Below are 576,716 nucleotides of genomic sequence, written 5' to 3'. Positions count from 1 at the left end.
ACTTATATAATGCAATTACATTGTATTACATAATAGAATATAATAAATATAACTTAAATATATATGTATATGTATAATATATACAAATATATTTATTTTAAAATTATATATTTACAAACAAATTACAAATATATAATAAATATATATATGTTATTTTATTTGTGTGTGTGTGTGGCTGTTTTTGTTTTTTTAAACTGTTGAAGTCAGAAGCAGATGGTCTTTTATGCATTTGTACTCTTTCCTACATATATCAGTCCTTTATATTTTATAACTAAGACATCTTTCTGACCTTTTGCTGTTTTTGGTTTGTTTCTATCTTTTTTTGAGAACTATGTTTACAGGAATTATAAATGAGAGTATCTTCAACAGAAGGATGAAAATGGATCTCTTCCTGTGATCATATTACACATTTCAACTTCAGAACAGATTTGCAAGTTGAGAAATCATGTTTTTCCCTGCCCTTACAGCTTTTTGTCATGACTATTATTTCTCTCAACAAAGTTAAACTAAACTTGGGATGCTCTACCCCTTAACCTCAAAGTCTGGGAAGGGGAGCAGAACAAACTCCCCACAACTGAGTAGGAAATAATTTGAGACCAACCATTTCACGTGTAATATCATAAGATCATGCAGCCAGATGCAATCTACTCAAGAGTGCTGAGGGAGCTGGTGGGAGTGTTTGCCAAGCTGCTTTCCACCATCTATCAGAGCTCCTGCTCAACTGGAGAGACTCCAGAGGACTGGAGTTTTACCAACATGTCTCCTATCTATAAGAAGTGTCATAAGAATCCAGAGAACTATAGAACCATTAGCTTTACCTTAGTGCCAGGAAAGGTTATGGGGAAGGTCATCTTGAGTGAAATCACATGGCACATGCAGGACCACTAAGAGATCAGGCCTAGTCAACATGAGTTCATGAAAGGCAGCTCCTGTTTGACTAACTTGATCTCCTTCAATGATCAAGTGATCCACTAGATGGATGAAGGAGAAGCTGTTGAAGTAGTCCACCTAGACTTCAGTAAAGCCACTGACACTGTCTCCCGCAGTGATTTCCCCAGGGATCAGTACTGGGGCCTGTCCCACTCAGTATCTTTACTGATGACCTGGACAAGGGGATTGAATGCACCCAAATTAAGTTTGCAGATGACACCAAGTTGAAAGGAAATGCTGACCAGGCAGGAGATAGGAAGGCCCTAGAGCAGGATCAGAACAGGCTAGATAGGGGGGCTAAGGCAAATGGAATGTAGTTGAACAAGATCAAGTGCTAGATCCTGCACACTGGCCACAACAATCCCAGACAATGCTTCAGGTTTGGGACAAAATGGCTGGAGGCCTGCATGGAAGAAAAGGACCTGGAGATGTTGTTCGTTGCTCAGCTAAACATGAGCCATCAGTATGCCCAGTGGACAAGAAGGCCAAGGGCATCCTGGCTTGAATCAGAAATAGTGTGGCCAGCAGGAGCAGGGAAGTGATCATCCTCCTGTGCTCAGTACTGGCAAGGCCACACCTTGATTATTGCTTTCTGCTTTAGGTCCCTTACTACAAGAAAAACATTGAGGCTCTGGAATGTGTTCAGGGAAGGGTAAGAAGCTGATGAGGGACAAGTCTTATAAGGAGCAGCTGAGTGAACTGAGATTGTTAAGTTTGGAGAAGAGGAGAACCAGAGGAGACCTTATACTCTCTACAAGTACTTGAAAGAAGGTTATGAAGGGGTGGGGATTGACCTCTTCTCCCACATAACTAGCTATAAGGCTAGAGGAAATGGCCTCAAGTTGCAGCAGGGGAGATTCAGATTGGGCATTAGAAAAAAAATTTTTCTTTGAAATAGTGGTCAGGCATTAGAATGGGTTGCCCAGGGAAGTGGTTAAGTTACTGTCCCTGGAGGCGTTCAAGGATCATTTAGATGTTGCAAAGAGACATTTTTTAGTGAGAAAATATTTGTGGTAAGTGGATGGTTGATCTGGGTGATGTAGGAGGCCTTTTCCAACTAAATTCTATGATTTTTAATCTTCATCCCTCCATCTTATACTATTTAGATAATTAGCCACCTCTCTCCTCTCCATAGCAGAAAAACAGGTTCGCTGGTGGTGTGTCTGTTCCTAGATTATTTTCATGGCCTGAAATGTGGTTATGCACCAGCTGTGCAGTCACTGTCCTTGCTTTGCGTCACCACTGTGTGCTGTATATCATTGTCACAAGAACTCAAGTGAAAGGAATTAACATTCTGATTACTGCACTCCAAAAAAAAAAACCCAAAAAAAACCAAAAAAACTGCAAGTCATTTTTTCAGAGTGGAATTTAGAAACTCTTGTGTATATTAAATACACTTTCTGTATCTTTGTTTCAGTTTACATTCTACCAATATACCTCCTTTCCACTGATTTTCTTACTCTTCTCTTTCTCCCTAACACCAGTAAAGCACAGACATTAATTTTTAGTCTGGTTCTGACCTTCACAGCATTCTACCAAACCTCTTTTGCCACCTTCTTTGGGCACAGACTCTTAAAGGTCTCCACCTATTAAGGGATGAATTGCAATGAGTTTTTAATTTTGTTCTCTTCAGCATTTTTATCTATGATATAGAAAACAGTGGGTTCAAGCATACTCTCAGCAAGTTTGTTCACAACACCAAACAGAGGGACAAAATCCAGAGGCACTGGCTTGAGAAGTGATGCATGAGAACCTATTGATGTTTAACAAGGCCAAGTGTAAGTATGGGGCAAGAGCAGCTTGGGTCAAGGCAAGCCCAGATATGAGTACAGACTTGGAGAACTCCTTGAGAGCAGTCCTGCACAGGGGATGACACTCAGGGATCCTGACTGATAAAATGTTGCACATGAGCCAGCAGTGCACACTTGCAGCCACAAAGGCCAGCAGTATCCTGTGCTGCATCAAATGAGGGGCAGCCAGCAAGGAGAGGAAAGTGATTTTCTCCCTCCGCTTTGCTCTCATGAGGTCCCTTCTAGAGTACATGCCCAAGTCTGAGGATCCCAGTACAGAAAGGACGCAGAGTTGTTGGAATGGGCCCAGAGAAGTGCCATGAAGATATTCAAGGGACTGGAGCACCTCTCTTATGAAGAACAGTTTAGGAAGCTGAGTTTGTTTAGCTTGGAAAAGAGAATGCTCTGGGAAAACATTATTACAGCTTTCCAGTATTTAAACAGAGCGTACATATAAGATATTTAGATTAGATGTTCAAGAAAAAAGTTTTAAAACAGCAGGTGATGAAGTTACCCAGAGAAGCTGTGGATGCCCATCTCTGGAGGTGCTCAAGGCCAGGTTGGATGCTATCCTGGATAGCCTAATCTGATGAGAGGCAATCCTGCCAATGGCAGGTGGGTTGGAACTAGATCATCTTTAAGTCTCCCTCCAACCTAAGTAATAGAGACTACTCAGCATGTCCTTCATTTCATCTCACGTTGTTCAATGCCAATCTTGATGCATTCCTGTTCTGGGAAACATGCAGGAATGAGATTTTCAGCTGGGCTTTCAAATGAGATCATTAACAAATGCTGAAACCTAAAAACAGCAGGATTGCTTCCAGTAATAAGAGTGCTATATTTATGCACAGTTACTTTGCCAATTGCTAATCAGATAACTTTGTGATTTTTGTATGTGTGTTCTCTGAGTTTTACAATGAATAGCTCTGGTCTAAGCTAATGACCTTCAAATTCTTTTAAGGCCTTTTTCATTCTCTTTTTCTCCATGTAAACTTAGGGCTTGCAAGTGCAAAGATAATATTCCCACCCTTACTGTAGTCAGAATAGTATTTATAATGCTTTCAGCTCTGCAGATTTCTTTTCCTATTCATTCCTTCATTCTGCTTATTGTCCAGTGAATCATATACTCCATTACGCCATTGACAGGTCATAAAATGCACACCTTTTTTTTCCTTAAAATAAGGACTTCAAAACAGAGATGGCACAAACTATTAAATATAATAAATGCTTATAGATCTTTCTGAAATACAAAGTGAGTGAACTCTGATCTGTTTCATAAACCCCAATTAATCAGAATGAAATGGGAAAATATGAGAATTTTCCTTCAATACTTCATGGATGAATTTTTCAGCATAATTGTCCAAATGAAGTATTTCTAGTTAGTGCTAGATACTTGGGGCAGTTAAGCTCAACAACTTATATCTGGTTACAGTGTTTTTTCACATGTGCTAATATTTTGACAAAAAATATTTTATGACAGTGATATTACATTTTTATTTGAGAAAGTATAAGAGAAAGATAGAATAGATCAATGAAGACATTTTGACAAATGTATTCCTGAAGTTTTTATTTAATTGCTTCCTTAGATCATTTATCTTGGCATTTATTTTTTGTATTCTCTGTGAGTAAGTAAGTACAAAAATGATTCTGATTAATTGGAGAGAAGGAAAAAAGAAAGATTTCAATATTTTAGTACTTTTGTGTCAGAATCTTGGAAATGTGAAAACATTACAAGTGCTATTAGGTTCAGTACAGACTTTTGAAGAAGATCAAGTCTCTTTGAGATCCTTTTTCAGTGTGCCAGTCAAAAACTTTTAAGTTCAAGTTTGTCTATTTCATTTTCTAATTATTTCAGGCTTTTCCTTGAAGAGAAATCACTATGAAAATTCTCTTTAAATTCCATTCAACATTTCAGCATTTATTGTAAAATAAATATTACAACTATAATTATAATAAATATGATTTTTCAGCTTTTAACTAAAAAAAGAGAAAATATCCAAATTGAATATTTGATTAAATAAATATTTTCAGTGTTGATGGGAATTCAAACAGTATCAAGGGATGAACATGAAATCATTTTTGTCATTCTTAACAAAACATTATGAAATACTGGAAATGAAAAACAAGATTTACAAATTGATTTCTGTTCTCCAACAATTTGCAAAGCTGAAAGCATGTTGTATTCCTCACACTGTGCAAATACAATATGTCATCTTTTTCCAAATAACACAGTAGAATATGATAGGACTTAATACCAATAAAATATATACCTGCTGGGAGTTTCCAGTAATTTTCTGAATTTTTCTGAAAGCGTTATTAAAAGTCTTTTTCAGTAGAGGGCTTCCACATACTTCAGGGTAAGGTAAGGCTGCTTTTATCACTTTTGATTATGAGAAATGATTTTAGAAGAGAACAGTTTTAAGCAATCTTTATCATCTATATCTGTAGTTAACTTCAAATAAATACATATTATTTCTTGTGTATTTTTACCTAGTCCTCATCTTTGCATGCACTGAAGTGTTTGAAGGGGTAGTGGCACTTAATAAATGGTCTTGGTGAGAAAACAACTTATGTGGATAAGATATTATGAAGGAAAATAATATGTCTTGATGTTCTGTAGAGAAGGAAATCAGGAAGATCATGATACTCTTGAAGTTTTAAATATCAGTGGAGTAGAATTTATTTAATTCCTTTAACTGATAAAAGGAATTTTTAAAATTTTTTTTAATTTTTAATCACAGTTACAAAATTAAAAGTTTACAAAATTAAAATTACAAAGTTAAAAAAGACTAATCACATCATAGAAAACCCTTCTTCTTATCTATCCAGAGATCTTTATGGCTTGGACAGGGTAAGTGTTCTTGGTCCATTTCACAGCCCTTCTCCCTTAAATGTTCAGAGCATCTGAGGGCAAACATTATTTTCTCTGTCATTATTGCATCCCATGATACCATGATCTCTAGACTATATATGCCATTGCCAGTGATATTAACCAAAGAACTAGAGTTCTTTGAAACTCTAGTTTCAAAGAAACTGGGCAGGATTTCAGTTTACAATAAAACGAATTGTCTATTCTATTTTTATAATCCAATTTTGCAGACTGTTGATGCTCTAGCCCATACAGAACATTTTGGATTAGATGACCTTTAGAGATCCCTTCCAACTCTAAGGTTTGTGTGATTCTGTCTGTTCTATGATTCTGTGCACTGAATTTTAACTGAAACATCAAAATAATTATGCTGTATAATGTTGTCATCTGATCTTTCATTTTTGTCTAGAAGTGCAAATGAATGTTACTGCAGTGCAATTGCAACATAAAACACAATTTCACATAGCTGGAATTTATCTTAAATAAAAATTTGTTACAGATAAGACAAAACCATTCTGAAAATAATACTCAACTAGGAAAGCAGAATTCTTTAAACAAACAACAACAAAAAAAAAAAATTGATTTTTTATTATCATTAAACATATAAGCTATAGAAATAATATGAATATAAAACTAATATCATAAATAACTGCAAACGGGGCTTTAATTTTGAGAAAATACTCCTGTAAAGCTTAATATAAATATAAATATATATATAAATATAAAATAAATATATTTTATATATAAATATATAAATATTTATATAAATATATAAATATAAAAAGAAAAAGGAAAGAAAGAATGAACAAGTTGACATGTTACCTTTTGTCATTCCATGACCTGAATATTTTTATGTAGGTTGGATTATGGCAAGTTTTTTAAATCATAAAGGAAAATTAAATGTAACATTACAAAATTACAACCATGCTTTAATAAAATCACAAGTGACAGTAGTGGTGGAGCATTAAAAGAATACCATGGTGATGAAGTAACTTAATGTATTTGGGAATATTGTTCAGAAATATTATGGGACCAGTAATTACATTTCAGACATTTCATACATCCATACACAGAACGAATGAAACAAGAACTTGTCTTGGTAACTTAGAATGTGATAAAAGAAGGATTGTTTTTTTTTTTTAAGCAGCTATTAATTTAGATGCAATGAAATATAAACTAAATAGTATGAGGAGATAAAATTGTTATCACCATGGTAACTTCTTTAGAATTATTTACTTGATTAAGGTACATTCAGCGACTATAATAACTAGGTTAGATCTTGATGTAATTACTAGATTTTGAAATTTTTTATCACTTTTTTAAAGAAGTATCAAAATTTTTAGCCTCCTTTGATTTCCTTTCAGCAATGTATTATTCTGATATCATAAGATGCAGTCATAATATCATTAGTTACAGAAAATGACTTATAAAATCCTCCTTGAGATTAGATTTAACAATTTCTCCCTTTTGACTAATTATTTTATGGATTCATCATAGAAGTATATATCAAAATATTTCATAGGCATTCTCATTGTCTTTTGTGATAGCAGTCTTTTAAAGAAAAAAATTTGGTTGTTTTGCTTCTAAAAAACATTTCTAGTGGATACTTTTTGCAGTAACTTTAACTGTAGAGGAATTCAAAAACATTTTTCATGCGTATGCCCTAATTAAAAATGTTGAAAGGCCCAGCAGAATGCAACTCACGTTATATTTATTTTGATTAATAGCCTAAGGTAGATCCCAGCATATGGTTTTCTTAAAGGTGTTCTGCACATACTACATTGCTGATAGAAGTTTTGGACAGAACATTCTAAATCTGACATTTAGAATGCTGAATTTTAAATATTATATAAAAATAGTTTTCTTTCATGATTTTTTGTTTTTTGATGTTTTGTGTACAGTTTTATAAGTCTCAGTAAATCAGTTGTCTTATCTACCTATGAAATTTGATTGTGGAAATTTAATTCAGAATTGATTCTGTACATGTTTATTTCAGAGAATTATCCAGGTGCTTATTATGAATATGCAAGTTTTTTTCTGGACAATTAATGTATTAGAACATTAGGGAGAGTGGGGAGGGGCAGTAAGGTGTAAAATTCAGTCCATACCTGTACTGTGAATTGATATTAAAAAAAAAAAAAAAAAGTATTTGTACCTACCTATAGGCATATATTTATACAATAACACAGTTCCTAGAAGCTAAAACCTGCATTATTCAAATCCGAAATATAAATTGAAATATTAAGAAAAAAAAAAATTTAAAAAAACCTTCCACCTTCCTTGCCTTATTTCTTCTTGTCTTCCTTCCCAGCTCCTCCTAGCCTTTCCCTCCCTCTCTTCCCTCACCTTCTCTCCCTCAGATGACAGAGGGATCCAAAGGCAGTGGGATCTCCTACTTGGAGGTCTCAAGCCTCCTGGACATGATCCCAGGAACCCTGCTCTGGGTCTCCCTGATGGAGCAGGGGATGGGACAGATGGACCCAGAAGTCTCCCCTAACATTAAGCATTCTGTTATTCTATGACTTCAAATTTATGCATGCATGGATTTGCAAAAATATCTTTAGTTCTACTTCAAATGAAACGGAACAATAATGGATGGTTTAATGAAAAATGTGCAAAATAAGAGTAAAGAAAGAAATAAAGCCATATGATATTTCTTTTTCTCCTTTTTTTTTCTTAAAAAAAAAAAATCCAAAAGTGAGCACGCTGTAGAAAACCTTATTAGCATATTTTGAATTTATATTCCCATGAAAAATATAAGTTATACATAATTTACCTGCTGTCAATACAAGGAGAAAAAGAATACATATTTCTGAAGCTTAGAGTAACTGCTTCAAAGAGGTAAATTCCATATGATTCTAGAAAGAAAAGTGATTTAAAATTCCCTAAAACTGAAAAATACTGGAATGCAATATACAATCCAAAAGGTTCTTACAGTAAATGTGAAGCAATCTTTCCTAAGATTATAACCTTACACGCCGTAAAATCATCTGAGCATTTTTCCAGATAAGAGTGTACTATAGTGTACTATACGCTGTCTAATTATATTGTAGACATTATTAAGTATTATATTATACTTTTATCTCAAGCCAGCTCCAATTTAGACTGAAACTTTATTTGGTGCTGTGGGAGGAGGGGGGAGGTATCAGTATAGGGGATGGGCTGACCTGTCTGCAACAGTTTTAGTTTTTCTTATTTGTTTTGCTTACTTATACAATCCGATGCTGAGCAGATTGTATAAATTACTTAGCAGAAATGTTCCAGGCTATATCATAACTTACTGCATACAGCATGCAATGTCTATGCCATTAGCTATTTTGAAGACAAATCAGAATAAAAATGTATTACAACTGAAATTAAAATGAGGGTCATGATAGAACCCCTAAAATATACACTAGATTGTCTGGAGATTCCATTTTGAAAATCGTAATGAAATCTACAAATTGAAAAAGAAGAAAAAAAGTCTTTCAGTAGTGTAACTGTATAACATGAAGAAAAGCTTATTCTTGTTGATAGGTATAGAAACCATACAACTTTGTTGTATTCAAATTCCTTTCCATACACAAATCTAAAAATTAAGTTTTCTTCTATTAGCATTTTCTCCTTTCAACTGCTTTCATGATTCAATCTGATGTGCAAAATGGGGGAGGCTTAAATTAAGTCCAGAGGCTTAGAAGCTCTGCTTTAGAGCAGGATCAATTTTAACACGGTGTATTCTTCATATACATTCAATTAACCTCTCAAGAGCTTCAGAACAAAAGTCAGCATGGTGAGTGTTATTTGAATTGAACAAATGCCATCTATCTGTCGAAGTATTGATCTACATTGGCCACTCTAAGCCTAAAGCAGGATCTGACATGAGATGGATAAATTATGAGGCAGTGGGTGTTATTTTTCATTATTTCAGAAACCTTAGTTTACAGACTTTATAAAGCTCATCATTTGATAAGCTCTTCCATCTCAACTGTAGAAGCTATACGTCTTGTACTTTCATTCCTTGGTATGCTAGGGACAGCATCACATTTTAGTAAATTACTTCAATAACTGAGTAGAATATTTCTCACTTTTTCGGGCCGTTAATATCTACCAGCAAAGATCACTAACTGCATGTTGTGTGTAGTTCCATCAACAGGTATATGTACTCAGCAAAATAAGAAGAATGAAAGTAGATCTATGACTGAAGGTTTCCTTTGATTCCAATTTGATTTGTTTAGAATATTCCTATTCATTAAAAATCATATTGACATATTTTTTTGAACAAAGAGGTCAGTAAATTGGTTTTATGCAAGTGTGTATGTATTATTTCTCATACTACCTTCCTTTTTTTTTTTTTTCATCTTCCCTTTTTTGTAAGTATTATCTCACAATATCTCAGCTTCAAATACTGTAATCTTTGGCATTGAGCCTATATGAACACCCTTGGGAGAGTAACAAAATATTGACTAAGCAAGATTTATCACCATAATGCTAGGCAATAATTGTGTGTTTGAAATCATGAGTTCAAATTTTGGAGGAGAAACTGGCATTGAGATAAACAGATAAACCTGTGATAAACAGGTTATTGTGGATGAGAGCAGAAAAAAATTACTCTATAGGGAAACAGACAGCTGTTCACCCGAGATTCAAACTCTCCGAATGAGCTTCATGGAGCTTGTTGTGAGTAGCACATGAGACTGTTTTTCCTGCCTCATCATATGAGCTCTCCAATGAAAGATAAAATAAAAACAATTCAGGGTGTGTGAAATGGAACAATTCATGAAAAGCTTTTTCTGCAAGCCCCTAGGAAATTCTTTCCGTTACCAAAACAGTAGCATTCTATGATGGAAACATGAGACTAGACCTATGTGGAATCATTGTATCATTTTACTTGACTTTTTTTTATTCTTGGTAGCCACATTATGTGAATGTCATAAAGGAGGTAGGAAAGAGAAATATCACTATGTGAACAGGACAGAGAACACAAAGTCTTCAGAAGTGATTGCTAATTTTTTACTTCTGAGTAGAAAAGAATCACTCTTTTATGGTTAACCGTTTGGGTACTTTTGCTTATTTGTTTGTTAGCTTGATTGATTCTCCTGCAACTCTAGAAACTATTGTAAAATCAATAGGAAATTTTAGCCTGTGTGAAAGATTTAAGCAACTAAAGAAATCTGCAGAATATAAAGTAACAAAAAATGCAAGAGAATGTATCTAACAATAAATTAGATAATAATAAATAATAATATAACAATAAACAGTTCCCGCATCTGCACTGTGGCATTTTCAAACTCAGTAGCTGTAATTTTATTCTAAAAGTACAGAACAGTAAAGATGTTAAGGTATAAATTAACATTGTTGTATGAATTGAGAAATAAGATAATAGTGTATTGAAACTTCTCCTATCACTTTCATTATTTATTACTTCACTAATTTCTTAACAATCTTAATGTTTTCTCCTCCTCTCCATTTTTTTTCCCCATTAGCTTTAAGGCAATAACACAGGTTGAAAAAACTGTTCTTATTTTGAATGTTAACGCCTTCAGAGAAAGTCATATACCACAGTATCATAAAACATTTTCTGCTATTTAATTATTCCATTGCTTTGCTGAAGATTTCCTGTGAATATAAGAATGGAGATCATTCAAAAAATACAAAAACATCTCTATTTACTTAATGTCAAATATCTAAAATTTATTTTATTTATCTGTTTTGTTTGTATGTATATTTGCTTGTTTATCTTGCCTTGGAAAAGGACAATTTTAATAGTGAATGAGTTCTTTAAATAAAACAGACTAGTGTTAATTATATGACTCTATATAAGGACATTCTGATGGGTGTGAAAAAATGGACTGGCTGAATTTTGAGACATGAGAAATCATTCCATGTTGGAAATAGTTTATGCTCTGGAAATGAAGAAATTTTCTTTGGAAAAAGTTTTAAGGATATTGAAGCACTTGGATAATGTTTAGGAACTCTGGACAGTGTTTATGAAAAAAGCATTAGAAGATGTGAAGCACAGATGAGCAAGTATGGGAAAGAAATCTTGAAATGTGCATTGAAGAAATTAATGCTTGCTTTTTCTCCTGAAAAATGTGAAAAAAATATGCACAACTTCTGAAATTTCTGTAAGGTGAAATTACAATCTATCTACCTATCATAGAGTAAAATCTGCTTCTGCAATTACAGAGCATGTATCTTTATTGCTGCATCCCTGTTTCACTCTTATCTTTCCCAGGGGAGAAAAAGAATGATGAAAGAGAAATAAAATTTCTACAGCCTTCAGCTTCTTTGAGGAAGGGATTGTCTCTTATAGGAAGCACCACTTGCTGCTTTGGCATAGTCCCTTTCCTCACTTTGTGCTTGAATGCTGGTCCATCCTAAGGCACAGGAAGTGATGCGATGTGACCAAGTAAGATAATTTAATATTGCTTGTCAGGCACATTATATTACATATGATTACCCATAGCATATGGTCAAATATATGACCATGGAAGCACAGTTGAAAGTGTTTGTTGTTTTCTCTTATTTCCTTTGGCAGACTGTGGCCCATAGCAGGTACATACTTGTGGTAGGAAAGTCTTGATTTAGAGTCATAGAATGACGAAGGTTGGAAAAAATCTCCAATATCATCCAGCTTAACAGCCCACCTTATCAGCAATGCTTCCCCACTAAACCATGTATCTTAGTACAACATCTAAATGTTCCTTGGATATATCCAAGGACAGTCATAACAACACCTCCCTGAGCAGCCCATTCCAATGTTAAACCACTCTTTCAGAAAAGAAATTTTTCCTAACATCCTAATGAATCTTCCCTGGTACAACATAAGGCCATTCCCTCTAGTCCTGTTCCTATTTATATGGGAGAAGAGGTCAACTCCCACTTTTTCATAATCTCATTTCAGGTACTGGTAGAGAGTAATAAGGTTTCCCCTGAGGCTCCTCTTTTCCAAACTTGACAATCTCAGTTCACTCAACCACTCTTCATAATACTTGCGCTCCAAATCTCTCATCAGCTACTTTGCCCTTCTCTGGACACAGTGCAGAGAAAAAATCAAGAAGGTGTTCATCACACTTTAATCCCTCTCAGAAAATTCGGACAGTTTCAACAGCATATTTTAAAATCAAAAGAATAGGTTATAATTTCAAAATGCAAGAAAAGTGAATTCATACTACTTTTGTACTTTTTCTCCATCCTAATCTCAGTCCACAGCATTGTACTATGAAAGCTCTGAACTAAAGAAACTGAACACAACTGCTATTAAAATTTATATATAAAAATGGGATAAGGAGGTTTATTTAAAACAAGGAATGAGTAGCAGTCACAAATGAAATGTTCCTATTTTGCATGTATGTCTAGCAAATATAATGATTTCCTGAGTGAGAGAAGGAAAGAATGCTTTAATTCCTGATTTTAGATATTTCATTCTGTGTGCTCACTTCAAACTTTTAAGCATCTCTTAGCTACACTTTTCAATAACTGCAGGTGGAAAAAACTAAGTTCTGTGTTTATCATATCACTGGCAACCTAAATATCTTTGATGACTACATTCTTAATTTCATAAATAAGTTCGTTTGGCTTTGATTAGAATTTTAACCTTCATATTCTTACACTTAAAACCCTGCTTATTAAGATTTTATTCCTGTTTATGATCTGGATGGGAAAAAGCGTGTCCTTTTTTTATCATATGTCAGATATGTTAAAATACACAGAATAATTGTCAGCACTCATAGTCATGCTCACCAGAACAGAGAGAGCTTATATATTTGCTATTCTCAAGTGTATTTAACCTTGTACAGAAGTTCTTCAGTTCAGTATCAGAAAAGTAATTTCAGTCCCTTGTGGTAATTTCGTACAGTGCTATTTTCTAGACTTATCACCTCAAACAAGATCTTTCAGCTCAAAATTTTCACTCCCCTCTCAACACTGTGGAATGTGCATATAATTCTATAGTCATACAACAGCTTCCTCCAGGTGTAGGAGTAATCTTCTAGCTTTTTTCTTAGTCACATAGAACTTCAGCCAAAAATAAACTCAGAAAGAACACTTCCCTAGCAAACAACAAATTCAGTAAACTCCATCACTTTCAGTTATTCAGGTAAACAACCAATGTAAACTTTAAAAAACCGTCTGAATATCAGAATCCTGTCTGGACAAAATTTAATTCTGAGAAAAAATGCTTATAACTGTATGCTAATGAAGATTTACCTCTTTTTGGATTAATTTGTATGTGCACTTTCTCATTCATAGATTGATGAGTCCAGGATCAGTAACCCCACTGAAAAGTCGTAATCTTGAGTTGTTTTTATTTGAAATATGACTAGGAGATAACTAAGCAATGACTAAGCAATTGTTTGGCTGGTGATTTTTCAAAAGTTATGCTTTTATTTCAAGCTCCTATCATGTCATTCTATATCTCATTGATGGTTATTCTTTTTGAGCAAAAATCTTCTTAAATGGACGATAACTAAGGTATGTGCGAAATATTATATAATGGAAAAGGACAACTTTATGAATTTCAGTATAGAAAAATTTAGATAACAGCACTAAAGAAAAATGAAGAAAAAATCAAGAGGGAACAGAAGAGAGAGAGACAGAGAGAGAGAGATTTCACCAGTTCTTCAGATCTGGTATTGTCTCAGTTTTGGAGCTTTGATCCATGGGTAATAAGTTGACAAAGATAAATGTGCAACTCTCACCTCACTTTTACTTCAGTTGGTCCAAGACCACCTTAGGGATGGCAGCTTCCTTATATCTGCACAGTTAGGAGTTCTAGTACATTCAAGAGTCTTCACCAAAGATCTCTCGTGATCATGGACCAGTGACTTTACTCAAGCTGATGTTTTTACTCAAGCTGGTATTTTTCAGACCTAAGAGGAAATAAAGGTTGTCCATAGGAGGTAGTGTAGTAAAATAGATTATTGCTCTGATTCTGTATGGCTCAATTCATACTTCTCCCAACTTCCCTTGCTGCAGTAATTTCTGTTCGACTTCTGCTGAATCAGCGTAGGGCATAGAATCATAGAATCATAGAATCACCAAGGTTGGAAAAGACCTGAAAGATCACCCAGTCCAACCGTTCACCTATTCCCAATAGCTGCCACTAAACCATGTCCCTCAACACAACATCCAGCCTTTCCTTGAACACCCCCAGGCTCGGTGACTCCACCACTCCCTGGGCATCCATTCCAGTGCCTGACCACCCTTTCTGAGAAGTAATACTTCCTCATGTCCAGCCTGAATCTCCCCTGCAGTAGCTTGAAGCCATTCCCTCTGGTCCTATCACTAATGACACGAATGTTTCTGGTTGGTCCCAGGCAAAGCGAGTGAAGCATCTCAGAGAAAAAATGGATGAAAGTCCGGAGGGGAAAATCATGCATAATTTGAACAAAATATTGTTAACACTAAAATAAATACGCTACTCTTCATTGCAGTAGAATTTGAACTGAGAAAGAAAGTATATTAAAGTAGAATATCTTTTTTCTCTTTTTTTTCTTTGGTATAAAATTATATGCCTACTTTGTAGCTAACTCTGCAGCTAAGGTTCAAATTAAAAAAGGCATAATTTTATTTCAAAAGCTCATCTGCATTACGTTTAAGTTCAAGTTCAGACAGCATTTTTTTCTTCTGTTTCTGTTCTTCCTGTGAACCTCTATGATTTGGATGAAGTCAAAAGAATAAATGCTATAAAAAAACTTGTAACACTTCTGACAACAGTAGCTAGAAAATGGAATAGAAATCTCAAAGATTTTTATAGAAGAAAATCTGTTGCTGCTTGTGTAGACCTTATAGAGTTGAAGGAATTAGGAGTAGTGTAACACAGTATTACATATGCACAGGAGAATTACTTATACAGATTTCCAGATTGCTGTCATGAATATCTATTCATAATTTAATAGACTTATGTAAAATGAATATGGAGCTATTTTTACAGAAATCTCTCTGCATGCCTTAAAGTCTAAAATTAGCTAATAAAAATGACATTTCATATTTAGTACTTATTTTTGTCAATATACATAAAACATTTTCTAATTACCATTTATGCTGAATAACCAAAGTGACTGAATTAAAAGCATTTATTCTGAAATTTTAACTTCTTTTATAGTTTAATAATAAAATGCAGTTTTTTAAGAAGCAATTTATGTAAGTAGAAAATTTTGTGAAATGATCTATCGTAGATAATGAACATGATTTGGAATTAGAAGCTAATTAAATTCTCTGAGTCCAGTACTGTGTGACTTCTTTTTTTTTCCCAGAGGGAATGGTTCTGTAATGCCATTTCTATGCATTATATTGCAGTGACAATATTCATCATTTTTGCAACAAGCTTTTCTAAATATCAGATATTTTGTTTTAAATTTATCAGGGCCATTAAAGCAATATCTTAGACTATATAGTGCATGGGTTTCATGTTTCCTTATTGCAATTCCAGAATAAAAATAGTTGTAATGAACAGGAAAGAAGAAAAAGGGATTTGAAAATTTTGTGCATTTGCGGGAAGGACTAGAAAAAAAGTTTTATTCAATATGGCATAATAAATAATAATTCCTTACACCCTAGTAGCCTTGGCTTTTTACCTGTTTTTTAAATATAGAAATGGTTACACATTTCATTGTGTCACTGTCCAGAAAAATCATATAAACAGCAATCCTTGTTTCTTAAGGTTCTTTGTCATTCCTAGTAACATTTGAAATATAAGAGGGTTTATTGTTAAAATTTACAACGTATAAAATATTTTCCAAATCTGTTTAATACAAATTCTGTCTATTTGGGTGGTAAATAAATGTCTGACCATATTAAACAGCAGAACAAGGAATATTAAGCTGCAATTTACAATTAACTTCTTTTTCACTAAAATAGTTTAAAGTTTTTGATTATATCTTCTAATAAAGTTCAACACATGCAATCAATGCCTGGAAAAAAGCTAAGAACCTGACAAAATAGTTCAGGGAAACTTTACACTTTCAGCCAAGTCTATATCAAATTAAACATGTTTATAAATCTACCCAAAGCCATAATTATCTATAGTTCCTTCAGAGTTCAAAAATTATTAAGTCTGTGTTTCTCTTCCCTTTGCTTAGATAAAAGACAAAAATGTTTGGGAAATTTTGAACTACAATTAGGAGAGAAACAATCTTGTTTTCACACTCTTCATGGATGGATCCTGCTATAAAATTTTATATCATGAATACATTACTCAAAGTTTACTTAAAATCTTTCTAATTATTCTTGCTTGCATTGAAGGAACAACAGAGCATTTTAGCTAATATTCTTGTCTTGAACTTTTTTTTTCTTTAGTGAGAATTCAAATGCAACCACTCCATGGACTGCTGTTTTCTCTCTGGCTTGCTATGATGATGCTATCTGCCATCACTCAGAACTAGTGATCTAGGAAATGTCAGCTTGAGTCTCATATTTCTTCAGCAGGTCCTGATAAACTTGTATACAGTGTTCTATCTTCCTGTTTGAACATTCTTGCGACATACCTGGCACAATCTTGATATATTTCAACATTGCCATTGTTGTTTCCAACACTCTGAGGCCTATATTCAGCTCTGTACACAGTTCCCTAGTAGAAATCCACCAGTTTGTATGGCTGAGCTAGTGGAGATACTCTTTATTTCATGATGTGACAGCTGTGAATATAAGCATAGAATGGAAGGGACATTTAAGTGTCATCTAGTTCAACTCCCCTGCAATGAACAAGGATATCCATAGACATGTCAGGTTGCTCAGAGCTCCCCCCAGTCTGGCCTTGAAAGTCCCCAGGGACTGACCGTCCACCACATCTCCAAGCAACCTGTTTCGGTGTCTCACCACCTTCACTGTAAAAGAGATTTTCCTTATAACCAACCTAAATCTCCCCTCTTTTAAAACATTTCCCCTTGTTCTATTAGCACAGACCATACTAAAGAGTCTGTCATCTTTCTTTAGCTCCCCTGTAGATACTGAAAGGCAACTATAAAGTCAACTTGGAGCCTTCTTGTCTCCAGGCTGAGCAGCCCTAGCTCTCTCAGCCTGTCCCCAGGGGATGCAATCCATCCTGATGATCATTTTTGTGGCCTTCCCCTGGACACGCTCCAACAGGTCCACGTCTGTGCTGTACTGAGGACTCCACATCTGGACATAATACTCCTGTTGAAGTCTCACCAGGGTAGAGTAAAGGAATAGGATCACTTCCTTTGCTTTGCTGGCCACACTTCTTTTGATTCATCCTAGGATATGGTTGGCTTTCTGAGCTGCAAGGGCACATTGCTGCCTCATGCCTAGCTTGCCATCCACCAGTACCCCCAGGTCATTTTCAGCAGGTCTGTACTCAATCCTTTAACTCCCCAGATTGTACTGGTACCGAATGTTGTCTTCACTCAGGTGCAAGACTTTGTAACTGATCTCCATCCAGACATGGAGCCACTGACCACCACTCTCTGGACTTGATCCTGCAGGCAGTTCTTTGTCCATTAAATAGTCCACTCATCAAATCCATATCTTTTCAATTTGTAGAGAAAGATGTTGTGGGCATCCAGGACGTGGCTTGTCTTTCATACTGCTGTTACCACTTATGAAAGGCACCACCCACCACCTCACTCTGCTCACACCCATTCTTTGGTCTCTGTAAACATTTAGCAATAGTCAATGAAAGTTGATGAATGCAATTCCTTGTTTGCTTCATACGCACTTTCATGTCAGATGACATTTTTTTAGACTGCTCCTCTGCTGCCATTTAGCACATGATCACAAAACGTAATTGAATATTGGTGGGATGTTTCAACCTCTACTGCTGTACCACCACCATCTTCCTCTAACACGTTGAGCAACATAATAAAATGGGAGGCATTACTTTTGTAGCAGCTTCATAAAAAAAATTCTACGCTTTTTTAACAGCATGTACCTACAGAACATTCATCCAGAGTTCTTTTGACAACCTGTAATTGTTCTAATGCAATATGAAGACACAAATGCACATCTCCCTAGCTATTATTTCCTCTCAAAATATGCTGGGAGCTTTCTACTACTTCTTTAACTTCTATCCAATCTCCTACTGTTGCTTTCTTTTCTTGTTCCAACTCTTTTACTCGCCTGTTTTTCAGGAGTCTTTATTTTCTTGTCAAAACATTAGTTGATTATTAGTCTTTAACTGTTAAATTTTCCTCCTTCTAGTTTCACTTCTTTACCTTTAACCATTTCCAGAATTTACAAGACAAGCTTCTTGATTGTGACGACATCAGAGGAGGAGAAGAGTAAATCAGTTCTAAAGGAACTTAATAACTCAGCTCCTTAATAATTGATACACACTCCTCACCCAGGTGTCTACACCACAGGACTACAGATGCTGTGCCTAATACTTTGCTTAGGTGTTGTTATCCTGTGTAGTCCCAAAGGAACCAATTTAAAGGCTCACTAAGCCTTTTTGTTTGTTTTTCTTTAACACTTCTTAAGTTCTATATTTTCAGATTCTGATTCAGTTAAAAGTCAGATAGTTTGAAACAATCCTAATAATTTGGTGAAAACAAATTCATCAAATGCCCCACAAATTTCCCAAAAATCTAAGCTCTTGCTCAGTTTCAAAAAGTATGCATAAAGGTCCACAGAGAACGTTTCCTACACCAAATCATTCCCTAAGCATCTTCTTGTAAATCTGGGGGCACACTGATGCACTAAAACATCATAAATTTCTATTGTTTTATACTTCTGGTGAGCCTCTTTTTTTTTTTTCACCTATGCATGCTGTTAGTTTGGTATTTGTCCCATTTATCTTGGCCTCTGCAGAGGAGGAACTGGATGTCCTGAAGGACTGCAGATTGACCAAGAGGCAGAAGCGTGCACTTATGGCAAAAAAGGACCGTTGCATCCTGGGGCGCATTAAAAACAGCATGGACAGAAGATCAAGGAAGGCAATTTTTCCCCTCCATTCTGCACTGGTGAGGCCACATCTGGAGTGCCGTGTGCAGTTCTGGACTTCTCAGTTCAAGAAAGACAGGAAACTGTTGGAAAGAGCTTGGTGGAGAACCACAGAGATGATAAAGGGTCTGGAACATCTCCCCTATGAGGAAAGGCTGACAGACCGGGGGATGCTTACCCTGGAGAAGAGAAAGCTGAGAGGGTATCTTATTACACTTTGTCAATATCTGAAATGCAAAAGTCAAAAGATTGGAGCCAGGCCCTTCTCTGTGATGTCAAATGACAAGGCAAGGGCACAAAATGAACCACAAGAAGTTCTACACAAACACAAGGAAGAGCGTTTTTACTGTGAGGATGATGGAGTGCTGGAACTGACAGCCCAGAGACACTGTGGAGTCACCTCCCCTGAAGATATTCAAATCCACCTGGACACTCTTCTGTGCAATCTATTCTAAGAAATATTCTGTAACAAGGAGACAGACTAGGTGATTCCAGTGGCCCGTTCCAGTTCCCTTCCGATTTTGTCATCTCTATGGTACTTTCTGAAAATATGCATTTTAAGAATGGGAAGAGGAAGAAACCATAGTTTATAGGCAGTTACATCCCTGCATAAATTCTTCTAATTCTCTCAGTAGCACCTTTCGGTGAAACTGTGATACAACAAAGGTGTCTTCTGAGCAGTTTGTGACAGGTAGAGCAGAGGCAGTTTCTGATGGTGAAACATCCTTGGGCATCAAATGATGGGCTACATGGTGTATATATTTGTTGAGGCTGCAAAATCTTTCCAAGTCTATACAGAGGGCTTGATTCCAAGCTAAGACTGTAGGAATAACTTACTGTGAGAATGGAGAGAGGTCCCACACAGATACTCACAAAATATTTGGGGAGTGGTTACTGAAAGCCTTCTTGCTTAGTTCAGTGTTGTTCATGTAATTAATAAAACCTTTTTTTCTGCAAACAGGAAATTGTATTTAAAAAAAAGGTGACTAACTAAATCTGTGTTACTGTATTTTGCTCAAAGTTTTTAGAAATTACATTTCGTTTCCTTTGCACCCTGTGATGAGTCCTTTAACAGTGAGCACCATGCATCTCACAGAGGACTTCCACAGAGAAATCACATCTCTTCCACAGAGAAAAGGGTCAGAACTTTTTCTTGTATAAAGAACATTTCTCTCTGTTAAATTTTACCTTGGTAATTTGATTTTATTTCACTTATTTTCCCGAGGTGCTAAACCTGGTTCAAAAAAAGATTCCAGGCATTGCTGGGATTGTTTTTGTAAATAACATATGGTGCAATTTATTCTTTTTCTACCAAATTGGCATCATTACAAAGTGCTGCTAGCTTTTGAAATTATACAATGACTTTTCTAGTGCTTGCAACTAAAAACTTTTTTTTTTTTTTTCCTGTAAAGAAAAGGAAGAATATTGAGAGCTTTCACAATGGGTAAACACACCCAGTGTATTGCTATGGGTGTATTCTCTAGTGTGACAAAATTTATGACATGCTATTTTCTAATTACTAGTAGTTCATGATCCCATTTAGCTTGGAATGGGCCTGCATGTCCTATGTCTGCATGAAATATCCTGCTATTTTCAGTCTGTTCCATTTAACAAATTGGCACTCTGTAGGAAAGCTGGTTTGATCATTCCTTATATGATCATAATTTGCATGAGTAGGAAATGTCCCTTTGTATGTCTTTTGAAGGGGGCTGTTTTTCCCTCTGTTCATTGCTAAAATATTGTCAAGCATCATAATGCTGTACCATATTATCTCTCTGGAATTTTATTGCCCTTTCTTGCTGCTTGAATATTTCCTTATGCTATGAAGAAAGGAAATCATAAATATAGATGTGTTCTTAGAAAACTTCTTTCTCTTTTGAAGGTGAGTGCAGCTGTCATTAAATATATCAAAACTAAAGTACCTTGCACCGCATAACAGCAATTCGTGGCAGTAAAATAAAGTGTTATATTTCTGCATCTTCCACAGAAGTTGCTATTTCTTTTCTAAAATTCTGCATTTTGTAATGAGATGGCATATAAAAATAGTTGTTTCTGGATATTTCACTATCTGAAAAAAGGCTATCGTTCTTCAAACAACTACTACCATTTACATAAGTAAATAATTGACACTGGGATTAAATTATTAAGTGACCAGATCAGCAATAAGCATGATAAATGGAATTAAATTCTGTAGAATTACTCCCCATATTTTTTATCCCCACTAGCAGGTATTCCTTCATTTAAGAGATCATCTCTGTGTACAAGGGTTGCTCTGAAATTAATGCATCCTATTTTATTTCTTTGGCTCACAACATCAGAGGCAGGTGTTGGTGTTATGGCAGTAGGACTTGAATCCTCCTGCCAATATTCCACTACAATTTGTTGCTCTGCAACAGATGGCAGCAGAGGAGCAGTCTGACAAAATAGCATCTGACAAGGAAGTGCAGGTGAAGTAAATGTGTGGAACTGAATTCCATCATGCAAAAAAATTGCACCCATAAGAGCACATTAACACTTGCAAAATGCAAAATTTGCACTAGGTGGGTTCCACAAATGCTCACACAGGAACAGAAACACAGTATGCAATTTTATCAGCACATATTCAACAAAGGAGAGGCTGGAGCTGAGTTTCCTGGGTCACATCATTACCAGTGATGAGAATTGATATCACCACTACAAGCCAGAGCCAAAAGAGCAGTCCATGGAGTGATGACATAAATTCCCCATTACAAAAAAAAAGTTCACAACACAGACTCACCAGGTAAAGTGATGTGCACTGTTTTTGAGACAGGAAAGTTATATTCCTGATATTTCTGGATTTCCTAGAGCCTGAACAAATCATCAACTTTGACCATTACATAATGACTCTGACTAAGCTGAAGCTTCAAACTTCCAGAATCAGGCCAGAGAAACATCCCTCCTGCATCACAGTAGCACCAGGGCCTCTATCAGTCTCAATACTGTGGATCACACTGCCAGTATTTTCTGGACTATTTTACCACATCCACCATATTGCCCAGATTTGGTTCCTTTCTCCCTCTTTCCCTCCTTACTTTCCTTCCTTGCTTTCTTGCTATCTTTTTTCCTAGCTTCTATTCTTTTGAGGATCTTGTAACTCCTTTCAATGAGTAGAAAGAAGTAACAGGAAATGTTCTGAGGAGAAGAGTACAAAAAAAAAAAAAGAAAGACACTGAGATTCTGCATACTGTAAATTAGGTATAAACTATTTTGAAAGAATAAAATAAGCATACGTGTAAGAGTCAATGTGTCACTCTGTACAGAGCAGACAATAATGAAAATTCCTCTCTTCTTTTAGTAAATGGATATTTTGGTATCTTCAATACATAGAACATGAAGTTTGGAAATTCAACTTCCTCAAGTTTAAACATAGAAAAACATGCAACTCAGTAATAGAACATTTGCATACCTACATGTGTCACATAATTAATTCCTGTAGACATTAATTTCCATTAGCAAAATACATTTTTGTCACACAAGCATTTCAAAATTGAGTCAAATGAATGTTGGAGTCATAAAAAAAGCATGAATTCTTTTTAATCATTAGATTAGAAACTTTATCATTATCATTAGAAACTTTAATCATTAGAAAAGCAATTTTTTAGAAAGAATGTCCTTGAATTTATTAGTGAGATTAAATTTAGATCTATTGCAGAGAGCTATGCTCAATTGCCATAGATAGATATTCTGTCTCTGAAGTTCCAGTCACTAACATATGTTCAGATTTCTCTGGATTTTCTTTTGCAGCTACACAAGATTGCAAGAAAGGAGAAATCGTTTTTGGGCTGAAATTGTACCAGTAAAGAGCAAACACTGTTATAAAAATGATAAGATATAACCCACTTCCAAAACAACACCAGAGAAAGGCAGATAATGTTAAGTACTTGCTTTTAACATTAGGGAGAATTTTCTTTTTCTATTATTTTCTGGATTTTTATTATCATGTGTAAATTTTTTTGCTGTGATGAAGTTATTAATTTTTTTTGCAAAATATCCTAAATTACTTTCCCTTGATTTAACTTCAGCAGACAGAACTTGTACTTGCCCACTAAGATTTTAATAATCTTCCACTAAAAGTATAGAGAACAGCTATTGTGATGCAAAATATACCTGTGTAAATAAGACATATGAAAACTTCTACATAGTCCCAGAAGCTTAGTTGCATAACTAGCACATATATTAATATTTCACTTAAAGTTCCTATATCCTAAATCCCTAGCTGTAATACAAAATTAAATGTATTTATGCATTTTTAAATTGATTTTTTTTCTATTGTGAGTAGTAACTTTGAGATTTTTATAAGAAGATTCTTTAACTTGAGTCTTATGCTAGTTAACATAAATTTATTTGAAACTGCTGAGGGGGACACAAGAGGAAGTTATCAGTTCTGCTTTTTTTTTTTTTTTTTTTTTTTTTTTTTTCTGGGCAGGTTGGATTAATTAATTCTATAATATTTTAATACATGTTAGAACTGTTGATGCCATGTTTGTACTTTTGGAAATCTGGAAGAATGGCAAAGCCCCCACACTTCCTCAGATAAATATCATGACCCACTGACTGAAACAATTTCACTAGAAATGCATCATGACATTGAAATTCCAGTTCCCCAAAGGTATGCATTAACTTTCGTATTGCTCATCATCTACACTAAACATGTCTGGTCAGCCTGAAAGGCACATAATTTTTCAAGAAGTAACTGTTTTTTGCCTTAACTGTGGGCAGGAGTACTTTGGAGGAATAGAGAAAATATTGCTACCTCTCATTTTTTGGGAAAACATAGTCTATCTACTGGTTGTTAACAAAGCTGGATAGAGTAATGATCTTCTGTTTTCACCTGATTTCTTTCGTTGTACATTAAGGTAATGAAAAAATGAGTAAGGAACGTCTGGAGTAAAAAAAAAATTTAGAGGAAAACAATCCCCTTTCATTCAACAGCACATTTGTCAGAGAGCTCACTTAGTCCAAGCCAGCCCTTACCTTACACTACTGCTATTAAGGTTTGTCATATCAGGCTAACTCATTCTTTTCTACCGAGTCACCTCCACTATGGTTAAAAAAATAACATTCTGAGATGGAGGATGTTGATTTCAAATCATGGTAACTGGAACGGTAGATGAACTTCAACTGGAATTTTGTGTTTTGTCAAGATGAAAAATATAGAAATAAGAAATATAACATCAAGATGGTGTCCTAAACTGGGTAATATTTCAGTTCTACTCAAGGACCATGACTGACGCGGACTTTTCCTTATTCTCGATGAGTTCTCTGTTTATCAATCTGTAGAGGATGGTAACATTTCTCTATCTGATTGGTGAATTGTGCCTAACAGTACCCCAAAATATTTTCTGCAAGGATGCAGTTAAGCTGCACATGACTGCTCACCCAGCTGCTCTGATCTGTCAGCAATATTGAGCATTAGATAAGAAAACCTAATGAGAACAAAGCATTCACACAGTCTGAAAGGAACATATTATCTTGTTTTAACTTGATTTCATCATGAACTCTCTACTTTGCTGAACCTAAATAATTGTTCAGCTCTGTTGCAGATATGTTGGAGAGAGGGAGTATACCTATATAAGTTTAACCTAGTGTATAGCTATTTAAAATCTCATTAAAATAGTAATAATAATAAAAAGTAATATTAAATAGCTTCTCCTTACGGCAGATGAGTCGAAATGAGACTGAGTATCAGATTGTTACTTGAAAGATCCATGGCATAATTGCTATTGCAGAACCAGCTTTGCAGAACCAGCTGGTATGAGTAGGAAAATTATTCTAGGAAATCTAAAAAAAAATATGTACATGAATGTCTGCTCCTTATTAAACCTTACCTTTCACTTTTATGGTTTTGAGAAAACAGAACTGGATATTTGGAGTGACTTTTTTTTTTTTTTTTTTTCCCCATAAGATTAAATTAGGCTGAAAATGTAGCAGGTCTATGGAGTGAATATTGATCAGTGTTTTCTTTAATATTTTAATATTTTACATTTATACACGAGAAGGCTTTGGACAGAATCAAAAAAATATCCAAATACTAAAACTTATTAAGGAGAGATTTTAACAAATGGGGAATTTGATTTCCTTCCCTTAGCTCAAGGAGATGAATACTCTGAAGACAGTAGTCAAAGTTCTCACTGCAGCCAAGTAAGCTTTCCTCAGCTGCCCTCAAGGAGCTCTGCCCTCAGCATGTCCTCAGCAGCTCATGCATCATAGCACCAAAAACTCCATGAGCCTTGAGGTGAATAACAAAGGTCAGTTTGTATGAGAGTTCACAACACATGAACTATTCCTGCTGTACAAAGGCATATGCTGCAGCACTGCAGCTTCCTTGGGCTTCCATGGGAGACGTTTATCACCATTTCCACAGAGCTGAATCCCAAACAGCCATTAGATAAGGGGTTTTTCTCATCCACCTCTTCACAGAATTCCCCATGCCATTTTCTCCCTTTCTAGACAGGAAGCCAGTGAGGTGGAAATTATGTGAGCACACCTAATTTTCAAAATTTCAACCTTGTGCATTTTATTGCTCTGCTAGTAATTTGAAGAAATTCACCATCCTCTCTCCTATCAAGATTTCTGTGCACACTTCACAATCAAAAGGTTTTAATCCTTCAAGCTGCCCTTTCAAGTTACATACCTAAGTTGATTGCATTTTGTGCTACATCAACCAAATTAATTCTGTCAAGACAAGATTCTCATTAGAATATTCTTTTGTTGTTTCTATGAACATAAATATGAAGCTTCACGTCATGGTGTGTGGTGGGGCATAGGGTTGAATAATACACCTGTAAAGGTGTCAGCTCCTTGTCACACAAATCTTCCCTAATGGCTTTTCCCTACTCCTCCCTGTTTACCAAGAGAATCAGGCTGTGCTAAGATGGCAATTGCACAGAGTACTGGAAGTGTAGCAGAGGAGTCTGACTGGGAGAATGTGGAATGATTAAGTTACAAAGTAAAGGTTTGTGACATATCCTGAGCATCTGACACTGCATGACACAATGCTATTCCATCAGGTGCATCCAATATTTTCTTGTTTTGTGTATTTCCCTCGTAATTGCACCAAATGCCAAAACCAAAACACATTACAGAGTCCAGAACCCATACTTACCACTAAAATATAAAGGAATTTCCTTAGCTTACAGAGGAATTCTCATATTAGGAATTAAAAGAGCATAAGGACATTAAAAATTGTTTTTCAGATGCATTAAATTCATGTGAGCATTCCAGTTTTAGAACACTACAGAACTATATGAGTAATTAATGTGGTATTCAATGAACAATTAACCAAATTATGGTTGCTGTGCATTCTGAATTCTCGTGCAAGCTCAAGCATTGAAGTAATGTATTCATCACAGTTAACTGCTTCAGTTAATCTAAATTTATCTGTTTCAATAATTAACAGCATTAAAGCTTGAGGTCTTCACACTGCCTTAATAGGTGCAACAGGTAATTATGGAACAGCTATAGCTGATGTCCAAAGGAATCTCTCAGTTGGAAATCTTTAAGGCAGGGGGCTGTGAATCTATCAAAGTTCTGAAGGCAGATTTTCAACAGCTTTAAATATCCTCTAAAAATAATGTGAAATAGTAAGAAATTCTTCCTAACAATATAATACTAAAAGCCTGAGCAGGTTCCACTGAGGCTGCCATTGGAAAACTGGGTTTTAATTCAATGTTTTTCCAGGAATTCTGCAGACCAAAAAATAATCAGCCTAATCAAATATTCTGTGTATGACAATATACATAAGCCTACATATGCATCTATATAGAGATGTATTTTGTGTCTCATTAGCTTAAGAATTTACCATTAACAAGAGTGCTTTTGCTTGATTTTGAGAATCTCATTTAAAGTTGTACATGCAATGGAAAGAGGGTCACAGAAGTTTTCTTTTGGTGAGTAAGTTTTCTTCCACTTTCATGGTTATGATGCACTCTGTTTTGACAGCTATGGCAACCAGTAACAGTAGCATAAAAGAAGCAGGGCCAGGGTTTTTTTTTCTGCAACAACTTCATTTGAACAACTTCAAAGCCTGAAGTCCCTTGTTTTTCTTGTTATTTTCAGACAAAACCAATGATTTTGCAGTTATTGTAAGACCTCCGTTTTGTTGCTATTACTACTATTCTGAATCTTATGCTATGTTTAACTGTCAGTTCACAGAAAAATCCATTTTTTTATGCCTGTAGACTGATATTCTTCCCTGCCCTATTAATAGTAAGTGAGATGAGAGGATCAGAAATAAAATGAGACAAGGAGAATTCTGTTACAGAATAAATACCAAGATCTTTGGTAAAATTAGAGAAATAGGTGAAGTGACAACAAATGATTATTCAAAAAATGAGTAAAAGATAAGTTCCTGTTATTCTCCTGTCAGTACCACCAGCTTGGGAAGAATAAACCAGTGTCTACATAAAATAAAGTAAATTGAACTCCACTGCTCTTTCATTGCATCCCTCTTCTTCTGCTTAATCTCTTTAGATAGAGGACTTCCCTTGGAAGCGAAACTTCTGCCTGAGGCAGCCACAGACATCATTTATTGGTTCTGAATGTCAAAGCTTACTAAGAGCATAGGTCCGTTCTTTGTTAACTAACAAATTGAGTTCCCTTCAGACAGTAGTGTGCCAGAATACTTTGTGTTTCTGTTTTAAATCAGTTCATAGTGATTGATATTACTTTTCCCAATCCTTTTTAAAGAAATTATTGTTATTCACAGATTACTCTGCATGAAAATAAGGAATACAATTTTCTTATTGTGCTGCTGATCTTTTGGATTTGAAGAACTACATGGTCACACATCAAACTATTTCTAAAGGAAGTACTCCAATACCTATGAATTTCTAATGGATACTCTGATGTCCAGTGAGATTGTAGATCTTGTTTCTCCATGCATCTGAAAGATATGACAGTTCAAAAAACATTAATATAGAATCTGCTTCCTGAAATGCTGAGTGACTGCATATTTAGCATTTAAGCTTCTACTGCAAACTCTTATTATTAATAGCACAAATAAGACTGCTGGATGGGCTGCTGCACGTATTACGGAAAAATAGATTATAGGAGAGTTAATCTTGACAAATGAAGTAATTGTAAATTGAGTTCAAATATTACCCAGTATTAGATAATGCCAGTTCATATTAAACAATCAACTTCAGATCCAAAGTAGTAGGTTTCTGCTATTTAATATGGTGCAAGATCTGCCATCACAAACCACATGATTTTAGCATCTACATTTTCCATTTTCACTTTCATCTCCTGATTATGTGTTTACTTCTTCATTTATTTTTGCTTAAGGTTAATTACTATGCTTTTAGCATTCAAATATGCCTCCATGGCTCTGAAGGAATAGAAAGAATATGTGAACAGAATAACTACATAATCATGGAGTTTGCTTTTCAGTGGATTACTATCAATAGCTGACATTCCTGTGCTACATACTTACGTTTATCTATCCACTTGGCTGTGACACTCTTGGCTGCATGTCTTTTACTTTCCAACCATTTTCTTCCTCCACCAAAATCCAAATATTCAGTTACCTCCTCTGCAGTGGTGTTGTGTCATGTTGTGCCATTTTGGGGCTTCCTTTCTCTAGAAGTTCTTGTGTAAAGAAAGCACCAGAAAATATTACCATAGAGGATATATTATGTTTTCAAATAATGGACTTCATTGACCCTGTTCCAAGTGCACAAATCCTTTTATATTTTATTGTAAACTGGAAATTCAATTTAAAAGTTATCTTAAACCTTTGATGCTGTATTCTAGAGCCAAGGAAATTTAGAACATTTATGAAAACAAATTTATTCGCATAAATGTTTATAGAGTGAGATGGAATTTCATTGCTGTATTGTATTGCATTGACCAAAGGACAAGGGGAAGGACAAACTTTAGATCTCTGTGTTACTCATATAAAAAATATTTATGTGAATGCTGATTATGGATGAGCAATCAGTATGTTGTGTTGTCATGAATTTTGTATATGTATACAAATTAAGTTTCAGCTCCTCTCTAATTTAACTCCTCCACATTTTCACTCTTTTGAAAGATGAGTCACAGGAGCAGGAATTTTTAGGGTTTTCCCTTACACACATGCACAGAGATGAATAGATATGCTTGTAGTAGAGAATTCCTGAAAAATGCAAGCAAAAACAGAGAAGACAGAGGACAGTAGAAAGTACTGAATTTTGTAGACTGCTTGGTACAAAGGGTAATAAAATATTTAGTAATACATATCAAAACTCAAATCAAGTGAACAGAGAATGCTTACACTGGTTTGAGAAAGCTGGATTTCAAATGTGTATATCCTAGAGTTGCCTATTGATTTCATTATATAAAATGTCTTGGACATACATTTGAGCTTGACTTTTAAAAGTACAGAAAATATTCAACTGTAGTTAAAGGCAATGGGAACTGTAGCTGCTATTTATAGCTGAATAATCAGGCATTTACTACCTTTATAGCTACTGCTACTTTTCTTTTATAGGTACACTTCATTTCTTTTTTTTTTTTTTTTTTTTTTTAAATAAATGAACACCTAAGCTCTCAAATTCTTTCCTGAACTGCTGGAAACAACTGAGAACTTCACATTTTAGAAAAAGAAAAACAAAAATATATAGACCTTCAGAAAGAAAGATTCAGGGTCTTAATATTATAGCTCCACTAAGAAAGGATATCTAACATAATGTAATCAACATGTGATTATAACAGTAATAGGTCCTTCTCAAGGACATACATTATTAACATACTGGGAAGCACAAATAAATGGACTAATAGTGTAGCTGAAAAATACACAAAATACACACTACAGATAATGAGTTTGTTACTGCATTATGAGGAAGTTCCACAGTATTTAAATTTTACTTCTAACAAGAGCCCCTTCCATAAAGCTGTGCATGTGGAGCTGTTCTTTTATTAGCATATCCAGAATATTAGAAACTTTGCTTCTGAGGATGGAACCCTCAGCTGGGAGTCGCCTTAACATGAAATAACTGCAAAGGTCGAAGATAGAAGATTTCACTCTGCCTCACAGCACTCAGACGAGGTCAGGTCTGCTTGAGAGACAACTGCAGGAGATGCAGGGGATAGAAACAGGAACATGATGCAGATTAGACAAGTAGAAAGGGAAGTGAATTACTAATGAAGAAAATACAAAAAGATTCTGATTGCAAGTCCAGGGCAGCACTGAAAAGGTAGTATGGGGATGTATTATAAAAACCCTGCTAATGGAAACTCTTAAAAGAGTTAAAAACATCTGCCAGGAAGTGTTCTTGCATGCCTGATTCTGACTTGGATGTTCATCAGTTCTAAGAAGTTAGCATAATAGTGATATATTTTTATGAACAAAATATGAAAAGTTCTTAATTCAGATTTATGAAAAAAATGAAAAGAAGAAATGCAGTCCTTCTCTATCCAGAGAGGAATAGGTAAGAAATCCAAGTGGGAATTTTAATGACACTGGGAAGGCAACAAGATCAGATTCATACATTTGTAAATTTTAATTCCTTATGTAAGTGAGTAAGTATACTTAATTTCCTTTGGACAAAAATAAATTCAACTGAATAAATTAAAATTTTGAACACAGTTTTAAAACTCATAGAATAGTATTTCTTCTTTTAGTGTCTATCAAGGGAAATGAAACAAAGTCTAAAGGCAGAAGAAATGACAAAATAAAGTTAATTGCCGAAATGTTCCAGCATGTATTAGCACAGTAATTCAAAATTACTATACTCTTTGGACACAGTTCACAAAATCGCATTAGAACAGGTTAGTAGATTCATTTACATAATGCCTGACATTCGCAAAGCTCTTCCAATTAGTTGATCACTTAAGGCTTCTTGCATTGTTAAATGGCTTCCCCTAAAATTAGGAGTCTTACTTGTCAAGTATTAGCTAAGTATAATTCAATTAAAAAATAATGAAACCAAATTATCATATTAAATAAAATGCCACATACATTTTTGCCAAGATTTCAAATTTTCGTTCTCTAAAACGTGCTCATGCATGATTGTCAGATTTATGATTTATTTGTTTATTTTCTTATGTGGGCCACATTTTAGCAGTTTCAGTCTTCTTATAGGAAATGTTCTGCCCATTGCTACTGCAGCATAAAGCAGTGAAACAAAGCCCAGCTGCCTGCTTAATATGTTGTTTCTTAATGGCAAACTGTGGTGTGGAAACTGGCACAAAAGCTTTCTGGCACTGCTAGTTTCAGACACCAGTGAAGGTAGTATTCATTGTGGAAAGCAGTCTGTTTTCCAGATTTTAAGTTGTTAGCATAGCTTCCTACAGGTCAGATGCCAGTGCATGGTTTCTTACTGTATATGAAACCAGTGTGACTTCAGGATCTGCTTTTGCCTTTCTCTTTAGTCCTAAAATGAGTTTAGTTTAGAGTATCTAAATACCTTGCCCATATTACCTGTATACTTATTACTCTCACGTCCACTGAGTTTTCAAAAAAATAGGAGTATTTTAGTTTACCTAAAATACTCTCAGTTTCAACAGAATACCAGAACATGTCTCTGCAGGCATTTTAATTAGAAATTCAAATTATCTGCTTTCTCTATAGGACCTTTTTCTACCATAAAAGGCTATTGTTGGTGATCATTTATATTTTAAATAGACAACGGCATGACAGAGTAAAAATGGGAAACAGTTGCATGATAATAGTATTCCAAATGCTGGAGGTACTAAATTAATATTTTTGTCTCAAAAGGCTGTACCAGGACAATATTTAGAGGATTAAAATAATTTCTTTCTGTGCTCTGTTGCGCACAACCTTTTAAATTACGCACAGCAGAGATATAGGTTTCTGTATGAATTGCAAATGACCTTTTAAGACTTTAAGCTGTAGCTTATTGCTAGTACACCTGCTGTAGCATCTTTGCAAAGTTTATTACTTTTGAGTACATTTCATCTACTTCCTTTTAACTATTTGGCATTATTTTAAAGGAATATTTCTACATATCTATAAGTTTTTAAAAAGCTCATCTTTTCTGGAAAAGAGCCCATAAGAAAAAGAATAAAACCAGATTTTGCTCTTCCATATTCAATTGCATTTGATTTTTTTCTTTCAAAAATTAATTCTGATAAAATCAATGGCACATAGCACTGATTTTATTTAGTATCTTTAGATACTTTATCTTTAATAGATACTAAATCTTTAGAGATAAAGCTGTGATGTAGTGGAAAATGTACCATCTACTGTTCCAGACTCATAAGAGCCAGTGAGTCCAATCAGTTTAAACTGTAAGGGTTAATTCAGCTTTAATGTGAACACTGATTACACAAAACTCTCTGTATTGCTCTTGGAAGTTCTGTCTAGTATCAGGATTGAGAATTTAAATATTATAATACATTTTTCTTTATTAAAACTTAAGTGCTTATACCTGAACTTTGCCTACTCATCTGTCCAAACAAAATATTAAACAAGATTTTTCCTACACACAGTTGAAAAGAATTGAAAGGTTCTGGTGAAGGTGAAGGAAGTCAGGTGGGCACTTCACTGAGACTCTTCAGCTATCTCCCTGGAGCTAGCTTAGGGATCTCAAATCTACTGTCCCACAAGATTTCTTGGGTGTTCTTTGTCTCTCAAGACCTTTTGTACATCTGTTAATGCTCATGAAATAGAGAAAACAAATGATAGCACGCTAGTGGAAAGGGAATGAGTGAAGAAAAAAGAGCACAGAATGGAAACATTAGCACAGGTAAAGACAGAAGGATGCAGACACAAGAAATATCAAACAGAAGAGAGGCAGCCTGGGCTGTGCAGTAACAGTACACGAGAAAGGCTTCTGCCAAGAGTCTATCCAAGAGAGGTTATCCAGAGATGGTCAGGCAAGGGCCACAATGGAAAGCTTTGGCCTGTATCTCTCTCAGTGAGTTAGAGCTAAAGGAAATGCAGAACCTAACTCTCTCTGTCTACCCTTCACTTTGATTCTGCCTTCTATGTGTTGCTAAATAAGATGCTCTCACGATAGGTAACTGCTTAACTATGTCAAACGTGTAGAAGACTCTGTGTTAAAGGACCTTGCATATCAATAACTTTTCCTGGAGGGCTAGTGCTTAATGACAAATTTCAGTTTGCATTTAGCTGTCCAACAGTGCAAGGCTGCTCAATCCTAGACACAGATTTTTAAGAATATAAATGTATACATTTTTAACGAAGACATGCCTCAAAGTAGCTATTCTGTATTCACTAGACATGCTATGGAACAACAAACTTTCATTTGTGCACTTGAGCCTCCTTCTAAAGCACTCCTGAAAAAATTATGAGGATGATTGCTGAGAAGCTCTGTAATCTTCACCATCAGATTCTTCACCTGGGAAGACGTTTAGCCATGCTCTAGAACAGTATCAATAGCAAGCCAGTGGCAAGAAGCTCTCATTTTTATGTTCATGGAGGATGGTGAGTATACTATTAATCTCTGGTAAACCAAAAAAAAAAAAAAAAAAAAAGAAAAAAAGAGGTGTTCCAATGACATACAAAAACTGAAAAGTATTAACATTAAAAATAAATACATAAAAGGAAGGAAATGGAAAAACTAAACTTTCCTTCTCTGGTTCTGGAAATCATTATTATGAGTTGTAGTAAGAAAAAGTCATCAAGGACTGTGGGCACAGCACTGCGGGTAATCTGCATACGAATGAACTGAGTTGGGTTGAAAGTGATTGCACAATGAAAGAATAATTAACCTCTTCAAACTTTGAGCAATAACTGCTCATGATTTAATGTATCTCTCATCTTAGTTTAGTTAGTGATATGACAGTTACAATATAGCTGTACAGTTCAGATTGTATGAAACTACACTTTTGTGAAGATATAAAAGTAAGTTTTGAGTGGAATAAAAAATATATCATGGAGTAAAAAATAAATCACTCATTCTGTATCTCTACTATTTAGTACGACAGACAAAAAAGTAATGGAGTTCAGGTTTTTATATCCCATTATCATATTTTTCAAACCTGTAATCTTACAGAAAAAGGGAAGGATGTTGTAATATTCTTGTTCTTCACCAAGAATGTTCTAGTTAAATTGACTACATCCAGAGCAGTTCACTAACACATAACTTTTCCACCACATTTTTATATTTCCAAAAGATAAAATTAATGCCTTTATGTTAGTTCCATCTATTTTGAATATTTAAGTAAATAATGCATCATCATCCATTTTAGTAACTGTGGGAAATTACACAATCTTTTCCAAAAAGGCAAAAAGCCAGACAAGATATTTCTGATTTTCAGGTTCCAGAAATAGCATCAAGACATAAGACACTGAATAGCTTATAAGCACAGGAGATAACGATTGCAATAAATCTGTTCATATTGAATTATTAATGTTAGTAGAGTTTATGAGAGCTTCCTTCCTCTCTTTTCATGATACATAGTTAAAGTAGTTCTCTGCAGCTGCATAGTAAAAACAATCCAAAATAAAAATAAATAAATATATTTAAAAATCAAAATAAATATATTTAAAAATCAAAATAAGAATAAAGCCAAATCTAGGTTTATTACATTCAGTTCACATCTAATTAAAAAAATAATGAGAAATCTTCTGTTTTTTTTGTTTTGTTTTGTTTTGTTTTTTAAGCATATTTTTATGGCTTACTGAAACTTAAGGAATTTTTGCTTTGGTCTGGCATTGGACAGAATTTCTGCAATAAACTCTATGGAATCTTCATTTTAATTTGCTTTACTCCCTTAGTCAACATTTTCATTGTGAAGTTTTTCTTCCCTTTTGAATTCCATAAGTCAGAGTCTTCTATCTTGAATATTTTGCATGCTGTCCCTGTGTCTATTAATTAGTTGTCTTTTATTTATTTATTTCTTGGGATTTCATATGGTATTCTGTATTAATTTCCAGGTAAAAATTGTGTTGTCTAGAGCATGATTCACTTGATTTCAGAAAAATTTCAAGGTTCTAAAGATTAAATGAAATTAATTTTAAGGAAATTCACAGTATTAATTAATGCACATAAATTATGGACAGAAACAATTTTATTCACATTTTCTGATGAGTTCTCATATTTTTGTAAGATAAGAAGAAAATGTTATGAATTTTGTAGAATATTTTTGGGAATTATCCTCAGTGTATCTATTCTTTGAAGGACAAATAGTCATTTATTGCCTGTCTGGTATGTTCATCATGCCTGCTCATCAGGTTTATGATAAAGCTCAAGAAATAAAGCTTTCTTCAGAAGTATTACTATGAAGTGCTTCTACAGGATGTCTTAGCAACACATTCTTATAACATCTGGTCTGGGAACACAGGTCCCTCATCACTTCTGTGCATGACATATCTAACAAATATCATTTTTAAATTGCTTCTTTTACAATGAGAATGGTTTCTCCACTTCCTTGATATTTCAGTCTTCTATTATAGCATGTCTTTGTTCTTATCCTCAACTTGCCATTTTGCCCCTCTGAGTTGTCTTTGCTCTTCTCCAAAGGTTTAATTTTCTAGAGGGTGGGAAAAAAAAAAAAATCTCAAAATTCTTATTTCATAATTACTTTCCAATCTGTATGTAAAGGAGAGGATGTCCCCTTGGAGAAGTCAACATCTATCATGTACTGGAGTCAGCAATGCTTTTTCTTTTACAGAAATGACAAAAGAGGTTTAGACTTTCTTCAAAGGAGAAATATAAGAACATATAAAATGAAAGAATCCTAGGAAAAGAAAGGAGAGAATACAGGGGAGGAGTCCAGAAGAGGATGTAGAGAAAATTAAAGAGCACTTGAGTTTAAAAACTTGCTTTCATATAGGCCAGTGGTCTGGAAGCTATCCATTATAAACAGCTAAAGAGAAACTTTATTTTTTTATGGTACTATGGTTTTTAGAAGGAGAGCTTAAATTTATATAAAATTAATTATACCAAGGTCTTGAAATGTAAATCATTGTTAAAATATGTAAACATTATTTCACACGCACACACACAAAGCAAACAAAAAAATCCCATATCTCACTGTTTAGAAAGGCCAATAAAAACAAAATATGTCCTCAAAATTGGTGGTATGGGGCCATGTCCTTTGTTGAACAAATTTGTATTTAATGATTTTTAGCAGAGGTCTTTGATTTTTAGCAGAGCAATTTCTAGTATCTTTTGGAATTAACTGTAAACTGAAAATTGGAAGTAGCAAACAAGGTAGAAGAGTGGCTATGAGTACAGTTTACTTCTCCTTATGCTAATACTTGCATTATCAAGAGAGATGGGTTAAATATTGCTTATTTTATTTTAAAACCTCAGTGAATAATGGGTGTTTTAGGCCTACTTCTTGTAAGGACAAGTCAAACCTTGTAAAATTTTAGAAATAACATGAATCTTGTCTATATGGATCTTGTCTATATGTTCCTACAAAAATGCTATTAAATATTCCATTTCAATTTTCTACTTGAATTTTGTTTGATTTTTATAGAACATTTTACAAATGTAAAAACTGTAAAACTCCATTGATAAGATTTTTATCTCCATCTAACAGATACCAAAGTAGAAGGACAAATAATTTAAAAAGTAGACAGTATATTTTTGTGCCTTTAAAACATTATAAAATAAGGCAGTTTTCAAAAAGTGTAATTGCTCTCTTGCCCACAGTCACAAAGGAATTCATCGCAAAGTTACAAATAACAACCATATGATTGGTCTGTAATTCATCTAATTTTAATTCACCCTCACCAACACATTTGTTCTTGCATTCTGCGGGTTTGCAATTGTAGCAATTTTTTTGGAGCCATCTCCAACCAATGTTGCACTTCCCTAGGAGAAAACCTCTCCCTGCGAAAGCATCAAAAACTGTTTGGCTTTACTATGTTTTCTTTTGAAATATAATGAATATGATCTTTGTATTATATCTGTTTACAACTGTGCTTTTTCTCTGAAGTGAAAAATTGGAAGTGATGGCAACAGATCATATTCCATTTGATCCTCTGTACTGTAGTTCTTATGCAAACTACTGGAATACACTTTCATTTTATCTCTCTTTATGTTCTCTTTAAAAGAAACCAACGATATCTTTTCAATCTCTCTTCACAAAAAAAGAATTCGAGTTTTGAGTCATTCCAATCTTCTGAACAGCTTATTCTATTCTGCAATATCCTTTCAGAGGTGAAATATTTAGAATGAAATTCCAGAGCAGGGAATCTCAAAGATTCATGTTGTGACATTAAATTTTCTGCAGTTTCCCCCACCACATTCCTTATGCATCATTGCATTTTGTTTATTTGTTTTTACTGCAATTGCCCAGATAACAGAATCAACCTTGCTCCATTATACAGTTTCTCAAAATATCATATTCAACTTATGATTTCCTCTTCATATTCCTTCAGCAAGTGTTTCACTCACATTCTTTTCTTCTTTATGTTGATGCTGTTTTTTCCTTCCTACAGAAATATATGGAATAAACAATATCATTTGATGTAATTCTTTGGTAAAAAAATTCTTTACATTACTATTTTCTAATTACTTGCACTGAAAGAAATTGCAAAGTAATGTCTGCAGATTTGCTTTTGCTTTGTGGATTATTATTTTGAGATCCATCTTTTTTAATTTACTTAGCATCTCATTGTGCTTAGATGTCCAGTAATTAAGATTATATTTTGCCAGCAGTGCCTTTTTAAAGAACATGTACCCAGATTTTTATGGTCCTTTTATATGCCTAATACACAAATAGTAGAAGCTTTCCCACACAACTTATTGGTCAGTGGACTACAAATATTACTGTTCTGTTTTGTTGGTTTTTTTTTTTTTAACTTCAACATGGAGTTCAAAACTGAAAGAATAGTTGCTCCTTACTTCGTTGGATATAGCAGAAATCTGCCTAGTCCATGTTTTAGCTACTCTGTTATTCAGACCTTGAAACTGTTTCTGTTTTCCCAAACAGATGTATTGGACTGTGGATAAGGCTGTCACTTCCATTTTAGGATTCAAGGTAGAGGATAGGGCAGAAGTAATACTTCCCACTCTAGAAAATATTTTTATCCAAATTATTACCCAAAATAAGTTGCCTTCAATTTCCTTAAGAGAATATTACCGCGTTAGAGCTAACAGCAAAACCTTACTTGTGAGTCTGTAAAGAATTTCAGTTATGAAGGCTGCATTCACATGGAATTGGAAGAAGGAATGCTGATACACAACAGTGCCATATTCCGCCCTCTTTCCTCCCTCCTCCCTCCCCCACCAAAAAAAAAAAACACCTGTGCAATCCTACATCTTTTGCCTTTTCCTTTCTCTTTAGCTGAATTTCCCTTCTGAGCTCTTTGTCTGACACTGGAGCTAAAGACCTGCTCCTTTGCACATCTCTTTCTCACCACCTTACTGCAAGAACTGTTAACAGATTATTTCATACTTCTTTGACAGTGAAACTAAATTAAATTAAAGAACAATTCATACATGATGTCACCGAAGCATACTGATACCTCAGTCATAGTTTTGCTATCCTCCTGGCAGCATTTCAGTAAACATGTAGTAAAAGACCTTGCATCTTCCTACTTGCAGCAGAGAGGTGCCTCACATTACTATTGCTGTCGCCATCCACAAAACATCCCATTTGACAACTAAGAGATGCCAAAACCACTGAAGATTTTGGCAAACCAATGTAACATTTTGCATATTTGCACTATGTTCATCATGGTGACAGCTGCTCAGACAGATTTCTCAGTCTTTTGCACCACTAGTGCCCCTATATTTCTGTCCTTGGCAATTCTTTCAAGAGTAGAAAATACCAGCTGTTACTTCTGGCCACCAGAGCAGCAACAGCCTTCTATTCTCATCCCCTCTAAATAAATAACTGAAGTAGACAACTAAATCTAGTGTGAGGAATGGCTTCCATTTCTAAGTCAGGCAGATAAAGTGGTACTGACTCAATGGAACGCTGTGAGTCTTTAGTGCAAACAACAACATGAACTATAAGGATGAAAATGTTTGTGGTTGGAAAGGTTATTTTTGTTTTACAAAGTACTTTAAACATGAAGATAATGTGTTAAAAAAAAAAAATAAAAAAAAAATATATAAAAAAAATCTCCTTTCCTCTCCCTGAGCACCACCATCAGGCTTCTGTTCCAGGAGAGTAGTTATCACAGTTAACTTTACTCTGTTTAAACAGTGGCATCAACCTAACACAAGGCTACTGTAAACCATCATATAAATAAGGATGACTTCCTTTGACTTCTTATTGTAGCAGTACAGCTCCTTCATTCGAGTTCTCATTCTCTGCATGTTTACATAGCATTTTGCACAGTAAGATCCTAACTTGGCTGCTAATTCTGTGCTACAATGACTGCTGTACATGTATTTTAATATTTGTTTTAGTAAGTATTTACAATTGTACTGACACTCCTCATAGAAAAGATTGTTAATTCAACAGTCATACTGATTCAAAAGATAGGATAAATAGATGACATCACTTTTGGTAATACGTTAAAAAAGCTGAGGAGGCAGGGGAGCTGGCAAAATTAGTAAGTGTGTATTTTGCTCAGAAACATTAGCTACTGTCTTTAAAAAATCAGGCAAATAAACTGCAGAAATCAGCAGAACCCCTACGTGTGTCACAGCAGGTACAAGATGTGTGGCTTCCAAAGAGTAAAAGGGCCAGCATTTTAGATGTTCTGTTATTCCTGTAACTCCAGAGAGAGAAGAAGAGGCTGAGAATCTCCTTTTGCACGCAAACTGAGTAGCATGTTTTCTTCACCTTGGAGTTCTGCAGTTCTTTTGGGATTAGAAACCAGCCCTGAAAATAGAATGTCAGAAGTCTGAGTCACTATAACCCCTTCATGCCTGAATAAACAGCTCTTGTCCACTCTCTTCACCTATTTTTTTTTTTTTTTTTTTTTTTTTTTTTCACAGCAACATGGCAATGAGAATTTGAGGCTATCTCTAGGCATCATTTTACCCTTCTAATGTTGCATTGATAATGGACTGAATATTCAAATTGCTACTCTTTGCAAAAGCTGTTTCTAGTGGTGGTGCTTTTTACTTTGAAGGCGACTGTGTGGTAGATATTTTTGTTTGATTGTTTGCTTTGGTGTTGTTTTTGTTTTGTTTTATTTTCTGTTGTTTTTTTAAATTTCTTATTGCAAAAGTTGTTCTCCAGGAATATCTCATGCAGCCAGAATTTCAGGTTACATCTTCATGATCTTATGCAGTTACACTTACAGTAATAGAAAGATGATCATACTTGTCTTCACACACTGAAGCTATGTATTTTCAATATTTCTGCCTCTTTATTTAAGCTTCCTATTACATCACAGCATATTATATCCTTCATTTCTGTCTACTGTAAAAAAAAAAAAAAGGGATCACTAAGGCATCACTGCCACCCAATATATGTATTGGTATTGTGAGGTACAACTATTAACCTACAAAAAAACCTACAAAGGTTTTCCAGCCACTGGTAGTTAAAGATGGTTTTATATTATTTTTTAGATAGTTACAGACAGATATAAATTCACAACACTTTTAGTTTAGTTTATAGAAAGAAAAAAATTCTACCTAAGGTCATGTGCATCATGTCTGCATAGTGCTACTGTTGTGAAATCAGTATTTGAAAAAAATAAATTTTAGAAAGAAGTACAACCTAATTCTATGAATGCCAAATGGGCAATGTATCCAAATGGGTACTTCTGGCATTATTTTCTAATTTATTTTCTGTAATTGTGAGAATCCTTCTTTGTTTTTTTGTTTGTTTGTTTGTTTTGTTTGTTTTGGTTTGGTTTTTTGTTTGTTTGTTTGTTTGTTTGTTTGTTTGTTTTGTTTTGGGGGGGTTTTGGGGGGCTCAAAGCTTGCTTCCTGAGGTATTTCTTATTATAAGACTCTAACTGATTTATTGAGGAGGCAAGTGATAGGTGCTACCATGTGACAATCAACACCACTTTGTGGACATTTGAAAGCATCTACTTCCAGAGCTGTTTGCCTCCAGAAAAGAGTGATTAGGAGTGTTCACTGGTGGAAGATCTGTCCTGTGACTAAACAGCTCCACCTTGGTATCGGAAAATTTAGGAATGATACCATCATGTCCGGTGACAAACAGGATGCAGATTAGCATCCCTGCTCCCTCTTACCTGCTGGCAAGGCTCAGAAGATGGGAACAAAGGAGTTTCTGCTGAGATCTCAGAGCCAGAATCTGCCACTTCATGGAGACCTGACTCAACCACTTTGGATTTGAGCTGTCACTCCGAAGACAGCTGACTCGACCACTTTGGACTTACTACCACTGAAAAGTCAACTTCATCTCTGTGGTCAATCACCATCAATGTCAATGGAACAGCAGTGCCAAATGACCCACCACTGAAGATCAATGACTGAACTATGAACCTTGCTGGATCCATGGTGGTGACTATCTCCCTTGTGCTTCCCACAAAGACTCCTTGCTTCTTTTCTATCTTTTCTATCACCCTCCTTCCCTTCCCCATTACCCTAATTCATAATAGTGTCCGTCCTCCCCTACCCCATCTCCCTAATTAAGATTTATAATAAACTGGTCAGACCAACATTTGAACTGTTGTTTCTTAATCTTACGCCAGGTATACATATATTATAAATCCTAGAAATCCCTTAAACTGGAGCAAGACATTTTTTTAATAAGACTTGGTCTGAAAAACATTCTATCAAATATTGAAGTATATCTAGAGATATACTCAGAATTCGTCTTCCAGTCTAACAGCTATCATACATGAAAAGGTCTTTTCTCTGAGGAGCTAGAATTTTGATCCAGAGGTACTAATAGCAAACTTTGACAAAGTTGCAGGGTTTCATTATGTTTTTATTGTCGATATGCAAGCTAAGAGCCATCTGAAGTGCAGTGTGAATAAAATGTTCCATCTATGCAGCTGTGAGCAGGAGATTGGAGAGAAAGCAACAGATCCTGAGGGTAATATTCTTTACCAAATGAGCAGGTGATGTGGCTAGTGTTCAGCAAGCCTAGGTTCCCCAAAACAAAACTATGAAAGATAAAGATAACTAACAGTTGGATTGATGGGATCAATACATTTCTGGCAACTCTTAGTAAAATGCACAATTGAGAAAGACAGAAATTTTGATAGGCACCTGAAAAATATTTTGAGAGGTTTAATTCTTGTTTTTCATGAATCCATTGAAGGTCTTATACAAGATACAGAATATTTTTTATATTCTTAATCATTTGTTTTATTTGTCAGTATTTTAAGCTAATTTTCTGACAGTTAAGGAATGCTCTAAAAGAGGAAAAAAATTGGACTAAACTACATAGGCCTTGTAGACATCCTTGATTACTCAATCTTGGGCACAGCTAACTTAGAAAGAAATTAGAAATTTTAACCTATGAAATGCTGATTTGAGTTGTCATAACATCAGGGAGACCACAAAGGCTAAGATACAAAAGTACAAGGATGTACATACATGTAGATGTCGATGTCACAGTAGGATGGAAGTCAGGTTCCTAAAAATAAAATGAAATGTTTGAGTAATGAGCTTAATACTCTGCAAAGACTTTACCAAAAGGCCCAAAGTGTACCACAGTATGAGTAAGAATAGCTGCTTTTTAATATTACTTTTGTTACTTTCTGGCTTCTCATTTGAAGTCCTGTCTGATCTTGAATTAAATTTGCTACATTTTGTATCAGGATTCCCAGTTTGCCTCTAGTAGAAGGCCAGAAATTTGCATACACTGCTACAGCTGCTGAAGTGACCCAGATTCTGACATAACATGATGAATATGAGTTTAGAAATGCTAAGTTAAGATGAATTTAAACAGAGAACCAGAAAAGACAGCCTAAACAGAAGTTACATTAAAATACATAAATAAAAGGAAAAAAACACGATTTAATAGATGCTTCAGAGATATAACAACATATATATATAATATCCACCTTTCTCATTTGATGACCTAACATGGATTTATTTTCACAAATTTCAAATTTCAGCTTTAGCTTTTTTCTCATCTCTTCTGGAGCAATTTAAAGCTCAGTCTTTACCTCATTTGTAAAGGTAACAATTATTATGTTTCTTACAGTGTAAAAAGCAATCTTTAAAAAAAAAATCAGGATAAACATCTGGCAAAAGACATCCTAGAGCACTTTGATATGAGGAACTTTCAAATTTGAAAGAATAGCAGTTCTAATTTGAAAGATTTCCCAAGGAACAGCACATTATGTAACAAAAAAAAAAAAAAAAAACTTTAAAAAAATTTAAAAAGAAAGAAAACCAAAAAACAAGCCATAATCCAGTAACAAAAATTACTTACAAAATGTGCCCTTCTACTATTTAAAGAGTTATTTGAATGTTTTTAGAAGATGCAATGCTATTTTAAAATTTCTTCTAGTAAATTTTATGTTAAATTATAAACTTTAAATGCCGAGTTTCGGTTTTGGAGAAGAAAAAGCTTTCTCTTGTTTTCATCCACCAAAAGTACTTTTCAGAACATAAGAAATCTCTGAAGTTCCTATATTGATTTATTTTCTGACTATCTGTAAGGAGGATGACTTAATGTTCTGGCCATATCGTTCTACAAATGATCCAAGAAATACTCTGTGTGTACATATGGAGAATCACAAAACAAGTATTTGAATACATAAATAGCTTTTAAATAGTCTCATACTCTTGAGCTGCTCTGTATTTTTTTGCCTCTAAAAAAAGCATGATAAAAGGAGTTATTTGATCACATATTCCTGTTGTAATGTACAAATACTTCCATAGGTTTCACTTTGGACAATGATCCAAAAATGGCTGAGTTTCATAGAATAATAGAATGGCTTGGGTTGGAAGGGACCTCAAGGATCATGAAACTCCAACACCTCTGCCACAGGCAGAGCCATCAATCTCCATATCCAAAACAAGACCAGACTACCCAGGGCCCCATCCAACCTGGCCTTGAACATCTCCAGAGAAGGGGCATCCACAGCCTCTCTGAGCAGCATGTTCCAATACCTCAAATTTTGGTGAAGAACTTCTCCCTGATATACAACCTAAATCTTCTTTGTTGAGTTTGTTATTGTTGCTTTTGTTGGTTTGCTGGGTTTTTGTTTGTTTGTTTTGTTTTTTTATTGTCAGTAGTAAACAGATTTGGGAGGGAGAATTAGAATAAAACGGTGAGAATTTATAGAAATCATAGCTGGTAAGTCATTAGTTCTTGAAAATAAAACTAGTCAAAGATCAATTAAGCCTAAGGGGAAGGCTTAAAAAGTTGATGTAATTCGTGTGATGCTTGAAAGCAAAAGGAAATCTCCAAGCAAATTAATCTGGGAAATGTTTAGAATAAAATTTCACTGTCAGCAGCACCACAAGAGAATTTTTGCCCAAGAATAAAGGCAAGGTAGACAGCCACTTCATGTCCTCCATCTGTAAGACGGCTATACCAAAAGGTCACCAATACCAATACCCTTTTGTGTCCTTGAATTACCCTCTACTGAGGTAGTCTAAACTGAGATTGCACAAATCATCTGGTCATTCCCAGTGCTGTATTTTTGGCACTCCTTCCCAGTTAGGCTCACTTCAAACTCTGATGTAGTTAGCTCTTGTGATCCCCTTGTCACTCCAGAAATCCAGATAGGTTTATCTCCTTTATAGTTTCATGGCATTACAATACATATGCACTGTCCACTGGAGTGTTACCTTCCCATGTGTCCAATGTGCCAGGCCGTCAAATCCACACAGATTAATTAACTTGATTGTTCCTTCCTTCACCTTGCTGTAGGAAGGGAACTTCTAATCCTAGTTATAGTATTTGTTATTCACCTCTTGTAAATGTATATTAGAAGTTTCTTTATTAAAATTAGAAGTAAAATCAGCCCATCTAACCTGTCTGGGGAACTGCTCAAAGCATACTAGATAAGCAGTTTTCTTGGAAGAATTCCCCCTTGCCACTGCTTTTCCTTGTAATTCATATACCCATACCTCTGGTACTGAGGTGCACTTTCCATCTCATTTCCTCATGTATTCTCCATGATCATGCAGGTAAAATCACACAGTCTGTACCTACTATGTCACCCCACTTGAGCAGAGGAACACTTACTTCTTAACTGTTGAGATTCTGATTCATAGAGGTTGGGAAGCACACATTTTCTCTCTCTTCAAGCTACTGAACCAGATGAGAGACAGGCCTGTAGGGAGGAAGAAAGACTTCCCTCATACTGCCACTGTTGTCCAACCAACTCACCATTTGTCTCTTTCCATCTTTACGGGTCATTACTAATACTAGGTTGGCATACAATGATAACGTGCAATTGGGGTTGGACTCGATGATCTCTGGAGGTCCCTTCCAACCCCTACGATTCTGTGATTCTGTGCTCCACGCAAATTTCCTTTACATGAGTAGTGTGGTCTGGACTTCATCTAGATCTTTGGATAACTGCTTGTTGTCCAAGCTATCATAAATCAACCCCAGCACAGCTAATTTTCTCTAGAGCTGGATTCTTTTCTCAATAGTGGTCTGTTTTCCTGACTAACATACAACATCTTCCTTGAAGGAACGCACTTTCTTCAAAGCTGACAAAAAATCACCTCTAGAGAAGGGGGGCTTGTCCCCCTTTTCCATACCCTTTGTTGGTGTCCCCTTTTCATAGAGAGGGATTCCAGCTTCCTGACTTCCCTGTCATCTAATTCCAGTCTATTGGATCCGTTATCCCAGCAGCAGGTAATTTTTAATCTTTGCAACATCTATGGTGTTATGAGACTGTTCAGAATTGCAAAGATCTTCTTGCAGAAGGGTGCTTGACAGGGTGAAATAAATTCATTCTCAGAATTGGTACCTCATATCATTCTTTGTCACTCTGAACTTTGCAGAAACCTGTGATCTCTTCAGACGTGGAAACCTTGGTATTCAGAATTCAAACTGAAAAATAGGAGGAAATATATAAATTTTTCCAGCAAATGCAATGCCTCACATCTTAAATTGCAACCAGTCAGTGAAGGATCCCCAGTTTACTCCAGCTCTTTAAGATCTGTAAGAAAAAATCTAGATCCTACCACACATCCAAATCACTGTTTAGAAATAGGAGAATTAAACATTTATTCTTAGTCTCATAATATTACTAAAAATTACTTGCTTGTTTCTGTTTTTTTTTTTTTTTTTTTTTTAATATGTTGAGTCACATGCCTAGAAATTGAAAAAATAATTTCTCTGTTTTAGGTAATTGTTTGATAAAATTGTTTTTGTACCTCCAGACAACACATATAATGACAGACCAGTGGAGAATAGCTGAGTATTTCAGAAAAAAAAAAAAAAAAAATGCAACTGTTACTAAACACAAATTATTGGGAACTTTTAACATAAAACAATGTTTCTTACTGTCAAAGTCTATGACTCTTTTGCATCTCTAGAATTCTGTTATCATCAGCTGAGCCTTCAACCTTCAGACCTATCCCTGACAAATTTACAATTCAGTAATGGTAATTTTCCCTTATTACCTTTGAACAAAGGATTATAGCCTTATCTTGGGGATGATGGAAAGTTTTTTGCTTCCAAGCTTTTAGAGGTAAAAACACGAGTCCGAGCTATGACATGCTGGCAGGAAAGCATAAAATGATGTCACTTGTTGACTGGATTTTGTCAGCTAAATCACTGTCAGTGAAAATAAGTTCCTGTGATGTTGGCACAGAAATTAAAGGGCATCCTCGTAGAAAGCCAGGAGGTAGCACACCAGTATGTTAGAGCTAATAGTGAAGAGTTATATCTATATTAGTAAGCATATGCTGACGTTTTCTGTATTACTCAATCCACAATTGTGTATTCCTCAGCAGAGCTGTGAAGGATTATAATAAATTTAGAAAGACTGCACAGGACATACATTCTTGCTGTCAGAGACAGAACAAAGTCTTCACTGAGCTAACAACTTAAGGAAGAACAAAGTCTGAGTTTTAGTCTTGCACCACAACCAGCAGGGAGAAGTCTTCAATGATGGGTGAGTCAAAAGCAGAAAAAAAGTAGTATAAGCACTTTTTCTCTGCCCTCGGACACAAACGCTCACTATGCAGTTTACTCCATATCAAAGACTGTGGTAAAGCTCAGGAAGATGCACTTTTCAATCAGCTGTTTTGGCAGAAGACTAATCTCATACAGATCTGAAACTGAGTACTGATAACAGATACTTGCATTACTTTCAAGGGCTATCATCATTCATCCTTTTTATAAAATCAGTTTAAAGTACTGGAACTTCAAAAGGAAAGATATGAGTATCCCAAAACTTCAGCAAATGCTTACATTTTTGCAGAATACAGAGATGCATTTGCAAGCTGGAAATGTTGGCAGGCTTATTTATATACTTTGAAAACATCGAGCAAATCATCCATTGTGAATTACACTATGTCTAATAGTTGGGATTTTCTCTGATTTTTAGAAAATCTCACTGTTTTCATTAAAAATCTTTTACAGAAATGCTAATAATTTTTATGGGAGCAGAATTAGAGTAAAATTTTATTATTAAAAACTGTTACCAATTAATATATATGTATTTCTGAAAGCAATGCCTCCTATTTATTTCCATGGAAAATGCAGCAGATATAAAAATCACAATACCACTATTTGATAGAGCACATTCTCAGCTACAGAACACTCCTTTTCAACATAGTCACCATTACTAGCTGTGCATTTTTGCCAGCAATCAAAAAGATCCTTCATGTAACAATCTGCATCATTAGGAGAGACCCATTGTTTCACTGCTGCCATAATGGCTTCATTGCTATGAAAATGTTGCCTGTACAGTCCAGCTTTAGTTGTTCTCACTTCCACTGTTTAGTGTCCATGTATGTTCAGTAAGCATTGATAAATGTCAATGGGTGCCTTTCTTTTTCCTATGGAGGAATTCAGTAACACACTTTATTTTCATACATACTTCCATGACAGATACCGTTCTGTCAGACTGGCCCTCTGCTGCCCTCAGTCACACAGCAATAAAATGAATTATATATTGGTGGGAAGGTTCAAGATCTACTGCCATGCCACCAACATTTATCCCTGACGCCATGGGCACACACTGTAAAATAGAAGACACTTTCATAGCAGCCCTCATGTTACATCAGTACTGTCCAGAAGCAGAGCAAGAAATGACTGTGATTTTTATTACTTACCTATCATTTAGCAAGAAATCTAATTTATTATTATTGTGTTCTTCCAGGATATGCACACAATAAGATTACTTTCAAATGAAAGCTGTTTCACAGAAATACCTTTCACATCTATTCCAGATAGGCCAGCTGTTAAGCCATAGTTTTCTACTTTCCTGTTCTTTCTAGGGAACATAGAGAAAGACAGGGAGCTGTAACAGTTCTTCAGAATGGTAATGCAGGAAATTGTAAAAGCTCATGCACATGTATTTTGGTTTTGTTGCATTAATTATAGGTCTATTTCCCTATGCTTAGGGAAATGTGACAACTCACTCATGTTCAAGTATCAAGAGGTTTGTAACATTACTTTTGTTGTGTATTTGGGTGACAAAAGGTACTGCATTGTGATATTGATTGCCTGGAGATTGTAGTCCTGAAAGTCCTTTTTTGGTAGGGATCTGGTATTTGATAAAAGTCTTGACACAGCTTTCAGGAAAAAGAAACAAAAAGCAAATATCTGTTTGATAACTCAGTAGTAACAGCTTAGGCATGACAACTGAGGATAATAACTGATGGCAATGTTGAAACTGCAGCTGAAAGTACAAGGTTGTACTATGAACTGCATAATTTGTTCTAATAACTTTCTTATATCATTTCAAGTGCTGTCTAATAAAACGAGTGTAATAGTTCTACAGAGTCATTTTTACTGATGTATAGCCATGAGTTTAAGCCTCTTCAGCTTTCTTTCAACCAAGAACTTTACTGAAAAGAAAATCAGTCTAACTGATGAAATCTTGTATATTAAACTAATTCCATGCATAGAGTGTCAGTTGTTTCCTCTCATATTGCTCAGAGTCAGGTTGAGGCTGAAAACACTCTTGCTCATAGCGTTTACTCATCATTTCATCATTCTATTATTTTATGTTCCTATAAAATATTTTTCTTCAACAGGTGTAGATGTGTATGGGAACTGCTGAGTCACGGCCTGAACCTCTGATTGATCACCTGAGGCGAGCCATGAGTCAGCCAGAGGAGCACAGGTGAAGGCAATTCTCCTGTGCTGCCGGAATGGGTGGAGCCACGCTCCACCCCTCCTAGACCTATTTAAGAGCTGGCTACCAGAGGGGAAGGATCTCTTCTGGAGATCTCCTCTCTTGATGTTTTCTAGTGAGCTCAGGCGAAGGGTAAACTCTTCCACTTTTGTGATCATTGTCTACTTTGCCTAATTCTCTTGATTTTATTGTGATTATAACATCTTGATATCTGTTGATTATACAATTATATTGTGATTATAATATCTTGATATCTATTGATTATACAAGATGCTATCAGCATTTCACTCACTCCATTCCTCTAGGAGTTTGATTTAAGAGAAAAAAATTGCTTCCGATTGCTTCTGATATCTGATGACCTTTACTTTCAGCAAAGAGGTTTCTCATTTCTGCACAGAGGTTGTGGCAACATAAACTAAACTAAAAAAAACCAAACAAAACAAACAAAAAAACACAGAAAAAAAAAATGCGCCAATACATATGAATAAATGTAAAATTTTTGACTCATACACATATTTTCACAGTTGTAAGCCCTTCTCAACTTCTTTTCCAAACCCAGTTTGCTGAAGGAAGACTATAGGGTTCACAGGACGTGATCTGGCAGAGGGCTCTTAAAATTAGGGTATTATGGTTAGGTTGTGGTTGGTGTTGATGATCTCTAAGGTCTTTTGCAACCCGAGTTATTCTATGATCCTGTGGTTCTAAATCAGAGGTTGTGGTTTTGTACTAAAAAAAAAATCTTTCATAATTTAAATATCAGAAAATATCTGCAGAACTTAGTTGTGCCATTAAATGGAAGCTAATATGATAATATCTGAAGGAGACAAATAAAGTTTGGTCTGAATTTGAACCTTGGATATGTTTATGTTTATGTTCATGTTTATTCATTTTGGCAGCTCAAATGCAAAAACATTCAGACAAAACATTTATAAATATAAGGAAAATAATTGTATAATATCACATACAAAGTAGTAGTGCTGATTAATCTATGATATAGATGTAAAGGTGAGAAAAAAAACGAGTTTGTACTCTAAAAAGTCATCTTCGGTCTCACAAGTAATTACCCTCTGTATGCACAATGCACCTAATTATATGGGTTTTACAATCAAAATGAAAATGTTCAGTGAAAAAAACACCAGCGACCAAGTTATAGGATATGCTTGACATGGCAATAGAGAACAGTGGAGCAGTGATTCATCTTACTATTTAAGTTATTTAAGCTACTGTTTAAAATTATGGTCGTTTAAGACAAGTTCAGTGATGAAGCATGAGGTCTGAAAAGATTTAAACAATCATACATGTCATTTTTATGTCAAGAAGGAAGATCTTGTTCAACATCAAGGGCGACGGTTGCTCCAAGGAAATGCAAAAGTTAGTTCCATTCCCTAGAAGTCATATCAGCAGCATGGTAATTTCAGGCTTATGACATGCTGGCAACAGCATGTAACATTGCCTGCTACCTTCAAGGGATTCAATGGCATGCAACCTTAAGTCTAGAAGAGATATTGTGAGAGAGAGCTGAACAGGTATTTGTTTAAATATAAGCAATGATACAGTTCATTGTAAAATTGTCTTCCTAGCTGCTCATACTGTGGAATTAGACAAGACATTTGCAGTCACCTGAGAGAAAAAGTTTTCATAGGAGTTATTTGAATTAGAAATCTTAAGATGAATTATCAGCATTAATAGCTCAAGAGTTCAAGTTTTGTAGGGTTTCGTGGGGTTGGGTTTTTTGCTTTTTTTCCCCCTGTAGGTTTATATTTTTCTCACTAACATATATTCACAAAAATTTTATCGTCCACAAAAGTGAAGGGCAGAGAGTACAGAATCCAGATGAACACAGTGAAGAGAAGTGAGGTACATAGTAAATGGTGTGCATAATTCCCTGTGCATTTATGTTAGTGTCAGGGAATCTCGGGTGCAAAAGTATTCAACACTCCATCTGTTCTAAATGAAGTCCTTTCCTGCAGGGGAGAAATGGAAATGTAAAAAGGCCTTCTACTTTCAGTCCAGATCAACAGTGAGATTTTGTTGATAGTTTTTATTCAAATTATTGAAATAGACAAGTATGTTATTTGGAGCAGCGTGAAATTACAAAGAAAGAGAGTAAGGGTATGAATTGTTTCCCAGGTAATGATCTGTGCAGTGAATTCCATGAAAATTTCTAGAACTCAGAAGCAGTTCTCTTTATAAGAATGGTATATACATATATCTATATTGCACAGAGGGAAAGATTGGTGCTCATTACTTAGAAAAATTTGGCTGAAGGTAGCTGGAGACTTATTTTATGCTCCTTTAAACTAAGATCAAGAAGGAAAAGAATGCTTCCAGGCCTCAGTTATATACTGTGATAGAGAAAAGTATCTGTTGTAGGCAACATGAGCATGTTTTAAGTTGTTAGCTTTGATAAGAAGTCAGATTTTATACAAGAATAACATCTTATAGTAAAAAAAAGAGAGTATCTAACTATCTTTCATAAGTTCAATATCTAAAATAAGGACTCATGGCTGTAACAGATGCCAAAGAAGACATTTGAATGTAGCTTATTGTGACTAAATCAGTACGAAGCAGAAAAACAGAAAGCACAATAAAATGATTTTCTGTTCAGAATAACTCTGAAATAGAATTTGTGCTTGTCCTTTCATCCCACCTGTAAGACTCAATTTTAATTGTATTGTTTTGAAAGTCTCTGGGTTAGAATGAATGAATGATTTACTTCCAGGTACTTGAATGTTTTTGCTTTTACCAGGTTTTCTCTTTTGCCCAAAGACCTGTCTAGTAAAGGATCTTTTGTGTTTTATATTTCAAGGCAACTATGTACGCAAAAATCTTCGTAGATGAAACATCTCAGGTGCATTCATACCAGATTAACTTTTCAGTAAGGTGGAGCTTGCTCTGTGGATCTGAACAGTTAAAGGCTTCACTGATACCTAACCTTGCTAGAGTCAGTTCAGGGCATCCAAAAGAGCAAAGTCATCATCAAAGATATCTTACTACCTGGATTAGGTGAATAGTAATCAATAGATTTTTAAGAACTGTTTTATGTTGGGATTGTGCTGAATCTTGTTTTGGGAATCTAGACTCTCTGTTAGAATCTGGTCTAACTAAGTTTCTATTGCTGATCTGCATCCTAAACATCCTTCGTCAAATTTACTTCACTCAAGACTTTGAAAAACAATGAAAATCTTCAGAATAAACTATGTGGGAAAGATAAGCATACCTACTCTTCATCAGTATTTTTATCTCTCTGCTGAATGTTGCACTAGTAGAATTGGAAATAAAAAATGCATATTAAAAGCCAGGAAAGGCTTTAAATTGCAATTTTAAAACATACAGTCAGAATATGCCTGTTACCTCTATTTCAAGAACTCACTGAGATCTTATTTTATTTTCTGCTAAAAAAAAAAAAAAGTGTTACAATTGTTCCTACATTTCTTCTTTAAGATCTTCTCCTAGGCATTTCAAGGTTTCAGTGAAAACAATGGGATGGCATTTTGCAGTTGTGCTTTAATGATAAAAATAAATAGCAATGAGAGATATATTATATATAAACACCCAGGTAACCATATTCAGAATTCAAAGTTTCATGAGTAAATGTTTAGAATCAGAGGATATCTCTTTTTAAGTGCAGAGATACAATCGTTTTACAGTTTTTAGCTTGGCTTGAATTCTGTCAGGTCCTGGGAAAGAGCCCATCTATTATGCTCTGCAATCCAGAGTTTAAACATAAACATTCTTTTCTCTCCCATTTGTCTTATTCTTTCCCTTTTTGCACGGGAATAAAGCAGAAGTCTTAGGAAACAGAAACAGGTTGTCAAGTAAAAAATGTTGTCTAACAGACTGGATTAAAAATGACAAACACATTTCATTCCGAGATTTGAGGTCTTACTGAATAACAGAAATCATCAGCTGTAGCATATTAAAACCCATACCTAATGTATTTATGGTCCCTGACTAAGCAAACTTCGTTTTGAGCCTAAAGACTTTTTTACTACCCAATGTACCTGGATAATATTCACTATCATTTATGAAACCATAACCTTCACAGCATGCTCATTGTGGCAGCACAAAAACTTGCTTTCTCAACTGTGCTAACTGAGATAATAAAAGTGTTTTGAACCTTATGACACAAGTGCCCTTATTAACTTGAAGACCCTAAAGATCTCTTTTTGACTGCATGTACTTACCTAAAAAAAGAGTTAAATATCACATAGTTTGAAATTTTTTTTGTTTTTCCATTCAGAAATATTTGAATGTTATTATCCTAGTAAAAATAACACCCAGAACAAAAAAAATAAAATGAAATTTAAAAAATCCTCCCAGAAATTAGTTTGAAAACATTTATTAAGATTAAGATAAAGGGAAAAACAAACAAAAAACCATGCAGTTAAAAACAGTCAACTGCCTTTATACTGACTCATGAGAAGTCTCACTTTCATCTTTCAGAATCTCCTTACTACACAGTTGGGTGGTGTTCAGTCGCCCATCAGCCATAGCCCACAATGTGTCTTGCATTTTCTCATAGCCCAGCTCACTAAAGAATTCCATGAGAATCTATCAAAATCTTAATATATGTAACTCTGTGTTTCTTTTGTGGAAAAAGTAGTTATGTTCCTAACTTTGCATTGAATTATCTGCCTATCTTTAAAATGTCTCATACATTCTTTTTTTTTTTTTTTGCTTTTATTTTCCTTGCTTGTTTTGTAAAACCCTCTTCAAAAAGTAGTCATCTCTCAGACTACCAGTTTCTTTCAAAAACATGATGAACAAATATTTTGTGATTTGGAACAATCATTTGGCAGCATGCACTACTTTAATAGACACGCAGCATAAAACCGAGACTCCACCATCTGTTCTGCCCTTTAATCACAAACACAAATACAACAAAACACAGCATAATTCAGAATTATGCATTATAATATAAGTGATTTAAATGCATGTCTGTTCCCTTATACAATAAACAAAATGTACGCCTGGTGAATTTTTTGCTTATTTATTTATTTCATTTTCCCAAAACCAGGGAAGGATTGTTTTTTGGTAAAATGAACACCATTTTTTATTCTTTTGTGAATTTACATTTACATAATTCCTTAAAGAGCTGTTTTTAAAAACACCTATCCTAAAAGTACACATCTCCCAAGTGTGTATTCTGTTGTTTATTTAAACAGCAAGAACCACTCAGACAATCCTAAGCCTTAAGAATTTTAAGATCTAGAATACAGGCTGTTAAAACTTCTTTTTGTGACTGAAAACCTTCAAAAGACTCAGAAAGGAAAGAGATGCAAAAGAGAAAGGAAAAAAAAAAAAAGAAGAAGAACATAACAAACAGAAAACTACAAGCTGGTTTTGAATTAAATCTTTTTAGGGGATAGCAAAGGCAATGTCAAATCACTGCAAAGGAGTTGAGGAGTTGTTTTTCCTGAAAATAATGTGCGTGTGGGGGGGAGGGGGGAAGGAGGGGGTGGAACCAACAGTTTGGAAGGTGTGTGTAAAAGATAGGAAATATGGTCAGCTGGGAGATGATGGAGCAATATATAGTCAATCTCTGCAGAGAGGGCAGAGGAGGGTATTGCCATGCTCCAGCTCTCTCCATCAAACTGCAGTTATCAACTGCACATTAGAAATAGGCACTGCAAGAACTATCATTCAGATATATATTCCTGAAGCCACTAAGCAGCAGTATTTCCCTCCCCCCTTGATTCATTTATCACCTCAAAACTCCCATGACAACAAAGTACAAAAGAATATTTTGTTCTCTGAGTTGCTCCTGGTATTTTGCTATTTTTATTAATTTTAAAATTCAGTAGATAAGAAGCCCCTTTGTGATCAGGGAATGTGTCTGGAAGACGAGGTTCTCAACCTTCTTATTCTTCGACAGAATTCACATTCCCCATCACTTTTGATATTGTCATTTTATCTTCTATGCACACATCAGTTATCTTTCGGTTATATATGTGTGTTAGGTTTTGGGACATTTAACATCTTCATCACCTTTACTTAGATAGTGGATTTGAGTGCACTTTCAGCAAATTTGTCAATAAGAATAAGCTAAGTTGTGCAGCTGATAGGACAAAAGGAAGGGATTTCAGCCAGAGGAACCTGGGCAGGCTGGAAAAGTGAGAACATAAAACCTAATGCAGTTCAACAAGGCCAAGTGCAAGGTGTTGCACTTGGGCTGGGGCAATGCCAGATATGTACACAGACTGGGAGAACGATTTGAGAGTAACCCTGTGAAGGTGGAGGTACAGGTGGAAGAAAAGCTGAATATGAGCCATCAGTGTGCACCTGCAGCCCAGAAACTCAACTGTATCCTGGGCTGCCTCAAATGAGGGGTGGCCAGCAGGGAGAGGGAGGTGATTGTCCCTATCTACTCAACCCTTATGAGGAAACATCTGGAGTATTGTGTCTAGATCTGGGACCCTCAGCATAAGATAGACATGGAGCTTTTGAAGAGTGTCCAGTGGAAGTCCATGAGGATTGTCAGAGAGCTTGAGGACATCTCTTTTGAAGAAAGGCAGAGAAAGAAATAGTCTTGTTCTGCCTCGAGAAGAGAAGGCTCCAGGGAGACCTCAAGGTGGCCCTCTAATACACAAAGGGAGCTTATAAGAAGGAGGAAGACTGATTATTTACATGGGCAGATAGCAACAAAACAAGGGGAACAGAGGAAAGAGGGGAACAGTTTTAAACTAAAAGATGGGAGATTTAGATTAGACATTAGGAGCAAATTTTTTTTTCAGGGTAACGAGGCCTGAGCACATGCTGCCCAGAGATGTGAATGCCTCATGCTTAGGGGTATTCAAGGCCAGATTGGATGGGGCCCTGGGTAGCTTGATCTGGGGGGGCCAACTCTGTCCATAGTAGCAGATTTAAACTGAATAGGTTTTAAGATCCCTTTTAACCCAAGTCTACGACTCTGTGATTCTGTAAGTATTTGCTTTGATCTCCACTATTTATGTAATTATGCACATCATTTTTAAAAACATAAAGAGAAGATTTTAAACAATTTTAAAAAAAATCCTAATTTGAAAGCTGAATTTTTCTGTAAAATAGGAAAAAGAAGGCTATCATATCTAATGTGTTCATCAGAAGACATGCCCAAATGTGTGAATGAATAAGTACAGTACATAGATATACTTACACACATATAAACAGTGTATAGCATTCACTACTACACACATTCAAATGAACTCATAAAACAGACATACTCTATGGCTGAGGTATTACCAAAAAAACATATAGTCAAAAAGGCGTTATGAGAAAAATACATGGTAAATAATTACTTGTTCTTTCATCACATATCACAGTAGTAGTGACCATAATGAATTTTGCCTTGAATATTTTCCCATGCTTGTACTCTGCTCAAGAATATCACTATGGTTCTATCAAATGCTAGTGGATGAAACATCCATTTAGATTTAGATGTTCAGTTCAGTGGCCAGCCCTGGGAAAGCACAGTCCAGGTGTGTGATGTTGCAATAACATATACAAATATGGCTGCACTTCCAATAGTGCCTGTGCTAGAGCTTGAAAGCACAAGTCTTTCATGTTCAGGCGTTAACAAATACCAGAGACATGAGCTTTCATGGGAGAAGTTGGATACATGTACAGTTAAGTCTGGCTTTGAATCCTATCTCTTTCAGTCACTGAGTTGTCTCTTTCAGGATGGCTGAGAATAAAGAGATGTTCCAATTCAAAGTCTCTTACAAAGACAATTAGCCTCATTAATCTACGTTAATTCTAGTGAGTTAACAGGGTGACAGAGCTTAGGAATACAGTGGTTTTCAATGCTGTGCAATTTTATAAGAATGTGCTTGCATGTGGTTCAGCAAAATTCAAGATTTGTCCACAGAAAGAAACCTGGAAAACAGCTGGTCAATTTTGTCCTGTACAAAACAGAAGCCTTGAACTCTTCTAAGAATGTAATAGTAACCCAAAAAGACTTTTTTATTATTATTTGTGTGTGTGTGTGTGTCGTTTAGGGATAGTATTACTTCATCAGTGACAACTGGTCTGAGAAAAGTGTAGCAACTCACTGTGCAAATGAAAGCTTCATCTCCTTGTTTGGGTCCTAGTATTCAATATTGCTTAAACAAACTCAGGACTTAGACAAAACGGACCTGTGACACTATAGAAAACTCTATTACTGCACAGAAAATCTCCATTATAGACATAGGGCCAACCACTGTTATCATGCATTGTTAATAGTTAAAAAAACTGTTGTAAGAAATTTCCTCCATTGAGAAGTAATGGGGGCATTTTTTTCTAAAGAGGTTTGAAACTTTCTGACTTCTAGTATTTAAAAATTCCAGTTTCTTCACTCACATGCCTCGTAACAAGGAATTAGGGCAATAAAGACATAAAAGGAACTTGTTAGGGGTTAAATGAATCCCTATGCAGGTAATCTAATAAAGAAAAGGTAAAGAGTGCAAGTAAAAACAAATCAAGAAAAACAAGATAGAAAAGAGAACATCCATAAGTTCCTATGAGCACAGGATATTTGTATATTTCTCAGATAATTTAAACAAAGTTGCCTATGTTATTAGTTTCATTTACTGCACATAAAGCACTGTTTCTGAAACTTTTTTTTACTTTTTTTTTTTTTTTTTTTTTTTTTTTTAAGTGAGCAGTCCAAAGTAAACAAAGAAAATATAGAACTAACATGTATTTAATAGGATTGGAATTTAGATGATTGTATATTGTAAGCATATTTAGACCACAATTATTGTTTTTGTTGAGACCATTTGTTTGTCTGTTGATATCAAAGGCAAAATCTCTGTGGAATCTTTAGCAGTATTTGTCATGTATGTTATATTTAAGAAAAAAAGGTTCTTTCCAACATGAAGATTAGTATTATCAATTCACAGTAAAATCAAAGCAGAACAAAATATCTCTGATTATTTAGCCATTTTCTTCAAAACAAACTTTTCAGGTGATTTTCTCCTCTATGAATTATCCAATCTTCTAAGAAAAAAGAAAATGGAAGGATGTGGCAAAATGGCAAAAGCAATCCGGAGGAGGGATGAACGGATGTTGAAAGAGGCAGATGCTTAATCTTGTATTCCTGATGTAACTCCTCCTTATTTCAGTTTAGCTGTTTTAGGTTGCCTTATTGACTCAGGTAAACACACCTACTATTTTTAGTAAATATCCTACACAGTTACTATTTAATCATTCTTAATATTTAAGAATGCATGGTCAGATTGGTTGGCAGTCTGCTTCCCCAGATTTAATTTTGACAGATTTTGAATCCTCTTGGGCACTGGATAAATTTTGGTGTGACTCACTGAAATACAACTAATTAAACAGATATCTAAATAACATAAAGTATGTATCAGAGAAACATTGGTATTCATCTTGCAGTGGATGTAATAAAGCCACTCACAGGTATTTGCAGGGCAGTATTTGAAATGCATTGTCTGCATCTTCAGTAGAAATCTAGCTAAATAACACATGCAGTTTTTTAATAATCTTTAATTTCCTTAATCTTTGGTCTTTCACCATTGCTCTTCAAAACAACAGAAATTAAGTAAATGCTAAAGTCCTGTTTAGCAATGACAGAACAGTAACAGGCTCCTTCAGTGTGTTTTAGCTTCAAAAGGTGGTTTGCATCTTGAAAAGTTTTGGGATATCACAGGGAAAAGACTTTCCTCCAATTGTCTGCACCACATAAAGTTATAATAAATGCCTACTCAGCAGCACATGCAGTCTGGTTAGTTACCTCTTCTGGGTGCACACACAGAGTGCACGCACATTTCTCTGTGCCTGTACATCTTTCAAATTTGCAGTTCCGACTTAAGGAAAATGCTGTCAGAATGCATGTTGGTGCTGCAAATCAGCACTTTCAGCAGAATCTGATCACAGAATCCCAAACTAAAGCTCATAAACAACCCTGTAATTGTTTGCAGCGTGTCAACGAGGAAAGACTTTGATAATTTTATCTTGGCAGCAAACAATAATGAGGAATTAAGTTCATAAAACTTAACTTAATTATGGATAAAACCCTGGCATACTATTCTGCTACATTTCAGAAGCCAATTAAAGTGTTTACAGATTAGTCAACATCTATCCATCCAATTCACATCATCAGTATGCAGATGGCAATGGAAATGCAAAAAGGAAATTAAAAAAATGCCTGTAATTTCTATTTGAATAAAGTTGTCATCTGCTTCTCTCCACTTAGTGGTCTGTCAGTTTTCTTCTCTCAACATTGCGTATTGCTTTAGAATATTTCTAATCATATGTTTCAGTCAAGATTTGAGATTTTCAAAGATAAAAATGTCATGAGATAAAAAAAAGACCTTCTCACCCTTGACCAATATTTACAAGTCAGAGTGAATATTTTTAAAGCCTTTTTATAAGATTCTAAAGTGATCTGATAAAAACCTCCTTTGCCTGATCAACAGCAAACCATATTCAAAAGGTCAGACAGACCTTTGTCTTCACAACAAAAATTTAAAAAAATAATAAAAAATAAATAAATTAAATTAAATCACAAGTAGAAAATAACTTCTAAGGAAAAAAGCCTGGGTTGGCATTAAATTGCAGTAGTTACTGCAATTTGGATAATGGATAAATTCTTCAGAATGTTATGCAGCTCATAAAAAAGATTATTTTAAGCTGATTTAAATAAACTATATTAAAGCTAGAGTAATTTATTAATTAAATACAAAATTATACATTTTAACTGAAATATTTTTAGTTGTATCAAGTGTAAAAAATTCTATCTTGTGCAGTGATTAATTTATATTTTTACGAGGAATATCATTCTCTCGTTTCAAGAAAGAAAGCAGTTACTAGTGGAAGTTTTCTCTAATGATTGTTTCTACATTTTCGGGCTTGGAGAGTGGTCAGCAGTTCACTGGAATATGACTGGAGTTTTTAATCATTGTCTTGGGGCTGTGTCTTGTGAAAGTGAAATTGTGAAAACAAAGAAACAACAAAAAAAAAAAAACAGCAGACCAGTTTTGTTTCTGTCTGGGGGAAAAAATGTTTTTTGCTGTGCAAAACAATAATAAAAATACTCTTTTTTAAGTTTCTTGACTTACACTTTAACCTCTAGCATAACATTAAAACACAGGTAAATGTTCCAACCTGCACAGTATAAAGATTTCAGGCTCTGTTATAATGACAATAACGGTTATTCTGTTTTAATGAAGATAAAAGTTGTTCAGTTCTAAGAGCATCTTGCAATCAAAGTAGTGTAAAGACTCATTAAATGATTTACCTTACATTTTCACTTTGTATTAAACTAAAAGCCCACACTAATATACCACATGTTGCTGTTTGTGGAAAAGGAAAAATATATTAAAAAAATGAAAAGAGATGGAAATTGTCTGGAAAGTAAAACATCAGCTGTTTATCATGATTTTTTCTGTGTGCAAGCGAGAGTATATTCTATAGATAAATTTCTAAGAAAAACAAAATGCCCACTATTTCATGAATATAGGTTTCCAGAAGAATGGAAGCCACACTCAATGTGAAATAACAGAAAACTACTTCATCTTCTTTGCATAAAGATCTCATGGACGTAAGAGAGGTCATAGGGTGTGGAGAGCTTCAGACTAGTCTCATGTCTAAAATAAAAACACAGCATATTGGGGTCCAGTGGAAAAATGGATCCCTTTTAAAACCAAAGCCAAGAAATATGTTGAAGATCTGAAGGAATGGTGTTCATCTTAAAGACAGCCTTCTCAATACAGCCCTGACAATTTATCTTCCCACATCCACGTTTCAGGTTCTGTTTCCTAAAGATGTTTTCACATCTGTGTTTCAAGATCTTCAGGGTAAAAGTTTCATTTTACTTAGATACCACAGTGTCTCACCTACAACATCTGGTTACTGGATGGGGATTGTATGTTCTACTGCATAAAGAAAAGCAGTGGAGAGCAAAGAACGATTATGCAGGACTTAATAAACAGTTTTTGCAGTCTGTCTGCATTGAACTCCTGTTGGCATATGTGGGAAATCTCTAGGGACCTTGTAATTCCTTTCTGCCGACTAACTGATGCAAGAGCAGCTTGTTACCTTCAACTTGGATATTAAGATAAGTAGGCTTGCTTCAGTAGAGAGAAACAGTAGAAAGAAGGAAGAAAGTGCTGGTAGTTTAAAAAGTATAATTATTTAAAGGGGTCAATATATGGATTTGTGCAGATAAATGAAGCAGTAGCCATCCCTCAAATTGCTCTTTAGGAGGAATAATACAATTGGATGATCACATAAATATTTCTTTGAATACCTGTTCCTATTTAGCTACAATTTGAAATTGAAGGAGGGGTAAGAAGGGAGGGCAAGAGGTAAAGGATACCAAAATGCTATTTATACTAACACGGTCCTAGCCACATTAATAATAAGAGCAAGTAAGAAGATCACAAGAAAACATCTGATCTGATGATGGATAAATGTTAGTCTAAACATGGCCATTTAAAATTAAATTCAAAAAATAATTAAGTAATTAATTAAGATAGTTTGCAAGTCCAATATATTTTGACTGAAAAATAACCTTTGAATCAGATCTACTTTTTTTCCTCCTGCTTTTGAACACACACTTAGACTTTTTTTTTTTTTCTTTAGTATGTATATATTTTGAAGGATTTTACAAGCTCAGTACAGTGTCAACATCTCTGGCAGAACTGGGTAGAAAGTTGTCATATCTCCAGAAGAAAGAAACACCTCATGCTTAAAACATGTTTTGTGGAAACCCTGAATTCAAGGAAACCTTCAGAGATAAAGTGACTTGATGCATATCTTGTAAATAGTAACACAAAGACAAAAGACAAAAGCATGCCAGTTATGGTTGCTACGGGCTTCTGCTCGTTGGAATTGTTCCTTTACTGTTCAACCTGCACAAGCATCTTCAGGGAAAGGATTTGATTACACAGTGTTCCTTAAAAAAAAAAAATAATAAAAAAAAAGAACCTGCTATCATTAAGTAAGACTTTATTACGCAATTCTGAACCTTCCCCTGATAGCCTTAGCACAAGAAAAGTTCATTTTGTCTACTGAGGTGGAACTGTAACAGGATTGCTACTTTAAAGACTGTACAGTAATTACCAGAGTTTCCTGTGCTATATTTTTCAGTGTATTCAATGCTTGTCTTCAGGCTTGTGTATGAATACATCAGAAAAATACTGAATGCTGGTAAAAAGAAATACTGAACTTACTGAAATACTAAGCTGAAATTTACTGTCACTTTGGAGATAAATTATGACTTCCCATTCAGCTTTCATTAGAAGTTTGTTGTTGTTTTTCAGTATTTATTCATATTGATATCTAATGAAGGAATCCTAATTTATAAAATCTTCTCACTTTGTTTCCTTCTAACTTTTGTCACCAGTCTTTTTATTTCTTCATGGATGGCTGACCTGTGAGATATAGCACTACCTTTTATTTGCACTCCACTGCAGTTACTCATGTATTTTCACCTCAAAGTTATTTTTTTCAAACACAATATATGTAATGAAAATCTTAATTCAATATTATACTATTCTCTTCTGAGATAAGACTACATCTGTGGAGATTTATGTCAACGGTTTCTACCCTACCACCAGTTCAAGTTAAAGATTCATTTGTTGATATTGCAGCAGAATTTTTTAAATAAATGGCTAGGTGTAATATTTCTTAACAGTTCCCTTAGGCAGTTATATAAAAACAACATCATATTGGTATTACGTTATTTCAGATACTTGGTACAAGTCTCTCCTGATGAGTAATGTTTGGATGGTTACGCAGGCAATGCAGATGAAGGTTTTATGTTACTTAGATCAAGCACAGCTCATGATTTCATGAACAAAGTTGAAGTAATCTGAGTGTTGTTTTTTGTAATCTCTCTTGACTGAGTGTGCATACACACTACTTTTCAGACAAATACGAACCAGCAGTATGTTATACTCCAGCTCAATGGAACACAAACCGATTTCAAAGACAAACAGATCTTGAGCAAACCTACATAACCATGGCAAGCATTGTAAAAAGATTGACTCCATGAACTGAACTAAAAGTTGTTACCTCGTTATTTTGGACAAGACTTGCTTGCATCAACACAAAAAAGTGAATTGACACACAGCTGTAAAATATTATCACACTTTCATGTATGACTGTATGACTGATAACATCTTGTATACATCTTCCTCAGCAGACATCTTCTATCACAAGCTGATTCATCTAATCTGTGAGCATTTATAGCAGCTGAAGTCAATATAAAGAAGTAAAAAAATGATGGCAGGTTCTACTCCTGATAGATGAAAACCTCATTTGGTTTGTTGATTATTTTTTCACCATAAGTCTATCTAATTTAACTTTTTTATTTTTATTTATTTATTTTACTATTGCTCTTCACAAATAGAAATGATTTCAAGTAACAAGAAGTAGGACACACTGTTCATAAGCAAAATTGCTTCTATACATGGATTCCTGCAAAAATAATGCCTCCTATTTATCTGCACGGAAAATACAATAAATATCACAGTAACACTATTTTATAGTGCAAAGTCTCAGCTACAAAACACTCATTTTCAACACAGTAATCACTATTATGTGTGCATTCTTGCCAGCAAACAAGAGCCTGCATGATACTCTTGTAACAATCTGCCCCAGTGGAGGTAAGTTACTGTCACTGCTAAAACATACCACCCACCACCTCACTGTGCTCACATCCACTGGTTGGTTTCCATCAACGTTCAGCAAAAGTCTATGAATGGCAGTGCATACCATCTTTTTCCATACGGAAGAACTCAATTCTATCCCTTCTGTTCATACACACTTCCATGTCAGACACTATTCTGTCAGACTGCCCCTCTGCTGCTATCTGTCATAGAGCAACAAAATTGAAGGGAATGGTGGTTGAGCCTTCACTGCCTTAACAACAGCAACTGCCCCTGAAGTCATAGCTGAACACCACATTCCTTTGTTCTAAATGCCTGTTGTAAGTATTCTATGGATTATATTCGATTCTATAACATGATAGATGTCGCCTTTGTTTTGGAGACCCTGATCGAAGTCCCCTTGTGAAAGTGTTCCGACAGCCCCGGTCACTTTCCGCAGGCTTTTCACGACACCAACATGGTGAGCGGCAAAATGGCGTTAATTGCAAGGAGCACACCCTTCTTAAAACTTTCCCCATGCCTTAGGGCTACTACCGTTATCTCTGACCAATGGACATATGGCATCTCTTGTTTCCTCCTCATTTGGTCTAACCTGTTCTTTTCTCTTATCTTCAAGACATTTGTTGCCATGGTTTCCCAGGGGCCAAGGGGCTCCTGTGAACCTGGCGACTGCCCCAGCCCATTCAGTTAACGACAGATAGAGATGTTTATAAGGACTAAGTCACTGTAGATTAACTGGACTTTTTCAAATTGTAACTGCTAATTAATGGAACTGAATCAGCATTTTTGCTTTTTTCCTTCATTTAATGACTTTTGTTATTTTATCTAATGGTTGCTCACATTTTAGCTGGGCTTTTTTGCAGTAATGCAAGCTATAATATGCTGTATGTTTTACAGAATGTTTAAAAAGTGAACTAGTACTATTTTCCTTGTCTCAACAAGCCTGCACTCCAAATTTATGACAGCAGACAAAAGATTGAAAAACTAATTAGTATTGTGGTATGAAGTACAAAAAGACAAAGAAATAATTCTTGTTACTTCCAGTAAGGACCTGGAACAGAAACTAAAACTACTGCTAAAACTATTATTTTATAATTTATATTTTATTTATATTTTATTTATATTTTATTGTATTATAATTTTATTTTGCTAAAATATAATTTTAGCACAGTAGCATTATTACCTCTTTTTATCATGAGTAGATTCAGTGTTTCACATTATTTTGGATACCATCAGATAGGAGGCAATTAATTATACAGTCTAACAAAACTTGATTTGGCAAACATAGTACACAGAATTATAGATCAGAACTGTTATTGAACGCAAAGAAATATTCTGATAAATCAGAATTGTCCTGAAGTTAAATAATTTTACCACTGCATTTATTCTTTTTTTTTTTATGAACTCTGACCTGTAACTCTTTTGTGCTGTTATAAATGGATTTTTTTCATCGTAAACAACTATTCTTTTTAAATAATGATCATAGAGAACACCTAAGAGTATATTTAGAAAGAGGAAAACAATTTTGGAGAACATTTAAATTTAAATTCTAAGCTTATGTTGTATACCAAAAACAGTAATTAGGAAGAAATATTAGATAAAGTTTTAAATTCAGGTGGAGGTGAAATTAATGAAATATATCATGAAAACAAGTCTTTGACGATGCTGATTTTATGATCTGAATTCGTGTTTCAGATTAAATCCATCCTTTATGTGAAATAACATATTGGTCTAAAATAGAACTGATTGCATCACTTTGATATCTATCAATAGAGTGTAGACTCGGGAGGAATGAATGTGGAAAGGAAGGGAGAGAAAGAGCAAAAATCAAAATGGAATGCTTGCTTTAACCAGAAATCCAGAAAATATTATGGCATTTGGAAAGAAATCTAAGCAATCTCATGATCAGTAATAATAGAAGGGCACACACTGTTTTTGCAGTGTTTGGTGTTCATGATAGGAAATGGTATTTCATACAAAAGCATTTAGTGAAATCTATAGTACTGATGTTTGGGGAATGTTCAAGGACACTGTTTTACATCTATAATCATTTGTAATGTAGTGCATTCCTTCTGAACCTTAATAACAATTGCTCATGCTTAATGGGAGAGACTGTCAGCCCACTAAGTTGGTGCAAGGAGTAAGCTCTTAAAAATACAAAGCAGGGGTGTGAACCTGCAAATTCAGGTAAGGGGATTAAGATGCTGACTTTTCCATCAAGCTGAAATTTCTTCATCCTGATAAGTTTTTAAAGAAATCACAAATGATGGAATCTTGAATGAAACTTTTTATAGAACTCTTTGTTGTTTTTGATGGAGAGACTGGCATTATTATTTTTATTCCATGCATTTCTTTATTATGTTCATGAGGCTATATGAGAGCATCCACACTGAAGTATATTCCCAAGTGAGGAATTCTGACAATGACTTTGTAATCAGAGGTTTAAACAGTATAATCTAGTTTAAATTAACAAACACACAATTTGGTGCTAAATTTCAAGGAAAATTTTTATTTAACTAGTAGAATAATTTAAAACCAAAACTTCACTAAGCACTGATTATAAAACTGATAGAAATGGGAATGCAGATGTGCTTAAGTTAAGCATGTGTGTAAGCACTTTGGCAGATTGGGAAAACAGTGAAAAGCACCATCTGTTCAGTGACATTTCACAAGACAGTGAAAAAATTCTGAAGTCTAATCTTCACTGCAGATGAGAAAGAGATCTGTCCAGGGCAACAAGCTATCACAAAATTAATTTAACAGAAACCAGCCATTCCTCCACAGTCCTGTCCTCTTCAGCTTCCTCACATTAATTTTGTAGGTCAGAATAAAAATAAAATATAATACAACCCTACTGCAGGCACACAGCTCAATAAGGATGAGGAAAAAAAGTATAATTTTGTTTTTCCTGTTATGTGGCAATAATGGTGAAATAAAGCAAACATCTTATTTTATGTCTAATTTATGAGAGCCAGATTCAATCACTATTACTCTGTCTGTAATGAGAATGACATCACAGTAAGTTGCTGTTTTTCTGATTAGTCAGCCTTTTTTCCTGAGAAACGTCCATCCCTCATGCAATCAGGTCTCTTTAAGAATGAAATCTACTCACAAATTAAATGATTGATAGTTGAAACGACTTAGATATATCTACATATGTTGCCAGATAACTTTGTGGAACAAAATTAAATTTGTAAGACTTCCAGACTGATTTAATGAATTATACTAGAAACTCTAATGCTTGAAGCATAAAAATGATTCTGAGATTTGTTCCCACTTTAATCTTGCATTAAAAAGAAGAAAAAATAAATACTATTCAATAGGTAGTTGGAAAATATGCTAAGTCAATAGAGATTAAACATGCTTAGGTTCAATTTTTTTCTTTTTTGGTTAGCTTCTGCCCTGAAAAATTCTTTTTATTTCTTTTTTTTTTTTTTTAATCTTAATGAACAAATTTTTGGAACATAAACATATCAGCAGCTATTAGGCAGTCAGCTAATTCCTACAACTCTCTGTGTCTGGCACCAAGTGTCAAATGTAGAGGTGAAAAAAGGATTATTTTTTTTCTGGCATTTCTAACCAATCAGGGTAACTCATGAGTCCTGTGTCATTCAAGATGTCTACATAGTATATCAGCAATATTATGAAAAATGCACTGAAGTGCATAGATCTTTATGGCATGTTATTCTTTACTTTAATGTGCAGAATATCATGTATCAATGAGTATGATTTTTCTGTTTCTATACATTTTTGGTCAGCAGAAAGCAGCAGTACTCAACAGATCAGCAGGCAAACTGAGATCCAGCATTAATGATATTAGTAATATAAATTCACACCTTGCACTCACTGCTTCTGACTGCCTGTTCATTCAAGCAAATACAAGTGGGCCTCTTCTTCACTCATTCAAAGGTTATCTTGGTGATTATGATTTCACTGAATATAAGCTGGGATACAATTGCTGAAGTCAGTGATGGTAGGATTTACAGTAGTGAGTGAATTGTTCTTAGTTTTAAATGAAGAATTCAATTTTGAAATTCAGGACATCAGAACTCTTATGAGCAAGACACAATCTTCTCCCACCCCTCTCCAAAAATATATTTCTACTGAATCCTTACTGAGGAATACCTCAAACCATTAATCCTACTCTTGCTTCATTATAGCTATATACCCAAAGAGCAATATTAATCTAGACACTGTATAGTATATTTGAAAATAATCTACACAGCCTCTTCATTTTCTAGCATACCGGTGATCCTTGTCAGGTTATATAGCAATAGCTAGCTCATCCAAAGCCAGGCAGAAAGAATGAAAATTATGATACATAAAATTCTTAGTAGGACGATATACCTTATCTGTAATTATGATCAGAGATCTCTAGCAGTTACAAAGAAAGTTAAATGCCTTGTCATGGTTTTATGATTTTTAGTTTTCAGTATTCCATATGATAACATCATGGGAGTTTAACTGGGAGTTAAACTGTAAATGCTCCAGTTCCAGGTGTCTGTCTGGAAGAGAAGAAGAACAACATACTCCAAGGGGCTTTGTGGTCAGCGAGGAGATATAACCCCTGGCAAGGTCACCTGATGTGCTTTTCTTCGTCAGCCTCTCCTCCCTGCTGCGCATCTCACCTCAGCGTTGTGGTGAGGCCTATCCACCTTTCGGACACTCTCTTTCTCTCATTATATTTGATTTATTAGCTCCAATTCTAATTATATTGTTTTATAGTGTGTTATCTTGCATTCTGCTACTATATTTAGTAAATTAGTTTGCTTCTCCTCAGATCGTTGCTGCTGTTTTTAATTATTTTGGGGTCCCCTGTTTCCCTTTTCCAGAGGCACAGATTTTACAAAATCCTTCTGCCCTGCTAGTCACAGAACTGGGCCGAGCCAGCCCGTAAATCCTTGACATGCCCAAATCCAGTGGAATTCACTCCTTATCCACTCTGCTGCTGTAACTGTATTATACCTAACTATTCAAGCAAGGCTCATTATTAAATAATTTAATTTAGTAGCAACACAAACATACAGTTTCCAAAAATTGTTTTTAATGCATTATCACTGAAAATGGGTTTCAGGATTTTAAAGTGGGAGCTTTCACACTATCATCCCACTCCTAGAAAGGTTTTGGCTAATGTAAAGGTTTGGGAAGCCAATTTGCATAGCAGCTGATTTGATGCTCTCTTAATATATGTGAAGATCTTAGCTTAAGACAAAAATGACTCTTTAATTAGCCAGTGCACTACTGAACAACAATTTCACATCCCTATCTTGCCCACTTCTTCTGAAAAGGTCAAGTAGTTTCTCTATCATTTCTTAGAGTACTGTCATTAGGCTTGCTAACAAGAAAAGGAGAAAAGTGTCAAGGATATTTAGAGTGAGTATCCAGCTCATCAGATATCTGTAAATAATAAGTGCATGACTAATCCAAATCAAGTTGAAAATAAAGGTTTTTTTTAGAGTATCTACTGTTTTCTTGCTTGACCTGGATCATTATACTTCTTATTGTAGAGCTCCCAGATAGTCAATATATGCACAGAAGCGTATGAAGCTCAAAGAAAGGCATTACTGACTACCTGGATGAAGTGGCTGTGTGCACTCATCACGTCAGAAAGTTTGCAGATAATACCAAGTTGAGAGAAAGTGTTGACCTGCCTCAGCGATCTGGATAGCCTGGATCAGTGGATAAACTTAAATGATAGTAAATGCCAGGTCCTGCACTTCTATCACAGCTACCTCATTTTAATGTTACAGGCTAGGATCAGAGTAGCTGAAAAGCTGCATGGAGGGAAAGGATCTGTGGGTAGTAGACAATAGCCAGTTGAACATGAACCAACAGCATGCCCACATGGCCAAGAATGTCATCCTTGTTTGTATCAGAAAAGTAGTGTAGTTAGGGCTAAGGAGGTGACTCATGCCCTGTACTCTACATTCGTAAGGCCTGTCAGTTTTGGATCCCTTGCTACAAGAAAGACATAGCTGCTATGGGGACATAGTTGCTGCTGAAGGGTCTGGAACACAAGTCTTATGAGGACTGACTAAGGGAATTGCTTAGTCTGGAGAAGGGAGGCTGAAGGGAGGCCTTATCACTCTCTGCAAATCCCTGAAATGAGGTTCTGGTGAGGTGGGGGTTAGTCACCAGGTAACAGAGATAGGACAAGAGGGAATGGCCTCAAGTTGCACAAGGAGATGTTCAGGATCACCAAGAGAACATCAGGAGAACTTCAAACACTAGGTTTTGATATTTCTGGCACAAACATGATATAAATTCCTATAAGATTTTAGCAGATTTTGTACACACCCATGTTTAGGTTTGGGAAAAACTAATCACACAGTCTTTATTCAGTTCCATTGTTGTGTTTCCTCTGTATCCTTCTGACCCAAATATGTTGAATACAGGTATCTAACATACGCTGTCATCCTGAATTATAATTGCCAAATACATTCTTACTATTATTGATTTTGCCAGTAGCCATTTAGTGACAATTTTATCACTCCCATTAAAAAATTAAACTTTCTCGTATCTTTGTGTTTTTGTTGTAACTTCTAAACACTGGTGATATTTTTGTATCATGCAGCATGATACTAGCATCTTCTTATATAACAAATGATATTAAGCAAGTAGTTGAAAGTCTTCTCCCCAAGAATTTAGTATCTTAAAATTTTACAAGTTGATAGTTTTTCATGGTGATTGTGGGCAGCTTACTTTCTTGTGAAGTCCTATGTACAAAAATTAAGTCAAGGAGTATTGTAATTTTAAAATAATTTTATTACCAAAGCTGGTATAGCTAAGTGTCTTATACCATCAGCCTAATATTAAAAATTAAAAAAAAAACCACCTTTTGTTTTTATAATTTTACTCCAGTATTAATACAGCATAAAGTTATTTGTATCAGTGATGTGCATTAAAATGACATTTGTAATCAATATGTTTCTATTTCCAAATATAATTCAATTTCAAATTCAAATATATTCAGTTTGATAGTTATGATGCAAAAAGCTTTGTATTATACAAAAGCACAGAAGAATCCTTCCTTCTGGAGAGTCTGGAGAGATTTGAGAATATTTCGCCCTCAAAGGGATGAAGAACATATGAGAAGGACACCACGCAGTACTCTTCTCTAAGTTAAGGCTTGTCAGTCGCACTGAATGTGTGCAAACCCTGTTATACTCTACACATATGCTCTGTCCAAACAGCATGTACTGGGCATTAATGGATGAGAAGAGAGATGGAATTGACTGAATAATTTTTAGTATTCTGGATATATGTGAAACACAACTTGCTTTATAGTCAAACTTCTTAGTCTGCCTTAGACTGTCTATGCAAAAATTCATAAATCCTTCAGGCCTTTTGAGTTATGTCATAAATTATTATCTGTTCAACAGCTTTCACTAAAAATAGAACAGGGAGAACTGGAATTGTTTTTAGTCTGTGGAAGAGGAGGCTGAAGCAAGACCTTAATCATTCCCTACAACCCCCTGAAAGGAGGTTGTGGTGACGTGAGGGTCGGCCTCTTCTCCCAGGTAACAGCATTAGGACAAATGGGCTCAAGTTGAACCAGGGGAGTTTCAGGTTGGTTATTAAGAAAAGCTTCTCTGAAAGAGAGGTACAGAATTGGGACAGGCTGTCCAGGGAGGTGGTTCAGTCACTGCCCCTAAGGGTGTTTGAGAGCAGGGTCAATGGAGCATTGGTCTAGTGGTATGGTCGTGACGAGTGCGTTGTTGGACTAGAAGATCTTAACGGCCTTTTCAACATTAATGATTCTATGATTATATAAATACGTATTCACAAAACTTCAAGAGGTTCATAAGGAGATAGGTTTAAACCCATAGATTTATGTAGCGTACTAGGTGATCTAGATGGTAAATGAAAAATAAAAAACTGACATGGATGGAAAAGAGCACAAAAAACCATTTTTTTGGTACAAGTTCTTATGGTCAGATAATGAACAGAAGAGTACACAGTTTAGAAGGAACCTTAGTCTTAATCTTAGTGCAAAGGGCTGCAGGGACTAGAATGGTCCCACACAAGATTTGAAGATAAAAGGGTATACAAAATGATGTAAGAGATGCTTGCTCTTATAAAATCTGATGAAGCATTTAAGATATTTTAAGACACTTTTAAAGTCTATTGAAATCTTAATTATAGTTAAGAGATCTGTATTTATTTGTTAAGCTAATCAAAGTTTCAAAGGATCTAGACTTCTCAGTAAAACAGTGAGGTTTTGGAAGTTTGTAGAGGTGTTTGGAGAATTAAGTAAGATGAAAACATATGTATAAGACAGTGTCAGATGCCAGACTTGCAACATCTTTGTCTTATGAAAGAATCAATATATGTGCTTGATATTATTAAAAATATTAGTCATGTGTGTCCTACTAACAGCTGAAACATAGAATGTGCTTGAATGAAAATATACTGAGACCAATGTATACTGAATAATCCTGAGATAAAAATAGCAATGCATAGAATTTTAAAATATTGCAATGTCTGTGTGCTGCCAAAAATTGCCATGCCTATTTTATTAAAAGGCCTACTATTGTGCAGTGTTCACATTTAAATGTTTCTGGTTTTAATCTTAACCTGTCTGTGAAATCTTCTTTTTGGTTACTCCTGTGTTGTTTTTTGTTTGTTTGTTTGTTTTTGTAGTAATATTTTTTCCTGCTCTCCAATTTGTGCTGCAATGTATTACATTTCTTCCTTTTATATGATAATAATAATAATTCTCTACATCCCAAGGGTATTTTGAGGCTAAATTAATATTCATGAGTTGCTCAAACTATAGAGATAAGCACCACTGAGGCTGTATATATGCACAGTGTGTATATCTCTCTACAGAAACACACACCGACACACATATATTTAAATTGGTGTATTTATTACTAACTAGCACATATGACTATAATATGAATATACAAATACTTTGCATTTCTTCCACAGTGTTGTTTTTTTCCTTATTGTTGATTAAGTAGATATGTCTGTTATTCCCTTGGCTGCATTAGATTTGTTGCTGTTATTACCATGCTGCACTGCCGAAGGCTACATTTATGCAGAAACATGGCAGCACTCCTTATCATGGCACTGGGACAGAACTCATCAAGGCCTTTTTTCTAGTCTGCCTATCAACCCCACAGGCTTTCGGCTGTTTATTTTCCCACGTTCGTAAAGATATAAGGTGCCAATGCACTTCAGTGTCTTGTTTCAGTACAGACTGTGCACTTACAAATAAAAGTTGGGAAGATCTCCAAAGTCTGAAAGCTCTTGTATAGCCTACATGTCTCAGATGAGTTTGGGCCTTATGCATATACAAGTAGCGGAGTTACAAGACATTTGCAGTCTAAATTGCAAATAAAAAATGAGAAATATATTATAATTCATACTTTTTCCCTCACTGACCTACCTCCCTAGGTTTTTGACAGTAAAATTATTTAGATATTAGCATCATTTCTTCATTGTATTTTAAGCACACCTTCCTACTCTTTAGATATTTACACATTGCCAAAGGTAGAGTGGGCATCCAGGGTATGCTTTAGCCCTGCGTGTTAGCTTGAATGCATGTTGAAGATAAAAGGTGTCATTGCAGAAAGGATGGTGTCAGTCTCTTTTCTCAGGTAACAAGCAATAGGACATGAGGAAGCAGCCTAAAATTGCACTAGGGGAGACTTAGATAAGACATTAAGAAGAATTTCTTCAGAGTGAGTGCAGTTAATATTGGAACAGGCTCCTCAGGAAATTGGTGAAGTCTCCATCTCACCAGGTATTCAAGAGACATGTAGATGTGGCAATAAGTGGCAGCACTTGGTAAACCAGGTTAATAATTGGATTTGATTACCTTGACGATCTTTCCCATACATAGATGATTCTGATTCTATGATTCCATGCCTTTGCTGTCAGAGATGTGCTCCTGTCTGAAGTTATGTTCCCGAGGCTCTGGTTAGTACATTCATCGTTGGCTTCCAACAGATGTTTAATACATCCAGGCAAGTAGATCCTGGAGTTCAGACCCGTGCAGACCTCACATAGTCTGTGTGATCTAGACCTCACTGAAATATTCACTGTAAGCCCAAAACTACAGAAATCTCAAGTACACTAAGCAGACAAACATCTACTAATATATTGATCCCATTGTGAATGGCAGAACAGATAACCTGAACCCACCAGGGCCTCAGAATTGCCAGACAAAGAGACAGACATAAAAGCCCTTCTGCAGATATCTGTCAACATTCTGATGTAATCTATGTTTTTCCCTGCAAGAATGGAGCCCAAGGAGTCTGAATTCCAATCTACCTAGTGATCATTACAAACTTGTTTTATAGCACTATAATATAACATTCAAAAAGAAAGTCAGTATGATATTACCAGGAATATTTTAATTACATGTCAGAAATATACAATTTTGTTTCAATCACCTGAAAAATAATGCATTCAGAAATACTTTGTGTGGTGTGACTCTCCCTTTCAATGATTTTTTAAAAATCTAGTTATAAAGAAGGCTACTTTATCTACCAACTTTAAGCATTACATATTATACAGATAATACAAAAATTCAAGCACATACATTAGCTGTCAAATGCAAAGAAAATATACAAGAAAATATACAAGAAAAATGCAAAGAACATAGCATTCAGACATTAAAAATCTGTACTATCATAAGAGGCATTCTATTTATTAATGATTTAGGCAGATGGAAACACTGATTTCTACTGCTTACCTGGAATCTGAATCATACCCATTAACCATGTCCCTCAAAGACACATCTTCACATTTCTTGAACACCTCCAGGGACTGTGATCTCACTATGTCCCTGGGCAGTCTGTTACAATGCCTCACCATTCTTTCTGAGAATAAATTTTGCCAAGTGACCATCCTCGTGGCCAAGTGAAACCTCCTACTAGTACAACTTGAGGCTGTTGCCTTCTGTCCTATCAGTGTTACCTGGGAAAAGAGACCGATCCCAACCTCTGTACAACTTCAGTTGTGTTCTCTGATAACTGCTTGCCTTGCATGACTTCTGCCCCACCTTTGCATTATATGTCTGCTTTCTGTACATGCACTGTTTTTTACTTACATTCAGTACAAGACGTCTGAAATCTTCACTGGGCCATGTGGTTTTCCTATAACATTCATATTATTTGTAAGAAGTGCTGCAGAATAAAGGCAGCCACACACCTGAAGATGTGTCCTGTAGTACCTAAGAGCACAGCAATCTGGAAAGGAGGGACAAATAAATAAGATGCTTGGAGAATGTGCTGATGTACAAGCAATTTTTAGGATCGCTGAGTTTTGTCTCACAGTGCAGCTGCCAACCATATCACATATTTGTCACGGAGTTGACCAGATCAATCTATGTCCGTGACAGGGGCGACAGGCCTCTGCCCTCCCCCACTGTCCCAGTCCCACAAAAATGGGAAGGAAGGAAGGGGGGAAAAGAGCAGCGGCAACAATCTATGGAGGAAAACTTATTTTACTATAATATTGGAATACAAAATAACACAATATATACAATTTAATTGAAATTGAGATTAATAAATCAGACAAAATGAGAGAGAGAGAGTTCCCGGGACCGAGTCAAACCTGAACAGCTTGGAACAGCCAGGAAAGCACCTCCAGCACCCACTGCTAGGCAGCAAGAGCGCGCCCCCCCACCCGGAAGGGCCAGATCCCGTGACTGCTGTAATGTACAGGGATAGGTACTGGGACTGGGGCAGTGACACTTCAATGCCCCGTACAACATGATGTTTTGATGTGGAATACTGAAACCCAGAAACAAAAACAAAACAAAACAAAACAAAAACAAAACATAGAACCATGACAATATTTTATGACTAAATTTATCAAACTGAAACTTCAAGTTCATTGCTTTGGGTGCTCGTTTATTTGTTAGCTTGTTCCTTTGTTTGTTTTAACTCTGTGGTCCACTAAAATTTTCTGAAATGTAGAATCACATTTGTCATCTTCACAAATGGGGCTCAGCTAGAATTCATAATCTTTTTGTGTTCTTAATAATCTTTGTGTAGGAAAATTTAAAAATATGTCTTTATTAACTTCCATGTACTAGACCTATGTAGCCATTTTTACTTCTATTATCAAATGAAATTCCATTTTATTTCTCCTCTCATTAAAGCTTTGAATTCTTCTTGCATAACTTTGTAATCTCTCCTATGTAAAATATTCCCCTTTAGGTGTAAAGTTCACCTATAAAAATTCTCAACTCTGTGCTCAAGTATAAGGAAACAAATAAACAAAAATAAACCCCTATAAACAATATGGAGTAGTTGTGAAATTCACTATGACTTCTTGACACTCCTTCAAAACCCTTGATTGCCTATCCTCCAATATTCTAATCTAACTCACAATTTTTGTACTAGTAGCTCTTTTGCTTATCTTCAACATTTCAACAACTAATTTCCCAAGTGGTCTTTAAAATTCTCAGAAGTTTAAATTTATCGTAACAGCGTAACTCCCTTCAACATTTAATCTCTGATATTATTGAAGTAATTAGAGCAAAGCATGGGAATTGGAAGCAAATTCTAACATCCCCTCTAGAAACGATCTCTTAGTTCTCCCTTAGAACGCTTTTGGTACAAAATATTCTGGTTTCTATAACATTTGCTTAACATAGTCATGTATAATGTAAATCACCTTATCTACCTGGAAACAGCATAAAAACATATTTCAACCCTAATTGACATTTCAATACTTTTCTGTTATCTTTTCTCATACTTTTTGCCAGAAACAAAAATACTTTCATTTGGTTTTCCAATTCACACAAGTATCTCATTTGTTTCTCTCGTTTCACAGTTGATTAGTCCCCTGTGTCTCTCAGCTATTTACCAGTCCTCTTCTCTCATCAGTAATATCTTTGACCTTACTGACCCCTCTAAATGATAGGGGGATGGTTAATGGAAGAGAATTAGCAAAAATTTGACTCTTTGCAGCATCCTTTATTTCTTGTTCTTCATCATGAAAGTGAGCCCTGGCATCTCCAAGCACATTGCAGCACATATCCAGCACTTCACTAGGTTGTTTTAACTAGAAGGCATCTGATACTGGCAGCAGAGGTCTCATACAGAGAAATGGATTCTTCAGATTCTATCTTCAAGTCAATATGGGGGCTATTTCTGCCTCAGGTTACTCTCAGTTTTTTTTCTTTCCTGCATTGTATTAGTATTAACTTGATATTCCTACTCCTGTTCCATCTAGACAAGTGGTCTTATAACATAAAGTGAAATTAGAAAGCAGAAATTAAATAAGCTCATTGTTAAAGAAGCTCTAGCAAGAATTTTCTGAAATCCAAGGGTGGTATAACGTACCAAAGTCATAATACTTATGGTATCACCATAAATTTCTCAAAACTCTTGGTAAAAGAGTCTTACTGCTCCTCTGAACTTACAGGGAACAATAAATGAAAGTTAATATTGGTTAGGTAAGAAATACTTCAGAAGACATACTTCAGAAGTGAGAGAACATTTTAGTTTAGTATTATGAGTATAAAGAAGGTAAATTCTGAATGACTAACCTGATTTCCTACCACAGTAAAATGACCCTTAGTGGACAAGGGAAAGGCTATGTAAGTTGTTTACTCAGACTTTAGCAAGTCATTTGACGCTGTTTGCCACAGTCTTCTCCTGAAGAAACTAGCTGTTCAGGACTTAGATAGATGTGCTGTTCAATGAGGAAAATCTGGCTGGGTGGCTGGGCTCAGATGGTGTAAAATTCAATTAGTGGCTCATCATCAGTGTTCCCAAGGGATCTCCTGGGTGAGTTTTGCTTAACATTTTATCAGTGATCTTGACTCGGGAACTGAGTTGCACCATCAGTAAGTATGCAGATGACTCCATATTGGTCAAGGCAACGCATCATCTCTTTGAGAGTAGGAAGACTCTACAGAGGCTCTTGTTTGCTAGACAAATGGTGCATTCAACCAATAACATTCAACAAGGTGTCGCAGTTTTGTTTGGAATAGTGTAAGTTTCCTTTATAGAGGCTTATATTATGCTGTATTTTGAATTTTTCTTATAATAGTGTCGCTTTAGTTGTTGCTTACAGAGCAGTGCTTACACACATCCAAGAAGTGCACGGGCTTATTTTCTCTGATGACAATTGATCGGATGCAAAATAAATATCTCAAATTGTACCAGGAGAGGTTTGAGCTGGATATCAGGAAAGATTTTTTCATGAAAAAAAGTGTTTAGGCACCTGGACAGGCTGCCCAGAGAGGTGGTGGAATCCCCCTCCCTGAAGTTAATTGAGACATATGAATGAAGCATCGAGTGACATGGTTATTCGTAGGGGTGGCCTACAAGTGTAAGGCTGACAGTTGAACTTGATGAACTTAATCAATTAGGCTAATGTCCTGAAAATGAATTTATTTTTAGGATTAATTGTAAGTAAGAAATGTAGATTTATTTTGTCCATTTTTAAATATATTTTGATTTAAAGGAAGAAAGATAGAAGAAAAGAAGAAAGGAATGAAAGAATGAGGATAGAAATGAAAGCAAGAAGGAAAGAAAGAAGAAAACAATGAAAGCAAGAAGAAGGGAAAAGAAGGGAGAAGGGAAGGAGGGAGGGTGGGAAGAAGCGAAGAAGCAAAGGAGCAAGAGAAGGAGGGAAAGAGGGAAGGAAGGGAAGGAAGGGAAGGAAGAAAAGGAAGGGAAGAAAGGGCAGGAAGGGAAGGCAGGAAGGCAGGAAGGCAGGAAGAAGAATCTTGCATTTTTGCAAGAAAGTTTTTTTGTGGAAATCTATTTTTTGTGGAAACATTTTCAATAATAAATAAATAAACAGGCTGCCCAGGGAGATCATGGAGTCTCCTTCTCTGGAGATGTTCAAGACCTGCCTGGATGCCGACCTGTGCGACCTGGTGTAGGGAACCTGCTTTGGCAGGGGGTTGGACTCGATGATCTCTGGAGGTCCCTTCCAACCCCTACAATTCTGTGATTCTGTGATTGTGTGTGGTTTAATTTAAAACTAAGGAAATTTGAAGATTTTACCTGTTCTCAATAAGAAAACAGGTATTCCTGTGTGCTCTCAAACAAAATGTCTGAAAACTGAGGACTTTCTACACTGTAAAATGGCTACTGTGTATTCTCACATAAATAAGATTGTCTATACTTTGACAAAAGAATAACATCTTTCCTGTTGCATGACTGGAGAAAGGCTGCAGAGTCTTTGCTCCATAAAGAACACGTACTGCTGACCTTATCCAGAAGCTTGCAAACCACTTTGGCAAGATTAAGACAGGAGCTCAGGAAAAGAATAATGATTTCTTTCTCAACAGGAAATTTAGTTCAGAGGTAATGGAGCTCTACAACGCTTACATGAGATTGCTCATCTCAAGTTATTAAATAGCTTGCAGAAAATTCCCCTTTCCTGAAAAAAATTCTTTCTAAATTACAGTAAAAATTGCATAGTATGCAACTCAGTTGCAGTTTCTATTAATTAAGGTGTGGAAAAAATGAACTTTCTGAAAATATATTATTCATTAGAAAAGAAATTCAGCAAAAACTAATTCAGAAAGACCATGTTATTAACAACTCTTGAGGTTCTTGAGTCTGTAAAGTAGTCATTTCCATATAGACTGTTCTGATTTTCTTCTCACACTTCTTGATCACTATTTGGTTTAAATATCTTAAAAACTTTCAGCTCCGTGTAATCAGGAAGAGGCTATTCAGGTATGCTTTCCATCAAGACATAAATTACAGTGGAACATAATTGTCTTCTTTATGTTTATATGGTTCCCATTAAGATGGAGGAGCATCTAACTTGTTGGGAACAGTCTAGGTAAGAAAAGATGATTTTGGGGCCTTTCCCTGAGAAAAGGAAATTGAATTTATCTGAGTGAGGTGGTTGCTGAGCATTCCAAACATTCAACTGCTGTGTAAAAAGATGCTGATCTTTTTGCTAGCAGCAGGAAAAGGGTAGAATCTTCCTTTTAATTCTAAAATAAAAGAGTTTGATCTCCAACATTGCAGAAAAGTTTAAAGTTTTTCCATCTTGAATGAAAAGAATACTCAAACTTCAGAGACACTGAGACTTAAGATGCTGTAGTCCCACTCTTCAACATTTTTACCAGCTGTCTAGGACAGACCAACTTTGTAGTCTGTTTTTTTATGACAGCCACTTTGAAGCTTCTGAGTCCTCTGTGTATCATGGAGGCAATAGTTCCGAGCCCTTACACTGAAATTCCTCCAGTGGTGTGATTATTTTTCAGCTTCACATCTATTTGAAAAGGCCTTTTAATAGCATGAAAAATATTGAGCTTCAGATTATCTTTCACTCATCTGTATCTTAACACGTGTCGAATATCTGGAAAGTTTTCCAATCATCAAAATATCTAAAAAATACTTTTTTACTGGCAGCAAAAGCTTTGGAGAATTTAATATTTGGTATCCAAAGTGATAATTAAGACTGATTCACACACTCAGTACTGCTTTTAGAACTTGCCTTAAATTGCTGACATGAGGCTGAAGAGTCAGCTGGGTGACAAATATCTAAATATCTAAATATCTAACAACTTTAAATTTTGCAATTCCTCAATTCATTCTCTGGTTGTGGTTCTCAGTGCCTGTGTGTTTCAGTTCAGATATATGCAAATAAGTGTGGCTCTCAAACATTACGGTATTAGGAACACTTAGTATTAGACACAACAAATATTTCATTTTTCCATGATCATGATGATTTTTATTGATACTGGAATAAAAGATAGAACCTTAAAATCAAACTAAATTCTGAATGAAATTTTGCAGTGTAAAAAAATATGCCTGATTTACCTATACACTTCAGATAATAAAATAACATATAAATCCATGTATGATGGCAGACTGTGATTACTAAAGCAGGCTTTTATGTACTTATTTCTATTAATCCCTAGACCTCTTATTTAAAAAAGCCTAGTTAATTTTCCCTGATACATGTCTACAGAAGCATCCTGAATTGAAAGAGACTCAGAAGGATCATCAAATCAAACTCCTGACTCCGCTCTAGGCTACTTAAAAATTAAACCATGCCCTTTAGAACATTCTCCAAATGCTTCTTGAACTCCGGCAGACTTGGTGCCCAAATTTGCAAAATAGGTATTTTGATTCACACAGCTATTGTCAGCTTAGAATGAAGTGCCCCTTTCCAAACAGCTGTATGCATCCCATCACTACATTTTAACTGAAAGTTAATTTTACTCTCTAAAGAAATAAAAGCAAAAACAAGAGAGATTTCTATTTCAGATGATACTTCAGAAGCTGTGTATGACCCAAATGAAAGGAGTTTAAATACAAAAATGTGATGATATGATACGTCAAACAAGACAATGCTCATATAAAGAGGAATAACATCCAAGAAAGTTTGTCTTCCATGACTTGGGGATGGCCAGCTCCCACACCTTTAAAATTACTTCTTTAAAGTATTTCCACCCTTCCAGGGCTTCCATGCCCTCCAGAACTGCCTCCCAAAGGACCCCTCAACCATGGTCCTGAAGAAGTTAAAGTCTGCCCTCTGGAAGTCCAAGGTGGCAGTTCTGCTGACTCCCCTCTATGATACAACAAGGAGAGAAAAATCTAACATCTAAAGATCTATACCCCAGACAGCCTCCAACCTTTACGTTCCCCACAAGACCTTCTCTGTTAATAAACATCACGTCCAGGATTTTGTTTCCCCTTACCTTCACCAACTGTGTCAGGAAGTTGCCTCCCATACGTTCTAGGAACCCCGAGGTTGAGACTGCAAGACCTCACCAGTTGTCTATAAAGTTTCTTGTGCACCACTTCATCCTGTTTGGGTGGCCGACTCCTACAATAATGTGCTCACATAGAGGGCCACATCATCTTTTCATCCTTACCTATCTCTGTTGAAAAGTTGGTAGTGATCAGCTCCAGCTGTGTGAGTCATTCCACCACAATTCTGATGGTGACTATATCACAGTTTTCCATCCACACAGGCTCCTCCTATTTGTTTCCCATGCCTATGTCCATTAGTGTATATGCACCTGTGCTCGGCCACTTTTTTGGTGCAAGAAGCCCTAAGACCTTATTGACTCAGGTGTATCCATAGTAACTAACCTCACACCAACTTTTTTGTTTTTCCTACAAAAAGGCATGTCATCCTCCTCCTTCAACAAGGCACATGACTGTGGGATCTTACTAGTCCCCCTCCCACGAGAACTGGCATGTTACATACCAGGCTCCTTTCTAGTGACCCCCTTTCACCCCTATCTCAATTCATGACTAGCTTAAAACTCTACAAATGAACCTTGCCAACTGCCATTGTAAAACCCTTTCCACTTTGGGATAAACTATTCCCATATGTTGACAGCAGATCTGATGTCATGTAAATCCAACTCAGGTCAAAAAACCCAAACTCCTTCTGGGCACACCATGCTCAGAGACAAGTATTAATCTTTTGGCCATTGTGTTCAAACCTTCATTATTCCTTATAACTGAAGGGACAGAGAACACAACCTGTGCTCCCAAACCCCTGACCAGTTGCTCCAAGACTATAAAGTCCTTCATAGCTGTTAGAGAAATTCTTTCTATTTCATCACTGCCTACCTGAATAGTAGGGGATATTAATCTGAGAGCTGTATTAAAGAAGGAAGTTTTTTACTTACCTGGGCTTCTGGGAGCCCCCCTATGCAGTGAGTCTGGTCAGCATTGGCCTTCTGCTCCCTTCAGCAGTAAGTCACCAATAACAACGGCCCATCATTTTTCATTTAGTGCCAAGGGTAGTCTGGCTAGACTTTGGTGACACTTCCAAGTGGGAAGAACCATCATCCCCAGTGTTGTCCTGTTGTCCCCTCAGAGCACGGTACCTGTTCTGCAGGGTAGCTTTGGAGGTAGGGGAATTGCTGGCCAGGAGCACATGTATTGCCAAGCAGGGACCTTTTGCCATTGCCCCCTTGATCCCCAGTTCATCACCACTGTTGCTATGGGGAGGAGAGGACAGGAATTAACTGCAGCAGGAACACTGTCTACCTGTTGGTCCCCTTCTATTACCTGTTTGCAAGGCAGTAGGGGGTGATGTGCTTCATGAGAAACATGAAGCTGGCTATCTAGATATCAGGGCTGGTAGGTACTAGCAATAGGCACTGGCACTACCAATCAGTTTCCCTCTTACACTCTCTAATGCTCCTCAGACTCTCTACCTCCTCCTTCATGTCAGTCTCTAGGCTGTGTAGATCATTCAACTGGTCACATCTAACACAAGTGCTATCTCTGTCACCCCACAGTGCAAAGCTCAGGCTCTGGCCTTCACTGCAGCCAGAGATTAATTATTATACTAAGTAATAGGCTAGATGCCAGTAACTACTCGTTTTGAAACAGAAAACAATTTAGTATTAGCTAGAGGAATATGAAAAAGTCCCATGAAATTAACTTTTTGCAGCTATGTAAATTGAGAAATTTGCTTAAGAAAATGTTCCATGAATCAGACAAGTCTTTTGTGCAGTATGAAATATCTAAGTGTCTAATAAAATGTTTTCAGACTGCAATGCATAATGAATCTATCGAACAATACTCTAATATAACAAAAAAATAAATGCTGACTTTCCTGATATAAAAAATTCATTTTATTTCATTTCACATTTGCTGACATTTAATGTGCATGTACACCATAATTGATTTCTTCTGAATTTCTAAACAATTTTAAATAAAATCAGTGTAAATTGATTCTTTCTTGGTTTTCTGTCATGTCAATTTAAATTCAGTTATCCAGAAAAAGGCTTTAGAATGAACAGATGCCTCAAGGAAAATTAAAATAAACGTTTATCTCTAGAAGTGTTAAGGTTGCTTAAAACAGTGGTCCTGAAAGAATGAACTTCTGTAGTTTCAAATGTATTTAGCCTATGACAGTTGTATTCAGTGTATTTTGAAGAGTTATTCAGTGCTTCTTCTAAAATGCCTTTCAGAACACCTGTTAACACTCTCTATTCCTTGAATTCAAATTATGTTGCATCACAGAAGTAATATAACATGCACTGGAAAAAAGTGGAAAAGAAGAGATGTTTACATAAATACATATTGCATATCTGGTTTCAGTGACTTTTTGAACACTGTATTACTATAGACAACTTTATAAAAAGAGAAAGTAAAAAGAAAAAAATTCAAAGGAAGTTTTAGAAATCATTGTTCCAAATCTAAGGACTTCAGAATTTCTCATGCTTTCATAAAGAGAGCACACGAGAGAAGACATACTTTCTTGGAATCTCAACCATTGACGGAGGCTTTAGAACTTGTTGCAGGTTGTTTTGGCTTTGGTTCTACTTTAATTTCAATCTGAAAGAGTATATCTTTGTTTTCAATTAAAAGAAATCAATCATTTCTTTATGAGGCAATTGAAGCTCAGTAGAACATACTTCCTCTATATCCTCTATATCTAGATCATTTGTGCTTTCCACAAATACCCTCTATCCTCTGAACTTTTCCAATTCTATTGAATGCTATCAACATGCAAAAAGTAAACATGCAGCATATTGTCAAGCTAATAAATACAAGAGATGAAACAATATATTAGACACGCAACAAAAGGTAGAACTTAGTTCTAAATAATCTTTACTTAAATTCTGAACAATGTTGGTAAATAAGCTTATATTTACCAAACCACATTTACTACAGTTTTTAAAAACACTGCTAGTAGATGAAGGTCTGAAATTCCAATTGCAAAAGCATTTTATTATTTTACTGCTTGACTAAGGTATCTTTTACGTGCAAACAAAATACTTTTAAAATTTTTCAGAAATTCCAATCTAAATTTTCAAAACCCAAAGCGAGGGTATGCTGCAGCAGATTGCTCTGCCATTGTAGATATTAAAACCTTTACGATATACAGTCACAAAAAATATCTTCTAGCTGACCTTCTTTAGGTAGATGGATTGTAACAACTATCTGAAGATGTTCCTTCCAATCTCAACATTTCTATTATTTTAAAAATCATTGACATTGACTTCAGTCAATATTTTGAGTTACATCATTTTTCTTCATTGAAGAAGATATCTAATCCTATTTTAAAGATTATAAGATCTTGCTTGTTAGAAATTGTAGGAAATAAATTAGTGAAATGTGGGACAAAAAGTTTTCCAAATGTTACAGTTCTAATAAAAATCACAAATATTAATTAAAGATCTGCATGTTGCTGTATATTCCAGAAGCAAATGGTCTATAATTTATCATTAAAATGATTGACTGGCTATATTTCAAATGTTTTCAATATACTAATTGTATTTAATGGTTCTGAGAACAGCAATTCACTTTTTCCAATGATAAATCTTCAATTTTCATTGAAAATTAATTATAAACTATGAAATATAATTTTCCAGGTTCTATCAGTGCATATAAATAGCACAAAAAATAAAGAATATTTGGTGAATATCAAGTTTTAACTACTTGAGAGCTATACTAATGATACATTTAATGGTCATAATCACTTTAGAAATTTTAACCAACATGTAGAAAAAGAGTAATTTAGAAAGCAACTCAGTGGGACTTTTTTCTAATGGAAAGAAAAAAATTATTGAATTCCATAGGAAATATAACAATTATTATAATAATAGTAAGTTTGTACTCAATTGTATCTGTATTGAGCATGAAAGACCAGAAAATGAAACAAACAAACAAACAAACAAATCTGTACTTTCCAAAAATTTAAATTTTTATTACTATACTACAGTTCCGAAGAGCCTCAATGCATTTCTGCTTCAGAATAGTTAAATTATGTACATAACAGCTTAAAAACTAACTTTATTTAGAATAGTTTATATTTTATTTCTTGGTTTGACTTAAGTTTTCATTAAATATTATTGACCTGGTTTAGCACTTGCTTATGATACTGGAAATACAATGTAGATAAGAAATCCATTTGTTAAGGATGAGAGACTCTCCTAATTGGAAAGGAATATTCCAAAGAACAATGTTTTCTTGACACGAATATAATACCTGCCTGGTTTTACCAGATAAGGTAAAAAAAGACCCCCAAAAACATAAAATCTTCCAGACAGTAGGTTTCATAAATATATATATATATATGGTTAAATTCAACTGTAGTTATGAGATTCCATTTTTTATTTCAAGGAAAATGCAATTATTTTTAGCACATTGGATATAATTTGATATAATCAGAAGTATAAATACTATTACACTGTAAAATGTTTGATTTTGCCATCATGTATAATTTGTTTAGCCTACAGACCATTCACTGCATTCTTAAAATCTGCTGTTACAACGAAGTGGAATAGGTCAAATAGAAGAAATAGATAAATTGATCTTTGCTTGGTCAATTACTTCTTGATCTTTGGCCCAAAACTATCCAACGAACTGTAAAACAGCACAGATCTGAAGCTAAATTGTATGAGCTGTAGGCTTTCCTTGAAACTGAAAGAGAATATTGAGGTTAGAAAGTTGAATGATTGTACATTTATCTGTGTGCAAAAGGATAAGAAAAGAGTAAGATACAGAAAGCAGGAAAATGAGGAGAAAGTGTTAGCATAGGAGGAACCCAAGAATTACAGAGCTTTGTATTTAACAAGGCAGCAACAATGCTAACTTATGCATTTTCCTTCCTACTGTCACTAATTCTTTGCATTGCTCACTGTATTCACATCTTAGCTGTAGTGAAGGAGAGGAAGGAAAGAAGGGCATTGAATAATTTAAACAAGTCCAACTGTTTGTGCTTTATGAAATCAAAACTACAGCTTCATTTTTCAAAATATCTGGCTGAGAAAAGTGACAGCTTCACTCAAACTGTCTCCTGTTGATTATTTTGTGATGTAATTCGGTTGATTTATCCTTATATACCCTATTGGGGTGAGATAATTTCCGTGGAACTGAGATTTGGTAATATAAGCTTTTGATTTTCTACCGATATGTAATTGTCTTGAGGTGTCAGCTTTCAAATAGTTTAATATGTGAAATGACTAAGTCATTGGTTCAGCTACAAACTTCTACTGTTTAGCTCTGTCTTTCTACAAGCCTTCATTCTTAAATAAAAATAAATACAAATATGAAATGTTGGATTTTTTTCCAAAAAATTATTTTCAAAATCCAGTACACAATAAATTAATAATTCATGATATTCCATGTACTTATTTTATTCTAGGAGTGGAAATAAAATAACAATAGACCTCAGGGGCTGCTCTAAAAGTAATGCCTCCTATTTGATTCTACTGACTTACAACATCAGAGGCAGATGATGGTGGTATGACAGTAGAGGCTGAACATTCCCACCTATATTCCATCATATGTTGTTGCCATGTGACAGATGGCAGCAGAGGGGCAGTCTGACAGAATGGTGTCTGACATGGAAGTACATGTAAAATAAACACGTGTCACTGAATTATTTCACATGGAACAAATGGTACTCATAGATATTCATCGACACTTCTAAGTGCTTTTGGAGACCAAAAGCTTGGGGGAAAAGAAGGAAAAGGATAAGTTAGAAACTAGTAACTTCTAGAGTGAATGTAAGTATACAAGTTCAAGCTATACAGCTACAGCACATGGAAAGACTTTTCATTCAAGTTGTAAAGTGTGGCTCTATGAGTTGACATTCATAGCTGTTTATCAATATGCTACAGTTTTAATGCATAATAAAATTTCTGATTTAATTCACTGCAGTCGTTTTGAAAACCTGTGAAAGTGATGAAATGAACACTTGCTCATCAAAATAGAGTGCAGCCTGCAGCTGCAGAAAATGTCTGTCTTTCAGTACATTGCAGGATTCAAAACTGATTGCTAGTGTTATGATTTATCCTAATGTTAACGGAAATAGCCTTCTGGAGTAAATTAAGGGATTTTGCCCCTAAATTCTAACCCAGAATTTACCAAAGAATTTAATTTTTTGTTTTGGTTTTTTTTTAAAAAACAATTTTCCCCACAGCTCATGCTTTACTCAGTTACAGAATCTATGCCTTTTTTATTTCAAATGCGCTACAGTTGTAAATTAGATCACCTTTTATTAAGAGGTGGAAACTTACACTGCATAATGATTTGAGAAAAGCAGTAATTACAAGAAAAAAAAGAGAAATGAGTCTTTTCATAGATTAACTTCAATCATACAAAGGTGGAACCTCCGCCCTGTGGTGTCTGGGTGCATGAAGTGTCAGCTGGCGTGTGGGATCTGGTTCAGCACAGTACAGAAGCCTGGACAGGATTCATCCAAGGTCTAGCTTCAATGAAATGTTCCATTCTATAAAATAGATATATCTGAGAAAGAGAAATAGCACCACCAACAAAAACACGACAGAAAAATAAGTGAAATGAAAGTCAGATGAGACTGAAAAAGGCTTAATTCTACTTCTAGATGAAAGACATATTTCAGCATAACGTCTGAGATGAGAAAAAAAAAAAACAGGAAGAAACCACCTGAAGTGTCTGAAATGTCCTTGCCTCCTTGATGCAGTCTCCTCATCTGGAGCCAGTTTATCATAAATCATATTAGGGCAGAACATGTGCCTAGAAGACAATTGAAAAATGACACAAATGCATTGCCAAACTATGTTCTTTTCAATACCTTTCCTGCTACATTTAGTGATATATATTCAGAAGCCTGTAATTGTAAAACGTTAACAGCAGAATAGTAAAACAGCATGTTATACCTAGTCTTCTAAAGCTTAGGGAATATTCAACGGAGTTACATGTTTGATTGGGGTTCAGAATGCTGATTTGGAATAGGTGACTGTGTAAATGTTGGATGATATACGAGTGATTCGAGAAGCAAGTAGTCTACTGAATTGGTGGACTGAGTACAGAAAGTGATTACATTGTGTGCCTGACTAGCAGCATGCTGCTCAGATATTTAAGGCACCACTTGCATAAATTAATGAGCAAATTGCAATTCTTTGAAAGGAATGGTTATACTGGAAACCAAACTGAAAGATACTGATCTGCTTAATAACAATTAGATAAACACAAGTTGTTTTATCTTTTTGTTCATGCACCTGAAGTGTATCTAGTTTTCCAGCATTAGTCTGTCTGCTCTGCTTGGTTTTTGAGGGTTTTTTATTTGTTTTTTTGTCTTCACCTTTGTTTGTTTGTTTTTTAATTCTTGTTTAGTAGTGCTGTCAAAATACATCAAAATACAAGAGGTAAATATACTTTCCATACACAGAGTGGGGAAAAATATTTCTACTCTCCTGTCCTTGTTTCACACAGCCAGGATAGCTGATCCAAACTGATCACAGAGATATCGTATACCATATGGTGTCATGATTAGTAGTAAAGCTGGGGGAACGGTTGCAAGTACTGTGGGGGTTACCTTTCCTCAGGAACAATCTGAGCATTGGTAGATGGCATATGGTGAATAATTGCATTATGAATCACTTGTTTTATGTATTGTTTTCATTTCTGTTTTCTTCCCCAACCCTTCTCTTTACTTTCCTTTTAAACACATTGTATCAACCCATGAGTTTTATATTCTTTTCTGTTTCTGTCCCCCTTCACACTGAAAGGAAATTGAGCAAATGGCTGTATGGTGCTGAGCTGTCTGTGGGTTAAATCACAGCATCTTTTTTCTGGGAATAGTAATGACCACAGCTACAGCACAGCTGTATTAAATCTCTGAATTCCCCCAGCAAAGGTAAAAAGCTTCCATATATAAATTTTATTAGGAAAATTCTCCTTGGTTTCTGTGGGAGTGAAGCACAATGCCTAGAGGAATTAGCAGCACCATAAAGAAACATACTGCTTAATGTGTGAAGAGTCACCTGCCATATTTCTTTTAAAATGAAAAATATTTTTTCATTATTCCCTTATGCAAGTGTAGGCTACCTTCCTGGATTTAACTAAACCTCCATTATCTGTTGGTTTACAGTAGTATTACACAGATTTTCATCCCGCTTATGGTCTGCAAAGCTGAGTCTCCTTCATTTTCATCTGAGCACGTGAGTTGACATTCATATGGAATTCTTGCTTATTGCAGAAACAAAGTATCAAAACACCTGCTTATGAAAGGCCACTGTTAGTAATGGAGTTCAAGCAGATCCCTAAGGTTCCTAATTGCTCAGGGAGTGTGAAGCACAAGAAAATGAATGAATTGATGAACTTTTAGAGGTCTCCAATGCCTAATTATTTCAAACGATAACCCTCTCACTGACTAATACAGGAGGAAGTTAACCAGAGCTAATTAGCATGTACTTTTGCAGTATGCTCAGTTTAATTATTTTGCTTCATCCTGTTAGGGCAGAGTATCTAGAAAATAATAATGATTTAAATTAAAAAAAAAAAAAAAAAAAAAAAAAAAAAAAAAAGCCTTGTGAAAGTGCCTGCTTGGCTGAAGTGCTGCATATCATGATTGAATGCTCATGTCCTCACCACAGGCTTTTTTATGCACTGCCTAAGCAAACTCTGCTGTCAGAACTATCTGACTCCTACCTGCTATGGGATCTGGGTGTTAAATAATATGGGCATGTGTGATGAGCAAACTTTCTTGATTGACTCACTTGAAAGAACTAAAAATAAATCCTCAATATTTCATGAATTGTATCCTCTTGAATTAAATGGAAGAATGGAAGAGTTTTAGGAGATATACTGAGACAAGATCTTTCCCCAGCAACATTTAGTGGACTACTTGGATGGGCAGGACCTGGGGAGAAAAGACACTACATCTGGTAGATTATATATGTACAATTTGGAGGAGAAGTGGCTAGCCTGGCAGTTGGAAAGATACAACCAATGTAAATCCTGCCTGTTATTTTGGTTTTGTGATGTAAACAGAAATCTTGTCATATGATTATGGCTTTTTCATTGTTCAGTGAATGAGTGTTCAGACTGATTGTTCTGCCTACCAGCTCCAGGAAAAGAAAAAAACAAACAAACAAAAACTTTTTTCTTTCACTTATAAAGAGTACACAAACAGTGATATTCAACAGGTAATAGTAAGTTTTATAGGACCATCGGTTTAGTAGGAAAAATTAGAAATAAGGTAATTATGGTTCTTAAACATTTTTTCTGGTGCTACTGTACAATTTGTACTCAGCTGAGTTCCTTATTTCAATTTTATTGTTGTAGATCAAAACCCTTGACATTATAGACCCACATTCATAAGGTTAGAGAAGCACACATTGTACCTGAAGACTCCCCAGGCTGCTTCACTGCTTTGTTTCTTCTTGGGACAGGCACTACATTTGGGTACCAGTTATAGATGCCCACTGTCAGCTGCACACATCTATTTAGACTAATTTTTGAATTATTTAGACTATTTTTGAAGAAGCCTGGTCAACTATAAACCTTGCCTGGCTATATAAACACTTATTACTCTTTGATGCAAATATTCACTGCTGACAGCAATGTGTCCTTACTTGACTATTTTTATTTTCTAGTGAGAAGTGTTGATTTTTTGGCTGAAAAGATGCCTTGATTGCGTATGTGAGAATTTTCACAGTCCATCCTGACACCTCTTCTTAAGTGACTTTTTTTTTTCCCCCACTGATCACCAAAACAGAATAAACAAGGGCAGCAAGGGAGCATGTCTGCCTGTTTGACTTTACATGCCAGACCAAGGTCAGAATGACAAATGATGCTAAGATAAAACTGTTCTCTGTTGTAGGACAATCGTAAGAGCAGAAATTAAGCTAAAACTTTTTCAGTTTTCATGTTATAGCCTTTCAGAGATGAGGATTTTGCACATTCTGTGGATGACTAAACATCTAGGTTTGAATCAGAGCAGAAACAGTAGTGAACAGATATTCACCACTGCATGGATGTGCCTTTGTGAGATGACATATTACCATGTTCTGCAGCCATGAAGCTTAAAATAGCTTTCATATTTAAGGATCTCTAGGGAAGAAAAAATGTGCCAGAAGCCTTGTGATGGACAGCTGCACAGCTTGGTGCAGGATGCAGGGCTTAACCTAACTGCAACTGCACTTGAGGAGAATTCAACAATGGAGACACTAAGATGCTGAAGTAAAATGGCAGACACTTCTGCAAAGCTTGTTCTGTCTCATTTTGTCTTCTCTGTGCTTGGTTCACCACGTTTCTTCTGCTGGTATGTACTCTAAGTAAAGGGTTCAGGCTCACACTGGTTCTTGGTTGCTGGAACTTACAAAATTACAAAAAGAACAAGAAACTGACTGGCTCTTCCTGAGCAGAAATGAGTGCACCTGGACTAGTGAAAAGTGAGGAAAAAAGCACTACTTAAACCCAGTATTCCCTGTTATATCATGAAACTTTTGTAAGAGCAGGAAGGATTGTGTCCTTCAAATCTAAAATCTCAGTTTTTGTGAGGTAAATATTTATTTGGAAAAGTTTTTATCGTGTTGTAAAAATTTTCATTATTCAAATATAAAATGATTGAAGCTTTATTTTCCATGCAAAATTTTCCTTCCAAAGGCTTTTCTCAGTGAAATTATATCTCCTCTCCACTTTATACATCTCCTCAATTACTCCCAGCAGTCCAATATCTGACTCCTAAAGGTGATCTTGGAGCATTTCCCATAAGTTAGCATGCAGCTGCATTTTTTCCCCTGTATTTCTGACATACATCACTCAGCTCTCATTCTGACCCACAGTGCTCTTTATTCTTGAAATACCTTCCTCAATTACTGTTCTTTTACTTTTTTTCACAATCTGATATTTTCTCCACTTGGCACCCACTGTATTTTTTTTTTTTTCCTTGTTCTCTATTAACAAAACATGCAAGAAAAACACCTTTAAAAAGCAGACTTCAGTGGAAAAAGGAACAGATTCCATGTAAGAAAATAATCTTCCCTCAGATGTTAGACAGCCTTTTTTTATTCTAACTTTCTTTAAAGCCTCAGTGATTAAAATCAGATTCCTCCTAATTTTGATTTGGGACTGCCATGTATCACTTATTCAGTCTTTGCTATGGAGATATTAAAGAACTACATAAATATTCTTGTAAACATAAGAATAACATGCTTGTAAATTTCCGTTGGATTGAAAAGATTAATTTGTTCTATTAATTAGCATTCAGACCACTGAGATTTAAATACAATTTGCAGACTGCTAAGCAAAATAATCTACCAGGATCTTATATCTACTTTGTTCTGCTTGATTAAACACAACACAAGTGCCACTGGACCTCTTGGAACTACATAATATACTTTTATACACAGATGTCCCAGTTTCTTCTTCATTTGCATTTACTCAGTCATTTAAACTACAGTATTTGCTATCAAATCTCTCATGCTGAGGAAATGTCTGAGAGAAATTAGTTTTGTTTTTTTCCTAGTTCTTTTTCCTTTCTTCTTTTTTTTTTCTTTATTTTTTCCTCTTTTTCCTATCTCCTTTTTTTTATTATTATTTATTTTTTCTTTTTCTTTTTTCTTCTTTTTATGGCCTAAAACTCCAGTTAATTTCAGGGAGAAGGCGTAAACTCTGGTGTGGTTATATCAGAAATGAAGGTGCAGATTTTGTCATGTCAAGAGGCAGGGCAATTCCTCTGTAATAATTAAGGACTTTAGAGGGAATGGGGTATTACTGAGAGTAATATGTAGCATGGCTCTTACAATGTGGCTTTAAAATTGTTACTTACAGTAACCATCCCAACAGTGATAACTTTTTATTTTTATTTATTTTGCAAAACAGAATATTAGTTGAAAAGATATTTTTAAGATTGATAGGGAAAATAGAACATATAAAATAGAATCAATATCAATAAGTGACATGAGTTCCATATTTCTTACTCATAATTTGAACCTTCACCTACCAATTTTGTATTTCTCTCATGATGAAAGGCAAGTATTCTTCCCCGTATAACAAAATGAAGAAACTGAATGGCAAATAAATTAAAGTTACATTCGCAAAAGATTGTGCTGATGTTGGAGCTGAGATCACTCAAGTCCTCCATTCAATAATATTAACTTCCTAAAAAATCACTTCCCACAGTTTAATGGCCTACTCAGCTGCCATGCTGTAAGTACTTTTTACCACATAAATACAGCATCAGAAGAATTTTTGATATTAATAGTAGTTTGTTAAACATTAATAAAGTAATTTTTGACAGCATAGTTCATGTTTAAAACACAATTCAATGACCAAATATGTACAAGTTGGGGAGGGACATTTTATAAGGGCGTAAAGCAACAAGATGAGGGGGAAAGGTTTTAAACTGGAAGTGGGTATATTTAGACTAGGTATTAGGATGACATTCTTTACTGTGAAGGCGGTGAGACTCTGGAACAGGTTGCCCAGTGAGGTTGTGGATGCCCCCTCCCTGGAGGTGTTCAAGGCCAGGCTGGATGGGGCTGTGAGCAACCTGGTCTAGAGGGAGGTGTCCCTGCCTACAGCAAGGGGCTGGAACTGGATGATCTTACAAGGTCCTTCCAACCCAAATTATCCTATGATGCAATTATTTTATGATTATGAATAGGGAGAACTTAGGTGAGTTAATTCATTCACGAGCATGATGGAAGCTTCCTATAATTCAAAAAGCTAACCAAAATGCACTGTAGTTTTTGTATTTAAGGAGAATATGATCCCTCTGGAAGTTAGAAGTGCGTTGCATTTCTATACCTCCTCAGCCAGAACAGCTAACATATCAGTCACCATGTAGACAAACAGACCACTAATACATCCTCATATGTTTCCTTTTTTTTTTTTAACAAAAGTTTTGTACATGTTCAAATCACAAGGAAACTGTTAATGTATTAATTCCCAGACAGACAGAAAATCTGCGTAAGTCAGAAAAGAAGTGTATGGGAAGCAAAAAGGCAACTGGAGAAACAATGTTTTGGATATAATCTGTTCTCAAATTTCCTAATGCAAGAAAATCTTTCACTGTTTTCTTTTTATTCTTTGGAAAACAAGGCAATGTATTACCTTCTTACTCATAATTTTTCATTATGTACCATGGTCTGTTACCAGTATTCTTTGCCTACTTCTCAGTTGCTTCTATTTATAAAATCAGGCAACTCTGGTTTGTTGTTTTAGGATTTTTTGGGGCTTTTTTTCATGTTTTCAAATGTTCTACCTAAATAGTTGAAATCTCTGCTTTACTTCATTCAAACTCCTAAAGCCAGTATGATCCCTTTTTAAAAGCTTGTGAATGGATTCCTGGGAACATACAAAATAGGCCAGTGATATGGGTCGAACTGGGAATGGGAAACTAACTGAAATAGCAGACTACAAAGGGCTGTGCTAGTGAGAACACCCCTGCTGATGATAAAAACTAGGATATGACTAAATATGTGCATGCATATAAGTAGGTTTCTGAAATTATAAAATGTCTTGTATTCAGAGAGTGAGAATAGACTGTGTTATTAAACTCAAAGGCTGTTGGATTTGTACATTTTCATCGTCATTTACGTTAGTCTTTGCTGCACAGAAAGCATTTTCATAAATTCTGAGAATTAGAAATATATTTTTAATTTTGGCTTACCAGCCATAATCCATCTTTTTAAAAAATGTAACTTAGAATGGTAAAATAAAAATAAAAATAATTAAATTTTTTTAAATTATCAAATTAAGCTAAAAGGCAAGCACCATCTATACTGAATATAGAATTTGCCAATGAAAGATGTGATCACTCCTAAGAAATCCAGGTTTCCCATATATTAGATCATCCAACAAATTTCCGTTATTTAATTAACAAATCACTCATGTCAGTCTGAGTAGGAAGTAATTTAAAGAAAATTGTAGTGTGTGTATTGCATGGCTTAGTTCTGAATCTTAAGAGAATACTTCCCTGGAGATTTATGCAGAAAGACTCAATATTTTGCTAGATTTGGAGATGAAGGGTAATTTGTTTCAGCAATACAATGTCCAACCAGTGAATCAACAACTGTGAATGCCTGTGATACAACAGTGAGGTGTTCCACATGTCAATGCTTAAATCATTTACATGATCACAGATGAAAATTATACAACATTCACCAAAACAAGTACTACTTTATTCTTTAGAGTCACAAAGCTTGCACAAATTTGTTTGTTAAATGTAAGCTCTTTTTTCATCACATACAGAAAGTAAGTGCCCTTAGAGAGTGTTCCCATTTTTTTTCCAGCTGTATGTATTTTGTGAGTTTCCATTCCATCAATAGCAGTTCTATTAGTCTACTGATCTTTTCACTTGGTAAAGCAAGCAGAAAAATGGGGAAACATTGTTTATTGATGTATTACTACAGTGGTTGCAGTGACAGCTTCAGTCATATACTGTGCTGAAAGAGTCATTAGCCAAATGAAAATCTGAGGCCAGATAACATTTCTGATGTTCAACAAGATAGTTCAGTTGTTTGAAAAACAGTGTGTATTTCATCAGCAAAATGTCAAATTCTCTCCTGGGATAATTTATTTTCAATCACAATCTCAAAGCTCTCTGCACTTGCAAAAAAAGGTTTTATAAGTTAAAATAATGCTGCCCAAGTCTTCTCATTGCTTCTCGATATTGAAAGCATGGTAGCACTATATACTTTCTGGATCTTTACACTTGTCGGCACAGTATGAATACACATCTATGTTGCACAGACACTGTAATACCTACTGAGCCCAAGTTCCGCAGTCCTACACTGCATTTATGCACTTGGAAGAGCAGATAATCAGATTGCTAAACTTTGAAGTCTTGTGAAATACCCAGAAACTAGCTGGAAAGACTGTCACTCTTTTCATGAGACTCTCTTATTTGGTTTTAGTATTTTTTCTCTATATCCTAGTAGAGAACATCACCAGAGCACAAACTTCAAAAGAAGTTCAACTGATATTTGTCATACTTACTCCAGTGTTAGTATACTGCACAAGACTAAAATAAATCCCAAAAAAATGTAGGTTCTCAACATGCAGTGCTGATACAATCAACACCCAATATTTCTTCTGACCAACAATGTCTTCTGAGCAGCAATAATACTAAATTAATTCTGTTATTCTAATTTCTGAGTACCTGAAAAAGTATTTTTATTCTAGGTCTGACTGCCATTATAAAACCCTGTTTCAATATTATGACTTTCAATACCAAAATCCTGTCCTCATACCAGCATTTCAGTACAACTGATCATGATCGTCATTGCTCAAGAATGGATTGTATCCAAAAAAAGACCAAGAAATTCTAGTCAAAATGATCCTTAGAGATACAGCAGTATTTAGATTCAAAAAATATTTCTTATCCTCATTCTCCTTTTAACTATTTCTACATCAATTCCTTCTCTATGATTTCCTTCTAATTTTAATACCTTTTTGAAATTTATACTCATGCTTCATCTTTTGAATCCAAAACTGCACAACTTGAACATTTCTACTAAAGCAATTGCTGACCATGAGTCCAACAGATTCCTATAACTTGTTTTTTTGCACCAAAGTTAATAAAAAATGTAGCAGAAGAAATCTTAACTTCACTTTCAAACAAAATGTAAGGTTTAATGAAAAAATAACCCATGCTGGGAATATAAGCAAGCAGGAAACAACATCTTTATGTTTGTCAGAATTATTAATGTTCTTTGTTGTCATTGTCATTGTTGTTTTCTTTGGTGTGCCAAATTCCTCAAATATATTTTTCTTAGCTTGATATTTATATATATATTTATATATCTCTTTTTCTTTTTTTTTTTTCTTTAAGCTGTTGGGATTATTGTGGGATCCTCTTGTGACATTGAATTTTGTGTCATTCTGCACTAGAAAGATCATTGATCCCATTTTAGGTATTCATTAACTCAAATTACAAAAGCCTAAGACTTTGGAGGAAAGGGAACTGTATTGATCCATTGTAACACTTAAGATGTACACCAGAAGAAACTTTTGAGTTTCAATACTGACAGAGAATGTCTTCCAACACTGTCAACTTTCTTGTTATAAAAATTCCATAAACTTTATTTCATCCTTGCTCCTGGGCTGTTTGCAAGAAGCATCATGGTATGATTTGTACAGAACATCAGCATTTATATTAGAGCTCCTTAGCAAAATAGATTAAGCACTAAAACCTCAGCCAAAATAAGAAGCTTATGGACTTATCCAGTAGAAAGCAGATGTTGGTCTACCAAAGCTCAGACTCTTACACTGTCAAGGCATACTGCTCTTTCAGGCAGTTATTGCTTTGACATTGGTCATGTTAGAGACTGAGAACCTCTTCTCCACAAAAGGTTTTTCCACATTTCACTTATGTACGAAAACTAAATCACACTTGTGAATGAAGTAAATACTGTGTTCCACCACTTTACAGTGCAAATGTATGTTGGATACCATGTATTTTTGTGTGGGCATGATATTAATGGGCTTTCCGAAGAAGATAACACCACAGATAAATACTCACCCTAGCACAGTAGGGTCAGTTCCCATTTATAAGCAATGTTCTGTTCTTCCAGTATTGTGCCTCGTGCCTGGTACTTCACGTCTCTGTTCACATGCTGGCCAATGTTTACAAAAGCCTGCTTGTTTGGTTATTTTTTTCTGAATTATTTTCCACAAGATAAAAGAATTTCTGAGGTGATAATATGTTTTTTATTACTGTCATCTATTTTCATCGCTGTGAATTCTGAAAATAATTGAGGGAAATAACTAAACAGACCTGCAGAATGTCTCATTTAATGGTTTTGTGAATACATTTTAATCATTTTATGGAAAAAGGCAGATTTTACAGACTATATTCACAGAATTTTATCAACAGCTATACACCCATGAAAGACTAAAAATACTTAATTTAGTGAAACTCTTACCAGCTATTATTTCACTGGTTTATGTTAACCTGCAAGATTAGTAGACATTTCCTTGGTTTTATTAGAACAGTATTTAATGAGATGGTGCCATTGCTGTAAAAAATTGTTGAGTTACTCATTGAATACATGTTTTTTAAAAATATATATATACATACTGATCTGCTACTAATAAAAAAAAAGTCAGAGTAAAATTTGGCATTTTCTTTGTCCATTATTAGTGAATTTCCTTTAGCATTCCTTATAATTGGCTCTCTTATTACTTTACTTATATTTTATTAATGTTTAAAATGCTTTCATTTTAAACAACAGAAGAGGTATAGACAACTTGTAAGGAGTCAAGACCACTCTCGAAGAAAGGCATGCAATCTTGCTTTTTGCAAAAGTAGCTGCAAAAAGCAACCTGGACAAACACTGATAGGAAAAAAAAATAAAAAAATCCATATAATAAATTTAAAAATAATCCCTGAATTTTGGTAATAAGGGTGCAGATGGAATAAATTTATAGAAGAAACATTGAGGCTTCTCCAAATAAATGCTTAAATTATTTATTCTAGCATGATTCCCATGAAGACAAACAAGAGCTTTGCTCCAGAACTACAAGAGGCTCAGTATTAGACACAGTGGCAAACAAGAGTGAGCTTATAGCACTACTATTTCCCCAGATCTGCTCATTTTTTTTTTTTTTCATTTTAGGTCAGAAGCAGTACAAGGTTGAGCCTTTTCGTATAACTATAACATCTCTGTTTGGGTGTATCTGCTGGGAATCCCAAGGTGTAGAGATGCATGAAAATAAAAATTAATGAGAAAAATCAACCAAAATATGTTGATCTCCGAAAAGCTTGACCTAAAAGAAAAACAAAATGTTTGGGTCAGGTTAAATCATCTTTTCTTAGTTCTTCTGTACATTCATAGTCCTAGTACACCCCCCAACAAGGAGCATCTTGAAATGTCTAATGAGGAGAATGACACAGAGGCTATCAAATTAACATCCATTTCTCCAGAGTGATATCAACTAGCAGTGTAGTGCCAAAAGAACTGAGTTTGCAAGTATACATAATTTATATTAAAGATGCCACACTACACACTAAGCTCCTGAGATTCACTGAAAAGCCAGAAATTGCTAGAGCAGAAAAGAATCACAGTCAGCTACATTTCATTTTTCCCCTGTCCATGTCCCTTATAATTATTATGGATAGAAGTGACATATGGGAGCATTTGTGGCAGTCTTGCATGTTTGAGGACCTTACTGCATAGAGGATACAGACTGTTGCTATAAATCTACTTGAAGGGAATCATCAGCACTCCTTACAACAGCGTTGTCAAAACTTGCTAAATCTTTTTGAGGTTCTTCAAGGCAGGGTCCAGACAGAGTTTGAAGTTTAAAAATTTTGCATAAGAGCTTCACTTCAGTGTACAATATCCAATAAAATAACAGATTTTTAGATATATTAAAAGAAAGTTTGTCACTGTACCTGCTAAATGAAAAAATAAATTAAAATCATAGAATCATAGAATCATAGAATCACCAAGGTTGGAAAAGACCTAAAAGATCACCCAGTCCAACCATTCACCTATTCCCAATAGCTCCCACTAAACCTTGTCCCTCAACACAACATCCAGCCTTTCCTTGAACACCCCCAGGCTCGGTGACTCCACCACTCCCTGGGCATCCATTCCAGTGCCTGACCACCCTTTCTGAAAAGTAATACTTCCTCATGTCCAGCCTGAATCTCCCCTGCCGTAGCTTGAAGCCATTCCCCCTGGTCCTATCACTGATGACACGAGAGAAGAGGCCGACCCCCAGCTCACTACAGCCTCCCTTCAGGAAGTTATAGAGAGCAATGAGGTCTCCCCTGAGCCTCCTCTTCTCCAGGCTGAACATTCCCAGCTCCTTCAGCCTCTCCTCATAAGCCCTGTGTTCCAGACCCCTCACCAGCTTTGTTGCCCTCCTTTGAACACGTTCCAGGGCCTCAATATCTTCCTTGCAGTGAGGGGCCCAAAACTGGACACAGTACTTGAGGTGCGGCCTCACTAGTGCTGAATATAGGGGAAAATCTTTGTTAAAGATAACATTTTCATATAATTTGATATTTTTATTACTTTTGTACTTCTGTAAATTATAGCTTTAGCTACACTGATGTGAAGCATGTATTTACAGATGGTATTTCAGAAACTATCTCCATGACTACTATTAAGAGCACATGTTTTTGTCAGTGTTTAAAAAATTTCTAGGCAACCTGACAAGGGCAAATTTTGTTTTCAGAAAAAGTTTTCTGAGAGAAAACAATTGTTTTGTCTATATCACTTCAACTTGACCTAAGCATAGGTCAAAATAAATTGCTTGAACAACATAACTATTTGAAATGGATTCCAAATAAAACATACATGCCTCCTCACAACTAAAATCATCAGAATGAGGGTATGCCTCTAAACCAGAGACTCTGGAGCATATAAGAATGCACAGTTTCCCAAATAATCCTAAAAGAAATAGAAAGCAAGGCACATTTGACTACTTTGTCACAAGAGGCTGGCTGGTGTACCATCATTAGAAGATATTTATGCTCAAAAGAAGTCTGGTTTCAGGTGGCCTTGACCCCAGCAAAACAAATCACCTAACCAGCTGGAAGGACATCTCACACCACAAAAAGATTAATGTCTGTCCTCTCTTGCTGAGATAGTTAAGAGAAATGCTGTACAGACTGCAGAATAAGGGCCTGATCTGCTGCTGTAGCCACTTGTGTCAGTAACACCTTTCGTAGAGCAGAACTTTCTGAAGAAATGTGTGAATGCGTTCACTTTCCAGCTTTAAGTATGTGTCAAACTTGTCTTTCTCATACTGTGTGACTTGAGGGAAGAAAAAAAAAAGAAATATATTGTGCCCCAAAAAGTTTAAGAAAGTTTCTCTGTTGAACTGCAAAAGAAAAATCTGAGGTTTAAAAGTGACTGGATGTTGGTTTGTTGTTTTTTGGTTGTTTTTTTTTCCATTTTGTTTCTCATCTTAAGCTTGACCTTCTTCCTCATCTTTCATATTGCACTTTATGAGACTCCTTAAGGAAGCCATGTTTCTATTGCTAGTAGTGGGGGATAGGCTTAGGCAATGGATCACTGGATACGATTCCCTGCATATCCAGTGTGTATGAAAAGAAGTTTTCAAGGGTGCATCCAGCAGGCTAGTTTCCAAAGTCAGTGGAAAGTTCATCCATTGCTTTAATAGCAAATGTTTATACAGAAGCTGAACTGCTGTAAAAGTCCCAGAGATAATAAAGGTATACAGTAAACTGAAAGCTTATATTTTTTAGTAAACACATGTGAATCACAGGTTTAGATCCCTCAGATTTTTTTGTTTGTTTGGTTGGTTGGTTTTTATTCTGTTGAGGTTTTTTGTTGTTTTTGTTTTGTTTTGTTTTGTTTTTGTTTTTGTTTTTGTTAAATTATCATGTAATTAAATTCAAGTGACAAAAACACCATCATGACATTTTTATGTTTTCAGGAAAAATATAAAATAAAATAAAATTTCCAGAAGTTTAATTTAGAATGACAAGGGGGGTATGAACTTAAATTATCTGTAGTGGAGGAATACAATGTGCTTTAAACAGTAATAATGAAATAGAAAGAATATTAAGACAACATTGTCATCAAGACAATTTTATTTTCAGAGTTAGAAGTACTTAACATAGGAAAATGCAATTACATGACTGCTGATCTCTGATTTTATACTCACACTTTCAGCCTTGCTGCTCTCTCTTATCCTTATGTATATCAGCAGGGTGTATTCCAAATCATATTTTTACAAAAATAGTACAAGAGAAAATCAGGGACATTTTGGGTTATTTATGTAATTGCTAGCAAATCTATTTTTACCTATAAGATGTGGTAGAAAATTCATCCAAAGCATATCACTACTTCTTTCAAACAATTAAGCTGTGCTGCAAGTATGTCTTTTGTTCTAGCAAAGCAAAACTAGCCAAATAAGTCATAGACTTTTACTTTGTTTTAAATTAACCAATTTAAAAAAAAAAATAATAATAATAATAAGATTTTGATTATTTTCACAATATCTAAATACTGATTTTCAAAGATTCTTGTCCAAGATTATGGAAATAGCCCTGCCTGAAAACTTTAAATATATTTTTATATGTTTATCAGTAGTATTATTTTACCAAATAATGGATGGCATGTAATGGAATTGCAAGTTATTGTATGTAGACCTATGGTCAAATTAGAATATTTTTCATTAGGTAATATTGTTATGCACTGCTTGTCACTTTACATAACTGTAATCTTTTAGAAATTTTCAATGTCAGGATATGTCCAGTTGACTGCTTTGTTATTGCAGGATTTTGACCAAAAATATCTATAATTTCACAGAATAAACTTCGGGAGAAGGTATGCCTTTGCCCAAATCAAAATTCCTGTAGTCATCAGAAGACAAGAATTTCTTTTTTTTTTCTTTAATCAGAGTGCTAAAATTTAGCAAGATGGTTAATCTAGGCAAAAAAGTATATCTCTCGGCCATCTATCAGCACTCCTGGTTAACTGGTGAGGTCCCAGAGGATTGGAGGCTTGCTGATGTGACTACCATCTTCAAGAATGGCCGTAAGGAACATCCAGGGAACTATACGCCTGTTAGCCTGACTTCGGTACCAGGGAAGGTTATGGAGCAAATCATCTTGGATGAGATTGCACGGCATGTGTGCGGTGTCCAGGGCATCAGGCCCAGCCAGCACCGGTTCATGAAAGGCAGGTCATGCCTGACCAACGTCATCTCCTTCTATGACTGGGTGACCAGCCTGGTAGATGAGGGAAGGGCTGTTGATGTAATCTTCCTAGACTTCAGCAAAGCCTTTGATACGGTCCCTCACAGACTTCTTCTGGGGAAACTGGCTGCCCGTGGTCTGAACAGATAGACACTTCTTTGGGTAAGGAACTGGCTACAGGGCCATGCCCAGCAGGTAGTGGTGAATGGAGTGATGTCCAGCTGGTGACCCGTTTCAAGTGGTGTCCCCCAGGGGTTGGCACTAGATATTGTTTAATATCTTTATTGATGACCTAAATGAGAGGATTGAGTGCACCTTCAGTAAGTTTGCAGATGCCAACAAGCTGGGAGGTGGTGTTGATCTGCCTGAGGGTAGGGCGGCCCTTCAGAGGGATTTAAACAGGCTGGACTGCTGGGCTGAAGTGAATGGGATGAGTTTCAACAAGGCCAAGTGTCAGGTCCTCCATTTTGGCCATGACAACCCCATGCAGCGTTACAGGCTTGGGGATGAGTGGCTGGATGAGTGTGAAGAAGAGAAGGACCTGGGGGTGTTGGTTGATGCTTGGCTGAACATGAGCCAGTAGTGTGCCCAGGTGGCCAAGAGGGCCAATGGCATCCTGGCCTGCATTAGAAATAGTGTGGCCAGCACGAGCAGGGAGGTGATCATCCCCCACTACTCAGCGCTGGTGAGGCCGCACCTCAAGTACTGTGTTCAGTTTTGGGCTCCTCACTACAGGAAAGAGGTCCTGGAGCGTGTCCTGAGAAGGGCAACGAAACTGGTGAGGGGTCTGGAGCACAAGTCTTGTGAGGAGCGGCTGAAGGAGCTGGGATTGTTCAGTCTGGAGAAGAGGAGGCTCAGGGGAGACCTCATTGCTCTCTATAACTTCCTGAAGGGAGGTTGTGGTGAAGAGGGGTTTGGCCTCTTCTCCCAGGCAACGAGCAGGACACGGGGCAATGGCAGCAAGTTGTACCAGAGGAGGTTTAGGTTGGACATAAGTAAGATTTCTCTCACAGAGTGGTCAGGCACTGGAATGGCTGCCCAGGGAGGTGGTGGAGTCGCCGTTCCTGGCAGTGTTCAAGGGGCATCTGGACGAGGAGCTGCGTGGTGTGGTTTAGTGCTTGTGGTGGCAATGGTGATGAGGAGACGGTTAGACTAGGTGATCTTGTAGGTCGTTTCCAACCTTGTGATTCTATGATTCTATGATCTCTTTGTGGAATTAAAATTGTATGTGAACATTCAGAAAGGCTGTAGCTATCACATTTAATCTTATAATTGATGGAGAAGAACTGAACCACTCAATGTTCAGTGCACATGAATACACTTATCAGCTGGAACTGATGTTCAGGTTGGAGCAGACAACACCTCTGCTATCTGTACAGAAAAGTTGTACAGCAGAAAAAAAGTGTAGTGGGACACCCAGCACAAAGACTAAGTCTGGATGCAATAACCCAGCAGGATCTTCCTGGTAGATACTGTTGATCTTAGAATGGAGAACAGGGAGCCTGGCTTTCTGCATCCAGCATCCTCTAACAAATCCCAATCAGTGGAGTGGAGTGGCCAAAAAAAAAAAAAAAAAAAAAAATCCTGCAGCTGTAAAATGCAGGATCATGGAAGGGGACAGGTAAGAAGAAAGATGATTAAGAATTGTTGATCACTAGTGAGACTGAGACAGTCATCTGCGAAGAAGTAATGTGAATATCTGTGCAAAAAAGGTATTAGGGTACATATGGAGGAAGGAAATACAGGCAAGTGACTTAAAAATATAAATAAAAAAAGAGGGAAGACAGATGGAGCTTCACTGAACAAGATTTCCCTAAGATTATAGGTAAAATGAAATGTACAAAGCCTAACTTCGTTGACCTGAGATTCATCAGTGTACGCCCCATTTATGAAGTCTTCTTTCACTTTTTTAACTACTGGATGAAAAAGGTATCATTCTGATATTTACATATGAGCTGAGAACGGAAGGAAGAATTCTCAGGGTAGGATAATGGTGCCCGAAGCACATAAGAAACTTTATTTTTAATTTCATTCCAAGTCATCACACATTCATTAAAAGCTCTTATGGAAGAATATCCTGCAAAAGAAATAGCATCAGAAGACCTAAAGACAAACAGATTTAATTCACTAAGACATCAAGAGAAAGAAATATTAATGCAAAACTCTTGAAAGGAAATGTGATAGACTTTAACATTATTGAACATTGCTCTGACAATAAGAAAATATCTCCAAAGTTCAAGTTCGATATTTTTCAAAAAATCAATCAAATTTAAATGTGAATGTAGTGGAGTCATTAATTCCATCTTAGAAATTAATAAGGGGACGTCAGTCCCACAGGAGAACCAAGGGAGAGGGAATTTAAGAAGAATTTTCTAGACTTTATAATCAAAGCTTTGATTAGATGAGTAAATACAAAAGCAATAAGAATTCAGTAATTATGTAATAGCCTATCTAAATGTTTTCATTGTTCAGTTTTCTCTCTCTAGGATGGTTAGTTTTGCAATCTTTTGTATTGTTCTGTTTTGTCTTGCTTTGCTTTTCCTTTTACCTTTCCTTTTGCTTTTTTAGCTATGAATTCTGTTAAACATATAAAGATACAAAGATGGGGCTTGCTTTCTTTTAGGATCCTGTCCAAAAATTTCTAAGATATGTCAATTATCTACTGAGCTCTGTAGGTCTAGTATAATTGATATATTTCATTCAGAGAGTGTAACAAAAATTCACAGTCAAGGAAAACATTTTGGGTCTGATTTTTGTTGTTGTTATTGTTGTTGTTTTCTGAGATATTGAGATCTCTAGGGAACTCATAAACCCCCTTGATTCCCAATGACAGCAGAGCTGGGGCAGGGTTTTAAATATTTTAAATATTAATACACAGGGCTGGATCTCATCAAAGTCTCATGAAGCGAATAACAAAATTTCCACTCCAGTACTGAACTCTGAACACTTTTTTTTTCCTTTTTCCTGACATTGTTGAAAGATATTCTTAAAAAAAAATGAACTGTAAATTTTATCTACAAAGTGCCTTTAGCATGCATTACTTAGATGAATATTGCAAAGGTGAACATTCAGGTACTTTGCCTAAGAGAAGACTCCAAACTGTAACACTGATGCAGGTGCTACAGAAACGGATTAGCAGATGTAGCAAGGATCCGCTTAGACTTATCAATAAGAATTGAAAGGAAAAAAGTACCAAGAATGTAAAAGTGGCCCTACTGCATCATACAGAAAATTAAAATAAATCTAAAAATGAGCTATAAAAATAGCTGATCACAACTCCCCAAGTATTCCATCTTTCACAGTGATATACAGATACTTTGAAACTTTCTAAAGGAGGCAATAAATGGAAACAATAATCTTCCATTGGAAAGAAAGGAGTATTGTCTATGTCTAATCAGCATGAACGTAAAGCCCTTTGATCAAGTGCTTATACTAAAGCAGAATGTCCTTGCTATTGATGTTATCTGGTTAATCAAGGACAAATGTTCTCCTTGGACAATTGACAAGAGGAGTACTGTTCAGCTGGTTACAAGGTGACCACTTAAGGATAAAAAGACTAAGCGAAGCATTCTCGCTGCTGGGGGGGTACAACTCTTGCTCAATTAAATATCGGTATGCGTATAAGACATTAATGTGAATGCTTAACAATCGTGTGTGCTTGGGTAGGGACAACTGAAGTGTACAACGTTGGGGATACATGCATGCGTAGTTGCACAATAATTTAACAGGTATATGTTTAACAATAGTATGTGCTTCGACAGTGAAGACTGAAGCATACGATATTGGGATAAACATGCAGGTACATAAGGTACATAAACAATAGGTATATAAGAGATTCCTCTTACATGTTCAACAGTAACTGGAGTAAATGAAGCCTTGGCTGAGAACGCTCTTTTTAGGCAAAAACGTGAGTGCTTGGTGATCCACAATGTATCTTAGTACAGTAGGATGAAATGGAATCCCTAACAAAAAAATAAATGGTTGAATATTGTAATCATGGTGGCCAACCTAAAAACAAGAAATAGAACAGAAATTGGCAGAAAATAAGTATTTCACACTATATTAAAACTAACTCTGCTTTGCAGAAAGTTAGAAAAATGGGATGAAGCACTCTATGTAGAATTTTCTTTGGTTTACAGAATGATCATGAAATTCAGGAGGAAAAAAAGTAAATAACTGACCTCAGATTCTAATGTAACAATGATAACAAAAGACATAAAAAGACAATGAAAAGGAGATATTGTTCTCCTTCCAGCAGGGGAAAAAATATCTAAAGCTGGAAGAAGAAAAAGAAGATACTCAGATATTAGTGACTCCAGAAATGGAAAGTATCACAAATGCACTAGACGTGGAGAAAGGGATGGTGAGGCTGTTAGCCTACTTGCAGAGAGAACACAAGTACAGCAACATCCTGCAGCTCAGACTCCCTTGAAAAGCAGTAGGGTCAAAGCGTTTGCCTTTGTATATAAAAGGTGCCTTTTACAACATCAGATCTGATGAATTGGAAAGAGTTAAAAGGATCATATAAAAGAAAAAATCCCAGTAAGATTTACCAGACTTTTATAATTGTTGAAAACCATAATGCAGATTGGCAACATATACAGGTATTGCTGAATAATTTATTCATCCCAGAGAAAAGAGAATATTTGTGCAAAAAGCAAAAGAAAAGAACAGTAGTCAGAATGCTAGAAATAGCCCCAAAACATTTAAACCACTTTAGGAAACAAAGAGGGATCTTAACATGAGCGCTGGAAAGTTAATGATAAAGCAGTAACAGAAATTAATTTCATACAAAAATAAAAATGGGGGTTCTGGACCAAAATATCTTGTTAAATTTTATCAAGTACCTTTTATGAGTGATTGCATGAGGTATCCTGAAAATGGAATGACATAGATCTTGAAGATGAGCCAAAAAGGGTAATGATTACTACCTTATCTGCGGGTCAATCAGCACCGAACATTAGAAGGAAATTGCACACAATGGATAAGAAGTCCAGAATGGCAATATTCCAGCTAACTGAAATTGCACATAAAGTTTACAACAACAAAGAAGCTAAAAAGAGAAAATAAGGAAAAAATGAAAACTAGGAGACAAAATGTAGTAATATTGGCAGCTGGTTAAGAGGTCAAAGTTTTAAATGGGCATGAGGATGAGGAAGAGATCAAGGAATAGGTAGGATACTAGGAAATTAGAATCCCATTAGAAAAAGACCAATGTCCCTTTTTTAAGGAGAAGAAGCAATAGAAAAAACGAATGTCAAAAGCATCAAAAAGTTCCGATTCCTGTCCCACATATGGCCCTGACATTCAGAGAACAAATCAGCATAGTGGATGGAGACTCAGATTGTTGAGAACTGGGAAGCTGAGACCCCAGATGAACCACTAGTTGGTGTTAAGCTGGAGAATTACATGATTAAATTTGCTTGACATAGGAGAGTCTTGTTCTGTATTGAATAGTTGCAAAAGACACGTAAGCAAATATTCTATGGTTATAGTTGATGCAATTGAAAACAACAGGTTAGACCTTTTTCCCAATCAATTGAGTGTAAAATTAATAAAAATGTTATACATCAATTCTTACATATACCAGAATGCCCAATAACTCTAGTGGGAAGGGACTTTTAAATCAATAAGGAGCACAAATAACCTTTGATAAAAATAGGAGTCCATATGCCACAGAATAATGCTTGGAAGTTGCAAATATATGCATTGCAGGAATTATTTGAGACATAAAAAGAAAATAAAAGAGAAGTACCAGACAATTCCTTATCAGATATCAAGGATGCAGTAACATCTTTTGTATGGGCAACAGAAAAGCCTGGACGAGCTAAATCAGCCATATCAGTAAAGGCAGAATTGAAACAGAAGCTGAACCACTGGGATGAAAAAGTATCCTACAAATTTGGAAGCTCATGAAGGGGCAGATTACAAACCATTTTCTCAAATATGGTCTACTATGAGAATGTCACTTGAAATATAATATTCTAATCCTGCCAGTTAAAAAGCCACATTCACTGTAACATGAATTAGTACAAGATTTAAGAACTATATGCCAAACAGTAACAGATGTTCACTTAGTGGTACCCAGCTCCTACAGCTTGTTAACTACTATAATTGACTCTGACATTTATTTTATAATATTGGACTTGAAGGATGCTTTCTTCCAAATCCTCATGGAGGAATACAGTCAGAAGTTGTCTGCTCTTGAATAGGTAAGTCCTACAACAGGGAGAAAAATAGAATTTTTTGGGATATATTTCCCTAAGGATTTAAGAACAGGCTTACAATTTTTGGTAACGTACTTGGAAAAGAGCCCAAGCAACATAGAGGTAACAAAGCTAATGTTCCCTTGTTGCAATAGTGAATAATATACTACTGGAGGGAAAAGGGCTGAAAAATACAGAGACAAAAGTTGTTTTTGAGATGGAAAATCACTGTGTAAGTACTGAACGCTGTTGCAGCAGTGTTAGAACAGAAAGGACACCAATGGCTTCTCTAAGTAGAATAGTTCAGTACCAAGCAATACCAATCGAACAAGAAGATATAACAAAGTGAGGAGACAAGCCAGTACGTGATTGCTTACAAGCTATTGAGCAGGTATACTCCAACCATAGAGATCTGAAAGCAACAGTGCTGCCAGCAAACACTTCTGCTCAGAAGGCTGAACTAATTGTGTTAACCCAAGCTTTAGAGATATCAGAAGAAAAGTGAGCCAATATCTATACTGACTCAAAATATGCCTCTGGTGTGATTCATGCACATGGTGTAATTTGGAAGGAGAGAGAACAATTAACATCACAAGGAAATAGTGTAAAATACAGCAAAGAAATTTTGTGATCGCTCAAAAGAGTGAATAAGGCAAAGAAAATGGCAGTGATACATTGTAGAGCACACCAGTCTGGACAGACTGATATAATCAGTGGAAATCGAAAGTCTGACGAGACTGCAAAAAGAGCTGCTTTATTTCAAGAACAGCAGCCTTAGTCCCTGAAAGAGCTTTTAATATCAACGTTCTCAGACATACAGAGAAAGAAAGTAAACTAGCTGAGTATTTGAATTGTTTTAAGGCTTCTGAAGGATGGTGGAAATGGACAGTGGACAATTCGTATTTACCCCCCAAATAATGAGGGAAATTATTTAAGAACACACTATAACTGTGATATGAGAGAAGAAGCCTTAATATAAATGGTAAAAACATAGGCAATAGGCATCAGTATGCTGGAAATCACCAAAGGATGTGAAATTTGTTTAAGACACAATCATACAATACAAAAAGAGCTCCTGACCAGGAGAGGAGAAAAGAGGCTTTATACCTGGGAGTTACTGGTAGATTAATTTTTCAAGACTAGAAGTGTAAAGATTATAAATACTTAGGGGTGTTTGTCAATACCTTTTTTGGTGAGCCACAAACTTTCCTACATCCCACCAAAAAAAGCTAGAGAAGTAGTCAAGTTGCTTTTGAAATAAATAATACCTGAATTTGGAATTCCTGAAGGACTGTAGTGAGAAGAGGACCTCATGTTACAGAACTACACGTTGTAGAATTTAGTGACTTTTCAGATTTTTGCAGATCAAGTGGGATTTACGTACTCAACAGAGACCACAGACTAGTGGGGACAAAAAAAAAAAAAAAAAGAAATTGGTAAAATATGTCAGGAAACTCAGAGGAAATAGAACAAAGTCTTGCCAGTGGCATTATTTCAAATTAAAATAACACCTAGGAGAAAAGAAAAAAATAGTCCATTTGAGATGGAAGACCTTATGTTGCAAATTTCACAGAGAATAAGAGTCAGATGCAGCTAAAAAGAGAACGAATTCTAAGAGGTTATTTAATACCTCTGGGCTAAGTCATTATCTTTCTCCATAGACATATCCAGGTTTGGGCTCCAGTGCCTTTGGATTCACCAGTACACCACTTTAAGTCTGGAGATTTAGGGTATTTCAAGATGTGGAAATAACAACATTTAAAGCAGAAAGGATCCTGTTGGGTGCTGATTACAAATACTGCAGTCAAACTCCAATGAATTCAATCCTGGATTCATTATACTAGGGTGAAGAAGATATGCCTCTTCCTTTAGATTGTTACATCAACTCCGAAATTCAAAATAAAACATATCCAATAGTGGACTATATCTAGAAATGTTTGTAACAATAATGAATTTTTTTGATCATGAATGATATCTTAATAATATGTGTTAAAAAAGTTGGTTCACAGGCTCTATTGTCACAATAGGATTGAAATCAAAAAGTAGGGGAATTGTTAGCTGGAGAAGAAATCAGTAGATCCTCCTTTTGTATTTGCTTGACAAATTCAGAAGGATAAATATGTGATTTATGCTTAATAAGAAATTTTACCCCTTAGAAATTATTGAAAAATTACACAAACCTTAAAGCATTTGGAATAAATGTAACCTATGGCAGCTTAAGTGACATGGGTAAAACAACCAAAAGAAAAGATAAGGAAGTATCTTGAGACTTAAAGATGTTAAGCCTCAAAAAGTCAGAAAATGATACCAGATAAATATTTCAAAACTTCATAAAGGGGGAGGCAAATGGAAACAATAATCTTCCCTTGGAAACAAAAGAGTATTGTCTATGTTTAATCGACATGAACGTAAAATCTTTCTATCACGTACTGCTTATACTAAAGCAGAATGTCTTTGCTATAGATGTTATCTAATTAATCAAGGGCAATTTTTCTTGGAAAAATGGAAAGATGAGAACTGTCCAACTTGTTCTTAGGTGATCATATACGTATAAAAAGTGTCAGGAGAGCACTGACCACTATGGGTCATGTAAGACCCCCATGTAATCTGGCACAAATGTGATAGCCAAGAAAGTAGCTGAAAGGGGGTGAAAGTAAAAGTATTTGCTTAATCTTACAAATATGTAGGTGTTTCTTCTCTATTAAATATGAGGAGTACATGGTGGAGTCAGTGTATAAATGCCATGAAGGAACTTGCAACTATACTGAGTGTGTGGGAATTGGCTTATTGCACATCAGTAATGAATCCACTTGTCAGATAACAGTAGCCTGTAAATGTTCCTGTAGATGAAAACAAATTCAAATCAGGGATATAAAAGACTTGCCCAGATCTCAGCAGGAGAAATTTTAGGGTTTAATGAGAGAGAGTTGATATCAGATATTTCCAACTTAGTCCATGTATTATTTCACTTTTTTTTTGTTTGTAGATATACTGATGCAAGTTCCCTTCTTTTATTTCATTCTAAGGTTGCCTGGTTGTGCTGCAGTTTGAGGAATAATATTTAGAAGTAAGCAAAAAAAAAAAGTTTAAAGCATGCTTTAACTCAAAACTCTGTGCACTGAGACTCGGGATGTTAACCTAATCTTCTGAATGCAAAGTGGTCTTGCACAGAACCAACTTGGTTTGTAGGAACTTCAAAACTTTTTTATTCTGTCTATATGCAGAGATTCTTAATTTCTGCTCTCAGTACACATTAAGCAGCTGCTAATCTCAAAACTCCTTCCAGATCACACTGTCTTGTGAATTTTGCTGGAATTAAGCTGATGAGCCAGCCATCAGGATTTCCTATACTGTAGAAAAAGGGAATTAATAATTCCATCCTTAATCTAAAAACTCTTCTAATCTAAAGTACATTAGGTGATTTAGATGACTGCGTTCTGCAAGTGACTATTTCTCTCCCTTTGGTATAAGGCAGAGTCTTAGCAACTAACATTGCTGACTTCAGTTACGAATGTTCCCAGTTAAGTGTAGTATGTAAAAACGATTTATGCTTTTTCCTAAAATGTTTTGTTGAAAAAAAAACAAAAAAAAAAAAAACAAAAAAAAAACCCACCTCTGATTAAAGTAACGTCACTTTCTATCTTTTTCTGTCAGTAACCTTCTATTGTTTCACAGCTTTTTGTATTTCTGCTAAGAACTTATTTCCACAGGTGTATGCACACATAGATAAACACAGACTCAAATACATACAAAAAACTATTTATGACAATACCCACTGGTTTACAGTTTTGTTTATTATTATTTTATTATCATTATTATATTTGTTTACTATAATTTTTTACAACTGTTAGCACATTCTGGGTATGGAAGACATAACGTTTCCCCTTGGATAAAAGTCATTTTGATTTAGTGTTTTCAACACAGCATGTTGCTAATTATTTGTTATATTTTTTAGCATGGAGAGGAGAGTAGATATGTCTTAGAATTTCTCCCCTGGAGAAAATCTTGCAGGGGAACATGTGCTTGTAGGGTAGTAATCTTCTCTAAATAATAGTAATTAATTGACTGCCTTTCACTTGTTTATCTCAATTGAAAATGCCAGATAATTAAAGCCAAGAACACAGTCGATAATAACGCAAGTCAAGATAAAATTATCAGAGCTTCCCAACTTCCTAAGTCAAAGTCCAAGTCAATGTGAAGAGAAGCATAGATCAGGGAAGACTTCTTTCTACAGCATGGGGTGTTCCAGGCACTATCACTGTTTGGCTTAAGCTTTTCTCTCCGTTCTTCTTTAGCATGTTTCATATTTGCTTGTCTGATAATAACTGAAGCACTCGGTGCCACCCTTTGATGTGACTTTTTCAATTGACACCTTATCCAAATTATAACTTCACCATGACATATCCTTTGTCCTGCAAGTCAAGCTGCCAAAATAAAGTGATTCATTTTTACTTCCAAAACTTATGTCGTCTTGTAGGCTATTAAAAGTTTTTTCCACAAGTGGAATATGTTCACTTTTTTTAGATGACTCATAAAATTAAAAGGGCTGAATGTATGAATAATTCAAAACTTTTCAGCCAAATACCTGAGCCAAACCCATTAAAGTAAAGCAGCATTGATCAAATTTGTCTCAAAAACAGGGAGGGAATGCACGGAAGAGCAGAAATAACTTAATATTCTTATAAATACCATGGAAGGCAAAATGTTGGAAATATTGATTTGCAATAATTTAGTATGTAACTAATTGAAGAAAAAAAAGTAATTTCTTTATGTAGGTTTAATTTTAAAAGGAATAAGATGTTTGAATTTTTTAATAGACTCTACTGTTATGAAGTTTATCATACATAAGGTTTTCTTAAGTCAATAATATTGTTAAGAGGAAAAATGTAGACAGATCAGTACAAAATAAGCATGAATGAATTTCCATCATAAAGATTCATGATTCTGCATAGATGAGGATGTCTATACCTCGCACACTGTAGGGAAACCCAGATTTCTTTACAGTAACTGCTTCTGCTACTTAACTCATTTGGATTTATATCCTCCATCCCCACATCTTCAGCAAACACATCCAAAGAAGTACCCTTATCTGGCTTTGAAATTTCAAACGACATTTTTAACTGGCACAAGGTCTTACTCCCAGACTTTCCATAATTGGACAAACAGTGGCAGTGGGCTCATCAGGACCATGGCATATGGTGAGAACCTGACAGTTAGCCACAAAACTTTCATCAGTGTCCCTGATAGCTAAACTCAGAGACTGAATTACAACTAATTGCTGGATCGCGTGCAGTAGTGAATGAATTTTTGCTTAACAAAAAGATGATATATGTGTCAACAACGTCGTTATTTGTTGCTAAGTTTTTCTCATTTATCTGGACATAAGTCCTGTATCATATTGTTCATTTGTAAAAGTAACATTACAAGTTAGCATGTTACTTGGACATTTAGCACATAAATGTCCAGTTTTCAGAACTCACCTACCTTAGAAATACTATGATAAGGGAAGATTTTCTGTTGCCACTGTTCTCCTTAATCTCAGAAAGAATTTATTTTCAAAACCTGATTCAAGAAAAGAATGAACAGGGAGTTATAATACTCCTGAGAATTTTTTATCAAAGTCTTCTGTTCACATTCTTTACTAATCAGAAATTTTTATCAAACTACTTTATTTCATTTCACTTTAGAAGCCAATGTTACAATTTGTCGCAATTTTTGAAATCATCTGTAGATTCTGCTATTATTCAACCAGAGGTTTCTTCTTGAGTAGGAGATCACACTAAAACTAGATTTGGTAGATTTTTTTTTCCCCATTTTACAACACAGGAGGAGAATTCAACTTCCAGATTACCAGCTTTTATCTGTGTTTTTCTTGTATTGTTTCTGAGAAAGTGAAAACTGCACAAAAGCATTACAAAAGTGTAAGAATATTTATTTCTCTAATAAAGTAGAAAGACGGAAGGAAGGAAGGAAGGAAGGAAGGAAGGAAGGAAGGAAGGAAGGAAGGAAGGAAGGAAGGAAGGAAGGAAGGAAGGAAGGAAGGAAGGAAGGAAGGAAGGAAGGAAGGAAGGAAATAACCACTAGGTGCAAGTAGACATAAATAGCGCATTCTGGGATTTTTTGGTAAAATATGGTAAAATAACATTTACATTTCACTTCATATTTCAAATGAAAAATGGCTAAACAATTTCCTGATGGCAGAAGTTCATTTCAAGTCACCTTCAAAAAATTACAATGCAGAGTTTCAGTAACTGGGTAATAAATGTGTTTGAAATTAATAAAAAATTGATCTTTCAGGTGAACTGAATGTAAACTAACATATTGACTAAAAAACAGGTGTTGTGTTCTTGAAATACATAAGAGTTTACCCAGCACTGACTTCTCAGTCTTCTCTTTAATTCTCATGGATGATACTAATCTGTAGGATTTTCAGGACCTCATTGAAAGACAGGAATGGATTTATACAAAATCAAACTTCAGTATTTTAGTAGTATTTTTTTTTTCCAGTACTGATTTTTTTTTCAACAAATTAAAAAGTTTCTTTACATACATATGCACAGCTTACCTCTCCAGAAGCATTAGTGCATTGTGTTTTTCTTCTTGTGATCTGAAATTTGACCAAGACAAATATGACAGCCTATGTCATATGAAACAGCCTATGATAAAAGTAGGTGAAGTTGTTCCAAATCCACTTCCCAAGCAATCTTCATGGGAAAAACAAAACAAAAATAGGTTTAAAACAAAATAGCAGCTGAGGTTGCTAACATCCTAATGTATCTCCTTCAGCAGAAAGTTAATGGATTAATTCTCTAGCAGTTTCCCTGAGACAATGCTGTTTGTCACACATTCTTGTGGATGTTTATACCACCCTGGTGGATATAGGAGAGTCCTGTCATAAGTCTAACAACAATTTACAATTGCAGTTCAAAATATGAACCAATCAGAAAATACAATCAATGAATCAGTAGGAACAAGGTCAATATTTGTACAAGGTTTACATAGTTACTGTGGTATAAATGTTGCTCAGGTATTTAATATTCTAAATTTCTAAATTCTAAACTACTCATTCCTAAAATTCTAAAGTGCTTATTACATAATGTTATATTACAAAGTTAACATGTTAATAATAATGATACCCTAATGTAAAAGTGCAACTTTCCTCTAAAGAAATTTCTGAAGAAAAACAAACAAAGAAACTAAGTACTTAACCCCTTCTGACTTTTCACAGGAATTGCATTTAGATTAGCCCCTTTTCTTTCCTTTTGTATTCCTTCTTAGTAGGTGATACGAAAATTCCTAAATGATCTGACTTTCCCATGAACTATAGGTAAGCAACTGCCCTCCAACTGAGACAGCAACAAACTCTGCAGGCTACCTTTATGGTACATTACACTATAGGAAATTTCACAGTGAGAAAAAGCTCTCAAGAAAACAAATAGTAATGGAATACACAGTCACGCAGACACACACACAAAAGTAAGAAACACAAGAAAAAAATAAAAAGTGAAAAAGGAAAAGGGAGTCTATGAAAAAGCCTGGCTTATCAAAATGCAAGATTATTGGGCAAAATCTGATACATATGAATGTCTCATAATTCAGCCAAATATGTGATTCTTCTTTACTACAGTAAATCAAGCTTTTCACTAACTGTTATAATTAGAAGTAACTCTCTGTTCTCCCATCTTTCTCTCTCCCATCATTCACACTGTACCTTTCTCAAGTTCAGAATTCCTCATTCGCATTCATCTTGTGTTTCCCCAAGGAGTCAGATATCCAGATTTTTATACACTATCATCATCTTTGCTTCCAAAGTAGGAGGCTGCCAGGAACAGCCAGGCAGATATACTATACTGGGAAGGAGTCCACTCCTGGGATAGGTGCTCCCCTGCCTAATTTAAATGCCTATAATTGACAACAGCATTTCCAAATACAATGTTGAAAACATACATATTTTTTAGTTATTGCTGCCAGTAGCTGCACAGAGTTAAAGATGTTCCAACTTCTCGTATGGTCCTGCCAACAAAGTAGGCTGAGGGGGCACAAGTTGCTGGGAGAGGACAGAACCGGAACAACTGACCTAACCTGGCCAAACAAATATTTCATAGCAAATGACATCATGAGAAATAAATGTTAAAAACTGTAGGGAGTTGGCTGTTGCTGCTCAGAGACTGGCTGAGCATCGGTTGGCAGGTGGAGCGCAGTTGCATTGTACGTCACTTGTTTTGATAACATGTATTAATATCACTACTATTATACTATTTTCCTTTTTTTTTTTTTCTGTGTCAGAATGTATTTGTCATATTTTTGTTTTGGTTGTTGGTGGTTTCTCTTGTTTTGTTTGTTTGTTTGTATCTCAACCCATGAGTACAACTTGATTGGTTGTTTGATTGTTTTGGGTTTTTTTCTTTGTTTCCTCCACTAACCTACTGGGAGAGGGCAGCGGATGAATGGCTGCTTGGATTTAGCTATATGCTGTGTTAAACCACAACAGCCTTTTCTGGCATGCAACACGGGGCATGAAGACTTGAGACAACAGCAAATTTGACCAGAGGCTGTTAAAAAAGAAATTTGTAAGTGTTGTAGCAGTTCAGTAATTAGCTAGTCACAATGTTACTTTATTCTGTTTTTGAATTTATTTCAGAGTCTTTTTTTGAAACAACATTATTTAGCACCTTACTTGCTGTATATGTTCCTTGTTGTGCTGTTAACCATCTGGGGGAGTTGGATTAAGGTTATAATTTTCCTTTACAGCGTAACTTTGGCTTACAATAAAATAAAATTACTGATTGGAAGACTAATTTGGTATTTGTCCTTGGCATTACAGTCATCTTCATATTTCGGGATCTATATTTGGAAACTACTAATAATTATACTCTATTCTATCTCCTCAGGGAGCCAGGCTACAGAGAAGACAATTGGAAATACTTTCCCCTGCTTCCACCCTTCCTTCCTCACTTTTCCTTTTTTTCCCCCCAGGTTAGTTACAGTAGCTCTTAAGAACTCTGGATATTCTTTGGATGTTCAAACCAGCATGTTACTATTTCTGAGTTTATTGAATGTGTTCAGGTTGTGGTTTTGATGGAATTGGGCAAATGTGGCAATGATGGAACCAAGCAAGCACACTCATGATGGAACTGGCTTCAGCATGTAACAGTCCAGCACTACACCTCATCTCCCTCCTGACATGAAGGACTCTTATGGTTGCTTAAATCAAATTAAGTCAAGGACTAAATTAATGCAGTGGTCATTTTACAGGGATGGCTAATAGTCTAAGGGAATAATATCTGTGCAATTATATCAAAGCATGTGAAGAATGGTGAGATTAATGAGAATGTATTTGAAAGAGTGAAACATGAGTATGACATAAATGAAAGGGAACAAGGGGTTGATATTGTCCTAGTTTGACTGGGACAAAGTTAAGCCACATCGTTGTAGATGGTATGGTACTCTGTTTTGGAAATACTAGGAAAACAGTGTTGATAACACACCAATGTTTTAATTGTTGCAGAGTAATGCATTACAGAGTTTGGATGTTTCAGCTTCTCAGGTTGCCCAGTAAGTAAGGAGCTGGGGCTGCTGGGAGGGGACAGAACCATAACAGCTGATCCAAAAAAGCCAATTGGATATTACATATCTTATCAGCATCAGTCAGTGAGAGGTGAGTGATTACACTGTGCCACATTTGTTATTTGTATTTTTTTTTCCTTTTTCCCTTTTCTTTCCAATTATGCTGCTTTTATTTTAACCTGAAGTTTTATATCTTTCTTTTTCCTCAATTCTATCTCCTATCCCACTGGGTGGGCTCACAAGGCTGTGTAATCCTCAGTTGTCTTCAGGGTTAAATCACAACAGTCCTTTTGGTGCCCAAACATGAGATCTAATGAGGGGACACAACAGTAGATAGGACCATTGCTTTTCTTGAAAGGATTGTATTCATTCAATAGTTGTCAGTCATTATGTTGATTTATTTGCTCCAAAAGTTTATCTATTTGCACACAAGGTAGCTTTATGTAATCCCTCTCTTGTTATTTATCATATCCTATTACTAGTTTGAGTTCCTCCCCTCCCCTCCCCTCCCCTCCCCTCCCCTCCCCTCCCCTCCCCTCCCCTCCCCTCCCCTCCCCTCCCCTCCCCTCCCCTCCCCTCCCCTCCCTTCCCTTCCCTTCCCTTCCCTTCCCTTCCCTTCCCTTCCCTTCCCTTCCCTTCCCTTCCCTTCCCTTCCCTTCCCTTCCCTTCCCTTCCCTTCCCTTCCCTTCCCTTCCCTTCCCTTCCCTTCCCTTCCCTTCCCTTCCCTTCCCTTCCCTTCCCTTCCCTTCCCTTCCCTTCCCTTCCCTTCCCTTCCCTTCCCTTCCCTTCCCTTCCCTTCCCTTCCCTTCCCTTCCCTTCCCTTCCCTTCCCTTCCCTTCCCTTCCCTTCCCTTCCCTTCCCTTCCCTTCCCTTCCCTTCCCTTCCCTTCCCTTCCCTTCCTTTCCCTTCCCTTCCCTTCCCTTTCTCCTTTAATTTCCCCTTCCTTCCACTTTCCATTCCCATTCCTTTCCCTCGTTCATTTCTTTTACCCTCTCTCTCCTTTCCCTTCCATCTACTTTCCCCTTCCCTTTCCTTTCCCTTTCCCTTCCCTTTACCTACTCCTTTCTCTACTCCTTCCCCTCACACACGCTTTCCATCAATTTCTCTTTCCCTCTCCCTTTACCTTTATTTCACATTCCCCTTTTCTGCGTTTGACAATTCCTCAGACACAGATTGCCGTTCCATGCTCAGGCCAGGCTGACAGGCCATCCAGCAGTGCAAAGTCCTATGCGCAGTGCAACTTTAGGAGGAAAGAGTGATGGGGAGGAATGGAGAAATGGAGACAGATCACCAGTTCTGGATCCAGCGTCCAACCTGCCAGTGGGGTGTCAGGTGTGCAGGGAACAGGCCCCCCATAGACTTGTACATGTGCTTACCTGTAGGCCCCAGTACCTGGACGTTTGGAGCCTTCTCTTGTCCCAGCTCCAGGACTGATTGTGGCACCCATCAAATCAAGAGAAGTGACATCAGTCTCCCATGGCTTAAGAGTCTCTTGGGGTATTGTCAGGGCTCACAGCAGAGTCACTTGTGCTCGTCCCTCAAGCTGAGGTGACCAATTTTCACTGGCAGCCACTGAGGGAACCAAGTTTATAGAATCACAGAATCACAGAATGGCCTGGGTTGAAAATGATCATCTAGTTTCAACCCCCTGCTATGTGCAGAGTCACCAACTCCTAGACCAGGCTGCCCAAAGTCGCATCCAGCCTGGCCTCAAATGCATCCAGAGATGGGCATCCACAACCTCCTTGCGCAACCTGTTCCTGTGTGTCACCCCCCTCTGAGTGAAAAAATTTCCTCACATCTTTAAAGAAGATGAAGTCTGAGGCCACCTGAGGAGCCTGGGACACATGCCTGGGACCCGACCAGATCCATTCCAGAGTCCTCAAGGAATTGGAAGATGGAGTTGATAAGCCACTCGCTATCAGAATTGAAAAGTAATGGCAGTTGAGATGTCCCCACTGACAAGAAAAGAGAACGCTGCACCCATTTTTACAACTTTAAGAAGGACAGGGACCGGTACGTCCTACTCCTGGCCCCTGGCAGTGTGGTTAGCATCTCCAGCAAGAAGGCAGATATCCACAATGTGTGAGCAGTTGATGTGTACCTCTGTGCCCTTCTTCCTGCCCCACTCTGGCACGGGGTGTGCGGACACCCATGGTCAGGGTGATAAGGGGCATCTGTGTTGTCAAGACCCAAAAGCTGAGCCACCAAGGGGATATGAGGAGCACCGTTTGGCAGGGTGGTTAAACCCATCAGTGTTTTCAGTGCCCAGGTACGGGGCTGCCAGGAGGAGGTCCTGCCAGGACTTCACCTGTCCTGGAACAGGGAAGTGTAACAGCACAGGGAGCACTGTCCCTAAAACCAGGCAGCTGCAAGCCCTAACTGGGGCTCAGACTGCCACAGCTGCTGTCAAACAGAACACATGATCTGCAGTGGGCAGGGATGCCTCCACCATCATCTTTTCTCTAAGGCGAAGAACTCATCCTCTTTCTGTAAACCCTGAGTCTGGGTTATGACTGCATCACGTGCTGGTTGGTAAGAATTTGACCCAATCTGCAGAGAGTTTGCCCAGGTGACCGAAAGCCTGAGTGACTCAGAGTCCCAGAAATCCTGTGCAGCTGTGAGCTATGCCGAGTGCCAGAAGTGTGCAGCTGACATACCAAAGAGTTGTGCTGTTGGAGTGCATCAAAGCAACTGTCAGCTGGATTGGGCAACTAGACTGAAGTTCCACAGGACTGGCAACATAATGGTGAATTATCTTTGACTTGGTGGGCACATGAAACGGATAGGAAGAGAAACAAAATAGAGATGGACTCAGGACTGAAAAGTGGAGGTGAACATGAATGACACTGCAGTCTATCCATGAGCGTGGGTCATGGTTATGTGATCTGTAGCTCACAACACACAAAAGGCCCAGGAGAAGGGTTTATGGGTGCCACAGCCACAATGGGTGCAGAGAGCACCTGCTCTCGTACGGCACAGTGTGCGTAGGGTGTGTGCGTGAAGGATGAACCTCGGAAAGGACAGACACTGGGAACAAGGCGTGCTTCTGCGTTCTAATCTTTTATTGCAAATGCGTAAGCCCCGCTAGGGGCGCCGGGGGCGCCGCCTCTTGCAGGGCGGCGGAGCGCGCTGGGCGCTGCCGGCCCTCCTCTTGGTGGGGCGCCGGGGCCCCCCAGCCGAGCGCTTCCTGCCCCGGCCGCGAGCGGAGGGGCCGCGGCTGCGGCGCTGCTCGGAGGGACCGGGTGCCTCGGGAGCCGGCTCCTCGCCAGGACCTGTGCCGAGGGCCCCGCTGGACGTGCCGGGGCGCTCCTCTGCGTCGGGACCGGAGGAGCTGCCGGAGGGCACGGCGCGGGGAGCGACGGCGTCTTGCGGGGAGGCGGCGGGACCGGACGGGGCCGCGGGGCCGCCCTGCTGCTCCTGGGCAGCGCTGGGATCTTGGAGGCCCAGCAGCCTCCGGGCCCCCGGGCCGCACCGGCTCTCGATAGCTGTGACGAGGCCGTCGATGAGCGGTGCGGAGCTGGGTCCCAGGGCGTGCTCTGTGCAGTCCACCAGGACGTCCCGGTCCGGCCCCACCTGGCACAGGAATGCCAGGATCACGCTCTTGAGCCAGTTGATCTTCCACCAGCGGAGCTCCCCGTTGCGCCGCAATTCCTGCTCCAGCCAGGGCAGCACCGGGTCCAGGATGTCTCGTCGGTCCCTGAAAAGTGCCGCCCACTGCTCCGGCAGCAGGCCGCCCACTCGCTCCGGCTCCTCGGCCGTGGGCACAGGGGACAGCGGTGGAAGGGGTGGAAGAAGGTCCTCCTCGCTGTCAGGGTCAGGGGCAGTGGTGGCGCCGAAGCCGGCGGGCACCGGCACTGCGGGCGGGGAGACGATGCAATCCACGAACTGATTGTCTCCCCGCACAGAGACCCGGATGGTCTGCATGGCCGTCCTGCACAGCGGGCAGCTGTCCCTCAGCCTCGCCCACCGCTGGATGCAGCCAAGGCAGAAGGTGTGATTGCAGGGAATCACACAGGCCGTGTCCTGCCGCACGTCGCGGCACACAGGACACATCCATGCCTCTTCTGCAGCCATGGTCTTCTCGCTGCAGGGGCTGGGAGAACCAAGGATGACGAGCTGTTCTCCTTCAATGCAGCCGCAGAGGTGCTGTCTGCCCTGCAAAAGAAGGGAGGTCACAGTCACTCGCTGTGCCAGGGTGTGCGAGTCCTCAGCACAAAGCCCTCCCAAGGCCACGACTGGGCCTTCTCGTGCTCCCCGCTGGCACAGGGCCAGGCTCCCCACGGCTGCCCTGAGGGACCCAGGTGTCCCCGCACCACTCACCTCCGCTGCTGCGGGTGCGCTCAGTAGGGTCCCGGCTGCCTGCACTAGGCAGGGCCGGGGGAACAGAAGCGATACTGCGGGGTCAGGCACTGAGATGCTGCGAGCAGCCCCAGGCACGACCCAGCACAGCACAGCCAAAACCTTGCTCGACCTGCAAGCCTCGCAGAGCTGCTCAGCACGGTCCAGGAACGAGCCAGACTGAGCCAGGCTCTGCCGGCACCCCACTGTGAGCTGTGAGGGCAGAGCTGTCACAATCCGTCACCCGGTGATGTCACAGCCTGTTGCTCGGGGACATCACCATGGGCTGTCTGCCCCCGCAGCACCCATGCCATTTTCAGTATTCTCTTATTTTCCTGTTTTACCGTACCTTACTCTTCTTTTTCCTGTTCCTAATTTGCTTAATCTTCCTTTTCGTTTCTGTCCACCTCTTTTGCCTTACATTTGACATCAGTGCGTAGATCTTTTCTTTGATTAAATCAACCCTGATTATATATTTTCTTGTTTCTTCACCAGTATAGTGTAGATTTTTCACTAATGTGTTACATAGAAATTGGGTTTGGCATTCTCCTTGCTTCAGGAACGTCTGGTCAATCCCATTCCTCTTCTGTATGCATGATCCTGATGCTTTTCATAAATATCTTCCATTATCCATCTGGTTATATCTTTCTTCCCAAATGTCACACCTCACCTCTGGGACTGGGGGAATGAGTAAAATTTGTGAATCACCTCTGACTGGATTAAGATGAAATAAAACAGACCATACCTAAACATCAACCTTAAATAGAAATCTGTACAGAACCATGATCCAGTAGGGTTTGGACCTCTCAGATGTATATATACCTAAGCTGTGTAGTTTTATGGCAAGTCAAATTAAGCCATGACTTACCTAACAGCTTTTGGGAAAACTTATCTTAGCAACTTTAGGAGAAAAGAGAAAAACAGTTGGATGAGTGGTGGGGGAGAGGCATCTCCAGTCCTGGATCCAGCCCCTGATTTGCCAATGGGGGTGTCAGGTGTGGAGAGAAGGGGACTATCCTAGACTTGTGTATATGCCTATTTACAAATCCCAGTGCCTGGACTTTCGGAGCCTGCTCTTGCTGCAATTCCAGGATTGATTGAGAAACCTATCACATTAAGAGAAGTGACACCAGGCACTCTCCCGTGGCTTAAGAGTCACTCAGAGTGTTATACAGACTCACAGTACAGTTGAGCTAGTCCCTCACACTGAAGTTACCAGTTTTCACTGCCAGTCACCTGGAGGAACAAAGTGCCTCCCATCGTATGAAGATCAAGCCTTAGCCAATTGAGGAGCCTTGAACATATCCCTGGGACAAGAAGGAAGGTATCAGAAGATGGAGTTGATAAGCCGCTCCCTATTAGACTTGAAAAGCGATAGCAGTCAAGAAATCTCTACTGACAAGAAAATGAAGCTTTGTACCCATTTTTTAAAAGTTTAGTAAGGACAGTGACCTACTCCTGACCCCTGGCAGTGTCATTAGCATCACCAACGAGAAGGCACATATCCACAATATGTAAGCAGTCCCCCATTCTGGCCCAAGGTGTGCTGACATCCATGGTCAGGTGATAAAGCTCATCTGTATTATCAAGACCCAAATGGTGAGCCACCAAGAGGGTATGGGGAGCTTCAGATGTCAAGGTGGTTAAACCCAACAGTGTTAGCACCAAGTGGTGTTACATGTAATCTGATTTTTTTTCACTTACAGCATGCTTAGGCTTCTTTGTGGCTTTCCCAGTTTGTATATAGCATGTTCTCATGTTGTTTCAGTCATGGGTTTAATGTGGTACTTGTATTCAATGGTGCCATCATTCTCAGGCTTCAGGAACATACTGTGCAAACTCTTGACACTCTTTAGGCAAGCTAAAATAGTTATTGACAATTTTGAATATACGTGGGATGTTGTGATCTTGTTATGTCTCCTGCATGTATTTCCAGTTTTATTTATGGGTAAGAAACTATTAAAAAATACCACCCAGAATTTTATCTTGAGGCAGGATGGTTGTGGATGACAAGATGTGGGGGAGGACATGGGTAGGTATCTGTCATAGTTGTCACCTCCAATGTGTTTGGAACTCAGCCTTAAGCTAGTGCAGAATCCTAAAAAGCTGACTGAATGTTTTGCAAAGCTATGGCTTAATCCTGGAAATTTCAAAGAGTTACAGTTTACTGCACGGTGCTGGGGCCTGGTCTTCAACCATTCAACACTACTCAGAACCCTGAAAAGGAAAAAAATGTCTCTGGATTTGACCCATCCCAACCAACGTACCAACATGTGCTGGTTTCCAAATGATAATTTCTCTTTCCCTCTGCACCTGACTCCTGACATCTGGGAAAAAAAGGTGTCTCTGAAGGGACAATAATACATGTCAGCCAATCAAGTGTATCACCACAAAAAGAGGTATCCAGTATCTGAGGGAATTAGATGTGCTCGAGGTGGTGTATAATACTGACCTGACCAACGGTCAATTGTCCCAAAATCCCGACAGCATTAGAATCATGTCACAGATGTTTGTACTGAGTTCACCATCATCATATACGTACTCACTAGCAGTAGTTGCCTGAAAAAACGAACAGGAAAAAACAGTGGATGAACTGGCTGACCAACTCTAGGATACTAAGAAAGTCTCTCTTCCTCCCCACTTGTCTGTGTTTCAGCTGTAGAGATACTTTATCAAGCAATCCAACAACTCAAACAGTATATATTTTCCTATCCACTGGTACGCACAAGAATCTCAGCTACCAGAAGTGTTTTTCTGGTGTAGGGAGAAGAGATAATGGATACATATCATGTGCCATCCTGTGCTTTTAACTGTGTGACCATGAAGAGTAAATGCTGAAGTGGAATGGAAAACCCACCATACATGGAGGTATACTTGAGTTACAAAACAAAAACAAAAACAAAAACAGGCTCTTCAAGGAAAATGGCTGCTCCAGTTTCCAGTGGGCAGTCCTCTAAATGAGTAGGTGGTCTTATTTAGAGTTTGAGCCTTCTGATTCACATACACGAAAAGTAAGTAATGTATACAATAATCAGGACTAGAGGGGCCCTTGCTTCAGCCAGATGGAGGAAAGGAGCATTTGGGTTTATAGGACTGTATGGATTCAATGGCCTGGCACATCAGAACCACAGGAATATAAGGCTCTAGTGGACATTGATGAAAAGCATAACCTAATGCCATGAAATTAAAAAGGGGTGGAACTCATTTATATTTCTGGAGAGACAGGGGATCCCAAGAGCTACCTGTATTGGGAGCTAAAGTGGGCCTAACAGAGAATGAATGCCAAAAAGCACACAGTTGTGACTCAAATCAGATGATCTGCACATCTTCAGTATAGACTACCTTAGGAGAGGGTACTTAACCATAAAGGGTACTGATGGGCTTTTGGTATAGCTGTCCTGGAGATGGAGCTGTCTACCTTGCCAAAAGGTCAATTCTGTTGCGATGTTACTAAGAGTAGAACAGCAGGTGGTGATTGCTACTACAGCAGTACGCTAGTGACAGCAACACACTAAGCTGGGATTCCTTGATTTCCTGCATAAACTAATCAGGATATTCTCACCCTTCAGCAACCCATATGGCCAGTGCAAAAGTTCAGTGAAGACTGGAGAGGCTAACAGTGGACTATTATGTCCACCACTGAGCACTGCTCTGCTGGACATGCTAGGACTTCAACACAAATTGGAGTCAAAGGCAGTGAAATTGTATGCCACAATTGATGTTACCAAGGCAGGTATGGTACTTACCTGCTTTCAAGGTTAAACCAGCACAGTTAAACCAGATGCAGACATCTAAACTGAGTACAGAATCATATGACCCTTGTACTCCCAGTGAAACTTGGGTAGAATTTTAGTCACCAGGAAATTTTCTCTTGTTTACTTTGGTACCATGAAGGCCAAGAGTGCACTAATAGGCCTTAATCTGCCTTACTAGAACAAAAGCACTGGGATATCTTATGTATTTGTCATTAAAATGTGTCCACTATGTAAAGAAATGTACTAACATTTTGAAAACGGGAATCTCAGATAAAGCCAGGGCTGACTTTTATGTTGTCTTAAAGTCATTGGGTTTCTCTCTAGGTGAATAACCACTGGGAAATTTATGATCCTTGGGCCTATAGAAAGAGAATATAACAAGCTCTCTGTGTGAAGGTAATGAGAACAAATGTCATAGCAATATGTTTTGTTTATTTTTAACTTCACATTTTTTCATTACTTGCCATTTCTATAAGATGAAGAACATAAGGTAGTCACTTAAAGGCTAATTGAATACACAAGAGGATATGGAAGAAAAATGATATTAAAACTGTCAGAATCTGTTCCACACTGAGGGCTTAGGTTCTTTTCCAAAATACAGAGCATCAGACTTGAAATAGTTCTGAAACTATTGCATTTTGAAATTAATGATCCTAGCTGTATATGTGTCCTGGTTTTTGTTGGGATACAGTTAACTTTCTTCTTAACAGCTGGTGTGCTACTCTGTCTTGGATTGAGTATGAAGTTAATGTTGATAGCACAAAAATGTTTTAAAGTTTGCAGAGCTGTACTTACACTAAATCAATGACTTTTCAGTTCCTTACATTGCCTTGCCAATGACATCATGTAGACCAATAAAAACTAGGGAAGCTGGTTGGCAGTATGGGCTACTTCTCAGGAACTGGCTGTGCATCATTCAGCAAGTGGTGAGCAAGAACATTGTGTATCACTTGTTGTGCATATTGTCTGATCATAATTACTATTTCTCCTTTTCTGTCCTATTAAATTGTCTTTATATCAGCCCGTGGGATTTCTGTTTTCACTTTGGATTCTTTTCCATATTACACTATGGGGAGAATGAGTGTATCATTCAATTTTCTCTCAGGTATGTCCACAGTAGGAGATGTGATAGACCCATTCATTGTTGTGCTGTCTCGCTCCAATCGATGGGAGGGAGAATATACGTATACTCAGCGTGAGATTAAGAAACTATGGTTCAAATGTTGGTCTGGCCAGTTTATTGTGGATCTTAATTAGGGAGATGGGGAAAGGGAGGACAGACACTATTATGAATTAGGGTAATGGGGAAGGGAAGGAAGGCAATAGAAAAAATAGGAAAGAAGAAGCAAGGAGTCTTGGTAGAAAGCAAGAGGGAGATAGCCCAGCGTGGCTCCTAGTTCAGTCTTTGATCTTCAGTGGTGGGTCATCGGGCATTGTTGTTCTGTTGACAGCAACGGAAATGATAAGGGCAACGGTGACCATGGCAATGATGGCCTCTTTTCAATGCTTCCAAAGTGGTCAAGTCAGCTGTCTTTGGAGTGACAGCTCAAATCCAAAGTGGTTGAGTCAGCTCTCCTTGGAGTGGCAGCTTCTGGCTCTGGGATCTCAGCAAGAAACTCCTTTATTCCTATCTTCCTGGCCTTGCCAGCAGATAAGAGGGAGCAGGGAGGCGTCAACTTGTATCTTGTCTTCACAGGATACAATGGCATCATTCCCTAGTCTCCCATAGCAAGCTGGAGTTATTCGATCACAGGCTAGATCTTCCACCAGTAAACTGTCTTGAGCACTATCTTCTGAAAGCAAACAGCTAAAATTGTCCACACAGTGATGCTGATTGCCACACAGCAATACCTATCACTCATCTTCTAGACGAGTCAGTCTTATCACAAGAAATACTTCAGGAAGCAAGCTTTGAGCCAAAAAAAAGCAAAGAAGGATTCTCACATGCCTTTTGGCCCAGCTGTCAGTAGGTTATTTCAGAAATAAGTCCCCTTGTCTGACTCCATTCTTCTTGGGGTGCCATGTTGCCACAGGACAAGTGTGGTGCCAAGCTGCCTTCTGAGTTAAACCACAAAAATTCCTTGGCACCCTGTGTGGTGTCCAAAGCTTTCAGATAACAACAGATCTGATCAGAGTGTGTTAAAGTAGAATTGTTAAAAGCATTATAATAGGTTAACAGGCCTAGTTGTTCACAGTGTTAAGGTTTTTGTGTTTTGTTTTGTTTAGCTTTTCAGAGGTTTTTTTTTTTTTTTTTTTTTCGTGGATTCTTATAATTTACCAACCTATCTGTCGTGCTGTTTATCATCTCTGGGGACTGGATTAAAACGATCATTCTGCTGTAATGTGTAACTGGTTTATGAGATGATAAAACTACTGGTTGGGAGACTAATCTGGTATTTTTGTTTGACACTACTGCCATCTCTATACTTCAGGAACCAATTCCTGAAAACTATTAGCATGTACACCTTTTCTCTGTGGGGAGCCAATCAATTGGGTTAAATAAGAGGGAACACTTTCTTCAGCTTCTGCAACCTCCTCTGCTCCTACGACTTCCCCTTCTCCTTCAGGCTACTAACAATATCTCTTGAGAATTTTGAATACCATTGGTATGTTCAAACCAGCATACTCCTTATGCTATATCTCCTCAATATGTTCTACGTCTTGTTTAAAGTTAAGCTATCTAAAATTACCATTCAGAGAACTCTCCTGAGGCCAGCTAATTATTACTAGAAGGGAGTGTGAGATAGCATGGACAGATTCCTCAGACAGCGGGCACCTCCAGTGTTTTCGAACTTCACCCTTGTACAATTGCAGAAAAGCTAGTGAAATATTTGGAAAAAGTGTGCTGACAATTCTAGAGAGACACAAATCACTGCAACATGGGGGAGGGGGGGCAGGCCCATGAATAGTTCTATACTATTCAGCGTCCTTGAGAGGAAGAGGTTTCTGGATGAGGTGATGATGTGATAGGCTCTGTGGTTGCTCCAGCCCAAGTGACAGGCCCTGCAGTTTCTCTGACTTTCATGACAGGCTCCAGCACCCACAGTTAGCCCTGTGGTGACTCCAGCTGCCACATCAGGCCTAGTCACTGCTCCAACCCTCACAAACAGGCCCTGTGAACTCTCTTATCTCTACCACAGGCTGTTCTGCTACTTCCCTCACTGTGACAGACTTTGCAGTTCAGCCAGTCCCTTTGGTGCCAATGTGCAGGTGACATTTTGCTTTCACTTGGAAAATGTCCAGTACACCTGGAATTGACTATCCCAGGAGTGGAAACACAGCCCTACCCTTTACCATGGGCTGATGCAGACTGCACTGGAACAGGAGGAATTTCATATCAACAACATGTTGATATCATCTTATGGAGCAACACTGCAAAGGAAATGTTAGTGTTAGAGTGTTAGTGCTGCTGTATTCTTTCAGTTCACAAACTAGCACAGTCTCTTGTAGGCTTGGGCATCTCCACAGTAGTCTGCACTGCATAAAATGCAAAATGTCTGTTTGATTGTCATTATATTAAAATACTTACTCCAAGCAGAAACCACAGTTAGTGTATGTGGGGAGGAGCATCCCTACATCAGTACTTTCTACGTGACCTGAGGTGTCAAGATTTTATAAAACACCTATGTCAGAAACTGTATGGCAGCGTATAAAGAAGCCTAGGACCCTGGAGTATCACAGGGCTGATTTCTAAATATTATGTCAGGGAAGAAAGGAGGCAAGAATTTAATTTTTTTTTTTTTAAAACCTACTCCAGTAATTTACTTGTAATTATCAAAATGTTATGATCCAAATAGGAATAAATGGCAAATTAATGCCAGAAGAGACTTCTTTTATCTTCTATCTGTTCAATAAGAAATAGAAAACTAACTTATGGTTCCTCTGTAAAACATTTAAAGTATGTAATAGTAATGTTTTGCCACTGAGATTCTTCTTTATTGTATCCTATATCACTGAAAATACTGACATAAATCTTTTGCAATGTCTATCCAAGTGACTCAGCTAAGTATTCTAAAGCTCCTTGGGGCCCTAGGGGGGAGCCACCCTAAACAGTACGTATAAATATAACTGCTCCATAGAGAGCACTCCAGCCTTTAAGAGGAAGGAGTAACTGTTGTTTCACAGCCTTCCCCTGCACAGGAACAGGGGGAAAAAATACTTTGTGCATCACTAGAAATACTAATGCATACTGAGATACTGTCTCCAAAAAAAAAAAAAGAAAAGAAAAGAAAATTGCATTTGCACTTTCAACTAATGAGCATTTTGTTCATGGTCTTGAATCAGAGCAGTCTTTAACATACTCGATATCTGACTTCACAATATTTGGCATTTATAGCTAACTTGAAAATAAATTTCTTAGTAACAAGTACTTCGCATACAAAATACATCCTTCACTGAGCTTGATCCTCAGTTTTACTCAGAAGAGTAACTCTTTTTATATATAGCTAAGCAGTATTCATAGGATAACAGCTAGAAGATCAGGCTCTTTTCCTGCCTGTGTTCTGTCTAAATTTTCTTACACGGCAGAAGCAACGCCTCATTAGACTTTGACGTCAGTGAAGACAAGACATTTCCTTATCTAAGCACACTGAGTTTTTAGTGGCATGGGAATTATTTTCTAATCTGAGTAGTGGAACCGTAGGTTTTAGAAAATATATGTGATTCTTAATGAATTATTCAGTGATAGGAAAGAGCAGATAAGTTTTGCTAAAGATAAGTTTAAGAAAACTTCTTTTTTTTTTTTTTTTTTTCTTCTTATCAATAGCTACCAGGTTGCATTAATTAATTACTACTAAAAGCTTCCATAATCTTTTAATGTCTTCTATGATGCCAGTATTTCTCTCTCCATTGAAAGGACTTATACCCTTGTCTTTATTCAGCTGCTATTTTGGGGGATGTGCAGGGGGGGCACAGAAGTGATTTTTACATGGTTTTGGGGTTTTTTTTGAGACTTTTGAGACTTTTTTGGTGGCCTTTGGAGACTTTATTGAGGCCTAATATGCCTTATATTTTAACTACTTTATATGAGGGCTGCTCCAAAAGTAGTACCTCCTATTTATGAGCTCACAACGTCAGCAGAAGATACTGATGATACGGCTGTATAGGTTGAACCATTCCAACAATATCCCATCACTTCTTGTTGCCATATGACAGATGGCAGCAGAAAGGCAGTCTGACAGAACGGCGTCTGACACGGAAGTGTGTATGGAGCAAAGGCGTGTTACTGAATTCTTCCATGCAGAAAAAAAGGCACCCATTGACATTTGTTGATGTTTGCTGAACGTTTCTGGATAGCAACCAGTGAATGTGAGCACAGTGGGGTGGTGGGTGGTGTGTTTCTGCATTGGTGCCAGTGCCAGTACCTATCTCCACTGGTGCAGATTTTTTTGAGTGTAGCATGCAGGCTCTTGTTGACTGCTGGTGAAAATACATATCTAATGATGATGACTATGTTGAAAGCTAGTGTTTTGTAGCAGAGAATTTGCTCAATCAAACAGTTTGATCAGCCCTTTGTATCTGTTGCATTTTCCATGGAAATAAATAGGAGACATTTCTTTTGGAGTGACTGATGTATTTTCCAAATACTTACATTTTATTTATCCTTAGAAAAAGAGTGTTTTTTTCTTTGTTTTTATGGCAAAAAATGGATCATAGATAAGTAAATTATATTAAAAATTTTAACTTTCCTTACAGGAGTCCATTTCTCTATAATCCAGAGGAAACCTGTAAAAAGAAGAAAAAAAAAAAAGAAGAAGAAATGATGTTATAAGACTAATAAAAAGAAATGATGTGAAACCTATTTCTGTACTTGAAGTCTTCCAGCCCTACATTTCAGTGGTTTATGTGGGCATGTAAAGTTAGTAGGTGCAACTGGGGAGAAAAGGGAAAAGGAAGGGGGAGGGATAACTTCAGTTATAAAGAGATGGAAGTGTCCTATTCTTTTATATATGACATGATCAAAGAAAATAAAGTGCCAGATCAGACCAGCTAGAATGTGGTGGATGGAGGGAAGGAAATACAGAAAACAGGAAACGGCCACACAGCTAATCTTTGCAAGAGTGAATGTCTAAGAGATGAAGGGACAAAATTTGATGGCTTCTTCAGTATCTCCCATTGGCCATACACAAATGCTATCCTCTGATTATCCTGAGGTTGCTAATGTAACACATCTTGCATCAGCAGGTACCCAAAGACACTCACTCAAAAAAGACAGGCTAGAGCTTGGACAAAACTAAAACTAGGAGAAAACATACTTTATGTTTAAAAAGAAGATCATCATATAGTAATTATGGAATGCCTGAAAGAAAAAGTGTGCAATTAGTAACATGTCTCATCTAAACTAATAATGTGCTTCTTTCTTGTAATTTGATTTCATGACTGGTGACAAAGTTCAATAATCACAGTTCAGGATAGCTTTCCAGTATAAAACACTTTATAAAATTATAAAATTTTAGCTTTTCCTTGTTTGTCCTCATACTTTTTTTTTTTTTTTTTTTTTTTTTCCTTCCGAGATGCAGCAAAGTCCTTTGGAATGACTGAACCTAATGAAGAATAATCTGCCAATATGCAGTATAGACAGTATCAAGACAAATGGCCTAGAAGCACCAATATTTACCAGAAGTATTATGTTGCCTTTCACAAGGACTATGAGGATCTAACCATAAGCCTTACCATCTTTAGATAAATAGTACAGAGCTGACAGAGAAACAATTTGGTCAGCAGTACCATCTATTTTGTAGCTCAGAACAATGTTTTTGATACTTATTATTTCTTAGACCTGGAAGAGGGCCATCAAAAAAAAAAAAGAAAAATTTTTTTAGGAAACTCATGTTTTAATCAACTTTCCTGCATAAAAAAATTCTTTCTCACCTTGTTTTAGAAATTATTTCTTAAAGCAACTTTAAGTGAAGATTCACACCGTATTATTAACAATATTTAGTTAATGAAGAATTATTGTGTTCTTTTCCGCCATATGTTCAATAAATAATAGACAAAATTGTTAATTATTTATTTATACATAGCTGAAATTGTTTAGGATGTTGTCTGCCTACAGTTTGACAAGATCACAAAGAATCTTACGAACTGTTACCTGGAAATACTTAAATCACACATATAAAACAGTTGAACAGAGAAAAAGATATTGACACTAATGCCTGGATCTGTTAGGTTTTCTTCTGCAAAAATAAAAGTATCTCAAAGAGCACAGACAACCTTATAAAAATAAGCTGTCTTCATATTTCAAAATATGGTTCTGATCAGCTTATTTCTGTGCTAACAATAAAAAAAGGTTCATGAGTTTCATCCAGAATTCAACCCAGTATGTTAAGCGTAGTTCTAAGGAGGCACTGAGGATTCATGTTGTTTAATTTCTCATTAAATTGAAATAGATGTCCTTTTAACGTGACTTGCTAGACAGTGCTTTCACTTCACTGTTTGACATTGCTGACAATATTTCTCCTCCCACATCACTCCAGTCCTTCTAATAATTTTGTAATAAATATCTATGTGAAGGTAATTCTCCTTTTTACTGCTGCTTCTAAGAGTCTCGCAGGTATCCATTACACTGCAAAGATCTCTGCCTACTGAAGAATCAATATCATTCCCATTTATGGAAAAGATGTACATAGGCACACATTTATGTTGTCTGGAGCAGCGTGATTTGAGAACACACTACAGCACCCTGGTTTTCTGACCTTTACTTTTATGCACTCTGCAGCAGACATTTCTGTCACGACATCCCTTAGTGACTGCAGTATGACAAACAGCCCTTGTGTGGAAGTGACCGCCCTATCTGCTCAGTGTTTTTCAGTGATGTCCCTGGAGAGCCTTGTGGAGTACATCATATCTGACTGCACCATCTGCACGTCAGGAGGTCATTTGCTGGCCTCTGCGTTCAGGAGGAGGAGGGCTTGGGGCACTGCTTCTTTCTCCACCCAAGGATTAATCCAAGTGGGTCCATAACTACACTGGAAGGCACATTCTAGCAGTGCTAATCACCTGTGTGTATGATGAGCCGTAAAATATCAAACAGACACAGAGCAGTGCTGGCATTAGTTTGTAGCTTTTTTCCTAAAAAAGAAAAGCTGATCCAATTTGTTTTCTACCATTAGAGTTATCGCCTTCTGAACTACGTGTACAGGTGACCTAGTCTCGTGATAACAGCTAAATAAGAAAACTGTCTTCAGACTACTTTAAGTGTAGCATCTCCAGATCTCCTGAAGAATCAGAGGATAATTCACATTGTTGTACAAATGTACATAGTTGTACAATAAATAAATAAAACATCAGTGTGCTTTGTTTGTCAGGTTTGAAGAAATTTAAGAAAAAATTCTTAATTTGCACCATGGGAGAATGTTGCAGCATATGGTGGGCAGAAGAAAGAGGCAGAAGAGCCAGCTATGGACAGTCTGCTGTTAACATGATGAGAACATTTCCAGGTCAGGAGCCTGTGAATCAGTTCTGAATTTGGTTTAGAAAGTTATGACAACAGAAGTCAAGCTTTTAAAAGATGAGAAAAATATTGGAGGTACTTACATTAAAATGTTTACCCGCATGTGTAAAACACAACTTAAATATGTGAATTATATAGCTATTGTTATCTGAACTGCTCTGTGGTCCTCGAAAATGGATCTGCAAGTAAGTTACCAGTGAAGGAAATTAAATGACCCTTTCCTGGGAAAAGAACAGAGAAAGACTGAGCAAGGAAGCTAAGATCCTAAGATTCTGTCTTCTTTGGAACATCAAGGAAGAGTGATTCCTACCTTAAATTAAAATAAAAATAAACATAGTCTAGCTTTCTGACCTAATTAAAGAAAATACTAGCATATTATCATTACTTGAATGATTTATATTCAAGAGTAATTTTTTTAAAATGATAGGAGTAGGAGAAAGGCCACCCAATTTTTTTCTTCACATTGTTTTTACCACACAGCTATGCTTAAGCATCTGTAAGGGAATGGAAAAGGGTCCTGCAGATAGAAATCCCTTTATTATCTATCTTGCAAAAGCTTGCAGTGCCTGTGCCTCACCTTTTGTGTGCTGTGTGCCTCAGCATTTTGAGTATTTCAGGTATTATGGGAATCTGCTACATCTTGTAACAATTCCCGAAACATAATATTAGATATATTCCAAAGAATTGCAAGGAAGATGGAAATCTCAGGTCATATCCAGGCACTTCACAGCTACTTATTTTCTTCCAGTTTAGGCTGATTTTTCACATACCTAACAGCTAAATGAAAGCAAATATATTTCTAAACAACTAGATCCCCTAAATAGTTTTTGATAAGAACTATGCAGCAAAAAACAAAGTACATGGTATGTGATTCTTCATGTTTCTGGTAGGAATGATTGGCATTTCTTACATATTTTCACTCATGGGTAGAATAGCCAGAGAAAACAAGAGACAGCTAGGTCTTGTTTCTGCTGCAGAAACCAATATAGTAAATTTTTTCTTTCTAAATGAGACAAGAAAATCCAAATACAATCAGTGTTGATTGGCCTTTGATAACAAATGCGATGTACTTCTTATTTTTAAATAGAAATCTGTAGGAAAAAAATACAATTAAAGAAATTTTTCAAATAAACATTAGGAAGTATTTTAAGAATGACAGCTGCATAATCAAGAAAGGAAAAATATCCTGTGTTTTTCAACAGTAGTTTACCAGCCACAGTGGTTTTTCATTGTGTGAATTGTTACTCTAACCAGAACCAACAAGGAAAAGACATTCCAGTTGGTAAGCAGAAATAGAAATGGATAAAAATGGAAGAGGAGAATAATAGTATTAAGTTGTCCTGCTTCTTATTACTTTTTTTTTTTTTTTTTTTTTTTTTTTAATATAAACTATCAGAAACTTACAAGAATTGTCACTTTGGCTGCAGTCAAGTATTTTTGAGGTGATCCTTAAAAACAGTTGAATCAGTAATTAGGTTTTGTTGAATTGGTGGTGTTCCTGCTGAAGAATTGCTGTTTTGTAGATGATTTGGGTAGGATCTTTTATTTCTAAGTGCTGACGAAGACAGAATGCTCTCAAACACAAATAACTCTCATGCAGAGACAAGGGAGCTACTTTTATCAAGTTCGAACTTCAGAAAGCCTATGTTTGATGTTAAAAATTTTAACTGCTGATCAATCTATCACATGATGCCCCTCCCTCTTCTGAATAATTTAGTTTTTACTGAATAACTTTTTCTTAATCTTCTTTTCCTGTAAGTTTAATTCTGTCAGTGATTGATTTATGGAAAGAAAAGAAGATACTGACTATACAAAATCAAGGAAAAAAGTGATTCTGTTTCCACTGGTTTTGCAAATGCTGATAAAGTATTTAGATATTAAATGACAGATGGCACATGATTTCATAATGATATATGATTATATATCGGATCATAGATCATCAAATCCCCCTCTACTCTGCTCTTCCCCCTCTACTCTGCCCATGTGAGGCCCCATCTGGAGTACTGTGTCCAGATCTGGAACCCCACTACAAGAAAGACAGGGAGCTGTTGGAGAGGGTCCAGAGGAGAGCCACAAAGATGATCAGGGGACTGGAGCACCTCCCCTATGAAGACAGGCTGAGGGAGCTGGGCTTGTTCAGCCTGGAGAAAAGAAGGCTGCAGGGTGACCTCATTGCAGCATTCCAATACCTAAAGGGAGCCTACAAAGGAGCTTAAAGGAGGGGAATCAACTCTTTGAAAGGGTTGATAACATCAGGACAAGGGGAAATGGTTGAGGGAGGGCAGATTTAGGTTGGATGTCAGGGGGAAATTCTTTACAGAGAGAATGGTTTGAGGTGCTGGAACAGGCTGCTCAGAGAGGCTGTGGATGCCCCATCCCTGCAGGTGTTTGAGGCCAGATTGGATGGGGCCCTGGGCAGCATGGTCTAGTATTGAATGTGGAGGTTGGCAGGGCTGGCAGGCAGCATGTGGCAGGGGGGCTGGAGCTTCATGATCCTTGAGGTCCCTTCCAACCCTGGCCATTCTGTGATTCCGTGATTCTGTGAATCTTAGAATCACAGAACTGTTTGGGTTGGAATGGACATTAAAGATCATCTGATTCCAACCTCCTGCAATGAGCAGGAACACCTACTAGATGGGGCTTCCCAAAGCCACCTAAAGCCAGGCCTTGAAAACCTTCAGGAATGGAGCATCTTCTCTGGGCAGCCAGTGCTAGGGTCTCACCACCCCATGAGCAAAAAATTTCTTCTAATCTTAATCTCTTCTCTTTTAGTTTAAAATCTCTACCACTTATCCTGTCACTACACATTCATAAAGAGTCTCTTCCCATCCCCTTACTGTAGGCCCCCTTGAACTATTGGAAGGCCACAGTAAGGTCTCCCTAGAACTTTCTCTTCTCCAGGCTGAACAAGGCCAGATCACTTAGCCTTTATTTGTAGGAGGGGCTCTCCAGCCCTCAACCTGGACTTATTCCAACAACTCCATGTCTTTCTTGTGCTAGAGGCCCCAGGACTGGACAAAGTACTCCAGATGGATTCTCATGAGGGCAGAGTATAGGAGGACAATTACCTTCCTCATCCTGCTAGTTACCTCTCTTTTGATGCAGCCTGGGATGAAAATGGCCTTCTGAGCTGCTAGCACACACTACTGTCTTGTGTCAAGTTTTTTGTCAGCAGGCCTACTCTAAATGAGTTCTTCTAGTCTGCACACATATCTGGGACTGACACAACTGCAACAGCTTGTACTTAGCCTTGTTGAACCTTTTTTAGTTTATGTGAGCTCACTTCTCAAGCCTAACCAAATCCACCTGGATGGCATCCCTTCCTTCTGTTGTACTAAGTTCACTGTTCATATTGGTGTTTCCTGCAAACTTGCTGAGGGTGCACTAAGTCCCACTGTCTATGTCATTGATAAAAATGTTGAAAAGTATTGTCTCAAGTGAAACACTGGCCTCCACCTGAGTATATAGATGCTGACCATAACCTTCTGGCTGCAAAGATCCAACCAATTCCCAAAACACCGGATAGTCCACCCTTGAAACTCTACCTAATTTAAATGAATGTTGAACTGTGTCTCTGTTTCTTAATTTATTATGTATGTCATTGCTGGGATAGAGCTAATTTTGCTCATATGATGCTGTATTTTGGATTTGCTAGTAATCCAATGCTAGTAATGTTGATAACACAGTGATAAAGTTGATAACACATTTTTAGGCTTTGCTTATACAGAAACAAGGATCTTTCAGCTTCTTATACTGCCCTGACAACATGCAGCTAGGATGCACATTCAGTTGGAAGGAGACAGAACCAGGACAGCTGACTCCAACTGGCTAAAGGATTATTCCATGTCATATGGCATTGTACTCAGAGATAAAAGCGGAAGAAAAAAAAAAATGGAGGAAAGGGATGATGTTGGGTGGTGAAAATGGTTTTCCAAAGAAACCATTAGGCATGATGAGCCCTGCATTCCTGGGAGTGGCTGAACATCTGATGAATGATGGGATCATTCATCCCATCCCTGCTGATGGGAAGAAACAAACGAATGAACTTGTTTTGGTTTGCTTGCAAGCGCAGCTTTTGAACCATCTTTACCTCAGACTAGGAGTTTTCACAATTTTTCCTATCCAACTCTGTCCACTATCCCATTGTAGGAAGTGAGCAAGCAGCTGGGTGGTTCTGAGTTGCCCACTGAGGTTAACCACTTTCTCAACATTGCCTAGTGCAAACAAGCCATGCTTTTTTACAATAGGTTTGCTGCATTATTTTTTAGTATGATTCAGTGCTGTATGCACGTGTTTTAACACCATGTGTTTTGAACATTTCTGCATGGATTGAGAGACAACAAGATACATACATGTAGGAAAGAGGCTGTCGATCAATCAGTCAATCAGGATATGTTCAAAGAACAGCACTGAGATAAAAGGCTGTCAAATCATGGGTTTTAGTAAATATAAACTCTCTGATAGGGGTATTTTTGCCTTTCTAAAAGACTGTAGGGAAAATGGACCTCTTGGGTAACTAAAATAGCTTATATCATTTGCATAAATTCAAGCTTTTGTTCTCCACTATTCCAGCCAACTTCTATGGTGTGCTGAATGAAAAATAACCACTTGTGTTTAAATCTCAGAAAGAAAATTTGATATCTTCTTACCCAAATATCCATCTCTCAATCCAGGTCTGGTTGTTTGCAATAACCCACTGCCGTTTCTCACAAACCACTGTGAAACCAATTTAAAATTTCACTACTGGGAAAAACTATTAAAGATATAGTAAATATCCTTTCAGTAAAAAAACTTTCTTTCCTTTGTCTGTGTGTACTGAAGAGACCATATAATATGTCACATATATCAAAGATGGGAAGAAACTTTTTTTTGCCAGATAGCAAATGAACAACAATTGCTACTGTGTATAGTAGAATAGCCTGTGAAAAGCATTTGTTCATAAGGTTTGTGATGAATGTCCACATGACTCTACCTCACTAAATAGTGCTGTTGTTAAGTGAACTCTCTTCTTGATATATTTATTTGGACTGTACATTAAATACATTTGTAATAAATAACACAAAGTGTTACAAAAGCACAGTAAATCCCGCTGTTCCTTGTATTAACATTTTTGGTGTAACGATGATTGATGTAAAGGAAATTCTTTATGAATTATGTGTTCTTATGCCTGAAGATTAGATATTGCAAAGTAATACGATTAGTGCAGTTAAAACAAGCTGCAGGAACTGTTCCTTGGTTCATAACAAAGTGGTTTGCATCTGGCTTCCTGGAGCTGCCCTTTTTCCTTTATATAAGAGCAACTCTGAATCAAACCAAAACATACGTATAGAAAATAGCATCTTAAAATAATGGGCACAAGGAGCAACTTCTAAAAATGAGGAATGAGGAATTGTGGGATCAAAACAAAGCTGCAAACTGAGTACAGAATGTGTTTAAAGTTCAGATAGAATACTGACTATGGACTCCAGTAAAAACTAATCCTCTATACTGTACAAAATATCTGTTGTTATTATTACAGCTGGTATCACCAACTTTATGCATGATAGTTTTAGTCTATAAATTGCTAATTAAGTGTATATTTCTTGCAAATGATCCAAGAGTTTATGTTATGCATGTTAATGGAGAATACCTACTTGAAGATCACAGTAAAGGAAAATATTTGTTTTGCCTTCTTTTACAGACGATAAGTATATTTAAAAAAAAAGTATTAATTTCGCACTTTCAAAACATCTGTATTAAAATGTAATTTAAAACAAAAATTCCTCTGTAAGCAACAAAACTAACTAGGCCATATTTTCTATACCTGTTGTGGGCTTTCTATGTTTGTTTTATCAAAATCAACTGCAGTGGCTGCTTGATACTCCAACCATGGTAATGTCTTTTCTTCCACATAACGCCACACTGGTACCCTCAGGTCATCCCCACCTAATGACTAATATTTCTTCTTCACACCAGAATATTTCAGTCTCATATAAATCAGTATATCTTCTCCCTTTCACTTTCTAAATCTTTGATGATACTTCCTGTTACTTTTTCTGGTTCTCCAATTAAAAGTAACCTCTGATCATTCTTCTATTTCCCATTCTAATGGGATTTCTCCAAACACACACACACACACACATATATAAACTTCTTATTCTTTTCATGGGAAAATATCCTCCTCACCCCAGGACACTGATTAATCTTTCTTTTTCCAACACTGTGAGCAAAAGCAGCTTAAATTATGCATGTGTCTTCATGGAGAGAGAGAACCTATTTATACTGCAACAGACATTCCCAATATGTTGGGATATGCATCCATCTTTCAAACAGCTAGACTCTAGAAATTATTTAAAAAGATATATATATTTTAATGGACTTTAAGAAATACTGTGTTTACTTAGAGAGCTTGATCTTCCAGAAGTTTCATTTCCAACAAGGAAAATAGCCTAAGAAATATGGGTCAGGGGAAAATCGATCTTGCTTTTCCTCAAAGTAAAAATCAAATTTGGGAGATAGGAAAAACTGTAGAAAGAATAAAGACTAAATATCAGAGGAATTTAGCAGGAACTAAGAAAAATTAAAAGAATAAATCTTTGGGTGACAGAGATGACTGTTGGCTAAGAGCCGTTGAGTTCCAGAGTTTCCAAAACTGCAATTAATTTTTCCTTAACAAAGAAATGTTGTGTTTACAATTCAAACCGAGTATGGTAGATCTTGTGCATCTTTTTTGTTGTTTGTTTGTTTGTTTGTTTTTCCAATAAGGGACCAAGATAATATGAGCTGGGCAGATGCAACAAATTCATTTGTGCAGTTCATAGCATGGAAGTTCAGATTTGGAAGTTTGTACTGGATAAACTAAGGCAACAATTTCTGTTATCTCTGATGACTGGTTCACGGCATCTCAGATTAAATTGTTATTTTTCAAATTTGTGACAAAGGAAAAACAACATCTGCTGATGATCCAAGTGATCAGGAGGGGAAGAAAAGTCTCCAACAAACTGGTAGGTTTGGCCAACTCTTTGATCTCTAGGGGTTTTTGTTGCCAGAAGCAGGAGTGACATGTCTGTAAGTTAGCAACACTGGGAACTGAAGTACAATTCTTTTCTGTTTATCTGTTCTGTTTTTTTTGTTTGTTTGTTTGTTTTTGGTGGTTGGTTGTTGTTTGTTTGTTTGTGGGTTTTTTTTTGTTTTGTTTTGTTTTTTTTTAATTTCACTACAAATATTACCAAGATTCTTGTATTAACTACTGACTTTAATTTAAAACTTGTTTAGGCAGAAGAAACTGTTTTTCCAGGTGTGAATGGGACTTTCTTGCCTGTATAATAGTTGAGAAGATTTTGTTTCATCAGTTTGTCAAAGACTAATGATCAAAATAATGTATGTTTGTGTAGCATTACCATCTTCCACTTTTTTTCTCTTTCTCTTAGAGAGAAAAGAGGGACTTTGATATTTGATCATAGCACAAGAAAGACATGGAACTCTTGGAACAAATCCAGAGGAGGGCCACGGAGATGAATAGAGCACTGGATCACCTCTCCTATGAAAAAAAGTTGAGGAAACTCGGTTTATTTAGCTTGGAAAAGAGAAGGCTCCAGGGAGACCTCATTGTGGCCTTCCAGTACTTGAAGAAAGTGTATAAACAGGAGGAGCAATGACTGTTTATGAGGGTGGGTAATGATACAACAAGGGGGAATGGTTTTAAACTGAGACAGGGGAGGTGTAGGTTAGATATTAGGAGGAAGCTTTTCACTCAAAGGGTGATGAAGCACTGGAACAGGTCGCCCAAGGAGGCTGTGGGTGCCCCATCCCTGGAGGCATTCAAGGCCAGGCTGGATGTGGCTCTGGGCAGCCTGGTTTGGTGTTGGCAACCCTGCACACAGCAGCGCGGTTGAAACCAGATGATCATTGTGATCTTTTTTGATCCAGGCCATTCTGTGACAAAGCAAGCTGAAAGTACCATGATATTCTTTGTGGCTGCTCTGTTCCAAATATTGGCTATTTGATGACCAAACTACAAGTTGTTATAGTTCAATGGAAATTGGATTGCATTTTATCTTTGGTGAAAAAGCATACAAGATTTTCAAGGGCTAACCCTATTTGCAAGGTACTAAAATATTTGTTGCTTATATTAAAAAATAATTTGACAAAGAATATGTTTCCACATTATAACAGTCCATATTTTATGTCATTGAATTTCATATATTCAATCCTGTTTAATAGGCTAGAACCAGAGAACAGGAAAGAAAACTAACTTTCTGAAAAATTATAATTCGTCAGTACCACATTTACAAATAAATATATATAGAAATATCCTTTGTGTGGAATAAAACCTTTCCAGACAGAGAAAAATGGAGGATAGAAATCACCTTTTAAATAGTTCTCAATTAAAAGACAAAATGCCCAATTACAAATATTAAGCAGAGTTTTCAATGTGACAAACACCGTTTGGAAAGTACGTCTGAACATTTAAAAGAAGTAAATGTAGGAATATATATACAAACCTTGGAAGAAATAAAACATTTTATGTGAACATCTATATATTTCAATATTTTTGTTTTTTGTGTGTGTGTGGTTATCTTTAGGGCTAATTTGTAGTACGAATTTAGGCATTTAGTTAAAATGCCTTTTGGATTTTGTTAAATAAAATGGTCAATTCCCACCCACCCAGTGACACTGAAAACTTCTGCACTGTTTGGCCATAGTTAAATACATTTTCACTGTCTGAATTTATTTTCACAAATTGATATATATTTTTCTTAATTAAGTTAATTGAATGCTAATGGGGTAAAACTGTAGTTCAGCAACTCCTTCTCCGGGGAGAGATGTCCTGCTTTTTAACTCAGAAGAGATAGTATTGCTGGTGCTCTGGGACCTGCTCCAGTGTCTCTTACTGAGACCCATATCTGGCAGCAACTAATACTACAAACAGGAAAAAATAATTGCATAATAAGATCTTATTTTGCAATAGAACAATTCATTGTTTTCCGATTCTTTACCCAATCCACTTTGCTTCTTGCCTTGTGTTTTCTGCTGCAGTCTCTAGGTGGAAATCCTCCAGAGAATTGCTGTTGTTGCAATACTTTGATACAGCCTCTAACATGGTGTAGCTTAAACCTCTAGCCTCTTTGGCTGGAAAACATATTTTGACTGTCAATAACGACAAGATCAAATGAGACAAAATGAAGCTCTCTCAACATTATCATGAGCATCAGAGTATACACTGAAAAAGAAGAGTACCCTGAGGAGCATGAGAAGTCAAGATATTTAATTGATGCACTGGAAACCTGGATGAAGCAGCTGTATTCTCTGAATTGAAGTGTAAGTATGAATCTCAGCATCTTCAGTCAAGCAAAAGTCATCTTTAGATCAGCATGCTGTTTTCTAACTTGCATAAAGATGTTTGGTCATAATGATAATGATTAAAAAAAATAAATAAAATCTTTCAGAAATTTAACAGAATCTAACATATTTCCTCCCCTCATCATTTTGTTGTCTTGGTGGTTTTTAACAGATTCTAACACACACCTCCCATCTCTAGATTTACTTCAAAATAAGAATTAAAAACTCATTTTATGTGATAATAAAGGACGTTCTATTTTGAGAGAAGATGACTTTGTTAGTTCACTGCAGTGGCATAGAAGTATTTCCCAAATTTCTCACGCTGCCAAATTCCAACCTAACCTGTTTACAGAACGTTACATTGGGCTGCTAGTATCAAAAAAAAACAAAACAAAAAAATATGCAGTTTTATCTAGTTGTCTTCTTGTTTCACACAAAATCTGTAATTGAAATCTGTGTAGACCGTGTTGATTTGAAATGCCCTCCATTGTGATAGATCAGGTGTCAAAAGCCTCCTGCTCTAATAGCATTCTCTTATTTTGAAATTACAAGATCTCTGGCTCAGTTTGCAGCACAGTCTCTGAAATGCAGATGGCACAACTCTATTAAGTACTTCTTTGTGATGTAATGGTTCCTCTCTTGGGTTCTGAAATACACTGTGAATGAGCTACTAAAATTAACTGTGCAATGTAAGTGCTGAAAGTAAGACAAAAGAATTTTTGAAATGATGTCTCAAATCCCTCTCTCTGAATATATATCTGTTTTTAAATACTCATTTATTAGAATGAGCTGGTACAGAACATTTAGGGAAAAACAGCTTCACACAAAAAAACACAGAGCTGTTTACAGTCTAAATAGTTAAAGCATGTTCTGTCTAAGATTAAAATATCTTTTGGGGGTTTCCGATAAAAAGTTTTATGTTCTCCTTGGAATTCTAGTGTAAATAAGATGCAGACCTCAATACAACAAAATAGCTTTGCAAAATTGCAACTTTGGTATTTATGTTCCACTGAAGCAAGAAAAAGCTTGAATGTTATGTTCTTTAAAGTATGGACTTCAGACTTGCCATTAAAAGCTGTATTTGGGCACTGTCAACATCCTTCTCCCGCTGCCTTTGGATACTTAGGTACAGAATCATCCAATCCAGCATCCAATCCTTTTCTTTTAAACAGCTGTTCCAAAAAGTCTACATGTTGGACACCAACTTGTTATCAAGTTATCATTAAATGTTATAACTTAGCATTGTCATCGGAGGTAGGACAGACAAACAGGGCACCACTATCTTCACAATATTTTACAGTCTTTACAACAGGAGATAAAACTACTGAGGTAGCCAGCGTGCAAGTGGACAAACAGGAATCACACAGAATCACAGAATTGTAGCTGTTGGAAAGGACCTTCAGAAATCATCGAGTCCAACCTGTACTGGTGCATGCAATTATTCCTCCATAGGTGTAATATTCTACACTTGCTGTTGTTGAACCTCATCTGGTTTCTTACTGCCCAGCTCTCCAGCCTGTCCAGGTCTCGCTGAATGGCAGCACAGCCTTCAGGCGTGTCAGCCAATCCTCCCAACTTCATATCATCAGCAAACTTGCTGAGGGTGGCCGTTATCCCCTCATCAAGGTCATTGATGAAGATGTTGAACAAGACCGGACCCAGCACAGACCCCTGAGGAACACCACTGGTTACAGGCCTCCAACCGGACTCTGCACCACCAACAACGACCCTCTGCACTCTGCCAATTAGCCAGTTCTCAACCCACCTCACTGTCCACTCATCTAGCCCTCACTTGCTCAGCTTTGTTATAAGGATGTTGTGGGGGAAAGTATCAAATGCCTTGCTGAAATCAAGGTAGACTACATCCACTGCTCTCCCCCCATCCACTCAGCCAGAGACAACATCATAGAAGGCTACCAGGTTGGTCAAGCACGACCTCCCCCTGGTGAACTCGTGCTGACTACTCCTGATAACCTCCTCTTCTTCCAGTTGTCTGGAGATGGCATCCAGCACCAGCTGTTCCATCACCTTTCCAGGGACAGAGGTGAGGCTGACTGGCCTATAATTGCCTGGGTCTTCCTTCTTGCCCTTTTTGAAGACCGGAGTGACATTGGCTATCCTCCAGTCTTCAGACACCTCCCCTGTCCTCCAAGACCCCTCAAAGATGACTGAAAGTGGTTCAGCAATCACCTCTGCCAGCTCTCTCAGCACCCGTGGATGAATCCCATCGGGTCCCATGGATTTGTGAACATTGGTGTTGCCTAGGCGCTCCTGAACCACCTCTTCCCTGACTGAAGGGAGGTCTTCCATTCCCCAGACCCTCTCACTAACCTCCAGGATCTTGCATTCCCGAGGGGGAGCTTTTTCACATAAGCCAGAAGCAAAGAAGGCATTCAGTATCTCCGCCTTCTCAGCATCCCCTGTTACCAGAACACCCCCGTCACTTAGCAGGGGAGCCACATTCTCCCTAGTCTTCCTTTTACTGTTAACATACTTTAAAAAGCCTTTTTTATTATCCTTTATCCCCTTTGCCAGATTTAATTCCAGGCGGGCTTTAGCCTTCCTCATCGCATCCCTGCAGGCCCTGACAACATTCCTGTATTCTTCCCAAGTGGTCAGACCCTTTTTCTACATTTCATGGACCTTCTTCTTTCCTTTGAGTTTGTGCATGAGCTCCTTGCTCATCCCCACAGGTCTCCTGCCACCCTTTCTTGATTTCCTCCTCACAGGGATGCACCAATCCTGAGCTTGGAAGAACATGGGATAGCTCCAGGTAGGTCCCGGAAGAGGTCAAAGTTGGCTCTCCTAAAGTCCAGGGTAGCAATCCTACTTTGTGCTTTACTTCTTCCACTCACCATCTCGTGGTCACTACAACCCATCACACGTCAGTGAAGGGAGGGAGACAAGCACAGAAATGAGGGAGGTGTGTGCTCACAGTTTTGTGAGACCAATTCAGTTGGATAGCCTTTATTCTGCTGACTGATTTCTTCTCAGTTCAGAAGTCTGCAACTGGAAGCAGAATGCATGCTATCAAGAGCACAGAAATGTTGTCTGAGATGCCAGCCCAGCTCTTCATTACCATCAAAGAATCACAGCTTGTCAGGGATTGGGACAGACCTCGAAAAATCATCTAGTCCAATCCCCCTACTGGAACAGGAACACCAAGACTGGGTCACACAGGAATGTGTCCAGGTGGGTTTTGAATGTCTCCAAAGATGGAGACCCCATACCTCTCTGGGCAGCCTGTTCCAATGTTCTGTCACCCTCACCACAAACAAGATTTTTCTGTTTTATGTGGAACCTCCTGTATTCCATGCATCCATTGCCCCTTGACCTATCATTGGATGTCACTGAGAAGAGCCTGGCTCCATCTTCATGACACTCACCCTTTACATATGTATAAACATTAATGAGTTCTCCTCTAAGTCTCCTCCAAACTAGCAAAATCCTCTTCTCATAAAAGAGATGCTCCACTTCCTTGAACATCTTTGTGGCACTATGCTGGACACTGTCAAGCAGTACCATGTCCTTCTTGATCTGAGGGGCTCAGAACTGGACACAATATTCTAGATGCAGTCTCACCAGGGCAGAGTAGGGGGAAGGAGAAGTTCTCAAAACCTACTATTTACACCCCTTCTAATCACACCTATTCCCCAGGATGCCATTGGCTTTTTTGGTCATAAGGGCACAGTGCTGGCTCCTGCTGTCCACCAGGACCCCCAGATCCATTTCCCCTATGCTGCTCTCCAACAGATCAGTCCCCATCCTATTCTAGTACCTGGGGTTGATCTTGCATAGATGCAACACTTGACATTGTTTTATTTCATTAAATTTTTCCCTGCCCAACTTTCCAGCCTGTCCAGGTCTCTCTGGATGGCAGCATAGCCTTCTGGCATGTCAGCCACTCCTCCCAAGTGCAATATTTTATACAGTATATGCTCTATAAATGGTGTGAGCAACAGAGCATGGGGCAGGTAGCATCATGGATACCGTGAGTATTCTATGTCCCTTCAGGAGCAGTGGTTTCCCCCAGAGCTTTAGAACTTACTCAGAATTGCTGGCTGCTGGCACTGGTCCCATCATCCCACCAATTGCTCCCACATTCAAACACCCACCCTGTGCCATTTGCTGCCAGTAACACCTTTCTGGGTGTATCTTTCTCTTATTATTCTTCCATACTGCTGATGTTAAGTGACATTAGCATTAAATTCACACCTTTCTATGCAGAAAGCAGATAAACCAGGTGGTGTTGGTGATGATGTGTCTGCTGAAGCAGTGAACAGACACATGTGCATTAGTGCTGTGCCTCTACACTTATCTCACTGCATCTAACATAACCACTGTTCTCCATTCCCATAAATCTGAATTGTTGTCTGTCTTCCCTTCACAAGTGAGTAGGGAATAATTTCAGCTGAAATTAATTAGCACCAAGTTCCAGAACTCTAGTGGCGTGCAGAAGGATGATAGACAAAATGTAGGAATGCCTCATTTCAGGGGTTACTCTTGCACCTTAGCCTGTGCACCCATTTCCTCTTCTATGTTCTCATACACATTACATGTTCATGTTATGGGTGGCAAAGGATTCATTTAAAAACATACTCAGACATTCAGCCATTCCACAGGATTCTTAAATATGTCATCTGCATTCAGAGAAAGCTTATTTATAAGATAAAAGAAATGAAATCAAACCCAATTATGGCTCTGGTTTTGCTGTATATTTTCTAGAATAAGAGAAAAAAAAAGAAAAAGGAAAAAAAAAAAAACAAAAAGGAGAATCAATGGTACAGAAGAGGGAAGGAAAAAAAATATATATATACATTTTTTTACACTGCGTTTGAGAGGTTCCCTGTGTTGTGCAGCCCCCTTTCTCCCTTTCCTGTGATGCAGCAGTGCACGACATTTCTTTTGAACCAGAAAGGTTTGAGAGAAGAGGGATCCTCCATGCTTCACTCACAAAAAAATCACACTGACTTTACTGGAAACCTTGCATGTTCGAGAAGTGGGGGTTCAATCTCTATTTCAGAAGAGATGAAAGGATGAACTATTTCTTATTTAGAAGCAGGATAGTTCCAGCAGTGTTGCAGTGGTGATGATAGACATACATATTTGTTCTTCTTTTCTCTGAGGCAAATATATGCCAATGACTTGCAAAATCAGAGTAGCCATTTACAGTGCTTGGTGCGTGGAAAATCTCTGATGAACACAATACACATTCCTAGAGAACTTTATGGAAAGATCTACTGCTCTATATCAGTGGTTTTTTTTATAGCCTTAATTATAATTGAGGTGGCAATACAATCCGAGTCTGTACACCCTGCGCTCTGAGTTTGTCTGATCTCTCACTTTAAGAAGGCTCAAATCTGACCACTGCTTTGATGGGAGTCAGTGATAAAGCTAATCTCCTAAACAAAGCTAGAACCTAAGATGCCCTAAAGCCATCGCAGGGTAATTCAAAGATTACATTCATGTTTACTTGGTGACTTCCAAAATTGACAAAAGGTTAGCGAATGATAAACTCTTAGTCTCTTACCTCTTTACAACTGCAGCACATACAGGAGTGACTTGGTTTACCTTCCATGTAACACGTATTAGACTTTACATTACTGTTACTAAAGTAACAGTTCAGTACCATTACATTTCTTATACTAAAAATAGGCTACTTTTGTGCACTGAACTTTGTTGTTGCTTTATGGAAGGCTTTTTATCCAAGGTGAGCATAGCAAATGATAGAGCTGCCTCCATTTGTAATGGCTATCATTTTTTTGTTTGTTTGATGTGCTGCATGACTCCAAAGGGTGAATAAATTAGGAGTGATGAGAAATACTGTAGGGGAAAAAAAATAATGATGAAAAATAAGGAGGAAGGGAGGAAGGGAGGAAGGGAGGAAGGGAGGAAGGGAGGGAAGGAGGGAGAGAGGGAGGGAGGGAGGGAGAGAGGGAGAGAGGGAGGGAGGGAGGGAGGGAGGGAGGGAGGGAGGGAGGGAGGGAGGGAGGGAGGGAGGGAGGGAGGGAGGGAGGGAGGGAGGGAGGGAGGGAGGGAGGGAGGGAGGGAGGGAGGGAGGAAGGAAGGAAGGAAGGAAGGAAGGAAGGAAGGAAGGAAGGAAGGAAGGAAGGAAGGAAGGAAGGAAGGAAGGAAGGAAGGAAGGAAGGAAGGAAGGAAGGAAGGAAGGAAGGAAGGAAGGAAGGAAGGAAGGAAGGAAGGAAGGAAGGAAGGAAGGAAGGAAGGAAGGAAGGAAGGAAGGAAGGGAGGGAAGTCATTAAACATTAGCAGATAGTAAACAAATAAGGGAAAGCTAGCTTTCAAAATTGTCATCTGAAATCTGGAAAGAAAACTCCCTAAATCTTGCACCTTGTAAGGAAGCTATGTTAACATAACTGTAGCTGAAGGCAGCTTAGGTGAGGGCATTAGTTCCATAAAGGCATGCCCAACCAACAACACCAATCCACCATTTCTGAACAACAGTAAAAGAAGAGCATCATACCAACCTGTCTTCCAACCAGGTCAGGTCAAGGGATGGTCACTGAAGGCAGAGATGCTGGAGTTGCAGCGACCTCAAGCACAATGCTGGTGATGGAGTACACAAATTTGATGCATTGCTTAATAACAGCACAGCATGATGGGGTAAAACTCTCATTACTTGTAGCAAGCAGCAGAGAACAGCCTTTGGAGGGAGCCAGGTTCAAAGGGCAGCGATAAGGACATGAGAGTGGTCTGGTAGTCTGAAGTGGGATAGAGAGATGCTGCTGAATGAAACTTATTCAAAATCTGAAAACAAAAAGGCATTGCACTTTAGGTAAGAACCAAACATAAAAGTCTTTTGTTATTTCGATGCTTTTGGCTGAATAAACAACGCCTTGCTTTGAAGAAGCTGTGTCATTTTAGTCAGCTGTTAGTCACAGGCTCTCAGTGGAAGGCCTCCCAGTACCAAACGTAGTTGAGCCCTTCGGATTTATCCTAATTGAGGAAGCAAAGGGGCTACATCATGGGATTACTCCCACAAGAAAAATAATAAATAATAAAAAAAGCAAGCCAGCCACTTGGGGGTGCAGGCATGCTGGGCTGCCACAGCAGCTGAAGTGCAGCTTGGCTTGGAATTATAACAGCTGGGTTCTTGGATGTAAAACAGAGATAAGCCGTAAAATTAGCACCGTTGTGGAGAAATGATGCATTAATATCAGAAGCTTTGTAAAGGCTTCCTAAACATCCCCTATCTCTGCACTGATAGAAGAGCAGCTCTCCAGGAGAAAACTAAATATTTTTTTCCTAGACAGGAGTTCTTCAGGGAGGTCTCTGGCATGGACACTACTAACATCACAGTCACTTAAGTAGATGCAACCTCAGTGCACGAAGACGTGTGTGCAGCATGTGCACAGAAGATACAGAAAAGTTTTGGTGAATGCTACCAGCTATTGTTTGTTCAGAGATGTGCTGGAAGAAAGTCTGTGTGAATATCACTGCTACTGCGGGCTTCATTAGTGGAGGGAGGAATTTTTTCCTCTAGCTAGCCTAACCTGCTGGGTAATTTTGCAGTGCGCCATGGAGCCTCACACCCCTGTGCTGGGTGAAGTGGGTGTCTGCATGCACCTGTGCCCTGCAAGCAAGCAGAAAATGTTCTGGAGTCCTGGGTGTGGAGTGCCCTTTATCGAAGTGTGTTATTTCTAGTAATTTCATTGCTTAACCACCACAAAAAAACCTGATCCTTGTAATTCTGTCCTGAAACTGCGGTGTGTAGGAACTGAAATACCTCCAGTGTCAGAGGAAAATGCATTTAATTGCAGGCTCAGAAGTAAAAGCAGAGCTTTAGGGAAGAGCTGTCACCCTGCCACTTACCGGCACTTAGACGCAGACAAAGGGCTTGTAAGGAGACGTTGGAAGCTGTGCGATGTTAGCCATCAGGAGGGATGACTTAGCAGGTCATTCCGTGGTATCTCCCTGTCATATGCATCAGGTTGATACTGTCAAGTGCATTCTTCTCACTCCGTAACTACATTAACATTTAATTCAGTACTAACACGGGCTCTTTCACTAGAGGTGATGCAAAATACAAATATATGAAGAGTCTATTGTCTCCCACTGGACTATCAGTGCTTACTTGACCCTTCTAGCTCTATCGTCAACCTGTACAGGTCAGGCAGGAAAAGCAGCACCCATGCTGCCAGCAGTGGTACCATGTAAGACCTTTGCCCCCTTCATCCTCTACATGTCGGTGAATTCACCGCTTTCTGCTTTCCTGCGGGGATTGCTGTGTGGGACAGGCTGACACCCAGTCTGCGGCAGGGGGAGGAAGGAAGGACACTGATTTAGGATGAAACTCCCATTCACTACTGGAAGGCAGGACTTTCACCTTTCCCTCTGTACCTCCGGCAGCGGGACTTCCGCGGGAAGAGGGCCATCAAGACAATACCAAGCAGTGCAGCAGCAAAACACAAATGCCCGACCCCAACCACATCTAACTTTGCCCGTTCCCAGACTGGGTCCTGGGACACCTCGCTCCCCGCCTCGGCGGGGGCGGAGCAGGTGTCGGGGCGCGGCCGGGCAGCACCGCCTGCCACCGGCACCGCCCCTCGGGAGCCGCTCGGAGCGGGTTTAGCGACGGGACGGAGGCGGGTGCGCCGGCCAGGCTGGAGGCGCGGCGGCGGCACCTGGCGGGCGCGGCGGGGCAGCCTGCTCATTGCTGGTAGGGCGGCGGCAGCGGGAGCAGCGCTCGGCCCGGGGCCGCGCCGGGAGGGACCAGCCTCGCCTCTTGCATCTCGGGGAGGAGGAGGAGGAGGCGGAGGAAGAGAAGAAGGAGGAGGAGGAGGAGGCTCTGCTGCTGCTTTTCCGTCGGTAGTAGCGGCGCGGCTGCGGGAGAAGAGGAGGATGAGCCGTGCGGTGCTGGCCTGGCTGGTGCTCTGCGGGAGCCTGACGGCGCCGCGCCTTGCCCGAGGTGAGCGACGGGGACGCGTCGGGTCGCGGCTCTCTCGAAGTCGGCGCCCAAGTGCGCGGAGTCCGGGGGCGGGTCGTGGAGCGCCTCCGCCGCGGCTTTTCTCTTACTGCCGTTTACAGATAAAATACTTGCCTGCGTTCTAAATAGCCGACAAGCGAGCCCTCCTCCGGCACGTTCTGTTTAGAAACTATGCTTAATTATTGTGTGAGGGAAGAGCTACCATGAGAGATTAATCTAGACGAGCTGCTGAGAAGATTTGATAATACCCGCAGAGCTGTGCACGTCTCTTTTTCTTGCCTCTCCGCCCCCAGCCATCGGGCTGGGAGCCGCGTACCCAGCGCAGCGCGGAGCAGTTCGCGGGCACGTCCGGGGGTACGGCATCGCGGCAGCGCTGAGCAGCGCTCGGCAGGCGACCCGCCTCTCCTTAACTAGGGCATCTCCAGACGGAGCACCAGAGGCGCCTTCTCCGTCTTTTGTGCCTCCCCCGCTGGAGGAGAGGAAAAAAAAAAAAAAAAAAAAAAAAAAGTCCCAAAAGCCAACTTTAGAGGTTTCCTGGTTTTCTTTATTATTATTGGAAATAACCACTGATGGTTACGTGGGTTTTCCGTTTTCGTATTTAAAAAGAAAAAAAAAAAAGTTGCCGGAGCTCAGCTAGCAGCGGCGTGAGGCAGGGTGGGAGGAGAACGGTAGCCGCTGCCGCCACCGGCCCCCCTTTTCCCATCACAAGAAGCTCTCTGTGCCCCCACCAGTGCCCGGGAAGCAATGAGGGAACCCTCCGGAGGCAGGGACTGATGCTCTTTGTGGGGCTGCTTCTGTCCCTCCGAGCGCTGAGCGCTGGGAAGGCAAACAAACCTCTTGGGGCTGAAGACCTTTGTCTCATCCCGGTTGCGCCTTCCCTAAGCTTAATAGAACAAGTGTTATCCTAATGAGTAATATATTGTTTTCATTGACTTGGACCTGTTCTCACCACTATTTGCCTTTTTTTTTTTTTTAATTTTAAAATGAAGCCAATGTATCAGTAAAATTGAATATTTTATTAGATTCTAAATTATTCAGCATTGTAGCTTCTCAAAATCCAATAACATTCACTCAGTGGCAGCGAGCATGCGATGGCTTATGCAATATGTCCTTGTACCTGCGGTTTATGCCTAAAGTCTTTTAAACACAAAGTCTAGGCATGCCATAAATACTTTGCATTGGACTTCTGTACTACTGAGGTGTCTTCTTATTTAAGTCTATGATCTAGCAGTGTTTTTAGGTAACTTCAGAACAGAGAGAACTTGATAGATTTTCTAGAGACAAGAAATAGAAGGTAAGAATCCATTTGTTCTGCAATTGTTTAAGCTGTAATTGTTCAGCTAAAGGGTTGTCCTTGGCTTTCAAAATGGAACAGAAGGAATTTTTTTTTTTTTTTTTTTTTAAGCTGCAGCAGAATAAAATACTGCTTGACAAGTCTGACATAGTGGGTTAATTTTGCTCACTATTAAAACTTTTAATAGGTCTTCTCAATTCATGATAAGTAAAGTAACAAACTCTTTGGAGAGTGGTTTTTGAACAGCACAAAACTTTTTGTGCATCCTTTGAGTATGAGTTTATTTAGATAGTGAAGTAAAATGAGTATATCATGAACATCTGTGGTAAAATCATGTATGCTTTGGCCAGTTGTTCATTGCTTTCTTTGAGGGATAAATTCTACCTGCAGATCAAAGTTTGGTCGCATAGTTCATTGCTGACCAGTGTTTGAAGTCTACAGTCAGATGAAAAATACAAACTGTCTGTTCAGTAGAGCACTGAAAAGTAACGGTGATGATCAACTTCCTGTTGATAAATATCATCTCAAATACTTTCCTTACTTCTGGTGTTTGGAACATATATGCGGTGTTTCAGCATATCATTTTGATAAAGGGGGGAGACAGAACTGGGAGAGGGGCAGGTAATGAGTCTTTCAGTGAAGATGGGAATCTTCTTTGTGACTGGTCTGATAAATCAGGAATCTCATGCACTGTAACAGGAATCTGTTCTTCAGAGATGTGTTTATATGCATGTGTACAATGAAATAAGATTTCAAGGGTGCTGTGACTTCTACTACGCAGCTTGCAAGGAAGGTGTTAGTGCATTTTTAACAAGTGGTGTCCTTTTATATTCATTTCCAAACAGCTATGAAGGTTTACATTTGCTTTGGTTGCTGTTCCTTAGTCAAATCGCAGCAAGAGCAAATCCAGTGTTTCACTATGCAGTGGACAGGCAGTCACTACAGAAGTGACTGCAGAGTCTACAAGGGATGATTTCAGATGGAGGAGATTCTCATCTCATCTGATGATGATGAGATGGAGGACTGCATCTCATCTACAGAAGTTCCTTAGTCCTAGCACGGATCTTTTTGGAACAAATAAGCACAGGGCTAGCTATCGGTTTCAGAAGAGTGACTGAGGATTGGGATCAAATGGAAGGAAAACGTAATTTAGAACTGATGGCTATCTTAGTTCCCAGATTTACCTCATGGAATGGGGTAAGCCAATCAGCTACCATGATGATGATGCTGTGAGCAAATTAGTGTATTCCAAGCTTGTACATTAAATGCTTTTGCAAAGGGGTCTTCTGAAGGTTTTGCCATTTGAGTTGTCTTTATCACAGAGCTGATCCTTAAATTGTAATTGTGTGTTTTGACTTCACTTGATGTGGAATTTTTATGTATCGTGTGCCTAGAAATGATGCTGGTGTTGCCAAAACCAAGCAGATCCCATTCTGCTTTAATTCACAGCTGTGTTCTGTGAGCCTGAGATGAAATATTTCTGAACTTTAAAGGAACTGTTTCAGAGATGTTGCTTTTTCTCTGTTACAATGGGAACCTTCACTCCCTCTGAGGCTTAAAAGTGTATGTATAGCCTCTTCTGTGGCTGGAATGAGCTGCAATGAGTAAAGCTGCAGAGAAACATGAGAGGTAAACTGTAGGTTTGTTCCCATGTAGCTATACCAAAGGACTGAAAAGATCACAAACGCTATTAAAGGTCAGCATTCTTCTGTTTCACTGAACACCTTTGCCTCTTTGGACAGCATCTGCTTCTGTACTAACTGCTGACAGTGTGACCCTGCATAATGATTTCCACTGTTCTTTTAACAAATTACATTTGTATTCAAATTGATTTTCCATGACTGCTCATATAGCCTCCAGAAAGCATATATAGCAGATACGCTTTTGCATCCAGTGTGTCTGCTCAGCCTAGGACAGCATTTGATGTCGAGCCATTCTATCTTATAACTAGAATTAATAGTCATGCTGGTATTATTGTTTTTTGTATATGTGTTTTGTTGTTCTTTAAGTATCCAACTTTGCCTTTCTCTGCCTTGCTTATATCCTTTATGTTGTTTTTCAGAGGTTGTATTTTATACAGAGCTGTGTTTCAATGATAGCATAGTGAAAAGGATCACTGTATTATCTTGCCTCCCTCCCCCATTTTTCCAATTACCGTCCAGTTGAAAATCAAGGTAATGATCCACTTTGGAAGTTATTTCAGAAGACAAAAGCTTTGCATTAGGAGGCTGTTCTTTATGCCTCGAGCTAGCTATTTGTACAGCACTTATCCGTACAGCAGGGCTGGCATACTTGTAGCCAGATATCCCATCAGTGTAAGTAAAGGCAACGGAACCTGACCCTGGAAGAGTGATGTTTAGGGGACTGCAAGAGTTGGAGTAAGTCTGTATCAATCTAAAATGTTGTGAATCTCATTGCAGTCACTGTGTTACTGCTTTCTCTATTTTTTTAAAAATGTATGTATTTACTTCGAACTTACATGAGCTCCAGAGCCAGGAGTGTATCTGAAATCCTAGAGGATCATCCACATCACACTACAAATGATGTTTGGGTGCCCTGAGGCCGTGCTGCCTCAACTTAGAAAGAGTATGGACTGAACATCAAAATGACATTAATTTCTCTCAACTTTTTAAGAAATGTTTTCACACTGAGAGCGTATGTTTTACTTTTTATTATTCAGATGACACATTAGGAAATGAAGGATGTGATAAGGAGATGCAAAACTAAATCAGGATTCTAAGTACCTTAAGATTTACAAACTTAAAAACCCTGGAAATTGCTGTGATATAATGGAGGACCTGCACACATTTTTCATGTAAAGAGTTGAAGCAGGGATGTAAGAAGAAAGCCAATGAGAGTGTAAGTTCAATGCACTGTGTCAGTGATAATGGCTCTATGCTTCCTTTTTGTTTTACTAATCAGCAAGCTGTGTAACTTCCCATCACAGTGGGAGTGTTCTATTTTAAGTTTAAAAAACCAAGAAGTGAAATAGACCATGAGTTTCTGGTCTGAGCTGCAGGCATAGGGAAATTGCTCTCCTTGCTCGTACCCAGGGCAGGAGCATTGCAGTCCAGGTGGGAAGGCAAAGGAGTGAGCAAAAGATGTGGTCAGCGTGGGTCAGCTTTGGAGTGCTTCAGATTGCAGATTTGAATCCGAGCTCCAGTTTTGCTTTTGCACAGCTGGACTTTCTCAGCCTTCTTTTCTTCTTCCTTTCCTGCTTCCATTGTAACTCTTTCTTTTTTCATAATTGTTTTCAGTAGTAAACAACGCAAGGTTTGCATAGCCAGACCATAGCCATGCTGTCAGGAAAAAAACTACAGTTTAGACCTATGTGACTTCTTTGTCTTTGAGTATCTTTGATTATCCTCTGAGCAGTAACTTTGACAGAGCTGAAAGAAGTAGAAGACGATTGCTTTGCCAATTTTTAGCTGCAGTAATTTTATTTGCCAAGCTTCTGTGTAGGGAGGCTGACAGAATTTTTATAAAAACTACTTTTTTCCTATCGTTGTCAAGATGCTGTGTCAACCTGTGTAATTATGGAGAACTGTGACAGCAGTGCGTAAATAACAGTAATTTCTGCCCTGTGATTACTCATGTCTGTTGTAGCTTCGCTATTGTGGAAACCTACAGACAATTTAGGAAATACTTTTGGGTAAGTCTTGTAATGCAGCATGTGTGGAAAAACAGAAAACAAAGGAGGATTGATTTATTTTTAATATTCACATCTTCGTGTCCACGTCCTGTGTGTGCACGGCATCCTCTATCTCTGCTGGATATCACTGCATGCAAGCATTCCCTTTAATCCAGGCTTGCTCTCCGATTATTCTCTATTACAGTCCCATAGGCCATACCACTTTAATCTGTTTGCCAGTTTTCATTTTTCTAGCTAAGTATTATGTTTTCAGACAGTGGAATGGGCTTTGAGACTGTTTTTTTTTTTCTTATCCATACCCTTTGCAGCTTTGCAACAAACAGAGATGGAGAAAATATCATTTGCTGTGTAACTTGTCAGGTTCCTTATTTCTGTGAGAAATTGGGCAGAATTGCCTTACAAGGGCTTTTGTAGGTTAAAAAAAGATCTAATAGTTGATTGCTCTCAGGTGCTGTTCCAAAACTATTTAAAAACCTTTGAATATCCATTTATTTGAACAGTTTTAAGGAAAAAATTAGATTGATAGAGTGAGTTGGGAAATTTTGTGGTATTCTTATGGAAAGTAGCTAAAATATGATGCATTAGTTCTCTGCTATTGATTCTAATTTCTTAGATGTTTCTTTAATTTCCCTAGGTGTGATCAAGCCCATCCTGTTCTAACCTCTTGATTTCTTTCACCAGGCCGGTATTTAATCTGGAGTACTTGCACAGCTGCATGTTTTCTTTCAGAAATGCAGTGTCTTCATACCCTGAAACTTATGCATATGCTTTTGCTTTATGGTTCCTGTAAATGACAGTTCTTGTTTTTCCTTTTACTTAACTCTTCCTGGAAAGGTGGATATTGTTCATGAAATGAGCCTGCTACTGAAGTCACGGTGAACAGCCAGAGATCAGCTCCCTCCCCCCCGATCCCCCCCAAAGAAGGTAATTGCAGTAACATCAGGCACAGTCAAGAATGTAGTAATCTCAGAGGTGTTGCATCGTTGGTGAAATCTGTTTGGTGAAGAAATTAAAGCAATGTTCTTAACCAGAATTCTGAAATCTTCTGAGTACAAATATGTTAGTTGCTGTTTACCACTGACATTTCCCTTATTTCAGCACTGTTGATGGTCTTACACAGAGAAACAGTGCAGCTTTTTGGGCGACTTATGCCAGAGTCAGACACAGAAAGTGCAGGAGCTACTGGTGCAAGGAGAGCGATGGGAAGAGGGAGGGATGAGCAAGTGGTGTAGTGCTGTTGGAAACTGGATGTTCCCTCATAAGATTTTTGCAAGGGAAAAGTACAGATGCTTTTCTCAATGGCAGCTTTGATATTTTTTCACAAAAAATGCATTTCTGAACTTACCCTCCAACTCCATTTTTCACTAACGAGCTGGTGAATTTAAACCATTCTGAGAACTTAAACAAGATCATGTGTTCCTCTACCCGAGCTGTAAAATGTTACAGTCCTTCCTGCCCTTGTGTATAGGGAAGGCTGTTCTGAAAGTAATGCATCCTATTTTATGATGTCTCATGACACTGGAAGTGGAGATTGGTGGTATGGCAGTAGAAGTTGAACCTTTCTACCAGCATTCTGTTACACGTTGTTGCCGTGTAACAGATGGCAGCAGAGGGATAGTCTGACAGATTGGCTTCTGATGTGCACGTGAAACAAAGATGTGCCATTGAATTCCGCCATGTGGAAAAAATTGTGCTCATTAACATTCATCTATACTTGCTGAACTTTTATGGAGACAAACCAGTGGATGTGAGGCAATGGGTGGTGCATTTCTGAAGTGATGACAGCAATGGGAGAGACAAACCACATTCCAAGTGTCCATGCACAGCTGTCACACCATAAAATGACATCTTGATTAGCTCTTCCATGCAGATTGGTGAGTTACGACCTGGGAACTGTGTATGGAGATGAATATTGAAATGATGGTGGCTACATTGGAACATTGAGAAGTTTGCACCAGGTAGGTGGGTCCTGTGAGCTGATCACACAGGAACAGAAAAAACACTACACGCAAGTTTGGCTGGACCTGATGAATCAGTATGAGGCTGAAAGTGACAGTTTCCTGGATCACATCGTTACTGATGGTGAGACATGGAGTCATCACTATGAGCCAGAGCCAAAACTACACTCTGTGGAGTGGTGACATGTGAATTCCCCACTGAATTCTAAAAATGCAGCCCTGAGTGGGTAAAGTGATGTGCAGTGTGCTGGGATAAAGATAGGGTGATTCTTCTGGATTTCCTGGAACCTGGACAAAACCATCAACTCTGACCACTACACTGTGATACTGATTAAACTGAAGGTTCAAAATTCCAGTCAGGTTAGATAAGAAGACAGACTTTCTCTGGCAACATGACAACACCAGGCCCCATACCAGTTTGAAGACTGTGGAGCACACTGTCTGTATTGGCTAGACCGTCCTACTCATCCACTGTACAGCCCAGATTTGGCACTTTCTTCCATCTGTTCAGGTTAATGAAAGATGAACTATATGAGCAACATTTTCCTATTGAAGACACCACTGCTGGTCACCTCCACTAATGCAAATTTTAACAGGGATGGCACACAGACTGTTACTCATCGTGGTGAAAATGGTGGTGACTATGTAAAAAAATAACGTTGTTTAGCTGAGAATTTATTAAGTGGTGCTATTCTGCTCTTGTTATCTGTTGTAGTTTGCATTTAGAGTAGTTGATACATTCTATACTGTTGAGACCAGATACAAAAATCAGATCTATGACTACTCTTTGTGAGTAGTCATTGTGTTTCTGTCTGTGTACTTGTTGAATTCTTGTGGCTGTAGGAGCAAATTCTGTGTTTCTCCTGCACCTCCTGGTCCAAAGCATCTGCCTGCTACCTCACTGTCCTGGGGCCAATTATGTGCCAATTAACAAAAATGTCCCTGGTAGGTTATTTGATGAGGAAAGATTACAGTGTTTTTCTTCCCTAATTATTTTACACCAAATATTTAGTTTATGGATAAAGATCGCTCCCTGGCCACAGGCAGCAGGCAGGACGAGATGCTTTCCTGACAAATTCTCCCCTTGTTCCTTTCCTAAGCAAGTAAATTGATTTAAAGCTGCTGGTGAGCAGATGTGGCTCTGGCTTATCTTCTCAGCTAAAGGCTGAGCAGGGAGAGAGAGAAGCAGCCAAAATGTGTAAAACTTCATGCTTCAGTTACTCTACGAAACTCTTCAAAATGTTGACCTAAAGTATTTTGGTTGTTTGTTTTGCTAGCAGTTCATACACATGTGTGCATGCTGAGTCTGGAGCACCTTGCCCTGAACGCTGTTGGTTCCCCATCCCTGGAGGTGCTCAAGGCCAGGTTGGATGTGGCCCTAGGCAGCTTTGTCTGCTGGGAGACAGCCCTGCCCATGGCAGGGGATTGGAGCTCGACGATCTTTGAGATCTCTTCCAATCCACAACACTATATGATTCTGTGGTTCTATGAGTATTTACTGAATATGTGACTTGATGAGGTGCCCTGACTTCATGAGGCAGTGTACCCCATGTCAGCCTCACACCAGCTGTGGAAGAGCTGTGTCTCTTCCTGGGGTTCTAGTAGACAATTTTTGATTTATTTTTAATGTCTTTCCACTGCAAAGCAATCTGCAACTAAAAATAGATCCCTTGCTTTCTTTTCAAGTAGTGAATTGTGTTTATGATGTTACCCTTCATGAAAAAAATCTGGATAAAATTTTAAATCCCCACTAAATGTTACTTCCAAGGCAAAGAAGGGGAGGAGGGACATGTCAAATCTGTGTCCCAAGGTAACTGGTAAAGATCACTCAGATTTGATGTCGGTCATTTTTCTGAACCAGGTTTTTCTTCTAAGGCAGCACCATTTTCTGATCTGAAGAATTCTGTATCAAGAAACATTGGGACAAGGAAATTTCCATCTTTATGTTTCTTTCATTCTTCAAGATTCGAGAAGGTATGCTTTCACCCTGTAAACCCTGGAAAATTCCAGTCCGATAGATACTGCTGCTGCTTATGATAGCATCTTCCACAGTAATCTTTTGTCTCACGTTACACCATGCTTTTATTTTCTTCACCTGTCTATTGAAGTATTCACCTTCCAAATGACACAAAGAGAGTCCGTGAAGTCTGAAAACAAGCATCATGTGGGAAGGTGTCTATCACGAAGAAAAATAATGAGATTTGATAACATGAATCTGCAAAAAGCCAGGATGTTAGGTCCTCTATAAAGTAGACTCTTGCATTACAAGCACTACAGCTGCTTGCACGTGGATTGTAGTGCATGTGTATGTGAGCTGTTCGCATGCTGGTGATATTTACACGAAGTCTTGCAGGGATTTCACAAACAGCTAATCTTCTCAAATTGCTGTTTCAGGAGAACTCTCAGCTGGTGTTATTCCATGTTCTTGCTTTATTACTGCATATGCAGAAGATTCTCATTTCTTTTTCATTTTCAAAATGAAGTGTTAGAAGCTTTTAAAATTCAAATTGCAAATACGTATTCTGTTTACAGTGTGGTACATGAATTTTGTAACAGTTGGAATAATTTTTAAAAGCCTTTAATATAGGATCTCAGAACAGATTTTCTGTAGAAAAAGCAGCTTCAGAGCAAGTGTAGTTTTGTTCTGCCCATTTTCCTGTTAAGATATGGCAGTAAAATTACTGAAGATTTTTTTTTTTGACATATTGCATCTGTTCTTTGAAAGAGAACAGCATAAAAGACATAAAATTACTGTTCTGGTAGATTACAAGCTATAGAGTGTATCTGCTGAAATTGACTTTGTAGTAGATGCTTCTTTTAAATCGATGCAGTTTAAAAATACTAACTTCTTTTGGATCATACCTTCCCTGAACGATGCAATAGTGCTGCATCGACCTGTTCTTCAGCCTCATAGGCAGTGCCTCAGTGCTGAGCTCTGAGGAGCAGCCCCAAGGCTGCAAAGGGATATGAGCACTGATACTTGACCAATGGATGGGTTAAAATACTTGTATGTAAGACTCCTGCTATTGCAGACAGGGTGGAAAGGAAAAGTATTTACTCTTGACCTTCTTCGTGGCATAGTACAGCCTTTATTTTCCTGATGAACATGGAAGAAATTGTCGGTATGGAGTTTGTGGTGGTGTTCCTAGGGCTGTGTAGATGTGCTGACATGATCCTGACAGAGCTTGTGGGTGATCAGTCTGTCTTAAGTGGTGTGAATTGTAAAGGAATGTCTTGCAGGGGAGAATGGAGCATTACTGCATGACCATGCTGTTCTTGTGGCAGCTTTTGGCTTTTTCTAAAATTATCTATAAGCACCAACACATGACAGGTCTTTATACAGTATTTATGTTCTGCAATATTTAACAAATTGTTGATAATGGTGGTGACAGTTATAAAGAAAAAAAGCATTTTGCATTCAGTGCAGCCAACTCAGTCTTCCAAATTTTCTGGGAGCGTTTCCCTGCATTAGAAATGACTATATTTATCCTTGGTATCTGTATAGTGACCTAGTTTATTTATCGCTAACTGCTCTGAATTTTTAGACTGCCTGTGCTGTTGTCTGGAAGAGCAAAGAGATTTTTATTTGTTTGTTTGTTTATTTTTGTGAGAAGAGGTGCAGTTCTCTTTTGTTTGCTTGGATTTTTTATTTCTTTAAGCCTCTGGCTTTTACAAGATCCTACTTTCTTCCTTTGAACAGAGGCTTTCTTTGCAGTTTTTCCATTCTCCTGGAATTCTCCTGATACTCTGAAAGCTTTCTACTAGATCTAAAAATTACCACTATTACTGGAATGGCCAACGACTAGAATCAGTGGATATTGCAGAACAGTTAGGGCTGAAAGTTCAGGCAAAGCCTTCACTTTGTCAAACACAATGTTATTTGAAAATGTTTTTCATATTTAGCATTTTCATTGTACGTTAATCTGCTGCTGCTTTTCTCTGGATTGGAATTTTATTGTTTCTTTTGTATCCTCTTCTTTTTTCTTTTCCTAATGTTGAACTGACTTGAGCTTCTGGATTTCTGATTTTTCAATCAGTTCTTCAAAGACCAAGAGGTCTGATAGATATTCATCCAAAATTGATGTTGGAAATAGGTCACTATTCATGTTTAACTCTTTCAGGAATCTGGATTTTTGTGGCTGATGTTAGTTTTGACAACCCTGTGATATCTCTTTTGAATATTGTGGAATAACTTTACACCAAAGCTTCCTCTAGATTAATGCCTGCAGCTTTGCTGAAACCATTATCTGTTTTGCAAGCTGTCTCTCCGTGTCCAAATCCGGTAATTAAGTCTCCAAATCATGTATGCCTGCCTTTTTTATTATGATAAGTAAATTTTTGGGTTTCATGTTTTCCCTTTGGGAAAGAGCTGCAGTAGAAAACTCACTAGAGGATTAAAATCTCTGAAATTTTGGTTTGTTGCATTACATTTTCTGGTTTGGACTCATCTCTTAGACAAAAACAGAGGAAAAACTGACAGCACTGCATTAGATGTGTTTGTTCCCTAATTAGTGCAAGTTTCTTCGTGGTGTGATACGGAATTCTTAATTTGGGTTGCTTCACCTCTGATTTTGCAATTATAGGTACCAGGAAAAAGAAGTTATTGGAGATTCTCTGATAAGGGATGGATGCAGCCATCTTTGAACCTGTTATCTTATCATGGCTGTTTGGGGTAGTACAAAGAGATTGAGGCCAGTGATAGGAGGCCTGGCAAAGAAAGTCTGGAGTCATGGCTGTCTGGGACAAGTGATTTAGTGTGATACTGCATGCAGAAAAGAGATATTAAATGCTGCCTTTGCCTTGGTCCTTCACAGCCAGATCTATAGCTATTCCCACATCCAACATGGGCTGTAATAAATCGGATGAAAAAGTTGGTTGGATGATGGGTCTTGGAGGGCAGTTATTGATATTGGCTTACAGCAACTGGGGAATTGATGGGGTCTGTCTGGTTATTCGTTTAACATCTTCATCCATTACCTGGAGGAAGTCATGGGGGGCTTTTTGAATGAATATGTGAGTGACACAATTTACATAACCACAGAATGCCCCTGAGGGCAGGGCTGCCACCCAGAGAGGCCAGACTGGGTGAAAGGGGTAGCAGGAATCATAAAAAAGGGACAAATACAAAGTGCTGCCCTAAGAAGGGAGAGCTGCTCTAAGGTGGTCTCTTTGGGATACTCAGCTCAGGAAAGACCTGGATAAACTAAGACATAAGGTCAGTGGAGATCTCCGTAGTAGTCAGGACTGAAGACTGTGCCCTGCAAGGGAAGGCTGCAGGACTGTGGCTGGTCAATCCTGGGAGATTTTGGGATTCCAGTGGCAGCCCCAGTGTATGTAGGAAGGAAATCAAGGAGACTGAAGATGGACTCTGCATAGTAGCACATGGTAGGAGAGTAGAAATTTGTTGTTTAAATTTGATCCTTGCTGTAGGGCAAGCGTGAAGAATTATGCCCCTTCCAAGACCCCTTTTGACCAGTGATGTGAGATTCAGATGGTTTTGTACATCTACTCTTCTGCAGAATACTGAGTTGTTTTTCTTTTCCTTTCTGGTAGAGGTTGAGGTTGATTTTATGTGTATACTGCCAAAAACAAAATCTTAAGATCTGCTGCAGGGTACATCTGGTATTTTTTTTTTTTCTTTCTGTTTTTGGTTGCTGACTTATATTAATGATACACAACAATTATAAAATAATTGAAGCAATGTTAAAGCAAGCTGTAATTTTCAATGCGGTTTTGTTTGGTGGTTTTCTTTTGTTTTTTACTTTTTTTGCTTTGCAGTTTTCCCTTTGCAGTTTTGTGATTAGGTGTGCTGGCAGTAAGAACCTGAAACCAAAGATTTACTTTCATTATTAACTTCCCTTTATGCTTGTTTATGAAATATAAACGGAATCAAATGGTTGACAATACATAAAAATTCTCCCTGAACATTTTCCTCCTTGACATGTTAATCATGGAAACATCCAGTTTCCAGATTGCGACAGAAAAACATCTTTTTCAAGGATATTGGAATGAAGTTATAAGTCTACATTTTAAAATGCAGTCTTGATTTGGCACAGAAGATCTTAGAAACCTCCTGCTAAGATGATGAGATTTACAGATTTAAGATTCAGTGATCATGCAAAGAGTTTAATAGTTCTGCTGATATGAGTGTTAAGGGAAGAAATTAAAATGCACTGAATTGGTGATTCATTTTGGTTACGCTCTGGGGAAAGACCAGACATTTCCTAATAATTAATTATCTAATTTAAAACCTCCTTGTTTCTTGGCTGAAGTAAGAAGCTAGCTATTTTGTAAAATAAAGCAGCTGATCTTTAAAACTAATGGGAAGTGCAGTTATATTTTTCAGAAAAGCTATATGCTCTTCAGTTCATGAGGCTCTGCTTCAAGGAATTAGTTTTGAGCAAATTAGCCGGTAAAAGAAGGTACCTTGAACTGATTTATTAATAAATGCTATGTATAAACAGCGATCATCAGTATGGCAGTCTGCATAGGAAGAAAAAAATGTGCATGAATTAATTGCACAGTATTGGTTACTGATCATTAATTATGTGCTGTCTCTTACTTACATATTAAATGCTTCTTTTATTTGAAAAACGAATAAATATGGCTTGAATAAGCTGAACAGTTATGGAAAGTTTTCATTGCCTTTGATTGCCTTATTGCAAGTAGAGAGTGCTTAGTATTATTTACAGTAAAAAAGACACAGTCTTGCAATGCTGCAGATTCTGAAAATGTATTCTTGAATGTAAACATTTTGCTGTTTATTATGGAAGTTATCACCTAGAATTATATTCAGTGTCAATATTCGAATTCCTGTAGTTTCCTCTAGTTCTATAGGGAATATCTCTCAGCCAAATGTGCCACTGTGAGAACCCTGATTTATGAGTATCCTTTCCATTGTTAACTTTTTCATTACAATTCTGAAATGGTGCCAGTGATGCTGATACGACATTGGTGGCATAATGTGTGGAGGATGCTTATTATCTTTGACAAAAAAGTTGCTGATTTCTGTTACTCCTATTTAGTGCATTTGGCTGCAGTAATAAGTTGACTGTGTTTTATTTTCAAGCCATTGGCTTGATTTTCAGTTGTGCTACTGCCATACTACTGTTACTGTAATTTGAAGTCTAGTGCATGAAATTGCTTTGCAAATGTTACGGTTGATAATTGGGCTAGGCAGTACTTTTGTTTTTGAAAGAAACTGTTTTGAGTTGCGGTAGAGCCAATGACGTGGTACAAGTTTTCACGGCTAGTTTTTTATTAAGTAAATCTGTACTGCTGGCTTTAAATATCTCTAATCTCACAGTCTCTAGGGGTGCATCAGCTGGCACCACTGCATTGTATATAGCCAACTGTACGAGGAAACAAATGCCAAAACATTGCAGCTTAAAAATTCTGGCGGTACATAAGTGGTAGCTTAATGAAGACAGCAGTGGTCAAAAAGGCTGTAGTGCTGATTTGCTATGACTAATGATGAGTGTAATAGTATGACAAGGAGAGTTTTAAGGATGGGTTCAGAGAAAATGAAAGGAAGCTTTGTTGAACTTCTGAGCGGGGAAAAAAATCTTTCCAAGGCTAAATGGCAGTGTGGAAGAGAATGAAACACATGTTGATTTGGATATGACTTCTTGAGTACATGGGATGTTCTGCTAGACTTCTTGTTACTGAGTAAGAGATGATATGTTGGAAAGATCCTTTCAAAGAGCTTTGAAAATACTGAGTAGTGACATAGGCTAGATGTGATAAGAAAGGTGAGAAAATGGAGTAATGATCTAGTTAAAGCAAAATGCTTGTATAATACTCCACAGTAGTATTCAGAAAGTCATCATCTATTCCATTTCTGAAAGCACAAGTGAAGGATGACAAATCAATACAAATTCAAGCAAATGAGAACTTGTGATAATTAGCTGTGCCAGTGGATTGGAAAGGCTGTTTCTTACGGATGTAATTAAAGGAAAAATTCAGCAGAATGTCAGCCAGCAATGATCCCAAATTTCTCCCTTTTTAGAACCAAATGGTGAGCAAAGAAGGTGATCAGTATTGCAGTGTTCTTGTACAGTATAAGCTTTTGTAATTGAAGATTATTCACATAAAGTGAAGCAGTACAGGTATCTGAAGTCTTAGAGGGAGTAGTTTAATTATTAGTTAAGCTAACAGAATGAAATAGAAATTTAAACAAGGGGTGATGAACCTGTCGTAGAGATTTTGGTGGGGAAAAAAATTGAATTCATTTCAGTCTTAATCCCTTGTGACTTTTTTTTAAAGGGAAAGAGTATACAGGAAAGTCACTTATTCAGAAGGATTCCACTATTTATGAAATGTGGGAAATAGCGAGCTCCCAGAGCAATGTACATACACAGGAATTACACTATGCAGGGTTGAAGATGTGAGATCCTGATACTCTCCACTCAAGGAAATGAGATCTAGGTGCCTTGGTCAGGTGTGCTCTGAATTTATCCAAACTAACCTGAATAATTAGGGGACTGCAGCCTTGGAAAAGTCATGCAGTCAACAGAGATCATTTCAGATTTAGGTCATGAAGGCCAAGGTGTTCGATGTTTGTGGTCAAAAAACACACTGTCAGTACAAATGATATAATATTAAACAAAACTGAAAGTATCATCAGCCTTTTTATTTATTTATTTTTTTTTAAGTAATCTGATAGACGATTTAATTGTATTGACTTTCAGAAACTTACTTATCTTAGGCAATATCTGAGATTTTTAGAGAGCCATGTGTAATGACTCAACTCTTTAGGTACTAGGACATCTTTCAAGAGAAAAAGAAAGAAATGTGATATTGTGTTATGTAGCATTATTCAGAACTTACTGGTTCTGTTTAATATCTTTATTGATTATGTGGATGAGGGAACTGAGTGCAACCTGAGTAAGGTAACAGATAACAAGCTGAGAGGAAGTGTTAGCCTGAAAATATGAAGCCCCCATGGGATCTGGATTGGCTGAACAGAATAATGAAGGTTGGAAAAGACCTTTAAGATCACCTAGTTGAACTGTCCACCTGTCACCAATATTGCTCAATAAACCATGTTTCTAAGTACTACATCTACCCTTTCCTTAAACACCTCCTGGGATGGTGACACCATCACCTCCCTGAACAGCCTATTCCAATACCTCACCACTCTTTCTGAGAAGTTCTTCCCAACATCTGATCTGAGCCTCCCCTGACACAACTTGAGGCCATTGCCTCTCATCTTATTGCTGTTACGAGAAGAGGTTGAATCCCACCTCATTGCAGCCTCCTTTCAGGTAGTTGCAGAGAGTAGTAATGTCTTCTCTGAGTCTTCTCCAGACCAAAGACTGCCAGCTCCCTCAGCTACTCCTTGTAAGACCTGTGTTCCAGACCCTTCACCACTTTGTTGTGCTTCTCTGGGCACGTCAGGGGGTCAAATATCTTTCTTGTAGTGAGTGAACACAATACTCAAGTTGCAACCTCACCAGAGCTGAGTTCTGGAGGACAATCATTTCTCTGCTCCTGCTGGCTGCACTATTTCTAATACAAACCAGGATGTTCTTGGCCTTCTCACCTGGACACGCTGCTGTCTCATGTTCAGCCAAGCGTCAACTGGCATATCTGGATCCTTTTCTTCCATGAAGCTATCCAGTCACTCTACCTCAGTGCTGCAGTGTAGCATGGGGTTGTTGTATTCTTTCTAATCTTCACTTTCAAAATATTTTAGTTATCTTGTGTTTAAATTGTGTTCAAAAAGCTGTGTAAATGAATGCTTAAAGATAATGGAACATTGAGAAAGAGAGAAACTTCTTACACGTCTCCAGACCGCACAAACTAAAAAGAAGATTGCATGTTCAAATAACTCTATGTTAACTTAGTCACAAAACAGTTGAAATCAAGTTTTCTTTTATTTTAAAGATGAAAAAACCTGGCAGTAAGCTGTAGCTAGAAATCAAGCAGATGAAAGATCTGGAGTGTGAAGGAGACCTGATTGGAAATCATCAGTCTTTTCATACTATGAAGCTTTTAAAATTTTAGATTGTTAGAAGATTTTTAGTGGACATTATTTACTGCAAAAATAAAATGAGCAGAAGACAGATCTTGCAGTTTAATGCTTTTATTCAGACATACTGGAAAAAAAAAAAAGAAATGGCAGGCACCTTTGCAGAAGTAGTTGATTTCAGATGATAACAGAAGATTAACCACAGAAATACAAGTAATGAAGGTTATTTATGCTTTTGTCTCTATTGCCTTCTGTCAGCAGTTGCTGTTTGCAGGAGCCCTGTTTGCATCTGTTTGAAAGCATGCAAGTGGTTTTTAGGCATCTTTGAACTGCCCCTATTTCTGATAGCTGAAATGCTGGCCCTAGGTTTTTCACAACAAACAGAACATTGAAGGCTGCTCCATCCCTCTGTGTGAATTGTGCAAAGCTTTGGTTGCTACATGAATTATGATGAGTCTACGTAAGAAAGTAATGTTTTCCTAGCACTTCCCATGGCCATTTAAACTCAAGAGTTTGTTAGTATCCATCTAGCTCATAGTTAATATTTTTTTTTTAAAAAAAAACAAGCACATATTGCATTAAAATGTGTTATGAAGAAAAGAGACTGGAATAGGTTGAACAGGTGGAACAGGAAGCTGTAAAGTAGTGAAGGTGCGCGTGATAATATTGTGAACCTGTACTGTATCAGTAGTATTTCAAGTACCTAGGCATGATATTTAGTACTATCAGTTTGCCTGGGAAATTTCCTGCTTAAGCTGTCTTCCCCTGAGGTACGTATTTTTTTTCTTTACTTGCCTTTCTTCTAATAAAAGGAAGTAACAGATGTATTTTGTTTTAGCATTGGATGTGAGCAGTGCCAGGACATGTCATAAACTTTCTGGATTTTAATTTTTGCATAATAAAAGCTTATTTTAATAGTGAAAACAAACATTAAAAAATATTAATTTCTAAATCAATTCAGGTGAATTCCGCAGCTGCTTTCTGTGGTGATTGAGCAAGATGAAACAAAATCTCTTGGAGATCTTGTGTAGTTTGAAGCTGATTAATATTACAAGGATACTACCAGTGCCTGTGTGAGGAGGTCACACCCATTTTTGGTGGAGCTTGTGCTCCACCAAGGTCTCTGGAATGATGATGAAGTACATCGGATTACATTAAATGAAGTACACTTAAAAGGAGGATGTCAAGAAGGCGGCATCTATGCAAGTTATGAGAGCATGTGCAGGTGCAGCACCCTTCTCACGGTAACCTGAGAACTTGTCTTCTCTATTGAACTGTCACGCTGGTTTGTTTTTTTTCTTTTTTTTTTTGCAGTGGTATTGTGTATCCATGGCTTGGTTGGAGAAGAATCAGGGAAGTATTCATAAGAATTTCAGTAAAATCAGTGAAACGATGGGTTTGAATGAAGAGGAGAAGAATGTTACCTTTGCCAAATCCAAGCAAATGATTTCTCCTTTTTTTTTTTTTTTTTTTTTTAATTTCTTCTGTTTATTTGTGCATTAGAGTTTGTTTGTTTTCCCCAGTAACCAAAGTTATTAAATCCAGTTTTTAGAAAGGATGGTTTTGAGATCAGTGCATGAAGGGATTGTTTCCTGGTTACTAAGACCAACAGGTTTCAAATGCAAGTGCTTCAAAATCAGAGGTTTTAAATATAGCCCATTGTTGACAGCTATGCTTGAGTTATATTTAAGCTGTTTCCCATTACTCTCATTAGCTTCTTAAGTACTGAAGTTTTCAAGAGTAAGGAAGTAAATCATACTGATTACAGGCTTCGGTTAAACAGAAATAGTAATTTTCTGCACTAAAATTGCATGCATTTTTCATTTAAAAATAATTAGATGTATATAGTGAATTAGCTTAAAATTTCCAATTAAAACCACTGAGTAATATAATAGAAGAACTTCCTGAAGCAAATGAAATTCCAGACTTCTGTAACTATCTTCAGAAGAAAACGAATTTGTATAATGCATATTTTTTTGCAACAGATGAAGTCACGGCTCTTCATAAAAGGCAGAGAACAAAGAAAAGATGAGTGCTTATGTTAGATGAGCCGTAAGAATTGGATATTTCCTGGACATTGTGGGTAGTTATCAGAAATGTGGTTGCTCAGTTGGGTGTTTGTGATTACCAAGGTATTTCAAATACTGTGGTAAGTAATAGAAGCCTAACAAAATAGTGAAAACGACAGTGTATTTAATTCTATAGGGAAATGCATACATTCCTTCTTAGGTTTGTACATGAGCACCCAATCATGTCCCCCTTCTGTTTCAATGGATGGAAACTGGATTTTTGGCTGCTGTTCAGCAGGGTCTTATGAACTCGGCAGTATGCTGTATTTACAGTTCTGTGGTTATCTGAAGTGGGAGTTATGTATTTCCTTTCAGCAGTAATGCCACAAGAGGATTTAAATTGTCTGGCACAATTTTAGTCAGCTACTATTCCAACAGAAAAGCCTGAGAAGTGCACAATAACCAAAATGATAGACTAGGGTAGATAAGTCAAAGGGAAGAGAGAAACATGTGAATAATAGTAACACCATCTTCAACATTTAAACAATAAGTCGAATGCTTCATGAAAGATTCAGTCATGGGATTTTTTTTTTTAACCTCTTTTGTGTGTTACGAATGTATATGATTGAAAGTCAAGCTAAATTCTTGAGGAAAAGAAGGAAAACTGCCTCCAAATGAGTTTTAAGTAAATCTGGTATGTTTGTACATAAGAAACAAAGGATGTCTTCTCTCTATTTCTTGATAGAGTAGGAATGAGCTAGTGGCGGCTGAAGTTTGTGCAGATTTATAGGTTTTATGAAGATTAAAATCATTTTTCTTGTTCATTTGGCTTGCAGACTCATTGAAAACTGACTCTTACCTGAATAAAAATCAACTCTAATGAAGAGCAAGTTAAAGTTTTGGAACATCCTGCATTTGATTTGAAGTATTCAGACCGTGATAATAGATATAAATGCCATTTCCCAAGATGAAAATCATATCTCAGGATTGGAACATTTTGTATCTGGGAATATGCCTTGTGCATTTCTAAGTATTTACCCTGGTGAAGACTATATTCATTACCAGGAAGAGGATTTAGACTGTTACCCAGAATGATAGAAAAATAAGTCAGAAACCATCAAGTGGCACTTGGTGGCCTATTTAGGCCATATAAGTGTATATGCTTTGCAGGTCTTTGTTTCATATGTAAAACTAAGAGATTAACTTTCAAAAGGTATTTCTTGAATCTACTTACCCAAGTTGCACCTATTGCCACTCCTAAAGCTGCTGCCTTTTGCAGTTCACAGCTTCTTGTTCAGCCAGTGGATGACAAAAGGAGGGGTTAGAATGAGACTCAGACCATGTAGGTATGTAAAAGTGCTAGGGAAATAAGCAGAATCTTGAAAGACTTTCTTGAAAGTCTTTGTGGTTGAGACTTCTGACCATGGTACGAATTTCCAGGCAGAGCTGATACTGCTGGCTGCTTCAGTGGAGTGCACACAGAGTAGTGTGATGTTGCATAGTGACACATCTGCTGCAGTCAAAGAATAGCACTGTCCCAGCACTGTGCACACCTGTGTCCACATGGCTCGGAGTGCTGTGTGAGTTCTGTTGCCTTCAGGGAAATTTGAGCTACTCTGGCATAGACTCGTTCGAGATGGTGTGCTTAAAATTTTTTTTGCCTGATGGAAACAGGAAAATGAAGTGGGAAGTATAAATAGCATTTCCCATCTCTTAACTTCGTCTAACTCCTGGCTTGATTTAACAGCCATTGGGCAAATATTTAACTGTATTTATTGTGCTCTTTGACTTACGTAACAGCTTGCCTGTTAATTAGCCAGCCGTATGGAAGATGGCAGTACTGCTATAGGATCAATCACATCTGCAAACAGTCCGTGTGGAGCAGGTCATTCCTTCAAAGTGGAGAGAGCTGAACTGTCATAGCCCACACAGGGAAGCTTTAGAGGCAATCAGTTTTCTTTAGGTTGCTTTATTATATTATTTTTTTTGTGTACACAGCATGTGTAACCACAGCCCAGTATATGCTGCAAGCACTTTGCCCCTCTGTTGCATTCATCCAGCACTGGTGGAGCACTGGCTGAGGGTGCTCAGCAATGGTTGTGCCAAAGGCAAATTGCACATCCCTGGAGCAAGGGAGCAATGCAGAGGAAACAGGGTTCTGTCATCTGCAAAAATCTTCCAAGTGTTACTCCTTGCTTGGGGCTCTGCCTGAAGGCACAGACCAGCACTGGGACTGTATTTTCTGCTTTCTTCTGTCTTGTTCCTTTCCTTTCTTCTTCCTTAGTTTGTTTTCCTTTCTTTTTTTTTTTTCTACCACATAAACACAAACATCCATAGTTAAGTAATTAAATGCAAAGGATGTTTCCTGGGACAGAAGGAGGTGGAATAGCATCCTGGGAGGAAATCTGAAAGCTGCCCTTTGCCAAGTGCTTAGAAGCTGTGAATCAGCAGGAGGGAGGGACTGTCATAAAAAAAGATCACCAGGATGTTTCATCTGTGTAAAATCAGAGAAGCTTGTCGTGTTATCGAGCAGCCAAGTGTCTTTTGTTAATTCTTACCCTGCTTTGCTGTGCATTCTGTACTCAGAAACCCTACCAGAACAAAAAAAAAATCTAAATGTCACCATCCATTTCTGTGTGGAAAAGTTACAGTTTTTGTGTTCTTTTGAATTGTTCAATTAATTAAGTCATCTCCTTCTTACAGCCATTTTTATAATTATGAAAAATTTCATCTTTTACTATGTGTTAGCTTCCTCATTTAGGAAAAAAAAATACTACGATAGCTGCATTTAAAATTATGGTTCTTCATAGTGAAGTAATGGTTTGTGTTTTTGTGAATATGCAAGACTCAGCAGTTGTTGCCCTTCCATGAAACTGATAGTCACTCGAAGGTTAAGATGTCAAAAAATGAGAATAGTTCAGTACTTGGAGTGCTTCTTACACATTTCTTTAGTCATGTGGGAATACACATATTACAGTAAACACTTGCATCTGAAGCAGTAGTATTATTTTAGAAATGCTAGTTGAACACTGTAGGAGTTAAAGAGCTCATTTTTGGAAATGTAAACGCTCTAAACATTAATGTATTGGTAATTTATAATAGTTCAGGTAGTAATGACTGATTCAACGTGGCAGATATAATTATTTTAGGGGGTTTGATATGTGTGTGGAGGGATGCTGTGGAAGTGACAGTCTGGACCACTGTATTCAATAACAACTTTCATGTCAAACTTTGTTAAAAAGTCCTTAAAAGCCATTGCTATGCTGAGGGCTTTATGCTGTTTTGTTTGAGAAGCATTAAATTACTCTGAGAACTAGAATTTTAAGAAGAATGCAGAATCCTTCAATTTCAGTTGATTTGTCATCAGTCCTTAAACTGAAGTGCTTGTGTAAGTCTTGTGTGACATTTAAGTAGGAGCACACATGCCAGTACTTCTGTTCCTGGTAATGGGTATGTTATTGGCTAGCTATGCTCTCCATATTGAGACTAGGCATGTGCCAACAAATGTAAATAGGTGCTGCTGGTCAAAATGATCTTTTGAAGATTAGAAAGAAGACAAAAAACACCTGTAAATGTATTTAATTATGCTGTTTAGAGATCCAGAATGAATAAGCCATAGCACTGTAAGTAATTTTAGAACACTAACTCCATGAGGAGTGTAGCATTTGCATTGGATATTTTTGGTTGTTATATGGCTGCCTGTTACTGAAGTCATTGTATCATCAGTATCAATAACACTGCCTAAGCATAAGAGGTTTGAAGGTGTTTTCATCATGTAGAATCATACAATAGTTTGGGTTGGAAGGGACCTTTAAGATCATCTAGTTCCAACCGCTCTGATACAGGCAGGGACACCTCTCTCTAGATGACCTTGCTCAAATGAATCATATACACAGTATCCTGTTCTCCAAAATGCTGAAACATGTTGGTTGGACTTCATGATCCTAAGGGTTGTTTGCAGCCCAAATGATTCTGGTTTTGAACACAGAATGAACAGGCAATATAGAAGATGCACGTGTAAGGCATCTGGTTCCAGATCAGTTTCTCAGATCTGAAGCTAAATGATGAGCTAGTACAGATTTGCTATTCTTCCCAATATATGTTTGACGCACTATGTATCATTTGCTCTGTCTGATATAAGAGAAACAGTCCTGCCTTTTACTGAATTTTGTTCAAGTATGTATGAATTGGTATTCCAACTGCTTCTAAGTTTGATATTAGTAATCACTAAAGTCATTTGCAAACACCTTTTCCAGTTTTCAGATTTTTATGCTTCAAACGTCGGGAAAACATCAGGAATGGACATTGGTTGAAATCAACAGTAATGTGATTTGCTTTCAGTGTTAGTTGAGCTGATTTTTACATGGTAAACTCTCATCTCCTCTGTGCCTGATTTAGATCACTTTGTTTTGGTGAGCATGACTGTATATAATGATCCAGATGAGAACTCATCAAGATCTACAGAACAATATTTTGTTCTCTGTATCTACTAGGTTTCTGCATGTCTGCTAGAAATACATCATCTAATGCATCCTTAGTATGCTGCTTGCCTTTTTCAGGGAGTGAGGACAGCCTGGATCATACAATTGATGAGATATCGAGCTCACAGCTCAGGAGGTCCTGTTAATCCCTAGACACTGAGAACTGTCATGTTGTTCCAGTAAAGCCCATTCTGTCTATTATTTCATTCCTTGAATTCATCCCATTATTCCTTTGCCACACCAATCTGCCTCACTATGGATAATATTCTCCAGCTTCGTATCACTAGCATGATTACTAATGGAAGTACTGAAAGATTTATTCTGAGACATATTTTAGAAGCAGTGCCTCTCTTTGCTGGAGTTGCTTTTCGCAGCATGCTTGTTATCCACATGAAGTCCATACTCACATTTCCTGTGCTAATGATGCTGATGGGAAGCCCTGCTAACATCGAGTGGTGAATACAACTCCTCCAGCATGTTGCATAAAGAGTAGCAATTACAATTAAATTATATGGAGAGCAAGGATATAGATAGCCTGTTATGATAATGATGTATTTCCCAGTCTGTTGTGAAGGTGATGCTTTCAGATGTGCATTAGACTCATTACAATTTCATTGCATATAGTCTTGAGTCCAAAAAAAGTCATTTCTAATTAATCTAGAAAAAGTAGGCAGAATGTGTGTTGCTATGGATATTGGCATACCTCTGGTGGAGGAAGTTAATGCAAGGAGAAACTGAGGGTTGCCGATTGCTTTGGAAGAACCAGTAGTCACAACATATAGCCACAACAATTTTCTAAGCTAGAGAATCAATAGGAAAAAAGAGGAGTAGTTCAAACATGCCCGTGAGTGCTATTTCCACCTACATTTTATCAGGGAATGTTATCAATATAAACGACATTAGCATAATAAAAGAGGGGTTTTGAAGGGAAGTTCAAGGCAGTGATGTGGCAGAGTATCTTTTCAATCTTTAGCTCACTTTATTTTTAGCTTTATCAGTTGGTTGTTTAGAGAAGAAAAAGTTGTGTTTGGGGACAATAGAAGAACAATAGCTTTTCTTTACCAAGTGGAAGATTAAAGAAATTCATGTAGAAGCTGGCAGCAAGCACTGTAAAAGACATCAGTTGTTTGAAAAAGAACTTTCTGAAATCGTTTTAAGGCTCCTTTTTGGGCAATAATAGAATAGTAAGTCTCAATTCTATTTCACTAACCACTCTGTCTTTTTAAAACTTGTTTAGCACAGATGTTATCTAAGCTACCTTGTTTGTAGAATTTTCCATCACTCATTAGCAATCTATTAGTGTATCTCATTCTGTTAATCCTTTCTTATTTCCTTGCTTGCTCCTTATGTCTTCAGCAGATATACTTGCAAAACATAGTTGAACTTCAGCTTAAGCTTTTTTGCGCTTTTTACTAGTATTTCTTCTTTTATTCCTGGTGTTACTACTTTTGTTCATTGTCAGCAAGCAAGCTAAACAGTGCAGGTGCCTACAAAATGTACGTGGTCTAAACAGGTATTTTTTTTAACTTTATGGACTGATGTCAAGCGTTACGCTGAATATAATTCATATACTGTAAATGGTTTGGTGATCTCAGGGACCTGTCAGCAAGATTTTCAAATGCCAGGAAACTACTTTCACGTTCTTCACATAATCTATTATAACAAATAGTCCCTTACACCTTTTATTTCTTCATGCATTGTAAAAGTTCAGAATAAATCACAATTAAGAATGTAGCATCTAAATACTCAATTTTGTACTTCAGGCAAATATGATTTTTAATATTCTATTTAGATCTTAGAGCTTTAGAAGAAAAACACAAAACAGCAAAATGCCTACAACATGTTGGATATTTCACTTTTTTTTTTAAATCCCAAATTTGTGTTAGCATTTGTGTGGTGTTCTTCCATTTTACCAAATGTTCTCACTCATGTTGTTGGAAAGAGAAGCTATCCTGTCACATCCTCTGTCAAGACGTGTTATTAAAAAAACAAAACAAAACTTTTCATAGCTGTTTTCTTTGTACATGGAGGAGTCCCCTGCTGAAGAGTGAACGGCAAGCTGAAAATAAAGATGAACACCTACAAATGCATCTAAATAGAAAATCTTCTACAAGAAAAGAATAGCAATTTGTACAAGAAAGCAATGCATCACACCTAACAGCTATCTCTGTGAAATAATTATAAGAGAACAAAAACTATTTTGATTTACATTTGTTCATTTGCCTGTTCTAAGACAAGCCCATGCCATTTACGAAAAAAAAAAAAGGGAAAACTTGGGTAGATGTGTGTGAGAGTGGGAGCAGTGGCACAGGTCTATACGTGCATTGTTTTTGAATTGATAAGAACTGGTATTTGGCAGTTCAGAGCATGGAATTTATAAATGTGTAAGCAAGGAATATTGTACTCTATGGCTAAATATGCTTAAACTCTCTACAGACTATAGAGAGTATACTGATTATAAATTTATTAAGGAACAGAGATTGCATTATTCTTTTTTGGTATGGTAATTGTAACATTAGAAGAACAGACACGCAAAAAAAAAAAAAAAAAAAAAAAAAAAGAAAACAACCAAAAACCTAATGCATTCGTAGTCTGAGGATGTATATAAATCTTCAGAACACAGCTTTATACATTTACATGTATTTTGTTTGAGCATGAGTTTTGCAACTAATGTGGTCAGAGCTTTCAAAGTACTGTGCAAATATATGCGTACCAGAACTCTGCTGAAGGAATATGGTCTCTGGCTCCCCACAGCCTATTTAGGGAGTGCAGAAGGAAATCTCTTAACGTTATAAAGGGTGCAACAGGAGTGAATCAGTGTCCACATCATTTGCTTTTGTTGTTATTTATCAATATGTTTTTATTTTCCTGTAGCCATTACTGTAGATCATGCAGCATGAAGCTGAAGTGTGACAGAGGGTTCAGAAAAGACAGCATTAACTCAATAAATATCCTGAGTTAGAAGGGACCTATAAGGACCATCAGTTCCAACCCCTAGCTCCATACAGGACCACCCGAAATCCAGACCCCTGTGCCTGAGAGCTGTGTCCAAATGCACCTTATTCTCTGGCATCTTGGGGCCTTGCCCACTACCCTGTGCATCCTGTTCCATGCTCACAACCCTCTGGTGCAGACCCCTTCACAGAATCACAGAATGGCCACGGTTGGAAGGGACCTCTAGGATCATGAATCTCCACCCCCCATGCCACAGGCAGGGCCATCAATCTCCACATTTAATACTAGACCAGGCTGCTCAGGGCCCCATCCAGCCTGGTCTTGAACACCTCCAGGGATGGGGCATCCACAACCTCTCTGGGCAGCCTATTCCAGCACCTCACCACTCTCTTTATAAAGAACTTCTCCCTTATATCTAACCTAAATCTGCCCTCCCTCAACTTAATATCCCCTTGTCCTGCAGTTATCTACCCTTTCAAAGAGTTGATTCCCCTCCTGTTTGTAGGCTGAAAGACTGCAATGAGGTCACCCCGCAGCCTTCTTTTCTCCAGGCTGAACAAGCCCAGCTACTTCAGCCTGTCTTTGTAGGGGAGGTGATCCAGCCCCCTGATCATCTTTGTGGCTCTCCTCTGGACCCTCTCCAACATATCTCTATCTTTCTTGTGTTGGGGGCTCCAGACCTGGATCCAGTACTCCAGATGGGGCCTCACATGGGCAGAGTAGAGGGACAATCACCTCCCTGTCCCTGCTGGCCACCCCTCTTCTGATGGAGCCCAGGATACTATTTGCTTTTTGAGCTGCAAGAGTGCACTGCTGGTTCATGTTAAGGTTTTCATCCATCAGGACCCCCAGGTTCTTCTCTGCAGGGCTGCTCTCAAGGACCGCTTCCTTCCAGTCTGTGTGGATGCCTGGGATTCCTCCAGCCCAAGTGCAAAGCCTTGCACTGTGCTGTGTTGAACCTCATCAGGTTCACCCGGGCCCACCTTTCAAGCCTGATGAGGTCCCTCTGACTGGCATCCCTTCCTTCCACCGTGTCAACCGCACCACTCAGCTTGGTGCCATCAGCAAACTTGCTGAGGGTGCACTCAATTTCATCATAGATGTCATTGATAAAGATGTTAAAGAGCACCGGTCCCAAGACAGAATCACAGAATCACAGAATTGTAGGGGTTGGAAGGGACCCCCAAAGATCATCGAGACCAACCCCCCTGCCAAAGCAGGTTCCCTACATCAGGTCGCACAGGTAGGCGTCCAGGCAGGTCTTGAATATCTCCAGAGAAGGAGACCCCTGGGGGACTCCGCTTGTTACTGGCCTCCACCTGGACATAGAGCCATTCATGACCACTCTCTGTCTGTGGTCTTTCAACCAATTTCTTATCCCTTCTCTCCCTGACCAGCTTTCCCTCCCCTGACACAGCTCTGCCCGTTCCCTCAGGCCCTGCCCTGCAATTGCTGTATGGCTAGTTAGTGCGTAAGCTTACATCTGTAGTCCACTCATGTCAGGTAGCTACCAAGTACATAGTGTAAGGTATTTTTCCTTTACTTCTACCTCCAAGGTCCACTGTTTCTTTCTGTATCCCTGCATATGTGGGTGCTTTGGAAAGAGTTACGCTGTTTAATTATGTTATTTATTCATGGGAGACTTTTATTATCTTTACCCGGCCTGATAAATAGTAATTCCTCTGTGAAAACAGGTTAAAAAGCAAAACAATTATCTTGGAAACCTCAGCTCTGGAATTTTACCTGATGAACCTGAACACATTAGTTCTGCTAGCTGTTCAGCTTAATCATCTAGCCCATATTGCTCTCCGTGAGGAGGACTGTCTTCCAGCTGATCATGCATTAGTATTTAATGAGGTAACTAATTTTTAAAATTTAAATTGTGTGGCTGCCACTGTTCTCTTTCAAACATAGTTCCAAGACTTGTTGTCAGGAGGAGTTTTTTGAATTCAGTCTGAAAAGACTGGTAGGTTGAGAAAATCAGTTTCTGGTGACTAGTAAAGAGTGGGTATTATGAGCACCACTCAAGTGGTGCTTCACAGACCATTCCTAGAGATCTAGTAACTAATCACAGATGTTGCTTTGAGTTGGCATGGGATTCAGGTACTTAGTATAGAGATAGACAGCATATTCCCTCCCATATAAATACCTACATCATTTCAAATACTTTTTTTGAATCCTGGGTGTGAACAAATTATCTAGCTTCTTTAATTTATTTTTAGTTGAGCACTCAAAATATACATAGTTCTGTGTCCTTAATGTTAAGTCACACTTCTCTTGACAGAAAGTGCTCTTAAAATTTTGTGTAAATAATTTTATAATGATGTCCTGTGAAGGGTTTCTGATACGATAATAATAAAGTAGACTGTTGCCTTATGAAGGACAAATTGGTTGCAGGTCAGTTTCCTAGGATGGGGGTGTGGCTGTGGGGGGAGGATGCACATGTGTGAAAAATGGTATTTTCACAAAACTGCTAAAAAGAAAATTACCCACTCAGTGACTTGGTGCACATTTAAAAATATTTTAATTAAATTGCATAAATCTTTTTGTTTGGGAAAGCAGACAAGAACAAACCCTGTTCTTGTGTGACAAGGGAGGTAAGGATATCTGGACATTCATACCAAAGTCTAGGCATTATTTATTTCTTGCAATGAAAACTCAAAATGGAGGTTTGGGTTAAGAAGTCTAAATGTTTCTGTATGGGTAAGGGAATCTCTGCAAAAAGTGGAATGAGTTGGGTTTATGTTCTTTCCATATCACCTCTGCAGGAGTTGTAGCTCAAGTCTGCACAGTGATTAAAATGTGTCCATTTTGTCCCTTTCCCCTCAATACCTCAGGAAAAGGAACTGCACTGGAAGTACAAAGGATATGAACTGACTGGCCCTGAGTGGAGAGAGGAACTGAGCTGTGTGTAGAAATTAAGGGCACATTTTTCTGTGATCTACTCTGAAAAAAAGATGAAGTCATAGAATCATAGGAAATCTTAGATTGGAAGGGATCCTAAATCCCATTTAGTTTCAACCACCTGACATGGGCAGGGTTGTCCACCCACTAGGTCAGACTGCCCAGAGTCCCATCCAACCTGGTATTGAACACCTCCAGTGATGGGGCTCCTTTTGAGTACAGTAATGGCACAATAAGGTCTCAAGGAGTCTGCACCACATATCTGGGATTGCACTTGGCCTCATTGTACCTCATATTGTTCATGTAGTCCCACTTCTCAAGCCTGTCCATGTCAACTGGATGGCATCACTTCTTTCTGTTGTATCGACTGTACCGCTCAATAGCAGTGACAAACTTTATGAGGGTACACTCTATTCCAGTGTTAATTAATAAAGATGTTGAGGAGTACAAGCCCCAAGATGCACCTGTGGGGGACACTACTCATGATCAGCCTTCACCTGGACACAGAGCTGCTGACCACAGCCCCCTGGCTGCGACTATCCAAACAATTCTGTGTCCATCCTTACCCACAATGTAATCCACTGTTCCAATTTGGATATTTCCAATTTAGAGATAAGAATATGATGTGGGACCATATCAAAGCCCTTGCAGAAGCCCAGATAGATAACACTGGTCTCTATTACTTTTTCTACTGGTGTGGTCACTCCATCATAGAAGGCCATCAGATCAGTCAGGTAAGATCTGCCCTTGATGAAGCCATGCTAGCTGTCTCCGATTACCACCCTCTAGTTCTTCAGGTCTTCCTTTCTCCCTTTCTTGGAAATGAAGTGATGTTTCCTTGTTTTCAGTCACCAGGCACTTCACTTGAGAGCCATGTCTTTACAAATATAATGAATAGTGACTTGGCAACCACATCAATTCCTTCAAGACCCTGGGATGTATGTGATCCAGCCTTTTAAACACTCAGTGTCATTAAGTGGTCTTGAACTTGTGTTTTTCTTACTGTGGGAGGGATTTTGCTCCTTCAGCCCCCACCTAGAGGTTCAGGTACATAACGTATGTTATGTTACTGAGGCCTGATTTGAGTAACGGTCTTATCCACACATGTATGTAATGCAGAAAGGTCATGAGAGACTCCTCATGGACTGGGAAACTGATGTGATGTCCCAGATCTGCCTGCATCGAAGTCTGAAATCTGATTTCATACCTTTGACATTTACAGATTAGCCTCAAAGTGTAAGAATTAAGAGACCTCAGTTCAAGGTCCTTCTCCATTTCAGATTCCTTGATGCTTTTCTCATTCCTTCTGTTCTCTTTTCTTATGTTCATATTACTCAGATAATAGGGCTTGTTCAGTAATAACAGTGCTCCCGTAGTTCTGGATGTAAATACTGCAAAAGGGTTAAAACGCTTTCTCTTCTGCAGTACAGAGGAGCATGAGTACACTAGTTATAGGTTCCTACGTGTATCTTGTATGAATAGTATTTCCCATTGGAATAGGAACTATAAAAGGCTAATATTTGTGAGTCTGCGAATAGTTATAACTATTCTTCTGTTAACTTTAAATTTGCCTTCTGATACAGAATGCAATTACTTTCAGTAGCTGCAGTGGGAATCAGAGTTGAGGAATTCACTTTATTATTTAAAACAGCTTTGAGAAATAGTGAAGGGTTGTTTTCTCTTACTGAACCACTAAAGTTAATGGTAAATGCCTTCACAGAGTTAGCACATTAATAATCAGTCATTTTAAGACAACTAAGATTAGGAATTTATCTCTAGGCCTTTTGAGTTCTCAAATGTAATCAGTTTAATTACTTAGATGATGCCACCTCGAAGAATGTTAAAATTCATCGAGCACTGAGCTGTTCTTCTCTCCAGTTTGCTTTCCTTCAGAATTGTGTTCTCCACTCAGTGCTTCCTTGTCAGTGAGCTACATAATAATCCTAAATTTTGGATATTATTGTAATGGTTTTAAAATACTGTTTAAATTTATGGCTTACAGAAGTAACTGAGTTTTGAAACAGGAAACTTCTGTCCATGAACTGTCCATATTACTCAGTTTTCAAACCAAATTAATTCATTTTTTTAGGCATTTTTTTATGAGTTTATACATTTCTTAACATTCAGTTTGACTAACTTATGTGCCTAGAAAAGAGGAGTGTGGGCACGAAAATAAAGGAATATACAGTTTGCAAGTAAAAGCAAGCACTAGAAGAAGACTAGAGGAAGAAAGTTTCTGTTGTCTAAATAATCTTTTTGTAATCTTTCTTTGGCTGATGCTTCAATATATGGTTAAATACCTCTTCTACAAAAGTAAGTCCTTTCATTGTTGCACAAAGCAGTGATGAACATTAATTAATAATGTATCCCCTCATTCAGTAATAGGCAGTTTCAGCAGCCTTTGAGCTGTTATGCAGTGATCTCGATAGTAATGCAAAATTCTTAAGAAAATGGTGGTGACTTTCTAGTGGGTTTTATGTTAGTTTGTTCGAACTTCTTTTAATGATGGTATTTATCTTGCTTGAGTAGACTCAGTAAAAGCATCAGCTGACAGAAGTAACACAATGTCTGCAGGCATAATAGAATATACAAGTTACATGTTGAGCTTACAGACTGAAGCTGCTATTTCTCCCTCATTTTTTTTAATTGTGTGAGTATATGAAGAAGTTGTTCAAATAAAGGGAAACGGTTTTGGTCAAGACAGGGGCTACAGAATCAATGTTATTAAAAATTCTTCCTGAATGGAAGCCCAGAGGAGGCCATGAAGATGCTCAGAGAGCTCAAGCACCTCTCCTGCAAAGACAGAGAGATGGGCGTGGATTAGCTTGGATAAGAGAATGGTTTGGAGAGACCTCATAGCAGCCTTTCAGTGTTTAAAGAGAGATTATAAAAAGGAGAGAGACAGACTTTTTACATTGTTTGGTGGTGACTGGGGGGAATGTTTTTAAAGTAAAAGAAGGGAGATTTAGGAGGAACAATTTTGCTCACAGGGTGGTGAGGCCCTGGCATAGTTGTCCAGAGAGCTGTGGCTGCCCCATCCCTGCAAGAGCTCAGTGCTGGGTTGGGTGGGGCCCTGGGCAGCCCCAGGGGTTATATTTAAGTTCCTTTCCAACACAAATCAGAGTGAAATAAGCTGTCTGTATTTTGGACGCCCATTACTCTTCCCCACACTGATGGCTGCAATAACAGAAGCATCAAGGAGTCACATAATGGTCAGAAATACATTAATGGTGAGTGGAGAAAGAGATATGTGAAGAACTGAATGTGGGCTGCAATTAATTCCAACTCTTTATTTTCTTCTTTTGCTGTTCTCTTTCTAAGCATTTTATGCCTCTGAAAACAAGAAGAGTAGAGAAGGCATAAGAGCAATGAGACAAGATTGGAAGGCAGCAGACTTTGAGGTGAATGAAAGTTAGGAAAGAATGATAATGGGCTGCAAAATAAAGATAAGATTTAAATGATTGTTCATTCTGCAAAAATGAGTTGACATCAAATGGAAGAGTTTTGTTTAAAGCAAAGTGATGAACCGACTACTTAATCCAGTGTTTAGTGCAGTGGTACTTTCAGGCAAGTTTTATTGCCATAGCTTTTCTTAGGTTCAAAACCCAATATGGATGTATTCACAGAAGAAAAAACCTCACAGAATTTATCCTGCTGTAGTGTTATCTGCACTTACTTGAGAAGTCTCTCATTGTAAATTGCTGTAAACTCTAAATGTACCACCATAAAGTATTATTATTCACTTGTTTCGTAAAATTCTGTTGTAAATTGTTTTTTTTTCCTCTGCTGAGCTCTTTGGTATGAGGCAGTGTAGCTGTATATTTAGTTCCTTGATATCTGAGGAGTCATTTTTCAGCTCCATGAAGAAGCATTTCTCACCTTGCCCCTTGGGCTGATCTGTCTGTGCAGCCCTGGTTGGCGAGCTGGGAAGATGGAATTGCAGAGCCCAAATCTTTTTTTTTTTTTTTAAACCAGTTATTTATCCCAGAGAAGAATTATGGTTCAAAGCCTGTATGCCTCCTAATCTCAATTCAGTGGGTCATTATTGCATTATCATTCAAAATTTGCTCTTGAAATACAATGATTCAATTTGTTGCAGGCTAATATTTGTAATATTTTTGCATGCTTCCTGAATGTTTCTGAAAATATTTGTATAACAATTGTTTATAATGACCTAATGTTGTTGTCTTTTCCTAAAAGGAAAAGCAGGACACATTGGATAGCTGGTTCTGTCATTATTATTTCTTCTTAGATAATTTTTAAAGTTCAGCTTGCAGAACATATATTTGTTATTGATCAAAGTTCTCATTGGTTTTGCTTATGACATCTGCTTATGACACAAGATGAGCAGAAGGGGTAGCAACCATTTATAAATAGTTTGGTTAACATACCATGCTGTTCCACTGTTCTAACTAACAGAGGTTGTTGTCTCCTTTTCCTGTGATTACCTGTGTCAACCATCGTGTACGCTTTCTATAAATGAAAAAGTAATGGTATCTGATGTCTTTCTCTGTGCATTCCTGATGTGACTAATTCTGATTTGCTGATCAAAATACAAAAGCAGACATTCCTCCAAAACAAAAATGTCGGGGTTTTTGTTCTTCTAATGATGTATTTTGTGGTTTGGGATTGTTTTTTACTTTACTAAGGAAACCACAGCAACTACATTCCAAAATGAAATTTTGTCTCAGGATACACACTGAAAATACTTTGGCTGTCTTGAAAGCTTTCCCTTCTTTTTTTTTTTTTTTTTTTTTTTTTTTTGGCAGTACAAACTATTCATAAAATTCAATTCTAATTCACAAAGTTAACCACAAAGCATTATTTCATGAGTAAATTATGTCTTAATCCTGCATAGCTCAGCAGTGTTCAGCTATGATTCCCATCAGTTCTAGCATGTATGCCTTCCATGTGGCTAAAGCAACACTTTCTTCACTCACCTCACTGAATTATTTTCTTTTATTAAAGATCATCTGAAATACAAAAAGCGAGGAATTTCAGTCCAACTGAAAGGTTTTAACATTCATGGATGAATGATGAAACTAATCATTGACTGCAGGACTGCCTGCTTGAAGTATATGAACTTCTGTCTAAAACTTTTTGGTACTGTTATTGCAGACCCTGGAGGCTGCTTACTCTGTGCATTTTGTCTTAAGAATAATTTTAGCATGAACAACACCTTTAATAACAGATGTTTCTACATTTAGAGCTTGCAAACAGTAACTTGTTAGGATGAAAGCATTACTTTAAAGCCACACTGTCTTACTGCCTCATTTGAATGTGTCTTCCATTCATATATTTGTTATTTATTCAACTTTAACTCTGGACTTAATTCTTCTGAATATTAAATATTAAGTGAGAGTGCATGCAGAACACTTACAGGCATAGGGAGGCTCTCCAGAAGTTAAAGAACACTGTGTGCTGTAAGTATGTGGGAGAGAAGAGTGATTCTGTTTACATAAGTACACCAAAACAATGAAATGGATTATTTTTTAAATGTGAGGAATTAAACACTCAATTTTTCAAGGACAGGAGGGAAAGATTCTGTAATGTGGTGGATACTAATATGAGTGAGGTTTTCTTGATGGGGTTTGCTGCAAAGTAGATGCTGAATGAGATTTTTCTTCATGGGCCCTTCATCAGGATGCTTTGTTTTTCACAGATGGAGTTGGAAATTAGTTTTGGGTGAGTCTTCTCAGGCTGTACTGTCTAGGCAGTTTTTTCCATCTCATGACAATGCTTCTATCCCACAAATCTCAACAATTCCAGAAAGTGAGTATATGCAAATTCCTTACTTCTCCAGTCAATGTAAAAAATCAAACAATTGCAAAAACAAAACCTTACTGCAAATGGCAGAGCTCCATCTGTATCTTCTGCATGGAAGATGGTTTGTGTTGCTTTCTCTGATTGAGTATATAAAGTTTTTTGTTTATATTCCCACTTAGTGGAGTTGCTGAACATTTTGGCTTCGTATAAGCTGAATAACTATGACCCCATAATTATTTAACTAGGGCCAGAGCAATGATAGAAAACATGTAATATGTATTTTGATTATTTGATGGTAAATTATCAGCATGCATGAAAAATTATTACATTTTTCTCCTCCTTCCTTATGCACATTTGACTGTGATGAACATTTAAGAGGCAGATTTTGAAAATCCACATGGAAAAGATGAGAGTCAAGCTAGTAAGAGTGTGAGATCTGAATCTATGGCTTCAGATACTAGACAAAAGAGGAATTCTTTTTTTTTTTTTTTTTTTTTTTTTGTGGGTATCAACAAGGAAAGCTTCTGGAAGCAAATAAAACAAATTATAAAAATACTTGAAGACCTCTGTTTCCAACTTCTCTCATTTTTAATGCATAGCTTAAATCTATTTTATCAAATCCCATGTAACAATTTAATCAACTAAGCCAAGAACTTAGCAAAACTCTTCTTTGCACTTGCATAATAGTCTACTTCTTTTTCATTCATTTTAAAATATGCTTTACAAGACTCAAAATGGGTGAATAAGTATGTTATGTTATCATCAAGGGATGTGGGTAACTTCCCTGATCCAAGATATTTGAATGTAAGGAAGGATACTGCCACTAGGGAAGGGCTGCTGTGTTCCCTGTCTTGCTGGGGAGTTTGTAGATTCATATAGAATCATAGAATCATAGAATCACCAAGGTTGGAAAAGACCTAAAAGATCATCCAGTCCAACCGTTCACCTATTCCCAATAGCTCCCACTAAACCATGTCCCTCAACACAACATCCAGCCTTTCCTTGAACACCCCCAGGCTCGGTGACTCCACCACTCCCTGGGCATCCATTCCAGTGCCTGACCACCCTTTCTGAAAAGTAATACTTCCTCATGTCCAGCCTGAATCTCCCCTGCCGTAGCTTGAAGCCATTCCCCCTGGTCCTATCACTGATGACACGAGAGAAGAGGCCGACCCCCAGCTCACTACAGCCTCCCTTCAGGAAGTTATAGAGAGCAATGAGGTCTCTCCTGAGCCTCCTCTTCTCCAGGCTGAACATTCCCAGCTCCTTCAGCCTCTCCTCATAAGCCCTGTGTTCCAGACCCCTCACCAGCTTTGTTGCCCTCCTTTGAACACTTTCCAGGGCCTCAATATCTTTCTTGCAGTGAAGGCCCAAAACTGGACACAGTACTCGAGGTGCGGCCTCACCAGTGCTGAATACAGGGGAACAATCACCTCCCTGCTCCTGCTTGCAACACTGTTTCTGATGCCAGGCAGGATGCCATTGGCCTTCTTGGCCACCTGGGCACACTGTCGGCTCATGTTCAGCCGAGCATCAATCAATACCCCCAGGTCCATTTCCTCTACGCAGTCCTCCAGCCACACTGCCCCAAGCCTGTAGCGTCGCCTGGGGTTGTTGTAGCCGAAGTGCAGGACCCGGCATTTGGCCTTGTTGAAACTCATCCCATTGGCTTCAGCCCAGCTCTCCAGCCTGTCCAGATCCCTCTGTAGGGCCTCGCTACCCCCAGGCAGATCCACACTTCCAGCCAATTTGGTGTCATCTGCGAAGTTACTGAGGGTGCACTCGATGCCCTCATCGAGGTCATCAATAAAGATATTGAAGAGGACAGGCCCCAGCACCGAGCCCTGGGGAACACCACTCACGACCGGTCGCCAGCTGGATTTGACTCCATTCACCACCACTCTCTGTGCCCGGCCCTCCAGCCAGCTCCTTACCCAGCCAAGAGTGCACCCATCCAAGCCTCTGGCTGCCAGCTTCTGCAGGAGAATGCTGTGGGAGACAGTGTCAAAGGCTTTGCTGAAGTCTAGGTAGACCACATCAACAGCCTTTCCCTCATCCACCAGATGGGTCACTAGATCATAGAAGGAGATCAGGTTGGTCAAACAGGACCTGCCCTTCATGAACCCATGCTGGCTAGGCCTGATCCCCCGCTCATCCCGCTCATGCCGCATGATCTCCCTTAAGACAATCTGCTCCATAACCTTCCCTGGCACCGAGGTCAGGCTGACAGGCCTGTAGTTCCCCGGATCCTCCTTACGACCTTTCTTATAAATGGGAGTCACGCTGGCAAGCCTCCAGTCTTCTGGGACCTCACCAGTCAACGAGGAGCGCTGACAGATGATGGAAAGCGGCTCGGCTCTCACCTCCGCCAGTTCCCTCAGCACTCTCGGGTGGATCTCATCTGGCCCCATCGACTTGTGACAGTCCAGTTGGAGCAGCAGGTCTCTGACTGTTTCTTCCAGAATCACAGGGGGGTTAGTGTGCTCCCCAGCCGAGATTACCAGGTCAGAGAGAGGAGTGTCCTGAGGATAACTGGTCTGACTTTTAAAGACAGATGTAAAGAAGGCATTCAGAACTTCTGCCTTTTCCTTATCCTCAGTGGTCACATTCCCAGCCTCATCCAGCAAAGAGTGGATATTCTCCTTTGTCCTCCTCTTACTGTTAATGTATTTATAAAAGAGTTTCTTATTCCTTTTCACCCCTGTGGCTAGGTTAAATTCAAGCTGGGCTTTTGCCTTTCTGATTTCACCTCTACACATCCTAGCAACTTCCTTATATTCATTCAGAGTGGCCTGTCCCTCTTTCCACAGGCGGTAGAATCTCTTTTTCTCCCAGAGCCTCAAGAATAGCTCCCTATTCATCCACGCCGTTCTTCTTCCCTGCCGGCTCATTTTGCAGCTCAGGGGGACTGCCTGCTCCTGCGCCCTTAAGACTTCCTTCTTGAAGAGCAACCAGCTCTCTTGGACCCCTTTACTCGCTAAGACTGAATGCCAGGGGACTCCCCCAATTAGTCCCCTGAACAAGTCAAAGTCCGCCCTCCTGAAGTCCAAGGTAGCAATTTTACTATTCCCCCTCCAGGCTCCACCATGAATCAAGAAGTCTATCATTTCATGGTCACTCTGTCCAAGACAGCCTCCAACCTCCACATCTCCCACCAAACCTTCCCTGTTTGTGAACAGCAGGTCTAGTGGGGCAGTTCCTCTCGTGGGCTCTCTGACCAGCTGTATCAGGAAGTTGTCCTCTACGCATTCTGGAAACCTCCTAGACTGCTTTCTCTGCACTGTGCTGTACTCCCAGCATATGTCAGGGAAGTTAAAGTCCCCCATGAGGACAAGGGCAGGCGACTGTGCAGCTCGTGCCAGCTGCTTATAGAATACCTCGTCTGTCTCTTCATCCTGATTTGGAGGTCTATAACAGACGCCCACCAGGGTGCCTGTCTTGTCAGCCGTTCCTCTGATCTTTACCCATAAGGATTCAATGTTATCGTCCCCACTCATAATCTCAGTAGCGTAGAAGCATTCCCTGATGTAGAGAGCCACACCACCACCCCGTCTTCCTTGCCTATCCTTCCTGAAGAGTTTGTAGCCATCCATCCAGGCTTCAGGGTTCCCAGGAAAAACACTGCTGTGGTTGGGATGGTGTCAGCTTCTAGGTGGTTTGGGTTCCCTTTTACCTGTGAATTTTCATAAAAATTTGCAGCATGTGTCCCAAATCCATATATAATCATTTAGATTGGAAAAGGTCTTCCTGATCACCAAGTTCAACTGTCAACCTAAGAAATGAAACAGTATTTTTTATCTATTGCTAGCACATACCCTCCTAAGAGAAGATGTGTTAATATCTTCACCTAGATGTCTCTTATTTAGAATATTATTATTAAATCATGAAGAAGTTAGTAAATGCTTGGAACAGGTTTTTTAGATGAGAACATCTTGAATTATAGGAGGGACAAGGATCACTTCTGTGTGTTAACTTGTACATCAATAACTTTTAGGGATTAACGTAAAATGGGTGAAAATGCTTCGGTGGAGTTATCTGGGTATATTTGTTAAACTCCTGTAATACTATTTAATGATGTTGGTATTGCAAGTGTGCACAAACAGAGCAAGAACAGAAGCAAGGTATGTGATAAAGTCTTAGAATGTCTGTGCAGTGAAAATTTCAGGAGGGTGATGCAATGTGAAAAAAGTGATAGATAAGATAATCATCAGGCAGTGTGGCTTCTTTATGAGAAAGTGGCAATCAAAAACCCATTTTATTCTGAGGTGGCAGTTCACAGTGCAGCTGTAGCTGTTAACCATTCAGAAACAGGATGGATCCCTTTATCTTACTAATTTCCAGGGCATCCACGGAGCTTAAAAATAAACCCAAGATTTGTTGAGAAGGTGTCACTTTCAGAATGAAGAGAGTAGAAGGGATGAATTTAGACTGTTTGGTCCAAGACTCATATCTGAAAGGATTTTGTGTATAGCAAGGCACAACTGCTACCACTAAAAAAAATCAATTTTAGAGGAAGGACTTGAGTATAGAATTTCTTTGCAAAAGGAAAGATGCAAATTATAGTGAAAAATGTCATTTGTTTAGAGAAAATAGGAGAGATGGTAAATATCTGGACACTTGAGCTGAGGCTTCCAATACAGATTTTGTGATAACCTCTAAGGCAAAGGACAAGTGTTCCTTTACAAATGTACTTCTTTTTGAAAACCTAGCAGGTAAGGGCAGAGCAAGTAATCTGAGGAAAAAAGCTGTGAAAGCACTTTCTGTTCCTCCAAGGATTTTACCAATGTCTGTTTCTCTCAAGTTAGATATATAAGAATTCAGTCAGGAGTATGGAGAGATCTTACTCTGCGCTCAATACTGTTTTTTTTCTCCCTGCACTGTTGAGATCTTGTTTTTATCCTCATCATTTTGTCTCTAGTGGCAGGAGGTTCCCACACAGGATCCTAATGAACGAGATTTAAACACTGTCTCTGTTGGCAGCCTGTGCCTTTTGTTTGTATCTATTCCATTCTGTCTATTGCACCTGGTATTCCAGGAGAAGTAGCAAGAAAGGTTGAAGCAGTCTTTGCAGATACAGCAGCCGAAATTGTTTGAATGCTCACTGTAGTATACTTGCTTCCCAGAATGGGAGATTTGAGTATCTTAGTGAGATCTACTATGTGGATAACAGCATTGAAGTTTCAGAATTCACTAGGGTAAAGACATTTAATAAGCATGTGAGGAATAGGGGACAGGTAGCATAGTAAGGGATTACAGACTAACAGGTGAAATCTGTTTTTCATTTGCTGAGACTAACAACTGCAGAGCTATTGATTTGACAAGCTTTCAGGTAAATCCTTTGCTAAGATTTTTTTCACTAACTATTCATGAACATTGCATAGAACTGAGAATATTATTTCATTCTGAGAAAATTTCTAACAGAGCAGTTATTCAGGTAATACATTTAAAAAGTGTAAGCTTCAGTGTAAGTTTATATTCTTGAAGTGGTCATTGTGCTATCACAGTAACATGGGCATGGCAAGTAGAGAGTTCTCCAGGGATGAATACAGTTCTATGCATGCATTTTGAATCATCACGAGACTGAGAGCGTGTTTGTAGAAGTGCTATCTTAATGGTATGGCTCTTAAAATCAAGGCTCAGATGTTTCTGAGGACCTGCTTTGAAGGACAAACTCAAGTTACTGTGTGTGGTGAAAAATGGTCTGACGGAAATGTGTGTTCAGCATTGAAGTTATTTCAAGAGGACTGTGACAAATAGTAAGAGCCTTTCTATGATGAGAAGCTTTTTACACTGTTGTCTTCAACACTGTATTGCTTTAATTTGCTAATGCAGGAAATTTTAAAGAATGGCTGTATTAAATGATTGCTACCAGTAATTAAAATTCAGATAGATAGCTTCTGAGCCTTGACAGAGTTGTTTCTGTCTTTCTAATTTATATCCCAAAGATAAAGGGTTTTAGTGGCATTCAGCACTGTTCATTTCCATCTTTCCTCCATCTGGTGGAAAGCTCCAGTTGGCTTAGTGTAAATGGCTGTTGGGGAATGGTGATACTTCAAAAAATTTTGTATTGATAGCTATTGAAATGGAATGTAGACCTGCCAGAATGTGTCAGAGGCAGGATCAGTATGGACAGCAGAACAGAATGTAGAGAAGCATGTAATTATATCTGTAGCCCAAAATAGACTGCAGTTAAAAAAAACCCAAACAAATAAACAAAAAAGAAGAAAACAAACAAACAAACAAAAAGGCTGTAAACACCGATATTGTTTTGTCCATGTCTCATAATGGCAGAAATTAATTTTCAGAGGTAGTATTTGTAGAAATCTATTCTTTGAAAACTTGACCTCCGTCATCCGGCCGTGCATTCTTTTCAATCTTAATGCTATAGTTGTTCGCATAAGATTTGAAGTTTGCAAGGAAAAACAAGTAGCAGGTTTGTTTTGTGCAGGGCTTTTAAAACTATTTGATATGCATACTGGTTTACCAACTGAAGAAAAATTTTAAAATGAAGATAAAAGAAACCTACAGTATGAAACTGTACTCTGCAAGATGGTTCTCTTTTGTGGATCTGAACGTAGATGCCCATTGCAGTAGCTATGCTTAAAAGACTGAAACTTCTCAACAGATCACCAGTTTTCAGCTTTTATATTGTGGATTGTTCTTCTGCTGTCTCATTATGCCCATTTCTTACTATAGCCTTTTAAATGATCACCAACAGCTCATCCTGCTGGTTTTTTTTCTTTTTCCATGAGTTGGTATTGCTGATTTAAGTGACGGGCTATAGACAGTAAGACCAAAGAGAAGTGAATGATTTTACCATCAACTATTGCTCTCCTGCTCTTTATTCAGTGAGTGTGATGTGGACTAACCCTTTTTCTTCCCCCAAAGGGAATGTAGAGTGCTTCTTGGATGGCTACCTTTTCTCCTGAAGACAGAAATACTATAACATTGACTTGTTGGCTTGCTTTTATTTATGGAGAAGTACTCTTTGAAAGATGTCCTAAACTGCACTGGAATTAGATTATTGGGAAAAAAAATCAGTGAGGGAAAAGTGGTGATTCTAATATTAATGTAATTCTAATAAAACAGCAGTGGCAGAGTAGCTGGGTTTAGAGCACTGCTTGTAAAAATGAGTCACCCATGCAAATATGATGGTGTTCACAAAGTAATACATTCCTTTTTTTCCCTCTACTGGATGTTTTCTTTACTATGTATAATGTTTGATTGCCTTTGAATGTTGCATATCTTAGGAATTGAAAGCACATTTATACCAATACTTTAATAATTGTAGCTACATGCAGTTGTGGATTATGATGGATTTACGTCTTCATGTTTGTGTGTTTTCTTGCAAAAGGCACATTGAAAGAGTGAAGCTAAACATCAAGCATTTCATCAAGCTTCTTCTGGTGATTTTAACTTAGCTACGCTTTGGCTAATGGTCTTGTGAAGGCTATTATGAAGAGAGTAGAACCATTGAAAAATATTATAGTAACATCACTGATAAAAATAGCAATTTAGAGAAGTATATTTGATTAACTTTGAAAGAGAAAGTTCCCCTATCAAATAGTGAAATCTTAGTGCTCTTGAATGCATGGTTTGGATTTCTTAAGCACCCAGTCGTGAACTTGTAACCAGCAGTTATTACTAAGAAAGCAGAAAAAGTTGTATCTGTAACTTAGTCTTCAATATTGTCTAGATTTGGGTGGGTGAGATGGGGAGAAAGGCATTTTAGATAGTACCACCTGAAGATGTATTTTCACTGGAAAAATATCCCTGAAAAGTCAAAAAAGATCTGCACGTTTGGAGTGATACAGCTTTGAATGTAAAATCAGACATGCCAGAATTTCATTATAAAAGCGAATATGGGGATGGAGGTGCATTTCCAAGCATCTGTTTTCAATCTAAGAGTTTTGTTCATATTACAGTAACTTTTAACTGGATTTTTATGACTAGCTGGTAGTAACAGAAGACTGGATTTGCTTGTGCACACTCCTCAGTGAATTATTTAAAAAACGTGTCCTTCTGGATGCTAGACAAACTCGTGGAACTCACAAACCTCTTGCTCATGTTAGAAGCATTTCTAGAGGATGGTGCTAACAATGTCTAAAACCTATACATCAGCTAGACTACATTTTCTTATGGATTTGGGGGAAGCGGTTGCTACTGTAGACCTTCTGTAAGGAGTCTCTTTCACTCCTGTCCCACCTCTTCTCTAGTCACGCCTCCTCTTGCAAATGGAAGGAGAGCAGTGATTGCTGCTGCAGAGCTTCATCTGCTTTTCTATATGCAAGTATGGTTTTCAGCCAAGAAGGGGGAGGGACAGCAACTTATTTCCCTAGTGTAACTGAAAGGAAGCTTTTCCAAGTCTGTCCTTCACCTGAAAAAGAGCTGTTGCCAGCATTTTAAAGCACAGTGCCAAAAATAGCCAACCATACTTGCTTGCTGGGAATTACATTTACACATATATTGGAAAGCATTTGAAGTTTTCTCAACCTAGGTGACGTGGTTGTGTATATATTTAAGAAAAAAATTACCTGCTCTAAGACTGAAAAATCAAATTGACATAGAATGTGATTCAGCTGAGTATCTGCTAATTTAACTAATCTATGTAAGTGTGGAAGCTCCTAGGGATTAGCAGCTTAGAAATTGTTGTTAATTCTGAAATAGAGAAGCGAATCCTGTTTTATATGCCTAACACATGCAGCTATGGGCAGTCATTGGTTCTTGTGAATCAGATACCTTGTGAATTTTAATTAAGGTATATAATGAGTATATCTTTATTTAAAATGTTTAAGGTGTTTTAAAATCAACAGAACTCGTATTTCAAAACGTGTAACAAAGGTACATTGTGTATACTAATATTTGTATGTCATTTAGGAATTAATGGCAGATTTAAGAACTAATTGCATGCAAATATTTATTATAATGCCTTCCAGAACTTAAAAAAAATTTTTTTTCACATAAAAAACAATGCTTGTTATCTAGCTAAGATTAAATTTTTTCTCTGTCTGCAGTAGTCTTGTGGAACTCTTACAAAGTTGTCACCCAAGATTTAGTGATAGATTGAGTTGTAATTTTGTCTGTGTACTCTTTACTTCTTTCTTGCTGTTCTTCCCCATTGCTCTGAGTGGAATCTAGTCAAAAGTGACTTCCAAAACAAGAGAGGTTGTCAAATTTGGTTTGCTCACAGATAACACATTTTGTTCCTTCTGAAGACCGAAAAAATATATGAAATTCTGCATTTGCCATTATAGAAGGTGGTTAACATTAGGTAGTTCATTTTATTTCTCTAAAAACAGCATTTCACTTTTTCTGTTTCAGTGGCATTACAGATTTAACATTTCAAATGCTAAGGTAGCTAATACTTCTCGGAGAGTTATCCCAGAATCATAGGAGTTGGAAGGTGTCACTGGAGATCGTCTACACTGACCTGCTGCAAAGGCGAGTTGCTGCAGTAGGTTGCACAGGAATGTGTCTGGCTGGGTTTTGAATATCTCCAAAGAAGGAGACTCCGCAGCTTATCTGGGCAGCCTGTTCCCCTTTGTGTTTACCCTCACAGTAAAGTTGTTCTTCCTTGTGTTTATATGGAATTTCTCATGTTCCAGTTTTTGTTCTTTGTCCCTTGTCCTTTTTCTGGACACTACTGAAAAGAGCCCAACCCCATGACCTTAACTCTTGCCTTTTTGATACTTGTGCATTGATAAGATCTCCTCTCAGTTTTCTCTTCTCCAGGCCAAAATTCCTAGGACTCTTAGCATTTCCTAATTAAGGAGGTGCTTCAAGCCCCTCATCATCTTTGTCCCCTCCTCCCACCACTAGATCCCTTCTAGAACTTCTTTGTCTCTCTTGAACTGAGTAACCCAGAACTGGACATAGTACTCCAAATGTTGTCTCATCAGGGCATAGTAGATGGGGACTGTCATTTCCCTTGATCTGCTGGCCATGTTCTTTTTAATGCACCCCTGGATACTATTGATCTTCTTGGCCCCAAGGTCACTCTGATAGCTCATGGTCAATATAGATTTCAGATTTACTGTTGAGATCTTCAGTTACTTAACCTTTTGCTTCATAATTTTTTAGAAACTAGAAAGCATATTAAGTTCTAAAAAGTGGCAATGTAGCAATTAATCTCTTGTACAGAAGAGGATGAACTGATTATATGTTCAGTATTTGCTGATGTTGTGATTAAGAACTCATTTGGCATACTAGCATTACATGACTGTTTTCTCACTCCTCCGTCCCAAGTGGGATGGGGAAGAGAATAGGGAAAAGGGGAAGAAGAAAACTCATAGATTGATGTAAAAACTATTTTCTATGACAGAAGAGAAGGAGAGAAGTAATGATAAGAATATATGTAACTGTAAACAAATATATGAGGGCTGCATTGAAAGTAATGCCTCTTTATCATTTGGCACATGATGACAGAGGCAGATGCTGATGGTATGGCAATAGAGGCTGAACCTTCCCACCAATATTCCATTACGTTTTGTTGCCATCTGGCAGATGGCAGCAGAGGGGCTGACAAATTGGCATTTGCAGATGAAGCAAAGGGTGTCACTAAAATCCTCCATGTGGAAAAAATAATACCCGCTGTCATTTCTTGACACTTGCTAAATATTGATGGAGACCAAACTGGGTGTGAGCACAGGGAGGTGGTGAGTGGTGCATTTCAGCAGTTCCAGTAGGGCACCTCTACTGGTTCAGATTTTCACTGGTGTAGCCTGCAGGCTCTTGTTCGTTGCTGGTTAAATTGCATTTGTAGTGGGGGTGACAATTTTGAAAAATACTGTTTTGTAGCTGAGAATTTGTTCTATCAAAAAGTGTTACTGTGCTCATTGCAGCTGCTATAGTTTCCATGGAAGTATATAGGAAGCATTACTTTTCAAGCAGCCAACATACATATGTATACAAGTGATGCACAGTGCAGTTACTCATCACTCACCAGCTGATGAGCAGTGGTTGCACCTCCCCACAGATTTTTTTTTGAATTACATTTGTCATACAGTATAGTTATCTGTCCTGGTTCTTTCCCCTCCCAGCTCCTTATGCCATCCAACCTCATCACTAGAGGACAGTACAAGAAGCTGGAAAACTGAAATGTCCTTGGCCCTGTACAGCACTACTCAGCAGCAATGAAAACATCCACAGTGTGTTATCAGCGCTGTTTTTCTCCAAAGACCAAAGTATAGCATCATACCAGACACCATGAAGAAAATCAGCTCTGTCCCAGCTGAAACCTGGACAGCTGAGCACCTGAGACTGAATTTCACATCTGTGCAGTATTTTTGTGTATATATGCAATTCTCTAAAGAGAATTTCAGAAACAAATTTGGAACAGCTATTTCAATAAATATTAGTTTTCTAACTGCAGAAAAAAAACCCGCAAAATTGAACTAAAGAGATATTCAGTATAATCTTTCATGGTCTGTGTGACAGCATAGCAATATCATGATTTGATGCAATTCATTATTGCATCTTCTAACAAAATAATACTCATATGCTCAGGAAATCACACAGCCCATGTGTGTGCTCAGAGTAAATTATGGTTTTTGGCAATGTCAGATATTTCTAAGAGACCAGTGGTCACCTCTAATGGCTGGATGCACAAGATCTGTCCCCTCTGGAAAAAAAATGCAGGAATTCCATTCTACCTGCAGATCTTGTACAAATTGTCAGATTTGTGAGGTCTGGACATGCCAGACACACATCCCATGTAGGATTTGGTAGACTAATATATTCCTTTTTGTTACCTCAGCTGGCTCCTGCTTTATTGGATAGAGCAACGAGATATTAAGGATGAGAATGTCAAAATTGTAGTGTCTGATTAGTTGCTTATTACATTAATTTTACTCTGAAACTGCTTTGTTGGTAATGGCCTGCGCTGAATATGCATATAGAATCTGAGTCTAAGTGGAACTTGAGACCACTGACTTGTTTGGCATGGATTCAACTTCTAGATTTAATTTTTTTTTTCATTTTCCTTAATCTTATTTCAGTGCAGTACTAAATAGTTCTAAGCAAAGCTGCTGAAATATAAAAAAAATAATAATGATATAAAGTAAAAAATAATAAGAATCTTTGAAGTGTTTTCTTATAATCATTGGTGATAGAAAGTAGCCTGGCGATTAGTTCAGCTGTAAACATTGTGAACTCCTAAGGTTAGGTGAGATGAGTCACATCTTACTGTCATGTGAGGGCTGTCTAAACAGTGCGCTGCTTTACGAGAGTCACACAGCTTACTGCATCTTTATTGCAGGTCAGACTCTTAATACCTGGCACTGATTTCTACTGGCTCCACTCTTTGATAATGGTGCTTAGCTCTTCTAGAAAGCTGTTGTATAATGGATTAATATTTCAGTGTGTGTATTGAGTTGAGAGGATTCAAAACAGGGATACATTCTAGAATTTGGGGGGCTCTTCTGGATGTATTAAAGAATGGGTAGAATTGCTTACAAATGACATTGCCCATTTTTAATATTCGCTGGGATCATAATCACTTTAAATAATAATTTGGAATAACTACTAAAAGTAATCCACACACCATTTGAGGAGATGAGTGAGATCTGAAACTCAGTCATGATCCTGAGCGTACAAATGTATATTTATCTGCCTTTATTAATGGTTTTTGAACTGACGACCTTCTTTGAACTGTTTAAATCTCTGCTTTAGTGACAGCTTGAAAGCCATGCTGAGATACTTGTGATTAGAAACTCTCCTTAAATCTTAAATGAGTAATTGTGCCTAAATAAAAAAAAAAAAAAAATCAATGAGTGACATCTATGACTTCTCCTACCTTATAGCTATGAAGATCTACTGATATTTGGGGTTGAGAGAGTTTCTTCATTCTCTTAAAAGAGTAACACTGTCACATACATGTGATTCTGCTGTGTTTCTGTAGTCAAAATGTTTTCCTTCTAGGGAAAGTTCTAAGCTTTTTCATAGGAAACCTCAGTGTTGTAGTATGCTGATAAGCCTAACTCGTCAGAGTTCAGTAACTTTTTGGACAGTGCTTTCGAGATCAGGGTTCTTTGTGGAACCAGGGTTCCTTATAATTTGTTCTTTGCTGTGGTTTGATTCAGTGATAATACCACATTGGTAGGTTGATGCATATCCTTTCTGGTTGTTTTGTCTTGTTGTAAAAGAAGAAGTAATAGTTAGTAGTAATTTAAGTTTAACGGTAGATTAATATAGAAAGTTTCTGAAATTTCTAATGCATGTGTGTACTCTGTCTGCATTCCAGATAGCTGTTATTTTCAGTTTGCAAAAATAATCCTAGACATATTTACAGCAAAAATAGTTCAAAATAAATGCTACATCATAGCACAAAATGTCTGTATTTATATTTGTGATTTAACTTCATAATTAAGGACACCAGTCCTTGAAACTCACTATACAGTAACAACTTCGTGAAAGGGGAAAATATTTCTGGCAAAAATTATTTTGGACAAAAACAGGCAACTAACATATATGATGCTCAGTCCTAAAAAATCCAGCCTGTAAATTGAAAGCCTTTCAAAACCTCATTAACTTTAATGAGCCTTATAATACACATTCAAGGGTTGAACTATAGGGTTTGGCTCAAATTAGTACCGAGTTGTTCTATGATAACCTATTAATAGTATTAATCTTTCTCTGACTCATTGTGGCTAGTTGTGTGAAGACTGGACTTCCCTTTTTCAAGTGAGAGGAGTTTTTGTTTTGTACCTGGAGACGTGGGGATAGCATGTCAAAGTAACTCACTGCGCCCTGTGGAGTTGTTGGTTTGATCTAAGTTTGTATGCGTGTGTGTTTGCAGGATCATGAAGGTTTTCTTTCCTGGAACACACAAAAGTGTCTTCTGCTGCCTTTACTTTACTGATATCCTACTGACTGTGTTTGCAAAAATAGCATGCAAGTTGGGACCTGTGTTTTGTTTTTCTCCTTTGGAAAGGAGTATTTTCTGCCACAGAAAATGTGGGTCTTGCAAGCTGATCTTCCTCCTGCTGCTTGGTGTGCTGCTAATGTTGACTCATTTGGCTGAGTATGCACTGTGCCTATATGTTTGTTATAGCTGGATGTATATTTTCAAATAATAAACAATACTTAAAACTGGGTAAAAGCCTGTGTGCTAATTGTGTAATGTAATGTGAAAATGGTAAGTGAAGAATAGAGTCAAATCTACCTTTTACAGGAAGCAGTATGTTTTTTTTAATAGAAAGTCAGTCCAGTTCCTGTGTTTTAACACAATATGGCCTTGAGAGCCATTTCATCAATGGTAGTTTTACAAGAAAAATAGACAGAGGTGCAGATGAAGAAACAGGAAGCAGGAATTCAAAACATTTCCAAGTGATATTCTGGATATTCATGGATATGCATAGAAACAAACAAACAAAAAAAAGTAAATTGAAATCATTTCATCTGATGCACCGGGCAGAATTTTGCTTGACAATTAATGCTGTCTTATCGACATTCAACTTGTAGCTTTAGAGTGAAAGCAAATATGGGGCTGTTATGGACCTTCAGATTGTTAAATCAAGGATCTGGATATATAATTTTCTCAGGCTCTCATCAAGTTACTGTTTGTCCACTTTTAAAATCCCTGGTTCAAAATGAGGAATGCTTACCTGATCCATCAAGGTGGCTGCATAGCTGCAAACTGTAGCTTGAGGATTAGAAAGAGCATCCAATTGGGCAAGCATTACAGGATTCCTATCAATTATTTCTTTTGAGTTCAATTACTCTTAATGTATTTTTTTTCTACCAATCCTGATTTTCCTGGTCATTGACTGCAGCGTTGATTATTTAGATTTTTTGCTCTGAGAAAACTATAGTTTCTGCAGATACGTTGCTTTCTTCTTTTCTCCTTATGGCAGTTTTAGTAATGCATTTGCGCTGCATGTTTCATATGACCTAGAAATTTTAAGAATCATTATTGTAAAAAAAAAATAATTGCAGGCTTGTTGCAAAGTAATTACTAAGAAGCAGGCATTCCCTGTTGTGAGTGTTTACAACTTGCTTGTTACTATGACTTATTCTGTACACTATTCCCTGAAGCTATTATTTAATGGGGATGGAAGAGTTGGGTTCTGTTTGATAAATTGCATTGTTTGGAAAGTTTATTGTTGTTTTATTTTTTCTGACTACTTAGTTCCCAGCAAATATGACAAGTGAGTTTTAGAAGGTTTTTTGTCTCTGTGAAAAACTGAAGTTTAATCATTAAGAGTTTGTTTTGTGCTTTTATTTGTCTGTCACTTTTGTGCATGAATACTGTGATACTGATACTTCTTCGGAAGTTTAATTGACATGTAAGACTATTCCATATATAATTCTTTATATATCTTTTTTTTTTTTTTTTTTTTCTACTGGAAAAAACTAAAGCTGTAATAGAGCAGTATTTTGTATCTTAGAGCTTTTGAAAAAGGCATTCACATCATGGCGGAAGCTTAAGTCATTAAGTGCTCTTTTCATTTTTGAAAAGTAGAGTTTGGCCTCACAGGGGCAGAGTAGAGGGGGAGGATCACCTCCCTCAGTCTTCTGGCCATGCTCCTTGATGCATCCCAGGATACCACTGTCCTTCTTGGCCACCAGGGCAACAGTGCTGGCTCATGGCCAACCATGCAGATCATCTCTGCAACATTCCTCTCAAGTAGGTCATCTCCTAAGCTGTACTGATGCATGCAGTTGTTCCTTCCCAGGTGCAAGACGCTTGCACTTGTTAAATTTCATCAAGTTCTCTCTGCCCAACTTTCCAGTGTGTCCAGGTCTTGTTTGAATGGTAGCACAGCCTTGCAGTGTGTCAGCCACTCCTCCCAGCTTTGTATCATCAGCAAACATGCTGAAGGTGGATTCTATCCCATCATCCAGATCATTGATGAAATGCTGAACAACACTGCCTGTGTCTCTCGTGTCCCTCTTGGTGGTCAAAGAGCAAGTTAAAGACCACCTGATGAGACTGTGTATTAGTCTACATGTCCTGATGTAGCTGACCAATGTGGTTGCCAAGCTATTCTCCATCATATTTGATAAGTCATGGCAGTCAGTTGAAGTCCCCAGGGGCTGGAAAAAGGAAAATGTGACTGCTATTTTCAGGAAAGGGAGAAGAGAACTGGGAAACCATAGGCTGGTGAACTGCATGTGTATGCCTCGTAGAAACTGTGTGAAGGCACAAGTGTGATGAGAAGGTGATCTGAGACAGCCAGCATGGCTTCACCAAGGGCAGATTGTGCCTGACCAATCTGGTGGCCTTCTGCAAAGTAGTCATATTGGTCAAAGAAAGGTAACTGATGTCATCTACCTGAACTTGTGCCAGGCCTTTGATATGGTACATCTCTGGCCTGGTGCTCTTTAACTTCTTTATCAAAGGCATAAGCTCTTTAATATCTGCATCAGTGAAATACAGTGGGATCAAGCATATCTTCAGCAAGTTTGCAGATGAAGTTGTGTGGTGCGATCAACACACAGGAAGGATGGGATGTGAACCAGAGAGACCAGGAAAGGCTTGAACTGTGGGCCCAGGAGAACCTCATGAAGTTCAACAAAGCCAGACATGCAAGGTTTTGCACCAGGGTTGTGGCAACCCTCACTGTCAGTACAAGCTGCGAGACAAAGGATTGAGTAAGCCTTGATAAGAATAGTCAAGGGAAGTGATCCTGCCCTGCTACTTTGTGTTTTTGAGAGTTCATCTGAAGTACTGTATCAAGATGTGGAGTCCCTTGTACTGGGGAGACATGGTGCTGTTGAAGAGCCTGCAGAAGAAGACCACAAAAATGACCCAAGGGATGGAGAACCTCCACTATGAGAACAGGCTGAGAAAATTAAGGCAACTAAAAAGACGTTAAAAACTAAAATAGGAAACGTTCAGACTGGATATAGGAAAAGTTTCTTACTGTAAGGGCAGTGAAATACTGTCACAGGTTGCCCGAAGATGTGAAAACTGTCCCCCTGAAGACACTCAAGGTCAGGTTGGTTGGGACTCTGATCAACCTCATCTAGCTGTAGGTGTCTCTGTTACTTGCAGGGGAGTTGGTCTATAGATAGCCTTCAAAGGTCCCTTCCAACTCAAATTACTCTATGATTCTATGATAGGCAGTGGAATTGAGTGCACCCTCAGCAAGTTTGTGGATGACAAACCGAGTGATGCAGTTTACACAATAGATGGAAGGGATGCCATCCAAAGAGATCTAGACAAGCACGAAAAGTGGGCCCATGTGAACCCAATGAGGATCAACAAGGCCAAGTGCAGTGTGTTACCTCTGGCTCAGGGTAATAGCAGAAATGTGTACAGACTAGGAGAAGAACTCATTGAGAGCAGACCTACAGAAAAGTAATTTAGAACCCTGGTGGATGAAATGCAGAGCATGAGCCAACAGTGGTCCAAGTGGAAAACCAGTGGTATCCTGGACTACATCAACAGAGGGTGGCCAAAAGGGAGAGGGAGAGGATTGACACCCTCTGCTCTGCCCTCGTGAGGATCCATCTGCAGTACTATGTCCAGGTCTGAATGCCCCAGCACAAGATTTGGAGCTGTTGGAATGGGTCCAGAGGAGAGTCCAGAGGATCAGAGGGCTTGAGAATCTCTCTCAAGAAGAAATGTTGAAGGGGCTGGGATTGTTCAGCCTGGCTAAGAGGAGGCTCTGGGAATACCTCATTGCAGTCTTCCAGTACTTGAAAGGAGCTTATAATCAGGAGGGAGACTTTTACGTAATCCGATAATGACTAAACAAGGGGAAATGGTATTAAACTGAGAGAAGGAAGACTCAGAGTAAGTATCAAGAGGAAATTCTTTGGTCAGAGGGAGATGAGGCCCTGGCAAAGGATGCCCAGAGAAGCTCTGGTGCCCAATCCTTGGAGGTGCTCCAGGCCATGTTGGATGGGGCTCTGGGCAGCCTGAGCTGGTGGGAGGACACCTGTGAAAGGGCATTGGGACTGAATAGGGTTAAAGTTCTCTTCCAACCCAAGCTTTTCTGTGGTTCTGTCTTTTTTTGAAAATTGCTCATGATGCAATTACTTACAGAATGCCGGTTTTCTTTTCTTATTGTATTAATAATTTTTCAAATGATTGCAGTGATTTGCTTGTGCATACTTAGCAGATGTGAAATATGGAGAAAGCTATGAATTGGGATGCTCCTATACCTAACTAAAAGCCAAATGTATGCATCCTGTTGAACCCTGTTTGCATGACTTAGACATAAGGTCAACATTTCTACATTTATGAAAGCCATATAAATATTTAGATAATACTAAAATATTTATTTGTCTTAAAGTGATGTTGTTTTTGCTAAAATTCACAGGTTTTATTAATGACAAGTTAGCTAAATTGCTTCAAAATAAAGCAAGCAATTAATTTCTATTATGTAATTACGTTAAAAAGAAAAACAAACAACTTTTGACTGCTGATAGTATGTATTCTCTGCACATCAGTTGTGGTTTTTATTTAATGAATTAATTAGCGAAGTGATTGTTGTTAGTATAATCCAGTGTTAAAATTTTATCCATTTTTCTGTTACAGTAGTTCTGAATTAATAACAACACAAGCACAAGACATTTTTTTCAAAACCAAAAGATTCATGCATGCAAAGAAGGAGTGAGTACAGGAGGAGAAGAGGGAGAAAGCAGCAGGTGACGGTACAGCAAGGACAAATTCAGTTATTGTGGCTCCTTTAAATGGAATAGAATTGGAATACTGAAGACCTCTGGCACCCTTGGGACCAGAGTATGACCTAGCTGCTGACCTGGCCCTGGTTTTGCCAGCAGCTAGGGCTCTGTCCTAGTTATGCTGGTGCCCTGTGAGCTGCTATTAGCAGCTTCTACATCCCAACTCCAGCACCAAAACTGTCTGCTCCTCACTTATGTAAAAAGCTGGAGTGTGGGCATGAGCCAGTGGACTGAACCTCTGCACCTGTATGTATGCAGCAGGAGCTATGTGGCCAGAATCCAGTGCTTGGGGGTGTCACCTCCCTCTCCAGGGGACACCAGCATGGATCTTCCTTGCCAACAGCATTTTTGTCCTGGTTTTGTCCTGGTAATTCTGATGAGAATAACACTGGTAATGCACCAGTGTTTTATTTACCGCTGGACAGTGTTTACACTAAGTTAAGGACTTCTCAGCTTCTCGTGCTGCCCTGCTAGAAAAGACACGGCATGCACAAGGTGGTGGTGGGGAACAGAATCAGGACTTGAATGAGTTAGACTGAATCCAACCACATACTGTATGACACACAGTTTTCTCCCACATTGCTCATGGCAAGGAGGTAAGTGAATGACTGAATGGTCCTTAGCTTTCCAGGCCAAAATAAAACATTCTTCTTTGACATCCACAGGGAGGCATGAGATGATGATAAATCTAACCAGAGAGTGTTAGAACAAGTTATATTTGTTCTAAGCTTTTTATTCACTTAGTAGTTGCTTGTCACAATGTGAATTTATTTGATCTTAAAGTTTATTTATCTGCTTGCAAGTTAGTTCTAAGCAATGCCCCTCTTGCTGTTTACTGCCTCTGACTGTTGGCTTGATGTTTGTATTGGTTTTCTCAGTTTGCATGTGACGTACATGACATTTGTTTATATTACACTGGCTGTGAGCCTAATTTGACATTTGTACTCAGTGCTGTTGTTGCCCTTGTTCTTCAGGGACTGTTTTGTGTAAACTTTTATTGAGTATAATTTTCACCTTTTCTCCATGGGGATCCAACTGTGCAATACGCTTTTCCCTTCTCCTTTCTATTCCCTTTCCCACTCTCTCTCCCCTTCCACTTCAGGCTAGTTACAATACTTCTTAAGAATTTTGAGTATATATGGGATGTTGAAACCAGCATTCTCCTATTGCACTCCTTCCTGAAAGTGCTTCAGGTTTTGTCTAGGATTAAACAGTCATTTGAGAATATCACCCAAAGATCTGCCCAAGAGTTGCCCCCCAAGGGGCAAGAGTTGTGAGTGGCAGCAGGTGTGAAAGGGTATGGGCAGGCACCCAAGTCAATGGCCACCTTACAGAGTATCTTGGAATTTAACTCCTCGATGAGTGCAGAAAAACTGGTTAAATGTTTGAAAAAGGTATGCCATCATCCTTGCAATTCCAAAGAGACACAAATTACTGCAGCATACTGGGGCATGGCCTATGCCTACCAAGCTGCACCCAAGAATAATCCATGCCCTACAGTAGAAATTGCAACTAATCCAACTCATACAGCTTGCACAATGGCTGAACAAGAAAGCAAACCCTCAGTGATGTCTGTCACTCCTACAGCCAACAAAAAACAAAACAATGGAAATGGTCATCGTCTCTTCTAGTAAGGGAAGAAGAAGGTTCTTCTAGGAGGGAGCAGGAGAAAGAATTGGAAGCTATGGGCTGCACCACAGCAGTGCCATAAATGAGGAAGAAAGGAAAGAGACAGAAATCATAAACAAATCAGGAACCACTCAATCCCTATCACTGAGTGAACTCTGAGATATGTGAAAATATTTCAGCCATTGTCCAGATGAAAACGTTGTCACCTGTGTGCTCCAGTGTTGGGATAGTGGACCCAGTAGTCAGGAACTGGCGGGTAAGGATGCTAAACAGATGAGATCTCTCTTGGAGAAAGGGACAGAAAATCGGAGAAGGAACAGAAGTCCACAGCTTCTGGAAGTGATTTTGTCAGGCTTGAAGGAGAGGTGTCTATTCAAGGAAGATGTTATATGTCACCCAGTCATGTTTACCACTACAGAGAGAGGTATCCAGTTCCTGATGGAATTAGCCGTGCTGGAGATGATCTACAGAGACTGAGATAACAAGCAGATATCCAGAGATCCAGATGAAGTCCAGTACAGGCAGTTTATGTGGTGGAATTTTATAGAAGTGTGCTATCATCTTATGCCAGCATGCTAGCAATTATGAACTAAACAGATGGAGAACCACCAACAGTGAATGAATTGTGCAGTGCTATTAAGGAAATATCTCTTTCACATAACAGGCCTTCACCTCAGCAACAGAGAAATTTTCTTTACATATTCAGTGGCTCTGAAAGAAAACGTCTTCCTCCTCATCTATAAGGACCTGTATCTGATTAGAAGAAAGCATTCAACTGCTCAAGAGGGGGGACTAAAGATGGTATACACCATCTTCCCCTGTGTAATTTTCCTTCTGAAAGATGGTTTTGCCCTAAAAACAAAGTAAGGTCAAAGGACCTGCACAGAAGAGCCATCATTTAGGAGTACAATCACAGAATCACAGAATCACAGAATCACCCAGGTTGGAAGGGACCTCAAGGATCATGTAGTTCCAACCCCCCTGCCTATCAGGGCCACCAAACGTACACATTTAGATCAGGTTGCCCAGGACCCCGTCCAACCTGGCCTTGAACACGTCCAAGGACGGGGCATCCACAACCTCCCTGGGCAGCCCGTTCCAGGGCCTAACCACTCTCCTTGTGAAGAACTTCCCCCTAACATCCAACCTCAATCTTCCCTCCTTCAACTTGGATCCATTTCCCCTAGTCCTGCTATTGTCAGCCCTTTTGAAGAGTTTACTCCCCTCCTGGGTGCAGGTTCCCTTCAGGTATTCATAGGCTGCAATGAGGTCACCCCGCAGCCTTCTCTTCTCCAGGCTGAACAAGCCCAACTCCCTCAGCCTGTCCTCATAGGGGAGGTGCTCCAGCCCCCTGATCATCTTAGTCGCCCTCCTCTGGACCCTTTCCAAGATCTCAATGTCTTTCTTGTACTGAGGGCTCCACACCTGGACCCAGTACTCCAGATGGGGCCTCACAAGAGCCGAGTAGAGAGGGACAATCACCTCCCTGTCCCTGCTGACCACCCCTCTCCTGATGGAGCCCAGGATCCCATTTGCCTTTCGAGCTGCCAGAGCGCACTGCTGGCTCATGTTCAGTCTCTCGTCCATCAGGACCCCCAGGTCCTTCTCTGCCGAGCTGCTCTCAAGGACCACTCCTCCCAGCCTGTACGGGTGCCTGGGGTTCTTCTGGCCCAAATGCAAAACCTTGCACTTTGCCGTGTTGAACCTCATCAGGTTCACCTGAGCCCAGCCCTCCAGCCTGTCGAGATCCCTCTGAATGGCATCCCTTCCTTCCACCGTATCAACCGCACCACTCAGCTTGGTGTCGTCAGCAAACTTGCTGAGGGTGCACTCAATTCCCTCATCGATGTCATTAATAAAGATGTTAAAGAGCACCGGTCCCAAGACAGACCCTTGGGGGACACCACTTGTTACTGGCCTCCACCTGGACATGGAGCCATTGACCACCACCCTCTGTCTGCAGCCTTTCAACCTATTGCTTATCCATCGGGTCGTCCACCATCAAATCCACTTCCCTCCAATTTGGAGATGAGGATGTGGTGGGGGACCATGTCAAAGGCCTTGCTCAGGTCCAGGTAAATGACATCGGTCGCCTTCCCTTCGTCCACCAATGCCGTCACTCCATCATAGAAGGCCACAAGATTAGTTAGGCATGACCTTCCTTTGGTGAAGCCGTGCTGGCTGTCTCGGATCACAGCTCATTCTTTATGTGATCGAGCATGTTGTCCAGGAGGATCTGTTCCATGATCTTCCCAGGCACGGAGGTGAGACTCACCGGCCTGTAGTTCCCCGGGTCCTCCCTGCTCCCCTTCTTGTATATGGGAGTGACGTGACCCTTCCTCCAGTCATCCGGGACCTCACCTGACAGCCACAATGGCAAGATACACAGTGCCAGATCCAAATGGATGTTATCAACAGGTTTATTGTTGATCTATTAGTCATGTTGGCAACTATGCCTCTGTGTACTAGCAGAAAGTAAACACAAACTTCTTAGACAGTGTGGTTTTTCGGAGAGCACCTATTCTGAGTTACGGTCTGATTGTAAGCTGAGTGACCCGGATTGAGAATAATTTCACCCTCGGCCCTGAGCAATAAGAAGCCTTTGGACAAATTAAACTATTTTTATTCTATTGTATAGAATAATAGAATTGCCAAGGTTGGAAAAGACCTCTAAGATCATCTGGTCCAAATGTCCATTTATCACCAATATTGTCCTACTAAACCAAATGCCTTACTACCACATCTGCACTGTTCTTGAACACCTCCAGGGATGGTAATTCCATCACTTCTCTGGACAGCCTGTTCCAGCACCCAACCAGTTTTTCTCAGAAGAAATTTTTCATAATATCCAATCTGAACAAGATCTGTATAAAGTCCAATGTGGTACAACTTGAGGTCATCACCTCTCATTCAATCACTAGTTACGAGGGAAAAGAGGACAACCCCCCACAACCTCTTTTCAGGCAGTTGGAGAGAACAGTAATGTCTCTTCTGAATCTCCTCTTCAGACCAAACAGTCCCAGTTCCCTCAGCTGTTCTCCATAAGATTTGTGCTCCAGACCTTTTGCAGCTTCGTTGATGTCTGTTTAGTAGTGAGGGTCCCAAAGCTGAATGCCATAGGTGACCCCACCAGAAATAAGTACAGAGGGACAGTCATCTTCTTGCTTCTGCTGACTCTGTTATTTCTGATACAAGTCAGGATGCCATTGGCATTCTTGGCCACCTGTGCACACAGCTGGCTCATGTTCAGCTGAGCAGCGACAAACATCCCCAGATCTATTTCCTCCCTACAGCCTTCCAGCCACTCTGCCCCAAGCTTGTAGAGTTGATGTGTCTTAGGTACAGGACCTGGTGCTCAGTCTTGCTCAACTTCATTCCACTGATCTCAGCGCTGTCCATATCTCCCTTGTAGGGCCTTCCTATACCTAGGGAGATCGATACTTCCAGCCTGATATCATTAGCAAACTCACGGTACACTCTGTCCCCTTGTCCAGCTCAGTAAAAATACTGAACAGGACAGGCCTGAATAGTAACCCCTGAGGAGCACTACTCATGACCAGTCACCAACTGGATTTAACTCCATTTACCACCAGTCTCTGGACTCAGTCCTTCAGCCAGTTCTTTACCCAGCAAAGAGTATACCTGTCCAAGCTATGGGCTGCCAGCTTCTCCAGGATAATACTGTGGGAGACAGCATCAAAGGCAGTAGAAGGTGGTCAGGTTGGTCAAGCAGGACCTGCCTTTTGTGAACTCATGCTAGCTGGATCTGATCCACTGGTTGTCCCACACATGTTGTATGATCATAGTTAAGGTGATCTGTTCCATAACCTTCCCTAGTGCTGAGGTCAGGCTGACAGGACTCTAGTTTCCCAGACCCTCCTTATGCCCTTTCTTTTAGATGGGAGTCATGCTGGCAAACCTTCAATCCTCCGGGACCTCTCTGGCTGACCAGGAATGCTGATAAATGGTGGAAAGCAGCTTGGCAATCACCTCCACTAGCTTCTTCAGCCCTCTCAGGTAGATCCCTTCAAGCCCCATGGACTTGTGACAGACCAGGTGGAGTTGCAGGTCTCCAAATTTTTCCACCTAAATTCGGGTGGGTTTATTCTGCTCCCCATCCCTAACTTCCAGGCCAGGAGGTAGAGTAGCCCAAGGATAACTGGTCTAAATTTTAAAGACAAATGTAAAGAAGGCACTGAGGACCTCAGCATTTTCCTTATCCTTAGTGGTCAAATATAATATAGGAGCCCTTTGGCCAGTTTGATCAGGGTAAGATATAAAAAGCGGGTTCTACGCTGCATCTGGAGAGAATGGTCCCACCTGGAGACTCTGGGGAGACTCAAGGTTAACCCCTAGAATATTGGAGTTGGAGGTACAAAGGATCTGAGGCCCATGTACTCTCTAACTCAGAGATATTGGCAGCGTATGAAGTGACCTGAGTTTCTTCAGAATTGGTTTGTACTGAACTACAGCTCCTTTTGGCACCTTGACAACCTGTTTTGGGCTGGTTGTTCAAAAGGAGAGTCCCCTCCACATTTAATGCAACTAATGCTTTGTAGAATGAGTCATACTGATGACTCAGTGAGATCAAATAGGGAACTGAGAGAAAGAATATAACCAATTCCATAAAAAACAAAAAACACAACTTTTGAGTCTGTAGTTGCTTTGATAACATGTTTTTATTTTTTTTCCTTGGAGAAGGTGATAAATAAAATTCCTGTCTTAATATAATTTCAGTAGATAATAATGTGCAATACTGATGCTGGAGAGAATGAGTCTGTCATAGCAGACTGGTCTCATAACCTGGACTTTGCAGGTTTATTTTCTTGTATAGATACTGGGCTTTAATTACACTAAATACATGCTCAGTCACACTAGTGTGAATCTTCTTGTTTGTTTCCTGTGAGTATGGAGAGAAGAATGAGCTTAATTATTTTCCTTACATCCCTGTATTAACCCAGAAACTTTCATGAAATCTTCCCCACTTTATTCCGAAATGGAGACAGAGAAATCAAGAGTAAATATAAAAATGTATAAAAATATAAATGCATGTATAGAATATGAAAATAAGTAAGGATTCATGTTGTACGCTGAAAATGAGGCCTCATTTTTTCACAAATAATAAGTTAGCTAATTCATTAGGCAATGACTTACAGCTGTTCATCTAGGAATCACTAAGATATCAGTGATGTACCCCAAAGGCCTTTTTTTAATTTCTGCTTTGAATGCCTTTGGCTATGAGAAAGTAATAACTGGTTTTTAAGTACTAGCAACAGCTGCTATGTGCTGTGGTAGTGCTAATACTTTTTTTTTGTCAATTAACGTAAAAATATTACCCTTTACCCTATATAAAAAAAAATGTCTCCAAAGACTACTGCAAACTCCATAGTTGGAGTTTTCGTTTCACACAATTCTGTCCTTAAGATGTCTATAGCTGTGATACAAGATTAAAGTTAGCCATTCCAACTATTGTAAAACTGGCAAATTCAATTAATAGTGTGATTAGGTATTGTGCTGTGCCTGATTTGAAAACAGTACATTATCTTGTGCAAAGTGGCTTAATTTTTTGCATTAGTGTTAACACAAAGTGGCTTAATTTTTGTATGAATGTTAACGCTTTGGAGCTAACACTCCAGTCAATGATGCAGTGTGTCCACAGGGAAGGTTCTTATCATTTAGACAGGAATCATTTTACACTAAATAACTTGCAGAAACATCGCCAGTGAATTTTCTTGACAGTCATAGTGACCAGGTATAATCTGTCAGAATCCTAGGTTAAAAATCTCATTAAAGAATTTGTTGAGCTTCAAAAACTGTAGAGAACAGAGGCACTGTCTTCCAAATTCATTTCATGTTTAGGAACTCAAATTACTATGACTTCTGCAAGGTCTTTAACATGCTAATCACAAAAATTCAGGAATGCCCTGGAGGAGAAGAATGTTATTTCACACTTACTACCTCGTGCCCTGACAATCAGACATGACAGCATCTCTTCCCCATAACATGTCCTTCTCATTGCTGGTGGCTTGGCAGTATGCTGTGCCCTGTGCGTGTTCTGGACCCCATTTTTTTCCCTGCTTCAAACCGGGCAGCAGCAGACACAGAAATGGTCACTGCATACAGCATGTTTTGATGTCACTTTTCACAGTGACCTTTTTTTTATACTGCTTATCACGCAGCTATAATGGGACATTTGCTCTCATCACTCTGTATTTGCTGAATGGTGGGGAGAGATCACTGCAAGTTATAGCTGGTCTGGGAAAATGACAGAAATTAAAAAACATAATCTCTGTAGGAATATCAGTATTGCCAAAACATTGACCAGACAGAGTGTGAAGTCTGAGCTACTTTGATGCAAGTTTTAATCTCTCAACATGAAATAATGCATGTTCTTGTATGTGTGTGTGCATGTTGGTTTTGTTTGTCCATTTTTTTTAAACAGTCACAGGCTCATTGTGGAGTTCAAAAACAAACACAGCAGAAAATAATTTTGTAAACTCTTCATAGAATCATAGAATCATAGAATCACCAAGGTTGGAAAAGACCTAAAAGATCACCCAGTCCAATCATTCACCTATTCCCAATAGCTCCTACTAAACCTTGTCCCTCAACACAACATCCAGCCTTTCCTTGAACACCCCCAGGGTCAGTGATTCCACCACCTCCCTGGGCAGTCCATTCCAGTGCCTGACCACCCTTTCTGAAAATTCATTGCACACATGAATTCTTATATTAGATTACAGCCATTCAATCTTACTATTGTTGAAATACAAATCTGTAGTTACTACTACTTAATATTCTGGGGGAGTCTGACTGTACAGTAACTTTACCATTCAGCAAATGGCCTGGGCTTTGAAATGCATAGAATAAATAGATCTTCCCGAGTGGGGAAGATACACAGATGTCTGGTGGGACGTCATGTGAAGCCAGATATCACAGTGTTTTTCACATTGTTTATGCGTGCACGGAAGTCAAGGGGAGTCTCTTCTTACTGCATACATAAAATCCAGTTCTGCTGGAGTATGGTATTCTGATTGTTTTGTGTTGGGGCTCCCAATACAAGGCGTCAAGCTGTTGGAGTGGGTCCAGAGGCTGGCTTTGAAAGTGATCAGAGGGCTGGAGCACTTCCCCTGTGGGTCAGGCTCAGAGAGTTTGAGCTCTCCGTGTGGAGAGGAGAGGGCTCGAAGGGAATCTTATAGCGGCCTTCCAGTACCTGAAGGTAGCCTACAGGAAAGCTGGGGAGGGTCTTTTTATAAGGGCATGTTGCAACAGGATGAGAGAAAATGGCTGTAAACTGGAAGAGGGGAGATTTAGACCATGTGTTAGTTTTAGACCAGAGAGAAGTTATGGACTGTGAGGATGATTGCCCAGATTGCGCAGAGAGGTTGTGGATGCCCCCTCCCTGGAAGCAGCAAGGCCATGCTGAATGGGGCTTTGAGCAACCTGGTCTAGAGGGAGGTGTCCCTGCCTATAGCAGAGGGGTTCGATCTTAAAAGAGTCCCTTGCAATCCAAAATCATTCTGTGATGCCACAGTTCTGTTTTCAGTACCAAAACCAGTAAGAGATGTAATCGTTTTTTTGGATAAAAATGGTAGAATTGCAAATGTATTCCATGATATTACAGGAGGAGTATAAGATATGTTGATTTTAAGGGAGTGAGCTATCTGTGTATTTATCTTGTATAATGGTGTTTACCAGTAGGTTATTCTAGTATTATTCTAGCTTTCACTCTGTAAACTAGACTTCAGAATGCAGTCCAACTTAAAAGGAGCAAAATACACTAGATACATGGGTGCTGAATGTGAATTGTTACAGATCCTGACAGTTTGGTTCATTTAAAGCTAGCAGTGGGGAGATGCAAGGATGTAGCACTCTTCTATGCCCAAACAATTGGGAAGACACTTAATGGCTTACATACCAAATTCTAGTAAATACTAAAATTCTGAAGAGTTAGGAATTTCAAAAATATAAGTAGTCATCTGTCTTGAACAGCAGTTTAGTTTAGGAGTACCTATAATTATGGTTTTAGTTCGGTACTCAGGCCCTGAAGCATGAATCCCTGAAGCATGAATCCTGCTTTGTACAAGGAGGCTGTTGGGTCTTTGAAGAGCCGCTTTGATGTCTGTGGAACTGATTACATTTGAAGTCAGATAAGTCTTTCAAATGTTAGGATTATCCTAATGCTTTCCATTCAGAAGACCTAGCAGTGGAAGTTAACATTTAAGAACGTTTTATGAAGGTGCCGTACAGTCTTAGGATGATATGTAGGCTGTGTAGAACTGTTGCTCTCTGTGGTTAGTGAGCTTTCAACACATCAGGGAATGTGTTGGCTGCTTGCCCTGCTTTGGAGGTTAGCCTTCAGGTGGTCCAAATGTTTGTGCCTTTTGGGGGTCAAAACCAATGGGCTGCTGCTAAGGCACCTAAACCTGTTGTGGAGGCTGAGCTTGGTCAGAGTTCTTCCTAGAGCAGACACTACTCGGCTGCAGCCTGTCACTGAAAAGATGACTGACTGGTATTCAGAGAATTCATTTGTTTGAAATCCAGATGTGCAGGACAGCAGCATGGGGCAGGCAAAAAAAAAAAAAAAAAAAAAAACACCAAAATCCAACCAAAAACCAAAAAGGACCAAACAACAACAACAGAAACAACGAAACAACGGAAAAGAAACAAAGAAACAGTGAAAGAAGCCATAGGCTAACTGAACACATACAGGAACTTTCCAGATTCATTTTAAGAGAAGAATCACCATTTAATCTTATGAAATCTATAGCTTTCATTAGATATAGCCTGGATAGCATAGCAAAAGAGGTTAATTTACCACTAGAAGATGGATGTAGGGAGTTAGTTGCTGCTTCCTTCACCACAGTGGCTGTAGTAAGAATTGGAAATCGAGATGGAATCTCCTCCCTTGTAACTGCTTCCCTTATCACCTTTTGATGATTTGCTCCATGTGTATCTGGAGCACTGGAGCAAAGAAAACTCTCAATTTTCCATGTTAGTTTGGTTACATATTTCTCATTGCTCAGATGACCGATATCAGAGGAAGGGCAATTTTTAACATCTACAAATTCTGTGTTGTTTGTGGCACGATTCTGCTACACAGAGCCAGGCACAATCATACAAGAGTCTGTACTGATAGTTCTTGACCCTGTCCTGGGCATTTCTTTCAGTTCTGTCAGCTGGATTTAAAGATTTGGTAGCAGTCAAATTGGATAAGTTACATGTGGGGTAAAGAGATTTATAGACCTCATACGTTGTAGAGTTTTTTCTTAGTTTTGTTTACTTGTTTTTCTTACGCTGACCATAGACAAAGATGTGTGTTAGTTCCACGTTTGTGCTTTGTTGAGTTTTTTGAAACTTCTATTTAGTAAGGTGAAAATTTCTTACAAAAAGCTTATCTATAAGCTTTGAATGTGATCTAGCAGGAAGTATCTTTCATACATTGTATCTAGTGGGTTTATAAGGATGTAGATGATTATGGTAGGACTGATAACTGTTTTATTTAAATGTGGAGAACGAAATATCCCAGGAAGCAGAAATTCATAAAACTTAATTTTTATGCAACTGAGTAGATGAGTATTTTTAGGAAATGCTTACAACTGTGATTTTCAGCTAGTGGTTTTGAAAGCAGAAGTCTCCAGTACTCGAATACTATATTTCTGTTTTTTGTCTGTTTTTAACTACTTTCTGATCATTATTTTTATTCTAATTTATGTTTCGCCTGAGTTTGGAAGGCTTGTTTTTCTGACAAAGATTCTCACCAAATTCAGTTCATGCTTACTTTTATTTAATTAGAGCATGCCTTAAGAAAAAATATTTTAGTGTAGTGCAGTAGTAGATCTGTCTTTGATCTAAAGATGTTCGAGATAGATTCTATTGTGATGCTTTGTAAATTGCTTTTAATATATAAGGTTTTCAGACAGTGTTCTTGGGCAGTCTGTACAAAAGTTAATAGCTTGGCTGTTGCAAGGACACTCATCTTGTTTTGTCTTCCTGTCACTCTCCTACCAGGGTGAACGTGTAGAGAAAATGCAAGCTGCAAAATGCTGAAATCATGCAGGAGCTTAGTTTGAAGTGATTTGTCTTGAACTACGTGCAGTATTCCGATACGTTGGATGCAGCTGTCATAATCTAAATCACTTCTAAGTAATATAGCAGGGAACATAAGGAAGTACTTTGTGCAGTGTAGTGTCTGAGCCTTCTCAGGCTTTTTTTTTAAGGGATTAGTATACCTAACTGATTTTTCAAATTGCCTCACACGCAAGAAATGTGTATCTTACATATATCTCGCATGTCTGACTTAAGCAGGCCTAGCAGAAGGCACTTTCAGCAATTTCTGTCTTAATAATCCAACAGTCACTACTAATATTGAGACAACATTGATACGTGACTAGAACATGCTAAAGGACTTAGAACTTTGAAAATAATAGCTTCAAGCTACTTAGCAAGAAAATTGTTGCCGATAAGTAACAAGTGGAAAAATCATAAAAAGTTGCGCACAAATCAAAAAGCAAACACTAACTGCCAAGTGAATGAATTTCAAATAAAAATAAATTGGGCTAAAAAAGAAAGAACGAATAAGAAACTTAGGAGAAATGGGAAACATACTTAAAACATTGCTGGATTAAAAAATAAATGAGAGGGGAAATCAGAGGAAAGGATAGAAATCATATGATGAGGAAATAAATAAATTGTCTTTAAAATAATTTTGGTGATACAATATAATTAAGCAATTGGGAAAGCGACTCAAGTACCACTTATATTGACAACATGAACCAGAAATAACAGTATTATATTAGTGGAGATGTGATACTTTGGACTCACACAAGATTAATGCAAGATGCATTTGGATTTAAAATGATTCTGCTGATCTTGTTAGAAGATGTTGCATAACTGCTCCTGACGTAAGGATCCAGTGTCCTGATCCGGCTTTGTGGAAGTGGATAAGAGTTCTGCTTTTAACTTCCCCAGAAGATTTACTAGGCCTTAAAGCCGCAGGAGCACCAAGTGTTATGCAAATAATGCTTTTATCCTTCCAGATGTTCCCCAAGGCTGTGTGTTGCATACTGCTGCTTTTGATGGCAGTGAGGCAGTGTAATGGTGCTGCCTGCCTCCCAGCTGTGGGCCCTGCCCAAAACAACTCTGTTTAGAGCTGAGATGGGGGAGAAATGAGATTTAGGGGTAATCATGTCCTTGCCATCTAGTGGTAGCTGACTGCAGATGTGAGCATCTCATGGTAGGTGGTGTTCTGTGCCTGCTTTGTAGGAAACATTTTGAGGACATTAATTTGAGGTTGAGATCAAAGCAAAGCAATGGCAGTACTTAGCCCATGGTGATGCTGATCTGTGAAGTGCCTCCCTGGGTAATACAGAAATGGGCAAAGCAATACAGTTTTAAACTAATTATGCTTTTAAACAGGGAAGAGTTAGGTTAGATGTTAGGAAGAAATTCTTCACTCAGAGGGCACTGAGAACCTTGCATGGGCTGCCCAGGGAAGCTGTGAGTGCCCCATCCCTGGAAGCACTCAAGACCAGGACAGATGGGGCCATGGGCAGCATGAACTGGTGGGGGGCAACCTGCCCATGGCAGTGGGTTGGGACTGGATCTTTCAGGTATCTTCCAATCTAAGCCATCCTATGGTGCTATTATTCTACAGTAATAAAAATTTACTCTGTGATTCTATTAACAATAACTTGTGTTTGAGAAGAGGACAGATCAAAAGCAGATTTTTTGTTTGTTTGTTTTTGTTTGTTTGACAAAATCTAAGCTTGTATTCAGAGGGGAAAAAAGACATCAAAATTCGATAGGTAAATACAACTATCATACATACATACACAAAAGAATGGGTGACTCCTTTAATGAGAACCACAAATACAAGAACAAATAAATGAACTCCCTAATGAGTCTCCAAGTTACTGTTAATTCTTCTTTTGAGAAGAAATACATTGAATCTCAGATTTCTCTCCTGTATTGCATTATCTGTCTTTTTTATGCTAGTCCATTTGTTTGTCAGGATCAGGCAGTAGCAATCTATTTATGTACCTGCAATAACTCTTATATATTTCCTGTCAGTGAATAATGAGGCTTCTCTAATCACCTGTTTGTGCCATAAGTACTGTGTTCTCTTTTTGTGTGAATAAATTACTGGATGATAACAGCAAATGATAAAAAGTAACATTTGTAAGCCAGGGCATATGACTACAGGAGGAAGTAATCTGAACTTTATTTTTGAGGAAAGAAAGCTGGAGAAATACCAACTGAAGTTAACTGCATGAAAATGTTTCAAGTTTGAAAGTTGGTTGTTGTACGTAGGCAGAAGGGAAAAGGAGAACAGTGGTGATCATTCCCCACTGAACAGTCAGTGCACACCAGCAATACTGGCCTGAAGTATCATCACTGTTACCTGCTCAGTTTCTGGGTGCCCTGGCAGAAGAAATTATGATAAGTCGAAAGAAAGTGTTTTCAGATAGAGCAGTGATGACATGTGAATGAGGGCAGCTGTTCTTGTTAAAAAGAGGGTATTCTACAAAACGTTTCTGTGTCAGCACCTGTGGATTGGTTGAAAATGAAGGGCATTGTAGATGTGACAATGTGCCATACTTCAAACCAGGAAATCCTGTTTGAAAGCATTGTCTTATATGTCCCAGCAAAGTACTAAAAAGTACTTTGTTTCTAAGTACTAAAAAGTATTTTCTTTCAATACCATTTTTCATTTTCAGATATTTTTTTTTTTTAAGAAACAAATTCAGTAAAATTCACCATACGAATTCAGCAGCAGTAATTGCCATAAATACTGACAGCTGAACAATTGTTAAATACAGGTGTAAATTACATATTTGTGACTGTTCATGACCACATCTCCTCAGAGCTCTCTTCAGATAATGCCATTCAGAAATACCAGCATTCTTAGAATTTGTATTACTTCTCCCAGTCTGATTTTTTTTTTTTTTACCTCTATCCCCTGTACCACAACAGTTCAATTGCTTGAGCAAGTTTCCACACTAAGGCAGTACTTCATTTTAAAAAGTAGTAAATTTAAGCTGTTCTAATTTCAGATTTAATTGTCAAGTAAATTCAAGTTCAGTTCTCCTGTCTTTTGGAGATTGGAGATTATTGGATTAAAGATTATTATTGGATTAGGATTACTGTAGAAAAAAAAAAAGAATTTTCTAAGAATTTCCACTTTTCCACTTAGAAACTTGAGAAACTGTACTTGCACAAAATATTCTTTTGGAAATATTATTTTGGTTCATTACAGTTTTCAGTTCTGGAATCTTTGTTTTAATTATTTTTGCTAAAGGAGGTGGTGAACTTGAATTATATTGTTTATAATTTACATACTCCATACATTTATGCACTTTATATATGGATGTGGATATAATACGAGTATTATATTATGTTGGTGTGGAGCTAGCATCATACAAATCCATGCAGAGACACACTCAGAAAAACTCTACAGTCATCTTTTCTGGCATTCTGGTACAGAACTGTTGGGATTCAGAAAAGTGGAAAACTGTCAGAAAACACTGATGTACAGTGACAAAGGCTTATTTATTATTCTAAATTAACCTAAAAACTGTAATAACCTTTTCTCCCTTTTCTCCTCCACATATTAATTAAGAGGCATTACTTTCTTTATTATGGACTACAATTATTCAGTGTTTACATATTCATAATATTCAATACTATGGTATTTGTCATATATTTCGTTTCATTTTTTGTTTATGTTATCTGCCTTGTCCTGCATTTTTTAAAAATGCATGCTATGCATGCGGACTCAGGCATTAAATGCTGAAGAACAACGACTACAACTCAAGCAATACATAGGGGACATCTGGTATGCAACTAGCCATACTAATATTACCTGGATGCAGTTTGTAAAGCAAAGCTATGGATAAATCGAAATATCAGGCCAGTTACACAATACATTCCTTTTATGTTGGCTACTAGTTGAAGCCAGAATAAGAGACCACCTTTATTTTCAGCATCACTTAAAACATGCTTTTGAGCCTTTGATCTATCAGAGGTGTTGAAGGCTGGGTCAATGACTTAGTCCTGACTGTACAAGCAATATTAGTGTGCTTCCGTACTCTAGATGAGAAATTTTGGTTGTCCTGGAGTGACAAACCAGAAACACCTTGTTACAGAAACATCCGTCTGTGTTCAGAATCCTGTTGAAACAGCATAGTTATTTAGCTTAATAGTTAAGGTTCCTCTGCACATCTTCACAGAGATTCTTTTCAAAAATTATCAAATGAATGTGCATCATTCATCCACGGAGCTCTAATGTTACTGCTAGCTACATCATCTGAAATAAACAAAATTGCTTCTTTATTGTAGCTGACAGTTCTAATGCCATTATTATTTCATATTTTTCACAGGAGGGGCACATATCTTCATTGCCTAATTAGTATTCTGAATGTGTTCAGTAGCATCACTGTCTTACAGAGTCTGAAAGAAAATGATGAAAACCAGCAATACTGTTGTATCTCTGCTGGTGACATTTCTATTTTTGTGTGACAGAACTGTTATGGGGATGGATTTAAACATCTCTGTAGCCAGTAAAAATGCATGAAGTGAATGAAGTAAGATCAGGCAGTTATAACAGTGGAAACTTGCAAATGTTTGGTTTTATCTCTTTAGTAATGTACAAGAGACGAGCTTGCGGGAAAAGAACTTCAGTGGGGAAGTGTGTTTAGTGCCTGCATTTCTTTTTCAAACATGTCAGAGAGCATTGGAAGTGAATCACACGATTGCCTCCAAATCTAGTACTTGCTTTGCAGGTATTCTGCAACTCACTCTGCAAAGTGGTTCTGGCATGTGTGCGCTACATTAATTTCTGAATCAGACCACAAGCTCTGCTCTCACGGATACCAAATACCTCTTAAGACCTCTATGTACTCAAGGATCTGATCCAATGACCTGGTTTTGGGATACTAAATCTGTAACAAAATCTACGGGCTTCACATAATGTAGATACTGAGCCTGAGCACTGAAAACTTTGAAATACTGATCCACTTGTGCTTTGCTCAGGGGTTTTATAATTCATATGTAGCCAATGCCAGCTGCTTCAGGTGGCCTGTTTTCAAATGTTTTCCAGTTTGGAGTATTAATTGAAAACAGAATATTCCTGAATTTTTCTTACACTTCAAACTTCTGATGGAGATGAAAGTGGACGTTGTCACAGAACCAGAATCACAGAGTGGCCACGGTTGGAAGAGACCTCAAGGATCATGAATCTCCAGCCCCCCTGCCACAGGCAGGGCCACCAACCTCCCCATTTCATACTAGACCAGGCTGCCCAGGGCCCCATCCAATACCTTGAAGCCTTGAACACCTCCAGGGATGGGGCATCTACAACCTGTCTGGGCAGCCTGTTCCAGCACCTCACCACTCTCTCTGTAAAGAATTTATTCATGTAAATTCATTAACATAAATGAATATATTTCATTTATATGAGACATATATTTAAGGGCTTTCGTGTATGCAGCTGGCATTTAGAAGATTTTTTCAAAATTTTGAAAGGTGTATAATGCATTTGCATGTTCTACATTTTAATTGCTACCTAACTTGGGATATTAAGTGGCACCCATTTCTCCAATAGTGTTGACACTTTAAAATGTGACCTAGTAAACTATTTAAGAGTGTTATAAAAAAACAGAAGTAACTAGAGATAGATGGTGAATTCTTTCCAAACAATAATATGTTTAGAATTCATAGTGTATTATATTATACCATTCTAGTGAAGATAGAAGGATATGAGGAATGTAATGGGTTTTAAAAACAATTAATGATGACTTTTTAATTGCTCAGCTTTCAAAATTGGATTTATGTAGGATAAGAAAAGATAAATTTGCCAGCACTGAGGAAACTATTAATTGCCTAGCAACCAGTGCCTTATTTTTTTCAAATATAGAGCAAAGGGAAAAGAAAACATTCTTATTTCCATAAACATAATGCACGTGAAAGCATGTAGCTAAGTGTATGTGTGTATATATATACATTCACACATACTCTGGTGGTTTTAAATAATGAACCAAGGAGATGGTGGGGCAAAAAAAGGATAAATGAAAAGTAAAAAAATGAGATGTAAAAAGTGGAAGAAAATCAGAAAGATTTTAACAATCTAAAAGTGATCATTCAGCAAGTAAAGTATGTTTTAGTTTGGTGTGGTTTGTTCTTTTGCAGAAGGTCCTTTTGCTGGGAAATAGCTAAAGCTATACCAGGAGATATGCAAAAAAAGCATGAAATAGGAGTAGTATACTGAGAAATACCGTTCATAATTCCTGATCAGCTTTGAAAGCAAAGAACAAGTAACTGGAAATGATATATTCACACTGTGATTTGGTGTGTTTCTGAAAGTTTTGATTGAGCAAAACACAACTTAATGGAGAGATAAAACACTTTGACCTAAGTGCCTTATGTACAATCTTTACGCTTAAGCTCTTATTCTCTCCCTTTTCATAACCATCGATGGATGGTTATGAAACAGGTGCAGATCTAATAGTTGGTTGGTTAACGTGCTGATGACTGATGGTTAAGTCTGTCAACATGGCAGATACGACTGACAGCTGAAATCAGATTAGTGCTGTGGTGGTCTCACACTGATAACTAAACACCACCACAGTACTGTCTCATTCCCCCTCCTCAAAGGAGCAAGAGGAGGAAGTGTCATAGAAAAGGGCTCAGCGGTAGAGGTAAGGACATGGAGACTGCTCACGAAGTACTGTCTCAAGCAAACCAGACTCAGCATACATAGATTAATGTAATTTATTGTCAACAGAAAATAATAAATAAACAGGAGTGGTAACAACTAAAAACAAACTAAAAACACCTTCTCCATCTGCACTCTTCTATGTGTACTCACCCTTAGCAGTTCAGGGAAATGGAGTCATTTCACCATGCTTTGGTTCTGCTACCTCTTCATGGAAACTGTGCCCCTGCCCCTTTGGGTCAATTCATGATCCTTATAGGCAGCAGCTCCCCCAGCCCTTCCTGCTGCGCCACGGGCTGCTCTCCTCAGGCTGCAGCTCCGGCCTGGGATGCTGCTGCAGGGATATCCACGGGCTGCGCCTCCTCCAGGCCTCACCCACTGCTGCAGCGGGGCTCCTCCGTGGCTGCACGGGGAGATCTGCAGGGTACGGCCTGCTCCTCCACGGGCCTCTCCTGGGCCGCAGGGAGCCGCTGCTCTGCACCTGGAGCGCCTCCTGCCCTCCTGCACTGCCGTCGGTGCCTGCAGGGCCGCTTCTCTCCCAGCGCTCACCCCTCTCTCCCGCTGCTGTCACACAGTGGTGTTTCCTCCCTTAGCTCTGCTCTCCCAGAGCACACCCAGCATCGCACACGGCTCAGCTGTGTCAGCTGCTGGAGCAGCTGGAGCTGCTGTGCTCTTGTGTGTTGCTGGGCTCTGCTCACGCAGAACATCCCTGCAGCACCCCCACTACAGCATCCTTCCTGCATAAGGCCAGTACATGTATATGAGGAGTACCTGGGTACTGTTTCTTTGCCTGCTTTTTGCCAACTATGTTATGAAAGGTTGTATTGGTAGGGGTCTGGATATATGCATTAAAGGCATTTGTCTGCTTCCCTGCTTGCATAGGGAAGTGTCATTCCTGTCGGCAGAGAGTGGATGTGATCTGAAACTGATAGCGTTGGTCAGCCAGCATAGGGGAACACATCTCTTTTCCTCCAGTGAAACAGTCTCTCAGTGTGTGGTGGCATTCTCCAAATCCTCATCACAGTGGATGCACAACATCTTTTCCACAAGTTGCAAAAATATTCAGAAGTACATTATGTAACCACGCTCCTCTTTTAATCACTTTTGATCCACTTTTTACTAATAATGATTTGATTTGACAGGAAAAGTTCTTTCTTTTTCCCCAGAGAGACACTTGACATAGAAATGAACTCTCTGTAACCTAAAAAAGAGAGAAGAATTTACTTTTTAAGCTGTTTTTTATTTCTGCTTGTATTTCATATCGTCAGCTTTCAGATGCTTGAAAAGCCGGTAGCACTGGAGGCTGAAGTACAGTGACCTACTGCTCCTTCACATTCAAATGAATAAAGTAGCTCATGCTGTAGACCTTTAGAAAGGGGAGAGATTATACTTTTTTAAGGCAGGAGGGGATTTATTATGATAGAAATTAATCCCCGCAGGCATTACTTGAGGACTGTATTCTAACCCTGAAAGTAGGGACACACTTTTACAGTATTGTACTACTAGACTAAATCCAAAGCTTAAGGCAGCTCTTTATCTTCACCCTGGATTAATGCTTCAGCAAAATCCTACAGTGGTATTCTAATGAAAATTCTCTGATTATAAAAATCTGGTTATGTTTTCATAATACCATCTCAGATTTTAGAAAATCAGCTGGTACATCTCCCCGCATGGCTAGGCAAGAAAAACTAAAATTTAAAGAAATATTTAGGACTACTTCACAGAAGTATTTTGCAGTCCCAATTCGCAGATACAAGCTGCAGGTACTGTTTCTTTATTGTGTGTAAGTACAATCTCTTGATCCCTGAGGCTTTCAGTAAAGGAAACAACCACCTCAACTTCCACAGGACCTGTGATAAAATCATAGTTTTTTTCTTTTTTTTTTTTTAATTCTGAGATTTATGTTCTGTAAATTTTTACATCTAATTCAGATCTGGATATTTGGAGTTGGCAATGCTGCTGGGTTTTTTGCTATGCTTTTTAGGAAAGATAGGCCAGAACAATAAAATGATGGATTTGCTTTTTATATGAGAGACCAACACGCATGTATCAAACTGCCTAGGGATGAATGATGAGCAAGTGAGAGCTTAAGGATGAGAATTAAAGGGTAGACTAATATGTATGACACCACTATTGGTATGTACTACATGCTGCCTGATTAGGAGGATGAAGTTGATGAGGCTTTCTACAAACAGCTGGAAGTAGCCACATGACCACAGGTGCTGGTTCTCATGGGGGACTTCAGTCTATTGATGACTGCTGGAAAAGAAACACCAGCAGGCATGCACAGTCGAGATAGTGGAAGATAATTTTGACGCAGATGGTGGAGGAGCCGAAGAGGAGAGGTGTGCTGCTAGGTCTTGTTTGTAAGAACAGGGAAGGACTGGTTGGGAATGTGAATTTTGAAGATAGCCTTGGATGCAGTGGCTATGAAATAGTGGAGTTTGGGATCTTACATGGAAGAAATAAGGTAGTAAGTAGGATTCTAACACTCTCTGTAGGAGAGCCAGCTCTGAGGTATATAGATACTTTGAGATGTCCCATGGGTAATAATACTGAAAGGTAAGGGGGCCTAAGGGAGCTGGGTGACATTCAAGTACCACTTCCTCCAAGCTCAAGATTGATGCATTCATAAGAGTTTGAAATCAAGCAAAGGTAATAAGAGACCCACATGGATGAGCAAGGAGATAATGGAAAAACTCAAATGGAAAAAGTTTATGGCATGTAGAAAAGGCATCTGACCACTTGGGAGAAATATGTGAATACTGTCAGGGAATGCAAGGATGTAATGACAAAGCCTAAGTTCCATTTGGAATGAAATCTGGCAGGGGAGGTCAAGGACTGCAAGAAGAGCTTCTTTTAGGAGGGAGTTGGCAGAAGTGTTTAGCAAACCACTCTGTACTGTCTTTGAAAAGTCATGGAGAATGGGAGTGGTGCTTGAAGACTGGAGGAAAACTGGTGTCACTGTAGTCTTCAAAAAGAGCAGGAAGGAGGACCTGGGAAACTACAGGCCAGTCAGCCTGACTTCTGTCCATGGAAAGGTTGTGGGACTACCTATTCTGGATTTAATTTCCAAATAAATGGAAGAGAAGTGGCATTCATTTGGATTCATGGATTCACAGATTCACCAACGGAAAAATAATGCTTGACCAACCTGTTAGTCTTCCACAGTGTCATAACGGGCCCAACAGATGAGGGGCGAGCAGTGAATCTTGTGTACCTTGACTTCAGCAAGGCTTTTGACACTGTTTCCCATAATGTCACTGTAGATAAGCTTAGGAAGTCTGGAATGGATGAGTGGGTTGGACTGAGAGCTGGCTAACTCTCAAGAGTGCAGAATGTTGTGATCCAACAGCACAGAGTCTAGTTGGAGACCTGTACATGTTGTGTTCCCCAGGGTATGTGCTAGGTCCAGTCTTGTTCACTGTCTTCATCGTTGATCTTCGTTGAACAAAGGGATAGAAGGTAGCCTTAGCAAATTTGCAGATTATGCAAAGCAAATTGGAATGGCTGGCACACTGGAAGGTTATGCTGCCATTCAGCAAGACCTGGACATGCTGGAGGGTTGGGACAGAAAGCTGAATTTTAATGGGTTTCAACAAGGGTAAGAGTAGAGTCCTACACCCAGGGAAAATTAACTTCATGCATCAGTACAAATTAGGGACTAGCCTGCTGGAACGGAGCTCTGTGGAGAAGGATTTGGGTCTCCTGGTCTCCTAAGGCCACATCTAACAAACTTAGTCCACTTCTGGGCTCCTCAGTTCAAGAAAATCAGTGAACTACTGGATAGAGACCAGCAGAGGACCTAAAAGATGGTGAGAAGCCTGGGAGCATGTCCATTATGATAAATGGCTGCGAGACCTGGGACTATTCAGCTTAGAGAAGACTGAGGGAGGATCTTATTAATAGTTGTAAATATCAATGGTTATAAATATCTAAAGGGTGGGAGTCAAGTGAATGGGACCAGACTCTTTTTGGTGGTTCCCAGTGACATGACAAGGGGCAGTGGGCACAGAATGGAACAGAAGAGGTTACATACACACGTGAGGAAAAAATTCTTTACTGTGAGGGTGATGGAGCACTGAAACAAGCTGTTGGAGTCTTCTCTGAAAATATTCAAGAGCCACTTGAATACTTTCCTGCATAACCACTGTAGGGAACCTGCCTTAGCCAGAGGTTGGACTAGATGTTCCCCAGAGGTCCCTTCCAACCTCTATGATTCTCTGATTGTGCAATACCCAGTTACCTATTTTCTGAAACCGTGCCAACAATCAGACATGAATATTGAAGTTAGGAAGTTAGCTGAACCTTCTACCTGCATAATAACCAAATTGGCGTAGCAAGCAGGCAGAATAGAAGCATCTGAGAAACAGACATCTAGAAAATTTTATCTTCTCTTTCAAATAATAAGAGATACAAGTTCTCTTTTTACCTTAGGAAAAGCAAATTAGCTGCCTCACCGTTGAATCTGAGTAGCAGTCTACAAGTTCCTTAAAAGAACTGCAGAGCTCATCTGTTCTCATGTTTACATTTTGCATCTCCACACAGGTGTGTCTTTAATATGATTTATTGTTCTGCTTCTCAACAGTGGTTCAGCTGTGAGGAAATGGATTTGAACTTCAACACTATACAGATGATTCTGTAAATCAGAAAGCTATTAAAGCTTTTTTTTTTTTTTTTTCTGAAAATTGATTTTAACATGAATCTGCTAGTGTTAGCAAGAAATTTCTCAATCTTCTTCTGAAGTTTAGGTGCTCTGTTGGGGTTCAAGACTGGGGCTCATTTGTACTACCCTGAGACAAAATTTCTATTGACTGGTTATTTTCTGGGCTGTTTATTTTTAGGTGCCAACTGGAGATTTCTTCCTAGTAACAAGTTTGGTTCATTTTATTTCTTTAGAGTGAGCTTTTAAAATAAGCTATATTTCATGTAGCAGTATAGAGAATTGAATAAGAATATAGTTCTTGTTTTAGGTAAGAACAAGGGTCCAGTTCTCCCTATCAGTGGTGTCAGAAAATGCGTCAGCTCCGTACCGCCCATTATGTAGCATACTGGTAAAGGCTGGTGTACATATCCAAAAACGTCTGTGAGTAGCACCCTAAGCTCCGAACATTCATTACCTTTGCGACTGTTTACCTCCCAGTTTTGTCATGCCTTTTGTTTTGATGGGTGTCTGCATTTCCATGAACTCCTGCAGTATTGTTATGCTTATTTCAGTATAAGTTTTTGTAAATCTCACTACTTCAATATATAATGCATACTAAATGCATTAATGGGTGTATTCAATGTACAGGATGTCAAATAATAAATAAGGATGATTTTTCGTACTTCCTATTTCACATAATGTGCTGTGATCTTAAATTGCAGAAGAAAATGTTCCCGAAAACACACTGCCTTTCTTCTTTCACTGTTTTTTTTTCCAGTTCTGAAATCTGTGATCTGAGTCCATGTGATTATTTTTTTTAGGACTTTTTTTTTTTCTTTTCATTTTTTCAAGCAGATGTTTCTTACAGTAGCAGTTCATTATAATCATTTCAGGATAATGAGTTTGTGAGTAGTGCTTCAGATGCTTCTCCTGTCCCTGATTCTTGACACTGTACCCGAGCTTTTGTCACACAGATGTGTCCAAGCAATAGACAAAGTGATTCTTTTTTCTTTTATTCATTTGCAGTCGTTAGTGACCTGTGATAGCAAATTGATTCGCAGGTAGTAATGGTAACTGACTGATGTATGTAATTTTACAGCAAAACAGCAAAGAGTGCTTTACAAAGTAATGCATGCCTGTGGTTGTGGATGGTACTTCTTGGTTTGCACAGTGCATCTTCTTTAGTCTTCATATCAGAAAAATTGTATCCGTAAACTCTGAATTTCTGTTCTTGTTAAGGATTGATGGGCTAACTGCTACCATCATGGTGTGCTGCATTATTTATATACAGCAGTTGAATTCCTTTCAAGTTGTCCTTTGCTGTCAAGCTAAGTATTGCACTATTCAGTAGAGCTTCCTATACCAGTTTATGTTGCCTTACAGGATCAGAAGTACTCTATATGGAAGCGTAAAGTTTGTCAAATCCTTTGCAATTGTTATTCCACCAGTGGATACCTGCTTGTGGAAAGGAGTGTGTCATACATTCAGCATTTTGTTTAAAGAGTGTGGCTTAAGAATGGTTATGTGAAGATATATTAGGGAGTGGCGTGGATTTACAGAATGATTCCTCAGTGATGGCATTTAATACAAGTTAAATCATGTTACTAATTGAGTTATTGTTCATAGACAGAAGCAGGCAGTCAAGCCTAATTGCTACTAGAGAATGACAGTTTAACCTCTTTATTTCAGCTTTGTTGTATGTTTTTAATGAGTTTTGAGAAGGAATGAGAGTTCTTCAGTAAAATACCAATTTTGAGTATGTACTCAAAATTTTATTCTTCATTTTATTCTTTCTGTCTTGCTTTTTTATTCTTAACCAATAGTGACTTCCAAAGACAGCATGGACAAATGACTCCTTATTTGCCTTAAGAAAGTTTTTTAAAAGCTGAAGATGTGAGGAAAAAAGAACAAATCCTAAAAATGCATAATCTAATCACTTAAATATGTGTTTGCTCCTCAGTCCAGTGTGCTCTGACATAATTTGAATTTTAACTCATCCATGCAGGATGTCATGCAAAAAGGAGGAACAATGCATATACACCTATATGTTTTATATAAAACATAAAACATGAAACTTCAAAGAAAGGTACCCTAAAAGAGGTAAATTCAAAGTGGTTGTGAGTTTGGGCAGTTTTGTAGAGGAGCAAGCAAACTTATTTTCCTTAGTTCTGTTCTATACATCTTGCACCAAATCTCAAAAGTTTGACCTTGTAAGATTTTGCAGCCTGAGAGATTCCTTAGGATGAAATAATGGTAGCAATACTTGTAGAAAAAAAAATTTCATGCGCAACTGGACATTACCTTAATGCTTGAATAGCTGCATAATAGAAGGTGCATGTTTAGCCAGACACAGAAAAAATATGAATTATTTTTACTTCACACCTGTATTCTTTATTGGACCCTTTTTGTAACATTTTTTTCATAATGCATGCTATGATTTGTTGTTTTTTACTTTTTGTTTTTAAATAGCGGTGTTCTGCATATTGTGTCTATTTAATTTATAGAATTGCATGCAAACAGTGTATTATCTTTCACTATGTACTAGCTCAAAGTACAGTAATCTAACAATTGCTATAAGGATATAAATCTTCCCTTTATTTTATTCTCATTTACAGACTCTGTGGTTAAATTCTGAAACTACTTTTGTGTTGTGTCATGTGCAACACAGTACTTTAATAGTAACAAATCCTTTAATCAGTTTCTTAAAACAAAGTGCACACATAAAATCTTTTTTTCTTAAGTGCAGAGCCTTTAAATTCAAATCCTGTACATCAAAGTGAGTAGAATAACAAATTAGTGTTCAATATTTCAGCATAAATAGCCTCTCAAGAGGCGTAAAATGTAAACTGAAGGGAATATTGTTGATTCAAAGGTGACATTTATTTTGTTCTGCACAATTTCACAAACACTAAGTCATAAATAAGAGTACTAACATTTTAAGTGAGTTTTACTAATTTGGGCATGCAAGTTTGCAGAGACTTTATATCTAGTCTTACATAGAACTACTCCTTGCTTGTATCTGTGCGCTTGCTCAGACATATGATGCTCTGAAAGCATCATATTTGATGTCATGCTGGTTTTATTGGTGACACCATTGGTGTCCAGAGTACGTATTTTCCCTCTTTAGTGTTATATGAATGATACAGCCTAAAAATTGTTATTGCATTTTTTTATCTGTTTTGACAGTCTTTGCAGATGTTCTAATATTCCAGTAATTTTTTTTCCAGAAGCTGTGGATGAGTTGCATGCTCATTACTTGTTAACTCAACTATAAAATAGCAAAAGTGTTATAAACTAAGCTTGCCATACTCTCGACAAACGGTCATTTAAAACAGTAACATGAAACAAAGGCATATGCCATTCGTAATCCTACTGTAAAACTAACGAGAGACAGTTAAGGTTTTTTGTTGGATAGGTCCATTGATAGCTGATGTCATTGATAACTGGACCAAAAAGTTGAATGTTGCGTTTCCCTTGGATGGATGGGAATATTAGATGGATATCAGATATTTTAGTGTCTTTGTGAGAGTTTTCAGACATCTGGGTGATCATGAATTCTGAGTGCAGATGGGACGTTAGTCCTGAGCTGGCCATGGTGGTTATGCACCCAATGATACCAGATCCTACCACTGGAGAAAAAAAAACAACATGAAAAGTAGGAGACATAAGCAGTGAATACAAACACTAGTAATAATACTTCTTATGTGTAACATTTATTAAAACTTAACAGAATTTTGCTGTAAATTATTAAATATATAGAGAGTTCAGAATTCTTTGTTTAGTGATTACCTTTAAATAAAGATGGAAATTATTTTCACAAAAGTCAGGATTTCTTCTGAAAATATTTTTTGTATTCACTGTGTATGTTATTGTTTATGTTCAGTTTTTTTGATAGTCCAATTTTCTTCAGAGGTGTGCTGCACTCTTTTTATTTCTGTGGTATAATTTAATGACAACAACAAATTCATACCAGTAACTGACAACAGAATTTGGGTCAAGATGGCTGGGTGAGAAGAGCGCTTAATGCATTTACTTCCTGTACACGGAAATAAATGACTGTTAGAGGATAACATCAGCTTTATTACCTCTAAATTGTGGGTCAGATTAGTTCACTTCAGATTTAAAAAAACCGCACAAATTTTCAGAAAAATACAACACAGCTAAGCATAAATGCTGTGCTTGTAGTGGGAGATTGCATATTCTGAAACTACAGTGGAAAATTAACAACTTGTTTGGTTTGTCAATCACTATAAAACATACAGATGAATACAGTGGTTTATCTTTTTATCTTTCATATTCTTTTTCATGTTGCATAAATGAGATCAGGGGAACAAGAAGTCAGGAAAAAATTAATAAACGTGTTCCCTTTCACTTTAATGAGAATATCCATATGGATTAACATAACAAGTGTTTCCCTTCTAGGTTTTATTCAATTTATTTATTTAATTAAAGCCAAGGGAATATAGTTTTCAGAGCAGTCAGTTCATAATGATTATTCTTTCATGACCAAAATGCCTAAGTCATATGGATTCCAAAACAAACATCTATGGCAGGCCAAATAATGAAATGAGCACTGAGCTGAGAAATCTCAACTTGTTTATATTCAGAGAGGGAGGAAAATGATTTCTACTTATATGTAGTCCTATGACATAGAAAGATGCCGTTGACTCTTTTCGAATAGCTGTATGTCAAATTTAGCTGGAAAATATTCAAGATATATGTGTTAATACCAAGAAGATGGATCCACGATAAATCACTTTAATGAAGGTAATTTAAAGTTGACAAATTGAAATTTAAAAAACTAACGATCAATAAAAAAAATAAGTATTTTTTTTTCCATGGATGTGTAGAATTTATAAAGTTTCATACATCAGTTAAATTACTTAAGTGATTCTTAGACAATGCATGAGGCATTGATCTGCTGTCTGTGAGCCAGTGAGGTGTAGGAAATCTGGGCCTCCTCACTATTACTGCAGCCCGGAACATATTAAAATGTTACTACTACTGACATAAAAATGGATTTTGTATATTTCTTTCTACAATTGCACAGCAAAAGGCAAATTTTCGATTTCAAAAGTATACAAAGTAAGATACTCCTTGGGTTTTAATAATTGCCCGTCTGTAGATGTTGCTTAAAGTTGCATCTGCAAAACTGTTGCAGAACGAAACAAGTACACAAATTGCTGGTACTTCTAAAAATGATACTGAGCATATTGTAGAATAACAACAACATTCTGAAATGGAATATGTTACCTGTAAAATGATGCAGTTTTGTAATAAATAAAATTATATGGAAAAAAAACATATATGTGCATATGTGAGCAGCAATTACTTCAATTTACTTGCAGGATTATATACCATATAATTATACTTAGAAGATTTCAGGTACCAGATAGTACATTTTGGAATAATATATTTAAATGTTAGGAAACTCACTTTTTGGAGATCTGCTATTAAGCTATGTGGTTTGTATTCCCATGGTTTATGTCATGCTATATTGCGTTATATTGTGAAATTAAAATGTGGAAATCAATAGATCTCATAAATCTATCTTACAAGATGGAGTGTGAGATAGTTAAAAAAAAAAAAAAAAGATCTAAATGTGTATCTAAACTTCTGAGGAAAAAGTACGAAGTTAAGTCTACACAAAGAGGCTTTCTTTGGAATTGCTTCCAATTATCTGACTGGAGAATGGACACAAAATTACATCGTATTGTTCTTCCTGAATGGAAATGTAAAATGCATCATGTTTAGGTACCTGTTTTGCTGGGAAATAGAAGTTATCCACAAGGCTGTTCACTCACAAACATTAGATCAGATCTCATAGTGACAAAACAAGTATTACAAATGTTTTCAGCTGATTCAATCCTGTGTTTGAGCATATTTCTGGATCTGCAAGAAGCTATGATTCTCTCAGGGTGTTAGAGGAGTTGCAAAAGTTGGACAGGCACTTTTTTTTTAATATTTCCTCATGAAGGCTGTTTCAAATACTATCTGATAATGTATTGCACATACTAGTAGCATTGAAAACATATTCAAGTGCTGAGCATATGAAGCTGCCCTGTGGTACATCTTCCAGAGTTTACATCTTTCTGCTGTTCATCATCTTGATGCTAATTGACTTAGGAAGCTGTCTTCATCAAAAAACAATTAAATGACTGGCAAAACCTGCTCATTTGGCCTTATTTAGGAAGACTGAAACTACCTGCTGTGCCTGTGCTGGCACAGTCCAAAGAAATCTTGAAGCATAGCTAGTGCATAGCATGACATGGTTTTGAAGCAGAGCAGTTTTTTTTTGACTGACTGTTTCACTCTGCAGTCAGAACAAATGAGTTGTGGAAGAACTTTGTGAACTTCCTTGGGATGTGGAGTGGACTGTGGAGGAACACTGGACATCTGTGAATGCCCAAATCTTTGCCGTGGTATTGATATAGGTCTCTGTGTGGAGTGAAAGCCTCGCTGGAAGCACAGTTTAACTGTAGAGCTCCAGATTAAACATCATCAATTGAGTGCAACCTTACCATTAGAATTATGTAGCTCAAAATACTTCAATGGCTTTACTTTCTACTGGTGAACTTTATCCTGAAGTTAGGTAGAGATGATCTTCTAGTGTCTGATAAAAAATCAACGTAAAAGCACACTGCTGGCCCAGTGCTATAGCCTATGCACAACAGTACTGTGGCATGCCTGAGCCTGATGTGTCCTGATTTAGGAATCTATATATCTGAAACAAGATAATATAACCAAAGCCATTCCTCTCCATTCTGAATCACACTTAGAATACTTAGAACTTGTGCATAACTTCTGCGGAGTTTTTTATGAGAATCTTTTCTTCTTTTAACCCACAGGGGACTTGTGTGACTCCAACCCTTGCAAAAATGGTGGCATCTGTCTGTCAGGGCTGAATGATGACTTTTACTCATGCGAGTGTCCTGAAGGCTTCACAGATCCGAACTGTTCTAGTGTTGTGGAGGTTGGTAAGTGCAAACTTTAACTGATGGAATGGTGTGAATGCCTTGTTAATCTCTGGTTAACCGATCAGTGATTTTGTCCACTCCTTTTTGTGTAGTGTTGTCGTTGTTGCACTGGTACTGTTGTTCTGTGTCATAGATAACTATATTGTAACTAGTAGGTTGTTAACATGCATCTTCTGGGTCTATCTGCAAAACATATTCATCCAGAGTTCAGTTCTTTACTTCAGAAAGAGAAAAGATCATAATAGTAATTTAAAAGGGCTAACATTTCTCAAAGAACATTCTAATTAGAGATTTTGGTATACATTCTCGCTGATGTCAGTGATCAAATTGAACGTTTGGTTTCTAATGGCTAGGTCCAGTCAGGGAAGAGCAATTAGTTAAATAAGTAAAGTTACAGAAACCACGTAGGAGAGACTAACATAACATATAGTAGCTGCTTATCTGAATTTCAAAGCAATTATCTAGGTGGAAGTTGCAGTTAATGATGATGAACACATAGAGTGCAAATCAAATGTGTTATGATGATGTGCTTATGACTAAAAGTGAATGTAAATATGAATAGAAGCTCTAAAATACCTAGCAGTTTAGGTCCGTTTTAAGAAAAAAAAAATGAAAGTGCAAGGAAAAAGATGGTAGACAGCTCTTTATGCCATTCAGTCATTCTCAGAAGAGTGTAAGAGCTGCAAGCTGGTCAGTCTCCTATGACGTGCGTAATCAAACTCTATAGTCACAAAGTAGCTCTAAAGCAGGTATGATTTATTGAGTGCTGCGCAGATACTGGGTGCAAGGGGGATAGATCCTCCTGACTTGCACACCATCAGGAAAAATCATGCTACAGATAAAGGCTAAACCAATACTTAATGAATAGTTTTCCCCAAATTCGGATACTTATTCATTACACCCCCAAGAGTTCATTAGCATGCAGACCCTCCCCTCTTGTGTGTGCGTAGTGGGTTGTGGGATGAAGATTTGTCGTCTTCCTCGCGAAGGCTTCTGACCTTTCTCACTGTAAACTTCTGACCTTTCAGGGGGGCATCCCCCCAAACCGTTAACTTCTTGCCCTGTCGACATCTACTCACCTCCCTGCCAAATGTCCTCAGGCTGTTCTCAAACCCTTATCTTTATGGCCTTCGTCCCCCTCACTATCCCGACCCAGTGTCTGCCATTCCTTGTTTTCTAACAAGCTCTACATTCTTGCTTCTATAAACTAACTATTCCCCTTCACCTCCCTTATTCTCAGTCACTGTGAAGACTTCTTGACATTTTACTTCCACTTATGGGGCCCTTCCCACCTTTCACCTATGTTTTCCTGAAATAGCTGTAAACATTCACAAAGCAGAACAAAATATTAGACAATGCAGTTTATATAGGTGTATTTTCTACATACATCTTTGATATAGTCGTGGGAGTTAGGATAGAAGGATAAAATTCACTGAAGAGATGGCATTGTCTATCATATTTGTTCTTATTAGGAAAATAATGCTGCAGCTAGAGTGGAGGCTCTGTGGCATTACGTCCTGTCTAAAGGCTTTGCATGCCCTCTGTATGTTTCTTTTGCTGACAGCCAAAGTATTTGAAAGCATTACAACCCTTCAAGTATTTCACATCTTATGTCAATGTTTGTAATTTATCAGCCTAGGTTACACTAACATGCTTTGGCTGATGACAGCTGAGTAGAGCTCACACATTTTATTTCTGCCAGCTGTCCTGTAGGACACCAACCTTGGGCAAAAAAGCAACACCAACAACTGAGAGCACTTACTCCTACAAATATTCTTGAAACTCTAGGAGCTAGACTCAGCACCTAGCTAACACTGTGGCATTCCTAAATCTATGCAGTTTTCATTTCTTGATAAACAAGGCTATCCAGTTATATCTGAAGACACTCTTCTGAAGGCTAAGTATGTCCCTCTCTGTCATGAGATATGGCTTGCAGGACTGGATTCAGGATCCCACAGTTGCTTATCTTTTCTAAAAATGACACTTCAGTTGATCTAGAAGTGACTCGTAGGTCTCCACAATGCAATTTTAATTATGGCAGATTGGGTGGAATATGATTCCTCTGGACATAAGTTTCCCAGAAGCAAGTGTAATAGTTCCTCAAAGAGAGTGACCAATCTACTGGAGTAGTTAGACACCTATTGGACTTGCTCTGTCTGAAAAGTATCGATACAGTAGCTGGTTATTACCTAACATATGATTTGCTCAAGAATATATTTTTTTTCCTTGATACAGCCACCAAGAAACAGCTCTTGGGTCCTATTTCCCATCCTTTTGCTGGCTATGTTTATGAATGTTTGTTTGTCCTGCAGATACATACCACACTGTCCATAAAATGGCAGTGAAATGGGTTTACTGCAGAAAAATTTTGGATTTGTCAAGCACTTTGTTGGCAGAAAGTTGCACTGTACATAATGGGGAGGATGCCGAGGATGCCAACAGTGGAAGAATTTGAAGTTTAAGTGTATTGTGATAATTGCTACTGTAATTTACTGTAATTTACTTCTACGGATTAGCAGGGCTTTAAAAAAAGCACATATTCATAACTTAGTTTTGCAAACAGTTCAGACAAAATATGAATTAGGTAAACAGAGTAAAACATAAGCAAATGGAGAACTGTAAAGTGTTAATAACAGTGCTTATGCAGGCAGAATATGATGTAGGTCACTCTGAAAGCAGTGCCTCCTGTTTGTAATAAAGAGTACAATAGCACTATTTGATAGATCAAATTCTCCGATACAAAGCATTATTTTTCAACACAGTCATTACCATTAACTATGCATTAGCTCTCCACCAACACGTGTGTTGGCCAGCAGTGAAGGAGATGATTGTCCTCCTCTGCTTTGCCCTCATGAGGCTATATCTGGAGTAATACATCTGTGGCATATTACTACGGCCCCCAGCATGAGAAATGTATGGAAGTGTTAGAGTGGGATGAGAAGATGCCACAAAAATGATCAGAGGACTGGAACACCTCTCCTATTAAGAGGCTGAGGGAGTGGGGCTTGTTCAATCTGGAGGAGAGACCTCGTTACAATCTTCTAGTACTTATAAATAAGAAGGAAATCATTTTTGCATATGCCTAGGTAATGATAGGAAAACATAGAAAAAGGATCAATTTTAAGCTAAAAGAGGGAACATTTAGCTTAGATGTCACTGGGAAATTTTTCACTGATAAGATAGTGAGGCCCTTGCACAGGTTACCCAGAGAAGCTATGGATGCTCTGTCCTTAGAGGCATTTAAGATCAGGCTACATGGGACCCTGAGGAATCTGATTTTGTGTCTGATTTAGTGGTTATGAACCACACCCATGGCAAAGGGGTGGGAACTAGATGATATCGGAGGTCCCTTCTGTGATTTTTAGCAGCAGTGAACAAGAGCCTGTGTGCTGTAGTCATAAGAATCTGCAGTAGTGGAGATGATGTACAGCTGCACAGCTGCTACAGTGGCATCGCTGTTAGAATAATATTCCCACACTGTCTATCTTTCAATGTCCTGAACAGGTGAAAGTGAAAGGTCCCAAATGCAGACTATGTGATAGATGTAGTAGGAAAGTCCAGCCAAGACTGGCAATGCACTCCACAGTCTTCACATTTGGTACAGGACCAGTCATTATCTTGCTGGAAGAGAATGATTGTCTTCTTTCTTAGCCTGACTCTGGAATTTGGAGCCTTTGGCTCAATCAGTTCTGTGATATGGAGGTCAGAGTTGATGGTTTGGTCAGGTTCCAGGAAATCTAGAAGGATCACTACATCCCTATTCCAGCACACTGTACATCACTTTACCTACTCTGCACCTTTAAATTAGTCTTTGATGGGGAATTCACATATCACCACTCCACAGAGTGTTGTTTTGGCTCCAGCTCATAGTGGTTTCTCCTTGCCTCATCACCAGTAATGATGTGATCCGGGAAACTGTCACTTTCAGCCTCGTATTGGATCAATAGATTTTGCCAAACTTACATGTAGTGTTCTTTCTGTTCCTTTGTGGTCACTCATGGGCCCCACCTGACACAAACGTTGTGATATTCCAGTATTGCCACCATCATTTCTATCACACTGAAGCTAATATTAAGCTCTCTGTTTGTAATCTACGAGTTCATGAGGATGAGCTGATCAAGATGCTCTACATTTTGTGGTGTGACAGCTGTGCATGGTCACGTGGAACATGGCTTTTCTCTCACAGCACTAATGTCACTGCTGGAACACACCATTCACCACCTTACTGTGCTCACTTCCACTGGTTGGTGTCCACGAACATTCAGCAAACATCAGTGACTGTTAGTGTATGCCTTTTTTTCTACATGGAGGAATTCAGGGACACACCATTGCTCCACATACCCTTGCATGTCATATGCCATTCTGTCAGGCTGCCCCTGTGCTGTCATCTGTCATGTGACAGTTAAGGTGTAATGGAATATTGGGTAGAAAGCTTAACTTCTACTGCCACACCCCAATATTTACCTCTGGCATCCTGGGCCGACATCATGAAATACCAAGCATGTATTTTGAAGCAGCTCTCATACAGATTTTGTTTACAATTCAGAGGTAGAAGTAGAGGGAAACACTGGTTAAGTAAGAGATTTGTAAAAAAATTCCATATTAGTTTAAATACAGTGTTTAACTTATGTTTGACCTTTGTAATTATACTAAATGCATCAGTTCAGAGATACCTGTTATTTTTTTTTTTTTTTTCAATTACTATTATATTTTTAAGGGAGAAATAGAAGAAAAAGTAACTTACTAAAAACTGGCCTAGGCTAATCCAGCATTGTCTTCCTCTGCATGGTGTAAACAACTGAAAAACTAATACTTCCATTTAGTATTCAGGTTTTTTCCTATGAAGAATACAGTGTCTGGTAGACTCCGTGAATTCAAACACTGGAACATTCTAAATAAAGAAATAAACTGCATGATGGGCTTGAGAGCAACCCAGGTATTCAGGACCCTGAATGATTGCTTTTGCCTAATGTTTAGTAGTGGATGTAAGAGTGGCAAAAATATGCTAACAAAGGCTACTTCTCTTTAGCTTTCTAATGAGCTAATTATTTTAGTCCTTACAGTCTCAGAAAGGTTTCTTGATATTTTCCTGTAGTTGAAAGCATCAAGTTGGTTGAAGGTATTTAGCATGTTGAGAAGTATTGAGTAAGAGCAGAGTAGATTGGATAGAAGAAATAAGGGAAGAGAAATCAATATCCATCCTGCTCCCTTTGGAAGGGCTGAACAACAATAATGAAATGCAGTAGGGTATTCTATGCAGCCTATCATTAGATACTTCAATTTTAGACATTGTTGGCTCATAGTGATGAGATATTGTTGATCTCTGAATGCTAACTGGAAGTTCACAAGCTTTCAAGGAACCAATCTCAGACAGGAGGATTTCAAAGGAAGAGACAATAGGAATTTTACTTTACCATAGAATCACAGATTATCCTGAGTTGGATGGGACTCATAAAGATCATTGAGTCTAAATGCATTAAAATGAGAAATAAAAAGATGCAATACAGGTTCGTGTAATAAAAGAACAAAAATAATTCAAGGTAGGGAGATTAAATACTTACACAGACATCTCTACTATGAACTACCAAGACATCTGCGTGAGTGTTTCAAGAATGTAACTCCAGTTACATTTTTTTATAATCACATTAAGTTAAAATGCAAAAGAAGCCAGTATAATGTTAGCATCTTATTTCAATATTGGTGGTTTCTTTCTTAGACTTTACCCATGGAAAGTCATCCTGACTCTTCTGCCATAGCACTGCAGTATTTTCTGATCCTAAGAATTTGACTGAGCCTGCATAAAACAAAATTGCAATTCTGCTTTATTTTCTGCTTCTTTACACTGAATTCTATGTATACAAAGTCATGTTAAAAGAATTGAGATTGAAAGATAGATCTATACTATTATCCTGTTTGTACAGCCACATGATTCCAGTGCTCAGTGTACCCTAACAGACTGTAAATATTTGATAAACTGGAGGAGAATCAGATAGAGGCAAGCAGGAGAAATTACCCTGTGGTTCTTCTTTTCAATACAGTACATCCTCCAGTGAGGCAGAAAAGGATTTATCTTAACAGATAAGAGTAGTAGGTAATTATATTGTGCTTCCCAAATAGTAGGATCTTTTGCAAAGCTAATAAGGACACTGTGGCCTCAGTTATGCTCCTGTATCTTTAGCAAAATGAATTTTAGCTTAAATTGAAAAGATTGACATATAACATTTGTGTTGAATTGCCTTAGTGACAATGATTTGACAGACTTTACATAATTTAAATAGCTTGCGAGTAATTCTCAGAAACCATGTAAATTACAGACGTACCATAACCTGCAGGTGTTGCATACAATTAATAAACTCTTTCATACGCATTGTTAAGTAAAACTATTAATGTGAATCCTAATCAATATGAATAGTCATTGAATGAAAAGAAGCTTAGTCATGGAGATTACACTCGGAGAATAGAGTCAGTGTGGCTGTATGCATTGAAATAAGACTGGGAAAAATGTTCTTTAAACATGCAGTTTTATTTTATTTGGTGTGTGCACAGAGACAAACAAATCTAGAGGTAAAAGTTAAAGAAAAGGGTAGCTAAGTCTAGTATACCATAGGGCTATTAGTATGTTTCATGAATGAACATGTTCTTCACATTTGGAAATTGAAGAACTTAAAATTACTCCATTTTGGTCTTCCAGGCTGAAATTCAACAGTCATTCACCAGAATAGACTGGTGAACATGTTTAGTTTGTGTAACAGAGCCAAGAGGACATTAGAAGAGAGCCTGCAACAATTCCAGCCCTGCATTCAAATAGGCCATCCGGATTCTTTTAGAAAGTGCACCTTTGGTATCAGATCTGATTGATTATCACCAGTGAAGAAGACTTCTTGACAGTCAGTGCCAGTGCTTGGCTAACCACACAGTGAAAATACCAACCTACAAACCCACCGCTCTTCCTCAGTATGCTTAAGTGGAATTCCCTGGAAATATTTTTCTTCCCATTCTCACTCATTTTTGGTCCATTGAGGAAAACTAAGCTCTGTTTTCTTTATTTCCCTGACGCTTTGCTACTCCAGCATTAACAGTCCCAGTTCTCCTAAGCGCTCCTCATATGTGAGATGCTCTAATCTGTTAGTAATTGTAGGCAAGTGAACATCTCCTTCTACCTATTGGCAGTGCTCTCATCTCAGTTTGACCAGAATACTGGTAGTTATTTAGACTGTGGACCCATATTTCATAATGTTCTCTCTGGTGTGTATGTGTATTGTCAACCAAACTGGCTCTAATTGTCGCTATTGTGGTAGTGTGTAATCTAAATGATTTATCCACTGTCAATCTCATTGTAAGAAGACTTTTTGTACGGTCAATTCTTCTTCAGTAAGAGGTCATAAGGACTTGCTTTTAAAAATGAGTAATTTAACATTTGGAAAAGTTATAAAGTATCCACTTATGATATTTCTTTTTCTTGCAAATTGTTTCAGCAGTCCTGTTGAAATAAAAGTGGAACAGTGGAGTAGTGAGTGTAGCTGTATTTATTTGTGTATAGGAAGACTTATCAGCTTTTCTGACGAGTCTCTTCTTGGAAAAGAGTGAGATGTAGTGGGAGGGGTAGAAAACAAATTATTCCTTGCTAGGCTTTAGTTGTGATGCCTGTTTGTTGTCTGCTGATTTCTTTCCTTATGGGGAAAGAGGGAAAGTGCTAGTTTTCTTCAACAACTACTTACTGCTGCTGAGTACTTAGTAACAGCTGGATTTCCTCTTTTGAGAAATGGGAAAGGTTGTTAAATGGAGCTCCATCAATGTAGCACCTGAATAAAAGAATCTTTTTTTTGTTTATTTGGGTTTAGAGGAAGATATGCCCAAGATAATTGCTGAAGTTTGAAGTGCACTCTTGTATTACTTTTCTTACAGTAAGAATTGGCAATATGATTAAGGACTACCAACCTTCCTCTTAGTAAAGCTGTAGCAGTTGTCATACATTCAGTATGTTGATAACATTTCTCACAGTGTTCTGTCCCAAAATCTAGTGACCATAGATCCATATCTCTCTTGCAGCAATTTTATGTAGAATTGATTATAGGATGGAATTTAACAGGGAAAGCGTTAGGACACTCAATTCATGAGGAAAGGTTTTCATAACATATGGAATTCTACTGAAAGTTAATCAATAGATATTAATAAAAATAATTTGATTAAGTTTTAATTTTTAGCTTCTAAGTAGCCTGTAGAGTGCATGCTACTCAGAAATCTAAACTGAGTAAACTAGTGCAAGAAAAAGGACTTAATAAATGACATTAAATGCAGATCAGAAAAGATTTTGCAGTATGAGTAATAATGATACTGCAAAAACTGTTGGCTTTGCTGTAGATTGCTTGTAAACCTCTTGTGAAAGTATAATCTCAGGTCAAAATTGGTGAGAATACTAATGCAGTGGATATTAGGTCAGTGTCAGTAAGTTGAGTGATCTGTGAAACATTTTATGTGTGAGTTATGTATGATCATGTTCATATAGACTGAAGCTAATACCTTGTGAAGAGAACCTCTGTTCTTGGATACTGAAGTTTAAGTTCACTGGGATATTGTCTCCGAATAACAGAATGGCTGAGGTTGGCAGACACCTTTGAAAATCACCTAATATGACTCCTTCTTCTCAAGTGCAGCCAAACTGCGCAGGTTGCCCAAGTCTGTTATCTAGTCAGGGTTTTATATCCTCCACAGGAACTGTTGTGATGAAGACTCCACAAAATCACTGGGCTGCTTGCTCCAGCATTTGACCATACTAAAAATTAAAAAGTTTGTGTGTGTGTGTTAATGCAGAATTTCCTGTTTTCTAAGTTACACCCATTGCCTCTTGTCCTTGCACTGGACATCACTGAGATTGGCCAGGTTTCATCTTCTTTGCACTCTCCCTTCCGATATTGATGTATGTGAACATGATCTCCACTAAGTGTTCTCTTCTTCTGTTCCAGACCCTTCACCCTTCACCCTCATATAAAAGTTGCTTCACTCTCTCTGTGGTCCTTTATTGAATTTGTTTCGATAGGTCCATCTCTCCCTTGTGGAGAGACCACGCTGAACTCAGTACTTCTAGTATGTCTCACTAGCGCTGAGCAGAAGGAAAAGATCACCTTTCTCAACCTCTTGGTCATACTCTGAGTAATACTGACAAGGATTCTGCTACCAATTTAAAAAGAAGATGATTATGTACTCCTGAGTTTAATCAGGACATACTCTTTATACAGCATCCTGAAGCACGTGGCTAATCTTAACAGTCTATGTAGTAGCATTATCTCAAGATGACCATCCATGATAAGTGTGAAGTTTAGCTCCCTTGTGAAAAGTATCCTGTCAAATAAACGGTATCCTGAAAACCTTATCCTTTTTTTTTTTTTTTCTTTTTTTTTTCTTTTTTTTTTCACTTACAGCTTTATTATTTGAAAAGATAGAAAGATAGACTGGCAAGGAATGAGTAGTCATACACTTCAGAGCATTTGATAAAAGAGCAGTGCAATATATTGAGGGAGATTTTGTGCATTCCTGTCTAATTCAAAAGACAAAGTTGAAACATCCAGACTTGTTACCAGAGCTACTGCTCAGAATTACATAAATATAAAATAAATAGATAAATGCAAAGATAAACAAGGTTAATGAGATCAAGGTGGCCTGCTAAATTTTCTCAGACTGTTTTCAATGGAAGCAGTGGAAGCTCTTGATAGTAAATTGAGTTTTTATTAAAAGCAGATGCCAAGTGTTGCATAGAAAAATTTTCAGAAAACCATGTATGTAGGTCATGGAGGACTGTCACAAAACAGTGAGGTGTGAACTCTCTACCCAGGTGCCATTCAGTTGGAAATTCCGTGTATGTAAGATTTGCTCCAGAAACAAGACTTAACAGACTTCAGATGTGATCTACCCCAGCTATGTTTATCTGAAAAGAGGTCTCACCAAGCACTTGTTCATTCCCATGAGATAAGTCCATTTCCACCTATATGCAGCTGACAAAGATATTCCCCTGGTTTTAAAGGTTGAAGTATAGATAGAGAAAAATCAGAGTGGTTTCCTGAGCAGTGTGATGTATCTGGATTCTGAAATGTTAAGAACTGGCTTCAAACAAGTAAGTACAATAAACAATTATATTTTGCCAGATGTGCCAGTGAAACAGCACATAAAAATCTGCGAAGAGCTTATTTTAGCAGCCAAGGAAAATTGCTTTTTGGTGCATGCTCTAACATTGTCAGGAGAAAAAAACGTGCAAATAATTCAGTGGCTTTTATAGAAAGCAGTCTTTTTGGACAACAGCTGTAGCAGATAAAAACAGCTGAATTGAAGACACATTGAGACACATCAAGATCTAATGAAATAAATATACTGGTACACAATTGTATGAACATCTCACATACACCAGAATCTCCGAAATAGACCAGCTGCCTGTGAGACCTGCTGACTTCGCTGCTAGGTTGTTTAAACTGAACATCCATATTATGTCGATTTTGTTGTTCAGAATTTTGGTGTTTTTTTTTTTTTTTTTCATTGTTGTTGGTTTTTTTTTTTTCCCCAGTGAAAAAAATAACTGTAGAACTGTAGTTTCTAAAAATCATGCAAGCTTTGTTCAGAAGAATTTGGTGTTTTCTGAAGAAGATCGTGTTGTGCGTATCATGTGCTCATTAGCTGCAGCATTGAGCCAGAGTTTTTCTAGACTCTTTGGTTTTACAGAATTCTTGTAAAAAGTCAAATGTTGAACATACTTCCCATCCCATCCATTTTTCGTGCATATGTGCATGTATTTAAAATACTTTTTTTTTTTTTTTAATTGCTAGTAGAATTGGCTTTTTGGTAGATGAAATCTTCGACACCTCATGCCATCACAGCTCAGAAGGCCAACAGTATCTGGGCTCCATCAATAGAGGGGTGGCAGCAGGTACAGGGAGGTGATTGTCCCCCTCTACTCAACACTTTTGACAACTGCATCCAGAGGTGAGGTCCCGATTACAAGAAACATGTGGAGCTGTTGGAGTGAATCCAGAGGGATGAAGCACATTTAGTGGTTGAAGGAGCTGAGTTGTTCAGCTTGGAGAAGAAAAGGCTTCGAAGAGACCTCATTGTGGCTTTCCATTTCTAAAAGGAAGCTTATAAACAGGAGAGAGACCAACTTTTTTATGGGGTCTGACAGTGACTGTACGAGGAAGAATGGTTTTAAACTAAAAGAAGGGAGATTTAGGCTAGATGTTGGGAAGAAATCTTTGCTCAGAGAGCGATGAGACCCTAGCACAGCTGCCCAGACAGGCTGTGGATGCCCTATCCCTGGAGGTGTTGAAGGCTGGGTTGGATGGGAGGCAGCCTAGTAGGTGTCAGTCGTATCCAATGTGAATTGGATATGATCTTTAAGGTCCCTTCCAACCCATGTCATTCTTTGATTCTATGATTGTTGATTTATACTATAATCTGCCCGTATGTATGATTTCTGTGTGTGTGCCTTTATCTGTGCCAACATTAAATCCAGGCTATACGATTTCTTGTCTGACTCCTAGGAGAATGAAGAGTTGCAGAAATTTTGATATTTTTAAAATACGCTAAGAGCTATCAAGGAGGATTACTTACTCATCTATTTTACTGGAAATTAAGTGATAGCTTAATAGATTTCTTTTCCTGTTCCTTGACTTTTTTGGCAAATGTATATAGTATTGATGCTTTTGAAGAGCCTCGATGACATAATTTATCATAAAATGTAGACTTCAGAAATAGATGTTCTTAAAGTCCTGTTTCAGTTTGTATTCTTATTTTATATGATCTAGTGTTCTTCTGGATTTTTATTTAGAAGGTTATGACTCAACAGCTTGGGAACAACTTGCTAAAATAAAGATGCCAGAAGGAAGCTGATTCTTTAGCTGAAAAGGCAAATTAGTCTTTAATTAGATGATAATTCTGGCATCCTATGAGATTCAGATTAGAAAATTTTAGACTTCCTAGGCAAAAATGATCAGATGCAAAACCTGATGATGCTCAGGTTAATGCAGTTTCTAAATGCACTGCACACAGCAGTTCCAGAATAAGAGATAAAAATTAGAAGCTGAATATTGAGACTCAGAGACAGATGGATTTTACTATATTTTCTTCTTCTTTTTTTCCCCTCCAAGTTATTTTCCAGATGTTTCTCTGCAAAACTATTTATATAAAAGGCTCATTAAGCAGAGTAAAATTCATCATCAGTTGGAATCACATTTGCCTTTTTTTCCACGAGTATTTTTAGTTATATTAAAGTAATGAAATAAGGAAACGTTCTTTTAGAATGCTGATTCTATACAGAGATGCTGTTGGTTCTTACCTCCTTTTCTTTTATCCATTATTAAACATTATTGTGTTTGGAAGCAGAATAATAAGGGTGTCCAAGTGTTATTTGAATAAACTTAATATTTCTAACTCTTCCGTCTTTATTTCAAATATCTGTTAAGGCACTTGCAAGATCTGATCTTTTCAGTAATCTGTTCTAGATAAGCACTTAAATGTTTAAAACAGTGTGATGTGTCTGCTCCATTTTCTTGACATCTGTGAATATTTGGAATAGTGCATGAACTTATTATGGTTTTAAAGTGGAATATATATAACTAATACCGTCTTGAATGAATGTACCTTGTTCTTACATTAAAGACTGAGAACTTTTGGTAGAAGTGGACACAACTCTTAACGCAGAAAAATAATGCTGCTATATCCCACATGATGTTTTTATCTTACTTTTCTCAGCAAGAGTCCTCAAGATTCCCATTTTACCTGGATAAGGAGAGTAGCTAAAATATTCTAGCTCTTTCTGTTTCTTGTGTAGGTGTAGTTACAGGAACTTCCTCACAAGTTTATAGTTGAAAGTTCAGACTACTGAATAAAATTAGGATTTGTTAAAAGGAGTAAGACAAGGCTCCCACTGTCTTGTCTTCCTAGTAAATGCTCGAGGATCATGGTTTGGGGGAGTGAAATGGCACCATGTACACCCTCAACTTCTTTTCTTGGCGCACTGGAGAGGTACAACCATTCCAGTGTGGCATGAGTTCTTAGGTTGTTTTTTCTCTCTCCAGCTCTTTTGTGCAGTGACAAGTTAGACACCTTTTTTTCTTTTTGTTTTGGTCCCAGATTGGATAATGAATGCTTAAATAAAATGTTAACTGTTTTAGCACATGAATAATTTCATTTAGAGATACTGGGTTGTTTTCATGTTATGTCACAGGTGAACAGCTTTGTTAACTTGCTGATGTCTAAAATGAGCAGTTCCAGAATAAGAGATATAAAATGATTAATGATAATTAGTCAAGTTTATGTTATAATATTAATGGCCAAAATTATAGAGCAAGAAATTCTGTCCTAAATTATTTCATTAGTATAGCGCTTTATATAGCATAGTATTACTTCAGCACAACACCTGGATGAGAATTGCCATTGCATTCTGAGTCAAAGGAGACAAAATAATCCTTCTGTGTTTTATAAAGGGGTAAAAAATCAACAGGAAAAAAAAATTACATTTTCAGCTTGTGATTTTCTGACTACATATATAATACTAGCATACTAGACTAGCTTGAAGTACAAACACTTCAGTCATCCACACCATCTCCATTTTGAATCACACACTGGACCGAGTCAGCCCATTCTGAAGTCTGGAAAGGCATTTGCAAGGGATTGATTTGAACACGTGTTTGAATTCTTGTTTATTAGATGTGAGAAGGTGGCTATGTGATTTGGTGAACCCATACTTTATCTTCATTTGTATTTATAATGCTGTTCAACTTATTTGTCTCTTCATGCATAATTGGTGCAAATATACATAGTTCCACACTTCTGATCTATGCTTTTGACAAGCATCTAATTCAAATATGCATGTATGCATGCAAGTTTTTCGATGTTTTTTTTTTTTTTTCCAAATGGATGTATACAAGGCATGCATATATAATCTACTTGTCCACATGCACAAAATTGTAATGTCCTAAACCTATTCCCTCCTCCTCTCTTCACAGACTGATAGGAGAGGTCATAGAAGCATGCACTCAGAATTGCTTGAGTTAGAAGGAATCTTTAAAGGTTCCTGCAGTGAACATCTAGCACTCCACATCTGGACACTGGATACAGTACTCCAGTCTGCTGGTCATGCTTCTCTTGATGTAGCCCAAGATATTGTTGGCTTTCTGGGCTGAGAGGTCACATTGCTGGCTCATGTCCTCACCAGCACCCCCAAGACCTTTTTGGCAGGGCTGTACTGCATTCTTACATAGAATCATAGAATCACAAGGTTGAAAAGGACCTACAAGATCATCTAGTCCAACCGTCCTCCCATTACCACTGCTACCACAAGCTACTAAACTATATATTGCAGCTCCTCATCCAGACACCTCTTGAACACTGCCAGGGATGGCAACTGCACCATCTCCCTGGGCCATTCCAGTGCCTGACTATTCTCTGAGAGAAAAAGTATTTCTTAGTCTAATTTAAATCTCCTCTGGTACAGCTTGCAGCCATTTGCTCGGGTCCTGTTTGTTGCCTGGGAAAAGAGGCCAAACCCCTCCTCATCACAACTTCCCTTCAGGAGCTTGCCCCCCAGCTTGTCCAGATAGTGCGGGTTGCCATGACTCAGGTGCAAGACCTCGCACTTGGCTTTGTTGAACCTCATGAGGCTCTCCTGGGCCCACTGCTAGAGCTTATCTAGGTCTCTTTGGATGTCATCTCATCCCTCAGGCATGTCAACCACACTGCAGAGCTTGGTGTCATCCACAAACTTGCTGAGAGTGCACTTGATTCCACTGTTGATGTAATTGATGAAGATTGCTGATCTCCATCTGGATGTGGAGCTATTGATCTGCTGTTGGTGAAGCCATGCTCATTCTCTTTATCACCTCCCTGTCTTGCATGTGCCTTAGCATAGCTTCCGGGAGGATTTGCTCCATGATCTTTCCCAGCGCAAGGGTGAGACTGACAGGTAGTTCCTGGGGTTATCCTATTTACCCTTTTTAAAAATGAGTGTGAAGTTGCCTGTTTTCCTGTCACCAAGGACTTCATCTGACCACTGTGACTTTTCGAATATCTTTGACAGTGGCTTGGTTTCTGTGTCAGTCTCCTTCAGGACTTTGGGGTACATCTCACTGGGACTCATTTTCTTACAGATGTGACCGCAGAAGGTCACAAACCTGATCTTTGCTTACAGTGGGAGGGACCTGTCCTATTGTTCACTAAGGTGGATACACCTTTTTGGACAATGCTTTTCTGATTGATGTACCTGTAGAAGCTTTTCTTATCCTTCTTTACACCCCTTTCCAAGTCCAGTTCTAATTGGGCCTTAGCCTTCCTGACTCCATCCCTACACAGCCTAGCAGCATCCCTATACTCCTTCCAGCTTATCTGTCCTTGCTTTCACTGCATGTGCATTTCCTTTTTGCTCTCCAGACTGACCTGCAGATCCCGGTCAGCAATGTCTGTCTCTTGCCTTCCTTTTCTGACTTCCTACACCTGGATATGGAGAGCTTTTGTGCCCTGAGGAAAGCTTTCTTAAAGATCTGCTGGCTATGCTGTGCTTCCTTGTCCTTGAGGACAGTTTCCCAGGGGATTTTGTTGACTAACTCTCTGAAGAGCTGCAAATTGACTTTCCTAAAATTTAGCATCCTGAATTTACTCTTCGTCCCGTACCCCTCAGAATTGTGAACTACCGTTGCATGATATCTGCAGCCCACGCAGCTTCCTCATGTCACCAGTCAGTTTACTTGCATTGATAAGCAACCTGTGCAGTATTACATCTCCTCTGGCTGGGCTGTGTGTTGCCTGTCTTTATTTCAGGAGCCTCCTGAATTGCCTACAATGACAAAACAGACTGGGTTATTTTAGGTTTGTCATAAAGTAATTCCGTTGATACATCTGATCACTTTCAACAGAGAGAAAGAGATACAAATACTTCAAATCCTTACAGAGATGCTCTAAATATTCAGTTTCAATTCCTGCATACCTCTTTCTTGCCATCCCTCATTATACATCACTGCATACATGCAAACATGTAGTGTTACAGCTTGATCTGTATTGCATTCATTATGCTTTTATGGAAAAGAACACAGAAAGAAGTGCAGTTTCTAGCTATTTATCTAGCTATCCCTTGTAATCGCATTCTTCTGAGGGGTTAGGTGGAGAGTGCACATGTCTGGGTTCAGATCTTCAATTTCAGAGGTAAGATCGAAGATAACCTTTAATTTCCAGAATTCCAGCCACTGTGTTACATATTTCCTCGTGGCTTTAAACAGCAATGCCTGTTTAACTTGTGTTGACTGTGTTCGCTGTACTGCTCCTTTTAGCTGTAAGCATAGGAAAGCCTAAGGAGGAAGGAGGAAGTGCTACAGTAGCAGCTATCATAATGTTCATTTCTATTCTAAATATAATTAACAGTTTTTATGGAATCTGTTGTCTTTCATGCTATAAACAAAAATGGGATAAAAGTAGTGTTTCTCTTGTTCTTGCAAGTAACTGTATATATAAATAGTGTGATGCTCGTGTTGTGCTAAGTGCTTCAGTCGTTAAATTTAAATCCAGAAGGCAGTGACTTGGCAGCACAAGACAAGCAAAAACTATCCAGATTGAACTGATTCTGCTTGATAAGGAAGTTCTATGACAAATCAGTAAGTCAGATACTGCAGTGGTGTCCTACAGATCTGCTGGTTTCTTCACTCTGTCAGATGAGGCCCAGACCTTAACATAGTTTTGCAGCGCAGCCAATTCAGTTAGATATTAGAGGTCTGCAAAAGTGTTTGTGTCTAGTTAGAAGCTAGTTCATGCATAATACATTTCTTCAGGAACAAAGCAAAATATTTTTCTTTTCAAATGCAGTATGAGTCACTTCTACTGTGTATTTAACAAGCCTTTCTCAGTACAAACACTGAAAAACATGTTGAGATTTGTTAGATTATTAAAAGGGGAAGAGGTATGAATGTTTTCTTCTGAAAGAATAGTACAAGCATTATAATGAGATACATGTAAAAGTTAAAAAAAGAAATAGAATGCATAGCTTTTCAGATTCCACCTGTATCAAAATTGTGATTGATTGATTGATTGATTAAATTGACTTCTTTGTCAATAAAAATACGGGGTGACCTCATTGCAGCCTTTCAGTACCTAAAGGGAGCCTACAAACAGGAGGGGAATCTACTTTTTGAAAGGGTTGACAGCTGAGGATGAGGGGAAATGGTTTTAAGTTGAGGGAGGGAAGGATTAGGTTGGATGTCAGGGGAAAGTTCATTGCAAAGAGAGTGGTGAGGTGCTGGAACAGGCTGCCCAGAGAGGCTGTGGATGCCCTGTCCCTGGAGGTGTTCAAGGCCAGGTTGGATGGGGCCCTGGGCAGCCTGGTCTGGTATTAAATGGGAAGGTTGGTGGCCCTGCCTGTGGCAGAGGGGTTGGAGATTCATGATCCTTGATGTCCCTTCCAACCCTGACCGTTCTGTGATTCTGTGATTCTGTGTATCTGTAAAACTAGCATGTAGAATCATTTACTGACAGTGGTCTGGTCTCTCATTTGAAATGCAGTCTGTAAGCAAGTGTGGATTCAGTATTTAAGGCTAAATTGCTTTATTATTAACAATAATTAATATGTGTTATTAAAAACATAGGGCATTGCAAAACAATGATGATAATTCCTAAAGAAATAAGATGTACTGTAGCAAAAACCATGAATGGCAAGAAAACTGTGACCAAGATGTTATCTCTTTCTTCTTTATTTGTGCTGGATAGTTGTAGGAGAGGTCCCATCCAGTCGTGCAAAGAGGATGTTGATAAAGAAGGCAGGCAAAGGGAAAGCTCCACAGTGGAAGGCATGGAAAATGGGACTTAGAAAACAGACAATTCTCAGGCATTAGGATACTTAAAATAATCTTTTGTGATAGTGTTTCTTAACTGTGTTTTGTCTGGGGAAACTGAAGATGGTGCTTGCAAAATTGTTCTGTTGCAATATCTAAATGAAGCTTTCTTCTTAGTATTTTTCTGTGTAGGTTTTCCCATCTCAGACTATTCTTTGGTTCTGAGGCTCTAAAATGCCATGGGGAATCACATGCTTTGATAGAATGTCAGATGAACAAAAAGATACAGGGATTCCAGAAACTGGAACATGCAGTAAATGGGAGGTGGCAAGTAAGATTGCAACTGCAAAAAATGTAATATGTGATTAGAATTGTACCAGAACAGCATAACATTGTTCTTCTCCAACATTATAGTAACATGCATTTATTAAAATGTATATATTTCTTAGGTTATTCAAAAACTACAGTGACTGTAGACAGGGTTTAGCAGAATTGAAAAGCTCAGTTCGAAGATGTTTGCTTAGTTTCCAAGAAGTTGCATTTAATTATGAAGAAAATGTGATTCTCATAACAACTTATACTAGGTGTACAAATTGATATTTTGGAGGTCCTCAGAAGAAGATGCTTGTTTAATCATTAAGATCTTGCTGATCAATAACTGAATCACAAAATCCAGAACACCCCATTTTCTGATATATGTAAAAACACTCTGTATTTAGTTCTGTAAATAAAAACCCTATTCTCATGGTACATCTTCCAGTACATTAACCAGATTTCTGCTGTTTGGACAATATAAACATCTATAGTAACATCTAGAAATAACACAAATTCTGAATATGTCACAGTAGATTTCAATATGTCATTAAGCAGAAGGAATTCCTAAAGCTGCCTTCTTGGCTTTCTCCATGTCAAGTGAGGAGAAGCAATGCTGTGAAATAAGACATCCCTACATGTACAAAGTACTCTTGTTGAAGGAGAGTGAGGGATTATATCTTGATTCAAAATTCTTTGAATCAGTATTCAAAGATGGAAAGTGAAAATTCTTTCCGTTTTTTAATTGAGTTATAGTCTTCATTTTGAACAGTCTAATGAGGCCAGAATTTGGTCTTTTAAGATTAATTTTTGCATATAGGAAAACTGCGTTCACAGTGTCATTTGATGCTGTCAAAAATATGACTGGCCTTTATTTTATAAGAAAAAAATATAATGGCCATAAAAAGAAAATATTTAATTTCAGCTTCTGCTTTTTCTGGCATGAAATAAGAAACATCTGCAGGACTCATTAGCTCATAGCTGAACAATATATTAGCCTAAGTCAGCAATAAGCAGTAGATTAACCCAGTCCTCACTGAGGGTGTCATTGAGTTCAGTCTTAGTTACATTGAAACAACAGACCCTGACCAATGTAGCATAAACAAAGTAACTAAACATGTCAATCAGAATCCAAATTATGGATATTTCCAAAACATCAGTATGTTCCATCACTTGCCCTCTCAGGGTAGAAGAAGGGGTTTGAGTATTTTAAAATAATGAGTAATCCAGGATTAAATAATACTGTTTCAAGTACTGCAACTGAATATATGAATACCCAAACACCATGAAATAAAAAGTTTCCTAAAATAAGGAGTGTGAACAATAAATTGGCAGACTGTGAGTCTTGATACAGTTTGGGATTGGAATGTGTTAGGCATTTATTTCATATGACTTTCATTTCAATGCAGAAAGAATTAAATTATACTTCCTCTGGCCCTGGTGAAGTCAAGGCAGTAGCAATAGTTATGGAGACAGATCCAAACATTTTTTGGGGAAAATAAATCCTAAAATTACCGTTTAACATGATTAATCAGGATTGTGTTATATGGCATATTTTTGTATACAGTTTTGTTTGCTGCTACATTTAATTTCATACTCGGTTTGTAACAAACAGTATTGTATCCATTTGTCTCATGAGCACTGTTTGTTCAAAAATTATCTACAGTAGCTTCACTGTTCTTCTTGATTTGGCAGTCCTAAATGACAGCTCTGTTTGCTGCCGACCATTTGCCTTTGTTTGCAAATGGCTGCATCAGTTCTGTGGAGCTGACTGTCTCGTGAGGCATGTGAATTTACTTCATGGCTTTGTCCCGCATAAGAAGAAAGCCACGTGTCCTGTGATAAATTCACTTATCTTGGTGGAGCAGTTCTCCCTGGAATCTAAGAAGCGTTCTCATTGCATACTTGAAGAGCAGAGATCTGGAGGGTGACTTATTCAGTGTAATATATCTGTACCTTTATACACTGTTGACTGCTGAATCTGGATAAGAAAGGGCCAATTTAGCTTTATAAACACAGATTTGTTTTTATGTCATTACCCAGCGTGTGGTACGTGAAACACAGTGGCAGCAATCTGTCTGGTGAGAATAGGAACAGAAATGAGAATGTGATTAATAGAAAACCAGAGTGCAGTGCAGTGAAACATAATGGCAGTGGCCTACCTGGTGAGAACAAAGTGTTGAAGAGAGCGTGATTAAAAAGAGCAAAAAGCAGCCTGGCAAAACAGCACAAGGGAAGGGGAGGAAACTGATTCCAATAGTTCAAGTGAAACTAAGAAACATTATTAAGTCTTGCTGATTAGTAAGTGGCACATGTAATTCGTAGAAGTGTGTAATTTGTAGGACTATATAATTACAATCTTTTCAGTACCAGATTTGTTTTCTGTATTTAAATGCTTATACTCAGTGCTTCCCTATTTTGTGTCTATCACCTGAGTAACAGAAATCCCTAACCCTGATTTCTGATTAATTCTAGCGCTTCTAGTTCTGGTAGCACTTCTGAGGTGTTGATTTACTCTTTTTTGGTATTTTCATAACATTGATGAAATTTAAGTATAAAAACTGGTAACTTAATCCGGATCAGTTTTAACAGCGTTACAAGAAGAAGCAAATTAACGTTCATTATTCCTCTATGTCTAGGAACCTCATCGACTGTAATACTTACTCCTATTATAAAAAATAAGTGGGTGAGATGACAGAGAAGAAACTGTCTGACAAGCAACAAAAATCATTTTTAGAACTTTGTGTAAATATAGCTTGCTGATCAGAAAGCCATGGAGCAAGTATGGACACTGATTTTGAATTCAGCCACACAACATAATCTTTGGCATGAATGCCACTGGATGTTGCAAACTGTACATAGGATTGTTCAGAGTGAAAGATCAACAGTGATCTGTGTAAAAGGAAGAGAGTGAATGTGACTGTGCATTTGAACAAAGCGCACGGCTGTGTGATTCAGTGTGATGAAAACCCACAGAGAAGCTGAACATAGAAACAGAGCTTCCTATTAATTTTTCAGTACTAATACTGGAAAGATGAGTAATATGAAACCTTATAATATTTTGAAATTGTAGAATCGTTTAGGTTGTAAAAGGTCCTTGAGGTCAGGTCCAACCATCAGCTTGATGCTACCTCTAAACCATGTCCCTTATAGTGCCACATCCAAATGTCTCTTAAATACCTCCAGGAAGAGCTACTCCACCAACTCCTGGGCAGCCCATTCCAATGTCTAATGATCCCTTCTATGAAGAAATACATCCTAATACCCAATCTGTACCTTTCCTGCTGCAACTTTGGTGCATTTCCTTGTGTTCTGTCTTACCTGTAGTAATTAAAAAAAATAACAACATTGACAATTACTAAATCTTCTAGCATGCCTCAAAAACAGTGGATTAACAATGATAAGTTCTAGATTGTTAAAGACCATCTTTAGCACATTTTTGAAAGGTGGGTACTTGGTTAACATATTGATAGGCACAGTGGACATTATGACAGCAGTATTCTTACTGAAAAAATAAAGGAAAAAGTATCCTCAGATAATGCTACAAGGTGCTGACAACCTGTATATTTAATTTTATTGCAAAGCAGCAGCAGACAGCAAGCTTATTCTTGCAGTGGCCAAGGCAGACCATGGGGAATGTGTGACCTGAGAGACTTAAAAGCACCTTGTTCAATCTCCTGCTTGTTGTAGGAGAGCTGAAAGAACTTTGGTACTCGCACAGCCTAGGGATTTAGTGTCACTTGCATCAGAGAGAGGAAACAAATCCCAAAGTAGTGATGCAAACAATTTGTGAAAATGATTCACAGATAATAATTGAAGATACACACAGCATGCAGAAAAAAAAGAAACATGGAAGTTCATAGTAGGTTATAAAATAGACCCTAATTTATGTGCAGGATTTTCATTTGGAGATTTTTAGAAAAGTAATATGTACTTTTAATTATAAAAATAAAAATAGAACAATATTGATTTCACTAAGTGGTGCAGAACAAACAATTCAGAAAACAGACAAGTAACCCTTTAAAATCTTAAAGGTGACTAAGAAAGAAAGACCAAAAGGCTTGTAGAAGATATAGGAGAGAAGATGTATACAGAAATCTTTTTGTTGTGCTTGATTTCAGTTAACTGGTTTCGTTTTTATTAATAATAACAATTCACTGTTACGTTCTTTCCTCCTTAATGGTACTAGGAAAAAACAGCTGCCATTCATTAGTTTGTACGATGTTTCTAAATCTGGAAATTGAATGATGTCAACTGCTCACTTTTAAGCAACGTATAAGAAAAAAAAGGGGAAATAAGCTCATTAAATTGGGTTATTCCCTCCCCTGAGGATCACAGAAGATTCTGTCAGTATTAAAACAAACAAACAAACAAACAAAAAAATCTTCAGCTACTGATGTTCCCTAAACTTCAGAGGTTGTGCATGGCATGAAGGCTCAAGGTTTTTTCAGTATAGCATGTTTTGGAAAACATCTAGAGTTTCATTACATTCTCATTCTCTGAGGTATGCTTTTGTCATGGGAATATTGGAAGCAGAATTTATAAGATTGCTTTCTGCTGGGAAACCTTGACTTAATTAGGGAGAAATTGTCCTTCTGCCATAAGATTGGATTTTGTATTGCATAGTCCGAACTCCAGTGTTTTGGTGGGGTTTGTATCTGTGTTATATAGGTCCGAATTGGCCTTCGGTGAGTCAGAGGCTATTTAAAAATTTCTCAACCTGGAAGACAGTGTGCAGTTAAAGCATAGGCAGTGGAAGGTAATATAAATGTGTATTTGATTGATTTATTTCAGGTAACCAGGAGACAATAAATTCAGTCACTCACTTTTACATTTATAAAGTGGATCTCACGTAAAGACTTTTGTGTGGTACAAAGAATCAATAGGATGATACGTTAGTGAAGGAAATTCAGTCAAATATTGGCTGTTTTGCTCTAAGCATTGAATTCAGATTGCCATCAGACATTTTGCTCTGTCAGCTTAAAGCAGGAGGGCATGTATGTCTGTGTCTGTCTTTTTAAAAACATATGTATATATTTAAAATTATATATATATATATCTTTATAATATGTATATCTATATAAATCTATTTCTCTCTATATATAGTGCATGCTATTTTGTCCTTTTCATGCAGAGCCATGGCTAAAACTTGCTAGTTTAAGGCATTAAATATTTATGAAGTGGAAGAATTTGCTCACCTGATGAATATTTCATCATTACATTTTTTATTTCTATTTTTTGAATATATCTTATAGTTAGTCATAATAATCTTTGATGCAGAAACTCCTTGCAGATTGTTGTAGATAGTAATTAACACAGACTTTAAAATACATAATTTAATTTAAAATATAGTATTCTAATGAATTCTTAAGGGAATTATTTTCTGTTCAATTAAGTCATCAGAAGATTCCCAGTGAGAACAATATATTGGAGGATAAAAAAAACAACGCAGTTTGACAAAATATTTTGGGATTACTTTTTGTCTGCTATTTAAATCAGTGGAGTTCTTTAAAATTACTTTGTTATTAGATATTGGTATTAGATAATCTTTTGTATTTATGTTAATGATATTGTAATAATGTTAAGTAATTGAAAATGCATTAAAACTATTTCTGCACTGGATGCATTTTGCTTGTCCATCTTTAGACCTGAACTTTTTTACATGCATATGAACTGGAAAATGCCATGGGGTCTGTGCAAATTATTCATGAATGTGAGTTAACTTCAGAAGGAATTTCTGACTTTAAAAACCAACAAGTATATCTTTGACCTAAAAACTAATAGAAACAAAGTTGAACCTAAAAACTTGAGAAAATATTCATGAAAAGATATTAATGAAGTTCATTTTCATTTTTGTGAGTCAGTGTGTACTGGTGTCTAACTTTGAAGTTAAAAAAAACAACAACAATATTCAAAGTCTTTTAAATTAAAATACATTTTTTCCTTTGCCTCTAAAAAGGGCTGAAAATAAAATGAGGTATTTTGCCAAAAGCATGGGATTTTAAACTGACCAGCACAAAACATGAACAGTTTTTCAAATGAACTATTTATTTTCCTATAGGGTGAGTGGAAAGCATACAACAGAAGACTATTCTTTAGTTTCTGCCCTGAAGAAAGCAATTCATGTTAGGGAAGATGGAGTAATTTCTTTATTCAGTATGCACTTCTATAAAAAAATGAACTACATTCCAGCCAAGGCTATCTCAGTAGTTCCTCAAAGTTAACAATGTAAATATCATCAGAAACATATAATTAAATCATTTAAATGAACATTTAAAAGTTTCAAAGGAACATTAGATATGAAGGCTAGGAAGAATATGGAAGCAGTAGGGATTTTTCCATCACTGTTTTTGTAATTGGTCTTTTTAATGTAATGTAATTTTAATTCTAGTAATGATAAAATGGTGTTCTACATGTCACAAAATATGCGTTAGAGAGCAATGTAAAACAATGTGAGGAGATTGAAAGATAGCAAATACAGGGGAAAAAAAATTGAGCTGTGGAAATATAGTTTCTTCTCTCCCATTGCAAACCCTTCTGCTAAGTGCACTTCAAATACATTGTGATTCATAGAATCATAGAATTAGGAGGTTTAAAGGAAATTCTGGGTCAATCTGGCCCAGCCTGTACTTCAGAAGGACCACGTTGAGCAGGGTACGTAGGCCCTCTTCCAGGAGGTTTTTGAAGATCTTGAGGAAGACAACAGCTTCTCTCATCCCTTAAGAAGAATGCAAAAGTTTTTTTAAATATAGATATTTAAGAAATCAATATTAATTATGGAATATTAAGAAATATTCCAGAAATACCCATTTCTGGAACCCAGAATGATGAGCATGTTAAGAGCCCAAGTAAGAGATAATAGAGGATCAGAGATAAGATTAATAGTCACAGTCAGAGGCCGAGAGCATGATATGGCTTCATCTGTACACTTCGCTCTTCCACGTGCTCAGAAGCAAAGATCAAAATATCAATTTGCATTATTCTGACTTAAACAGATCAAGTAAAACACATTTTGCAGTATCTCAAGTGCTGAAGGGAACATGCTGTATGAGTAATAATCTTGCTTTTCTGATGGGCTGCAATGGCCCATCATTCATCATGGTCATTGTCATGTGCCAGGGCTACAGCGATGTGCAGTGAAGTGAATATGTAGCGGTGATGTTTGGCTCCATCAAACATCATTTCAAACTTGGTAGAGCAACGAGGGGTTTTGCTATTTGTTTAAAACATGGAAGAAGGGAAGACCAAAAGGGATGAAGGACAGATTTTTAACATGTTTCACCAGAGCACAGCTGCTCTTATTTCTTAAAGAGGAAGGTTGGGATTGTTTTTGAGCTGCAGCCATTGGAGAGGTGCTGTGTCCTCTGAAAACACTGCTTCTGGTAGAAAGTGCATGGAAAAGTAATAAATCTACTCTGAGGAACATAAGCAAAACTAGGGGAGAGATGTCTTCAGAAAGTCCACATACTCAGAATGAAAAAAAAAAGTCTTGAAAAAACACAGATCAAAATCAGTAGGGTGGATTCCTACTCTAATGAAAATTGAAAGGCATGGAGAAGAGCTGGGGTGCTGACTGACAGCTGCTGTGAAAATGATTCCTACTGGGGTGAAGTCAGAGAAACTGATAAACATTTGACTTCTAGTTGCTTTATTCATTTAAGATAAAAGAAAAATCAATGTAATTGTCTTCATTTATTCACATGAAAATGAAGTCTTGAGAAGTCTTTTCTTTTCCTGAAATATTAAGACTAGTAATTATGTAGTTTAAATATATAGATACGAATTAAGAGAAATGCGTAGTTTCTTAGAAGAGTGGTGAAACATCACCCCAATGTATTTTTATACTTCATATCACCATGTTCTCTCTTGGCCTGTCTTACATTGTGTATCAAAGCCACTTTAGTGCCAGCAACCGAGGAAAAAAACAGTAAATTTTGCTCTTACCTCTAAACATGTTTCTCCTCTGCCATTTCCGCATGTTGATGTGCAATTGTCAGCAAAGAGCTTCTTGTGCTTATTAAAGCCTGTCTAGAAAAAAATAATTTGTTGGAAGTGCTCCCAGCTTAACTGTATTTTAAGGCAGAACAACTGTTCAGGTTTAGTATGGTATCAGATGACAACTTTAGATATACTGCTACTTTGATCGGTCAGAGTCACCATTTTTGCATAGCCATAAGATGACAACTTCTTTGAAATCTAGAGGACAATGATGTTTTATTAAAGCCAGACATTATTAACATTCCACATCTTAGTGTGTGTACCCTCATTGAGTTTGAAGATGACACAAAAGCTGAGTGGTTCAGTTTACATATTGGAGGGAAGAGATGTCATCCACAGAGACTTTGATTGGCTGGAGATGAACTTCTGAATTTCAGAAGGGCCTAGGGCAGAGTGCTTCAACTGGTCAGGGCAAACAGCACAAACACACTGACAGTGAGTGGACTGAGTGCAGTCCTTAGGGGAAGAACTTGAGGGTTCTGTTGAACAGAAATGACCGAGACGTGACCCCGAAGTACGCACTTGCACGCACCATTTGTGAGAAAAACCTTGCTCTTCTTCCTTGCACAGAGAGTGCCAACAATTTCCCAGCTCAAAGTATTCTCAAAAGCAGACCAAACTGCCCTCTTAGATCAGTGCCTGCTGTTCACAGATTTTGCAACCCATTATGCAAAGGAATGGTAAATCTGGTGTGCACCTCTTGCACCTCTGCTTTTGGCACTTCTGCTTTTGAGCTTCTAATATGATGGTTTTGGGTTTTTATTCTTTCTTTTTTCCTTTTTTCTTTCTCATAGAAGAGGAATACCTATAAAATAAGAACTAATGTCATCACTCATTACATTTAATAATTATACACTATTACAATAATAATTTTCAAAAATTCTCCAATCACTAAAAAATTATGCATCAAAATTCCTTTAGAATACACAAAACAACCAAATAAGAAGCTTGAATTGAGTGGCTGAAAAGTGAGAACATGAAATTGTTTGGTTTGGAAAGTGAAGATTTCCATGTGTAATTATGAGGTCATCATCTTGCTTTCAAAAGTGTAACATATGCAAAGAGGTAGATACTTTACTGCAATTACATTTTATATCCTTTTTAGAAATCAATAAATGTCATTAAAATCAGAAGCTTGATTTATGGTCTTATTGAGCTATTTGAGTACACTTGATTTTGAACATAAAAGCTCTAGGATATTTTCTAGTTACTTTCTTTGCTCCTTTGAAACATGCACATCTTCTTGAAATAGTGCATATGGCAGTGTGTGTTTGTGTGTATGCAAAATTGTGTGTGATATTTCAAGCCATGACAGACTGCAACTGGTTTCAGAATTACAGCTTTAAGTACCGTTGTGCCTTTGGCAGTATTTGAAACCTTGGCAGGAGCTGCAACTAATTAAGAAGTGACTAACTGTTTTAAAAACAAATCTTTTTCCTCTGCTTTCCTTTAGCAGAGCATCCTGCCAGATACTTGTCTCTGCATTCATCAGTGGCACTGAATTGACTTTCTTGGTCTGCTAACTTGAAAATGCAAAGACAGGAAACACCAAAATCATTGTCTAATACTGTCTTATGAAAAAATACATAATTCATTCTGCCAAAAATACATTTTGAAACATGAATTTTGGTTTTAAACAAAAGCGCTTCTCTTGATATTTTCAGCACTGTTCTTTGGAAGACATTAATATTCCACATTTTGATCATACCTTAAATTTTGTTAAGATACCCTTTTTTTTTTTTTGTTAGATCTTTATTTCTTGAAACAAAATAATGAAAGAATAGGTGTGTTTTTAGACTTCAAGTTCTTCGTAGATGTAAAACTATGAAGAGTGAAGATTTAAATGCCACAGGCATTTAATAGGAACAGTGGTTCCTAATGAATTGGTTTTGATTAACGTCCATTTTCCAGTCACAGTTTAGTCAGTTTGTAGTGGATGATCACTTTCATGCACTAGTGAGTTTCCTGGTGTCTTCCTTCTTGGTGTTATTTTCTTTTAGACCAGCTGCAAACACACCTTAGCCAACTGAATGCAGAGGGAGGCACTGCCATTCCTGAGGGCCCGTGATTGCCAAAGGATGTACAGTCATTCCAATACTACATTTACTAGACAGAAAAAGAACATACAGTGAAAGAACAAACCCAACCTTCCAGTAAAACTGTGACATGAAACCTCTTACTCACACTAACAGATGTATCTTTGACTGTCATAAATGGCATGTTTTCCAGATTTACTGCCAACCATATTTTAAACTAGCATATATAACTGCAGTCTCATATTTAGCAGAGAAGAAGAAAGGTGTCCTACTTTTAAACTAAAAGAGGATGCAAAGCAGTCTGATATTGGTATGATAATGAATGCTGCACATTTCATTGATAATGCTCAGTACTGCTGAGTGTGGCATAGCAATGACAGCCCCAGTTGCCACATCATCAGTTCGCATTCTGAATGGCATATGAAAGAAAGAGGAGCAAGAGCAGGTAGAGAATATAGAATCATAGAATGGTTTGGGTGGAAGGAGCGTTTGAGATAATCTGTTTCCAACCCCCCTGCCATAGGCAGGGACACCTCGCTCTAGATCAGGTTGCTCACAGCTCCATCCAGCCTGGTCTTGAACACCTCCAGGGATGTGAGATCCACAGCTTTGCTGGGTAACCTGTTCCAGTCTCTCTCCACCCTCACAGTGAGGAATTTCGTCTTAATATCAAGTCTATATCCACCCTCTTCCAGTTTAAAGCCATTTTCCCTTGTGCTATTGCTACATGCCCTTATAAAAAGTCCGTCCCTAGCTTTCCTATAAGCCCCTCTTCAGATAGAACCAGGAAAACTTGAAAATTGGTCTTACCAATTACCTGATCCAGCTTCAGTACAGCATCATCACAAGGTTTGTGTGTTTGTTGTCACTGCTATACACACTGCTCTCAGTTGTAGGAGGCTCACTGATTTTTATTTCAAGCAGTGCCATGAGTGGATGTAAATGCAGACAGACAAATACATTTTGGAAAAATTCTGTTTTCCTTGGGGTTTTTTCCTCCACTTTAATAACTTGGGATGACAGTTATCTTGTAGATACTATATGGAGTTGTAGGCAGTATCTTATGGATAGTTGTGCAGTGGCAGTATCATTGGTCTTTGTGATCTTTGTAGCTCTCTGTGGAGGGGAAGCAGAGGAAGGTGCTGAGCTTTGCTCCAGGAAACTGATGACAAGGCTGGGAATAAGACAGAGTTGCCAGGGAGCAGTCAAACTGGGAACTGGGAAACATTTCTGTTCCATGAAAGTGGTCAGACCAGGGAATAGACTTAGAGATGTGGTGGATACCCCACGCCTGTCGGTGTTCAAGAGACATCTTCCCCACTAATATCATGCAGTAATATTGTTTCCCAAATGTGCATGGGATTTTCTCCAAGTTAAAAGCTAACATTAGTGCTGCTTTATGTTAATTTTATCTTCAGTGCATTACAAGGAGAAGAAAAACATTCTTAAAAACACTTTAAAGCTGCAGGGTGCTTTATCATAGGATCATGTACTACTGCTGTCATCACTATGGCAGCTGTTTGGGAAAGTCTTTATCAAATACTCAGCTTCTCTGTGCTAAGGGGGACTAAACTTTTCTGACTGTGATTCTTTGCCCAGCACAGTGAGTCACCAGCTGGCTGACAAAGTGATTCCAGCTGACTTTATAAGCCACACCTCTGAAATAAGTAAAGAAGTAAATTATGAATAATTACTGTGGAGCTGACTCACTGCATAAACAGTGAGTTCAAAATAACTTCAAGTTTTAAATCACCGATGATGGATGAAAAGAGGCATTGTGTAGGAAATGTTTGGCTTGGTAATTTAGTGCATTTACTTAACTATCAGAAAGTAGAGTGTTGACATTGCATCTGACATGGTATGATAATGCAAAAATAGTTTGTTATTTGAGTACTCCGTAGATCATTGAAAGGCTTTTTTGTTTTGTTCTTTGTTTTTTGCTTTTTAATATAGTTTGTCAAGCTATGTGGCATGAAAGAAGTCCTGCCACATACAGGACTTTTAATTTGATGAAAAAGGAAGTGTGCCTGAAGTACAAACAAATTCGTAACTGTATTTTAACATTTGTTTCTTTACTACACATCTTTATTTCCTGTCCAGGGTCAAGAAATATATTACTATCAACTAGAAGTAGGTCTTTTGACTTTAAAAGCAATTCTGAACTCCTGCTGTCATGTAACTTAGCATGCCATTTAGGCTACATTTGTTTATTTTCATTGCTGACACCTGTTTATTCATACAGGAAGGGTCTTGGATTTAAATATGTTAGTCAGTGACAATATACACTGAATAGTTCTAGTCTCACTGAAGGTTACAACATTCTTTCTTAAATAGGTGAAATACATAAAAGGCATGTGATCTTCATTTGGGTTTAAGATTGTAAAGACTTTCATTGTCCTGCACTTTTTTTCTAGAAAAAAAAAAAAAAGAAACTGCCATGTTATGGTTATCTGTAAGAGAATTCAGTTCCTAGGGAAAAGAAATGAACATAATCTGCTCCTGAAAGACCCTAAACCAGCAGTAAGATAGTAAAAAAATAATTAAACAAGCAAAGAAGTAACATTGTCTAACTTTCTTGGCTGAATAATTTATTTCAGCTGAGATTCTGCTATCCTATTTTATTTAGATGTGTGCCTAAGTGCAGAGTGATTCCATCAAAACAACCATCAGGGTCATAATAGAATCTAGTTTTGAATTGCTAATATTAGTGTTCATCCCAGTAATCAATTCTACAAATAATGCTCAAATAGCATTCTGAAAAACAGTTGTTACTGGACTAAATATTCTTTGTATAATTGAATGCTTTTGTTTAACCAGTTTTAATGGAGCATCACTAATGTTTTTTACTATTTTTTACTCAAGCATTAACTCCACTTGCAGATCATGTAGATTTTTGTCATTTGCAGAATTTTATATCTGAGCTTTTACCATGTCTAGTCTTCTCTGCCATTGTTAACCTAGGAAGTATTAGCATACTTTATTTAGATTATAGTTCATTCATTTACTTCTGATTTCTCCCTCAAGATTTAAAAACTCAGTTTCTTTTCATGGTTAGCTGTCCTGTTATTTAATTAATGATGTATTTTACTAGTTTAAAAACAATAGACTGGTATTTTTCCTCCTTTTATTGCTGTGAAATCTTTGCACTCCTTTTATTGCTGTGAAATCTTTGCACTTACAAACACATTTTACTTAAGTAAGTGTATAATAAAAATCACGTCATCGTAAAATTTAAAAGCTTAGTGTGATCATTTGTCCATACACACCTGATGGTTGATGACTAGCTTCTAAGTAGACATCTAAACATCAAATTAGGAGTTACAAAAGAGAAAGGTTAACCAGTTAAGCACCATGTTTAGGCCTTTTCAAGTTACATGCTTTGCAGAGCATTCAGTTGTAGCCTACTTATATTTGAACACTAACTTGTAGAAATAAAAACCATTTATTTACCTCAGGAAACTTTAGTCTGAGGCATAGTTGGCTGGTGCAACAGACTGTAATTCATTATTTTCTATCAATTGGATTTGACAGCCCCTAGGACACCACGCTATTTTGCAATTAGCAAAAACTGATGTATTCAGTGTCAATGCAACATACAATTGCTTACAGAACGTTTTACTAAATTAGCCAAGATTGATTGATGTCAAATGCAGTAGGTGTGTGGTGATGAGCTACTCACTGTCACAGGGTCTCTTATGTCTGATGAAATTTCCCTACAGATGTTTTGCCTTAACATGACACACGGAGTAATAGCGAAGGCAAAGAAGTCTATTTAAAAAGAATGGTACTGATTTTTGAGAAAATGTTTGAAATCTTCATCTGTGCCATATGCAAGCTCTGAGGCCATCCATCAGTGTGCCAGAGTGCTTCTGCAGTTGTAGGAACATTGTCTTCACAATCTGCCAGGAAATGAGTAAGCTGGCAGAAAAGAGGGCTTCTTTGGAATGTTTGTGTGGAACTGATTCTACAATAAATCAAACAGAGGCAGCTTACATTTAAACTGACAATAGAAGAGAATGTTTAAAAGAGACAAAATATGATATGATAGATTTGTTTAGTACCTTAGGAGGGTATCTATATCATATTTATAGGGAATCCTCTCAGGCCTCATGGTGCTTTTAGAGGTGAGAAATGTTTGACTGTTGCTTTCTCTGTCATTGAAAACTTCTCAAGACTGTGAGAAGACCGTTTTTATGATGCATGTGTATATAACATACTGACTGCAAGAAGACAAGAAATTAAGTCACTGGTGTACTTCTAAAATACAGTTTTACTGTGAATATGTCTTTTATTTGAGTATGTGTAGTATAGTAGATAGTCAGTAGTCACAGGTTCTTTCTGGTGGTAGCTTAAGGCAATTTGATGGTTACCTCTCACAAAAAGGGAAAGGTTCTGCAAGACACAAGATGCATGTTATTGCTTGTCTTTGACAACAAACAGCTGGACTGGAGAATCGAATGGGCATTCCATCCATCATTCTGTAAGGAAAAACAAACAGACAAAATTCAAAAATTTCTCAGCTGTAATTTCAGAGTCAATGGACCAATACTGGATACATAAGCTTAACTTGATGGCGAGATGCAAAAAAGATATTTCTGTCATCCTAAGACATCTTTGTTAGCTAACCAAAACACTGGTCCCACAGCCGTGTTTTAGAAGTCTTCACCTTTAAAACTACACCATTTTTAACATCAACCACACTCAGATTATCAAACTACATGAACAGTTTTTCATAGTGTTTTATTGTTGATATACTAAGAAAAGATAAATAATATAAAAATTAGTGCGATTTGGATTTCTTCATCTCTTTTTTTTTTTTTTTTTTCTCTCCCTCCCTTTCCTTCCACCAACCCTGCCCCACCCCCACTCTCCCCATTTGCACAGCCTCCACTGAAGAGGAACCAACTTCAGCAGGTATGCATATTTTATTATTACACCTACATCAAGGTGACCATTACTTAAGAGCTGCATTTTGAAACATACATATATATATATATATTAGCCAGTCTTATGTTATAAATAACATGTGCTTAATATCCTTACTAGTTTCCTTTTCTTTTGTGTCTCTTTCCTCTTGGCCATATTTTCTTCAATTTAGAGTCACAAGAAGATAAAATTTGGTGAACATTTTTTCCAGTAGTAGTTTAAAATCTTTCCTGTCACTTGTTCCTTCCGTTGTAATTCTGAGCTGGTGCATGGACCTTAAACAACAGACAAGGTCAGAAGTGATCAAAAGTTAAAAAAATTGGTGTTTTTGTTAGTTTTTAATTTGGCTTTGTACTGGTAAAGCTCAGTCAGCTTCATGACTGACAGCACTGCTTGGGAGCAAGGAGTGAAAGCAGGGAAGGGCAGAGGGTGCAGAAGCATACTGCTCAAAAAAAAAATGTACAGCAAACTGTAGCCTGGATATGTAGCTCAGTGAACTTTTATTTCCATTGACAGACTGCCAAGTAGTGAAAACAGATAACAACACAGTCATAAAAATTAGTTTAGAAGAACCCCAAGAGATGCAAACACATAGTGCTTATGCTATTCCAAAGATTAACTATTTCTAATTAAATGGCAATCCATTAGCTTGGGAGTATTTAAAGAAAAGAAGACATACCGAAGAAGAATGTTGCTAAACAGATTAACATATTTGAAATGGCACTGGCTTGTATAAACTCAGTGAGCTAAAACATCAAATGAACAGGGAGTCACTTTATAGTAGCTTGTTAAAAGAAGTCAAAGTCTCCAGAGTGCCAAAGGCGAAAAGGTAAGAAAAGTGAATAAAGGAAGATAGCAGAGAAGCATTGAATGCTAACTGTTTACAACACTAACCTACGACTTGGGAGCAATATAAGTAACTAGGATATGGTGAAGAATAATAAATGAAAGGATTCAGAACAAAGACAAAAGTAAAGTGTGAGATGAGTAGACTAGTTAAGGATAGCATAGAAGGGGGAAATCGAAATGGAATTCTCAACATGAAGATAATAGCAGAATAGAAAAAAAGCATGACTGAGATGAGGAAGGCCATGCTGAAACAGAAAGGAAGAGCTTTGTGCTGCATAAGACTTAATTAAATGCATCTGAGAAACTCGTCTTCAAATTTGCATGGAAAATACTTTAATAAAAGAGTCAATTGCAAGAGAAAAAAATACATTGGTGCTCACCTGTGTCTTTTTATTTTAAGAAGGAATGAAAGAAGAGTGCCTTGTATTCCCCTCATGCAATGGATTTAAGCATGTACGTTTTGTAGAGAGACATTTGAGGTTTATGTGAATGCACTGTAGTAATGTCCATGGACTTGCTGTGGCTGTACATTGATAATCACTCCTATTGCAACCAGTGGAGTACCTCATAAAGACAGATCTTCCTTTACATTTTTAACGCCACTGTAGATTTTGGTGACAGCCCATATCCACGAATTGGCCAAACTAATTAGACGCATTAGCTGAAAGTGAGTATCAGTAGTTGGACAGAATCCTACAAGTTATGTATTCATGTCTTCTGGAAACCTTGCAACTTCAGGTGACACAGCAGAGTTGTGTTTGTATAAAAGCTTGTTTGCTTTTATATTCATTTAAATGGTTTGTGTTTAATTACTTCCAACTGTTTTGTTTTACTGCACCCTGTATCAGTGCTTTGGTTATTTTTCTACCTAATTCTCTGTTTAGCACCTAATTCTCAGAGCTCAGACAAAAATTTACAATGAATGAGTTAATGTTCCTAAACATTTTAATCTTCTTTAATTTATTGATTCTCTGTAAAATTTTTACACAATTATTTTTAAAAATACTTTCCTCCAAAGCTTTGTAATATATGGCTAAAACTTAAATAATTTATTTAATTGTGGCTGGTTGAATTAGCTGCACTTAGTATTCAGTGATTATTTGTATTATTACTGTTTTCACTATTTCAAGGTTTTTTGACATCCAAAAAAATGTAGCACAATTATTTGTGCAGTAATAGCTATAGTAGTGTAACTTTCTATATGAAAACTCTTAAAAGAAACACTGGTGACCTTTTCGTGTTAGTTATGCCATGAGAGACTGCTGTTAGCAGTAAGGGTGTATGTGTGGCAGCTGCCCTGTTACAGCAGCACAGACTGTTATTTCCACACAGACAAATCAAAAGCTAGAAATATACAAATAAACAGTAACAAAATGTTTTTGTTCTCTGAATTGGACAGATGAGCAAATGCCTCTGGCATATATTCTACATGGTAGATTTACAGTGTGAGGCAAAACCCATATTTATAAACATTTGTGCAAACAAATTTCAGCTTCTTAGAAATTATGTTAAAATGGAGCATGACTAAATACCTGCAAAAATACACTGGCTTAATGTAATAGAAACACTTCTTATTATTTAATCTGGTTGTAGGACACAGACACTTCACATCATTAGATTCTTCTTGAATTATTTTTGAAATAATTACTTTCTTCGGAAAAACTGTGATGAATTTGAAGGTTTTTGTGGGATTTCATTTGACTGGAATTTTCCAAATGCAGAATCATATTTTTACTATTCAGATGAAAATTTCCACTTTAAAAAATCTGAAAACAATTGTGAAAACAATTCTGATCTCTTCTTTGAGAAACAAGCTTTAGGTCTTAAGCTTTTCTTCTAGATACTACCAGAGTATAATCCAACGCTCTATATACATGAAATGTGACTAAATAAAATAGGCTATATACAAGTGTAGAAGTTAATTCTTAGAAATTCTGTCAGATAGTAAACATCATCTGCAAAGTTGTACATACCTTATTTTGAACCTCAGCAAAGCATTTCAGTACATAGTATCTGAGTAGTCCTTTTAACTCTCAGTGCGTAGTAAACCTATTTATTGTCTTTGCAAGACTCATTTAGGCTCACAAGTTTGCCAGATTGGAGCTTAAAGCAGCTGTAACAAAAGTACAGCTCAGAAGTGCAACGTGTATTGTGTCAGTGAAATGTACTATTTTATTCCTGACGAAAACAAAATCAAAAGCAATCAGCTTCATTAAGAGGAGGCATATAGTTTTATATGTAGTGATATGCTTGGGAAAATGAAGTTAAACTCATGTTATAAAAATATTACTCGTGCAGCTTTTCCTAAGAAAAATTTTCTAAGTAAAGTGTAATTGTTGTTTAACTGAATAGTATTTTTATCTTCAAATTTAATAAGCAATACTTGATCATCAAATGCTTTTAATTTATACCTTCTATTGATTTTGTTTTAATACATGACTAGAGGACATTGTTTTGAATATAAAAGATTAATGAATTCTTACGTGGTTGTTCCAGTACAACTTAGTTCTCAGATTGTATTGATTTTTACAAAGCCTTATGCTGTGGTTAAAACAGATGCTCCTTTCTTCTAGCAGGGATGCAGTTACTGTTTGAAAGATGCAGTGGTGCACTGGTGAAAAATAAGTAGAAACTGTAACTGAAGCCCCATCTATCACCTGGAGTCTTCCACTTAGGTTTCTGGGGGATGTGTTCATCTTGAAAAAAACATGTGCTTTGTATGGACAGGAAGCAGAGTTTTTGCAGCTACCAGATTGTGTTCTTTTCCCAAAACGGCAGTACACGTCATCCAGTTCGTAATATGTATCTGAGCACCATGTAATAAATCTCTTAATTCCACTGCTGATCTGGTATTGTCACAGGGAGGTTAGCAGGCACTTCCATCTGCAAGGCACAGAAGTTTCTCAGCGTTCAGAATCATTGGAAGTTGCTTAGAACTGCTGCCTAAACACTCTCTGACAAGAGTCTGTGTTAAACTATAACATGTGCAGGAGAGGAAAGATAAAAAGATTAGAGGGTAGCACATAACGTATTACTAGTTTTCCAAAACATGCCTTTACTTGGCAGCTCTGCCCACAGCAGAGGGTTGGAACTAGATGGTCTTTATGGTCCCTTTCAACCCAAGCCATTCTATAATTCTGTAATTCTGTGATTCATAAAAAAAACAAGCTGTAGGATAAATTGCAACTCATAAACTGCTTTTATGAAAATTATAAACTTTGTAGGAATATTTTATGATCACTATAAGCTTTTAATGGAACAGTGATTGGGATCAGGGTTAGATTTATGTGTTTTTTTTTCTGTTTAATCAACGGGAAAAATAGTAGTATTTCCCATACTCTGCTCTTGGGGTAGTGTTTCATTTCTCTGACAGTGCATCCCTTGTCTTCCCAAATAATCTCAAAGAAGTTAAGTTTCTAAAATTGTATTTTGACTGTTGTAGCCCATAACATGAATTTGAATAATGCTATGGGTGAATACATGCCCCGTGTGTATGTCTCTAAAAATGATATGCTCATGCATCCTCTGAAAGCAAACTAGGAAAACCTTGTCTCCTGCAGATTTTTCTTTCCATTTTTGCATCTCAGAAATGTTTCCCATGATTTAACATATTCCTTTCTTTCATAAAGGAGTCTGGAATTGCTTCTACAGACATTAAAGAGTAATTTTTCCAAGACAAGATGAAAGGTAGTGCAGCTCAACATGTCTCACATTGTTCACTTTTATTTACACTATGCCTTTGAATGAAATAATAAATATGTACCCTTTTGACATAATAAGTGAATACATTCCTTGATTTTGTTGTCATTGTTTTAAGTCTGCTGTTTTAAGTAACTGGCATTTGAGTATTTATATTCTATTTATATAAAATATGCAAATGGTTTTAGTGCTTCATGACAATACAAGTGATTTTACCGTACAAATTTATTACTGTTTTAATGAAATTTTGGTGTTGAAGAGATAGCAGACTCAGTACATGACAGTAATTTCTTCTTCAAGCACGTTAGTAAAAAGCAATCCATACGACAGTTCCGTGGCACAGTATATACATGCAGACACTTTCATTGCATATCTGACTGCAATTACTACATGCAGTCTTTTTTTTTTTCCCCCAAAGGAAAGTAGCATTGTAACTCAACAATTCTCTGATATTTAATCTGTTAATTTCTATAGAATTTCAACTTATACAAAACTTTATTTTACCATTTTAGAAAGATAGAAACATTTTTGAGAAGGAAAGTTTGAGAATGCAATGGAAAATGGAGAAAGAGACGTGTTGGGAAAAGGCCCAAAGGGTTGGAATCAAAAACTGCAACAGGAAGCATTCCAGGAAAGAAAAAAAGAAAAAGTTGGCTAGAGACAGAACTTCTCACAAAGTAATAAAAAACAGTAATAGAAAGCATCTAACAAATTAAATTCTTTTGTGTTATGATCCGAAAAGCATGCAACTACTTGACCTAGTAGTATATAGAGATTGCAGCCTTGTTTGCCTCCAGGGGCAAGGCACCCACAGGATCTCTGAACAGCCTATGCCTGCATCTTACCACCCTCTGAGGAAAAAATTTCCATCTAACACCGAATTTAAATCTCCCCTCTTTTAATTTAAAGCCATTCTTCCTTGTCCTATTCACTACCAGACCATGTAAAATGTCAGTCTGTCTTCTGCTAATATGCTCCCTTCAAATCTGCCTGGAGCCTTCAAGGTAAACAAGCACAATTCCACAACCTCTGATCATCTTTGCAGCTCTCCTCTGGAGCCCTTTCCAACATGGGAAATGTTGGAAATGCTCACCTTTCTTATGTGGGGGCCCCTGACCTGGAAGCAGTACTTCATGTGGAGCTTCAGAGAGTCAGAGGAGAGGGAAAAAATGACCTCCTTTACGCTGCTGGCCACCCCTCATTTGGTTCAGCTCAGGATACAGTTGATCTTCTGGGCTGCAAGTCTACATTGCTGCTCAATTCTAGCATTTTATCCTCCAAAGTCTTTCACTGCAGGACCACATGCAGTGAGTTCTTCTCTGATCTGTATGCAAACACCCTTACCCGAGCACAGCACCCTGCACTTGGCCTTGTTGAACCTCATTAAGTCCACATGGACCTACTTCTCAAGCCTTTTTCACATCCATCTGAATGGCACGTCTTTGTTCTCTTGTATTAAATGCACCACTCAGCTTAATGTCATTGGCAAACTTACTGAAGGTGCTCTCTATCCTAATGTAATTAATAAAGATGTTGAAGAGCACCAATTCCAAGATGGACCTCTAGGGAATACCACTCCTGACAGTCCTCTGCCTGGACATAGAAGTATTGACCACAACAGTCTGTGACCATGTAACCAATTCTCTATCTACTGAATAGACCACCCTTCAAATCCTTATTTGTCCAATTTACAGATGAGATGTGGAATGGAACCATGTCAAAAGCCTTGCACAAGTCCAGATAGATGATATATCAGTTGCCTTTCCTTTGTCCACTGATGCTGTCAATCTGTCACAAAATGCTACCAGATCTGCCCTTGGTGAAAACATACTGGCTCTCTCAGATCACTTCTTCATCTCATATATGCCTTAACACATCTTCCAGGAGGATTTGCTCCATGATCTTCCCAGGCACAGAGGTGAGGTTCGCCAGCCTGTAGTTCCCTGGTCATCCTTTCTCCCTTTCTTAAAACTGAGAGTGATGTTTCCCCTTTTTTCAGTCACTTGACTGGAGAACTGGGAACTTCACTTAGCAGCCATGACTTTTTGAAGTATGACAGAGAGTAGCTTCACAGTCACATCAACATTAGAATTCTTTTAGGATCCTGGCATATGTCATCTGGCTCCATAAACTTGTACACATTCAAGTCTAATGAATCAGCCTCTGACTTGCTTTGCTCTTACAGAGGGAAGGATATTGCTCCCATGTAGACGTTCATGAGAGAATGCCTGACTGCCAGGGAAGACTGAGGCAAAGAACTCTATGAGTACCTCAGCGTTGTCCATTGTCTGTTGTACACTGTTCTCTCTTCTCATTTATCCAAAGATCTAAACTCTCCTTTGCTGTTGTCTTCTGATCAGTGTACTTGTAAACCTTAGGATAGGTTATTCTTATCAATACTATACTTATGACAGATTATATGCGTACATATATATCCATAGAATTATCAGTACCAAATCAAAGAGATCTCAGAAACAGTGGCAGTTAAGGAAAGTAATATCCAAAGAGACCAAATGTCAAAACTTTTCTCATTGTGGTCAGATTACTGGTATTTGTAACTACTCCCATCATTTTGTTCAGTGTAGCATCTTACTCTGTAAGCATAGTGTTAAGCAATAATGTAGTCTGAAATCGATATTGCTTCAAAACAGTGTACTTTTTTTTTTTTTTTTTTTTTTCCTTTGTTGCATTCATGTTTCTCTGGCAGTTAAAATAGGTCCTTTGTCTCTTCTCTGGATGGCTTCTGTATAAGAAGCCTTGTAAAGCAGATTGTAGCACCATGGCATGTTGACCTAAGGTATGCCTTGGAGCCTGTATGCAGGGTAAGAAATTATAGATTAGTCAGTGGTTTTGGAAAAGTAGAAGAATGATGGAAAATAAAAATTAGAAGTCTTTATAAATTATTTTAAATGGTAGTTATTTCAATATTTACTTATTAGACATCTCGTAACGGAGCCTGAGTTGGGTCCTTTTGGACTTGGGGAAATAGAATAGTGGAAATAAAGCAGGCATGTCCAGCTCAGAGCCCACAGGCTGTGTGCAACCTGGCACCATTCACTCTACAGCCCTCTCTGCCCTGCACCATCACGGCAGCAACTCTGCCCTGCAGAGGGTCCCAGCCTGGCCCAAAGCACAGACCCATCACCACCTTCACTGTGAAAGATTTTTCCTTACATATAACCTAATTCTACCCTTTAAGTTTATATCTATTAACTATGTTATATATTTTATGTGCAGTCCAAAGCAATTCTTCATCACTCAGCTTGGGCCAGGCAAGCCAAAAGGCCAAACGCCAAGGGAATAAAGCAGTATTTAATGCATGTTTGCAAGGCATAGAAATAATATGTCACGGTGACTTGTAACTAAGAAACAAACAGACAAAGAAAAAAAAACAAATCCCCACATGCACGCAAATAAAGAGGAATTTATACGGAAAAAGAGTTTCAAAAGCAAATTACCATTTTTTGGTAACTTAAAGCCATAAATATTAAATTACCAAAATTCCTATGTTTCTTTAGTCCCCAGTCCTAATCTATTTTTATTGGAAGGTAAATTAAATTCATATTTTCATACTAAATATATTTTTATTTCTTTCAGCTAATTGTGGTGGATGGTGGAAAATTTCTACTGAGCAACATCTTATATGGATAGCTTTATGGTAGATAGTTCAGAGTATTAAATGTGTCTTTTGCTTGAACACAGAAATAGTATAGTCATTTTTTCAGTGGCTTTCCTTCCTCTATACCAGTGAATGCTTTTACTTTTTAATGCTATAAAGCGTGTTCAACAAGTATAGAAGTGGGTGAAATACTGGCAAAATGTCATTAATTTTTAGACAACTGTGTTGTGACTACGAGTGAAAAAGATTTGAGATCTCTCTTAGAATGATATTCCCATACAAATTATAATTATGCTCATGTCTCTGTTGGCTAATTGTGCATTTGTTTGCCTTACAAATATTTGACTAACTGTGGCTGTGAAATTGGATTTCACAAGGGGCATCTCTTCTTGAAAATAATGCTCTAATGATCTTCTATTGATTGCAAAAATTTGAAACTGTAACTCCTTTGATGATTATCAGAAAAGGAAAAAAAAATGCACTCATGTCCATAATTTACTGAAACTTCACAGACAGTTGATGATAGATTTAATCTGCTTACTCTCTCACCATCAGATGCATCTATCTTATTTGCGAGGACTTTAATTTACACAGCAAAGTCCAGAGCACTGTACCGTTGTGACAGCTGGCTCTCAGGCTGTGTTCTGGGGCACAGTAATTCTGCTGCGATATGCAGAGCGTTTCTGTTTTGAACATTTTGAAGAGGAAGACTATATTTCTGTATTATTCCACAGGAAGGGATTTGCCAGTCCCCCAAGGTCTTTAAGGGAGCTTTACACTCTTGCTTGACACACTTGTAAAAATTCCTTTTCTTTCTCTTCTTGAACTATACACTTTCTTTTTTAATGCCTGAAGCTAACTGGTTAATTATTTTTTCATATATTCGAATCAAAACATAGAGGAATTCAGAACATTATGTAAAGGTCATTTTGAACCCTATTCTGATGGAAACTGGGCTTCTGCATTAAAAATAGCCCTGAATGCCAGGTGGAACTTAAGACGATTACAGCAAGTAGGCTGGGACAGTTAAAATGTGGAAATCTTGCTCAAGTCAAGAACAGAAATTAATATTTTCACTCTATCCCTTAGTGAATGTTTGTCCATACATCTTAAAAACAACTCTTTTTGGCAAAATAGCTCATTCTTTTCAAGATTAGACACAAACAAACAAAAAACCAAACCAAAACCACAAATAACAACGATAACAACAAAACAAAAACCCAGAGCTTGGATGTTGGGGTCTGCCTGCAGCACTGTCAGCTGTCTGGGAAACTCATACATGCATTTTTTGTGTAATCTGCATAGTTGTAGAGACTAGCATTATGTCCAGATACAAGTGGGAGATCACATGCTATTCCCTAAGCTTACTACTGCTTTTTGCTGTAACAAATCGGTCTGTGTTGCTTACCACTTTCTTGAATTTTGAGGTGGAAGTTCTCCATCTGCCTAAGCCTGAACTCATCTCAGGTTCTTTCTATTTCTTGCACTGAAATTAAGGAAGGACTGCATGTTCTGCTGCACATTTTGATTCTTACAGTTTTTCTGCTCTGAAATATATCTTCTCTGATGTCCTGGAGAATTTCAATGCGGTGTCAGAGAATGCTTTTTTACTGTGGTGGAGAAGTCCACAGGGTCGTTCACAATGTTCACACACCGTCAGCATAGAAAACTCCTAACCTCCAGAAGACAGTGGAGAAGTCCAGATCATGGAAACCATCGCTGCATATGCTTATTGTGGGTGGGTATAATCAAGTCTGTCATACTAACACCCCCTATGTCTATAGAGCAATGAAGGCAAGATGAGAACAGATGGTAATGACACCCTTGGAGGGAAGCACAGAACCTTAGTAAGGCTCCAGGGCTGTGGGCATGCTGCATCCTATCAAGATTGTTCTTACAGGAAGTCTTAGAACTGGAGGTGAGGCATAGGAGAAAACATGACAAAAGGCTGACTATAATAGGGAACAGAATGTAAATACATGGAGACAAAATCATCCCCTGTTAACAGACTACTTGGCTACTTCTCTCTCACAGATACTGTTCTTTCAGTTAGTTCCTTGATCTGCCATGTAGCATCAGGCCTGCTTTGGTTGGGAAGAGGAGCTTTGTGGAACCGTAGCCAAAGCCAGAATGAAAGAAAGGAGAAGAAAAAAAATCACCTTAAAATCACCAGTCCTCTTTAGTGAGAGTATGTAATTAAATCGGATTAAATCAATCAGGAAATCCCAGCCAGGAATCAGGCATGTAGGAAGGGAAAAACAATAAATGCAACTGAAAGCAAAATAAACATTAGTACTGGTTGACTGAGGGTTTGGAAGCAGATTAACAAGACTGATACAAGACGGTTATTTTTTAAATTGTGTCTTACGTCCATCTTTAGGGCATTGAATTGACTGTGGAAACATTAAGAGTATTGGAGAAGAAATTTTGCTCATCTTCTGTTCAGTGCAGATTTAAGTGCTTTGCAGTTACTAAGGCTTTGTATTACACAGTCAGCCTGGAGGATAAAAGAAGTACTGAATAATGACCCATTTGTAATGACTGGCCCTGTAGAAAGACAGTACATGATAACAGTGTGAAAAACCTGTGGAGTAAGTGAGCTCTTACAGAATCTAAATACATTTTTCACAGACCCTTTTTGATCAATATTGTAACCCAAATAACATTCATAAGTGTAAGGTTTTAGTGGTGTCATGTACATTAGGGGTGCCAGTTCTTGCATACATATGAATTCCTTGCTGTTGGCAGTTATGCATTTAACACTAAATTGTACCATGACTCTTCAGTCAAAAGTCTTCTTTTGGAAACAGTGTAGGCAGACATAATCACATCCTGATTTTCTCCACAAGACTGAGGAGTCCAATACTGGCCAGTTTTGCAGTCAAAGAAGATAAGTGTGATCTTACAGATGACAAGTTATCCTTGTAAGAAAAACACAGACACCAGTTATCCCATTTTTCTATTAAGCATGTGAGAAAAAACTCTGAAATTAAATAGTCTCTTTTACAGTTTCTACAGGAAAGACTCACGTATGTATGTGGAACTTGCACAGCCCAACATGATGGTGTCTGTGCACATACAAGTGTTCACACACTTCCTAATTTTCTCCTGAGTTTCTAGTCTTAGCATATGTTAGAGTTGTTGATTTATTAGTTATTTTGTTCTCTTTCATACGTACTATGCCTCCTCCTGGCATGTTTATTTAATGCCTTGATCATTCTGTGCTTCAAAGATATTGAGCCTACAAAAAGCTACCTCCATGTAGCAATCTGCAACATTGACACAGCTGCAGTACACCAGCATCATGTTAGAAAGAAGAGCATAACTAAGAAAAAGTAGTGATAAAGTGCTTATTTGACAATATCTTAAGAACAAAAACTACAGAAACTATAAACATACCTCTTTGTGTTGTTACTATTCCTCTGTATGTTATATTTACAGCCAAGGAAAACTTTGTCATGAGAATAAGTTCAAACATGTATAGTTGCATGTTTGTTTATAGTATCTAACTTCACCTGTCATTTCATTTCTCTCTTAAATGTATTTTTTTATCTATTAGGTACAGTTTAGTCTTGCACTATCAAAAAGTTTCAATTCAGAATCCTTTCTCTATGTTTTGGTAACTCATATCCTTTTATGTAGGGGTTAACTTACAGATCTGCTTGGGCTTAGGCAGGTTGAGTAGCGACTTTAGTGGGATGAGGTACTAAAAGCTCTGTGGCACATGACAAAATAGTGTCAGAACCAAGTAGATGTAATACTTTTGTTAATTTCAGGCTCCTCTGCAACTAATTTTATAATCAGATAAGTATGTTATATTTTGTGTCAAAGATGTATAGGTTGCATTATCTGAAGTAGGAGTTCATGTAATGATGGGAAGGATAGAATGAGAAAGGCTTGTAGATCTATGTAGCATATTTTATTGAATGAGCTATGGTGGTCAGGTTAGATAGATAGGTATTCAGTCATGAGCTTCAAGTCTGAAACAGCATTACTGTATTGATCATGGTCATGGATGTGCGTAATGCCATTATAGTGCTGTGGGTTTGTCATGCATCAAAGCCCAGGAAATATTTGAATTGTTAAACAATGTAACTGCAAATGGAATTAAGCATCCTGGAGGACCAAGAGCTGTGTTTAAAACAGAGTTTAATTTTAAATTTTGCTTTTTTTCCATCTGATCTGTCTTACTATGAATCTTTGTCTCACCAGTTATTCAGCTACATCCTAGTTTCCATCTAGATTAATGTCTTCCTGCATTGCATTGTATTTGCTGTTATTCTACCTATTAAGAATGCCACCAAAATTAGTATCAAGATAAAAATACAAGCTATCCCAAAACATCTTAACACTGGTGTCATTCCTATTATGTAGATGAAATAATTTGACTGTTTGGCTAGCTGTTTCATTGTGATTTTGAGAAGACTTAGGTCTGTCCTAACTTGAATAGTAACAAAAAGTTGACATCTGTATTTTAAAAAACACTCAGATATTGTTTGCTGTTAATGTTGACCAAGAATAAACAACGCTCTGTGAAATGTGTCATGAAAGCAAGATTGAGATGTAGTTCCTAACATAAAAAGATGAAAAATAGTTTTAGGAGCATAGAATAATCAGATTTACTCAGTCAGAGATGTGTGGATTTCTGCACGTACACAGCAACTTGTTCGATGCTCTTTTGCAATAACAAGTATCTGCCTCTTCATTTACATTTATTAATCCTGATGATTGCTCTAAGTGATTGCCTTTTCATATGCTAATGACCATTTGCCAGAGCCAAGACCTTCCTTTATACTTTTATTTTACAAAATGAATAGGTTCTTTTTTGTGGTATGTTCTTTTGAAGCCTTCACTACTGTAATTAAAATGTATGTAATTTTTCCTAACTGAAAGCCTTTTAGATAACAGGATATAACCTCAGCATATAAATGTCCATTGTTGGGTTTAAATTAAAAACAACATGTACTATTCAGCTATGTTCTGCTCTGCAATGCAGTTTTATCTACATGTTTGTAGTGCTCCACTTATTTTGTAAATTTCCTGGTACTTACATAAAACTGTTGATTTCATAGTGTTCTTTATGACTAAATACTGTGTGACTTCAGAAATATAGTAAACACATTTACACAAGTTTCACTGTTCTGTAAGGTAATAAACTGCCAAATGAGAATTATTAGTAGGCCAGATGATAAGAAAAACAATTGAAGCATTCACAGTTCACTCCCGAAGTGCATATTCATCACTTATTCAAGATATAGCTTTTACAGACTGCTATGGGAATTGAGCATGTATGACAACTGTTGTGATAAAAAAAAACAATTACAAAAATGTAATATGCTCTCATGTCTAGTTGTCTATAACTAAAAATGTTAAAATGAATTGCACCCTTATAAACTTTAGAGGTTACTTAAATTGTCATTGATAGGAAAAGAAAATATTTAGAATTCATGAAGTTTTATTAAAATGACTAAGCAGGAAGGAAGAAGCTATAGCTTAAAAGCAAAAAGATCTGAGTACAAACATATATATTTACTTTGTGTAGAATGCCATATTTTTACATTTAGTTGCAGAGCATGAGTTAGTTCTAGACATCAATATTACAAGTCTTTATTACAATTATTCATGGATTTCATTAGTTTCAATCTTTTTGCAATATTTCATCCACTTAAAATAATCCCTTCAATTTTTCTGAATCATGGAAAAGTGTTTATCTGTTAATATACAATAAGGGAATCAGTAACAATTGTTCAGTATCAAATTTTTCATGTTTTTCTATATCAACCTGGAATTTCTCAATTTTCTATTTCTTCTTTTTTTCTTTTTTTAAATTAATTAATTTATTTACTTTAATTTTAATCCAGCCTTCTGGAAGAGAAGTGGTAATTTTATCTCCATGACAGTAGAAATGGGCATTTTTGAAACAAAATATAAATCAGTGATTCTATCAAGTCAGCATTCTTCTTTAGCTGCCCTTAAGTAGGGGCAAAAGGTATAATGTAACTTATTTGTCATCTAGTCTTGTTTCTGTCTGCACTTTCAGTAGCAGAATAAAGATCTGTAACTTCTTAAGTACTTCCTAATGAAGAATTTATTTTAGGCTGTGAAGGTCATGTAGCAAGGGATATCCTCCCTGAAAGTATGCAGTAAATTAACATGGTAGTGGTTTTATTTTTATGGCATAGAGTATTGGTGTTTAACCATGTCATTCTGAGCCTAATTGCAGTATCTGCATTTTTCAAAGGTGGATGACCATGCTTGATTCTATCAACATGTGAAAAACATTTTGGCTTCCATTTTGGGAAGTGGGAATGAGGTATGAGCAAAAAAAGAGTGATGACCTAGCTAAGAAGGAAGGAAAATATGACAAATAGTGACAGAGTGCAGGATTTGGAATTCATGAGAATTTAGGGTAGGATACGTGAAACTTTTTGAAAATTTTGATGCCAGCTAAAAAAATGCAAGGGGGTAAGGGTAAATATATTACCGCCATCCTACAACCTCGAGGAAGTAAACAGCTGCAATCTAAGATTCATCTATTTCATTGGTTTCTTTTGTGATCACCTTTATGTCTTTTTGGTCTCTATGTGTTTCACTTTTAGCAAATCTCTTTCATCATTTTGTAATAGTATTTTGTATCCTAAGGATAACCACCCTCCAAGATTCTCTTCTTCTCTTTCCATGTCATTAACGCAACATTAGTAATTAGAACCTGACTCATAGAAATATGAGTAGGATAAGTTTAGATTGTTGCCTTATTTAGCTCCCAGTGGAATTCTAAGCATGTGGACTAACTGGATTTTAATCTATTTGCTGTAATAATTAAGGCTCACATTATCTTTTTAATTCTTTCTTCCATTTTCCAGTTATTAGTGGAACACAGCACCTCAGAAAAGGATAAGAGATCCCGATTGCTGACAGTTTTAAAGTGAAATAAAAAATGAAAACTGTCATACTCATACACGAGGACAAGAAAAGTAATGCTAAAAATGGCCTGTTAAACAGAAATGCGAAATGGCATTAGAGTTTGCACAAAACTGTATGTAGTTTCCTTAACGCTACCTGTCTTTTACTTAGGCAGAAGGCAAATGTAACAAATACACAGATGGATTTGTTTTAATTAAATAGAGAGCAGATTTGAGGAATTTGTTTTAATGGAAACTCTATAGACATAAACATTAGTGTTATCAGGAGTGCACTTTTGAACTGACCCTTTAATCACCCACAGCTCTGGGAAGGCTGTGGTGGTGTGCCCATCCCTCAGGATGACATAGTTTGGACATATAGACACTTCTGTGAAGAGGCTGTATTGCTTGAGTGAAACTCACCATTCTGTATCTCTGTTCTAACGCTGCTGGTTAGCCGATCATGCTCAAACTCAAGTCCAGAGATCTCTGCTGAGATTTAGTCACCAGCTCGTGATCTTAGTGATTCACATTTCTCCTAAGCACTTAACGTGTGACTGACAAACAGAAAAGGAGGATTGAATCAATAAAATATTTTTAAGTACACGACTTTTTTAAGATCAGATAGTTTTTGGAATTTTTTGTTGCCTGATTATAAAAACAGATGGCATCTACGCATTTTTCAGGCTTTCCTTTCCACTCCCTACTGCCCACTATTGTAAGCTGTGATCTTTAATGCGTATTGGTTTGAATATAAATTCAAGCAGATCATGCAGGTGGGCCTTTTCAAAAGCAGTTTAAGTACTCTTTTTGTGAAGACAGTGCTGCTATTTATTTTACAGTTTTTTCATGTTTCTTCATCTAAACAATTTTCTCATACTTAACTCTACAGGTAGCATCCCAGCATTACATTAGTGAACTGAACTGTGATGGTATAAATATATACTTCACAATCTAAAGTATTTCTCTGTTTTGTTTTGTGGGTCTTTTCTTTTTTTTTTTTTTTTTTTGTATATAAATGGTTCTTCAAGTCTCTACAAGAGGAAAAAAGTAAGAAATCAGAGAGAAGCCAGTCTTCTTTCTTAAAAGTCTTCTGTATTTTAAAACTTGTAGAGAAAAAACAAATTGGCTAAGCAAAGAAAAATGGAGTGTAGCAACCCAGTCCCCATATTTAGTTAAAAAGAATAGAGCAAGTCAGTGACAGAAGTAGTGTCATAGAGAAAAATGCAAATGCTGTTTTCTTAGTCTGAAGTTGGAAGAGAATGCAAAGGACGTGAACCTGGGCGTTCTGTAAATATAGCAGGTTTTTGTTGTTTTTGATTGTTCGTTTTTTGTTGCTGTTGTTGGTTTTTTTTTTTTTTGAAGACAAACTCCTGTAAAAGTGCATGCAGAGACCCAGAACAAGCTAAGGTAGGTTTATGAGATAACAGGGTGGGATAGAGGTCTGTGGGCTCTATTCAGAAACATGTATTTCAGTGATAGAAGGTATAAACTGCAGGAGAAAAAGAAAAGCATTGAAAATGGGAGAAAGACCTGAACTTGGAAGCTGAGGAGTACGAAAACAAATAATGAAGCAGAATTTGTGGAAAATGTCTTGTAAGGCACTAAACATTCTGAGGGCATTTTCACTTCTCACCATGTGCAGTATCACTGCCTATCCTGGTTATAAAAGCATACCTCAGATATGATTTTAATCTGTCCCCAGTAGGTGGAAGAGTTACGTAAGAAGCTTAGACTAATTTTTTTAAGGCAAGACACTGTATAGTGTCTTGTCAGAAAAATACTCTACTTGTTTGGATAAAATATACTGGGAAGTGGCTGGAGAATTGATTTAAAATTCTCTGTAGTAGAAATCCACGAAACAGATTCAGAGGGAGATGTGCAGAAATGACCTAAAATGTTTCGTACTCAGGGGGTGAACCTTAGCTTTTGCTGCATCCAGATGGAGACACCTTGATCATTATAATCAGCACACTACATTTGCTGCATTTAAAAACTAGGTAAATATTTAATCACAGTGCAATTAAGTCTAGATCATTGCCATTCATTTATAATGAATTGTTTGATAGGATTTAATACAGTACTAATGTGTTCATGAGCCAGGCTAAACAGGTTTTTTGCTGTTGTTTTTGTTTTTTTTTAAAGCTGATATTTTAAGAATGTTAATGAAATACAATGTGGGTGACATTTTTTTTTACTAGTTTCATAAACTGAGCTATTCTATAACAGATAGCTAATATGATATATTCCTCACAGACTGCAAAGAATGTTCTACCATGCTTATTCTTTTCAGTTTAAAATAGGCAAATAAATAGCAAGCTGTTAACAATGATAAATTTTTTTGTCATAAAATTAATTTGCCTTCTAACTGCAAAATAAACTCAGAGGTGGCAAATTGCAGAAGGAATTGGGCTGAAATGTATTGATCTATTGTAGAAGTCGGTATTTTTATTCTTTGTTTTATAAACATTTAAGTATGCTGAGGTAGCAGGGATTTCTCATTACAATTTGGAAGAATTGAAGGATCAGGTACTTCAGACTACATCAAGGTTGACTTTTTTGAGTTTTAGTTAAAATGTGACATGTTTTTATTGGAGCCATGCCACAGTGGACCAGTAAAATACAAGATGAGCCATACAGTGCTAAGGTGTTCATTTAAATATTGAACCCACACTGGCTTTTAAGGACAAAAATGAACAAGTAAATAAAGAAAATATGTGAGTAAGAGAGCAACTACAGGACAGCAACATATTTATATGTTACTGGAGATGCACCCTGCTGCAGATTGAGCTTCTGACTAGAAGAAGCCATTTCTGTGATTATAGCTATTTCTGACATAAGGTCAGTAGCACATCTGCTACTCTCCTCGAGCTCTCTCCTCAAATGTGCTTGCAATGGCATACTGCAAAACAAGCGTCTGAGTAACGGTTGCAATTTCAGGTAGTTAGCAAATATGTTGTTCTTTGCATCCAGCTATGTTAAGAATGTTCTTTGGAAATGGTAGTTTCTTCTAATTGTAGACATGATCGGCAGAATACATGAGCAGCAGATAAGTCTTAGCCACTAAGTGGCTCAATCTGTATTAGTGAGACCCAACTCTGTATTGCAGATGCTGGAGTGGGTATGCCATACTTCTGTTTTTGAGCCTGTAGGCTGAGTTGTGTGTGCATTCTGGTGTGATCTATCCCCAGAACTCAAGAGATGCTGGATGATTTTTGCCGAGTGATTGAAATGGTCTCAATCTAAACTAACATAACTCCCATGCAAACATGCAGTTGTGGTCATTCAAAAACCAGCCTCTGTGTCAGACAAACCCTTCATAATCATATTAATAAATTAATAGGCAAAGTTATAAATGTGGGTATGATCACAGACTCTGAAGAGCTTTTGTTATGTTCCCACTCATTTTATACTGTTCTCTCTTATTATTAGCAGGGACATTCCTGCAGGTTTAAGTGCTCATTTATATGTTTCTGCGGGAGGCAGACTCTTTCAAACGCGGTTATTTTGTATTTTGGATTTGTATCTGACATCAGTAGGGCATATTTTTCAAAAGTCCTAGAGGAATTAAAAAGGTTTATACACTTTGGAAGGTAGTCCCTCATTTGTATGTGTATGCATGGTAGTTTTATAACTGTTTGGAGAAAGCATATAATAGAATAGAATATCTTAAATGTAGAAATCCAGAGAATGAGCTCATCTCAAATATTTATAAAATATACAGTGCTTATTTCTAGTTGTTCCTATTTCAGGATTCTACAGCATTCTTATGAAATTGCAGGAACTGATGGACTGCAGGGATGCAGTACTGGATCACCTAGGCAATACATCAGATTCAGTACTATAGTTTTAAACTTCATCATGGGAAGATTCTTCTGTTCTTGATCACCAGCAGCAAGGACATTAATCCTTCCCACAAAGCTGAAAGAAGTCATGTGTCACTCACCTTTTCACATGTTTGTTTCAAAATATAAGAAATCTTTGGAAGTAAGATCTGTCACAGTAGAGGAAGCACTTAAATATTGAAGAGAAAAATAAATATTTCAAACAACTGATGTTCAAGCTTAATAAGGGTAAATTTAGGTGGAGTATAAGGAAAAAACCTTTTATAGTGAAGGTGATGACACACTGGAATAGGCTGTCCAGAAATGTGGTAATGTCCTGTCCCAGGAGACTTTCAGGGCAAGGCTGGACTATTCCTGGGCAACCTGTTCTAGCTGTGCATGTCCCTGTTCATTGCAGTGGGGCTCAGTGGTCTTCAGAGGTCTCTTCCAACTCTAAAAATTTCATGATTCTACAATTCTATGTTTTTTGTGAGAGACTGCTGATAAACTTACAAGAGGGAAAAGTAAAGATGCGATTGACATTCCTATAAATGGATCCAAGAGGGACGTAAGAAACCTTAGTTGTATGAAGGCAAGATTGAGAGTATTTTTCTTCTACAATGAAATGTAAAAATGTCCTCTGATAGTGGCTCCAGTATCTGTTTTGATTTTCTTTGGACCTTACCACATTATCAGAGTAGCATTATCTGTTAGTTCTACTTTAGTAATATTCCACAAAATAAATGAAGCAATTAGCTCTGCAGCTGACAGTATCTTCATCTTGATATCACTATATCAGTGTCAATATATAATTCAGTGTTTTTCATTGAAATTGCATTACTGTTATGTGAAGAGAAGATGGATAGATAGGTGTCATCAGAAGTATTAACAATTGCAAATGTGATCATTTTGGTACGTGTCTGTCACTCACTGGAGAACATTTTTCTTCTCTTTTTTTTTTCTTTCTTTTCCTTGGTATTCATATTCTTCATGTAATCTCGTCTTTGTAAGAAATAATGTTTGATTTTTGATCTTTCTGTTTTAGCACAGCAGCAAGCACGCTTTTGAGGGAATCAGACTTTAAGGAAGACCTGTAGCTGATATTTCTGAATATCTGTCCCACCAAAGCAGCATCAGATCTTATATTTGTAAAAAAATTCTTACCATGTTTGGTGGAAGTTTGAGAAATGGCTTATTTTACTGATAATTATCTCTAAAACTGGGAGTAAAAAGGGAAAGACTCATTTGAGTTGGTTTTTTGTGATTTATTTTTGGTTGTTGTTGGAGTTTGTTTCTTCCTTTTACTATTACTACTTCAATTACTTTCTGATTTGTTGTATTTCACTAAACTAATGTCACCATGCTTTGAAGTTTTGTCACATTTTTGAATCCTTAAGTGGAGATTTATCAGAAAAAGCACTTGTAGCCTTCTTTCAGTGCATGTCAATGCATTTCACAAGATTGAGGTTGTTGTAACCCTGAATATCAGCACACCATGCCCTTTCAGACAAGCTTTGTGCTTTTTACTGATCAAGGTAGCACTGGGGATGCAGTTGTGTATAGCTGTTGCTGTCTTTAGCTGGTTGAGCAGAGCAAGGGTTGCACTTTTCCATCATCAGTGCACAGGAATTATAAGCTTTTTTCTTTAAACGCCAGTGCATCCTGGACACTTAAAAGGGCCAACTAGTGTCGTATCTCATGTCTACAATTATAAGCAGGTAAAAAACCTTTACTTGAGTTAACCCAAAGTAAATTAATCTTTCATTTACCTCTCATTTTGCAGGGGAAACACTGTGTGCTTGTTAGATCCTGAGCATTGGCTTCTTGTTCTTCAGATCTGTTTCCATTGCACTGTGTAGCTTACTCCTGTAGATACAGCTACTCCATAGTAAAATTAGTTCATTTACCAAGTAATTGAATTGAGAACTATCAAAATTTTATGTAATTATGTTCACTTAACACCTATTAAAGTGTGGTTTACAAATGTTGATGTCTCCAGGGTTTTGTTTGTTTTCGTTTCCCTCAAAACTGATAGACAGGGCAGGAAAAAAAAAGTCGAGAACAATGTTTCCTTGGATTTGTCAGGAGAAACTCTGAAAGATATTTGAGCAGATATTTGTTTTACGTCAGAAGAATTTGAGTTCCCTAGAAGACAGAAACAGGCAACCATTTTCCTTGTACTGGCTTGTTCACTCTGTGTATTCTCACTGTCAAAAATTACTTCCTTTTTAATGAAATAAAAATTCCCTTGCTTTCCTGCCTTCTCTACTATAGATAAACTAATAGTCTCTTTCAAATATGTAATTATTTCTTCAGTATTGCATTATACAAGACTGTATTTATGAAGTTTTAATTGGCTGTACTTGTCAAAGAAAAAAACAGATGATATAGATCTGCCTCGAGCCCCATTGCAACTTAGAAGTGAGGATGCATTTGCTTGATTTCTCCATCTATAAAATATCAGAGATATAATAAGAGCATCTAAAAAATTTAAAACCTGTTAAGCTCTAAGTTAACTTTCAATACTTTTCTCAAAAACAGGGCGGGATTTCAACTGAATAACAGAATTATGCATTTTGGAGTATACTTATTATTTTGGCTAATATCCCTGTAAATGCACAAAAGGCCTCAAAGAGAGCAGCAAAGTGAATAGATCTATTGCTTTTAGTGCACAATTAATCTTGCTGACATTACTTTATATGAGCGAGGATAAAAATGCCTGGAAAGCATACCATTGAATTCCAGTGCTCATTAATATTGGTCAAATGTTGTTCTCTTTGTGTTTGAAGCTACTTAAAGATTACCTGCAGAAGTATTACAGTGCTATTGATTTAGAAAGACAAATCCCTGAAGCCCACTGTTCTTTAAAAAAATCAGTTGACAAGGGTTTTATTTGTTTGTTTTTCAGTAAAGAAGGATGCTTTCAAACTTCCTGCTATAGATTTGAGTAACTGAGAATATTAATCAGATTGTCAGGGAATTAATTATCCAACATTCAATATGTTGTTACTTAAAAGCTCAAGAAAGTTAGATGGGAGTTCTTATCATGAGGCAACAGTGCCCAGAGTCTCTGTACAATTTTTAGTGTTTAAAATGAAATGATTGCTGGGTGAGGACCCAGGTTCTTCAAGACACGCAAACCTTTATAACTGTACTTGCTATATAGGGTATGCAATTGACTGAGGTTAAAAAAAAAAAAAGTGATATGCTTAATGATTCATACAATTTAGAAGTCCTGGATTCCTTGGACATTGAGAATTAGGGGAAATCAGGTACAATGTTGCAGACTTTTTTTGAGTTTCAATCATTCATTCTTTTAAAATGCAGATGAGTCTAACCTGTGTTATTTAGATGAAATGAATGTTAACTAGTGAAAATTAGATCATTTCTGTTAACTACTTTCAATGCATTTAATTAGTATGTTTCATGGCTCACAGAACCATTTCTGAACCACCAGTTTCTATCAACAACAAAAAAACACACTGCATTTATATTAAAAACACTGTTATTATATGTTTATGACCAGATGACAACTGTAGACAGTCAAAAACACATTCATGTCAGTGTTTTCTTCACAGTTGGAAAGTGCTGTGGAAGACTAAGATCAGATAGAAGTACTGGCATAGACCAGAGTAGTTATTACTGTGCTGCTCAATTGACCTCTTAAGCCTTTGTACTTTAGAGCAATCTGAGAAAATGCAAAACCTAAGGAAAATCAATGGAAATATGCTGAATATGTACTTAACAAACCATATGGAGAAAGCAGCAAGCAAAATGAGAAAATAATTGTTAAAAGACTTACTGCTCTTGGAAGATTAGAGTTCCACATGGATAGAAATAATTAGAAATATATTTCTAATATATTAGAAATATATAATTAGAAATAATATGGAGCTACCTCCAGTTACTCCCCAAACTCCAACACTGTGATAGAGGCTTGAAAAAATATATTGTCCATATTCATTGGGAGGCAAAAGATAAAACTAAGTTCCCAGAATATTACAGAGTAGAAAAAACATGAACAGAAGTTGTGAAAGTTGCAAGCCATGAATCTCATTTGATTTTCCAGTAGGCTAATATATACTCTGAGGAATTAAACATGTAGTATGCCATTATATTTAAAGTGTAATGAAGAATGTGAGGAGAAAAACAAACATGGCAACAGCCAACCTGCCTTCCTTTTAGTCTTCATGATTTTTCCTTTTTGTTTTTTTTGCTATTAAGTACACTTGAAATAGACTGATACATATTCACTTGTTTTATGTATTGGATTCAGTGGGGCATAGTCCATGTTTAATAAAGTGCATAAGCACAATTTCTGCAGTATTGTATCCTGGGTTACACTAAATACGAAGTTGTAATAGTAGCCTCTACATGGTTAGTTTCTCAAACTGCACTAACTACACAAGCAATTATAACTGTGGAATGTGTTCTGACAAAATTGTCATTCTGATAATTTTTGTCCTCTGCAAATTAATGTTTTCTCAGAGAATATAGTTTTCATGAAGTGGTATTCTGAATATATGCTATGACTCTGAACATCTGTTGAACCTTGGGTTTGTAATTGAAAACGTAAATAGCCGGACTCTGAGAAACATTAGACATAGAGCCTTTTTAAATTTAAATCATTCAATTCCCAGTGCTGATTGTCAGTAAATTATGCTGTGGAAAGAACTTCATGTCTTTTTTTTTTTTTTTTTTTTTTTTTTTTAATGTGATTTTAAGTGGATGAATTATTATTACATTGCAATTCAGCAAATGAAGATTATCACCTTTTAGGGCACATAGTGAAGGTTGCAAATAATATACTTTGTACTGCATTTACAAATCTTTTCGCACAGTAACTTGCATATGAAGCTTTCCAGTCAGTGATTACAGGTACTTTAAAATGAGATTGGAAAATTAATTCATCAAAATTCTAAAGTATTTTCTTCTGCTAAGAGATATGCTACAGGTATGGGGGCTGCTCCGTAAATACTGCCTCCTATTTCATGATGTTGGCTCACAGAGGTAGATGTTGGTGGTATGGCAGTAAAGACTGAACCTTCCCACTAATAATCCATGACATTTTGTTGCTGTGCAACAGATGGCAGTGAAAGAGCAGTCTGAAAAAATAAAGTCTGACATGGAAGTGCAAGTTAAGCAAAAATGTGTAATTGAATTCCTCCATGTGGAAGAAATGGCACCCACTGACATTCACTGACCCTTGCTGAACACTTATGGAGACCAACCAGTGGATGTGAGCACAGGGAGGTGGCAGGAGGTGTATTTCTGCAGTGATGATTGTGACAGCAGGTTACCTCCACTGCAGCAGATTGTTACAAGTGCAGTATGCAGACTGTTGTTAATTGCTGGAGAAACTGCATAGTTAAGGGATGGTGACTGTATTGAAAAGGACTATTTTGTAGCTGAGAATTTGCTCTGTTGAATAGTACTATTGTGCCTTTTGTGTCTGTTTTTGTTTTCATGGAAGTCAATAGGAGGCATTACTTCCAGAGTAGCCTGTGTAACATTAGTAAAATAATGCAATGGGACAGGTTTTGTACACACATCATGGACATAAGAATATGTTCATAATGTCATAATCTGTGGACTGAAAGACATATGTAGTCATTGCAAACTTAGTAAGTTAGATCTCACAGCTGAGACTTAATGTATCCCGGCATATGGCTAGTTGGGGAATAAAAAACAAAATTCAATTAGAAGAATTTTTTGAAAACAGTTTGAAATGGATTTGCTGAAAAGGTACTGCGTGGAAAATAATAGTTGGTTTAGTAGCTTGACTTCTGAGCCAGATAGTTACATATTCAAATAGACACACAAAGCCATAGAAAAGGTCTCATGCTTGACACGTAGTGATTACTCAGGGATAATGTACATGTCACTCCATACATGATAGGCACATTTGATTTATACATATTGGCACAGTAGTATAAAAGTTAGAATGCCTGTTATCTTTAATAGGAGGGCAAGATTTAGATTCTCTGTCTCCTGTCTTCTCTTACATTAAAAAATAATGTTATGATTAATGAGTAGTGACATACTTCATATTTTTTCTTGTTCATAAAAATCTGTGCTGGCAAGTTATCTGAACTAAATGAAGGATATATTTTAATGGAATATGGAGGTCTACATAAGAGATTTTACTTACTTAATGAGTGTAAAATTATGATGTTTTTTAATTATATGTTTATATATGCTTATCTTCTCCTTTTTTTTTTTTTAATTCCATCTCTTAGGACCCTGCTTTCCTAATCCATGCCATAATGGTGGGATGTGTGAAATTAGTGAAGCATACCGAGGCGACACATTCATAGGATATGTTTGTAAATGCCCAGAAGGTTTTAATGGGATTCACTGCCAGCACAGTAAGTTCCACATGGTAACTTTTAAGTATTTATGGATAGAAGCCTTTTTATTAGCTTGCAGTCTCGAGGGTCAGTGTTCGATCTCACTTTCTTAAATCCTTATCCTTCATTTTGTGATCAAACTAATACCACTGAACACAGTTACCATCTTCAGAAAATTGTGTTATTATTTCCAACTTACTCGACACAACAGTGAATGCTTTATGTACATAATATGTACATCGTATGGAAATGTAGCTGCATTTATAATGGATTTAATAGAAGGCAGTATTTGAAATAATAGAGATCTCCTTTTTCTGTTGGAAATGTCTGCGCATTTTTTTTTAATTTATGGTGTGCAAATGTGGAAAGGATTACTGAGAAAAAATCGTGTATAAATACACCTTCTCCATCTTTCTTTACCTAGGTATTTATAAATTAAGAATAAATGCCTTGAATCACAGTATCTAACTTTAAGGGTAGAAGTTCCAAACTTAAATAGAGTTTATATTTAATCATGTTTTAAATGGAATATCCTTTTTCTCCTCATTTATGTGAATAGTTCCTCCTACTTTCAGATTAGATTGTTAACCAGAAGATTATGGAGTTACAGAACTGAAAAGTAGCAATATAAAAACGAAAAAAAAACACTGTCAGATTTTGATATTCACTCACAAGAGGAATGAGTTCACACTGTAATCATGATGGCAAACGATTGCCTGCCCTTAAACGATGTAGCCAGGAGTTCAGGAGTCTTCAGAAAGGGAAAGGAGGTATGATTATGTCTGACTGTAACTCAAGGTTGTACTAGCTTGCAAGTTTCACATGGGCTAAATTGTCAGTTCAGTACTTTGTTGTTCCTGACCTCTGGCATTAGCACGTATTTTACAAGAGTCTGCTGGCTGATAAGTGAAGAAAAAGCCATTAGAATGTGGCAATCTGGGAAGTTGTATATCAGCCCTTGGGACTACACTTGGTAAGAGTAGCGGAAACACTTTTTGTTTGCCATTGATGTCCAAGTTGTATGAAAGAACATCATCGTGTTCTCAGGCACACTCCATCATAAGACTAGGCTCATAGTCACCTCATGGTGCAGTGTGCAGTGTTCTACCTTTAAATGCCAAAGAGGTGACCTGTATTAAGGATGCCATGAAGTGAATAACTCTACAAATTTTTACCAAGTAAAATGAATGCTTTAGCATGTACTGTCTGAATAATTTCATATATTACCTGCTTGGTGAAAAAAAAACAAAACCCATGCAGTAGTGAATTATGGTATTAATCATAGCTGTTTACTGAGTCCCTTTATCCTTTTAAAAATATTCAAAGGGAACAATTAGCTACTGTTATCCTCCTGATAATCAGCAAAGTACACTTATACTAATTTCAGAATAAAGCAGAGTTCTCACATGGGTGATTCAAATTCACCACGGGGAGAGGACAGCAGCTAATGGGATTTCCAGTGAGATAAATTTGTGTGAAAAGTTAGTCTTTGGGGGAGAATGAAATTCAGTTTTTTTCAGAGAGTCTGATTTAAGATGTGGTAATAAACCGTATGCAATATATAGATATTCAATGTGTCTCTAAGGATGTCAGCTATGAGAAGCAGAGGAGAACATGACTTCAATAAGGAAGAGTCTGACTTCCAGTGGTGCATTTAATGTAACTCTTTAATATGATATCTCTTTAGCTTAATTCATGAAGTTCCTTTTATGTGAGTTCTTCTACTTCATAAAGTTCAGCAGTTCAGTTCTGAATTCATTCTAAATCAAATAAGAAGTCTGTCAAACTAGATCCGTCCTTAAAATGTCCTCATTGAAAGATATGTGTTTTCATCTAAATTGTTAAGATATCCAGAAATCATGTTGTACTTTCTCGTGCAAAGTTTCTTATCTCAGACTTCTTTCATATCAAAGATTCTGTTGCTAAATCAAGGAAGTTAAGTGACTGATTTTTCAATCAGGATATATTTCCAAAGCTGGTATTCTGGCATTCATAACAACAAACATCCTATCAATATTCCTGCAGTTTCTTGATCTTTTACCCATGTAAATAATTAATATATAAATTATGAAATAGATCATTAGCAAGAACACTGATTTCATAGTATGGATTTACTGCAAAAGCAATATCAATTGTCAGTGGTTATCCCTCAGTGGTAAGAGGTTTCACAAGAATAGGATAATAAGGACTACCTTGGTTTTAACCTGGGGAAATTTTTATGGAGACACATAAGAAGCTACTTCTGTATGACATTCTGGCTTTTAAACATGCTGTTGACAGTATATAGTGACAAGGAGAGAGGAATTTGCAAAAATCTTGCTTGAGGCGAGAAGGCAAGTCTCCCTACAGCCTTTCTACACTGAGAAAGCAGCTCTTCCAGAGCATAGCTCAGAGCACTTAAATTCCTGAAAATAGCATAAAACTCATGCCCAGCAGGACTGGGGTGTATTCCTTGAGTGTGATGCTCATTTTTAAGAACAACAGGTAATGTTTTCTTCAGGATCATGCTGACTGAAAGATAAGTGGCAAGCTTATGTGGTAATGTTTTGGTAGCAGGGGGCAGCAGAAGTGGTCTGTATGAGCAGAGCCCATCAGTGCACCATGTCAGAGCAAAGCTGCTCCAGCTGCTCCAGCAGGGACCCACCACTGCCAGAGTTGAGCTGTGAATGATGCTGGATGTGCTCTGGGAGAGCAGAATTAAGGGAGGAAACACCGATGTGTGACAGCAGCTGGGAGAGAGGGGGGAGCAATGGGAGAGAAGCGGCCCTACAGGCAGAAGGGCAGGAGGTGCTCCAAGCAGCAGCTCCCTGCATCCCAAGAGAGGTCTATGGAGGAGCAGGCTGTCTGGAAGAGCCAGGGGAGCTGCTGTCTGTGAGGACAGTGCTGGAGTGGTGCCTGAAAGGTGGACCCTATGTTACAGAGCTGTGCTGGGGAGAGCTTGGAAAGCTGCAGCATGTGGGATCAGTTCAGGAGAGACAGCATCCTGGGAGAGGCACCACGTTTAGCAGTGGCAAAGACTAGTAGACATGAAGTGTGAAAAATAGGTGGATTATTGACGTACTTAAAAAAACAAACACACAAAAAAACCCCATAAAACAGAGTAACATAGGAGGGCTTCCCAAAAGTAATGCTTCTTGTTTTATTAAATTGGCCCATGACATCAGATGCGGATGTTGGTGATATGACCATCAATATTCCATTACATTTTGTAGCTGTCTGACAAATGGCAGCGGAGGGGTAATGAATCATAGAATCGGAGAATTTGTTTGGGTAGGAAGGGACCCTTGAAGGTCATCTAGTCCAACACTCTTGCAGTGCACACAGATATCTATGGCTAGATTGAAGTGTGCATGAAACAAAGGTGTGTCATTGAATTCCCCCATGTGGAAAAAAAAATACATCTACTGACATTCATCTTCACTTGCTGAACGCTAATGGAGACCAAAGAGGGTATGTAGCACAGTGAGGTGTTCCAACAGTGGTGACAAAGGCAGTGGTTCACCTTTGCTGGTACAAGTTATGAGAACAGCATGCAGGCTCATGTTCATCGCTGGCAAAAATGCACAGCTAATGCTGGTTACTGTGCTGAAAAATAGTGTTCTGTAGCTGAGAATTTGCTTTATCAAATAATGTTATTTGCTTTTTGCTTTAGATTCTGTGAAAAGGAATAGAATGCATTTCTCTCAAATCAACCTATGTAGATAACATGTATTATTGTGATTATCAACAAAATATGTCAAAGTGTGTCTGCCACTCAACAAACTGAAATGAGAGAGATCCAACCTCAAAAAAAAAAAAAAAAAAGTTTGAAACGACAAAGAGTTCAGATTTAAGTATTTGGTTTTTTACTTCGTGTTCTGTTGATGGTTAATGCTGCTGGCCATTACTAAATGCCTTGCACTCTGGGAAGATTACGGCTTATTAAACAAACATGTTTGATAGTGTAAGAAAGTTCTTCCTAATGTTTTTCCAGCATTCTCTGTTTTCTGTCTCCACAGCCTAAATGGTTTGTGGTGCCACATTAATGTGTTGAGAAACTACACAGCTAGCGTGAGGGCACGTGGCAGAGCATCAGCTCACATTTTAGTAGTATGTTGAAGCATCATTCCGAGTCTGCATGGAGTATTGGCTCTTAGTGCAGGGCTGCAACGGGAAGGGCCAGTTGCCATGAATCTGGCCTACTTGAGAGCATGTGTAATTTACACCTTCAGTTTAGTAACAAATTCAAATACAGGGACCTGCCCATCTACTGGAGAAGACACTGTGTGAGGAGGCTGGATAACGTGGTGTGAATTTTTGTTTGTTATAATGAGTGGGCATTTTTGCTAAACTGCTTCCACTTGCAATTAGGTGGTAGAGCCATCCAGAATCCATTCCCTGCAGGTGGACGGCATGCAGCTGTCTTATTTTCGAGGCTAAAACAAATTTTATCATGCACAGATGCAGCTTCTTCCAAACCAGAAGGACCCTTCACCACATGGGCAAATTTAATATATTAGGGTAGATGCAGATACACCATACCAGATATACACCCTGTGCTTCTACTGATAAACACTCACTGTGACTTCTCTTGAAATACAAGTTTAGGCTTAGGGAATTCTAAATCTAACTGAGGTTTCCTTTTTATTTTCTGTGATGTTGTTGAAACAACTGCACAGTTTTAATAAGTTATTATATAAAATAGTAATAATAAATTACATTATGTATTGGTAGTAAGTTGCTTGTACAAGTATGTTGTAACTAACATCAACATCTAAGCGTTGTTTAGCTGAATTCTGAAAACTATTTCCAGGTCTGAATAGTTGCTTAGATAAGAAATGAAGAAATATAGATACGCCATTTCTTTTTCAGTAACCAAGAATTTTGCGTAATTAGAAAGCAAGAGAAATCAAATTGTTTGAAAGATATCTATAAGATATCACCAGTAAAGAATTAAAAAAGCCTGTAGCCAGTAATTACTGTTGGAGGAAAAGTCAATCAAATGTAGTTCCTAAAATGGAAACTGTGTAAGGCAGCATGTAATGTGAAGCATGGAAAAGGCATAAGCAGTGGGTGTAAGAGCAGCATTGCTGGAGATGTCTACTGCATTCGTAGTAGTCCAGTAAAACTTGTGAGTGAAAAATAAAAATGTGTGAGTTGAGATGTATATTGATACAATTGTCAACTGGAAACACAGGAAGATTTGATGATGAATATGCTTACAACAAAGGTGTAGTGAGAATGAACAAGAGTGATGACAATTTTGGAGCTGTTAGAACTTGGGATTTTTGTTTTGCCTGAAATTCCCCTCCCCCCCCCCCCATAAGTATCTTGGTTTAAAGCAGTATGTGAGTTGAGAACACTAACAGAAGCCTAGAAAAAACAAACAAACAAACATTAAATCTCAGGAAACAGGCCAACAATAGGTACTTTGTAGGAACGATCAGGACACAGTGCCATGAAGAGAGAGCATAGCTTATCTCCTACTTAAATATTTTACTTTATTCTCTAATAGCCAGGGATTGGCTTAAAGTCTCAGGTGGGAATTACAGTTCTCCTTCCAATTTTCTTTAATTCACATTGACTTCGGTTATGTAGTATTACTTATTCTTCTTATTCGCACAAACTTGCAATATCTTTTTTTTTATTGCTATTGAACATCTGATCTCAACAACAGCCTGATACACTGAGTAAATCTATGTCTTTCAGGGTCTTAAATTATCTTTCTTTGTGTGCTATGCAAGTAGTAGAAAAGAAGATTCTTAGTGCCTTTTGTACACCACTTATTATTTTGCATATATTTGTCATGTTACCATCTGACTGTTTTCTATGCAAACAGTTTGAATTGTTTCTCCTTCTGTTTCAAAAGAGTTTTTGCAAGAGTTTTAAATGGATTCTCTGTGACCTTCTTAAAGCCGTCTTTGTTATGTGATGGATTTTACTGACACAGCAACCCCTACCGAACAGCAAGTGTACCATTTATTGGGTAGAAGATCCTTACAGTGCTTTCTATGTTCTCTATCTTTCATTTTGTTGAATGTTCCTTTTTTTTTTCATTTTAACCTGAGCTCGATGTTGAGCTTGACTTTTATTAAGGCTCCTAATTTGATGGCTAAGTTTCTTTTATAAGGTATGATAGTGGGACGAAAAGAGATACTCCCACTAGCTTTTGGATTTTATGGGGATATTGATCAGAGCAGTGGGATTCTTGTGACCTGTAGACTGGCTGCACTATGCAGTGACTGGTACTTTCAAAGGGATGGGCACTTCTATATATAAAGTCACTTGAACTGCCAGTAGGCATTATAAGCATCTTTCACAGGAGGGTATATATCTCTTCTCCTAATTACTGTCTTTCTTAAGGATTGCTAATAGTTCACATGGGAAGAAACCAGCATTCCAAATATACATACATTGCTGCTTGATTATCAAAGGTGTTTAGTTTGTTCATGTTTTGCATTAAAAGATAGCATGTGGAACATATTTTGCTCATACAGGTTCCCCTTTATATTTGAATTAATAACAAATTCTGGATACTGAATATACTGAACTCTTTAAATTCAGTAATACTGAAATACTGAACTCTTTAAATTCAGTAATAGTTGTCTCATTGTAATGTCAATTTTACACATTTCCTCTTTTATAACATAAATATAATGTCCTCTTTCAGCATGAGAATAACTGTTTATATTCCCTAAAACACTACAGCAAATACTAGCAATGAGTCTTGCTAAAACTGCATTGAAATGCATCTGCAAAAAAGCCCACACAGATTCCCTTTTACATATTCAATAACTAGGTTGCTTTATTTAAAATGGTCTTACATGGCTTCATGAAATGGGAATGTGAAGGAGTGTATTATGTTTGTATATTCTGTTAGAGTCATTATGCACCAGAGAAATATTACAACAAAATGATGAGTAGTTTGAAGAATTACAGGCAGCTCTTTTATAGCAGAAATGGAACTGGACACTGTGATTCGTCTGGTCCCTTCCACTTCTTTTCATGTGTTTTTCTTACAACTATTTGTATTTGGAGTGCATATTCCTGAAATATCTAATGTTTAAACAGATTTTGTATAATGATGATGCACTCATCATTCAAATTTCAATTTACATCAGTTGAAATTTTTATTCATTGAAAAGAGCAATGAGTATAATATCTCTAGATATGTTATAACAAATCTTTCTAATTTACTACTGCGTTATTCCATGCAGTATGTACTGTATAAATATTTTCAGTTTTCTTCAAGATTATCCATCCAAACAAACAGAAGCTATTATACAGGATCTGAGTGACATTTTATTATTTGGTGTTCTTTTTTTCTTGTGTTCCAGTTCACACTTACAAAAATAACATGTGCATTTCAGTTGTTACGCAGGTGATACAGCATTGTTATCATTACTGGACAGTACAACATTGAAGCAGATATTCTTTCTTTTTCAGATGCTTTCCTTTTCCTTTGAGGAAAATGTGTATTTTTTCTACTTCACTGTTTATTTCCAAAATGCAGTGTTTTTGGTTAGGCAGATTTCTGGAAGTGACTATTGCTGACTTGCATTTTCATCATTCCTAGCCATGAGAATAATCGTGACACTGTCCTAGAAAGTATTTGGTATCAGAAGACTCTTCATAATTTAAATGGAAAAATACTGATTAGAAAAGCTAGTCATTGCCTTCATTAATGTAGCCCTATAAATAATCTCACCAATATTAATTTCAGTGATTGCAGATTCTCACCTTCAATCTGTCAGCTTGTCATGTAGTATACTTCTTGAGTAAGCCTACTTACCAACTGTTTGTATGACCCCATATTTCTATCAGTGAAAGAATGATTACTGTTGAGAGCAATGTCCTTGGATTTCTGCATGGTTGGAAGCCTTTTTCAGAAAGCTTTGAACATGTGTACTTTGATTCAGCCTTGAAATGCTAAGTGGCATATAGTATCGTGACTGTTGCAAATTGTCAATTTCAGAACATTTCTTTAAGAAATTGCAAAATAAGCTCTGAAGACTGTGTTAACTGTATTATTACACCTATAGAGAATTATTTTTGTAATTTGTTAATATTTGCAACTCTGTTCTAAGAGATGATGCACATGATTGACAACAGAATTATGGAAAATTAGAGGAAAAGCACAAGAAACTTGATGATGAGCTTATCATCAGTTCTCTCTTCTTGCTCCCTACTTTTCATGCCCATTATAAGACAATTTCAGTAATTGTGACAGTTTAGGATCAGAGGCAGCTTTGAAAGGAGGTTTGCTTTCAGTCTCCATTGCAATCGCAGATTCTTTACATAGATACCAGTACATTTGTGTGAGGAAGATAATGAAGATAAATGAAATCTTGAAATGAAATCTTATTTCTCTAAAAAGAGAAAACTTAAGACTTACAGTTTTGTCACAAAGTCATATAGTCTGATCCATCTTTGTGTGAAGCAGCTGTTAGAAAACAAAGATGAGTTTTGTCATTAAGTATTTTTTTCATTTTTCTTTTTTTTGTTCTGCTGCAAGAACTACTGTGCTGAGCCATCTGTGTGCATTGGTTTGTCAGAGATGAAGAATGAAAATATTGTAAATGTGTTATGAACATAGGAGTGTGCAGTTATCTGTATAGAATATTTGCATTTCCATTGTTCATTGAACTAGTTGAAAATTATATGACACACTTTAATGTTTGTCATTTGAATAATTCACATGGCACTCCAAATGACAGTGCTAGAGATTAAAAACAAGGAAAAAAAAAGAAGAAACTAGTGGTCTTTTTATACTACAGATTCAATGAAGAGTTTGAAGAAGGCAAAGAGTACTTTAGTTGCTCTTTTGAAATTTTAAGTAGTCGTTATTCATGTGAATCGTTTTGAGATCAATGATTTTATTTGTGAATAAATAACGTACAGATGCAAAGGAGAATATTTTTAGACCTATTACCTCTGAGTTTGAAGCATGGAAAAAACAATGCTTAGACTTGAAGTGAAATATTTCAAGATAATATTCTAATAGTATATGCCAATTTGCATTACAAACGCATTTCCTTTGTATTTATAAGCTATCTCAAGGAAAACTCATGGTGCTATCACATTTAAATATGAATACCCGGGATATTCTTCTGTCTTGCATTTATTCTGATACATTAAATATTGCAGTTATTTCTGTAGGATATCCGATGAGTGTTCTAGTTTAGGAGCGTATTTTAAAAAAATCTCTTTCTCTTCTCTACTTGATTTGCTTTGCTTCATGTGGCAGAGTGGTCTTAGAGCAGAAGAATTGGATCCCTTTGAGATGAAGATAATCTCAAATAAAATAATCAGATAGTATAAAATTCCTCATGTTGCACACCATGAATCGACATAAAACATTTCAGCAAGAAGAGTCCATGATGTTCAGTCTGCCCAGTCAGCCTAGAACTTCTGTAAAGACAATGTCCCTGAGTTACGGTTAATGCAGGCATTGTGTCTTCCACTCTGATCATCATAGCCTACAAATACAATTCTGTAAGGTGATACTACTTTCAAATGCAGACATAATGTGCATCTGCTTGATTTTTTTCAGGTGCACTGCAAGAAACGAAGAAGGAAGTTTCTCTTCCTTTTTTTGTGTTTCTTAATGTGTGATGTCATGGAAGACACTTGAGTTTCTGTAGTCTCATGATCTGTATTCTGGCCTGATTTTTGTTTTATCCTCTTGTGTGGCAGCCTGACACCTCCCTGAGATTATATCCCCATCAGACTCAACAACCTGGCTTCAGTATAAATCACTAGCCTTACGTGGAAGAGTGTCAAAGAGTCAAACACGAAGAAGGATTTTTGGTGGGATTGTTGAGTTGACTCTCCATGTAGTAACACAGCTGTCAGGTCCTAGGGAAGGAATGGAACATGTAGAGGGGCATAAAAGTTGCAATTGGCAGCTCTCCATTTCCTTCAGATTAGATAGGTGTTGTAGCTGTTGTACATCATTTTGGTGATAAAAGCATGGGTACTCTTCTGACTTTCTGGAGATGTTCGTTCTTGCCGTGATACTTTCTGAACAAGTGCTCAGATCTTTTGTGATTTCAAGTTTCGGTTGTTCCTTATGATCTCAGAAGAATTCTACTACGAGTGCTTTGAGATGAAGGAACAAAAATAATAGCATTTAAGAATTGCTCTCTTACTCGGAAGAACAGAAAGTGAATTGACATTGCATGGTCCAGATGCGTTTGTGTTTCGGCATTAAAGAGAATTTAGATTGTAGCTTACCTGCAAATAATAGATACGTTTTGAAATCTCGTCAGATGTCATTTTAACCACAATACAAGTCAGTAAGGCATCTTGTTCTGAAAATGTGTTTTATTTGGTCCTTTCTTGTATTAAATAGATTTGTACATGCATGTAGTTATTGTGCTCAGGCAGTTTTTAGAGTTTTTATTAAAAGCAATATTCTCTTCCAATACGAGTAGTTTTCATTGTTAGAAAGCAATTAGATTTTACTTTTTTTTTTTTTTTTTTTTTAATCCATTCTACTTCCTTTGACATTCATACTCAATATCAAAGAGGGTTTTGAAATCACACTGCAGAAGACATACAACAAAATGAGGGGGGTGGGGGGAAGTTATAGATGACGATAGCTTACTCAAATGTAAAATTGGGAGTTCACATTCTTTGTTTCTGACATTATTTCAATGCTCTAACAGAGAAAAAGGCTCCTAAAAAAATTAAAGATGTTTTGCAGGGATTACACCACCTGTAGCCCTAAGTCCTTATGGAGATGGTATCTGTAAAGGCAATTCCTTAGCTGCTGAACAATGTCTTGGAAAATGCAATAACCTATTTAGATAGGTCTTATTTGATGTGAGCATCAAACAAAGGTGACATTGCCTAGCTCGCTTCCATAAATACAAGTTCCAGTCCTGAGAACTGTTTTTAGTTGCAGGACATATAACTCTCTAAGAGTCATGAAGAACTAGGAGATTGTATGTGCTCTGAGATAATAGAGCTGTCAGTCAGAAGACAGAAGTCGTTACAATAAATAGCCTTCTTCCTGCACTGGATAGTCATTGGTGATGTGAGAAAACTGCTTCATGTACATTCTGCATTTTCTATGGGAAGTGAAATCTGGAATTCTTTCTCACCTTTCCAGAGGAAGCAAGAAAATTAGTCCAAAAAATAAAGTGATTGGTAAGTGGCTAATAAATTCATGTATATATTAAATACCATATAAATAGCATGTATACTTAATACAAATATCATAGGATCATCATAGAATCATGGAATAGCCTGGGTTGAAAAGGACCGCAATGATCATCTAGTTTCAATTTCCCTGCCATAGGCAGGGTCTCCAACCACGCTGCCCAGAGCCACATCCAGCGTGGCCTTAAATGCCTCCAGGAATGGGGCATCTACATGTTCCTTGGGCAAAGGAATCATACATTGGAAGGGACCTCTGGGGTTCATCTGCCCAAACTCTCTATTCAAAGCAGGGTTACTTCTTCCCAGGATATATCACCTGCCAGCTTGCAACAAAGATGCTGAAGGATATTGGGCCCAGAAGGGAGTCACCACCAGTGACTTGCCTCCGGCTGGACTTATTGCCAAGGTCTGGCCATTCAGCTGGTTTTAAATTCGTCTCACTGTCCACTTACCTAGTCTGCACAATGTCATTCCCAACACAAAAATGCTGAGACAAAGTCTTAATAACCTAACTAGATTTGAAATATATATAAGATCCCTTGCTCACTTGTGTCTAGTAAGCCAGTGACATAACATAGAAGGCTATGTTGTTGATCAGGGATGATTTCCTTCTCGTAAATCTATGTTGGCTGCTTTGCATCACTATCATGTGCTTGGAAATGCTTTTCAGGATGATTTTTCCACTACCTTTCTAGGGTCTGAAATGAGGTTGAATGGCCCATAGTCCCCCAGACCTTTCCTCTTGCTTTTATGTTTATATATATATATGTATATATAGAATGTAAGAAAACGTATAATCATTCTAAGGTTAAAAAACTTAGGTATTGCTATAATAAACATTTTGGTTTGATAAAGATATTCATATCTAAGACAAGTGGTTAGTCATGCAGTAATTAATTCTTTCATTTAGTAACCCTCCAGGCAGATGATTTATAAATGTGCTCTTGATCTACTAGGTGTCCATGTATGTTAAATGTAATGAAAGGTAGTACTGTGCAGTCAATAGAGGGGTGAAGAGATTAAAGAACTGTGCCAAAAGGTCTAACCTTTTCTTCTGTTGACACTGTTGGATTTTTTCTGTTATTAAATCTAACAATGAGATTTATAAGAAGTGAAAAACACACATTTATGAGTAACTGGTACTACAGATTTTTACAGTACTAGCAAAGCAGAAAAATGATCTTTGAGCAGCACCTTTGCGTGCACTTCTGTTACATAAGTGTACTGAAGTCCCACAGACAACTTTTAAGAAATTAGATGTATATAGGTTGGCCATAAAGAAATACAATTCATTCCATGTGTATCAAATGCAGGTATGCGAACAATTACAACCATCTGTTTTAGTCATTTCAGAACGTCCATCATTGTATCCTCCAGGACTTATCAGTCTAATAACATTTTTAAAAACACATGCCGTAACTGTACTTGTATTAAAAAGAAGATACATCCCTACATTTTCTCTATTCTAAAATGCATTATCAACTGTATTTCAGAAGAATACAAATACCTGGGGATATGCAAAGGAAAATATGCTCATTTACTGATCTGGGTTCAAACTTTCTCTGAAAAGAATTGGACTTTTTGCCTTGAGCCCACTTATACTTTGTGTACTAATAGCCCAGCTACTGGCCATAGTCTAGTGCAGGATAATTTAAGTTTACTTGTCAGATTGAGAATTTTGGAATATAGATTGTAATAAAGACTGATTTAAAAGTAGATTCAAAAATTTTAATTTTTTTTTCTTTTCTTTTTTTTTTTTTTTACTCAACTGCAGCTAAAACGATTTGTCAAATGCTTGTTATATAAATATCCAGTTATTTTAATAAAGTTCATTGGAAGCAAAAGGAATTCTTGCTTTACAGACTTTCAGCTTCATTCCAAAATTACATGGTAAATTATTTAATGAGATGAAGGTTTCCATGACAGTATACATTAAAATAAAAATAAAAAAAGAAAAATCTGTTTCAATTTATGTAAAAACTTTTAAAGTATCAGCTCTTTAAAAACCATTATGAGAAAGAGTGTTATTCCAAAATTCTATTAAATTTAAATTGCCTCTTTGGAAAAGCTATTCAATATGTATTTAAACAAATAAACACATGGGTTACTCTGAAGGTAAAACCTATTTATTTCCATGGAAACTGCAACAGATACAAAAAGCACAGTAACACTATTTTATACAGAAAATCCTCAGCTGCAAAACACAAGTGCATCTTCACCAGCAATGAACAAGAGCCTGTATGCTAATTATAGCATATATGTCTTAAAGAGTGATTTTTCAGATAGATGCTATTGCTGTTCACTGGTACTATAACAGTGTTACTGTGAACACAGGTGGAAACTATAGGTAGAATAGATGCTAGATGAAGTGATCCAGAAATGAATTAGTTATGTCAAAAAATATCGTACTTTACAAATAAATTTCTTGCCACATCATATTTATTAAAACAAAATTAAAAAAAAAAAATCAAACTCAAAAAAAATCCTTCCACAATTGTGGTCTTGCCAGGACAGAGTAAAGAGGGAGGATCATCACTCTCAGTTGGCTGGCCATTCTCTTTTTAATTGCATCCCAGGATACCATTAGCCTTCTTGGCCACAAGGGCACACTGCTAGCTCATGTTCAACCTGTTTTCCACCAGGACCCCCAGGTCCTTCTCTGTAGAGCTGCTCTCTAGCAGGTCGTCCCTTAACCTGTGCTGATGCAAAAGAAAATGGACTGTATTGTCACTGCTTGAGTGTTGTGGTCAATGGCTGTGTCCAGGTGGAGACAAGTGATTGAGTGGTGTCCCCTCGAGTCTATCATAGGAGCGGTCATATTCATCATCTTTGTCAATTACCTGAATATTAGGGTTCAGTGCACCCTCAGCAAGTTTGCTGATGATGCTAAGCGCAGTTGTGCAGCTGATACAAAAGAAAGAAGGGATGCCATCTAAAGAGACTGAACAGGCTTGAGAAGTAGGCCTGTGTGAATCTAATGAGATTTATCAAGAGCAAGTGCAAAGTGTTGCAATCCCAGAAAGATACATGTGCAGACTAGGAGAAGAACTCATTGAAAGCAGACCTGCAGAGAGGAACTTGGGGATCCTGATAGACTAAAAGCTGGGTATGAGTAAGCAGTGTGCACTTGCAACCCAGAAAGCCAACACTATCATACATCAGAAGGGGACTGCATCAGAAGAGAGGTGGCCAGCAGGGTGAGGGATGTGATTTTACCCCCTGATCTGACCTTGTAAGTCCTCACCTCAGTACTGCACAGGGAAGACACGGAGTTTTTGGAGCAGATCCAGAGGAGGCAACTAAGGTGATCAGAGGACTGGAGCACCTCTCTGAGGAGGAAAGGTTGAGGGAGCTGGATAGTTCAGCCTGAAGGAGGATGCAGGGAGACCTCATTGTGGCCTTCCAGTGTTTAAAGAGAGGTCAGAAGCAGGAAAAAGACTGACTTTCTGTATGGGCTGATAGTGACAGGAGAAAGGGAAACAGTTTTAAACCGAAAAAAGAGAGATTTTAGAAATTGGGAGGAAGTTTCATTAGGTGTTAAGACAGTGGCATGGGCTGCCCAGGAAAGCTGGGCATCCCGGGAGATGTTCAATGCCAGATTGAATGGGACCCTGGACTATGTGATCCGATGGGTGGCAGCCCTACATGTGGCTTTGGGGTTGGAACTGGATAGGCTTTAAAGCCTCTTCCAATCCAAGGCATTCTATGATTCTATGACAACGTCACGATCCCTATTATTACGGGTATCATTTTACTTCTACTCTGTTCAAAACATCCCTCCCTGAAAAGCTCCACCATGTCTGATTGTATTTTTTCTTCTAATTCTCACAGATTCCCTTTACAATTAATAACACTTGGTACAGAATTGCATATATGTAATTATATTGGTGACATTTCCTTCCCACCATTGTATTTGGTTTCAGAAATGCATAAAACTGAGAGTACTTTTACCAGATGAAAAAAACTGAGGTGGAGAAACAGGCTCAGGTAGGTTGAGCCACGTCCAGATTTTTACACTGAAATCTGCAGCAAAGATATAATATTAAATCAAAATATAATATTTGTTTTGATTCTTAATCATATCCGTATTATTTCTCATCCTTACTTCCATTCTACCCCCATTAAAAACAGAAGAATCCACTGAAAGTCCTCTTAAGGCATTTAAGGGTTTTACAGTGCAGTAGTTTTCCATACCTTGCAACCAGTTATATGACAGGAATTGCAAATCACTGAAAGTCTAGCAAAAACAGTCAAGTCCATAACTCATTTCTGACTTGTGAAAATAATCTAACAATCACCTTAGCTCACATCATCCAAGTCTTTAAAATAGCAAGTAAAATTTGTTTCACGTGACTTTGAAAAGTACAGCAGTGCATTTCAATCATATGATAACTGCCAACGTGACAAAGTAGCCCAAAATACATCGCAGTATCCTGCAGCCAGTAGGACTAAATCTAGACTACAATAAAACTATAGTTTATTCTGCACCCAGTGCATCTTTCAGGGTCAGTCTATATCTCTCTCTTTTATCAGCTGTTGCTGGCACTGTAGGAAGCAGTGTCAGTGTTAGGTGACAGAGCTGTGGATGATTCTGCCCAGAGAGGTTGTGGAGATAGTCAAAACCTGCCTGGACACCTGTCTGTATGACCTGCTGTAGGGAGGCTGGATTCAGTGATCTCCAGAGGTCCCTTCCAACCCATACAATTCTGTGTGTAATTCTGTGAAATGTATTCTACTGAGTGGCTCAGAAAAGAATTCTAATAAAAAGGATTGTTCTGGAAGACATTTACCATAATGTGTCATATCAAATACTTACAGGAGAAAGAAGACTTTATATAGAATCATGACAATAGTGTAATATTTTCCCTTTAAGGATGGGAAGCGAGAGGCTTGTATTTTTTTTGTTCTTGAGCATAAGGCTGTTTTCTTCTCTTTTGGAAAATCAGATAACAACAATATCTGAACTGTGAATCACTTCAGTATGACATTAGAGTTGAAGTATCCTACAGGTTCTTTGGCACAGATTTTTTAAAGCCCTATGTGGTCAGGAAGCTATCAAAAAGCAATCAAACCACTAAATTTTAACAGATGTCTGTTCTGAGTATGTACTGAATACATCTAGTTCAGATTTAATGTGTGTGTTAAGCTCACAGATTTCATGGGAATGAACTCTATTTCTTTTTGAACATTTAACTCAGTTGTGCTACTAATTTACTAATACTTGTTTTTCTATTATTCTCATTAAATCAAGGAATGGTTATAGCTAACATTATAACTTTTTTTTTTCTTTTCAGTGCAGTCAAGCAAAGCAGTTCCTAAGAAACAAATTAGAAATCTTAGAGCCATAGTTGTCAATAGAACTGTTTCCTCTATACTAACTTATCTCTTCTGTATCTTCCAACAAAGAGATAAGGGTGATAAACCTGTTCCTGCAGACTTTTTGATGATGCTTACTGGTTCTGTTTAACTACTTTTTTTTTCTTTTTTTTTTTTTTTTTAACTTTCTGCCTCTTTTAGAAAAAATAAATTACCTCTGCAATTTAAGATTCATTTAGTAAAATACAGGATCATGACAAAGAATATTTGAACATTTAAGAGACAATTTCTCTTGGTAAATATAAACTAGATGTTATATGTTTAAAAGGACTAGATGTGTCCTTCTATATGTGAATCACTCTAATCTTTTAAACTGTATACTTTAACTGAGTAGACCTCTGTTAAGGTGGTCTTAATAAATCATCTTTTAAATCAGATTATTTGCCTAATAAAACTGGTAGAATTATATGCATTTCAATGCACCATCAGTATGTAATAGCTCAAAAAAGTTGGTACTTGTACAAATTGTTACAAATTGGTAATAACAAAGGGGTACATAGTACTGCTTTCATTTTATTTGTTAGGGAGGTAGTAATTATAAATCTGAGTAAGTTCGTGTTTAAACAACAGGTTACTAAAAAGTTCTGCAACCAAGGTCAAATGCTTTGTGTGGTCTTACAGCATTTATGCATCAAAGTATGCCAGAACCAGTATGGCATAAATAAACATGAAGAGTGTTTTGAAAAAGTCTATTAAGAACCATCAAGTAACTACAAGAAAAGCCCTGACTAAGGTCCAGCTAGAAGATAATTATTCCATATTGTATTTCTCTACAAGTTTCCAGTAAAAGTCCCCAGTGACTGAAAAAAGGGATGCATTACTTCCATTCACAAGAAGGGGAGGAAGGAGGACCCAGAGAACAAGCTGGAGAGCCTCACCTCTGTACCTGAGAAGACCATGGAATAGGTCCTCCTGGGAGGCATGTTAAGGCTCATGAAGAATGAGTGAGTGACCCAAGACAGCCAGCACGATTTCAGAAAGGGAAAGTCATGCCTGACCAATCTGGTGGCCTTCTGTGTGAAGTGACGATACCAGTGAACAAAGGGAAAGCGACTGATGTCATTTTTCTGGATTTTTGCAGGGCTTTTGAATCCTATTACATCCTTATCTCTAAATTGGAGAGGATGGACTATTGGGTGGAAAAGGAATTGGTTGGAAGGTCACAGCGAGAAGATGTGATCAATGGCTTTATAACCAACTGGAGGCTGATAACAATTGGTGTTCCCCAGGGGTCATTATTAGGTCTAATACTCTTTAACATCCTTATCATAGTGACATAGACGATGGGATTGCATGCACATTAAACAAGTTAACTGATGACACCAATCTGAGCAGTGTGGTTGATACAACTGAAGGAAGGGTTTCCATTCCAAGGGGCCGTGGTAAACTCAAAAGGCACACCCTTGTGGTTCAACAAGGCAAATGCAAGGTTTTGCTGTTGGATCAAAGTAATCCCAAATACATATATGAAATGGGAGAAGAGCTCCTTAAGAGTAACCATGCTGAGAAGTACTTAAGGATTCTGGTTGACGAAATACGAGCCAGCAGTGAGCAATTGCAAGCCACAAGGCCAATGATATCCTGGGTTCCATCGGAAGGATGGCAAGCAGGGCAAAGGAAGTGATTGTCCCTCTTTGTTCTGCCCTTATGAAGCCCCATTTGCAGTACTGTGTCCAATTCTGGGGCTCCCACCACAGGAAAGTTGTGGAGTTTTTGGAGAGGGTTCAGAGGAGGACCATGAAGAAAATCCAGAGGTTGAAGCACCTCTCTATGAAGGCAGAAGGAACTGGGATTGTTCAGACTGGAGAAAAGAAGGCTCTGGGGAAACCTCACTGCAACCTGCCAATATTCAAAGGGAGTTTATAAAAATGAGGATATGTGGGTAGATAGTGATAGGACAAGTGGGAAAAAAACTAACGGGAGATTTAGATTAGATATCAAGAGAACTTTTTTTATGGAGAGAATGGTGAGATGCTGGAATGAGATGCTGGAACGGGTTACCCAGAGAGGTTGTGGATGCCCCATCCCTGGTGGTGTTGAAGGCCAAGTTGGATGGGACCCTGGGTAATCTGATGTAGTTCTTTATCTAGCAGCTGACAACCCTGTCCATGGAAGGGGGGTTGGAAATGATGATCTTTGAGGTCCCTTCCAACCCAAGCCATTCTGTGATTCTATGATTAATCAAGTATTAACTAGCATAAATTCTTATTTTGAAGTAGAACTCAGACAGGGAAGTTCCTACGATTTCTGTTTTTTATACAGAACTTTACTTTTTTTCTCATTCTCATTCTTGCCCAGCTTGTTCTTTTTCCATTTTTTAGTTGTGATTCTTCATAAAAGCCAATTAAAATATAGAGATTATATCCTGTTGAACTTCTGTTTTCTGTATATTAACCTGACTTTTCTTGGAAAAATCTTTGCAATATTACTGAGGTACAACTGGAGTATGTCTAATGAATGTCTCCTGTCAAGGGCCAAGTTTGCTTCCAGTATGGATGCTTGAATCATGAGGCTGTGGCTGAGATGTTCCAAGCATTTTATCAAACTAGAAGACAGATGACAGGAGTTACAGCCGAGTTGAATTGACAACATATGATGGGGAAGCAAATATAAAATAAGAAATAAAGAAAGGGTGTGTGTTTTTGCAGAAGGGAAGTTCAGGAAGTCTGCATTGGAAGATGTAGTCTTGGATCAAAAATAAAGGTTCAGGTGCCAGGAGCTTGGAATTTGGGCTCAGTGAAGAAGAAGTAGGCAGGAGACAGGAACAAGGTGTACTGGTGCTTTTATAGCCAAGAAACAAGCTGTGTTGGCAAAAACAACTATTCAGGCTTATTTGTCGCTTTATCATAAAAAGTCGGGTTATTTCCAAATAGCACACTAAAGAACTCAGATTGCTAGAAGTAACAGTTAAATACTTGATTATGTCAGTTGCATGATTTAAATGCACGTTTTATTCAGGAAATTTTTCTGGAATGCACATGTGGCTGTAGTTAGTAAGTGAAAAGTAAAATAAGGAGTGTATATTCTTAGTTAAATTATTTTTTGTGATGCAGTATCTGATTTTATTCATGTTTTATTAAATAATTAGAGACTTGGGGAAAAAAAAAACAAAACAAAACAAAACAAAACAAAACCAAAACAAAAAAAAAAAAAAAACCAAAAAAACAAAAGCGTTGTTCAGCAAAGGAGGGTGAAAACTCAGAACTCTGCCCCATGGTGATTCTTCAAATCAGTATGCAGCATAGTCAGACTGTCTCTTACTTGTTAATTTCAAACAGCAGTTCTATTTCAGGATGCATGATGACTGTGCTTCAAACAGAAGCATGCTTATTATCTTTGTAGTTGTGGTTTGATCACAGGAAGTGTAAGGTAGGAAATGTAAATTTAATCATCTTCAGGATACTGAGGATCCTGAATGCAGCCTTTGCTTCCTAATCAACTCTCTTCAAGCAATTATTCAAGCAACAATCTATTTTCAGAAAAAGGTCAGTGTTTCCTTGTTCCTGTATCACAGTCAATTTCAGAATCTATTATCAGAAAAGAAATCTCTGGACAGAGTTTTTTTTGTTTTGGTTTGTTTTCTGTTTGTTTTGGTTTTTAAACTAACCTAGATTTAGGAATGCTGGCACTTAAGCCTGTCTGGGAACTCATTTTTCTCAGTACTTAGCAGACTTAGAAAGTCCCTCCACAAGAAACATAATTCTTCTGGCTGGTAGCAGCCAGATATCTCTGTGTAAGTTGCTACAGTGCATGAGATTATGTGAACTGAATGTCCAAGTCTGGTCTAGCATGACACCTAGACTTACTTGATAAGTAAATTACAGTGATTTTTATTTTTTTTTTAATATACATAGCTTACACTAAAAGCAGACCTCTTCTGTAGGACATAAATCAGTTGCATTGTCAGAGAAGAATTTTTATCTGGCAACACAGTGTAATTCTGTAAAAGTCTTTAGGAGCAACTACTTCAGAAACTCTGGCATTTTAACATGTCTGTTCTGCACAGATCTACATGTGGCAGTATGACAAGAAGAAATGATGTATTTCAGGGGGTGGGGGAAAAAGCGCTTCAGCCAATGTAAAGTTTAGTACCATAATTGTCACATCTAACACTTTGAACAAAACCTGGCTGCAATTTGTAGAAACCACTTTTAATCAAATATGCTACCTATATGCTTTCATATTTGACCTATGACAAATTAAATAATTCTGTAGGACTTGTGCTTCTTTAATACCAGTATTCTTTAATACCGTCCAGTTCATTATCTTTCCCACTAAGGATTTGTTCTTGTATCAGACGTGGTGGTAGAGTGAGCTTGTCTTTCCCCATTTCTCAGTTATGACAAATTTGTTTGAGCTGTTGGGATTACAGGTACTCAAATTACTGGGGAAAAAAAATCACAGCGGGATCAAAGTAACAAATATAATAATGAAAGAATTCATCTTTTCTCACTGATCATAGCTAATTGTACAGTAGGGATAGCATATGAAAATTACTTTAAAAATATCTGGTATTTAATGTTCAGCCTGTTTTCTGACAGACAATATGAAATATGATAAAAAGTTGTGTATTTTTCTCAATATATTTCAAAAAAAATGGCAAACCATAAAAAGATTAAGTATCTTGAGAGGATAGTCTTGACATACAGAAGCTTTTAGGAGTGCAGATTACTACGTTTATTTTACCAAGTAAAAGAATTGTTCATCGTTCATTTAATGTTTTTTCAGTTTATAGTGATCTTGGTTTTTTTTTTCCACAAATACGTTAGCTTGTATTAAAACGATGAATAACCTGCTGAAAACTTAAGGTTAATGGGCTTTGCTTAAAAAGGCAAATAGGGAGCTGAAGCATCTTGTTAAATTGTATAATGCATATAAAGCATTTAATATAGAAATGAGCAGGTCTGTTCTCTGGTCATTTCCCCTGGCACGTTTTATTTCTAGCACTCTGTGCTGTTCCTTCTCTTCCACCTTTTTAATAGACAGAAATTCAACTAAGAAGCCCATGAATTTTTATTAGCCCAAGATGTGATATTTTTATAGGCAACAGCTAGTAAGACATGCATGATTAAAAAGAAGCTCAGAGATCAGTAACCATCATGAATTTTAGTATACTTATCTGAAATTTTGCTAGTTGAAAGAAATGAAACTAGCCTCCACATTTAGGTGAAGGTTTGTCCCTGCATTCCCTTTCAGTGCAGCAGGAAGATAATCACAAGATGGTTGTGGTTGCCAGAATCTCTGGGTCCATTTGTCCCATCCCCTGCTCCAGCAGGGATACGCAGAGCAGGGTGACAGAACTACATCCAGGCAGCTTTTGGATATCTCCAAGGAGAGACCCCACAGACTCTGGGTTCTTGTACCATCGCTCCATCACCTGCACAGCACAGAATTGCTGCCTGATGGTCAGAGGGAACCACCTGTGCTCCAGTTGTGCCTGCTGCCTCTGGTCCTGGCACTGAGCAGCAGTGACAAAAGCCCGGCTCTGTCCTCTGTGCACCCTCCTTTCAGCTCCAGTCAGAATAGATGGGAAAGATCACTTCCCATCAGCAGGCAGGTATTCAGCCCCTTCCAGAAAAGCAGGGCTCCTCACGTGTAACGGTTTCTTGGAAAGACAAATGCTGTCAGTCCAAACATCCCCCACTTACTTGTTTGAGCCTCTAAAAAGAAAATTAACGCTTTCACAGCTAAAACCATGACAGCCATTTAACCCAATATAGAAAGAGCAAGGGCAGAAGAATTTCTGCTATCTTTCCTCCTCACACATGCTCTGCATTCATAGGCCATTTGATCAGATTAATTGAAAGATACATTCTTGCTTTTTTGATCTGCTGTGTATGGCTGCAAAAACATGAATGAGCTATTTTGGCTTGTCTGACCAGTAAGTGGTATTTGGTGGATATTATGTGCCTTTGATGATTCAAGGGGAAAGAGAAATTCTTATAGAGGAGAAGATGGTAAGGAATATCCATTGGCATCAGTAAATACTTTGGATTTGTGTCTAATTTTTCTTCACATCCCTAAGCCATACTTCCTCATTAGAAGCAAGAAGAAGATTTGTCTGGGCAATATGAAATTATGTATAGACAAGCATACATACCTATTTGTACATATTTATCTTCATCTTGCAGAGACTCTGCATAATCTAAAGAGACTATCACGTCATGAAAAGAAACAGCCTGCATTATATGTTTTAAATATATTTCTACAATCACGAACAGGTGTATTCTCAACATAATTTGGGCAGAACCACAATCACCTACTGTATCTTTGTTCAAATAAAGGTTTTGTGTAAAATAAGCAAGTGATTGTAGAGCAACACTATCAATTGTTTAATCTACATTGAGGCTGTCTCACACTTTCTGAAATGAACATTGCATATACATTTTCAGATACCTGTACTGTTCTTGAGCTTTCAGTTGTATTTAATCCAGTTTTTTTCATGGTAGAGTAATATACTTCAAAGAAATCACTGGCATCAGTGCAGTTCGGCGTACCCACAGAATATCAATTAGTTATACTGCTATACACAAAGGTATCTTACAGTCTTTAAAAATGTTACAATATTTCTTTTTCCATTGTAATTCTACTTGCAGTAGCTTTGCTTCCCATAGCCACAAAGGCAACAAGTTTAGTTTTGGAATAAAAATCACCCTTAAAAAATGTTACGTCTTTGGAGTGTTTTAGTGAAAACTGATTTGATTTCACCAACTTGCATCTTGCTAAAATAGCCCACTTGTCATTCTCGGTGTGTGAAACAAATATTCCAAAATTAGTAAGGGAAGTAAAAAGAGTAACTTAAGAAGCTAGAAGGCATTGCAGCAATGCGTATTGTGCACTAAAAAATTAATATTGGTTCATACGCTACCTCAGCTTAATTCATTCTACATGAGAAGGTGCAGGAATGACTTGTTTCATTTATAGCAAATTTTCCAGCTTGAAAGGTACACAGCTTTTAAATTTGCAGAAAAGACTTGAGGAAATTTCCCTGTAGACATGGCAGAATCCAGGGGAAACTTGCGTATTAAAAAATTGGATTTTTTGTTCATAAATTTTGAGTATATATGAGAAATCAAATTGAAAGTTCAAAAGCTACATACTGAACTGCAAGAAGACAAGCAACTTTGCTGACAGAACTGAATTCTTTCTCTACTACATAAGCCTTATTACATTGGGTTTAGTACATGGAAGATACTTACTTGGACCATATACAGTACTTGGATCTAAGAGGAAGAGTTCTATTATGTGCTTCTGGTAGAAACTCTTTCAGAGTTTGTGGAGTCACGTATTAAAAACAGTGCTCCCAAGGACTACATTGCAGCCTGGTGCTGTTCCTGAACATGTACCGTGACAAAGATGTGGCTTCAGGATCAGGTCTCACACTTGATTCAGGTGTGCAAAACCCAAGCAAAGCTGACTTGGAAGCCACTTCTGTACTTATAGAAGCACTTGTCAGGTAAATGCTAATCTCAGTACCAGTACACTGAAACAGACGTGGTAAGTCTGATCTGACTCTTGCCATACAAGTTATCAGAAAGGTCGTTGAGCTTTCCCTCACCTACCCATACTTCCTCCTTGTCCTTTTAGCTGGCCTACAAGCTTTTTGTTGTAGTGCCGAGTGCTTCAGATGTACTTTGAAACCAGAAAAAGGAAAAGCCTTGCTGTTGCGACTGCAGAGGAGGGACACAGCAGGTTCTGGATCTAAGATGTCCACTTCCCCCCGTATTTTTAACTTACCTGGCAGTGTTACCAATGAAGCTCTCCTCTCCTCTCTGTGCCTTCAGTTGCCAGTTCTGCCCCCTGCCCTGTCCTGGCGTAACCATTAGTGCAGCTTTGAGGTGAATCAGAAGGGGAAGCTCTGCCCTGGTGCTGGCTGGGTGTCCTCAGTTGGGCTCACTGCTCGCACAGGGCTGGTGCAGGGACAGACAGATGGGTGGGCTGAGTGCTACCCTGCCAATTGTACAGCGGTGCCAGTCAGTCAGCTTAAAATACATGGGAAGCTATGACCTTCTTTAGTTTGTACATGCCAACTCAAACCAGTCTCACATTTTGGAGACAGAAGCAGGTTCAAGTGGATCGTAAGGAATATTTGTTCATTTCATAGGCATTGAACTCACCAAAGAGTGAAACTGATTTCTCTCATTTGAATGTGTTTATTTTAACATATTTGTGTGCTATATGGCTATATGCTTTACCTCAACTGCATCTGAAATGGATGTGCATACTTAGTGAAGCAGAATTATAGTACAAGCTGAAGGTAGCTTTCATGCTTGCTGTTCATGTTCTCCTCAACAGGACTTTAACAGTTAATGAAGCTAGTGTGAGCTATCATATTTTAAATATTTAATTATGTACATTGATACGGTTATTTGAGACAGTAATGCATAAAATCCATACTCCTTCTAAGTCTTAGAATTCTCTGTGTATTTATTTTTATTCTGTAAGAATGTAACTGAGAAATACCACCATTCTTTGATATCTATTTAATGACTGAAAAATACTATATTGCATTTTAGAAAAATAACCTGATATTATATGTAAGGTTATCACATTGAAAAACACAGGGTAGTATTTTTGTAGCATTAGACACACATTACTGAAAACAGGAAATTGAAGTAAAATTAATCAATGCTATCTTTTGAATTTAATAAAATTTGCAAGCTTTCGGATCAGGCTGTTATTTTCAGTTTGCTCACCAGCTCATGCACAGGAAGGAAACAGTTAAAAAAACAAGTCAATTAGATAGGTAATGAGTTAAAATGAACTGAGAGACATTCTTAAATGGCATCTGTTAGTAAAAAAGTAGACTAGCTGTATTTCTAGAAGCTGAAAGTGTTGCTGATGAGTACTCTGTTAGGACTAAGTGAATTTTTACATTTAAGGCCAAGCTATGATGTTGTCTGGGAGTTGTAATGCAAATCCCTGAGCAAAACTCCTAATTCTGCTGTGTGGGACATAGTAAATCTTTTGTAGGTATAGGAGACTAGCAAACTTAATGTGAAATTGTTTTTACTTTTTTCCTAGAATCAGCCCTGTTTAATCACGCATTATACTGACTGTTAACTGGGAAAAAGAATGCATGTCTTCTAATGTTAGTGTATAAAGACTGTGTTTTTGTACTTTAAATATGTGCTTATTGCTTTTACAGTTTCTCTTTGCTAATCCTGACATTATCTTGTTGGCTTCCCACAGATGTAAATGAATGTGAAGCTGAACCCTGCAAGAATGGTGGAATCTGTACAGATCTTGTTGCCAACTATTCATGTGAATGTCCAGGTGAATTTATGGGGAGAAACTGCCAACAGAGTAAGTATTGCCATGACTTTACATCTCTTTTAAAAAATGTAAGGATTTTCCTTGACAAGAACAAGTAGAGAAATGTCTGACTAGTCTACAGATGCATAATGGTTAAAACGGTCATGTTATTATCTTATAAATGGAAAAAAATTAAGAGATCTAATCTGTCAGGCATTGAAGTAAAGCATCAGATATGATGGAAATATTAGCAAAACATAAAATTATTCTATGAGTCAAATGGGAAAGAGTCTATAGTGTAAAGAAGAAAAATATAAACACTGACTCCTACTGAGTGTTAATCTATGCAAGTATCACATCTTCAACAGTTCTTGTTAGGAAATACTGCTACTGTAGAGTAGGGCATAGGATATTTTCTCTGATTTGTCTCTATCATTTTCTGCTCAGGGGAGAACCTGAGCCTGATCGTTTGATTCAGTACCTGGAAGAATGATCCCTGAAAGCTTTTCCTCCAAGTGCTTGTTTGATCTCTGTTGAATTCATTCACAAGACCCTCTGGCAAGGAATACCACCAGTTGTCTAGCCATTCCATGCTTAATTTCCATGGAAATTAAGCAACTTACTTTGTTTGTTTTGGCCTTGTCTCTTACTTGTTTTAAGTAAGAACCCTGCATAAAAAAGGTGTCAAGCAAGTAAGGGGCTGATCTGAAGGGAGAACAAAAGCAGACGTGCAAGATGGATCACTGCTTTACAGAGAATTTACTAGTGGAGCTACTCCAGGATCTGCGTTGGGAACACTTGCACATGGTTTTATGAATAATATTAAAAGTTCATTATAAAGATCCAGTTCCTAAAGCTGAAGGAGGAATCATTCACATATGAAGGTCTAGGTAATCTTAGAAACCAAAGTAACAAAGGTAGAATAAACTGTCATGTTGCTAAATTCTTTTCTGTACTTCCTCTGGGAAGAGGTCTACATATGAAGCTACCACCAATCTGATGATTGACAGCATCATGGAAGGAATGTAAAATGAGATGTGCTATAAGAGTTAAGACAAAAATAATGTGCTACTTAAATTTGTAATTATAAAATAATGTGTGAAATACAGATATTCAAACATTTAACAATGGAAATAATGTTTTTACTGGTTGGTGACATCTGAACTACCACTGTTGAGGCAAGTGCCCACATTTTTCTACTACTATGGCACTAGTCATAAACGTTTAGCATTCATTTCCTTATGAGTAGTTTTCCACAGGTAGCACTAAAAAACAGCAAATTTTCTTTTCAGAACGCTGATATTATTGTGCCATATAACAATTCCTATTGGTAGCATTATGAACATCCACTTTTTTCATGAGAATCTTAGTTATGCCATTACACCTAATTATATAATTACAGGTAGTAATTACACATTCAAATTACGCCATTAGAATATTACGCATATTTACAGTAATCATATAATTAAATACTGTTACACTAATTATGTAAATGAATGATTGCTGTCTTAGAATTACCTCACAGAGCTCAAGGATTGCTTATCCACATCATAGAACATGTGAAGTAACCTGGATAGAGTAGAAAAAAGACAAAAGCGTACTCTGCACTCATTTTTGCTGTCATTGCAGGCCTGTGCTATAGGATGTTGTTCCAGTGGTACATTAGGATTTCCATATTCCAGATACTGGTGCTTGTTATGGGATTCATCAACTTGTAGTTAGATATTTTTCCTCCATGTAAAATTTCATTCTCACTTTTTTTTCAAATGAACTGCATTTCTCTTAGCTATTTAGCTGCTAGCCATTCATGCATATGTGATGCTAAAACCAGCTGCTTCTTATTGCTGGAAATCACAGCAGGAGGCACAGTCAAAGTAATGTGAAATACAAAAGCAGTGATGGCTTCCAAAAATATTTAGTTGTTCTGAAATAAGCTTATCATTTTGTTAGAGAACCTTCATTGAGCATCCAGTATTCACAAAATTTGCTCACGGATGTTTTATGACAACAGAATAGAAAGATAGCACCTTTCCCCATGCTGTGAAGGTAAACACTAAACAGTATTAACTGCACATTACCTACTACATTTCTTAAGGCCTCAGCACTCTCATTCTTACAACTGCATCTTCTTCTGTTCTTATGCTCTGTGAACCTATTGCTTTCTTCTATGCTGAGTTCAGGCTGTCAGTGGTGATTAACCCCATTAAAGCTTTCCTTAGTCTTGAGCCACTAAAATAAGCACTGGTTCCAAGACCTCCTGGGCCTGAGGATATTACATTCAGGATCATAGACTTCTCTTGCAGGCAACAAAAAGCCACATTTGTCGATGTCAGATTGATAACATTACTCAGTATGACTCTATGCTGTCAAAATAGCCTATGTGCAACACAGGTTGCGAAGAGCAATAATTTTGTGTTCAGTTGTTTAGAAAGCAGAGGGCATCAATAGTGCACACACTGCAACTCTACCATTGTGCTTGTGGAGATGTATTTTGTTGATTACCAAGGATTTTTGCCATTAAAACATACGGCAAATTTTCTCATGCTATTACTTCAAATTTATAGGTTAAATTTGTTACTCTAAATACTTTTTACAAATGCAATTACAAAATTACAAATACAAATATATTTGTATAATGTGCCACAAATCTTGCTGTGCAGTGTATCTTCATGGTGTTTTACTATTTTTTTTATGTCTTAGTACATTGATGTACCAATGCCATACGTGGTAGTCTTCTGCATTCCTCTTTTTTTCATTTGAAAATTTACCTCCTTTCTGTGTTCTCCATATTGAAAAATTACCTGAAGATCTGGCAGATTTAGACACAAAGAATCCTTCTAGGCTTCTGTTTACATGCATCATTATACTCCTGGACTACATGACCTGTGATGATTTCTCAGTGTCATACAGATTATGACCTTAAAGTGAATCAACAACCCCAGGTGACGCTACAGGCTTGGGGCGGTGTGGCTGGAGGACTGCGGAGAGGAAATGGACCTGGGGGTATTGACTGATGCTCGGCTGAACATGAGCCAACAGTGTGCCCAGGTGGCCAAGAAGGCCAATGGCATCCTGGCTGGCATCAGAAACAGTGTTGCAAGCAGGAGCAGGGAGGTGATTGTTCCCCTGTATTCAGCACTGGTGAGGCCGCACCTCAAGTACTGTGTCCAGTTTTGGGCCCCTCACTGCAAGGAAGATATTGAGGCCCTGGAACGTGTTCAAAGGAGGGCAACCAAGCTGGTGAGGGGTCTGGAACACAGGGCTTATGAGGAGAGGCTGAAGGAGCTGGGAATGTTCAGCCTGGAGAAGAGGAGGCTCAGGGGAGACCTCATTGCTCTCTATAACTTCCTGAAGGGAGGCTGTAGTGAGCTGGGGGTCGGCCTCTTCTCTCGTGTCATCAGTGATAGGACCAGGGGGAATGGCTTCAAGCTACGGCAGGGGAGATTCAGGCTGGACATGAGGAAGTATTGCTTTTCAGAAAGGGTGGTCAGGCACTGGAATGGATGCCCAGGGAGTGGTGGAGTCACCGAGCCTGGGGGTGTTCAAGGAAAGGCTGGATGTTGTGTTGAGGAACATGGTTTAGTAGGAGCTTTTGGGAATAGGTGAATGGTTGGACTGGGTGATCTTTTAGGTCTTTTCCAACCTTGGTGATTCTATGATTCTATGATTCAAAGTTTCCTGTTGCTCTCTTATTATATTCACTAGATAGAGAAGTTCTTGTAATTACTTAAAAATTCCAGACATTTCTAAACAGATATTCAACACTTTGCAGGAAAAGGTTCTAAGGTATCATACCCCATGTTTAATTGCATCATACTGGAAAGTAGCAACTCCAGGAGAACTTAAAGCAGCCTAACTACTTCACCTCTCTGCCTGTCTTAATGTTTCTGTTGCTGATTTTTCTGGGCTGCCTGTTTGTATTGTTTCCCCAGCAAAACTTGACACAGGAAATTAAAAAATAACAAATGAGCCATGTCAGTTCCTTGATCAGTGAACTGCTTCACCACACAGGTACTGAGCTGGTACAAAGGAGTGGCAGGTAATGGAGCCTGGGCATAAAAACAAGACTTAAAACAAGCTGAAAATGTTAATCAGACTAATGAAGGGAGAAAAAAACTATTCTTTATTTCAAGACAAAGGCAAGAATTTACCGCAGTTTTTTATCTCTCTTGTTTTATTTCAAAGCTTTTAATATTTGAAAACTAGAATTTTCAGTTTGTTTGCTGAGCATACAACAGGCAGAATGTCAGCAAATAACATATCTTCCTGTTTGCCATTATGTGGAAAAGTTCAGTCTTGCTGCATGGAAAAATACAGAGATTGTATCTATGTATGTGTAAGGGTATGTGTACATACCTTATGCCTTTAGAGAAATTAATTAACTTTTTAAAATGTGCAGGGTGTATAACTTACCATTTGTATTTTGTCCTTGCTGGGCTAGGGAATAATGTGTCGCTAGTCTTAGAAACACATAAGAATGGAATAATTTTTGTGTCTAAAAGAACAGCATTAATTTAATGCAAAATTAGTGCTAATCACTAAATTAGCTATTGCCAGATGTGTTTCTGGCCTCTTAGGATAGCACACAGAACTATTAGTAGAAATATATTAGAAACAGGTTCCAAAGCCACAAGAGGAAAAACTTTTAAATGTTCAATATGATTTTAGCCCATGTAATTCAGCACAATCTGTTATCTTTCATGTCCTGTTCTTTCTTGTAAACTCACGGTAAGAATAGAAATTTTTTAAGAAGTTAAATATGTACTGACAGATTTCAGTAGTAAGGATGATGCTTTTTACATATTCTTAACTATTTCCGCATATCATGGATGGACTCCCAATTTCTGTATTTCCACTGGACAAAAGCCCTCTTAAATCTCTTGCTGAAACTAGTGAAATTTGCTGAGGCTGGAAACAAGGTCTGGCTGGCAGTACATTGGTATGAAAGTGCAGAGAAGCAGAAAAGTTACAGAAATAACAGAAAGCATTGTTCAAAGTGGAATGTTCTCCCAGGCATTTCAGTGACCTAGTGAGAAATAATAATCAAACCCTAACACATTTAATATTGAGTCTTCAAACAACAAAGCCAGCTCTGGCCCTTCTGCTGCTAATGTTCTTTGTCCAGCCATCCTGTTACGATGCAAAGGTGTGAAAAATTCAGCTCAGTGGATCAGAATGGTATCTCTTCCTTTCAGCATAACGGGAAAATGAGACTGAACACTCAGTATTTGATACTTAAACAAAATCCTCAGTCTTATGCCTTCAGGTACATTTTCATCTTGCTGCTGTTGTACTGTACAGCAGTGTCTCGCTTTGAAAGTTCATTTCTCAAAATCTAACTTTGATTAGGCAACAAAGGACCCAATCTTTACTCAGACACCTGTCAGAAACTCATTGTAGAATATTCAGACGCCCTCAGGAGCCAACATTTTACCCATTTAATCATCTCCTTGCTCCATGATTGACATAGTGCAGAACTAGCTTTTAGGTTGTGTCAATAACTCCAATATTGAAATCAAAACCATTTTCAAGAAGCTACAGCTTGACTTTCTGACATCCTGTGCGAGCTTGAACCAACTTGCCACATTTCCTTGCTTGAACATACAGATGTACTTTGCTGAGGCATTGTGTCGTTCTTTACTTCTGAGGACTCCCAATTACTTTCTGCAAAGAGGTGAGAGGCTGCGCTGGGGCCAGTGGTTCCCTCTCCTAGTTGACTTCTGTCTTCTGCTTCTTCAGCCTGAGGGAGCGATACAACCCTCCCTTTTCTTTAATGTTCTGCATTACTGATGTTCACAAAAAGTAAAGGAAAAATAAATACACTCTTTATTCTTTTATGGAAGGAATTTTATATGCATTTTTATGTGAGGTAAAGACTGTGACAATGCATTTTAGTACTTCTAAGCCTTACAAGAAAAATTACAAAATAATCTTGTTTTCAGAGTAGCCTCTATAGCTCTTAAGTTTCTGGTCTGGTCAGTAGTGCACATTCTTCAAGCCCTCATAGAAGTAATATGATTTGCAAGTAAGGAATTGGTAAAAAAAAAATAAAAGCTAGGCTGCAGCTGAAGAAGCCAGCTGAAAATAAATCGTCAGTTATTTTGACCAAAAAAAATGTTTAAATCTATGTAAAAACACATTCAGTAACACTAGTAATGATTATAAATATAGGGAAAAAACAATCCACAGCTGCAGTAAGCTCGGCAAAGTTGCCAACAGCCACATCACTATTTTTTTCTGTTTCAGGCACAAGTTCAATTGCAAAAATACTTTATTTCAAGGCTTAGTATTTATCACAAATAGATAATTAATTCCAAACTAGATTAATCATCAAGGTTGGCTTGACATCTGAGTCAGTCTGGTCTCCTCTGTTGCTACCGTTCTGTGGAACAGAAATGAGCAGTGAAAGTAAAATCATTTTTAGGACTAGCCTCATAATGAGACTGCCTTGAAGACTGCAATGGCTAATTAATGGGGTTCAGGGTAGGTATTACATAAACTTCTCAAAAACTGGAGACTTTAAAGTTGATTCATGTTCATGAGATTCATTTGAATTTAAACCAAACTGTGAGAGATGAAAACCCACATTAACTAAAGAGAAAACAGAACAAAACATTGTCACAAGAGTCCTAAATGAAATAAAATTTCCAGGCTCAGCATAGATCCCTCCTGCAGTTTTTAGAAGAAAGAGGAAATGTAGTATGCTCAATGATCAACTTCCTGCTGAGGCAAGATTCACGGCTCATGCTGCTTTAGCCAGATGGAGAGTCCAGCAAAGTTCCTGTTCCAGGCACTGGTGCAGTGATGTGTGAGATATCAAGGGGGAGAACGAGTGATGTTGGTAGGTTACATTTATTTTAGGCCCTGGCCACCACCATGTTACCACTAGATTCTCTGAGGACTTAAAAGGAAAGAAATGTAGAATGTCTCCAGTGTCTTATCATTAGTTGAAAGAAAATCAGCATGTGGTCCATCACAACTTGGTGTGGGTCTGGCAGGATCAGCAGCCACACTGCTTCTTATTGCCAGCTGTAAGAAGAGTTTTGCAGCAACTCAAAGCTGAGAGAAAGGCTCAGCCATCCTGCTGCATGCTGGCTGAGATCTAGAAGGGTGCATGTGAGTTTTTGAATCACAGTGGAATTACAGATGTGAAATTCACAAATATCACACAGGATTATTACTTCAGTAAGAAATGTTGGAATTACTTCCACAAAGTAAGAAAGACAAAGTCTGTGCTTTAACCAGCGGTTGTTTTCTGCTATTAATGCTAGATGTCATTTAGCTTGCTTTGGGTTTGGTGTGGTTACAGGCAAGAATGATGTGCAACTTAAACCCTTTAAAGCAGGTGTACAAACTGTTTTTTATTAGGGATTCTGCAAAGTCTGTTTGATAAAGCTCACCCACAAGTTTGACTTTCCTTTGTTGGCAAATCTGCAGATGATGGCAATATTACATGCCTTCACTAAAGATTAATTTCAGAGTGTACTTTGAAATATTTACATTGTAATATCTGTAACGTATTGTTATTCTATAATATCTATTCTGGTTTATGTGCTTGCTACTGAAAGCTAATTTTCGAACTCTTCTGTTCCTATTTTATTCAATGTGTTTTATTCATCCTTTTACTGCAATTTCAGTTCAGGCATAGCATGAAAATTATCCATGTTGTAATTCATTACATCTGAGTTAGAGGAAAATAAATATTTCTGGGAAAAATCTTTCCCAGTATTCTTCTAATGCTGAAAGCAAAATTGAATCCTTACATCCATTGTGTGCTACTGTAACTCCTTCTTTTACTTCCGCATAGCAGTAAAATTCTATATATAATGTTACTTGTGAATTTTTCTGTGATTGCTGAAACCTCTTCCTTTTCTGCTTTCATTTGACCTCCTGGTCCTCCCATTCTATGAAAATAAAGCCACTAAATTGTCTCCTACGATTCCATCACCATCTACATCACCACATGAAAAGCCTTTCTATCTTTTACAAGATCTTTAAATTTTCCCTTGGGAATTTCAGAGAAATGTCCTTCAGGAATTGCTTTTTGCTTATCTTTAAACATAGCAAATTGTCTCCTCCATAAATGGTACCAGCAGGAAAATCCTCAGGGCTTAACCTCCTCTTCCAAAGCACGTGATGGAATCCCTTCAGCTCATTCTCATCTGTGCTGATGTTGGCGCTGAGTGTTTGACTCAGTTCTCTTTAAGCAGGATGGGGAACAAGTTATATTATGCCTTTTAAAATCTATGCTTTGGTGTTCTACATACAAATACAAATGCTGGAAGTATAGAATGATTTAAGAATGAAATGTAGCATATATACCCCTTCACAAATGAAGTTAAATCTCTCTAGCATTAATTGCACATTGCCTTAAAGATGGAATCATTAGTTTTTTATTATGTTTATTAGCATTTAAAGGCAATCTTGTTTTCAGACACCATTATAAACTGTGAAAGTGGGATGTTTGTTGTTCTATATGGAAAGCCAGTTTGATAGTGACATCTGTATCAGCTTGTTCCATCTGCAACAGAGCATCAGACCTCAGTGAATTCACCAAGAGAGCTGCCTAAGTTAGCCACCAATATGAAACGTTGAAGAAAAACGCAATTTTGTTTGAACAGTGAGAACTGCACCTCTCAACAGTGTTTGTCCACATGGGAAGTAATGCAGAAGAGTATTTTTGCTCTTGGGAAATTGCTGCACTGGTCTTTGGCCCAGAAAGGAGCCTGGGAAAAGAAGATTCTGGTCTATGATGTAACTAGAATCTTTTATGTATGGTGGAGCACCTTCAGAAGAAAATGCCCACTTGGGCTTCCTGCAAGAGCCTCAACTCAAGCTGCTTTGCTTACCAGGCTGCAGTTCATTCTTCTTCATGTGGTCAGATACAAAAGCAAGTCTGCTGAAGAGATAGTGCAGTTAAGTGTATACATTTCTCCTTCTTCTGTTATACCATTTATTTGCTTTTGTTCATTTGTTTCTTGTAGGGAGGTTTTTTGTGCTGAAATTATGAGGACAGGCTGAGAGAGTTGGGCTTGTTCAGCCTGGAGTAGAGAAGGCTGCGGGGTGACCTCATTGCAGCCTATCAATACCTGAAGGGAACCTACACCCAGGAGGGGAGTAAACTCTTCAAAAGGGCTGACAACAGCAGGACTAGGGGAAATGGATCCAAGTTGAAGGAGGGAAGATTGAGGTTGGATGTTAGGGGGAAGTTCTTCACAAGGAGAGTGGTTAGGCCCTGGAACGGGCTGCCCAGGGAGGTTGTGGATGCCCCGTCCTTGGACGTGTTCAAGGCCAGGTTGGACGGGGTCCTGGGCAACCTGATCTAAATGTGTGTTTGGTGGCCCTGCTAGGCAGGGGGGTTGGAACTACATGATCCTTGAGGTCCCTTCCAACCCAGATGATTCTGTGATTCTGTAATTCTGTGAAATTAGGTCCTCTTCTGTAAGACAGGAAACTGAGAAACAGAGGTTTCCTCCTTCTCTGTCAACCCTACCGTAGCTGTTAGCTGATCAGAAGCCATCACTGCAATGCTGTACTACACATTTATGCAAAATAATTTCAAGTCACAAGAAATTTTACATGGAGCAAATGGAGTAACTTATGCAGGAAAGGCATTATGATGTTTCCAAGGTCATGTGAGCACTTCGGGCTGGTACTGAGAAAACAGAATGAAGAGGTTACTATGATTCTGAATTGGGTAACTTTGGGAAGTCATAAAGAATAGATAGTAGCATTGTGATGAAGCACTGAAGTTATCAAACAACTTGTCTATGGTAATTACATTGCAATTTCATTGTAATGAAATTTTGTAGTTTGTTTGGAATTTCTTAGTTCTATTATTGTTAGGACATTAGGGTCTCCTAGCTCTTTCTTGGCCATCAAGAATCTAGTGTATCAAAACGAAATTGTAAACAGAACTGTACTGGATTATGTACCACTGACAAATAACTTTGCATTTTGTTTTAGGATTTTTTCTCTTTAGCAATTAGTGAAAATAATTAATCTATATCTTTCAAAAATCAAGGCATTTTGTGAGAAATTTTACTCAAAAGTCAAATCTTTTTTTACGCTTCTTAAGCGTATAAGAAATACGTATCTTGGTGTCTGGGTGGTGTTTTCTAATATTTTCCATCTCTTCTCTGAGCAGATGGAATAAAGAAGTCATCCTGTCTTGTGGCTTCACTGACCATGTTTCTTTTGGGGAATATCATGAAAGAGGATATTATTCCATAGTTTGTCAGCTTAGAAATACAATCCTCTTCTCAGCAGTTCCCCGAGAAACATTTTTATTTCTGTTATATCAAATTATTGGATAATTAGTTTTTCTACAGAATGCTGAGTAAACAGCTTATAAACCATATTAAAAGGAGATGCTTTCTGAAATAGTAGCTTTTTAGAGTCTAATTTCTATCCTTAATTGAACTGCTATACTTATTCATTATGTATGCAGTGTGTTTTCTTGGGGAGTAATTTTTATATAGACTATTTACATGAATAACATAATGGATTCTTAGCTAAACTTCACTACCATTTTATTTTTACTTTCTTATGAACCTAAGACACATAATATTTAGTCAGAAAGTTCAACATTCTGGCTTACCATCTTGTCTCTGAAGGAAAGACTGCAGGTTTGTGCACTTTCTGTCTGTCGTCTGTGGCCTCATATCTCCTCAAGGTCAACAGTTCCTGGTAGGAACATCAGAGGGTGTGTTCCTGGCAGGTCTCTTTAGTGTCAACAATGGACCTATAGTGTCTGAATATCCCTAAATTCTCTTTGAACCTGCTGATCCTGTGTGTGCCTCTAGAAGGCTTCAGAAGATTTCTACCCCAGGTAGAGAAGTAATCTCTTTTATATGTGTTGAAGTGATCTGCTGTGAACTTCAGTGAGTGCTTCCTATTTCCAGTATTGTGGATGTGGTGAATAGTACTTCATTCGTCTTGTCCATGCTTCTGCCTTGTTCTCCATGCTGAATATTTTTACCAACTTCTTTTTGGCAGTAGCTGTAGCTGCTGTTCGAGCCAATGACTTCAGATGACTCCAAGATACCTATTTTGAATTGTGATGGCAATTTCCAAGTCCAGTATTAAGTAGGCAGAGTTTAGGCTTTTTTCTTAAATGCAACATCTCTGTTTGTGTACACTGAGGTTCATTTGACACCTTTTTGACCACTCATTAAATTTTTTATGTCATTCTTGAGCTGCTCACCATCAGAGTAATATTTGAACAAGAGAGCTTAGTAGCTCAAACTTTGTAATTTCCCCATTCACACCTCTCTGTGGGTCACTGATGAGTAAAAGTGATTCAAGTGCTGATCCCTGGGGGATTCATCTCGAAAGACTGCTTCCTGTTCTTTAATTAGATTTCAGTCTATGGAAAGACCATATCTCCAGGCAAAAGCCTTTGATGTGAATTTTTTTCAGACACTTTTGGAAAATCCAAGTATGTTATTTACATGATATCCCCTTTATCCCTATGCAAAATGCCACAATTAAAAAACTCTCATCAGGTGAGGCAGCATTGTCATTTATAGAAATCATACTGGCTCTTTTCCAGCAGACTGTCTTTAATATTTTCCTTAGTGATCTTATCCTCAACTATAGACTCAGTAGATTATGAGATGCTGAGGTGGACTCATCTGTCTGTAGTTCCCACAGTGCACCCCAGGGATATTATCTGTAAATGGGAATGGAACATTGATTTATTGGTGTAGCTCTATAGAGTGAGGTTCCTAAATCTAGTTTCTTCACCTAGGCACAGTTCCTAAAAATACTAAGTCATGAAATCACATTACAACTGGAAAAAGCAAGTGAGTGTAAGGAGATGAAAAAGCTCCAAAAATCCTTTTTCTTCTGCTTTTAAATCCTCAAGACACCTAGAATTTCCTAACTTTATTTTCTCACTGCTCCCTCAGCAGAGAAGACTAAATATTACAACCTTATTATAAAACTATGAACAAAGGATTTTGTAATGGAAGCACGTGATAGTCACTCAGCAGTAATGACACTATTGAGAAGCAGAATATAGCATCTAATTTCTTCGTATTTGATTAGTTCTGATAGCTATTGCTTATACAATGCTTACGAACTGTGTTGACCACTATGATAAGACTAATGTACTGTGGTTGGCTGCGATGCTACATCAGCATAAAAAGCATTTAATCTCTTTGGACATATCAGCAAATAGGTAGCAGTTCTTTCCATTACTGTCTGAAAAGTTTTTTTCTGTTGCATGCAATATAACTAATCGCTTCATTTTCATGTCAGCTCCTGGAGGTTTAAAGCTTAACACAACATCATTTGGAAAGTTTGCTTGTCTGGAAGTGTCTGTACATTCATTAGTTGATACTGATGCAAAGTGGTAAAGATGTTGCCTGTGACATACAGTATTTTATGTGAAGATATGAAACTAGATTAATCATCTTCACTTCAGTGCCTAGTACGTGACTAGCTAATAAGAATTGGAATAACTTAATAATAATATAAATGATCATAGGCCAAGAAAATCCATTTGGTTTAGTTTTAAATCTGAGAAGTAAACACAGGAAGGTAAATGTTTTCTGTTAATCGTATTTCAGAACTGAATAAACTTATCAGACTCAGGCAAAAACTTTCTATTCTATTGGATAGTTCCTAATCGCCCATTTTATATTTATGGCTGATAATTATTTAAAAGCTGTCTAATATAACTGTAATTCCAGTCTACTGAAGTGCAAAATAACATGGCTTTTTATAAGTTCTGTTTTATGGTTTTATCTTGCATTGTGATGCCCTGAAAGGAGAGACTTATGATCTGGTACCATGTCTCAATGAAAGCGCCGATTAAGTTCCTGCAGTGGGAATGAAAACATTGATTTGGTCTTGCCTGTAGGATTTGTTGTCAGAGAAACAATTAACATGAGTTGCTACAACCAGGTTACTCAGTTTCAAACAGATCAGAACATTGGACTGTGTAAGCAAACTGATTAGCTGAAGATTGATTGAAATGGCCAATAGGCAAAAATTGTGACATTGAGCTTGTGATATGCAACCATATCACCTCTAAGTTGTACCCATCAGAAACCCTCATACTCCAGACCAGATTAAATACCTCAAATTGAAAGCACTGCTTCGCTTAACCTGTGGATTCTTAGCAAGAATAGATTTATAGCTAATATGAATGCAGTACTATACCATCCCTTTGGGTGATGTTTTGTATTCATATTAGAGTTCTGCAAAACTTTAATATCTAAAAAGTCAGTGTTCCATACACAAGCCTTACAGAATTTAGTATTCATTCAAAGAGAAACATCTGCTTCTGTAAGGGAGGGATTGCAGAGGGCGTAGACTTTGCTAATGTTTAGAAGTAGTGTTTTAAGAGATGGGATAAAAAGCTAGAGCTGTTAATGGGGGAAAAAAAGAAAAAAAGAAAAAAAAAACTGTCATAAACTCGGGAGCAAATGAGATGTTAGTATGAATATGCTAGCCATAAGAAAGCAGGCCAATACATTTTAAAAATACGTATGTAGGAATATGCCTTCTGTGCCTATGTTAGCTGCAGCTGCACTGGTGCACACTGTAACAAGTGCTCCTGTGTACGGAAACCATGCCATAAGTTGTTTAATCAGAATATGACCTGGGGTAAGTGACTATCCTTCACATTACCTTTATACAGTAAGTTTTCTTCGTGCAGATATGATGGAAGTAAATTCAATTTAAAAAGACAAATTGTTTCCTGTAACTTCAATTCTTCTTCAGTCCGTCAAATATATATGTACCCATGTGGTCTGCCTACATATGTAAAAAGCAGGGTCTTCTGGAAAATGGAAAGTATCTCTGACTAATTCTATCTTCTGGAAAAGAAAATATAAGCCCAATGATTTGAAATTCTGCTGTCTTAAATGTACTAATTATCCATGCAGCTCACTAAAATAAACATAATTTGGTATAGGAAATCAGGCAGATTTTTTTGTATGCCAGGTAGTGTTTTATCAGACTGTGATTTATTGACGCTGAAATGTATAGATATTTTGTTTCACCAAGAAAAATATGGGTAGCAGACACATTTGTATAAATAGTGTTCTGGTTATGAATGGCTTCCAAGAAGAAAAATTCTAAATCAATGAACAATTTATTTATTATGACTTCACATAGCATTGCACATTACTGGATAAAGTAGAGTACTCAGAAACAAATCCCCACCTGCTGTGTGTTACTAAGTCTCCGAAGCCAGCAATACTACCTCATATTATTCCTTCTGAGGAAGGGATACTCTCTGATGGTCTGACTTTTCAGGACTTACCAATCCAAGAACATTGATCTGAAAAGAACCTGAAGCTACAGCTGTTCAGAATCACAGAATCACAAAAAGATTGAGCTTATCAGTGTCCTCTGAAGATTATCTGTCCCACCCCTTGCTTAAACAGGGACACCTAGAGCAGGGTGCCCAGGACCATATGCTATTGGTTTTGAGTGTCTCTGTAGTTGAGGCTCCACAACCAACATAAGCACCACTTTTCTAATGTTTTCCTTCCACTGGGCAGACTGACTGAGGAGAGTTTGTAACCCTGTTGCCTTCTCTTTGTTCCCTCTCACCAAATATTTATACATGTAAATGAGGCCTCCTGAGCATTCTTTTCTGAAGGCTGAACAGTCCCAGATCTCTCAGCTTCTCATACCTTGGTTTTCACAGTCCTGCACTGGACTCTCTCCAGTAATTCCATGTCTCTTTTATATTGGAGAGCCCAGAGCTGGACACAGAACTGCAGATATAGCTCACCAGTGTTGAGCAAGGAGGAAGGATCACCTCCCTTGACTTCCTCCTCATCTAGCCTGGGCAGCTATTGAACTCCTCTGCTGTGCAGGCACGCTCCTGGCTTGGGATTTACTTGATATCCACCAGAACCCCCAAATCCTTCTTTGCACAGCTTCATTCTGGCTGGTCAGCCCTGCTTCCCAGGGTGAGGATCAGGTAAAGATGTTTCCCTTATTGAACTTCTCCAGATCCCTGGCAGCCCAATTCTTTAGTCTGTCCAGATCCCTCTGGAAGTCCAGCACACCCATCCAGTGTATCAGTCTCTCCTCTCCATACCGTGTCATCTGTCAGCTTGCTGATATTGCACTGGGACACAGTTCTTGGATCATTAACAAAGATTTCGACCCAGCTGGGTGCCCTGGAGTACATCACCAGTGACTTCAGTTGTAACAAATGCATAAGAGTGACTTGACAGAAGATTAGTTACTTCATTGAGTAACAGAAATCATTATGTAGAGTAGCTCGTTTGTTTCCACGGGTGGCATAAAGAGCTTAACAAGCTAAAAAGTTACCACAATGATCATGTGAATTGTGACTCTCTTTTTGGCTTTAATTGGTTATCTTTTTTATGAATATTTTGTTTCCTGTCTGTGGTGAAAAGAAATGTGGATAAGAAAAAAATAATGGGAAGGTCAGAATCATAGAATCGTGGAATAATAGAAAGGTTTAAGTTGGAAGAGATGTTTAAGATCATCTAGTTCCAGCTCCCCTGCTATAAGCAGGGACACCTCCCTCTAGACCAGGTTGCTCCCCATCCAGCCTGGCCTTGAATGCTTCCAGGGAGGGGGCATCCATCCTCTCTGGGTAACCACTTCCAGTATCTCACCTCCCTCATAGCAAAGAATTTATTCCTAATATCTAGTCCAAATCTACCCTCTTCCAGTTTAAAGCCATTTTCCCTTGACCTGTTGCTACATGCCGTTATAAGAAGACTTTTTGTGTAGGCCATTCTCTTCCCAATCTGTTTGTGCTTGGGATTGCCCCAACCCAGATGCAGAACATTACATTTGGTCTTGTTAAACTTCATGAGGCTGGCATGGGCCCACCTCTCATGCTTTCCAGTCCCCTCTGGATGGCATCCCTTCCCTCTGGCGTGTCAGCTGCACCACTCAGCTTGGTCTCGTCTGCAAACTTGCTGAGGGCGTGCTCAATCCCACTCTCCGTGTCGCCTACAAGGATGTTAAAGGGCACCAGACCCAGCAGCGGTCTCTGAGGAACAGCCCTTGTCACCTGTCTCCTCTTGGGCACTGAGCCACTGACCGCTACTCTGAGTGTGACCATCCAGCCAGTTCCTTATCTAGCAAGTGGTCCATCCATCAAATCCAATCTGGTGACCAGGATGTTGCGTGGGACAGTGTCAAATGCTTTGAACAAGTTTAGATGGATGACATCAGTTGCTTTTCCTTTATCCTCTGGCACTGTATCTTCCATCATAAAAGGCCACCAAGGCTGTCAGGCAGAGTTTGACCTTGGTGAAGCCATGTTGGCTACCTCAAGTCACCTCATCTTTTATTTTCTGTGGGCTTGAGTGGGGCCTTGAGGAGGATCTGCTCCACGATCTTGCTAGGCAGAGAGGTGAGACTGACTGACTTGTTCTCTATATCTTCTTTGACTCTCTTCCTGAAAATGGGGGCTATGTTTCCCATTTTCCAGTCAGTGGGAACTTCGCCAGACTGCCAGGACATTTCAGATATCATGGATAGTAGCTTGGCAGCTTCATTCACCAGTTCCCTTAGAACCTATGCAAGGATCTCATCGAGTCCCATGGACTTTCGCAGCTTCAGGTTCTTCAGATGATCTCAAGTCTGATCTTCACTTACAGTGGGCAGATCTTTCTTCTCCCAGTTTTTAACTTTAGTTTCTGCAACATGTATATATAATGTTTATTATTATTATTATTATGCTATATAATGTAAGTGTATATTTAAATGTTTTTCTTATGTTTAAAATACTTGATGGAATAACAAATAACAATTTCACTGCACTACACTGAAGCAGTATCGAAAGACTTCTACTGTATATACCAAGATTGCTCTAAATCTTCATTCTGAAGTTGTTCCACACTAATAAAAGACCATGACTTTTAAATTAATTCTGTATTTTTAACATGGCTTCAAGCCCTGATTCTAAAAGCTGTTTTACATGAATATAAGGTTATACCTACATGAAATGGCTTCCAGAAACAAGATCTAAGTACTGTTATCTGAATTTCCAGTTATTAAAAAGTCAGATGTTTTATAGGAGAATACAGAAACAGCTTAGAGGCCATGAGAATTGCCATTTCTGGATAGACATTTAAATAACAGCTGTTTGCATGCAGTTCACATTCTTTACTGTAGTTATTGCTCATATTTAGCCTATCATTTCAGCAGTATATGGCAGGATAATCCCACATTTTTACTTCTTTCTAAAGAACATATATTCCATCATAATGTAGAATTCTCATTAGTGACACTGGTAGTTTTTAAATGCTTTCAATGAATGCATCTTATAACTAGTAATATTGTCACTTCTAGGAGCAGTTGCTGTTCTTACGAAGGGAAAAGAAAATGCACAAAGAGAGGAAGAATGTCTCTAGGCAGCCAAATGAGATTTGCCACTTGAAAAGTACATACACTTCCCCTCTATTGAGGCAAGGGAACATTCTCATTGTCAAGATGGATTTCAGGAATGCTAATTATGTTGAAGTTTTAATCCCATTGATTTTCATTATAGACCTGCTAGAAAAAATGTAAATTGAGTTTCAGTGTAACTATATGTTGTCTTCCCAATCTTAATTCCAAGAGAATGTATTTGTTCTTATTTGTTCTTTTGGAATTGGAAGATTTTTAGTAAAAGGAATCATTAAATGCCTATATATGTATATATGTATAAGTCTGGCACCTCAATTAAATTAGTAGCGGTTGATTAACCATTAAAAGAGAAAATAGGATCAGCATGTGGTTCCTTTAACTATTTAAGAGAACTGGATCAGAACTTCAAAGCAGTCATCAGGTCTGAATCCAGATATTTCACTGCTACCAGTAGAATTTAACAAAAGCTATAAAGGAAATAAGAGAGATTTTCTGTTCAATTAGCACCTGTGAAATTACCGTTCCTACCAGTCAGCATGACTGTGAGAGTGTGCGTCTGTGTCAGCAGGTTATTTCAATAGAGAGGCAGAATATGAGCTTTCCAACTGGTAAACTTCATTTTACAGCGCTGGTGTGGATATTCTTCAGCTTGCACATTTTTTCCCAAGAGTGCTGACAGCTCCTGAAAACGTAGATTTTAAGACATATTCATTCGCCTTATTTAAAGAAATTACTAGTCTTTCTAGTGCAAATATGACAGAAAACAAAACATCCTTTAGAATGAATCTAGGAAGAGAAGGAGATAACAATACAGCATAATGTGTGTGTCACATATCTGAGTTTTTATGTATTTGTTTCCTACTCCACAGACAAAGATAGAAACAAATATAGGAACAACTAAACAAATTAAGGGAAGAAAAAAAGGAATTTTTTTCAAGACAGATAAATGTAAATGTAAAACTAGAAAAGTTTTACAGTTTTGAAAACAGTTTTCTGTAGTCATCCTTAAAGCAAGCTGAAGTTCTGCAGAATTCAATGTCTAATCGGAAAATATCCTAGTGTTGCTGGAAAGCTAATGAGTTTTCTTTTATTCTTCATGCCAAACCTGAGGAAGGGAGAAGTGCATGATTAGCACAGGGCTCAACGGATTGCACAGGGTTCAATAACAAGTGAAAAGAAGTATTTTGAAACACAATTAGATTGCTAATTTAATTTTTACATACCTAAATTATGCTTAAATTGGTGATATGCTGTGTTCTCTGCCATAGCCATTTACTGTGACTAGAAGCAGAGAATATTCCACTATTGCACAAGTCTCCTCCATGTGCAACTGCCAAATCCATATCCACAAAAACCTTGAGACTGGTAAACAGAACTTGGAATCACAAATTTCTCACCTTAGGATTATAAGAAATAAATTACTGCTATATGACCCTTAGGGGCCGTCATTCCTTAAGTGTGAAAGCATGACCACATATCAATTACTTTGTAGAACAACTTGAAAGTTTCTATGAATTTAGCTTTCATAATAAATATGAAGTTTAATTTTTGTGATTTTTTGTTGTGTTTCTGAATAATTTCTAATTTATTCAGATTAATCTTAGTAATGTTTAATTGGCTATGTTACTTAAAAACAGTTAGTGTCATTACTCAAATATAGCAGAAATGTCATTTTTCAACATGTCAACTAGAAATATAAAAATCATTTTTCACATAAAGATTAATACATAAACAAGAGCTCAGCAGAGAGGTTTCAGAAACTTAATGTTCCTTTCTACAGTTTGGCTTTTTGCTTTCTCTTTTACAAAAAGTCATGTTTCTGTTTGGAAACAACATAATTGTTGTGCCTTTGACTGCATGGTTGAATAATTAGTAGTACAAGCTCAAAGGAAGCATTTTGTGTTTGATAGATACTATGTGTGTCCTGAACGAAATCACCATGGAGTGATGGTGGTTTTCTGCTGTGGCTGTAAATGGGTTATACACTGCAGTGTTATTAAGGTTCATCTAATCACTCTACTGGTTTATCTACTCTCCCTGGATTTTGGGTTGTGCCTCCAGTATTGCAGTAACCAAGAGATTAGGAAAGCTATGCTGCCTCAGTCCTTTTTAACATGTACTGTGTTTAACATGCGCTGTGGCTGCTTGGCATTCTGAGGTACAAGAGAGAACAGTGAAAGGAGATTGGAAGCGCTTTCAGGTAGACTAAAGGTTATTGCCAGAAGCATATCGTGTTGTCCATGTCTGTGGAATTAGGACAAGAAATAATAAGACAGCATAGGGAAGATTCACCTTGGCCTGCAGTCAAACGGCAAATGGGATTGTAAAATATATGTTCCTGGAGCTTTTGAAAAAGTCATTCAGCAAACATTTGTCAGGAATGGTATGGATTAAGTTTATGTGACTTGAGATAGAAATTCTCATCTGAAGCCTTATTTTTCAGTAACAGCCTGTCCTCAAATAATGTATCTTCATTGTAGAAGTCTGCTTTCTAAGCCAGTTCTGTTAAAAGCACCTTGAATATGTCTAGGAATGCTATTAGTAAAATTAATGTTACGAAAATCAAAACAAAACAGCTAAAACTATTTCTTCTCTGTGCATTTTTTTCTGAGTACCACTTTACAGATAGGAGATTGTGATAAGTACTTCTTATGCGCCTCGGTATCAACTGGGATGGAATTGTTTTCTTCAGTGTCTGGTACAGTGCTGTTTTAGTTGTAGGAGAAAAATGTTGTTGATAGCACACCAACATTTATAGTTGCTAAGCAGTGCTCTACAGAGCCCAGGCCGTCTTAATCTTAAGGAGATTTGAAGGGAGTGGGGGTTCATTTCTCTCTTCTGCTGCTCTGGGTGGCCGAGCTGAGCATCAGTTGGGGTGGTGGACAGTTGCTTGTGCATCATGTGTTCATATATATGTATGTATTTGTCATAATTATCCTTCTCCTTTTCTCTATGTTAGTAAATACTTTTATCTCAACCCATGGAGTGAATGAAGGGTTGAGGTAACAGCAGATCTGACCTGAGCATGTTAACACAAAATGTTGCGGTAATTTGGTAATTGCTGGTCACAATGTTGATTTTTTCCCTATTTATGAAGTTCTTTAAGAGTCTTTTCATGGAACAATATTGTGTAGCTCCTTACTTGCTGTTTATTTTTCCTGCTGCATTGTTTGTCATCTCTCGGGCTTGGATTAAGGTTTTTATTTTGCTATGCTGTGTGGCACTGGCTTATATCATGTCAAAGTTGGCAGCTGAGAAACAAATGTTCTGTGTGTATTCAGCTCTGCAGTCATCTTTGGGCTATGGAAGCCATGTTGTTGACACTACTAGTAATTACACTCTTTGCTTTGTCTCTTCCATCCCACTGGGAAGGAGAAGTGAGCGAATGACTTAGTTCTTAGCCACCTTCTTAGCCACCTTCTGGATTAAACTACTGCTGCTTGATCAGAAGTCTGAAGTCTGAGAGGTGCTGCCTTTGGTGGTGAGCTGAAATAAATGTTTAGTAAGAAAAAGAACAAGCACAAAGTAGTGGTTCTCTCATCCATCCTGTTTTCCCAGCTTCTAGCTGTTTAGCGACTTCCATTTCAGGGACTTCGTAAATTTGAATGGATTTTCCTTCAATTTTACACCTGTCAGATAGGTTTGCTTTTTAGACAGTTCATAGATAGCAGTTCCCCAGATATTAATCTCTGGGCCTTGTATGGAGAATTCATAAACATATCCATTCTATGCAAGCAAAAGAATAAAAAAATCACCCGACTAAATAAATCAGTCCCTGAATACAAAGCCTCTGTTTCATACACAGAACTATACAAAAAGAAGCCCCAATACTCTTTCATTATCTTGGCCACCTATTTCAAGGGCTCCTCCGCTAAGTTGAAAGATTTTTCAGAGTAAGTTTAGTGTAGGAGATCATCTGGTGGTTCCTCATAACAATGTGAATCTCAGCCTGGGGGCTATCAACCAGCATAGGAAAAAAGTGTATTTTCAGAGAGCCAAAGCTTCAGTGTGGAACCATGCAACAGTGATGCTGGCCATTGGAGACCATCATATTCCTCAGGCCGTGAGAGTGTCCACTGACATATCTCACAGGAAGGGAAGTAGTGTCTCACAGCCACCTTTCTTCCAAAACATTTTATGTAGTACTTGAAGAAAGGATTTTTACCATTAACATGTCATGGTTGTGAAAAAACAAGCCATATGAACATAACGTATGAATGGACACACTGCTGAATGGTTGTCCGTATTCATCTAGCTAGTTCCTATAAAAACATATACATAATAATCCGAAGAGACCTATCCTTGACAGAACAAGCTGTGCAAGGCTGTGTGGATGGCATGAGGAACAAGAAGAAGAAGCTGAAGTCTGAAACCTGAATTTCATGGTGAGGAACTTATGCATGTATCAGCCTTATTTACTGCACTATCAGAGGTCATCTGTAATCCCATTGTCAGGATTTATGGTTAGCACAATTACTGTGCTATGCTAAGCACAGCCAGAGTAATCTCATTCCAGAAAATGAAGAGCTTGGAGAAAGACAGGCTTGCAGATGTCTAAAGCAGATTTGTTTTCTGCATGCCTTCAATTTTGCATCTGTTTGTTTTGATGACGCTTGGTAAAGACAAACCAACAGAGGAAATGAAAGCTATATATTCATGCTGCAGAACCAGACATGCTTCATTGTCAATAACAGAAAATCTTTTTCTTCTATTTGCAGAGGCATAATCCTCATATTTTCAAGTAATTTTTAAATCCTTTGGAGGGTTTTTTTAATTTGTGAACTGACATAAATGTAGCTGTCCAAATTAAATATACTCAAGCAACATGTTTACCTAGTGCTTTATGCTTATTATCTCCTAGAGTAGTAATTATTTATCTTGAAATGAGTTCTGCTTCTCCTGTTAAGAGTGGGAATAAGTGACATATCTCCTTATTACAGTTTATGTCTTGAGAGACATCAGTGATATCAGGTTATATTTTCCTTTTTTTTTTTCTTTTTTTTTTTTTAATGTGCTATTCTTCTAATAGATTAGGATATAAACACAATACTCATCTTTAATCTGAGGATCTGTTTGAACCAAATACCCAATGTTTACTCAATCTCATCTAATTATTAATTGCTTTGTGATGCAAACTGGTGTGTTGTATTTTAGATCCTGTAAGTATGAGATCATAAAAGAAATCCTCAAGGGACTTCTATAGCCATGCTATATTCAAATGGTTTGGTGGGGATTTTTCAGAAGAATGAAAAGATATAAAAGAATCCTTAATTTCTCCTGTAATGCTGTCTTTTCCGTCTTTCACTAGATCTTTGTAGATTACTGTACAGCTTTGCACTTGTGTCATCTTTATGGACCGTGGTTTGTTGTGGAATAGGTCTGTGTTAAATGAGATTAAGAGAGTTATCAGTCAGGTTTTATTTACTGAATTGCAATTGCTACTGTAGGATTAAAAGCAATATAGTGCAAGTTAGCATTTTGTTAATAATATTAAAAGTAGATAGTGTTTCGCTATTTAATGACATTAAGAGTTCCATATGACAAAATATTCCTTGAGAATCTGTATCATGAACCTGTCACACAGCTTTTTTAATTGCTACTATTTGATTATTTTTTTAACTTTCTTACATCAAGTTGATTGTCATACTCTGGTGTACTAGAATTAACAGAAATGGTTTTCTATTTAATGACTGACATTGACCACACTGAATTGTGCAGTCACTGCAGTGATATTATTACTCCCTTGGAGATTGCAGTTTGCCAAGCTGTCATGATTTTTGTTAAATGAACTGTGGATATAATAGTAGCAGAGATAAAACAACAGAATATAATACAGCTTGTACCTGTCTGCAGAAAGATATATCTTAGTTTTAAATAAAAGACAAACAATCTCCAAAGGCTGCATTTGCTTTTGTCCTTCATTGTTAGTAGTCAGTGGTGTATCACAGCCATGAAGTGCTAAGAAGAATAATTGCTATCTTAACTTGAAGAAAAATACTCTTTCTATTCCAAATATCTTCATGCGGCAGCTAGTCTGAAAGCAGTTAGTCACTGATGAAGCATATTTGATGGCACCAGAAGCAGGTTATTCAGTTTAGACTTTTCAGGCAAAGTAAATTTCTTGGGAATTTAGAGTGTAATAGCCTCGTTATAGCTTTTGGAAAGAGACAGCATGACTCATGAAGTTATTGGAGTATTTGGTAAAAGTTAATGAGCATATGCATTAGAAAGTCCAATTGCTTTGCAGTATTTGAAGTATAAGGATGTTTTCAGATGTTTCCTTGTAACTGATAAAAGGGAAAAAATTAATAAGTTTTCTTGTAGAATAATGTCTGATTAATAATAAAGAGAAAAGGACTGGCAAAATTGCCAATGTTAACAATGGAAGTAGCTTACTTGTTGAGTTATAGCAAAACCACTGCAGAAGTTCCAGCTGTTCAGTATCCTTCTAGAGGAGCTAGCTAGCTAAATGTTGATTTAAGAAATACACTTAGCATTAATAAAATGTACTGAAGAGTTTTTAAAAGATCTTGAAATACCAGTTGCTGTGGCTGTGAAACAGAAGATGAAAGTCAGTGTTGTCAAGTTCAGGTAAGACATCTCAAGAAGACAGTCCATTACTATATATGTTGGGGTATCTGATGTCTCAGGAAGTAGCTACAGGTGAGCTTCCTCAAGGCCCATCTGTCAGTCATGCGCCTAGAAATGTTTGTAATTTGTCAGCACTGCTTTGGTCGAAGAGTAGGGTTGCATTGCAAGTCTTATGGTTTGGACCTTAATCAAACTTAATCAAAAGTGTTCACCTAATGAGTATGATCTAATGTCATTCAGGGTGGGGGGTGGGAGGGAGGGGGAAGATCTAAAACCAGATCTTACTAATATAAACTTTTATATTACATTGTAAGAAATTATTTGGAAAATATTATCAACTCAAGTTATTATCTATCTCCAATTTCTTACTCATTTTGTTGGGATTGAGCTGAACAGAACTGAACAACAAACTATAGAGTATCGCTAACATGTTAGTTTACACTTTAAATACTCTTTAAAAGTAGTTCGCCTGGGGTTAACTCACTGTAAACTAATAAATATGGCAAACCAGGATTGGAACTGCAATTACAATTAGTAGCTTGTGTAGTGTAGTACCTATTCCCTGGTGGTAACAAGTTGCTTTGGATTTCAGAAGCAGTACTCCTGAAGCTAGGAGAAGGTAAACACTTTTACCATATATGGCCATAGCTGACAAAACACAGTAAGTGGCCTTGATAATTTGACTGCCTTCAATTTAGAAAATTCAGGTCTCTTGAAAGAAAATCACACATATTTCAAGTACTATTTATCGCATCTGAAGCATGAGAACAAACATTCATTCAGATCAGGACTTACACAGTTCTGCACCTTAAACAGAGGCTGTTGTGGGGAAAAAAAAAATAAAAAATAAAAAAAAATAGACATGTCATTTGCCAAATCTGGGACATCTATGGGAGACTTGAGAGTCTTAAAACCAAATAAGTGTTCTGTTTTTGAAAATTATCTGCCAAGGCTAGTTACTCTTCCTCCAGCCTGTTCAGAACTGTCTCTGATATATGCTGAGACCCTTTCCTCATGCATGCCATTTTCCCACTAGATCACTGAATCATGCTAGCAGAGCAAGCATGTGCCCTCATCCCTGTGCACCTTGTCAGAAAGAAGCAAAACAGAGCTGTATGTCCCACATCCATATTAGAATACCTACCATGCCTCTATGCTGCCTTTTTAAGCTCCTGTTACAGATCTCTCTAATGTTTCCTTAGATGTATAGTTTAAAATATTTATCAGTCCGTTAGGAGGGTTGGATTCAGGATGGTCCTATGTACACCTGCATGTGTTTCAGATATGTATGGGTGTGCTTTCTTTTTCATTGTGAAATGGAAAAAGTATTTTTATAAGTAAATATCAAAAACTTCTGAAAGTAAGCCATTTACGTTTGAAAATACAGATTTCCTTCTGGCTTGAAAACAGGAATGGCAGTTTATGAGCCATAGGAATTTTATGAGTTGATGAGAAGATTTCAAAAACAGAGCTACATTTAAATAGGTCTTTCAGTTTTTAAGTAACAGCTGATAACAATGAAAAATGACAGCTTCACAACAGACATTGTTTTGTTTTAATGCATTCTGTGGCGTGCTTGCCTGTGCTGGTGACAAGGAATTTGTTTTCTTCTGGCACTGCTGTGCATCTGGCACAGCAGCAGGAGAGGGAGCTGCATTTTGTTGTATTGTGTGTGGCACTTACAGAGCCATTAGTTAAGTGCTGATTGCACCAGCTTTGTTGTTGGGTGACACATGATGCAAAAAGGTAGAATAGGAGCTTTAAACTTGACAAGCTTAGTGGACTGTTAAAAATGTGGCTGGAATCATAGCACAGTTTGGTGCAAGTCAGTCATTAATTTCAGTGGGGCAAAGAGAACAAAACAAGTTTCTCATTTAAAAACTAATGCATTTGGAACTCACCTGTGGAGATTTTACTTTCTTCCTTCAGAGTACCAAAAAACCACAAAGCTTCCTGTAAATAAAGCAGCAATTCAGTTTGTATTTGGCTTCAGAAAACAACATATGCAAAAAAAATCCTGATTATAAGCGATTATATATACAAGTGTTTGAATAGTGGTGTTATGGATGAATTCTACTCATAAAATTGGAGCATTTGAACATTACAGTTAATTACATACTTTGTAGTTTGCTTATTAGATGTATAAAACCTTTAACTATTTTCATTGTAGATGAACAATACCATATTTCTAGATTCATATTTCTGGAGATGGCCGCAGTGATATGTTGAAGTGCATTGGCTAAATGCTGACTGCACAAGGAATATGAACTTTACTATAACTACAGAATTTTGAGTTTGCTTTTATCAACTATTTCAGTATTTGAATCTAAGAATAATTTTCTTCATGTTGGTATCTGTAGAACTGAAACAACTCTTCAGAGATAACAAACTTTTAAAAAAATTGAAATCTTTACCTACTTCATTATGTTTGTAATGGGAATATTATGTCCAAAATATTTGTGCACTTTTTTAGCCTTTATAGAAAGAAAATGCTGTTAAGTACTGTAAGTCTCTTCTCATACAGTATTTGACTTGTATTCTGAATCTATTTGTATGCTATTTGTAATTACAGCCATTTGGGACTCAGAAGAGTAAATAATAATTTCAGTTGCATACATTTCTTATTTCCACAGGATGCTCTGGCCCACTAGGGATAGAAGGAGGAATTGTGTCAAACCAACAAATTACTGCATCATCCACTCATCGAGCTCTCTTTGGACTCCAGAAATGGTATCCATACTATGCACGACTTAATAAGAAGGGTCTTGTGAATGCTTGGACTGCTGCAGAAAATGACAGATGGCCATGGATTCAGGTAACAGATGGAGCTGAGGAGAAAAAAATCTCCTTGATTCAGTTGCCAGAGTCACTTAAGGAATTGATGATGACAAGTGGTAATCTAACAGCTAGATTCTTTTTCACTATCAGAAATGTAGCCTAGACTAAAAGGGGCTATTTAGTTGCAAAAGAGGAATAATCTGAACTTTACAAATGCACAAATCTTTTTAATTTAAAAAGTGTGTGCATATGTTCCAATGTGACTCTAAGCCACAGAAGCAAATTTATAAAGAGCCTTTTCAAGGGAGCAGCTTTTCACTTATGCTACATTTATTCTTTAGGTTGTTAGTAGCATTTAGCAGTGATCTCTTGGTGGAGTTACTCTGACACACTCCTTGGGCATAATTCTAGACTGCTTTAATGCAGTCTTAGCTTTACCAGAGCCTTTGGGAATTGTTTGTGCTCCCTGCTGAGCTGTTCCATGCGTATAGGTTAAGCACTGTGTGCATCTTGCTGGAAGTAACAGGAACTGTTATAATTAAGGTTGAAATAGCTGTTTGAACATATCCACAGGACTGAAAGTACATATATTTTTTCAGTCCTGCTTAGGGATATTATGGTTAGAATGATTTAAATGGTGGTGCTCCACTTTACAGACTGGATTTCTTTGCTCACAGCAGTTGACTTTGGTAAAAGTCATGAAGCAGTTTGATACAAAGTCCTATAGTTGTATTTTAATGAAGATAATGATTATGTAGCGATAGTTGTTGGTCTTTACTTTTATGGTGTTTTTATTATATGAGAACTGGACTGAGCTTTACCATGTTCAGCTAGATCCTAACAAAAACAAAAAAAAAGTCACTAAAGCAAATATGTGAAGAGGGTGCTTTGCTCCCTCCCTCATACTGTGGGAATAGCAGAAGATAGTACTCAGCATCTTGTGCACTAGCCGTGAGTTGAGCTGTCTGTTAGTCTCTTAGTTGTGGCAGACACACTACTGTTGAACCTACCCTTGTGTGCACTGCAGAATTTTTGTTTACGTCTTCATGCTGACTTCAGGTTTTCCTGAGCAGTTCCCAGATGTTTTGGAAAAAAGCCTACAGGATTGCCTGTTCATTTTTCTTGTTTGGAGAACAGGCAGAAAGCACTGCTTGATGAAAGTCCTCTGGAGCTACTGTGAGAATGCCGGGTTCTGTCAGTTTAGAAAAATGAAGCTTGTGTTACTGTTTGTTATTCACTGCAGAGTGAAAACACAAACGTCCTTCAGTGTATCTTAAGTCAGTTTTCTTCTGACCAGAGGGGTTAGGAAGTTTGTGAAATTTATACATTAAAAAAGACCTGGAAAGAAAACACAAAAAGACTTAAGGAGAATTACGTGGAGTGGAAAGCTGTTGTAATTTGAATAGATAATGAAAAACATCCATTTTACAGTAGCTTTTGGGCTGCTTTTGAGCATGTGCTTTATTAAATATTCTGGAGAAAGAAGTCAGAGTCAGTTAGCATTCACCCCCTGAAAATGCCTTTAGTAGAAGATGAACTGGATGCATGCGGTCAGTGGTCAGTTAGTTCTGTGTTTGTACTCAATGAAGCCACACCACTTCATTGAGGGAGCCCTGAGACAGATGTGAAAATTCCTATCCAGACTGTAGTGTCATAGAATGGTTTGGATTGGAAGGAACATTTAAGATCATGTAGTTCCAATCCCCCTGCTATAAGCAGGGACACCTCCCACTAGAACAGGCTGTTCAAAGCCCCAGCTAGCCTGGATATGTCTTCCCTTCGATCTTACCTAGAAGGAAAGTTGGACTAATTGAGAAAATACACAAATCTCAGCCCAAGGCATTACATTTAGAAACTGCAGATTTTTTGAGTTAACGTCTCAATCTAAGTAGCACCAATCATCTTTGGGTTATTCTCTAATTTTGACAATTATAGTATGTAAAATCTGCTTACTAAAATCTAATTAACTGTTATAATTGATGTATAGTAAGCAGTATCATTCCTTTTTTTTCTCATATTTCCTTAAAAGTAAACTTTTGTTCACAATTATTGAGGCATTTGCCAATATTTTTACCGGAGTTCAGAACAAAAAGAAAAATACTCTTTGCGAAGAAAAATAAGTTTATATCTTGAGAGAATTGTTCTTTTCTTTTCTTTGCTTCTTGAAGCACGTGGGGTCAGCAAATCTTACTTTGGTACAGAGATGATACTTGTAGAGGAAAAGTAGTTCTGGAGAAAACTGATTTTGATTTGAGAAGGATAGAGTACCTCAGGAACTGACACTTAGGCACTGTGAAGTAGTCCTTTACACTAGAACGCTGTCTGATTCTTCAAGAATGCAGTACACACTAAAAGACAGGTACTGTCTGTCACCTTTAAGAGTGAACAGTTTCTGTTGAGAGAAGAAAAACCCAGAAATCCTATATATATATATATATATATATATATATATATATATATATATATATATATAAGTGTGGTCAGCATCTGTAATGGCCAGAGAGATGCTTCTTCAGTCAGAATACTCACATTTGTACCAAGTTTTTGGATATTTCTCCTTTGGTCTTGTGGAGTAACTGCTCCTATCAACCAGCTTCCTCCTGGGTCCTAATATGGAGGGTCTGCATTTGGGACCTTCTCCACATTGATCTGAGAGATGGAGCATCAGGTCCTGAGTATGGCTCTTGAGAAACAGCCTGAATGTATGACAGAGTGAGTTGAAACTTTTGAAACCAGAAATGCAATTTTAGGAGATGCAAATTAACATTTAGTGCAGTGAACCTGACACAGTAGCCTGTTACTCTACTACAATTTCCAATGCTAAATAAGTTCTAAAGGAAGCAGTTATATCCCACAGAGTATGATTATATATGGCCCTGCGCCTATTCTTACTTTGTTCCATTACCATTTTTCTATCATTTAATTTCTTTATTTATATGTAGCTTGACAAATGAAAGGCTTGAGTGCTTTACTTAAAACTTGCAAAGAGTGCAGATTATTTTTTTCTAATCCTTCAGGTGTCTGACACTCATGAACTAATTAGTATGCAGTTTTGTTTTCTGTATTCTCTAAATGAACTGAAAATTGAAATTGCCATTTTAAATTTACATTCTCTACATGTAATTAATAATGACACTACAATGCTTATAATTGGCTTGTGATTTAAGGGGTCAGTGACCATGCTTTTCAAAGAAAATTAAAGTCAGAGTAACTTGTATCTCCCTTTTAAAGTTCTGCTGATCTCTGTTTCCCTGCATAGGTTGACACAGATAAAATAACACTTGTGTGTACAGTTCACTGCTTTATGAGTGGCATTAACGTCTAATATTTTAGAATACAATGAGAAAAAAATTCTCATTGTCTTCCTGCATTTCCACAGTTTTATGTTTCCAGAATTATTCAATTTCTCAAAATGGTCACTTTGCCTGTTCTGGTTAAACTGTTTTTGTCAGAACTCTTTTCTTAAGAGAGTACTGTTTTTTCTTTACCCTTTTGTCCTTTTGCATTCATGTCTTTAAAATATGCTATTTCTCTTCATTCTGACTCTATCTCTACTCCTTCCTTCAATCTAGTTCATATCTTTGTTTTCCCTTCCGCACTGTTCACATATGAATTTTCCTAAGGCAGTACAGATCAGAATACAGATGGCCATGAACAGAACTGTTGATCATATTCTCTCTCTACCACGTGCAAAGTAATTTTAGATTTAGGGGAATGGACCAAGTCCTAAATTTTCACTCTGACTCTCACATACCTATCTTCAGTCATCCTTCTTTCCCCTTCTTCACTCATTTTCTCAGTTTTCGTCATTCTTCTTCCCATTCATGTCTATACTGTGCTCTGCTGTCCTGAAATAAAATTGTAATATTTTAGTAAGAAAAGCTAATCTCTGAAACAAGGCTGGAAACAAGATGTTCTATATTTAGCTAAATATGCAAAGACTTCAGCCATAACGGACATGCAGAAAATATATAAAATGGAGTGCCATAAAGAACACTGTAAGAGAGGTAGAAAAATTTGGTATTACTAGCAATATAAGGAATAGTGTACAGTACCAAAATTATTAAATTGTGCAGTTAAGATGTATGAGTAACTCTGGAGAAAGAGTGCATCTGAAAAACCATGCTCACAGATGAGAAAGGGAAGTGGGTAAATATTACCCCATAATATAAGAACGTTGTTTCTTCAGACATCTACAGTAGTTATGATCTTTCTGTCCTATTAAATATATATATATATCTATAAATATATATATGTATAAGTGCAATGGATTACAGATCAACTTATTTAAAGCTTAATTGGCCCAAGAATAGTAAGCCTTACACCACCTGTATCGGGGAACCTGAACTGGGGAGGGAGCTCACAGCAGAACTCCAGCGGTTTCTACCACTGTATTACAGATCATGCTGAGATTTGTTGGATGCTAAGTCATAGAGAACATTAAGAACATCCTCAGAAGTGTGTGCCAGAATTAGAACAAAGTAAGATGGTGCATGAAGGCATGCAAGAAATGGGTGAAAAGAGTAGGGTGAAAGGTACCATATTTAAGATCAGACAGTAAAAGTCTGAGTGTACAGTGAAGTTTTAACTAAGGGAAACATGGGGTAAATTTAATTTCCTGGCGCTAGCTGAGGCTGCTCAATTAGACAAGGAGTGGAAAAGATCAGTACCTGCTGGTGACCATGTAATTGCTGCTGTTCCATGGTGACTGACAACATCTGAGAACAAGAGATGCTGAAATTGTACTTCGCTCCGGAATGTGATTGAGAAGATATCTGTGAGGAGCAAGCCTGATAATAGCAGCAATTGTGGCATATATGAGAGGTTATCACCATTTTTTTCTTCTAAGTGTTCTGGGGCTTTTGGACATGGAAATTGTTTTTATATAATCAGTATTTATTAATCCACAGGCGCAGAGAGCAGATTTGAGCATACGCTATAGTCAGAGAATACTAAGAAAATGAACTAAGTACTGTGGTTGAGGGCCTGATGATTGTTGTATATAGGAGGTTAAATTGAAGAATAAAAAAGTATTTAGTTATCAATCACTAAAATAGCAGGAATCGTTTCTCTCAATTCATTTACGTTGTTACAAGTTGCCTTTCAAATAAAAAGATCAAAATATTTTTCTTTATTACTATGAGAAGGAAGAGGACAGTTTAAAGTTGGAATTAAATGCATTTTCATCTTATTAACTCCTTTCAATGTCTATTTTGTACTGTTTTCCTTTCTGAGATCAATTTTTAAATATCAAATATATTTTGAAAATCAAAAACCTAGAAGTCTTATGTAGAATATATGGAAACAGAGTGCTATAGTATTCTTTAATTTGTTCTCTAAATAGCTTTTCTGAAACTACATTCTGAAACTTAGATACAACTCCATGTTTTGAGATATTACAGGTTAATTGAAAAGCCGTCCAACTTCTCATTGGCAATTTGCATATATTAGTATTCTGATCTAAAACAAATATGTTGTTTTATTTAGTTTTAAGTACTACTTTTTAAATATAGCTTTTTTTTTTTTTAAATACTACTTTTAATTTCTTTTGTCTTTTTACTAACTTTCGCAGTTGAAAAAGAATCTTTTGTTGTTACACTTGTTGGAACAGAACTTCCCACTGAGATTCTCAATTAGAAAGTGGTATGTGCACCAGCAGGTTCTCTCTAAAGCTTTCTCAGGTTCCTGTAATAATTTAGAATTTTAAGATCAGACAAGTCTAGTTAGAGTCACAAAACTGTAGTTCTTCTATAGTATGTCTTCTGTTTCTACAGCAGAAATCAGAAGGATTAATTAAGTAGCAGTGTAGTAGGCATCCTATGAAATGCATGGAAATGGTCAGTTCCCTGGAGGATGTACACAGAGCCTGCGCACTGTCTGGGAGATGGCATTGTTCATCCAGAGAACAAAACACCACAGTGTTGCCCATACACAACATTCACCAAATTGCCTTTGTGGACTAATTATTCTACTGATATGTTCGAAGACTTTGTAATTCTCAAGATAAGACACAAATTGCACTCTATTCATTAGGATACTTGTTTTATTGGATTTAAATTCTTGTTTCTATACCAGAAGCACTTTAGTCGTTACTGATGCTTTTATAGTGATTTAATTCTTCTTTTTTTATTATTTAGTCTGAATATATTGAAATATTATTTCTGTTTGGCAGAATGCTTTTTTTTTTTTAATTTGTAGCTTTTTTTTTTTTTTTTTCCCCACATAGGTACCTAACACAACCCTTATGGCCTCAGTCTGAACTCTGGTTCTCAGCCTCCCTTTTTGAGTGCTTACAGTCTGTAACGCTGGCACGATTAACTGTGTTTACTCATTGGCCATTTACTCGACTGCTCTAACACAGAAACAATATCCTACAAGCTGTTTAAGTTCCATCATTCTCATCCTCAGCCAGGAAGGAGAAAAACATAAACTTTTTTTTCTTTCCCCCCCCAAAAAAAAAGTGGGGAAAAAAATAGCAGCTTCCACATCAAGAACTTCCAAAGAGCAAGTATATACCAGATGATAACTATTTGCTAATAAAACGATAAAACCTAAAATACACAGAGGTCTTTCAGAACATTCATTCAAACATCTGTTAGTAAGAGCTCTAAGCAAACGACCATCTGTCAAACCATTCATTTTGTCAAAGTTCATTTCCTCATTCATGAGTACTGTTGTATCAGCTTCCAAAAATACCTATCATCATAGATTAAATATTTAATATTACTTAATATAGCTCTCAGCTTAGTATAATGTGGCCAAGTGAACCTTATGAAATATGATCTGAGAGCCATCATGTAAGGTGATTTGAACCATACAGGAAGACTTAATCTGATAAGTTAAGTGCTCAGAAATGTATTAAAGGTCTTCACTTCTTGTCAACAATCCAAAATTTTACTTAGTTCCAAATGAGGATTTCTTTGGGGAGTATTAAAAAGTGACAATAAGTACCTGAAAGCCCTTGGCAGGAGAGAACAGAAACTAATAACAAAGGTACTTCTGAATTCTCTCAAAATAGCCCTACAAGGACTTTGGAACTACAGAAATTGGAAAAGCTCTTAAAATGGTCAAAGTTCGCCAGAAGTTAATTGACTTCAGTGAACTCAAAAGTCTGCAAACTGTAGATCTCCATCAATGTCTAAATCTTTAGCTTACAGACAAAAAAACGTATTGTTTATCTACTCAGACTAGAAAACAAAAGGACTAGACACCTGTTTCCTAATGTAATCATCCAGATACTCCCTTGTGTCCCATGTCTCGTTATCTATTTGATATTATCTTAAATCTCTTAGTTTCATTCTTCATACACACAAACACCCACACACATACGTATTCAAACAACTTTTGATTGAGGTTTCAAATACACAGAAACAGTCAGTTCAGTGTTAATATCCCCATGGCAACAAAAACTTGATGCTATTATAAACACTACCCATAGCATGTTCTGTCAGCCTCTGCATCAGCTTTCCTTAATAATTCTTTGTAATGGAGCTGAATGGCTGAAGGAACAGTATTCTTGAACACATTGTTTCATGTACCTTTAACAATGCATATTTTGAACTAATGATTCGTCATAGTCATCATGGTAATCAAAACAGCAAAAGGTAATAGACTTAAATGAGTGTGTCTGTCTGCTCCAAGAGCAAGTGGCAGGAGATACCTTCACAGCTATATGGAGGCCAACAAACTGTAATGGAGTGATGGGCATTGCAGTTCCCTAGTGGGAACACCATATAAACCAGTTAGATGACACTATGCTGGTGTGAGATAGTCGAATAAGTCATATTTTGGGTTGCAAATGTTCACTTCCAAGACGGCAAACTAAATAATTGTTGCTTACAGGTGGTCTTCTGCTAGGTCTTACTTCTAGAAGGACTGTTTTAAATTACTTCACTACAGCTAATGATTGGGATGCAGAGATATTACTGCATGGCACAGAGACGTGCATTGAAACTTACCTGTGTGCTGAGTTCATATGGTGACAGAACTGCTCAGTGGAAATGGAGGCTCTGAAACAGCATCAGCTTTCAGAAACCTGCAGACCCTGGCTGTACCTCAGAGCTTCTCTGTGATTTTAGAGATATTGGAGAAAACTGGCAGTCTTACGTGGTGAGTGTAGGAGTTGCCAGCACCATGGTATTAAAGCAGGAAACAGGGTATGGAGTAAACTCATAGTCCTTGACCTTTGCTGAAAATGATGATGTGTGCTTGTCAGCTGACTTCACTGGAACTGTGGATTGAAAAGAGTGAGTTTTACTCTCACATTTTGTAACCTTATTCCATGAGTGGTTAAGATAAAGAGACATTGTTCAAGTCCGAAGTTCTCAATGATATTTTTTTTCAATTTTGAGGAGAGTTTCTGTTGGTCTATTGCAAAGCCAAGCAATGTTTCGCATTTTAATTAAATCTATTGCCTATCAGATTCTATAGAAAGAAAATTTGTTTTAAGGAAAAATACAGAGCTAATTAAAATGATAAGAAAGTCTCTTTGTTTTTTTCCTGAACATCAGGACACTCAAGGGTAACTATTCTTAAATATTAACTTTTTTGAGTATTGATTGTTAATTTGAAGGGATAATGGAAAGTATGGGTTTATTTATTGTGATTCAACCAATATTGAGCCAATTTCACAGGACTCAGGAGGGATTAATCATTCAAGCCTATTTTTCATTTTCTGTAATAGCATCTGTGGGTGGCAAAATCAGACAGGTGACATAGTCTTTTCAGCAGACACAAAGCCATCTGCCACCGGTGTGCTTATTAGTCTACCTCTTCATTCCACTTGCATCCATCTAGAGCCTTGGCCTCTCTCCCTACTCAACCAGTCTCATAGCAACCAACAAATTATTTTTGAAGTTGATAATATGTAGGAAGTATTGCTTTTATGTACTCCTATTTTCCTATTTGTATTTCTACCACAAATTGTGTCATGAAGTGAGTACATTCTAGCAGTTGTTCTAATTATTATCAGCCAGAAAGTCCTAATTACAACTGGAATTTCACCGTTCTTGGGTCTTCTATAAGCTGACAGTGAAAAAGACTTTAGACTAATGAGACAAGCTATTAGCAGATACATGGGAAGAACATAAAGATGTTATAGTCAGCATAATAGGCAGTATAAAACCATCTGTGGTTGCCAGGCCCATTGGAAAGTGGGGATTGAAGAAGGTATTTCACGATTAGAATTATTTGAACCAAGAAGGAAAAGATGTGCAAAGATGTATTTTGTGATTTATGTTTAATGTATCTTGTGTTACAAAAACTGAAATATTGCATCATGAGTCATTAGGAATTAAAAACACTATTGGAGTATAGACTGAGATAGTATAGCATGTTTCTCATGGACTCATTAAAAAAAAATCCGGACCAAATTTAGATTCCTAGCATCTCCCAAAACTGACATAGCCAAAATTATGTTCGAAAGGCGTTTTTTCCTTTGCATAGCCCATGACCTGCAGCCTATGAAATCGATCTTCAGTGGATCTTTTCACCTTTCTCTACAGTTGTAAATTTCTATAGATTCTGCATTTAAAAAAAAAAAACTGCATTAAAAAAAAAGAAAGTCAGGGTAGTGAACTATGGTTAAGAAGTGCCCTCCACAAAGATTGCTATTCTTTTGCTATCAATGCTATCCTTTACTGACTGTATTCCGGTGAAGGAACTAAGTAGCTTCAGTTTTCTTGTGTGTTTAAATTAGCTGGGAATGTGTAAAACCCCTGGTAGTTATCCCACAGTGCAAGGGAAGTCTGATCTCCTGCATGTTCTCAGTTATTTCAGTTTTTGCTTCAGCTTGCATCCCTCAATCAATGGGTTTTACTTCGGGCTTAGCTTTAATGTTCATAACTAATGAAGAGATTTTCTTCATCTGATTTGTCATTTTGTAGCACATTTCCTTCTGAGTCACAGTATCCTTGGCTGAGAAGATACAAAGGACCTAGGCAAAGCATGCCAAAGTCCAAATAGGAATTCTTCCCAGTTGTCCTTGTTGAGATAAGAGTAGGTCATATTTATTATCAAAGTTTGTACTGAATTTTTCATGTAGGATTAAAACAAAAGTGTGTGTTTGTTTCTGCAGTCAATGTACATACCAGATACAGTTGATCAGAACTATTTTACATGCTGACATACATCCAGACTTTTTTTTTTTTTTTGACAACTGTTGTTATTTGCATTCCTTGACTGTACTTTAAGATTTATTCTAGACATTTTGGGGAAGTTCTTTTCTGTTGCCCAAGGAGGCTGTGGATGTCCCATCCCTGGAGGCATTCAAGGCCAGGCTGGATGTGGCTCTGGGCAGGCTGGTCTGGTGGCTGGCGACCCTGCACATAGCAGGGGGGTTGAAACTTGATGGTTGTTGTGGTCCTTTTCAATCCAGGCCTTTCTATGTGAAGATGATTCAGAGTTAATAACAGCAATAAATGACTCCAATTTAGCTAATCTTAAATTGCAGGTATACGTATATATATATAATGCCAAGTTAATCAGGAATTTGTAAATGAAAAGAAATTTTACAAGGCTGTGGGCCTGTAAACAACGTGAGATTGATTATGGACCTCTATTTAAGAAGGCAGCCTAAACATACCAGTATTTGAATAATTCATATAATGCATTTGATGTCATTCATATCAACTACCATCCGGACTAAAATAATGGCTTAATAATAGGAGACAGGCCAAATAAGTTTTTAGTCTCTCTAATTATGTAAACACTTGGAGGCACAAAGTGAATATTTTCAAAAAAAGTCAAAGTGAGAAATTTTTTTTATATTCATAACAAATACTCCTCCATGTTAACATTACAGTTTGGCCCAGATAGTCCCTGTGATTGGTTTTATTTATGTGTACTTTTTTTTTTTTTCCATATAACTGGGTTTTGATCTGTGTTCTGATCTTTTCATAGGCTTAAAAATTAAATTAACAGGCTAGCTAACACCTCTGTTTCAGCTTGCCTAGCTGGAAATGTAAAGAATTTTACTTAATTTATTTAATTGAGAAACATAAAAATGTTGGGTTGCCTTTAGATGGTTGGCTGGGACTAAGCCGAAAGTACAAGGAAGACATGAGAGTTCTGTTTTTACTGTATGTGCAAGGTACCTTGAAATGACAATATGAGGAGGATGAGTTTGCAGAGGATTTAGTAGGAAAGCTGTGAAGAGTCTTTGCTGAATCTGCATCGAAGTCAGTGAAATAAAAAGGGTTTGTGCTCAGAAATAACTGGGTATCTCATCAATTTGCCTGCAGGGCACAATCCCACAGTCACAGTAGGAACTACCATTTCCAAAGTGGCGTATAGCAAATGACTGTGTTTGTTCTCCCAGACTGTCACAAATTTGAGATAAAACATGTTGACTTCTCTCTGCGTAAACTCTTATCCAGAACAGCAACAGCTGCAGTGCCGCCGTGGATAAATCACTGCATTACCTAGTCTGGTTGCTGGTTAGGACATGTGTAGCTGCTGCTGTCCTGATCACATCATTGCCCTCAGCTTCACCTGGAGAAGCTCTGCTGACAGGCCTGGTTAGGAGAGTAACAGACAACTACAGACAAGCAAGACAGACAAACACTTTATATCAAGATGTTGGATACTCTGCAGCAGGAAAAATAATAGGAACTGACCTATGCTGGCCTTGCTGGACCTCATCACATTCCAAGTCCTGCTCTGCAGTCCCTGCTCCTGACACACTGTCCAAATGAAACAGCAGCATTCATTGTATTCAGCGTGCATCGATGCTTAAAGATGGAAGGGGAATCATGGGAGGAAGCTTTCATGCTCATTATATTTCTCAGTCTTGCAGGAATCATGACAGGTTACTCCTTCCCTGAGTTTATTACAAGCATTTTCATTGCCAAATTTCCCTATTTCTCATCAGAAAATGTTTCTGTGGGAGCTTTCTATCTGGCTTTAACAGAATTATGACTTAAAAAATATTAAATTTCAATCCTTCAAAAGCTGATGAAATTATCAGGGAGAGTTGCTATAATAAATCTTTGTGTACCAGTATAACCTCAATCAGTCCTATTTTTATCTGAGTAATAGTGAATTTTAGTGAAAAAATATATACTTTATGCCAGAGAATATGGAGAATTATTTATAGCAGTGCTATTGTATGTCATAACTGAACTAGGTAAACATCATAGTTCTCCGTAAACTGCATTTCTGTTTTGAACAAAATCTCATGAAAAACTACACTTCAGGTTTCAAAGAGCCAGTACTTTCTAAAGGCTTTAAACTGAGCATTTCTTGGAAGCTTGCTATTAAGGTGTACTTCTTGCCAACCTGTTCTGTACTAAATGTTAGTGGTGGTGGTGTTAATAGTGCAGCAGTAAATGAGAAGATCATGGCTATGTTTGTGGCCAAGACCATTGCATATGCTATCCACCTAAAGTCAGTCCATCTTTTTATCCTTCTCCTCTCTCTATAAAATAATGTGTATTAGATAGATGCAGATGTTTTTTATTCTTGTTTTTTGATCAAGTTCATGGCTTCTGCATACTTATTGTTCTATTATTTGTTCACAAATTGCAGAGATATATGAATTTCCATTGGTGGAATACCTAATTTCTCCTGTTTTGTTACATTGGCATATTATGACAATGACTTTTGCCTCTTTTTCTGCAGTTCTACATTTTTTTAAGCATGCTGGGAAGTTCTTCTTGGACTTTAGGACAGTTGGTTGAATAGCTCCCTCATAAATATGATGTGATTTATGGTCCAGATTTACGCTTCTCCATTTGCTCACACCTAGAAGTGAATCTGCAGAAGTGCATTACAGATTTTCAGAGTTGGTTCTGAAATGTCTTTGAAAATAATGCTCTATCTTTATTCTGTGCAGTCTTTTGGAACTGTAAACTTGCCTTGTTCATATTGACATTTTCTCCTGAGAAAAATAGTCTTTTTTGTTTATTCTTCCTTTCTGACAAGGATTTATTTTCAGTTAAATTCCATTTAAATTTTGATTGCCTACATCTTCAACTGTTTAGACATCTGAATGATACAGCATCCCAAAACTGATTTCTATGAATCATTGCCATCAAAGACATTAGTACACCAGTGAAAATGTCTGCTGCAGAATCAGTGCCAAGAGCAAAAAACATGACAAGATGCTTCTTCCTCTCCTGTTGAAAAAGGCAGTGGCTCTGTAAACTGCTGCGATGAGAAAAGTGGTCTAATCATGGTTCTGGGAAGATTATGATGATTGAAAAGAACAAAATTAAATGAAATTTCAGGGTTGGTGGGAGTATTTTAAACTGATAGAGTGTAATTACTCCCCAGCTCTTAAGCATGCACCACACTTGAAAGCACTGCCTGAGAGCAATTTTTTTTTTGCTTGGTTCTGGCTATATCATAGAATCATAGAACTGCCAGTGTCGAAAAGGATTCATCTGGTTTCAACCCCCCTGCTACGTGCAGGGTCACCACCCACCAGACCAGGCTGCCCAGTGCCACATCCAGCCTGGCCTTGAATGCCTCCAGGGATGGGGCATCTGCAACCTCCTTGGGCAACCTGTAACAGTGTGTCACCATGCTCTGAATGAAAAACTTCCTGCTCAAATCTAACCAAAACCTCCTCTGTCTCAGTTTAAAACTATTCTTTCTTGTCCTGTTACTGTAGGAGTTTATGTCAGCTGTCTTTCCGAATCAGCATAGTGAATTTGTGCTACATGGAAGAGGTTTCCCAAACAGTGGTGGAAGCCCCACCGCTGGAGACATTAAAGGCCAGGCTGGTCTGTGCTCTGAGCAACCTGATGTAGCTGTAGGGGTTCCTGCTCATTGCAGGGGAGTGGGACTAGATGGCCTTTTAGGGTCCCTTCCAACACATGGTTCTGTCCTACTGTGATTCTGTGATTATGCAGATATTACCCCTTTCATCTATAATTAGATTTGAATGGACTTAAACGAGATTATGGCCTTTACCTGCTTGATTTAGTGTTCATCATTTACTCTAGTCAAAGGAAACTTTTGCACTGACATACAAAGGCAATTTCAGGGAGATTAATTGTGGGTATCAAGTGGCACCTTACTCAAGTTCTGTCAGATGGTGTACGCTGTGAGGAAGTGCAGCAGTGGGCACTCTTTACTGGGATTCATATGTAAACATCATAGCCAAAATCTTTACAGTGAGAGACATGTAAGTTGCTGTACTCTGGAGCTGACTGCAGCACCATGAATGGGGCTGCCTTCTTCACAGTATAACATCAGAAGGAAGCCAGGCTGGAAGAATGCATCAGGATTTTTAAGCAACACCTTCCTCAGATTTCTATGCAGGGATCTTCTACTTTCAGAGCCTTTGCGATCCATTAATTCTTAAATTACTGAGGCAAAGCCCGCAAAGTACTAAGGATCTTCTATCATCCTTGATTTGCCTGGTAGATAAGGGGTCCTTTATGCCCAAATAAGCTACTGCTTTTTTATAAAATGATGTGTTGAACTCTTGTTCTTGCCCTGTTGATTTTCACTCCTTTGTTTGAAAACAAAGTTGCTATATAATTAGAATATATTACTTCCAAACCTAAATCTGTATTTCTCTTATGTACACGAAGTAGAGCATCTTGAGTTGTTTTTCTTCACAATTGCCATAGAAAAAAATGCATTGAAAATGCTTTTAATGCTAAAAGAGCCGGTTCACATTGCACACTGGGAACTGTGCTTCCTGCTGAAGTACATTAAGTAAAAAAGATTTTCAGCACTAGCTTCATTATAGCCATTGAACAGTTATAATAGTTTGTGTTTTACTAAGCTCTGACTTGAGAAGTTTAAAACCCATAAAGGAACTCAGACACAAAGGGCCAATTAGTTCCTGCTACATCCATATACACTGAAAGGAGCTGCCGCCGTCACGAGGTTAGCCTCATGAGAGTTTTGTATGTAAGAAAGCTGCAAGGATTTGAAGGCATTTTTCCTCCCTCTTCACCAGGATTTTTCTGCAAACACTGACAAAACCTGCAGACCTGATTGCAAAACACCATGTCCTGTTTTCATTTCCTAAGTTGTTCCAAGCTCAGTGCTGTTCAGAACTTGATTGAAAAAGCCTCTAAAAGCAAAGATTCTGTCTGTTAAAATACAGAAGTAACATTGTAACTTAAATGTTCAGGTGCCATGTACGGGTATAGAGGGGCCTGCTCTACAGTAGAACAAATGCAGGGTTTTTCCTTCCTTAAAGAATTGAGGTAAAACATTATGCATATTAAGGGAGCATTAAAAAAATTGATTATTTACATTTAATTTCGATTATTTTTCCTCAAATCTTCCTTCATTCAGTAGTGCTCTTATTTCTCCAAGTTTCAATTCCTGCTGAAGCATTTAGCTCTTCAACGGATTATTTTTGCTTGTCATTGGTGGAGGATTTTTCATCATTTTGCTTCTTGAGGTGCAGCGTTTGATTTGTTGTACATTGAGGCTGAGGCATAAAAAGGAGACAGTGTAACAATAATCCTGATCTAAACTCATGGTTTCCTTAGAAACAAATCACAAGAAATATTTTCTATATGAATCCTCACCCAAAAAAACACTTCTTAATATTAATATTTGGGGGGAAAAAAAAAAAAAAAGTGAATCTGAAACATTAGGTATATGCATAAGATCAAAGAAAACTAACAAAACTTATTTGGTATTGTGTTATCTTCCTTGAGATCTTCCTTTTCCTGAACAGTTACACCTGAAGATATCACTGAAGGGCACATATAGAAGGCAAATAACCAATGATTTTTATGTTTGACTGTACTTTTTAATTCGTTTTTGAAAATGATTTTCTTTTTATTATAAATTTTGTAAATATATGTCATATTTTTCTATCTTGTCTATTTATAAATAATCTTAAATTCTATACAGAGAGTTAGATCTTTATAACAGAATTCCAGAAATCTTTGTGTCTGACTGTTTGCTGCTCTGTGTTAACTAAATTTTGAAATGGAGTAATCTCAAGAATTGTCCTCTTACAAACCGTATGTTGGTGGGTTTTTTTTTCCTCTGAGAAACAAGTAACACAGAAGGTTTTCCAAGGCAGACAGACTCGAATACCTTCTGATTAATGCCTGTCTAAATTCTTTCATTCTCTCCATTATAGCTGCAAATGTTCCTGACTTTTCCTGGTGTCCATGAGAAAGATCCTGTGAAAAAAACCTAATTTTTATAGGCATCTTCTCCTCTCTCCTACAGATGTATGAGTAGTTATTCATTATGTATTGTGAGAAATGTGATAAAGCAACAGTGACGTTTATTTTTGCTTTAAAGACAAAAAATATTAGAAGCCCAACTATTTCAGTCAAATAGCGGAGAAATTTGTAACACTGATGTCTGATAATCCTTAATAGCTGCTAGATTATCTTTCCAAGTGAGAGAAAATCTTGAGATCATATCGTAAAGGATTTAAATGTCTGGCTGGCAGACACTTGATCCCTCTCTTGCCTCTGCATATCCCTGCACTCGGGCTGCCATCCCAAGTGGTAAGAAACGCACTAAGTTAGCTTTTTCATCCTTTTTTTTTTTTATTAATTTATGTGTGCATATGAAATGAATGAAAGAAGTAATTAGTACAGGTGTAAAGATAGCATTTTTGATGTTACAAGTATGTTTTTTTCTTTCTGATATAAAAAAAAAGAAGGAATCAAAACAATCTAGGATCAGAATTGTGTTCCTCCGTAGGCTAGCAGTGATGTTGTGCCATTTTACTGTTTCAGATAAACCTACAGAAGAAGATGCGAGTCACTGGAGTTATAACCCAAGGTGCCAAAAGGATTGGAAGTCCAGAGTATGTGAAATCTTACAAAATTGCTTATAGCAATGATGGGAAGTCATGGACGATGTACAAAGTAAAAGGCACAAATGAGGATATGGTAAGATTAAGTCATCTCTGTATGAATATGTCTTGTGGTCCAGCTCAGTAATTTGAGCTATCTCTGGTAGATAAGCCTAATTACTTGACAGCTTGATATAGCTTTCCATGTTCTTATTTTATTCCAGAAAAAAAATCAATAAATTCATACTTTCTGTCTGCTAAGAATTTCTTATACTTTAATTGATGGTCATATAAATGCTGTGTCCCAAGGCTAGAAAAATCCTGTTTATTACACTTATCTAATTTTCATTTTAATTAGTTTACCAGTAATTATTCATTACTATGTTTTCAATTTAGTCTTATTACATTGGCAGATTAGTGTTAACCCTTTAAAGCATTGAACTCATTAATCAGTGCTAATCTCCTTGCTACACAAACAGTGTCATCCAGTGAGAAGTGCGCATCTACAGTTTTTAAAGAGAGCTGTACATACAAAGCAGGCCTAAATAGAGGAATGCTTACAGGTTTAATTCAGTGCCCACGGAGATCAGTGGGAGGGTTACAGTACACTTCAGTGGGAACTGGACCAGGCTCTTGGAGTAGAGGCGAATAATAGATGTCAATCAGTGCAGATAATTGAAGGTTAAATGAATAAGGTCTATTTAATGCAGTAATTAGACAAGAAGATGTAATTTATTGCATTAGTAGATCAGGTTCCCAGGAGTGACAAGATAGAGGCCCTGATTCAGTGCAGGTAGCAAACACACACTGGTGCAAGCCAATGGAAATGTGTTTTGCTTAAAGATTTCCTTATTGAACAGTGGGGGAAATGGGGCATTCTCTGTGAAAAATTCTGTGTGAAATGTGGAAAGCAGATCAGAAGAGTGGATATTTCTGAAGCATGGAAATGAGCTATACCTTTAGTATAAATCTTGGCATGTTTTTGAAACAGTTTTGTTTTTTTACAGGTGTTCCGTGGAAATGTGGACAACAATACCCCGTATGCTAACTCCTTCACACCTCCAATAAAATCACAGTACATACGCCTGTATCCTCAGGTTTGCCGACGACATTGCACATTGAGAATGGAACTCCTGGGCTGTGAGTTATCAGGTGGGTTCCTTGAAGGGAACAAGAATCATATAATCATAGAACAGCTTGAGCTGGAAGGGATTTTAAGGCCCACTCCATTCCAATGGTTTGCAGTTGGCAGGTTACCCATCCCAGATCAAGTAGCCCATCCACCCTGGCCCTGAGTGCCTCCAGGGATGGGGCACCAACAGCTCTCTGGGCAGCTGTGCCAGGGCCTCACTGCACTCTGAACAAAAATTTTCTTCCTTATTTTCAATCTAAGACTACGATTTTTCAGTTTAGACCCATTTTTCCTTGCCTTATCACTACACTCCCTGAGGAGTCCCTTCCTGTCCTTCCTATTGGCCTCTTTAGGTACTTAAGGGCTCAATGAGGCCTTACTGGACTTTAAGCAAGCACTGCATTTTCATTCCCATGGACTAAACAACCTTATGGAATACAGTTGGCAGGCAAAAATTAATCTGTTCCTACGTAAATCATGTCAAAACTATACTGATATAAGTAATAAAAGTGACAATATTCTATTGCAGTAGGACAGTAATAGTAGTGGGGTAGCTCAGTAACTCTTTGTAAATCTTTCTGGAACCAAAGCTGACCTGATTCATTTCTCATGAGGGTCAGGTACATGCCAGCCTCAGAGGTATCAGTGTGCTTCAGCTGCAGCCAAACACCACTCAGAGTGGAGACAGACTTATTTTTCTGGGCTGCTTTGACAAGATTTCAGTTTAAATTTATGTTGTGGGTTTCCAGCAGAAGCAGAGATTGTTTCTTATAGCAGAAAGTAAAAGAGTAAGTGGAGCCAATATAAACCTCCTTAAGGTTTGTAGTAGCAGAAGTTATAACTCAAAAATGTAAAGCCTGACCTCTAGCTACTCTCTTCAAGAACTGTATTCCCTCACAAATTCAGTAAAGCATGTAAATTTTTTATCTTTTTCAAGAGATCAACCTTTTACCAGTGGGAGCGCTCCACTGAATTCATTTTAGAATGATTTTTATGTGACTGCCTGCTTACTGTACAAACAATAGTCATCCAATTCACGAATGATATATCAAAACAGCTGGAGTTAAATAATTCTCAGTTCTCTAGTGGCATCAAAACCAGATTCAGAAATGAAAAGTTAATGCATTAATCTCAGTGTAGCCCTTTTCCAATATAGATAAGTTTGAGAGTAAATAGAAAATTCTGTTTTGCTGCTTTAGTCTATTAGATTTTTTTTATTTTTTTTTTTTATGTCTTCCATTTCTGGAACAGCAATTTAGAGCAAGCCCTTGCCAGAATGACCAGGAATTGTTTTGCTCAAAGAACTGTGAAAGCTACTGAAGTGATTTCATTTCAGTGGTCTCCTAACAGTTTCAAGGTCATCATTTCTTAGAACCAGGGGCAGCCAAGGCTCAGCTGAATAGTTTCAATCTTAATGAAAGAAGAGTGTACATAAAGAGAGACTAGTTCACTCTAATTACAGGTGGTCTGTCTTAAGCAGAAGAACATGCTTCCCTGAAAAGTGCTGGTCCTAGGAAAAGAATCATTGACAAAGTGACTGAGACTATGTTGCAACACCAGATCATCCTAAAAACTAATCTTTATTAAGCTAAACTTAAGATGATCATTAGAGTCATTAAGGTTGGGAAAGACCTCTAAGATCATCAAGTCCAACCACAGTGTTCTTTATAATCTGTTATAGGTATATATTCTCAGAAGGACCCAAGGTCACAGCTTGCTGAAAATTGTGATCAGTGGTTGTGTAGTGGATTATCAATAAATGAGACATCAATCTTCATAGCCTTGTGTTCCTGCTTTCCACATGCTTTCAGATCTCTGTATTGTAAATTCCCTTTCCACCATAGGATATTCATTTCTGAGGAGACACAGATTACATCTACTGCTTATTGTAATGCCTTAATTAATTAATTACTAGCAGTAGGAGCAAAGTGTAGTTATTCAGCAGTGGATGACTTTCCACAACAGTCACTCACTCATGCAATGTGCTCATATGTTCACACATCTGCATTTGGCAGACAGTTGCCTTCTTGCACGTGGTTCATGTCGTATATGATTAATGCTAGTGTGTTTTGGTAGCCATGGACAAATTTGGCAAATCCTTGGTTTTCTGAGCTGTCAGTTTTTGCAGAGGAATGTTGGTCCCCAAAATTTAACCGTCCTTGGGAAACTTGCACATGTAAGTGTGCATGTATTTTTCCTCTTTCTGGCTGGTTGTTTTCCAGCAACTATTTTTCCATATTAATAGTACTTATACATACCAGTCACACAAACTCTAATATAAAAGCTCTTTATAACATCCTTGTTTAATACTAGATGTCACCCCCCTTGTTCATCCTCAGTAGTGTGTAATCTAGAAAGGAAAACTATGTTTTTCCAAGTGTGTCTACATGAGCTCTCATTAACAGGTTGTAAAAGTGGAGGAGAGTTTAATCCTTTCTCAAGGACAGTATGAAGTAAATTTAAAGAACATGCAGCATAGTGGAGGTGTCCCAAGGAGTTGTCAGCATTATTACAAATAAACTCCTATGAAGGAAAGTTACCTATGGACACAAAAGTTTTATATCAGTTCAGTGTTTCTGTTGTTTGTGCTCTGAGTGAAAGAGCACATGAACTATCAAAATACTCAGTCATTTCCTTTCATGCAGGGTGCCACAGGAGCTGCAAGGTGCCTGTGGTCTCTCTGGCACAAGGCTATCACATCGTTGTGCCACCTATGTGCATCGTGCTTATATCTTTTGCTTCACTTTGCTCTTCCACTGACTCATAACAACTGTCTTCCTCCTCCCCCTTTGTTATCCTTTTGGGGCAGTAGAGAAGGAAGGCAAGTGTGAAATGCCATTAAGGCATGCGTGCATGCACAGGCACACAAGCAGAGACATCTGTTGTTTCATTTATCAATAATAACACTTAAAACTGTTTTTGATTGATTGGACCAACACTGAAAAACAGTTTTGACAACCCTTGTTTTTGTGTCTGGAGCTCCCTTCATATTACTCAGATGAAACATTCCTGCTGAAAGTCCTTGTGATCTTGTAGTGAGACTTCAGAGCTGAATAATAAGCCAAATTCTTTTCTAAAGCAACAGATGAGTCTCCCTTATTTACACTATCATTTCTTCTCTTCTACTCCCAGGAAAATTATTTTGTTGTTTTTAACTTGGCAGTTCTCCCAGCAGGCAAGGCTACGCATTTTCTGTTTTTGCAGTGTGAATCAATTCTAAAAAGTTTATTCAAAAATGAACTCTGGTTTCTGTTTATTTCTTTCTATTCAATATGAAACATGCCCGTATTTCAAAGTTAAAATACACTTATTGTTAAAGAACATGGTATCATTACCTGTCTCTGATAATTTGTTCCTGCTGTTTGACCCCACTGGAGGGCTTGGACTTAGCTGCCCTGATTTGAATCCCCTATGAATCCAGATGATTCTGTGGTTAAAACGATTGGAGAAACTGAAAGTAGAACCTGACCAAAAGGCCTTTGCTAAGAGTATCAGAGAAACCAAATAAGAGTCACATCTTACAAATGAAGGTGAGCATATTGTGGAAGAAATGAACTTTTAAGAAAAAGAAAGCCAGCATTGATATCTAGCTCAAATAAAGCAAAAAAAAAAAAAAAAAAAAAAGACAATTTTGAGGGCGTGATAAGTGACCATACCATTCTGGTTCTATCAGAAGACACCAGCTGAGCTGGGTCATGTCACAGCAAGGAGGCCTTCACAGCTTCCCAGGGTGCTGTAAGCAGCAGAGCTGGTGGTGACTCAGGAAATGATTACCTGTAAGGAACCAGCTCAGTGGCTTGGGGTCCAAGCACCAAGTGATAAATCTATGCCTTCACAGTGATACATAAATTCAAGATCCTGTCCTTCATAATCATCACAGGGGGATGCACTCCTTGCACCAGCCCCAGTGAGGCTCACTAAGTATGGGACACGTTCTGACCCATCAGCTTTTTAGATGAGGAAATTAAAATGTTATTTAAAATTTAACTGAGATAAGTAGCTATTGAACTGAGGAGAATCACTGAAATTGTGGAATTAAAACTTCTGCAGATTTTCGATAGCTGGAACAGGTAATAAATGAGAAACCTGTCTCTTTTTATGTTCCCAGCTCCCCCCAGCCATACATCCACTTTTCTGGAGCTTTATGGAGGCTTTTCTTGTTCTCAGCTACCTGACTTGCCTTTCTTTTCCTTTTATGTCTTAAATCAGGCATCTCACCTACTTTTCTGACTTCCAGTACTGCTATTATAGCGGTGCCATTCCGGGTTGTCTTACCTGTTCTCAGTTTCCCTCTTCCTTCTTATGGATCTAAATGCATTTCACATATTCTCAGCCTAGCAGTACAGAGGAATATAGAGTCATTTGTTAAATTTTTATTATTTATATTGTTATTGTTGGCCCAGGTTGAGTTCTATTTTATTGCCACGAACACCCAGCAGGGATAAGGGAGAAACTCAAGATCTATCTTTAGCAACAGTCAAAATAAGTCAGCAAAGTGGGACAACCACCTGGCTTAAGCTAGATGAGCCTGTAACTCTATTTCTCCTACATAACTCTCAACAATATTCTCCCTCCTTCACAGACATTATTCTAGTCTTCTACTCTGCCAGTATGTGTGGGGGATTTTTTATTTTTGGTTGAGTATCAAGTAATTTGAAAGTGTAGAACTCAGTGCTTGTTAACATTTAAACTTCAGTAATGTTATTAAAAAAATAAACATAATGTTTTCTCAGCACACAACCACGTGCTTGATGTCACAAGGAATTACAAGGAATCACAAGGAATAAAAACATGGTAAGAATGAAGTGAATAGAGGAAATAATAGCAAATTCCTGGACAGAAAAAGAAAACCAAGATAAGAGACGAGTCATCTTTTCTGTGGGTTTCTGTTCATACATGTGTGTGGGTCTAAAATACTTTGAATTCTGTATTTTGTTTTCAATTCTTCCAAGTATTGAAACAAAGTGCCTTGAATTGGCTATTTTTCATTTGTTTGTTTGTAGTTTCTTCCCAACAATACTTATGATTAAAGTCCTTTCTTTGAGAATTGCTAGTTTTCTTTTCCATAAGGGAAAACCTAAACCACTTACAGAGATAAGTAGCGTGTGTCACAGATCTTATTTTGTTCTTCCAGGTTGCTCTGAACCCCTGGGGATGAAATCAGGGCATATACAGGACTATCAAATTACTGCCTCCAGTGTTTTCCGAACGCTCAACATGGATATGTTTGCTTGGGAGCCCAGAAAAGCCCGACTGGACAAGCAAGGCAAAGTTAATGCCTGGACCTCGGGCCACAATGACCAATCCCAGTGGCTGCAGGTAAACTTCCACATAAAATTTCACAGGCATTCGTCTTCTTTGTCATTCCAGCATTCACTGGAAGAAACCTGGCACACTGAAATTATCTTTGTCTAATTGAGACTGCTCAAAGATGCGTCAAGATCAGTCTGACAGTAGCAAGATTGATTCAGCACATAAATTCATTATAAAGCCACGCACAAGGGATGTTTTCAGCCTGAGAGTGATTTATACAAGTCAGTAGTAGGCTAATGTGAAAGACTGCAATAAATCACAGTATGAAGGCTATTTGACCAGTTGCTGACACATTTACATTTTTTGAACTGTTGAAAATAGCAGTGCTTTGAGCCAGCTGCCAGTTTGTGGTGGAGTTCTCAGCAGGAAGCCTCAATATTGCAAGACATGTGGTGCTAACCCCCTACAATCTTTCCACATATAAATTATGACATATTAGCTTTTTTACCTACAGTTGCTAAGCAATTTAGCAATATGCTTACTGTCTTTTCTCCAAGTTTACACATACACAGCAAGGGAGAAGCAGTTGCCTCATCTATTTAACATTTAAATAACTGTAGATCTTGGGATTTACAGAAAGTTTTTTAGAGGAGCTTCTGGAGTAGAGGAAGGTTTTGTTTTACAAGGATAAAGCAGATGAAAATGTTTTTTACAAGTAAGAGAGAGACAGTTTTATCACAGCCAGCGTTAGCCCTGTCAGTGATACCAAGAAACCAAGATTGTGCAGAGGCAGTGCAGAAATATCCTGTGGTGCATTATTTCTCCGTGGGCGACAATGGATTTTTAAATACAGATGGAAAAGAGTTGCAAAGTTAATTCTTACATTCTGTTCTGTTCTAAGTCTTGCTATGTTTGAACCTACCTGAACCTGCAAATTGAACTTGGACTCCTGTGACCACTTGTCAGTTCTCCGCAAGTCCTTTAGCAGGCATATTTTCTTATCCGCTCAATAAGAATGTTAAGAAACATTTATATATTTTTTTTTTCCAAAAGAATTCTTGTTTTGAAAAGGAAAAACAAACAAAACAAAACAAAAAAAAAGAAACAGGCATTAAAATCACTTGTTTTCTCACTGTTTAAACTGGTCATTAACTTCCTCATACTGCAAGCTGATTTTTCTGAATTCAGTATGTGAGTACAGACAGACTCAGATACTTCAAGACGAGGTAAAAAATTCTGTAAGAAAGACATGCCTGTCATTTAAATTTGTCTGCTCATTGTTGTTCTGTTAGCTGGTAGCTCTCTAATTTTTTTCTTTAAAATCCAGAGCACTGTATTATAACCTTTAGCACTCTGACTACAATTTTATCGTCATGCTTCTTTCACAGAATTTAGTCAAAAAACATTTGTAAGAAAAAACATGTGGAAGCAAACTTATCTCTACACCCTTATCCCTCAGCCATTAAATATTACAAGGGGTGATCCCAATAGCAATTCCATAGTATCCTAAAACAAGCTTAACGTAAGACATAGGTTTCTGGATTTCACTAAAGTGGCTGTCATACCAATGTGCTGTTTCACAATGTTAGCTTTATATCCCTTTTAAATTTTCTCTACATGCCTTATTTGTTTTATCTTTTAAAATTTTCTCTAGAAAGCCAATAGAATTGAGTATAAGCTACTGAATTCCTTCAAAAATTATTGTTGAAATATGTAGTATTTGAATAACTTGAACATCTCTGTTGCATCTTGTAGTAATTTGGGAGAATCTTACCTAAATGCCATTGTTATCAACCATTCCTCTCCTTAAAAGCGTGTGAGCTGATAGACATATCAGAGAACCTGCTGTGATAATGGTTGCCAAGAGGTGATTACATCATATGCATAAATGCTTCTTGCTGCTTATGGGCAGCTTACAGAACTTTTGGATGAACCCTAGACTTTATATAATCATAGAATGGTTTGAGTTGGAAAGGGTCTTAAGGACCACTTACTTCCTGCCCTCTTGCTGTGGGCAGGGCTGCCACCTGTCAGGATCATACTGTCCCAGACCCAATCCAACCAAAATTTGAATGCCTCTGGGGCGTCCACAATTTCTCTGGGCTGTCTGTGCTAATGCCTCACCACTATCATTGTGAAGAATTTCTTCCTTGTATCTAATCTGAATCTATTCTCCTTTAGTTTCAAGCCATTACCTCTTGTCACTGTGTGCTCTTATATAAAGTCCCTTTCTTGTAGGCCACAATGCTGGAAGGTCACAATGACATCTGCTTAGAGCCATCTCAACTCTCTCACCCTTTCCTCCTAGGAAAGGTGCTCCAGCCCCCTGATTATCTTCATGGCCCACCTCAGGACCCACCCCAAACTGCTCATCTTGTACTGGGGACCATAGAGCAGGAGACCTCCCCACCTCCCCTACCTACTTATTTTGCTGTAGACCAAGATATGGTGGACTTTCTGGGCTGTAATAATTTCACAAAGGTGTTTCCAAAATAAAGGACATCTCTAAGGAAGAGCATTTAGGAGTAGAAAGAGTTGCTGGAACTCATTATTCCTATTAGATTTGGTATTATGAACAGCTATATTGTTCAGTAACACCAAACTGCACGAATTTCGACTACAAAGTGAGTACAGAGACACTAAAGAGGCAGATTACCTAAATTAATGGAGGATCCTGTGCAGTGAATTAGGTAACAGACATATGGCTTTTGCAGCTTCATCTCTACAGGAATGGCAAGGCTGTCCCTTGAAGCAAGCACAATTGGTAATTCACATCCATAGGATCATGGAACCATCTGGGCTGGAAAAGACCTTCAAGATCATCAAGTCCAACCATCAACATGACTCATCAACTTCCACCACCAAATCACATCTCTTAATGCCCTCATTATGGCTGAGCTGGAAAATGACAGTTTTGATCATCTTAACTCATTAACTTTTCTCTCACAAAATACTTTCTTCCCTGCATTATGGGGGGGGGAACCTGAATTTCACTGAGTAGAACTTCACTGAGTAGAACTGTCTCTTCATAGCCTTTTCAGCTGTTATGGATGTAGTAATCCTGAACATTTCAAAGCAAAGAACTTACATGCATTTTAACATGAATAGAAGATTCAGAAATTTCCCATTTGAATGGGAGACAGAGTAAAACAACTCCAGACCATGATAAAAAATTAGTTATCCTCAGAAAAAAGAAATGTGATTCGCGACAGTCAGTGTTGTTTCACTAAGGGCAAATCATTTGTGACAAATCTGGTGGCCAACCAGCATTCTCACCAGGGGTGAGAAGCCTGAAATTTAGAAGTAATGGTATACTTCCCGTAATTATGTATAACCTTAACATAAACAAAGCAAGGTAAAGCATTTTAGGTTAATTACTGAGAAAAAGGAAGAAAAGCCCAAACTTAAGTTTCTTTAAAGGCAGCCTCATTTCTCTTATCACTCTAATTTTCTTGTCAGCATGGTTTACCACTTTGAGTCAGATCACAGTTTTTTGCAAGAGTTCCTTGCTGATATTCTGTACCAAGGCTATTTTTTCAGGTTTGATGGTGCTTGCACTTCTCCTGGACAGAACCCAGGTCTGTCAGTCCAGTTGGTCACCCACTCTCATATTTTCACCTCTTGGTCTGAAGTAAATGTTGAAGTCCTTCAGCACTGAGGCTATAAAGTTTATGGAAAAGATTCTTATCTTTCAGATGTTTGATGGCTGCTCTTATCAATATAATTTCAACCTTTGTGTTTTTTTGTTTTTCTAGCCAAGACTATCATTCATTAGAATTAAGATTTTCTTTAAAATCCATTTCCATTCTACTGTTAGTTTTCCACAGCTATAAATTTTGAAGTCAGGAAAGGAGCTTAAGCTCACTTTCATCTGCTTACTGTTAGTTAAATTTCTGTGTTATTAGAAGTTTCCATACCATATTTGTCATTGTATTGATTTTCCACTTTGTATCTCTGCTGGTCCTTTAATGCCTTTGCCTCTTTGTCCTTTGCACGGTGTTTCAGCAAGTAATTTCTTCGATGCTGTCTCTCTGAACTGCTGTCCTCCGCAATATTCTTTGCAGCTGAGGCTTCTCATTTCATTGGGTTTCTCCGAATAGCTGGAGCTTTCTTTTTCCCACCTCAATAATCTCCTTCATTTGTTTTGCATGTTACCTTAGTTTATTCTAACAACACATAATTATTAGTATTTTAATTTGAAACCAGTGATATGCTGGTTTGTTTCTTTTTAAGGACCGTATCTCTGCAGAGCACAGCTGGATGAAAAGGATGCCCATCCGGGAATCCTGCTGAGATTCTTTTGCCTGACCGTATTATCTTCAGCTCACCAGCAGCACTGCAGTAGCTTTGTGTTTCTATTTGTACTTGAAACTTCAAAACAATTTAATCAGTGCAAGTTTGACTTTCACGTATTTTTTTAGGTTGTATTTTGCTGCTAACTTAGCAGAAGGTTCTGCAGCTTGATGTGCATAAGCAGTACACTTTGTAATACTAATTCACAGTTGTTTATATTGCTACCACTGAGCTCCAATGATTTAAGGAAATCATCCTTCTCTTAAACAGAAGAGTGGAGCAATAAACAATGTCTGCTAATGTTTCCTTTACTGATTGCATGTGATGGAGACAGCTAAACTCCGTTAGAAAATAAACATTCTGATAAGGATAGGAGATTGCTTTGAAGATTGGCAAACATATATCTACATATTTTTCAAATGTGATAATTGTCAGTGGTATAGCAACACGTTTGGCATAACTGTTTCTTTTCCAGCTTAACCTCTAATATTAGATAATATTCTTGTGTCTTTTTCATCAACACTGTTCAAAAACAGTTGTCTCAGTGATGCAATCTGACTTACTCTTTTTTTCCATTTTTCTGCATCACAAAGTCTCTTGTTTGAAAATGAAGTATTCCAAGTATTTCTTTAGTTTTTACTGTAGTATATGCAAAAACATCATAATGTACAAACTGTCATGTGATTTTAGTGTTTACTTCATTGCTTAGCATTGTTTTACAATGCTTCGAGTTTCTAAATCGCCAGATGAAAGAGCTGTAGTTACCTAAAGGCTAAAATGCATTAGTCTTCTATCTGTTCTTCTTGTAGAGTACTCTTGTAGAAATCAGACTTTTGTGCTATGTTTCTTCAATATTTCCAGAAATGGACAGCTGTATAGGTGCTATTCATCACTAAAACTAATTGACTAAATAACTGAAAAAAATTGAGATTAAGAGGAGACAGACAGTAACCATGCCTAATGCCAGGTATCCTTGCGCAAAGCATGGCTGATGTGAGCCTAGAGAGACATCTCAGCCCTTTCGTAATGTTTCACTAAGCTATTGACTATATGACAAAGAGACTAAATTAGAGCAATTTTTAGATTTACAGATTTATATACGAAATGTACATATTCAATGTATGTATAGCTTAAAATGGCTACTTCTTACTGTTTTCTTAGACTCCTTCTGTAGTCAGTGGAATAATAGTCAGAAAATAACTCATCATACCCTAAGCAGTTGTCTGAATTTCCTATTATGGACCGTTGAGATGTGACCTAACTTTATTATTCAGAGAGACAATCAGCTTAAACTACAAGATGCATTTTTATATGCTGAGAGTTCTGAAAGGTGAATCTTTCCTTTTTTTTTTTTTTTTTTTTTTTTTGGTTTGTTTTTAAATATGGCAAAGAAAATAATGTTTTTCATCTCATGTTGATCAGCTTGATTGTTTTAATGTTGTTTTCTGCTTTTCATCTGGTACTTGCTACTCCTCTGTTATTTCACCTGCCTCCTTCTGGTCTGTTTTGCCGTATATGCGAGTTTATTCTTAATGAGGTCTGCAAATTATTACCATATAGGAAACTACTGTACTGTGGAGTTTCATAAATGCTGAAAACAGTGCAGAAGAAGAAAGTTATGAGTATGGTTTTATTATCTTTTGAATTGTGTCATTAGCAAAGCAAGTATTTCTATCAGTGAAGTAGACTGTATAGTGATTTCTGTCTGGCCACCAGCTTAAATATTTTATTTTCCTACCCACGCAGTGGAAAGAAAAAGGAAATGCTTAACAACATCTTAATTAAGTAAGGACTTGAAGTACTCAAAATCCGAATAGGATAAAATGTTAGCTTAAAACCAATCTAGTAATTAATTTAATGAGAAAATTACATGACTTTTAGAAGGCCTGGAGAGCTGAACAGCTTATTGTGACTGTTCTTTGAAAGACACTGAAGTTTTCTATTGGTATTGTAAGCCTAAATACAATGTATTATAATTGAAGGAGGTGAATCTTTTTTACAGCACTAATAAACCATAGCGATTACCAGCAGATCAATCAGGAAAGCAACCGATGTCCTTTAAATTTATAGCACAAAAAGTCTTTTTCATTTTTCAGAAGCAAGGCTGTCATTCATTTTTAATTACAATTTCTAACTAGCAGAAAAGTAAGCTTGCAGATTACAAATAGAAAAGTTGTACAGAAATAAACCTTGCTTTCTACCATGTTTGCTACTGGGTTAATGGAAGCTGTTTATGGTCAGTAATGTTTTTTTGGTTTGATTTTTTTTTTTTCAATTCAAAATTATGTTCTTATTTTCTTGTTGTTTTTTGAAAGGAAGCTTTCATTTTCTGCTTGAAGTCCTTAACTCAGTTTTGGCATCTCCTTGATCTTAAGTTGCTCTTGAGGAGTTTCATCTCTGATCAGTTTGTTTGTCCACTGCTGTCCACATAACAAGGCAGGCTGAGATTAAACTATTAATACAGCTCTTTTTCTTCCCAGACTTTCCCAGAAACTAACTATAATTTTTTCCTGTAGAAAGTCGCCAGTTATAGAATAAGATGGTAGCAGATAAATAGTTCCCAGTGATGTAGTCAAAGACAAAACCAGACAAAAAGAGGTACCCACTAATAAATTGCACACTGTTAATTATATCTAGTTTGCACTGCCTTGGCTGGAATTCTAAGCGGGTCACCTTTTGCCCATGAGCCTCATAGTTAGTTTTGCAACAAGCTGATCACTTGTTGGTTCTAGGACAGTGTAGGTAGAGGTGAACAGCAAGTAATTTAATTTTTTTAAACTCTGAAAATTCATTTTGGTACCATTGCTTTTTCAATGCTACTAACGTGCACACAAATCTGGAGAAGTGGTACTAAGAGATATGCATCAGTTTCCTAGTCACAGTTTCCTGTCAGCGCATATTTGATGGCCACTCCAGAGGTCACTCTCTAACCCAGTTTTTCTCTCAAATCAAGTTAAATTTCAAGTTAAGTGCATTATTCACATTAATAATGTTACTAAATTGTGCATTTCAGCATTGCCCTTCCTAAATTACTTTTGACTTTGCAGAGCTCTCTTCTGCAATCCATTTTATGGAAATGTGTATAGTGGTAATTGAATTTAAGCCTCAAAATTAAATAAGGTGGCATAAAATTTTGGTTTATTTTGGCTTTTCAATGCTAGGTTTGGGCTGTATTTTGCCAGTTGGGTATGAAAGTCTAAAACCTTGGTAAAATCATAGATTTTACTCTCCTTGGCTAAATGCAAGGAAGATTACTAGAAGGACAGGAGGATGCAGAAGATCTTTTTTGCAAGGTGTCAGGGAAATGAGAAACAGATTTAGCATATTTGTTATTTCCTGGACTAAGAATTCATAGCATAACAATTTCATGAGCAAGTGCAAGCATTAAAGAGTCCATCTGGACTGTAAAGTAGTTATGGTTAGGATTTTAGGAGAAAAAAGTTTCATTGCAAAATATCCTATCGTGTTCAATGAATTGTTTCCCACTTCTTCTGTTAAGTCTTCTGTAAAAAAAAATAAGAGGTTAACTCTGTTCCAAAGCCTGTCCTTGAAACATAACAGATTCATCATCTCCACAAAAATTACTCAAGAAGTTTCTATAAACAGTTGAATCATATCTAACTCTGAAGAGCTGCAAGAGAGCACTGTCAGTTCTCTTACTAATTTGTGTTTTTTCTGTATCACCCTCCTGCAGATGAAAGTTAAATTGAATAATGACTTATTTCCTATTACAATAGCAGCTTTATATCTTGCTTTTTTAAAAAAAAAGAAAAGAAAAAAAGGGAGTCTAAGCAAAAACTCCTTGTTATTCTGAATTTTGATGTACATAGCATGAGAGTCTGAAGAATATTTTGTAACTGTGCATTGACAGTGGGAATTTTCCTTTAACTTGACATCGACAGCAGCACCATCTATAAAAAGGCACACATTAAACTTGAATGGAAAGATGTTAGTTTTTCACTGTTTTAATTTCCTTTGAAATAGTATTTCTCCCTATCTGTGAACTGAAACTACTAGTTCTGTATAAAACAACAAAATGGCTGCACAGTTCGCTTGGTAGGAATACAGAAGGAAAAGCTGCAAAGCTGTTTTTCACACCTTCTTCCATGGCAGTATTTCAAAACAGCACCTACTTCTTTCAGATAAAACTGTTTATTGTTTTTGTAGCTTCATCTGAATTAGTTTTAGGCTCATGCGGAACTGGACACAGCCATCTGCCCACAATACTTTCAATCCAGATCAGACAAAAGAATGACCAAGAAAATACAGATGAAGGAGAGAAATGAAGCGACCTTGGCAAGGCCAAGTATATTGAAATAGCAAAAAATGCCAGATGTAAAAGCACACAAGACAAAACGTGATGCAAAATCAAAGCAATAGAACATTGTGGAACAAGGTCTGGTTCTGCTTTCTGATAGCTAAATGCTTTTTATTCACTGTGCTCTGCTGTTTTTATTAGCCCATTGCATTTGTATAATATTTTCCAAATGTTATTTCTTGACTAAGCAAGGCACTTTTATGCTTTCTTCATATATCTGTCAAGATACTGTAAGTGAAATACACAAAGGTTTTGGGAAGCTACTCCTCACTGGGTTTGCCTCTCAATTTTGCATTCTTATCATTTTAGTCTTGATACCAGTTTAACAATTCTGAAGCTATATTATGATATCCCAGTTCACTTCAGAACATTTTTGTCCAACATCTGCTATTCGTTTTCCTATTCTGCTCCCCATAAAGTAGATAAAAACAGATTGGTTCCTAGCTTGGACAGAAATCTTGTATATATTTTTGTTTAGTAAATAATGAAATTGATGCAGAAACACAGAGGAGCTTTGATCGCAAATAAGCCTGACATAAATATGAATTCAGGGATGACTGACTACCCTGCAGCCTTCTGCAGAGGTGGGGTGCTTTACTAGACTGACATCACCTAGCAGTGGGAAGAAGAATGAATCAGCCATATTTTGGCTTGTTACAGCATCACATAAGAGTAGATATGAACATTTATCTTGCTTCTTCTGAATCTTGACTAGATCACTGTTTTCATCATGTATTTTTTCCCAAATAGCATCCCAGTCATAGTTTAGTGTTGGTCTCAGCACAATACTAAATATCTTGTATTTTTTGTTTTTATTTTCCATGTTAACTCAGATGTGTCTACACTATAATGTATTGTTCAAGACCCTCTTTCTACCCTTCTTAATAACATTCATCCTACTTGATCCTCGAGTAACGCAAGAGCAGTTTCCCTGTCAGAAAACATGACAGAGGAGAAAAACCTTAGCAGAAAAGATGAGAAGGAGAGGAAGAGAATTTAAAAGGGAAATGACTGTAGACACAAAAATACTGCAGCTAAACATTCCTTCAATTATCTTAGTCCTGTTCAAGAGCACCTTGAATCTTTTAATGTAAAGTGCCAGAATAAGCTCTCAGAGGAATTCCTCACCTATTTCGAGCCTACGTCTGGGTGTGTAACTACTTACCAAAGTTGAGAGCTATGCAGCATTTCTAAAGATAGAAACTAAGACAAATTTTCTTGGAATTGGGCCATGGTTTCTAATCTATAATTTATCTTTGATATTTGGACAGAGCACTAGCTGATTTGGTAGTGCTTTAGACCTTGTTTGACAGTTTTCCCTAAAATAAGTAAGCTAATGGGAATACATGCTTTAAAAGTTAGTCCTGCGGATTACAAGAACAGCCTGCCTAATTACATCTTATACATAACCAAGTGTTAATTGCTTTTGTTGTTAGAGTGATCTTCTTAAAAGCTTCATGTTTAATTAACCACAAGATATATTAATCCTATTTCAAACCAGCCTTTCTTTGTTGTATAATTAAGCAGAAAAATATTTTCACAAGTAGAAGTTAATTCTATATGTAGCTCACCAAAGGAAAATATCTCTGTAAAAAGCACGGATTTGTTTTTTCCAATGACAAAAGTAAAAATATTTAGACTCATCTTAGTAGGTCTTCTTTTTTATGAGGTACTGAGAATTAGAACTCACAAATACTGTTTTCGGCTACGAAGTATTAAGAAAACTATCAGAATATTTTTTAAAGGTCTTAACCACAAATGGTTCATGATCCCCTTTGGCAACAGAAATGTTACGAAGGCTTTACAGGGTATTTATAAATAGAGAAACAGGCCCTCACTGCATATTCCTGTTTCTGAATTTATTTTGATTGACTTTAATTTGTGATATTTGTCTTGTTATTTGGCAGGTGTATTGAATTTGAACACTGTGCTGTTTACCACACATAAAATACCATTCATACATAACGTGGAGCATCATGACCTTTTAAAAACCTCTGTAGCCTGTTGCAGGAGTAGTTAAGACTCGCTTTTTTCCAGAGATGCCAAACAGATTCAGGTGGGGTCATGGCATGGAGCCAAAGAGTGAAAGTAGGAGGTTTTTAGAAGTTGTTTTTTTGAGTCACTGGCTTATCAACGTTACAGTGTTGAAATTATGAAATTCACTGACACAACGAATTGGCAAAGCATGGATGTCTTCACTTTTCTACAGTCAAAATGGGCTTCAGAGCATAGAGGCTTCACAGATGAGGTATACATGCAAGTCCACTGCAGAAGGAAGCCTTGTTGTTTTCACTGTCTCTCACATAGCATAGGTACTTCATTTAGACCTCAGGAATTAGCATGATTATTTTTCTGTGTATGAATATGTGTTAAATGTTCACATGTGTACTATGAGTATGGTGAGCTACAGTGACAGAACATGAACACTGCAGTAATATGGCCCTGATGGATGGCACGTCAGGAGAATGTGTGGCAAATCCAAACAAGCTAATAGGAGTGTTAGCTTCAGCAGAAGTAAAGAGGTGTCTAGTGACAAGTGAACGAATGATGCATTCATTTTGCTCATTGGACAAGCTTGCCTATTTCCTGCCCGCAGATCTATCTCCACAGGCAGAACTGTTTCATTCCAAATAAGCCTCAGAGCAGCCTTAAAGCAGCTGCCAGTTAGTTATTAGTGGTTGACCATTTTTCACATCAGCTGCCACCAAATTGTTTATTCTTTTCACTTCCTCCAAATGCACGCTGATATAAACTGCCAGACCAGAATTGGATTTGCTTTGTGTTCTGAAATACATCAGAAGAATTATTTTTATTTGAAAGGATCTTAGAAGGCTTGTTTTCTGAGGTTTACAGCAATAATTTGTAGTCCTAGAAAGTAATTTGATATTAAAAATTAAATTCTTGCTTTATGAGAATTTAAAAGTTCTTTAGGGATTATTGGAGAGTTTTAATGTGGTTCCATTTATTTCCTTTATTCCTCTTCATAGTGTACGTAATTTTGTGACACTAGAGCAATCTGACCCTATAACAGGATGCAAGTTAATGTTTTTTATGCTCTAAATTCTGTATTTAAAATATATGTCATGAAACACAGGAGAATGAAGACAGGTCTTTTGAGTATTTTGCATGTCAGAATTACTGTATATCCAACTATGTGCATGGGGGAAGGCACAATCTTTTTTCTTTTTCCACTATATTGTTTTAATATTCAGGTAACATTCTACTCTTCTGCAAAACTGTCATAAGATAATATTTGTTTTTGTGTTTTGTTTTGTTTTGTTTTTTTTAACTTTAGTGAAACAATAATGACACCTACTATTAAGGCAAGAAAGGGTAGGTAGTGAAGGAAGCGAAGTGTGTATTTTTAATTCTCTGAAAAGTCAAACTTCAAATGGAGTAACAAGATTCCAGGAAAAAAAATGAGCACATGGAAATAAATGTTGTCATGTTGTATAAAATGTAGCACAGTGTCTAACTGTGATTTAAAAAGGTCTGTCATCCATTATGGTAGCTCACAAGGAAGGTGAAAATCGGGGCTAATCAATTTATATTGCAGTCCTCTCGTGTTTCCATTTTATTTTGACTGAAATGAGAACTGAATTCTGGGAATTGGATGTTACTTCTTGCTTTAAAAGATACAAGCAAGTTAAACTTTAATGCACAAAAAAATAGAAAAAAAGGAAACATTAAAATTAATTATTCAAATTTAATTTGTTCCTCAGTTTTATGGAGATCCGTAAATCTCATTTGAGCCCAACACCTCAGTCATTTAGGCAATAGTCTTAAAAACTGGATAGAGAATATATATAAGGAGCTTTCTAGACAATTTGATCATCTGTCACTTTACATTCTATCACCCCATTATTTCTCAGATTAAATAGAAATGCTTAAAAAGACAAATCAATGCCTGGATTCTAACAAAGGCAATTCTTATAAAATGCAGATCTTTTCACTGAACCCCATTTGATTTTAGCCATCCCATAGCAGGGATAGAAGTAGAAACAGACAGTTCTATTATTATGTTATATTTATTTGTTTATCACATCAACTTTAGGAGCACATTGCCCACAGAAGACTGTAGGATTGGTAGAATTTTTACAGCTGGGAAACAATAACATACAATGTTTTTTTACAGAGCAGCTTGTATCCAGGATAAACAATGTCTACCAGAGGCAGAAGAAGCAAACTGGTATATATGCATGTGTGGGAGGCAGGATAAGAATCAGTGTTGTGATGTTTCAAAATAAAATATCAGAATCTTGATCCAAAATGTAGCAAAGTCTGAACAAATGTTGGTATTTATTTTCATGTGGTTTTCCACAGTACCTGTGTACATAACCCATGGAATAACCCTGGAAATAACCCATGCTGTGTGTTGAGGTCACTGGTCATATGCCTCTATGTTACTAAACAATTGCTCTTTTTAAGTGCAGGATTAGTATCCATACTATCTTGTAAATAATTTGAACTTTAATTGCTTAAAATATTTGAGACTTTTATTGGTTTGTTTTGGGGTTATGCTGTTATTCTTTTGCTGTTGTTTGTTTGTTTTGTTTTGCATTGTCTTTGACATTTAGTCAAATCTCAGGACATAACTAAAAAAAGTCAGAAATGACAACATTTGAGAATAGCAGTCGGTACATTTCTAGAAATGAAGAAAACATCCCATATACTATGTCATTTTATTAAGATCAAATACATAAGTAAGCTTACCACCAATTCAATTGAATTGAAGAGGATGTCTGTTTATACGATTGTCCAGATGTGATCAGAAAGTAAGGTTATTTTACCATGTAACATTTTTTCCTGTGTTTTTTTTTCAAGTCTTAGTGATACCACAGCCATGATGTTTAGGTCAGCTTAGATCTAACTTACTTAGTAATTTTCACCTCTTGTGATAGCACATGATCTTTGCTTCCTGGCAGAATAGAACTGTGAATATTTATCTCTCAGAATTCTAGGCAGTAATGGTTAGTAGCAGTTGTTCTGGAAAAAACACTGTCATTCTGTTCTCTTAAAAGAAGACAAAAAAATGTGTATACTATGAAGGAGCTTAGTATCTAAATCATAACTGTCCAAGAAGGGGGAAGATGTAAGTAGCTAAAAGTACTAGCATTCAAAATTGCAGTAGATATAAAATCTTACCATTTACAATGACTTGCAGGTACCACTGTTTTTGCCATAGTATGAAAGCCTTCCAGCACCTCCTCTACTAATCCATCCTTAGTGAAGTAAAGACTAGAGAAAGGGGACGAAGTTTGTGTGATAGGAAATATATCTGCATTATAAGTGAGCATTGATCTTACTTGAGTCTATGCTACTTGCCACACAGAATCTGCATGAACTGAGCATGTAGGAATTTTATGCATTCTGCGCTCTTTTATTCCTTGAACTGTCCATTAATAGAATATGAAATACTGCCTGCTGTATATGGATTAGAGAATTGTATGGGTCTGAACTTCACAACTTCAGTGTAAAGATTGAATGAAAGGTAAATGGTTAAGATGACTGTAAGGAAAGATTAAAAAAATTTGTCCCACCTTGCGTTTAACTGCCCTGTCTGTCTTAATTACTTGTTTATACATTTGTTTAGTTCCTTTTCTGAGGTAAATTTGAAACAGGAGAAAAAATGAATGTAAAAATGAAAAATTCTGAAAAAAAAATAAAATAAAATAAAATAAGAGTTCCTATTATGAGAAGTAGAGTACATCAACAGTAGAGGTCAGGTTAACAAAAAAAATGTATTCACTGTTTGGTTTACACAGTGCAAATTAGTCCTGAGAAACTCTAACCAGTGTTTTCATAACTATGAGGTGTTGATTTGAATTCAGTGGAGAACCAGACAAGACCTCTTCCTGTTCTTAGAGAAAGAAATGGTACATGGTAGAAATTACCAAATAGACAAAACACATTAGACTCAAGAAATTCCCTTAAATGTAGATTGATGGAGAATGTTGGTGTGTGAGGTTGAATTATGTTTACTTTCCCTTTTCTCTCTGATTTTTGATCACTTTTGGAGGCAGAATATAGGGCCCTTGATTTGCACCTGTCTAGATTGTGTTTTTATGTTGATCTTCTGCAGAGACATCTACTACACGCATGAAGGTGCCATAATGGTAAGAGGGCACAAGCCAAAGAAAAAGAAACTGAACAAAAAGGTTGGGACAGGATAGTGGTACTTCATTGAGATTTCTGTGTAATTGTTTGTTTAGAGAACTGCTTTCAAAAACTCCTTTTCCACATAGATGGAAGTAAATCTCTAGTTCTTCATAACAAATGTGGGGCATATGCATCTGTGTTCTGTCAGCCAAACTAATTTTCTCCACTGAGCTTGCACGACCTGGCTGACTTAGAAGTAGTGACAAAAGACTGACTTATCAGCCACATGGATGTTATTCTGATGTTATATAACTATCAGCTTTATTTCTACAGAATCATATCCTGCAATTGTCTTTACAGTGGGACTTTCTGTGTTTTACAATCATGTAAGGACTTCATACCAGTAAAGTTCCTTACTGTGAGCAGATGCCTCCATAATTTTGCCAACATTTTCTTTCCTGATATTATCAAGGCACAATATCAGCTCAGGAAATTGAGAAGATCTTGGGCACTGGCAATCAGGGCCATTACCAGTTTAGACAGATAATGCAAAGTATTCAGAGATAGCTTAGCATGTCTGCTGGTTCCATCTTTGATACTTGTTCTGTAAAGAAGTCCTCAGATGGACAGGGACTGTGTTAGAAAAGAGCAATAAGCACCCAAGGTCCACATGTTTGTTTAAGTTTTTATTTATTCCATGTCAAGCACTGTACTGTATCTTTCATTATATAGCTGAAGGAGCTTCACCAAAGAATGAATTACCTATGTAAACAATTGAGTAGCCAGGCAGACAGCATATTTTATGTTATTTTCCTATCAACATCTCTAAACTCTTAAAATTATGTGTGAGAGTGTTATCTTCACAACATTGTTTCTGTTATTAGGTAAAATTGCATGATTATGTTTACACCTCACAAAGGAATAAAAGAACTATTGTGTAAACAAATGACTGTTTTCCATGGACAAATTCTGAAGTATTACCAGTGGTCAATGAAATTTTAAAGAAATTCATAGTAGCTTTAATTTGTGTGAATGACAGTATTTTTCAGCCTGGTTAAATATGTAGCTGAAGAATAATAGACAAGCTTGGTGATTCAAGCTGTGTACAGAAGCTTAATTTACTGCAACATCCAAACATGTTTGTGCTACATTGATGAGTAAGTTACAAAGGCATAGAACATAATTAGCTATGTCCACTATAAATGCTTGGTGAGAAGGAAGGGTAGAAATAGAGATTTAAAATCTGATTAATCAAGACTGAATGGCTTTTTTAGTTCCAGATATACTGTTATTAAATGTTGTTCATTTAATAGTGCTTGTAAAATATCATTGTCAGAACACAGCAATGGCTCGCATAGAATTTGGTGTTGATTTACAAATGTTGTAGGGAAAGCCGCTGAGTGAATTTGCTTTAAAATGTACTGATAAGTAACTTCCCGAAATGAGCTTCCGTCTTTTGTGAGAACTCATAGGAATCCCTTGCTCAGACAAGAGGCTGAGATGTGCTTCACTCTGCTTTGTTTGACTCTGATCAAGGTGAAAGTGTTTTGTATTAGCTGGAGCTCAGAGCAACACAAATGGGTGATTTAGGCTAAGATATTACCAGGGAACACTGAATGCCTAACATCGTACTGTAACAAAATGAGCTGCTGAACTAGATACAGGGGAATCTGATAGGGAGCAGAAGAGGCAGCAGGTAATTGCTGGGCAAATAAAGAGCTTGTCCATCCAGCAAACAAGCAGATGCCTATATACTGTCCATTCCTGTCATCCCCTGAAGTGGTGGAGCATGATGAGGCAGAAGAAAGTATGTGTCATGAGCAAGGAAGGACAAGGAAAGTGTTGCATTAAGGGCATGGTTTTTTTCACTTTGTTTTGTGAATTTTTCTTGTGATGGAGAGATTTATTTGTACAGTGGATCAATGAATCTTGCATGGATGCTGCAAATTCATGTTTGATCCCTCATTTTAGGGCTTAATATTTTCATTGTGTTCCTTTTGTGTACGTTTTTGTACAGCTGCATAGATTAATACATTTATGCAAATGTGCTTCTTTGCAAACTCCACCAAGTACAGCTTTTTTAAAATTATTATTAGTTATTTAACAACAGACTATAGCATTATCAATGCATTTTATTTTTATGCAGTTTTTTACACATTTGACAGTTAATACAGTGGCATTGTCTGTCCCACATCGTGAGAACTGTCTAGTAGTGTCTCAGTTTTATTTTTTGTTTGCATGTATCTGCTCAGAGGTCTCACCATATTCTAAGCAGTATTCATAAATGGTCCCTAAGAGTTCTGAAGGATATTTTATCTGGCTCTGTCTATCTGAGAGCACCTGAATCTGAAGAAGCTGCTCAAAAGAAATTCAGATTCCAGCAGAATGATCCGTTGATAACTTCAGAGCTCTCAGTGAAGGCTCAAATTACCCACTTTCCACCAGCTTTGCAGGCTGACATCTTTCTCCATTCAGCTCACAACTGCAGGAGAATTGCTGAATTTGATGAGCAGGGCCTGAAGCTCCAAGGCTGCTGCTGGCTTCCTCTAGGAACTGTTGCAAGACCTGACATGCCCTCCTCAATTATGTGCATCTCAGGGGATGAAGTGGTGACTCTGTGATTTTGGAGAAAATATAAGCCTGATGTGATGTTCAGATTCACTGATGTGATGCTTTGCATTATGTTGAATGATTCACTGCAGACATGCATTGGTCAAGCTTTCAGAGTAGCAAACTGAGGGAGAAAAAAATGTTGTTAATTGAAGGTGTATTTCTTTTTAAATTCATGAAGAGCTTTTGCTTAATAGCTGTAATCCACACCTTTTCATTTCTACCTTACTACAACAAAACTTCCTGATTTAGGAAGGGGATCAGGGTATCCTGAGGTACGTATCGATTTTATGATCAAGTACATCACTTTCAAGACAAATCAAGGTAGAATCCCACATGGGTACTATAGCCCTTTCCATAGCCCCCCACCTTGCTGCTGGACATCTCCTTTCCAGAAAATGGATCTGCTTTTTCTCTGGCACTGGTGCTCCTCTGCCTTAGCACTTTCCAAGTCCGACCATGATGAAGATCATGGATACCCACCTAATGAAAGAAGAGGGCAGACATTTCTTCTTTAAAATGAGAGGTGCTGTCTTATGGCAGCAGGTGCAAGTGCAGGACACACTGATTTGGAAGCAGTGCTGAAAACATCCATGGTAGTGGAGCAGTTTATCACTTAACAGTTTGTTGCTAATTTATCACTGTGGCTAGCCAAACAATCTGCAAGGTTTCAGCAATTCTGCATTTATACAATCACAAAGCAGCCAGATGTCAGGTTTGTAAATCAGCCGTGCTGCATAAGCTGTAAATATTCCACACTGATATGAATTTAAAGCTTATACATCAAAAGAGAAGCACAATTATGAAGCCAGGAATCTGAACATTCACTAGTTCAACATCAGTAACTCAGGGAAGTTTCAGAGACAACTGGATTAATATCAGGGAAACATTACATGGTAGCAGGTTTATCTTTCACAGTACCCCAGTTTGTTTCTTTAACCATCAAATGCACTTACAGGCATTTAATCTCTTTGGTTATGTTTTCACTAGTGCTTCAGCGAAAGTGGATGTTACAAAATCCAGATTTCTGCTGGAAGGTTTACGGCAGTGATCTTGGTATGAGTAACACATTTTAAGAAGAAAGTTTTTTGTTTTGTTTTGTTTTTTAAAAAGGCAAATACCAGATTTTAAATGCATCCTTTAAGGAATTAAACTGCTCCTGGTTTTACTCTTCCATGGGAAAACAAACAAACAAACAAACAAAAAAGACAACAGTTTCATTTTTAATGTAATTAAGTAGATTGCAGTGTGCACAAGGAGGACTAGATTTTTTCATTGCTACCTTTTATTGTTCTGGAGACAAATTATAAAAGAAATAGACAGTTGGAAAAGAATGTTTCTAATTGAGCAGCTGTGCGTGCTAAAACTTTGTTTTTTGCCTGTCACTGGTGTTTTAGCTGCTACAACAGCTCCTGGCTTTGTGCCAGGTGGTAGCAGTGGAACAAGAGACATGCAAGGCGTGTATTTTTGGGAACTGAGAGTAAAATGCAACTTATTTCCCTTTGGAGTGCAGGAAAACTGTTCTCATTTAAGATCACAACCTACAAAACGAAGAAGGTTCATGTCTCCTTACTCCCTGTGTTAGCTTGTGTATAGGAGACAATCCACTGTCATTCCTGCTACTGTTTATGGGCAGCCATTAGCACACCAGCTGCAAAGCATCTCTAGGCTCAATCTGGCAGACACAGGGGCTTTGTGTGGCTTTTAGTGTTTATAAGGATCATGAGCCCTTACATTACCTCTATCTACAATCAGTTGCATAGCAGGAAAACCTTACTGGATGCAGTTTCAGGATTATCTGAGAATAGCTGCCAGCTAGGATTGGACTGGATATAAAACTGTGAACTTTGAAGGTACACTTACAACAATTGAAATGGCAAAAAATGTTGTATTCTTTCTTAATGTTTTTATGTTGTTTAGAAAATTTAGTTTATTCCAGGAGTTTGTGCAGATAAAAATTATATTGCAGAGCTCTGTACTAAGTAACACATAAAAATAGTAGCCCTATCTCATTTCTTTTAGTTCAGCACTTTCTTTTCAAAGAGGTTAGTTCCATATTTCTCTGCCTTTCATCTGCTGTATAGAAATAAACCTAACAACTTCTCTCATACACAGCCGGAGAAACTAAGGGCACCATAAGCAAATGAGAAACAATCCATGTCACATGCAGTGCATTTCTTGTTGTCGTGGTGGTAAATTCTAAGGCGCACCTGGTGTAAGTGAGTTAGGTGTAAATGCACTTTGTCAGCAGGTGAACTGCATTTTCAGTGCCTACAAAATACTGGCTTTTTGTCTTTCTTTGGCCTAAATTGTTTTCGTTCATTTTTGAAGTAGTCAGAGTAGGTGGGATAATAATGAATATAAATGTAAACTAGTGTATTGAAATGAGGAGGATATTCCTACAATATTCCAAAAATCTGTGAGGAAACATAGAAAGGAATTAATGACTGGGGAAAATAGAGCTTCCCTGATGGATGATGGTTCATTTCTAATAAAATTAAACCATGAACTCATAGGATAGTTTGAACTTGTCAGGTAAGGTGTCAACCATCTGCTCACTGCATGTGCTGTCACTGTGGGTGTTCAGGAGCAGGAGCTGTCATCACAAATGTTCCTCAGAAAGTGTTTTCCCCAGCGAAACTCTGAGGCTGAGTTATTTATCCCAGTGCTGGCAAACACTGTGAGATGAAAAGGGCCTGTGCCTGTGCAAAGTATTTATTCCTGTGTAATTTTTCAGAACCAAGTACAAGCAGCTATTTCAAACCTTCTGAGTGTGACTGCATTGTTTTAGGATATTGTATGGCTATAGTATCTGGAGCTTGCAGGAGGAAATATGAAATGTAGACTAAATGAAATAATGCTAATACGTGGTTTGAATATTTCATATTGCTTTGGTTAAGAACACAAGGAATTTATTATCATCCTGAGTCACTGGCACTGGCACTATAATATACATGAAACCTCCTCAGGTTGAGGGTGTGAGTGCCCTGATATAAGTGCCCAGCTGTATTAGCCACACAGTCTTAGATAAATGTATAGCCATTTTATCACTACATCATTGACACGTCTCTCAGCCTAATTTTCTGTACTTTAGGAAAGTTACATTCCTTCTTGCTATTGGCAGTGTTTTTCTTTTTATAAAATTTGCTCTTCCTTCAAGTTGTGTATATCACAGTGTGTATTTATATCACTGATGCAGTGACAAACAAAGCTATGGAAAGGGTGAGGAAATACTTCACTACTCAGATTTTTGTTAGAGATTTGAAATAGTGTGTTTTTGAATGTGCTCATATTACTCAAATAGCATCTTCTCAATTTGAAAACCCCTAAAAAAAGAATTGAACATATATTTGTATGTAAGTATACATATATGTGTGCATATCTATATAATGAAGAACCATTTCACTTTAAGCGTATGAAAGAGAATTGTATGCAAATGAATTAAAAGATCTGCATTATTAAAAGCTGAGGTTGTCTTTTAGAACTTCTTCAAAATTTCTTCTGCAATTTCCAGTAAGCCCTGCGAGAGTCGCTTGTGTAGCATCAGCAGTCAACTGAATTCCTTGTTACCACACCTGTTTGTGATGTTTTGCCATACTCTGCTGTGCTGCAGCCAGCAGCTGCAGTCTCTACAGGCTACTCCTCCCACTTCTTGTCAAGAGCCAGTGCTATCTCACAACACCTAAAATCACAGAATCACAGAATGGGCAGGGTTGGAAGGGACATCAAGGATCATGAATCTCCAACCCCCCTGTCACAGGCAGGGCCACCAACCTCCACATTTGATACCAGACCAGGCTGCCCAGGGCCCCATCCAACCTGGCCTTGAACACCTCCAGGGATGGGGCATCCACAGCCTCTCTGGGCAGCCTGTTCCGGCACCTCACCAATCTCTCTGTAAAGAAGACAACCCTGACGTCCAACCTTATCCCTCCCTCCCTCAACTTAAAACCATTTCCCCTTGTCCTGCAGTTATCTACCCTTTTAAAGAGTTGATTCCCTCCCTCTTTGTAGGCTCCCTTTAGGTATTGAAAAAAAGAAAAGCTGTTTCAAAACTGTGCCAGTGACAATGCTCTTGCTAGCTTCTGAGCGATCAGAATTCAGACAGACTTCTGCACACAGATAATTTCATTACCATCACAGTCAGTAGGGCTTTCATGAGTTGCACAAAGTCTGAAGAGAATGGAAGGGATTGTGTGTTTTTTTAGTTTTCGTATTGTTAGTTTAATTGTTTTCTAAATGGCAGTCGCCCATTTCAAATCTGCACTGTTTGGACTAGCTTAAGACTACTTTTCTGTAAGTATCTCACTTGCAATTGGACGTGCAATCAAACACAGAAGCAATGAAATACACAAGATGAGGTAACTTTAGCAGTCTGTGTGCTCAGCTCTGTGTTAGCCTTTGATCTTCGTGCTCTTATGTGCCACCATAATTGTTACAGCATCACAAAATGACTTGTGTTTGAAGGGACCTCAGAGGCCATTCATTTCCAACCTCTGCCACAGATAGGACTGCCACCCAGCAGATGAGGCTTCTCAGCCTGGCCTTGAGTGCCTCCAGGGATGGGGCACCCACAGCTTCTCTGGGCATCTGTGCCAGGGCCTCAGCGCACTCTCTGTGATTAAATTCCCTCTGAACTCTAACCTAAACCTCTCCTCTTTCAGTTTAAAGCCATTCCTCCTTGTTCTGTCACTATCAAGCTGTGTAAAACTTTGGTCTCTCTGCTATTGATAAGCTCCCCTCGAGTACTGGAAGTCTGCAGTCTGCTCCCTGGAGCCTTCTTTCTCCAGGCTGAACAATCCCTGCTCCCTCGACCTTTCTTCCTAGGAGAGGTGCTCCAGACCTCTGATCACCTTTGTGGCCCATCTTTGGACCCTATCCAACAGCTCCACATCTTTCCTGTGCTGGAGGCCCCGGGCCTGGATGCAGTATTCCAGATCGAGCCTGACAAAGGCAGAGTAGAAGGATCAGTCCTCTTCCTCTCCCTGCTGCCACTCCTCTTCCAATGCAGCCCAGAACACTGTTGGCCTTCCAGTCTGCAAAATATACGCGCCACATATTTCTTTCAAATTAAAGCTGACGTGCTGTCATTATAAGACCATCATCTCATGCTTAGCAGTAAAATACTGAATATAGCAGATGATATTTGGGTTCATACAATTTGGCTGCAGTGGTAATTCTGGAAATAATCAGAATTAATATGATTATATTTTTGTTATTCATAACTTAGGAATTCTTTCTTCTACCCCTGCTAGTACCAACAAAAACACTACTGTACACAAAGCACCACACTTCGTATTAAGAAAATTAACTTTCTGTATTAGGTACTTTTTTTCTTTTATTCAATCTTAGCTGTTGCTCTTGCTCAAGACATAGCACAAGCTACAGGAAATCACAAGGTACTTTTAGATCAGGGTAATCTTTAAGCTTACTTCAATTCCTATTTTGGTATAGTACTTCTAAAGTTAAAATAAGCTTCATCTGCCACATGGCTTTGCAGTTCGAAAAGATTGAAATATCAAACTTAAAACTAAAGTTTTGTAGAATGATCTGTATATTTGGGTGGCATTTCTGGTCTGTGATACAAGTAGTTCAGATTCATTGCACTGGTAATTGCCTATGAATTCAGGATTTCTAGTGCCAATAGCTTCATACGATGTCCAGAGTTAGGGTTTTCACTGGATGAAGGGAATAGTCCCATGTGTACACATCCAAGTCATGTGTAGTTTGGGACTGATGTTAGGATGGTCCTTAATTCAAAATGAAATGCAGCTCAGGGCAGGGCAGAACTTGCTACTGAGTTCCATAAGCACATTAACTCTGGTCAGTGTAATAGATGGTATTTGTGCAAAAATGGGACAGTTACATCAATTCTGGGCATAATCTTAGGAGTCTCTTTTTATCCTCACCTTTGCAAGATCCTTTTGAGGAGACTTGTTGGGAATCTATCAGTATAGAAAAGTATCTTAGACTCCTGTAAAACAAACAAATCACCACCACCAACAACAACAACAAAAACTAATATACATTTCTTTAAAATGCAGTTTTTGAAAGGAGAAAAGAAAGAGTATTTCCATTTTCAGATGCATAGCAGATTTGAAAATGTTCTTTCGCTGAGTCATCTGATTTAAGCATGATAATGTGTTACAAGTCAGTATACGAATTACTGCTGATTTGTTCTACAGTAATTGAGATATATTTTCTGCTGCCTACAGAGCAAATAGTTAGGAGGTAGTCCACTCTATGGAACTGGAATGAATGAGTGAGAAACATCTAATTTCAGTCAATGGAAAAAGTCTGTAAACTGAATAAGGGTAATTTTTTTTTTTTTTAATTCTTGTTTGAAAACAGTGCTCAGCAGAGAATATGCTCCAGTGGTAATTTTTATTTCTGCCTTCCAGCCACTATAATGTCTCGCTTTCTAGATGTTAATTTGTATTAAGACATGTTTTTATCTAGACTTCTTATTGGTAGATGCAGTTGGTAGATACACAAGTTTTTTTTCTCTGATTTATGCTGCTAAAATTATTTTTTAACCATCCAAGTATGAAAATGAATGTGTCACAACATCCTCTACATGCCTGAAGTTGATAGAAGAAGAATTGTCTTTTTGTGTGGATTCTTTGACAGTAAATAGTGGGCTCTAATAAATTACACTTGTGCCCACCTGACAGAGCAGGGGCTGTGGAATTTAAAATTTACTCATTTAAATTTACTCATTTAAAAGAATGATCTTTGGGAAGAGAACACTGGAAGCAAAAGGGAAAACAAAAACAAAACCTGATGGATTTGCAAGGAAAACGCATTGCTCAGAGATGAAAATGTTCTCTTCTTATATTTCCTGGTGCTGTGATTTCACAAACTTCTGTGTGTGTTTGTTTCTGACTATCAGATCTCAGCTTCATTTATAATTGATTATCTGCCATCTTTCTGCTGTTTTTTGGTAGACCAGACCTTACTCTCTATGGTACGCACGAGGCAGTTTGTTAGCAGTAACAGATGTCGGTAGGGGTTGCCTGGCTGCATGTACAAAGGCAAAATATTGCAAATATTTTGCCTTAGAAATTGCCAGAATCCCAAAGATTTCCTGTGAGCTCAAACTTTTTTTTATTGTATGAAACAGTTATGTCTTCAAGAATACGTTTGCTTTTCTAGCTATAGTTACATATTTCTATTTTACTATCTTTGATTCAGAAAAAGACAGCACTTTCATTTCTAAAAAATGTTCGTTTTGATTAGCTAAAATTGTGCTTGGGCATTTTGGCACTTCCCTTTACATACTGAAAAATGTTTTTTCTAATTTGATCAGTGTGAACAAGACATAGCACTTGTTGACATCAAAATCTTTTGTGTGTTAAGCATAGAAAACAATGACGTTGGAATGTACGTGTAGTTATCTATAGGGGAAATGATGGCAGTGAAATAAAATATACAAAATGACTTTCCAGGGGCATCAACTAAGATATTAAAACTAACAACCATTCACAGTTACTGAGTTCATTCTATTTATTTCTGAGCAGTTTAGAGAGATGTAGGAACCTACTGTAGAGTTAGGTTATAAAATATGTACATGTGGTTTGCTTGTTTTCTTCAGTGGAAATGCTGCAGAGCGTACTGAAAAATCATTTGGAGGGGAATGAAAGAGAAAATTGCAAAAGACAAATCAGGCTTAGAGAATTTGCATGACCTGTCAGAAGGTCCACTGCAGACTGGTTGAACTCCAAATGGCATAGGTTCTAGTTGCCTGACGTAGGTGGCCATTTGAGGAGTGACAGTGGAGGGCTGAACATGCAGAAACCTTTTTCTCTGGAGTTGTATAATCCAGCATTGTGTGTGGGCAGTTCAGAAATTGTTCCATACCTCTGACAGGTAGATTTCAGGTTTCTTACCCTTGTAAAAAAAAAAAATTTAAAGGCCTTTTGCAATGTTACATGGAAAACCGGGATAGATAAATTTTTGATAAAGCCTTCTGCATTATGTTGTCTTACATTCTCACATAGGCCATGATATAAAAATCTGGATCTTAACTGTTTGGAAGTGTATTTAACACAAATTTCTTATTGAAAATTTGTGCGATTTCACCCAGTGAGTTAGTTTAGTTTAGTTTAGTTTAGTTTAGTTTAGTTTAGTTTAGTTTAGTTTTGTTTTGTTTTTTTGTGCAGCTTTCACCAGAAAAGGTTTCTGAGTTCTGGAATGGCAACATGTGTAAGCTATTTGATTGTAACTTCTGTCTGGAATGTGAAATTCTATTCTTACTAAGCCTACTTTTCCTTACTTAGATGAGAAACTGAAACCTTGACATGTGGGCCTAGTAGCCAAGATACTGATCACCTAAAGCACACCTTCGCATCTTGCATCTCTCAGCTTGTGTTGTTTTGGTTTTTCTGTATGTTTTCACTTTTTTCCTCTCCCATTTATCTCAGTAAAAAACAATTTGCTTATTTTTTAAACTTTGGGGGCACAGAGAAATATTTCTCCACATAACCCTAGACTTGGTCAGCAGTTTTAGCGAAGTGTTAATCCCTTGAATCAGTCATGCCTTCTGCTTTCCACGTGCTCCGCAATAGGTGCAGAGAGCTGATAAGCATTACAAGGTGTTTTGAAAGCCAAGAATATATGTCTGTGTCAGATCAAAGACAGAACTGAGTCCCAGGGTTGGATACATCCTGCCAATAGCTTAGTCTTATTTTGACCAGAGGCCTGTATGTGAAGCTCTAATAGTGACTCCAGGATATCGTTTTGACTTATAACAGATAATCTTTCTTATGTCCTGGAGAATGAAGGTTAATATACTTTTTAATTGTATTCAAACCAGTGCATCATGAGCTTATTGCCTTAGAATTGCCAAGGCATTTAGTTTACAAGGAAGAAAAATCTTGATTTATTCCATAAATCCCGAAAAAATACTTTAATAACTAAAATAAAACATTACTTAAGAATATACCTAAATGTCAGTGCATCAATTTCATTTATTTCTCCAGGTTATTAACAATGTGTCACTGGAAACAAAAGCCTGCTTATCACTTTGGGGCATGGGGGGGGGAAGGGAGAAAGGAAAAGGAACCTCATTGTTTTTGAAGCCTGTTAGTACAGTTTTGACATTTTTAGTTTATAGCTACAACTGCATAGCTTTATGAAACAGGTTATGCATAACAATCTTGGCTGACAGATGGGCAAAGTCATTCTTAGAACGAATGGCTGAATGATGCTGTCTTGGCTGCATTTTCTCTGAAAGTAAAGCACAGATCTTTTAAATACAAGGAGTTACTTCAACCTGAAATCTGCTTATCTTCTAGGCAGATTCAACTTTGCTTACAAGCAGATTTTTGTTAGTACTTCCACAGTTCAATAGTTATATTAATGATTCGTCACTTTGCAGTATCTTCTGTGCTAGCTTATCTTTCATTTATTTGTTGATCGATAGCCTGGATATCTGTAGATTACTGGGACATTATTATGTACTGTAGAAAATACTTGCAATGTTATTAATCAATGAGAAAAAAAATGACCAAGTGAATAATGAACCTCCATTTTAGCACCATTATTTTTCATTTTAAAAATACAATGATCTGCTCATGCATAGGTGAGCCCATTTATGACCTCAGGTTTTTTTGAAGGTACTTATCAGTATTGCAATAAAAGATACTGCATCGTCACCCTTACAGAAAACTGAACAGAAGTCACAGTAGTTCATTTCCAGGGAAGGATTTTGTTTTCTCAGTCATTGCATCACCAGCTTTTTATTTCAGTTTAAAAACTGTAATGCTCCAAAATCCTTAAGACAAATGAAATCTGAAATAACTAGCTTTCTACTGATTGCAGCTGAAAAGTTTATGCTGTTTCAAAGAGCTGCTATAAAGTGTTAGCTTCTTCATCCTTTATATTTCAGGTTACCAGGAGTGATTTTGAGGCTTCTAGTTAAACAGACTACATTTCCACAAGTTTCCTCCTACCTGTGTTTGCCAGTGTTTTACTGCAGTGGTCTTTAGAAGAAAACAAGGGAACACACAAAGGGGACAGAACCCACAGGATAGTCATGTATGAATTCTTACAGATGAATTTTCTTGTCAATTTTAGATATCTTTCAGTAAAATAAAGAAGGATAGTAGATCTTCCTTGCACTTCTGACTATCCAAAGAGTATAGAGCATGTCTGCCGAGCATCTCCTCAGGATGATCATTTCCTTGTTCAAAGATAGGAGAAAAGAAAAGCAGAATCAGCAATGGTTGACGTTTTTCTTATTTTGTTTTTACTTTGTTGTTTTTGGGTGTTTTTTTTTCACCTTCAGTTATAGTCAAAAGTTATTAGCATCATTATCATTAACATAATGAAGTTACTGCTCTATACAACTTGCAGAAATGTTCTCCTGAAAGACAGTCCTTATTTTCATCCAGTTTTATGTGCTCTTGTGCTTTTAAAGGCGTGTGCCATTGTGAGAAAAACTGAACACAAGTGAAAATTTCTACCTATTTCCATATCTATTTCAAGCCATACCTAGGTGCTGGGATCAGTCCACAGTCAGAGCTTGCATTAGAGTTCATTAGTTCATCATGAACTACTGATGATCATGTTCATCCTCTTTTTTTTTTCTCTTTTTTTCTTTTGAATGTCTGAAGTACTGTTTTGTCCTTGTCTTTCCCACAAGAGCTCCAATTGATTGATCTAACACAGAATGGTATTACGGGTTCTTTTAATCAACTCTTCAAGCGTCCTGCAGTGCACCTCAAAAGCTTCTTCAAGCTCTGCCAGATGTCTGTGCCTGCCTAATCACCATTAATTTAACTCTCTTAGCATTATCACAAGGGCTGGTAAGCTTTGAATATTCCACAGGAGATAGAAGGCCACTGTTGTTCTATGAATGGTGACCATTGGTGACCAATGCATCTCTGTTACAAACTCTATTCACATTTTGAGTAAAAATCACCATTGTACAGTATTGATGCATTGAAATACTACTGTATTCCACAGATGGGAAGTACTGAATGTTAGGAAGTTACAGATTTAATTATAATTAATGTTATAATTTTGAAATGTGAAATTCTCTTCAGAATATGTTCAGACCTGGGTAGATTGAGCATCACCTTTCCCATTAGGATGTGAATACTCTCTGATAAATTGTGAGAGTTACTGACACCCACAGAAATCATTCCAGTTTGTGGGATCTGTATGAAAACAGCATTATCTTGTGTGTACTGCAGGCAGGATTTACTGCTGTGCCTGTATGATCTCAGAACCTCAACTGCATTAAGTTCCCAAAGGTGCCTTTGAAAATCCAGATCCTAAGGCTAAAATTTTATTTTATATTTTTACATTTCAGGTTTGCGATATCAATAAAATGAGATTAGTGATGGTTTAGTTAAGTCTGGTTCTAGTAGGTTTCTCTGTAAGAAATAAATGCTGCTCTTCAGTGAGCTATGCAATGGATCCTATTAAGATTATCTATCTGAAAGTTTTCTTTAAATGCTGAAAAATTATATAGTAATTCAGATGTTGCTTTTTCCCCTTTTCCGCACAATACTCTCATTATAATGATTACTAAGTAGGTAAATATAGGATTCACACAATCTGTACTCTTTAAGAAGTAACCACTACTTAAGGAGCTGTTGATGTTGAAATGGAAGTTATCTTGAGCTTGTATGTGTGGTATGGTATGTGTGTTTCATACATGCAAATTTCAGAGTAATGGCCTGAAACGTGTTTCTGACAGTCCTTGAAGATTTCAAACAAAAGGGCCTCGTTCTGCAGTTCCTAGCTTTTAAATCGTACTGAGGAGAGCTGAAGGTGCATACTATTCTCTCTTAGTTTCTTACATGTAGTTGCTGCAGTCATAAAACAGTACCGAGAAAATGCACTCTTTAAGAAGAAACAAATAAGAGTAAATAAGAAATAAATAGTTGTATTTATTATCTTAGCTTACGTGTCTAGAGCTGTTAAAAATATAGCAACGTGACTTTCAAATAATGGTGAATTGTAAGCTTAAATTGAGGAATAAACAAGCAAAACAAACTACTTTTTTGGAAGAAAAAGAATAGCATTCTTTAATCTTATTTCATCTGAAAACAACCTTAGTTAAATGTGAATGTTTTTTATTTTATTTTGTAAGTATAAAAGTCCTTTTTAGATATCTGTTGAACAAAATGCTCTGAAATCACTCTTCCTATAAAATTATTGTCTGAGAATCACAGGATAGCTCAGGTTGGAAAAGAACTTAAAGATCATCAAGTCTAACCACAACCAAACCCTATTACCCTAACTCTAATAACTCACCGCTAAATCATGTCCCTGAGCACCACATCCAAATGGATTTTAATCACATTCAGGGATGGTGACTCAACCTTCTCCCTGGGGAGTCTATCCAGATCCCTCTGTAGTGTCTTTCTCCCCTCTGGCAGATCAACACTCCCTCTCAAGCTTCATAGTTTGCAATCAAGAAATGTTGTTAATAGCATATAGATGTTGCACATTTGCAGCAGGTTCTGTACCATCATCAGTTTTCCTTTTATCTCCAGAGATTTGGCATGGAGGAGAATACTGGGTGCCCAATTACAATGCTATATGATAAGGAGAGAGGCAATACTGACTTCGTACTGTAGTCTCTGCAAGCCTGTCATTCCTTTTCACGGGCCCAAGCACATAGCAACTGTGCCAGTTTCCCCTGTAAAAAAATATGAAAATAGAGGTCTTGATCAGAGAGTGAGAAATTTGCACAGAACAAACTGAGGGCATTAAACTATCTTGGTAATATTCAGGAACTAATCACGAATGCCTAATATTACCTTGAGCAGTCCAGAGTATCTGAGGCCTTGACACAGGGCAAGTGTATGTGATAGATCTCCACTTTAATGAAGTAGATGTCATGTGGAAGTCTTCTAAGGGTAGGTGCTACAGCCGCCTTCTCACTTGTGTTGGACACAGGTTTCTTCTTTTTTTTTCAATCCCTGATACTTCTACTCCAAGAGACTCTTGTTTGATGACTAGGAATACTCAGAATTTCATCTGCTTTATCTGGCATCAGCTGGTAGGAAAACAGCCCCTAGAGGTAAATTAAAGAAAACCTGGAGGAAAACTGACACTACTAAAAATTGTCAAATAAGTGGGCACAGGGCTAGCTAAACTGGGAGCAGGAATGTTGTCTCTTAAAAAGTAGCAGACTAAAATGAACTTTTAAAATATAGTTTTAAAAAACATGCATCATTAACTAACCATTACCTTAACTCCCAGCACTCCATTAATTTTCAGTTCCCTCTTTCTATTCTGAATCTCCAAATTGAAGCTGAGATTGTGTGTACTGAAATGATAACATGTACAGTTGAAGGACAGCTGAGCCACCTCACCATTATCTTCATCACTTAGTAGGACATGCTGCCCCCTGGATTCTGTGCATTATTTCTTCTCCCCTAGTATTGCAGAGCAGATAAGGAATGTGTTGGGCTTTTTTAAGAATGTCTCCACTTTTCATGCTTTAGTTCATAGGATGGAGTATCTTCACAGAGCATGAAATGGATTGTTTCAAATGAAATTAAGCCAAAAGACATGCTTCAAAATTTGGTCGAGGCTAACTGGAAGTAAAACCTCTGTAGCACAAACTGTGTAGGCATCTTGGTCTCTAATCAATTACTTTTCTTCACCATTGCACTCTGCTGCTTGTCAGTAAAAACATACCCTACTTATTGCCTATTGATTTCCCAGACTCCAATACTTTGATCCATCTGGATGGGTTTACTAGGTCACAACATCACAGAACAGTTGATGTTAGAGGTCATCTTGTCCAAACCTGCTCAGGTAGGGCAACTTTGAGCAGGTTGCTATGTACTGCTACATAGATCCATCTCTTCCGTTCACCTCTCAAATGCTGAATGCTTCTGCAGTTTGTGTCTTCTTGAAGCTTGTCTTCTTGTAAGCCAGAGCTGCAGTGTGTGTTTTTATTCTAGGAGAGATTCCTTGATCGTCTTCCATATATTTCATAAGAGCTGTCTGCTTCCTTTCCTGAGTTCTGTCATCAGTTTCCATGATTTATCATGGATATGCTCTTCCAGCAAATACTTGTATATTCATGTGTTTCTGCCAAGTATATAGAAGAAAGGGGGATGTTTAGAAGAGAAGAGAGAGGAAGGAGTACTCAGAAAATTGCAGTAGTTGAACGTTTCTGCAGATTGAGGGTATCTGCACCTCTAGTTGCAGTTCTCAAGGAGTTCAGTTGAAAAGCGAGTTGTATGAAAATTGCACACATCTGCACAGACAGATGAGGAAAGTCTAGGTTTTTTTTAGCTCACAGCAGGGACAGAGCAATTATGTGACTGTTTTCTCCCTACTTATAGTGTAGGTACTAGTCACTCTATGTTGAATTGTACAGTGCCTTGCAGTTTATGCTACAAATTCATGCAGCGGTTCACTAAAATGTTTCATATTCAGATGGATTTATCTTTACACTTTTCTTCAATTCTTCGAATCACATTCAGTCATCTTCAGTGTCAGAAGCAAGGTGGGAAACATATTTACAAAGGGGACTGCTACAGCCCAAGAGAGTTCTCTCAGACACAAGGTGTTAAACTGCTTTTTGATCTGCTGCTTGTAGAAATGTACATTAGACTGTAAACCATGGTTCTTCGTGTAACAAGCTAATGAGCCTATCAGCTGCAGTCTAATTGCCTCTACCTCACTCTAAATTCTGCTGCACTAAAAAAGTCAAAGTCACATTCTAATCTGGTTAATCACATTCAGCTTTGAAGAGCATATAGTGGCTGTGTGTTAATTCAACTTCTCTCCCTGGCAATTTGTTTGATTGCCTGTTACTTGCAATCTGCACTAACTGAATAAATGTATTCTGCATCCTGATGGGAAGGTACGACTTTCTGTTAAGGTATTTAAATGTGGATGTTTTGCTTAGAAATTGAAGTAAGCTCTTCTCACCTTTTCATTCCTAATTATTTTCAGTTGGAAGGATGAAAAGCAAGACTGTTTTAACTCTTTGCAAAAGGTAATAAAGCAATAGAATAAAAGCAGGTTTTTAGATAGTAAGTTAAAACCACTCTTTACTTCATGAAAGCTTCATACTGGCTTATGAAGAAAAAATTAAATATGATACGAAAGTAAGAAAAAAGAATAGTACATCCTTTTCTTTCTCTCCACCTCCAGCAATTTATATTGTTTGTATTGTCAAAACCTAGACTTAGAACAGACCCTGTCTATTAAACCTTACTTCTTTCTTTTTTTTTTTTCATATAATTAACATGCACAAGCACACACACACCAAAACATGTGTATGTATGCTATGTATGTCTTTCATAAAAAGGCTGAACATGTGCCAAATTACCTTCCAGATTCCCACATCATTTTTCTGAACAAGACTGCAAGGCCACTGGATATGTCCCATAAGTGCAAAACATTTGTTGCCAGCACATTTTTATTAACCCTGGATCTGGGTGATAATAAGGATGTATTGTGATTTTATCTTTGAAATTCCCTGAATCTTAATAGGACGTTTTCTTGCTGTTCTGAATTTCAATGAAAAATACTCTGAACATCATGGCCATTTTAAATATTACTGAAATCCTTTTAGATTACTTTTGACATTTTAAAAATAGCCAAGTGTTTTTATGGAAATATCTTTCCAAGTAAGCAGGAGAGAGATTAGCTTTTAGTATAAGAAACCACATAGAAGAGGTTATGCTTGGAAAATGTTAATGTAAAAAATATTTATAAACAGAATTTAAAGTTGACTCTGAAATGTTTAGTTCAAATGCTGCCCAGAAGTGTGGATCAATTAATGATTCTTTACCAGGTCAGCCTTTCTGAAAAGTGGATCCAGTCATCTGAGCTCTGAAAAAAATATTGGGAATTAAGATCTGGATACTCTGAGTTTATTAATTCATTAAAAAAATCTAACTAGCAGTGCCTGATTCCCAGCAGTCCACTTGGGTTGTGGAAGCCAGTCTCCTGCACTTGCTACAGAAGAAATAAGTTGTTTCAAGCAGACTATGAGAGCTGCTCTTGATTCAGTCCTTCCTCTCTCCACTGAACAAAGAGAAAACCAAAAGGGTTTCTCCCTGCAGGGCTGCTTCCCGTAGGTTCCAAGGTGCTCCTCTGAGCCATTTGGCTTCTGTTGGATGAGAATAAATCCTTTTCTTCTGATAGAATCAAAATTCTAAGATCATCTGTGGACAATGCCGTTTTCCATTTGCTGTTATGGTATCTCAGTACTAAAAGTTTTGTTTTACTCCTCTTCTGGAAATAATTTGTTACTCATTATTTGCTACTTGTCATCAGATATTGGGGCAGATGTATTCAGTCTTCCTTGTTTGGTTGCTCCTAAGAGGCATTTTTCCTCTTCATTTCTTAAAAACATGTCTTTACATATTTCTGCATTTTCATCTTTATGGGATGCAAACTGTAGTCCCCAGCCTACAAAAGCATTGACTTGGGTTTGATGACTTCTGATGCTCATTTATTTTTTCTCCTTTTCCCGTTATTAATTTCTTATGTTATCACAGATGTTCTTCTCCCTTGCCCTACATTTTCATTCCAAATCTGGCCTTTTCAGATGACCTCAGCTTCAAAAAATTGCAATACTGAGTCTTCAGCATTTTATCAGTCAGATATTCTTTATTCCTTCACATTCTTCTTCAATTTTTTGTTGTTGTTGCAAAAACATATTCTTATACAGTTGAGCACTTCTCTAATTTTTTACCAGGATATTTTTACTATTAGTCTTATTTGATTTAGCAGACAATATCAAAAATGCCGACTGCTTCACAGCTATTTATTGTCTGAAATAAATCTACTTTTCTTGTGGAGGTGTTGTTGTTCTTGTTTTTTTTCTGGTTTAATGCATTACTGGAGGACACAGAATCAAATGCCTTCACATTTCCAGAAAATGTCAGTTTGAATAGGGACTGCAGTTGCTCCATTCTTCCTCTAAAAATGTGTTATTAGGTCAATTTATTTCTGTTACTGTGTTCTGTTCTTTGATCACTTTAAATCAAGCCATTTGGCCCAGATCTGTTATATTCAGTGTTGAACTCTGGTTCCACAAAGCTGATCACAAATGTGCTGACCCATGTGAAAGCCACTTGAAAGATTTTATTAGGCATTAAGAGTCCTGCCTTGCATTTTTTAAATCTTTAGCTAAGATTATAAAATGAATAGCTCCAAAAGGTTAGTGAATGAAAAAGCTAGAGTTTTAGAGGTAGAAAAAAAGACATAAAGGTCTTAAAGTGAGTGGAACAGTTCAGCAGGAAAAGTGTGATAGAAAATGTTCTAAAAGACTTAATAAAGCACAGCGTCTGTCACTGCAGAGAAAATGGAATGGAGATGGAGAATCAACCTGTGACATACTCTATTCAGATTATTAGGAGCATGTGGGAGTGCTTTTTGGGCTGCAGATGGTTTGCAAGGACTGCTGTTTTGTTGGGAAGGTGGGCAGCACAATAAAAAATGGTGTGAGATCAGTCCTGGTATTCCATAAGGGGATAAAAGTGATGATTAGTGTAAAAGAAAGAGGTGAATTGACCAATTACCCAGTGGTAATTGACCATTACATGGAACTGGAACATGCAGAAGTTGTTGCAAACTGTGCCAGTGTATCAGCAGCTTTTGATTTTGTGTGGTGTGAAGTCAGACTGCATACAGACACTGTTCTAAATACATTTGTTATCTTGTGTTGTGTTTTGTTTAGGTTGATCTACTTGTCCCTACAAAAATCACCGGCATAATTACTCAAGGTGCTAAAGATTTTGGTCACGTCCAGTTTGTGGGATCCTACAAGCTTGCCTACAGTAATGATGGGGAACACTGGGTCATATACCAGGATGAAAAACAGAAGAAGGATAAGGTAAAACAAGGAGAAAACTGAAATTTCAGTTGCACGTAGAGAAGACTATAACTGTGGTAATTCCAGTGCAAGGAGGTGGTAGCCTATTGTATGCTGCTTGTTTTATAGGGTTCCTATGCATAGGGTCCCGCAGATAAAAGTGAAGGTGAATAAAAAAGAGCAGTATAAAACAATGACATTCACAGGGCAATAATATGATACCTATCCGTGCAGTGCACCTAATTTAATGTTGTTAAATATGGGGCATAAAACTTTACAGTTCTTTTCTTTATTGGAATTATTTCTTCCTTTAACTCAAGAGAAGGAAGAATATAAATAACAGTTTATTTGTTAATAATAATGTAAAATAACAGTTTATCATGTCTCAGTACATATTTGTAAGTATTCACTATTTTCTGTAATTTTCTATAAAGCACATACTTAATTTACCTCATTACCTATCCATTTTTAATTCTTTTTCTTTTTTTTTTAATGGAAATTATTCACTCCAGGGTTTTGAATACCCAATGGAAAGATTATTTTTATTACACTATCATGAGAATACAAAACACAAAACGTTTCAGAACTTCCCTAGCAAATGTTTAATGGGGGTGTAAAGAAAGTGTAAATTTAATGACTGATTTACTTAGAAGCAGTTAACTTGTTATTTAGGGTATTATTCACTGTATATTTCCTTTATACTGTGTAACATTTTTGTACCACAAAGACCTGAGTGCACGTGCATTGCTTTAGAGAAACATGAAGAATGCTGGCAAAATGTCTGATTGAACTGAAAGATCTACTACTAAAAATATCAGATGGGGCTGCTGATACACCTGACGTGTATGCCCAAATCTGGTGGTTTTTGCATCTGTATTCAGGGTAGTAAGTATTCCCACTTTCACAATAAGGCCTCCTGATGGTGTCCAAGCCAGGGGCCCCAGCACAGGAATGAAGAAGAGCTGTTGGAGCAGATCCAGAGTGCTGGCGAGCTTCTCCTGCGAAAAAAGGCTGAGGGAGCTGGGAGGCTCCAAGGAGACCTCAGTGTGGACTTCAAGCGCTTGAAGAGAGCTTTTAAGTAGGAGAAGCCTGATGGGTTTTTTACACAGTTTGGTCATGATGGAACAAGGGGAATGGCTTAAAACTAAACCAGGAGAGGTTTAGGTTAGATGTTAGGAAGAAATTTTTTATTCAGAGGGTGGCAAGGCCCCGGCACAGCTGCCCAGAGACATAGAGAAGCTGTGATGCCCCTCCCCTGGAGATATCCAGGGCCATGTTGGATGGGGCTCTGTTGTAACTTGATCTAGTGGGTGGCAACTCTGTCCACAGCAGGCAGTTAGACCTAGATTATCTTTAATGTCTGTTCCAAGCTAAACCATTCTGTGAGTCTGATTCTGTGAAATGAATGCTCATTTAATAGTGGAAGATATACTACATCATTGGATTAAATATGTGCATAACTGCATATCTATGCATAGAAATGTTATATCTGTAAGAAGATTGTTACCAAAAAATGACACTGTCAGCTCAAAGAGCCAAGTCACATTTCACTGTTGTTCAATCCTGCAAAGGGATTTTTCCCTGTCAAATTGTAAAGGTTTTTAAAAAGGTAAAACTGTTATTTTAGCCATCTACCTGAGAGGGTCCTGACACCTATGATTATGGAAGTGTCTAGTATAATTGGTTGTCATATAAAGATTGGAAAGAAACAACTCACCTTTTGAAGATGTACTGTAAATATATTCAATGTAAATGACAGATAGGCACTTCAGCACTTCCTACACATTCCATTTTAAATCCCTGGCATTTAAAAGTAGAAGAATCCACTGTGAAATAAATATCTTCTCCAAGCCAAAATTCAGATAGCAAAGCGTTACATTCATTTTATTGAAAAAGAAAACACACATTCCAGTCTCTAGAGAGAAACACAGTAACAGTGGAAAAGGAAAGGAAATCTAGAAGAAAATGCATTCTCACTTAACAGCACTGGCCCGACTAGGCTTGTTTATAACATTTGCCAAGGCAATTAAATTCTTTTCACTTTCATCATCAGGTGGATTGCTAATTGCTGTATGTATAGTCCTCTAGGAACAATGGAAAACTCTTAATCATTGTCTTATTAAAACATCTCCCACCCCGTATTAGTTTACATCCCAAAGAATAAAATAGATGCATCTTATTCTTTAAGAAATCAAGAGCAAATAAAGGCAGAATATGATCAAACACGCTTAGCTCAAAATTAGAAATTATATCTTCTGAATTTAAATTTGTACAAAATAAACAAGATCAGTAGGCAAGAGTCTAGACTTTAGTCTCTTGATCCACGAACATCAAACAAAAGCATACTCACTATTCTAAATTTCTTCTATATAGAAAAAGTTACCCAGAGTCTGACATTCGAAAAATGCTAGCTGACAGTCAGTGAGCTTGGCATAACCACATGGGAGGTAGGACTGGAAAATATCTCAACTGATCAGGCAGTACCTCTTGACCTATGGAGGGACTACTCTCCTACCCATCTCTTTGAGGTCTTCTGGAACAGCTGCCCAGAGAGGCTGTGGATGCCCCGTCCCTGGAGGTGTTCAAGGCCAGGTTGGATGGGGCCATGGGCATCCTGGTCTGGTATTGAATGTGGAGGCTGGTGTCCCTGCCAGTGGCAGGAGGGTTGAAGATTCATGATCCTTGAGGTCCCTTCCAACCCTGGCCATTCTGTGATTCTGTGATTCTGCACAGAAAATGGGATTCAGCAAACCCAGAGGCCCTGAATGCCATCTTAGGGGTAGGTGCAAATAGTTCTTCATTATTTGAATGAAGGTTAAAAACAGGTAGTATAAAAAGTCAGCATAGTAATTAAATTCATTTACCTGTCCTTCACGTTATCAAAGATACAATGCTTATACTGTAACCCACTCTAACATGTTCATAGAAGTAGCCAGTGATGAAGTTTTTGCAATATAAGCAGTCTACCCCAGGGCTCCAAAGAGACAGAAAGGTCGTTTCTTTCTCTTACTCAATAATACTGTGTTGTCCTCAGTTTGTTTTTGTTGATGCATGCTAACATTTCTTCTCAGCTTATTGTGGGGAAATACAGTCATCATTCCTTTAGTCTTTCAGTGTTTCCTAATACAGTCTGTTTTCTGAGCATCAGATCATTCTTTTGAATCCTGCTTGGACCAACTCTTCCAGAAGCTGATTTCCCAAACTTGTAGTATTTCATCTGATATTCACTGAAATATTATGCAATATATTTTACAGGAGATAGTCTTGTTATAATCCCCAAACAATTTTTTTTTCCTTTTCTTGGAACAGCGCATTGTTATTCCCTGATATATATTTACAATCCATGTTAATTTGTGTAATCTTTAGCACAGAATTTCTGTAAGCTCTAACATTCCCCACACTGTACTTCTGACACTGGTCATTAATTTCTAAGGTCTGACTTTGTACATACCATTATTAAATTGTAGCATGCAATTCTCCAATTTGCATTTCTCCAATTTGTCAAGACCATTCTAAATTTTGATTCCACTTTCCAAGATGGGAAAATGTTCTGCATTTTTAACAAGCTAATAGATTTCCATCATCTATTTCATTATTGAGAGCATATAAATTATCTTTGTCTCAAGGCATTAAACATCACTCAGTAAAAACTTCTAGTTTTACATATCGCCCTTTGTTGTCTCTCCAGCCCAGGATGCCTTAGTGCAGTGTGCTCTCATGGGATTTGCCCACAGACTGTGTACAACAGTAGTACTAAATATTCTCTGACCCACTCCTTTGTCCATAATTTGCAGCAGAGTGGCACAAAAATGCAAATGAAAAATGAAAACAATCAAATAAAAAGCAATTCCTCAGAGAGCAGAAGAGAAACAGCATCATTTGTCCTATCTAATAGTCGTATCCCTGCACAAAAGCCACAACAATTTCCTTTGCTCTTGTAAAGGTTTGAGGTTTGGCTCAAAATGGAAGAACATTTTAGAAGATACTATGTTTACACAGCAAAATGAAACTCTTTAAGAAAGATTTCCTCTGACCCCTGAAGATACAGAAAAGAGATAAAAGATAAACACTAGCAGCTATCAATAGCAGCAAGCATAAATCGTTCATAATTTACCCTAATTCATTCTATTTATTATGTGAAATGATTTTTTAAGAGAAAAACAGAATAAATAGATTTCTGATTACCACCTCCAGTAATCTACTCATCCTAGTAGTCTTTGTCCAATAATTTAAGGGAAAGACAGTTCCAAAACCTCTGAGGGAAAGGAAGAGAGTATGAAAAAAATAACTTGTTTTAAAGTCCTAAGAAGTGTGTCATTTTATGATGACAAAGCATCTCAAGTGCAGAAATTACAGATTTGTTTCTGACTGTAGTAAGGATTTATGGATGAATGTTGTGACTTTAAAACACATAGAAAAAGGAACTGAGAGGTTAATCCGAAACTACCCACTGTTGGGCAGTTTACGAATGAATCCTAACATATCAGTCAGTCTTAATGAATTCCTGAAGCTATTCTCTTCTCCCTTTTTTCCATACAATGTGTGAAATTACCTTAGAGAGAGAGAAAAAAGAAAAAATAGAAACCAAACACTGTTATCTTGTATTCAAAAATGCATTATCTGCACCCTGCATCTTTGATAAATCTGCAACACATAAATTAGTTGTTTCAAACAGAAGAAAATGTGGTATTCAGTTTTCTTTGCACAGTTCCTACTGGAAATGATGTTCCAAGAACAGGCACCTGCAGCTCCTCATTGGCTTCTGCTTTTTTCATCTGCTTTCATCTGAGTTCACAGCTCTGCTAAGCTTCTAGGAAGGCAGAGTAAAAGGTACTAGGGAAAAAAAGTTAAAGGGAAAAAGAAAATGTTTCTTCAAATAATGATGCTTTTCTCATTCATTTTAAGTAGTTTGAATCAGATCTGTGAAAAAATAAGAATACTTCTCCTGTTCTCTTCAAGACACAAGGAAGAATTTACATTGCTGGTTGGCAAGTAGGAAGAAACTACATTTTAGTAAAAGGACCACAGCCAATAGCTATCTTGTTTTTCTCAACTAGAGGTCAGTAACTCACTGTGCCAATGTTAAGGAGATCTAAACCAAATTTGACCTTTTTTTAATAACATTCCAAATGTGATTTATAAATTACATGGCCAACTGTGATGTCAAATGGTATTTTACAGGCTGATTTCTGAAATGAAAGAACATAAGAAAGTAAGCTAAAGGACAGTGTGCAAGCTGCATATTGTCAGTTATTATTAGCTAAGAGACATGCAATTAACTGCAGGCAGGCAGTTTCTCCTGTGCAGATGGTCACTAGATTTCTGGACAAATTGAAGAACAAGTTACAAGCTATGTGCTTTGTATATCTGGTTAATTGCCATAGCAACAGAAAGCAGAAACATATGTTTAAGTGAAAAGTTAGATTGTCAGATGGAAAATCTTTCTGCTAGACATCGCTAATGTTTTATCTTTCTGATGTTTAATTATAATAATACCTGATTTATACTTACAGATCCAGTTCATACATATAATTCACATCACTGTCATATTTAAACATCATTTTTATATTCTTGTTTAAGTGATTGCTGCAATAGGGAAATCATAAAATACTGATAGAGACTTTATGTCCCTTTGAAGGATGATGAAGGAACTGGGCGTAATAGTAGGAGACAGTGCTTTTCTTGGTTCCAGTTGGTGACTGGGACCTGGGTAGAAGGAGGGGAACGTATCAGTTAAGTGAATGGCTGCATGAGTGGTGTCACACAAGTTTTGGAGTTCTGTGATCTTGGATGCATCTTTAAGGTCAGTAGCCTAGATGAAGTGCCTCTACACCAGAGCGTGGAGTCTGGGAAATAAACAGAAAGTGGAAGCCATGGTGCAATTAGAAAACTATGACTTGATTTCCTATCCCAGAAACATGGTGGGATGAATCGTACAACTGGAATTCTGCAGTCAAATGCTAAAAGCTTTTTGAAGGGATACGCGGTGCAGGAGGGGCATTGCCCTCTAAGTTAAGAAGTAGATAGACTGTGAAGAATTGCCTCCGAGAAACATCCATGGTCGTATGGATTAAAATTAGGAACCATATCACTGAAGGTCATGCAGTGGTTGGGGTCTATGGCAGACTGTCTGATCAAGAGCAGCCTATTGATGAAGCCTTCTTGTTTCAGTTCCAAGAATTATCATGTTCACGGGCTCTCATTCTGGTGGGGGATTTCTAACACCTGGATATCTGCTTGGAAGGCAACATGGCAGGCTGGAAACAATCCAGGAGACTCCTGGAGATGACTTGCTGGTATTGGATGGTCAGGTATTGGATGAAACAAGCAAAAGTGTAGCTTTATTGGACCTGGTGCTCATCTGGGCTGTAACAGCCATGCTCTGGTTGAGTTTGTGATCACAAGTGATATGGACCTGGCAAAAAGCAAAGTCGGAACGCTGAAATTCAGGCTGTGTAAGGAGTTATTGGATGTGATCTCCTGGGAAACTGTCCTTAGGAACATAGACAGAACAGAGCTGGCAGCTCTTCTGAGAGCACAAGAACTCTCCATCCCCCAGCATAAGAAATCAAGCAGAAGAGATAGGAAACCAACATGGCTGAGCAAGGACTTGCTAGTCAGATTGGGGGATAAGACAGAAATGCACAGGTAGCAGAAGCAGGGAACTGTGGCCTGGGAAGAATAGAGGAATGCCATCTGGACTCAAATGGATGGGATCTGAAACGGCAAGGCACAGATGGAATTAAATTCTGTGAGAGATGTGAAAAATAACAAAAAGGACTTCTACTAGTACAGAAAGGAAAGATGAAGAAGACTGTACCTCCATGATAAATATGAAGGGAGAAATGGCAACAGTGGACTTGGAGAAGGTTCAGGTACTCAGTAAGTTCTTTGCCTGAGTTTTCAGTGGCAGTCAGGCTGTTTATGTCTCTCAGTTCTCAAAACTTCCAGGTGGGCTCTAAGGGAGCAAAATCCCTCCAACTGCAAGCAAATATCAAGTTCAAGAGCATCTGACAAGACTGACTATACACAGGTCTGTGGGACCAGATGCCATGCATCCCAGTATCTTAAAGGAACTGGCTGATGCAGTTGTTGAGCCGTTCTCCAAAAAGCTGTGGCTGTTAATTGAAGTCTTAAACATCAGTCCCGTTTTTAAGAAAGGGTGAATGGAAGACCTGGGGAATTGTAGGCCAGTAAGTCTCACTTCTGTGTCTTGGAAAATCCTGGAATGGATCCTCTGGCAGTTCCATAAGGCACATGCAAGACAAGGACTGTGACAACCAGTATGGCTTCTCCAAGGCATAATTGTGCTTCACAATCTAGTGGACTTCTATGATGGAGTGATGGTGTCAGCACACCTGAAGGCCAACTGATGTCATCTACCAGAATTTCATCTTTATGATATGCTTTCATATCATATTCTTTTATCTAAATTGGAAAGATGTGAACTTGAAGAGTGGATTATTCAGTGGATAAGGAATTGGCTGGATAGCTGCAGCCAGAGGATTGTGGTCAGTGGTTCTGTGCCCAGGTGGAGACTGCTGACAAATATCTGTTAGAGGTTCATCTTTGGACCAGTGCTCTTCAGAATCTTTATCCGTGACCTAGATAGTGGAGTTTAGTGTACCCTCAGCAAGCTTGCTGATGGCATTGAGCTGAACAGTGGATATAATGGAAGGAATGCAATTCAAAGAGACCAGGACAAGCATGAAAATTGGGCCTCCGATAACTTAATGACATCAGCAAGGCCAAGTGCAAGGCACAAGGCTTAGTGCAATCCCAGTGTACTAACTGGGAGAAGCACTCATTGAGAACAGACCTGTGGACAAGGATGTGGGTATTTTGGTGGATAAAAGTTTGATGTGATCCAGCAGTGTGCACCTGCAGCCGAGGAGGACAACTGTATTCTGGGCAGCATCAGAAGAGTGGTGACAACAGGATGAGGGAGGAGATTGTTTCCCCTCTACTCTGCCCTTCTAAGGTCCCACCTGGAGTACTGTATCCAGGCCTGGGGCACCCAGTACAAAAACATTGTGGAGCTGTTGGAGTGAATTCCAGATGAGGCCACAAAGATGATCAGATAGCTGGAATGCCTCACCTAGGAAGAAAGATTGAGGGATCTGAGTTTATTCAGTCTGGAGAAGAGAAGGCTCCAGGGAAAACTCACAGTCTCACAGTGTTTAAAGGGAGCTTATAAACAGGAGAGAGACTGACTTTTTACATGGGCTGATAGTGATAAGGCAAGGGGAAATGGTTTTAGACTAAAAGAGTAGATGGAGAATTAGGTGTTCAGAGTAAATGCTTTCCTCAGAGGGTGGTGAGGCATAGGCTGCCCAGAGTTATGAATGCTCCATCTCTTGAGATGTTCAAGGCCAGGTTGGGTGGGGCCCTGGGCAGCCTCATCTAGTGAGTGGTGTCCCTTCCCATGGCAGCCGCATTGCAACCAGATGATAATTAAGGTCCCCTCCAATACAACCTTTCTGTAATTCTAAGACAATATGATCATTACTATTTAGTAATGACCTGCTTAAAACAATATTTTAACCTTATGCTAACTTTTATGAAATTTCACTGAAAAAATCTGTATTTCATCAGGCACTTAGATTTCATTGGTCTTTGTCTGATCTGATACAAGTAAAAGGAGAGCAGAAATTTTATTTACAACATAGGATCTGCACTTCATATTTTCTGTGTGGTGTGGGTAGTGTGTTGTGCTTTCCTGCTATTTTGCCTGAAGGAACTTGACTGGTGATAAGGCTTGCACAAACCAAAACAGCCCTGTTGAGTATAAACAACATACATCAATATATTGACCCTGTGTAACATCAGGGCAAAGTTTCAACACTGTGTCTTGCCTCCCAGGGTCCCATTGCTTGTTTGTCTAAGTTTTTGAAGCCCTCAACCTAGGTTCTCCACTGATTTAAATTACAGGTGGTTCCTATTGCCCTCAGCTGAGCTAAAGTGAATTTCTCTAAACATTTATGAAGGGCAGTTGTTCTTCAGAATATTTCTTTTCTTGCTTGGCTTTGAACTTTCTGTCATAAACCACTTACAAACTGTGTGCAGTGGAATAAATTTTCCATTTCAGGGACATGAGGAGATGTATCAAGTAGAAAAAATGGCAAGAATGTGTTAAACGCACTTTACAAATTTAGAAGCTTTACATGCCTGATATCTATTCAGAACTTGAGAAGATAATAAATATCACACTATACATCATTTTATTCATAGAAACATAGAGTTATGGAATTATTTTAGTTGGAAGATACCCTTAAAGGTCATCTTGTTCAACTTCCCTGCAATCAACAGGGGATCTGTTGATCACCAACTAGGTCCTGCCACTCAGGGCTCTGTCCAACCTGACCTTGCATGTCTCCAGGGACAGTACATCCACCACCTTTCTGGGCTGCCTGTGCCAGTGCCTCACCATCCTTATTGTAAAGAACTTCTTCTCTATATCCACTCTTTTAGTTTGAAACCATTTCCCCTTGTCCTGTCACAATTCTTGATCAAGAAGGATGTCTCCTTCTTTCTTACAACCCCCTTCAAATGAAAGGTCTCTATAAGGTCTTCCTGGAGGATTCCCAACTCTCTCAGCCTGTCCTAACAGGGAAGATGTTCCATTCCTTGGATTATTTTGGGGGCACATATCTGGACATACTCCAGCAGGTCAGTGTCTCTTCTGTACTGAGGACTTCACATCTGAATGCAGTACTCCAAGTGAGGTCTAAGAAGTGCTGAGTAGGAAGAGCAGGATCACCTCCTTCATTCTGCTGATCATGTTTCTTTTGATACAGCCCAGGCACAGTTGGCTTTCTGGGTTTTGAGAGCACACTGCTGGCTCATGACCAACTTGCAATCCACCCCCATGTCCTCTTCAGCAGCACTATGCTCTATCTTTACATTGTCATGCTTGTACTGATAGTGGGGGTTGCCATAACCCAGGTAAAAGACTTCGCATTTGTATTTGTTGAACCTTATGAGGTTCATGTGGGTCAACTGCTCAGCCTGTCTAGGTTTCTCTGGATAGCATCCTGTCCCCTTGGTGTGTTGACTGTACCACACAACATGGTGTCATCCACAGATTTGCTGACAGTGTCAGTATCATTGATGAAGATATTAAAATGTGTTAGTCCCAGCACTGACCCCTGAGGCATACCATTTGTCACTGATCTCCCTCTGGACATTGAGATGTTGACTGCCATTATAAAAAAGCCACTAGGTTGATCAGGCAGAAGTTGTCCCTTGTGAAGCAATGTTGGTTGTATGGGATCACCTCCTTGTCTTCCATGGGCTTCAGCATAGCTTCCAGCAGGATCTACTCTATCGTACTCCTCAGCACAAAGGTGAGGCTGGCAAAGAGACTTTTTGAATATCAACTGAAAAGGAAGAATGTCCTTTTTTTCCCCTTACATCACTACATAAGCACAGGTGCGTGAACATGTCTGTTTGAAACACATATCCATTTAATTCAAAAAGCCTCTCCAATTTTTTATAGTGAAAAGCATCTTCCAGTTGTGAATTGTTCTAAAGTAAAACAGAATGCCTTTAAACAGCAGCTCTCTTTCTGCTAAGAAATCAGAACATCTTTCACCATCTTTGACCTAATGTCATTCACTTGTAGCTTTGTAGCTCTTCATTGTGAAAAGAATTACTCCACCAAGCAAGAACAAAAATTTTCAATGCAAGTAAATGGATTGTGCAGATCTGCAAATTTCAGTCTTGCTTGAAGAAGTATTTTTCAATAAATGACAATAAAGAAATAATATGTTTCTGAAAGAAGGGAATATAACTATCAGAAATATTTTTCATTCAGCTTTCTTTTGAACTTGAAATGAATAGTTCCCCTTTATTTGTCATACTTACGAGATGTAATGCACTGAAGAAAAATCCAAATGGAAGCTAGATCTAATTACTCTTTTTAAATGGTCCGCCTCTAATGTGATATTCAGGCTGGATGTTAGGAAGTACTGCTTTTCCAGAAGAGTGGTCAGGCACTGGAATGGGCTGCCCAGAGAGGTGGTGGAGTCACCAATCCTGAAGGTGTTCAAGGAACATTTGGATGTTGTGTTGAGCGCCATGGTGTAGTGAGAACTATTAGTGACAGGCAGATGATTGAACTGCATGATCTTGTAGGTCTTTTCCCACCTTGGTGATTTGGTGATTCTGTGATTTTATGAGCAGGATTAACTGCTCCAAGAACCTGTTTGAAATACTCTGGACAAAAAATATGGTTAACATTCAACAGACAGTATACTGACTTCATTATCTGAGACTTAGATGTTAAAGTCTCAATTCTTTGCTATTATCCCAAATAGCAGGAACTAATAATGCTATGGCCAATGTAGACTTTCCATGTAATTTCAGTTTCTGTAAGACACGAGACCCAGAAATATTCTCTGCAGAGAATCAGGCTCCCTGAATTTTCAAATATCTGAGGTATCCGCTGACACAACGCTACAAATCCCATTCTACCCTTTGCCCCCATCTGTTAATTAGTGCTATGGATGTGCCCTGAAACCTGCTTTTAAACTCCGCATTTACAGCAAGCATTCGTTATAATAAATTCAATTTTCCCAAGCTATTCTTCCTTAGATAGTTATTCTAAATTATCTTGTCATAAAACTTACTGCAGTTCTCTTTTTAAAATATGAATCAATTTACATCGTCATAATTTGAATATGTTGCTTAGGGCATAAAACACTTAGCTCTAATGAAAAATTTCAGTGAGTATTTAAAGGCAAGACAACCAGATACCCTGTTTGACACAGCTATAAGCAAGACTTGTTTATATTTCAGAAATCTTTTTTGGCAGAGAATATCATTATGTATGTATTTTCTGCAGTTGTGGGTTTTTTTCGCAAACTGGTCATAAGTTATTGTACATAAAAGCACACTATCATACATCTTCTACTTTTTTATTTTAAAAGCAGCTGTAAAATACTGAGATACAGAGGAGCTACATATGTATGTGGGGAATACGTACATGTAAACTTGCTGAAGTTTCTGAGTGAAAGTTTTAGTAACTTACACCTTTTAAGTATGCAGCCTGAAATAAACAGATACTCCCAGTAGAAAAATTAAAATAAACCAAAAGCTTTGATCCACTTTTACATATACAGGTACTTGGTGATTTAGGAGCTGCCCTGTTGTGTGAGGCTGAAGACCTGCCCGGACTAGGGAGCATGCATCCTCCAGCAGATGTCTTCCCAGTTTCCTGCACTCTTCTACCTGCATGTTTTGCAGTCCTTGGCTATAGATCCTACCCCTAGCAGTTTATCTCACTTTACTAATACCTAAATACTGTGAGAAAGAGTACCACAGTTTGATTACACGATGTGTGAAACAGCACGACCATTAGGTGATTCATTCATTTCATTCTACAGGAACAATGCAGTGTTGTCTGTGATTGATCTCCATGCCATTTATGATGTTATAGACATCTATCATATGTCCTTTCTTCCAAGTTTCTTAACTTCATTAGTGAGCTTAAGCTGAGGTAAAATGAAGAATGAAAAATTCGGTAGTAAATTTTCTATCCCTGGATGTTTTTCAAGAAAAGAGTAGATGTGGCACTGTGGGACACGGTTTAAGGGCATGGTGGCGATGGGTTGATGGTTGAACTTGATGAGCTTGGTGGTCTCTTCCAACCTTATTGATTCTATGATTTTAAATTTGCCACTGGTCTACTGCAACGCATTCAGTATGTTTGCTCATGGGATGTTATATTTCATGCCAGTCACATTTGGGGATGTTCACAAAGCTTCTCTCGTTGATAAATCTGTTTTCCTAAAATCCTTGATCTAGCAATTTTAATTTCCTGAGACTGATCTTGAATTTTGAAGGATGCTAAATTTTACATTTGCATAAATTAGTGTCTGAAACAGATGAGTTCAATTTCAGGTAATAATGACATTGTGTGTGATTTTACATACACTTTCTTGGCTCTAAGAAAAATAGTATAATCCATCTCTTTCATCAGTATTTGTTCCTTAGTTTGATTCAGATATTTTCACTTTGCACAGATGCATGTGGGTATGGATAGCAAGTAGATGGATTTTTCTGGTAAACAAAGACTTTTTTTATTCCAAGTCTTAGTCAAAATGCTATTTCTGAGATGTCTTCCACAGGAAAAATGAAATAGAAAATAAAAAATTCTCCAATTCCTCTGCAGCAAGAATTGCTTGTGGTTCTGCATTGGTAAAAAAAAGCCAACAGATAAATTGCATGCATGTGCAAGAAATCAAAAGGAACAATCTTTTACTTTTAAGCTTTCTTTGCTGCAGATTGTACCTTGCTAATTTTAATGAGTTTGCTTTCTTGTATTGTATGCTGTACTGATACAAATGATAATCAAATTCAGATGAAATCTTAAAGCTCTAGCTAATTTCTGTAATCAAGACTAGACTATACTTGGACAACAAACAACTTTTCCTGACAAAAATGCTTCTTTTTTTCCTTACAGTCACAGCACTGTGGCTTTGTGGCCAGTTTTTCTGAAATTTTATCTGTTTATCTTAATTGTTGCTTAGCTTGAATGCTGAGGTTCCAGGCAAGGAGGGAAATACATCACTTTTGAAAGAGAATCACTTGTGGAGCATACACGTGTTCTTGAAAATGCCAAACTGATAGCACTTGAGAGGAGCTTAAAGACTAAAATAGTAGTCTAAGTTCTCTTCTGAGAATTTAGTAGACTAAAATTCTCTTCTGGATTCAACCTATGACATTTTTCCTAAGAACTTCAAAGAAGTTTTTCATTCTGCACTAATTCAGTCACATAAGCACTTGTTCTAGAGAATCATACTCCTTTTGTGCTTTATGCAAATGAAAATCACTCATTTGAAGTCAAAAAGACATCAAATAATGTTTTTGTAAATGAAAAGACATTTGAAGACATTGAAGATTACCCATATAAACCAAAAATATCTCAGGGGGGTGATCTGACCGTTTTGCTGAAGGAGAAATGCTATGCCCTTTGAATTTGAATCACGACTCTTAGGAGAAAAAAATGGCATTGTTCTAACACAGACCAGAGTTTTGGAACTCACTGATATATTGACTAACACATGCCATTGGAAATAATGTATTTACCTGCCTTAGAATGAGTTAAGATATTTTTAAATGAATCACGAGCTGCTTCCAAAGCTATTAATGCTTATGGTAACATTTTTCAACAGAATATGATAGTGTCCTTTATAGTCACTAATTTTGTCACAGCTTATGCAATGGCATCCAAGCTGCATTGGTGAGTAAGTGTTCTTCTAATGCTACTTCATCCAAAACAGTAACAGAACCTCCTAGGATTATTTTGACAAGATACAAATGCCAAGTAAAAAGGCAGTTAATTTTTAAAATGGTAACAATGATTTCAACTGTGGGCTGAATCTGCACCTCACGTTCTAGCCAGGCATGCAGGTCCAGAACCCACACAGACCCTGAGTCACATGTGTGGTGTCCTTTCTCTGGCCCCATGGATTTCAGGGTTTTTCTGTCTCCTTTGGTTCTGCTGTGTAGAGTTTCAGGCTCTTCACTCACTTTGTCACTTCCTTTTGGATCCCACTGATGTCAGTTCTGGACATTACTTTTTGGTTTCAGGTATCTGATGTTTTAATAAGACATTGCTCCCTTCTATCTGAGAAATAACACCGTGCAGACCTTCATTAAGGAGGAATGTTGTTTTGCCCTATGATTGGGCCAGTATTTGTCAGACATCTTATAAAACACTAGTCCAAGGAGTACCTTGGTATGTAAAATAGCATGTGTAAAAGAAGAGTCCTCCTTGAACCCAGCAAGTGTCAGCCGTGAAGGAATGTCTCTATTGGAGCGTTCCTAACCCAGTCATTGCTCAGTTCTCAAGCTTGGCTATCCAGGCACCAACCTTCTTGCTGCTTGCCTTTTAGGTTTTCCAGGGAAACTTTGACAATGACACACACCGGAAGAACGTCATTGACCCTCCGATCTACGCCCGGCACATCCGCATCATCCCATGGTCGTGGTATGGCCGGATCACCCTGCGGTCAGAGCTGCTGGGCTGCACGGAGGAGGACTGAGGTGGGGTTCTGCTGGGCGTCATAGCTCTCAGTACCCCTACTGGTCCCTTCGTAGAAGAAACTGCAAAGCCTGTAGGAAGCTGAGTGGGTTTTTCATGATCAAGTGCTCATTTTATGGTAGGCCGCTAAATGTCTTTCGCAAGGAGGTCTAAGCCTGCCCTTTAAATGATCCAATCCGATTTTGTCCTTGAAATATGTTAGTGTTGTCCCTTTTGCTGTGGCATTATCTTTCTAGCTCTCCTTTAATTTGTTCACACTAGTTGAAATGTGTTAGGGAAAAACAGCAGCATCCTTTTTACAAGGGAAGAGAAAGAGCATGACAAAGCTCATTTGCAGCTTCAGTAACATTGGGCTGACAAGTTCTCCATAAATCATACTGTCATCTTACTTGCAAAAAGTGATACTGCAGCTTTTAGCAATAAGTTTACTTGGGGATGACTGCATTATAGTAATTGTGCCTATCAAACACTGTCACTATTTATGACATATTTTGGAAAATACTTCGTGGTACCGTAAAATACAGTACCTGTGATATTACTAGCTACCTTTCATTATTCCTATCTAAACAGCAGAGTCCATTCACCTAAAGGGTTTTCCTAGCTAGCCCCATGTTCCTTCTCAATTTTGCATATTATAGACATAACCTTCATGCTTTCTGTTCAGTATCACTGTTAATGTTATTTTCTTTGAAAGACCCATTTGTATATGGAATAAAATTTGCTGTCAGTACATTATGAAGTTAACGAATTTGCCAAAGTACATTAATTCTGCTTGAATGGTGTTCTTGCAAGGATGCTGAGGTGAGACAGGCGGGTTCTTGTGGTTCCATGTCTTCAGTACATGCAAAGGTAAAGGCACAGTGCACAGCATAAATCTTGAACCCATTGCATGACTTACCCAGGAGTGAACTGCCCTCGGTGGAGCTGCCCATCTGACTTCTTCTTTCAGAAACCTTCTTCCTGTGAGGAGACACATGATATGAAGGAATGAGGTGCCATGAAGCATGTGGAAGGAATGACCTCCTTGCTGCTGGGAAATCTTCCTGCTGGGCTTTTCTAATGGCACCAGTCATGTTCTTTCTCCCAAGCATGGAGGCAAGAGATGTTGTAGGAGTGCACCAGATTTGGGCACCTGGTTTCCTCTGCTCCCAGCTGTGTCTTTGCTGAGTATGCCACTGAGCCACAAGGAGGCTGATCTTTGTCATGCTTCATCTACAGAAATGCTTCATACTATGCTGTTTTAAGAAAGTATGTCCAGTTAGGGCCCTAGGACCCAGAAAAAAATTAAACAGTGATGGGATTTGTAAGATGCTAGAAGTACGGTTAGGCATTGGGTGGCAGTGCAGATTTCATTGGGTGGAGGCGGAGGGTGCTGCTATGCCTTATAGGATCTAGAAACAAGACAGGTAAATGGACTTGGCTGCATGAGGTAGCTGAGCAGCAAGAGTGAAAGAAGGGATGGGGAAGGGCATTGCAGTCATGGCTCTGGTGTTTGTTTGCTGGGCAGTAACCTCACCCCACAAATGGAGATAATCACACCGATCTTGTGAAGCACTCTGAGCTTCCTAAGCACAAGGTGCTCCATGATGATGTAGCACCAGAACCTTTAAGACCTTGGGACAAGGAGTTAGGAGATGTTGTATTTGCTACCTGAAATAATGGGATCACATGGGATCACACTGTTAACTTCATAACATGCTGATGGCAAAATATAAATTACTTATATATATATATATATACAGCTGCATGTTCTAGCAAATATCACTGAACTTAATTTCTGTCACCGTTACATTCTCACTGAAACCAAAACACTGAAGTATGAGCCTGAGTCCTGCTTCCCAGACAAATGCCCCATTGGCCCACAGTCTGCAAAGGGAAAAGTTTGTTTTGGAAACAAAACGGTTTGGATTTCAAAACCTGCATTTAATCACACATTCTCCACCACAGAGAAAATATATAATCCATTTAACTGTGAAAGACCCTAGATTAGCAGCCAGGAATTTTACTTGCAAGAATTGGGGATATATAGGTGGCGGTTTTCGGATAGTGTCACTTAAACTGTCACATTTTAACAAACAGAACACCCTGCCTCTATAAAATGATTTAATCCTTAAACTGTATTTATACAAGTATTTATTTTATAAGGCTTAGACATATAAAGACTTCTACAGGAAAGTCTTATAAAGGTGAAAGTATGTGGAAGAAATGTTGAAGTCCTGTGCAACACTGCTAAGTTCGTTCTTTATTTTTTACTTTGTGCTGCATAACAAAAGCCACTAGACTGTTAATGTCTTGTCTGTAACTGTGTTAACAGCATTCCTTAATGATGTATATATGAAGTGGTCTTCAAGCATAGTGAGTGATTTTAAAGAGAAAGTCAATCATGGGGATACGTAAAATTCTAGAGAAAAACTGTATTCTTAAGTTAACCACTGTCAACGTTTTGCACCTCAAACTCTTCATTAAAAAACAAAAGCAAACAAAAAAAATGTTTTTAAGGACGCACAGTATTTAAAGACATCTAAAACCATTTTTCAGTTTTAAGATAGCAACTGAGTATTTATTTATAGACTGGAACAATAGCCATGTATCTAATGGACTGTGTAACCTAAAAAAGGGAGGCATTTCTGCAAATTGGAGTCTCTAGTTCATCAAATATTTTCAGTTTTGTTTTGGAATATTCATTCCCAAGTGATTGTTTTTTTCATGTTTTGCAACTTTTGGTATTGTCTTCCGTTGCTAATTCGATTGCTAACCATTTATCTGCATATAAAAGTAGTGTTGTTAGAATACCTAAAATAGTCACTTTATTTTGTGTTAACTTGGAGTTGAGTAATTTCATTCTTTTACTCTGTGTTAGCTTCCATCTGCCAGCAGCTTTTGCAACCTGGAAACAAAGCTCTGTACTTTATAATAATATGCTCCAATAAATTATAAACGAATCATATAGGTGTGCCCCAACACTTTCAGCCAGTCTGCTGTGGCTTTATTACTGAAATTATTCTTTAGCTGCCAGAAACTTTCTTTAAATGGTATTGAGCAGCCATAAAACCAAACTGTATTCCTGCTGTTATTTCATACTGAAATAATTCTTGATATCAGGTGTGCTCCCGTATTATGGTTTTTCCCTTTATTTTACTCTCCCCAATTTGTGCATGAAAACCACTGACAGAAGGGACAAGTGATAACTAACACAGCCGTACTTTCCCAGTGAAAGCAATTGGCATACCAAAAAGAGAAGCACATAAAGGATAAGTGGAAAAACACTTTGAAAGGATCCTTGGGTATTAATTGTGACAGTGACATTGAACAAGAGTGAAAGCACACTCTTAATTAAATTTCACTCGGAACCAGCTAAGTAGGCACCATTCTGCGGCTCCGCAACATACTATGTTTTTAGCCTGGGAAAACAAGCACTGGCACCAGGCTCAGTTTTATCTGTGTGAAGGGCTTATCATGCTACCTGGCTGTGGTCACCTGGTTGACTTTCTCTTTGGGAATGGCTGCATACAAATACATGTGAGTTTTGAAGACTAAGGATACTAAATGAGTGTATCTTTGCTATACAACAAATATGATCTATAATATTCAGTGCTGGCTTCTGATGTGTCAGTAAGTACAAAAGTGTCTTGGACACAAAGACCTTTGCAACCTTTCAAGCTGTGTAATATTCAAATGGTTTTGTATATACTTAAATCATGTAGGATGATGTAAAACCAGTATGACCTTGTCTAGTCTTCAAACTTATCAATAAAACTTTTGAAAAATGAGGCCATTTCTGAAGCACTTATATTGCAGTACCTTGAATGGATACAACTTATCTCAGCCAGACCTGCAGCAAATGCAGAGCAGAGATATGAGATGGCATTTTCCTGGATTCCTTCGTGGGGTCTTTGTGGTAGGTAAGTTTGTTTCTGGCAAAATCAGCCCTGGTTCTGCGCTCCCTTCAATGTGTTCCCTTTGTTCTTCCAGATAAAAAAAAGCAAAGGTTTCAGTGAGGCTAAAAACATTTTTTATCTTCGTGCTATCTGAATAAGCACCAGAAATATAAACAGACAATTTCATTTCCTTCAAGTCAGATTTCTCAGGATATGTATCAGTCCTTATCCTCTCTTCTCTACTCCTGCATAGGCAAATTAATTTCTGCAAAGATAAACAAGCTGCTATGAGACTTTCAACCAAGATTGCCTTGCAGGGCCGGTGCTTGCTCACAACCACCTTTCTCCTTCATATTTTTGCTTTGCTGCCAGCCTGCCAGGGCAGAGTTGCCCCTATTACATATGTCCAGCAGCAGCTCTGCCGCAATGCCTGGGAAAGGACCAAAACGGTCATGCCTGACAGGCAAAGCAATATTTTAATGGAAATGTTTTCAAAACTCTGGAGATTTAGTATTTCTATTTTCTATGATGGGTTGTGAATGTAGTGCACAGAAAAGTTATTCACTCCCAGTTTCAAACATTAAGACTTTTAAAATACTTTAAAGATAAGTAGAATGGTATATTTTAAAGATAGTGAAAGGTAATCAGTGGTTTACTCCATACTCTGCTAGATTAAGTTCACAGCTATACATTTTTTTTGTTGGGACTTTTGTTGCAGCCCCATCTCGTCTTCCGACCTTCAACCAAAAGTGGTCTCCATCCGTGAGTGCGCACTGACAGTAGTTACTCTGTCTGCCAAATGTGCAATCTGTACACTTAACAGTGTAATGCATTTCAACAGTAAACTCCCAGAAATGATGTTGTGAATTTCTTCTGATTGCGTATGTCTACCAGTCTTAAAAAGGAGAAGAATATAATGTTACACAGAGGATATCTTCTAGTGAATGGTGAATATTAGTAATATAGTTACAAATGTCTGAAAATGTACATCTTGAGTACATCCTTACTTTCAATTATAAACTGCAATTTTTTCATGAAACCTGGGGCCTGCACTTGATGAAATGAAAAGTGATTTTTCCTCTCATTCTTCATAATGCAGTTCCCCAGGAACTTTAATGAAGACAGTGAGGGAAAATAATTAATAATTCTCTTCATAATGGCAACTATTTATCAGTGTCCATCCTACCATATCTGTTGCTAATGATCTCAAGGGATTAGCATGCTTATTAACACATATAGTTATGAAATATAAGTCCCTGGTACTTCTGTGATAAATACAATGACACTTCATATTTTCAATTCAAGCAGCAGGTTAATTTGTTCACTTAGTGATCAGTAAACAATCTGTGAACACTTAGCCTTGTAAAGTAAATTAGGACAAAGTGAAAGATAATTGCACTGATGAAAACTTCCTATTTTCTTTCAAAATATAATTTTCTTTATTAGAAATTTAAGGTGCAGAGGACTGGTTTAGGCTAATAATACAAAAGAGGGCAGGCAGATTTAATCCTTGTGTGAACATTTGTTGCCCAGCTTTATAAATGCATAGATCACAAATTATCTTTTGACAATTTTAATCACTATCAGTAGTTGAAGAACTGTTTATATATACGTAAATGTATCTGAACATAAGAACATGGAAACACATGCTCTCAAAGCTCATGTTTCTGAGAGCATAGTAAAATGCATTTTAGCAGTATATATTTTAGCAGTACCAGTTGTATTTTGATACAGATACGATATATATCAACTTACAAATGTTCTCCACATACATATGAATATATGAGAAGCATAAATAACAGAGTGAAATACAGGTGGGAATGGCAAGAATTGTCAAAGAGCACAGCCTTTCGTCATGATAATGTTTCAGATGCGGCTGCTTTCTCACTGATTTACAAGCTAATGCATCATGGTTATCTGAGGTTGCACATCAGATGATAGGTCAGTAGACACATTTCTGGTGGCCATGACTAAATGAAGGAAATCAGCCCTCAAAATATTGTAGGAAAGGTCACTAAACTTTTGCATCAGACTGGAAAATAAGAAGCAGGCTAATATGAACAACATCCTGAAATATATTGTTTTTCTAGGGCACTGCAAGATGTCAGTAGAGAAATATATTGCTATGACCACAATAAATACAATTAAGCACACAGACTGTTGGGCATAAAAAATATAGGCAATTCATTGAAGCTGGGTCAAAAGCTTCTTAAAAAAGTGGTACAACGTGTACTTATGAAAGCATAAAGTGATATGATGTGTGCTCTTTGGGCTGATATATATACCGTGGGTTTCTTTACTGATTCAGGTTGGGATGGTAACCTTTCATTGCAATATCCCATATGGTTCATATTTTGGATTGGTGGCTACTGCAGCACTAACAACACTGCAGTGCCTACAGAGTATGGCCAGGACAGCTGACCCAAACTGGCCATGCCCCCTGCCATATTATAACATCCTGGTCAGCAACACCAATGGAGGGGAGGAGGTTCGGGGTGGAGGTTGCCAGCAGTCTACTTGGTGAGGTGACGAAGGATTGCATCAATTGAGTGGGTCTAATATTTGTTTCCCCTCTTTCCTTCAGTCATTAAACTCTTTATACTTCAACCAACAAGCTTTCTTACTTTTGTTTTTAGCTTGTCCTGTGAGCGCAAGGGCATGAGCAAGAAACACAGCTGATGACTCCAGTCAAGCAATCCCAGGGTTACACACATAAATCATATCCACAGTCTAGAATGATGAATTTTACAAAAATATTTTCTCTGAATTTTCTTTGCTCACTTTTTATATACATGTTAATTTTCCCTTGAATGGTGATGTTTTTATGTGTCGCTGAGTTAAGTAGATTGATCTATGCCCGTGACAGGGGGGCAGTGGGCCCATAATCCTCCCCCCGAGCCTCTCCCACCCCCCACCCCCACCCCCAAAAATGAGAAGGAGAAGGGAAAAGAGATAGGGAGATGGGAGCTGGGCTCGAGGGAAATAAAAAAAGAAAAATAAGGAATAGCAGTAATGATCTAAGGAGGAAAACTTATTTTACTGTGATATTGGAATGCAAGATAACACAATATGGTATAATATAATTGACATTGAAACTAATAAATAAAATAGGAGAAAGAGAGTTTCCTTAAAAAAAAAAAAAAAAAAAAAAAAAAAAAAAAAAAAAAAGCCTGCTTTGAACTGAAGGCACATGGCTCGGAAGCTCACCCACACCCTCTGCCAGGCAACAGCGAGAGAGAGCAAGACCTCCTGACTTCATTCCTCCCATGACTTATCATGTTCACCTCACGCGCAAAAGGTCCCCTGGAATATATAGTTCTTCTCTTCTGAGAGCCAGGTATCCAGAAAGTTGTCAATCTGTGGAACTGGAGTATTAACTCTTTAATTACCCATGCACTACATGATGCTATGATGTGTAATACCGAAAACCAAAAATCACAAAATCATGACATTATGATTTCTGACTTGCAGAAATTCCTTTTCTGCTTATGACTTACAGTTTGATATTTGAGCTTCATAGCTTCATTGGAGGAGGCATGGATGTAGCATTTTTGAAAAAGCTATTAAAGGTTGGTTTCTTTATGTTGAATATACTTATATAAAAATTATCATATTTAGAGAGATACATAAAAATAACACAAACATTGGTTGCTCCAAAAGTAATGCCTCCCATTTGTTTCCATGGAAACCACAAGAACTAGAAAGAGCACTATAACTCTTAGGATTTGATGGAGCATACTCTCAGCTACAAAACACTATTAATCAACATAATTATCACCATTAGCTATGCATTATCACCATAGTGCTACTCTCAAAACAGTCTACATCAGTGAAGGTGATTCAGTGTCACTGCCTGCCACTACTGAGCACACCTCAGTGTGCTCACATCCACCGTTTGCTCTCCGCAAACATACAGCAAGATTACACGAATGTTAAGAAAACTTATTCTGCATGCTGGAATTCCATCACACACCTTTGCTTCATACACACTTCCATGTCAGATGCCATCCTGTCAGATTGCTCCTCTACTGCCCTCTGTTGCATGACAACAAAATGTAATGGGATGTTGGTGAGAAGGCTCAATCTTTGCTGCCATAACACCATCATCGGCTCTGACATCATGGGCCAAGATAATAAAATAGGAGGCATTATTTTCAAAGCAGCTCTCATAGATGCATTTTCTGTAGGCCATTATCATTCATTCTATTTTAAATAGCTATGAGACTAGAAATAGGAAAGAGGAAGCAGAAGGATAATTATACTTCTCATGTAGAGGTACCACCTATAACTTTCTTCAACACTTACAGAGCTGGACAAATAAATCCATTGTGCATCAGGAGACTCGCTAATGAACATAAGAGTTGATTTTGTTTCTATTTCAACTTTTGATTTAGGTTAGAATCATAATCACAGAATAACATCATCATAGGATTGTTTGAGTTGGACACTTCAAAGCCTTCTAGTCCAACTCTCCTGCCATGACCAGAAACATATGCCGCTTAATCAGAGTCCCATCCAGTCTGTCCTATCCAGAGATGGAGCCTCCACCACATTTCTGGGAAAATCATTCTACTGCTTCATTACAATTACCATAAAAAACTCTTTCTTTATTTCCAGGCAAAATCTCTCCTTTTGTAGTTTGAAATAGTTTCCCCTTGTCCTTTCACAAAAGACCCTGCTGAAGAGTTTGTCCCCACTTTTTACAGCCCCCCTTTAGATACTGAAAGACCACTAACCAGGTATCCCCAGAGATTTCTCCAGATCAAACAGCCCCAACCCTCTCAGCTTGTCCTCACAAGCTTTGGGCATTTTTGTGGCCCTCCTCTGGACACACTCCAACAGGTCAGTATCTCAACTGCACTGAGGACTTCATGCAATGGAGTACTCTATGATGCAGTACTCCAGGTGAGGTCTCATTAGTGCAAAGTAGATGAGAAGGGCCACCTACCTCACCCTACTGACCACATTTCTTTTGATGATTCTGAACTGCAAGGGCACACTGCTGGCTCATGTCCAGCTTGCCATCTATCACCAGAAACCCAAGCCCCTTTTGGTAGCAATGCTCCATCCTTGCATCCCCAGGCTTGTACTGATAGCAAGCGTTCCCGTGACCAGTTGCAAGACATCGCATCTGGCTTTGTTGAATCTTGTAAGGTTCACCTGAGACCACTGCTCAGCTTGTCTAGTTATCTCTGCTATAGCGTCTCATCCCTCAGGTTTGTCAACTGCACCACACAACTTGATGTTATCAACAAACTTCCTGAAATTACATTCAATCCTACCATTGATGTAATTGATGAAGATATTAAAGAACACCAGTCCCAGCAGTGACCCCTGAGGGACACCACTTTTCACTGATTTCCATTAGGTGATGACATTCAACACCACTCTCTCAGTACAGTCTTGCAACCACTTCCTATGCACTGGATAGTCCATCCATCAAATCCATACCTTTCCAATTTGAAGATAAGGATGTTATGAGGGAACATGTCAAAGTCCAGACAGATGAAAACAGTGGCTTTTTCTGTGTCCACTGTCATTGTTACGCCATCATATATAGCCACACAAAATTGGTCAGGTAGGAGTTTGCCCTTGTTCTTGAGGACAGTTTCCCAGACGATTTTGTTGACTAACTCCTTGAAGAGCTGCAAGCTGGCTTTCCTAAAATTAAGCTTCCTAATTTTATTCTTTATATGCCTCAGGAGTGTGAAATATACCACTGCATGACAGCTGCAGCCCAGGCAGCCTCCTTAGATCACCAATCAGTTTGCTTGCATTGGTGAGCAACAGGTCCAGTACTGCCTCCCCCTGATGGGACTGTGTATTACCTGGCTCAGGAAGTTGTCCTCTGAATTGCCTCCTTCTGAATTGCCTTCAGGTTGCTGTGCTACTTTTCCAGCAGGTGCCTGGGTAGTTTATGACCCCCAGCAGGATGAGAGCATGTCATCCCAAATGCCTCCTATAATGACTCCTCCACTCCTTCTTTGCCTGTCCCTTCTGGACAGTTTCTACACATCAATAGCCACATTTCAGTTATGTGAATCATCCCACCAGGTTTTGGTAGTGGCAGCTGCATCATGGTTTCCCAGCAACCCAGTGATTCCAATTCCTAGGTTTGATCAGTAATGTTCCCAGTTTATTGCCCTTTCACTCACCATTTTTTTCTATTTCTTACAGTACACACTGGAGGAATTAAGATTTATTTTATGGAAACCATACCTCTTCCCAAGAGGTCCTGTTCGTGTTTTTCCAAGGTTTATGGGAACAAATTACTGTTCCATACATATCCAATACAACTCCTTATTTTCTTCTCTTTTATTATTGTTGTCTAAATGGAATTGAGAAGCAAGACTATTAGCATTTTTATAGTAAGATGTCCTCCTCTACATAATTTTTCCTGAACCTCACACATCTTAAATCTTAAACATGATGTGCTAGTTTCTATTTTAGTCTTCATTTATCATAGAGAAACCTTTGCAACAGGAATGTTTCCCATGAAAATCTAACTCTGAGCTTATACATAGATAAGATACACCTTTCTCTCTTGTAGTGGTTTGAAATGCCTGTTCCTGCATTGCTGATATGGGAAATGGATGAGAAGCATCAGGTCCATATTCCTAGGGTTGAAAAACGCACTGATCTATGAACTGAAAATTAGAGCCATGTTTCACAAATGCTGCCACTTGTGTGGGGGACAAGGTCCTTTGCTAGGGAAAAACAAGAAGAAAAGCCACAACGAGAAAGGAGAACTGCAGACTGATTAAATCAGACCAAAATATGGAAATAATTTGAGAAAAGATAAAGACAAGGACTGGGACCTTGGGTAAGGAGGGCACTGAGTTCAGATGGACAAGGTTATACAGAGTTAATATACATGAACCACATTGAACTTGCAGGGCACTGTTATTGGCACTTACTCAAAATTCATCCATTTTTTCAGGCTGACCCCTCAGACAGACACCTGCAAGCCAAATACTTTACTGATTTGTAGCTGTCAGCTTGCACCAGCTGCAGCCCCAGACCTGTGTGCTCAGCCGTGTGATCAGCCTTTCTTTCTAATTTTCTTATTCTAAATATTTTAGAACCAGCATTTCAACAATGCATGGTGCTTTGTGTTGCACCCACCTAATTGACAGGCATGTCAAAGAACATTTAGGTGGTATAAATTTTTGACTTAAAACTTGTTAGCTTTAAATATATTAGCAAATACAACTGGCTAAATCTGATGTGAAAGCATGCTGATAAATGAGTTTCTCATACAGACATTCCAAGGACCTTATTTACTGCAACTGGCAGAAAGCTTGTGTACCACAGTGAGAATTTAAATTTATCAACCTAATCTTGCTGTCTATCTTCTGGATGCCAATATAATTTTCTTCCTTGTAAGAGAAATAAGTGAAATTGTTTATGGGCTTTTATCTATATTCCTGTTCTTTCTTTAACTATCTTGGCTTAGGAGCTCACAAAGAAATTGAGTTCTTTTCACATGGGAACAGACTCAAAAGTCAAAGCCTTTCTTTGTTTTAAAAATATTTTTTTTCCCATAACTAAATGATTTGCAAATATTTTAGTATAAGTACCACCACTATCCATTGACCAGAAGTATGAATGTTTTTTTTCTTCTCAAAGATACTCCATTTTAGATGGGACTCAAAGGGGCATCCAGACGAATCTGACCTGATATTTATATAATGTGCATATACAGCAAATGTCACTCACCACTCACATTGGCTGCTCCACCTTTCCACTTCTTTCCAGTTTCTGCGCTGTAATAGAAAGCGTTGTTTAGCTGTGGGAATGAGACCACCTATTCACAAATGGCTTTTCACATTTAACTGAATGGCCACATTCCCCAGATATTTCTTGGAGTCTAAAACCAGACTTCCAAACCAGAGCAGCCCAGGAGCTGGGTGTGATGTAGTGAAGGAACGTCTGTCCAGTCCTGCTGCAGCTGCCGAGCTAGCTGAATGGCACATAGGCTTTACACCTGTAAACACAGAGTGGGTAGCAGGAATGGCTCAGTAAACACGTCCCATCATGGTTTAAAGAAGTTTAGGTATTTTTAAACATTTAGCGATCTTTTCCCAGCCTCTGCCACAAGCATTCCTCTGGCCTGCAAAAAAAAATGCATTTGTGGTTAGTTTTTTTTCACCACTGGGTTACATTCTGTTCCGACCAATGTCTGCAATGCATTGAGACGACTCAAATTCCCAAAGTCAGATTGTGGACTTGTCTACTGTTCTCTATACTATACCTCTATACTTCCATTATACCAAGTGGAAGGTTGCTTGAGATACCCCAGATGCTGGCTTCTATAAAAGCAGTCCTTACACCAAGAATTTAAGCAACCTCTTCAGAGAAGTCAGGACTTAATTTGGGGATGAAAGAGAGAATTGTGCCAATCGTATTCCAGAATGATTGGTTATGTACTTTCCAATGTGCTGCGTGCTCCTTTCAGGCACCCAAGATACAGTTCAGTGTTCTAGGGCTTGAATGAGCCTTATTTGTTAGCTCCCATGAGCCACTGTGAAATTTTCTTATATTGCTTCTTGTAAGAAATCTCCACTGATACACAATTTGCTAGTAAATTACTGAGGACTCTGTCAAAGATGTCTTTTTTCATCATTTTGAGCCACTTGTTTATATCAGTTGCATTGAATCAAACAAGCATATGGACATTTTTCCAGCCCAGATTATCACTTGATATTCAGAAAAGCAGTTTTTTACTGGGATGCAATGCTGGTGAAGCCACGCTGAAGGGTGACTGGAATCCTTGGTCCTTGTCATGTTCCTAGTCTGGAGTCTGCAGAACTGACCTGCAAGAGAGAAGCAGAGAGAGAATGGGAATCTGTCTCCTGCATGCCACCTCTCACACCACAAGGCTCTTCAAACTCAGAGCAGGAGCAAACATGAGCAACTCTGCCACAGATGATGGAGACACTGCAAGTACTTTCCATTCAAAATAGTGCTCCAGGTTTCTACAGCATGGAATCTGTTTTTATAACTTTATATTCATTTTATTGGGACTGAATATTCAGCACTGAGGGATGTGAAGGAAAAAGGGAAGCTTTTAATCTGAACTTACCTATCTTTTCCGACATGTTCTGGTCATTGTCTGGCTCTGAATAGCTATGTTACCTTTAATTAAATTGAAAGACTAATTCACATAGCACAGTCTGACTAAGATGATTTCAAATGCCAATGTTGTATTAATGCACATCTTAACTATATTTCAAGGGTTTCTCCTTCGTCTGTTTTCATCTTGAAACAATCTGATTGCATGCAGTGGAATTATTTACTTCGAGAATAAGAAAGATCATATCTGCGAATGTTAATCCTCAGTCTCTCTGTCAGCAACCAACAGTTTGAGAAATGCCTGCACAGGAGGGAGGAACATAGCTGTGAGATGAACCTTTTCTCCACAGTTATTCCTGCACAAAGTACAGTGTGGCATTGCACACACATGCACACACACAGCCACAGGTAAGGGCACAGACTGGGACAGGGCTGCCATGCAAAATAGGGAATATGCAGGAGTATCTGCATGACTGGCATTTTTGCCTGTGTTCACCATCACCTTTTTCTGTTCCTACAACATTAAATTCTTTTTAAATGATTATGTGGGATTTCCACCTGCCCACATGATTCTGTTACCTCCAAGTATAATTGCAGATGAGACAAGAAATCTCAGCTGTGCTGTTCCTTATAATGACATTCATACTTTGTCCAATGCTAATTATTACTTCCAACTGACAAGAAACACAAAGTCCAAAAAGTTAAATTTTGAGCGTAATGAAAAATCACTGCATGATAATATGTTCCTAGCTCGTTCCCTTACTTACCTAGGAGAGCACTGTTATTTTGCCCTATGAATACTTAAAAGCCAGGGACTAAATAAAAGGTGAGAACAAAAGAAACAAAGAGCCAACCCAAGACCACCTGCCACAAGCTGGTCACAGAGAAAGCAGTCTCTGAACAGTAGCCCTGTAATTTTCCCTCCCATATTCTGATGGCTCTGCTGGTGCCCTCCTCACACCCACATCATGTAGTGAGGCACCTGAAGGTGGACCACTGAGCTGACAGACCCAGAGGCAGCAGAGATCTGCCCTGCAGGCAGCCCCTTCTCACTGGATGGTGGGAGAGAGGCACTGCAGGGGAGCCCCAGAGCAGTCAGAACAACTGAACGTAAGGTGATGCTCTGAGCAGGATCTATCAGAGGAGGAGGAAAGACCAATAGGCTCTTCTTCTGATGGATTGTGGTAACAGCACTGAATCTGGGTGAATAGTACAGTCCATAACAAAAACTCATCTGACTCTGCAGTATAAGCAAAACCTGTATTTTGAATATCTACCGGTGTCCCTTAGGCCTGGACCTCTGCCTAAACTTTTAATGGCAACAATATCCAGCCATTCTCTGCTTGTGCACCAGCCATTCTCTGCTTGTGCATCATTTAACCCGGGATTTTCACCATTCCAAGAAGTCCCTCAGGCACAGTCAGATTTTTCCACCAGTCTCTGCAATGACCTCAGCCCTGTGTTCATCTGCTGATGTAAGGGTTTGCTTTTTTCTTTGTTTTATTTTCCACAAAAGGAAAAGCATATTACCAGGATCATTCAGTTCTGTTCAGTACAAGTATTTCAGGGTAAATTCAGGAAAGCCTTGTAACTTTACGCCTGTTCAAATTCCATTAACTTTTACATGACTGTGCTGTCTTACATTAAATATGTACTGAAGTGCTCTTGGCACATTGTGCTCACTAAAAAGTGTTTGTTGATCTTAAACCAAGTAGGTAGAAAGTGAAGTGCAGTGGAATGCCTAAATATCATAATACTTTCCACATATTCTTCTCTTCTCTTCTCTTCTCTTCTCTTCTCTTCTCTTCTCTTCTCTTCTCTTCTCTTCTCTTCTCTTCTCTTCTCTTCTCTTCTCTACTCTACTCTACTCTACTCTACTCTACTCTACTCTACTCTACTCTATTCTCTATTCTGTTCTGTGCCATTCCGTTTCGTTCCGTTTCAGTTTGGTCTAATTCTATCATGACTATGTTGTTTTTTTTTTTCCTGACAATAGAATTGCCTGGAACTGATTCATCATCATCAAACCACAGTAATAAAAATTAGAAGTGGATCTAACTTAGATCTTCCATGTCCTCTCAATGATGCAGTTTTAAATTCATTAATTTTAATTTGCTGTTCAAATATTATGCAGACAGCTGACATTATTTATTCAGAGGATCAGTACAGTTTTGCAGACTGCCATAAGACATCTGAGGATAAGACTTTGTCATTACCTCATGGTGAAGTTGAAGCCCATTTCTTCTGTCCTCCTGCAACCATGTTTTCAGATGGATAGAAAAAGAATGTGATATATGCAGCAAGTGCTTTCCATCAGGAGAGAGGTAATGCCTCATCCTTATAGCCAGAAGTAAGTCCATGAATGCTGAACACCTTAGCCTTTTTGTAACTCAGGCAGTGTTCTGCTCTCTATATAATATGCCAGCTGTACTCATTACTTAGAAAAAAAAAAAAAAAGGAGGGGGGGGGGGAATCCTATACATGATAAAATGCGCTCAAATACTCAGGTATTCTCATTCTTGATTTCTGTCAGAATAAATCCTGAATCATTAATAGTATGAAACTCAAGGGAAAAATTCAGAATCCAGATTATTGTTGCCCTCTTCTCATCATAAACCTTAATTACATAGTTTCAAATGTGTACGAGGAATGTTTCACTTTAAAATACCAGGTCTTCCTTTAGAGAAAGTATTAGAAATCATGGAGTGGTGTCAGGAATCTGAAGAATTTTTTTCTGCAAGATGCCTCCAAGGATTGCTTATTCTGCAGAAAGATTCCATTGCCCTCTAAAATGAGCAACCTTGGCTAAGCAGATTTCAGCTTCCTACCAAGGAAGGAAGGTGACAGTGCCATCTGACTAGAAAGATCATGACTAGGTCGTCTTTCAGCAACTCAGATCCAGATTCTTGTCTGTTTGGTGATATGGTTCAGACTGACATTTCTGCCTGAGTCTGGAATAACAGTAACAGTTTGAAACAATGCAAAGCAGTCTTTCATGAAGTTACCATAGAGACCACCTATCTTGCTTTTGCTGTAAGTTCACCATCTGAAGCCATGTGAGCCATTTTCCTAAAGTCCTCTGAGAAAACTGAAACTGAAGTAAGCAGAGTTTACAGAGTAAAGACACTATTCCCTTATAAGAATGAACATGACGTTTCAAAAATGTGTTGTTGAAATGCACATTGTCAAAAAGGTATGTATTTAACGTGCCTTCATTGATTTCATATGACTTTTGCTCCTTAGAATTGACACATGGTATGTCTCACGTGATTCAGACATCTGAGCCAGGTTTCAGCGTGAAATTTTTCCCACTTCTTCCAGTATGTTTCATTATAACTAAGTGGTATGCTGATTCGCTTAACTGGAACTCTGCCTAAATAACAGTGCAGTGTCTATTTTACAGGTCTACTTTTGAATATTTGCCATTTTCACTTTTTTTCTGGACTCACAAGGAACAAAGCCTGCTCTCCACAGAAGAGAGGTTTAGCTCAGACACAGTCAGCACGCATTAATCTTCATTATTTGAAACCTTATGCATTTTTTTAAAATGAAATACTGAAGCATTCCCCCATGGCCAGATGGAAATATTTCCCTTCAAAGCTTAGAAAAAAATCTAGCACCATTTGCTTAACATCTTCCTGCACGATCACAATTTCACAAGCGCATGCACAAACTAACTCAGGGGAGACAAGGTCAGAACCTGTAAAATGAAGAATTGAAAGGACTACAAGCCAAATAGGGATTTACTGAGCACACAATCCCATAGGCTGGTCATGAGGAAAATATTCTCAGTGCTGAGACTGATTATGTAGTGCGCTTGTGACAAGACCCAGGTCTGGTCTTGTGTTTAAAACCTGACATGAAGGTTCTCCTGGTGGCTTGTTTTCTGGGGAGAACACAAATGCCACTTCTCAAGGAGAACAAAAGCCTAGCTCTCTTGCTAAGAAAAATCCCACATGATCCACTATGCACCATCAGACCTGTTTAGTGAATTTACTTTTCAAGTGTCATTTTTGATATAGAGATTATTTTTGATAAATAGATTTTACCTGTATAAAATGCAGGTAAGGTCCCTTATCTCAGAAGATTTTATTCAAAGGTAAATCCAGCCACATCTCTGATGCATTCAGCCTTTCTAGTGCACAAAATGGAGAGCATGCTTCATTTTTCCAAGTTACATTGCACTGTCATGTTGTCCTAGGCACAAGGCAGGCTGCCGTTATGGTTAGCTTCAAGTGGTAGTAATTAGAGTGACCCAGAATTTTTCAGAACTGCTACACTTAAGAAACACAGCTTTACCTCTGTTGACCTTCTCTGCAGCTGCCAAACTGAACAAGCACTGTGGGACTAAAAGCATAAATTAACTTAGTGACTCCTTCAAAACAGTATTGATTTAGGAAGTGTAATAACGGGCAACTGCTTCCTCAAAACCTGCACTTAGTTCAAGTCATTGAACAAATGTATACGATGACATTAATTCTATGGAGTTTATAATGTGATTCAACTAATATAATAGAGACTTATGCCAAACCATTTCAAGCACAGGAGATCTGCTATAAAAGGAAAGTTTTCAAAAAGGATGCAGAGTTGTATTTCAAGTTACTGATAATTTTTCTTTCATTTTTTCTCTTCTAAGAAGTCTGATGTATAGTCCTTTATTCAACAACAACAAAAACAAAAAAAAAAAAACACTAAATACCAAAGTAAAATTTATCGAGGAAAGGGGATGAATAGGCTGCAAATTCAGAATGTCTAGCCAATTTTATTTATTGAATAGCCCATCTGTCCAAAAAAATTGAAGATCCTAAATTCAAGAAGAGTTTGTGCTGATAGAGATACCTATCACATTGAATGTGCAGCCCACAAACTGTTGTTTTGTGTGTGTGTGTGAGTGTTTTAATGCTATTAATCAGGCAAATGATTAATACTGTGAGTGATTTTCCTTCTTCAGACAGTGTGCTCTCATCTACATGCTCTTCCTAACCCACAGAAGTTTTGATTCTGAAAAATACAGTTTCAGTGCACTTAATTTTTATAGGCACAGTGTTGTCCAAATATAGTTATCTCTGAGCCCTGAAAATATAAATCATGTTTAAAACTGTCATACAAAGACAACAACTCTAGGTTAGACCTTGCAAAACAAGCATGTTTGTTCTTTTCAAGACTTTCTTTTGAAAATGCCTGTATTAACGCTGAGATTCAATGCCTCACCCTTTTCACGCTCCTCACATTAGCACAGGGTCCTCAAAACGGCAGGCTCCAGGAGCAAATTTTTGGGATGCTGACAGCACTGTCATGCTGAACTGAGAGACAAACCAGGTCCAATGGGCTTCTCCTGCGCAGACAAGGAGAAGCAACCCTCATGCATAATGCAGAGTGCTGACATACATCTGCCTCCTGCGTGGCATCAATTCCCAGCTACGTGTGCAACCCTGAGAATGCTGGCTGTAGAAACTTCTGTCAGCTCAGGCGAAATATGAATCTGCAATTGAGTTACTGTGTGGGAAACAGGGACTGGTGTGGAATTGCTAACATCCCACAGTGGCCCTGCAGAACCGCCTGCATTGGGCTACTGAAAATGGCACTTTTTCTGTGTTTTTAAAAGCACTGATCTTGATGGCCCTTTAACTCAGATCAGTTTGACACCAGGGTCATTTGAAGAGGCTTCGATTCTGCTGCTCTGATGCTATGCTGATATAAATCAGAAAGCCTTCTGATTACTTTTGCTGAGAGGTACATCTGGACGGAAAAAGTCTGTGTAGAGGTAGAGGGAAGAATACAGACAGGGCTTTGCTTGTTTACTTTTGTTTTCATGAGATCACTTTCGTGATTTGGAAAATTGATTAGTTCCACTTCGACTTTTCCAAGTCATTCTAAGAATTGCTAAATATGTTTCCCTTGAAATCTTTACAGTATTAGAACTCACTCCTCTCTATACTTCACCAGCCTCTAAAGACAATGAGCTCAAAGGACATACTATGCATGATTTGCTGTTTGACAAAGAACTTATGTAGCACAATTTCAAAGAGACTATTAGAAGAGATGCAATTCAAGCAATCCTTTCAATTGTCAATGTGATCTTTTTTTATATGAATACATTATGCGTTCAAAATCTATTCCAGAGGTAAGATTTACACATTTACATAGAGGCAGAGAAAAATAAAAAGCATAAAAGGGGAATGTTAGTATTCCAGTACAGTAGAATAGTAATATGTTTTCAGTCAGATTGATAGGCTCACCACTGAAGTCTAGCTTTACTGGGACTGCGAATTGTTGAAATGTCACTGGGACATTGCCATGGACTGCATGACATGAAGGCAACAGATTTGGCTCCTCATTTCACTCATTTTCTTAGTCTGAAGGTAATTGACATCTATACCTTTTATCCTGTTTCTTTTATTTCAACCGATCAAAAGCAGAATCTTTTGATTACTTTTTTTTTATGCATGCTGGACAAGATACAAAAACTGTCAGTTTGTATTTAAGGCATGCAAAGTAAAAAGGCCAAAAGGGCATAAATCTGTTGCAACCACAGGTCACACTTAAATTGATTTAATACCAGCCTTTTCCGAATCAAATTCTTTGGAGAATCCCCCTTTTTTACACACATCTAATACATAAATGTGAAGACCTCCTCCCTCAGGAGACACAGTTCCTAATTGCATGGAGGACACCACTCTATTGTAGCACAGCTTTCATGCACCTGCATTTAAAGGCATTTAAAATGGTTATCCTTTATATCTCTGCTACTGGTCGCTGTTATGCCCAGATGAACATGGAATTTCATGGACAGGTCAGCATTTTCATTTATAAAAATGTCAGCACTAACTATCAATGCTGAGTTTCCTGTCCACTAGGGATGAGTGACAGAAGAATATTAAGTGACAGATGGTAAGAGGCTGCTGAGAAAGATCAGCAGAATGGCTTTTATGTTCTGCTGGAGCTCAGTGTAACACACAGCATCACTTTTTCCCAGTTAGCTGTGAGGACTGGGGGAGATGACAGGCTTTGTGACTATTTGCTTACATGCATACTGCCTTGGTGACACCCTGTGACATACCTGACTATTGAATTTCCACTAAGCTGTTGCATTGCTGGAGGTATCAATGACAGTGTTGTAACATTTGTGTATTTTTTCTTAAAGCTGTTTTCAACCTGGTTCATGTTGTAAGGATGATCCAAAAATCTAGAAGCTGCAACAGCTCTCACATGTTAGCTACATGCAGGGATTGCAACAGCAGAGGGAACCAGGAGATGTCCTTACCAGTGCAGGCTTAGGCCTGCTCTGGAGCTGAGACAGCTTCCCATTGTGCACTCATAAGATGGATGGCCAGAGAGAAGGCAAAGGAGGAATTGTGCAGCCCTACGAGCAGCACCAGCCCCTGCTGCTGCGGACACAGAACCATCTGCCTTGCTGCTTGCCTGGTTGCTTAAAACTAATTTCCACTCCACACTTTATTACTAGTCTCTATAGCAGGTCAGCACAGAATCTGGTGCAGAGCTCCTGCCTTATCATTTTGCAGCATGAAAATGAAAAGGCTGCTGGCCATGATTATTTTGTACAACTTGAATACGTGGGTGAAAGAAATTTAAGAAACAGTGCTGACAGCTCCTCAGATGATGAGAAGTAACTGTAATTCAATAACACTATTTCGAGTTTGCAGATTCCCTTCTAATTACTGGTAATAAAGACAGAAGAAAAACTGAGATCAACAAAGATGGTTACATAAGGTGAAAAGAGAAGTGAACATTGAATCAGAAGGGTAATGATCCCATAAGTAGCACGGTCTCCTTCTCTACAGTGTAAGAAGACAAGGTTTCGGTGTCAATCATGCAACACTACAAATAACTCAGTGTTTTTGAGGGGGGAGGGAAGGGTGGGTGGGAGTATCTTTTTTAATTAGTGGGATTTAACCTATACATCACACATATATTTAAATCACCTGCCTATCCATCTGTCTGAACATTCATCTAGTTCTAACTTCTCCTTCCTTTGTTGTTATTCACAGCTGTCCCTAAGGATACCATTGAAGCAGAACATTGCTGAGTAAATCGATATATTTTAGGATGATCTTTCATGCAAGTGACATTAATTATCACAAAATAATGAAACTGTATCTTCAAACCACCTGACCATATATACAGCATGGTCTTGTGTTCAATCATCCTCTGAGTGCCTCTGATGGTTCCAGTAGGTGGTTTGTACTCTTTCCCTTCGTGAAGCATCGCTGTTCACACCAGCTAAAATTAAACTGTCTCAGACTGAGTAGAATTAGAAAACCCACAGTAATGGATAGTCAGTTCTTTCAGACAGAAACAGTCATAGGGACATTTCAAAACTTTCAAAAACTGTCACTTTCTAACTGTGGGGAATTCTTTTCACTCTACTCAGTACTCCTCTTTCACATGAGATCCCAGGAGATTAAAATTTTATTAGAAGCAGATGTTTTTTTTTTAGATACAGTTTTATTGTTGGAGACAAAGACGAGACTTCAATATTATCATGAAGAGGGCAATCTTCACTGACGGCACCATACTAATTACTGTCAAAATCAAATTCTTTACAGCCAGCAGCCAGCTTCAGAAGGAAAATAAATGTGACGTGAGGTCTATTGACTGCTAAACTTAATTCTTTGCTTTCTTTGGACAGTATTCTCCAACCTCCCTGCAGTGCTCCTTACCCCAATAATGTTTATTGTGTGAAGACAGAAAAGAAAAAAAAAGCAAGTAGAAACCTGTAAGGGAACAGTGCACAGAGTTTGGGGTATCTTTAGAGGCATTTAACAACAGATGCATATCTAGAAGCAAAAGGAGTTAAAGTACAGAGATGACTCAGCAACCATTAGCTTTGTAAACCTCATCCCATTTCCTACCCAAAATTATTACAGAATTTTGAGGTAGGTAGGGCCCCTTGGGTCCATCTGTCCCAGACTCTGCTCCAGCAGGGACAGCCAGAGCAAGGTGCTTAGGCTTATGTCCAAGCAGTTTCTGGGGATCATAGAATCATAAAATATCCTGAGTTGGAAGGAACGCGTATGGATCATGAGTGGCTCCTGGATCCACACAGAACCACCCAAAAATTAGGCCATACAACTGAGAGCATGGTTCAGACATTAGTCAACTCTGGTAAGCTCAGTGCCATAACCACTGCCCTGGGGAGCCACCAAGTGCAGGCTCTGGCACTTGCTCTTGTTAAACTCCAGGTAGTTGGAGATTACCTAGCTCTCTAATTAGTTTAGATCTCCTTGAAAGGCCTAACCACTGTAGAGTCAGCAGCTCTTCCCAGTTTAGTATTGTCAGCCTTCGAGTTTAGTATTATCTCTAAGGAGAAGACCCCACAGTCTCTGGGCTCCTGTGCATGTGCTCCGTCACAGGCACAGCACAGAATGGCTGTCTGATGGTCAGAGGGAACTTCCTGTGCTGCAATTTGTGCCCATCACCTCTTGTGCTGGAATTAGACACCACTGAGAAGACTCTGGCTCATCCTCTTTTCATTCTCCATTTAGGTATTTCTGGCCATTATTAAGGTGAGTGAGAAAATTATATGCCCTTCTTTTTTATAAAGATAGAGGTCAACAAAGGCACAGAAGGTGTTACTGCTTCATTTTACAGACCACCAGATATGATTTAATAATGTGATAGAAGCTCATGAGTACAAGCCATCTTAGCAAGTCACCTATCCACTCACTGATGTTAAGAGCAAAATGCCACACTAGAAATTCTGCTCCTGGTGTAAGTAGAGATGTAGAAATACTACTGAACCAAAAGAAACACTAATCAGCATCAGTAGGACCTACTGAGATGCCTAGTAGTGAGTGTACTCCATATCCATGGACTGAGACAAAACAGAAGTGTGGCATCTGAGTAGCCCAAACATGGTGTGTGTGTGCATACAGTGAAGTTTAGGATTTCACCTGGCCTCTTTATTTAGTTTCTTGTGGGTCTGAGCCAGTGCTCACTAACTGTTGCATCCCTCCCTGTGGCCGCCTTGCATGCCCACAACCCTATCTGACAGATAATTTCTGATGTGCTTGTTACCTACTCAACACCCTCAGCTAGAGCTGTTACAGATTAGTCTTCCATAATGATATTCATCTACAGGATAGTAAAGACAATGAAATGAGCTTTACTTTTCCTTAGGAAAGCTGATATCCCTAGTGTATTAGTATGCAAAATACATACCTGGTTTTATATTTATGCTCCTTTGACTCACAGATCCAAATATAAATGGTTATTTTATGCTTTCTATGCCAAAGAGACTGACCTCAAGCATTCTAGATTTTGTATATGTTCAATGTTTTTCAATTTTTTTTTAATTTCAGACAATCAATTCAGTTATTATATGCAACTGAAACTATTGTTAAACTTTTTGATATCCCAGCAGCAATCCTCCATCTTCTTAGCAGATTACTGTTTATCATGGCTCTTTAACAACCTTTTGGTAATTTTCTGTCCATGTTCTGTCCAGTTAACCTGAATTAATTTTTTTAGATCAAATTTTATGAGCCGTTTTATGAAATGCTTCACTGAAACTCTTACTTACAATGATATTATACACTTCTTTGTATTATAGTATTCTACATATACTAACACATAGGTTTCCTTCCACTTGCTCTCCCATTGTCCACCTGTAACTAATCTACCTTTTTCAACTAGAAATTAAAAAAAAAAAAGTCTCTACAAATTTCAAAAATAGCAACAGAAGAACAACATAATTAAAGAGTAAGTAATTTCCCTTTCTTTAGCAGAAAATGCATAAAAGAATTTGTTTTTAATGTCACACAGCTGTCTCACAGAGAGATGACCTATGTGTCCATACTACCTCATCTCAAAGTGAAGTCCATTTTGCTATGATGTGCTGCTCATCATGACTATTTCCAGCGTTCGCCCCAACACAGTTAAGCAATGCAAGCCACTTACAGATGCTGGCTTTCAGAAGAGCGTGTTATTTTTCACATAACTTCAATACTACAGTCTGCTAAAGTTAGTTACAATCCCCTGAAGCAGAATAACGCACAAATAATTACTGCTAGATGTTATGATCAAGGAAGCCAGAGATGACCATAAAACTGTTAATGAATTCTTAAACACTAAGTTGAGTAAGGGGACACATAATGATTCAAAGGAAATAGTGACTGACATTTTCATGGCTTCATGTTTTACACTTAGACTGGCCAGCCAGAGCTCAGGGCACATTCAATGGGAAACAAATCTGCTGTGAAAGAACTGAAGAAAAGGTCAGACAGATATGCCTTACATTTTATGCCTTGTATTTTATACCTAGAAATCTTCGATTTTTTTATTCATGTTTCCTAAGTGATGTTTTTGTCTGCATCTCTGTTGAAACAAAGGAAAATTTTTATTGTTATCTTATTGGCATGTTTCTCTAAGCATTTCTAAACAATGCTTTACTGAGGGTACAGAAGGCACATGAATAACACAAGCACAACAGCAAGTTGCCAACGTCTTCCATACTGTCAACATACAATTTGGAGTTCCTCAGCTCTCTAGAGGTAATTCATCACTAACAGTATTCTTCTGAGATGTGACTGAAATTTGTGTGAACATATCACCAAGGTGATACTGCTACAAAGAAAATGTTCTGAAAGATACCGCATAAATAAATTTTTAAAATTCCAAAGGGAATAAATGTATGTGACATGCACCTCAGGTGGCTAGAAGTTTAAAAGCTATTACTTTCCATCATTAGTAGTCCCCAGGGGTAGAGCATTCAGCTGTGAAGACTGCTTTGTGCTTGCAGTGACACAAGGTCATCATAAAGAAATTAGTTCCTGTGGTGCTTAGCTGGAGTACTGCTCCTGAAATGACTTCCATGGCTACAGGTAACTGTGTCCTTATCACCAGAAAATAAATATAAAGCAAACAATGGACTTCAGACCAAAACTCCTGTATCTTTGCAGAGAACTTAAAGTCAAGAGTTTAAATTCCTCAAAAAGTACAGGTTTCCAAACATGCATCCTTCATAAGCCACTTAAAATATTCTGTATAACTTACTTATTGGTGCATGTGAAATACTTCATCAGATATAAAGAAATTGCCTATTATGTACCAATTTGCTAGTTCATTTCACATCCATCCATGATTTATACCACAAAGCTTCCATGGGAGGATAGAGGAGAAGGAATAAAATGATGATATTTCAGCATTAAAATGCATTATGGAGTGGATTAAATAAATGATTCTTAAAAGATAACTTTAAAAAAAATCTTTCCATTCTTACGCAAAGAAAATTGAAAGAAAAAAAGGAAGAATAATTGTAATCTTTCATTGTTAACTTGATTTTCCTGATTTGCATTCTCTTCCAATACTTGTTCTCACGACAGCTAATACTGAGAGTAAAAGGGCTGAAAAGTTGATATTATTGTTGACCACTTCTCAGGTAATTTAGTGTGTTGGTAATTTAGAGTATTATGGAATTTCAGCTTTTGTTTTCTTTTAAACTGCATAAGTTGTGAGAGGCAAAATTTTGTTATCCTAGTGAAGCCTGAAAGTGCACAGCTGTAAATCATAATGCTGTTCATAACACCAGCCTGGAGTCTCCCACGTGCACAGATCATCGTTGAGTTCAGTCAGCATGTGAGTCTCTAGCAAAAATAATAAATGCTAATGAAGTACAATTTTACACAACTTCATGGGAATGCCGGTAGGGGAAGCAGCATCTGTGAAGACCACAACCAGGTCTGAAACCGTGAAAAATCAGAAATTATTTGGTGGTAATTCCAAATGCTGTGCTGATGAGGAGCCTCTGTTTCTTTGAGAGCAATTAGTAAGCTGCTTGTGATCAGAGCAGGGGTAGGCACTGAGCGCAAGTGGAGTACTGCCTGCCGGCACCGGTGCACAGCACATGCACACAAGGAAAGAACAGGAGGATTACAAGGGGACTGCCATATGCACAAAGTGGGAAGGTATGGGGTCATGGATCCTTGTTTCCTGTGGCTTTCTTTGAGATTCTCCCTGGTCTTCAGCAGCCCTGTGACACTTTCTAATTTTGTCATGCCAGAGCTGTGTGATGAATGAAAACGTAACACAGCCACAGCCTTGTAGATGCAGTGAGGAAGTCCTGTTCTCTTAAGCATTTCTCCTAGGTATTTTTCATGCACATAATTCTTTATTTCAGGAGATTTTCTGGCACATGGCTCCTCACACCATGCTTTGCCATTTTCTTACAAGGCAATTTTACCACCTACACAATCAGAAATTAAGCTACATCATTTTAAATCCTGCTAAACTCCTAACATCAACGGGGGAGTGGGGGGTAGGTGGGAGGTGGGAAAAAAAAAAAACTTTAGAAGAGGCCAATAGTAAAATCTTAGAGACTTTAAAATAAATGTGTGTGTACACATGTATGAAAAAAACAAATGTATTGCAGAGTATTTTCTAGTGAAATATTTTGCCAAGGAATAAGCATTTGTCTGACTGTATTTAGATTCTGATAAAATGCTAGGAGAAAAAAAGTCTATGCTAAAAAGGAATCTTAAGTTTTAACAGATCTTTTTCACTTCTACCTTCCTCCTGCCCCAAGGCTCCTAAGTTATCAGCTTCTCCTTGGAGTATAACACATAATTTTAAATGCCTAGACTGAAACTAGTAGATAAAGACTTCAGCCTGCTTTCCATACTTGTTCTTGAATATACATGCAGTTACTGATGAGGAACTGAAACAGTTTAAGCTGCATTCACTGTACATATCCATTGAAAAGCGATGTGAAGATGGACAAATGCCTTAGTCTTTTGGTGTTCAGCTGCATGGGGATGAATTCTAGCCAGTTCATGTGCACACAAGAAGAATATGCTCCATTTTTCTGATGCTCAACAGAGCATGCAAAATTATTTGAAAGAAAAATTACATCTAACTTATTTTCTTCAAAGAAGAGTATAGAAGAAAAGATTCCTCTTTTTTTTTTTTTTTTTTTTTTTTGCTAGGCATTCACTGCAAAGATAAAATAGCACTTTAAAGTTAATACAAAAAATTGTCATTTTGAATGGGTTAAAATGTTGCTGGATAGCATAAGTGTTCTCCTTTTTGGAATTTATGATAGCAAAAATTAATTCTAACTGTTTATTAAAAGTTTTGAGAAAGGAAAACCATAAATACACAAAGTTGCTACTTTGCAACAGTCTCCTTCCAATCTTCCATAGACACATGAAAGAGATAATTTTGCAACTACTGTGTATTCCTTCCAAGTTTATCCAAAATCCATAGTAGTGCTGATTGGAGAGTAATGTGGTTTCCTATTACTCTCATAGATGTGGGTGCTGAGAATCTGTACTGGGTGTGCATCTTAGACAGGGCTGTATCTTAGAGGAGTTGCGCAGAAAACTTCCTAAGACAAAGTCCAGTTCCAGGGTAAAGCTTGAATTAAATATAATTATGCCCCAGTAGGCACAGAAATAGAAGCTACTGCTTCCTTAGGCAATAATTAATATTAAATTAATTCATAATGAAAATTCATTTGTATTAATGAATGATATATTAAGCAGGCATTAATATTACATTAATTTTAGATTTTTAAAATTAGATAATACGAAAATTAAGGATATGACCTGTCTTTTATTTCTTCATAAAGGTTCTGTGGGATTCTTGAAAAAAGATATGCAAACTATTCTGATTTGCAGAAGAGATATAATCATGTCTCCAAAGGGATCATAGAAGACTGTTACAAGACAAAAATAATGGAAAGACAGACGCAGGGAACATTTACTAAAAAATTGAAAGAATAGTGGCATAGTTGATGGTAATCAACACTTTTTCTCTAACAGATAGGTTTTTTAAACTTGGGTTTTCTGGTGTGGAAAATTAAGCAGATAATATGTCTGCGTGGACACAATATCCTTCAGTATCACTAATGAATTTTTTGTATGTCAGTTTGCAACAGTGAGATATATATCCAGTCACATATCAAGTTTGCTTAATGGAGTAATGACAGAGCTCAGAAAACACTTTTAAAACACTGTTAGGGAACTCTCAGAGGAAAATTTGTCTCAGTGGGAGATGCACATTGGCTCATCAATAACAGTGCAGTTACCTCAGCAGGCAGTAAGTCCCGGTCCCCAGATTAAGCCATGCGGATGGATGTGCTCATCATGCTTCTCGTTGGCCAAGAATCCTGTCTCACACTCTTCTGCTCACTGCTCAGGGTTTCACAGTGAGAGAATTAATTTCCTCACAGAGGATCTGTTCATAGATGGGGTGATGGATGAAGGCTATGGCAAGAAATGCAGAGAAAGATAAATCCAAAAATGTATTCTGCATGCTTACCAGCACTTTTGGCTGGGAGGGGAAACAACGTTGATATCGAAAGAAGTGACAGTAATTGTGTAGTGGCAAATAATTTGTTTGGATCACCTAGTGGTTTTGCACACTGCACACTATGGCTTATTTAAAAGCAGGAAGACATCTCCTAAAAGAAAGTGACTCTGCAGTGCAGAGCACTACAGTGCCAGCAGAGCACACCTATTGCCACTAGACTTAGAGCCCAGATGGCAAACAATATTCAGTTTGACGAATAAGAAAGGAGAACACTTGTACAAAAAAAAAAAAAAAAAGGAGTTTCCTATCTCTCATGACATTATGTTTAGAAAAAAAGAAAAATGACTGGAAGAAAATGATTAAAAAGTTTGGAAAAGATTAAGATAATTAAGATAATTAAAACATGTAGTACAAAATCTATTAAGCGTAAGAGTATGCTACTCAAGGAAGTTTAAATTAAGACTGAAAAGAGACTTGACTGAGACTTATACAACAACATGAAAGTCATGTCTTTGAAAGTGTTGGATCCATAATTCTACTACAGAACAGTATACAGCTTTTGAATGTACAAAGTAGATAAACATAAATAGGAAAAATACTAAGGAATTTATAGTGTTTAACTCCTAGAAAATATTGAAATACTACCACACTCTTATGAAGACATATTTATAGAATATACAACTATATATATATTACATTTATATATATACTTGTATATATAAAGAAAAATTACATGTTTCTTCTGAAAAGTTAATAGAGGCATACTTAAATAATGTGTATAATTGGGTCTGAACTGAGCCTAATGTGCCCTTGGCACTGAAGAGAAATATTTGAGTCATGAAGGCAGGCCATTCTGCAAAGGAATAGCATAATATGAACAGGAGTAATGCTTTGAAATGCAGGGTTTATTACATGGTTTGTAGAAAATAAACCTCAGTGGTAAGTCCTTGGAAAGCTGGTTTGGAAGATAAAGTTTCTTCACAGCTATAAATGTGTTAGAAGTTCCTTTGGCCTTCACAAGGTTTGACCTTTCAAACGTGTCATGTCATTTTAAAACTGGAAGTTTGTCTCCTATTCACTTCTTAATTATTTTCAAGCACTACACTTAAGCAGATCCCAAATTCTAAGTCTCCATTTACAGTTACTCAGCTTAGCTCAGAAAAAATTTGCCCCATGAGTTCTTTATTAAAATCTGCAACAAGAGAGGTTTTATTGCAGCCAATCTAGAGAAACATACCTGGATTGTAAATAAGTAGTCATAAGGAAATACTGTCTAACAAGACCAGGTTTCCTCCTTCCCACATATAGCAGTATTTGACATGTGAGAGTGCACAGCCTGTTTCTAGATGTGCTCTCTACCGTTCCAAGAAAAAGAAAGCATGACAGTACTAAGATGATAGTATGTGTATTACAGTATTTTCCAAAAATAATTCATTATTGCATAACTATTTTCTTTGCTTTTAGTACAGCATTACTACCAAACAAGTATCAAATAGAAATTAACTACTAAAAAATAAAAATTGCAAAATTGAATTCAAATACTCACTGAGCTGTCATCAGCTGATATTACTGTGACCAGACTGAAGGACTAAATCTTCACATACAGAGCTCCACAGTCAGAAGACAAAAAAGGTTTGTTTTGTTTTGTTTTGTTTTTTCTCCATGAAAGTCAATATAGAAAAGGTACATTTGACAAAGTCAATATAGAAAAGGTAAATTTGCACTATGTTCTGATAAAAAATAATTCGTAATTTTATCTCAGCATGACAACTAGTTTTTGAGACTCGGTCAGAAAAAGAAAAGACATGAAAATGAGAGTATTTTCCCTCACAACTATCAATTGTATGGGATAAATAAACACTATAAATATACCTTTTAAGCTACCTGAAAACAACCTTAAAATATAGCTTCATGCACAAGAGACCATTCATTAAACTGAGATGCTTTGCTATATTTTGTACAAATAAAATAAGATAGTGTATTTTGCTATATTTGTAATTAAACCTCATGCCCACAATGGCTATCTAAGTAATCAGAAAAAAAAAAAATTCTTGGAAAGGCAGAAATAAGAAATTACAAGTTACATGTATAGCACAGGGTGCTACATATTGGAAAATGTTATAAGCGATCCTACTACTTACCCAACCACCAAAGAAAGAAAGAAAATAATAATATTAATAAACAAACAAAATTAACAGACAGAAAAAGAAAACCCCTAACACAAAAATCGGTCAAAACGATGATTGAATGACCAGTTGCAGGTATGTTTCCAAATTAGTGGAGAACAGACATTGTGTGCATTCCACTCCCTGCCACTCCATGGTAAGCTAAGTGCCATGATGCATTAATTTACACTTCTAGGAAAGCCTTGCCAGATATACTGAGGCATCTACACAGTGTGCTTAAAATAAGTTTGAATTCACATGGGTGCTCAAGTTAACAAACAGAGCAAATAAATCAACACTTCTGTTTAGCTTCCATTTCCAAAGCAGATAAAAAGCAGGTTCCACTACTGGCATAGCTCCCTAAAAAGTTCAAGGAATTCTGAATCTTCCTTGAAATATATTAAAGTTGAGCTATAAAGCATAAAATCAATGGAAAATGGTTACATACAAGACTCATACTGAATTCACTGACTAACTAAAAGCTTCACTGCATTACCACATACTCTGGGGACCTCCACTATGACCAGGTGAACTTCAATGCTTCTATAATATTAACAGTCTTTAGTTACAGGAAAAGATAATGGCATAGTGCACCTGAGGTTGGCCTCAATCTAATTCTGCTGATTGGAAAAAGCTGAAAGTTCTTCTGAAAAGCAGTAAAACTGCTGCATCAGGGAAAGCTATTTTAGATCTTGGTTCTAATTATCAGTGGGGTAACTTGTGACTGAGACACAATTAATAGAAGTATTTCAGAAGTTACTCACTTAAGAAATTAGTTTTCTATTTGGTGTTTTAATTACAGTCTTTCAATTGTGGTGTTGTTTTTTTTAAGCCATTTGACATTGCTGCCAGTATTTAGATATTCTTCCACCTCTTCCTGAGTACCAAACAACAGTAGAATATAAATTTCTTTTATCTCTTTTTTAACTTTAAGTGTCTGAAATATGTTGAGCTTAGAAGAAAAAGAAATTTCCTGTATTTTTGCAGGCCGTATTTTAGAAAAGCTACACTTTGATTTGCATTTTGTTTGTGAGATTGCTGTTTCTTGAACATTTTGAGTACTTCTCCCATTGTCTCTGGGAAGATGGCTAATCACTCTGGGGGAATCCAAAGATGCTCAGATTTCCCTTTTTCATTCCTTTGCTCTCACAGATTACATTCTTGCTTTGAACTAGTAAGTGTCAAACCACTTTGTTCATACCAGTATACAAGTCTCTGTTGCTATGCCCCATCTCTTCTGGGATGTTCCTGCTAGTCTTTTACCAGCAGTATCCCAAGTATTCATTCAATCTTTTTCTATCAAGTAAATACGTCTTTACAGCTCTGTCCTTCATAATTAAAAGAAGCTTTTGGTTAAAGAAAATTGTGCCTTGGCAAATGTGGACTTTCTGAACTGAAAAATCTCCCTCTAAGATAGGTGTGCAGCCCCATTCACTCAGAGGACTCCAGAAGCCGAAAGACGTTGAGCTGACATTTTAGGAGGAAATTGTTCTTTCGTTGTGTCATTGTAGAGAAACATCAGCATGTGCTTTGCCCAAATCTTTCTTATTCTCTTCAGCGCGCAAAATCTCCAGCTTCTCATCTGAAACCTGCTTAGTTATTTGCTGCTGTTACAAGCTTCTACAACACTTAAACCTCATACCTGAAAGCACTAGATAAAATGAATGAAATTTAGACTAAAAATAAAGGTATAAAATGAGTTCATAGTAAAATACACACAAAACGTAAAATCATGTAGTGACACAGTAATTGTGTAGTTGTGAAAATAAGCAGTCCATTTTCCTACTGGAATCTTTAGTATCTCAGGCTTTGAGTTTACTTGAGAGCACAGCATTTTGGAGTATGTTGAGATTCCACCTATGGAATCCAGATATCTTCTTGTGACTCATGTTTTCTGTGATCTTAAGCATAAACTCTATAGCATTTTTAACCTTAAGGATTTTTGGTTCAACTTCAGATTAAATCATGTAATACTGGCACCTAATAGTGTCCATAGGCCCCACCTTCAGTTTTGTTGCACTGAAGTTAACAAATATTTTCTAGCTCTGTTTCACATCTTCCTGTTCTCTTTCTGGACTCTTTTTTTACCTCTTGTTTTCTTTTCACCCCCCAAAATTGAAAGAGGAGGTAGGAAGTAGAAATATTCAATTCAGCCATTGCCATGTCAAAGAAAAAGAAGCACTGTACACTTGCCACAAAAAAAATATACCATTATTCTTTGATTACTGACTGAAATATTATAACTTTCGTGCCATGAGGCATGAAACTCATCCTGTCAAAAGAATAGCACCTTCAGAGTAGAGTCACTAAATATTTATTTCAGGTGGCAATGTTCTGTAAAGCTTCAACTGTTCAGATTGAGTGCTACTTTCAGACCTTTTCCTTTTTATTGATTATGTTACCATTTTTAACACTCTGCCTTCATAAATAGCCACCAGAGAGCATTCATTCAACACCCAGTGAAACTTTTGCATTGAGTAGCATTATATTTGTACATGCATAAATCAGATGAACTGTCTTTATCCAGTTGGGGTCACAGAGCGTTCAACCCATGTTTGATACCACTTAGTCCCTTGAATGAACTCTCAAGGCAATACATGTTTTTCTGTCTTCCAGAGAGCTATTTTAAAGGCTTTCCAAGACCTGCTGAATTTCTTGCTCCAGACCTACCACAGAAGTAGAAGTAAGGATGTAGAACAAACTACCTGGGGAAAAGAATGTGCTCAACTATCTGTTGGAGAGGAAATATATCTCCTTTAAAGGACTTGATAATTTTGTTAGAGATGGGTGAAATAATTTTAACATGATGACATTTTCAGAAGCCAAACAATTTCACATCATCAAAGGATTAGAAAGTTTAAGTAAGTTGGGAAATACAATCTTATGGAATTTGCCTTAGGATGTGAATTTCTAGTGGTCAAATTTGGGATGAGTTGTGACTGAAAACCCTCCATGAGTCATAGCAAGGCTTGTGCCTCTCCTGTCTCTGTGACCAATGTTCTGACCACTAACATGTAAGCACTCAAAGTAATTTTGATCAAATGCCATCAAAAATGTGTTTGTCCATCAAAACTGGACTTCTAACACATGATCAACTTGGTTTGCTTTTTAAACAAAAATATTTACAAGAGGCTGCTTTCTTAAAGTGTGCAAGTAAAATAAATCAGACTTACTGAAAGTGAATGTGAAGAGAGATTATTGCCCTCTGGGCAACTCTAGGATTTAATGTTGATAGAGCTAGTAGGAAAGAAGTAAGGACATATGTCAACCAAGGATTTGTATTCAACTCAACTGTCATCAACTTACTAGATGAGATCTGGTATAATGTCTCACATGAAGAATTGCATAACTTTGCCTATCGTGATAAACTGCCTGCTCTGCCTGCTTTCCTCAGGTAACCTTGGGGTCCACAGGATGGCACTGTGCCACAGAAGATGCAATCATCCTCAAGATGTTGAAATGAATACTTGAGATATGATTTCACTATGGCATTACATCAACTTATAAAAAGAATAGTTCCCAATTGTAGATTGGGAAGAAAACTACTTCTTGGTGATAGTGCTTTCTCTTCCTCTTAAAACTAATACACATAGTTGGATGTAATGCCTTTATGTCACATAGTGTGAAGTGTCACTGAATGTACTAGACCACTTTTATCCACTGTTGTTGGCTACTATTGTTTAGAGAACAACACGAATGTAAGGTTCTTAAGGGCAAAATAAGCGCCTCAAGAATGTACAGTGAATCTCTGGTGAACGTACTTTCAACAATATGTAGGCTATCAAGGTCAAAAGACTTAGGACTAGGCAAATCCTGACCAAAAAGTACACAGTAAGAAGCACTGTAGAAAACTTCTTGTTTTCTACAAAAATTTGTGGCCAGCACAGTCCATTTGTTTATTTGTTTATAAAAACAATATCCAAAATCAGTTTGTTTGGTTGTTTGTTTTCTCCAAATTGGAGCAAATTAAAACTTTCTGGAGCACAATTAGCTAAATCACACATAACTATAAGAATGAATTCTGAACAGTCCTTGATATCGTCTTCATAAATTAAACAAGCTTTCAGGAAGATTTAATACTTCGGGAAATATCTAGGATGTTGCTGTTCAGTGTGTTTTTTCATACTGCTCCGTATCATGAGTGCTGACCTAGAAAACTATATCACTTCTCAGCTAAGACAGGCCATTCAGAAGGCTCATTTTCAATATTAATTTTAATTCTAGTCACTTCTAGTGAAAAATAAGGTTAAACTGAGTTGCGCCAGGACAGAGAAGGACTACCAGAATGATAGCAGCAATACACAATTTTCCTTATGTGAATAACAGAAGTGCATCCGAAACCCAGAAAATAAGAGTGAAAGGAAATAGGTTGATATGATTAATCACTAATTGCTGGTAGAAGGTCAGTATAAACTGACCATAAATAGATCTAGACTGCAAATTACGATATGATTTCTAAACACCAGAGGAGTATTGTTTGGATACAAACTTTTGACAGGACATTAGAGAACAAGGCAAATACACCATACTAAAATGGAGCTTGATGAATTAATGTGAGGAAGTGACAGAATAAAAGCCACTCTGTATTTTTCGTATGAACACATTATTCCTTGATCAGTATCTAATATTAAATATTTGTGTTTTCAAATTTCTGTTTAGTACCTTTGACTCATGAATAGTTCTCTTTTTTTTACTCAGAAATCCTAGGCATTTTTCATTATATCTGACCACATGTAGATTAAGAGTCTTTTTGGGCTGCTGCACTTCCTCAGTTTGGGCAGCTTTTCACAAATTTGATCCTTGTGCTGCAGTCTGCACTTGGAATTACACTGTTCAAGAACTTCTGGGATCAGGAAGAAAGTTTCATCATCAGAATAAAGGTGATTGAGTATTTCTATCTTGTTCTGCAACTTAGCTCCACTGATAAGCCAGGCCTTTCCCACAAAAAAATCTTTCTGATATAACACTGATCTCTCATCTTGCCTATTAGTGTTACTTAGAAAATTTTGATATCTTTATTCTTTTCTTGCTAGTTTTATTTATTGTGCTGTTTCCAGCATATTTATAGGTTGTGAAGAACAATGTTCTCATGAACTTTGCAATACTTTTTTTACCTTATTACCAATGAATTATTGTCTATGTTTATGGAGAATGAGGACTTAATGCCCTACAAAGCCTTCTTCTTCAAATAAAGCTGTATCTTACTACAACATTTCAGTAATACTAAAATGCAGTTAGCTTTGTGAATGACCACCTTTCACTACTAGGACATCAGCTCCCACTGGACAGAACTTGTCTGGTGCATGTGTCCACTGGATGCCTATCTGTTTAAGTCTATTGTCATAGATTAAGATTTCCTAAATGATTTTGTTGATAAGTAGAAAGTAATTCCCAAGTCTTCTGTTTTTCATTAGGTGCAATCTGTGTAGCAAAACAGACTAATTTACTCACACCAATGCTTCTCATTCCCGCCTTTAAATCTAATCAGGTATTTCCCCAGCCTAGTGTTAGGCTGTTTCTGCTCCCAAAAGTCCACTTGTATTGCCTAATGGCAAGGAGGAGTCTTAGCCTCAAACCAGAAACACTGAAGTGATCAGATCTTATCCAAAAATAAAGGTAATCTGAAACAAAGGAATTGCCTTAACTTCATAATACATGTTTTTCCACTACTGTTCATGTGTGAATATCAGCCTAAATCTGAGCAGAAAGCTGGCAATCATTTGTTACCATTCAGACACTAATCCTGACTGCCCTTAGGGGAGCATTCTTACTCTCAAGTCCTGAGGCTCATCAAATTCACCTTCAAAAACCATCTTTGGATTCCGCTTTGCCATTTAGTGTTTTCCAAAAATCCCAAAGAAAGAAACTTTGCCACACAAAAATGTGGTATAGGAGTTGTTTGAGCTCGAAGGTCATTCTTAGGCATCTCACAGCTTTGATAAAGAGCTGCCTTGTATGGAGAAGAAAAAGTGATCTCTCTCCCACTACCTTGACGAAGAACCCAAAACTGTTGATGTGTAAGGAGTTTATGTGAATGCTTATAAAAGAGCAAGCTACATAAGGAAGTTACAGGCAAAAGATAGCCTATTGCAAAACAACAAACACCTGAATATCAGACATAGTAAACAAGACCTAAGGCTATGAGTTACAGCCCCATGTATTCCAGTTGTGGCTGATGAGTTTGCAGTCCCATCTTTCCTCTTAAGGCACAGAGTTCCTATGAAGAGCATGCAGCTCTTCAGTTTTTAGTTGATAACTTTTTTGTGCTTAGCTTTTTCTTCTATTGAGCTTGTTGTTCCAAATGTTAATATTATTAATATCTGATTATCTTTTCATGTCTTTGTCATGATGAAGTCCAAGAAGAAAAAAAAAGAGGGGAAGGGGGGATGGGGGTTGTGTTTACTCTTCTGTTCTTTCTGGAAACAGTTTGCATCTACAGCTCCTTGTACTTTTTGTTACTGAATGATTCATGTCTTTGTTTCAAAGGATTCCTTGCATCCCATCCACACCAGTCAGGGCTGAATTGAATCTATCTTTCTTTGTGTTGCTGATTAACTGGGAGGGTAAGCAAAAAAAGAGAAAGAATGCAGTACATGATCTTTTCAGTATCTTTTTTGAGTAAAATGGAGGCTACCTACACAGAATGACTTGACTTAGGCCATTCCCAGAAACGGCTGTTTGCTTAAAGCACACGTTTCTGTGAAAGAATAGATGTAGCCAAAGGCAGAAAATGTAATTCCTGAGCTCCAGACAGGAAGTACAGCTGAAATGGGGGGTAGGCTGGACCATGAGCAGATCACAACCTTGTGCACAGCCCTACAGAACCTGCATGAAAGCTGTAGAAGCAGAACATCACATCAGAGATGGCTGTGTGGTCACAGAAAATGCATTTTCACCAGGAGGGCCTGCAGTGTTCTTTCAAATGGCCATAATTTTCCACTGAAGCCAATTTTCATTTGAAAGAACTGTGTTCTTTCACAACAACTTGTTTATTCATGGCTCAAGTTCCCCAGTTTTCTGCTTTTTTCACAGAGCAGAAGACAAGGCCGAATGCTTTTACTACCCTCCACACTGGCGCTCTCAGGCATAACAGCCTCGGCTGTTACAATGCTGGAAGACTAGAAATATGTAAGAGAAATGGAGTCTATATGACAAGTAAATTGATTGTTTTCATTCTATTTCCATTCAACCTACCCTTAAAATTAGTGGTAACTATAAATTACAAAAATCTGAAGTCTGTCACAGATGTAGGGTATGATCCACTTACCTTTCTGTGAAAACAGACCACTTAATGGGCACAAAATCTAGTTAGATTTATGTAACTGCTCATAGATACAGCTCAGACATGTTACACTCAAAAAGGAATGCAGTGGTATATAAAATCAATAATTATTTTCAATCTAAGTAAAATGTTAACCAACTCATGAAGGAAGTGTTATTGTTCTGGTACTGAAAGTTACTGTCAAGATTGGATTATTACAGAAAGAGAAAAGGGGGAAAAAAAAAAAGATAAAATATGATATTGGCAAAAAATATATCAAAAATATTATTTCCTCACTGATAATAGGATAGTTAAAAATACATACACATTCCCACAACCTTTCCTAGGTGTTTTGCTCATGCTTCCACTGCTGCCTGGGGTCTTGATAGTGACGACTTCAGTCTGGTGAAGGTTACAGCAAATTGTCATCATCCCAGGTCCTTCCTTACTACTAGGATCTACTTGGGGGTTATTGTTAAAACATTTTCTTACAGTGCATTACATCCTGTTTCTCACTGGTCTTCAAGTCCACATCCAAATTTCTAGGGGCCTTTTTTCTGTGCTAGATATTTGCTATTTTTTCCCCTCAATTTTCTGAAAATTGACTTTTATATAGGTCCAGGTCCTCATTTGTTCAACTGGCCATTGACAAGTTGTTTATATACTATCGAGGCTCCTGTGCTGGCCTATGCCTTGACTCTGATCCCATGATTGTTTCTTTACTCCACATCCTGAATATCCCAATTGCTCAGGGGCACCGATAGCATACCAGGCCTGTATTACTATACATTATACCATATGTAAGCTATAAATATTTTATTCTTTTCAGAAGAATGGTTTTCTATAGCTACCTACATTAAAAATGTGGTTGTATTACACCAAGATAAGCAAAAGCAAAAAAAAATTAATTATAGCTATCTGGTCTTCAGAAAAATAACTGCTGTGACTAAACCAGGAAAATACAAAGCTCCAGGCAAGCTAAGAAAAGTTCAGAAAAAAATCAGCGTGTAAAGCCTCAGTAGTGAGGTCTCACTACTAAACCTGTGGCATATTTTAAACAATGACAATGACAATTAGTGGACTACTTGTAAGTGGTAAATGCCCTCAATACTCTGATGCATTAGGAAATGTTAATCGGTCCTCAATTAACATTACATCACAGGTGTCTAAAATTACTGGTTCAAATAATGTTAGTGTTACCAAAGGCTGTACAGAACACTGCATTTATCCCACAACAAAGAACCAAGTCTCCAAAACAGTGTTATCCTTCCTGACAGTGGCTGACAGACTAAATAACGTCTTGGCCACAGCAGGCAGTCTGTGCATACACAGCTCCAGTTTTCAAGGTGGACAGTCTTGCACTGCATCTAAGAACTATTAGTTCATTTATAAAATGCATAAATAATTCTGAAGTTGGTGAATGTGTAGATAATGTAGATAGTATCAGCTATTTCTGTGCATTTTAGTATTTGGGGGAAGAAATATAAAACATTTGTTTCTTTCTTTTGGAAAAGTGGGTTATTTATTGCTCTGCTGAGATCCAACACTACATTTTGAAGGCAGGTATCAGACAAGTGGTAACACACACTTATCACCAGAACTTACTGAATGAGACACAAACATGCTGGAACTGGGAGGCTTTGGGGATTTAAGGTTCCCTAAGAAAACAAGATGCTTTCAGTTAAGTTCTTACTAGCTCTTACTTTTGTGTCAAAATCTCAGATAGTACTGGACATATCCATAGTAAAGGCAAAAGAAAACTTCCTTGTATTCCAAGTAGGAAAGATTAAACTCAGAGTACTCCTTGCCTTGGGCAAGATTAAACAAATGACCCAAAATGAAAATTGCACATAATTTAAGCTCTAAAGCTTGAAATACTGAAAACCCAACTTGTCCTTAATTATCCTGAAGAAACTTAATGTTGGTTGTGTTGGACACTCTTAAGGTGCAACAAACACTTAACCTCAATTAGAATACGGATGCTGAGTATCTTGTCCAGTCCCATCTGTCACTTAGGGCAATGAGTGTTTCCAGGCCGTGAGACAGGACAGAATCTGCCCAATGAACAGGAGATTCCCAGCATTCACAACTACAATTAATTCTGCTATCAGATATATCTGAAACATGTCAACATAATGATGAAATAAAATACTGATTTTTGAACTTTCCAAAATTCAATGGTAAACATTTTTTTTTAAAATCATCATTTTTGACTTTCCATTTTGAAACCACATTTTTAATTGAAAGTAGCACAGAGCTCAAGGTGATTAATAGTGTTACACACCACAAAAAAACAGAAAAATATTATTTTTCTTTCAAACACAGTATTTGAGGCGGTTACCTTTAGATTCACTAAAAGCACTGAAAAAGCCTGTTCTGATTTGCTTCTATTTTAAGATTTTCATCCATTTAAAAAACATTTCCTTTTTATATTTTTCTCAATTAAAAACTAAGATGTGTTATACTCCTCTTCGTTGTTCCCCAGTTTTTCACCCTGAAGTATTTTTACTACAAATAGTTCTGATGTGAAAACAAAGCTACTTATATAAAGTCTTACAGGTTCAATGATTCAATTCTTACTCATCAATGTATGTATTAAGCACTATTTATATTCTACTAATGCATCATCTTTTGATGCAAAAAGTGATAACACTAACTGGGCAACCCAATATGAATTAATATTTCAAAATCATGTCTATGTATCAACAGCAAATATTAGATCAAGAAGATCCACATTAGCAGAAGGCTAATTGAACAATAATCAAGACTGTGGGTTATATGCAATCCCCCTGAGGTATATTCATACTTAGTAAGCAGCCTTGGTTCATTAGCAGTTCATTAAAGACAGACTCCATCCAAAGTTGGGGACTCCAATTCAGGAGAGGCGATGCTGGATGGATGTGGCTCTAAGAGGAACTTGGCGCTAGCTCTGACAAGCTACTAACCCATTCTGCCATCTCTCAGGAGAACATGCAGAGTTGAGGCTGAAAATCAGGCCAAGTACAGCTGACTAATAAGTATGCTTTGTATCTTTGCATTTGCTCATGAAAGCTATCAACTGCACTGTTGACTTTGTCTTTTAGTAGTTTAAAGTGCATTTTGTTTTCCACCAAAATCTTTTTGTGTGTTCATATTGACTTTAGCTAAAGGGAATAAACAGACCTATGGCAGAGCGCCTCACCCTCACTCTGGTTCTCATTCAGGTAGTTTTGTTAAAATGTAAGGACCTGAGATGCTGATTGTGTAGTAGAAATTCCTTTTGTTAAATGTTAGAGTGTATGTAGACTTGTTCATGTATCAGTTTATGTCATTCTCCTGGTCCTACTTCTCACAATGTGCAGAGGCATTATTTTTTTTCTAAAACGTGTTTGGTTATATACATGGTGCCATCCATCTACTCTGTTGGAAGGATGGGACAAGTGGAAGGAAAATGAGCTGTGCTGAGCCCTACATGACAGTCCTTCTCTGAGCACTGCCTACATCTGTGGAACCATCAGGTTTCAGCCCAGATGTGATCATATACTGTTGGGTAGCACAAAGTGGACTCCCTGTCCAGTAGTCCATCTTGTTTGTATTCAATCCAGACATCTCCTCATGAAGGACTCTGGGAACCCAAGGGTTCACCTGGGATTTCTCTCCTGGCATATGCCACCTAAAAACTACACAGAGTAATGTTCACCAATCCAGTACCTGAGTCTCATTTAGGAATTGTATTTTTTTTTAATTTGATTTTGAATATCTACCCTCCCTAGGAAGAGAGAGAAAGAGGTGATTGGTCCTAGAAACCAGAGTTTTCACTGAGATTTTTAGGAAGAAAAATGACATGCTGGAAGAGCAGCAGAACATGCATCCATAGCATCTTCAAACTAGTTCTAACTTTTTCTCAACTAACAGTACAAATTTGTAGTTTCAGTTATGTATCAAACTACAGAATTGCAAGGAAAAACTAAGAGAAAATATTGTATGCTTCCCTTTATAAGCTTTCCTATAAATACATAGTAGCTGTTATTGTTCTTTATATTTTTGACTGTATCAGCTAAAACTAGCTGAACTAACTGAAGCTTTCCTTCAGTCTGTAACCAATGCCACTAAAATGGGAACTTGCTGATGACAGTAGATTCACACTGCTGTTGAAATGGTTAACAATGACAAGACAATGCAAACTGTATCTAAAAAATCTGATTTGACTGACAACCACAGAATACAGCAAATAGCATTATGCCATTTAAATTTTATATCCCATTGGACCTTCTGTTTAGAGCAGAAGATCCTTCAGACAAAGGGATTATCATTTAGTTAAAAATAATTCTGTCAAGAACTGAGAGTAAATTCATTTCCTGGAGAAACAGTGTATATTATTGTAGCTTTTGCATGAACAAACATCACTCTTAACATCAAAATCTGCTCAAGTGGATTCTGGCAAAATTAAAGAAAATGTAGATGTAAAAAAATTATATATTTCTTTTCACAGACAAGTGCCCACCAGAAAAAAAATGAATATATCAACACTGGGAGCTTGCATGAACTCACATGGCAGCTGTGTCCTGATTTATTCAAGTGCTGTAATTCTCTGTATTTTTTCTTGCTTTCTTTTTTTTTTTTTTTTTCTTTTTTTTCCCCTGAAACAAGAAAGAGAAACTCATACCCAACTTCATCTAAGCTATTTCAGAGTAACATTAAGGCTTTGACTCAGGCTGACAAACGACCGCCCTGTAGGGATCTCTTTCTCTGCACAAGACTGGCCATTGAAAAATATTGTAATCAGACATGGTGGTGATTTTATTGGAATAAGCTTATTCATTCCTGTTCATTGTCAAGCAAGTTTCTGCATGAGCCATTTATCAAAAAATCAATGGGAGGCTTTTGAATATCATTTTTTTTCTTGAGAATGTATAGAAATATCAAAGTTTCATAATCTATTGATGTGCAACTCTGTGTGTGGGATGATTGAACTGAAACTGTCTGTAGGACGAAAAATCATTGAGAGATCTGAAGTTCCCTGAGATAGGGTCCCAGTATGGCTAAGAAACACATCAAGAAACTTCTCATCAAGTGGGGATACTCTGTTGAAATATTCCAAAGCAATGGAGCAGGTAAATAGGTAAAATGACTTCCAAAAATATTAAATAAAAGATTACTGTGATTTTAAAAATGAACAGTACTTCCAGGGAGCTCCTGTAACTCAGACAGAATTCTGGTGAGAAAGCCATTCTCATCATGTGCTTTCCTTGTTGGATTCTCTGACTGAACTTATTCTATAGACCACAGTCAAGAAATGAGATCTGGACAGACACATCTTCACTCTAATAGATTGCAATTATTCGTGTTTCCTGTATAAAACAGTAGGAAGAATTTAGATAATTTAAATACATGTTAACTGACAAAAAGTGTTCAGACAGAAAGAATATAACAAACCTCAGTTAGGGTACCTAGCACACATATGTAGATAAAATTGCTCTATGACATTTTTGATCTCTTGAAAAAGCACATTAAATTGGAAACGTCTGTTATTTTCTTGAAAGCAATATTACTGCTTTTTAGCACAGAACTGTCATTTCAAAGCTTCTGATAGCTGTGTTGATTCTTATAGCTTGGTTCTGTGACAGTGAGGACAAACAATGTTGTGTGTTGAACAATGACTCAGTGTTTGACCCCAGCCCACTGAAGGACTTCAGCCACCAGATCATTTTGACAATGCTTATTGTTAAACACCTTCATTTTGATCAGAGTTCCACAGCATGGGAAAATATGGGAGATCTGGAAGAGTGTGATGATCTTGTGATCAGAAAAAGAAATAAGAGGTCTGGTTGAAGCACCCAGTAACGCATCCAGGTGTTCCACCAGTGCATATATGAAGGCACATCTGACTTCCAACTTTCTGTTCAGCCTCAAAAGAAAATTTATTTTATGCTCAAATTTGGTAAAAATATTTGGCAAGATGCAGGCAGTGTAAACAGAATAACCACACTGTGGCAGTGGTAGACAGTGTTACCATGTTTGTAGTATGCATAAAAGAGGAAGAAAATGTTATGCAAATGTGCATGGTAAATTAGATGTGCAGAGAAAGAAAGGAGATCTTGTGACATTCCCTTCTAAGGATAAGGTATGTAGTGAAAGACTCATTTCCATGCACCTGGCAGTGTGTGCAGCTCATGGGACACAGCTTCACAGGAGACCTCACCTTAGGCAACGTGCATTTTAACTCAGTATGAGACTTCTGTTAATGTTTCAAGGAGAACACTGGAGAGCTCTGTATCCCAGTATTCTTACCTTGCATACTGAATTCTTTCCCATCTGTGGATGATAAATGATCACAGACATTTCATTTGGTGTGCCAACTGAAAGTTGTGAAGCGTGGTGTATCAATAAGACGGAGAGAACATTTCTGAAATTAAATAGATTTAGATCTGCTTGAAACACTGAAGAACTGAAAAAGTACTCTGATGTCAGTAACACTTTTTTAAAGTTCTGGCTATGATGTATGAAAGTGGATGAGATGGATAGAAGGATGGAGGTAAAGGCAATTGGACCAGTAACTAAAATTATGAGAGAGGAAGAAAAGGTAAAATAGTATTAGGTTAAAAAGTATTGTTTGGAAGTAGAGTTCCAAAACCAAATAGGATTAATTTGTTGTAATTGTAATTCTGAACGTCAGAAAAAAAGAAAAAAAACATTTGTTTCAGTGGGACACTGATAAAAAGATGAGGAAACAGATGAGGAAACACACGTGATAGTTAAAAGGAAAAGAAAGTTAATGAGGGCTTCAGGAAGCATATTTCATGCGGAGAATCTTAATATTCCAGTCGCAGAAGCAAATTGTAAGACAAAAGCTGTGTGATAATTCAAGGAAGAAATATGTAAAATGTCATGCTGTTATGCTGATTACTGGATAGATTTATGATATAGACTTCACAAATTACAACATACAGAGTGGAGAGGCGGAACAAATATACTTTCTAAAACTTAATCACTTTCTAATGTGAAAAAGCTCGAAGGTGATTCTTCAGAGAGCAAAAAATGTAACCTGAAAAAGCATCATTTTTGTTTTCTTTTTTTCTTTTGTGGAAGCTTAAGCTTAATAAGAGGAAATTAGAGTATTCAAATCCATCTGAGGCCACAAAAATACAGTATTAGCAGAGCAAATTACTCTTACGTAATTTGCTGCCAAAAGCTGCCAAAAGCAATTTAGTCTGTGTGCATAGAAATAAAAGCACAAGATTAAATCAATATGTTTTTCTCATGTTTGTGGAGAAAAAGATAATTGATTAGAATAGCAGGTTGCATCTGCACTAATGTGCCATTCAGTAGCTGACATCACCTCTCTCGCTTTGGCACGAACTCAGCTCATAATACTCACTCACATACCTTTTAATTACTTTGCTTTGTAGACAGAAAATGGAAGGCTATCTCATTAACCTTCCTTGTCTTTACAGAAAGTTTTGGGTTACTTTCTTTATGTTTACTCCTTTTTGGATCTGCAGTTATTTCCATAGACTGCAGAGGTATCTGCTAGCATAGCTGGCCAGCTGCAAGTTTTCTTTCATTGCTTAATGTATTCAGCAATCTGTTCTTCATGATTCAAACCCATACTCCAGTCTTATCAGTAAATGGAAATTTCATAGATTATTTTTCCTATTTCTAGGAGTGCAGCAGTATTTGCAAATGCTGAAACTATTCTATAGATTGTTTTGTTAGTGGCAGGCGATTAAGAAAGGATCTTATAAACAGTGATATAAAACACCAATTTAAAACCAAGCCATTCCACTTGTTTGAAGCATTTCTCTTACATGTGAGTAATGACTCCTATTTAATGCATTGTTAATGCCTTCTTAAAGCAGAAGCATCAGTGTTCCGGGAAGAAAAGAGAAATACATTTCCTGAGTCATTGTAGAATTTTTCAAAGTCAAAACTGTGGAAATGGATGAAGATAAAGAAATAGAAATTATAGAGGAATTATCAGAAAGCAATAATTCTGATGTCAGTACAGCATTTTGCTTGTTTTTCTATACGGAGAGAAAGAAAGAGAACACATCAGTACAAATTCCTCCAGGTAATTAGCACTCCTTTGCAACATTTCTGAGGTTGGAGATGCAATAAGGTTATACCTTGACTGTGAAAGAAAAGCTGAGACATGGAGTTTGCTTCAGCCATCACCACCTCCCCCCCCCCGAGAAGAAAAGCACTTAGTTGTTTAAACTAGATCAGAGAGAGATGTGACTGCATCTAAATTTGGTAAGATGTGATAAACACAAGACAACAATGCTGCACTTCAAACGAAGATTTAAGTGACAATAGGTTAAATCCCTCTTTGTCTAATCTGCTATTTAAATGCTACTAATCATGTAGGCTATGTCCCCAGCTGAATGTCTGTAACAGGAGGGTCCGAAATCTTACAAAGTGCTCAGGTTCGCCTCATGCTCAGACCACTAATTATTGTGTGTTTGCAGGTTATGTGAATGGATTCCAAGGAAAAATCATGGGTTTACACCTTCCACACCCTAATAACAAGCTATCCAGTTAGTAATTAAATTACTTGTTTATAAAATTGTACTATCTTACTTTAAGGTAGCTGCAGGGGAAAACAGCCTGAAGTCAGGAATGCAGTAATTAAGGTATATAGTAGAAAAGTTAATTGGGAGACAACATGCAGGAGGGCAGGAGGAAATAACCTATTTTAACTGACGTGGGACTGTGGCCAAAATGCTGCATTAGACTTTCCTCCTGCACCCACCCACACCTATTGTGCTGTCCTCTCTGTTTTACCCACACAGCTGTTTGTACCACTGAAAAAGTCTGGGAACTGACTGATCAGAGAAATAACCCTTTCATTACTTATCCTAAAGTAAATTTTGAGGACAGATCAGCTCTCTGGTCTAGTTCACCATGTGGCTACATGAGTTGTTGGAGAAGAGCAGAAATTAAAGATCAGGAATAAGAAAGAAATTGTTTATGTTGTTTCAATTATACTGCTGCATAACAAAGCCTAAGAAATGAGGAAGATTAACTTTTAGGAGAAAATAAAAACCTTTGTAATCTTATTCTAGAGCTGAGAAACAGATGCAGACTGAGTGTACCAACTCCAGTAACCTCTTCCATAGAAGCAGCAGAGAGAGCTGGGTTGGGAATGGAGAGCACTACAGCAGTTTGTGGGAGCTCACCACCAGCTCCAGGAGGTTGGTGAGGTGGTGGAGATTGTAAGACAGAAAGGTAAGCTGAATAATGCTTTCCCTTATTATACTGTTTGCAATGTTTTCCTGCTTTTCTCAAAATTTTAGGAAAATACAGAGGCAAAGAGTGGCATTTCCTACAGCTGAGCCTTCTATGAAAGCAATATTTTGAAGGGAAATCCACCAGTGACCATAGGCAACTGAGCATGAAGGGACAGCAAAACTAAGTGTGGAGAGATAACAAAAGCTAACAGGATAAGATTCAAAGGCACATTTCTTCACACCTCTAGACCCTCCAGACCTGCCCTGGTACCTGTTATCATTGCACACATTAATGTTACTATAACCCAAAAGACTGTCAGCAATATGCAAGGAGGAATCAACCTCAAAGGATGAGCACCTCCAAGAGACATGTCTGCAGTTTGTGCTTGGTATTTTATTGTTGAAATAGCTACAGTTAAGTTTCCCACTTTCCATCATCACAGCACCACATACAATCATTATTCATGATTAAAGTATATAGCTATTTCCAGCAGGAGGGAATCTGTGGAAATATCAACCACAATGCTAGTCCACTCCCCGACCTGATGCTAGAAATGTTCATCAGTTATCAAAGAAGTATAGAATGGTTTGGGTTGGAAGGGACCTTTAAGATCATCTAGTTCCAAGCACCCTGCAATAGGAAGGGTCTCAGGACTAATGACAACATGCTCTGTGTCCTGGCTCAAATGCACTGCAAATTCCGTGCCAGCTTTCTGTCTTAGCTATTTCCTTCTACTAGCTTCTTAGAGAAGGCTCTAATATTATCCCTATGATGCTCAACAGTCACCTTTTTAATAACTGTGCAATGGTTTTAGGTAAAAAATGAATGAATACTGCATGAGAGCTGATCTGGAAATCATGCCGACTGCAAGTGCAGACTGGGTAACAGCTTTTTTGCTGTGGCAACAATGGAGAATTTACATGAAATGCCAGTAGTAGTAAAAATGGATAGTGGCTTAAGAAAACTAAATGTCCCAGAATATTTTTAGGGAAAAGTGAAGTTCAGATCATGTAAGATAACATAAACACGAAGAAAATCCACAGAGTTGTTACACAGAGATACCTTACTGCAGAGCTGACAGAGACATAACTCACAAAATCGCTGTGAGAAACAGAAAAGAAATTATATTCCACAACCAGCTGCAAAATCAAAAACAATGCCTGAACTAGTACTAAGGCAAATGGAGAATAAAACTGCCCCAAAAAACAGCACACTGACATGCTCTAAAGGGACATGGAATGAGGGCTGCTAGAAACAAGGGCCCGACCCAAATGTTTTTGTCATTTCATCAACAGATAACTTTTAAGAACCTTATTGTCAGAGTTTGGCTTAAATTACATATATAACATACCAAGACAAGAGAGCTTGATGATACAACATCTTGAATTTCTATGAATGATTAACTTTCACTTAGTTGACCATCTGAGGATTATTAAAGGACATTTATGCTGTAGCATGGAATGAATTTTCTTTCTCTACAATAACTGCTGTACCTCCTCTGTACTCACAAATGAAATCTACACTCTCTAGCACGTCTTTGAACCAAATAGTTAGATTTTCAAGTTTTGTCTCCTTCAGGAGTGAACTGAAAGAAGGAAATGAGTAATAAATTTCCACTAGCCATTACTTATAAAATATGTGCAAAGTATTATTTCCTCTAGAACCAAGGACTTTACCCAAAACCCTTGACAATGGACTTCTTTTTCTTGAGAATATTACAGTTGTGTTTTCTAGTTGTACTGTGGGACTATGTGTTTTCTTGTGCCCTTCTGGGAGCCTTAATACTCTTCTCATAGGAGCATATACACATGCCTTTGCCCATACTCTGGCTCTGCATTCATTTTAATTACAAAGGAATAATATGGTCATATATTTGATCTTTTGTTCAAAACTTGTCTCTTGTTTCCATCTAGAGAGAGTATGTGATTATAGTGTGGATTTTTATCCTCATCTCAAAAAAAAATCTCAGTAAGCTCACTGTGTTGCAGGCATTAGGCACACATTACTTGACTGGAGAGAGGAAGTGAAATGTAGATTTAGCAGCTTGAATCCATCTTCCTCTTAAACTGTATAACTTTCTTTCAGTGACTAAATAATAATCTGATCAAACATTTTTGTACTTCTGTACAGAAATTCAACAATGATGGTGGTTTTGACACTAAATAATGACTGTGCTGAAAGCACTTTTGAAAACATACTTAGAATTCAAAATTAGATCAACACAGAGACTTTCCAAAGTCAAGTAAGAAATTCAGTGAGAAGTTCAGCCTGCTTGGCAGAGAACATTGGATTCACAAATACCAAATGTTGTTTCATTAATTGCCATAAGTCATGTGGCAGGAAAGGTCCCAGGATATATAGCCAGACCTGCAAATTTATAATAATATTTTACACTAATATTTCTCTGTTTTACAGAAGATGCAAAAAGAAGACGTAAAAATCCACAATGTAATCATTAGTAAGCTCTCAGGTGGAACACTGTCTGCTATATCAGTCATTGTAGGAGATGTAAATGCACCTCAAATGGGGCGTCCTACACTGTTGCAGGCCAACACTTGTTTTGGAGACTTAAATAGGATTACTGACCTTCACTGGAAGGTGATAAACTGTACATCATCTTGAACTCCTTTTCAGCCTTTCTTAGACTTGAAATTGCAAACAATGGCTCTAAAGGTAGAGCAAGATATAACTGCCTTCTTACTAGCTAGAATTTTCTCCATGACTCCATTGCTTCAGGATGTGTGCCATCAGCAGGTAAGTCTTAAGGTGGTAGATTTTAATCTCTATGTGATTTTTAGAGATTATACAAAATAAATAAAAAGCATCTGTGGGTTATCTCCTACTATAGACAAATAGCTCTAACATCCTAATACTCATGGTAAAATGCCAAGTCCATCTATTTTTTCATTCCATGGAGTGAGAAGGTGCAAGGCTGGAGTGAACTGGCTTTTCTTGCACTCAGTAGGCGCTGTGCAACTTTTTTGGCTGTTATGAAGAGGTCTTTTATAACTATGGTGGCTGAAACATATATTTATTTGGTGTTGGGAGAATTTCATTCAGTAAGTATGTGTAGCTGCACAGAGTTCCTGAGGAGTACAGTTCATCATATATAATCTGAATAAATACATGTTAAAAGTAGGCTCGTGTTCTGCTCTAATTGAGTTTTGCTACACGTTCCTTAAGGAGACCCCTGACATTAAAGTAGATTTGGTGAGCCTTGGAGTATAGTATGGGAATGAATTCATTACTGTTTAGGAGCCATACATGCTAAGTCTTTGATAATGAAAGTCACGCACATGTTTCCAAAAAATAGAAAGCTCAAACTGGGAAGAAGAAGTGGTCTCACTTTAAAAAGCAAACAAACAAAAAAACCCCCAAACCTCAAAAACTTAATCCAGAAATGTGATTGTTACTGAGTTATTTTCCTTTCCCTTTGGATGAACTACGAGACAAGAATGAATATTATTCTAGGTCATTATTCTCATCTTGATGCAGAGGACTCAGTCATTCAATCATAATTATAAATGTCCATTAACTACTGAAAAATCACACCATTATTTGGGAATTCATATGACCTCTATATGAAGTTTAAATGAATTTATTCTGATCAGCTCTAATCAACTATCAAATTAACTCATAATGTTTGCAATAGTATTACTAAGCTCCTGGACACCAAGTTCACTAATGTCACATATTTATTACTTTCTGAAGCACAATGAAAACCTGAAGTGCTAGGAAATGATCTACAGTTATAATGATGCTTGAAGTTGGCCTAGCCAAAGAAACTGTTATAAATACCTGCTTTTAGTTCTTCTCTGTTTTCAGGGAAACTTTTCCTACTTCTAAAGAGAATTTTCATCCAGTGTTGTACTGAGGTGTACCTGTACAATTTGTAAAGCTGGGGGAAGCTGGGGTCTGAGGGCTTGCCCAGAGCAAGCGGATGCCATGTCTTGTCCTCTGTGTCCCACAGAAACTGCAGAAGAGCACGTGCATCTGCTGTTTGTGTTCCTTTCATCAGCAACCCACCCATATGAATGCCAGTTCCTCCTTGTCAGCTGTGTAATGAGGGCTGCATTCTTTGGAGGACTGGTAGAGCAGGACAGCTGGCAGCAGTAAAATGTGCAACATATGAAGCAAGATTTGGCCTGCAAAATAAAAACTACATGACATCTATTTTCTGCCTCATGTTCTCTCCAGTCTACCCTGTGACCTGAGAGAGTAGCCCTGCACTGGCCTTCCCCAAACAGGTAGCACACCTAAGCTCCAATGGCAAAGACTGGTGAAGGATGATATTTCAGTCTGCTCTTGTCAGTATGAGCAGGGCCCCACAGGGCAAGAAGAGTCTAGGCAAAACGTAAAAGACCATAAACAGGGCCCTGCAAGGGCAAGAAAGGTCCTTGTATGGCATTAGGCCATACAAGCAGCCTGCTGATTCTTTCCAGGAAACAAAATACGAGTATTGTTGCACTTGGTCTATGAGATAGATGTCATATTTATTTCCTGGTCTGGGGGCACAACTCTTCTTTTCCACGTGTTCCTTCAGAACAGCACCATACCTTAGCCCTAATGAAGCATGTTGTCCCCTCAAGCAGCCTTTTCATTTTCTCACTGGCTGAGCAGGTCACCAGGTGAATGCAGGACTTTGCCACATCACGGATCACAGGACAGGAAGTTTTACTCTTTAGCACACTGTGGCCAGGCAGCTTCAGGTTTCCCTGTAGACTAGAAACTTGGGAAGACTGTCGAGACATGGCATTTTTGTCACATTTGCTTTCAAAATGTCAGTTCACACTCAGATATGAACACAGGCAACAGGACAGGAGTATGTTGGGCTTTTCCTTTTTATACCTTTGTTTGATGTGAAATTACACATTAGTACATACAGCCACATGACATTTCAAGATGAAATATTCCAGCAACATGAAAAGCAGGCAAGGTCTGAAAAGTGTCATAATTTTGCAAACTTGTCAATAGAGTGCACAGTAGGTCTGATATAAGCTTCTTCCTTGTGCATTTGTCATGACACAACCTGCACTTCATCCTCAGGGGACCTGCTTGGTATGTTCTCACCTCTCTCGTCTGGAGATGAATTAGTGCATTTAAAGGAGAGCACAGAGGCTGCTTTCTGAGGCTTAGTTCTGACTTTGTTCTCAGCTGCAACTCCACTCACAGAAAGCATCATTCACACACACAGACACTCACAGGCCTAGGTTTATGATTAATCCCACCGCAGTGTGCTCATACATGTAGAACAAAAATGGTCCCTTTGTGGAAGCTGATGGGCAAAAACAAGGGAACAGTATATTCAGTCAGTTTTCTGACCACTAGGTAAAAAGTTCAACTTCAGCCCAAACTGAAGGATGACTCAAGTTTCTTGTTGGACTTTCTGAACATTTTCTCTATAAACAGTATGTGTGAGTGAGCACACATGTCCAGGAAAAAATGATCAAAGGAGATGAGGGATGAAGAAGGAGTATACTCAGGAATCCGTAACGTATTTGCACTTCTGTTAGTAACAGCACATTAAACATCTCTTGAATTCAGCAGGTAATTGTTCTTTGCCAGTCTGACGTGTCGTAGAAGCATTCCCTTTAGCACTTTGTCTTTGTTTCCTCTCAGCTCAAAAATGTATTGGCACCAGTAGTTGCCAAACCTCAACTGGATACAATACAGTATGGTTCAAATTTATTATGCTGTGACAACAAAATAGGGATAAAAGCTTCAGGGAAGCAGAAATAATTCTTCTCCCAGTGCTTCTCAGAGAGCCTCACAGAGCATCCAGAGCTTCTTCCTCACCATCACTCATGCAGAGCTGCATGAGGCTGCTTTTCCCAGCCCTCCCAAGGGCTGAACAGTGTGAATTTAAGCAGTAGATAAATCAACCGACACCACCCCATAATTCATGTATTCTGATGGGAGTTGTTCTGTCCTTGGTGCTCCCCAGGCAAGTGATGCCCACTGTGGAGGAATCAACAGCAAGGCAACTGTGATAATATTACTGCATGAAGATCATTATTGATAAGTCAATTCAAACACTTAGTTTCAAAGCCTTCATATTTGCTCTTGACAGCTGAAAAGTGCTGGTGCAGTGTGATTTACATGGTTTGTAGTTTTTCTGCAAATAAATATGGGGTTTTACACTTTATTTGCAATTATGGTGCTGAAGGGACTGGTTTAATACAAGTAATTCAGTGATTACACATATTTGTTCATCTTCACCACTCATTTCTTATATTGTGAACTGTCTTTGCTAAGACAGTTATTTCTCTGATTAATAAACAGCTAAACTATGATCAGAGATGTCATTTCTTGGAAGAAAGAACAAAATTATGACAGCGACAATTCACACTTGGTTAAATTAATGACTGCCAAAGTTATCCCCAGAAAGAGTGAGCTGAAAAGGAAAAGTACAACTTGATTGGATGGTGTGTGAAAAGCTCTAAGAGTCATCAAACATTATACTTCAACACTGCAGTGGAGCAAATAAAGGTTTAAATAGTTTCTTTAGCATCAGTAAAAAGGCTTTAACTTCAGCAAGGCTGCAGTCAATGCTGAGAGATATTTTTGAACTGGGAAATAACATGCTTACTGCTTAGCATGAGTAACAAGGACTTGATTTGAGCCTTAACTTGAACATTTGCTATACTGAGTAGATTGAATTTTATTTGCCCATATGGCTCCTGCAGAGTTCCTACAAATACTTAAGAATGCCACAGAATGACATTAGCTTATTAATATCTGAGCAAAAAGTAATTCTGTCAGTTCAGCGGTGTTTTCTGGGAGATGTACATGTTCCATAGCAATAGGTTGACAGAAGACTAAAATTTGTTTCTTAGCAGCCCTATTCAGTACCTGACAATGACAGAACTGGTTTAGGTAACAGACTGTAAGGTTCATGGCCATACCCTGTTCTTCTTTTGCAGAGAAAAGCCCTATTGACTTCAAAATAAGATTTGTACTTGGAACAACTGTGTATATTGATTCTTCTTGATTAGTTCTCATAACCATATGCAGCCAGATCTATGTCTGCTATAACAAGTGCATCCTTACTCCTGTGATTGTTTGTTGTGTAGATATCCCATGGATTCTGGCAGGATGTCTGTGTTTGAACTACAAGTGTGCCTGAAATAATTCTGTGTTTACTTCTTACAGTTTTGTTGTGGGGCTCTGAAAGGAAATCTGCTTGTCCCAGGTTGTAATTCTGCACAATTACAGCAGAGATGAACTGACAACAAAAAGCCAGAATGCTGCTTTGTTTGTCTGCACCTACAGTACTTAACTAAAATTTGTACACTGTTCACAGTTGGTGGGGAAAAAAATACGGCTTTGTGGCCATCAAGAGTATTCTGTTTTGCACCCACAACCAAAACTGGCACTTCGTTTAGGACTAGACGAAAGGGGGAAAGGAAAACAAAGGTATATAAGGATCTTTTTCTAAATACCCGCTAAATGCAAGTTAATCCTAATTGCATTTACATACAATCTATACAATAGTATTTATGTAATGTAACTTTTATCAAAACCTCACAAGATTTTTCAGACTTTTTCAGATTTATTGGGATTACTAAAAACATTAATAAAGAGCATGCAAGATTGTCTTTGAGACGTCTATACAGTTCAGCTACCTTTAAAGGACTTCCTCTAGATAATATGATACAACTTCAGAAGCCTAAAGACTCTGGTAAGAGAGGTCACAGCCTGAAAGCGATGTTAGGTTATATCATCCTATGAGTAACAGGTAAAGATCAGAAAAGATCAAAGGTTGTAACAAAGAGACTATCTATCTTAAATTATCTACCCAGGTTACTGAATTGTTTGTGGTTACTCCTTGACTCCTTGACTCTGCAAAGAGACTTTCATTTTTTATCTATCAAAGTTCTGGGTACTTAGGCTTTTTCACAATTGAAGATCTAATTGTGTCAGTTCTACTGATTTAAAGTCAGCTTTTTTCCCAACTAGAAGTGTTTGTTCCCAACTAGTTTTTTCCCAACTAGAAGTGTTTGAAAATATCATCATTCTATTATATACATTGATGTGGCTAGCTTTTTTTTTTTTTTTTTTAAGAAACATAATTTAAAAAAAAAAAAAACCATCTCTTTTTCTGTATCTTTAGTAAGAAAATGATGAATGGGAAAATGCAAAATAGAAAAACAAAGGCTCCCAAAATGATGGAAGTGGCATTGTTAGGCTCTGTATTTTAAATTAGAAGTAACTGTTCTGAATGCAGAAGCAATCAGACATCCATTTATTTCCTAGTAATAATCTGAAGCTCCACTAATTGCAGTAGAATCACACACAAAATGAACACTTCCTCCAAAAGCCAGACTTACTCAAATGAAAACTTCATGTTTTATGATAGTATTTTCCACATTAGATTTCTACTCATGGCTATGTCACTGTGGATAAACATGCATATATTTAAACATAGAAAAACATACTCTTTTAGTCTAGAAACTGAGCCACAGAAAAGCCACTAGACTGAATACAGATTATTTGTGTGAATCATTAGTTAAACAGAGGTGAGAACCAAAAAAACATGAGTTACGATTTCTATTTATAACATTCAAGTTTGAGTGTCATTTCTAAAGGTCTTTTTGTCACAGTCAGTTGCTCCGTGTTGTTACACATCAAGAAAAAAACTAGCTCAAAGGATAGCCTGTGTTGCTAACACACACCTAGTAAACATCCGGTCTCCACTTTCCTTTCAGTCATATCCTTTTCAACACAGAATAAATCTGGGCTAATACCTGTGTTTTTACCATTTGGGTCATCGTACGATTTCCACTGGAAGATGCGCCAACATGTAGAAAAATATGGGATGAATATTCGGCAGATCTGAATGAAATAATGAATACTCCCCGTTTCACTTTGAAGACAGACAGCCCACTAAGACTTCCTGATGGACTTCATCCATGTGACTGAATGACTCAAACCAAGAATACTCATGTACATTATGTTAAACACCTGTACCTGTTCACATATTCATGAATATATTTTCTATAAGCTACTAATAATCACTTGCCTAATGAAAAAATAATTTTGAGGCATTTAATTTATCACATAATGAAAGCACCCATAATGTACGTCTCCATTTTAGAGTCATTTTACAAAACAATTTCATATTCAGAAGAAATTGCACTTTGATGAAAAGTTATACAGTGTGATCACTGCTGTAGCTAAGCTATAGAAAAAAATCTGTTAAAAATAACAGTCATGCTGCTAAACCATGTTAGCAATGAATATGGGTTTTGACATGAATTTTAAGGAGTACCCTATTTCTTCCCTAAACTCCTGCTTGAAATGTGCAGAGTATGATTTGTTCTCCACTTTCTCACTTTCACTTTAGTCAGTTATTTTCCTGTTTTACATACGAGTAATTTGCCATAAAGTTTGAAGAATCTAGAGAACAAGGAAGCACTATGAGGAAAGGGAGAAATATTAGAAATTTCGAACTCACAGTAAGAATAAAATGCTCATTAAGTGGCAAGACACTTCTGCTACATCTTCATTTACCCTCCTCCAGTGCTGGTGCCTTTCAAAATAAAAAGCTGTGCATCACTAACATGTTCTCACCTGCAGCAAACGTTTCCATTTAGCAAAACATCTTTCAGTTCATGCTTTTCAATATGCCTTTAATAAGGACAATCTCAAAATGAACCTTCCGTGACTCTCTCTCATTTTATTGTTTTGCTACCCTCTGCTGGCTTTCTTTTGTCACATTAAACCGAATCTGCTGATACTCACTTTGAAAGCTTCTTGTTAGGTAATTTCTGAAACAGTGCTTGGGGCTGGGAAAAAGGAAGAGTGAAGCTAATAAGGTGGCACTGATTTCTTTCATCACTAGTGACGTGAACAGGGATCTTCATCCAGATCACCAGTTTTGATGACATTTCTGAAAATAATGAACTCAAGGCATGGTGTCATTACGCCTATTCAGCTCTCCTATGCGATGCATATTCTTTGAGTCTCATAGTAACCATGCCCATATTTCTGACCTTTCGAGTGAAAATACAGAAAACCTCTATGCATATCCACATCATTCAGATGAGCATTCCACATGCCCTTGATCTCCACATTCCTTCAAATCATTCCTTTTCCCACTCATTATTCACTATCTCAGGAAAAGAAAAAAAAAAAAAAGAAAAAAAAGAAAAAAAAAAGAAAAAAAGAAAAAAAGACAGTGGGCATGTCATAGTAAATCAGGTAATTTTGACTGATTTCCCAATGCAAAATTGCAGGGTAAAAACTTTAGTTTGCAGCTGCATATTCATCGCACTTGAAATCCCAGGTAAAATCATTTCTCTACAGCGTGTGGCTGTTCACAGAAATGTGCAGTTATCCCTGAGACTCTCATTATTGAGAAGAGTTGTAAATTGTGGAGAGGTCAGTGAAAAGCCACTGATATGATTAAAGTGGGCTGGAGGCACTGACTTATGAAGAAAGATGAAAAGATCTAAATAAACATGGACTAGCTGTGAAATGCTTAAAAGGTATCAAGATAGCCATTAACAAATAGCTGAAGGATATGAAAACTAAGGAGAAAAAAAAAAAAAAAAAAAGAGAGATATCTCAGGTAGCATTAAGGAGAACAGACAAAAGTAATGAGATGAAAATTAAGAAAGGAAAATCTTAGCCAAATGTCTGGAAGTGCAATGCTTCACACAGTGAGGCACTACCCCAGGGATAATGAGACAAATAGAGCTGGATATACAAAACTGAATGAATTGTACAATAGGGATTAACCCTGCTTTTACAAAGTGGTAAGCCAAAATGTACAAATAGGTCTTTATCACCTCTAGCATCTCTGAATTACTGCTGAGATAGCTTAGCTATTAATGGAATTCCCTAGTGGACAACGCTGCCCATATCCTGCAGAAAGTCTGTGAACAGTGCAGTTTCCGAAGATAAGAACTCTGCAAACAAAGCAGCTTACAGCACTCCCCAGAAATGCTCTGCAAAAGAGTGAAGCAAACTCAGTGTTTTGTGAGTCCACTGAAGTTACTGCAGTGGTGGTTTCCAGAAGTTTTGTGTTCATTGCAAACTGCCATGCCACAGAGCAGACATGCAGTTCTGGCTCGGGTAGACTGCTGGAAACCTCAATTGTTACCAATCTGCACACAGCCTGATTGTCCTGTTTGGCTACCAGATATGGAGTAACTGTGAACAAACTGATGAAGACATCAAATGTTCCAGAATAAAATTTTCAGGAGGAAAAGATGAGCCTATTAAAATCACATGCAAGATAACTCTTTGTATGGCAATTAAGCAACTAGAGTCAGGACAATTTTTACCACTTCTCTTTACCAGGAGGAAACTGTTCTTTTCACTTCAAGGAAGAAGGCATAATTCTGCCCAGGCTAAGACAAGAAAGATCTCCCTGTCTTTCAGTTCTTGCATGTCCACTTGCAGACACTGACATCTCCAGCTGCGAGAGATTTTAGTCCTCTGCAAGACTGTAAGTACTCAGAGAATGAAACCTGACCAATTGATAGACTGATGGTACAGGGATCCCCACGTCCACTGGAAGGGTAGCTATCTACATGGCATCAGAATGAAGATAATTGCATCATGTCTGCTCATTGTAAATAGGCCATCTCTCATCACTGCACCTACAGCAATGAGCATAAAACACTGAGGAAGTGACAAGCATGCTATACAACCCAAGAAACGTATGCTGCCTGTACAGCAGTCTCAGATGTGGCACAGTAAAATGGTCTTTTTCCTATTCACACTTGAATAAGCTGAGTTCCTCCTGCACATATCTGATTTACTTCAACTGTAATGTGTTATTATCATCTCTCTTGTGATTCTGGGCTGTGTTCCTACTCACCCACTCTTTATTATTTGTCTGCTTGGTGATTCCATGCCACTTGCTCTGTGCTGTGTATGCTGTCATGAGTCTGAGCCAGTTGCTGTGATAATAGGCACAACTCTACTGCATGCCTGCCCTCATCCTCTCACAATTAACAAAAATACTACTTTTCCTTCAGTTAGCTGAATATTCATTCTCCATTACATAAGGGGTCCATTCTCCTGAAAAACACCGTTAGCATGTCTGATCAGGCTGCAAATCTATCTAGAATAATCCTACTTAGCAGGATGATATTTAGGGGCTGGACGCTATTACTGATAAATACAACTCTGTTCCACACTGTTATTTGTATTACTTGCCTAGGATATACACCTGAAAAAGTGAAGATCTTAATATAATTTTTAAAGAGTTCCATACCGAAAGCACAAGCAAGAAATGATAAAGACTTTGAAGGTGAGATATGTCCTCTGACAGGCAATTTTTTTTATTAAGCTCCTCAATAGTAACCTTCCTCAGGTTGCATTTGTGGAGAGATTATTTCTATAGTTGTATTATAGTACATAATGTCAGTTGTGACAAACTAATTCTTAAAACATTTCTGGTCTGAAAATCTATATATAAGATTTCAGATATGGAATATTTTTTTATGCCAAAGGTTATTCTTTTCTATTCCATTTGCTTAAGTGCACTTTTTAAACCTTATCATTTTTTTCTGGCAATGCATGCAGCCTGACAAAACAACTCTCTCCTCCAAACACAGAGATGTTGAAATGATACAGAACCATGAAGAAAATATATACTTAGATAGTACCAAGAAAACTAGTTCTGCATTTAGTCAAGACCACTCCAAATAATACATTACAGGACACAGACAACACCCAGAGCCCACATTATTAACTGGAATCTGATAACATATTGCCCAAATAATATCTAAATTTTTTTTATTTTTTTATTTTTTTTGAGAATTTGCATTCTCATAAGTGCAACAGCCATCACTGCAATCTCTTTCCCCACATCCTGTGTCTTACCTCCTTATGTTCAGAGTGGCTTCAATCTGGCACAGCCACATAACCTGGAACGAAAATGCAATGAAAACAGCTGTGATGAAAGAAAGCCTTGTGAGATGCCTCAGTTAGGGTCACAGCTTCAGTCTCTGTATTTGCTTTTTGCTGGAGCTGTGTTGCAGGTATGCTGGTACCCAGCCTCATGCCTCATATCCTTGCCTTGCTCATGGGACTTCGTGGCTTTATCAGAGAACAGTCCTGTGGCCACAGATCACAGGACTATGGCTATCAAAGAATCTCAGACTGGCTAGGGTTGGCAAAACCTCTGGGTCTATTTGTTCCAAACACAGCTTCAACAGCACCACCAAGAACAGAGTGTCCAGGCCTAAGTCCAAGCTGTTTTTGGAAATCTCCAAGGAGAAGACTCCACAATCTTTGTGGGAACCTGTGTCAGTGCTTCATCATCCACACAGCACTGAAGTTTTGATTGGTGGTCAAGAAGAACCTTTTGTGTTCCAGCTTATGTCCATTGCTTCTGGTCCTGGCACCAGGTAAAAGCTGGTTTCATTCTCTCTGCACTTTCCTTCAAGTATTTACAGACATTAATGAGACCTCTCCAGTCCCATTAGCCTTCTCTTGAACAGAAGGAGAGGTGCTGCTCTGACTCAGATGTCCAGTTTATTTCAGATTGTGAACTTTAAACTGGATATCCCATGTCCTTCTTCAAGATGTAGACATTGGAATTCCCTGCGTTTGAAATTTAAGATGTCTGAAGGTATTCTAGTCTTGAAAAGTACTGTTTAGTTTGCTTGTTAAACACTAAGACTGTCAAATTAAATTTTTAAAAACAATTGTGTGAGATGAACCATAACTTCATAGTTAGAGACAAGGACCTTTTGTGCTCTGATTATCTAGAGCTTCACTCACTTTTTGATAGGGTAACTTTTTTGGAAGCAATATGCTTAAAATACAGAATAAAGAGCCAAAGGAGAAAGGAAGAGCCAGCAATTTGCCAACTAAAAAACAAACAAACAAACAACAAAAACAAAAACCTTTCCCTGTTATATAGTGAAGTAATTAACTATTTTTATCATCTTAAAAAGTATGTCCAAATATCTCACTGTGCTCCTAGCAGAATCATGATTTGTTGTTGCCTGAGAGGCCAGAACAGTGCAGTCTGGCAGGTGTTTAGGTCAGGATAAAATATGACATTTGTGCTCCCACTCAAGAGCTGGTACCAGTTCTGGATGATTTGCCAAATGAGGATCTACTGGGAAGGTCTCAGTTTGATAGATAAATAGCCCATAAAAGATTTTTTGGTGCTAAGGCATCCAAGAGATTGCTGCATTTCTGCTACTTTGTGCAATCTACAGGCATTTTAATCAGCTTCACTGGCTTCCTAACAGACTGAGCTTGTCTTTGGTATCTTATATACTGAGATATATAAACATCTTCAAAGTAGAAAACAAAAAATGCAGAGTCCTGCAAATTTCCCACTGAGACACAGTTATGCAAAATTTACTGCTCCAAAGTAAACAACAGAGAAAAAAGTAATGAGATTCTGCAAAAACTAACAAATTAATTAAAACTTTAAATGTCTAGGATAGATTAAAATTTGAACATTTCACCTGGAATGAAATCTACTCCTATTTTACAACGATGTGATCATAGGTTTTCATTTACAGATTTATCAAAACAGAGTGGTGATAGACTTGATGAAGAATGCACAAGATACTCCCCGGGAGAACTTGGCAAACTTTATCGTAAGTAAAGTTAAGGAGATCCTTAATCATAAATTCATAGAATCACAGAACCATTAAGGTTGGAAAAGACCTCTAAGATCATCAAGTCCAACCATCCACCTACCACCAATACTGCGCTCTCAACCATGTTCCTTAGTATTTCATCTACATGGTTCTTGATCACTTCCAGGGATGGTGACTCCACCATCTGCCTAGGCAGCCTGTTCCAGCACCTGACCACTCTTTTGTAGAAGTGGTCCAACATGAACCTCCTCTACTGTCATTCCCTCTAGTCCTATCATTAGTTACACTGGAGCAAACAATGCCTCTCACCTCACCACTACCTCTTTTCTGGTAGTTGTAGAGGGCTATACAGCCTCTCCTGAGCCACCTGTTCTCCAGACTAAACAATGCCAATACCCTCAGCTTCTCCTTGTAAGACATGTGCTTCAATCCCTTCACCAGTTTTGTTGCCCTTCTCTGGACACAAGAAGAGCCTATTTCTTGTAGTGACAGGCAGGTCTCAAGATATGGCCTCACCAGAGGTGAGTACAAGAGGACCATCACCTCCTTGCTCTTGCTGCCTGCGCTGTTTCTGATACAAGCCAGAGTGCCACTGGCCTTCTTGGCCACCTGTGCACACAGCTGGCTCATGTTTGGCTCAGCATAGACCAATATCCCCGGATCTATTTCCTCCAAACAGCCTTCCACTCTGTCCCAAGCCTGCAGTATTGCCTGGGGTTGTTGTGACCAAAGTGCAGGACCAGGCACTTTTGGTTTTGTTGAACTTCATCCCACTGGCCTCAGCCCTGCTATCCAGACTGTTAGGTTGGTCTGAAGGGCCTTCCCTACCTTCAGGCAGATCAACACTTCCTCTCAACCTTGTGTCAATGGCAAACTTACTGAGGGAGCACTCAGTCTCCCCACCCAGACCATCAATAAGGATATTAAACAGGATAGGCCCAAATACTGACTCCTGGGGAGCCTCATTTGTGACCAGTCCCTAGCTGGATTTAACTCCATTCACTACTGAGGTCACCTGCCTCTTAAATTTGACACTCTGAATGAAAAGTGGTAAGGAACTTTCAAAAACATTCATGCTAGAAAGCAAGCAGCTCAACAACTAGATGAAACGCAAAACTAGCAGTTGAATGTATACAGAGAATTCATTGCTGTAATACAGCATGAGAATGAAATGAAGCTCTCTATCTCTTCTTCCAGGAATAGGCAAGGTGATAAGAAAAAGATGATACTTCCTTCTAGTGACACAGGAACATTTATCATCATCTTGGGGCATTGATCTCTTGCTGAAAGAGGAAATTCTCAGTCATAAAAGATAACCTTGCTTTGATTTATTTATTTTTTTTTAATTAAGAATTTCTTACTAGAGATAAACCTTAAGCTTACTTCCCAAGGTTTCTGAGGAGAACAATCCAAGTTAGGGATTTTTTCATCACTGTCTCCATTTATTGGTAGATGACCTGTAAATGAACTAAAAATTCTACTCACAGGTGAGGCTACATTTAACTTTAGTTCATGCAATACCTCAGCTGTACTAGAAGTTAGAAGGAAAAAAAATAGGAGAAAAAAATTGTGATCTTGATTTTTGTTTTAGTGACTCAGCTTCTGCTTTAATGTCATTGTTTGCTGTCACCTGAAAACTTGATGGACAAGGATTCTGTCACCTCTTCCAAATAACTGATGAAGATGTTAAAAAACAGCCATCCCAGACAGATCCCATCAGTGCCCCACTTTTAGCAGACCTGGGCCAATATAACGCATCAACCACTGCACTCCAAGTCCCACCATCCATGCAGTTTCTTGTTATCTATGCATCCAAACCACCAGAGCCATGTTGAATGCAAAAACAGCAACAGTGTCAGCGGTGTCAAGAGCCTTGCTACAAACTTGATTCATGACAATTCCTCTCCTACAGCCCACAAACAAGACATTTCTTCTCAAAAGGCCATCAGATGGGCCAAGTGTGATTTATCCCATACTGACAACTTCCAGTTACCTTCTCCTCCATGAGCTCCAATGCCAGGCTTGGCATTGGAGTTTTCCAGATCATTCTTTTTGTCTTTTTGGAAAATGACTGCAACATTTCCCTTTCTTTGGTCTCTGGGGACCTCCCTGCATCTCCATGACCTCCCAGAGGTTACAGGGACATCACTTTGTGCAGACATCAGCCAGTTCTCAGCAGCCTTAGGTGCAGACTATTTTGACCTGTTGGCCGATGGGTCAAGTTCACCCTAATCACTCTCACCTCATGCTCACCCAATTGCTGGTTATTTCTGTCCTTCCCATTTCTCCAAGCACAGAGGTCTGCCTGGGAATGGTTGAGGCAAAGGCAGCATTTAGCCTTCTGCCTAGTATCATGCTAAATCAATTAACATACTAATCACAGCATCAGTAACTTAGCTACTGAACAAATGGGAACACAGCTTGTTTACTACTTCCTCAGAAGCAGACATTAATAATTATTAAAATATTTCTTAAGAAATATTGCTGCTTTTGGAATGGAAGCATGTTTATTTCTATTTTAGACATAGCCATATCTTCATGGTACAAACACACCTACTAAAACCAATAAATTAAGCAGATACAAGCCTGGAGAAATGCTGAACAGTTTTTATCTTCAGTTTACTCTGCTTCACAACATCTGGGAAGTTATTTCTTAGCTGTTGTCCTTGTCATACGCTTGCTGAGCTATGATTGCTTCATTTTGGAGTGAATCTGCCAGATCCTGGCAGGAGCCATTGAATCTGTATACACCAAAAGCACTGCTTCAGGTACACTGATATCATTTTATTAACTTCTCACTTCACAAAGCAGCTCATATCTAGTCTGGCTGAATGAACTGAGATTATTTCTGCACAGGTTTCAGTGATCTTTCTCTACAGTGACAGCTGGGTTGCTGCATACAAAGCTGAGTAATCAGTCAGTTCTGACGCAAATTAAAGCCATAGTTATGCAGCACATCTGGAAGTGCATCACTAACATACTGGAGTTGTAAGCTTTCACAGGCCTAGACAATTTTGGACTTTCTGTTAAATCTTGATAGAACTAGATTCCAGTGAGTGAGATCAATTGGTTTTGAAGAGATCATATCAATTACATTGCTTTGTTAATTAAAAAAAAAAAAAAAAAACATTCATTCATTGATGTTTGAATTTCTTGATTTTTTTTTTCCTCTTATAAAAGTTCAGGCATATTAACTATTTGAGACTTCTAACTTTTCCTCAAATTTATGAATTCAGTCTAAACTTTAGCTTTCAAGTGAACTGAGAAAACATTATGATGATGTCTTCTTAGCTAATAATAGTTTAGGACAGATGGTATATTTCATATAAAACTTTTTTTAATTGAGTCCATTATTAAATACGCTTTCATTTGTCACTGAAATAGTGCATTAATTGCTTTTGAAATCATATTTTAGATTTCTTCCATTGTAATACTTTGTAATGTATTACATTGTAATAAAAAATACTTAAAACTTACAAATTTACAGGGTCCCTCTTCTAGAAACAATCTTTGTGTGTGTGTGTATGCAGAAAATCAACCTTCTTATATGTAGCTTTCTGACTTCAACTTATACAATCTGAATAACTTTTTAAAATATCAGTTTTCCAATTTCTTAAGTATTCTCAGACTTACAGGCTTGTAGTATTTTCAATGTCATCCTGGCATGACCAATTCAAAGTAATTGAATCTGTAGCAACTGGCTGTTACCATGATACCACATTTGACATGATGTCAGCACCATCTTATCTGCCGGAGATAGCTTCTGATCTTTAGATTATATTACTTGCATCTTATTTTTTATATGATTGCCTTCAGTGTACCAGCTACCATGTAAAATCCAATAATCATTTTATAAATACTAATCCCATACTTTATTTTTTTAAGGGCAGAAACCTGTTCATTTAGAATATATAAACATATAACTCAATTTTATTTCAATGTAAAGACTTAAAGTTAGTTTCTTAGGTTGTTCTGGAACATCAGGAAAACATTTTTGTTCTGTTAATTGGTAAGATCTCACAGAATCACAGAATGGCCATGGTTGGAAGGGCCCTCAAGGATCATGAATCTCCAACCCCCCTGTCACAGGCAGGGACACCAACCTCCACATTTAATACTAGACCAGGCTGCCCAGAGCCCCATCCAATCTGGCCTTGATCACTTCTATGGAGTGGGCATCGGCAACATATCTGGACAGCCTGTTCCAGCACCTCACCACCCTCCCTGTAAAAACTTCCTCCTGACATCCAACCTAAATATCCCCTCCCTATTTCCCTCCCTATAAAATAAAATGCTATTTTATTTTATTTAAGTTAAAACTTAAATAACCTAAAACTACTTCCCTATTTCCCTTTGTCCTGCAGTTATCTACCTTTTCAAAGAGTTGATTCCCCTCCTGTTTGCAGGCTCCCTTTAGGTACTGAAAGGCTGCAATGAGGTCACCCCGCAGCCTTCTTTTCTCCAGGCTGAACAAGCCCAGCTCACTCATTCTGTCTTCATAGGGGAGGTGCTCCAGTCCCCTGATCATCTTTGTGGTCTCCTCTGGACCCTCTCCAACAGCTCCCTGTCTTTCTTGTACTGGGGGCTCCAGGCCTGGACACAGTATTCCTGTTGGGGCCTCACAGGAGCAGAGTAGAGGGAGACAATCACCTCCCTGTCCCTGCTGGCCACCCCTCTTCTGATGGAGCCCAGGATACCATTTGCTTTCCAAGCTACAAGAGCACACTGCTGGCTCATGTTCAGCTTTTCATCTATCAAGACCCCAGGTCCTTCTGTGCGGGGCTGCTCTCAAGGACCGCTCCTTCCAGTCTGTATGGATACCGGGGATTCCTCCAGCCCAAGTGCAAAACTCTGCACTTTGCTGTGTTAAACCTCATCAGGTTCACTCATGCCCACCTTTCAAGACTGTCGAGGTCCCTCTGAATGGAATCCCTTCCTTCCACCGTGTCAACCGCACCACTCAGCTTGGTGCCATCAGCAAACTTGCTGGGGATGCACTCGATTCCATCATCAGTGTCATTGATAAAGATGTTAAACATGTCCCAAGACAGACCCTTGGGGGACGCCACTCGTTACTGACCTTCACCTGGACATGGAGCCATTGATGACCACCTACCGTCTGCAGCCTTTTAACCAATTTCTTATCCATCAAGTGGTCTCCTTCATCTCCAAGTCTTTATTTGTTATCTTCACTAGAATCTCTCTGAATTCTGAGAGCACTAGGAAGATACAATGCCACAACTTTATGAGGTCTTCAACAGAGTGTAAAGCACACTATGCTTCTAATCTTTCTTCACTTGGGAAGTGAAGTCCATGAAAGATCTTCATTTGCATATTAGTCAAAAGATTCCACTTAACATCATCACATTAAAGGAAACAGAAAAAAGCAGCCTTCTCCACTCCTCACCCGGCAGAGATATTGCACAGTGAAAGCAATTCGAGTAAATTGAAATGTTCCCAAAACTCAGTACTAGATAACTGGCATTTGTTTCCCTTTGCAACAAAGAAAGCAAGTTCAGCTCCAACCAGCTGAAGCATATTCAGATCCTAAAAGGGTATGCAGTTTCTACTTCTCATCCTAGAAAATCTCTAGTGAGATAGAAACTGAGTTGTAAGGGACCCTTAAAGATAATCTAATCCAACTCCCCTACAATGAATAGGGACATCTGATTCAGGTTGGATATCAGGAAAAACTTATTTTCTGAAAAGGTGCTCAGGCACTGGAACAGGCTGCCCAAGGATGTAGTTGAGTCACCATGCCTGGAGGTGTTTAAGAAATGTTTAGATGTACTAAGGGAATGTTTTAGTAGTGGAAGGTAGATGGTAGGACTAGATGTTCTTAGAAGTCTTTCCAACCTTCATGATTCTATTATATGCAGATGATGGGGCATCAACCACTTCTTTGGGTATACTGTTTCAGGATCTCACCATCCTTATTGTAAAAAACTTCTTACTTATATCCACTCTAAATTTTCTCTCTTTTAGCTTGAAATCACTTATCCTTCTCCTGACACAGCAGATCCTGCTCAAGAGTGTGTCCCCTTCTTTCCTTATAGTCTCTCTTTTGATATAGAAAGGCCACTGTCGGGTCTCCCCAGGGCCTTCTCTTCCCCAGGCTGAACATGCTCAGATCTCTCAGTCTGTCCTCACAAGGGAGGTGTTCCATCCCTTGCATTTTTGAGGCCTTCTTCTGGACACATCTCTTCTGCACTGAGGATTTCACATCTGGATACAGTACTCCTGATTAGGTGTGCCAGCACAGAGTAGAGGGGGAGGATCACCTCCTTCAGCCTGCTGATCATGCTTCTTTTGATGCAACCCAGAATACAGTTGGCTTTCTGGGCTATAAAGACACATTATTGGCCCATATCCAGCTTTCCATGTTTTCCAAGGAGTGAACTGTGGGTAGGAACATACATTTAAGCATGATGCAGAAAGCAACAGAATGGCCTTTGTTTGAATCACACCTAGTACTACATCTACACTTAGTACACATCCAGTATTTTGCCAGTAAACTAGGCAGTTTGCAAGAACATACAGACTTAAACAAATACCAAGAAACACTTTGACAAATAGTTATGGGTACCACAGAAAAAAAATATGCACTATATATCACAACACTGTAGCTAACCCTTGTTATGTCTGAGGATGGATAATCCTCATAAATATTCTGAAAAGCGGTATACTTTTCATCATTCCTAGGCTGTATTAGTGGCAAGAACGTTATTGAGCTGAATCTCTTCTACTTTTTCTGAGACATTCACCACTCTAAAAAACAGCAGGAGGAAAATAATTTTATTCCCTGAAAGTCTAAACAGCATTAGCAGGAAATAAGAGGGAGACTTTTATGCACAAATATAGCTTTCCTTTCATATGTGTATCAGTGTCAACAGTCAAACACAAGGTCATCCTGATCTCACTGGTATTAGATGCCTTAGAAGCAAGGCATCTAGCAAGTGAAAGTGAAAAAGATCTTTATTTTACACAAATATTGGGTGTTTATGTTTCCATTAATGAATGTGTTCATGTGCAAATTTGTTTTTTTTCTTGACAGAAAAATGAAAGAGAGAAAGAGAAGAGAAAAAGGGAGAGAGGAAGGAAATGGGGAGGGAGGAAGGAAGGAAGGTGGAAGAAGGGGGATAGGGGAGGGGAGGGTGAGATAGAGGGAGGGTGAGATAGAGGGAGGGAGGGAGCGAAGGAGGGAGGGAGCGAGGGAGGGAGCGAGGGAGGGAGGGAAGACAGAGGAGATTGACTCACAAGCAGATGCCATTTCTAGAATGATGTAGCTTCCTGCATGCCCATGCACTGAAAGCACCAGATACCAGGGACGGATTACATAGTCCAAGGCAGAAAACGGGGAGCAGTTATGTCCTTAGCCATCCTGCAGGCTTATGAAAGCCTGTACGACCACCTTGATTGCCACTTTATTGCTGCCTGCCAATGCCATGGCAGCTGAGTTCCAAAGGTCAAAATGATGGAAGGAGATGTAAAAGAGCTTCCTATATCATTTTGGCATTTGTCATCTTCTCAGTTCACTGAGCATCCCGCAGTCCTCCAAAGAGATTAGGAAGGAGTTCTCTTCTTTGTTCTGTCTTACGGTTTTTTTGTTTTTGTTGTTGTTGTTGATTATTATAGCCACAGAGACCGCACATCCAATAATCCATTTTTCCAGTTGATGCAAGCTTTCCTGTTATGTCTCTCAAAATTTTCTTTGTATTTGGATCTTCAGTAAAGACAGGATGACCTTAATATATAGATTTTACATCACTTTTATTTATGACAGTGCTATAAGAGTTAATACCTACCCAAGCTTTAAGCACTATTTCTATGTAATAAAAACAAGGTTATAAATAAAAATAAAAGTAGCTATCATCTCTCAAACAAATCAAACAAAAGTTAATCAATACCAAGCTTGTATTTCCTGAAATACTAGAAATTTTGAAGCATTAAGATTCCTGAGGCATTATGCACAGAAATAAAGACAATGCATCTACAGCCATAATAGTATCTTCTATATATTTTCCCTAACATAACCTGCTGTCTCCTTTGTTTCTTTGACCACCATGGCATACTGAGCAGATGTTCTTATTGAGCTTTCTCCTGTGAGGCAGAGGTCTTTCTCTGGAGTGATTACAGCTAATTTATAACTCATCAAGGTATATAAAAAATTCAGATAGTTCTTCCCAGTGATAAGAGAGCTTCAAGAAGTGATGCCTTTGGAATTCAGCTGAGATCAGAACCAGGATTATCTGATATTTCAGTATCATGTTGCCAGCAGGTGTTTAATATTTTCATATATGCCATTTGGCCTCACAAGACCAACAGGATTTCATTTTGCTGTTCTGATTGCATAGACTTACAGTTTGGATTTTTAGTATCTCAAGGTTAGTCATTCTCCCACAGGATCTGTTCAATCTAGACTGACATCACTTCCTTACCTATCTACAGAGATAAACTAGAACTGAACCATTTAAACTGCTGCCAGTTCTGCAACTAAATTTCTTTTTAAGTCATGTTGAAAGAAAAAAAAAACAAAGTATTCCGTTTCATGTAAATCTTGAATATGTTAAAGCCCAGCTATTAGGAAAAGCAACGGAAACCATAGCATGAGTTTTATGGTGCTATATAAGGTTCTTCTAGATTCATAGAATCATACAATGACTTGGTTTGGAAGGGATCTCAAGGATCAAGTTCCAACTCTCCTGCTACAGACATAGTTACCAATTGTTAGATCAAGCATTAGATCTGATTGCCGAGGGCCCCACCTAACTTAGCCTTAAACATCTCCAAGTACAGCATCCACAACCTCTCTGGTGCTGTTCCAGCATCTCATAAAGAGAAAAAGATGCAGTTACAAAACACAGTCAACTCTGTGAAAATAGCAGGTGCCTGAAAGTGCTTTCATTTTCAAGAAAAGAAAAAAAAGACATAATTATTGTAATTTGCTTTGGTTAGAACATGAGCATGTGCCTTGAATCAGTGTATGAAAGAGCTCCTACAAGGCAGCAAAGCCAACAACTTTGGGATTCATAGAACAGGATGGCAGACAGGCAGCAATGGGTATCACAAGGAAAACCCAGTGTACTGGGAAAGCAGTTCTTGGCTGACAGATTTAGCATATCTTGTGCAGCAGGGAAGGAGATAGAGACCAGTGCTCAGTGAAAGCTGAACTAGCACAGTGTATTCTGAAAAAATAAGGCTCTGTTTCAAATAACTTTCACCTCCCACATCACTCAGCAGTTCTTTGCCTGGTGCTTTAGTCTTGGCTGCAGGTAAAAAATTCAGGTTCCTCCCATCCTGCACATGATGAACCACTGCACTCTAACTGGCACTCTGTCCTTGCCATATCAATTCCATGCTGCGTAAATAATTAAACATCTGCCGACATGAACACTAGCACTCAGATGACTCACCCAAATACTAGGTGAGTCAGACAAGTTTTTTTTCTCTCAATTATAACCAATATGACTGGAAAACAGAGACAGATTCATATCTGGCTGCATGCTGTGTTGATGGATTTAGCTGGATTTATCAATGTGTTCTGTGATTATTCTGTCAGTGTAATGATTCCTTTTTCCACAAAATACTCAAGTAGTTAGCAAGAACAGACAAGTGGCTGTGTCAGTTGTGGTGAGAACACTTGACTGTGAGGTGTGAAGGCTTAATTATTTATTCAGAGCAGTGGAGTTTCAATAGGAGACCTCAGAAGACTCCTCTCCCTCCTTTTCCTTCTCCCTCCAAAATATCCAGTAGACATTGATTAGACAAATGAAGGATCATGTCCCTCAGGAAATAAGAGTCCAGCATTTAAGTGGTTGCTCTAACCCAGCACTACTTAGATAAAGAGGTATTTTCATCTGTTGATTTTAATATACATTTTTTTTCTTAGTTGTACAAGAAATGTGTGCATTGAATAAATTATTTTTGTAAGCTAGAAAAAAAAAGGCACAAATTATGGCTTCATTCACCATAACTTTTTTTTTTTTTTTTTTTCCAGATACTCGTCTTAGAAGTCATATTTAACTCTTCACTGCTCACTTTTCTTACCTACACTATAATTTAAAGTAGCAAAACTGGTTCAGATTTACTAGGAAAATTAAAAACTGCTAATACATCTGCTCTGTAATTTACAATCAAGAAAATTATTTTCTGACACAGGCAATCAACCAGAACACTTTTTAAAACTCATGTTATCTACATGAGGTAGATCAACAGCACATATGTGGCAATTGGTGAACTGCAGGATCAGCTGGTGAAGCATGTAGAAAAAATTGGACCCAGTGTTAAAACCATTCTGAGCAACTGCAAAGCAGGATTCCAGGAAGTGCAGAAAAGGTCATTGATAATGCCTGTGAAAAGCCATGCAAATGTTAGAGATCATTTTTAAACTGCAGTATACAAAAAGTGCTTCTATTCCGTTAGGAAAAAAAAATGTTATCAAAGTGGCAGAGGATGTGCCTATGTTCAGTATTTCCAGTAATATTCAATCTGAAAAAAAAAATCATTTATTCCTGGTAAACATCAGCACTGCATCAGAAAAAGGACCTTATCACACTGAAAGGAAATCAGACAGCAAAAAGATCTGGGAGAGTGACTAGGAGAGATTAAGACTGGTGATGCAGTAAGACTCCACAAACATTCACTGTGAATATGTGTCCACACAGGAAGACGAGTAGCAACTTAAGGGAAACTAAACAGAGAAGAAGAAATGCCAAGAAAATCATTCTGACAGTTAATAGTGCCCAGTTGCTCACCATTATTTTTCAGCATGCCCTTCAGAGTGAATTTAAACAAATACCTGAACTTGGAAAAGTTACTGTCTAACACTAATTATTGCTCAAAACAAAGCAGGAGCTTAACCATGATTTGGAATTTCTCACAAGACATGGGAGCATTTCAGTCACTGGTATAACACACTTCTTCAACAAAAATTACTCAACTGGTTTAACCTTACTTCTCCCATTGTCTACCCAGAGAGTATGCCTATGCTACTGACAGATGTGCAGTGCTGCACTACCTACACAATCACAGAATGCGTCAGTTCAGCTGCTGTAAAATCTAACCAGAGAGCTCCTTCAAAGTATAATTACCTTCACAATTCAGAATTCTTTAGTTTTTTTGCTAATTAACAGTGACTGCTTCAACTAATCATGACCTCTCACTCATCGCTAATGGAAAGCACTAGCTCAATGAACATTTCCACTGCACTGCAGCGTGACAGGCTGGAATAGGATGCCCAGGGAGGCTGTGGATGCCCGTCCTTGGAGGTGTTCAAGGCCTGGTTGGATGGGGCCTTGGGCAGCCTGGTTTAGCATTAAACATGGAGGTTGGTGGCCCTGCACGTGGCAGGGGGGTTGGAGATTCATGATCCTTGAGGGTCCTTCCAACCCTGGCCATTCTGTGATTCTGTGACTACACCTTCAAATGCACAAACAAGTTAAGAATGCAGCCCTTAATTTTATTCACAGCAAATAAGGACTTTCAACTTTCAATGAGACCTTCACTTCCGCTTGAGTTTTTCTCAGTGCACCGTAAGAACTAACTCCAACAACATCAGAAGGGTCATGGAACAGGAATGCAATGGGAAACTGCCACACACTGTCTGACACATAGAGCTATAGAGAAATTAAGCATAAAGTCGTATGACATATACGTATATACGATATAAATGTATAAAATCTACATTTTCACTAAGAAATACAAATTTCAGGTAAGATTTACCAACTAAGGAAATATCACTCCTATCCGGAAATCGTATCAGCACCAAGGCCTCCTTTAATTCTTTTTAAAACAGTTAACTGTTCTCATCTACCCTCTTCTGTTTCAAAATGTTGTCAAGGCCAAATAATTTTAGAACAGTTTAGAATAGTTTTAATTTACTGTCACAAATGCAGAGACAGTATGTTTTTTATTATTATTACTAATGTGTAAATGTGATGGGACACATTTTTTTTTTAAAACTGCATTCAACTATTAAGGCTACATGTTGGAAAATGAATTCAGACTGTTTGCCTTGTTCTTGCTGAAGTCGTTAGGTTAAATAATTTCTTGGTGTCAACAGTTTTCTCAGTATGACCCTATGCACTGTCAAGAAAGATATATCCCACTAAAAAGGTGAATATCCATCTAATCTTAGTTATCCTGTAGGACTTGTTCTCTTCGTCTTGAAAGCCTAACGCCAAGAATGCAACTATTTTATAAACTTAGGTTTAATAATATTTATCAAACATTTAAAAATAACAAGAACAGTTCTTCCACTATCTTAAAAGCTAACAGAAATTTATAAATAGAGGATACTTTTCTTAGGGTTAAGGCAAGTCCAAATCAACAGTAAAGATACTTAAAATAAAATTCACAGAAGCCAATACCAAATTCTGGCTTTCTGTTGCCTAATTTAAGTAGCCTGAAAGATACTTCTGGCTCCCTCTGCACAACATGTCATTACATCTATTTAGGGTGCATATCACCAGTTGTGTATCCTCAGGTTTCCACCTACCAGCAAAACACACTTCTTACTGTACTGTGAATCTCTGAATCAGCACAAGCCTACGAATAGATAGGTATACTTTCTGGCATATTCTATAATATATGTTTATAAATTGCACCGTAAAAGAAAAAAAGTCTCTGCAGATGTACAAATCTGTTTCTTAATAAAGAAATACCAATCTTAATCTGCAGGGAATGCAGAAATTTTAGATGTGTATAAATACTAATTTTTTTTTTTCCTTGCTTGGATTCTGATCTGCCTATAAGCTTCAATACTCCAGCTGCTACCTAGAATCTCCTGAATATGTTTTTTGTTAAACAATATAATTTTCTAAGTCTCAGAAATAAAAATTAATGAACAACTTCCTCCATCTTTTCCTTAAGATTCTTTCTTTAGAAGAATCCTAAATCCAGTATCTAGAAACCTACTCCTTTCAAACTGAGCTTCTGTACAGTGGATCGCATGAAAGCTTTAATCTGCATGGTTCCTCTGCTTATACAAAGAAAATAATGTAATTTAAATGACATTCATAAAATAACTTTAAATTAGGTAATGTTACCCTCCTTGTTCATCCTCATCTTAAGTGACAAGGAAATTTCTCCACCGCTGGAAAGAAATATAATTTCATTGGCAAATTACTTCAGTTATGCCCTTCTGTTGTGAAGGTGCTCACAAAAATGTTCAGAGGGCTGAAAAACACATTATTTAATCTCTGTTGGAATTACCTAATATAAAATAATGCACAAAGAACTGGATAAGAAGATGCTAGATTCATCTAAATATTAGCTTTACAACACAGGAAAGGACTAAATAAGTTTTTTTACTTACTACAGAATGTTTAAGGAATTCTTCAGTTGTGAAGACATAAAGAGTGTTGGGTTTAAAAAAAGACATGCACACAAATGTGTGTATACAAATATTTTAGAAAACTATAAGTGAATCAAAAACAACAAAAAAAATACTTCTTAGGTATTTTAGGAGTGAAAAATATTTGTGAAGCATGAAAACCTCACTGTGATTATTCACTGTGCTATTTGACATAAAATAGCATAAGACTGTCTTTATTTTTTATTTTTTTTTAATGTAAGCAGTTATTATAGCTTATCCTAGCTGGCTATTTCCAACCAGTTAGCTGACCAATGTTTGCAGTAAACAGCCAGTGGTTCAACTTGAAAAGAGCAATAGCTCTGGAGATAGGAAACCCTTTTCAAATACCTTCATCCTCTTTATAGATCAGAGTAAGGATCCTATGATTAGAATTTTGCAGAGTTATATCCTGAACTGCTATTTTAATTTAAATCATCTACAAAAGATACTTCTTTTGTACTCATCCTGTCTAATAACCAGCAAACTCTCATCATACATTTTTCTTTTACTGTTTTTCATGCATCTATCTCTGCTTCCCTTCTTCTAGCTTCTACAAAGAGCTTTTTAAACAGATATGCTCTCACACTGCTAAGGATATATTTGCATTTTCATTTGCATTTGTTGCAAAAATATGGGGAATACTGGGTTAACTAAAAGACTGTTACTATGCAAGGCATGATTTTTAGTAATGTGGCATAGCCAACAACTGTAAAATTTCATCATTCCAAAAACATTTGCCTCTCATTCTCTTATGAATGGTTTCATAGATTATTATTTGGAATTTAGGCAGGTGATATTAATTTCATCTCTGGTGAATAAGATTTTCTGCTATTTAAGCAGTTTGCCTTAAATAACCATCCTCACTTGAAAAGAAAAGATGGAAAATCTTTGGTCTCTTCAAGACTGTTTCTAGCTAAGTTCAGAAGATGAATTTCCACACAAAAAGTCAAATCAACATTTTCTTATTATACTGATTACAAAGATTCTCAGTCCTTCCAAAAAAAAAAAAAAAAAAGTATCAAAGTTGTCATATTTTTATAATCAGTGAATATTTTCCATATCAAGTACTTCAACAACTGACAAAATAACAGTTTGCAATATTTAAAATCCAGTTGAAAATACATTCCAATATACAAATGTGCAATTCTAAACATTTAAAATGAGTAAGTTCTTGACAGCCTTATCTTTTCCACTTATATATTTGCAGTGAACATCACTTCCACTTTAGAATATTACTGTCATATCGTAAGTTAAAATTTATTTATTTATTTATTACTTATTTATTTTTGTAGCAATTTCTTTAAAAATAAGTAAGGAACAAGTAGATGCAGCTTTCTCTTTTTGCTAGTTAGTTCAGCCACAATGACCAAGTCTTTCAGAGAGGATTTTCAGATTATCTGTGTGGGCATACATGTTATTGTGGTTTAACATGAAAGGCAGCTCAGCACCACACAGCTGTTAGCTCACTTCCCCCTCATTTGGACTAGGGCGAAGTGGCAACAAAACAGAACTTGTGGGTGGAGACAAAAACTATTTACTAGGAAGGAAAACTGTAAGAGTAAAAAAATAAAAGAGTGATAATAACAGTATATCCACAACACAACCGCTCGCCTCCCATTGACCAATGCCCAGCTAACAATACAACTGTCCACTGATGGATGCACAGCTACAGACACATCTCACTGTCCATCAATCAACATACAACCCATCTCCAGAAGTGGCCCAGCCCAACTCCTTGGAGCTTTATGACCTTCTGCATGATGTCATGTGGTTTGGAATAACCCCTTCCCAATTCAGACCAGATATCCTGGCTCTGACCACTATGCCCCCTGGCCACTGCGCCATAATGGTGCTGAACCTTCCCCACTGAGTGGCCTGGGTGTGCACCCATCACTCAGCAAAAACCAAAATACTGGTGTGCTATTAACACTGTCTGCTGAAACCTGGACATGCACACTGAAATAACAAATTTCAAGTCCAACACTTTCAAAAAATACTGTGTGAGCTACCTGCACCAGTAAAAAAACTGCTATCAGAAAGGGATATTCTATTATAACAAAAGAGTGGGACAGAAAACTTCACGCGGAATATGATTTAATAGACTCAAAAGATAAAGCGAGTACTCTGCAGTGAATCGTGTAATCTATAACTTTCCAGCAGTACACAAATAACTTCTACAGACTCCTGTGCATGGCAGCAGATTCTGAATTCCCTGAAAAGCTCAACAAGTCATTGTTATACTATTACCTCAGGACACTTGCCTATACAACCTGCCCCAAGACAATTCTTTAAAGCAGAAAAACAAATGGTTGCCACTTTCTTCTCTTTCACCAGCTCACTGACTATCAATCAAACTACTTGTAGTAACTACTCTTCAACAGTGCGGACATAAAAGCATTAGTAGACTTCAGCACCATAACTGGAAGTAAAGCCTTTTGAAATATACAAGTGGTAAACCCTTTCAAATAGTTTCTCATAGAATATGCATTTTTAAATATTAAGCTCTCACTTGAGACATGCCCTATGAAATATCACAAGGAGTACTTTAAAGAAATATGAATCACAGAATAACAGAATCACCCGGGTTGGAAGGGACCTCAAGGATCATGTAGTTCCAACCCCCTGCCTATCAGGGCCACCAAACGTACACATTCAGATCAGGTTGCCCAGGACCCCGTCCAACCTGGCCTTGAACACGTCCAAGGACGGGGCATCCACAACCTCCCTGGGCAGCCCGTTCCAGGGCCTAACCACTCTCCTTGTAAAGAACTTCCCCCTAACATCCAACCTCAATCTTCCCTCCTTCAACTTGGATCCATTTCCCCTAGTCCTGCTGTTGTCAGCCCTTCTGAAGAGTTTACTCCCCTCCTGGGTGTAGGTTCCCTTCAGGTATTGATAGGCAGCAATGAGGTCACCCCGCAGCCTTCTCTTCTCCAGGCTGAACAAGCCCAACTCCCTCAGCCTGTCCTCATAGGGGAGGTGCTCCAGCCCTCTGATCATCTTAGTCACCCTCCTCTGGACCCTTTCCAAAATCTCAATGTCTTTCTTGTACTGAGGGCTCCACACCTGGACACAGTACTCCAGATGGGGCCCCACAAGAGCCGAGTAGAGAGGGACAATCACCTCCCTGTCCCTGCTGACCACCCCTCTCCTGATGGAGCCCAGGATCCCATTTGCCTTTCGAGCTGCCAGAGCGCACTGCTGGCTCATGTTCAGTCTCTCGTCCATCAGGACCCCCAGGTCCTTCTCTGCCGAGCTGCTCTCAACTCCTCCCAGCCTGTACGGGTGCCTGGGGTTCTTCCGGCCCAAATGCAAAACCTTGCACTTTGCCGTGTTGAACCTCATCAGGTTCACCCGAGCCCAGCCCTCCAGCCTGTCGAGGTCCCTCTGAATGGCATCCCTTCCTTCCACCGTATCAACCGCACCACTCAGCTTGGTGTCGTCAGCAAACTTGCTGAGGGTGCACTCAATTCCCTCATCGATGTCATTAATAAAGATGTTAAAGAGCACCGGTCCCAAGACAGACCCTTGGAGGACACCACTTGTTGCCGGCCTCCACCTGGACATGGAGCCATTGACCACCACCCTCTGTCTGCAGCCTTTCAACCTATTGCTTATCCATCGGGTCGTCCACAATCAAATCCACTTCCCTCCAATTTGGAGATGAGGATGTGGTGGGGGACCATGTCAAAGGCCTTGCTCAGGTCCAGGTAAATGACATCGGTCGCCTTCCCTTCGTCCACCAATGCCGTCACTCCATCATAGAAGGCCACAAGATTAGTCAGGCATGACCTTCCTTTGGTGAAGCCGTGCTGGCTGTCTCGGATCACATGCTCATTCTTTATGTGATCGAGTATGTTGTCCAGGAGGATCTGTTCCATGATCTTCCCAGGCACGGAGGTGAGACTCACCGGTCTGTAGTTCCCCGGGTCCTCCCTGCTCCCCTTCTTGTATATGGGAGTGACGTGACCCTTCCTCCAGTCATCTGGGACCTCACCTGACAGCCATGACTTCTCAAATATGATGGACAGCGGCTCGGCAACCACCTCAGCCAGCTCCTTCAGGACCCTGGGATGCACGCCATCCGGTCCCATAGACTTTATGAAAAGTCTATATATGAAAGTGATAGCGAAGTCCTTTTTGTTTATTAGGACATTATCCCAGCTCTTACTAGAGTAGGAAAGCTACAATCAAGAGGATCCTCATTAAATAAACTACTGGCAGAATATGAATTTAAGCCTAAATACCAACAATGTCATATTGTCAGCAAACGAAATATATTAGCTGAAAACTGCTACACTTGATTTAAAGTCTTATTGGGCAAAATGAGAAAAGAGGTCACGCTGGACCTTCGAGAATCTGTTCTTACAGAAGTTTTAATTTTATTCACAACCCCTGGGAAGCAAAAATAACGAACTGCCTTGCTCAGAGATGTAAGAGGTGTACCACTCACACACTGACAGCATTACAGTTCATATTACCTCATCTACCTACAGGAAATATTCAGCTGAAATAGCAAAATAATTTGGACTAGACAATATGCTCCTTCACTCACATTAGAATTCTCACTTCAGTGGAACTGCTGATCTGAGTAAGTGTTAATAATTGCCCAGAGTAAGTGGTATGTCATTTATGCCTCTTGTTTAAATAAAATGTAAAAGGGATGGGTTCTGCATGTTTGAAGTGTTATAGAGTATCTCCTTACATAACATGGAAGCAGTAAAAAAAGAAAGAGAGAGACATACATTCTTCAAAAAAGGACTTTTTGGGTCAGTTACTGGCTATAACTTGTAAATGCTGACATCTGAGCCTGTGCAGTTTTGGATGATAAAAACATTCGCCCATCCAAACCTCAGACTACATCTGCAAACTCAAGCAGTGGTATGTGCAAATAAAAACTGACCCAAAACTGTGTGACACAGTTTCAATCCTACTGCTCCAAGGCCAGCTGGCCTTTGAGTGTGAGCAAGCCAGCTTGAAAGCTCATCTCTCTGCCTCTGGATTGCAGCTGGTCTTCTGCCCCAGTGACTAGAGGCAAATGCAGTTGGCAATATCTGCTGCTTCTTCGACAGCCAAGTGGCTATGGCTGCTGGCTCACGGATGTACTGCACGATCCGAAACCTTCCATACTGAATTTTTCAGAGGCACAGGCATCCTGTTATCTGAGGTCAAGTACAATTTCCCAAATTTTTAAAAGCCTCAGAAAACACAATTCAGAACAAAACAAACAAAGTGGCAGTTCCACCAATACAATCCTATTCTTTAGTTACATAGAGCATCTTGACACAGTCAGGACTAGACACCAGCATGGATAAAATCTTTTCCTTATGGCTTCAGCTTTGATGATCTTGGAGGACATGCAACAGCAAGCAAAAAAGAAAATCTACTGCTAGAGAGGGTTGGAGTGCCCGGCAGCACAGCAATAAAAAGTGTTTTTTCCTGTCTGAATAGTTTGAAAGTGGCAGCACAGACAGGAATGATGCTTCAGCTACACAACATTTTGTTGACATTAGTCCAACACTGAGTGCAAACTGCCTTAATTTTCAGTTCTTCCAGTTTTGAAAATATCAGAATTGCCTAAAACCACTTCTCTCATTATATGAGCAAGGTTCACATGGATCAAAAAAATTTTATCTAGTATCTCTGGTGGCATATCTGAGATCTTTCTGTCATGATATGTAGGTTGCTCCAAAAGTAATGCATCCTATTTATTTCCATAGAAGCTACAATAGAAGTAAAGAGCACAAAACATTATTTGATTGAGCAAATTATCAGCTACAAAAAACTAATTTTTAACATAGTCACCCCCTCTAGTTATGCATTTTCACCAGCCACAAATAAAAGCCTGCATGCTGTACCCATACTGATCTGCATGGCTGTCTGGAATGCAGCTTGTCTTCCCCATTGTCATGACCACTCCTGAAACACAGAACCCATCATTTCACAGTGCTCACAGCCACCGGTTTGCCTCCATAAATGTTCAGTAGGCATCAATGAATGCCGATGGGTGCGTTTTTTTTCTGCATGGAGAAATTAAAAGACGCACCTTTGCTTCATACTTCCACATCAGATACACTTTTGTCACACTTCCTCTCTGTTTTTGTCTGTCACAAAGTAACAAAATGGAATGGAATATCAGTAGGAAGGTTCAGCCTCTACTTTCACACCACGAACACCAACCAACGTCCAACGTGTGCCAACGTCCTAAAATAGGAGGCATTACTTTCAGAGCAGTCCTTGTACATTTCTCACACCATGGATTTTCACTGACTATTGCTGAGACAACTAACAGCATCTGTCTGTGCTACATTTAACAAATGGGTGTGATAAAATCAAAGCTAGCAATGTATAGGAACAGATGATTTTTAATCTGAATGGCCACCTGAAATACTTCATATCAAATTTCGTGGCTAAAGAATTTCTTATCTACTACTGAATTTGCAGTCCTAAGATTTGTTCAGACATTTTTCTTATTACTTCCCAAGATGTATTTTATGTATTGTTCTTCTTCAATCTAAATGAAATTTGTTTCCTTCAGGCTTGTGCAATGCACTAACACTTAGAGGTCTACAAGAGCTATGGTGCAGTTGCAAAGCATTTTACTTGCTAAGCTGCCTAATGATAAGAAAAGGTTTCAGTTCTGCTTACAAATATTATAATGTCTTCCCCCGAATTCCTTCTTTCCTCTCTGCCTTCTTTGCTTCTTGATCACAATCTATTTCCATCTCACCAATTCATCTTCAGTGTCTTCAAGGAAAACAGAAATAATTAAGAACAAGACAAAAGGAGGTCACAGAAGATCAAACAAATGCAACTTCTGTAGTGTGCTGAAGAGGCACAGCTACTTGTGAGACACAGTATAAACATTAAAATATTTCTCATAAAGGCCTAGAGCTGGTTCAAATTGTAACAAGACCAATTGGATTCCAAGGCAAAGATAACATAGATCAGAAGAAAAGATCAATGAATATTCTAGAGGGAAATGTGTAAAGATTTTATGATGAGCGCTCAGTCAAAAGTGTACTTATGTGAAAATGACTCTCTTGATATTATCAGGCAAAATGAAGACCATGCGAATTCCTTTCATGAAGCTTCTGCCTCAATCTCCAGAGAAATTAATTTTGAAAGTGATATAATCTGTTTTTTGTTTGGTTGGTTTTTTGGTTGTTTTTTTTTTTTTTTTTTTTTTTTTGTGAACCTCTTTTGGTGCTCAATTTCTTTATCAGTGGAAATAAGAATATTGTAAAAGATTATCTAGCTACAATTGTTAAACAACTATGAATGTTCAAACCTTAGTTTCATTAAAATTCGACAATTACTTTGAAGGAAACAACCTCATACTGTAAAAAGCACAATTTTTGAAAAGAAAGACACTATAACTATAAATAATCTCAAACGGAAAGCAGGCTGTTCAGCTGGCATGAAAATATTTCCTTTCATTTCAGACAGTGTAGAAAACAAATGATTTACTATATTGGCTTTTGCTTAGATTTTTAAATTTTTTATGCATGTTGCTTGATTTCTCCCCATGTCTGTATTTGTCTTTAATTATTACTTTTTTAATAATAATTTTTGATAACATGTAGGATTTATCTTAAAATGAGCCGTTCTTCTGCTTTTTTCCTTTATGCAGCTTCATACTGGTGAGTCATCGTGTCCATCCTGCTGAATTTTCCGAACAGAAGAAATGCATAACCTACATTTTTCACTGTAATATTAGCTTTTACCTCATGTCTTCTTCCACAGTGGGATCAAGTGTGCTTCATTTCTGCTGTCAAGTTGACTTCTTAGCAGTTTTCTCTTTTTCCGTGTTAAAAGAACATACCACTTCATGTGAATATATCATCAAAAGATAATCAGTGTTAAGCTAAAAGTTGCAACAGCTAACATTGAACTCAGTAAAAATTGAGGACAATAGATAAGGTAAAGAGAATGCTTTTTTTTTTTTTTTTTTTTTTTAAGCACATAAAGATCACATAAACCTTGTCAGGTTACTCCACTGAATATTTTTGCATAGCATTCATTGGCAGAGCCCTGGAGTTTCAGCTCACTGTTTATTATTCTTCAGTACTATGATTCACAGTTATTAAGACTGACTAGTGAAAGATCACTATCACATGAACTGGAAGGTGACTGAATGACTAAACTAAAATAACAATGAATGGCAGTGAACAGAACTGAGGGAAAGTATGAGAGTGGCAGTTTCTGATGAGCCTTCAGGACTGGCATCATTTAGCAAATCCCTTACTGACCAGGAAGATATATATAATAAGAATGATAAAGAAATTTTGAAGAAGTCTGTAAATAAAAGAGAACTAAGAACCATAAACAGCTGAAGAAGAGACAAAACATTTATTGTGGGACAACAATCTTCTTGAAGGAAATAAATTACTGATAAGCACCTGGCACTAGGTGCTAATCTCTGATCCTTTGGGAGCAAATTCTAAATAGATTATATCCCAAAACCAAGGAGGTCTAATTTTTATATATGCTCCCCAAAAATGAACACATGAAACACAGTGACTGAAAATGTATAACATTAACTTCAGGATGGTATGAGTTTCATATACCTTGAGAGTGGGTAACTCAATAATTCCTCAGCCCGAAATCAAGGAAGCTTATGAAATGATGAATTTGTTAGACAAGGCAAACCAAAATAAAAACCTGAAACCCTTCCTAACATATTCTTTTGCTTTATCAGGGGGTCTTTGTTTCAGATGCTATTCTCTCAGTGTACGTCTTCTCAGATCTTAGAATATAGTCAATTTTAAGTAGTAACAGTGAGATTTCCAAATTATTTTCTAAAACAGTCCTGTGAATTTGAGTATTTGCTTTTGCAAAAAATACCACCCTTGCATATATACTTAAAAAAATATATATATATCAAGATCTTTGGAACAATGGTATTGAACGTTTTTTAAAGTTATTGATGTGATCTGAGGTGCTATGAAAAATAATCAGTAGGACTATGAAGTTGCCTGTCATTACACTGCTCCAAGGTAAGGGCAAACATAACATCCGTTCATCTTATCTGGTCTGGGTTAAAGTAAATAGCTTTCATTGTGCATGCTTTCATGATCAGATATTAGTGGGGGAATAAAATCTAAACTATGCTTAGAACAAAGCAAATGTAACATCCTTCATGAGCATTATAGACACAATCTTGTAGTTACTTATGTTTCCCAAGGGCAATGAATGCATAGAGCGATGACCTGCGTGTGGAACTGCTCTTCAGCTGGAGCTTACTAAGCATCACTCTGAAAATCTCTGGTATTTGAAAAGAAACATCACTACGAACACATGCCGTGGCTTTCCCCTCATATTTATTTCTTCAGCCCTTTCAGTGCTGCAACTGGCATGGCCTTTTTAAATTTGTAAGTATTCTGTTTATTAACACGAGGAAGAAAAAGTGGAGAGAAATAAGGAGAAAAATAAATAAACAAAAGGCCTTTCATGTTGTTGTGTACTGCAGAAGAGAAAAAACAACGAACAACCAAATGAGAAGGGCTAGAAGTGGGCACATCCGAAGGAATAGAGGTAAAACTCAGCAATGCGCACTGCGGCTCACTGCCGCCGCGCTTCTCTCGGCGGGGCCCTCAATCCCACCACCAGCCACGGAAAGCGGGCCACACCTGCAGACAAAGCTGGGACGGAGCGAGCCCACACGGCTCCACGCCGCCCAACTACCGAGCCGCTAACCCCGAATCCCTCCGCGAAGGGGAGGGAAGGCCACGCACCGCACCGCCTCTCGCCTTGCCTCTCCCTCCTTCGCCCTGCTGCCGGGGGTGTGTTTTCTTTCCGTGCCCCATCAAAGCCCCCTCTGTTATTGAAATATGAGGCCGCTTCCTCCCCGGCGGAGGCCGCTGGCAGGAGGCGGGGAGCAGCGGGGCGGTGCGGCCGCCCGCCGCCGCGAAGAAACGTCTCTTTGTTCGGGCGGCGCGGCCCGGGTCCGCCTCAGGGCCGGTGTGTGAGGGAGCTCTCCGCCGTGCTTTCCTCCAGCCCGGCTGCTTCAAGGCCTCCTGTCCGGCACGAGGCGAAGGGCTCCGGGGCAGCCCGGTCGCGACAGCTCTTAGCCTTGCCGTGTGAACGTGTGTTACTGTTATCACGGAATCACAGAATGGCTTGGGGTTGGGAGAGAGCTTAAAGCCCACCAGCTCCAAGCCCTGCCACGGGCAGGTTGCACCCCCAGCTCGGGCTGCCCAGGGCCCCACCCTGAGCCCCTCCAGGGATGGGGCACCACAGCTCTGCCGGCAGCTGCGCCAGGGCCTCACCACCCTCTGAGCGAAGCATTTCATCCTCATCTCCCCTAATCTAAATCTCCATCCTTTTAGTTTAAAGCCACTCCCCCTTGTACTAACACTATCTGCAGTTGCCTTCCATCTCATTTGTAAGCCCCATTTAAGTACTGAAATGACTCACCAATAGCTATGCATAACTGCCTTCATATATCTAGGCAGAATTCCTTTTTTTCCTGTTTTTTTTTTTTTTCCTTTTTTGTTATTATTTTTAAATGAGATTCACTGTGAAGTCGCTGATTAGACACAGCAGTGGTTGACCCCTGTGTGGTGACTCTGGTAGAACCAGCGGCGTCAGGAGTGTTTTTGCACCAGGATGTGCAGGCTCTGGCATTTCCTGATCAGGGAGGATTGATGAGCTGCAGCCTCTTTTGATGGTGCAGGCTGAGAGTTTGACACCCACAATGATAAAAGCCTAGCAGGGTCCGGGCTGAAAAATGATGTTAGAGACTTGCAGTGGATGTAACACAGCTACATGCTTCCATTTAGCATTTGTGAAAGAAGGAAATGAATCTGCAAGACCAAGTTGCCTGGGTTACCTGGGTTTTCTAATCTAGCAGAATTTAGAAGTTGAGAAATTGTACATAAATTTTTTACTTCTTGTTGGAGGATCAAGCATCAAGAAGTGTATTTTTTTCAAACAAAACAAAAAGCTGCAACATTTGTATTCAATATAGATAACATTATTTGTGTCCCAATTTGTCACACATTAGTACATCACCAAGGCACCAAGACTGTTTTTTTTTTGTTTTGTTTGTTTGTTTGTTTGTTTTTTGGGGGGAGGGGTGCAGGGCTGGTCTTTTTTATAATTATTATGATCACATTTAGCAACAAAGCAACTACAGCAGCTTTGTCTGTAGTTTTAAGGGACTAAGTTTAATGTGTTCACTTTGCATGCTATGTGATTTAGGAGGTTCCAGGCAAATGTTGTTTATATTTTAGCTGAATGTTTTGGAGTGCTCTGTGTCTCCTGATGTGAAATGCACCCCAATCCGTAGGTTTTCAGTGATGGAGGACCAGTTTAACTTGAGGTGGTGTTAAGAGATACTCAGGGACAGAAGCTGCTGACGTTGAGGGCTGTGTGGTGCTAGTTCGGTGAGCAAGGCACACTCTGTAATTGGGGTGTGATGAGAGAAGCCGGACAATGTTCTTGGATTAATAGCTCAATTGGAAGTTGAGGTAAAACAAAAGCACAAGGGGATCCTGTCAGGTCCAGCTGTTTCTACCCCTGCACACCTCCGCCTTTCATGCATCACTTTCTCCCCTGTCTGAAACCACCACGTTCCCACCCTTGGAGCTAATGGCAGGGTGGGGGCAAATAAGAGGGGGGCGGTTGCAAGCGAGAAGAGGCAAGTGGTCAGAAGTATCACGTTTCTCAGGGTGTCCCACACCCCAAATTCAATGATCCCTTCATGAGGAAAACTTTTTTTTTTTTTTTTTTTTTTTTAGCTTGGATCTGGTATGCAATGCAGAGCTTTTTTAGGTGCAGCTCTGGGAGGGCAGAAGCTGGGGGACAAGGAGGCTGGGGCAGGGACCTAGCAGGACAGGGCAGCATGCTGGGACGCTCTGTGTGTGAGTGAGTGAGACAGACCGCGTGTGTGGGTTTATTTTTTCCTCTCATTCCTGGGGTTTGAATGGAAAGCACGTTGAGCTGTAATTAAGACATCTTGGAGGCGTACTTAACTTATGACGTGTTGCTTTTCTTTTCCTCTCGGTGAGAAAGTGGCTCTCTTTTCCCTGAATCAGGTCCTCTGCCACCTAGAGCCACAAAGAGACACTCGGGACATAGGCACACACACGCACACGCCAACTTAAGGTGAGCACCATAAACTTCCTCTGCACTTCGCTGTCCTGTTTCAAACTGTTGGAGAGTTCTGAGAGCATCTTGACTCGGGAGCTCCACACAAGGTAAAGAAATAATCAAACTTTGGGGAAAGGTTTTTGCTCCTTTATTGCTTTGAGTCAGATGGGGATGCAGTAAGCAACTGTAGCATCAGCTGCAGGGCTGTACTGAAAGGACTTTCAAGCAATCTTGTTTGGCAGCTAAGGGGGGGAGAGGGTGAAAGACGAATTGAAACTGACTAAGTTCGGTGTGTTTAAGTGCTCTGTGTTACCAAAGGAGAGATCATATTGCAACTGCAGATTCTGAAATACAAAAGTTGTATACTTCTGCTCTACAGCTTCCTCCTGTGGGATTATACATTTCACAGAGATTTGTCTTTCTTGTAGAATTTCTCCTCCCTGTTAGATGCTTTTAGAAGTTATTAGAATGCAAGAACAGGAGGACGCTGAACTGAACAAGAATCTCAATGGCTGGAAGTGGATTTGTGTAAAGTGCAGACTTTCCATTTGGAAGGAGAAAGATTTTGATAAGATGTGATAAATTACATGCTGAAGTAATATTTGTCTACTTATTGATTATTATTATTTTTTATCAGAGTAAAGCCTGAGCAACATTTGGCACAGGTTTCTGTATCTCGACTCATTCATATGGATTGGATGGCAGAGACATAGCTACACATTATGAATGTGTAGCTATCTACAAGTTAGCTGGTCAATCACTATGATAACTTTATCATCTCACTGCCTGTTTGTTTGCTTCTTGATCAAATACCTGTAAAGGAGTCAATCAAAATGTTTTTCATAGCATGACAGCTTGTGTGGCACATTTAGATAGAATGCATTTACAGGTTTAAATTAAAGAGATCTGTTGTTATCATTAGAAGGGAAGATTAATTACTGTTTGGATCTTTCAGATCAGAATATATTTCCCTGTATGTTTTGTGATGTCATGAATTGATATAACTCCTGCTGGAGGCTCTGGAAAACTGGCTGTGTACAGGAGAATCCTATGAATTACTGACAATGATGAGTTTGTGTTAATGATTAGCAAGACTATTCTAGTGTTTAAATACAGAAAGAGTCCTATTGTTTTTTTTTTAGGAAAATGTTAAGAAACATGGCAGCTGAAAGCATAGGTGCAAGAAGTCTGTGTAACCAATACACCCCCGCTGAGTAAACACTTTCTGAAGATTGAGCATTTATAGAATATAGAGAAATGCACCATAAACAGGAAAATGATTACCAGTAACTCCTCCAGAGACAACCAGTAGTTAACATTCTCGCACCAACGAGTGTCACACAGAATGCCAAATCCTTGTGCTACAAAGACAGCTCATGCTTCCTTGGTTTCTCATATCTACTGGTGGCAGACCTTCAACTCCTGAGAACAGCTAAGTGGAGTTGCTCTGAATGTGTTGAGAACCTAACCTGTGTATACTTACCTGTATTAAAGTTAGTAACAAGCACAAAAGAGAAATTTGAAAGAAGAAATAAAAGCAGAAAGGAAAAGAAAGAAAAAGGTTAATTTGTGATGTTTTAAACACAGCAGTCAAAGCAAAAAGAAAAAAATTGTTTGTTAAAGAGCAGATTTTCCGAGTTGAATAATAAATCTGTGAAGGTAATAATCAAGACACTCCTGGCCTGCTCTGAAAATGTGCCAGAAGGCCAGTTTTTCTAATAACCTTCAAGAACATTCTAATGAGAAAGAGAAAAATGTCCATGTCATTATGAAGAAGTGTTATCTATAGCAGTGTCCTATTCAGAGACATAACTGCCAGTGTAATTCACAGTAAAGCACACTTTCCTAATGTTCAGTTTCCTCTCATTTTCAGTTAGTAAGGCTAAAACAACTAGCAACTTCTAAAAAACAGGAAGAGTAATTATGGTAGTACAAAGGTTTGGGGTTCTGGGAGAGAGACTTCAGAAAAGGGTGGTGATTCTGTCATGCTGCAGTGCACCTTTGTTTTTATAATTTGTGAAAGAGCAAGAAAAGCATTGTCTGCTGCACTGAGAACTTGTCAGTCTCTGATTTTATGCTGAAATGTGAGCAAATGAAATATAGTTGTTCACTGTTGGTCACAGTATGAAGCCAAAAGAGCTGGTATCAATATTTAGTTAATCAAGTCACTTAACCTCCCAGCCCCTCAGTAAAAGACAGGAAATAATACTGACCAAGCTTAAAAAGTGATTGAGGTCTTCAAGGGAAGGGTGACTTTGTAATTACTCAGATTTAAATGTACTGGAAGTTTTCCATTTTTGTGCAAGGATTAAAGAGTGAGTATTGAAATTAATAATTTCTTTTTCAACAGCTTTTGATTTGCTGTTGCACTGAAGCAGTGGTTAAACTACCCTTGGAATTTAAAATACTTTGCATTTCTAGATTTCAGTGAACCTGACAGTGTATTTCATTACTTAAAACTCCCTAAAAATGAAAAGTACAGTTGAGGGGGGAAAAAAATCATTTTCATATTACAAGCTGCTTCTGTTGCTTGTGAGGAAGTATTAGACATTCTGTCTCCACTGTTAGTAACTGTAGGATACAGTACTGGGCTTGAAAAGGTAGCTTGTAATTTGTAGGTTACAAAATGTTCTTTGGGGAAAAAAGTCTGAATATACTCAGGATTTCAATCAATAGCGTTTAAGGAGGATTAGAGGAAACAGCTGGCTAAACAAATATTAGGTGTAGAGTGGATGCAGTGGTATAAATTAATAATGCAGTTCTTTATCTGCTGTATGAATGGGAGGTTTTGTGGAGATAAGGTGACCTTAAGGCGGTCACTGTGTGCCACCTAGTGGATACTGAGAATAGTTTTTCCAAATACATATGTATTTTAATCCTGAACATCTGTAACTAATCCAAGTGCAATTTAATTCTAAGTGGTTAGTTTTATTCAGTTTTACCATGAAAAGCTATCGGCTAACTTAAAGGAAAGAAAAAAAAAGAAAAACACATTTTCAATAGTTTCTTTCTAGGCGCCTGTTATATCTGCTAAAATTCAGTTTGGGGTTTATTTGATGTAATTTGTCACTGGTATCTGTTTATGAAGAGTTGTTAAATCATTCAGTATTAAATATCTGAAAATTAACAGTTTGACATACAAAGCTGTTATTGGAGGAAGCAAAAAGGTTTTTGCACAAATATTGTAAATATTGTGGCAGAATAATCTGTGTTTGGCAGTAAGGATTTCAAAACTCCTTCCAAAACTCTGTTACCATGTGGGATGTGCTGTTGTTAAGCTTCCTCTTGTTTTGTTTTCAAGTGTGTTGTCAATGATAGGCATGGACAAAGCAAATGTCAGATTATTTCTGATACTCAATGAAAGGTCAAAACCCCTCTCCATCTTCTTTTCCTATGCATGTCATTTATCTCCACCTTCTTTGGACCTCACACACACTTAACTCTTGGAATAGTAAAGAGAAATGAAAATTGCCCTTTGGTCCACTGCACTGTTTATTGTGTAGTAGATGTTCTGTCTACTGTCAGGTGCTGTCAATAATATAATCATAACTCTAAAGGATCCAGTGAAATAACAAGATTTTAAGCAAGCATACATCAATCTGGATGTACTTTGTAACTGTTTTATGTTGTGTGACCAGCTTATGTGATTTCACCACCATCACAGCTCCTGCTACAGTCATCTCCCAGGCACCTAAAAGCAGTGAAACATCTATTGTTCTCATTTTACATTACTCAAGTAAGCGCCACAATGGCTGCTGTGGCAAAGATGTATTAAAATAATTGGCAAAATGTAGCTCCCCGAGCTTCACTCCTTCCCGATTTTCATCACTGTCTGAACAATAAATCAAATGGCAAGTCCACACTTAGCAGAACGAACAGTTTTCATGTCCTTCTCATTTACTTATCTTTGAGAATGCTTTTTTTTTTTCAGTTGTTTTTTTTTTAGTTAGTACAACAGAGTGGAAATCCTGAACATGATCAATGGCTCTGAAAACAAACATTTAAAACTTGCATTAAGAAATCTCAGAGCAGTAATCTGTATGAAGACTCCACTGACTACTCTGAAAACATTTATTAAGAGTTACATAAAATAATGCTGTAGGACGTTGCTAGTATGATGCATGAGTTAATGGCCAAAGCGAAACGGAGCTCCACCTTTCCATTAATTAGGCGGTCTACAAATGAAAGCCTTGGAAGGTAAAATACCACAGCAACAAATAGCGTGATTGATTTGATGCCATGCTTCATAAGGTAGCTACCATTTCGTTTAACTCTGCCTGGTTTGGTACTGTGAGTCACAGGAGCTGCAACTGGGAACCAAATCCAGAGAGTTGCAAGGCAGAAATCCCTCCCAGAACTGCACTTTCTGCTAGAGTCATCGTCACGCATAGCCCAAGACATTTCCTAGAGCAGGGCACATCAGATGCGATGCCGTGGTAGGATAAACATCATTAATTGTCTGGCATTATAGAAATGAAGTCACAAGACCAGAAGAATGTGACTGGATATATGCCTCCTGCTTCAAAAAATGTCATCATGGCATTTGTCTAGCAGCAGAAGGCCACTGTCTTGAGACAGTTCTCCATTAATAATATTCCCTAATTACTTCAAATGCATACAGCTTACAAAGAACATACGGGCAATTGAGACAAGTTATAAATGTGTTTGGAAGAAATCTAGGCAGTAGAAAACAAATGTTCTCTGGATGCCATGTCATCTGCATTGTATCAGTAAATGTTTGTGCATTATGCTGTGAAGTGAACTGCCATCTCATGCAAATACCATTTATTTATTTTTACTATTTTTTTTAGTATTTTTTTCCCTACAATGGCAGGTCGTTGGTCATTTTTAGTTCTTCCCATACAGGTTACTACCCTCAATTATTTCAATACCGATGATTCATTGTTCTTTTAGTAAGTGGCAATCAGTGCTTGGTGCTTCTGTTTTAGAAGATCTTATATGCAAGGCATGGTTACAATACCACTGTGCTGTTAGATTCTGATCCAGCAAAACAATATTTAAGAATCTTTACATACATCAGTAAATCACACAAATCAATGGCAACTCAGATAGGACTCAGGGAATAAAGGCAGTGCACAAAACTCCTAGCATGCAAATGTGTTTATTATAAACTTCAATATTTAGTTGATGTCGGTAAAGTGTCCTTTTAAGAAAAATAGCTCATATTTACAGGGAGTGGAGGAATCAAGGCTTGTACCTGCGAAATCTCTGTGTCAAAGAACCACAAGTTCAATGTAGGACAAAACTTGTCATCGACAAAAAAGAAAAATCTTCTCAAAACTTGCAGTGGGAACTTAATGACTGTTCATCTATTTACTAATATTTTAAAAAATATGTGCCAACACCCCAAAATGTCTATGTGTTGGTTGTTATGTTCTATAAACATATTATAAAACAAATGAAAAACCCAACCCTGAGTACTTAAAAATTATGCTATATATATGTATGTATAATATTAAGTACATACAAAAATGCTGGCTAAAATGGGGAAAGCATGACTACTGAAATAAAAATTATATTCACGAGGTGACAGTGTGTTTGGCTGTGCATGTGGTGGTATGTTTGGTCACATGTATCATGTCACATTATTCTGATGTCTTTTGGAGACTAAATGTTCATCTCTTGTAAGTCAAGAACTGATAGGACACAGTGAAGATACTGATCAAATATTTTTCAGATTTTGCCCATGTAAAATGGTAACTAAAGAGGATGGTAATTCAGCTGTTAATATTGATAAATGTAACTACAGCCTACAGTGGCTTTAAATATTGAATAAAATATTTGATAAGTCATTGTAATCTGTCTGAAATCTATTCAGGGCAGGAAGCTTAAAATTCAGAGTCACTCATTTGGTAAATGGTGCCTACGATGGCATGTTTGTGTGACTGCTGGTTTGGGGTAATGTGGTCGCATTACTGAGCACGTAGTAGGAGACAGAAGCACTACATGCTGCAGAGGCTATGAGTCTTTCAACACAGGTGCTCTGAGCAGGTAGAAGCTGAATGTATGTATGGCAGCAAAAGGAACAGTGCATTTAAATAAGTAATGATACATCCTGGGAAATCAAGCAGGAAAAAATATGTAATTTTTCATCAAGAATTTCTCAAGTAAATCAAAATTGTAACGAAACATTTGTTGATGTGCCTCTTAAGGTTCTCTTTAATGTCACTATCTGGTCTTTCAGGCAATGGGTTGTTACATCTAGTTTCCAAGCATTTCTTTCTCTTTACCTCATAAGCAGCTAAGACAAGCATGCAAGTATTAAATTTTCAAAAGCAAGCTCTGTATCTGACTGCATCTGCGTTTTAATGTACATTCCACTCTAATCAAAACAGACAACAAGAAAATCTTTCAAATCCAATAGGGCATTCTGTGGTAGGATGGGAGAATGTTAGTTGGATGTGTGACATCTTCATAAATAAAGCCAGAAAGGTACTGTCTTGATGAAACTTGTGTGGCATGTTTTCAAAACGAGTTAGAAAATCGATAGCTCACTGTAAAAACAGAAGCACTTACCCAATAGGATTTTGCCAGGGTTACTCAGTTTTGATACTCTTTTGTATTTTCATTAGTTACCTGGATAACAGAATTGAAAATACACTTAGGTTGTTAGACAACATAAAACTGGAGAGCTTACTGTATTTTGGAAGTTATGCTTTGAATGGTTTTGCCTCATTGGAGGGAAGAAAAAAAAAAAAAAATAAAACCCTTTTCAATAAACACCATGTGGTGAATTCAGGCAGGAAGAAAGCAATGTGGTAGGCTGAATAAAGTGCAAGGTCCCATTTGAGCTTGTTCCCAATGTCAGTTGCTGCATCTTCAGAGCTGTATAGACCAACCAAAGAAAGTAATAAATTAAGCAAAATGATAATTTAGGTAACACAACTTGAAATAAAGAACAGAAAAACCTCAGCTAGTGAAGTAAAAAAAGATGTTCTCGCTACTGTGCATCACAGTAATCCACTTATTTACTTTGAATATCAGATTGATAGAAACTTTAGATTTACTGTATTTCAAGAAGTATGGAACAAAATATGCAAAAAGTGTGAATTGAATAGAACCATACCAAGAAATAATAGTTGCCTATCAGATACCTCATTCATAGAAAAAACTGTTAATGCACAAGCATTTTTTTCTGGCACTGGAGACTTAGATCCTCTCAAGTCATGTGGCAAGAGTGACTTACATAATTTCTGGTGCATCTGGTGATAGATGTAAATTCTATTATTTTATCTGAGAAATGCACCATTACTGAATTACTGCAATTGTTTGTTTGGACTCTGGTCTTTTCTTGACATTATATTGTGAAAATATGACTTTTTATTTCCAGTTGAGTATGAGTTTGAGCAGATCTATATTTCTAAGACTTGCAGTGTACAAAATAGTCATCTCAGGAAACACCCTTCCTTCTGTAGATAACGATAGTCATTTATATATATATATTTAATATTAATGCCAACAGCCAAGAGAGTATCGCATTAAAGTAAAATGAAACTTGGGGTTCATTTGGTTTCATACACATGGGGTCTACATATAGGAGGACAAGAACTCACTCTAATAAATGTATCTGAAGAGAGGGAGCTGAGGATCTCCAGTATGGAAGCACACCATCTCTGAATTCCTTTAACACCAAACAGACAATGTAGCATATTTCTTGTATCAAGACTGAATAAACCAATGACCCAAAGCCATTGGATAATAAAATTAGTTCAATAAATTTTGGTTTTCTGTCTTTAAAGCCCACACAAATGCCACCTGTGGCAATGGCTGCTTTGGAAGTGGAGTCAATCCCATTGTGTCTGCTTCAGAGAAATTTATAAATATACAGTCTTCGTTCTCCAGAGGAAAAGCAGAAGCAAGAATTTTCCTATTTTATAGTTCAAGTTTGGCAAATTCAGTTATTGTTCAATGTACAGTAAATTTGAACATCAAGACAAATAGAACTCTGTTAGTTAACAGCTGCATCTCTATTCTAATGGTTTTAGGATGCTCATATTTGTTTTATGAAGAGATGATATCTTGAAGGTGCTTTACAGACTTACAAGCTCCTCCCAGACTTTAGTAAGGACAATTTAGCACTAAGAAAATGTATGTGGTTTTGCCTCAAGGGGGATTTTGTTCATATTTCTCTGTCATGGAAGCTTAAACATGGCAGATGTCCTAAAAAGCATAACAGCAAATTCTGGTAATTTCTGTAAAATTTTGCAGGTTTGTTTTATTACATCATCAGCTTTGAAATCATTGTATTAAATAAGAGTCTTGATTTACACTACAAGAAACCTCTTTGACTTCTGTGTTTGCAATACAAAGCTTGAATATCGACTCCTAAAGTGAATTAGTAGAGCCCTAACCACACAATTTGGTCGAAGAATTCTTTATATCACTAGGCTTAATGAGTCTGAAAGTGGTATTCTCATCTCAGAGGAAATGGATCCATACTGAAATACAAAGAAATTCTGATTCAATGTAAGAAAACCTGTGAGGGTGACTGAAGACTGGACCAAGTTGTATGGTGAGGTTGTAATATCTCCATCCTGGAATGGGGGATTGGACTGGACAGTCTCCGGAGGCCTCAGCTATTCTGTGGTTCTGTGATTTATGCTCTTACATTTGTTAACGTATTTTCTATACACATGGTACAAATCTTAGCTATTTTTAACTTCATAATTATTGACTTAACTTAAAAGTGAACTATGAGTTCTCTCTTGGCTGTTTGGATATACAAAAAGCACAAGAATAAAGAAAGAGAAGATGCTACAGAATGATGCATTTTCAGGTGTCATTCAAGGAAAGAGGAAGCAGGGCAAAAGTAAAGGGAAAGAAAGAGGAAAAAAAAGTACAATATTACTTTACCTCAAGTATGAGTAGAGGTGTGTAAGGAAAAAGTTCTCCCCTACTGTGCATGGTAACTACTGCTGTCAAATGTTGAACAATCTGTGTTTAGCTGAATCTAGAGAAGGAAGCAAAGAAAGGCAACATACAAAAAGTGTGAAGCTCATTTGCATTATGTTTCTCAGTTGGCACTTCTATTTCCTGTCATGCAGCCCTTAATTGCTCTTGGCTTTGACCTTTAATGCAATTGTCCAAAACTGAACTGATCAGCATCTCTAGATTGACTCAGGAAGCAATGAGTACTTCATGGTTGATTCAGTGCTAGAAGAGTCTTTTGAAGTTTTATCTTTAATCTTGAAACGACTTCAAATGTATTCCAAGTAATGTATTGCATGGATAGTGTAGAATAAGCCAGCAGATTTGTCTATGACTTTTTTTTTCCTTTGTATTGAAATAAGAGCAGAGGCTAGCCAAAAGTTCACATGCACAAAGCATTTATTTGGGATAAATTTGTGCTTGCTATATTTTTTGATACAGTCATTTTTCTGCTGCAGGAATAATACTGTGATTACAAGTCAGGTAACTTGACTGAAAATCTGAAGACCGGCATCTTAATGTTTATATCTCCCTGCCACTGAGACTGAGAATTTCTCAGTGCATAATGGAGTGCCCACAGAGGAGTTGGAGGGAGTGCTTATTGCCATTTTCACTCCTTGCTGTGTAAGGGAGAGCTGTAGTTGATGTACTAGCAGGGGGAATGTAACACAGCATCAGTTTCAGACTAAGGTATCTGAAGACATATTAGTTGTTATGTCTTATTTATTATGTGCAATGAGGAAAAAAAGATTACTTACTAGTTAAGACTTTTTACTGTAGAGAAATTTTACTGCTGCTTGAAATACATATTTTCATCTCATTTAATTTTCTTTCTGACCTTGAATAAGCTGGGAGCTTCATAGTGCTTCACAGAGTGCATCTCTGTCTGTAAAAATGCATTGGTAAAGCCTACCTTTTTCACAGAGATGGTATGAATTCCTGTAGGTAACAAAATCAGTTCATCTGATAGTATAGAGTCACCTCTAAAATGTGGCCATACAGACAGTTCAGTTGAGCAAGGCATAATGCTATGCCATGTGTATTTCTTCTTGTAATAGTATCCCAGAAAGTACGGATATATATATATATAATGCATGTCTTTCTGTAAGCCAATCAAATCCTGGCAACCTCAAATGACTTTGGGAGTGACTATAATGAAGGAACACCAGAGAAGGTGTAGGGAGAGTGCACGTAGGTCATGGACTGCTGTTCACATGATACCATGTAATTGTCTTTATGCTAAACTTCTGGTTTCCAAGGTGTTTATGAGCATTTCTGCAACACTGAGTAATAACAAGCTACTCACTGAGCTCAAAGCAACAATTTCTTTGGAAGCTGGAATAGTTCTGGAATTTATATAGTTTAGGGTTGCAATTTCCTACTACAACAGATAGCTACTATTACAAATAAAGAAGATATGGCTGCATGTTAAAGACTACAAGAAAGTAGGGAGATGTAAATATATACGTGTATATAAAGTGAAATGTAAATGTGAATATAGGTACAGAGAATAATTTATATTTGTAAAATACATGCAGCAATTAAAATTATATGCCACTAGATGTGAACATTTTAGCATCTTTTTCAATACAAGGGAACCCCCATTATTCACCCTAGGATAAATTGCAAAGAAACGAATAGAGTTCATAAAGTGGAAGGCAACTTACAATCAGGTCAGAATGCTTTGAGCAATGAGATTATTGTTCCATATAAAGAAGGTAAGGCACATCTGGCTCATACTTCGTTGCAAATACCAGTTTAACTTTCCATTGTTTACTTTTCCAAAGGTTAATACAGTTGCCTGAAAAATGGTAAATAATTACAGTAAAGATTGCATATGATAATGTCTTCTGGCTCATTAACTCAGAGACCAATAATACTGGATTTTACTTTCTGACTTCATTCTCCCTTTATAATATACTCATTCTGAAATGATTAATTTATAAACTCATAAACTTAATGGGAATACTTTTAGATATATCTTATTGAATATTCAAAGCAGGTAAAATAATTTATTTTGAGGTCACAAACATATGTCATATCAATGTCTTGTACTCAATCTTAGCTTCTTAGGCGAGGTGACAGATTGCTATTGTCCTCACAGTTTTATTCTTTCAAGTGCTGAAGGAAGGACTGAGTTATTAGAGTGAATGATCTTTTCTACGTTAAAGATTCAAGGAGTGACTAATTGTACTTGCAGCCCAGAAGGCCAGCTGCATCCTGGGTTGCATCAATAGAGGGGTGGCCAGTCGGGCAGGGGAGGTGGATTGTCCCTCTCACTTCTGCCCTCATGAGGCTCCATCTGGGATACAGATCACATCTGGGGCCTCCAGAACAAGAAAGATGAGGAAAACGGGTCCAGAAGAAGCCACAAAGATTATCAGAGTGCTGAAGAGCATCTCTCCTGCAAAAGGAAGGCTGAAGGTGTGAGTTGAAGTTTTTTAGCTTGGAGAAAAGAAGGCTCTAGGGAGACATCATTGTAGTCTTCCAGTACGTAAAGGGTGCCTACAAGAAAGATGAGAAGGGACTCTTCAGGGAGTGTAGTGATAAGAAAAAAAGATAATGGCTTTAAACAGAAAGGGAGCAGATTTAGATTAGATAAAAAAAAGAAATTCTTTACTCAGAAAATGATGAGGTGCTGCCCAGAGAGGTTGTGGATACCTGGAGGCATTCAAGGCCAGGTTGAGACTCTGCGCTGTCTCATTGGGTGAGTGGCAAAACATGCTCATGGCAGGGGGTTAGAGCTCAATGATCTTCAGTGTTCCTTCCAACTCAAGACATTGTGTGATTTTAAACACAGAACTTAATGGGCTGTAAAATGTCAGGAATTTTAGAGAATTAGGTTGTATAACATATGATATAGAGGGATTTAGCATCAGGGAAAGGACACTTGTGACCTTGGGGTTTCAGGAAAGTTAAGGACTATCCCCGTTGTGAGTGGATATGATGCACAATGTAGCAGATTCAGGCAGGAACTGCTGAGCTGCACAGCTAAGGTTCGTATTATGTCGGTTTTCTTCACAGCTGTTCAGATCTTACACACTGCTTTCCATTACTGTGTCCTGTATGGTATTACAGAGATGGCAACTAGCGTTAAGACATCTGGTAAAACTAGAAAGGAAATTAAAAATGATCTTTGTATTTTTTAAAGTAAAAGCTTAAAAAGATTGATGATCCTTGAGGTCCCTTCCAATCTAAGCTGTTCTATGATTATAATCTGGAGCATAGTTTTGAAAGAAAGGAAATGAAACTGCTGTTTATTAGCTCTACTTCTCTAGTGTGCAGAGAATTCTAAATACTTCAATACATACAGATGGTGACGTTCTCCCTTTATAGCACCTGTGCTATGACTGCATCTTGTGTACTGCTAAGAGGCACTGCTCAGAGTTACCTTGAGACCACAAGTAACATGCCATCAGGGTCTGCTTTGATATAAAATAGTTTCTAGCCATGATATTGCCTCAGCTAACTTGCACGGCTGAAAACATTTATTCAGTTTCTACCATATCACTGCAGTAAGATGTGAATGACATGTGAAACTCATACTCTTAGCTTCAGTGACTGATAAGTACAGGCAGTGTTGTTTAACTATTGCTCTTGCTTGCAAAAAACAAACTATACTTGTCTTTGACAGTGTCCATTACTCTCTTACTAACTCAGAAAAATTAGATCACTTTTCCTTTTTTCTGTTGGACAGCAAAGTGAAAGATGTGCCTACACAGATACTATTGTCCTCTCCTTATATCTGCAAAATGTTGAAAACTAGCAATCTGAAATACCTTGATACAAGCTAGAAGGGCTTACTTTAGGTTGTTTTGTTGATGTTTGTGGGGTTTTTTTTTTCCCATTTAGTATTTTTGTATCTTTCAGAACATCAGAGGATCTAATTCTAAATGTTCTAGATTATTCCATGTAGTTTGATTTTTTCCTCCATTTTCTTAACAAGTAAACACAAGAAAAACATTTCTTATGCTGGAGGCGAATATTCAAATGAAAGCACACTGGAAAATGGTTGCAGATTTTCACTGGGAGAAAGAAGGGCTTTGAAGAAAGCTAAAAAAAAGTACTTCAGATAAAATCACTATCAGCAGACAAAGTGGAGGTGCTTAATAGAAAAAAATGTTCAAAGTGAGCATGGAGGCTGAATATTGAGTTCATGATACTGGACTGCAGTTCTGGATGTTCTTTTGGGATTTGCCATTGGTTATGCTATGGTAAAAGAAGAAATTGTATTTCACAGTGAGAAGAAAATGCAAGGCCTTTCACTGCAAGCACATCTTTTATTTCCTGCTTGGAAAATATTTAAAGACTAATGAAATTTTGTTAAGAAGTTAAAAAAATAGTAAATAAAGGATAGGAGTGATGAAAAATTGTGAAGAAAGAAATCAGCTTAAGTCTAAAAATTGTTTTGGAATTCAGGGCACACAATTAAAGTCTATGTTGTAGACAAGGTGCTATTTATAGCTTGTACATTCAGAGTTTACACTAGGAATGAGTTTATAGTGGAAAGTATGCTAGGTTATGAGTGTGCCAGTGTCTTTTTTTTTTTCCTAACGAAATCTAATTTGAGACATTTGAACAGAGGTGCTTGCAGTAAGGACTGATGTTGGAGACTTTTTTTTCTTCTCTTATAACCAGTTTTAAATCCTTAATGAAATATGTGTGCCAGTCCTTTTATAGTAAAAGTGAAGGGATTTTCTCAGCTCTAAATAGCATCCAGTAACAACAGGCAGGGAGAAGACTGAGGTATTCAGTAACTTTTTTTGCCTCAGTCTTCACTAGTGATGGCCCTCAAGTTCAATGATGGCCAAAGTTCAGATGATGGAACTGGGGGAGGGATGCCCCTCTCACTGTAAGCAAAGATCAGGTTCATGACGGCCTGAGGAATCAGAACATCCTTAATTCCTGATGAGATGTATCCCTGTGTCCTGATGGAATTGGCTGGTGTGGGTCTCTTTGCCACTCCCAGTTATACTTGAAAATTCCTTGCAAGTCAGGTGCACCTGTTTTTAAGAAGAGTAGAAAGGATGATCCAGGGAGTTACTGACCTGTCAGCCTCCCCACTGTGCCAGGGATATCATGGAGCAGATCTTTCTGGAAGCTATGCTAAAGCCCATGAAAGACAGAGAGGTGATAGGGGATAACTAGCATGGCTTCACCAAGGGCAAATCTTACATGATCAACTTAGTGGCTTTTTATGATGGCATAAATATCATTTACAAGGAAGAGCCACTGATGTCATTTAGCTGGACTTCAGCAAGGCCCCATAATATCCTTTTCTACAAATTGGAAAGATATGGATTTGATGGGTAGACTTTTCAATGGAAAAGGAGCTGGTTGTGAGATTATACTCAGAGTGGTGGTCTGTGTCTCAATGTCCAGATGGAGAACAGTGATGAGTTGTGTCCCTCAGGGGTCAGTACAGGGACTGGTAGGTACTCTTCAACATCTTCATTGGTGACACTGACAGTGGGACTGAGTGCATCGTCAGCAAGTTTACAGATGACACCAAGCTGTGTGGTCCAGAGAGACCTAGACAGGCTGAGCAGTGAGCCCAGATGAACCTCATGAGGTTCAACAGAGCCAAATGCGAGGTACTGCACATGGATTGCAGAAATCCCCATTACCAGTATAAGCTGGGGAACAAAAGGATAGAGCACAGCACTGCCAAAAAGGACCTCGGGGTACTGGCAGATGGCAAACTGGACATGAGTTGACAGTGTGCCCTCACAGCCTGGAAAGCCAACCATATCCTGGGCTGCACCAAAAGAAGCATGGTCTGCATGTCAAAGGAGGTGATTCTGCCCCCCCCCCAGTCTGCGCTGGTGAGGCCTCACCTGGAGTACTGCTGCCAGACATGGAGTCTGCAGAACAGAGCAACCTGATCAAGCTGTCCATTGCAGGGGAGTTGGACTGGATGACCTTTAAAGGTCCCTTCCAATTCAGATGATTGTATGATTTTATGATCTGGCTCTACAGCCTTTGATGTCGCAGTTATGAAATAGAGGTCATCCACAAACTCACATAGTAGCTGTAAGGAATGTCACTCAGACATAGCACATTTTCAATTCTTTCTTTAATTCTTTGTTTTCTCATTTTACTCTCACCTCACTTCCAGGAGCTGCAGCCTTTTGCAGACATTCTCCTGTTTACACCCCATGGTTTGTTGACTGGAAATTTGTGGATACAGACGCTAGACTTTAGTAATCTCTCTCTGTTGCCCCAGTTGTTCGAACTGGGAACCTGCAGTTCTTCCTGCAGCCAAAGTCTAGACCAAAGCATGATTTGCTTTCTATAGCACGTGCAGCATTACAACTGAGGAAGAGTTCATGTGTTCCCTTGGCTGACTCACGTAAAGGTCACCTAGAAGCAGATTCTTAGCCATAGAGCATTCTTCTCCACCTCCCCAGCTCCTCACACATGCTGTTATAGAACAAGGGCACTGGGGGGGAAAAAAAAAGAAAAAAAAGTATTGTTGCTTTAGTTGCTCTCTCCTCCCCACACAATAGAAAATATCATATTTTTTAAACAGTATTCCCCTGAAGCCCAACTGAGTTGCTGTGACTCCTTGAGAGCAAAGTGCCTGTGGCATCTCCTGGCAGGAATTGTTCCATCTTTGCACTTCAGAGATCAGAGCTAAATGCCACAACTTAGTCTGCAAGTATAAGGAAAACAGCCCTTGCTCTATGCTCTATGCAAAACAGACTCATGACTATACCTCAATCATAAAGATTACAGATGTAAACAACAGTATTCAAAGACATTAGTTCCATGTAGTGCAATCTACTGGTTGTGTCAGAGGTGCAAAATTTTGTCTGTGAAATGCAGGCTTTTTATCTGTGCTCTTTGTCAGATTTAATTAGAGCAGAGATCTGAATTCTTAGAAGTAGAGTTCTACTGTCTTCAACATTTCTAGTGAGGCTAGACTATTAAGAAGTTCATTTGTTACATTTATGCTTTTCAGAAAATTTCATTTTGAGACTCCTGGAAGTACTTTTTAAATTGCAACCATTCCTCAAATTGCCCAAAAAGTCATGGTGATTTTATAAGGTCATTATGCTGTCAGCCAGATAAACCACATTTTTTAATATTCTACTTGTTTCAATGACATTTTCTTTAGTATTCTTTGCTGTAATACTAGCAGTAGCCCCTCAAATGACAAACTCTTCTCACTTTGGCTCTGCAGTCCCCATGCAAGTGTTAAAATAGATGTCATACATGAATAACCCACTTTAGAATCAAATTAACCACTATGCAGGCATGAGGAGGAGTGGGAGCGGAAGCCTGGGACCTGCTCAAATCCATCCTGACTGTTTCTGATCCCAGAAAGCATCAAGTTAACTGTACTTGGGTATGAGCCCACTTTCTCCTTGGGATCCACTGTAACTGCATAAGTAGTCATTCTTTTTCCAGAGCAGGTAATGTGCCATGATATTTCAAATGTAAAAATAAGAGACAGAACTTATTTTCCTGCAGATTTTTTTGTAATTTCATTCCTTTCTCATGCAGTATCTCCAGATAGAGGATGACAGTATTCCTCCATCCTGGTTTTCTGGTTTAATTTACCAGCTTTTTTTTTTGCGCAATCGTATCAGCCAACATGTATCTTGTTTTATGAAAGACGTTTAATGAACAAATTTTGAATGCTCATCTACACATATATACATGCACACATAGATGTGCACATTCGCATATGCATATATGTAAATAGAGAAATGCATATAAGCACATAAACACATATATTATATATACAGGTTACTCCAAAAGTAATGCCTTCTATTTATTTCCATTGAAACCACAACAAAGAGCATAATAACACAGTTTGGTTCAGCAAGCATCGGTGAATGTCACTGGGTGCCAGCTTCTCTGCATGGAGTAGTTCAGACTGCCCCTCTGCTGCCATCTGTCACAGGGCAAGAAAATGAAACAGGATGTTTGTGACAAGATTCAGTCTCTAATTTCATATGACCAACATCTGATATGAAGATTGTAACAGAATTATATTGGCCTCTGCCAAGAAAATAAAATAGGAAGCCTTGCTTTCAGAGCACCTCACATAAATTGTAGATGCAGTTGCACCAAAGAAAGAAGATTCTGCTTTCTGTAGCAGTGTATTTTTGACACCAAACTGTCATTAATTACACATTTGGAGGCTTTTCTTTGCTTCTATGCACGTCTAGTGGGACCGACATGTGAGCATTGCTCTGCCTGTCCAGCTAAATCAGCAAACCTTTTCTAGAGTAGATTAAATGCAATTAGAGGTTAGTGCGGCTCCCAGATTCTTGCTACACAGCCCTCAGGCTGGAAGGTGGAGCTCTGCTGGGATCAGCGTTTGGGGATCTTCACAGGCATGGGCTTGGGTGTTTGAGGTTTTTTTTACCCCATGCTATGCGGCTCTTTAAGAACCCTTCTCTAGCAAAACAGCCTCACAAATGGCATTTGTACTGTCAGCTCTGACATCTGGATGTGAATCTCTGCATTTGGCCTCTGAGAAAGAAATGAAACAGAGCTGACCCCACAAGTCAGGCATAATGGCATGTGACTGGAGCAGGCTCCAATGCCCTGTGAGCTCCGCAGTTTTGAAGCTTTTTGAAGGAAAATTTGTACAAGTCATTGAGATGAAATCTTGGTCAAAAAGAGACCAGAATTGTAGCTTATTTCATAGTTTTTAGTTCACAGTACCTAAGGGATGTTAAGGCCCTTGCAAGCCATAGAAGGGGACCAAAGCTGTTTAACGGCCTGGTAGCACATGTGACTGAGAAATTGCAGTTATACCATGGTACAGACTGAGTATCTGAGAAGAGGCAAGCACTGACTTTCCAGAGCAGTCCTTTGTAGATCCTCCTGTTTGCTTTTCTTCCCTGTGGGGCAAGGGAAGCTAATGTCAACAACCAAGGGGAAAAGCACACCAAAGTACATTAGCACACCAAAGGGAAAAGCCATCCTTTTTAGGCAACCCTTTCAACTGGGAATACGTTGTTTCCCCTGATGTTCGGTTCTTCTCTGTAGACCACGGTTCTCACATCTGCGTTTGCAATGAATAGAGCTTGCAGTGGAAATTTTCCTGTTGTCTTGACAAGCAGTCTGTCACTGTACTCTCTAGGACAAATACCTGGTGTGAAAACATCAGTGAGGCTTTAACTGAAAAACTGCTTAACAACGGCTATTGTATGTCAGGGCAAAAGTTAATCTTGCCTGGCACCCAAGGATCGTCTGCAGTAATTACTTAGGGAAATAACAGATATTAAAATAAAGAAATAAATAAAACAGCAGGAGTAATGCATTCCTTCTCTGGCTCACCTTTCCAACATCTCAGGTTGCACAAGTATGAGATCTTACTAGGAGATCCCTATCTGTAGCCTATAATGTCCTTTCCATCCCTCAGGGTATGACAACCCCCCACGATAAGTGATGCTTCTCTTGGAAGTGTGGGTGTGAGTTGGATGTCGATGACTGGAGGGCGTTCAGAGCCTCTGCAAATGCGATCTGAGAACCAGAGTTTACTGCTGTGGAGCTCAAACAGCCTGCGTAATGCTGAGGACATCACAGGGCAAATGAAAGCCCTGCTTTTACTATGGAGATGACTGTAGCAATGCTGATTCTTACAATTAACTCGGTTGAGTGGTGCTTGCGAAACATATCAGTTCTATCTGCTTGCCATTTATTTAAACCTACTTTGGTATCTTTGAAATCCCCATTCAGCCTAGTGGTAATGCAGATATTCTTGCTATTGGCTAAGAAGGGGTATTGCTTTGTCTGACATAATCCAAATCAATACACTTCTTTTGTTAACAGAATTTCCTAATTCAGAGATTGTGAAGAAAATCTGTGGGTTTTTTATTTTATTTTATTTTTTTTTCCCCATGAAATCTGCACAGCTTTAATTTACATGAAGAGCTGACCAAAAAGCCAGCATGTCAGGATGTCAGGACAGTGCAATTAAAAACTGCATTGATTTTTTGAGATTGTTTTGTGTTATACTCCAATGAACTGAAATGCATCCTCAGGCTTTTTATTCTCTGTATCTCTGTGTGAACTAAACCCATGTCTGTGCTAAATGTGGATTTCCACACATCCTTTTGCTTAATATGTGCTTATGTGGCAACTTAATTTTGTAATGCAGGCTGCAGGTATTTCCTGGATATAGATTATTCAGTCACATCTTCATTCATCTGAATATATCTGAAACTAAAATATGATGTACTTTGTTCCTGTAATAGATATGTGAACTGCACACTCTGCAAGCTGTTTTGCATGCACAACTTAAGTGAATTGTATCTACCAGGATATGTTCTGCCTTATGATTCCATTAGATGGTTGCATGTTGTCCAGTTAATTCTATGTTATGTCACTCTGAAACTAATGCCTCCTATTTTTTTTTCCCTGGAAAATACAGCAAAGAGCACAATGACACTACTTGTGAGAGCAAATTATCAGATACAAAACACTGTTTTTCAATGGTCGCACCATGAGCTGTGCATTTTCATCAGCAATGAACAAGAACCTGCATGCCATGCTCTTAACAACCTGCACCATCAGAGGGGACCCACTGTCACTGTCACTTTGCTGAAATACACCACCCATAGCCTCACTGTGCTCACATCCATGGTTCAGTGTCAGTGGGCGCCATTTTTTCTGCATGGAGAAATTCAGTGACACACCTCTGCTCCATATGCACTTCCATGTCAGACACTACTTTGTTGGACTGCCCCTCTGCTGTGTGTCACACAGCAACGAGATCTGTATTTTACATTTTCTGATATTTACTCAGATGGTTACAACTAGTTCCTCATCAGAATATTAAACCAAGACCGTTTGGAGAAGCTCAGGAGTTCCTGTGTGGTTGTTTGGTTTTGTTTTGTTTTTTTTCTTTCCTTCTGTGTTTTGATTGTATTTGTTTCCTCAACTTAATATCCTGTGCCATTCTCTGAGTGGCCCAGAGTGGGAATGGAGCTATTATTTTCCTTTATATTTACATCAATGAAAATCTCAAAAGCATTGTTAAGAATTATTGTGGAAAGTCTGCATTGCCCTTCACACCTTCAGAACAGAAGAAATGTCATCTTCACATTTTACACATAAAACCTCACAGAGGACACAGACAAGCCTTCCATGTAACTGAGCATTGCAAAAGTCAGGCCATTAAGCCAGCCATGTGTAGAAGCTGTTTTGAGAAGTCTTTCGTAAGAAAGAAAATGATGAGAAAGGCCTTTTGCACTGAGAGCATGTTTATAGTTGAGTGCGGACTGTTAGGAAGCTCTGCTTGAATACAGTGGATCACGTCTTTAATGATGCAGTCAGAAGAGTTTGGGCCTGCCATAGACAGAAAAAAAAAACACTTTTCTGTCTGTCACAGAGTTATTATTAACATGCTATAGTTGAGGCCTTTGCAAAAACTTAGGGCTAGAAGTATAAAGGGATCACCCTGTACCATAACACATTCCTCTATGGTCAGAGTTCCTCTTCATCCCAGGGAGTCGTAGAATCACAGAATGGCTGGGGTTGGAAGGGACCTTAGAGTTTACTCAGTTCCCACCCCGTACCATGGGCTGGTTGCCCCCACCCAGCTGAGGCTGCCCATCCAACCCAGCCCTGAGCATCTCCAGGGATGGGGCACCCACAGCTCTCTGGGCAGCTGTGCCAGGGCCTCACGACACTGAGCAGAGTCCTCACAGAGCACAGCAATTCCACCTTAAAGCTAGCCGTGTTTCTTGCCTCGCCTCTGAGATAGGAAGGTCTTTGGGAAGACCATGAAAATTTTATAAAGCATAAAATTATTTATTTTCCAGTTTGAACTTATTTATGGCCCCACGCATTCTGTTCCTAAATTACAGCTGAAATCATGTTCTTTTTCTTCTCTGGCATTTTACCTGATATATTTATAGGCAGCAATTATAACTTTACTCAGCTGTGTTTTGCCAGGCCGACAAGGACAAGCTCCTTTAGCCTCCTCCATAAAGTAGGTTTCCCTTTTCTTTGCTCACCCCAATAAACGCTTGTCTCACTGTGCCCTGTATTAAGGCATTGCCAGTGGCTTGCAATTAAGGAGGAAATTGCCAGGGATATGTTGCTACAAAGTGCTTGCTCCAGCTCACTCTGCACTCCATTGCCAAAACCAACAGTGTCAATCACAGCCCTTGAAAAGACCACCTAGAACAGTGTCTCTTATGGATTATATTGGTGGGCATCCACTTGTGCCACTAAGTGAAATGCCCTATGTAACCAGCTTCAGTCCTGGTTGTGCTTGTAGCAGAATTTCTAGATTTATCAAATGATTATGCTTTTTCCACTCCAGTAAACTTATCTCATTTTTTTCTAGGGCTGCCATAAGCTTACTTAATTTGAAGTGCAGATTTGCAGTCACTGTTCGGCAGTATCTGCAAGGGTTAGACAGACAGTCTGGAGCTTTGAATATTCACTAATTTTTGGCATCTGACACCTGATTGACAAAAGATGTCTGTGCAAGTCTCTGTTGTCACTGCTGTAAAATAGCAAAGGGAATTTTTTTAAAAAAGTAACTGCAATTTTTGACTCAAAGAGCAACTTTCAGATCATAATGTGAACTTGTGATATTCCCAAAAAGTAGACACTTTTTATATATAATAATAATATATAATAATGAAGCAACACTGGTTAGCAGTGAGGATTGAAAGCGTTGCCATTATTTAGATATTGTACCACAAACATCCACAAGCTTGAAAATGATCATTGCTTGTTTTCCACTGAATTTAACCATTAGGAAGTTAACTAAATATTTGATTCGAGCTTTTCCAGCATTTCTCAATATTCTTAAGACCCTGCAATGTAAAAATACTTAAGAAAGCAGCAGGAAGCTTGGTATAGACAGACATCTGCACATTTGTGTGTTTATATGTCTGTGGTAAGCTATCATTTGATGTTAAAGAATGTGACAGTGTACAGTGTCTGGAAATGGTTATGAAGAAGTCCTTTTCTGCTCTAGATATGTCACTATATGACAGTGTCATATATATGACAGTGAAGTGTGAGGGTCCCTCTGAATGTCACTAGACTGTCTTCCACAGTGCCCCCTGAGCAGCAGAATGCTGTGACAGAGTGGAAGAGCAAAGGATCGCTAGCTCCCCCACCACCTCCGTGCCACTCGGTGCCTTTCCAGAGGGCTGGAGGGAGCAAAGATGAACTCCTGCTCCCCAGAGCTTGAACTTCTGCCCTAGCCTCTAGACCTTCATCCTCCATAGAATTACTGATCTCTGCAGAGAGAATGTTTTGCCATTGGTTGCTGATTAATTCAATTAAATAAATGTTGAAAGAATCGTGCTTTTACAACTGATCCCCATATGTGTTTGATCTGGCTGCACCCACTTCTATGCCTTTGTGACTGAATATCCAAAGGAAACATGAGAGTCCTTGCAGTTAGAAGCAGATGTTTGATGGAAACAGTACTGTTGTAAAATTAAATCATCTTCTTAGAAGCAGTGATTTGGTGGATACTTTTTCAAGCAACATATAACAGCAATGAAAAAAGCATGCAGTGTGCTGTATCACTCTTACTATTTATCTAGAAAAGTGGATGGCTTGTTAAAGACATTCTGAAGGACTCCAAGTGCAGACAGCATGATTTTTGGACCACAGGAAAGCGGGGGGACAGGACCAAGTACTCACAGTCAGATGGAGAAGGGGCCACTTTATGCTTTGCACCAGGATCCTTGCCAGAAATGGTGTGCTGCTGGTAATTCCATACAGCAGGCTGGCACTGGGCCTGTGCTCATTAGTCTGGCATTGCATCTGTTCTCTAATATAGCAGGATTCTTCAAGGATATGAAGGCACCACTAATATTTTTAATTTCAATGTGGCTGGGACAGTCAGATTAGCTGGGGAAACAGAATGTGAACTTCATCAAATTAACTGTGGGATAATCAGAATACAGATGTACATCCCACAGATAAAACAGATGGAATCTCACCTACCTGCCTATCTCAAGGTATTATAATTATCATGGTCTGATTCCTAGCTTTACCATTCCAGTAACTTTCATAATACTTCCTAAGCAAAAAGTTGAATCCTAAATTATAAGGTGTGATCAGATAATTCATCTTGAGTGATTTATAAAGAAGTGTGAGTGAGTCTAGGAAGCTTCTGTCTCCAAGACACGAATTACGAGTAGGATGATCGTGTGCTTTTTCTAAGCTTCTCTTAAATTCATTCCTTTTTGCTATATTTGCAAGAAAGGAAATTTCTTATATGAAGCTTGAGGTTTGTTTTCTTTTAATATCAAAAAGTAGTTTTTCTATGTTGTTTACACCTGTACTTGGTGGAGACTAAAAAAAGCTTGGGAATTTCCAATAAGTCTCCTAGGTCTGCTTTAAAATACCAGCAGTTTTGAGGAGGCTGAGAGCACAAGAGCAGTCTCAGGGAAAATGTGGCATGAGTTGTAGGATGGATGAGCAAGCATTCACCACAGAAAACAATGAAGTTAACCTAGTACTTTAGGTAATGTGCTTTTTGTTATCCCGAGTCCTGCATCTGGCAGACCTTAGTGTTTAGGTTTAGTGATTAGTGATTAGTACTGCTGCTGTGATGTATGATACCGTGCACATGACCAGTGGGAACTAGTCCCAAAGCCTCCCTGTTCAAATGTCCTAATCTAATGATAAGTAGCTTAACTCCACAACATCCATTTACTTGAATGCCTGTTCACACACACACACACAAAAACAAACAAAAAAAACCTAGCTTTTTTTATCCAGAAAATTAAAATAACCCCATATTCTGACAGACTCTGTAGGTTCAAATTATTCAGGAATAATTCAGGTTTACAATATTCAGGATATTAGGGAGAATTTCTTCTCAGAAAAAGTGGTGAGGCACTGGAATAGGTTGCTCAGGGAAGTGGTGGTCTCCTTGTCCCTGGAAGAGTTTAAGAAAAGGGTAGATGTGGTAGTTAGGCACATGGTTTAATGCACAATATTGGAGGTAGGTAGATGGATGGACCAGCTGATCTTAGAGGTCTTTTCCAACGTTAATGATTCTATGATTCTGTGATTAATCTAGGTGGAGAGCCAGCTGCATTTAGCTAGATTGCATACGTTCTTTGAAAACTACTGTCATGTGGAGATTGCAAACAAGTGATCACTTAACAAAGGAAAAAGCAGAATTCCTTTTCTATAGTGTTACACTATGTTATCAAAAAACATATTTGAAGTGAAAACATCCAAGATCCTGAACTCAAGACATTTTAATATACTCCATTGTAAAGAACACTAAAGAAGTCTACTCATAGTGAATGATCTGAATTCCATAAATGACAGCTGTTTGCTGTGGCGCATTTGCCTTATCCATTCCTGCATCAAGGCTAGAATACCAAATTTTCTAACTTCTTAAGGCCAGACTGCGCGACCTTGAGTATGCTATGAATAATGTCCGAAGTATTGTTACCACTGTTATCCTGTGTCTCTGGAACACATTTCATTTCTAATACATGAGAGACACTTCAAAGACTGCAAAGATATTCTCTTTCTCCTTGCAAGCATTTATCAGCATTCTTCCTAGGGAATTAACAGACTCCAGGGGATTTCAGATGTCTTTGAATGGTCATGCTGCTTTTTCCACTGAAATACTCTGCCTATGGTTAAGATAGTACTATGACAACTTGTTATCTAGACATTGACCGTCTGGCACTTTAGATGGCCCCTACTTATACAGTTTAATGTATTTCCAGATTGCTTTAACTAATGAAGTAGTATGGGAGGAGGTCGAGGAAATCTTGCTCTAAGTCATGATAATAGACCGTATGGTTGTTATCGTTCTCATGCCATTGACTGTTGCTTCTTTTTGCCATTGCATCGGTGAAATTTCATTTGTGTGAGCAGCTTAAATTGGAGAGCAGTCTACTGAATCCATCTTGTCTTCATTCTATCAGCCTGTGGGGCTTTTTGTCCATGGAGAAACTTTATAGTCAGTAAAATAATGAAAACTGGAATTGAGACAAAATAGAGTAGGGCCATTTCAGGGCAAGAAGTGGATTTTAATTTGACTTTTCTAGTTGAGGTCTCAAATCTGTAGCAGAGACCAAGTACTCTGCAGCCTTTTAGAATGGAAGATCTTTCAAGACTTTGACTACTTATAAGAAGCTAGGTGCACTTCAAGAGAAAGGCTGATGCTGCCTTTGCCTTCTTTAGATGCCCACTTCTAGTACTAGGAAATCTACATCTAAAAAGAAGTATGTCAGTGCTACCAGGATGAGTCAGAATACCAACACTCCTTGTGCAGTCAACAGGGAGATGAGTACTGAATATTAAGTGTTCTTTACTGTGCCAAGTGGGAAGCTGTCTAGAGCAAAAGAAATTGGACTCGTCTCTCTTGTAAGGAGCCTCTGAGACACAGCCACACTTTGGGCGCCTTATTCCTGAGAGCTGCATCTTAGGTTGAACGAATATGCATCTGTATCTTGTTACTGTCTCACCTGTACCTAAACAGACCAGAATAGTTGCTTGGACTCCTAATTAAATTGTAAACATTTTATATATAGACATACTGATTTATGTGTCCACAGGATGGAACTGAATCTCATTCTTATGGCTCAACTCAGCTGCCTAAATATAGGTGTTGATATGTGCATGGAAGACATGAGCTTCAGGATACTTGAGCTGGTCATCTTAAGTAGTCTTAAACCTCATCAGCTACACTGAGATACCAATCTTCCTGTTTTTAGGAAAAGCTATGCAGGAGAGTGTGTGAGTATGTCTAGATTTCTCTTCATCCTTCATCATTCTTAGAAATAAGAAGTTTTCCGTTCATGAAGCTTGACACACTTTCCCTGAAAATACATGCATTTTATTTCATTAAAAGGTACTTTTATAGTGGTTAGCAACAACTGCCAGATGGAACAGATCTCCACAAAGAGGGGACCTATTATGGCTTATATTTTGCAGTAGGTTTGTGCACAGATGTGAGTACTCCACTGATTTGGGCCTATTTATTTCAACACTGGATTGTTTAAATGGATTTTACTAATTCTGTTAGCTATTTTAGGTGTCACTGATTACATGTACGTTTCCTTGTTGGGTGTTGCTGTATTAAATAGAGGAAAATCTATAGAAAGACAGAGCCTTTAATGAAGAAGGCCCATTTTTCACTATCCAGCCCTAAGAGTTTGGTTTTCTGTCTGTCCTTGTGCACTAGTGCCTCATTTCCTCCTTGTACAAGGTAACTCCTGTTAAGTTCCTCTCCTCCTAAGCCCTCCTTGCACTGTGAAGCTACATATGTGAGCAGCTAGCAGAACATGTTGCTGCAGCACGCTTCTTGTGGCATAGTGAGTGAAGTGAACCTTTAGCCTCACACAGTGGATGCTCCAATGTTAGAAAACTATCTTGAAAGCAGCTGCAGTAGTAAAGAAGGAAGAAGTTTTTTTATTAAAAAATGAAATTGGTATGTGACATGGTCTGCATTTGTTGCTGTTCTTCAGTGAGATGCTTTCTGAAGGCATCTTTTTGATTTGCAGAATATTATATTAAAATATAAATATTAGTGCTTTATCAGCTTTTAATTTTCCAGTGATTGATGAATTATGGTTAAGTATAACAAAATGGTGGTTAATATCAGAGTTTTAAATTGTGTCTAAGAATGAACAGGTTTAGAGAAATTTAAAGCTGACTACTTACCCGAGCGTTCAGATCCTCTCTTATAAACTACTTGCAATCTCTTTGTATCCCTGTTTAGGGAGATAGCTAATTCTATAACATGCAGTAATTGAAACCATTGAAAACTTCTTGAATATGACTAATCATTACCAGTTTTTACTGATAACTCACTGGCTGCCAGCCAAGATTTTATTAATTTCAATGCTGTTGCAGTTTTGTGATTTTTTTGTTGTCAGCATTCCACATCAGAACATCACGTTGACCAGTGGGAGTTAACGATGTTCTGGTTCCATTTACTGTCTTTTGCGGACTCTTTGAGTATCCTGATGGGAGGTGAGAAGGCGGCATCCCCTGAGAACCTGGGGGGAAGAGACGCTGGGTGGGAGCTCCGGACTGGACCCGAGCGTCTCTCCCTCTGGCCCCGGCTCGGCCGTCTCAGTGCGCCGCGGAGAAGAGCAGTGCTCTGGCTCGCAGTGCCGTGGCTTGACTGGCATTTTGACCATTCTCGTCTCTGTCGTTTTGTTTGATTTAGTTAGACTCAGTAAATTACCGCTCCTCCTCAGACCGTTGCCGCTGTGTTTTCTCCTCGCTAAAACCATCGGCTAGCTCTCTGCCCTTCCCCCTCTCCCGGAGCGCACGTGGCCCGGGGCCGGCCGGATCGCGGCAAACCGTTGGTAAGCGGTTTTTTCTCTCTCTTCTTCCCGGGCCGGTGCCCCCTGTCACGGACTGATATCTGAGGATAACCCCGTGACAAATGCAAAAGCATTTGTCCACACCTATCATTTTCCCCCGGGGTCTTCTTAGGCTGAAATTGAATCTGGCTGCTATTATTTTGCCTGTAGCTGAGGATGAAGATTTCTTCTGAGAATTTTTGGGTAACGTACCCAATCCAGGGGCCGTACGCCTTACCTGGTGGTGTCGTTGTGTACTGTGCTGGCTCCGTGCCACAGCTGCCATCACATGAGGACAGTGTCCCGAAGCAGCACGTTCCTGACTGCAGGCACCCATTGCAGGTGGCAAAGAAGGGGCTGCCATGCTTAATGGAATTCAATGCTACGGAGAATCCTGCCCAGCTAGAAGTGTGTTCGCCCGTGATCAGCAAGTACAGATTGTTGGGTGTCTGAAGTGGAGATACGCAATGGATACATCTTCCAAAAGATGAGCTGAGCATTTGCTCACTCATTATGCAGTCTTGCAGGTCTGGCTGTTTGGGGGTTTTTTTGCACTCTGAGACAATTCAGACAGAAGACGAAGACCAACTTTTAACATGATTTGGTGGTGACAGGACGAGGATGGTTTTAAACTAATTAAAAAAAAAAAATGTAATGGGGATTTAGATTAAAGAAGAAATTCTTTAGAGAGAGGGCAGTGAAGCCCTGGCACGAGCTGCCCAGTGAAGCTGTGGACATCCCATCCCTGAGGTGCTCAGGGCCAGATTGGATGGCTCCTTGGGCAGCCTGAGCTGATGGGCAGCAACTAGCCAGCGTCAGGGGGGAGTGGAACTGGGCAGGCCTTAAGGTTCCTTCTAACTCAACTATTCTGTGATTGTATGACTCTGTTCCATCATTTCAAGAGAGACATACGTGAGCAGTGCAGATCAGCTTGACCAAAGTCAAAGAAATTGTGTGCATATTGGCTTTGTATGTGCTTCTGCACATTCAGTGAACACTTCAGGTTGCCATTTTTGTCTGAAGTGTTGGTGAGAAGCAGAAGCGCAGCCGCTGTAAACTTTTATCTATTCAAATAGCTAAGGTACTAACATTTTAGGTATATCCCTCCAAAAAATGTGCCTACCTCTAACCAGAAGTTGATCTTGCACCATATCCGTGGCTGGAGCAGGTCTAAAGAAGGGCAACAAGGCTTGTGATGGGCCTGCAGAATATGCCCTACAAGGAGAGACTGAAGGAACTGGGCTGTGTAGTCTGGGGAAGAGCAGGCTGAAAGGAGACCTTATTGCTCTCTTCTAATATCCGAAAGGTGCTTACAGCGAGAGCAGGTTGGTCTCTTCTCACTGGTGACAGGTGGCAGGATGAGGGGAAATGGCCTCAACTTGTGCCAGGGGAGGTTTAGGTTGGACATCAGGAAAAACTTCCTTACAGAAAGGGTTGTTAAGCACTGGAATAGGCTCCTGAGGGAGGTGGCTGAGTCACCATCCCTGAATGTGTTTTAAAACTGTTTGGATGTGGTGCTCAAGGACATAATTTAGTGGAGGGTTGTTAGGGTAGTATGGTTAGGCTGTGGTTGGACTTGATGAACTTTTACGTTTTTTGTAACCCAAGCTATTCTATGATTCTATGATCTATATCCATAAATTGAAGAAAATAAAGAATGAATCAATCCATTATCAGTTTACCTTTCATCCTGCTTGTATGACATGGTTACAGAATTGGTGAGCACAGAGTAAGGTTTGCCTCTATTTGAAGGAAATCAAATATCTCCAAACATCTTTGTGCATGGCAGCTCAGTGCATAACACTTTTCTTCTGATGGCCATCGCCCCACAGGAATAGTTGCTAAGGGGAGGATTTTTCTCCATGACATTAATGTGACCTTGACAAAGGAGGGAGGCCATGTGTGGGGTGCTCCGCTTGTGTACTCAGAAGGTAAAGCTTCTTTGTTCCAACATTGAACTCTAATCCCTGTGCTTGCACAGACTGGGGGAGATGGGAATGCTGTCTCCCAGTGGAGTAGTGCTCCTAGTCGTCTGGCTAATGCAGCTGTTTTGTTTCACCGTTGACAGAGAAAAGAGCAGGTTTGTGTCAGGAGGTTTGTGCAAAGCTCTAATGACGAGTGGCTGAGACACGAGCAGGTCTGCGGAGTCCCTGAGGAGTCTCATAGCTTTTGCATCTTCAAGGCACAGATTGTGGTGGGTACACCCCCACGGGCTTTGCGTGGGATCTTTAAAATCAAAGCCTCATTGTTATCCAGACTTTCTAAATCAACAAAACTCTCAACCAATGAGAATTGTGTGTTGTTTGCTAGCAGACAAAAATAAGTAGATAAAAATACTCCAGACAGGCAGCATTTTTCCCTCTCAGAGTAAATACGCCTCGGATATTTATTTCTGGGAATAAGGAAAGAACAGTGTATTTTCACTCCACTTTCCGCATGTGACCCCCGTAGTCTTCTCAGGCTCAGGCTGATGTGCTCTAGGGGGAGCCACATCTGCCCTTGCTCTCCGAAATGGAGGTCATCAGGCTGCCAGGCTTTCCAGGAAAGAGGGAGTGGCCACAGAGCGTGGAGTCACAGAGCATGGACCACCTGGAAAGCAGCATGCAGCTGTCACTTGTCCTACCTTTGGGCAGTCTGCAGTGAGGGATGCTGAACAGGTTTTGAGCTCTCACCTGAACTCGCTTGGAGGAATGGAAGGGCAGGCAAGTAACATGCATGTGCTGCTATGAAAGAAGGCAATAGCATTTCTGTATTTTTGTTGATAGTTCTGATATCTAGATTTGAGGTATATAGGTGCCTGAGTCTGCTTAGAGACAGGGGCTGCTTGGAAAGCTCAGCTGGTGACCCAGGTTCTGACCAAGAGCACCCTGCAGCTCTGATGTGTTTCTAGCTCTGAGAAAGACACAGGAAAAAAAGATTACACTTCTTCCTGCACTAGAGAGAAAGCCTATGAATAATGCTGTCTCTAGTTGAAGACTGAAAAAAAAATCCTAGTCTTGAAAAGTGAAGTTGGGAAATATCTATCTTTTATTTCAAGAAACAGGGTAATTAAAATTATAGCTATAAAACACAGATAAGCCTGAGCCCTCTATACAAAACTTCTCGTATTTTATGCCTCCTTTTCTATTTCAGGTCTTCATTTGCCTAATTACTACTCAGAGCCTGGCAGAGAATTTCCCTGCAGCGCTCAGCTCTGCTGACTGCAGAGACCCTACCTGGCACACTGAGTTAGTGCGTCAGCACTCTAGGTAGAAATGAATGAAAAATCAATCAGGGCAGCTGCAGTGGTAGCATATACAACTGTAACCTACTTTGTGCATGGTTTTGTTGTGTTTTTAGACATCTCTTAACGTGGTAAGTGGATTCAGAATAAAATAGACCTTTCTAATCAGCTGCAGACATAATCTGCCATTTTTATTGCTTGGCTTAAGCAAACTTGCCACCCTTTCTGCTAAGTTAACTTGCAGCCTTGTCTGAAATGCCAGAACCAACAAGGAGACGTTTTTTGCCTTAAAAACCTTTCACCAGCAGCTTGCATAATATACCACAAATACAGACTTAATGACGGCTCTAGTTGTTTTTACTGTATTTGTTGACCAGATCTGGAGTGAGTCTGGAAATGCAAAAGTGCACTAGGATGTTTTTTGAAACACTGCTGTAGCTTACATAGGGTCTTGCAAGGAATTTGTATTATGGCTGTGTGTGAATGCTTTTATTCTTTCATGCTGCATTTTTGCATAGCTTTTTCTATTGCAAGTTTCAATTAATGGAAGTCCACGATAAAAGGGTCCAACCTTCATGCCTAAAGAATTTCTTCCTACTGTTACACTCTCATCTCAGTGGGCAAAATATGTTCCAGATCCCTTTAAAGACCATTGCTGTAACAAGTTGTGCAGAGCAATTCCATAAAGGGCTCAAAAAATTGACGAGTCTTTCTGTTATGTGATGCCCATACAGTGAACAAGATACTTGTGACTATGAAGATGACGAGTCTACTCTTTCTGGTGCTCATTTCTGTCTGCTGGGCAGAACCTCATCCTGACAACTCAAGCCTAGAGCATGAGAGGATTATTCACATCCAAGGTAAGGAAATATATTAGAAAATACCTGTGTCTTGGGGAGACAGAATGATATGCTTAGTGATCTTTTATTTTTATTTTGCTGCATGTTTTTAAAATACTGCTACTGTTTTAACCAGACCAGACCCTTTATTTTCTGGTTTAGTATTACTCGTGAGAAAAGTTTAAAAAAAAAAAAAAAAAGTTACACTGTTTTATAGCACTTAATCTCAACCTTGGAAAAACTAGTGAGTTAAGAACAGCCTGCTTTAAGATAAGGAAACAAAGCATGCACCCTAAAGTAATACCTGCAAATGGGCTGAAATATCTTTACATTTCTGTGGAATATGCTTGATTTTAAGAAGACTGTCATGTACAATACTTCATAGAAAATTTTTGCTGTTTATTTTTCTAAAAGGTTTAGCACATCTGAGATCATAACCGGGAAATTTAAACATCAGGAAAAATAAAAGTAGCTTACCCAGAAAGAAATGTGTCTTTCTTCATACCTTTAATTCACACCAAGTATTATATAGTGCCCTTCTGTGTAATCCTGCTTAGTTCATGCTTGAATCCTACAGCTTGTAACTGTAGCAGGATTTGAGTCTGCAGTACAATGCAGCTGTTTTCTCAGTCTCAGCTTCAGTCACTGAAGGCCATCCTGTGTAAGAAAAGCACAGAGATTTATGCAGGAGGGACATGCAGATCTAGCAGGAATTTTCCTGCCTTCATCTGTATGTTCACTGAGGGTGAAATTAATACTGCAAAATTAAGAAACATGGCACAACTTCCCCACTCCCAAATTTGATTCCTTTCTCACAACAGCTGGCAGACAGTTTTATTTGAGCTTCTATGTAAATATAGATTATCAAGTTAGAGCAGATACTAAGAAAACCTGAACGTTTAGAAGTTCCCTGGAAAGTCACAGAAGTCAAAGGCACTCAGCACTTATTAAAACAGGCTGTCAAGGTCAGATCAAGAATAAAAGATTGCTGTTTTTACCCTAAGGAAGCTCACAACACGAAGGTCAAATAATGTGTACGTCAAAAGGAAGAGATATCACCACTATGAGATCATGAATGTTCCCCAGGGTAAACTTCAAATTTGCCACCTATGTCTAATAAATATGCTGTTTGTCTTTCCATGAAGAATGCAGGTTTTGTTTCGTTTTTATTTTTAATCTCTAAAATTTTGGAAATTTTATCTGAAATTTTTGGAAGAATAAATTGTTGAAAATAATTAAACCAAATAATTTTCCTTAATCTATGTCTCTCAAACTTGCTTAGCCAGCAGTTTTAGTTTAATTTTCAAGTCATACATGTTTCTTAGTGCTAGTCCTTCAGGGTGTGTACCCTGCAGGCTGTAAGTATTAAATAGTTTACAGATGCAGAAAATTTCAAGATGGGCTATTATCCCTATCCATGAAAGCTCAACTTTTCTGAGCCTCAAGAGTGTTTGCCTTCAAAGAAAGCTACATTAAAATCAAACTCTGTTATGAGCACTACTCATCAGCTGATTTTATGCTCTGAAACACAGACCAAAAGGAATTAAGCTGTTCAGAACTTGATATTTCACTACTAACTGTATTTCAATCCTCTCTGTATTGCGGAATCACAATCTGACTTGAGACTCCACACTGCCCAGTGCTCATTAATACGCACACTGATCTACACCTGGAAATAAGCTGCAAATCAGGAAAATCTGTGGAACACATGTTGCAGATTCAAAACAAAGGGTATTTGATATTACAGTAAGGTCTGTAATGTTCAGTAGGTGAAATCCAAGAGATCCTAATCTAAACTCTTTCCGGACTGCATGCATTGCAATGCTTTGGAATGACGAAAGGTGCAGAAAAATGTTCTGTAATCTTAAGTACGCTGAACAGAAAGGGATCTCTTGAGGCAGTGAACTGAAATGTCTCCTATTATCTTTTTTTTTAACATCCTGTGACATCCCATTGGCTATTACCTTTAAACAAGCTAGGTTTCAAGTCTTATTACTTGGCAGTTTTAGATCCCATTCTGTCATGAGAAACATTCTTCCAATTTCTACATGCTTGCTTACAACCACTGAATAGTCTTACGCTTTTCCCAATATAGTTCTTTGCTTGCAAATAATTATTTTTAGTCTTTGATATTCACTTTAAGACATTATGAGATACTATTGTGTCTCCTCACAGCTATCAGAGTGAAAAAACTGTTTCAGATCCTTCCCTAGTGTATAACCTCCAATTGCCCACTAATTTTATCTGTTCATCTAAATACTTGTTGCCTCTATTCAAACACAGAGAGTATGCCCAGCCAGGATTTCATTCCAGATAAGATGTTAGGCTAGTAGTACTATTTCTACTTACTTGCTAAACATCCTTTATCCTTTAGACTTTGACTGAAATCTGACTTCTTCCTGGCCATGCTATAGTGTTTATTGGTAGTCATTGATATATTTTTTTTTTAGTTGTTCTTCCTCATTTCTTCATCGCAGTTAACAAGTTCAAGGTTTGTATCAGTAATTCTGTCTCTTGGACTGCATGGCCAGTGGGCAAGAGAGGTTATTATCCCACTCTACTCTGCACTTGTCTGGACTACTGCATCCAGGTCTTGACTGCAGCAAAAGTAAAATGTGGAGCTGCTGAAGTGAATCCACAGGGGGCCACAAGGATGATCAGAGGGGTGGACCTCTCCTACATACAAAGAAAGACTGAGTGAACTGGGTCTATTTAGTCTTGAGAAAAGAAGACTGAGAGGAGACCTGATCCAGGTCTATAAATATCTAAGGTGTGGGGGGCAGAATGGCGAGGCCAGATTCTTTTCAGCAGTGTGTGGAGACAGGACAAGGGGAAACGGCCAGAAACTGCAGCATAGGAAGTTCTGCACAAATGTGCACAAGAACTTCTTTACAGTGAGGTGACGGAGCACTGGCACAGGCTGCCCAGGGAGGTGGTGGAGTCTCCTTCTCTGGAGATGTTCCAGACCTGCCTGGATGCCTACCTGTGCGACCTGCTGTAGGGAACCTGCTTTGGCAGGGGGGTTGGACTCGATGATCCCTGGAGGTCCCTTCCAACCCTACAATTCTGTGATTCTGTGAGATCCCACTATGGCCTTCCAGTACTTGAAGGGAGCTTATAAATAGGAGGGAGACTGACTTTTTATTTGTGCAGAAAGTGAAAGGACAAGTGGGAATGGCTTTAAACTAAAAGAGGAGAAAATCAGATTAAATGACAGGGGAATTTTTTATGTTGAAGGTTTTGAGAAATCTTGGTGCAGGCTGCCCAGAGAAGCTCCATCCCTGGCGGTGTCCAAAGACAGGTGGGATGGAGATCAGGACAACCTCATCTGGTGAATGGAAACCGTAAAAAAATATAGATTTTACATTTGGTATTGAATGCTATCATTCTTTGTCCATCTTTTTTCTGTCCTCACATATTCCACATATTGTTCTTCCTTCAGTGATGCTAAATATGCTATTTGAAAATGTTACTTACTCAGTAGCCCTTTTTACTCTAGAGATGAAATTAATACAAATATTAAAGAATCTAAAAAATTGTACAGGAGAGGGTTGACAGATATTTTTATAGGCCTGTCATTTCTGCTTCAGCCCAAGCAGTGACATTCTCCCCTCTATGAAATTCCTGCATAAGTAAGAGTAAACATTTGTGTTCTTCATCCTGCTTTGTTGTTTTTTTTCATATTTCCCACATCACTTGCTTCCATAAAATCCAAGAGATAAGTACATCTTGTTTTCCTGTCCATAAATGTTTATTTTTATTATATAATTGATACCAAATTATGCTGACACCCGCTGGTAAATATACGCCGCATTTTATTCCGTCTTCCAGGTGATGTACTCTAATCATAAATCTTCAATAACTGTTTCTCTTTAGAAGTTTTCCTAGGGTTCTATTTACTGATGAGATCAGACTAATCAGCTTGTCGACAGTTAAATTACTTTCCTTATATGTTATGTTGCTGTCATCTGCAAACTGGCACCATTCTAATAGTGATAGACTAGCTAATACCTCTGCCTTCAAATCTGTAATACCAACTGCTAGTAGCAATGCCCATCCTTCAGGCTGAGTTTTCCCACACTTTCCATTGAAGACATTATATTTTCTGAATTCAGCTTTCATTTTAATGTTCTTATTATACACAGGTGCACTCACGTACTTTTAACAACATCCAGCTTTTTGAGCATCAAAGCCACCCTTATAAAACCAGAAGATATCTTACTATAACACATTCTGTTGCATTCCACTTCCAGCTGTGTAGTCACTCCACACTCCAAAACGGACCCATACCTGTTTAGAAGACATCTTCCACCTCTGCAATATCTTTTATAGTCTTTCCCAACATGTTTTAGATCAGCGTAGACTAATGACACCCCTCCACATTCATTATCCTTAAGAGGCAATAAAAAATTGATACCATATACTATTCCAGCTGCTATTTCAGAATACTTCCAACTGCTATAGAAATTCTCCATCAGGAGCCAGAATATCTGGCTAGTTAAACAATTAGTATAAAAAGTCCCTTTGTTTCCTAGGCCTAGAATATGCAGACAAATGCAAGTAGTATCCCAAAAATCATTCTCAGAGAGTAGCGGTCAGTGGCTCAGTGCCCAAGAGGAGACAGGTGACAAGGGCTGTTCCTCAGAGACCGCTGCTGGGTCTGGTGCCCTTTAACATCCTTGTAGGCGACACGGACAGTGGGATTGAGCACGCCCTCAGCAAGTTTGCAGACGACACCAAGCTGAGTGGTGCAGCTGACACGCCAGAGGGAAGGGATGCCATCCAGAGAGGACTGGGCAGGCCCGAGGGATGAGTCCAGGCCAACCTCATGAAGTTCAGCAAAACCATGAGCAAGGTCCTGCGCTTGGCTGGATCAGATCCTGGGCAGCCTGACGATGCTGTGCATGTCCCTGTTTGTTGCAGGGGACTTGGAATAAGTGACCTTTAAAAGTCCCTTGCAACCCTGAGGAATCTCTGATGATTCCATGATAAGAAATTCTTTGCCGCGAGGGTGGTGAGACACTAGAACAGGTTGCCCAGAGAGGCTGTGGATGCCCCTTCTCTGGAGGCGTTCTAGGCCAGGCTGGATGGAGCTCTGAGCAACCTGGTCTAGAGGGAGGTGTCTCTGCCTACAGCAGGAGGGTTGGAACCAGGTGGTCATGAAGCTCCCTTCCAACCCAAACCGTCCTGTGATTCCGTGATCTGCCTGTCCGCTGGGGCTCAGGAGGCTGTGATCCAAAATGCTCAGTAAGGAGTATCTGTGCCAGCACAGGGATGTTGCTGACCTATGCTTGCCCTCAGTGCTGTGTCCATGGGCAGTAGGGCTGGGTGGTGTTACCAGCAGTCAGCGGCACTCTTTGGTGTTCAGCTTTCTTTGTGTTAAAAATATGCTTGATGCGTTCAGTCCAGACAGTTTTGGAGTACGACTGAAAATGTCTTTCCTTTGGGCTACAGTTCACTGTTTCAGGCACCACGGTGTTCAGAAAAGAACTCCTCACCAGAAAGTGAGGTGGAAAGAAGTCATTACTTTAGAATCACCCTCTCTCGTGCTGCAAGAGAACGAGAGAAAGCCAGCGCACGCTTTTGTTCTAATAAAAGCAAACATATTCATCCTAGAAATAATGATATTGAGCAGTCATAATAATATTGTGTTGGGGGATATTGTTTAATGAGACCTGTTGGTGATAGTGGGATGGTGGAACTGAATGATCTTGTAGGTCTCTTCCGGCTTTCTGGATTCTGTTTCCTTCCGGCCTTGTTTTTTGTGGAGTTCGGGATGGCTTCCTGCTCGTTTCCCGTGCTGCAGCCATGCCATCCCTGTGCGCAGTCATGGCACAGATGTCTTGGTGCCTTGGCCGGATCCCCCTCAGTTTACAGCTGCTCTGGAGCTACTTGGGACGTGCTGGTATGCAGAGAAAAGTCTCTGTTTTCTTCCCCATCTTCTCAGGATTTTGCCGTCTCTCGGCTCCTGGGAAGATACTCCTGCAGGTAGCGGTGTTTGGTGTGTTTCAGGTATATCTTCATCAAGGCAGGGTTTGCCTTCAGTTGGCAGAGCAGCTTGCAGCGTTTGCAGGAGCGGTTCTGGCAGTATGTCTCTGGGGCAGCTGAGAGTATCTTCTCCTGGCTCTTCTCCTGGAAATGACAGAGCAGGGGGCGTGATGAAAAGGGCAGGGGCCTTGGGGGCCTGAGATCTCTGCATCTGGGCCGTGCCTCTTCCTGAGAAACTCGGGCACGGTCTGGCTTGCCTGACCTCCATGACTCACCTCTCTGCGGCCCCTCCTGACTGCTCTCCACAGGTAAATCACCATGAGGAAAAGGCCCAGCTCTGTGCTCTTCTCGTAGAGCGCTTCCACGAATCCCAGTGGATCCAGGTGCTCAAAGAAAGAGCAAAGCTGGTTCAGGCGGTAGTAGTAGGGTAGGTAGTAGTTCCAGCTTGCCTTGCCAATGCCCGGCTTCTCCGTGTCCAGGGGATCCACATCCCACATGACCGTGGCCCAGGAAGGGCGTCCGGAATGGGCAAGGCTGCCGGAGAACAGGAAGGGCAAGCAGAAGACGAGGAGTATGGAAAACCTCGGGCTGAGCATTGCACCTTCCTTCAACTTGCTCTCTGGCCGTCACTCTGACCTGAGCTCAATCAAGCCACCAGCAGCACCAGCGTCTGCACAGCAACTGAGTGGCGGCAGCAGCACCAGTGCCTGGGTGACCTCGAAGGCTTTGTGACATCACTGACATCACAACTGGGAGGGTTCTTAGCAGGGAAGCAGGGCGTGGCGAGCCAGATTTCATGGCTTGCTTCTCCCATGGCTGTAGCCCCACTGGGATGGAGTTACAGCGTCACTGGATAAAGCAAGAGAATCCCAGAATCGTAGAATCATGGAATGGCCCGGGTTGAAAAGGAACACAGCGATCATCTACTTTCAACCCCCCTGCTGTGTGCAGGGTCACCAACCACCAGACCAGGCTGCCCAGAGCCACATCCCCGGCCTTGAATGCCTCCAGGGACGGGGCACCCACAGCCTCCTTGGGCAACCTGTTCCAGTGCTTTGCCACCCTCCGAGTGAAAAGCTTCCTCCTAATATCTAACCTGCACCTCCCCTGTCTCCGTTTAAAGCCATTTCCCCTTGTCCTGTCACTATCCACCCTTGGAAACAGCCATTACCCCTCCTGTTTATATGCTCCCTTCAAGTACTGGACGGCCCCAGTGAGGTCTCCTCGGAGCCTTCTCTTCTCTAAGCTAAACAAGACCGCTTCCCTCAACCTTTCTTCATAGGAGAGGTGCTGCAGCCCTCTGATCATCTCAGTGGCCCTCCTCTGGACTCCTCTGAGAGCTCGGAGTCTTTCTTGTGCTGGGGGCCCCAGGCCTGGAAGCAGTACTCCTCCAGATGGGGCCTCACAAGAGCCGAGTAGAGGGGGACAACCACCTCCCTCTCCCTGCTGGCCACCCCTCTTCCAGTGCAGCCCAGCATAGAGTTGGCCTTCCGGGATACAAGCGCACACTGCTGGCTCGTGTCCAGCTTCTTGTCTACCAGGACCCCCAAGTCCTTCCCCACACGGCTGCTCTCAAGAGGTTCTTCGCCCAGTCTCTGTAAACACCTGGGGTTGCCCCGGCCCAAGTACAACACCTTTCACGTGGGCCCACTTCTCCAGCCAGTCCGCGTCCCTCTGGATGGCTTCCCTTTCCTCCAGCGTACAGACTGCACCGCTCAGCTTGGTGTCACCAGTGCTGAGGGTGCGCTCAGAGCCATCGTCTGTGTCGCTGATGAACACGTTGAAAAGCAACAACGCCTGAGGGACGCCGCTTGTGACCCGCCACCCTGACACAGAGCCACTGATCACAACTCTTTGGCTGCGACCAGCCAACAAATTCTTATCCACCAAACTGTCCATCCTTCGCACCCATGCCTCTCCAATTTGGGCAGAAGGATGTGGTGAGGGGCCATGTCAAAGGCTTTGCAGAAGTCCAGGTAGATGACATCCGTTGCCCTTCCCACGACAACCGATGCCATCACTCCATCACAGAAGGCCACCAGATTGGTCAGGCAAGATCTGCCCTTGGTGAGGCCATGCTGGCTGTCTCGGATCACCTCTTCATCTCGTATGAGCCTTAACATAGCTTCTCGGAGGATCTGCGCCATGATCTTCCCAGGCACACAGGTGAGGCTTGCCGATCTGCTGTTCCCCGGGTCATCCTTTCTTCCCTTCTGAAAAATGGGAGCAATGGTTCCCTTTTTCCAGTCACCGGGCACTTCACCTGACAGCCACGAGTTTTCAGATCTGATGGGGAGCAGCTTGGCAACCACAGATGGATGGATATTATCTGACCCCAGGGAGTTATATACATTCAGTTTCATGAGGATGTCTCATACTTGTTCCGTTGTTACAGTGGGACTGAATCTGCTCTTCTTACCCACAGTCAGAGAGAGGTTCAACGACATGGCTGATATGTAGCCTGACCAGCAGTGAAGGCTGATTCAAAACACTTATTAAGTACCTGAGCTTAAATGCCTGAGGAAGCCACTTCTCCGTCCTCATTTATCTGAGTGGAATACTCTCTTTGATCTGTCTCCTCCTGCTTATGTACCTGAAAAAACCTTTCTTGTTATTTTTCACATATCTCGCCAATTTCTGCTCTATCTGTGCCTTGTCTTTCCTAATCTTATTTCTACACATGCATTCAACATCCCTATATTCTTCCCTACAGGCTACACAACCCTGCTTCCACTTCCTATACGTTTCCCTTTTTCCTCAGTTTCAGGTCCTTTCTCAGCCACACCCGACACCTGCCTCTTCTGCTCAATTTCTTCCACTGGGGATTGAGAGCTCTTGCTCCCTCAGAAGGGTGCCCCTAAGGGGCTGCCAGCTCTTTCTGTTCATATGCCCTCAAGGACACTCCCAGGAGGTCCCACCCACATACCTAAGAAGAGGGTAGATACACTAGTGATTTGACATCATACATCATACACTAACTGAGATATTCATCTCAGTTTCATCTTCATCTTCTTTGACTTTATTCCTTCAACCAATCTTCATGAATTTTGCTCCCTATCAGTGATAGTGTTATTTCTGTATCTTTTTTCCTTTCAAGTTCTCACTAATTTTGTTGTTATTTAGGAGACTTTAGATTATCTTTTAATCATAGAATCACAGAATTGTAAAATTGCTCAGGTTGGAAAAGACCTTGAAGATCATTGAGTCCAACCACAACCTAACCATACTACCCTAACTCTTAAATCATGTCCTTGAGCACCACATCCAAACAGTTTTAAAACACATTCAGGGATGGTGACTCAGTCACCTCCCTCAGGAGCCTATTCCAGTGCTTAACAACCCTTTCTGTAAGGAAGTTTTTCCTGATATCCAACCTAAACCTCCCCTGGCACAAGTTGAGGCCATTTCCCCTCATCCTGCCACCTGTCACCAGTGAGAAGAGACCAACCTGCTCTCGCTGTAAGCACCTTTCGGATATTAGAAGAGAGCAATAAGGTCTCCTTTCAGCCTGCTCTTCCCCAGACTACACAGCCCAGTTCCTTCAGTCTCTCCTTGTAGGGCATATTCTGCAGGCCCATCACAAGCCTTGTTGCCCTTCTTTAGACCTGCTCCAGCCACGGATATGGTGCAAGATCAACTTCTGGTTAGAGGTAGGCACATTTTTTGGAGGGATATACCTAAAATGTTAGTACCTTAGCTATTTGAATAGATAAAAGTTTACAGCGGCTGCGCTTCTGCTTCTCACCAACACTTCAGACAAAAATGGCAACCTGAAGTGTTCACTGAATGTGCAGAAGCACATACAAAGCCAATATGCACACAATTTCTTTGACTTTGGTCAAGCTGATCTGCACTGCTCACGGATGTCTCTCTTGAAATGATGGAACAGAGTCATACAATCACAGAATAGTTGAGTTAGAAGGAACCTTAAGGCCTGCCCAGTTCCACTCCCCCCTGACGCTGGCTAGTTGCTGCCCGTCAGCTCAGGCTGCCCAAGGAGCCATTCAATCTGGCCCTGAGCACCTCAGGGATGGGATGTCCACAGCTTCACTGGGCAGCTCGTGCCAGGGCTTCACTGCCCTCTCTCTAAAGAATTTCTTCTTTAATCTAAATCCCCATTACATTTTTTTTTTAATTAGTTTAAAACCATCCTCGTCCTGTCACCACCAAATCATGTTAAAAGTTGGTCTTCGTCTTCTGTCTGAATTGTCTCAGAGTGCAAAAAAACCCCAAGCCAGACCTGTAAGACTGCATAATGAGTGAGCAAATGCTCAGCTCATCTTTTGGAAGATGTATCCATTGCGTATCTCCACTTCAGACACCCAACAATCTGTACTTGCTGATCACGGGCGAACACACTTCTAGCTGGGCAGGATTCTCCGTAGCGTTGAATTCCATTAAGCATGGCAGCCCCTTCTTTGCCACCTGCAATGGGTGCCTGCAGTCAGGAACGTGCTGCTTCGGGACACTGTCCTCATGTGATGGCAGCTGTGGCACGGAGCCAGCACAGTACACAACGACACCACCAGGTAAGGCGTACGGCCCCTGGATTGGGTACGTTACCCAAAAATTCTCAGAAGAAATCTTCATCCTCAGCTACAGGCAAAATAATAGCAGCCAGATTCAATTTCAGCCTAAGAAGACCCCGGGGGAAAATGATAGGTGTGGACAAATGCTTTTGCATTTGTCACGGGGTTATCCTCAGATATCAGTCCGTGACAGGGGGCACCGGCCCGGGAAGAAGAGAGAGAAAAAACCGCTTACCAACGGTTTGCCGCGATCCGGCCGGCCCCGGGCCACGTGCGCTCCGGGAGAGGGGGAAGGGCAGAGAGCTAGCCGATGGTTTTAGCGAGGAGAAAACACAGCGGCAACGGTCTGAGGAGGAGCGGTAATTTACTGAGTCTAACTAAATCAAACAAAACGACAGAGACGAGAATGGTCAAAATGCCAGTCAAGCCACGGCACTGCGAGCCACAGCACTGCTCTTCTCCGCGGCGCACCGAGACGGCCGAGCCGGGGCCAGAGGGAGAGACGCTCGGGTCCAGTCCGGAGCTCCGCCCCACTGCCTCTAGACTGCCCCCACACTAAACAGCCCCAGTTCGTTCAGTCTCTCCTCCTATGGCCCATTCTTCCAGCCCTTCACAAGCCTTGTTCCCCTACTTTAGGCCTGCTCCAGCACCTAAGTGTGCTTTCTGTACTGAGGTGCCCAAAACTGAATACAGTCTCAAAGTGAGGCCTCACCAGTGCTGAGTATAGGGCAGGATTACTTCCCTAGTCCTGCTCCATCATGCAGTCTCTTCTTATAGTTGAGCTGCTTCTTCCTCCTCTGTACAATTTACTTTCCACTTCATAGTGCATCATATTGCAACACCATGTAACAGAAATGTCAGCAAAAAAACAAATTTATCTTCTGTCAGTATGTTGGCTTCATTAAAGGCATTCAGGTGTGCTTGCTAGGCCTTACATCAGAGTTACCAGTATTTCTGGGTCATGAGAAGCTATTATAGAAGCAGGAAGTTTTACACAAAACATCAGTTTAAAACTTCAGTTTGCCTTCATCTTGCTATATTAGTGTAATTTCACAGACATAACATTTAAAGGTAATTCAGAAGCTCAATTCTTTTTCTGTTTGGTATATTGTTTTTGTTACTCTTCATGCCACTTCACCAACCTATGAACATTCCTTTGTATACAGAAGAGCTTCTGATATAATGCTAATGCTGTGATTTCTTCTCTGCTTTTCTGCTTCTCCTTTTGGGGCTAATGGGGATTGTTGCATGAACAATACATCTTCAGGATCACTTTTCAAAATAAGGTTTAACTTCCAGCCTGTAAATCTCAGTGCTCTCCTCTGCTGTGATGGCAATAAGGCCTAAGGAGCCCTTTCACTGTGAGGACTGAAGAGCCTCCAAGGTTCCTATTTCTTTGGGCCATTTCTGTCCTCCCACACGTCTGAAAGGTGGTGATACTAATACTTGTATGTTAGTGACAAAATTTGCTCCTTTGCCCAGCTGCTTGTCCAAAAGTAGAACTAACCCAAAATTAGGACAGTAGCCACAGAGTCATGCAGAAATTTTAATACCAGAAAATTCATGGAGGAGTGTGCCTGACTGCAGTCTGATCTTCATTCAATTTCTTTATCTATACTGAAACAAACATAAACGTAATTTTTAAGTATTTTAAGGTAAAAGGTGGCAGTAGTGTAGAAAATGAAGTTTGTTATTTCCCTTATTATTTTACACACTGTGAGGATTCCTAGTTCAGCTAGCATTAATGCAGACCCTTAGAAACATTTCCTCCACCATGTTAGTCGGCATGAAAGGGTGGGATCAGTGGAAAGATACACTGCCTCATCTTGTCATGTCTATGCAGGAGAGACAGATTGTTCTGCCATTTGCATAGTGGTTATTTTAGGTGTGTTGTTATTTGGAAGGCTTTATCTGAACTTCTAAATTGAGATTTATCAAGCATTTCTGTTACCAGTTGCGTATTAAAAACATAAAAATAACACATGGGAAGTATTTTTTTTCATGACAATTTAGAGGTGGAGTCCTATGAGTTTAATGTCTGTGTTTTCTTTATCTTCATATAAACAACATGAAATTGATGCTTGAGCCAAATCAGAACGCCTTTTCTTAGTCATGCAGTCAAAGTACAGAGATTTTTAGGGTTTGTCTGTTGTTTTTTTTGTTGTTTTTCTTGTTGTTTGCTTATTTTCCAAATTATGTGGAAAAAACTGCGTGTAATACTTTCTAATGTTTTACACTTAAGGTTCTTTGAGTAATGCATGTGAACATATGCGTTTATATCAATACTGCACTTAATGGTTTGTTAACAAGGTGGAACACCTAAGCAATTCATGATTTTGAACTCACAAAACATCCTAAAAATTCTTGGTGTTGTTTTTGGGTTTTTTTTTCCCCTGTTGCTTCTCTGTCAGTTACTCCATTAAAATAGGGGAATAATCAAGTTTTGTACCAAGGTCAGCACAAGATTCTGGTCAGTTCTGATGGATAAAGTGGACAGAGCTCTTTGCCAAGAATCACAGACTGACTCATTCTCCCTACCCTATGCTGTGTTCCTTCCAAACCTAGTTTGCTAGTACTCTTGAACACAAAAGCCAGTCAAAAGTAAGCAAAACAAAACAAAACATCTGTGTATGTGTCCAGCAATAAAATATGGAACAAAACCAATAGGCCAGCCAGTGAGAGCAAGTCCATTTAGTGTCACTGAAATGGGAACCACGCTGAAGTCAAGTTAAGGCGTATACAGATCAATAGCAAGAAGAAATACAGTCATAGAATCACAGAACTATAGACTCATAAAATCATAGAATGACTTGTGTGGAAAGGGACCTTAAATCCGACTCTGTTTCAACTCCCTGCCATGGGCAGGTTTCCCCCCCCAGCTCAGACTGCTCAGGGCCCCATCCAGCCTGGCCACGAACACCTCCAGGAATGGAGTACTCAAAGCTCTCTGGCAGCTGTGCCAGGACCTCACCACCCTCTGAGTGAAAAATTCTAATCTAATCCTAACATCTACTTGACATTCTCACTTTTTAAGAAGTTTTTTTAGTGTTTGAAAACTTGCTGGGGAGCAGAGAGAACAGCAGTGCAAAATGCATAGCAGTCAAACACAGGAGAGGGGGAGATGGAAAATAAAACAGACTTCTTGTGACAAAACATGGGGGAGAGTAATATTCCTTTATTTCTTTGTGGTGACACCTCAAGAGGACTTCTTGCTGGATCCCTTCTTAAACAGTCTTTGCTGATATTTACTTACAAGCAAATCAAAACCCAAAACTGATAGTAAGGAAGCAGCATGGAAAAATAGCACAAATTAATTTCCAGTGGTGGCTGGTTCTTTGACAGTGAAGCTATTGGCTGTTTTATGAGGGATGTGGACAGGTAATAACCCCACTCAGCAACTTTTCTCATCCTGATTCCAGAGCTGAGACCAGAACCAACAGTCAGGCTGCTGCCATTTCTGCTCCAATGCAGAAAGAGCTGCGCAGCATGTTATTCACCATTTGTCTACCACCTGAGACACTTGTGTGTCTGTGCACAAGGTCTGTCTTATCTGCAGAAAGGAACCACACTGTTCTGATGAAGGCAATTGCTAAACAAGGTGTTATCTGCAATTTACTTTGTAGTCTTTATATTCATATATATATATATAATATAGGCTTTATAGTCAACTGTCCACGCAGCTCATAATTGCTCTGATGGGACTTCTGAAGAAAGCAGTTCTGGGGAAAAAGAAGTATCCTTTTTTGCTAGCAGTGTGCTGGATTCTCACATATCCCTGACATGCTGAGCACAGTGCTTACCCACCTCCCAGCATCAGGTCTCTGTCTCATCACAGATAGCTGCTCACTGCATTATGGTGCCTCAGGACATAGGCTGAGAGAAGCTGTGCTCCCCTTCCTGTTCCCAGCACTTCCTGGCACCTAGACTCTGGCACCAGCTGAGCCAAGAGCCATGGGCAGCAGCTAGGAGGGACATGGGTCAGCTGGGATGCTGACAGAGGTGACAGTGCTCTGGGCAATCCTCCAGCCTTGCTGGCATGACTGAGCTGTTGCTAGAAAGCTTGAGCGCTAACAGCCTGAGTGAGACTCTCCCTCCAATCCTGTCCTTTCTGCTAATATTTATTAGCTTGCCTATTTCAGTATTAAAGTCACAACATTGCTGAGCTCTGATTCAGATTTCTCAGCAATAACCACCCAAAAACATAACATTTCCCCTCCCAAGGTAGACAGACATATGTGGGACTTCTTTGTCCCTAATGGAAACAAGGAAGGCAACAGAGGAGCTATTCTGGCTGCATTTCCATCCTTCCTTCTCCTCTTCCTATGAAAACAGGGCTGGCAACACTTCCTGTCATGCCCTGCCTAAGGTCACCTCTCTCCTCAGATGCACTGGTCTGCTTGCCAGAGCACCCCATGCCCTGTTCACACCAGCAAGATTGCCATGTGTATAGAATGGTGTGAGACCCTACAACAGTGGTTTTCATCAGGAGGGTCTCCTGTCTTATTAACCCAGTTGGCAGCAGTCAAGTTTGCTCTGTCTGTAGGCACTCTGGCTGGTTTGTCCCATGCAGCTAATAGTGATGCTCTTAACAGAGCATATCTAGTCTAGTGGTGTTTCTCAGAGGTCAATACTGGGACCAGTGTTGTTTTATATCTTCATTAATGATCCAGACGAGGGGACAGAGTGCACTCTCAGTGTATTTGCAGATGACGCCAAGCTAGGATGAAGTATTGATCTGCCTGATGAAAGAAAGTCCCTACTGAGAGATCTAAATAAGCTGGATAGCTGGGCTGAGGTTAGTTGTGTGAGTTTCAACAGGAGCAAGTACCAGGGCCTGCCCTTTGGTCACAACAACCCAATGCAATGCTACAAGCTTGGTGCAGAGTGACTGGAAGGTTCTGTGGTTGGAAAGGATCTGGGGTATTAGTTGACAGCTGGCTAAACATGAACCAGCAGTGTGTCCAGGTGGCCAAGAGGGCCAGTGGCATCCTGGCTTGTATCAGAAGTAGCGTTGTCAACAGGAGCAGGAAGGTGATTGTCCCATAGAGCTGGAAATCTCACTCCTACGCTATCTCACTGACCTGTTTTAGAGACACAGCAAATTGCAGTATTTTTCTTTGTAATCAGCTACAAGCAGTGAGGCTGGTAATTCTTTTCCAGCAAGTGTGTACTACTGATTCACTGCCAGTTTCAGCTGATGGCTTTGGTGATAGAGGACAGCAATGTCTACAGAAGCACTGAGCTTGCTTAATCAGAGGAGAAGAGTTACTGAAAGAAGGAAATAATATTTGAGCACGTGGGTAGTAGAGCAGTCTGTCATCATCAAACTTAGGCATTTCAAGGCTTTCCCAAGGCAGCACAGTCTATCAAAGAAGGCCCGAACAAATATGTTTGGAAGTGAGCCTGTTCTGGATGACTGTCCTAAGTATAATGACTGCACAGAGTAGCATCAGCAGCAGTGGCCTACAGAGAGAAAAGAGAGCAGGGAATCTGAGAAAAGAGTGACGAGTAAGATAGCCTGCCAGCTAGATTTGGGTCAGTGTGGGAAGTCAGACCAAAACATAAAAGATGAAATAGTGATAATTAGAAGGATATTGGAAAAAGAGGTGGGGAATAAGATTGAAATTATTGGGAAAGATGGCAGAAAAGGAAAAGATTTTACTGATTTGAAGATACAATGTACATCCTGACATTTGTGGAAGTATGTCAGAAGAGGTACTCAAAGTATGGAATAAAATGCACCTGAAAAATGGGCCATTTTAGAATTACATGGGCAGTTTTCAGGTCGATATAAAAAATGCTGTTTGACACCAGAACAGTTTTCCTATTTCATGAGAATGCTTTGCTGGATGCTATGTCATGAGGGTCTTAGCATGCTGCATCCTGCACTGAAAAACTGAATTGTGGAAGAAGGGACAGCTCTGGAACAACCCACAAGCAAATACAGGATGCGTGCAAGGAGCCATTTATGGATGATGGCATTCATACAGAAGCCATACAAACCCAACAGTATATATGTATATAACTAGTTCATATGCCTTGCTGCATAGGTACAAATGGTTGCAAGGAACTGATTCCACATGCTTATAGGTAATGTTTGTTAAAGCACTGTTCATATCCATTCTGTAAAAGGTGGAGCGCAGGCTAATTCTCCTTTTTGTTTTTCTCCTTGAATTTTAGAAGAAAATGGACCTCGCCTACTTGTAGTAGCAGAACAAGCTAAGATCTTCTCTCAGAGGGGCGGCAACATCACACTGCCTTGTAAATTCTACCATGAACACACATCAACGGCTGGATCAGGAGCCCACAAAATCCGGGTCAAGTGGACCAAACTCACCTCAGATTACCTCAAAGAAGTGGACGTCTTTGTCGCAATGGGACACCACAGAAAGAGCTACGGGAAGTATCAGGGCAGAGTGTTTCTGAGGGAAAGCAGTGAGAACGATGCCTCTCTTATAATCACAAATATAATGCTGGAGGATTATGGGAGATACAAGTGCGAAGTGATTGAAGGATTAGAGGATGACACAGCAGTGGTAGCTCTGAATTTGGAAGGTAGGTAACACCTGAATTATACTTAACATTAGGTTTGCACAGTGTTAAGAGATGCCTGGTTTTCCTCCTCATACTGCTGGTACTGTGAGATAACAGTGATAGCAGCCAACTGAGAAGTGGGATTCATAGCACCCTGGGGATCTTGGCCTGAGAGCCTCTAGCAGCTATCATAAATTAGAAGAACATTAGGACTTTTATAACTTACACTAGCCCACGGCATAGTCTGCTCCCAGTGAGCCCCATTGCAAAGGGAGCCAAAAAAGAATGACCAAACACAGTATGAAAGACTCCATATGTTTTTAATTTGGTCCCTTCATTTTACAAAAATTGCTGTGTGTTTTTGCAGTAGACTTAATCAAAATTATATTAAGCATTCTCCTAAAAGCCATTTTGCAGAACTTTGGGACGTTTTAGATTATCTAGAAGATAAAAATCTTCCTACAAACAGAGAAAATCTCCAAGTAATTTTACAGAGACAATAGCTTTGTTTATTTCAAGCCTTATAATTACATAAAGTAAATCTCTGTATTGCCTGCCAAGACAACTCCTACTCGTACGCTCTGGTAGTCATTTCCTTCAGCAATTTTTTGTAAACAGTATGGTAGAAAGCATTAGTAAAATTATTGAAATGGACTTAAAAAGAACAAAATATTCATCTTTTATGAAATTTAGATTAATTTTATGAGATTTGATGCATGTAAATCAGCATCAGGCCTTTTCCCCAAAGCCCTCTATTATTCTCATCTATAAACAAAGAGTTCCATGAAGATATCTCTCTGCCCCTTTACATTTATACCTGCCAGCAAGTGTGCTTCAGGAGGAACTTTCCAGAAGCCACATAATCTTGTTAGTGGGGGGGTGGGGGGAGAAGAAGGGAAAGAAGAAGAAAAATTGAAAAGAAAAAAAAAGTCACCTCATAATAAAACTGCAAATGCAGCTGTTGACTTTGCCACGTAATGGAGATCAGACACAGGCAGCACCTGTCTGACCTTTGCATGCCTCAGCTCCTCTTATGATATTCTGCAGGCTGTCCTGGAGTTCGTTCCTGGGTTGCAAGGTGGGATGTAGCATTGCTCAACAATCCTGCAAAATGGCATGTGATAAAATTCTTCTGACAGGCTCCATATGTCCTAAATACATGCCTCTGCAAGGCTTAGAGCTTGTCCAGATAAGTACTGTACCACTGGATCCCAAATACTGATATTTCCCAGAATTTCATGATGTTAAGACAATATTTCTAGTGTAGAATGTTCAGAGCCAGCATAAAATCTTCATCATGCTGCTTATCTGGACCACGTACCCTTCTGGTACCACTAGCATTGTGCCTTTGAAGTAAATGTTCATTAGTTTCCTGCTTTTAGAAGCAACAAGATCCCAGGACAAACACTTGCAGCTGCGACAGGAGAGTTTGGGAAAGGGCAGATGACTAACAGCTGCAGCAACAGAGAGAAACTTTGCCTGGAGCTTGGTACAAATCGTTGCGCATGTGCAGAGACTAGTATTTGGAAGGCAATATTGAAATGATATTAGAATAAGAAGACAATGAGAAATGTTTTTTGTTAACCATGTGCAGTAGTTACATAGTTTTTGACAGTGCTTAGAACTGAGGACTAAAAGCACAGATGGACTAGCGAGCAATATGAGGTTGCTCAGGTACACATCTACACTTCCTTAACAGAGCTTGAGCATTGCACAACACTCCTGAATGTTGCTGCTCCAAAGACAACACCCAGAAGTTAGTTAGCAGTATGCACTGGAGAAACATATCTGTTAAATATCACTGCAGAAAAGAGATCTTTCTTTTCTACCTTGCCTAATTAGTGATAGAGCACCAGCTTACCGTACAGAAGATCTAGGTTCTACCTACTACAGACACCTTCAGCCTGCTGCTGTTTCTCTAAGCAGCGTCTGCCTTCGAATTATGCCAACTCCAATCCATCTTCTCCAACACCACCACTCCTTCCTGTTTCCTTTTCTTTGAATTCAAAATAAAGAAATTCATTGGATAGGAGAGGAATTAAGTATGTCTTTAACAAGACTGCTCCATTCTCTGATCAAAGGAAAGTTCATGCATTTTAACATATGGAACAGTGTTTTGTTTTAATGACTTTGTCAGTCAAGGGTGTCAAGCTGCTCATATCTGATGTTAGAGAGTGAAGTCTCCCAGAGAGTTGGAAAATCATTTGTGAAATCCCATGGTAAAAGCTAACCTTTCAAGAAGTGAGATAAGACTATTGAGTGTGTTGGTTTAGAATAAAACAACTTTGTTTCAACTAGGGTAACTAAATTCAGTGATTCTGGGTCCAAGTTTCACTGAAGATTCACTCTACAATCATAACTACTAAAGTGCACTTGCATTTACAGTGGACACGCAGACATAAGTAGTGGATGGAGTGTATTCATCTCTTTCTATGCCCCTGCACTCATCCTGTCATCTCATCCATATGAGAATGGCCACTTCATTCATTGCTCACTTTTATTGCTGTTTCATGCATTTGTGCAGTGCAGATCAGGATGAGTTTAAAAAATCAGTCTCTTTGGACAAAAGTAAAAATGCTACTCCACACTAACATTCTGCATCTGCTACGTGTAATAAGGTTTATCTCACAGTAGGAAGGATTTGCATCAGTAGCATGATATCCTGAGATGGTGGCCCTAAGGATGTTGACTGGCAGCAAGACAAAACCATTTATACCCAGGAATGCCTGCTAGCAGTACAAACCAACTGATCACTTCAGTGTGAGATCACTGTACAAATGGCATAGATTTGCCTGAGCAAAATCATATTAATTTATCAATATGAAAATAGTTGACCTCTACCTCAGTGGACCTTTTATCCTCCCTGAAAGTGGTAGTGTTATATTCTTGTTAGATTTAAAAGCCTTCTAGTACTGTGATTAAATATGCTATGCATAGTAACTGGCTAATTTTTTTTTTTTTTTTTTTTTGAAGGCAGAATTAGGCTCAGTTAAGTATCTTACACATTTCTTGCATATTCTTTTTACTACTATAAAGTGAAGAACTGTGCCAATTCCTTCCTCCCTCCCTCCGTCCCTCCGTCCCTCCGTCCCTCCGTCCCTCCCTCCCTCCCTCCCTCCCTCCCTCCCTCCCTCCCTCCCTCTCTTCCTGCCTTCCTGCCTTCCTGCCTTCCTGCCTTCCTGCCTTCCTCCCTTCCTTCCCTTCCTTCCCTTCCTTCCCTTCCTTCCCTTCCTTCCCTCCCTTCCCTTCCTTCCCTTCCTTCCCTTCCTTCCTTTCCTTCCCTTCCTTCCCTTCCTTCCCTTCCTTCCTTCCATTCCCTCCCTTCACTCCCTCCCTCCCTTCCTACTCACTTCCTTTCTTCCTTCCTCCCTCCCTTCCTTTCATTTCTTCTTTCCATCTTTCCATCTTTCCAAAACTGTTCAGCCTTCTCATCATTATCATCTCACATTTATCCTTAAATGCAGAAACTAAGCATGGAACTGTTGGGCTGGGCACAGTGGCTGGAAGAAGTGGCAGAAACTGTAGATGGTGGGGGATATATTTTATAATGAGCTTGTCACCAAAGCCATTTTCTCACTGAACTGGGCATGCCATGTTACTGCATTTAAAATAAGGATTATTAACTTCACATTCTTTTACAGATGTCACAAGAGTCAAAAGCTTAACATATTAAAAGATCCCCTGTGGTAGATAGGTAGAGTTGCCTGAATCACAGGCAAAGAAAGAATTCTCAACTTACGTTAAATTTTCCTTATGTTGTCATTTTACTCTTCTGCACGACATTTTATGTTTGTGCTTTACTGTTTTCCTATCTGACAAGCACGATGCACTGCAGTGAGTCTCCCTGTGCCAGGTTTATCTGCTTCGGTTTTCCAGGCAAGGGAAGCCTCCAGCAGTGCCTGTGGCTCACACTGCTCTTGCATGGTTTATGTGCACTGTTTCTTCATGGCAATGAGAGTCATGGGCCAAGTGGCAGAGAAAGTGGAACAATGCTAGGCTGCCAAAGGCATTTCTTACAGTACAATCTATAAAATAAGTATTTTCTACATTCTGCAGAACCAGAAATATGTAAATTTAGATAAAGCTATTGAAAGTATCTGTAGACTGTGCTTCTCAGTTGGAGGCAATCCTGACATGGCTCCACACAAACCCCAAAACAAGGTTTTGTGACCTTGCTTGGAGGTTCATCAGCTTCCAAGATAGAGTGAGAAAAAGATAGAGTTTCTTTTTCAAAAACTGACCTTATAGTTTAAAAACACAACAGATAAATCCGAAAGGTCCAAATAAATAAGTTCTTCCAAATTGTCACAGTAATCATTTCTAATCCAGCCTTATTTTCTAATTAGATTTAGTTTAATGATATCTTTCCTGTTTCTTCTACATGCTGCTGTTACACTCATACACTGAAAGGTATTTAAAATATCCTTTGCATGACAATTTGTTGATCTGTCTATTGTAAAACTGATCATATAAGGCATGCTATTTATGAGCACTTAGAAGACAACAAGATTTTTTGTAATAGACAGCAGCAGTTTTGCAAGAGTAAATCATGTTGATCCAATGTAATTCCTTCTGTGTCAGGGTAACAGCTCCTTACAAACAGACTTGTACTGCAGTTGTGAAAAATGGCATTTCAAGGATACAGTAAAGTAAAAGTAAAAAATAGAGAAACAAAAATTTATCTGGAAACAATGACTTCAAAGGAAGGTGCTAAAAGACTTGGAACTGATTAGCCCTGGGAGAACAGAGAAAAACAGGTCTTCAAATTTTGATAAAAATTGTGGGAGTATAAGGGAATTGTCTGCCCTTGGGCCCAGGGAAGTCTAGTCTGGATGCCTGTATCAGTTAGAAACAAGCAGTCACAGTGACAGGTTGGTTGTGGGGCACTGTGGATGGATGTCCCCAGATTCAGGTGCAAGATGCTACCTGGAAGCTCACCCATGCAACTTGTGCTGAGTAATCAGACAAGTGGAAAAATGGACGTGGAATCTGAAGGAAAATCAGAGACTTACCTCTTGCTAATCACAGAATCTTAGAAATCCAACATGGAAAATTTTTCCTTCAAGTGTATGAACCTGCCAATGTAAAACTGTATCCTGCAGTACAGCATATAGCAAACCTACTTTAACTAGTGTTTACACTGGCTACAAGAAAAATTGCTTTTCTGTCTAGGCTAGAACTCAAGGAAGCCAATTTCTTTACTCTGGCTAAAAAAGTCCTATTTTTTTCCATATGTGTTAACAGAGATTATCTGTAAATGCTCTTAAAATTGCTCATTGCTTACAGTGCTAGTTTAAATTGTTACAGGAATTGAGCTTTCTGGATTTATTTACTCATCTTGTTGTCTTGGATCACTATTACAGCTCCTTGGATTGTGACTGTACTCACAGTGACTAATTAACTGCAAAGTACTTGTATTCAGCATTAGGGATTTCTTGCATGTAAGGACATACATGCATTATGTCTTGTCCAATCCTTAAGAGATCAGAACTGAGCTCTGCTTCTCTGATTATTCTCCACTTATTTTCATTAGCGGAACATTTGATTCTCATAAGCCAGATGTAAATTCTCTCTCTCTCTCTCTCTCTCTCTCAAAAAAAAAAAAAAAATTAATTAATTAATTCAAAAACAGTTCCACAAAAACCATTTATGATGATGCCTTCCAAGACAGTTTCACTTGTCTCCCACTCTCCGTTTTCTTGGATTCTTTTTTATATGTTATACTTCCACATCTGTTCTGATACAAATCCTGGTTTCCATTATTTTTAGGACAATGGCTGCATAGCTGCAGGTGCATACAGCAAGACTTTTACTGACAGATTTACTCTCCAGTGAACCAGTGTTTCTCAGTTTCCTCCTGAGCATCAGGTTGTCCTTCCCTGGGACAAGCCCAGTTTCAGAGAACTGCATGTTTGGGAGTCTATGCTGTAGGTTAATATTCCTCACTCAGACTCCACTGGTGTCTCAGCAGCTTCCTTGGGGCAAGGAGCCAGACCACCAAGATCAAGCTAAGGCTCTTCAGTTCAGTCTTCCAGCAACAGAGAGAGGGTACTGCTATTCTCTGGGTTTTAAAAAGGCTCCCATCAATCCTCTGCCTGATTTTTTGGTAGATTGCTACGAGCGCCTGATTGCACATGGATGCTGTTGCTGTAAAGCCTGCCAGCAAGACATGCTACAGAAAACATGGAGGGATTAACAACTTTTGTTCACACTCAGCTGGAGTGAAATTCAGACATAAAAGGCTACAGCCAGTCTTTGGAAGAGGAAGACCATTCTTTCCCAGAGGAAGACATTCTGGAGCCTTCATATGACCAAAAAAAAAAACCAAACCACATTATTAATTTCTGGCCATTTGAGCCTGTGTTCTCTTCCTCCATTTCCTAAACTCACTTTGTTAACATTTGGAAATATGTGTTTTGTCTGGTGGCAAAACACAGCTTTGGAGTCAGGAGTTTTGAGTCAGTCTTTAGTTTGGGAACAGAGTCAAGCCTCCAGACAGCTTTTGTCCATTCGGGAACAGATGGGATGGATTATCTTTTGATGGGCTGTAAGATCCAAGACCAAAGAAGATGCTGTGCAACTAACTGAAGTTCAGAACTGCTAACTTGTACCAAAAGAAAGGCAAATAGTAAGACTAACTATGAATTCAGTGTTATGTTTGATAGGAAACTGAAGGGGAAAGAATAATACGAGCAAAAATGCAAGATAACGCAAAGCTACACAAAACACATATCCAGTTCTGCTATACAAAATCACCAATGGCCGCCCCATCTGCAGGGTGAAATTAGTGTTAATCAGTTGCAGACGTGTACTTCAGATGAACTCAAACAGAAATCAGCTTCTATGCAGTCTACCCGAATGTAGCTCAAAGCTAATATTGCAATTTTCTGCGTATTTTTGTTATTAAAACATTATGTCTCAAACTTTCAAACTCAAGTACGTTGATAACAAATTAACATATTTATTTAATGATCTAAAAAAAGTGATTTTGGAAACCTTAAGGGATCAAATCCTTTTGAGCGGTATCTGTTGAATTGTTTCTCAGTCTTTAAAATAATTTAAGTATAGCTCCTCAGTTTCTTATGTTCTCCAGACCAGAAAATAATGAAATAGCTACAGCTTTATGTTTGTTAAGTTATAGCTAGCAGCACACGATGTGTTACATTTCATTCATCCTTATAGTTCAGGACAACTAATAACTGAAAAACCCTTTAAGAAAGAATTTACAAAAGGGAAGAAGGTCAGCAGAATCTCTGTTTAATTGCTGAGGGAGAACAAAATCTTGTTTATTATTCCCTTGCTATGTTTACGTTTGTATGCTTTATTTTCTTGGATCAAGTCACTGAGGTTTAGTAATAACAAAGATTTTGTTTAACAAAAATAACAGTACTTGGATGATAAATGAGTGAGGGAGAGGAGGAAAAGAAAGGAAATGTTAAGATACCAGTGGAATAGACACCAAAGTGGACTGATTCCTCAAGAAGAAGAATAACTTCATTGCATGCTGTCTTGCATGACTGTAATACAATTTCAGTATCCTATGCTCTGTACATTGCCCTGGAGACAAGGAATTTCTTATAGGGAGAATTCATCAGCAGGGAGAAAATAAAGATGGATGTCTGTACTGGCTTAAAGTTTTTTGCCCATTCCATAGTGTGCTATCTTGTCTTCAGCCTCTCAGCATCCCACAGCAACAAGTTCTGCAGAGATGTTTGATAGTAAACTCTCTGAGCTAGATCTTCTTGGATGCCATTTTATTTCAGCTTATTATGAAGATTGGGCTGAAGCCAACCATAAAATTTAGGTCTGAGTTAAGTTTCTAAACCCTGCCAAAGTTACAGTGGACTGATCCAAACTTTTATGTCTCTCTCTTTGTACAGTCTTTTATCAGAGCCACATGAGGAGGTAGTTCTTCAGCATTTTATTCAACATCTTCTATGTTTTGAAATGCAATTTTTAACAACAGATCTTTTTCACAGAATCTCAGACTTGTAAGGGTTGGAAGGGACCTCTGGAGATCACCGAGTCCAGTCCCCTACTAAAGCAAGCTCTCTGTAGCCAGTCACACAGGAAAGGGTCCAGATGCATCTTGAGTGTCACCAGAGAAGGAGACTCCAAAACCTCTCTAGCCAGCCTGTTCAGAGTGAGAGTTTGTGAAACAAACAAATGGAAAGACCTGTGAAATAAAGGTGATGACTATGAATGTTGCTGCTGAAACAGCTCAGGAGTTGTTTCCCATTTACTGTCTCCACTTGGATATTACCTGTTCCAAGGTCTCTCCACCTTACCTTTCTGCAGCTGCGGCAAGGCTCATCAGCTTTCATTGAGGACATCTGTCTGGTACTAAAGAAATCTTGTTCCCTGTTGCTCTCTATGAGGAGCTTTTCCTTCCTCAGTGGTGAGAAACTGCCAGAAGCAGCTGGGGTGTATTATAAAACATCTTCCTAAAACCACACAAGATTTCATAGAAATTTTAAGGGAAGGGCAGATGTAGTACTTAGGGGCATGGTTTTAGTGGGCAGTGTTGTTGGTAGGTAGACAGTTGGCCTAGATGATCTTAGAGGTCTTTTCCAACCTTAATGATTCTGTGATTTTATGATTCTAAGACATCAAGGAGTCTCCTGACAACTGTAAATGCTACTTCTCCTTCTGTTCTTTCAGAATTGGAGACTCAAAACCTCTTCTAGTGTTGGTAACACCCCAGCTTACCTCTTTCTGCCATTTCAGGTGTTGTATTCCCCTATTCTCCACGTCTGGGTCGTTACAACCTAAACTTCCACGAGGCTCAACAAGCCTGCCTGGACCAGGACTCCATCATTGCCTCCTTCGACCAGCTCTACGAGGCCTGGAGGTCAGGGCTGGACTGGTGCAATGCTGGCTGGCTCAGCGATGGCTCGGTGCAGTACCCCATCACCAAGCCCAGGGAGCCCTGCGGGGGGAAGAATACAGTGCCTGGTGTCCGAAACTATGGCTTCTGGGATAAAGAGAAGAGCCGATACGATGTTTTCTGTTTTACTTCTAACTTCAATGGTAAGAACCCGGTTTGCTTCTACCTTGCAAGGGGCTTTTTTCATGCTTTGAAAAGAAAGAGATGCCAACGGCACCAGAGGGTAGCAGATGGCACTTGGCTGGCCAAAGTTTATGTTAGCTTTGGGAAATGTTACTGATGGATTTAAAAAGACATGTAACCATAGTAATGGTGGCTGTGCCATGTGTTCATGCAGATTGTTTTCAGAACTTGGAGCTAATGTTAGTAGCGCTTCCTTATATCTCCAATTTCACCCCACTAAACATGCCTTTTTAATTTTTATGTTAGTTAAAATGGTGAATAAATTAGCAATTTCTTTAGTTGACATTTCCCATTGATTTCAATTATAATTACGATGTTTTACAACATCAGTGTCACCAAAATAAAATTGTGATTGTCACTTCATCTCTGCTGTTGCCTCAAGCAGCTCCAGCTCATACAACAAGTCTAATATGACAAATATTTCCTTATCAGCAAAGTTTTTTCTAGCTTATATAACAAATAATTCAGATTTCTAATCTTAGCATGCTGTCAAAACTGAGACATTCCCTTGGTCTGCCCGAAAGCTTATTCCAGTGGCTGCAAAATTTCAGCAGTTAGTAGATTTTACCTTCGGTACGAAGTGAGATGATCTGTTGATCTCAGACTATCATTTATGGTTTAATCTAATGGCTGGAAAGGATTTACAAAGCATGGCTGTGAATGAGAGGAGCACTGCAAGTAAGAAGTGCAAAAGGAGCCTACAGCCCTCCATAGCATCGTGCTCACGGGTAGTTCACTTGTGTTTGGCATTCACATGTGTTGACATTCAGCCCAACCAGACCAAGGAGCACAGCCCTTTCTGTTTATGCTCAGATTGCTTATCCTCAGTGAAGCATTTTTGCCCTGTAGCATACATAAAAATAAACATAAGCCTTGTTCTCAGATGATATGCTTTAATGCTAGGCCTGTCCCACCCTCTCAAAAAGAAAAAATCCAACAAATTCTCAAACTAATAATATAAAAAATTACGTGGGACACAGTCAGAAACAAATGTTTGTGTGATTTTATCATGCTACATAATTCCATGAAATGCTGGCTCATTTTTCTCTTGTTCCATTTAAGCAAGGCAAAATCCCATACGAGCTCATCATATGCTCATTTAAATCTGGAGAAAAAAAACACTGAGGAATAAAATAAACAAAGGAAAAATTAAAATTGATAGCTGCACTATTTAAAGTGCTGATAGCTTAAACTCTTGAGTTCTCTGGTCACTAAGGACCACCATTGTCTACACAAGCAGCTGGACAGTATCTCTCAAGGAAAGAAGAAAAAAAAAGCTGAAAAAAAAAAAGAATTGCTGACAAATACTGTCTGTACACTGATACTGCAAGAGAAAGAAAGAGAAAGAGGAATAAGGCAAGATGAGAATATGGTATAGAGATGGCAGAGAAGTGAAAGACAAGGCATTGGTATTGATCTCATGCTTGGCGAGTCTGCTAAAATGACATGCGGGACAGAAAACCATACAGCAACACTGTGATGTGAAGAGTGGAGTACCATTTTACCAAGGTCCCTTCAGCTCCCCTCCATATACATCTCTCAAGGCGTCAGCAGAAAGTCTGGACACATTTTCCTGTGTCCCTTCTCTGTTCTCCACTATTTGTATTCCAAGCACACCACAATAATCCCAGAAATGCTCCCCAAATGCCAGCATCTTATTTGCAGCTTAACACCTCAGACAGCTTATGAGCACTTAACAATGTCATTAGTGTTCTTACTGTAAAAGGAAAAATCTTATAATAACCTGGTTTCCCACTAGGTTGCAACTGCCAGAGATAGTGGCTTTGGGCAAAGAGCTATTTCTGCCAACACCCAATATTGATTCTCTCAGTTCAGGAACAGCCAAGGAAAATGAAGTCAGGACACCAGTAGTGGCAGTGACAGCTGGAATCTCCTGATGCACTAAAACAGAGAAGCCTTCAGCACTGTGTGAGGGAGCTGGAAACACACCAGTAGCCTCAGGATGGGAGGCATGCAATGCTAGCTTGAAAAAAAAGCACATCTCAAAGAGTGTCAGTTGTGTGAGCTGCTGTGAGTAACCGGGGGGCGTGAAGTTTAGTTTGGGTTCTTTCTAGAGAAAAACATCCCTAAGTACCTCATGATGTCAGGTGAGATGGAAAAAAAAGGCTCAATGTTAAGTAGTTGAGGCTTAGTTTTAACCTGGAGAATGAAGATCCTTAATTGTTTAGATATTAAGTTGAAAAATGGAAACATAATCATTAATGCAGTTAGTTTCAATCCAGCTTCGGTGTTTTCACTCAGGATCTATGGGACGTCTCTTTGGTGAACACCAAGAAGTACTTTCATTCTGTTAGCAAAGAGTTACGTACTCATTCCTCTTGACTGTACAGGAAAGTAGTTTCAGCAAAGTTCTTATACAATACAATATACAGTACTCATTACTTTACAAAATTACCCTCTCCAGTGTCTTTTCTTGGAGTACTTTAAGTGCATTACTTGAGCATTTTGTTCTTCCCATCTAACTCCTTCCTTCAATTGGTTCATAGAGGAACTTTTTGTCTTCTGTGGCTGTGCAGGCAAAGCCAGAAATCCCAAGAGGTAATGCACGCTTTTTGAAAAGAGTAGTACAAGTAATTTCTTGGTTTATAAGAATATATAGCAATGAATTACAGAAAAGTACACAAAAACTAATATTAACATAATCTCACCAATATGCTTACTATTCAGAGCTCAAAAATCAGACAGCAAGGCTATGCAAGAAAGATGTGACTTAGTCCTCTTTCGTATAAACACTGCAGAAGAAATTCATGTCCCACAGACCCCACATGGCATGGGGCAAAGAACATGTAGTAATATAGCTGAAGGGTTATTCTTTGCCTAATTTCAAGGGCTTTCTGAAGGAGGCAGTGAGCCTCTCCATAAATAAATAAATGAATAAATGGAAAACTCTGACTCTGAGAAGTGTTAGGCAAGATAAATCACAGAATCACAGAGTTGTAGGGATTGGAAGAGAACATTGAGTCCGACTCCAGTTGCATAGGAAGGTGTCCAGGAGGGTTATTCTAAAACTGAACAAAAAAGAGGTCTAAATACTGCCTGTATCACACTTCCAGCTCATTAATGTGCATTTTGTTATGTACTTTACACACTGAACTGCACTGCATAATCTATTTGTTATCACATCTAGCAAAATTGAATAAAATTATTTTATGTTAACAAAATTAAAAATGCAGAGAATAAATTTTAGGGATCTTGTGTGAGTGCAGCTGCTTATTTCAGTAATGCACATGTTAAGGTGACCACCACCGTTTAAAGCAGTAGAAGATCTTTTCCAAATAATCCACACTGATTGTTCATTTGATAAAGAGAATATTTGAACATGCATCCATTTATCTAAAAATGAAAATAAAGCTACCCAAAGAAAAATGATTTGCCCTTTCTGAAAAGTGGGTGCTTCTTGGCCAATGGCTTCTGGGGGGGAGTGGAAGAGGATTTTCAAAAATCATACCCAAATATTTAATGTAGCAGTTTAAATACAGCTCCTGAGTTGAACATTGATTTCAACATACATTTCATGATCCTATTTTTGAGGGAATGAAAAGTCTCTATTCTCACTAATTTTTATACATTTTGAAGAGCAACAGCCTCACTCAGCTGGCTACTGTGGCTATGAGATACACTATACTGAGTCTGTGGAGCTGATGATAAGTAGCATCTTGTACTGCATGCTGAGAATGCCTGTCATTGCCATCTGAGGTGTGCTCTCTACTTGATGAAACAACTTAATTCCCTGAGCACATGGGCTACAGCCCTCCCTGTCAGGCACTGTGTTGGCCCTCACACAGAATAGATCTGGTGGAGTGGTATCACCTATCAGTACCACTAAGGATGATGTCCCACTTCCTTTGCACCCAGCTTAGATACAAAACTTTGCCTTGAAATACGCAACTTAGAGCTGAGGTTGGAACAAATCTCCACTGGCAGTGCATCTGTCGCACTCCGACAGTCACAAGGTGTGGGTATTTAAGTCAAGTGCTCAAATTTTGCTCTTTAAGCTGTTCCATTACAAGCAAAACCTTAAAATAGCTGTTATAAGTGGGGTTCTATTAGGTTTGCATAAACTCTTGTCCCTTGATTTGTAGTGAAAAGTCAAGCCAAGCACACTCATTCTCTATAGGAATGACCTAACTGACACACATTAATTACAGACAGAGGATTAACGCTTTTCCCTCCTTCCACGTGAATTAATGAGAACTAAGAACGAGCATTTTAGGAGTACTTCTAGCCTGCTGGTAGGGGAAAACCAGTAAATCTGCACCAAGTCTATTTTCACAGCCTTTAATCGGACATTCTGCGTGCACATTCCACTCGCGTGGGGTTTGATGTTAAAGTTCTCCCATTTAGGGAAAGGGCAGAGTGTAGGAGTTTTTATTATTGATGTCATATGTCAAAAGCCTGACCTTACTGCAAATCCCAAGGAAATTACATTCCCCTGACATATGGTTTGAAGAGCAACTAATAAGCTAGGTGAAGTTTACATACTATCAGTCCAAATCCCTGTTCTCTTAGTCTGAAATCCTATTTGCTTTGGTGAAACCTCTTAAAAGCCTAGTAAGAACAGGGTTCCACTTAATAAACATTCTCTTCAGTAACAGCCTGTAAATGCTGCCAACGTGCTGCAATGGAATCAATGCATTTTACAAGGGGTCAATTATCCACTCTACTCTGGTGAAAATACTGTAGATGCTACCTCTGACAACAGTGAAATTGTTTAAAAGGTTCTTCTGCACAATATAAGTGCCTTTTTTTTTTTAATGATTTCCATCATTGTATAAAATTTCAAATCTTCACACATAGCTAATTCAATTATCTTTATAGTTTCACCCAACCTGACATTTCTTCACTTCAAAAAGTCTCTCTGCTTTTTGCTGAGATTTAGACATAACTCGTTCTCCTTCCTGCTGCTTTTCCTTCACCAAGAAAGTAATCTGTGCAGAATCTGATCTGTTTTACTGCTGTTATTTATGAGGAAGAAAATGGATGTTTTGCTGGAGTACATTTTTAATTAAGAAGCAGTTTGCCTCACATGAATAAGTAGATTTTTCTTTTCAGACAGCTTGCCCCTTTCATAATGCAGTAAGATTGAAAATGTTGTGAACTTACTTGGAAATCTGATAAAGAAGTTTAATGAGTGAAAAGCTTGTGATAAAGTTATACTATCTTGATAAGTGAAATTAATATTAGTGTTATTGCTACTTATGGATTGGTACAGAGGAGTTTTCAAGCTCTGCTTGCTGGTATGTGTTTTCATTACCTTATGATGGGCGTATTTTGCTTAGCTGCTCTATCAGTTCAGTGCTGTGGTACGTTACGGATATGCCCTTTGATGCCTAAAGAGAAACAGAGCTGGAGAACTGCTGTGAATGCTTGTGGAACAGCTAATGAAGACTTATAGCCGGCATGGTTTTGATCTACCAGGGGTTCAAACTCTGCTTCTGAGAAGCCGTGCAATATCTCATCTTTCTTACATGGAAGAAAAAAAAAAAATCAAAGAACTTTAAATTGTGCTTATACTTAATCAGAAACAAGGTCACTGCCTTGTTGGAAAGAAGAACTGCACGTGCTAGCTCCAGCAGCTCCCACCCAAATACTTTCAAAGGCCAGGTCTTGCAACGCCATGCTTCTGAGAAGGAAACTCACAAAGGGTTTTCATCTAATGTGGAGAGCATGCTGTAGGATTACACTGCTTTGGATGTTTAACTAATTTCCCTTCTCTAGCAACAAAATGCTACTGTTTGAGATCTGCTCTACCTTAGATCTTGGGTTCCTTAGGCATTTTACTGGATTGAAGATAGAACCTGATGCTGGTCTCAGAACAGCCCACTCTGAACCCCAGGCTACACCCCTTACGTTCTTCCTGCTATTTTAAATTTGCAGACAGAGGAGGAAAGCAAGGCTGAATGTTAGATGGAAACCCTTTACTCAGAGGCCCTGGCACATCTGAGTCTGGCTCAGACAACTGTGGGTGCCCCATCCCTGGAGGCTCTCAAGGCCAGGTTGGATGGGGCCCTATTCTAACCTGATCTGGTGGGGTGCAGCCCTGCCCATGGGAGAGAGTTGGAACTGGTTGGGCTGTAAGGCCCTTTCCAATCAAATCATTCTGTGATTCTATGAAATGCATTGCAACAGGTCTGTTAGCATTGAATGCCCATGCAGTTACTATGCTGTACTGTCAGCAGAAATAAGTACAGTGCTGTATTTTTGTAGAAACTGACCTTCTTTACTTTCTTATTGTTTGATTTTTTTTTTCACTCCCACTATTTATCAGTTATTGCACAAGGGATTATAACCTGTTCAACAGCACAGCACACAATTTGCTGCACATTCTGAAATGATCAGATGTTGAATTGTCCAGTTCTGCAACGGAACATCCTCATTTCTCCTCAAAACCTCCCTTGATAATATGCTCTTCTCCTTCCTTCTCTCCCCAGGTCGTTTTTACTACCTAATACACCCAACCAAGCTGACCTATGACGAAGCCGTGCAGGCCTGCCTGAAGGATGGTGCTCAGATTGCCAAGGTTGGGCAGATATTCGCTGCCTGGAAGCTCCTTGGTTATGACCGCTGCGACGCCGGCTGGCTGGCAGACGGCAGTGTCCGCTACCCCATCTCCAGACCCAGAAAACGCTGCAGCCCCAACGAGGCTGCAGTCCGCTTTGTAGGCTTTCCTGATAAAAAGCACAAGCTGTACGGTGTCTACTGTTTCAGAGCGTACAACTGAAAATACCTAGAGCGCAACAGTTTTAAATTCATTAAGAACATGTGAGAGATTTCGATATGAACTCGTGCAAGTTACCAAAACTGTGATAAACCTTTCTTTCTTACTGTAGAGTCATTTTCATAAACCCAACCCATTAATTTGTTTTTGTTAAAATATTTTTGTAAAAGTATCATTCCATAGATATTTAAAATTAATATAATTTAATGGAAGCTCTAGGTAAGAAGAGACAAATTCATTAAGCTACGTCATCCCAACAAAATATAAGTTTCGTGAATGGGGCATGCAATAGAGCTTGACAATTGCTAGGACACAATTATGGAATGTAAGGCTACTCAAAGCAGAAGCTTTTAAAAGCACAAATTTTACATATTTGTACCCGTTTGAGATATACTGCAAATTGATTGTATCTGGAGTTTTAAAATAAGATGTTTTTGTTTATAGGGATCAGTGAGGTTTTGCAAAAAATAAAAATAAAAAATAAAAAAAAAGGCAACACAAAACCAATAGCAAGCTAGATTAGAAAAGACTGTTTTCACTGTTTTTGCATGGGAACAATATAGAGTTTAATGAAAGCAGTTAAAACAGTCCAGAAATATAGGATTTATTTTGCAGCATAAAACCCCGCCTTTCTGAAAACGAGTCTTGTGATCCCATACATATTTACAAGCACAATTACTTCTGACTGTTTCAATTGTGTTTTGAATGTGTATAAATCACTGAACAGGTGGGTTAATAATTTATAAGAAAACCCTACTTTCTTCTTAACTCAAATTAAAGATGCCTGAGAAGTATTGCATTACCTTTGAGTAGCTTTACTGAGTTATTTTAAAACTCTTAGGGCCATTTGCTAAGCCGCATATAGCATCTACTCAGGGCAGTTGTGTAAATGAACTGCTGGACAGAAAAATTATAGACTTTAGCAGCTTGAATTTACATTAGCCTTTGAAATGTTATTGTCTTAATGAAAGATATTATAATATTTAATATTTCTTAGCTATTTACACATCACAAGAAATAAAAATTGGAAAAAAAAATTAAATGATTAAGTCTTAGAAGAAGATTATTAAATAAAATCTGAAACCAGCTATTAAGGTTTAGAAGAGAAAAAGTACTTTATTTCCTTACATCTCACCTGTATCTAAATATACATCTGCTTTTTAAACTATCAATGAAAAAAAATTAGTACTGCTAGCCCTGAATTACTGAAATACTTCCCTCTAAATCTGTAGTGGTCTAGGCTGAAGATGTTTACCTATATCTGCCAGTGTCTGAGATAAACTTGCACTGTGCATGGTGCCTAGGATTTTCAGCGCTGCCTAAAGTACTAAGTCCTCCTTAAATGCCAATTTGAGGGAACTTGAATTTTCAGTGAAAACTTATTTTGGATGCAGCAATTCTTGGTGCTCATCTTCAGATACCTTAACGCAACCAGATTTCCACAAAGCAGGTGCTCAAGGCTTTCTGAAAATTTACTCCACTAATGGTGTCTCAAGCTGGATATCCAAAAAACAGAGGCCACTCATAAAAACATCTTGGTCTTGAGTAATCTTTTAGGCATTTTGACGTTCTCTATCCAGTGTTGGTTCTACCACTTAAAAATGTAGAACTCTTTTCCTATTCCATGCTTGCTGACATTTAAGATATCAGAGGACCAATATTTGTATTGCACAAAGTTTTGTATCTTCCCACTGTTTCAATATCTAACAGAGATGTATCTAAGTAGGCAACAACCAGTAATCTTTCATGAAGAGCTTAGGGTAGATATGTTCCCATGGACATGAGTAAAACTGATTCCCAGAGTGGCTGTGGTCCTATGTTAAAAACCTGTGAACAAACCAGGAATAATAAACAATAGGACTGTAGTGGAGAGATACCATGGTGTGTGGTATGTTGTGCTGGAGTTCATTCCCATTAAGCTCAGAAGCAACTCTCCATCCTTCCAAGTCACTGTTAGTATGACTTCTTTCTCATACCATTCAGATTTAACAGAAGTTGGTGCCAAACTACTCCTTTCCCTTTTTTGTTCAAACTGAAAGCTGGATGCTCTTGGAGCTCTATTACTTACTTTTTATTAGAGAGTAATTATAAGCCAAGCCCTTAAGCCCACATAATCTTTACCCATCAGCCATTTTTTAAATCAGTGCCCATTTCACACACTTTCTTAGGGCACCAGAGCCTTTTCCACACATTTGGGAGAAAAGAGAAACAGAAACGGAAATAGAAACAAAGAATACTTGTGCAAGAGGAGGAATGGAGTGTGCAAGACTGGACTGTGACCAGTAGAAATACATGTTGTTCCCCCATCCAACCTTCAAAAGTATGGAAACAGAGGCCAACAGTATTTCAGAGTCTCTTCTGGAGCTTGGACAGGGAGACTGTGGAATAGGAAAAGCCATGGGGAATGTCCCAGAGTAGTTGTTCATTCAGCTAGAACCAGACCTGCTGCGAAGTGGGCAGATCCAAAGATCTGCTTGGCTGGTGGGAGCCTGCAGATGTTCCTACTGCACAGCAGCTAAGAGACCCTCGTGGAATTTTGTTTTGTTTTGTTTTGTTTTTTACCTCTCCAGAGAAACCCTTCACAGGGTTTCACCCAGACACATTTTTTTTGCAGGATTGGGGATTATAATGTACCTGCATAAAAATGTAGTCATCCAACCCACTCGTGGGGCTGGCTGAAGTGCCCTCACTGCTAGACCAAAGGCACTGCAGGAAAGGCGAAGCGAGCCTTTCATCACCTTTGCAACATGTTGGGGATGGCTGGTCAGGTCCTAAATCACAGCAGTCTCAGGCTTGCTCCTGCTTATGCTTTTTGCCTCCACATCCTGGGGCTGCCGCTGTGACAGCCCGGGCGTAGCACGTCACCCCGCTCTGTGCGTCACCCAGCCCGGCTGGTGGCTGAGCAGGCTCTGCACTACCCATGCGTCCCCTGGCTCTGGGAGACGTTCTGCTGCTCCCAGTCTGGCAGCATGACGAGGCCATGGCACGGCAAGGAAGGAGCGGCGCTGGGCTGCGGTGTGAGCACAAGCGGCAAAATTATCGCTCAGCTGTAGCTTTAAGTTCACACTGAAGATACCGCTTGCTAGGAAGCAAATGCAATGTAATGGAGTCTCAGTACGTGAATTTACATCTGTCATGTTAATTACAAAAAGCCCAGTAGGCTAACTTGGGATCAAGCTAGTTTTAGATCACTATATTGATATGCAGCATTATATATATTATTATTACAGGTAAAGTTAAAGGGATAGTGTGATGAAAATATGTTTGTAAGGAAAATATAATTAGCTCTAATGTAAGCAGGTTTAAAAACCATTAAAAGTGTATGAATACTTGCTATATGGGCACAGATAGGCAAGAAGACATGAATTCTATTTATTTTTACAGCTACTGACTCCATTTCCTTTTATAATGTCAAATGTTAGGATGTTGTCTTATTTTTGAATAAGCTAGCTAGGTGCTTGGATAAAAACCTTAAAAAGCAGCTTAAGAACTGGATAAAAGTCTGTGCTATTTTCTGTTGGTGGGAGAAAATTCTGTCACTAGAATCAATTCATGTTCTCTGTCGTTATCTTGTATTTCACAATGTATCTGAATTTTAATGCCCATGAATGACAACAATTAAATCATGTTGTTTTTTTCAGTATGACGATTTCTTCTTATTGACTGGCCGCTCCTCTTTCTTAGAAAAGACAAAAGGGAATAGGAAAGATCAAAGCATGAAAAAACTTTGACATAGTAAACTAAGCAATTACCAGCATAGGGAAAGGAAAAAAAGAAGTCATTACTCTGTGAAAATGATTTACAATGATCATAAAGAGGACCATATTCCAGAGCTTTTGTTACATGCTTCTCTGAAGCAATATGAAAGTAGAAATGCAAGTGCCAGTTTTTATTTCATGTTCTCTCCCATCATCTAAAATAA

The 576,716-nt window shown here is 38.2% G+C and overlaps 2 protein-coding genes across 4 annotated transcripts; both read left to right on the top strand.

Annotated features, from left to right (window-relative positions):
• The first annotated feature begins 153,694 nt into the window (after positions 1-153,694).
• EDIL3 (EGF like repeats and discoidin domains 3) lies at positions 153,695-425,512 on the top strand. Of its 2 annotated transcripts, XM_052700524.1 has the most exons (11): positions 153,708-154,020; positions 237,500-237,628; positions 270,651-270,680; positions 295,825-295,953; positions 321,649-321,762; positions 348,300-348,481; positions 365,121-365,276; positions 366,187-366,331; positions 371,446-371,630; positions 406,559-406,714; positions 421,594-425,512. In XM_052700524.1, exons 1-11 carry the CDS (start codon positions 153,954-153,956, stop codon positions 421,741-421,743), a joined length of 1,443 nt encoding a protein of 480 aa, XP_052556484.1. In that variant the 5' UTR covers positions 153,708-153,953; the 3' UTR covers positions 421,744-425,512. The 2 variants fall into 2 exon arrangements, with proteins under 2 accessions (XP_052556485.1, XP_052556484.1); XM_052700525.1 differs by lacking the exon at positions 270,651-270,680 and having other exon boundaries at positions 153,695-154,020.
• Positions 425,513-508,382: 82,870 nt separating this feature from the next.
• HAPLN1 (hyaluronan and proteoglycan link protein 1) lies at positions 508,383-576,437 on the top strand. Of its 2 annotated transcripts, none has more exons than XM_052700541.1 (5): positions 508,383-508,648; positions 539,830-539,955; positions 556,632-557,006; positions 565,713-566,015; positions 572,508-576,437. In XM_052700541.1, exons 2-5 carry the CDS (start codon positions 539,850-539,852, stop codon positions 572,795-572,797), a joined length of 1,074 nt encoding a protein of 357 aa, XP_052556501.1. In that variant the 5' UTR covers positions 508,383-508,648; positions 539,830-539,849; the 3' UTR covers positions 572,798-576,437. The 2 variants fall into 2 exon arrangements, with proteins under 2 accessions (XP_052556501.1, XP_052556500.1); XM_052700540.1 differs by having other exon boundaries at positions 508,383-508,740.
• The last annotated feature ends 279 nt before the right edge of the window (positions 576,438-576,716 follow it).

The sequence above is a fragment of the Tympanuchus pallidicinctus genome, unplaced genomic scaffold (assembly GCF_026119805.1).
Source record: "Tympanuchus pallidicinctus isolate F22 unplaced genomic scaffold, pur_lepc_1.0 scaffold4, whole genome shotgun sequence".
NCBI classification, from domain to species: domain Eukaryota; kingdom Metazoa; phylum Chordata; class Aves; order Galliformes; family Phasianidae; genus Tympanuchus; species Tympanuchus pallidicinctus.
This window is presented reverse-complemented; position numbering and strand designations above follow the sequence as displayed.

Coding starts and splice junctions, on each gene's coding strand:
- EDIL3 (XM_052700524.1), top strand. CDS start 153,954: ATGAGCCGTGCGGTGCTGGCCTGGCTGGTGCTCTGCGGGAGCCTGACG. Junction 270,681..295,824: donor AGAGGAACCAACTTCAGCAG/GTATGCATATTT, acceptor TCCATCTCTTAG/GACCCTGCTTTCCTAATCCA. Junction 348,482..365,120: donor ACAGATGGCCATGGATTCAG/GTAACAGATGGA, acceptor TTACTGTTTCAG/ATAAACCTACAGAAGAAGAT.
- HAPLN1 (XM_052700541.1), top strand. CDS start 539,850: ATGAAGATGACGAGTCTACTCTTTCTGGTGCTCATTTCTGTCTGCTGG. Junction 557,007..565,712: donor GGTAGCTCTGAATTTGGAAG/GTAGGTAACACC, acceptor CTGCCATTTCAG/GTGTTGTATTCCCCTATTCT. Junction 566,016..572,507: donor TTTTACTTCTAACTTCAATG/GTAAGAACCCGG, acceptor TTCTCTCCCCAG/GTCGTTTTTACTACCTAATA.